The sequence below is a fragment of the Salvelinus fontinalis genome, chromosome 14, assembly GCF_029448725.1.
Source record: "Salvelinus fontinalis isolate EN_2023a chromosome 14, ASM2944872v1, whole genome shotgun sequence".
Lineage (NCBI taxonomy): Eukaryota > Metazoa > Chordata > Actinopteri > Salmoniformes > Salmonidae > Salvelinus > Salvelinus fontinalis.
In genome coordinates, this window is record NC_074678.1 from 52,484,986 (window position 1) to 53,061,701 (window position 576,716).

The window sequence follows — 576,716 nt, forward strand, 5'->3', positions numbered from 1 at the left end:
GGCTCAGTCCTTGTTAGCAGGCTGCGCTGGTGGCACTGTATTATCCTCAAAGCGGGCAAAGAAGGTGTTTATTTTGTCTGGAATCATGATGTCCGTGACATGGCTGGTTTTCTTTTTGTAGTCCATGATTTCTTATAGACCGTGCCACATACGTCTCGTGTCTGAGCTGTTGAATTGCGACTCCATTTCTCCTTGTACTGGCATTTCGCTTGGTTGATTGCCTTGCGGAGGGAATAACTACACTGTTTATTTTCAGCCATATTCACAGACCTCTTTCCATGGTTAAATGCGATGGTTCGCGAATGCCGCGATCCATCCACAGGTTCTGGATAGGGAAGGTTTTAATAGTCACAGTGGGTGCAACATCTCCAATGCACATCCTAATTAACTCACTCGCGAGTAAGCGTATAGATCGATGTTGTTCTCTGAGGCTGACCGGAACAGATCCCAGTCCTCGTGATCAAAACAATCTTGAAGCATGGATTCCGATTAGCCAGACCAGCGTTGAATGTTTCTAGACACTGGTACATCCTGTTTGAGTTTCTGCCAATAAGACGGTAGGAGCAAGATCGTGGTCGGATTTGCCGAAGGGAGGGCGGGGGAGGGCTTTGTATGCATTGCGGAAGTTAGAGTAGCAGTGATCGAGTGTATTACACCCGCGAGTACTACAATCAATATGCTGATATAATTTAGTTTGCCTTGTTTTCAAATTAGCTTTTTTTAAATCCCCAGCTACAATAAATGCAGCCTCAGGATATATGGTTTCCAGTTTACATAGAGTCCAGTGAAGTTCCTTGAGGGCCGTCGTGGTGTCTGCTTGAGGGGGAATGTACACAGCTGTGACGATAACTGACGATAATTCTCTTAGGAGGTAATATGCCAGGCATTTGATTGTAAGGAATTATAGGTCGGGTGGGCAGAAGACTTGAGTTCCTGTATGCTGTTATGATTACACCAGGAGTCGTTAATCATGAAGCATACACCCCTGGCCTTCCTCTTCCCAGAGAGGTGTTCATCTCTGTCGGCGTGATGCATGGAGAAGCCCGGTGGCTGAACCGATTCCGACAACATATCCCTAGAGAGCCATGTTCCATGAAACACAGGATGGTACATTCTCTGATGTCTCTCTGAAAGGCAACCCTTGCTCGAATTTTGTCTACCTTGAAGAGACTGGACATTGGCAAGTAGTATACTAGGGAGCGGTGGGCGATGTGCACGTCTACGGAGCCTGACCATGAAGCCCCTCCGTCTGCCTCTTCTGCGGCGCCGTTGTTTTGGGTCGGCTTCTGGGATTAGATCCATTGTCCTGGGTGGAGGTCCAAACAGGGGATCTGCTTCTGGAAAGTTGTATTCCTGGTCATAATGTTGGTAATTTGACGTCGCTCTTATATACAATAGTTCTTCCCGGCTGTATGTAATTAGACTTGAGATTTCCTGGGGTAACAATGTAAGAAATAATACATTAAAAAAACAAAATACTTCATAGTTTCCTGAGGACTCGAAGCGAGGCGACCATCTCTGTCGGCGCCATGCTAGAGTCAATCAGCTCTTTCACTGTATGTCAATTTGTAAAGTATGTTTTTGGTCTGTAATGTCTTTTTTGTTATGTATTGGACCCTAGTAAGACTAGCTGTCACCATTGGAATTGGCTAAAGGGATCCTAATAAATCAAATTTAAAAAATCTAACACTAATTATGTTCACAATTTCACAGTATTATTCTAACCTCATAGTGTGGAAATATAAAGCATAGGAAATAACATTTTTGACTACACTGGGCCTTTAAGTTTGAGTTATTTTCAAATTCTCTAGGGTTATGTCCTTTCAACCAACGTGTTATTCATTTCATTTGGCTTTTTTTGTTGTTGGAATTTCCAAAATGCAGAAATGCTAAATGCTAAATGCACATTCCATCTACGTAGATAAGAACAAAATAATATGGTCATGACCTTGTTTGAGAAATTTGAAGTTAGGATAAACCCTGCATTTCACTCCCTATTCTAGACCAAATTGACCCTCAATTACCATGAAAATGGGTTGAGCTAACATACCCATTTTATAGTAAAGATAACACCATGAATAGACTGCCATGACATCATATTTGTCTCACTGTCAAATCAGGTTAATACATTACTAAACAGGCCATTCTCCAAACTAATCATTGGGAAGTACCCACATGAATATGTCTGTATGCAAATGAATGTTTGTGTAGTACATTGTAAATATTATTTATATTATTGAAGTTGACACTCGTTTTATGACTACACTACAGGTGTAAATTGTTTGTTAACCATGGCAGGCATGAATAAAATTAGACCTTTGTTGCCAGCAGGTCCTGTGCACTATTCAGTAGGTATGTTAGGCCTCTTGTATAAAGAATGTTCTTTGTTCGAGAATGGAAATTTGTCTATTTACCTTTTTCAGGGGTTGGTAGCACCGTGCCCTTTGAGCAGTTGGTGGCAAGAGATGGATACAAATGCCAGAAACCAGAGCTTTCCTGTCAGATCTGGGATACTAACTTCTTACCTGCCACCCATATGTGCGAAGGTCTCACATTCTGTGTTGCTATTCTGTTACTTTTTATTTCGTGAAGCTGCTGTACATCCAGTAAGTTATGCATCATCAGCGGGACACTTTTGTGGTACAGCAGAAAAATAATTTATATTATTTAGGTGCCAAGTGGATAGTGTTATTTCTTCTTGGTTCAAAGGAGGAAATGACACTTGTCAATGAGGTGCGAACGGCACAATCTGCAGAAGAGGGACTCATAACGTGGATGTCAGGCAGAGAAGAAGGTGACGGGACTTATGCGCTAAGACCAGGCTAAAAGCAACATCTCTCTCTTATCCGAGTCATAATGGGATGCACAGATGTTATGGAGTGAGATTGCACACTCCACCCCCTGCAGCCACTGTCGGCACCATCATAAATTAGCACCTGTCATATCGCCGACATTTCAGATATGGTGTAGATATGGACTTGAGCGATTTTCTGGAGTTTTGCTGCCAGCCCATGCCAGAAGCCCAGATTGGAGCCCTAACTCTGTTTTATCAGTCTCCTCCATCTTAAAATGATAGATCAAACGTAAAACACTTGCAGCATAGAAACTGAGATCAGAGTTCAGATTGACTAATCTGGAATACAGCATGTCTAATCTCCATCAGTGGAGATGACTGTTTCAAAAAGTCAACAGCCTCAAGTCTCTGCAGACACAAGGTGAGTGTGACGCTGTGCTCCCAAATAGATTAAAGGCAAACATGTACAACAAAAATAAAATAAAAATGTGTTTCCTCACAGCCACAAAAGTTGATATGATTTATTTTACCTTTATTTTGACAGGGAGTCACGTTGAGACCAAGGTCTCTTTTACAGATGAGCCCTGTATCAAACATACACATCACTACAAATCAATCTCCACCTGGCACAGCCAGAATAGGACTAGCCACTCAGAGCCTGGTTCCTCTCTATGTTTATGCCTAGGTTCCTGCCTTTCTAGGGAGGTACATCTGCTGATGTCAGTAGGGCTTTATCAATAAATGTGATAGTTTAATTGAAATACAGATCAATTTACACATCAATACACGAAAAGTAAAACACAATCAAATTAAGCTAAATGTATTCAGACCCATTGTTAGGTTATAGTCTTATTCTAAAATGGATTAAATAATATTGTTCTCTCATCAATCTACATACAATGCCCCATAATGACAAAGTGAAAACAGGTTTCTAGATGTTTGAACATTTATTTATTTTTAAATATAAAATTCAGACCCTTTGCTATGGACTCGAAATTGAGCTCAGGTGCATCCTGTTTCCATTGATCATCCTTGATGTTTTTACAACTTGTTTGCAGTCCACCTGTGGTAAATTCAATTGATTGGACATGATTTAGAAAGGCACACACCTGTCTATATAAGGTCCCACAGTTGACCAAGCCATGAGGTCAAAGGAATTGTCCCTAGAGCGCCGAGTCAGGATTGTGTCATGGCACAGATCTGGGAAAGGATACCAAAACATTTCTGCAGTCATTGACGGTCCACAAGAACACAGTGGCCTCCATCATTCTTAAATGGAAGAAGTTTGGAACCACCAAGACTCTTCCTAGAGCTGGCCGCCTGGACAAACTGAGCAATCGGGGAAGAAGGGCCTTGGTCAGGGAGGTGACCAAGAACCGGATGGTCACTCTAACAGAGCTCCAGAGTTCCTCTGTGGAGATGGGAGAACGTTCCAGAAGGACAACCATCTCTGCAGCACTCCACCAATCAGTAGAGTGGCCAGACGGAAGCCGTTCCTCAGTAAAAGGCACATGACAGCCTGCTTGGAGTTTGCCAAAACGCACCTAAAGGACACTCAGACCATGAGAAACAAGATTCTCTGGTCTGATGAAACCAAGACTCAACACTCCAGCATGAATGCCAAGCGTCATGTCTGGAGGAAACTTGGCACCATCCCTACGGTGAAGCATGGTGGTAGCAGCATCATGCTATTGGGATGTTTTTCAGCAGCAGGGACTGAGAGACTAATCAGTATCGAGGTAAAGATGAACGGAGCAAAGTACAGAGAGTTCCTTGGTGAAAACCTGTTCCCGGACCACAGACTGGGGTGAAGGTTCACCTTCCAACAGGACAACGAACCTAAGCACATAGCCAAGACAACGCAGGAGTGGCTTCGGGTCAAGTCTCTGAATGTCCTGAGGGGCCCAGCCAGAGCCCGGACTTGAACCCGATCAAACATTTCTGGAGAGACCTGAAAATAGTTGTGCAGCGATGACCCCAATTCAACCTGACAGAGCTTGAGAGGATCTGCAGAGAAGAATGGTAGAAACTCCCCAAATACAGGTGTGCCAAGCTTGTAGCATCATACCCAAGAAGACTTGAGGCTGTTATCGCTGCCAAAGGTGCTTGAACAAAGTACTGAGTGAAGTGTCTGAATACTTATGTAAATGTGATATCAGTTGTTTTTTGTATTCAATTTGCAAAGGATTTTATACTACTGCTTTTGCTTTGTCATTATGGAGTATTGTGTGTAGATTGATGAGGGAGGAAAACAATTGTATCAATTTTAGAATAATGATCTAACGTAACAAAATGTGGAAAAAGTCAAGGGGTCTGAATATTTTCTGAATGTACTGTATATACACTGCTCAAAAAAATAAAGGGAACACTTAAACAACACAATGTAACTCCAAGTCAATCACACTTCTGTGAAATCAAACTGTCCAATTAGGAAGCAACACTGATTGACAATAAATTTCACATGCTGTTGTGCAAATGGAATAGACAACAGGTGGAAATTATAGGCAATTAGCAAGACACCCCCAAAAAAGGAGTGATTCTGCAGGTGGTGACCACAGACAACTTCTCAGTTCCTATGCTTCCTGGCTGATGTTTTGGTCACTTTTGAATGCTGGCGGTGCTCTCACTCTAGTGGTAGCATGAGACGGAGTCTACAACCCACACAAGTGGCTCAGGTAGTGCAGTTCATCCAGGATGGCACATCAATGCGAGCTGTGGCAAAAAGGTTTGCTGTGTCTGTCAGCATAGTGTCTAGAGCATGGAGGCGCTACCAGGAGACAGGCCAGTACATCAGGAGATGTGGAGGAGGCCGTAGGAGGGCAACAACCCAGCAGCAGGACCGCTACCTCCGCCTTTGTGCAAGGAGGTGCACTGCCAGAGCCCTGCAAATGACCTCCAGCAGGCTACCTCTGGCTACCTCTGAATTGTTGCATTTTGTGTTTATATTTTTGTTCAGTGTATATACAGTATATATAAATAATTAGGCTGTATGTATTTTTTGATATAGGCCTATTATAAATCTGTAATATTGTAGTGTCACCATCTTTATTGCAGAAATAAATACACATTTAAACATACCCTTAAGCTCCATATTCATTGTCAGAGGTAATGCCCATTGATCAGCACAGCAATTGATAAACACTCGGCGAAATGGGTCAATAATGCTGGGTCAATAATGCTGCCAGCAGCATACCACCCTGCATACCACTGCTGGCTTGCTTCTGAAGCTAAGCAGGGTTGGTCCTGGTCAGTCCCTGGATGGGAGACCAGATGCTGCTGGAAGTGGTGTTGGAGGGCCAGTAGGAGGCCCTCTTTCCTCTGGTCTAAAAAAATATCCCAATGCCCCAGGGCAGTGATTGGGGACACTGCCCTGTGTAGGGTGCCGTCTTTCGGATGGGACGTTAAACGGGTGTCCTGACTCTCTGAGGTCATTAAAGATCCCATGGCACTTATCGTAAGAGTAGGGGTGTTAACCCCGGTGTCCTGGCTAAATTCCCAATCTGGCCCTCAAACCATCATGGTCACCTAATAATCCCCAGTTTACAATGTGCTCATTCATCCCCCTCCTCTCCCCTGTAACTATTCCCCAGGTCGTTGCTGCAAATGAGAACGTGTTCTCAGTCAACTTACCTGGTAAAATAACGGTAAAAAAAAATAATAATAATACAAATAAATAAAAAGGGAGATCTTGTATCTATAAATATCCTGATATCTGACATTTATCAAATATAGGGAGTAGACATGTTCCAGATACGCATGTCCTTAATTTCATATACGGAGCTTGGATATTCTCTGTAATGGGACAGTTTCTCCATGCATCCAAACCGGAATTCAGAAATCGCACTTCTATCATATGAGTCCAGGGAGATATATGGGGTGAGATCCTTTCAACACACTCCTGATGTGCTTACATGTTTGTAGAATATTCTAACTCCGGAAAGGTTGTGCCAACATGCTGACATATGTAAGCCTTTATACTTAGACATGAACAAATCCATATACTTTCATTTATGGATCCGTATTTCTCAAAACATTCACTAGAAATCCATACATGATATGCAATATTCTTCCTCATGCGCTGCCGCTCAAAAGTTTGGGGTCACTTAGAAATGTCCTTGTTTTAAAATAAAAGCACATTTTTTGTGTGCTTTTCTTTCAAAAGCAAGGACATTTCCAAGTGACCCCAAACTTTTGTACGGTATTGTAAATTGCTCTTTCCTCCATCACCTGATTGGCTCTAGAACTTTTCTCATCTATTTCCATTTCTCTGGCAGACAAACACGCTCCTTTTAAATGCCTTAAGAGGTAAAAATAGAACAAATCCTTGATTCTCTATAGAACTTGTAGATCTTATTATGGTGAGAATTCAGGCCTGGGACTCGGTAGCTGATTGTCAGCATTTCAGTCATAATGAAAGTACTTTTTCTCTCATGGCTAAATACCAGGAAGTTTGAAAAGACAGGCTGAGTGGGCGGGGAGCTTATATTCATGAGCTTGCCTCGACTGACAGCTCTTTGAAATGCCAATGTCAAGCAATTTAGATGCAGCGAACGTTGCAGTAATATCATCTTAAGCTAATTTGGTGACACACAAAGTTACTGAAACAACATTGAAATTGCATCAACGATATACATTTTTGGCATCAGTAGAGTAGCTATATCAACCACGCCCTTCTGTAAACCGGCTTCTACGATGTTGATTACAAGGCAGTTCTTATTTAAATTAGGTAAGAGAATATCATGTTACCATTGGTGTATTCAAATTAGAGTTAAGGTGATGCCACCTTGTCTTAATAATGAATCCAAGTGTTTGACTTGAGGACCAGTAATTTTTATTTTTTTATTTCACCTTTATTTAACGAGGTAGGGCCAGTTGAGAACAAGTTCTCATTTACAACTGTGACCTGGCCAAGAAAGCAAAGCAGTGCGACACAAACAACACAGAGTTACACATGGAATAAAGAAACGTTCAGTCATTTACACAATAAGAAAAAAATATATATACAGTATACAGTTTGTGCAAATGAGGTAAGATTAGAGAGGTAAGGCAATAATTAGGCCGTAGTGCTGAAGTATTTACAAATTTAGCAATTAAACACTGGTGTGATAAATGTGCAAAAAAAGATACTGGGTGCAAAGGAGCAACAACAAAAAATAACAATATGGGGATGAAATAGTTGGATCGGCTATATACAGGTGCAATGATCTGTGACCTGCTCTGACAGCTGGTGCTTAAAGTTAGTGAGGGAGAAGTAAGACTCCAGCTTCAGTGATTTTTGCAATTCGTTCCAGTCATTGGCAGCAGAGAACTGGAAGGAAAGGCAGCAATGTAGGAATTGGCTTTGGGGATGACTAGTGAAATATACCTGCTGGAGCGCGTGGTACGGGTGGGTGCTGCTATGGTGACCAGTGAGCTGAGATAAGGTGGGGCTTTACCTAGCAAAGACTTATAGATGACCTGGAGCCAGTGGGTTTGGCGACGAATATGAAGCGAGGGCCAGCTAACGAAAGCATACTGGTCGCAGTGGTGGGTAGTATCTAAGGGCTGCCTGGTTGGCTTGGCTGGGGTGGATGTTGGTGTTTGGGTCTGTGTTTGGTTAAATCCAAGATGGCGTAGCAGTCAGACGTCTTTTGTTCTCATCTTGTATAAATATTTTTGCACGTTTTTTATATTTTTCTTAACCTCAACTTCAACGTACTCTCCTCCAATCCACCTCACCCAATGTGGTATGGATCTGTTATTTTCTTTACTTTTGAACCAGAACCCACAACAGAAGCTAGCCAGCTAACTAGCTACTAGTCAGCTAGCAACTGCTAGCGTCATCAGCTACCTTTAACTTTAACCTGGTTAACTCTCGCCAGTCTGCACAGCGCGACTCAAACCAGAGCAAATCTGACTTATTTTTCTTCACATCTCCGGATTCCTACCGCAAGCTCTGAACCTTTTCACCTGGATCATCGCAGCTAGCTAGCTGCTATTCGAGTGGCCACTCCTGGCAAACGTCTGTTCTGAAGCAAGAACCAATTAGCCTGGAGCTAGCCTTTGCTAGGTCTATCTCCCGGCTAGCCGAAGAAGTCCATCAGCCACTCTTTTGGTGACAAAACGGATGGCACTGTGATAGACTGCATCCAATTTGCTGAGTAGAGTGTTGGAGGCTATTGTCTAAATGACTTGGCCGAAGTCAAGGATCAGTAGGAAAGTCAGTTTTACGAGGGTATGTTTGGCAGCATGAGTGAAGGATGCTTTGTTGAGAAATAGGAAGCCGATTCTAGATTTAATTTTGGATTGGAAATGCTCAATGTGAGTCTGGAAGGAGAGTTTAAAGTCTAGCCAGACACATAGGTATTTGTAATCGCCCACATATTCTAAGTCAGAATTGTCCAGAGTAGTGATGCTGGAGGGGAAGGCAGGTGCAGGCACCGGACGGTTGAAGAGCATGCATTTAGTTTTACTTGCATTTAGGAGCAGATGGAGGACACGGAAGGAGAGTTGTATGGCATTGAAGCTCGTCTGGAGGGTATTTAACACAGTGTCCGAAGAGGGGCCAGAAGTATACAGAATGGTGTCGTCTGTGTAGAGGTGGATTAGAGAATGACCAGCAGCAAGAGCAACATCATTGATGTATACAGAGAAAAAAGTTTGCCCGAGAATTGAACCCCGTGGCAACCCCATAGAGACTGCCAGAGGTCCGGACAACAGGCCCTCCGATTTGACACAGTGAACTCTGAGAAGTAGTTGGTGAACGAGGCAAGGCAGTCATTTGAGAAACCAAGGCTGTTGAGTCTGCCAATAAGAATACAGTTAGACAGGTCGATGAAGACGGCTGCACAGTACTGTTTTTTATCGATAGCGGTTATGATAGCTGTAGAAAAATGCTTATTGAAATTCTCAATTATAGTGGATTTATCGGTGGTGACAGTTTTTCCTAGCCTCAGTGCAGTTGGCAGCTGGGAGGAGATGCTCTTATTCTCCAACAACTTTAGTGTCCCAGAACTTTTTGAAGTTTTTGCTACTGGGCACAAATTTCTGTTTGAAAAAGTTAGCCTTTTCTTTCCAAACTGCCTGTCTATATTGGTTCCTATCTTTCCTGAAAAGTTACATATCCCAGGGGCTATTCGATGCCAATGCAGTATGCCACAGGATGTTTTTGTGCTAGTCAAGGGCAATCAAGTCTGGAGTGAACCAAGGGCTATATCTGTTCCTGGGTCTACATTTTTTGAATAGGTTATGCTTATTTAAGCTGGTGAGGAAAGCACTTTTGACGGAATGAGGTCAATATCCTTCCAGGATACCCGTGCCAGGTTGATTAGAAAGGCCTGCTCACTGAAGTTTTAAGGAGCATTTGATAGTGATGAGGGGTGGTCGTTTGACCGCAGACGCATTACAGACACAGGCAATGAGGCAGTGGTCGCTGAGATCCTTGTTGAAGACAGCAGAGGTGTAATTAAAGGGCAGGTTGGTCAGGAAGGTATCTATGAGGGTACCAGTGTTTACGGTTTTGCGGTTGTACCTGGTAGGTTCCTTGATAAGTTGTGTGAGATTGAGGTCATCTAGCTTAGATTGTAGGACGGCCGGGGTGTTAAGCATGTCCCAGTTTAGGTCACCTAACAGTACGAGCTATGAAGATCGATGGGGGACAATCAATTCACATATGGTGTGCAGGGCACAGCTGGGGTTGAAGGTGGTCTATAACAAGTGGCAAAGGTGAGACTTGTTTCTGGAAAGGTGGATTTTTAGAAGTAGAAGCTCAAATTGTTTGGTCACAGACATGGATAGTTTAACAGAACTGCATACTAACTCCGCCCCCTTTGGCAGTTCTATCTTATCATAAAATGTTAGAAATAGGGTGATAATTATTTAGGTCAGAGGAGTCACCACATTTGTGGATGTTACGTTCCCCAGTTTCTCTGTCGTTGTGGGTTTGTATGTATGTGTATGTATTTCAGGAAATGGCTTCCTGGATTCCCACAAGCAGCTGATTAGTCGGCCCCATTGCAGATTGGAGCTGACCCCGCCCTCTCGTCAGGGGATACAGCTGTCTGCAATTACAGACTCCTTCTCCAGCTGCATAAAAGCCAGTGTTCCTTTGCGCAGAGAAAGAGCTTATTGATATGTCCTGTGTTGGTTGTTGCTCAGACAGTTTAGTAAAGTATGTTTGTAGTCCTGCTGAGGTATGTTTTTTCACAAGGACTGTGTTTGATTATTGAAATTGTTCATGTTACATTAGTATTATTCTGTTTTTGTTCCCAGGGGGGATGGCACCTTGTGAGTGCTTAGGCAAGAGGCCTGCAAACATGCATATACCTGTAGTATGTACTCTGTTTATGCACCCTAGGTAAGACCTGGGCGGACCATCCCCTGTATTTTGGTTAGTGCACCAGGTGGTGTTAAGATAGGTAAGTAATGGGTAGGTAGGAGAGGGGGCTCTAACTTTTACTTTCTTTGCTTTGGTTCCTTCCAGACCCTTTTTCCCAAATTACCATGTGACGGTATAAATTCACTGTTAATGGTACACTTCTCTGCCTCTGTCATGCTTACCTGCACCTACAATCACATACCTCTTTCACTCTGGGGGAATTGAGAGTAGCTGGGTGTTGCGTACCCGTTGTGAAAAAGCACATGGGCCACCTTCCAGACCCTGCGGATAACACCTAGATAATTGTCAGATTAAAACTATATATATATATATATATATTATTATTTTTTTTCACTGAATGGAAATCCAAGATGGCGTAGAGTTTCAGAAGTCTTTGTCTTGTCGCGTCCCGCATCTTTTTTCCCCTTCGTATATATTTTTAACTTCAACATACTCTCCTGCAACACGTCTCACCCAATGTGCTTTTTTCTATACTTTAGAACCGGAACCCCCAACAGAAGCTAGCCAACTAGCTAGTAGTCAGTTAGCCACTGCTAGCGGTCATCAGCTAACTTTAGCCCGGTCAACTCCTGCCAGTCTGCACAGCGCGACTCAACCCAACGCATACCGGACTGCTTTTTCCCCACATCTCCGTATTCCAACCGCAAGCCCTGAACCTTTTCACTTGGATCATCACAGCTAGCTAGCTGCTATCCCTGGCTAACGTCTCTGTCCCAAGGCAAGCACCAGTTAGCCTGGAATCTAGCCTCGTGCTAGGCCCATCTCCCGGCTAGCTGAAGAGGTACGTCAGCCACTCCTTGGGCTACAATATTTTGACAATTGGCCTGGACCCTTTTACTACCTACACGGAGCCCTGCCGATCCACCACGACTGGTCTGCCGACGTAACCGTCCGATGGGGCTACAACCCTGCTCAATATGCCTCAGCTAACCTTCTTGTCCCACCTACCACACATGCGGTGACCTCACCTGGTTAAATTGATGTCTCTAGAGACAATACCTCTCTCCTTGTCACTCAATGCCTAGGTTTACATCCACTGTATTAACATCCTACCATACCCATGTCTGTACGTTATGCCTTGAATCTATTCTTCCGCGCTCAGAAACCTGTTCCTTTTACTCTCTGTTCCGATCGCATTAGAAGACCAGTTCTTATAGCCTTTAGCCATACCCTTATCCTACTCCTCCTCTGTTCCTCTGGTGATGTAGAGGTTAACCCAGGCCCTGCAGCGCCTAGCTCCACTCCCAATCCCCATGCGCTCTCATTTGTTAACTTCTGTAACCGTAAAAGCCTTGGTTTCATGCATGTTAACATTAGAAGCCCCCCTAAGTTTGTTTTATTCACTGCTTTGGCACACTCTGCCAACCCGGATGCCCTAGCCGTGTCTGAATCCTGGCTTAGGAAGGTTACCAAAAATGTGGAAATTTCCATCCCTAACTATAAAAATGTCTTGCCTAGCAACTCTCAATCTAAAGGTTTTAAATCGGAGGCTGCCACATGCATGTAGATTATATCACAAGTACTGGGAGATGCGTTGCTTGAAGAATCTGGGGAGCTTGCTCAATTTGGGCTCCCTTCAATGTACAAAAATACAGGTTCAATATTATGAGGTCTAGAGAACAACATAACCTTGGTTTTTATTATCATTTAGCACTAGTTTAAGATCAGTAGCAATTTTTTAATTGAGTCAAAAACACACAAGTCCATGAATGGCCTGCTATACTGAGGGGGCATAAGAGTAAATAACTGTATCATCCTCAGTTTAACAGACAATATTATTTATATAAATAGTGAAGAGAATAGGGCCCAAAATCAACCCATGCAGCACACCTTTTGTAATATTGAGGAAACTAGGTTTGATACTGTCAGTAAGCACACATTGTGTGCTGTCCGTTAGATAGTTCTTGAAACAACTGCAAGATGCCTGATCTAGGCCTATTTCAGAATCTATCAACAAAACCGTAAGAAATGCCTTCGAAAGGTCAACAAATAAGACAGCAACATTATATCATAATATAGCACATCATCTTAGACAAGTGTAGCCACTAAAATATGTCCGCGTCTAAAACCAGATTGGTGCTCATTAAGAATAGAATGAGAAGCAGAGAGTAGGCCAGGGACTCTAAAACTTTGAAAGAGCAAGCTTGGAAATTGGACAGTAGTTATCCATGTCAGAAGAGTCTCTCCCTTTGTGTAGGGGGATGACGTGCCATGTTTCAGATCTTAAAGATAACCCCAGAAACAATTGCGAAGGTAAACATATAGGGAAATGATTCTGCAATAAGTGGGGCATAAGGCTACAGCAAAAAGGGATTAAGTGAGTCAGACTCAGTGGATTTTTTTTTCAATAAGGTTGAGATGTGGAATGTGTATCTAGGAATGTATTGTTCTCTGCAACCTGACTCGAGGTGCGTAAAGGAGTCTCTCTGCGTTTTCAGAAGCTATTCTTTCAAATGTTATTGCCTGCTGAGGCAAAGTGGTTAATTAAAGCACCACAAATGTCCATCTTATCTGTTATGAGACAAGAAGCTGTCATAACCTGCTGGGGTAATGAGGGGATGGAGTTTTGTTTCAGAGATTTGACTACCTTGCGGAAGGTATATTTATGTGAGCTCACCACCAAATACAAAAAAGGACAGACATTTTTCACAGCACAGGTAGCATGCACAAAACCAACCTAACTAACCAAGAACCAACCAAACTACCCAACAAACAACTTCATCAGATGACAGTCTTATAACATGTCATAAAATAAATCTATGTTTTGTTCGAAAAATGTGCATATTTCAGGTATAAATCATAGTTTACATTGCAGCTACAATTAGAAATTGCACCGAAAGCAGCCAGAATAATTACAGACACCAACGTCAAATACCTAAATACTCATCATAAAACATTTCTGAAAAATACAAAGTGGACAGCAAATGAAAGACTGGCATCTTGTGATTCCAGCCAATATTTCCGATTTCTTAAGTGTTTTACAGCGAAAACACAATATAGCATTATATTAGCTTACTACAATAGCCTACCACACTACCGCATTCATTAATCAAGGCACGTTAGCGATAGCAATAGGCACGTTAGCGATAGCGAATAAACCAGCAAAAGATATATAATTTTTGACTAACCTTGATAAGCTTCATCAGATGACAGTCCTATAACCTCAGGTTATACATACACTTATGTTTTGTTCGGAAATGTGCATATTTAGAGCTGAAATCAGTGGTTATACATTGTGCTAACGTAGCATCTTTTTCCCAGAATGTGCGGATATTTTTATGGCACTCAACTATTGTGACCAAATAACTATACATAAACGTTACAAAAAAATACATGTTGTATAGGAAATGATAGATACACTAGTTCTTAATGCAATCGCCGTGTTAGAATTCTAAAAATAACTTCATTACGACATCCAGCTTAGGGATAGCGAGAGAGTACCCAAAATCTGGGCGCAAACGACTATTTCACATGCTCGACAGATATATGAAAAAGCATCATAAAATGGGTCCTACTTTTGACGATCTTTCATCAGAATGTTGTACAAGGGGTCCATTGTCGGGAACAATCGTTGTTTGGATTTAGAATGTCCTCTTCTCCAGTCAATTAGCACGGAAAGCTAGCAAAGTGGCGCAAAGCTCTCCTTCCTGAACAAAGGCACACAACGCAAAATGCCTAACGTCCCGAAAAAATTTAAATAATCTAATAAAATTATATTGAAAAAACATACTTTACGATGATATTGTCACATGTATCAAATAAAATCAAAGCCGGAGATATTAGTCGTCTATAACGACAGCTGTACAGAAGGCAAAACCAGGTCCCTTCACACGCTCTCCAGAAAACAGGAAACTGGTGACACGTCATACAAAGAGCTTTTGTTCGACCCCAGATCAAGTTACAAACTCCATTTCTTCTCTCACTGCCTGTCGACATCTAGTGGAAGACGTATGAAGTGCATGTGTACTGATATATATCAAGGACATTTATAGGCAGGCACAAGAACAGAGCATCAATTTCAGATTGTCCACTTCCTATCAGGAAGTTTGCTGCAAAATGAGTTCTGTTTTACTCACAGATATAATTCAAACGGTTTTAGAAACTAGAGAGTGTTTTCTATCCAATAGTAATAATAATATGCATATTGTACGAGCAAGAATTGAGTACGAGGCCGTTTGAAATGGGCACCTTTTATCCGGCTACTCAATACTGCCCCTGCAGCCCAAACAGGTTAACCAGGTAGGCCAGTTGAGAACAAATTCTCAATTACAACTGCTACCTGGCCAAGACAAAGCAAAGCAGTGTGGCAAGAACAACACGGAGTTACACATGGGATAAACAAATTTACAGTCAATAACACAATAGAAAATCTGTATACATTGTGTGAAAATAAAGTAAGGAGGTAAGGCAATAAATAGTCTACGTTGCCTACCTGGTTAAATAAAGGTGAAATTAAAATTAAAATAAATAAGTAGGCCAATAGTGGCAAAGTAATTACAATTTAGCGATTTACACTGGAGTGAAATACAGTTCAAGTCAGAAGTTTACATACTCTTAGGTTGGAGTCATTAAAACTTGTTTTTCAACCACTCCACAAATTTCTTGTTAACAAACTATAGTTTTGGGAAGTCTGTTAGGACATCTACTTTGTGCATGACACAAGTCATTTTTCCATCAATTGTTTACAGACAGATTATTTCACTTAATATTCACTTTATCACAATTCCAGTGGGTCAGAAGTTTACATACGCTAAATTGACTGTGCCTTTAAACAGATTGGAAAATTCCAGAAAATTATGTAATGGCTTTAGAAGCTTCTGTTAGACTAATTGACATAATTTTAGTCAATTGGAGGTGTACCTGTGGGTGTATTTCAAGGCCTACCTTCAAACCCAGTGCCTCTTTGCTTGACATAATGGAAATCAAAAGAAAACAGCCAAGACTTCAGAAAAAAAAATTGTTGACCTCCACATGTCTGGTTCACCCTTGGGAGCAATTTCCAAACGCCTGAAGGTACCACATTCATCTGTACAAACAATAGTGCGCAAGGATAAACACCATGAGACCATGCAGCCGTCATACCGCTCAGGATGGAGATGTGTTCTGTCTCCTAGAGATGAATGTACGTAGGTGTGAAAAGTGCAAATCAATCCCAGAACAACAGCAAAGGACCTTGTGAAGATGCTTGAGGAAACATGTACAAAAGTATCTATATCCACAGTAAAATGAGTCCTATATCGACATAATCTGAACGGCCGCTCAGCAAGGAAGAAGCCACTGCTCAAAAACCCTCGTAAAAAAATCCAGACTATGGTTTGCAACTGCATATGGGGAGAAAGATCTTACTTTTTGGAGAAATGTTCTCTGGTATGATGAAACAAATAAAACTGTTTGGCCATAATGACCATCATTGTGTTTGGAGGAAGACGGGAGAGGATTGCAAGCCAAAGAACACCATCCCAACCGTGAAGCACGGGGGTGGCAGCATCATTTGTTGGGGTATTTTTTGCTGCAGGAGGGACTGGTGCACTTCACAAAATAGATGGCATCATGAGGATGGAAAATTTCCCATCTCAAGACATCAGTCAGGAAGTTAAAGCTTGGTCGCATACTTCATACTTCATAAAGTTGTGGCAAAATGGCTTAAGGACCAGAAAGTCAAGGTATTGGAGTGGCCATCACAAAGCCCTGACCTCAATTTGTGGGCAGAACTGAAAAAGCGTGTGCAAGCAAGGAGGCCTACAAACCTAACTCAGTTACACCAGCGCTGTCAGGAGGAATGGGCCCAAATTCCCGCAACTTATTGTGGGAAGCTTGTGGAAGGCTACCCGAAATGTTTGACCCAAGTTAAACAATTTAAAGGCAATGCTACCAAATACTAATTGAGTGTATGTAAACTTCTGACCCACTGGGAATGTGATGAAAGAAATAAAATCTGAAATAATTAATTCTCTCTACTATTATACTAACATTTCACATTTTACAATAAAGTGTGTGATCCTAACTGACCTAAAACAGGGAATTTTTTTCTACGATTAAATGTCAGGAATTGTGAAAAACTGAGTTTAAATGTATTTGGCTAAGGTGTATGTAAACTTCCATCTTCAACTGTATCTGAAAACGTAGCTAGATAGACTATCTTACCCGTATACATCATCATGCATGATGGAAGCGTCTCCCTGTCACGGATGCCCTGTCACGGTTGCCCTTAGTTTGAAGATGTAATCCGGAGACAGGTGTTTTCTCCATCTCTTTAGCTATCATACTCTAATTCCATTGGTTTCAAAACTCGATCCTCCAGAAAGTGGAGAGGAACACGTATGCAGCTCCACTACACGGTACATTTAAAAAAAAGCTGTGTTCGACAGGATTACCAACACAGACTGACCAGCTCAAATAGACAGAGGCCTTCTGTATGGCAGACCAATCCTCTCTTCTCTCTCGGCATGTCCAGCCCACTTATTATCTCAGCCAATCATGGCTAGTGGGAAGGTTGCTGAATTTTTCTGTGGCTTAACCAACAAGGCTCGTCATTTAACAATTTTAATTGTAGTTACAGATGGCATACAAGTTTGTTATTAAGTCACATGAAAGTTCACATGTTCCAGAAGGCATTTCTACCAAAAAAAAGCATTTTGATGTAAAAAAAATACTAAATGTTTAAATGGCGCTCCTGTGAAATCGTAACTTGCGAGATACGCCTAGTTTCCTGAAGCGTTCACATATAGCTAATGTCATCAGAATCCACCACAGTGTTAAAACTGAAGCTGGCAAGAAATGTGTTTGTTTGGGTAGTGTAAGAAATTGTAATAGATACTGAAAACTTGTTATAACAACTTCAAAACACAGGCCATACTTTGCACAACATGCACCAACCTCCCCCCGCTTTTCTGGTGAGACACATCCTGCTCTCATCAGATAACAACCCCAGACACACACACATAGAACAGGCCCCTGCTAAAACAAAACGCACACGCATTCTGCTCAAGGTTGGGACTCTAAGACAAAGAACCATGTTAAGAACCAATGGAACGTCGACACCAGGCCCAAACAGGACTACCCACGACCCAGAGCGACCAATCCGACGAACGGACTCCCAGAATATACCTACGTCATTTTATTGTATAAAATGATCTGCACACCATGTGTAGGGGCTCCTTCCGATTGTTCCATAAGAACCAGACGAACGAGTCCGTGCAGCACGCTTTGCCAGATATCTTTACCTTTGAATAAACTGCCTTTACTATATCTAAAGTCCACCCTGTCTAGCGTCTCAGCTTGGTCTCATTTCTCCAGTAACGATTCATCAACAGTAGCTAGCTAACATTTTGATTTGAATGCAACAACTGATCTCTTTTGTTATCAAAGCTCGAGATCACTGTGTCCGGATGTTGAGGATGGAGAGAATCCGAAAAAGCAAGACAGCAGAGGTGTGCAGTGATGAGGGTTGTAGGAAGGACAAAGGTACAAGGCTGCTAATAAAACTCGAGCTTGGGTAACAAAATCGACCAGTTGTTGTATCACTTGCGAGACACAGCTGAGCATTTTTACTGGACTGATGGTACCTGCATCTGATGGTTAGTTTCAGCAGAGGGAGGGAAAGAGCAGCAAAAGGTTCACCTCTCACGGTCTCTGCTCTCTCCTTTCCTCCAGTTAAACTGACAAGAGAGAGGGGACACCGTATTCCAACTGATGGCGAGTCGCATCGCATTATTCCTGCCTCGTGCACAAACTCATGTTGTGCCTATGACCAGAGAAAGTGAAATATTCCACAATATTAAAATAGACATGACGAGCTGCTGAGAATAAAAACACAGACCTATCGATACATTTGGCTAATCATTCATTGCAGCTGCAGTACAAGTGGAAGTATGAAGAAGCATCTTTTATGTTTCGTAAAAGTGTTAAATAAAAACAGTGTTAACAGTGCTGAACATGAACCTAGGAAAACCAAAGTTCCAAAGGCTGGGTCTAATATAGTGTTTAAGAGGTCATACAAGAAGTTTTGTAGTGATTCTTATGTTGATGATGTAAAGAATATCTGCTGGTCTGTGGTGTGTGATGAGGAGCAACCAGACGCTTATTCTAGTTACTAATAATTTTGCACTCATTAAGAAAATGACTGTAGAAACTGTTAAATCCCCTTGGATTGATGATGAATTGAAAAATGGTATGGTTCAGAGGGATGAGGAAAGAGGTATGGCAAATACAGTGCATTCGGAAAGTATTCAGACCCTTTGACTTTTTCAAAAAAATGTAACGTTACAACCTTATTCAAAAATGGGTTTAAAAAAAATCCTCATCAGTCTACACACAATACCCAATAATAAAAAGGCAAAAACATGAATATTACATAAGTATTCAGACCCTTTACTCAGTACTTTGTTGAAGCACCTTTGGCGGTGATTACAGCTTTGAGTCTTCTATGACACTACAAGCTTGGCACACCTGTATTTGGGGAGTTTCACCAATTCTTCTCTCAAGCTCTGTCAGGCTGGATGGGGAGCGTCGCTGCACAGCTATTTTCAGGTCTGATCGGGATCACATCAAATCGAATAAAATTATACTTGTCACGGGCTCTGGCTGGGCCACTCATAGACATTGAAGATAACCTGAAGCCAGTGGGTTTGGCAATGAGTATGAAGCGAGGGCCAACCAACGAGAGCGTACAGGTCACAATGGTGGGTAGTGTATGGGGCTTTGGTGACAAAACGGATGGCACTGTGATAGACTGCATCCAGGTTGTTGAGTAGAGTGTTGGAGGCTATTTTATAGATGACATCACCGAAGTCAAGGATCGGTAGGATGGTCAGTTTTACGAGGGTATGATTGGCAGCATGCGTGAAGGATGAATTTTTTGCGATATAGGAATTCTAGATTTAATTTTGGATTGGATATGCTTATTAATGTGAGCCTGGAAGGAGAGTTTACAGTCTAACCAGACACCTAGGTGTTTGTAGTTGTCCACGAATTCTAAGTCAGAGCCGTCCAGAGTAGTGATGCTGGACGGGCGAGCAGGTGCAGGCAGTGATCGGTTGAATAGCATGCATTTAGTTTTACTTGCGTTTAAGAGCAGTTAGGGGCCACGGAAGGAGAGTTGTATGGCATTGAAGCTCGTCTGGAGGTTAGTTAACATAGTGTCCAAAGAGGGGCCAGAGGTATACAGAATGGTGTCGTCTGCGTAGAGGTGTATCAGAGAATCACCAGCAGCAAGAGCAACTTCTTGGATAGGATAAAGACTTCCTCCATTCCTGCCATTATTGAAAGATATTGTGATACCTCACGAAATAGGGCTACTCAATGTTAGATCCCTCACTTCCAAGGCAGTTATAGTCAATGAACTAATCACTGATCATAATCTTGATGTGATTGGCCTGACTGAAACATGGCTTAAGCCTGATGAATTTACTGTGTTAAATGAGGCCTCATCTACTGTTTACACTAGTGACCATATCCCCCGTGCATCCCGCAAAGGCGGAGATGTTGCTAACATTTACGATAGCAAATTTAAATGTACAAATAAAAAAATTACGTTTTCATCTTTTGAGGTTCTAGTCATGAAAACTATATAGCCTACTTGAACACTTTTTATAGCTACTGTTTACAGGCCTCCTGGGCCATATACAGCGTTCCTCACTGAGTTCTCTGAATTCCTATCGGACCTTGTTGTCATAGCAGATAATATTCTAATTCTTGGTGATTTTAATATTCACATGGAAAAGTCCATAGACCCACTCCAAAAGGCTTTCGGAGCCATCATCGACTCAGTGGGTTTTGTCTCTGGACCTACTCACTGTCACAGTCATACTCTGGGCCTAGTTTTGTCCCATGGAATAAATGTTGTGGATCTTAATGTTTTACCTCATAATCCTGGACTACCTGACCACCATTTAATTACGTTTGCAATCGCAACAAATAATCTGCTTAGACCCCAACCAAGAAGCATCAAAAGTTGTCCTGTAAATTCTCAGACAACAGAAAGATTCCTTGATGCCTTTCCAGACTCGCTCTGCCTACCCAAAGACGTCAGAGGACAAAAATCAGTTAACTTCTTGTCAATAGGGGGTGCTGATAGCACTTTGTAATAATTTCATTCCCAAATTAAACTGCCTCGTACTCAATTCTTGCTCGCACAATTCTTGCTCGTATTATTACTATTGGATAGAAAACACTCTCTAGTTTCTAAAACCGTTTGAATTATATCTGTGAGTGAAACAGAACTGGACTTAGAGCAATTTTCCTATGTGGATGTGAGAATGCAGAATTCTGCAAGCTGTTCTGAGATCTGTTTATAAATCTGCCTGTCTTCTATTGGTTGAGATGCACTGCATACGCCTTCCCCTGGATGTTAGCGAATAGTGAGACTTGAAATGGAGTCTCTACGCAGATCTGAAAGGTCTGGTCTTTTCCCTCTTCGCTCTGACGCAGGGAGGACCTTGGCATATCGTACTAGAACCTTCGGTTATAGCTCTTAGAAATATCCGGCTGTGTTTTTATTCGATATAGGCGTTAAATACATCATAATGTTGTTATTTTAAACCGAATTATATCAGTTTCTGTCAGTATATTGCGATTTTCGGGTATTTATTTTTGTGGCGTGCTAGGGAGTTGGGTATCTCTGTAACGGTGGTCCTCCTCCTCTTCAACCGAAAAGGAGGAGTAGTGATGGAACCAAGGCGCAGCGGGTTGTGAACACATCATTTATTTAAAGAAAACACGAAAACACGAACTTGACTATAAACTAACAAAACAACAAACGGTGTAGACAGACCTAGACGACGAACTTACATTAAACACGAAGAACGCACGAACAGGGAAAATAGACTACACAAAATGACGATGTACAAAACAAACCGAACAGTCCCGTATGGTGCGACAAACACTGACACAGGAGACAACCACCCACAACGAACACTGTGAAACAACCTACCTAAATATGACTCTCAATTTGAGGAACGCCAAACACCTGCCTCTAATTAAGAGCCATACCAGGCAACCCATAAACCAACATAGAAACAGAAAACATAGAATGCCCACCCAAACTCACATCCTGACCAACTAACACATACAACAAACTAACAGAAATAGGTCAGGAACGTGACATAACCCCCCCCCCCCATAAGGTGCGAAGTCCGGGAGCACCAGCACAAAGTCTAGGGGAGGGTCTGGGTGGGCATCTGACCACGGTGGTGGCTCAGGCTCAGGACGAGGTCACCACCCCACCATAGTCAACCCCAGCTTACATTTCCCCCTACAAATGACCACCCTCATCTTACATCCACTAAGTCTTTTAGGTAACATCGAAACCAGTGGCAGCACCGGGACAGAGGGATAGCTCAGGACAGAGGGATAGCTCAGGACAGAGGGATAGCTCAGGATAGCGAGGTAACTCAGGATAGAGAGGTAGCTCAGGATAGAGGGGCAACTCCGGACTGAAAGGCAGCTCCGGACAGAGAGACAGCTCTGGACTGAGGGGCAGTTCTGAATAAATAGCCGCTCTGGGCTGAGGGACAGCTCATGACTGGCTGACGACTCTGGACGCTCATGGCTGGCTGACGGCTCTGGACGCTCATGGCTGGCTCATGGCTGGCTGACGGCTCTGGACGCTCATGGCTGGCTGACGGCTCTGGACGCTCATGGCTGGCTGACGGCTCTGGACGCTCATGGCTGGCTGACGGCTCTGGACGCTCATGGCTCACTGACGGCTCTGGCAGATCCTGTCTGGTTGGCGGCTCTGGCAGATCCTGTCTGGTTGGCGGCTCTGGCAGATCCTGTCTGGTTGGCGGCTCTGGCAGATCCTGTCTGGTTGGCGGCTCTGGCAGATCCTGTCTGGTTGGCGGCTCTGGCAGATCCTGACTGACCAATGGCTCTAGCGGCTCCTGACTGATTATCGGCTCTGACGGCTCGGGACAGACGGGCGGCTCTAACGGCTCGGGACAGACGGATGGCTCAGACGGCGCTGGGGAGACGGATGGCTCAAACGGCGCTGGGGAGACGGATGGCTCAGACGGCGCTGGGGAGACGGATGGCTCAGACGGCGCTGGGGAGACGGATGGCTCAGACTGCTCCTGTCTGGCGGAAGGCTTTGGCTGCTCCTGTCTGGCGGAAGGCTCTGTAGGCTCATGGCAGACGGGCAGCTTTGCAGGCTCATGGCAGACAGGCAGTTCATGCGCCGTTGGGCAGACGGCAGACTCTGGCCGGCTGAGACGCACTGTAGGCCTGGTGCGTGGTGCCGGAACTGGAGGCACCGGACTGGGGACACGCACTTCAAGCCTAGTGCTGGGAGCAGGGACAGGGCACACTGGATTCTCAAAACGTACTATATGCCTGGTGCGTGGTACCGGCACTGGTGGCACCGGGCTGAGTGCACGCACATCAGGACGAGTACGGGTAGAAGGAACAGTGTGTACAGGGCTCTGGAGACGCACAGGTGGCTTAGTGCGTGGTGCCGGAACTGGAGGCACCGGGCTGGAGACACGCACCATAGAGAGAGTGCGTGAAGGAGGAACAGGGCTCTGGAAACGCACTGGAAGCCTGGTGCGTGGTGTAGGCACTGGTGGTACTGGTCTGGGGCGGGGAGGTAGCGCCGGAAATACCAGACCGTGCAGGCGTATTGGCTCCCTTGAACACTGAGCCTGCCCAACCTTACCTGGCTGAATGCTCCCCGTCGCCCGACCAGGGCCTCCTAATTGTCCCTAGAATTTCTAAGCAAACAGCTGGAGGCAGGGCTTTCTCCTATAGATCTCCATTTTTATGGAATGGTCTGCCTACCCATGTGAGAGACGCAGACTCGGTCTCAACATTTTAGTCTTTACTGAAGACTCATCTCTTCAGTAGGTCATATGATTGAGTGTAGTCTGGCCCAGGAGTGTGAAGGAGAACGGAAAGGCTCTGGAGCAACGAACCGTCCTTGCTGTCTCTGCCTGGCCGGTTCCCCTCTCTCCACTGGGATTCTTTGCCTCTAACCCTATTACATGGGCTGAGTAACTGGCTTACTGGTGCTCTTCCATGCCGTCCCTAGGAGGGGTGCGTCACTTGAGTGGGTTGAGTCACTGACGTGATCTTCCTGTCTGGGTTGGCCCTCCCCCTTGGGTTGTGCCGTGGCGGAGATCTTTGTGGGCTATACTCGGCCTTGTCTCAGGATGGTAAGTTGGTGGATAACCCTCTAGTGGTGTGGGGGGCGTGCTTTGGCAAAGTGGGTGGGGTTATATTCTTCCTGTTTGGCCCTGTCTGAGGGTATCATCGGATGGGGCCACAGTGTCTCCTGAGACCTCCTGTCTCAGCCTTCAGTATTTATGCTGCAGTAGTTTATGTTTCGGGGGGCTAGGGTCAGTTTGTTATATCTGGAGTACTTATCCGGTGTCCTGTGTGAATTTAAGTATGCTCTCTCTAATTCTCTTTCTCTGTTTCTTTCACTCTCTCGGAGGACCTGAGCCCTAGGACTATGCCTCAGGACTACCTGGCATGATGACTCCTTGCTGTCCTCAGTCCACCTGGCCGTGCTGCTGCTCCAGTTTCAACTGTTCTGCCTGCGGCTATGGAACCCTGACCTGTTCACCAGTTGTGCTACCTGTCCCAGACCTGCTGTTTTCAACTCTCTAGAGACAGCAGGAGTGGTAGAGATACTCTTAATGATCGGCTATGAAAAGCCAACTGACATTTACTCCTGAGGTGCTGACTTGTTGCACCCTCGACAACTACTGTGATTATTATTATTTGACCATGCTGGTCATTTATGAACATTTGAACATCTTGGCCATGTTCTGTAATAATCATCACCCGGCACAGCCAGAAGAGGACTGGCCACCCCTCATAGCCTGGTTCCTCTCTAGGTTTCTTCCTAGGTTTTCGCCTTTCTAGGGAGTTTTTTCATCGTGCTTCTACACCTGCATTGCTTGCTGTTTGGGGTTTTAGGCTGGGTTTCTGTACAGCACTTTGAGATATCAGCTGATGTAAGAAGGGCTATATAAATTGATTTGATTTGATGTATACAGAGAAAAGAGTCGGACCGACGATTGAACCCTGTGGCACCCCCATAGAGACTGCCAGAGGTCCAGACAACAGGCCCTCCGATTTGACACACTGAACTCATTCAGAGAAGTAGTTGGTAAACCAGTCGAGGCAATCATTTGAGAAACCAAGGCTGTCGAGTCTGCCAATAAGAATGTGGTGTTTGACAGAGTCAAAAGCCTTGGCCAGGTCGAGGAATACGGCTGCGCAGTAGTGTCTCTTATCGATGGCGGTTATGATGTCGTTTAGGACTTTGAGCGTGGCTGAGGTGCACCCATTATCAGCTTTGAAAGCAGATTGCATAGCGGAGAAGGTACAAAGACAGGCATCTTGTGATGCCAGACAATATTTCCGATTTATGTGTTTTACAGCGAAAACAAAATGTAGCGTTATATTAGCTTAGCACAATAGCCAGAAACACTTGGGCGCCGGCGACCAGTTCACATGCACGACAGATATTAGAAATAGCATCATAAAATGTTTCTTACTTTTGGTGATCTTCCGTCAGAATGTTGGACAAGGTGTCCTTTGTCCAGAACAGTCGTTGTTTGGGTCTGGAACGGCAAATTTCCCTCTTGATTTAGCATGGGCACTTGCCAAGTGGCACGGATCTCTCCAACGTCAACAAAGTCAGAGAACGGAACACGGCAAAACTTTCAATCATCTGATTAAACTATATTGAAAAAACATACTTTACGATGATATGGTCACATGTATCAAATAAAATCTAAACCGGAGATGTTAGTCGCCCATAACGACAGCTAAACAGAAGGCAAATCCATGTCCTCTTTCGCGCGCTCCAGAAACAGGAACTGGACGGTCACGTCATACAAAGAGCTTTAATTCCACCTCAGACCAAGATAGACACAAAATTTCTTCTCTCACCGCCTCTTGACAACCAGGGGAAGGTGTATGAAGTGTACGTAGACTCTTACGTCCATTGCCATGTATAGGCATGAAGTTGAACAGAGCATCGATTTCTGACATTTCACTTCCTGGTCAGGAAATGTGCTGCACAAGGAGTTCTGTTTCACTCAGAGAAATATTTCAAACGGTTTTAGAAACTAGAGAGTGTTTTCTATCCAATAGTAATAATAATATGCATATTGTACGAGCAAGAAATGAGTACGAGGCCGTTTGAAATGGGCACGATTTAACTGGCTACTCAATACTCCCCCTTGCAGCCATAAGAAGTTAACTTGGCTTTCGTAGACCTTAGAAAGACAGGGTAGGAGAGATATTGGTCTGTAGCGGGATTGGGTCTAGAGTGTCACCTCTTTGAAGAGGGGGATGACCGCAGCAGCTTTCCAATATTTGGGAATCTCAGACGATACGAAAGAGAGGTTGAACAGGCTAGTAATAGGGGTTGCAACAATTTTGGCAGATATTTTTAGAAAGAGAGGGTCCAGATTGTCTGCAGGACCAGGTCTCCTACCTGCCCTTGGCCCACTACCTCTTATCCCCCCCCCCCCCCCCCCCAAGAATTTTTTGGGTGGTACTCACGGGCTTTTCGGGCTTCCGTGCAAGACGCGTCCCCTCATGACGCCGGTTTTGGGCTTGATTCTCCGGTCTCCAGCCTTGCTTCCTTGCTGCCTCCTCATGTCGCCGCCTCTCTGCTCTCGCTGCCTCCAGCTCAGCTTTAGGGCGGCGATATTCCCCTAGTTGAGCCCAAGGACCTTTTCCAACCAGCTCGTCCTCCCAAGTCCAGTAGTCCTGTGTATAATCCCGCTCGAACATCCGCTGCTTGGTTCTGGAGATTTGGTGGGTTGTTCTGTAACGGTGGTCCTCCTCCTCTTCAACCGAAAAGGAGGAGTAGTGATGGAACCAAGGCGCAGCGGGTTGTGAACACATAATTTATTTAAAGAAAACACGAAAACACGAACTTGACTATAAACTAACAAAACAACAAACGGTGTAGACAGACCTAGACGACGAACTTACATTAAACACGAAGAACGCACGAACAGGGAAAATAGACTACACAAAATGACGATGTACAAAACAAACCAAACAGTCCCGTATGGTGCGACAAACACTGACACAGGAGACAACCACCCACAACAAACAATGTGAAACAACCTACCTTAATATGACTCTCAATTAGAGGAAACGCCAAACACCTGCCTCTAATTGAGAGCCATACCAGGCAACCCTTAAACAAACATAGAAACAGAAAACATAGACTGCCCACCCAAACTCACGTCCTGACCAATTAACACATACAACAAACTAACAGAAATAGGTCAGGAACGTGACAATTATAGTGGATTTATCGGTGGTGACAGTGTATGCTTAGGGTCGTTGTCCTGTTGGAAGGTGAACTGTTGCCCCAGTCTGAGGTCCTGAGCGCTCTGGAGCAGGTATTGTTGTGCACTTGTTATTACGGGTCACGTCCCGTGTATTATTTAGAGGTTTACACCTCGCTCTTTTGTTTGGGTTACATCCCTGTGTTATATACAGTATATATGTGTTTGTTTTGGGCTTCGTCCCCGTCGTTTTCATGACGTACTTGATTTTGCGTGGAGCAATTTAAAAAACTATTACGTATTCCTGTAACGGCAGTAGTAATCCTCCTCCTCGGACGAGGAGAGGCGAGACGGATCGGACCAATACGCAGAGTGGCTAGTTTCCATAGTGATTTAATAATTAACAACAACAATATGCGATACAAAATAACTACTGTGACAGTCCTGTGTGGCGGAACACTGACACAAGAACAAACACCCACAAAACACAGTGAAACCCCGGCTGCCTTAGTATGATTCTCAATCAGGGACAATGATTGACAACTGCCTCTGATTGAGAATCATACCAGGCCGAACACAAAACCCCAACATAGAAAATAACGCATAGACAACCCACCCCAACTCACTCCCTGACCAACTAAGGAAAAACAGGTCCGGAACGTGACAATTCCTGCGCCTGTCTCCTATAATTATACAGCGAGACAGTAGCCTATTTCATTCCATCAAAATCCCCGGGATAAATCTAAGATAACTCAAGAAGTCTGTAATTAATTTGGACGTTTTTGCACTATTTTACACCTAACTATGGTGATTGGTGCAGTATTTCTTAAGTAAAAACATGTGCGACATGTTGTCTTATGTAAAGAAAGTCAGAGCTGCTGGGCAGGTCTGTCTCACTGTCTATGCTACTGGAGAGACAGCAATCACCACAGCTGTTCACCCCCATGTTAGTGGGCAAAAGGACATCATGAAATCAGAACCCAACCTTCATTTAACCATTGTGACGCACAAATGTTCCAATCTCCATGATAGACGAGTGACTTTATCACCAACATTTTCCTATTTACACTTTGTAGTCAATTTTGACACTAGAATAACTGTTTCTGACTGATATCGATGCCCCATAGGCCATTTTCAAAGGGATTGATTGCATCGTATTGCAGTTGCATTTTAACACTTTGCTTACCCAGCATGCAGGTCTTCTGAATCAAGAGCACTTAACACCAACAGTTTTAGGTAAATAAAACAAATAGGAGAGCAAGGCTTTTCTGTTGTCTTTTCTGCAGAAATGTTTAGTGATTTTCATGTATTGTTGTGTATTATAATGTGTATTTTATTGTATTGTTGTGCTAAACAGGACTCATCTGGAAAAGAGACCTTGGTCTCAGCATTGATTCCCTCTCAAACTGAAGGTTCAATCGGTTGCATTATGGAATCCTCTCCTGTCAATGGTTACATTTCCATTAGCCATGCTTACCAGTTGTCGTAGCAGAGAGCGAGCTGGGATATTGACATGGTGGCATGATTTCAGGACACGCATTGGGTGACAGTGTGTCTCTTTCGAGTGCATTTGTAGATCCTCTCCAAAAATATGCACCACGTGAAATGATCCATTGGAACATTTGGAAGATAAATAATCTTCAGAACATGTTCACTTTTGTTGGCCCTGAATCGTTCAAATCCCATGATAATAAAAATGAGTAGTCTATGTTTAAACATGTTGGTAATTCTTCATCGTGGTATTAGTTTCAGAGCCTCTCTCTGGTCCTCTTAATGACAGGCTGGATTAATTAGCGTGGGGATGATGGGAGGCCGAGTAGTCTGCTCACTCATTAGTCTCAGTGAGTAGGTGTTCTGGACACCACGGCAGCCCTCTACACTATACCTGGCACAGGGAAGACTGAGAAGAGAGGACCGCTACCACGGTATCCATCTTAGGAGCTGTGGCCACACAGGACGAGGGCTCACTAAAGTGACCAATAGTGACAGACGAAGATAGAGTATGTGATGGGAGTTCGATTGTGTGGAGTGCTCCGATTGTTTTTCATCATGATAAAATGGTTGCATATCGTTAAACGTGGTTCAGATGATGATGCCTTCATGTTCTTGTACGGCTCCCTGACACAATGCATTTGAATTTCACTACATCTTCATAAAGTAAGATGAGAATATATTCATAAGAGTAGCGAGCATAGCTAACCTATCTGGGCCCTGTACGCGTGTGTACAGGCGTGTTGGCCGTGTTGGTGATGTGAGCCGTGTTGGTGATGTGATGCTGGTTTCGACACCATTCACTTTGCAACAGTATATTAACACGTGTGGTTGCAGCATAAGGGCTCTATTGTATCGTGTAAGTTCAGCGTTAGGGTGTGATTGAAATTTAAAAGCAATGTTCCTGCTTTAGCAGAGACTGCATTCATGGTAAACGCTGCGTATGTCAGTGCAATCAGAAATTACCTTCACAATCTGTAAGAATCAATCAGAGGATACAATCTTTGTGCTATACATTGGCATGTTCCCAAGAAGGTCTATTCATCTGCGAGACCTCTTAAGAGCAGTTGTTGAGGGACAATATTTCAAAAAGTAAAAGACAGGAAAAGCTAGATAGCTGGCATCCAGCTTGTCACAGACATCCTAATTGATGGTAAAAGCATGAATCACCCTGGAATAGAGGTCTCATTATACTGACTTTAATTTCACAAATACTTTGCTTAAGTGTCTCTTTCAGACTTTAGCTGCTGTCATTTATTGTTCTAGCTCAGAACAGAGCTGTTCTGGATCATAAACTCCATCTCTGCCAATTTGCATATTCTCGGCAAGGTGAAGGGATTATGGTACCACTTTACATTCCAGCTCGGTAATAACCGGGTAATAAGATGCAGTGTTTTCCATAAGCACATGGAATAGCTAGATTGTATTTTCAACCAGCAACTATCAGGAAAATACACAGATTTTTTTTTAAAACACACACATTAAGCTTCTTTTTCAGAGGCATTTTCCCAGCTATCTGCAATACAGGTATGATTGAAGAATGAAGCAGGTGTTAAACATGGGCTTTGCTACGCAGAAAGCAGCAGTTGACTACTACATTGTCAACACTTTGATAAAATCCGTAGACCTAGATCAATATGTTTGAAAATAACTTTAAAACAATCTGTTTTGTTTTATCATATTTTGAAACCAGATTGAGGCTCTCTCCACTAGCCTACCTATTGTTCCTGCACTGAGGAGGATTTAGCATCTTTATTGAATGTTTTCATTATTTATCGGCAGATAATCACCAAAAAGCCTACCAGTGTGCAAATTAGGGACCCAAATGAACAGCTCTCTTACTAATACAATTCGGTAAGCTACTGATGAGTCACTCACTTTAAAGTCCAATACAGCTAATGAAAGACACAGATCTTGTGAATCCAGCCAACATGTCCGATTTTTAAAATGTTTTACAGGGAAGACACAATATGTAAAGATGTAAATCTATTACCTAAAAACACATTAGCATAATCCACCATCTTTTATTTGTCCACCAACACCAGTAGCTATCACCAATTCGGCTAAACTAAGATATTTATAGCCCCTAACCAAGAAAAAAACTCATCAGATGACAGTCTGATAACATATTTATGGTATGGGATAGGTTTTGTTAGAAAAATGTGCATATTTCAGGTAGCTGGCATAGTTTACAATTGCACCCACCGTCACAAATGGACTAGAATAATTACAATGAGCAACGTGTTTACCTAACTACTAATCATCAAACATTTCGTAAAAATACACAGCATACACTAATCGAAAGACACAGATCCTGTGAATACAGACAATATTTCAGATTTTCTAAGTGTCTTACAGCGAAAACACAATAAATCGTTATATTAGCATAGCACATGTGCAAACATTACCCCAGCATTGATTCTAGCCAAAGAGAGCGATAACGTAAACATCGCCAAAATATATTATTTTTTTCACTAACCTTCTCAGAATTCTTCAGATGACACCCCTGTAACATCACATTACAACATACATGTCACGATCGTGTGGCGGATTGACGGACCAAAATGCAGCAGTTGGAAAATAAGCCATCTTCTTTTATTAACACCACGAAGATGAACACGACACAAAACTCTATACAAACTAACAAAAACAACAAAACGACCGTGAAGCTACAAACGTTGTGCACATACATACAGGCTACAAACGTTCTACATAGACAATTACCCACAACCAATGAGAGCCTATGGCTACCCTAAATAAGGCTCCCAATCAGAGACAACCGAAATCAGCTGTCTCTAATTGGGAACTCATTCAGGTAACCATAGACTCTCCTAGACAACTAAACATACATAGACAACACTAGAAACATGTACTCCACACAAACCCATATACTATACACAACCCCTTTACCATAAACAACACCCAAAACCAACAAAACATAAACATTCCCCATGTCACACCCTGACCTAACTAAAATAATAAAGAAAACAAAGAATACTAAGGCCAGGGCGTGACATAACCCCCCCCTTGAGGCGCGAACTCCGGGCGCACCATACACAGTCTAGGGGAGGGTCTGGGTGGGCTTCCCTCCACGGTGGCGGCTCCGGCTCTGGTCGTGGTCCCCACTTCACCACAGTCCCTAACCACCTCCTTAGCTTCTTCAAAATGACCCCTCTCCACATTAACCCCATTGCATTAAGGGGCAGTTCTGGACTAAGGGGCAGCTCCTGACTAAGGGGCAGTACCAGGGTAAGGGGCAGTACCAGGGTAAGGGACAGTACCAGGGTCAGGGGCAGTACCAGGGTCAGGGGCAGTACCAGGGTAAGGGGCAGCACCAGGGTAAGGGGCAGCACCAGGATAAGGGGCAGCACCAGGATAAGGGGCAGCACCAGGATAAGGGGCAGCTCCGGACTGAAGAATGGCAGCTCCGGACTGAGGGACTGCAGCTCCGGACTGAGGGACTGCAGCTCCGGACTGAGGGATGGCCCATGGCTGGCTGACGGATCTGGCTGCTCATGGCTAGCTGACGGATCTGGCTGCTCATGGCTAGCTGACGGATCTGGCTGCTCATGGCTAGCTGACGGATCTGGCTGCTCATGGCTAGCTGACGGATCTGGCTGCTCATGGCTAGCTGACGGATCTGGCTGCTCATGGCTAGCTGACGGATCTGGCTGCTCATGGCTAGCTGACGGATCTGGCTGCTCATGGCTGGCTGGCGGCTCTGGCAGATCCTGTCTGGTTGGCGGCTCTGGCAGATCCTGTCTGGTTGGCGGCTCTGGCAGATCCTGTCTGGTTGGCGGCTCTGGCAGATCCTGTCTGACGGACGGCTCTAGCGGCTCCTGTCTGGCTGGCGGCTCTAGCGGCTCCTGTCTGGCGGACGGCTCAGTAGGCTCATGGCAGACGGGCGGCTTTGCAAGCTCTGGGGAGACGGATGGCTCAGATGGCGCTGGGGAGACGGATAGCTCAGATGGCGCTGGGGAGACGGGCAGTTCAGTCATCGCTGTGCAGACGGCAGACTCCTGCCGGCTGAGGCGCACTGTAGGCCTGGTGCGTGGTGCCGGGACTGGTGGCACCGGGCTGGGGACACGCATCTCAGGGTTAGTGCGGGGAGAAGGAACAGGGCATACTGGACCCTGGGAGCGCACATTAGGCCTAGTGCGTGGTGCCGGAACTGGTGGTACCGGGCTGGGGACACGCATCTCAGGGCTAGTGCGGGGAGCAGGAACAGGGCATACTGGACCCTGGGGACGCACATTAGGCCTAGTGCGTGGGGCCGGAACTGGTGGTACCGGACTGGGGACACGCATCTCAGGGCTAATGCGGGGAGCAGCAACAGGGCACACTGGACTCTCAAGGCGTACTATAGGCCTTGTGCGTGGTACCGGTACTGGTGGTACCGGGCTGAGGACCCGCACATCAGGGCGAGTACGGGGAGAAGGAACAGTGCGTACAGGACTCTGGAAACACACAGAGGGCTTGGTGCGTGGTGTAGGCACTGGTGGTAATGTGCTGGAGACACGCACCACAGGGCTAGTACGTGGAGGAACAACAGGGCTCTGGAGACACCCAGGAAGCTTGATGCGTGGTGTAGGCACTGGTGGTAATGGGCTGGAAACACGCACCTCAAAGCTAGTGCGGGGAGCAGGAACAGTGCGTAAAGGGCTCTGGAGACGCACCTTAGACCTAGTGCTTGGTGCCGGAACTAGTGGTACAGGGCTGGGGACATGCATCTCAGGATGAGTGCAAAAAGTAGGAACAGGACACACCGGGTTGTGAAGGTGTACTGGAGACCTGGTGTGTATAGCCGGCATCAAATCTTCCGGAACTTTAACACGAGTTTCAGGCTGAGTACGAGGAACTGACACAGGTGGCATCGGACAGCTAATACGCTCCTCAGGAAGAATGCATTGCATACTCTGCCAAACCAACAGCTCTCTCTCTTCACTCTCCTCCAATTTCGTCAACAACTCTTCGAATGTCTCATAATCTCCCCTTCGTTCACTCTCCTCCAATCTGTCCAATAACTCCTCGACACACTCAGACTCACCCCTCAACTTCGCCGACTGCTCCAAGTGCCCCCCTCCAAAAATTTTTTTGTGCTGTCTCTTGGGCTTCCTCCCGTGTCGCCGTGCTGCCTCTATCTCTGCCTTGGGGCAGTGATATTCCCCTGGCTTTGACCAGGGTCCTCTCCCGTCTAGAATTTCCTCCCATCTCCAGAAATCCTGTGTAGGTAGGTCCTGTTGCCGCCTTCCATGCCGCTTGGTCCTATGGTGGGTAATTCTGTCACGATCGTGTGGCGGATTGACGGACCAAAATGCAGCAGTTGGAAAATAAGCCATCTTCTTTTATTAACACCACGAAGATGAACACGACACAAAACTCTATACAAACTAACAAAAACAACAAAACGACCGTGAAGCTACAAACGTTGTGCACATACATACAGGCTACAAACGTTCTACATAGACAATTACCCACAACCAATGAGAGCCTATGGCTACCCTAAATAAGGCTCCCAATCAGAGACAACCGAAATCAGCTGTCTCTAATTGGGAACTCATTCAGGTAACCATAGACTCTCCTAGACAACTAAACATACATAGACAACACTAGAAACATGTACTCCACACAAACCCATATACTATACACAACCCCTTTACCATAAACAACACCCAAAACCAACAAAACATAAACATTCCCCATGTCACACCCTGACCTAACTAAAATAATAAAGAAAACAAAGAATACTAAGGCCAGGGCGTGACAATACATATACAGTTTGTTCGAAAATGTGCATATTTAGCCACCAAAATCATGGTTAGACAATGAGAAATGTAGCCCAGCTGGTGAGAAAATGTCCGTGCGCCATATTAGACAGTGATCTACTCATATACATAAATACTCATAAACGTGACTAAAAAATATAGGGTGGACAGCGATTGATAGACAATTTAATTCTTAATACAATCGCGGAATTACATTTTTTAAATTATCCTTACTTTTCAATACAGTTTGCGCCAAGCGAAGCTACGTCAAAAAACATGGCGTCCTAAGCCACTAACATTTTTCGACAGAAACACGATTTATCATAATAAAAATTTCCTACTTTGAGCTGTTCTTCCATCAGTATCTTGGGCAAAGGATCCTTTCTTGGGTCTAATCGTCTTTTGGTGGAAAGCTGTCCTCTTGCCATGTGGAAATGCCAACTGCGTTCGGGATGAACTGGAAGCGTGCCCAGAGATTCACAGCGTCTCAGAAATAAATGTCCCAAAATCGCACTAAACGGATATAAATTGCTATAAAACGCTTTAAATTAACTACCTTATGATGTTTTTAACTCCTATAACGAGTCTTAACATGACCGGAGAAAGATTACTCCCAACACTAATGCTTGGAACAGGTGCGGGTCGGTGTCCTCCACGCGCATGACGCAGCTGCAAAAGAGTGACTAGCTACAGGGTTTTTTAATTTATAGTGCCTGTGATTGCGCAATCGAACCCATTCAAATCGTCATCACGTAAAGGCATCCAGGGGAAGACGTAAGCAGTGTCCGTATACTCATAGGAATAACATTGGCTTTAAAACTGACTCCAGAACAGTGGCCAAAATTTCTGAAATCTGACTCCATGTCAGGGAAATTGCTGTAGAATGGGTTCTGTTCCACTTAGAGACAAAATTTCAACTCCTATAGAAACTATAGACTGTTTTCTATCCAATAATAATAATAATATGCATATTGTACGATCAAGAATTTTGTAGGAAGCCGTTTCAAAAATTACACGATTACCATAAATAGTGACAACAGCGCCCCCAGCTTTAACAGGTTAACTTCACTGCCTGGAAAGTCCTAATGGACTTCATATCAACAATTACAAACGAGATCTTTAGTTTACGTGTCCCGATGCGATATCATGGACATATAACTACCTCGTACCAGTATCATGGACATATAACTACCTCGTACCAGTATCATGGACATATAACTACCTCGTACCAGTATCATGGACATATAACTACCTCGTACCAGTATCATGGACATATAACTACCTCGTACCAGTATCATGGACATATAACTACCTCGTATATGATGTAGGATATACGAGATCAACTTTCAGTCAGTTGGACACCTTTTCTAAACTAGTCAAGCTTGCTGTTCATCAATCAAAGCAAAGGAAATAGACTATGTACCACCACACCGTGGTTGCATTTGAAATACGCCAAGGTCCAACATGAACTTTTCTTCTCACTGGCCCAGTTGGGCTATTTTTCCAAAAATCTACTGGCACAAACAGAATTTCTACTGGCCCGGACATGTTGTAGTTTTTAAATGCATTGGGGTCAGGGCTAATATAGGTTGGCATGCTTTCTCTCTATAAATTAATAGGATACATCCAAATTCCAAGATGGCGTAGCAGTCAGACATCTTTGTCTTGTCCCGTGTGTATATAGTTTTCTTCATATATATTTCGAATATATTTTTCATATTTTTAATCTCAATTTCAACATACTCTCCTGCAACCCGCCTCACCCAATGTGGTATGGATCTGCTATTTTTTATACTTTAGAACCGGAACCCACATCAGAAGCTAGCCAGCTAATTAGCTACTAGCTAGTAGTCATCACCGTTTACTAGGACATCAACCAGCCTCAGCCCGGTCAATTCCTGCACAGTCTGCACAGCGCAATATCAACCCTGATAGTATCGGACTGCTTTTTCTCTATCACATCTCCGGATTCCTACCGCAAGCTCTGAACCTTTACACCGGATCATCGCAGCTAGCTCGCTGCTATCCGAGTGGCTACTCCTGGCTAACATCTCTGTCCCGAAGCAAGCACCAGTTAGCCTGGAGCTAGCCTCAAGCTATGCCCCACTCCCGGCCGAAGAGATCCATCAGATATTTCCTTGGCTTCAATACCTTTTTTGCCGATTGGCCTGGACCCTTCTCCTTCACCCAAATCCACACAGCTGATGTTCTGAAAGAGCTGCAAATCTGGATCCCTACAAATCAGCTGGGCTAGACAATCTGGACCCTTTTTAAAATGATCCCCCAAAATTGTTGCAACCCCTACTACTAGCCTATTCAACCTCTTTTTCGTATCATCTGAGATCTTCAAGGATTGGAAAGATGCCGCGGTCATCCTCCTCTTCAAAGGGGGTGACACTCTAGGCCCAAACTGTTATAGACCTATATCCATCCTGCCCTGCCTTTCTGAAATCTTTGAAAGCCACGTTAACAAACATTCTTATCGGCAGACTCAATAGCCTTGGTTTCTCAAATGACTGCCTGGTTCACCAACTACTTCTCAGACAGAGTTCAGTGTGTCAAATGGGAGGGCCTGTTTTCCGGTCCCGGTCCTCTGGCAGTCTCTATGGGGGTGCCACCAAGTTCAATTCTCGGGCCGACTCTTTTCTCTGTATATATCAATAATGTCGCTCTTGCTGCTGGTGATTCGCTGATCCACCTCTACACAGACAACACCATTCTGTATATATCTGGCCCTTCTTTGGACACTGTGTTAACAAACCTCCAAATGACCTTCAACGCCATACAACACTCCTTCCGTGGCCTCCAACTCCTTTTAAATGCTAGTTAAACTAAGTGCATGCTCTTCAACCGATTGCTGCCTGCATCCTCCCGCCCGACTAGCATTACTACTCTGGACGGTTCTTACCTAGAATATGTGGACAACTACAAATACCTAGGTGTCTGGTTAGACTGTAAACTCTCCTTCCAAACTCACATCAAGCATCTCCAATCCAAAGTTAAATCTAGAACCGGGTTCCTATTTCTCAACAAAGCCTGCTGCCAAACATACCCTCGTAAAACTGACTATCCTACCCATCCTTGACTTCGGGAATGTCATTTACAAAATGGCCTCCAACACTCTATTCAACAAACTGGATGTAGTCTATCACAGTGCCATCCGTTTTGTCACCAAAGCGCCATATACTACCCACCACTGCGACCTGTATGCTCTCATTGGCTGGCCCTCACTACATATTTGTCGCCAAACCCACTTTCTCCAGGTCATCTACAAGTCTCTGCTAGGTAAAGCCCCACCTTATCTCAGCTCACTGGTCACCATAGCAACACCCACCCATAGCACATGCTCCAGCAGGTATATTTCACTGGTCATCCCCAAAGCCAACACTTACTTTGGCCGCCTTTCCTTCCAGTTCTCCGCTGCCAATGACTGGAACGAAAAATCACTGAAGCTGGAGGCGTATATCTCCTTCACTAACTTTAAGCATCAGCTGTCAGAGCAGCTTACCAATCACTGTACATGTACACAGCCCATCTGTAAATAGCACACCCAACTACCTCATCCCCATATTATTACTTACCCTCTTGTTATTTTCCACCCCTTTATCTCTACTTGCACATCATCATCTGCACTCCAATGTTAATGCTAAACTGTAATTATTTCGCCTCCATGGCCTATGTATTGCCTACCTACCGACTCTTCTACTTTTGCACACACTGTACATGTAACGCTCGTCTTCCTCCTCGTTAGAGGAGGAGCAAGGATCTGACCAAAACGCAGCGTGGGTTGAATACATAATTTTAATAATAACGAAGACGGAAAAAACACTTGAACAAACTACAAATGAATAAACGACATTAACAGACCTGAACTTGAGAACACATAAAAACATGAACGCACGAACAGGAACAAACAAACGAATGAAACGAAACAGTACCGTGTGGTGAACAAACACAGACACAGCAACAATCACCCACAAACAAACAGTGAAAACAGCCTACCTTAATATGGTTCTCAATCAGAGGAAACGTAAAACACCTGCCCCTGATTGAGAACCCTATCACGGTAGTTGAATGAACCCAACATAGAAACACATAACATAGAATGCCACCCAGCTCACGTCCTGATCAACTAAACAAGACTAAACAAAGGAAAATAAGGTCAGGAACGTGACAGTACATAGATTTTTCTATTGTGTAATTGACCGTACATTTGTTTATGTGTAACTCTGTGTTGTTGTTTTTGTCGCACTGCATTACATTTACGCGTGTAATCTTCAATGGTTTTTGATTGTAGACTACGACAGAGCAGGTAAATTTTGAACTGGAATGCAAAAATGTGCTGAAAAGTTACTGGACCAAATTATGTATATAAACCCTGGATAGCTGACGGGGGTGTATTGAAGCCTCCTCGCAGCCATCTTGGTACTCCTCTTTCGTTATAAAAAATATTTTGGGTGCTATAGAAATCCATTTATTACTGTCTACATTCATTTAAGACCTTTTATTGCATAACAAACACCTTAATGCATTCTTTTAAATTAGATTATGTGAGCTAAACAACATTTTCCATAAAGCACTTTTTTTGTTTGTACTAATATTACTGTCCCCACTACAACAACAACAATATTTAAATACGTGTAATTTTGTTGGTAATAACCGGGTAATAAATGCAGTGTTTTCCATAAGCATATTGAATAGCCAGGCAAATGTAAAAAGTGGCCAGCCAGGCTACTGGATCAGAGCATGACATTTTCCATTTCACACTGAGTGGTTATCAAAATGGAGAGAGCTGGAAAGATTTTTCAAATACATTGAGGAGCTATTGTAATTCTCAGTGGATGTGAAAACAGACCTTGTTTACTTGCTGTTTGAAGTTAAGGAAACACTACTTTGAGAAGATCCACAGGTCATTAGTGGTGGAGCGTTAAGCCAATCAGGAATACTATCAGATCCACAAAGGCACATTTATATGCCTACATTTGCCAGCAGGCCAGAAGGCAAAGCAGGCACATTTACGGTAAATGTACTACTGGTGATATATGTAATGGAGAATTGATAAACACTAACAATCAAACGCAAACAATTCACACAATGAAGTCACGAAACAATGAATGTGCAAGAATTGGCGGGAGAGAGCACATTCTGGAGAGAGAAGTGCATTGAGTATCTGAGCACATGGTCAATCTGACGTCTGCATTGGCCATCTAGCATTTACGGTGATATGGCCTCAGCAGAAGTCAGGGCAAGAATGGCCACAGCAGAGGTCTGGGCATTCATACTTCTTGCAATTCACAGAGCAGTGCAGAGCTGTTGTCGAGGAAGTGAGTTTCGGTTTATAAAGGAGGTAAAGCCTCCACCTACCGTCAAACGATCATGTCAATGCAGAGCTATAAAAAGCCCTCCGCATTGTTACACAATATGGGACGCGCATGGCAATGCGGTACAGAGCTCCATATGGCCTTTGCATGCCTCTCTGCATGCCTCTGCAGAGAATGCCAAGAGTGTGCAAAGCTGTCATCAAGGCAAAGGATGGCTACTTTGAAGAATCTCAAATGTAAAATATATTTAGATTTGTTTAACACTTTTTTGGTTACTACATGATTCCATATGTGTTATTTCATAGTTTTGATGTCTTCGCTATAATCCTACAATGTAGAACATAGTAAAAAATAAAGAAAAACCCTTGAATGAGTAGGTGTGTACAAACTTTTGAGCGGTACTGTGTGTATATATATATATATCTATATATATGTGTGTTACGGCTCGACTAAAACAATCTGGGTCGACCAACAGCCTAACGATCAAACAATCGACCAGACGACTAATTGGGGTCAGCCCTAAACCGCTGCACTGTGTCAGCACAATGGAGAACACATTGCGATGTGTGTAGGGGGGCTATGGAAAGCCAATGGGGTAGGTAGGTATGACTCCAGTTTTTTTTGGGGGGGGGGGGTGGATCAGGTTTAATATTGCAAACAGATTGTGACTTCTATCAATGTTATTGTCTGCATCATTTCCAATCCCCTATATATATTATTTTAAGTATATACACTGTATATATACACTGCTCAAAAAAATAAAGGGAACACGTAAACAACACAATGTAACTCCAAGTCAATCACACTTCTGTGAAATCAAACTGTCCACTTAGGAAGCAACACTGATTGACAATAAATGTCACATGCTGTTGTGCAAATGGAATAGACAACAGGTGGAAATTATAGGCAATTAGCAAGACACCCCCAATAAAGGAGTGGTTCTGCAGGTGGTGACCACAGACCACTTCTCAGTTCCTATGCTTCCTGGCTGATGTTTTGGTCACTTTTGAATGCTGGCGGTGCTTTCACTCTAGTGATAGCATGAGACGGAGTCTACAACCCACACAAGTGGCTCAGGTAGTGCAGCTCATCCAGGATGGCACATCAATGCGAGCTGTGGCAAGAAGGTTTGCTGTGTCTGTCAGTGTAGTGTCCAGAGCATGGAGGCGCTACCAGGAGACAGGCCAGTACATCAGGAGACGTGGAGGAGGCCGTAGGAGGGCAACAACCCAGCAGCAAGACCGCTTCTTTTCGCCATGTATTTTTCAACTCTGCTGTGATGTTTCACCAAAGTTCTGAGCCTTGGGATTCTCATAGTTTCTACAGATTGTAAATTAAAGATCAACATTGTTGATAAGAGTATTATTGATCGATTGACTATGACTTTTCAGATCACCCAGCAATGCTATTCTTCAGCCATTCCTGACACCATAAACAAGCTACATATGGACAGTACCAAAACAAACAAATCTAATGATTCTGTCTCTACGCAGAAAAATCTGCAGAGCTTGGATGGTTGTGTCCCCCATATATATAACCTTATATGGGTTGTAATAATAATAATTTGTTTAGTTGAAAAACTCACATTTTTAAATCCGGCGTCATTTTGTCTATTAGTTCATAAACCATGTGCCATGGAATTGGTACATCGAAAATCTCTTCCCGGTTCCTCGTTCGGCTTTCTCTTCGGCCGCCCGTCAGGCTTGCCCAGGTGGGACGGCGGCGGTGGCGCCCCTAGAGGGTTGGGAGGGTGGGGGGGTACTGTCACGTCTGCTCCCGCTCCCCCTCTCTGGTGGTCGCCAGGCTGCTTATCATTACGCACACTTGTCACCATCATTAAGAGCATCAGCTCTTCATCGGACTCACCTGGATTCCACGTTATTAATTACCTCCCCTACATCTGTCACTTCCTCAGTTTCTTTCCCGAGTAAGCATTAATGTTGTTATGTTTCCCTTGTCCAGATGCTGTTTGTGTTTTGTTTCCGGTCTGTTTATTCATTAATTATTCACTCCCTGTGTCACACCCTGATCTTTTCATCTGTCTTTGTGATTGTCTCCACCCCTTTCCAGGTGTCGCCCATCTTCCCCATTATCTCCTGTTTATTTAAACCTGTATGCTCTGTTTGTCTGTTGCCAGTTCGTCTTCTTTGGTCGAGTCAACCAGTGTTTTGTGTCTCAGCTCCTGCTTGTTCCAATCTCTCTTTTCTCGCCCTCCTGGTTTTGACCCTTGCCTGTCCTGACTCCGAACCCGCCTGCCTGACCACTCTGCCTGTCCCTGACCTTGAGTCTGCCTGCCGACCTGTACCTTTGCCCCCCTCTGGATTACCGACCTCTGCCTTACCCTGATCCTGAGCCTGGCTGCAGTCCAGTACCGTTGCCCCACCTCTGGTTTGCTGACCCTTGCATGCCCTGATCTGTCTATCACCTTCCCCTGATGAAATATTAAACCATTGTTTATTTGACATGGTCTCCATCTGGGTCTTACCTTCATACCTGATACCCTGTACTTGCTTCTGGTCTCCCAGTGTCTGTCCTTACAGGCTCTTCCATTTTTGCGGTAATGCTGCAAATAGTTGGTTGTAATTTTGGTTAGAGCAGACATTTCCATATATTTTCGTTAGCTGCTTGTGACATACCTCCACCAGTCCTATTTATGATATAATTTACTAAGATTATAAAAAAAATTATCAATTAGTATATTTAAGTTTAACCATAGTATTTGTTCTGTCTTTTCTGGTGGATGAAAATGAAATTTCAACCAACTTTCTATGGCTTGTTTTAAAAATAGCGATATTTTAAAGATGATTTCATTTTCAAACAACCGGAAGTGAATGGTTTGTAATCTGAAAAAAGGGAAAAAGGCAGTTCTTGAACACGGGGTGAGCCATTCTTACTAATCTGCTGGAAAATCAGTTCGGATTTAAATATAGCTTTTGTATGACTGAAGCATTTAATGAGAGGACAAGTGCTTTAAATAAAAAACGAAAATAAAAAAAATATTGAATAATTACTGCCCTCTGTATTCATTATATGAAAAGGCCTGTTGAATTTTGTCTGGCTTGACATTACAAATTAACCTGTCTAGGATGAGGGTGCCGCTAGCGGCACTCCCCCCCCACCCCCACTGAAAAGGCAGAGCCGCGAAATTCAAAACAAATATTTTTTTTAAATATTTAACTTTCACACATTAAAGTCCAATACAGCTAATGAAAGACACAGATCTTGTGAATCCAGCCAACATGTCCGATTTTTAAAAAGTTTTACAGGGAAGACACAATATGTAAATCTATTAGCTAACCACGTTAGCAAAAGACACCACTTCCATACGCCACCATTTTTTACTCCATCAGCAGCTATCACAAATTTGACCAAATAAAGATATAAATAGCCACTAACCAAGAAACAACCTCATCAGATGACAGTCTGATAACAAATTTATTGTATAGCATAGGTTTTGTTAGAAAAATTTGCATATTTCAGGTATAAATCATAGTTTACCATTGCAGCCCCCATCACAACTCTCACTAAAACGACTAGAATAACTACAGAGACCATTGTGTATTAGCTAATTACTCATCATAAAACATTTCTTAAAAATACACAGCGTACAGCAGATGAAAGACACAGATCGTGTGAATCCAGACAATATTTCAGATTTTCTAAGTGTCTTACAGCGAAAACACAATAAAGCGTTATATTAGTTTACCACATGTGCAAACATCACCCCAGCATTGATTCAAGGCAAAAAGAGCTATAACGTGTAAACCACCAAAATATATACATTTTTTCAATAACCTTCTCAGAATTCTTCAGATGACAGTCCTGTAACATCATATTACACAATGCATATAGAGTTTGTTCGAAAATGTGCATATTTAGCGGCACAAATTGTGCTTATACAATGAGAAAAGTAGCCAAAAGCTCAAGCAATGTGTCTGGCGCCATCTTGGAAAGCCACCTATTCTTATCGAAAACTATTCATAAACTTGACAAAAAAAATACAGGTTGGAGAGCAATTGAAAGACAAATTAGTTCTTAATGCAATCGCTGAATTACATTTTTAAAATTAACCTTACTGCGCAATACAGGCTGCGATAACACAATGCTACACTGCAAGAAATGGCGTCTCATGCATTTTACTTTTTTCAACAGAACAATGAATTAACAGCATAAAGACTGCTTACTATTAGCTGAGCTTCCATCAGAATCTTGGGCAAGGTGTCCTTTCTTCAAAACAATCGTATTTTGGCTGAAAGAAGTCCTATTGTTCTGTCGAATTAGCCGCTAAACGTTAGCCACCCACTGGAGAGGTGCCCAACTAGTGGAAGCGCGTCACAAAGAAATCCAGGAAAATCGCAATAAACTGCTATAAACTGCTATAAGTCGGTTTAAATTAACTACCTTATGATGTCTTTAACACCTATAACGAATAAAAACATGACCGGAGATATAGAACTACTAAAACGAAAGCGTTTGCAGGACGTCATTGTGATGTCTTCTTGGTCCGGGCCCACCGTTGAAAAGGACGGTACTTCCTGTTCCACGGTCTAATATAAGGTCCCAGATTGCGCAATCGACTCCATTCAAATTCTCACCGCTTACTGACATCTAGAGGAAGGCGTATGAGGTGCATGTAGCCCGATGGCTTACATGGGGACTTATAAACTGACCTTAGAACAGGGACCTCGATTTCTGAAATCTCACTCCCTGACAGGAAATGTGCTGCAGAATGAGTTCTGTTTCACTCAGAGAAATATTTCAAACGGTTTTAGAAACTAGAGAGTGTTTTCTATCCAATAGTAATAATAATATGCATATTGTACGAGCAAGAATTGAGTACGAGGCAGTTTAATTTGGGCACTATTTTTTCCAATGGTGAAACAGCGCCCCCATATTGACAAGAAGTTTTAATCAGTTTGATTTTTCCACCTAATAGACAGGTATTTTCCTTTGCATGGTAGCAAGACCTTATGTATATGCTAACTTTCTGTTAAAATGTATTGTAGTGAGATAATTTCTTTCTTTCTGGATATGAATACAGAGTATGTCCACTTCACCATCAGACCATTTTTATTGGTAAACTATAAGGTAATGTAAAAGTTGTATTTGTTTGTGATCCAATACATAATATAGTAATCATAATTTGGTTGCAATCCAGAGAGGTTAGAAAAAATATCTAGATCCTCTATGAGGCTATGGAGGGATCCAAATTGTGGATTTAAAAGAAAATACAAATCATCAGTATCACCTTTGTTTTTAAGCTCTGGTTTTCTAGCCCCTTAAAATTATTGTTAATATTACAGTTTTTGTATTATAGTTTTTTTACTATCTATCTGTACTGTTAGTCCCACTATTTCCTTTGTTAAAATGAACTCGTCTGACATGAATTGCTTTTGTTTTAAAGACGAGCATTGAATTGCATGGCCTCTAAAGGCACATTTCAAAGTGTTCCATATAAAAATGGGATCTAATGTACACTACCGTACAAAAGTTTCTAAGTCACATAGAAATGTCCTTGTTTTTGAAAGAAAAGCACATTTTTTTGTTCATTAAAATAACATCAAATTGATCAGAAATACAGTGTAGACATTGTTCATGTTGTAAAGGACTATTGTAGCTGGAAATGGCAGATTTTTTATGGAATATATACATTGGCGTAAGTGGCCCATTATCAGCAACCATCACTCCTGTGTTCCAGTGGCACGTTGTGTTGGCTAATCTAAGTTTAGTATCTGGTTGAGTATCTGGAGCATCAGCATTTGTGAGTTCGATTACAGGCCCAAAATGGACAGAAACAAATAACTTTCTTCTGAAACTCGTCAGTCTATTCTTGTCCTGAGAAATGAAGGCTAATCCATGTGAGAAATTTCCTAGAAACTGAAGATCTCGTACAACGCTGTGTATTACTCCCTTCACAGAACAGTGCAAACTGTCTCTAACCAGAATAGAAAGAGGAGTGGGAGGCCCCGGTGCACAACTGAGCAAGAGGACAAGTACATTAGAGTGTCTAGTTTGAGAAACAGACGCCTCACAAGACCTCAACTGGCAGCTTCATTAAATAGTAGCCACAAAACACCAGTCTCAACGTCAACAGTGAAGAGGCGACTCCACGATATTGGATATTGGAATATGTAGATATTCCATAAAAAATCAGTTGTTTCTAACTACAATAGTCATTTACAACATTAACAATGTCCTACATTACCGCACATAGCCTCGCTATTGTTATTTTACTGCTTCCTCTTTAATTATTTGTTTACTTTTATTTCTAATTTTTTTACGTATTTTTCTTAACTGCATTGTTGGTTAACCTTTCTGGCGCAAGCGTTCCGCTAGTGACCCACCTCGATGACATCCGGTGAAATTGCTGAGCGCCAAATTCAAAATACAGAAATAGTCATAATAAACAGTCATAAAAAATACAAGTGTTATACATCGGCTTAAAGATGAACTTCTTGTTAATCCAGCTGCATTGTCCGATTTCAAAAAGGCTTTACAGCGAAAGCATACCATGCGATTATCTGAGGACAGCTCCCCGCTTACAAAAGCATACAAACATTTTACAACCAAGTAAAGGAATTACAAAAGTCAGAAATAGTGATAAAATTAATCACTTACCTTTGAAGATCTTCATATGGTTGCAGTCACAAGTGTCCCGGATACACAATAAATCTTTGTTTTGTTCGATAAAGTCCCTCTTTATATCCCAAAAACTCTGTTTTGTTGGCGCGTTTTATTCAGTAATCCACTGGCTCAAAGGCGGTCAAAACATGCAGTCGAATACGTCCTAAGAGTAACGGAAAAGTTTATAGAAACATGTCCAACGATGTTTATAATCCTCAGGTTGTCAATCAATAATATTTCAACCAGACAATAGTGTATTCAATAGAAAGGAATAACAACGAAGGGCGCGCACTCGGTTACGTGTGCAAACCAGCACTGCATGATTCTACAGTCCACAGGACAGCAAGGTCTCATTCTTCTTCATTTTTCAGAAAACAAGCCTGAAACAATGTCTAAAGACTGTTGACATCTAGTGGAAGCCATAGGAACTGCAATGTGGGTCCTAATCCATTAGATACTCTATAGGCATTCAATTGAAAATACCCACATCAAAAAAAATCCCACTTCCCGGATGGATTTTCCTCAGGTTTTTGCCTGCCATGTCAGTTCTGTTATACTCACATACATTATTTTAACAGTTTTGGAAACTTTAGAGTTTTTTCTATCCAAATCTACCAATTATATGCATATCCTAGCTTCTGGGCCTGAGTAACAGGCAGTTTACTTTGGGCATGCTTCTCATCCAGATGTCGAAATAATGCCCCCAAGCCAAAAGAGGTTTTAAGGGCTTGTAAGTAAGCATTTCACTGTAAGGTCTACACCTATTGTATTCGGCACATGTGACACATACAATTTATTTGATTAAATAGCCTACCTCTTTGTCAGTGAAGGGCTCTTAAGTTAAAACCAAGAATCGAATTGATGGGGTATGACAGGGTATGCCATAGGCCTACCTTTAATTAAAGAAAAACATAAAAAATCACAGACCTACCCTTTGTTAGCTTAATATTTTGAAGAAAATAAAACTGATTTGATTATATAAAGTGATCTATAACAGCACTTTGGTCCACAATGCTTTATGCTAGATACAAGCTGTAAAATCCCTGGGAAAGATGTGACTTTGATGCATATAGGGATATCATTGTTTTGTTTGTTTGGCATTCAGAGGCTGACTTTGCTAGGGAAGAAATCTAATTATGTCACCATCAATTGATTAAGCTATTCACTTTCTGTACAATAGAAGATGTTTAAACTCATTAAGGGAAACACTTGTGACCTTCTCTCTTTGGGTTAAGTCATGGAAGAAAGGAAGCCAGCAGTAACAGCTTAAATGATTCTGCTTCTGTAGGCCCAAACAGACTGAGGGGGAAAGGTATGCCTATCTTTTGAAAGTACCATGTTCAGAATCCTAACAGTGTCGTTGAAACACTGATTTGGAATTCGTTTTTATGATATGATGAACACATAGGCCTATTCCATCTGTCCATTCTTAGCCTGTAATTTGTGTTGTATTAAAAACAGATTCCACTAGTATTGAAAGTTACATAGAATTGTATTTACAGTGGCTTGCGAAAGTATTCACCCCAATGGCATTTTTCCCATTTGTTGTCTTACAACCTGGAATTAAAATTGATTTTTTGGTGGTTTGCTTCATTTCATTTAAACAACATGCCTACCACTATGAAGATGCAAAATATTTTTTATTGTGAAACAAAAAAGAAATAACACAAAAAAAATGAACTTGAGTGTGCATAACTATTCACCCCCCCAAAGTCAATACATTGTAGAGCCACCTTTTTCAGCAATTACAGCTGCAAGAATCTTGAGGTATGTCTCTATCAGCTTGGCACATCTAGCCACTGGGATTTTTGCTACTCCAGCTCCTTCAAGTCGGATGGGTGCCGCTGGTGTACAGCAATCTTTAAGTCATACCACAGATTCTCAATTGGATTGAGGTCTGGGCTTTGACTGGGGCATCCCAAGACATTTAAATGTTTCCCCTTAAACCACTCAAGTGTTGCAATCGCAGTAGGCTTAGGGTCATTGTCCTGCTGGAAGGTGAACCTCTGTCCCAGTCTCAAATCTCTGGAAGATTGAAACAGGTTTCCCACAAGAATTTCCCTGTATTTAGTGCCATCCATCATTCCTTCAATTCTAACCAGTTTCCCAGTCCCTGCCCATGAACACCATGGTATTCTCGGGGTGATGAGAGGTATTGGGTTTGTGCCAGACATAGCATTTTCCTTGATGGCCAAAAATCTCAATTTTAGTCTCATCTGACCAGAGTACCTTCTTCCATACATTTTGGGAGTCTCCCACATGCTTTTTGGCAAACACCAAACATGTTTGCTTATTTTTTTCTTTAAGAAATGGCTTTTTTTCTGGCCACTCTTCCGTAAAGCCAAGCTCTGTGGAGTGTACGGCTTAAAGTGGTCCCATGGACAGATACTCCAATCACCGCTTTGCAGCTCCATCAGAGTAATCGTTGGTCTCTTTGTTGCCTCTGATTATTGCCCTCCTTGCCTAGTCCATGAGTTTTTGGTGGGCGGACCTTTCTTGGCAGGTTTGTTGTGGTTACATATTAATTTTTTATTTTTATAATGAATTTAATGGTGCTCTGTGGGATGTTCAAAGTTTCGGATATTTTTTTATAACCCGACCCTGATCTGTACTTCTCCACAACTTTGTCCGTGACCGGTTTGGAGGGCTCCTTGGTCTTCATGGTGCCGCTTGCTTGGTGCTTGTTGGTGTTGCAGACTCTGGGGAACTTTCGGAACAGGTGTATAGATCCAGAGATCAAGTGACACTTAGATTGCACACAGGTGGACTTTATTTAACTAATTATGTGACTTCTGAAGGTAATTGGCTGCAGCAGATCTTATTTAGGGTCTTCATTGCAAAGGGGCTGAATACAAATGTACGCCCCACTTTTATGCTTTTTATTTTTAAACAAGTACATTTTTTTATTTCACTTCGCCAATTTGGACTATTTTGTGTACAGTCGTGGCCAAAAGTTCTGAGAATGACACAAATAAAAATGTTCACAAAGTCTGCTGCCTCAGTTTGTATGATGGCAATTTGCATATACTCCAGAATGTTATGAAGAGTGATCAGATGAATTTTAATTAATTGCAAAGTCCCTCTATGTCATGCAAATAAACAGAATCCCCCAAAAACATTTTCAATGCATTTCAGCTCTGCCACAAAAGGACCAGCTGACATTATGTCAGTGATTCTCTCGTTAACACAGGTGTGAGTGTTGATGAGGACAAGGCTGGAGATCACTCTGTCATGCTGATTGAGTTCAAATAACAGACTGGAAGCTTCAAAAGGAGGGTGGTGCTTGAAATCATTATTCTCCCTCTGTCAACCGTGGTTACCTGCAAGGTAGTACAGTACAGAGCTTGCTCAGGAATGGCAGCAGGCAGGTGTGAGTGCATCTCCATGCACATTGAGGCGAAGACTTTTGGAGGATGCCCTGGTGTCCAGAAGTGCAGCAAAGAAGGCACTTCTCTCCAGGAAAAACATCCGGAACAGACTGATATTATGCAAAAGCTACAGGGATTGGACTGCTGAGGACTGAGGTAAAGTCATTTTCTCTGATGAATCCCCTTTCCGATTGTTTGGGGCATCCGGAAAAAAGCTTGTCCGGAGAATACAAGGTGAGCGCTACCATCAGTCCTGTGTCATGCCAACAGTAAAGCGTCCTGAGACCATTCATGTGTGGGGTTGCTTCTCAGCCAAGGGAGTGGGCTTACTCACAGCAATGAATAAATAATGGTACCAACACATCCTCCGAGAGCCACTTCTCCCAACCATCCAGGAACAGTTTGGTGACGAACATAGCCTTTTCCAGCCTGATGGAGCACCTTGCATAAGGCAAAAGTGATAACTAAGGGGTTCGGGGAACAAAACATCAATATTTTGTGTCCATTGCCAGGAAACTCCCCAGACCTTAATCCCAATGAGAACTTGTGGTCAAGCCTCAAGAGGCTGGTGGACAAACAAAAACCCACAAATTCTGACAATTTCCAAGCATTGATTATGCAAGAATGGGCTGCCATCAGTCAAGATGTGGCTCAGAAGTTAATTGACAGCAGGCCAGGGCGGATCACAGAGGTCTTGAAAAAGACCCACTGCAAATATTGACTCTTTGCATCAACTTCATGTAATTGTCAATAAAAGCCTTTGACACTTATGCTTGTAATTATACTTCCGTATTCCATAGTAACATCTGACAAAAATATCTAAAGACACCAGTGGCGTGCCGTGGGCCTGGGGCCTGGGCCTTCAGTGAGGTCCTACACAGTCCCACCCGAATTAATCCACCTCGTATTACCATCATTATGATTCCATGGCTCTAGACACTATACATTTAGACAGAAACGCAATTTTTGAAATTGACAGTGATAAACAGTGGGTAAACAGTGTTTACCCAAAAACATGACACAATCAATGAGTATTTTCAATATTTCCCTATTTTTCTTCACCTTTTCATTGTGCAGCTCCGTTGCCCTGCGCGCTTGTTCGTTGAGCTGTAGATCCACTCAGGTGTCCCCAAATGTTTTCAAAAGCACCATTGCTTGTAAGTGCCCAGCCGTCCTTTGGTGTCTCGTTGCTGCCTTGGTTAGACAACTCAAGTTTGCAAAGCCAGTGTGGCTCCAAACACCAAATCGATCACTTGCAAATAATAGGCATTCCCAGCAGTACAGTTTGCAGTGCTTCTCGGAGCCCGTGAGCCATTGATAGCGCTCGTAGTTGGAACTTGGAAAGTGGCGAACGAACCCCTTTCCCGCCTGTGACAGGCTTTGTAGCGTCGGCGTCCGGCGACTTCTCTTTTCTTGAAAAGTTCGTCTTGAGAATGCCGTTATAATTATATCCTCGACCAAATCGATATCTTCTCCTCCTTCCGCCATTGTGGGTTGAAAAAACAGCTTAGTAGTACGCAAATTAATTAGTTTATCAAATTCAGTTTCCTAGTTTTGAGGTTCTGCATAGACCTGCCCATAGGACCTTCCTCTCAATATTGGTAATCCAATCAAAAGACGTGCATGCACTACGCCTGCTAGCTGGATCCTGTGTAACACTGGAGCCAGCCAGCAGGCGTACAAAAGCCAACTCTAAAGCTGATTGGTTGACACTAAATGTTCATTTCCATTCACTTTAAGCTACAAGCGCCCGCACTGTTGATTCTGAAGGCCTGAGGGCAGATTTTAGAACCCTGGCAACACATGATGGCTGAATATGATTGGATAAAAGATCTAACATAAATACCAGCCTTCCAAATCTCAACCTGGGGCTGGAAGCAGTGCAACCAAGAGGAAAGCTATGAAATGAAGAGTATAACTCTTACTCTGGGGAATAATTTAATACATATTTGTGGGAAAATATATTTAAAAAACAATTATATTCTGATGATGTTTAGGCCAGCAGAGAAGGCCTTGCTGGCCCTGACGGCCCACCACTGAAAGACACTGAAGCAGCAAACTTTGTGGAAATTAATATTTGTGTCATTTTCAAAACTTTTGGCCACGACTGTACGTACATTACATGAAATATATTTAAATTACAGGTTGCAATGCAACAAAATAGGAAAAATGCCAAGGGGGATGAATACTTTTGCAAGGCACTGTAATCTTTATAAAAGTATTTTTTTCCTTAGATCTGCAAATATGATGACAGATTCATGCAATGCTTTTACTTTTTTTGAAGATCTTTCCACCCCTACTCTGGTCCATGGTGGTCTGCAAACCCACAACCTTCTGGCCCGCAGTCCTGAGCATGATCAATATTCCGGCGTTGCCATCTAATGCTTATGGGACGAAGAAGAGTTTCTAAAACTAAATATCTAAGGCTCTGGTCTGTCCAACAAGTGAGTGTAAACGGTGACATTTTCTCTGCTATCCACCTCCGTTTGAATTATTATTTTGGGTATAGGGGAGAGTCACTTGTTGTTTTTGTTCAAGCGTTCGGGGAGGGTTTAGGTCAAATACATTTTTCTGAAAGGAGGGCCATCCACTTTCATTTCAGAGTTCCGATTTTCTCCATGTAAACGTTATTTTAAATAACATTCACTCCCTAACACAACAAAATGTGGAAGAAGTGAAGGGGTGTGAAAACCTTTTGAAGGCACTGTATATACTTCTGCCGAGACGCACTTTTAAAGGGGATAGTGCGAGATTGTGGCAATAGTACGAGATTTCTACTTACCCAGAGTCAGATGAACCAAATAATAAAGTAGATTTCATTGAAGAACAGTGCATATGCAAAGTTTGGTCAAAGATTGAAGATTTGTGCTGTTTGTGGGCTGGAAAGGGGGGAAACAACATGGTAACTACTAATGGTAATTACTGGCTACTTACTTGGTAAATACTTAGTTATTACCATCTTATTACCCAGTAACTACCGAAGTGGTACCAGGATTATATACTCCTATCCGCCAGAAGCCACTTATGGATTTGATAGCTTTAACACAAATCCACTGCTATATAGATGTTGGCTTAAGCGGATCTGATTGAATAGAGTCAATGGTTTGGAATAATTATCGCTCTATACACCAACAGAATAGCTGTGAAACCATGGCAGTTTTTTAATCGTGGGGGATCTAAAGAGTGTGATGTAGCCTTCATCAGGCCACTGCAAATTAGATGTGTGGGTGGGAAGGGGGCAATTAGACTGTATAGCAGGACTAGTCAGCGCCGGTCCCAGAGGTTTGCTGTCTCCAGATATTGGTTCCAGTCAGTTATTCAGCCACCGACCACACTGATTTAGCACTCTCTTCTCAGCTCTGACATAATGATTTGAGAGGGGCTGAAGTGTCGGTCAATGGCCACTTGTACTTGATTTGGCTGGACAGTGAAAATCAGCCTTGTTGGAGATACTCTTCATACCGAAGCACCGATAGTCTAGGTAGACAAATGTTGCATACATTTCTGTGTGAAATAACAACGCGCACATATCAGTGTCTCTGGTGACAGTGGCCCAAAAGTCACTTCACTGCTCAAATCAGACAATACAGAGCATCCTACAGTTCCATCATAAACTGCCATTTATTAGTATCAAACCACTGCTACAAAAATTACATCAAACATGATGAAAATTAACTTGCATACGTGCTATACACAATGTAAGCTTTAAAGTAATTAAAGTACATGATTTTTTTTGTTGTTGACAAATATCAATATATATCAATGCCACTTAAAGCCATATATGTCATTCCAGTGATCTAGAGCCTATAAATATACAACTATATCCCTGGTGGCTAAAGGACCTTCATACACATTTGAGTAAAGATAACCATTTCAAATTTCTCATCACAAAATTTTCTAAATGATGATTTGAGGATGAAATAAATTGCCACATTTTTTTATCTACACAAATATTTTTTGTTATGGTGTAACCATCTACTCCACATAATCATCAACATCGTTGAAAAAAAGAGATATAATGAAATAAACATATGTACAGAGAGAAAGATATATAAGACAAGGAAATGCTGCACCTCATATTTCGAAGACCCCAGTATCAGAGATTATTAGGAAATAGACTTGCTAATTGGAAATTCGTGACAGGCACACAAGTCAATACTTTAGTGTACAGTACACGATTTTCAATCACAGATAAAGATGGTAGGTTACTTATTAAGACAGATAAAATAGGAAGGAGGTTGGTTTGGGCATATAACGCGAATGTTTGCGTGTTTGAATTTCATCACCGACAAATTTTGCATTTTAGCTACTTGGCAACTACTTAGCATGTTAGCTACCCCTTCCCCTAACCTTAACCTTTAACCTAATTCCCAACCTTAACCCTAACCTTAACCCTTAACTACTTAGCTAGCATGTTACCTAACCTCTAACCCTAGCTCCTAACCCTAACCTTAACCCCTAGCCTAGCTAATGTTAGCCATCTAGCTAGTCTAGCTAACGTTAGCCACAACAAATTGTAATTCGTATAATGTACACAAATGCGTTATGAAGAAGATCGTGTAATACACATTAAATGTGTCGTGATGAAAATCTTGTAATACACACAAAAAAGTGTATTTTTCGTGTGCATGTCACGAATTTCGAATGAATAATGATAGTGTGTGGATTTTGAAAGGTTGCCTGGGTGAAAAAGCAAATTGTCGTCTACTCTGTGCTTCATTCCATAGAAACTAATGGCTCAGTGAAATGTCATAAATTGTTCCCTCTTACACTCAACATCATGTGGTTGTTGGTTATGATTAAATCAATGATTTAAAGATCACCCTGGCAAGAACTCAGGATTTGCCACGTCATTCAGTCTGAAACAATAAAATGTGCCATCGGAGGCACAATAACAAAACACAAATTAGATTGTACTGTATTTAGTTTCATAGTGATATTTTTTTATACAACACCCTGCTCAGTCCTTTTTTGAAACTGACAATTGCTCTCAAAGTTTACATAAAAACATTTCTCACTGTGCGATTCAGTCATCAACTGCACGTGGAGACTATCTATGATTAGATCGCTTGCTTTTAAATCTAGCATTATCGGAGTCTCTGCATCAGTGCCTTGCCTACTTATTTTCCAGCTCAGTGAAAGTACTGAGGGAGAGATTGACAAATACTTCATAGTATGCCTTTTAAAGCCACACGTTCCACCTTTTAGCAGCTATTGTACTGTCGAAAAAGGATACTATCAACAGCGAGATAAATTCATGTCAGTCACAAATAAAAAATGGACAATTTGAAAAGTTCAAGACAGGTGCTGCAAACCGGATATATATATATATATCTTTTACATTACTATTTTCCACCACACAATGCTGTATGAAGACTCGCCTGAAGAGCAGTTATCAAAAATGTAGAAGGGGTCTGTGGCTCGGGTTGACAGGGGCGAGGAGAGCTCTTGCCTGCTGTGCTACAAGCGTATTCACTGAGTTGAATGTGAGTACTTTAAAAACACAGAGGTTTCTACTCAGTATGCTGCTCAGGGAGTGGACACAGAGGGCCCGAGCAGGCAGCACCTCCAGCGTTTGACAAAATCGGCCAGTAAAAATTGACAAAGGCACAGGAAGGATTTTATTAACCGCAGGGTCAGAGGAATCGCCTCTCTCAGAACGGCTCTGGCCATTCTCCATTCACTCCGCCAACAGATGCCTTTGTGAAGAGTCAGGCAAAAGCAAGAGAGAAAGAGGCCGGACAGCATCCTAATCATCTCGATAAACAACAGCATACCCTCTCATACTGCCAATCAAGCAATAGCAAGTTGTTCGAGGACAAGAAATAAACTGTTTTCAATACTCAAAGCCTGAGTAACAGTCACCAATGTAAATTCTCAAATTTTGACAAAGCATAAACAAGTGTCAAATAACTCTTCCGGGTCATTTAGTCTAAGTATGATTGTATAACCGGTGCCAGTGTGCTAGGTTAGCATAAAAGCTTTGCCTCCCTGAACTTGCCTCTGACTGGGCTTGAACCAGCGTCCTCTACCTCGCCAACACACGTGACCGCCCGCATGACAAAATATAAACTGTTCTAGCTATACAAAAGATGCGCCATCGGGGACATTTCAAGCTAGCCGTGGAGTGAGGTTATGGTATGTTCTTAACTCCGTTACACCTGTTTTACAAGACAATAGTAGACTTACAAATGATGCTGTTTCAAACATACTGATGTGTGTGTTGATGAGATAACAATCGGGAGTGGCCACGCACTACGGTTTTGGCACTGTGATTCAATGGAATCTTACATTAGCTACTGAGTTTCACATTAAATTGACAGCTCACTCCAAAAACGAAGTTTGTCATATGTTGAGATTAGTCCACGTCCCACACCATGTACCTTGTAGATCCATCTGTAAGCCCCAACTACAAATGAATGGAAAAGAGAAAGGCATATGGCTGGATCTACACAACAGATGACATGAGAAATTGACTCATCTTGACATTATTCTACTTTTGGGGTCTGAAAACTTCCCTAATTGTAGAGAGAGTCTGATAAATGACTAACACGTCAAATGCTTTTCTATCCATTGGCAGCTAGTATGATGAGTTTTGTCTGCTTGAATGGCAATAGCTCAGATAAACAATAAAATGACCCCAGGAATTGATAGAACATCGCTCAGAGATGCACACCAACGATATAACATAAAAAAATGGATGTATCTTTCCTGAGTTCTGAGTATTGTGCAGTCATTTTTTAATTAGACAAGTCAGTTAAGAGCAAATTCTTATTTTACAATGGCCTACCCTAGCCAAACCAACCCCTAACCCGAACGACACTGGGCCAATTGTGCGCCGCCCTATGGGACTCCTGATCACGGCCAGGATCGAACCAGGGTCTGTAGTGACACCACTAGCACTGAGATGCAGGGCCTTAGACCGGTGCGCCACTCGGGAGCCACGCAGGGGTAATCAGTAATCAAATTATAAAGATACAATAAAAACACACTTAAATAAGGTTTGCCCATACTCTCATTGACTTCCTATAACGATGTGGATTGATTTTAGCTGAGGATGCTTTAAACTAATTGGGTGGTGTTTTACTGTATTTTCCTTGGAATGTAACTATTACACTATCTCCAAGAAATCAACTGTTTTCACAGCATACTGCAATGAAACACTGTATGAAGCCTGATCATTTATTTTTTATTTTTTACATTTTACCACATAAACCCAATACAAGCAAATAGTTGCAGACAAAATGGGGGAAATTATCCACATCTGATCTTAACCTGCATGTAGCACATTGCTTGTATTATTGAACAGCTTAATATGACTGGTGATGTTTAAGCGATAACATACAGCGAATTCAAGATGTGGAATGATTAAGCAATCATGAATCTTTTGATTTTGTTGAAATACTTATGCCCTGTAAATGACCTTTCTCCAAGGGCCTTATCTAGAGGTGCAATAATTGTTTTAGAAATGAGGCTAGGATATGGTATCTAACGTATTATTTAAATACTTTAAAGGCACATTCAGTACATTACTTCTTCCCCTTGTGGACTCATTTGACAGCTGTTGTTTCATTATTCAAAACAATGCCTTGTATTCTGTATTCAAAGCGTTGAACGTTTAAATTGAGGGATTATCACAATATCAGGTGAGTTGAAGAGCACTCTTTGAAGTCGTCCCCAATACTGCAGTGGTAAAACTCAAGGGAAAAGTCAGAGCTTGGCCTGGTCGTAATTGCATGAATACTTAAATATCCTCTTATCTGAAATGTAAAAGCTGAATGATTTTCTGTTAACAGCTAGCACAGAGACAGGTCACCTTATTCACAGGGGGATAACCTCTGCAGATGTGTGCCAGGGCCTCATTTTTGACAAAGTGAGGAATGAACATGGTTCAAGCCTAATAAACACAACCTTGGTTTTCAAATGTACTCTGATTTGGATTATCCTCTGTCGAAATTACAACTGCTGTTGTGACCCACCTCTTAAAGTTAGAGTGGAAAAGTCATGTTAATTTATCGCTTTGTCAAAAAAGAAACCATGTTCCTTCCTGTCCAATAAGACACACTCAATTTAGTTTTCCATTGCAAAACATTTTAAAGTGTTTTTTCTGTTGTGTACCCTAATGAACATGACCCAGGTATGTTAGTCTAATTTAAACAGCACAAGCTTTTTACCCAAATGCATCCTGGATTGGTATAGTGGACTGTGGCACAGTGGTGTCCGCATCAAACACTGTCTAGGAAACATCTCAATAGATGGAGGGGGGGAGGGCTCATTATAATTTTTTTGTTTACCTGTGCTACAGACAGCTATATCGGTCCACTAATACAGCACTACTTTTGTGAAGGAAAAAAAAATGTGTGTGTTCACACGTGGCAAGTGTTTGCACATTCACTCAAAATATGCACCCAGCTGGGTCACAGGACCGAGTTTGGAAAACCCTGTTCTAGATAACTTGAAACAGTCTAACCAGGTCTTGTAACTCGAAATTGCCGAGGCTAGCTATCGCTAGCCAACTTCATTCACCAATTAGCTTCAGCTGGCTGGTGTGGGACTGTGGCAGAGTTGGTTTGACTGTGGATAGCCTATCTTTGGGGCTAGTTAGGGACTGTCAAAAAAATGACAGAATGTAAATAGGACAATATTTTTTATGTTGGACACCTTTTAGTCTCATTGAATGCTTTCAATATTTGTATATGAATTTCTACAATTTATTGTTGGTTTCAGGTTAGGTTATTGAAATTCTGAGCTATTGAAATGCCCAATAGGGATATCAAATGTCAAACCAAATTGACCATGGGCATTAAGATCGGTCCACGTGGAGCTGCACTCTGAATTGATGATTACTTGAGTGCTGCCAGCTGTGGGCAGGGTTGAAATAAACCCAACCCAAGGAAAACTGTTACGGTACCCTTCATTCCGTTACATAAAATGTTTTCCTATCATCTCGCAAATCTCGGTTTTGGACAAGACTGACTTTATGACCAGAATGATCCTGTTTACTCTAATCGATACCGCTTAGGTTGTTTTTAAAAGGAGAAGTTTGTTTTTAGGGGCAGTTGCTCTTTAACTCAAATGTGTAATTTTAAGTCTGTTAACATCAGGAAACATCAGGAAATTGCAAATAATAGTGACTATATAAATGGTCTTGGTTAATGCCAAATTGTGTAATCAAAATAATGAACACACAGTACATTTCACATGATGGAATAATTCCATGTTCTGAGCTGCTTAGACAGGCAACGAACACACTCCATGCTGTCACCAATGTGCCACTCTTACTAAGACTTGAAAATAGCAACACAGTATTGTCACATAAATACTCGAGTTAGATTCGAACAAAACACAAATGGATGTAGCCTGGTGAGTTTTAGTATGCAATGCTCTCTTTTTTTTGTCATAGAGCTGAAACATTCTTAAAACTGGTTTTACCCATTAAAAGTATTGATTATTTGTAAACTGGCCACCTTAAAACACAGGTTAATTTTGACATGCAGCACAATCATACTCTCTGCACATCATCAAACAAGTGTGTGAAACCTAAACTACACACCGGCTCTACCAATAAGATCAAAAGGAATCCTATTTTCTCCAAATATACACACAATTGACTCATTTCTATTATACTGTTATATTGGTTCACACCACCTCAGTTTCAAAAAGTAGATAATTAGATTGCAAACATCTCTTTTTTAATCTATTGTTTTGACAAGAATCAACAACAGTGATGGCATCTAAATTAATTGACAACATTATAAACTATGCCATACTGTGTTTCATTGAAGTAATTTCACATATCCAGATTCACGTTTTAAATCGTTTTTTTTGTTGTTGTTTTTTACAGTGTTTTCACAAAGGAAGATAATAAATATAATTCTGACCCATTTTGCATCATACTTACATTTAAACAAGATTATATGGTGCAGTATTCTCATATACCACAAAACAGGCTGAAAACAATTCCAGTACAAACAAAATAATAAAAACAGAAAATTAACCAAAACAAAAATGTCTTCACTATATATTTTAAAAACAAAACACTACACAATCAAAAATAACAGCAAGTACAGTATTTGTGCTTTCAGATTTATATCTCGATGGCTATGTTGTCTCCGGTTTTATAGTACACGTTTTGTTCATCAGACCAATCTGTGTTTTAAGAAGTTGGCAGACATAATTCCCTTGTCCTGTGGAAGATATGATTCATAAAACTCAAACTGAAACACATCATAATGCATAAATCCTCTTTATCCTCCATTTACCAATCCCATCTTGGTTATTTAAAAGTTTGATCTTAAATTAGAAGGCTAATGTTATTTGTAAATTTCGGGATGGAAAATATTTCCATCTGTCGAGATCCATAGTTAGTCAGCGTTAAATGTTGTCTTAAACTTTACTATATTGGAAGGTCTTTACTAATACCTAAGTATCCCTTCATGTTCAGGACCTCTGTAAACTTGTAAACGCATCTCTCTCAAACCATAGAAATACAAATGAAAAACTGTAAACTTAAACTTTATTGTCCTCAGTGAGGAAAACTGTCTTCCCTTCAGTATTGAAAATGAGTGAGCTATTTTCTGATGAAATGGTAATTATGTAAATTAAATTACCCCCCCCCAGACTACAGTATGTTACCAGTACTAACGTAAACACTTGCTACTCTGTTCACTACCTGGTCAAATGTGAGTGTCAAATATATATCATATATTTAGGACCCCTGCCTGAAAAGAAAGATTATTATTCCAATAGTCAAAAAAGGAAAAATTCTTTGGGACAGACAACATGTTATGGGGGGTGTGATGAAAGGCTCTGCATTCAAATAGAATATGGCCAAGATCAAATATGTCTGAAATGTTCCCTTTCCAATGTCTAGTGTGCAGCATTTCAGCTATTGTATTATTATAATAGCACATCTCAAAATATGTCATCATTCTACCATGCTCTAACCTTAATTTGTAATGAATGGTATCTAAAATGATGCTTTCCTTTTTAACCCTGTATACTTTCAATACTGGCCACAACATTGGTATGGAAATGATGCATTGATGTATTGAGGGACACACAATGGCATCTTTTGAGCCATTTACAAAAACTGAGATGAAAATGTCAATTTCCGCATCACCACCTCCTGGTGAGAGAATAATAAAATAACTCATTTCGGAGCTTTCATGGTCTTTGAAAGGGGACAATGAGCACTGATTCACAAAGTGGACAATCAAAAATAAAAAAAACTAACGATTTTTAAGTATTTACATGATGAGAAATTCCACAGAAATAAAACGATCATCCCCACATAAGTAATGCTGATTATATCCCACACTGCTTTCAACAAACTGTACCAGATTTGATCCAGACATGAGCATTGTCAAAGGATTCATAAATGCTTGAAGGGCTCTTTACAGTCATTGTGTATGGCTGCCCTTCCACTAGTACACACTGATGAAGGAGGAGAGAGCCAGGATCAGGTACCGACAGGCCAGCAGGACTTCCGCTCTTCCTGTACTCCCATAAGGCGCAGTGTTTGGCGCTGCGGGCAGGAAACAAGAGACACACTGATTAGTATGATTGCACTTTCACCACACCGCACCTCTTTTTCAGTCATTTTGTTCCGTCATTTGTTTCAGTCGTTAGCAAACCACCAATAACTGGTACCGTTTACCTAAGCTCTTACGACGATTGTGAGTCCGATGACAAACAAATCCGTTCTGTTCCAAGAAACAATGTCCTCGCTGTGTTAAGGCACTCTTAAAACCCTGCATTTTGACATCTCAATTCGTTTTTAAACCATATTCCTTCCCTCTATTGAGTCATTTTATACATGTGGAAACACACGTGTAAAAGAGGTAACAGGGAATGAGGAGAGGAGGAAAGGAAGCAACTTATTCTACTTGAATGTGGCGCTCGAATGTGCTAGTCAGACACGGCTGTGCTCTCTGTTTTCTACGGAAATGATGATCCTGACCAGTGGAAAGAACCCAAAATAGCCAGACTACAGTATGTTACCAGTACAAACGTAAACACTTGCTACTCTGTTCACTGCCTGGTCAAATACGAGTGTCAAGTATATATCACACATTTAGGACCCCTGCCTGAAAAGAAAGATGACTAATCCAATAGTCAAAAGAGGAAAAATACTTTGGGACAGACACATTTTATGAGGGTGTGATGAAGGGCTCTGCATTTAAATAGAATATGGCCAAGACCAAATACACTCTTAAAAGGCTGCATTTCGACATCTCAATGAATGTGTCAACCATATTCCTTCCCTCTATCGAGTCCTTTCGTGTACGCGGAAACATACGTGTGACTGATATTGACACTGTAGGTAAAATAGGCAACAAGGGAAGAAGGAGAGGAGGGAAGGAAGCAACAAATTCTACATGAATGTGGTATTCGAATGTGTTAATCAGACACAGCTGTGCCATCTGCTGTTTCCAAGGAAATTCTGATCCTGACCAGTGGACACTAGTACAGTGGTGCTTCATGAGCAAACACATCTCTCTGGTCTCTGGAGAGATGCTTTAGAGCAGGAAGGAATGGAAAGGCTTTCATTTTGAGGGAGGGGGAGGATCACACAGAGACACACACAGACACACACACACACGTGCTACCAGGCAGGCTCAGCTCTACCTGGGGAAATCATGTGGAGCACAGCCCATCACAGTAGGGTGCCTCTATTTACACACCTATGTAATTAGTTCAGCATGTAATTCCTCCGATGTGGTCTTTGGTTTGCATATACATACTGCACTGGTGTATACGCAAGCAGTTACTTACTCTCTGACATACACGCAAGCAAATGCACATTGCAACAACTTCTACAAATGCCTTCAGATTTGTCCACACACCTCTGTATTTTATATGTTGAGCTGTTGTCAATTTATTTTGTGTTTGAATTCAATAAGATCCTGAAAATACATTCCAGATTGAATTGACCATTTTAAAATGTGTTTTATTGGCCATTTTTAAAGTTTCTATATCTTAGTGTCATGTGGTGAGTTGCTTAATGACAGAAAAGTGTAGTACATATTTCAATTTGTTGGTGTTCACAAAACAACTTGGTGGTGACAGTTATTTCTGTGAATTACAGAAATTTGACAGCAAATGTGAAAAGCTACACATCCCATTTCAGCCTGCAATTTTTCCTGAATTTTGCTCTGGTATTATGCTTGTTGTTTACCTATTACTGTGAAAACTGTACTCTCCAACAAATGGAAAGCAAAAAAAGAAAGGTTTGAATAGAGGAGAGAAAATTGTGCAAATTGTGATGGGGGTTTGTAAGATGCATGAGCAGGCTGTGGACTGCAGCCTCTCTCTTTCTCGCTTTGCTCCCATCCATAGCGGAGGATAATGACACAGTTTTCCTGGGCTGCTAGAGCCAAGATGGTTACCATGGCAACAGCTCATGTCCTGCATGGCCCTATTGCCGGAGCTTGAGTGTGCATTGTGTAGCCTTGCTTACAAAATAATTCGGGGGCCATATAAGCAGATCCTCTTCCCCTTCTCGGCTATTGGATTCCTTATCCGAGCTGTGGACATGGCATGGCATGGCTGCTGGGTCAAAAGCACAATCAGCGTAATCTCCTGTACAATTTTATTTTTTCGCCTCTTTTTTTTAAGCACATGTGCATAATAAAAACGTCTATCCTGAGTGTTTTTTCTGGTTTACAGTCAAGTGTGCCAACAAACACCATACCCTTCTCGAGCAGAAGTAATTAAAGAGAGTCTATATTACCTGCTTCTTAGCACTGTTTTATTTTGTGCTTGTTTTAATATCCCCCTGCGCCTTTTCTAAACCGGGCATCTATTGTTTTGACTGTGTGGGTTGCAACTTGCCATTTTAATTAACTCCCCAACCAGGATCTGCCTCGAACACGATTCCTCTCAGCTTTTAACATGAAGGGAATGGGAGGGAGGGATGGAGAGGGGAGAGGAGAGGGGGAAAGGAAGAGGGAAAGAGAGAGAGAGAGAGATAATTGTGCATGTACATCAGCAAAGCTACAATGAAGCACTAGAATCCAAGACAATATATCACACAGAAAACAAGGCGATGAGTCAAGCCTGTTCAGAGAAAAGCACGTTCCAAAAGGAAATAGGCTAGTGGCAAGGCATCCACATTTTTTAGATACCCATACCTGAGGCAGAACAAAACACAACCAGGATTTGTTTTCAATATCTAATGTCTCCCATTAATGAAAAGGATGGTTGTGAAAAAAAATTCTGCTGCAAAAGTGGTTAAATTTATAGCTATTGTGACACACCCTCCAAACTCAAAACATCCAGAATGATGCCAGGCTGGAGGGGTGGTGGGCCACATAAGCTCATGTAACCCAATATTGCAAGCTCTGATTTTGTCAAAAATGAGGAATACAAGTAGTCAATTGTCTGTCCTACATACACAAACCGAACAACATTAGGATATCTTAATGCATCTTAGAAATATAGACCTGTAAGCGCAGAGACAAAATATGGGGACATATCAAAGTTTTGGTAGCGAGACAACTTTCTAAGTCAAAGTTGCTCTCATTTAGTGCTGTACGGTCCTGCCTGACAAGAATACATATAGTTACGCGTCTTTCGATGTCGTGCTATAGTTATCGACTCTAAAATCAAATCAAATGAAATTGTATGTGTCAACATGCGCCGAATACATAAAAAAATAAAGGAGAGCCGCACACTCTAGGAGCTCAGATGCAAAAATATTTATGTCCAACGTTTCGACAGACAAGCTGTTTTCATCAGGGTATAATGACAAACACTGCGGGATGACTCATTTATATAGTGTCAAAAGACACACAGGTGTCTAATCATGGCCAGGTGCGGCCTGATATCATTGGTTAATTCTCATATGTTAAAATAGCATACAAAAAACATAAATGGAAGCTCCCGATCATAGATACAATTTGGCTACATATATATAAATATATATAAATTAGTCATCACGCAGTGTTTGTCATTATACCCTGATGAAGACAGCTTGTCTGTCAAAACATTGGAAGTAAATATTTTTGCATCTGAGCTCCTAGAGTGTGTCCTTTATTTTTTTAAGCATTCCACTCCGCTAGCCAGCACCTCGCCTAAATAGGTGTGCGTTTTGTTCGCCTCTAGACATGCGCCGAATACAACAGGTGTAGACCTTGCAGTGAAATGCTTACTTACAAGCCCTTAACCAACAATGCTTTAAGAAGTTAGGAAAAAAAGAAAATAGATAAGTAAAAAAATAGAAAATAGAAAATAAAAGAAACAATTAATTAAATACCAGCACTAAAATAACAAGCGAGGCTATACACAGGGGACACCGGTACAGAGTCAATGTGCGGGGGCACAGTTTAGTTGAGGCAATTGAGGTAATATGTACATGTAGGTAGAGTTAAAGTGACTATGCATAAATTATGAACAGAGAGTAGCAGCAGCGTAAAAGAGGTGTCTGGGTAGCCCTTTGATTAGCTGTTCAGGAGTCTTATGGCTTGGGGGTAGAAGATGTTAAGAAGCCTTTTGGACCTAGACTTGGCGCTACGGTACCGCTTGCCGTGCGGTAGCAGAGAGAACAGTCTATGACTAGGGTGGCTAGAGACTTTGACAATTTGTAGGGCCTTCCTCTGACACTGGCTGATATAGAGGTCCTGGATGGCAGGAAGTTTGGCCCCAGTGATGTACTGGGCCGTACGCACTACCATCTGTAGTGCCTTGCGGTCAGAGCCCGGGCAATTGCCATACCAGGCAGTGATGCAACCAGTTAGGATGATCTCGCTGGTGCAGCTGTAGAACCTTTTGAGGATATGAGGACCCATGCCAAATCTTTTCAGTCTCCTGAGGGAGAATAGGCTTTGTCGTGCCCTCTTCACGACTGTCTAAATGTGTTTGGACCATGATTGTTTGTTGGTGATGTGGACACCAAGGAACTTGAAGCTCTCAACCTGTTCCACTACAGCCCTGTCGATGAGAATGGGGGCGTGCTCGGTCCTCCTTTCAGAGTAGTCCACAATCATCTCCTTTGTCTTGATCACGTAGAGGGAGATATTGTTGTCCTGGCAACACACGATCAGGTGTCTGACCTCCTCCCTATAGGCTGTCTCATCATTGTCGGTGATCAGGCCTACCACTGTTGTGTCATCGGCAAACTTGATGATGGTGTTGGAGTCATGCCTGGCCATGCAGTCATGAATGAACAGGAGTACAGGAGGGGACTGAGCAAGCACCCCTAAGAGGCCCCCTGTTGAGGATCGGCGTGGCGGATGTGTTGAGAGGCCCCCTGTTGAGCGTGATGGATGTGCTGAGAGGCCCCCTGTTGAGGATCAGCGTGGAGTTTGTTCCCTACCCATACCACCTGGGGGCGGACCATCAGGAAGTCCAGGATCCAGTTGCAGAGGGAGGTGTTTAGTCCCAGGTTCCTTAGCTTATTGATGAGCTTTGAGGGAACTATGGTGTTGAACGCTGAGCTGTAGTCAATGAATAGCATTCTCACATAGGTGTTCCTTTTGTCCAGGTGGGAAAGGGAGGTGTTGAGTGCAATAGAGATTGCATCATCTGGGGCGGTATGAAAATTGGAATGGTTCTAGGGTTTCTGGGATAATGGTGTTGATGTGAGCCATGACCAGCCTTTCGAAGCACTTCCTGGCTACAGACGTGAGTGTTACGGGTCGGTAGTCGTTTAGGCAGGTTGCCTTAGTGTTTTCGGGCACCTGGACTATTGTGGTCTGCTTGAAACATGTTGGTATTACAGACTCAGTCACGGACAGGTTGAAAATGTCAGTGAAGACACTTGCCAGTTGGTCAGCACGTGCTCGGAGTACATACCCTGGTAATCCGTCTGGCCATGCCACCTTGTGAATGTTGACCTGTTTAAAGGTCTTACTCACATCGGCTACAGAGAGCGTGATCACACAGTCGTCCGGAACAGCTGGTGCTCTCATGCATGTTTCAGTGTTACTTGCCTCGAAGCAAGGATAGAAGTAATTTAGCTCGTTTGGTCACTGTGGGGACGACGTCATCGGTGCACTTATTGATGAAGCCAGTGACTGATGTGGTGTACTCCTCAATGCCATTGGAAGATTCCCGGAACATATTCTAGTCTGTGCTAGCAAAACAGTCCTGTGGCTTAGCATCAGCTTCATCTGACCACTTTCTTATTGACCGAGTCACTGGTGCCTCCTGCTTTAGTTTTTGCTTGTAAGCAGGAATCAGGAGGATATAATTATGGTCAGATTTGCCAAATAGAGGGCGTATGAGAGCTTTGTACGCATCTCTGTGTGGAGTAAAGGTGGTCTAGAGATTTTTCTCTCTGGTTTCACATTTAACATGCTGATAGAAATGATGTAAAACTGATTTGAGTTTCCCTGCATTAAAGTCCCCAGCCACTAGGAGGGCCGCCTCTGGATGAGCAATTTTTCGCCTGCATATAAATTGCCCTGGTTTATTTTGTGCTGTGTTATTCCTCTTTAAAAGGGTTTCATACAACTTTTGGTATAACTCGGACTGTGAGTGGCACTGCCATGCCCCTGTTGTGTTAAATAGCTGAAGCTAACTAGCGTTTCAAAGGGTGTTCAAGTTTTTCAGGACAAAAGCACGTAGTAGCATAACCAAGTTATAGGAAAGCAACCTGTAATACAACAGTCAGCTACTCTAGTAGCGTATATGTACAGCTCCTCTTTCCCATCTTTTCCTCACTGAAACTAAGTGTGCAAGGTTGATTCAAAGTCTTGAGCTCCAACAATAAAAGACAAAGTGAAATAAAACAATAAAATATATAATAATATTACTGAACAGTTTACCAGACCAATGCATTAGTCACCACAACACGAGAGCTCATTCTTCACATGCGAGTCCAGTTCAGGTGTCACATGGGCTGGCCACCCATGGGTGGTAGCAAAATAGGTACATATGAGGACAATGAACGCCAGCTAAGGCCCACTAAGTTTATGGTATTTGTTGTCAATGAGCGTCAGGGTGTGTTGGTTTATTGTAGTGAGCACTTGCCTTATGTGTTTGTTATCATGTGTGGTTTCATCCACCCCATACATCACAATGTCACTGTGGCACCGTGAGAGACATGGGCATAACAGTGGCTGAAGGACTCAGCAGCATCATGGACAGAGCCACCCACCGCAGCACAGGAGACAGGTGCACTCACTTCAGCACCATGGACAGCGGCACTGGCTGCATGACAGTGGACAGTGGCACTCAGTTCCTCACTGTGGAAAGCTGCACTACCTTCAGGATCAGGCCAGCCGAAGATAGCGCCACAGCTCCGCTCACCCAACACACCTGTGCAGGATGAATCAACTGACTGGCACAAGACCGCAGCCTGGACCTCACTCAAGTGGAGCAGTTAGGAAGGCACAGCGACAGTGCGCCCACTCTCCCACTTACACTGTGTTTCTCTCTCCTTCCACAGACTCCTCAGAATGAGAGTTATGGACGCAAGAGACTACAGGTGGCCACCATCTTTAACCACCCTCCTGCTTGAATGGCTTGTGGACTAGAATGCCAGAGACACTAAAAGCTAAAGTAAAAGCATTTTGTTGTGTTTACTTATTGCCGCTTGTGTAGTCGGGAACACCCACTCTTCCCGACATATGGTGGAGAATGTGTGCGCCTGAGTGAACACATTTATTTATTTTTTAAATCTGTTTATTTTTGCGCAAGAGTGGAACCATGTTTAATTATGGAGTTGGAAACTTGAAAAACATGCTGGGACAACTCATAAATCTTCATGGAGTCAGTCAACAGACTTCCATTATCATAGCAGAAAAAAATGTCTGAAGCCACAAGGCAACTCTGTGGATGAGGTGATCGACAAAGTTGTCCTGGATCAGTTCATGAGAGGCCTTCCCTATGATCTGCACAAACCAGTCACCAAACAATGCCCTAAGGTTTCCCAGGACATGATTCAGCTGGTGGAAAAGTTGGAGGCCTCAAAAGATGCATTTAAGTTAACAAACAGGAACAACCTCCACCTCCACTCTAACACAACATTTTAACTCAAGAAAATATGAGCTTCTGAAAACAACCGCTTACTTCCCAGCCAGAGAGAAGCGACATAATGTTGGCTGGTGCGGAAAATGTGGTGCCAAAGGAGACAATACTCATTAGTGGTGACTAACAGATGAGCCAATGACTATAAACCCAAGGGTAGCTGGCCAACCCCCTCACACCAGGGATTGCCACCTGCTAGACCTGAGGGAGGGGGCAAGTGAGGTACCCACTTGCCAGTATCTAGTGCAGGTGGGCTCCCATAACCTAATGGCTCTCTTGGACTGTGGCCATTCCAACACCCTGATATGCCCAGAGTGGATTCCTGTAGGGTCTCTTCGAAACCACAACACCCTACCCCTCACCTGTATCCATTGGGACATCCGGGACATACCGACAGCTTGCATCCGGCTCAACACTGATTGTGTGGCACGAATGGTCATTGCAGAGGTGATGCCAGAATTTATAACCCCTCTGCTCCTAGGTCGAAACTGCCCGTGATTTGAGACAGTCTTTGAGGCTGCTGGGGTAAGCAAAAATGCCTTTTGCACCTCCTCTGTTCTTCACCACACTCATAGACCCAAGCCTTTGATGCCTGTTCAGAAGGAGCAACATACTAAAAACTGTTCTTGCAGCAGAGGTAAGTGACGGTACTGCTGGGTGATGCTGCACAACCAGACCAGCCTGATGACAGCAGAGATCCCGCTGATGTGGAAGGTGAGCCTCCCTCTACTTATCAATTACAGTTGGGCAGTCGGCGTGCCCAACTGAGAGACCAAAACCACGCAAGTGCCTTAGAAAGGGTCCAGGAGGTGAATGGTAAAGTCCTGGGAGACTGGCCTTTGGTGACTCCTCACTTCGTCCTTCGTCAAGGGCTACTCTACAGGGTTACAGGGTCTACAGGGCTCCTAGTGCCCAAAGTGTATGTTCCAGTTGTTCTCTAACTGGCCCACACTTACGCCGTGGGCGCTCATTTTGTGTGAGGAAAAGACAAGGGAACGGATCCTACAGAAGTCTTACTGGCACGGAATATACATGGCACGTTACTTTTGGATGTATCACACCTGTCAACTGACTGCCCCAGTAGGGCATTCCTGAGCTCCTCTCATTCCGCTACCCAGCATTGAGACCCCATCTGATAGAATAGGGATAGACCTAGTTTGACCTCTCCCAAAGTCTGCACGAGGATACAACATATTCTGGTGGTGGTAGACTACGACACCAGGTACCCGGAGACAATTCCCCCAAGAACCATCACCACCAAGGCTATAGCCAAGGAATTGGTACATATCTTGTCAATAGGGGGAGCTGTTAGCACTATGTTTTCTTGACGTTCCCAAATTAAACTGCCTCGTACTCAATTCTTGCTCGTACAATATGCATATTATTATTACTATTGGATAGAAAACACTCTCTAGTTTCTAAAACCGTTTGAATTATGTCTGTGCGTGAAACAGAACTGGACTTAGAGCAATTTCCCTATGTGGGGTTGAGAATGCAGAATTTTCCAACCTGTTCTCAGACCTGTGTATAACTCTGCCTGTCTTATATTGGTTGAGATGCACTGCATACGCCTTCCCCTGGGTGTCAGCGAATATAGGGCCTTGAAATGGAGTCTCTACCTAGATCCGAAAGTCTATAATTTGATTGGAATCAACGTGTCCCCTCTTTTGAATCTTCGCTCTGACGCAGGGAGGATCTTGGCATGTCGTTTTAGAAGCTCCTGTTTTAGCTCCTAGATATATCCGGCTCTGTTTTTATTCGATATAGGCTTTAAAGACATCATAATCTTGTTATTTTAAACCGAGTTATATCAGTTTATGTCAGTATATTGCGATTTTCGGGTATTTCATTTTCTGGCGTTGTAGGAAGTTGGGTATCTCTCACTCGCATGCTATTGTTTACTGCTAATTGCAACGTGAAAGATGACTTTCTCCAACCCAGCAACGATTCTTTTGGACAAAGGACACCTATCCCAAGATTCTGATGAGAGGTCATCAAAAAGTAAGAACTATTTATGCTGTTAATTCATTGTTCTGTTGAAAAAAGTCAAATGCATGAGACGCCATTACTTGCAGTGTAGCCTTGCTTTATCGCACGCTGTATTGCGCAGTGACGTTAATTTTAAAAATGTAATTCAGCGATTGCATTAAGAACTAATTTGTCTTTCAATTGCTGTCCAACCTGTATTTATTTAGTCAAGTTTAGGAATAGTTTTCGATAAGAATAGGTGCCTTTCCAAGATGGCGCCGGACAGATTGCTTGAGGATTTGGACACTATTCTCATTGTATAAGCACGATTTGTGCCGCTAAATATGCACATTTTCGGACAAACTCTATATGCATTGTGTAATATGATGTTACAGGACTGTCATCTGAAGAATTCTGAGAAGGTTACTGAAAAAATTAATATATTTTGGTGGTTTATACGTTATTGCTATTTTTGCCTTGAATCTGGTGTGATGTTTGCTATTGTGGTAAGCTAATATAACGCTATATTGTGTTTTCGCTGTAAAACACTTAGAACATCTGAAATATTGTCTGGATTCACAAGATCTGTGTCTTTCAATTGCTGTACGCTATGTATTTTTAAGAAATGTTTAATGATGAGTAATTAGGTAATACACGTTGCTCTCTGTAGTAATTCTAGTCGCTTTGGTGAGAGTTGTAATGGTGGCTGCAATGGTAAACTATGATTTATACCTGAAATATGCACATTTTTCTAACAAAACATATGCTATACAATAAATATGTTGTCAGACTGTCATCTGATGAAGTTGTTTCTTGGTTAGTGGTTATTTATATCTTTATTTGGTCGAATTTGTGATAGCTACTGATGGAGTAAAAAACTGGTGGAGTAAAAAAAGTGGTGTCTTTTGCTAACGTGGTTAGCTAATAGATTTACATATTGTGTCTTCCCTGTAAAACTTACAACCTGGAATTAAAATAGATTTTTGGTAAATCAAATGATACAAACCCCCCAAAAATCTATTTTAATTCCAGGTTGTAAGGCATCAAAATAGGGAAAATGCCAAGGGGAATGAATTATTTCGCAAGCCACTGTATCAAAGGCTGATGGACATTGTCCTGCCGCCACATCGGGACCTGGGAAGACCACTTGGAGAAGGTCAGCCGTGTCTTGGGTTCTCTCTGACAGGCAGGCCTGACAGCCAACCTGAAAAAGTGCTACATTGCACAGAGTGATGCGCAATACCTTAAACATACCAATGGTCGAGGACTCATCAAAACACAGGAGAAGGTTGAGAAAATCTGTAACTGGCCTTATCCAACCACCAAGATTCAGGTGATAGCCTGGCCGGTTACTACCGGTGGTTTATTCGGCAGTTTTCTGCTCAGGCGTCTCCCCTAACAGACATGACCTGGAAGACCGAGCCGGAGAAGGTTAAATGGAGCTTAGAAGCCGAGAAGGCTTTCAAGGACTTTCAAACATCCCTCTGTTCAGGACCAGTCCTGATGTCAACAGACTACTCTTTCGTCATCCAATCAGATGCCTCTGGAACTGGAGTGGGATACGTCCTGTCCCAGGTCTGGGATGGTGAAGAACATCCCGTGTTATTCATCAGTCGAAAGGTCCTACCTAGGGAATGGGAGTATGGGTGTGTCTGGTTAGAAAATGGGCTGTTTTCTCCCTGTCTTACTATCTCTTGGGATTGCTGTTCACCCTGGAGACAGACATTGAACCCTTGCAGGGGATGGCTAAGGCTAAGGGCACTGATGACCTGCTGGTTCTTTGACCTACAACCATACAACTTTGTTGTTCAACACAGACCAGGGTCTGCTTATGGGAATATTGATCCCGCTCCCGGCTTCATTGTCTCTTCTCTTCTGCCAATTCCTCCCAGGGTTCAGAGCTAAGTTCAGTTCAACACTGTGGAAGGCTGCACTATCTTCAGCACCAGGCCAGCCGAAGTCAGCACCACAGGTCTGCTCACCCAACACACCTGTGCAGAATTACTAATCAGCACACATGCAAGGCATTCCCTAATCAACTGACCGGCACAAAAGTGCAGCCTGGACCTGACTCAAGTGAAGCAGTTAGGAAGACAGCCACAGCGTGCCTACTCGCCCACTTACAGTGTTTTTCACGCTCTCCTTCCACAGATTCATCAGAAGGAGAGCTATGGACTCTGCCAGTGAGGCCACACCGCCGCAAGAGTCTACAGGTGGCCGCCATCTTTAACCCCCCTCTTGCCTGAATGGTTGTGGACTAGAATACCAGAGATGCTAAAAGCTAAAGTAAAAGCATCTGAAACATGAACTCATTTGTTGTGTTTACTCATTGCCACTTGTGTAGTTGGGCACATCCCACGCTTCCTGACAGTCACCATATGGCAAGATAGGATAGTGGACATGTTTAAAAATATATATATTTAAAAAAATGTATATGCCAGCTCAACCCAAACAGCAAAAGAGTGCACCGGAACATCCCTATGAGCAGAATTGCAGTGAGCCAGCGGAAGGTTATGTTGAATTCAGGCAGCCATATTGGACTAGCAATGAATCAAAGCTTACTTCTAAATAATGAGGTGATGGCAGCAGTGTATGTGCAAAGTTTTAGACTAATCCAATGAACCATTGCATTTATGTTCAAAATTGTGTATCAAGACTGCCCAAATGTGCCTAATTGGTTTATTACACATTTTCAAGTTCATAACTGTGCACTCTCCTCAAACAATAGCATGGTGTTATTTCACTGTAATAGCTATTGTAAATTGGACAGTGCAGTTAGATTAACAAGAATTTAATCTTTCTGCCCATATCAGATATGTTTATGTCCTGGAAAATGTTCTTGTTATAGACAAACTCTGAAAATGCCAATTGTGAGTGAAACAAAAGACAGTTGGTGGAATTGTGCTAATGCTAATCACATTAGCCTACGTTAGGTCAACCGTCCTGTGGGGGAAACACCGATCCTGTAGAGGTTAACAAGTGACATCAATTAGGGATCATAGCTTTCACCTGGATTCACCTGGATAGTCTAAGTCATGGAAAGAGCAGGTGTTCTTAATTTCTTGTACTCTCAGTTTATATAGAGGTGATTAAACCACCATTTAATGGATTTTGGATGCCATAATGGATTTTGAGTCAAATCTAGGAGGGCCTCAACGCAATTGCAAGAGGTTGAACATAAAATCCACAGACAAACCTGACTGAAAAGAAATGACAGTATTCACTGTCTCAGCCCACTTGTTTTCAATAGAGCCGATTTAGATTACTATAGCCACAACATAAAAAAACGTGTAGCTGTATGTTTTTTTGTTGGGCAGGACCATACAGCACTTTGAATGAGAGCAAATTTGAATTGGAAAGATGTCTATTAATCAGTTACCAAAAAGTAAAGCTTATATTCATCATAAATATTGATAGTTGATATTTCCGCCTATTGTTTCTGTGTTTACAGGTCTATATTTCCAAATGTACATTAAGATATCCTGATGCTGTTTGTTTGTGTATGTAGGGCAGACAACTGATTATTTACTTGTATTACAATTTTTTGCAATTTATGTTGCCCACCCCCCTTCCAACCAGACAATATTCTGAACGTTTTGAGTTTAGGGTGTGTGTCACAATAAATCTAACCACTTTTGCAGTAAAATATCTTCATGGTCATCCATTTCATACATGGAGTAATGAGGTAATGAAGGGTTCAAGCCTCACCCCATTCTAAACATTTTATTTAACCTTTTAATTTGAAAAGTTTTTCTCTGAACAATCGTCACTGTTGACACAAATAATGAAACATTCTGAAATATGTCACACAGGCACAAGTGTTAATCAAACATAGGGTTGAAAAGCTACCTGTAATTTAGAAAAATTACCGGAAACAGGTAATCTATTGCAATCTATGGTAACTTTGGTGATTTATACTTGAATAATTTTTTTTTACTTCTGAGTTTCTAGTGGATAGACCACATTGTTCAAGAGAAAATTAAATGAGACAATTGGAAGCTGGGGATGATTAGGTGACCATGATGGTATGATGCCAGATTGGGAATTTAGCCAGGACACCAGGGTTAACACCCCTACTCTTACAATAAGTGCCATGGGATCTTTTAGTGGCCACAGAGAGTCAGGACACCCGTTTTAACATCCCATCCAAAAGACAGCTCCCTACACAGGGCAATGTCCCCAATCACTGCCCTGGGGCATTGGGATATTTTTTTTAGACCAGAGGAAAGAGTGTCTCCTACTGGCCCTCCAACACCACTTCCTACGGTCTCCTATCCAGGACCAACCCTGCTTTAGCTTCAGAAGCAAGGCAGCAGTAGGATGCAGGGTGGTACGCTGCTGGCTAGAATAAACGCCAATGGTATTCACTAAATTTATTATTTATATTTAGGATGATGTTTTACAGCTTTGTCATACTATTTCTTTAAAAAATGTCTTTTATATTATTTTATTATATATTATTTTATATATATTACATGTGACGAGGCCAGAGATAATTAGACAGCTGTGATGATCTGAAATACCAAAAAGGGCCACTAGATGTCTTGTGAAAAATTACCTAAAATCCACAAATTCTGGTAGTTTACTTGTAAATTTCCAAATTCTCCCGTAATATACCCTCCCTTTGCAACCATAATCAAATATCAACACAAAGAATATTAAACCCAAAAGGCTTTTTTTCTTTTGCCAGGCCTCTTATTTTATGTATCAACCTATACAGTACATGCCCTGCGTAGTATCCCCTTACCCCCTGTATGTGACGTGAGCAGAGAACTGGAACTATGCCGTTTCATTTGGAATGAAACTTGTCAAGAAAACACAAAATCCATTGGAGCTATGAAGATCTTGAAATACTGTCTCAGAACTATCTTTTGTCCGATGGACCCCTCTAATGCGAAAGCTTCTCTGAGCTGCTGGTGATTCATGCTTGGAGTTGTTTGTGTCTCCAGGCTGTGATGGTGGCTCCATGAGCAGTAGCATCCCTATCCCCCTGTGGATGGGCTCCTCGAGCTCCTGAGTGAGGAGTTCAATGTCAGTGGTCTTTGGTTCCCCTGCCACCCCAAGAGAAAGCCCCGCGAGACCCATCTGAGCCAGTGCTGAGCCTAAATCCACACATCCACAGCAAACCTGGCAAAAAAATCCTCACACACTCACCATTTACCACATTGCCTCACTCGGAGTACACCAAACCCTTACAGTAAATTGTGCTTTCTAGTATTACATTCACTCTCACAGTATACTCTTACATAGTAGTGCATACTCTCACAGCATAGCAATGAATATTCACCGTCAGTCTTAGTGTCTCACTAGCAGTGGTATATCTTGTAGGCTACCACAACATTCACAGTGGAGCCCAACAAGAGTAATTTACAGACTGCGGGAATGGTTCAAATGCCATTTGTTTTCATTATTTATGCTCTTGCCCTTCTGATTTGGTTTGGCTTGTGACCTTACACACTACAGCAATACAGTATACTATTGTTTGAATAGCAACTTTAATTGCATATTTAACAATCATTTAAGTCATTCTTAAATTCACAAATGTCAAAGTAGTGTCCGAATTCCAAAACCATGCATTTTGTTTGTCGAAAGTACATAAAGTACATGAAGTAGCATACTTTACATTGACTTGCTTGCAAATGATCTACTTTATATGTGGTAACTCCACAAAACACAAAATTCAAATCCCCACTGAACTTTGTATCTCAACATTTTAAATTGACAATCACGTTGCACGTCTTGCTTATTCAAAGCACAGCCTGCATTGGGAATAAACATGGTGAGTCTGTTCAATCTGGATTGATCATTGTCATAGCAAAGGTTTTCAGTAGTGGCATAATTATCATATTACTTGAGTGCTTTGGCAAAATCCGTTCGATGTTAGGAGCCTAATGAAATGCATTGGGACACAAATGAATTGCGTCAGCACTGAAGTTAATGTTGTCGATGTAATGAGTACAGCCTCATTTTGGGCCTCGCTCCTCTAAACTCTGTCTTTCTCCCTCTCCTCTCTCTCTCTGTCTCTCTCTCTCTCTCGCTCTCTTTTAATGTTTGTTATGCATTTTTTTTTTCTCCTCTGAGGGAGCTTGTTCCAAGCCCTCAGATGTGCTGAGTCAGATATCACTTAACTCATGGCCCCTTATGATGACAGCTCCAACTGGCTGTGAAGGATTCCTTATGGGACATCAACACCACTATGCATCCTGAAGAAATTAGCTATCAACAGTCTGGATCGGATCTGAACTCAAGCCAAGAGGAATCCCTTTCCCTCCCTCTTCCTCTCACCCGTCCTGTCCCTTTACCTGCATGGAGAAAATGTACCTCAAGTCTACTTTTTAAGCCATGCATCTGTATTATGATAAAGGTGACTTGTTATTATCTATTTGTACTACTTGTAGTTGATGGTAGGGTTAATTTCAGAATGGGGGATTAGATTGCTGATGGATTTACAAGATAACTTTATCATCCAAGGTTGGGCATATCTTATTTTGGTTATGGTCATTAGAGCCTGGCTAGAATAATGTTTATTTCTGAACAACTTTGCACAAGGGTATTAATCACAGTCTAGATTTGCTTGGATGGACATTTGCAGAACAAATCAATATATTTACCTCCAATGTGCTGTTAATTGATTTCTACATAATCAATCCAGTAGTTTACATACAGTGCATTTGGAAAGCATTCTTACCTGCTTACTTTTACCAGATTTTGTTATGTTACAGCCTTATTCTAAAATAGTTTAAATGTTACAATACCCCATAATAACACAGCAAAAACAGATTTATAGACATTTTTGCAAATTGATGAAGAATAAACCCCCGGAAATATCACATTTACGTAAGTATTCAGACCCTTTACTCAGTACTTTGTTGAAGCACCTTTGGCAGCGATTACAGCCTCGAGTCTATACAAGATTGGCACACTTGTATTTGGGGAGTTTCCCCCATTTTTCTCTGCAGATCCTCTCAAGTTCTGTCAGGTTAGACAACTATTTTCAGGTCTCTCCAGAGATGTTCGATCGGGTTCAAGTCCGGGCTCTCGCTGGGCCACACAAGGTTGTCTTGACTGTGTGCTTAGGGTTTTTGTCCTGTTGGAAGGTGAACCTTCACCCCAGTCTGAGGTCCGGAGCGCTCTGGAGCAGGTTTCCATCAAGGATCTCGCTGTACTTGGACATTCAGAGACTTGTCCCGAAGCCACTCCTGCGTTGTCTTGGCTGTGTGCTTAGGGCTGTTGTCCTGTTGGAAGGTGAACCATCACCCCAGTCTGAGGTCTGAAGCCTTCTGTAGCAGGTTTTCATCAAGGATCTCGCTGTACTTTGCTCCGTTAATCTTTGCCTCGATCCTGACTAATCTCCAAGTCCCTGCCGCTGAAAAACATCCCCACAGCTTGATGCTGCCACAACCATGCTTCACCATAGGGATGATGCCAGGTTTGTGACGCTTGGCATTTAGGCCAAAGCGTTTAATCTTGGTTTCATCAGACCAGAGAATCTTGTTTCTCATGGTTCGCCAGCAGCGTACCACCCTGCATCTCACTGCTGGCTTGCTTCTGAAGCTAAAAAGGGTTGGTCCTGGATGGGAGACCAGATGCTGCTGGAAGTGGTGTTGGAGGGACAGTAGGAGGCACTCTTTCGTCTGGTCTAAAAAAATATCCCAATGCTCCAAGGCAGTGATTGGGGACATTTCCCTGTGTAGGCTGACTCTCTGTGGTCACTAAAGATCCCATGGCACTTATTGTAAGAGTAAGGGTGTTATTCCTGGTGTCCTGGCTAAATTCCCAATCTGGCCCTCATACCTTCATGGACACCAAATCATCCCCAGCTTCCAATTGGCTCATTAATCCCCTCTTCTCCCCTGTAACGATTCCCCAGGTTGTTGCTGTACATGAGAATGTGTTCTCAGTCAACTTACCTGGTAAAATAAGGGTTAAATAAAATGGTCTGAGAGTACTTTAGGTGCCTTTTGGCAAACTCCAAGCGGGCTGTCGTGCCTTTTACTAAGGAGCGGCTTACGTCTGGCAACTCTACCATAAAGGCCTGATTGGTGGAGTGCTGCAGAGATGGTTGTCCTTCTGGAAGGTTTTCCCATCTCCACAGAGGAACTTTGGAGCTCTCTCTGAGTGACCATCGGGTTCTTGGTCACCTCCCTGACCAAGGCGCTTCTCCCTTCTTGGTGGTTCCAAACTTATTCCACTTAAGAATGCCTCGACACAATCCTGTCTCGGAGCTCTACGGACAATATCTTCGTCCTCATGGATTGGTTTTTGCTCTGACATGCATTGTCAACTGCGAGACCTTATATAGACAGGTGTGTTCCTTTCCAAATCATGTCTAATAAATTGAATTTACCACAGGTGGACTCCAATCAAGATGTAGAAACATCTCAAGGATGATCAATGGAAACCGGATGCGCCTGAGCTCAATTTTGAGTCTCATTGCAAAGGGTCTGAATACGTATGTAAATAAGGTATCTGTCTTGTATTTTCTATACATTTTCTAAAAACCTGTTTTCAATTTGTCATTATGGGGTATTGTGTGTATAGATTGAGGAAAACATTTTATTTAATCAATTTTAGAATAAGGATGTAACGTAACAAAATGTGGAAAAAGTCAGGGGGTCTGAATGCTTTCTGAATGCACTGTAAATGATTGTACACAACTGAAAAAAAATGGCTTAATCAGAGGCCTGGTGATTAGCATATGATGTGGTCTGATTCTAGCTATTTTGAGTATAGTTGCATTTAATGTGAGTACATCGCCATATTTTTGCATTGATTATTGTTATCTGAGCCTGTGCTATATGGCTGTTACCCCCATAGGCTACCAGTGTGTCACACATGACATATCTCTTTATTACGCCAAAACAAAACTTGGGGCCCTAAACACACTCAGTTTTATACTCACCCCCTGTGAGCCGCTCCAGGTATGTACAGATAAAAGAGGTGGTGTCTTGGAGAAAGCTTCATTCATACAAGATTTTTGTTATTTCATGCAGCACTTCAAGGGGGTTCGCTCACAAAATACAAAAAAATCTATTTGGCCTGTGTTTGTGAATGCCTTGTTATTGTCCCATTGCCTGCTGAGGGATCATTTCACACACAATACCTAACAGCGCAAGGCCAAAAAATGGAAATGGACATTTACACCCTATTCATCACAGACCACACTGTGCGATACTCCTGTGCCAAAAACACACGTTGTGTCAAAAGGAACCTCTTGCTGAACATGCCTCTGAGACCAGAGCCACAAATAAGAATGAGCCACCATTTTGCACATGAGAATACTAATTGCTAAGCTGTAATTAATAGTTAAATAGTCAGGGAGTCTGTAGTCAGGGAGACAGTTGCTTAGGCTACACTAATAAGAGGAGAATTAAGTATCCAATGCAATATTGAGATCTTTAAGGGAGTGGTCAAACATACGTCACGATAGAGTAGTAAGATCTAGAAGAGCTTGGTCAGATCTAAACAGAGAAGTAACAGCAGAGTACAGAAGTGTACTGCACAGCAGAGCAGAGAGTAGATATGTAGACACGTTAGATGGGGAGAAGTCCAATTCAATCCTAGAAAAGCGAGGGATAATAAGAGACCTTCTGTACAGCGGAACAATAATATGAACAGACCGATATTTACTTCACCCCAGAAATGGCAGGACGTGAAACCTAGCAAAGGCAGACAATATCAACTACTTCTACCGAAAAGTGCAAAAGCGCACACACACACAAAAAAATCCGTCAACTGTTTTCAACTCCAAATCCACTAAACCCTTTCTTCTGCGAGCTTATCCTCTCCGGGCACACTGACACTATCTGTGTGTGACCTACAGTGCTGTATAAATACCACATCCAGCACCAGTGACACCTGCACTTTCCCTTGATATGGCCGCTGTTAGTCGTCTGCAGCTGGCAGCTTGAGGCCGCCAAGAGCTCTCCACCTTTGTGCTTTGGCTTTTCAACCAGAGGTTAAATATTATTGAGCGGCATTACTGAAGAAGAATGAGTGTGTTTATGGACAAATGATGCCCAGATGATTGACCCCAGTTCAACCTTAAGCAGCTAATATAACATAAACATATTCATGGGGGATGTGCACAGATATGGGTCTACCTGTGCTGGAGCACCTGCCCCTTTGCCCCTTCCCACTCAGCAAGTACCCTTTTGAATTTGTTTGATTTATTTATAGGGGACAATGCACATTAATCAACATCAATATTACAATAATGCAACATCCATGTAAATGTGCCGAGGTTAGCCAAAAGCTCATTTGCACTCGTAGTCCCAGAGCAGCTATGGACAATTACAAAGCCACAATACACATACTCAATAAAACAATACAAAATACAAAAACATGACATCCAATAATATATCATATATAATTCTAACGACAACAACAACAATATCATCAACTGTCATCTTACATATGAGGAACCACAGATAACTTGTGTACAGGTTTGGATAGATTTTAGCCATGTTTTCAATTCTAATTTAAAAGTCCAATAATCAGTGCAGCTTCTCAAGTCCATGGGAATTGCATTCCAGTATTTTATTATTATTACATCTTTATTTAACCAGGAAGAGCTCATTAAGATTTAAAATCTCTTTTTCAAGAGCGTCCTGGCCCAGTTAGGCAGCACCAAGTCATTACAAAAATTACAGACAAACAACATGAAAAACTACAAGTAATCTAGTAAAAACCATAGAATTCACAAGAGTATAACAAAAATCAAAAACAGCAAATTAAAAACGTTGACAGGTCAGGGAATCAGTCTCAAGATCATTCATCAGTGATTTAAAAATACCAATCAGGACAAGTTCTTCCAGATTAAAAGTATTTTGTAAGGCGTTCCAAGACGATGGAGCAGAGTACATAACAGCCGTTTTACCAAATTCAGTTCGGACAGTATATTGTAGCTCCTAAAGAGAAGGCTGATTTTACTGTGTTGAAAAGGGACAACGTAATCCCCTCTAGTTACTGCACTTGTTATCCTGGAGGTGCTTCCTTGAGCATGATATGCCGGCATAGAGGTGGAGGGGCAAAACCATGCAGGATCTTAAAGGCTTGCATCTACATACTGCTTAAAGCTATCCAGACTAAATAAATGATGCTTGTAAATGCTATAGATTCCAAGATAGAGTATCAGTAGGACGTGTGGGTTTGTCTGTGTCTTATCCCGTGTCTTATCCCGTGTAAATAGCCGGTATTTTTCTCATATATCTAATTCTCACTTTCAATCACTTAACTAAATCTACTTTCCTGCAACCCACCTCACCCAATGTGGTGCGGATCTGCTATTTTTATTCCTTATAACTGAAACTTCCATCAGGAGCTAGCCAGCTAACTAGCTACTAGTCTTTGTTAGCCACGGCTAGCGGTCTTCACCTTTTTCTCGGTCACCAGCCAGCCTTAGCTCGGACAACACCTGCCCGTCTGCACAGCGCAATATCAATCCAGAGCATATCAGACTGCTTCTCTCTACCACATCACCGGATTCCTGCCGCTCTGGATCATTATCCTGGATCATTGCAGCTAGCTAGCTGCAAACGAGTGGCTACTGTTAGCTAACTCCTCTGTCCCGAAGCAAGCACCAGCTAGCCTTGAGCTAGCCTCGAGCTAGACCCATATACCAGCTAATTCTAGGGCTACAATCTCTCCTTTCCCAATTGGCCTAGATCCTTTATTGTCGACACGAAGCCTCACTTCGGACTGCCGACGTGATTGCATCACAACTGGACTGCCGACGTGATTGCCCGATGTGCTCTCAACAAGCTATTCTGTTACGATGTCGCCAAAGAACCATCTACTAGCCCCGGCCCACTAGCTTTTCTGAACGCTGTGCCGCCTGCTCACCTAGCATAGTAGTGACTACCGAACGGCACCCTGACACCCTGACTTATCCTGCCTGTTCACCCCGCTATCATCCAGAAGGCGAGGTCAGTACAGGTGCATCAAAGCCGGGACCGAGAGACTGAAAAACAGCTTCTATCTCAAGGCCATCAGACTGTTAAACAGCCATCACTAACAACTCATCTCTAGACACTTTAATAATAAAAAATTGGATGTACTAAATGTATCACTAGCCACTTTAAACAATGCCACTTTATATAATGTTTACATACCCTACATGTACACTCAAATGTATATACTGTACTTTCATCTACTGCATCTTGCCTATACCGTTCGGCCATCGCTCATTCATATATTTTTATGTACATATTCTTATTCAGTCTTTTACACTTGTGTGTATAAGGTAGTTGTTGTGAAATTGTTAGATTACTTAGATTAGATATTACTGCATGGTCAAAGCACAAGCATTTCGCTACACTCACATTAACATCTGCTAACCATGTGTATTTGTCAAATGAAATTTGATTTGAATTGATTTGACTCACCTATTGCTGCTCTTTTGACCCTATGATCACATGCCCCCTGGACTGTTTCAATAACATGGTACCTTATTTTGTTTACCTGTCGGCCCCAACCTCGAACTCAGGTCCTGTATGTACCTAACTGAGCCGCTCTGCCCATTCATTGCCATTTCCCCGTTGTCATCTAAGCTCTCCTGATCAACACCTGTGATTCCTTTATGCCTCTCCCTAGTGTCAACAAGCCTTGTCTACTGCTGTCTTGGCTAGTTCTTATTGTTTTATTTCACTGTAGAGTCCTCAGTCCCGCTCAAAATACCTGTGATAGCTCTTTTGTCCCACCCCACACACATGGCTTAACTGGTGCCTCCAGAGACAAAGCCTCTCTCATCGTCACTTAACGCCTAGGTTTACCTCCACTGTACTGACATCCTACCATACCATTGTCTGTACATTATGCCCTGAATCTATTCTACCATGACCAGAAATCTGCTCCTCTTATTCTCTGTCCCCAAAGCACTAGACGACCAGTTCTTATAGCCTTTAGCCGTACCCTTATCCTACTCATCCTCTGTGGCTCTGGTGATGTAGATGTTAACTCAGGCCCTGTAGCCACCAGTTCCACTCCTATTCCCCAGGCGCTATCATTCTGTAACCATAAAAGCCTTGGTTTCACACATGTTAATAACATCAGAAGCCTCCTACCTCAATTGTTGCAACCCCTATTACCAGCCTGTTCAACCTCTCTTTCATATCGTCTGAGATCCCAATAGATTGGAAAGCTGCCGCGGTCATCCCCCTCTTCAAAGGGGGAGCAACTCTAGACCCAAACTGTTACAGACCTATATCTATCCTACGCTGCCATTCTAAAGTCTTTGAAAGCCAAGTTAACAAACAGATAGCCAACCATTTTGAATCCGACCGGGTCTTCTATGCTATGCAATCTGGTTTCCGAGCTGGACATGGGTGCACCTCAGCCACGCTAAAGGTCCTAAACGATAGCATAACCACCATCGATAAAATACAATACTATGCAGCCGTCTTCATCAACCTGGCCAAGGCTTTCGACTCTGTCAATCACTGCATTCTTATCAGCAGACTCAACAGCCTTGGTTTCTCAAATGATTGCCTCGCCTGGTTTACCAACTACTTCTCTGATAGAGTTCAGTGTGTCAAATCGGAGGGCCTGTTGTCCGGACCTCTGGCAGTCTCTATGGGGGTGCCACAGGGTTCAATTCTCGGGCCGACTCTTTTCTCTGTATACATCAATGATGTCGCTCTTGCTGCTGGTGATTCTCTGATCCACCTCTACGCAGATGACACCATTCTGTATACTTCTGGCCCTTCCTTGGACACTGTGTTAACAAACCTCCAGACGAGCTTCAATGCCATACAACACTCCTTCCGTGGCCTCCAACTGCTCTTAAATGCAAGTAAAACTAAATGCATGCTCTTCAACCGATCGCTACCTACACCCGCTCGCCTGTCCAGCATCACTACGCTGGACGGTTCTGACTTAGAATATGTGGACAACTACAAATACCTAGGTGTCCGGTTAGACTTTTGCACACATTGTATATAGTTTCTCTTTTTCCTACCATGTTATTGACTTGTTTATTGTTTACTCCATGTGTAACTCTGTGTTGTTGTCTGTTCACACTGCTATGCTTTATCTTGGCCAGGTCGCAGTTGCAAATGAGAACTTGTTCTCAACTAGCCTACCTGGTTAAATAAAAGTGAAATAAAAATAAAAATAAAAAAGACTGTAAACTCCTCTTCCAGACTCAGATTAAGCATTTCCAATCTAGAATTGGCTTCCTATTTCACAACACAGCATCCTTCACTCATGCTGCCAAACATACCCTCTTAAAACTGACTATCCTACCGATCCTTGACATCGGTAATGTCATTTACAAAATAGCCTCCAACACTCTATTCAGCAAATTGGATGTAGTCTATCACAGTGCCTTCTGTTTTGTCACCAAAGCCCCATATACTACCCACCACTGTGACCTGTATGCTCTCGTCGGCTGGCCCTCGCTACATATTTGTTGCTAAACCCACTGGCTCCAGGTTATCTATAAGTCTTTGCCAGGTTATCTATAAGCCCTGCCTTATCTCAGCTCACTGGTTACCATAGTAGCACCCACATGTAGCACGCGCTCCAGCGGGTATATTTCACTGGTCATCCCCAAAGTCAACTCCTCTCTGGCCGCCTTTCCTTCCAGTTCTCTGCTGCCAATAACTGGAACGAATGGCAAAAATCACTGAAGCTGGAGACACATATCTCCCTCACTAACTTTGAGCATCAGCTGTCAGAGCAGCTTACTGATTATTGCACCTGTACACAGCCCATCTGTAAATAGCCCACCCAACTACCTTATCCCCATATTGTTATTATTTTGCTCCTTTTCACCCCAGTATCTCTACTTGCACATTCATCTTCTGCACATCTATCACTGCAGTGTTTAATTGCTAAATTGTAAATATTTCACCACTATGACCTATTTCTTGCCTTAATTCCCTAATCTAACTACATTTGCACACATTGAATATAGATTTTTCTATTGTGTTATTGACTGTATCTTTGTTTATCCCATGTGTAACTCTGTGTTGTTTGTGTCGCACTGCTTTGCTTTATCTTGGCCAGGTCGCAGTTGTAAATGAGAACTTGTTCTCAACTGGCCTACCTGGTTAAATAAAGGTGAAATAAAAAAAATATGTGGTATGAACAGCGGTGATAAGAACAATATACAGTGCACATTTTGTTACGTTACAGCCTTATTCTAAAATGGATTAAATCCAGTTGAAGTCGGAAGTTTACATACACTTAGGTTGGAGTTTTTCAACCACTCCACAAATTTCTTGTTAACAAACTACAGTTTTGGCAAGTCGATTAGGACATCTACTGTGTGCATTACATGTGGAAAAAGTCAAGGGGTCTGAATAATTTCCGAAGGCACTGTATATATTTTTGTTTATTTTTGTATACATTTTTTGTCATTGTTGTTCTGAACCCAATGCCCCAATGTCATCGTGACGTCGTCAAGTTCGCCAACCCCACTCCTACACCTACCGCTACCCCCACCCCCACTCCGTCCGTTGGTCTAACCTGTACCGAGCTCACATGAGCCCAGTTGTGCCTTTTTCCCAGTCTGCCCTGTACGGAGCTTGCACCTGGTATCCAAACATGCATGGTCACCAGTGTGTGTAGCAAACTAACTAGTTTAAATACTGCCACAGCAGCATAACAGTTGATTAACTCTTGATAACACTTGATTTACATCATCATCTACTGTATATTCAGTCCGGTTGTCTAATAGCCTACCCACAGCAGCACTTCATATATTCTTTCCTTATAGAATCTTAGGAAGGATGCTGGAGGTGCTGCAGCACCCCTGATAAACTGAAATAAATGTGCCTGAGGTATAGAATTGCTGCTGTCTGTTCAGAAATAAATGAAATAATTCAGAATAGCCTACTACTTTGTAGGAGCACATGGGTGGTGTAAGTAAGCTGCTCATCATTGGGTGAGTCAGCGAAACTGGAACGCTTTTTTTAGGACTATAATTGACTCCTCAGATTGCACAATATAATATGTGTGTCTCAACACACCTAGGCCTAGGCTATTGATGGATTCAAGACAAGGTTGTTTTTATTCATCTCCGATTCTCAGTTTGTCTCTCATTTTGATCATTTGTGCAGTATTAACAAATATTCTGCCAAAGTCTCTAGCAATATAAAATTACAGAATTGCATGACATGCCTTCATAACAGGCACCCCAGAAATTGTCCACCTGTGTGCAGCCTCTGGAAGTGCCTCTATTCTAGTCTACTGTTTTACGCCACTATGGGAATGCGATGATATGCATGCAATGCTTTAAAACATCATCATCTCATGCGTTCTGGTACTTCAGAGCTCCCTAGTTCAACCCCCCCCCCCCCCCCCTCCCCACGCGCTCACTTTTCTGCTCCAGCATCTCCCGATTTACAAATTAAGCACTGAACACAAGAAGTCTCGACTCTAGCTAAACGCCATATATTAAAATATCCACACCAGCCATTAGCCAGTCAGCCATATATCACAAGTTAATTAAGAGCGTTGACGATAAATCCCAACCAGTAAAAAAAAAAAGATCAGCTAACTAGCAGATTTACATCATTCATCAACATCATTGATCAGCTGATAGCCTACCTCCTTTCCCCAATGTCAATCATGTCTTTAGGAGGCACTGTAACTAGCTTGCTTACATTTTGAGCACCTGCCCCCTGAAAGATCTGTGCACTGTCATGCCATGACCTTATGAGAGCTTATTATGTCTCTATTTTGGTTTGGTCAGGGTGTGATTTGGGTGGGAATGTTCTTTTTTCTATGTTTTGTATTTCTTTGTTTTGGCCGGGTATGGTTCTCAATCAGGGACAGCTGACTATCGTTGTCTCTGATTGGGAACCATACTTAGGTATCTTTTCCCCACCGATGCTTTGTGGGTAGTTATTTTCTGTTTTGTGTTTCTGCACCTGACAGGACTGTTTCGGTTTCGTTCATTCTCTTTATTATTTTGTTATAGTGTTCAGTTTAAATAAAAAGCATGAACACTTACCACGCTGCGCTTTGGTCCGATTCTTCCTCATCAGACGACACCCGTGAGAGAACTTTCCACCACCAAAGGACCAAGCAGCGTGGTAAAGAGGACTCCTGGACATGGGAGGAGATCCTGGATGGTAAGGGACCCTGAAGGCAGGCTGGGGAGTATCGCCATCCACAGGAGGAACTGGAGGCAGCTAAGGCGGAGCGGCAACGTTATGAGGGAACACGGCTGGCAAGGAAGCCCGAGAGGCACCCCCCCCAAACAATTTGGGGGGGCCACACGGGGAGGTTAGAGACCTAAGCCAACTCCCCGTGCTTACCGTGGCGAGCATGTGACTGGTCAGGCCCCGTGCTATGGGGTGATGCGCACTGTGTGTCGGCCGGAGCCTCCAGAGACGGCCTCCAGCCCGGAGCCTCCAGCGACGGCATCCAGCCCGGAGCCTCCAGCGACGGCCTCCAGCCCGGAGCCTCCAGCGACGGCCTCCAGCCCGGAGCCTCCAGCGACGGCCTCCAGTCCGGAGCCTCCAGCGACGCCCTCCAGTCAGGAGCCTCCAGCGACGCCCTCCAGTCCGGAGCCCCCTGCGACGGCCTCCAGTCCGGAGCCCGCAGCGACGGCCTCCAGTCCGGAGCCCCCAGCGACGGCCTCCAGTCCGGAGCCCCCAGCGACGGCCTCCAGTCCGGAGCCACCAGCGAGGGTGCCCAGTCCGGGGCCCGCTACAAGGGTCCCCAGTCCGGGGTCGGCGGCGAGGGTCCCCGCACCAGAGGCGCCACCAAAGTGGGGGGAGCCAGAGGCGGAGGGGGGTCTACGTCCCACACCAGAGCCGCCGCCGTAAAGGAAACCCACCCGGACCCTCCCCTTTAGAGTCGGGTTTTGGGGGGGGGGACTGTCACGCCCTGGCCATAGAGAGGTTTTTATCGGTTCTCAATCAGAGGCAGCTGTCTATCGTTGTCTCTGATTGAGAACCATACTTAGGTATCCCTTTTTTCCGCCTGTCTTGGTGGGAAGTTGACTTTTGTTTAGGGCACATAGCCTGTAGCTTCACGATTTGTTTTTGTAGTGTTTGTTGTTTGTTCGGCGTCATTTTTATCAAATAAAGAGAAAATGTACGCTCCCTACGCTGCACCTTGGTCCTCTCCTTTCAACAGCCGTGACATGCACGGCCCTGATATTCATCAGCACCACCACCACGACTCACTTAGTTGATTCACGCTTCATCTTTAATTATCTTTTGGCAACAAAAAAATGTAAGCATTGTAAATTCCATTTCAATGATCTAATTTTCAGTGGAGCAATTACTGGAGAAGCTAAAATGCTATACAAGCTACAATGCCAATTATATGACCACCTAACCAGAAACTAATGATCAAAAGTTTCACAAGTCATTTCAAATATGCCAGTTTGATTGTTAATCATAACTGGAATACAATTATCGAGTTACTCTATCTGAGTTAGGTATTCTTCAAAACACAGGGGAAAGTGAATCCTGGATTACCTTCCCAGGAAGACAAACCTCTTTGCAAGGGAAAGGAATTGTGTCTTTTTTCGCTTACCCAAATCACTCTTGCTGATATCTTAATCTACATCTAATTTAAGGTATATGGTGTCCCATACCTAAAATATAATTTCAAATGTAAAAGAAAATTGAAATTTCCACTTCAGAACTTAGAAATTAAAATATTGTTCTCTTGCCTTAGGCCCCACCCACTCCCTTCTCCCTATTCTCTCATTGACACATGCCTCTTTTTTACATTCCTTGATTTAATGGGCATATCACAACAGACATGCAGTAGATCCTGTACAGTAACACACGGCTATCGATTTGACCAAGCCACCCCCAACACAGAAGATTCATGACAACTTTCTCTATTTCTGTCAGACAGCGTTTAGCTACTTGTACCTTTTAATTAAATGATTTCTCACGTTCAAAACCAAATTCATAACTTTTCAAACCAGTGCCATGTTTCCATCAGATAATGACAACAGGGTCATCATTCTGTGTCCCATTATGGTCATAATAAGAGCCTAAATTAAGCCTAAACTAAGTAGAATAAAGTACACGATAACAGCATTTCTATTAATATTATGCTTCCAAAAATATTATGTGACAAATTCCCATTTACAGAACAGATGCAACATACTTTTATATATGTGTATGTGGACACCCCTTCACATGACTGGATTCGGCTATTTCAGCCACACCGGTTGCTGACAGTTGTATAAAATCGAACACACAGCCATGCAATCTCCATCGACAAACATTGGCAGTAGAATGACCTTACTGAAGAGCTCAGTGACTTTCAACGTGGCACCGTCATAGAATGCCACCTTTCCAACAAGTCAGTTTGTCAAATGTCTGCCCTGCTAGAGCTGCCCCGGTCAACTGTAAGTGTTGCTATTGTGAAGTGGAAACGTAAGGGATCAGCAACGGCTCAGCCACGAAGTGGTAGGCCACACAAGCTCACAGAACGGAACTGCCGAGTGCTGAAGCACGTAGCGTGTAAAAATCATCTGTTCTCGGTTGCAACACTCACTACCGAGTTCCAAACTGCCTCTGGAAGCAACGTCAGAGCAAGAACTGTTTGTCGAAAGATTCATGAAATGGGTTTCCATGGCCAAGCAGCCACACACAAGACTAAGATCACCAATGAGCAATGCCATGTGTTGGCTGGAGTGGTGTAAATCTCGCCGCCATTGGACTCTGGAGCAGTAGAAACGGGTTCTCTGGAGTGATGAATCACGCTTCACCATCTTGCAGTTCGAAGGATGAATCTGGGTTTGGTGGATGCCAGAAGAACGCTATCTGCCCAAATGCATAGTGCCAACTGTAAAGTTTGGTGGATGAGGAATAATGGTCTGGGGCTGCCCCTTTCCTGTTTCAGTATGCCCCGTGCACAAAGTGAGGTACATACAGAAATAGTTTGTCGAGATCGGTGTGGAAGAACTTGACTGGCCTGCACAGAGCCCTGACCTCAACGCCATCAAACAACTTTGGGATGAATTGGAACGGCGACTGCGAGTCAGGCCTAAACGTCCGACATCAGTCCCCGACCTCACTAATACTCTTATTTTTAGCCAAAATTCATTCTAAAAGGCGACATTACTTGTATCAGTTGTTACGTTTTATGACATCTATTCATTGTTTATTTCCACACGCAAGGGCAAAAAGAACCATAACTATTTAATAACTGTTTTCTTTTCGTATTGGCAGCCGGTGAAAATCAAGGTTTCATCTGAGCTGGGTAGGTGTGAGTGCTGCTATTCATCCCCCAACCCACATCAATCACCCAAATGTCAACAAACAAAGTAAAGGACAGACTATCAAAATCTAATCTCATCGCAGACATGTACAAGTGCTCCAAATAAACAACCCTGGATATTTCCCCTGCCAGGACGCGCTGCTTGCAAAACACACAATGGCCAATTCCAGTATTAACTAATACCAAAAACTGTTTCAAGTGAAATATTAGCTTTTGTCTGAAGCCGAAAAAAGACAGGAAATTCAAAAGCTAATTTGCATATGCACTAACAAGGCTTTTCAGCATACATAGCTTGACATCTACACTAGTACTGTAGCTTTATTTATCTACTGTACTTCAACAATACCTGGCCCTCTGCCCTCCCTAAATCGTGGCATTGAACGGTTCAGCAGACTTTTAGCCTTCCATAACTGGCTACGAGAATATTGCAGCTCTGTGGCTGTGACGTTTTATTGACAATTTTGATAACTTCTGGATCAAAGATCGTATTATAAGGAGGATGGGATCCACCCAAATCATTTGGCTTCCTTGATCCTTTCACAGCATTATAAGGCTGCGTTGAGACAATGACTCATCAATGACTCAAGTCCAGCTCATTTAATCCCTACCATTGTGTCGCTGAGTTGTCATAATGCTTCAGCAAATGTACATTATCCTAGTGGCGTTGGAAGACACAATGTAAATAACCTCATTTATGTCCCTCTTACTGTCTGGAATGCCTCTGTTGATCATACAGCTATTTTATGCTGTAATCACATGCCTATTAACCAGAGTAATACTGTTGGCACTGAGGTGGTGTGCCCTAGTAGGAGGTCCACTGTGTGCAGTTCACTAATAAAATAACCAGAGTATGTTAGTAGGAGGTCCACTGTGTGCAGTTCACTAATAAAATAACCAGAGTATGTTAGTAGGAGGTCCACTGTGTGCAGTTCACTAATAAAATAACCAGAGTATGTTAGTAGGAGGTCCACTGTGTGCAGTTCACTAATAAAATAACCAGAGTATGTTAGTAGGAGGTCCACTGTGTGCAGTTCACTAATAAAATAACCAGAGTATGTTAGTAGGAGGTCCACTGTGTGCAGTTCACTAATAAAATAACCAGAGTATGTTAGTAGGAGGTCCACTGTGTGCAGTTCACTAATAAAATAACCAGAGTATGTTAGTAGGAGGTCCACTGTGTGCAGTTCACTAATAAAATAACCAGAGTATGTTAGTAGGAGGTCCACTGTGTGCAGTTCACTAATAAAATAACCAGAGTATGTTAGTAGGAGGTCCACTGTGTGCAGTTCACTAATAAAATAACCAGAGTATGTTAGTAGGAGGTCCACTGTGTGCAGCTCACTAATAAAATAACCAGAGTATGTTAGTAGGAGGTCCACTGTGTGCAGTTCACTAATAAAATAACCAGAGTATGTTAGTAGGAGGTCCACTGTGTGCAGCTCACTAATAAAATAACCAGAGTATGTTAGTAGGAGGTCCACTGTGTGCAGCTCACTAATAAAATAACCAGAGTATGTTAGTAGGAGGTCCACTGTGTGCAGCTCACTAATAAAATAACCAGAGTATGTTAGTAGGAGGTCCACTGTGTGCAGTTCACTAATAAAATAACCAGAGTATGTTAGTAGGAGGTCCACTGTGTGCAGCTCACTAATAAAATAACCAGAGTATGTTAGTAGGAGGTCCACTGTGTGCAGTTCACTAATAAAATAACCAGAGTATGTTAGTAGGAGGTCCACTGTGTGCAGTTCACTAATAAAATAACCAGAGTATGTTAGTAGGAGGTCCACTGTGTGCAGTTCACTAATAAAATAACCAGAGTATGTTAGTAGGAGGTCCACTGTGTGCAGTTCACTAATAAAATAACCAGAGTATGTTAGTAGGAGGTCCACTGTGTGCAGTTCACTAATAAAATAACCAGAGTATGTTAGTAGGAGGTCCACTGTGTGCAGTTCACTAATAAAATAACCAGAGTATGTTAGTAGGAGGTCCACTGTGTGCAGTTCACTAATAAAATAACCAGAGTATGTTAGTAGGAGGTCCACTGTGTGCAGTTCACTAATAAAATAACCAGAGTATGTTAGTAGGAGGTCCACTGTGTGCAGTTCACTAATAAAATAACCAGAGTATGTTAGTAGGAGGTCCACTGTGTGCAGCTCACTAATAAAATAACCAGAGTATGTTAGTAGGAGGTCCACTGTGTGCAGTTCACTAATAAAATAACCAGAGTATGTTAGTAGGAGGTCCACTGTGTGCAGTTCACTAATAAAATAACCAGAGTATGTTAGTAGGAGGTCCACTGTGTGCAGTTCACTAATAAAATAACCAGAGTATGTTAGTAGGAGGTCCACTGTGTGCAGCTCACTAATAAAATAACCAGAGTATGTCTACCTCTTCTAAGCTTCCCAGTAAAGCAAGAAAAATAATCAAGCATCCCAGAAAAGTGTTAAAAATAGCCCACATTAACACATGTAGCTTCATGAATCAAGGTTCATGAAATCAATATTTTGCTAGTAACAGATGACATTCATATTCTGACAATCTCTGAAGCTCACTTAGATAATACCTTTGATGATGCAGTGGTAGCAATACAAGGTTTTAACATTTACAGAAAATACAGAAATGCCAATGGGGGCGGTGTTGCGGTCTATATTCAGAACCACATTCCTGTAAAGCTTAGAGTGGATCTCATGTTAAATACTGTTGAAGTAATATGGCTACAGGTTCACCTGCCTCACCTAAAGCCCATTCTTGTGGGAAGCTGCTATAGACCACTAAGTGCTAACAGTCAATATCTGGATAATGTGTGTGAAATGCTTGATAATGTATATGATACCAACAGGGAGGTATACTTTCTGGGTGAAATAAATATTGACTTTCATCAGGCTACTCACTCAAGAGAAAGCTTCAAACTGTAACTAATACCTACAACCTGGTTCAGGTTATCAATCAACCTACCAGGGTAGTTACAAATAGTACAGGAATTAAATCAACATGTATTGATCATGACTTTACTAATGCTGCAGAAATTTGTTTGAAAGCAGTATCCAAATCCATTGGATGTAATGATCACAGTGCAGAAGCTATCTAGGATAACCAAAGTTCCAAAGGCTTTGCCTGATATTGTGTAAAAGAAGTCATAAAATAAGTTTTGTAGTGATTCCTATGTGAAGACTATTTGTTGGTCTGTGGTGTGTAATGGCAAGCAACCAGACGCTGGACTTGACACATTTATGAAATTGCTTATCCCAGTTACTTATAAGCATGTAAAAACTGTTAAATCCCCATGGATTGATGAGGAATTGAACAATTGTATGGTTGAGAGGGATGAGGCAAAAGAGATAGCAAATCGGTCTAGCTGTACAACCGATTGGCAAACGTACTGCAAATTGAGAAATCATGTGACTAACTGAATAAAAATAAGAAGAAACTACATATAGAATTATAGTAAAAAGCTTTGGAGGACCTTAAATGAAATTTTGAGCAAAAAGGCAAACTCCGCCCATCATTCATCTCAAAACCCACTGATATTGCCAACTACTTTAATGATTTTTTCATTGGAAAGATTAGCAAACTTAGGCATGACATGCCAGCAACAAATGCTGACACTACACATCCAAGTATATCTGACCAAAATATGAAAGATAAACATTGTAATTTTGAATTCTGTAAAGTAAGTGTGGAAGAGGTGAAAAAAGTATTATTGTCTATCAACAATGACAAGTCACCGGGGTCTGACAACTTGGATGGAAAATTACTGAGGATAATATCGAACGATATTGCCACATCTATTTGCCATTCTTCAATTTAAGCCTACTTGAAAGTCGGTGCCCTCAGGCATGGAGGGAAGTTAAAGTTAATCCCTTACCCAAGAATAGTAAAGCCCCATTAACTGGCTCAAATAGCTGACTAATCAGCCCGTTACCAACCCTTGGTAAACTTTTGAAAAAATTGTGTTTGACCAGATTAAACGCTATTTTACAGACTTTCAGCATGCTTATAGGGAAAGACATTCAACAAGCACAGCACTTACACAAATGACTGATGATTGGCTGAGAGAAATTGATGATTAAAAAAATGGTGGGGGCTGTTTTGTTAGACTTCAGTGAGGCTTTGACATTATCGATCATAGTCTGTTGCTGGAAAAACATATGTGTTATGGCTTTACACCCCGTGCTATATTGTGGATAAAAAGTTACCTGTCTAACAGAAAACAGAGGTTGCTCTTTAATGGAAGTCTGACCAACAAAATCCAGGTTGAATCAGGAATTCCCCAGGGTAGCTGTCAAGGCCCTTTACTTTTTTCAATCTTTACTAATGATATGCCACTGCAGTAAATCATTCGGTAAATCCTAAATATTGTAATAAATAATGTGGAAATTGAGCACGTTGAGGAGAATAAACTGCTTGGATTAACCCTGGATTGTAAACTGTCATGATCAAAATAGATTGCTACAACAGTAGCTAAGATGGAGAGAAGTCTGTCTATAATAAAGTGCTGCTCTGCATTCTTAACAGAACTATCAACAAGGCAGGTCCTACAGGCCCTAGCTTTGTCGCACCTGGACTACTGTTGTCGTGTGTTCAGGTGCCACAAAGAGGGACCTAGGAAAATTGCAATTGGCTCAGAACAGGGCAGCACGGCTGGCCCTTGGATATACACAGAGAGCTAACATTAATAATATGCATGTCAATCTCTCCTGGCTCAAAGTGGAGGAGAGATTGACTTCATCACTACTTGTATTTGTGAGAGGGATTGACATGTTGAATGCACCAAGCTGTCTGTTTGAACTACTGACACACAGCTCCAACACCCATGCATACCCTACAAGACATACCACCAGAGGTCTCTTCACAGTCCCCAAGTCCAGAACAGACTATGGGAGGCGCACAGTACTCTTCTACATCAAGTAACTCATGACAGCAGTAACATTTGTTTACTTCAAAAATGTTTTTTTACAAATACACCTTATGGAACAGCGGGGACTGTGAAGCAACACAAACAAAGACACATGCATACAAACACACGATAACATACAGACTATAAACACATGCACACATGGATTTTGTGTTATAGATATGTGGTAGTAGAGTAGAGGCCTGAGGCCACACTCTTAATATGTTGTAAAATCATTTATGAATGTATTGTAATGTTTTTGGTAATGTTTTTAACATGCATAACTGCCTTAATTTTGCTGGACCCCAGGAAGAGTAGGCAGTTAATGGGGAGCCATAACACATATACTCACATTGGATGGGTCATTTAGGATTCAAACTCTCTCAAACAGCCTAATAGATACTTTTAGAGTAGGTTTACCCAGTGAATGTACTTGGAAATGTAAACATGTTTTTTTCAAGCAAAACATCATCCCATTCCACTCATTTAAACATTATGGGGAGGTTTTCCGAGACACAGATTAAGCCTAGTCCTGGACTAAGAAGCATGATCAATGGAAAATCTCTACACAAAATTATTTATAGTCCTGGACTAAGAGTAATCTGTGTCCACAAAACCGCTCCTTAACCCTATATGTGGGCTAGCCTAATACATAGGCCTACTCAGATGGGAAATGGGCAAGGTAGTTGACAGCTTTTGAACATATTTTGAAGCTACACATGGTTTATGTTCCTGTTATGAACAATGGAGTAATGCAACTTTATATATTGGGTTATGATAGGCTAAGACAGTTGCACTATGCTCTTGAAACGTTTATAAATTCTATTATTTAAAGGGTCAATCTGAGATTTCTACATGCATTTTCTTACTTTTAAAGTAACTGTCTAGTGAACATTCCCTTTTAAAAGTTCATATTCATACACACGCGCAAATAATGTTGTTGACTCATCCTATACTTGTGTATGTGGCAAGAGCATAAATTGAGCACCTCAAACTTGTATCTCAAACAGAGCATTTGAATCATGCTTGCCATTTCCTCATAGAGAATGATGTCATACTCCTAAGGAGGATGAGCTGGCCTATCAGCGGTCTAGAGAAGGAATATTTTTCATGACCGGTATATCCATACACCATTCTGTTGTTGGGGTATGTCCCACCAATACAACACAGAAAAGCTGCTTTTTATGATACAATATGATATACTTTATTGTCCATTTCCATGGAATACATTTTAAGGACATCAGCATACAAATACAAAAACACATTGGCCTACTCCCTGACTGCGTATTGTAGTGGAAGCTGGTGGGAGGAGCTATAGGACGGGCTCAATGTAAAGGCTGGATCGGTATAAATGGAACTGTATTAAACACAAACATATGGAAACCACGTTTGACCCCGTTCCATGAATTCCATTCCAGCCATTACAATGAGCCCATCCTCCTATAGCTCCTCCCACCAGCCTCCACTGGTGTATTGGGCCTGCATCTGTCCTATGTCCCACTGTTCTGCAGCCCAATGGCTGATGGAATGAAACGTCCCTTGCTCCTATTCTTACTGAACAGTGGGACCCTTAATCCATTTTTGTAGGGGGGAAAAATGACAGGTCATATTTCATAGAAATCTGGAAACACTGGACAGTTATTTTAAATTATTTACACACACCCAGTGATTCTTGAAGAATATAACTTATATAATATATTCCTCATGAACATAGTCCAATTGTCATACCCCATCAAAACCCCAAATATATGCTTATTCTGCTAAATTGTTTGTAAACAATGTTGTTGTAAACAAACACTGTTCAGCCTCTGAATATGGTTAAAATTGTCATTTTGTATCCATACTGTAGCTCTATCGATGTATTTGAGAGTGGTAACACTTCTCTAACCTCCTCAACGTCTTACCAAAACAATGGCAGGGTGATGGCGTTGTTGTTGCTTGAAATGCAGATTGCCCTTGAACCAATGGGTATACAGTATATCAAGATTAGGGCCATTGAACAGATTCCCAGATGGCAGATTGCATGGGTACAGTACATGTACCAAGTACATGAATGGGGTAAACCTACACTAAGAGTATGTATTCAGCTGTTTGAAAGCTAATCAACCAATCCAATGTGAGTACATCTGTTCTTGAAGTACAGTAGATAAATGAAGCTACAGTACTGTAGCACAGTGGTTCCCAACTCGGGTCCTCGAGAACCCCCAACAGAAGACCTTTTTTATTGTAATCCCAGACAAGCACACCTAATTCAACTTGTCAACTAATCATCAGGTCCGCAAGTAGTTGAATCAGGTATGTTTGTCTGAATCTACAACAAAAATGTATGCTGTTGAGGGTACTCGAGAACCGGAGTTGGGGACCACTGCTGTAGCAGATGTCAAACTGTGTATGCTGAAAAGCCTTGCTAGTGTCTTTTTTGGCTTCAGAATAAATGACTAATATTCAACTTAAGGTCTAAGGCCCCGGTTTCTACTATGGTAACATATAGCATTGTTTTAAGAAGGTCATACCAAGGATCATATAGCTAATTGATTTAAAATTTTAGGACCACAGTTAGTATAAAAAAAGGTAGCCTTATTGCTATTAGCCCATAGAAAGGCAATGAATAACATATTCATTCATGGCAAAACAGTAAAAAAAATATCAAAAGGAAGTACAGTGCCTTGCAAAAGTATTCATCTCCCTTGGCGTTTTTCCTATTCTGTTGCATTACAACCTGTAAGTTAAATTAATTTTATTCGGATTTCATGTAATGGACATGCACACAACAGTCCAAATTGGTTTCAAAAAATTTGAAAAGACTAAAAAACGGAAAAGTGGAAAATATGTATTTACACACCGTTGCTGTGAAGCCCCTAAATAAGATCTGGTGCAACCAATTACCTTCAGAAGTCACATCATTAGTTAAATAAAGTTCACCTGTGTGCAATCTAAGTGTCACATGATCTCAGTATAATTACACCTGAGTCTGCAACACCACTAAGCAAGGGGCAACACCAAGCAAGCGGCACCATGAAGACTAAGGAGCTCTCCAAACAGGTCAGGGACAAAGTTGTGGAGAAGTACAGATCAGGGTTGGGTTATAAAAAAAAATCTGAAATGTTGAACATCCCACAGAGCACCATTAAATCTGTTATTAAAAAATTGAAAGAATATGGCACAACAACAAACCTGCCAAGAGAGGGCCGCCCACCAAAACTCATGGACCAGGCAAGGAGGGCATTAATCAGAGGCAACAAAGAGACCAAAGATCACTTTAAGCCGTACACTCCACAGAGCTGGGCCTTACAGATAAGTGGCCAGAAGAAAATCTATTTCTTAAAGAAGCAAATAAGCAAACATGTTTGGTGTTCGCCAAAAGGCATGTGGCAGACTCCACAACCAATATATAAATTGAGCTTTTTGGCCATCAAGAAAAACGCTCTGTCTGGTGCAAACCCAACACCTCTCCTCACCTCGAACACCATCCCCACAGTGAAGCATGGTGGTGGCAGCATCATGCTGTGGGGATGTTTCTCATCGGCAGGGACTGGGAAACTGGTCAGAATTTAAGGAATGGTGCTAAATACAGGGAAATTATTGAGGGAAACCTGTTTCAGTCTTCCAGAGATTTGAGACTGGGACGGAGGTTCACCTTCCAGCAGGACAATGACCCAGAGCATACTGCTAAAGCAACACTCGAGTGGTTTAAGGGGAAACATTTAAATGTCTTGGAATGGGCTTGGGGTTTTTTAATACCCAAGCCCACACCTCAATTCATTTGAGATTCTGTGGTATGACTTAAGTATCGCTGTACATCAGCAGAACCCATCCAACTTGAAGGAGCTGGAGCTGTTTTTCATTGAAGAATGGGCAAAATTCCCAGTGGCTAGATGTGCCGAGCTCATAGCGACATACTGCAAGAGACTTGCACCTGTACTCCAATGGTCTATCCCTTGCTGGAGTGTAGCTCAAACAAGTTGACCACTAAGAACCAATCAATATTATCCAAAATCCTTATACATTGTACATTTATTGGTGTATCACCACATAACTTGGCATGCAGATTCAGGTCTATTTCAGATGTCAACCCATACAGCCTCACCAATATCCACCACATGATTGTGTTGTAAATAGCCCATGCCTGTCTCTTGACCTGTTTTACTCAGGGCTAAAAAGGTTGGCACACATGGTCAGTGGTATAAAAGAAGGTACTAAAGGTAGCCTGTAGAATATGGTTCTGATTGTCAGAGGAGGGGGAGAGAGGGGAAGCTACCGTGTCCCCCAGGTTTCCCTGATCCTATATGGGGCCAGGAAAATGTGCGGTTTTAAATTATTTGGTTAATAATACAAAACAGCTAATATAAAGAAATTCCTACTATCATAAACCAAAAATTAAGATTAACTGCTTGGTGTAGCTACGTTGTCAGAGACAAGTGAGTGAATGATCTCTGTCAGCGACCTACACAACAATATACATAAACATGATTTAGTTATTGTGTTCAGCTTGGGGTGATCTATATAGAAAATGGGATGTCCAGCTGGTGGCTGATCTTAACCAGGTCAGACATGGCAGTGCTAACCAGAGCAACGTGCCACCGCCGGTTGATAGTTGGTCTCAACCAAGTCCGCATAGCAGCTGACTTGCTCGTTCCTCCCACTCCATGTACACCAGGGTTCCCCAACTAGAGTCGTGCATGGGTCAATTTCTTTGGAGCTGCACCCAACCCGCACCGGCTACATCAATTCCAGCCCCACCCAATATCCGACATCAGGACATATTTTTCTCCACATCCCGACCCACCCACATACCATTGTTTCAAGAGACGATCCGTGACCCTCAAAATAACATCAATTTACTTAATTGTTTTTATGACTCCAGAGTAGTACACTATTAGGTTATTCCCATTCCCTGAATTAATGAATTTGTCTGCATGTCTGTTCAACATTTGGATAAAAGGAAACCATGCCATGAATTAAAAAGGATATGCCTATTTTCTTATTTTCATAATGGGATTTGGCACATTCACACCTCAAATCACATAGAAAAAAAGCCTTATCAAATGAAAGCCTAAAGCCGACATAACAAAACATTACCTTTACATTCAATATCGTTTACATAATCAAATAGTTTAATCTTAATTAAACAATCCCCAGAATTAAAAAATGCTAAAGGCTGTGAAAAACAGCCTATATTTATTTAGTAGGCTATTTGTTACTAAAACTTTTACCAGCCGCACAGGTTTAAACTTTATATGGCCAGTGTATATATATATATATAGTCTGAACGAAAGCCTGAATTATTTTAATAATTAACTAATAATTAACTGAATTTGTCACGATCTTCAAAATGAGCGGACCAAGGCGCAGCGTGCATTGAGTTCCACATCTTTTTAATACAATATGAAACTAGAAACAAAACAACAAAACACGTGAAGTCGTAGTGCCCAAACACACTAACACAAACAATCAATATCCCACCAACCACAGGTGGAGAAATGGCTCCCTAAATATGATCCCCAATCAGAGGCAACAATAAACAGCTGCCTCTAATTGGGAACCATATTAGCACCAACATAGAAATAGACATACTAGTCACACCCTGACCTACTACACCATAGAGAGGGCTCTCTATGGTCAGGACGTGACAGTATTATCGTAAAGAAATACCTGCTTGCACTTTTTCAGGCTTTGTATCCATCTACCGGATTGTTATCCTCCTTGTCCAAAATCCTTCCAACTTCCAATTAATCACTCCAGTGTTAATCTGCTAAATTGTAATTACTCCGCTACTATGGCCTATTTATTGCCTTACCTCCTCACGCCATTTGCAGACACTGTATATAGACTTTCTTTTTTGCTATTGTCTTATTGACTGTACGCTTGTTTATTCCATGTGTAACTCTGTGTTGTTTGTGTCACACTGCTTTGCTTTATCTTGGCCAGGTCGCAGTTGTAAATGGGAACTTGTTCTGTACTAGCTTACCTGGTTAAATAAAGGTAAAATACATTTTTTAAATGGTGTATTTCACCATCATCATAACCTTCCTCTTAATTTATCCTGTTCCGTTAGCCATTTCCCGTGAGCCAGGAGTCAGTGAAAATAAACTTGGTAACATATTTGCCCATGGCGGAAGGGAACTTAATTCTTAATACAATCGCGGAATTACATTTTTTCAATTATCCTTACTTTTCAATACAGGTTGCGCCAAGCGAAGCTATAGCAAACAAAATGGCGGCATAAGCGTTTAACATTTTTTGACAGAAACACGATTTATCATCATAAATTGTTCTTACTATGAGCTGTTCTCCCATCAGAATCTTGGGCAACGAACCCTTTCTTGGGTCTAATCTTCTTTTGGTCGAAAGATGTCCACTTGTCCGTCGAAATGCCCACTAACGTACGACCGGGACCCCGAAACGTGCCCGGAGCTTCAAATTGTATTACAAAGCAATGCCTCAAAATCGCACTAAACGGATATAAATTGCTATAAAACGGTTTAAATTAACTACCTTATGATGTTTCTAACACCTATAACGAGTAAAAAGATGACCAACGCTATATTACTGGCTAAACCAAGGCTTGGAAAAAGGCCAGTCAGATATCCTTCTTGCGTTGAGCGCAGAGTCCAAAGGAACGCTACTTCCGGTATTTGGTCATTTATAGAGCCCATGATTGCGCAATCGACTCCATTCAAATTGTCACCACTTACTGACATCTAGAGGAAGGCGTGGGCAGTGTTTGTATCCTCATAGGATCTACAGTGGCTTTAAAACTGATCTGGAACCAGAGGCCAAGAGTTCTGAAAACTCACTCACTGGGAGGAAAAGTGCTGTAGAATGAGTTCTGTTCCACTCAGAGACATAATTCAAACGGCTATAGAAACTAGAGAGTGTTTTCTATCCAATAATAACAATAATATGCATATTGTACGAGCAAGAATTGAGTACTAGGCAGTTTAATCTGTAGAGAAAATTATGCTAATGCAAAACAGCACCCCCTATAGTTGCAAGAAGATAAACTCTGCCTGAGGTGGACAAATGAAAGGCAGACATAGCCTAGCCTAAGCCACTACTAAAGCACACCAATAAGGAGAAGAGACTTGCTTGAGCCAAGAAACACGAGCAATAGACATTAGACCAGTGGAAATCTGTCCTTTCGTCTGATGATTCCAAATTTGAGATTTTTGGTTCCAATCGCTGTGTCTTTGTGAGACGCAGAGTAGGTGAACGGATGATCTCCGTATGTGTGGTTCCCACCGTGAAGCATGGTGGAGAAGGTGTGATGATGTGGGTTGCTTTGCTGATGATACTCAGTGATTTATTTAGAATTCAAGGGACACTTAACCAGCATGGCTATCCAGCATTCTGCAGCATTCTGCAGCGATTCGCTATCCCATCTGGTTTGAGCTTAGTGGGTCTATCATTTGTTTTCCAACAGGACAATGACCCAACACACCTCCAGGCTGTGTAAGGGCTATTTGACCAAGAAGGAAAGTGATGGAGTGCTGCATCAGATGACCTGGCTTCCACAATCACCTGACCTCAACCTAATTGAGATGTTTTATTTGTATTTTTATTTAACCTTTTTTTAACTTGGGAAGTTAGTTAAGAACAAATTCTTATTTTACAATGATGACCTACCTTGGACGACGCTGGGCCAATTATGCGGAGCCCTATGGGACTCCCGATCACGGCCGGTTGTGATACAGCCCTGGATCAAACCAGGGTCAACCCTGGGCTGTATCACAGTGATTTCTCTAGCACTGAGATGCATTGCCTTAGACTGCTGCGCCACTCGGGAGCCCTGGGATGAGTTGGACCGCAGAGTGAAGGAACAGCAGCCAACAAGTGCTCATCAAATTTGGAAATTCCTTCAAGACTGTTGATAAAGCATTCCAAGTGAAGCTGGTTGAGAGAATGCCAAGAGTGTGCAAAGCTGTCATCAAGGCAAAGGGTGGCTGTTTTGAAGAATCTCAAATATATTTGGATTTGTTTAACACTTTTTTGGTTACTACATGATTCCATATGTGTTATTTCATAGTTTTGATGTCTTCACTATTATTTTACATTGTAAAAAATAGTAAAAAAATAAAGAAAAACACTTGAATGAGTAGGTGTGTTCAAAATTTTGACTGGTACTGTATATTTTTTACTTGATGGGGCAAATAAAGGGCCTATTGGGGGTTCCTGCACTACACCCTTCCATGGTTCCAATAGCTGTCTCAGGCCGATGCTTTGTTCTTGGAGAGCTATCATCCTGTAGGTCCAAAACCCAATCTAGTGCATCTGATTATAATAATCAGCTGGTTGATAAGCTGGATCAAATGGAGTAAGAGCAAATACCTACAGGAGGTTACCTGGCACTCTCTGCTGGTATGCACATTTCAATTTTTTTATTTAACTACACAAGTCAGTTAAGAACAAATTCTTATTTACAATGAAGGCCTACCGGGGAACAGTGGGTTAACTGCCTTGTTAAGGGGCAGAACAACTGATTTTTACCTGTTCAGCTTGGGGATTCGATCCAGCAACCTTTCGGTTACTGGCCCAATGCGCTAAGCACTAGGCTACCTGCCGCCCCTGCCGTCCAGAATATGAAGGATTGACAAAGAAAAGAGGAGAGGAAATAGTCAACCCACAGGATCACATTAAATTCACTAGTGAATAGGGAAGGAAAACATGTCATTCTGTGTTGTTGTGTCAGGTGCTGTTTACCTAACATGACGCACAGCTGTATGAGGGCTGTGCTGAAGTACGTGTAAACAGGACGCTTCTGTTCCCGCACTGACCTGTTCTTGCCAGCCGTCTTTGCCTCCCATACCTGGTTGTACTTAGAGGTATCTACTTGTTTTTGGGCACACCCCCATACATGCCTCTAATGTTTCTGTTACTTTACACAATTCTGTTGTGAGCTGGATTTGGGAATGTTTATAGTGTCGGACTGTGCGGTTTATAATTGGCGATGGAGGAAATGGCTGCCATTTTAAGGGCTCTCAACCAATTGTGCTATTGCTTGTGTTTTTTCGTGTTATTTGTAACTTATTGTCACAACTTCCGCCGAAGTCGGTTCCTCTCCTTGTTCGGGCGGGTTTCATCGGTCGACGTCACCGGTCTTCTAGCCATCGCCGCTCCACCTTTCATTTTCCACTTGTTTTTTCTTGTTTTCCTGCACACCTGGTTTACGTCTCCTCGAAATTACTATGTGTATTTATCCCTCTGTTCCCTCCATGTCTGTGTGGGGTATTGTTTATTTGTTGAGGTTGGCACGCTTCTGGCTGGTTAGCACCAGGTGTTATGTATACCTGTGTTTTGTGGCAGCCTGTACTTTGTACTTTGTTTGTGGTACTTTGTGCTGCCTTACTTGTTTTAGGCATTTGGTTTGGTGATGCTGTTACGTTCTGGTCTTACTATTTGCCTCAGTAATGTGCTTCGTGTTCACTCATCTCTGCTCTCCTGCGCCTGACTTCCATGCACCAGCTACACCCACTTATTTTGTACATAATGTTTCTGCCACCGTCTCTTATGACCAAAAAGAGCTTCTGGATATCAGGACAGCGATTACTCATCTCGTACAGGACAAGATGTATTATTTAACGAGTCAGATGTGAAGGATTTACTTCAGACACCCGACAAGGCCAACATCTCCGTCATTCGCAGGAGACAGAGACAGAGATATCGGACGTAGGTCGAGGGGCCTTTAAAGGACCCGACGGCAAGTGGGCAATATGCCTCTACCATCAGTCCTATTAGCCAACGTACAATCATTGGATAACAAAATAGACGAGCTACGATCACAAATATCCTACCAACGGGACAGCAAAAACTGTAATATCTTATGTTTCACCGAGTCGTGGCTGAACGACGACATGGATCAAATACAGCTGGAAAGTTTTACGCTGCATCGGCAAGATAGAACAGCTGCCACCGGTAAGACAAGGGGTGGCGGTCTGTGTATGGCGGTCTCTAATATTACCTCAGGTGAGCAAAACCTTGAGACGTACTTAATATTAGTACGTCTCAAGGTTTTGCTCACCTGAGGTAGAGGATCTCATGATAAACTCTCTTGGTAAATAATGTGGTCTACAGCTTATCTATATTTTTCGTAGCTGTCTATTTACCACCACAAACCAACGCTGGCACAGTAAAGTTTATAAAATGTGCCATTATGTAACATTTTTATTGTACAGCCTTTTAACCTCTCTAGGCAAGATGGGACACTACCGTCCCACCTGACCAACATCCAGTGAAAGTGCAGGGGGCCAAATTCAAAATACAGAATTGTACATTTTTAACATTCTTGAAAATACACATGCACTATGTCAAAATAAATCTTAACTTCTTGTTAATCCAGCCACGGTGTCAGATTTCAAAACGGCTGTACGGCGAAAGCAAATAATGCGATTATCTGAGGACAGCACCCCATTAAACAAACACAGACAATCATATTTCATCCCGTCAGGTGCGACACAAAACTCAGAAATAACGATATAATTCATGCCTTACCTTTGAAGAGCTTCTTCTGTTGGCACTCCAATATGTCCCATAAACATCACAAACGGTCCTTTTGTTCGATTAATTTCATCGTTATATCTCCAAATTGTCCATTTATTTGGCATGTTTGATCCAGAAAAACACCGGTTCCAACTCGCGCAACATGACTACAAAATATCTAATAAGTTACCTGTAATCTTTGTCCAAACATTTCAAACAACTTTCCTATTACAACTTTAGGTATTTATTTACGTAAATAATCGATAACATTTAAGACGGGATAAACTGCGTTCAATAGCGGATAAAAACAAAGTGGAGCAAGCTTTCAGGTCGTGCGCCCCAACCACAACAGTACACTAGACTCGACCCTCGTTCTGAACAACCCTACTTCTTTCTTTCTCAAAGGAAAAACATCAACCAATTTCTAAAGACTGTTGACATCCAGTGGACGCGATTAGGAACTGCAAGCAAGTGCCTTAGAAATCTAGATCCACATAGAAAACCCATTGAAAAGAGAGTTACCTAAAAATAAACATTCCTAGATGTTCCTCGGGGGTTCACCTGCCAAATATGTTCTGTTATACTCACAGACATCATTCAAACAGTTTTAAAAACTTCAGAGTGTTTTCTATCCATATCTACTAATAATATGCATATCCTAGATGTTGGGACTGAGTAGCAGGCAGTTTACTTTGGGCACACTTTTCAGTTGTAGACCCTACAGTGAAATGCTTACTTACGCATAGATAATAAACAGCGAGTAGCAACAGTGTAAAATCAAGAGAGGGGGTTCAATGTAAATAGTCCAGGTGGCCATTTGATACGTTTAGTTGTTCAGTAGTCTTATGGCTTGGAGGGAGAAGCTTTTAAGGAGCGTTTTGGTCCTAGACTTGGCTCTCTGGTACCGCTTGCCGTGTGGTAGCAGAGAGAACAGTCTATAACTTGGGTAACTGGAGTCTTTGACATTTTTTTAGGGCCTTCCTCTGACACCGCCTAGTATATAGGTCCTGGATGTCAGGAAGCTTGGCCCCAGTGATGTACTGTCCCTTTTGAGAGAATTGCAATGGACCTAGTGGGGCCCCTGGTAAAGTACACCAAAGGGTACAAATATATCCTGGTGATTCTAGACTATGCCACCCGCTACCCAGAGGCAACGGCCTCGAAAGGTATTGCCAAGGATCTAGTGATGTCCTTCAGCTGAGTGGGAACAGCCAAGGAGATCCTCACTGACCAGGGGACCCCCTTCATGTCTCGGATCATGCATGACTTGTGCAAGCTCCTGAAGGTACAACAAATCTGTACTTCCGTGTACCACCCTCAGACAGATGGGTTTGTTGAAAGGATTTATGAAAAACTTAAAGAGCATGCTCCGTAAGGTAGTAGTCCAGAATAGAAGGAACTGGGACCAGATGTTTCCATATTTGCCCTTTTTAATTATCCCTGTTCAAGCTCCTATATGGAAGACAACCTCAGGGCCTCCTGGACATTGCAAAGGAGACCTGGGAGACTGAGCCAAGCTTGCATCACAGTATCATTGACCATGTGGCTGAAATTGGTGATCAGATACAGAAGTTGTGGCCAAAGGTAAGAGAGCATATGGCTGAAGCCTAAGAAACACAGAGGAGGGTCTACAACTGGGGAGCTCAACCCAGAGAATCCCAGAATGGTGAGAAAGTTCTGGTACTGGCGTCCACAACAGTATGTTTCTGTAACCTGGAAGAGGTCATATGAGATCCTGGGGAAGGTGAGTCCAGTGAACTACAAAGATTGGTAATATGTAGATGTAGGTAGAGTTAAAGTGACTATGCATAGATAATAAACAGAGAATAGCAGCAGCATAAAAGGGGGGGGTGGAAATAGTCTGGGTAGCCATTTGATTAGCTGTTCAGGAGTCTTATGGCTTGGGGATAGAAGCATGCATGCCGTGCAGTAGCAGAGAGAACAGTCTATGACTAGGGTAGCTGGAGTCTTTGACAATTTTTAGAGCCTTCCTCTGACACCGCCTCGTATAGAGGTCCTGGATGGCAGGAAGCTTGACGCCAGTGATGTCCTGGGCTGTACGCACGACACTCTGTAGCACCTTACGGTCAGATGCCGAGCAGTTGCCCTACCAGGCAGTGATGCAACCAGTCAGAATGCTCTCAATGGTGCAGCTGTAGAACTTTGTGAGGATCTGGGGACCCATGCCAAATCTTTTCAGTCTCCTGAGGGGGAAAAGGTGTTGTCCGTACTCTCTTCATGACCATGATGGTTCGTTGGTGATGTGGACACCAAGGAACTTGAAATGCTCGACCTGCTCCACTACAGCCCTGACGATATTAATGGGGGCTTGTTCGGCCCGCCTTCTCCTGTAGTCCACGATCAGCTCCTTTGTCTTGTTCACATTGAAGGAGAAGTTGTTGTCCTGGCACCACACTGCCAGGTCTCTGACGTTCTCCCAATAGCCTGTCTCATCGTTGTTGGTAATCAGGCCAAACACTGTTGTGTCGTCAGCAAACTTAATGATGGTGTTGGAATCATGCTTGGCCCTGCAGTTGTGAGTGAACAGGTAGCATAGGAGGGGACTAAGCACACACCCCTGAAGGCAACCCAGTGTTGAGGATCAGTGTGGCATACGTGTTGTTGCCTACCCTTACCACCTGGGGACGGCCCTTCCGGAAGTCCAGGATCCAGTTGCAGAGGGACGTGTTTAGTCCCAGGGTCCTTAGAGAAAGCCATATCTCAGACTGGCCAATACAAATTAAAGATTAAGATGGGCAAAAGAACACAGACACTGGACAGAGGAACTGTGCCTAGAAGGCCAGCATCCCGGAGTCACCTCTTCACTGTTGACATTGAGACTGGTGTTTTGTGGGTACTATTTAATGAAGCTGTCAGTTGAGGACTTGTGAGGCATCTGTTTCTCAAACTAGACACTGTAATGTACTTGTTCTCTTGCTCAGTTGTGCATCAGGGCCTCCCACTCCTCTTTTTATTCTGTTTTGAGCCAGTTTGCGCTGTTCTGTGAAGGGAGCAGTACACAGCGTTGTACGAGATCTTCAGTTTCTTGGCAATTTCTCGCATGGAAGAGCCTTCATTTCTCAGAACAAGAATAGACTGACGAGTTTCAGAAGAAAGACCTTTGATTCTGGCCATTTTGAGCCTGCATTCGAACCCACAAATGCTGATGCTCCAGATACTCAACTAGTCTAAAGAGGGACAGTTTTGTTGCTTCTTTAATCAGAACAACAGTTTTAAGCTGTGCTAACATAATTGCAAAAGGGTTTTCTAATGATCAATTAGCCTTTTAAAATGATAAACTTGGATTAGCTAACACAACGTGCTATTGGAACACAGGAGTGTTGGTTGCTGATAATGGGCCTCTGTACGCCTATGTAGATATTCCATAAAAAAATGGACGTTTCCAGCTACAATAGTCATTTACAACATTAACAATTGCTACACTGTATTTCTGATCAATTTGATGTTATCTTAATGGACAATTTTTTACATTTTCTTTCAAAAACAAGGACATTTCTAAGTGACCCCAAACTTTTAAATGGTAGTGTACTTGTCGACATAGTCTCATCAGGGAGCCTGCTCGTTTGCCTCTCTCGCGCGGTCTCTTCATCCTTCTAGTCCCGGGGTTTAGGGCCTGGTCCGGGATGAGCAGTACATCCACAGCTGCCGACTCGTTTAAGTAGAAATCTTCATCCAAATTGAGGTTAGTAATCGCTGTTTTGAAGTCCAGAAGCTGTTTCTGTCATAGGAAATGATGGCGAAAATATTATGTACAAAGAAGTTGAGATCAGTGAAAAAAAATACTCAAAATAGCAGAATTGGACAGGAGCCCGTTAGACGGCAACTCTCCATCTCTGCATCACCATCTCAGAGATAAGAGATGAGAGAGTGGCTAGGTTTAAGTTCGCGTCACTGCCCCGAACACAGATCAAATAGATATCCAGTCAAGACATGCTGCATTCTCACTTTGATCTGTTCATCTGTTTCTGTTAAACTAAGAGTAATTATTAGTAGTTAGCATGTGTGTTTTCACCATTCATTAGCTATCATTCATTTGCTATTAACTAGAAGATTCGATTTAATTACATCAACAACGCCTTTCATGAATATTGAAAGAAAAGGTGAAGGTCATAATTGATCTTTCTCTGTGATTCGAGTTCCACTGTTGACAACTTTGTGGAATTTCTTGTAGGTCATTTCAAATCTGATTCTGGCAAATGTAGCTATTTATTCGTCTCCCTTTTCTAGAGAAAACTAGCAAACGGATCGCGGCGCCATCTGGTGGCCATTTTTAAGGAATGGAGTTCCCAGTTGATTTGCAGATTTTCAATAGAGAATATGGAGGATTGACGGGGAAAAGAGGACAGGGAAAAGTCCATTTGACATGCATTAATCAATCAAAACGTAATATGCTATCATCACTTCCATAATATTCTTCCATTTCGCTTTGGAAAGCGGCATGGCTGAGGCCTACCGGGAGCCCACCCCTCTTCTTTGCAGAGAACTCCTCAGCCCTAGACTGCATTAGGAAAAAACTGCAGAGCAAAATGGACTTATCCTCTCTCCTCCATGCAAATCCACTCTGACAAAAGTGCCTGGGATTCTTTTGGCATGCTAATTATCAATGTCAATGCTGACAGGACAGAGGATGAGGCTTTTCTAGCTCAACTCATTGATTGTTTTACTATGTTAATGCAAGAGGGAATTGTAAAATGTGCGCTTATGACTTCAGAGCCCTGGATGGCCTTGGGGGTACGTGCCTTCAGATCTCTTGCCGACTGCATCATGACCCTCTTAATCACGGCGAGGGGCCCAGTGAAAGTCCAATCACGGGCCACTGGATGTCTTGCCACTGGTGATGAGCTTGCTAAAGGGTTAATGGTCTCTGTGTGTGGTCCTCAGTGTCTGTTCCTTCAAAGCAGTTTAATTTGAGTTCAATAATTACATGAGTACAACCAAGTGAGGCAACATTGAGCGCTGTAAGGTAGCTCAGTGGGAAAATATGTCATTGGATGTGATGCACACAAGAATTAGTGCATGTGTGTGTTTGAGGGTCAGGGTGTGCATTTATCGTTTCCCTGTGTGTGTGTGTGTGTGTGTGTGTGTGTGTGTGTGTGTGTGTGTGTGTGTGTGTGTGTGTGTGTGTGTGTGTGTGTGTGTGTGTGTGTGTGTGTGTGTGTGTGTGTGTGTGTGTGTGTGTGTGTGTGTGTGTGTGTGTGTGTCAGGGTGTGTATTTAGTGCAGCCTATGCATGTTTGTGTCAGTGTAGTCCTCCCATACCTCCTGAGGGCTGTATAATTCACTGTGAAATTCTCAAGCTGAGTACCTAATGGTGAGCGACATGCTTGAGCGAGGCAGTGTTTATGTGGGAATTTTGGAGGCCACAAAATAGATAGAAATTGAGCCAATATGACTGCTAACCTTGATTAACAGGCCATCATCCAGACTGCTCCCCAAAGAGAATGGCATTTCTGAATGTCATGACCTTTCCTAACCACATTAAAAACCTCATGGTTTTGTTAATCAATAAAAATTCCAAACCATCATGAAAGTAAGAGGAAAAACCATCTGAAGAATATGTATTCATGTGTGTTAGGGGGATATCTCGTTTTACCTGTCATCTGTAGAAGCTAAATGAGAAGATATTTCTCGGCGGGGTGACAGTGAGTGAGATGTGTATGTGTGTGTGATGGGTACTGTGGACGGATGGAGGGGGAAAATGGTCTTGGAAAGAGCAGCCCTGTTCGTCCAGGGCTCTCAGAGGTAATTGGGTTCCAGAATAAGACACTGTCACTACTGCCCCACAAGTACATAGTACATCCTGATGGGCGGGGAAAAAACTGAAAACATCAAACTCGACAGAAAAACGAGAGAGAGGGGGTTAGAATATAGAGCCCCCCCCCCCAAAAATGATAATGCATATACTAATTCACAAGGGTCAGTGTTTAGCAGTGTTGTTTCTGGAAGCTGTGGGCACTGAATCGTGACTCTCCAGCCTCCCCTCTCCCTCCAATGTCAATCGTAGACGGCCTGTAATGTTGGAGAGACTAATTACTGTGTAATTTCAACTCTTATTGTAGGGAGACATATAGACATCGGACCCCTTCTCCATGCAAATACTGGTGGAGATTAAATGGTCACTGGTGAACAAAGTCCTGAAGGTGAAGAGGCTATGGGCAGAGTGGCAAAAGAGAATACCCTGGCACAGACACATGGAAGATTGATTATTGGTTATTTTGATTATTTGTGAATTTGTATTGTATTTGTGAGACATTCTACTGCACTGTTGGGGCTAGAAACACAAGCATCTCGCTGCACGTGCTATAACACCTGCAAATCTGTGTACGCGACAAATAAACTTTGATTTGAATGGGAATCTGCTGGCAGCCAGTTGTCATATTAAAACCAAATATTCCAAGCCAAGACACATCAAGTCACAAATGGACAGGAACATACCGGATGTTACTTGGCCGTATACCTGACCACAGTAAGGCCAAGCCTGTTGGATTTCTGTCTTCTTTTGTTGGATATGCCGGTAAACAGCTTAGCTGTCCGGTAGCAGAGAGGGACCGGAAGACCTGTGTAGAAAGGCTCAAAGACGAGCTAGGTTTTGGTTTGGTTTTATTGTTACCCATTGCTGTGGCGTATTCTGTTGTTTCTTTCCCTGAATAAAAGTCCTGGATCATTTCCCTGGAAAAAGGTCAATTCTGCTCTACGCTTGAGTTACTTCACACTCTCGTCAGATGTTGACCAGCCCCCCCCCGACTGCTACACTGGTGGAGAATGTGGGCATTATTCCTTCGAGCTTCAAGTGCAAGTGACAAGAGACTGTGAAGTAATACCAGATCATGGAGAACCTCATCAAGTAGCTGGCTCATGACAGCCAAGCCCAGCTCGACATGCACAGGGAGTTAATTTCAGAGCAAAGGAATCAAAATGCTAGGTTGTTGGCCCACCTACAAACCCTCACTGTTTGTGCTCCACAGGCAACCCCAGCCAGTGGACCCAACCCAGGAAGGTTCCTGTTGAAACTGACACAGGCGAAGGACTTGGAGGCCTACCTCTTAACCAGCAACACGGGAGGGTTGGCCCAAGAACACCAGGGCTGGGTTGCTTGGACCCTTTCTGGTGTGAGAAGCACAACAGGCCTACTATGACCCATTAGATGACCAGGCTGAAAACTTCAAGGTGGTTAAGGCAGCGGTTCTTGCCCGGTATGGGTATGCGTTAATGACCCGGGCCTTGAAGTTCCACGAATGGACCTTTGTTCCCGCCCAGTCAGTCTGGTTGCAGAGTGACCCCTAAGGGCCCAGCGTGGTGGAGAGTAGTAATGGACCACTTCCTATGGGGCCCTTCCCCATAATGCCAATAAGGTGGCCAGCAAGGGCAATCCACAGTCCGTGGACCAACAATGGATCTGCTGAAGTCTGGTAAGACAGACCCAGTTCGGGGGAGGCCCTGTCACTTAATGAACTCCTGTTGGGCCCATAAGGAAACAGACCAAAGTAGATGGAAGAGATGCAGAAGGCCTGTTGGACTCAGTATGCGGTCATTGATACCGCCACAGCTAGTAGGTGAGCACAATCGTACCCCAGAGAATCCTGTGGCAGTAGACCTGCCTTCACGAGGACACCAAGTAATATCCAATGACAGTGGTGAGGCTTACAACCCCTCAAGGGAACTGTCAACTTCAAGTAGGCTTAGTCCCCAACCTCCCCGTACCCCACCTGGGGCTTGGAGGAAAACCAAACATGCCATGGCCCAAGAACCCCTCCAAAAGTCAACAAAAAACCCTATTTGCGCTGCCCAGGGGAACCCGGATGGAGCCTCCACTGAGCCGGGATAAGAGGAAGAATCAGCAGGACCCTTCGATCCATTCCCAGTCTGGGAGCTGTCAGAGGAAGATCTTGGGGAGGGGCCCATCAGTCTCAACCTCAAAGGCCAGTTCGGAACAGCCCACCTGGGTGTCCAAAAGACAAAGAACAGGGTCCTGGCTGGGAGTGGTAAGAGCCGTGGAGGATTATTGCCGGTCGTGTCCTGAATGCCAACTCACTGCACCTAAACCTCACTTCACAAATCCTCTAATCCCTCTTCCTAGCATAGATCAAATCAAATTGTATTCGTCACATGCGCCGAATACAACACGTGTCGACCTTACCGCGAAATCCTTACTTTCAAGCAATAACCAAAAATGTAGTTCAAGTAAAGAGTTAATAAACTATTTACTAAATTAAGTTAGAAAAAATCTAATCAATCACAAGGTAAAACAATAAATGTACATGACCATAATGAGAATATATACAAGAGGTACAGGTACCGAGTCAATGTGAGGGGGTACAGGATAGTTGAGGTAATTTGTAAAGTGACTATGCATAGATAATAAACAGAGAGTAGCAACAGTTTAAAAACAAAAGGGGGGTCAATGTAAATAGTCCTGGTGGCCATTCATTTTGCAACTAATTTCATGTATGTTTTCATGGAAAACAAGGACATTTCTAAGTGACCCCAAACTGCTGAACGGTAGTGTATATGTTTAATCCATTTTGAATTTGAACATTTACACATTTTCTACTACTTATCAACTAATTTTAACATCCCAGTGTAGTCAAAAACATGTGTTTTATATATTTTTCAACAGCATGAGTTCGGAATAATACTGTGAAATTGTGAAAAGGATGATAATGCCCTTTTTAGTGTAAGAGTTGTTGGAAAAGGCCACCTGAAATGTTGACCTGTTTTGGTGGGATGGAGACAAATCAAGTGACAAATTAAATTTGTCATATGCGGCGAATACAACAGGTGTAGACCTTACAATGAAATGCTTACTTACAAGCCCTTAATCAACAATACAGTTAAAGAAATATAGTTGATAAAATATTTACTAAATAAACTAAAGTAAAATGAATATTATCAATCAAAAAGTAACACAATATATGTACATAACAATAACGAGGCTATATACAGGGGGTACTGGTACCGAGTCAATGTGCGGGGGTAGTCGAGGTAATTTGTAATGGTGACTATGCATAGATAATAAACAGCGAGTAGCAGCAGTGTAAAAACAAAGGAGGGGGGGGGGTTAGGAGAGTTCAATGTATTCCGGGAAGCTAGTTGATTAGTTGTTCAGCAGTCTTATGGCTTGGGGATAGAAGCTGTTAAGGAGCCTTTTGGTCTTAGACTTGACTTTCCGGTACTGCTTGCCGTGCGGTAGCAGAGAGAACAGTATGACTTGGGTGACTGGAGTCTTTGACAATTTTTTGGGGTCTTCCTCTGACACCGTCTAGTATACAGGTCTTGGATGTCAGGAAGCTTGGCCCCAATGGCCACAATGATGTACTGTCCCCTTTGAGAGAATTGCAATGCACCTGGTGGGGCCCCTGGTAAAGTACGCTAAAGGGCACCAAAATATTCTGGTGATTCTAGACTATGCAACCTGCTACCCAGAGGCTATTCCCCTGAGAACTATGACCTCGAAAGGTATTGCCAAGGAACTGGTGATGTTCTTCAGCCGAGTGGGAATAGCCAAGGATATCATCACCGACCAGGGGACCCCCTTCATGTCTCGGATCATGCAGGACCTGAAGGTAAAAAAAATCTGCACTTCTGTGTACCACCCTCAGACAGATGGGCTTGTTGAAAGGTTTAATAAAAGAGCATGCTCTGTAAGGTAGTAGACCAGAATGGAAGAAACTGGGACCAGTTGTTGCCATATTTGCTCGTTTCCATCTTTTTGATTCTCCCAGTTCGAGCTCCTATATGGATGAAAAGGGCCTCCTGTGTATTGCAAAGGAGACCTGAGAGACTGAGCCAAGTCCGCATCACAGTATCATTGACCATGTGGTGGAATGGGTGATTGGCTGCAGATGTTGTGGCCAATGGTAAGAGAGCATATGGCCAAAGCCCAAGAAGCAAAGAGGAGGGTCTACAACTGGGGAGCTCAACCCAGAGAATTCCAGAATGGGGACAGAGATTTGGTACTCGTGCCCACAACAGAAAATACGTTTCTGTCCACCTGGAAGAGGAAATATGAGATCCTGGAGAAGGTGAGTCCAGTGAACTACAAAGTTCGGCAGACAGGGCCCCGGAAGCCAGTGCAAATATACCACATTAACCTTCTCAAAAAGTGGCATGCCTGAGAGGCGTTCCTTGGAGCAGCTTGGTCCCCTGTCCCCACAGAAGCGGTTCGAGAGGCAGGGCTGTCTTCTCTCCCCTCCCAGGGCAAACAACCTTGATGCACCACCATATCCACACAAAACCTGGAAAGAAGGTAGCAGTAGCATCATAAGTAAGCATTTCACTGTTGTATTCGGCACATGTGACTAATACAATTTGATTTGATTTAATTACGGCCTTATAGGATCCCAGAGGCCAGATGGGTGGCTTTGAAAAAGGAGGAGGGCCAGGTGCTAAATATGGGGATTATCAAGCCACCCCAGCCTGATCATCTTAGGGCTGAAGTCGGATGGGTCGGTAAGGTTTTGCAATGACTTACAAAAACTAAATGAGATATCAAAATTTGACTCTTATCCTATGCCCTGTGTAGATGAGCTGATTGACCGCCTGGGTAACACCCAGTATATCAACACCCTGGATCTTAAAATGGGGTACTGGCTCAAGAGGCGAGGGAGAAGTTGACTTTTGCCATGCCTACAGGGCTGTACCATTACACGGTTCTACCCTTCAGCCTGCATGGAGCTCCGCCTACTTTTCAGAGTCTAATGGATAGGGTCCTGAGACCCCACAGTGAGTGCTCAACAGCATCTTTGGATGACGTGATTGTGTACAGCCCTAACTGGAAATCTCACCTGAAGCAGCTCAACGCTGTCTTGGAGGTTCTTCACGGAGCAGATCTAACCGCCAATGCAAAAAAATGGAAAGAGATGGTCCAGACTGATGCCTGCAACACAGGGGTGAGAGCTGTCTCTTCCCAAGAGGTACGAGCGGAGGAGCATCCCATCTTATACATCATCCGGAAGCAGTTGCGCCGAGATATCAAATACTCAACAGTGGAGAAAGAGTGCCTAGCGGTGCAGTGGGCATTGAAGTTAAAGTACTACCTCCTGGGACGACACTTCACTCTGGTCACGGACCATGCTCCTCTAGTCTGGATGTCAAAGAACAAGGAGACCAACGAAAGAGTAACCAGGTGGTTTCAATCACTCCAACTGTATTGTTTCTCTGTAGTCCACAGGTCCGGGTCGAAACATGGGAATGTTTCGACCCTCTTCACTTGCAGTCTCTTAGTAGCCTACTCCCGACCGGTCACGTTGTACAGCACCCTGAGGGTTTCATTTTTCTTGGAGTAGAAACAGCATAATACTAATCCAATTAATTAAGCAACATTTCTTAAAATCAATCCCATATACTATGTTCTTACAAAAAAAGGTTTAAAATTCTCTAGTACAGCCAATATTAAAAACAGTCAAACGCTTCTCAAAGTTGCCCTCTGGTGGTCAAACTAGCACAAATGGCTACAATGGTTGACACTTAACTAACGTGCCACAGAATTGCCCGCAAGCTGTGCTGCAGCACAACACAACTTTTAAAGGAAGAACCACTGTATGCTTTCTTTATTAATTCAAAAAGCTTTTAAACATTACTTCGAAATTACACCCATTTAACTCTGCCAAAGAGTAGTCTTGCCAGAGAAGAAAGGTATCTATGGTGTGCTATCCTCTACGTGTAATGTTCAAATTGGCTAGAAAGCTTTATTTTCTGATTTACTGTGGCCTCTATTGTAAGTGTATGGCTTTCTTCAATCATAGCCCTTAATGTACTGACCATTAGAGTCTGAGAAAGGGAATATACCCTTGTGTCTCAATTATAGAGAAAGACTAAATCTCCAGAGCAATCTTGGATGTCTATAAAATAATATGACTATCCATTTTCTGCTTCAGGTCTCACACAGCCTCTGAGCTTGTCTATGGGGCAGAATCACAAAAACATGTCATATGAATCCCATTTTTTAGCTTTCCAATAAATCAAGATTAATCATTTGAGCAAAAAAAGAAAACAGCAACAGCAAGTATTTTCCAACTTTTTTGCCAACTTTTTGTTCACAGGTACATGTAAGTATGTGTGAGGCTTTGAAAAACACTTGTAACTGTTTTAATCTGACATCAAAAAAGGGAAAAGATGCTGAGACCTGAAAGCAGTACATTGCATGAAGTACTTTGATCTCAGGCGCCGTGATAGAAATGAGAGATATAGAGAGTAAATAAAAGTAATACTTGGGAAGGAAAGTTAATGGCAAGAGTATAAAACCAATGTCTACTTTATAACCAATAACTAAAATGAGAGAATGGAACAATGGACTGAGTGAGTTCAGTGACATTCAGGAAAAGAGAAGTGGAAGGGGAGACAGAGCTCAGTCCAAACACCCCCGACCACCACCACACTCATTAACTTCAGGGGGGCACGGTGGGGGAGTCAGAAAAGTTTGTGTAGTAATTGTTTTCCCGGCTTCCTGGGTATTTACCACGGTTTAGTGTGCGGCAGCACGTGAGACTGACAGCACGCTGAAGCCTGCATTTAATGGCCACCGCTCCAGTGGACATCCGGAGTGGGAGAGAAAATCAGAGGGAGAGAGTGCATGTGGGAGAGAGGCACGGATAATAGAGAGTGGGAGAGAGAATGGGAGCGGTCAGGATGATGATCTGGGGGCACAGCCATTTGTAGCTGCATCCCTCTCTGAATGCTGAGAAAACCAAGGCTGAAAATTAATCTTCACAGGGGTCGAGAGAGGAGAAGGGAGAGAGGAGGACTTAAGCCCATGAAATATGTGTGTATCTGTTTATGTATTTTATATCGGGGGGGGGGGGGGGGGGGGGGGAACGGTAACTGGCCAATGCTGGAATTTAAAATGTGCTCAGAATCATCCCAGACATAGGAATCTAAGATTTGGGAATACCAAATTAATACCATGTCCATTTACATTCACTCTCAACAGTTTGTGTTGACAACAATCAGAATGTGACTTTGAAAAATCTGAATTTCCATTTTGAGTTACCATCAAAGACAGGATTTCTTATGTTATCATTGGGTGTGGCAAAGGAAGCTTAGGGGCTAGATTCAATCAGAACCACCTTAACCCACATTAACTGACAACTGCATAGCATATGAATGATTTTTGTTAAGTCAACGTCGAGCAATAAGGTGTCGTTTATCGCCGATGTAACTCGAGGTGTAACTGTATTGGAGTTGTTAAATCAGCGAGCAGCTTTAAACTTATCACAAATATTGCCATTGGATGCATTGAGTCACATTACCAGAAATATCATGCAGCCGTATTACGAAGTTCAAACACTGAAATGTGTGCTGTAATCTACACCTTGATTAGGCTGACAACGATCCTTATTATTTTTGTTTAATCATTTTTCATTTGAGCATCATTATCTTTATATATAGCCTTCACTTTTTTGTTCTGAACTTCTAACGCGGGTAGGAAGGGTGACAATGACTACAAGCTGCTGCTGCTCACTGATTTGTCAGCTCCAACACAGTTACACCACAGACATTGCCCAAACAAAAACAATTAAATGCTATGCATTTTGTCGGTTATCACGGGTTAACGTTGAACTGATTGAATCGAGGCCTTATTCTCTCAAATGTGCTTGTAGAATATGCCACGGTGTATGGTGTGTACCACACTTGGGACAATGGACATTGTCAACACCAGAAATTGACAATACCAGCTAGAATACCCGCCAGGCTAGAGTACCAGCCAGGCTAGAATACCAATCTAACAACAAAATGAAACGAATGTCTCTTCATTTACTTTCATGAACGAAATTACTTGCATAGACAGCATTCATTATTCTGTTACGTCAAACCAAGCTACTCCAGCTGGTTATGGCTACCTGTGTCAGCGCTGTTCCACGGCCTCGCTGGACTGTACAATTCTAAAATCAAAATAACTGAACTGTCTCTCCCTACTGTCTCCTTTGAATACATTACATACAAATAATCTTGCTCCATCACCACTATCCTTGTGTACCGTCCTCCAAAAGCGAATAAATCGTTCTTGTCTGAACTATCTTAACGACTCACCATTGCTGTCCTAGTCTCTGCTTAGTGTTGCTTGGCAATATGAATATTCACGTGGACTCATCAAACTCAAAACTTGCCTCTGATTTCATTGCTGTTCCGGACTGTTTCACTATTATCAAATGTCAATTTTCCTACTTGCACTAAAGGAAGCATCCTTGACCTCATCTGCTCTCTCTCATATTTCACCCTTCCCTGTTCCCACTGTCTGACCACAAGATACGTCAATTCTCTCTTACCTCATACTCACCCCATAACACTGACAACTGCCTCATCTCCTTCCGCAACAGCAAAGCTTTTGACCCCCTCCAACTCTCATGCCATCTGCTCTGCCCTGCCCCTTGACCAAGCCCCCAACTCACCTGATGAACTAGCTGCACAAATCAATAATGCTCTATCTCTCCCTCAACTCTCTGGCCCTCATCCAAACTAAACCGACTCCTTCTCCGCCTCCCCCCGGTTTACCCTTGAGGTAGGCGCCCTGAAGCAAGCTGGCCGCTGCCTGGAGTGCCGGAAAAGGAAGTCTGAGCTCACTGTCTACGCTGAGGCCTTCAAACTCCACCTCTCCACCTAAATGTTATTTTACTCAACCTTTATTTACCTAGGCAAGTCAGTTAAAAAAAAAATCTTATTTACAATGACGGCCTACGCCGGCCAAACCCTAACCCGGACGACGCTGGGCTAATTGTGTGCCGCCCTATGGGACCTACAGAGATGCCCTCAGTGCTGCCAGGTCCACCTACTCCCGGACTCTGTTCTCCACTGTCAGCAAACTACTTCAACCCCGTGACGACATCTTCTCTACTCACTTCTCTACTCACTCCACTGAACTCTACAACTCTCTCCTTATATCTCAAAGCTCATCATGTCATCCAAAGCTACAAGTTGCTCCCTGGATCCTCTCCCCACTGCTCTCATCAAAGCCTGCCTGCCTGCTCTCTGTCCATATATCACACACATTGTCAACCTCTCCCTTTCCCACATAACTGTCCCGTCTAACTACAAAACAGCTGCAGTCATCTCCATCTTAAAAAAGCCATGACTGGACCCCACTATCCTCAATAACTTCCGGCCCATTTCCAACCTCCCCTTCCTTGCCAAGACTCTGGAACGTACTGTTGCCTCCCAATTACAAACCCACCTGCTAATCAACAACCTGTTCAAGCCCCTCCAGTCTGGTTTCCGCCCCCTCCCCAGTACTGAAACTGCACTCCTCAAAGTTATCAATGACCTCAACTCTGCTGATGCTGGTGCCATTAACATCCTGATTCTCCTTGACCTGAGTGCCACTTTTAAAACAACAAGTCATCAGATCACAAACCGGACCCACTACATCTCCCTCAATGGCCACACCTCAGCCTCAGCAGCAGTTATACAGGGTGTCCCCCTAGGCTCTGTGCTGGGTCCCTTACTCTTCATCATCTACAATCTCCCCCTTGGTCAGATACTCCATCACTTCAACCTTGACTTCCACTGCTATGCTAATGTCACCCAGATCTACCTCAGCACCAAATCCGTCCTTAACCCACCACTGACCCACATTGAATCCTGCTCCTCTGCAATAAAAACATAGATGCAACAAAACTTCATCAAGCTCAACAGTGATAAAACATAACTCCTCCTCCTCCTCCTCACAGGCACCAAATCAAATAAAATGTTATTTGTCACATGCATCGAATACAACAGGTGTGGACCTTACAGTGAAATACTTATATACAAGCCCTAACCGACAATACAGTTTTAAAAATGAAACAAATAAAAAATACAAAAAAAAATAAGAATAAGAAATAAAAGTCACAAATAATTAAAGAGCAGCAGTAAAAAAACTATAGCAAGGATATTTACAGGGGGTACCGGTAAAGACTCAATGTGCAAGGACGCCAGATATTCAAGGTAATTGAGGTAATATGTACAAGTAGGTAGAGTTATTAAAGTGACAATGCATAGATAATAACAGAGACTAGCAGCAGTGTAAAAGAGGTGGAGGGGCAATGCAAATAGTTTGGGTAGCCATTTGATTACATGTTCAGGAATCTTATGGCTTGGGGGTAGAAGCTGTTTAGAAGCCTCTTGGATCTAGACTTGGCGCTCCGGTACCGCTTGCCATGCGTTAGCAGAGAGAGCAATCCATGACTAGGGTGTCTGGAGTCTTTGACAATTTTTAGGGCCGTCCTCTGACACCACCTGATATAGAGGATCTGTATGGCAAGAAGCTTGGCCCCAGTGATGTACTGGGCCATACGCACTCTGTAGTGCCTTGCGGTCGGAGGCCGAGCAGTTGCCATACCAGGCAGTTATGCAACCTTTCGGGATGCTCTACATGGTGCATCTGTAGAACCTTTCGAGGATCTGAGGACACATGACAAATATTTTCAGTCTCCTGAGGGGGAATAGGCTTTGTCGTGCCCTCTTCACGACTGTGTTGGTGTGCTTGGACCATGTTAGCTTGTTGGTGATGTGGACATCAAGGAACTTGAAGCTCCCAACCTGCTCCACTACAGCCCCGTCGATGAGAATAGGGGTGTGCTCAGTTCTCCTTTTCCTGTAGTCCACAATCATCTCCTTTGTCATGTTGAGGGAGAGGTTGTTGTCCTGGCACCACACGGCCAGGTCTCTTACCTCCTCCCTATAGGCTGTCTCGTCTTTGTCGGTGATCAGGCCTGCCAGTGTTGTGTCATCTGCAAACTTAATGATGGTGTTGGAGTCGTGCCTGGCCGTGCAGTCATGAGTGAACAGGGAGTACAGGAGGGGACTGAGCACACACCCATGAGGGGCCCTCATGTTGAGGATCAGTATGGCGGATGTGCTGATGCCTACCCTTACCACATGGGGGCGGCCCGTCAGGAAGACCAGGATCCAGATGAGTTTAGTCCCAGGGTCCTGAGCTTAGTGCTGAGCTTTGAGGGTACTATGCTGTAGTCAATAATAGCATTCTCACATAGGTGTTCCTTTTGTCCAGGTGTGAAAGGGCAGTGTGGAGTGCAATAGAGATTGCATCATCTGTGGATCTGTTAGGGCGGTTTGCAAATTGGAGTGGGTCTAGGGTTTCTGAGATAATGTTGTTGATGTGAGCCATGACCAGCCTTTCAAAGCACCTCATGGCTACAGATGTGAGTGCTACGGGTCCATAGTCATTTAGGCAGGTTACCTTAGTGTTCTTGGGCACAGGGACTATGGTGGTCTGCTTGAAACATATTGGAAATACAGACTCTGACAGGAGAGGTTGAAAATGTCAGTGAAGACACTTGCCAGTTGGGCAGCGCATGCTCGGAGTACACATCCTGGTAATCCGTCTGGCCTTGTGAATGTTGACCTTTTTAAAGGTCGTACTTACATCGGCTGCGGAGAGAGTGATCACACAGTCGTCCGGAACAGCTTATGCTCTCATGCATGTTTCAGTGTTACTTGCCTCGAAGCGAGCATAGAAGTATTTTAGCTCGTCAAGTAGGTATGTGTCACTGGGCTACTCTCGGCTGTGCTTCCCTTTGTAGTCTGTAATAGTTTGCAAGCCCTGCCACATCTGACGAGCGTCGGAACCGGTGTAGTACGATTCGATCTTAGTCCTGTATTGACGCTTTGCCTGTTTGATGGTTCGTCGGAGAGCATAGTGGGATTTCTTATAAGCCTCTGGGTTAGAGTCCCACTCCTTGAAAGCGGCAGCTCTACCCTTTAGCTCAGTGCGAATGTTGCCTGTAATCCATGGCTTCTGGTTGGGGTATGTACAGTATGTACAATACATACAGTCACTGTGGGGACGATGTCATCGATGCACTTATTGATGAAGCCAGTGACAGATGTGGTATACTCCTCAATGCCATCAGAGGAATCACAGAACATATTCCAGTCTGTGCTAGCAGAACAGTCCTGTAGTTCAGCATCTGCTTCATCTGACCACTTTTCTATTGACCAAGTCACTGGTGCTCACTGCTTACATTTTAGCTTGTAAGCAGGAATCAGGAGGATATAATTATGGTCAGATTTGCCAAATGGAGGGTGAGGTAAGTGCGAGGGAGAGCTTTGTGTAGAGTTTTTTTCCCTCAGGTTGCACATTTAACATTTTGGTAAAATGGATTTAAGTTTCCCTGCATTAACTTCTTGAGAATACAGGGGGTGCTGTTTCGCATTAGCATAATTGCCTCTACAGATTAAACTGCCTCTTATTCAATTATTGCTGTTACTATATGCATATAACCATATGCCATTGGATAGAAAACAAGCTATGGTTTCTAAAACCGTTCCAATTTTGTCTCTGAGTCAAACACAGGTCATTTCACAGCACTTTCCCTGAGCCAGAAGAAGATTGCAAGATGTGTATGCTCGCTTCAAAGCTCTGCCTATATATGGTCACGCGACCTATGACCCGAAACACACTTCCTTCTTCTTCCTCTGGGTGTCTGGAAGACGTCAGAGGAGAAATTTTTTGTTTATCTTGTACTGACGTGAAATAAGACCTATTTCTTTAGCGTGACCGACAACTTCCGGTTTCTGAGATGCGCGTTTTCAGAGGTGCCATTGTCTTTTGTTATGCTGACGTTACGGATGAAAACTATCTCCGTGTCGAAGTTTGTTTGATACATGTGACCATATCACCGTAATGTATGTTTTTTCAATATAGTTTAATCAGATTATTAGAATTTTTTCGGGAGTTTTGCCGTGTTCCGTTCTTTGAGTTTTTTAACTTTGGACATGGACCGTGCCAGTCGACCAGTACCCAGGCTAAATGAAGAGGGGAGGTTGCCATTGTGAATGGATTGAACGACTCATCAGGACTAAGGACACCTTGATCAACATTCTGATGAAAGACCAGCAATAGTAAGACCCAATTTACGATGTTATTTCATATATCTGTCGTGCATGTGAACTGGTCGGGCGCGTCCAGCCGGTTCTGGCTGGCCTGGTTATGCTAATTTAGCGATACATTTTGTTTTCGCTATAAAACATTTAAAAAATCTGAAATATTGTTTGGATTCACCAGATGTTGGGCTTTCAATGTCTGTACGCTGTGTATTTTTTCTGAAATGTTTTAAGACAAGTAATTAGTTATATAACGTTGGTCTCTGTAATTGTTCTAGCTGCATCAGCACTATATCAGATTGCAGCTGCAATGTAGAACTGTGATTTATACCTGAAAAATGCACATTTAAAAAAAAAAAACTATGCTATACCATAAATATGTTATCAGACTGTCATCTTATGAATTTGTTTGTTGGTTTGTGGCTATCAATATCTTAGTTTAGCCGAATTGGTGATAGCACCTGATGGAGTAAGAAACTGTTGGAGTAAGAAAATGGTGTCTTTTGCTAACGTGTTTAGCTAATAGATTTACATATTTTGTCTTCCCTGTAAAACATTTAAAAAATCTGAAATGGTGGTTTTATTCACAAGATCTGTGTCTTTCATTGGGTGTCTTGGACTTGTGATTTAATGATATTTAGATGCTACTATTTAATTGTGACGCTATGCTAGCGATGCTAATCAGTGTGTGGGGGGGGGGGGGGGGGTGCTCCCGGATCCGGGTTAGGTACTCTGTAGAGGTTAAAGTCCCCAGCCACTAGGAGCACCGCCTCAGGATTAGCGTTTTCCTGTTCACAAAACCGCTTATGGCGATATACAGCTCATTGAATGCGGTCTTACTGCCAGCATCGGTCTGTGGTGATATGTAGAAAGCTACGAAAAATACAGATAAACTCTCTAGGTAGATAGTGTGGTCTGCAGCTTATCATGAGATACTCTACCTCAGGCGAGCAAAACATTGAGACTTCCTTAGATAACGTGCACTAGCTGTTTTACAAATATACATAAACCACCAGCCCTTGTCTTACCGCATTTTGCTGTTCTATCCTGCCGATAGAGTGTAAAACGCACCAAATGTATGATGTTCATGTTGTTATTCAGCCACGACTCGGTGAAACATAAGATAGTACAGTGTGTAATGTCCCTTTGGTTGTTTAATCTTACTCGTAGGTCATCGATTTTATTTTTCAATGATTGCATGTTTGCCAATAGAGCGGATGGCAATTGGGTTTTACTTGCTCGCCTACAAATTCTCAGAAGGCAGCCCTACCTCTGTTTCCTTTTTCTCCGTCTTCTCTTTGTGCAATGACGGGGATTTGGGCCTGTTCCCGGGAAAGCAGTATATCGTACTCGTCGGACTCATTAAAGGAAAAAGCTTCTCCCAGTTCGTGGTGAGTAATTTCTGTTCTGATATCCAGAAGTTATTTTTGGTTATCAGTGACGGTAGCAGCAATATAAGTTAAAAAATAAGTTAAAAACAACACAAAAAATGAACAAAATAACAGAGCAGGAGCACGTAAAACGTCAGCCATCCTCTCCGGCACCAAAACTGGCATCATCCTGGACTCCACCATATCCTTGAACTACCACATGAGACAGACTGTCAAATCCTCATTCTACCACCTCTACAACATTTCCCGTTCTTCCACTGAAACCCTCACACTGTACATGTTGTCTACTGCAAGTCACCACTATCCGGCACCAACTCAAGCTCCCTCCATAAGCTCCAACTGGTTCAAAACGCCGGCAGCCTGAATCCTCACCCACACTAAGTCCTGGAAGCACACCACCTCTATCCTCCGTGAACCACTGTCTACCTGTCTCCCAACGCATTGATTACAAGATCCTCCTTCTGACCTACAAAGCTCTTCACCAAATTGACCCCCCACCCCCACCTCTGAGACCTTGTTCTCCCCTACCAACCCACACGCGCACTCCATGCCACCACAGTGGACCACCTTGTCAAGTTGCAGAGCTTCGGCGACAGGACCTTCTCCAGGGTTGCTCCCAGGCTCTGGAACTCCCTCCTTCCAACCATCCATGACTCGGAGTCCATCACTATCTTCAGTCCCTCCTAAATTACAACCCAACCCTACCCATATATATCACACTTTTTCCCCTCTCTGAGACCACCCCTCTCTTTATTCATGTTTTTGTTTAGTCTGAGTTTATTTATTTTTACTCCTGTTTTTTGTTTTTCTTTTCATTTCTACAATTGTAAAGCAACTTGGGGTCCTTGAAAAGCAATATATAAGTCCCATGTAATAATATTATTATTATAGCTTTCAGTTAATCTGACTATTCTCTCAAATATTGAATTTATAATTTTATCAATTTTAGTTTGGATCTTCAGTATAGTGTGTAATGTTGGTAGGGCATATTATTCAACGCAACATAGCTTCAGCGTGTAAATCAGCTAGAAAGATGCGTCGTCATTGAGTAATTGTCTCTGGCCCCCTCCCAGTTAGGGGAAGTGATGAGCTCTACAGCAGTCTCACAACTCAATCGTTGGTTGGAAACTGTTTTCTGCCCCTCCCAAAATATAGAATTTGTAGATAATTGGCCATCTTTCTGGGACTCACCCACAAACAGGACCAAGCCTGGCCTGCTGAGGAGTGACGAACTCCATCCTAGCTGGAGGGGTGCTCTCATCTTATCTACCAACATAGACAGGGCTCTAACTCCTCTAGCTCCACAATGAAATACGGTGGAGGCCAGGCAGCAGGCTGTTAGCCAGCCTGCCAGCTTAGTGGAGTCTGCCACTAGCACAGTCAGTGTAGTCAGCTCAGCTATCCCCATTGAGACCGTGTCTGTGCCTCGACCTAGGTTGGGCAAAACTAAACATGGCGGTGTTCGCCTTAGCAATCTCACTAGAATAAAGACCTCCTCCATTCCTGCCATTATTGAAAGAGATCGTGATACCTCACATTTTAAAATAGGGTTACTTAATGTTAGATCCCTCACTTCAAAGGCAGTTATAGTCAATGAACTTATCACTGATTATAATCTTGATGTGATTGGCCTGACTGAAACATGGCTTAAGCCTGATGAATGTACTGTGTTAAATGAGGCCTCACCTCCTGGTTACACTAGTGACCATATCCCCCATGCATCCCGCAAAGGCGGAGGTGTTGCTAACATTTATGATAGCAAATTTCAATTTACAAAATAAAACTACGTTTTCGTCTTTTGAGCTTCTAGTCGTGAAATCTAAGCAGCCTACTCAATCACATTTTATAGCTACTGTTTACAGGCCTCCTGGGCCATATACAGCGTTCCTCACTGAGTTCCCTGAATTCCTATCGGACCTTGTAGTCATAGCAGATAATATTCTAATTCTTGGTGATTTTAATATTCACATGGAAAAGTCCATAGACCCACTCCAAAAGGCTTTCGGAGCCATCATCGACTCAGTGGGTTTTATCCAACATGTCTCTGGACCTACTCACTGTCACAGTCATACTCTGGATCTAGTTTTGTCCCGTGGAATAAATGTTGTGGATCTTAATGTTTTTCCTCATAATCCTGGACTATCGGACCATAATTTTATTATATTTGCAATCGCAACAAATAATCTGCTCAGACCCCAACCAAGGAGCATCAAAAGTCATGCTAGAAATTCTCAGACAAGCCAAAGATTCCTTGATGCCCTTCCAGACTCCCTCTGCCTACCTAAGGACATCAGAGGACAAAAATCAGTTAACTTCTCTAGGGTAGGGGGCAGCATTCGGAATTTTGGATGAAATGCATGCCCAAATTAAACTGCCTGCTTCTCGGGCCCAGAAGATATGATATGCATATAACTATGCATATTATTATTACTATTGGATAGAAAACACTCTAAAGTTTCCAAAACTGTTAAAAAAGTGTCTGTGAGTATAACAGAACTCATTTTGCAGGCAAAAACCTGAGAAAAATCCATTTAGGAAGTATTTCTTTTTTTGGTTTTGTAGTTTTCTATTCAATGCCATTACAGTATCCATTGATTTAGAACTCAAATTGCAGTTTCTATGCCTTCCACTAGATGTCAACAGTCTTTAGAATTTTTTTCAGGCTTGTATTCTGAAAAATGAAGAAGTAAGAGCAGTCTCAATGAGTCGACCCGAAAGTGTCACAGAGGTTTTTCATCCGCGAGACGGAGAGAGTGTGTTTCTTGTTTACCTTTTAAATTGACAACGTTATTGTCCGGTTGAAACATTATAGATTATTTAGGCTAAAAACAACCTGAGGATTGAATATAAACATAATTTGACATGTTTCTATGAACTTTACGGATACAAGTTAGATTTTTTTGGCTTCCTGTTTTGACTGCGTTTGAGCCTGTGGATTACTGAAGAGAATGCGCGAACAAAACAGAGGTTTTTGGATATAAAGAGACTTTATCGAACAAAAGGAACATTTATTTGGTAAATGAATGTCTGCTGAGTGCAACCATATGAAGATCATCAAAGGTGAGGGATTAATTTTATCTCTATTTCTGACTTGTGTAATTTTTCTACTTGGCTGGTTACTGTTTGTAATGAATTATCTAGTGGGTTATGTTCTCAAATAATCGTAAGGTATGCTTTTGCCGTAAAGCATTTTTTAAATCTGACACCGTGGCTGGATTCACAAGAAGTTCATCTTTAAACCTATGTAAAATATGTTTTGTTGTCTGAATTTTTATAATGAGTATTTCTGTATTTGAATTTGGCGCCCAGCAGTTTCACTGGCTGTTGAAGAGGTGGGACGCTAACGTCTCACGTACCCAAGAGAGGTTAACCACCTAACTGAGGAACTTAATTTAACCTTGCACAATACCCTAGATGCAGTTGCACCCCTAAAAACTAAAAACATTTGTCAAAAGAAACTAGCTCCCTGGTATACAGAAAATACCCGAGCTCTGAAGCAAGCTTCCAGAAAATTGGAACGGAAATAGCGCCACACCAAACTGTAAGTCTTCAGACTAGCTTTGCAAGACCGTGCAGTATCGAAGAGCCCTCACTGCTGCTCGATCATCCTATTTTTCCAACTGAATTGAGGAAAATAAGAACAATCCTAAATTTATTTTTGAAACTGTCGCAAAGCTAACTAAAAAGCAGCATTCCCCAAGAGAGGATGGCTTTCACTTCAGAAGTAATACATTCATGAACTTCTTTGAGGAAAAGATCATGATCATTAGAAAGAAAATTACGGACTCTTCTTTAACCTGTCTAGGATCAGCGTGGCGCTAGCGGCACCCCCCCCCCCCCCCCACTGAAAAACCAGTGCCGCGAAATTCAAAAAAAAATTTTTTTTTAAATATTTAACTTTCACACATTAAAGTCCAATACAGCTAATGAAAGACACAGATCTTGTGAATCCAGTCAACATTTCCGATTTTTAAAATGTTTTACAGGGAAGACACAATATGTAAAGATGTACATCTATTACCTAAAAACACATTAGCATAATCCACCATCTTTTATTTGTCCACCAACACCAGTAGCCATCACCAATTCGGCTAAACTAAGATATTTTGTAATATTTACCAACAAAAAAACTCATTAGATGACAGTCTGATAACATATTTATGGTATGGGATAGGTTTTGTTAGAAAAAAGTGCATATTTCAGGTAGACTTCATAGTTTACAATTGCACCCACCATCACAAATGGACTAGAATAATTACAATGAGCAACGTGTTTACCTAACTACTAATCATCAAACATTTCGTAAAAATACACAGCATACACGAATCGAAAGACACAGATCCTGTGAATACAGACAATATTTCAGATTTTCTAAGTGTCTTACAGCGAAAACACAATAAATCGTTATATTAGCTTAGCACATAGCAATTAGCAGCCCAGCATTGATTCTAGCCAAAGTGAGCGATAAAAGTCAACATCGCCAAAAGATATTAATTTTTTCACTAACCTTCTCAGAATTCTTCCGATGACACTCCTGTAACATCACATTACAACATGCATATACAGTTTGATCGAAAATGTTTATATTTAGCCACCAAAATCATGGTTAGACAATGTGAAATGTAGACAAGCTGGTAAAGAAAATGTCCTTGCGCCACTTAGACAGTGATCTACTCTTATACATAAATACTCATAAACGTGACTAAAAAATACAGGGTGGACAGGGATTGATAGACAATTTAATTCTTAATACAATTGCGTTATTACATTTTTTAATTTATCCTTACTTTTCAATACAGTTTGCGCCAAGCGAAGCTACGTCAAAAAACATGGCGTCCTAAGCCACTAAAATGTTTCGACAGAAACACGATTTATCATAATAAAAATGTCCTACCTTGAGCTGTTCTTCCATCAGTATCTTGGGCAAAGGATCCTTTCTTGGGAGAAATCGTCTTTTGGTGGAAAGCTGTCCTCTTGCCATGTGGAAATGTCAACTGCGTTCGGGATGAACTGAAAAGCGTGCCCAACTTTTCACATCGTTGCAAAAATAAATGTCCCAAAATCGCACTAAACGGATATAAATTGCTATAAAACGCTTTAAATTAACTACCTTATGATGTTTTTAACTCCTATAACGAGTGAAAAGATGACCGGAGAAATATAACAGGCTAAACTAACGCTTGGAACAGGTGCGCGCCGGTGTCCTCTAGGCTCATGACGCAGCTCCCAAAGAATGACTAGCTTCAGGGTTTTTTCATTTGTAGGGCCTGTGAACGCGGAATCGACCCCGTTGGAATCGTCATCACGTAAAGGCATCCAGGGGAAGACGTAAGAAGTGTCCGTATAGTCATAGCAACGACAGTGCCCCTTTAACTGACTTCAGAAGAGTGGCCAACATTTCTCAAATCTGACTCCATGTCAGGGAAATTGCTGTAGAATGGGCTCTGTTCCACTTAGAGACAAAATTTCAACTCCTATAGAAACTATAGACTGTTTTCTATCCAATAATAATAATAATATGCATATTGTACGATCAAGGATTTTGTGGGAAGCCGTTTAAAAAATTAGCCAAATTAGCATAAATAGTCTAAACAGCGCCCCCATCCCCAACAGGTTAAATCTGCATATTCCTCCAAAGCTCCCTTGTCCTGAGTCTGCACAACTCTGCCAGGACCTCGGATCAAGAGAGACACTCAAGTGTTTTAGTACTATATCTCTTGACACAATGATGAAAATAATCATGGCCTCTAAACCTTCAAGCTGCATACTGGACCCTATTCCAACTAAACTACTGAAAGAGCTGCTTCCTGTGCTTGGCCCTCCTATGTTGAACATAATAAATGGCTCTCTTTCCAAACTCACGAAAAGTGGCAGTAATAAAGCCTCTCTTGAAAAAGCCAAACCTTGACCCAGAAAATATAAAAAACTATCGGCCTATATCGAATCTTCCATTTCTCTCAAAAATCTTAGAAAAAGCTGTTGCGCAGCAACTCACTGCCTTACTGAAGACAAACAATATATACGAAATACTTCAGTCTGGTTTTAGACCCCATCATAGCACTGAGACTGCACTTGTGAAGGTGGCAAATTACCTTTTAATGGCGTCAGACTGGGGCTCTGCTTCTGTCCTCGTGCTCCTAGACCTTAAGTGCTGCTTTTGATACCATCGATCACCACATTCTTTTGGAGAGATTTGAAACCCAAATTGGTATAAACGGACAAGTTCTGGCCTGGTTTAGATCTTATCTGTCGGAAAGATATCAGTTTGTCTGTAAATTTTGGTGTTCCCCAAGGTTCCGTTTTAGGACCACTATTGTTTTCACTATATATTTTACCTCTTGGGGATGTCATTCGAAAACATAATGTTAACTTTTACTGCTATGCGGATGACACACAGCTGTACATTTCAATGAAACATGGTGAGGCCGACCGCAAGGCACTACAGAGGGTATGCGTACAACCCAGTACATCACAGGGGCTAAGCTGCCTGCCATCCAGGACCTCTACACCAGGCGGTGTCAGAGGAAGGCCCTACAAATTGTCAAAGACCCCAGCCACCCAAGTCTAGGACAAAAAGGCTTCTCAACAGTTTTTACCTCCAAGCCATAAGACTACTGAACAGGTAATCAAATTGCTACCCGAACTATTTGCATTGTGTCATCTCGTCGTCGTCCCCCCCCCCCCCAACTCCTCTTGTACGCTGCTGCTACTCTCTGTTTATCATATATGCATAGTCACTTTAACTATACATTCGTGTACATATGTACATACTACCTCAATTGGCCTGACCAACCAGTGCTCCCGCACATTGGCTAACCGGGCTATCTGCATTGTGTCCCGCCACCCACCACCAGCCAACCCCTCTTTACACTACTGCTACTCTCTGTTCATCATATATGCATAGTCACTTCTTGTCAATATGGGGGCGCTGTTTCACCATTGGAAAAAATAGTGCCCAAATTAAACTGCCTCGTACTCAATTCTTGCTCGTACAATATGCATATTATTATTACTATTGGATAGAAAACACTCTCTAGTTTCTAAAACCGTTTGAATTATTTCTCTGAATGAAACAGAACTCATTCTGCAGCACATTTATTGTCAGGGAGTGAGATTTCAGAAATCGAGGTCCCTGTTCTGGGGTCAGTTTATAAGTCCCAATGTAAGCTATGAGGGTACATGCACTGCATACGCCTTCCTCTAGATGTCAGTAAGCGGTGAGAATTTGAATGGAGTGGATTGCGCAATCTGGGACCTTATATAAGACCGTGGAACAGGAAGTACCGTCCTTTTCAACGGTGCGCTTGGCGCATGAAGACATCACAATGGCGTCCTGCAAACGCTTTTGTTTTAGTAGTTCTATATCTCCGGTCATGTTTTTATTCGTTATAGGTGTTAAAGACATCATAAGGTAGTTAATTTAAACCGACTTATAGCAGTTTATAGCAGTTTATTGCGATTTTCCTGGATTTCAATGTGACGCGCGTTCAGGAGTTGAACTCCTCTCCAGTGGGTGGCTAACGTTAGCGGCTAATTCGACAGGACAAGAGGACATCTTTCAGCCAAAAGACGATTGTTTTGAAGAAAGGACACCTTGTCCAAGATTCTGATGGAAGCTCAGCTAATAGTAAGCAGTCTTTATGCTGTTAATTCATTGTTCTGTTGAAAAAAGTAAAATGCATGAGACGCCATTTCTTGCAGTGTAGCATTGTGTTATCGCAGCCTGTATTGCGCAGTAACGTTCATTTTAAAAATGTAATTCAGCGATTGCATTAAGAACTAATTTGTCTTTCAATTGCTGTCCAACCTGTATTTTTTTTTGTCAAGTTTATGGATAGTTTTCGATAAGAATAGGTGGCTTTCCAAGATGGTGCCGGACAGATTGCTTGAGCTTTTGGCTACTTTTCTCATTGTATAAGCACAATTTGTGCCGCTAAATATGCACATTTTCGCACATGATGTTACAGGACTGTCATCTGAAGAATTCTGAGAAGGTTAGTGAAAAAATTAATATATTTTGGTGGTTTATACGTTATCGCTATTTTTGCCTTGAATCAATGCTGGTGTGATGTTTGCTATTGTGGTAAGCTAATATAACGCTATATTGTGTTTTCGCTGTAAAACACTTAGAAAATCTGAAATATTGGCTGGATTCAGACGATCTGTGTCTTTCATCTGCTGTACGCTGTGTATTTTTAAGAAATGTTTTATGATGAGTAATTAGCTAATACACGATGGTCTCTGTAGTTATTCTAGTCGTTTTAGTGAGAGTTGTGATGGGGGCTGCAATAGTAAACTCTGATTTATACCTGAAATATGCACATTTTTCTAACAAAACCTATGCTATACAATAAATATGTTATCAGACTGTCATCTGATGAGGTTGTTTCTTGGTTAGTGGCTATTTATATCTTTATTTGGTCGAATTTGTGATAGCTGCTGATGGAGTAAAGAAAATGGTGGAGTATGGAAGTGGTGTCTTTTGCTAACGTGGTTAGCTAATAGATTTACATATTATGTCTTCCCTGTAAAACATTTTAAAAATCAGAAATGATGGCTTTATTCACAAGATGTGTATCTTTCATTTGGTGTCTTGGACTTGTGATTTCATGAACATTTTATTATATGATATCCCTGTGGCTTTAGGCTAGGCTATGCTAGTCAGCTTTTGTGATGGGGGTGCTCCCGGATCCGGGTTTGGTAGGCGTTAGAGGTTAACCATATCTACATGTACATCAGCCTGACTAACCGGTGTCTGTATGTAGCCTTGCTACTTTTATAGCCTCTCTACTGTTATTCACGGTCTTTTAACTGTTGTTTTTATTTATTTTCTTACCTATTGTTCACCAAATACCTTTTCTTACATTATTGGTTAGGGTTAGGGTTAGGGTTAGGGTTAGGCCTGTAAGTAAGCATTTCACTGTAAGGTCTACACCTGTTGTATTTGGCGCACGTGTACTTGGCGCACGTGTACAAATATTCTTTCATTTGATTTGACACAATGTCCCTAAAAACGTCCTCGGGACATCCATGGGACCAACCGGGAAGTAGACAAACCCTCCAGAGGTCCATGACATAACATCCTGACAACTTTAGGCGACCATTTTGTGATGTCCCGGGGATGTCCTTACGACTCATCATTGTTTACAGGGAAGGTATTGTTCTATTGAAGAGATCCTATGAAAGATGAGATATTCTATGGAGCCTGAATATCATTTGCTGTTTTCATTTTATTGTTGTATTATGTAAGGGCTCACTGGGGAGTTTTGATTCCGAAACGATTCTTCAAACGTGCGGAATAAAATGTTATCATAAACCCATTCACTGTTGGTGAACACTTTAGACCGGCCGTACAACAGGCCCCAAGTTCAGTGGGGATAAATAACCCGTGGTCTATTTCTGCCTGCAAAGGATCTAGATGTGAAGTATGATATATGTCATGCCATCTGCTTATCAGCCCTTTCCAGAGAGGAATCTGGTTTTAGCATGGCGCAAAATGAAGGTCAGGTAGTACCTCTTAACAAATCATAGAGGGGATTTTGGATCTCGCCAAACCTGATACGCCATATACAGTATCTGATAAGTGAAGCTGAAATGCATCACCAAAACGGATTACCCTCAGATAGCCCACTGTGCACTGCTATCCAGTGCATGCTGGGTAAATAGGTGTGTGGATGTTTATGGCTAAGGCTGTTATTAAAAACAATTAGCAGGGATTATAGGCAGACACTTGTCCCCTTCTTTGCATTGAAGTAAATGAGTCCACAAGGAATGAACATTCAATGTAAGAAAACCTTAATAAATGGGGTGTACTCCATTTAAGGAATTGATTCTATCTGCCAGATAGATGCATCTCGTAGCAAAAGCATATCTAGTAACACTATCCTATCAAAATAAGCTTACAAAGCTAAAATATAATTGTTGCATACTGTAAGTGCTGAATGAGGTAAGTACACTGGGAAATGTACTTTGTGCCATGCAGCGAAACACAAATCCATCACCAGTATTCATGTTCTTCCTCCAACCTCATCCTCAATGTGTACCCACAACTCACCAGTGGTGTAAAAATACTTTAAAGTAGTACTTAAGTAGCTATTGGGGGTATCTTTACTATACTATTTATATTTTTGACAACTTTTACTTTTACTTCACTACATTCATAAAGAAAATAATGTACTTATTACTCCATACATTTTCCCTGAAACCCAAAAGTACTTGTTACATTTTGAATGCTTAGCAGGACAGGAAAATGGTCCAATTCACACACTTATCAAGAGATTTATCTGGTGGACTCGCTAAACACAAATGCTTCCTTTGTAAATTATTTCTGAGTGTTGGAGTGTGCCCCTGGCTATCCGTAAATTATAAAACAAAAAAACAGTGCCGTCTGGTTTGCCTAAAATAAGTTATTTGAAATCATTTATACTTTTGCTTTAGATACTTAAGTACATTTTAGCAATTACATTTACTTTTGATACTGAAGTATATTTAAAACCAAATACCTTTAGACTTTTACTCAAGTAGGGTGATTTACTACTTTCACTTGAGTCCTTTTCTGTTAAGGTATCTTTACTTGTACTTAAGTATGACAATTGGGTACCTTTTCCACCACTGCAACTTACTGAAAAAATCCCCCATCCTTATAGAAACACTTCTTCCCTGGGTGTGCTCAAGAGCTCTGCCATGGATGATTTAAAGCCTCCAGTCACTGCAGGGAGAGGGAGAGGGGAAATCTCTGCTGCTGCGCAAAGATACAAGGGATGAAAAAAAGCAGCCTTTCATAATCTGGCACATGATTTCGATTGGACTTTCCAGAGTTTCAGATTACAATTCTGCTGAGTTGAAAGTGCCTGAAAAGGACTAACGATGAGGAGATGTGTGAACAAATGTAAGCTCAAGAGGGCTGCAATGTGTTATGCAACTGCAATGCACAGTGATTATGATTATTCATCTGACTCACTACATCTAAAAGTGAATTTAAGGACATTGGTATCTGGCTCATAAAATGACACCTCAGAAATCCAATAGTACTCTGTTAGTTTCCATTTTATGCTGCATAAAATCAGATGAAATTGTGGTGGAAATTAAGTACCCACAGAGTCACAATACATACATCAATGATGAAGCCAAACCTACTTTAATAGATGATCTCATTTTCGTTCCAACACGACTGAGAGCCTGTGAGTGTCTTCTGATGTTTTAAAGCCTGCTTTGGTCAGAATGACCCAGTATTTGTGCTTTGGTCAGAATGTATTTGCAATGATCAGTATTCAGGTGATGTGGACGTGTAGCATATGTTGAACCATACTGTATGCTTGCAGTACAGTGCAAGTTGTTAGAATGCACTGCTGCAAGGCCCAGGAGTAACAAAATACACATCCTGAATAGCAAAAGAGTGAACATTTCATTAAAACTGCTTTAGCCTCACTCATTTAAAGAAAAAATGGAAAGTTCCAAGACCAACAAGCTGAGCTTCAAGACATACACAAACATAAATTAAGACATTTCTGAGCAACTGCTATTTTTGGTGCCTGGGATGTGATAATTTGATGTCCGCTGGGGGAAAAAACTGCCAAAAATGAAGATGTTATACCATTGCTGAATGTGATACAAAATGTATAATGATCTAGTGGACCAAATGCTAATAAATTATATAATGCTAATACCTATCTCTGTATTTCTATAAATTAATCTTTAGAGATTAATCAAGATTAATTAATCATTTTGTTGACTAAACTTTAGAGAAAATAATAGGTACATGTTATTCTCCTCATTTGTAGCATATTCTGATAACACATGCATCATTTATGTCAAAACCTTTGTTGTGCAAGATATATTGTACTTGAATCCAATCAGCAAACTACATATTATGAGTTTAGGATTAAGTTATCAAATGCTTCAGTGATGGAAAGTTAACAACTGGATAAGACATTCTCTCATTTGAAATAGATGCAATCATTAAAAAAGCAAATGAGGTGGGTTTCAAAACAGGGCTAATAAGCTTTCCCCATCACAAGTATTTGTTATTATTTACAAAGTGCTGGCCAAGAGAGAATATTGGATTGGGAAAATGAGAGAAATGGCAAGTCGTTTGTTCATTAGAGATGGTGTCATGTGCAGTGGTACATCAACCTCATGCACCCTCTGGGCCTAGTATGCAACATGATCAGATAATGAGTTGGGTGCTTGGGAGAAGGAACACCTACTGTCACCTCACTTCCAAAGAAGACATTACTCCAATTCCAGACCTACATTACCCACGTATCATTTGATTAGAGAAGCTTTACATACTGACTGAAATCATTTGATGAGAACAGCTTTCTGTGCCCATAGGGAGCAGGGTGAGTGACTTTGGAATTTTGGAAAAGCCAATGAGGAATATTGAACAGGGTGGACTTTACCACTTTGATGGACTACACCACAATTCAGTGTAAATCCCCATCTCACGACCACTTGTAAAGTTGAAATAAGGATATTTAGCTTGATGTGCTACGCCGGGTAATTCATTGTATTGTAGGTCAGACCAACCCTGGGTATTCTCTGTTTATTTCCATGCCCCACCAAATGTGCTTGTATCATTCAAGTAGGGAGGGATTGAGTTAAAAATCACAAATCGCTGTCTTTTCAATAGTTGCTACATCATGGCTCGCCTCGTCAGAAAATAGATACATGGTTTGTGGCTTACTCCGAGTCATTGCCAAGACACATAAACCTTCATGGAGTCGTTAATCATGCTTTTCCTGTAGATCCATAGCCTATCTGGGGGAGGGTCAAAGGAATGTTAGTTATTTACCTTTATTTCAACAGGGAAGTCTCATTGAGACAAAAGTCTATTTTACAAATGAGCCCTGCACCATACAAAAACAAGTATAGATAAACATACAGGCAAGTATAGATAAACATACATATTAAAATACACATTAAGATTCATAACCCAGTCAATTAAAACAAACACATTATTCATTCTAAAAATCCTGTGTCGGTTGTCTGCATTTGCCCTAGGGACTTCAAAACATCCAATCAAAACGTATTTTGGAGATTATTCCAAACATTGGGTGCAAGTAAATGAAAGGCGAATTTACTGAACTCTCTAGACACCAGAGGAGTCTCCAAAGTTAACCAACCCTGTGAACGGGTTTGATAACTTGTCATGTTAAATCTTAACAGTGATGTCAGGTAAGTGGGAAGCTTATGGAGCAGTAGTGTAATGATGTGATGTACGTGACTTTAAGCCATGGATCCAAGAGTCATGATACTATTATGATACCCTTGCATAAAGTAATAGTCTGATTATGTCAGAAATGGTCAGAATGATGTACAGTGCATTCGGAAAGCATTCAGACCCCTTGACTTTTCCCACGTTTTGTTAGGTTACAGTCTCATTCTAAAATTGAATAAAAATGACATTTATTTTTAATCTACACACGTTACCCCCTAATGACAAAGCAAAAACAGGGTTTTAGAAATGTTTGCTAATTTATTTACAAAAAATAACAACTGAAAATGTACATTTACATAAGTATTCAAACCCTTTACTCAGTACTTTGTTGAAGCGCCTTTGCCACCTTTGGTATCTTCTCTTCAGATCCTCTCAAGTTCTGTCGGGTTGGATGGGGAGCGTTGCTGTACAGCTATTTTCAGGTCTCTCCAGAGATGTTCGATCGGGTTTAAGTCCGGGCTCTGGCAGGGCCACTCAAGGACATTCAACGACGTTTCCCAAAGCCACTCCTGCGTTGTCTTGGCTGTGTGCTTAGGGTTGTTGTCCTGTTGCAAGGTGAACTTACGCCCGAGTGTGAGTTCCTGAGCGTTCTGGAGCTGGTTTACATCAAAGATCTCTCTGTACTTTGCTCCGTTCATCTTTCCCTCAATCCTAACTAGTCTCTCAGTCCCTGCCTCTGAATAACATCTCCACAGCATGATGCTGCCACCACCATGCTTCACCATAGGGATGGTACAAGGTTTCCTCCAGACATGACGCGTGGCATTCAGGCCAAAGAGTTCAATCTTGGTTTCATCAGACCAGAGAATCTTGTTTCTAATGGTCTGAGAGTCTTTAGGCCAACTCCAAGCACGCTGTCATGTGCCTTTTACTGAGGAGTGGCTTCTGTCTGGCCACTCTACCATAAAGGCCTGACCGGTGGAGTGTTGCAGAGCTCTCTCAGAGTGACCATCGAGTTCTCGGTCACCTTCCTGATCAAGGCCATTCTCCCCCGATTGCTCAGTTTGGCTGGGCGGAGAGCTCTAGGAAGAGTCTTGGTGGTTCCAAACTTCTTCCATTTAAGAATTATGGAGGCTAATGTGTTCTTGGAGACTGTCAATGCTGCAGAAATGTTTTGGTACCCTTCCAGAGATCTGTGCCTCAACACAATCCTGTCTCGGAGCTCTATGGACAATTCCTTCGATCTCATGGCTTGGTTTTTGCTCTGACTGCATTGTCAACAGTGGGACCTTAGACAGGTGTGTGCCTTTCCACATAATGTCCAATAAATTGAATTTACCTTCATTGAAGGTGGACTCCAATGAAGTTGTAGAAACATCTCAAGGATGATCAATGGAAACAGGATGCACATGAGTTCAATTTCGATTCTCATAGCAGTCTCAATACTTAATTTTAATACATTTGTAAACATTTCTAATAACCTGTTTTCACTTTGTCATTATGGGGAATTGTGTGTAGATTGCTGAGGATTTTTATGTATTTAATATATTTTTGAATAAGGCTGTAACGTAACAAAATGTGGAAAAAGTCAAGAGCACTGTATGTAATAGTAAAGATTATTCAGAGCAAAAAGGGACCAAAACTGGTAAATTGAAGAAAGAAACAATGTGAGAATGTTCTCTGTTTTGCATCTGTTTATCTTCGGTGTCACGTTCCTGACCTGTTTTCCTTTGTTATGTATTTGTTTTAGTTGGTCAGGGCGTGAGTTGGGTGGGTTGGTCTAGGTTTGTTTTTCTATGTTGGGATTTTGTGTTTGGCCTGGTATGATTCTCAATCAGAGACAGGTGTGTATCGTTTGTCCCTGATTGAGAGTCATACTAAGGCAGCCAGGGTTTCACTGGTGTTTTGTGGGTGTTTGTTCCTGTGGAGGTTTTGTTGCCACACAGGACGGTTTCGGTTTTGTCACGTTGGTTGGTTTTGTATTTTGTATTGTTTTGTTGACTTTCATTAAAAGAATGAACACTAACCACTCTGCGTTTTGGTCCACACCTTCTGTCAGCGAGGACAGCCGTAACAGAAACACCCACCAAAACAGGATCAAGCGGAGTGGTAAAGCAAGGCAGGAACAACAGCAATGGGGAAAAGAGGAATGGACTTGGGAGGAGATCCTAGACGGTAAAAGACCCTGGGCAGAGCCAGTGGAGTGTCGCCGCCCCAAAGCGGAGCTGGAGGCAGCGAAAGCGGAGAGGAGGTTGTATGAGGCTAAAGCAAGGCAGAGCGGCTGGAAGCCCGAGAGGCTCACCCAAAAATTTCTTGGGGGGGGGGCTAAAGGGGAGTGTGGCAAAGCCGGGTTGGTTACCTGAGCCAACTCCCCGGGCTTACCGTGGAGTGAGAGGGCGTTGTACTGGTCAGACACCGTGTTATGCGGTAAAGCGCACGGTGTCCCCAGTACGCGTGCTTAGCCCAGTGCGGGCTATTCCACCTTGCCGCACTGGGAGGGCTAGGTTGGGCATCGAGCCGGATGTCATGAAGCCGGCCCAACGTATCTGGCCTCCAGTACGTCTCCTCGGGCCGGCGTACATGGCACCAGCCTTACAGGTGGTGTCCCCGGTTCGCCTGCATAGCCCAGTGCGGGCTATTCCACCTCGCCGCACTGGCAGGGCTACGGGGACCATTCAACCTGGTAGGGTTGGGGAGGCTTGGTGCTCAAGAGCACGTGTCCTCCTTCACGGTCCGGTATATCCGGCGCCACCTTCCCACCCCAGCTCAGTACCACCAGTGCCTACTCCACGCACCAGGCTTCCAGTGCGTTTCCAGAGCCCTGTTCCTCCTCCACGCACTCTCCCTGTGGTGCATGTCTCCAGCCCAGTGCCTCCAGTTCCGGCACCACGCACCAGGCCTACTGTGCGCCTCAGCAGGTCAGAGTCGGCCGTCTGCCCAACGCCGCCTGCACTGCTTGCCTGCTCAGCGCTGCCCGAACTGTCTGCCTGCCCAGCGCTGCCCGTCTGTCCCGAGCCTTCAGAGTCGTCCAGCCAGGACCAGCCAGTGCCGCCCAGCCAGGACCAGCCAGTGCCGCCCAGCCAGGACCAGCCAGAGCCGTCCAGCCAGGACCAGCCAGAGCCGTCCAGCCAGGACCAGCCAGAGCCGTCCAGCCAGGACCAGCCAGAGCCGTCCAGCCAGGACCAGCCAGAGCCGTCCAGCCAGGACCAGCCAGAGCCGTCCAGCCAGGATCAGCCAGAGCCGTCCAGCCAGGATCAGCCAGAGCCGTCCAGCCAGGATCAGCCAGAGCCGTCCAGCCAGGACCTGCCAGAGCCGTCCAGTCAGGACCTGCCAGAGTCCCTCAGTCAGGACCTGCCAGAGTCCCTCAGTCAGGACCTGCCAGAGTCCCTCAGCCAGGACCTGCCAGAGTCCCTCAGCCAGGACCTGCCAGAGTCCCTCAGCCAGGACCTGCCAGAGTCCCTCAGCCAGGACCTGCCAGAGTCCCTCAGCCAGGACCTGCCAGAGTCCCTCAGCCAGGACCTGCCAGAGTCCCTCAGCCAGGACCTGCCAGAGTCCCTCAGCCCGGAGCTGCCGCCCCTTATCCCGGTGCTCCCCCTTATTCCGGTGCTGCCCCTTATCCCGATGCTGCCCCTTCATTATGGTGGGTTTAGTTGGAGGGTGGTCATTGGGAGGGGGATACGGAAGCGGGGAGTGACTATGGTGGGGTGGGGACCTCGCCCAGCGCCAGAGCCGCCACCGTGGACAGACGCCCACCCAGACCCCCCCCCCTAGACTTTGTGCTGGTGCGCCCGGAGTTCGCACCTTAAGGGGGGGGTTCTGTCACGTTCCTGACCTGTTTTCCTTTGTTATGTATTTGTTTTAGTTGGTCAGGGCGTGAGTTGGGTGGGTTGGTCTAGGTTTGTTTTTCTATGTTGGGATTTTGTGTTTGGCCTGGTATGATTCTCAATCAGAGACAGGTGTGTATCGTTTGTCCCTGATTGAGAGTCATACTAAGGCAGCCAGGGTTTCACTGGTGTTTTGTGGGTGTTTGTTCCTGTGGAGGTTTTGTTGCCACACAGGACGGTTTCGGTTTTGTCACGTTGGTTGGTTTTGTATTTTGTATTGTTTTGTTGACTTTCATTAAAAGAATGAACACTAACCACTCTGCGTTTTGGTCCACACCTCCTGTCAGCGAGGACAGCCGTAACATTCGGACTTTAATTTAGATGCTAATGAACAAAAAACCTGGAAGTCTTGATCGTATTCATAGAATATATAAAAATATACACTATATAGAAAAGTATGTGGACATCCCTTCAAGTTAGTGAATTCGGCTATATCAGCCACACCCATTGCTGACAGGTGTATAAAATCGAGCACACAGCCATGCAATCTCCATAGACAAACGTTGGCAGTAGAATGGCCCGTACTAAAGAGCTCAGTGGCTTTCAACGTGGCACTGTCATAGGATGCCACCTTTCCAACAAGTCAGTTGGTCAAATGTCTGCCCTTCTAGAGCTAACCCGGTGAACTGTAAGTGCTGTTATTGTGAAGTGGAAACATCTAAGAGCAGCAACGCGTCAGCCGCAAAGTGGTAGGACACACAAACTCACAGAACGGGACCGCCAAGTGCTGAAGCGTGTAAAAATCGTCTGTCCTTGGTTGCAACACCTACTACTGGTGTTCACATTCCTATTGGTCATGTAGTATATATATACACACTGCTCAAAAAAATAAAGGGAACACTTAAACAACACAATGTAACTCCAAGTCAATCACACTTCTGTGAAATCAAACTGTCCACTTAGGAAGCAACACTGATTGACAATAAATTTCACATGCTGTTGTGCAAGTGGAATAGACAAAAGGTGGAAATTATAGGCAATTAGTAAGACACCCCCAAAAAAGGAATGGTTCTCCCCCCCCCTACAATTACAGGTGCAGAAGGCTGAGGCAGTATGTGGCCAGGCACCAGTCCCACTTCAGGTTGGTCACATTTGATCTGGTCATAGGTCAAAATACTTTCACTGTCCTGGAATTCACCTAACAACCATTGATAATGTTCTCATGACTTGGACTCGAGTCAGACTCGAGTCACAAATATGATGGCTTGCAACTCGACTTTGACTTCAACACCAATGACTCGTGACTTAACATGGACTTGAGCCTTATGACTCGACCTGACTTGATACACTCCCCAAGGCCAAATCTTAAAAATTATGCTATTAAAAAAAGTGGGCAGCGCATCAACTCTTCATTTAACGGATTACAGTTTGAATCGGACAGCAGCCAATCAAGTTGTGCCAGCTGACAAAAAGTTGCGCGTGGTTGTGCAGAGGAACGTCGGCGGGTGAATTCAGATGGAGCCCTTGGAAAGATGATACCCCAAATTATTATTTTCGGATATAAAGACCATGCTAAGGTCAACAGAAAACAGACTGCAACTTGCAAAACATGCGGGAAGAAAATTACAAACGGAGGAGCAACAACTTCCAACTTTGTTCGACATTTGAAGCTGCACAAAGAACGGTAGGTCGTGGCTAGTATAGCCGACAGCTATATATAACTTTGTTAGTGCAGCATGTAGGCTAACGTAACATTAAATCAATGAGCCTCCACACAGTCAGTCATTGCACTCAAGATTGAGCTACAACTGGCTAGTGCTAAGACTTGAGACTTACTTGTGACTTGTAAAACAATTACTTGGTCCCACCTCTGGTTCTCAGTGCTGTGTGTATCAACTCTACCTCGTAGAGACGGTTTGGAGAGATGATGCACATCTCTCCTGGTTTGGAGTGTCATACACTCCACCCCTCCTGCCATCTGACTGCACCTGTTCATAATCTGTAATACATTACATACACCGAAGGGACTTCCTCACCCACTGGAAACTTGAAGACAGAACCTCACTCAAAGAGCTGTGCATGTCAGAAATACAGTGTAGACATTTTTAATGTTGTAAATTACTATTGTAGACGGAAACGGCACATTTTTTATGGAATATCTACATAGGCGTACAGAGGCCCATTATCAGCAAACATCACTCCTGTGTTCCAATGGCACGTTGTTAGCTAATCCAAGTTTATAATTTTAAAAGGCTAATTGATCATTAGAAAAACCTTTTGCAATTGTTAGCACAGCTGAAAACTGTAGATCTGATTAAAGAAGCAACAAAACTGGCCTTCTTTAGACTAGTTGAGTATCTGGAGCGTCACCATTTGTGGGTTCGATTACAGGCTCAAAATGGCCAGAATCAAATAACTTTCTTCTGGAACTCGTCAGTCTATTCTTGTTCTGAGAATTGAAGGCTATTCCATGTGAGAAACTGCCAAGGAACTGAAGATCTCGTACAACTCTGTGTACTACTCCCTTCACAGAACAGCACAAACTGGACCTAACCAGAATCGAAAGAGGAGTGGGAGGCCCCGGTGCACAACTGAGCAAGAGGACAAGTACATTAGAGTGTCTAGTTTGAGAAACAGACGCCTCACAAGTCCTCAAATTACAGCTTCATTAAAAAGTATCCGCAAATCACCAGTCTCAACATCAACAGTGAAGAGGTGACATCAGGATGCTGGCCTTCTGGCAGAGTTGCAAAGAAAAATCCATATCTCAGACTGGCAAATAAATAGAAAAGATTAAGACGGGCAAAATAACACAGACCCTGGACAGAGGAAGATTGGAAAAAAGTGTTATGGACAGACAAATCTCAGTTTGAGGTGTTCGGATCACAAAGAAGAACATTTGTGAGACGCAGAAAAAATGAAAACATGCTGGAGGGGTGCTTGACACCATCTGTCAAGGATGGTGGAGGTAATGTGATGGTCTGGGGGTGCTTTGGTAGTGGTAAAGTGGGAAATTTGTACAGGGTAAAAGGGATCTTGAAGGAGGAAGGCTTACACTCTATTTTGCAACGCCATGCCATACCCTGTGGACGGCGCTTAATTCAAGCCAATTTCCTCCCTCAACAGGACAATGACCCAAAGCATAGCTCCAAACTATGAAATAACTATTTAGGGAAGAAGCAGTCAGCTGGTATTCTGTCTATAATGGAATGGCCAGCACAGTCACCGGATCTCAACCCTATTGAGCTGTTGTGGGAGCAGCTTGACCGTATGGTACGTCAGAAGTGCCCATCAAGCCAATCCAATTTATGGGAAGTGCTTCAGGAAGCATGGGATGAAATCTCTTCAGTTTACCTCAACAAATAGACAACTAGAATGCCAAAGGTCTGCAAGGCTGTAATTGCTGCAAATGGAGGATTCTTTGAAGAAAGCAAAGTTTGAACTTCAATTAAAAATAATTATTTATAACCTTGTCAACTTCTTGACTATATTTCATATTAATTTTGCAACTAATTTCATGTATGTTTTCATGGAAAACAAGGACATTTCTAAGTGACCCCAAACTGCTGAACGGTAGTGTATATGTTTAAACCATTTTGAATTTGAACATTTACACATTTTCTACTACTTATCAACTAATTTTAACATCCCAGTGTAGTCAAAAACATGTGTTTTATATATTTTTCAACAGTATGAATTCGGAATAATACTGTGAAATTGTGAAAAGGATGATAATGCCCTTTTTAGTGTAAGAGTTGTTGGAAAAGGCCACCTGAAATGTTGACCTGTTTTGGTGGGATGGAGACAAATCAAGTGACAAATCAAATTTGTCATATGCGGCGAATACAACAGGTATATCAACCTTACAATGAAATGCTTACTTACAAGCCCTTAATCAACAATACAGTTAAAGAAATAGAGTTGATAAAATATTTACTGAATAAACTAAAGTAAAATGAATATAATCAATCAAAAAGTAACACAATATATGTACATAACAATAACGAGGCTATATACAGGGGGTACTAGTACCGAGTCAATGTGCGGGGGTACAGGATAGTCGAGGTAATTTGTAAAGTTACTATTCATAGATAATAAACAGCGAGTAGCAGCAGTGTAAAAACACAGGGGGGAGGGGGTTTAGGGAGGTTCAATGTAGTCCGGGAAGCTAGTTGATTAGTTGTTCAGCAGTCTTATGGCTTGGGGGTAGAAGCTGTTAAGGAGCCTTTTGGTCCTAGACTTGGCGCTCCGGGACCGCTTCCCGTGCGGTAGCAGAGAGAACAGTCTATGGCTTGGGTGACTGGAGTCTTTGACAATTTGGTAAATGAATTAATAGACCAATAAGAAAGACAGTTCCAAACTCTGCCAATAACAGCTAGCTTTCCGTTTTCCCCTCCCCAATCAGACCACTCTCAGACAGCCCTAGAACAATTCCTGCTTGAGAAATTGCTCTTTACTAAGAAGCTATTTTTGTTTATTTTTGACCATTTTAATTGAAAACAATCACAGAAATTGCTACCCATAAATGATTTGATATTGAGATAAAAATGGCTGCATTAACATTTCGGTGCATACTGTCGCGGTACTCAAACAAGACAGAGTGATATACAAGTACTGGACCGACCATTTAATATCATTGCCACAGCCATGCGGTGTCATACTGTACTGTCACTAACCTATAGGAAGAGGTCAACTGTAGAGCACATTTCACAAATCTCATGTAGAAAACATTAGCCAATGTGTTGTCTGCAAAAAAAAGGTAATTAACACTTTTATTGACATTTCAGTGTTGTTTAAGAAGGCAAAGTGTCGTGGGCCTGGGCTGCCACGACCATGCAATTGACTTTGTATATTAGATAGTCGCGTTGACCATTTTTACTTTAACTTTCATAATTTGAGCATGTCATTTGAGACCAAGCAAGAATGCAGTCCTAAATGAGCATCAATGGTATTACAAGGGAATCATTCAATCGTTTAATCTACATGTTTCGATGAGGTTTAGCATCAATCGTTTCCTGTTTGACATCTCTAAATGACAACAAATGTGATACCCTACATGGACCATTCCCCCACTCCTCCTTTGTGGAGCTGACAGAAGATAATTATACATCTTCAACCTAATTAACAGACATGGTTAAATGAGTTGGAGGCTACCTGTTGCCAGGAATCTAAAACAATTGCCTATGCCAAGCTGCTCAGCTAGGGCACTGCAAACAAAATACTAAAAAATAAAATGTGGAACTTGGAACAAAACAAGAACAATGGGACGTCGAGTTCATTTATCTCCACAATTGATAGCACTGGTGTTGCGTTGGACCATGAAATTGTCATTTGTTCTGCAAGCATTACATAAAATGGGAGTTCGGGGCTATGTGTTGTCAGAGAGCAGGATTTTACTTGCAATTTGACAAAATCCCCATGGAGATCTATTTCAAGTAAAAATGGAAGGGATGCAGGAGAGTACATGCTCATACAGAGCCACGTCTCCAGAATGGAACATGAAACGATTGGCAAATCCATGATGCAGGATGAAAAACGCTGGATAGCGCTGATTAGATTTACCATGCAATGTCACTCGCCATGTGCGTCTGTGCATGTGTGTGTGTGTATGCGAGCGGGGTGTGAGTGTGTGTGCAAACAGTATTAAGCAAAATAATGTAACCGACGTGAGAGATTACATTCTGCGACTTGCTTAAAACCATAAGAGAGGGAGAAAAGACGGCCTGGCAAAGGGATTATTCCGAGCTGTAATTTGAAAGCAACAGAAGGAGAGTGGAAAAACACCTGCCACATCGACAGCAACAGGTTAGAGAGGCGGCGGCAGCAGAGCCCGGCTGCTTCTGGAAGGAGAGAAACGGAGACAGAGCCACTGCACAGAGCAAACAACAAACTAACAGGGTCCTTTCACTGACATCCTGCCCTTCATGCAGACTGTACTTAGCTAGCATAGGGGGAGGGATGAAGAAGCCAGAGTAAAGCCATCAGCAAAAGGAAACGCATCGGTCCCAGAGCCATATGTAACAGTCACTTATATGATGCCACTACGCTCCAAAGGAGAGAGAGTAAAAGAGGTGGGGGTGTGCAATGAGACGGATGAGCTGTTTACATTGACAGGAAGAAAATAAAACAGAAACAAAACAGAACCAATCCTGAGAAACCAAAATGAACTGCAAGTAAAAGCACATACAGTGAAGCTGTACCCCAGCAGGCATCCCAGCCAATCAAGAGAGAGGAATTGGAGATGGAGGAGAGGTTTTTAGGTTAGTGTGGAGTGGATCCCTTTGCTGGTTTACGTACAGCACGGTGACATATACTGACCTGAGCGGGAGACAGCACTAGTTGCGGTGGGTTCAATAATTGCTACAGGAAAAAAAGGGGGAAAGAAGGAAAAAAGAGGACATTCATGTATTATTAACAGAATGGAGACACAAAAGAAAATAATAATCCACATTCAAGGACAAAGGACAGGGAATGAAGACAGAACTACCCATGCCTGAGGTCTGTCGTTTCTGTGGTAAGCTGTAAACTAAACATGCTTTTCAACGACATATCCCTTCCCTTAGGTCTGAATGGTAAAGGCCACTGCTGAGCTTCTCAAAATGTTCTTCGACTGAGTCCATATGGCGCTCATCAAACTTCCTTGCCCTGAGATTTTAAACTACTGACCGCCTCTCGCTTTGATGCGTGGAATCAAACTTGGCTCAATTAACAATCATAATTACATCTGCACCTTGTTGGCAGCCGTTTAATCATATTGACGTCGTTTGATTTTCACTTTAATATCACAAAACTCTCCCCATTTCTTGTTCTCCTTTTTTTGGAGTCTGCCTGAAGAATGAGGAGTGAGAGAGAAAAAAAATCCTCTTTGATCCCTCTGAGGGGGAAGTGAATCCCAATCTGATTACCTTATGAACTCATTTCAAACTGAGCGGGCGGTGGCATTTGGGGAATCGAATAATGTGACATCCTGAAATGTCCACATCCACCATCTTGGAAAAACAGTCATACCCGATGTGTCTATTAAAGGTCTTCCTCTTTCTAAATTTCAAACGTTCATATTTACATAACTATACGAAAAATCCATGTATTTTGTGTCGTTTTCGGCATGAAAGGTCCTATGCAGCCGTTTTTATCTCAATATCAAACCATTTCTGGGTAACAATTAAGTAACTTGCTGTGATTGGTCTACTACACTAGCTTTCCTACATACCTAACTTTGCTGTTAAAATATAAAAACATGAGATACCAAACCCATTCACAGGCTTGGTTAACTCTTGATGTTCCTTGGGTCTCCACCAAACTAGGCAAATACACTTTTAGTTTTAAAGCACCTCATTGCTGGAACTACAAAATACATTACAATTGGATGTTCTGGTGCCGCTAAAGCAATTTAAAATATTGATTGGGGACTTTCTTACTGATTAATGTAATAGTTTTTCTTGAAAAAAATTGTGTTGTGCTGTATTTGACTTGTTCTATATTGTTTTCCATTTTTTATTTTGTCTTATTAAATTGTATATGTAGGACTCTGTTGTGAAAGAGACCCTGGTCTCAATAGTGACTCAATTGTGACTCAATCCTCTCCCAGACAAAAATTGCTTTTTTTTGGTTGATAGGACTGTTTGGTAGAGGTTTGAGTGGGGAGGGGAAAACTGAAAATGTGCTGTTACTGGCAGGGAGGTTTGGAACGCCCTTACTTATTGGTCTATTAAGTAATTTACTGCATGGTGATGTTACCATGGAAAGCCAAAACTCCCTCCCACCAAAACAGGCATTAATTTATTTTATTTTCATTCATTTCTTTTCATTCATGTCTTTTCAAACAGCTCTTACACTAAATTTCACAGTATTATTCCAACCTCATAGTGTGAAATTATATATAAAACACAGGAAATTGTGTTTTTGACTGCACTGGGCCTTTAAACATTGTACATACCAGTTTATTGATGCCAATGGTTGAAGCTTTGCAGTGCTGTTAAAGTATGCTATTGTGTTAAATATATTCAACATAAAGGATCTAGTCTATCATTTCAAATATTTTTACAAAAGAAACCACGCCATAGGGTGTTTTCACACTTGCTCCATTTCAAACAATTTGTTGTGCAGTGTGAACACTCCAAAGAAACTAAGGATCTCGAGAGGTGGTCTGAGTTCGGTTCGCTTGAATTCCGCAGGTTCTCCCCAGGTTCTCTTATCATTATTCCCACACCACAAACTAGACTACTACAAAAACGTTTCCCCTGCCATAACCCCTTACATTTCCCCTTACAAAGAGAAAGGATGATGATGTGCAGGTTCGCAGAAAAAAACGGGTGCTGTTTTTGGATATTGATTAGCGATTGTCAAGGGATGCACATACATTTTTTTTGTTCAGGTTATTGGTTTGCAATATGTGATCTATATGCTATCAGGGCTTCATAATCTGTTAATTCGATTGTGGGGTTTGAATAGTCTGAAAAGACCACAACATATTTGATGAGAATCACTACATACAGTCTGAGAAAAAAAGGATCCAAAAGGCTTCTTCGGCTGTCCCCATAGGGGGACCAGTTTGGTTCCAGGTAGAACCCTTTTTTGTTCCAGGAATAACTGTTTTGGGTTACATGTAGAACCCTCTGTGAAATAGGTTCTACATGGAACTCAAAAGGGTTCTACCTGGAACCAAAATGGTTCTACCTGGAACCGAAAAGGGTTCTTCAAAGGGTTCTCCTATGGGTAGGGTTGGGTAGGTTCATTTATAAATGTTATCGATTTCAGTTACTAGTTGCCAGTCCCAAACTCAGTAACATAATCTGATTACATTCCGTTACTTTTAGATTACTTTCCCCTTAAGAGGCATCAGAACAAGACAAACATGTATGTTACCAATTGAACAACATCTATTGCAAGATAAATCAGTGTTAAAGTTTACATAGCTGTATATGGATGTTAAATTTTACTTTATCGGTTGGTTATGTAGGCTTCTTCAAATCCATCTCTTCCTACTACATAAAATACAATTAAATTATATCTTAACATTAAAAACCAAAGTCTACCAGAATTCCAGTCATTCCAAAGAAATTTATAATTTATTTTTCAACAGGACAATGACCCAACACACCTCCAGGCTGTGTGAGGGCTATTTGATCAAGAAGGAGAGTGATGGAGTGCTGCATCAGATGACCTGGACTCCACAATCACCCGACCTCAACCCAGTTGAGATGGTTTGGGATGAGTTGGCCCGCAGACTAAGGGAAAAGCAGCCAACAAGTGCTCAGCATATGTGGGAACTCTTTCAAGACTGTTGGAAAAGCATTCCAGGTGAAGCTGGTTGAGAGAATGCCAAGAGTGTGCAAAGATGTCATCAAGGCAAAAGGTGGCTACTTTGAAGAATCTCAAATATAAAATATACTTTTTTTAACACTTTTTTGGTTACTACATGATTCCATATGTGTTATTTCATAGTTTTGATGTCTTCACTATTATTCTACAAAGTAGAAAATAGTAAAAATATATATTTTTACTTGAATGAGTAGGTGTGTCTAGACTTTTGAATGGTACTGTGTATATGTATATACAGTTGAAGTCGGAAGTTACATACACCTTAGTCAAATACATTTAAACTCAGTTTTTCACAATTCCTGACATTTAATCCGAGTAAAAATTCCCTGTTTTAGGTCAGTTAGGATCACCACTTTATTTTAAGCACGTGAAATGTAAGAAAAATAGTAGAGAGAATGAATTATTTCAGCTTTTATTTCTTTCATCACATTCCCAGTGGGTCAGAAGTTTACATACACTCCATTAGTATTTGGTAGCATTGCCTTTAAATTGTTTCACTTGGGTCAAACGTTTCGGGTAGCCTTCCACAAGCTTCCCACAATAAGTTGGGTGCATTTTGGCCCATTCCTCCTGACAGAGATGGTGTAGCTGAGTCAGGTTTGTAGGCCTCCTTACTCGCACACACTTTTCAGTTCTGCCCACAAAAATTTCTATAGGATTGAGGTCAGGGCTTTGTGATGGCCACTCCAATACCTTGACTTTGGTGTCCTTAATCCATTTTGCCACAACTTTGGAAGTATGCTTGGGGTCATTGTCCAGTTGGAAGACTCATTTGCGACCAAGCTTTAACTTCCTGACTGATGTCTTGAGATGTTGCTTGAATATATTCACATACCTTTTCTTCCCCATGATGCCATCTATTTTGTGAAGTGCACCAGTCCCTCCTGCAGCAAAAAGTACCACAACAACATGATGCTGCCACAGCCGTGCTTCATGGTTGGGATGGTGTTCTTTGGCTTGCAAGCCACCCCCTTTTTTCCTCCAAACATAACGATGGTCATTATTGCCAAACAGTTCGATTTTTGTTTCATCAGACCAGAGGACATTTCTCGAAAAAGTATGATCTTTGTTCCCATGTGCAGTTGCAAAACATAGTCTGGCTTTTTTATGGCGGTTATGGAGCAGTGGCTTCTTCCTTGCTGAGCGGCCTTTCCGGTTATGTCGATATAGGACTCGTTTTACTGTGGATATAGATACTTGTGTACCTGTTTCCTCCAGCATCTTCACAAGGTCCTTTGCTGTTGTTCTGGGACTGATTTGCACTTTTCGCACCAAAGTACGTTCATCTCTAGGACACAGAACGCGTCTCCCTTCTGAGCGGTATGATGGTGTTTATACTGCGTACTATTGTTTGTACAGATGAACATGGTACCTTCAGGCGTTTGGAAATTGCTCCCAAGGATGAACCAGACTTCTGGAGGTCTATAAATTGTTTTCTGAGGTCTTGGCTGATTTCTTTTTATTTTCTCATGATGTCAAGCAAAGAGGCACTGAGTTTGAAGGTAGGCCTTGAAATACATCCACAGGTACACCTCCAATTGACTCAAATTATGTCCATTAGCCTATCAGAAGCTTGTAAAGTCATGACATAATTTTCTGGAATTTTCCAAGCTGTTTATAGGCACAGTCAACTTAATGTACGTAAACTTCTGACCCACTGGAATTGTGATACAGTAAGTGAAAAGTGAAATAATCTGTCTGTAATTATATAATTTATAAATCCAAAAATGGATGTAGATTGCCCCTTCAAGTTTGAGCATGTGTCCATTAGGCCTATGTATTTTTTTATTTTTTATTAACATGAATTAGATTGAACAATAAAATCCACAGTCTTATTTCATAGGCTGGGATCCGCACCATGCAGCTGTTGCAAGAGCATATTTTTTAATGGATGTTCACTGGTTTCAAAAACAATGATTGCTAGTCAGCATAAACTTCTTGAACTGAACCATTAAAGGGTTCAAATACACATTTAGATTTGTGAACAGCCATTCACAACAACCACTATCCGTGAGTTGCAAATAGCTAAATGAGAGAGCAGCAGGGTGATTCAAATCAATCTGCTTTGTTTGATATTAATAATAAGTGATATCGTATCGCCGTTGATGAAACCACTGCTGTCAACCTTAATTCCTAGCGTTTATTCAAGTTGGATAATCTTTGGATGCCGACATCAGTCGCACAATTGGAAGACATAGCTTGGACTGTAGCCTACAAAAGCCTATTCCTGCTCAATTCCCCTGATCAAACATACATTACATTTACATTTTACATTTAAGTCATTTAGCAGATGCTCTTATCCAGAGCGACTTACAAATTGGTGCATTCACCTTATGATATCCAGTGGAACAACCACTTTACAATAGTGCATCTAACTCTTTTAAGGGGGGGGGGGGAGTTAGAAGGATTACTTTATCCTATCCTAGGTATTCCTTAAAGAGGTGGGGTTTCAGGTGTCTCCGGAAGGTGGTGATTGACTCCGCTGACCTGGCATCGTAAGGGAGTTTGTTCCACCATTGGGGTGCCAGAGCAGCGAACAGTTTTGACTGGGCTGAGCGGGAACTGTACTTCCACAGAGGTAGGGAGGCGAGCAGGCCAGAGGTGGATGAACGCAGTGCCCTTGTTTGGGTGTAGGGCCTGATCAGAGCCTGAAGGTACGGAGGTGCCGTTCCCCTCACAGCTCCGTAGGCAAACACCATGGTCTTGTAGCGGATGCGAGCTTCAACTGGAAGCCAGTGGAGAGAGCGGAGGAGCGGGGTGACGTGAGAGAACTTGGGAAAGTTGAACACCAGACGGGCTGCGGCGTTCTGGATGAGTTGTAGGGGTTTAATGGCACAGGCAGGGAGCCCAGCCAACAGCGAGTTGCAGTAATCCAGACGGGAGATGACAAGTGCCTGGATTAGGACCTGCGCCGCTTCCTGCGTGAGGCAGGGTCGTACTCTGCGAATGTTGTAGAGCATGAACCTACAGGAACGGGTCACCGCCTTGATGTTAGTTGAGAACGACAGGGTGTTGTCCAGGATCACGCCAAGGTTCTTAGCACTCTGGGAGGAGGACACAATGGAGTTGTCAACCGTGATGGCGAGATCATGGAACGGGCAGTCCTTCCCCGGGAGGAAGAGCAGCTCCGTCTTGCCGAGGTTCAGCTTGACGTGGTGATCCGTCATCCACACTGATATGTCTGCCAGACATGCAGAGATGCGATTCACCACCTGGTTATCAGAGGGGGGAAAGGAGAAGATTAATTGTGTGTCGTCTGCATAGCAATGATAGGAGAGACCATGTGAGGATATGACAGAGCCAAGTGACTTGGTGTATAGCGAGAATAGGAGAGGGCCTAGAACAGAGCCCTGGGGGACACCAGTGGTGAGAGCACGTGGTGCGGAGACAGATTCTCGCCACGCCACCTGGTAGGAGCGACCTGTCAGGTAGGACGCAATCCAAGCGTGGGCCGCGCCGGAGATGCCCAGCTCGGAGAGGGTGGAGAGGAGGATCTGATGGTTCACAGTATCAAAGGCAGCCAATAGGTCTAGAAGGATGAGAGCAGAGGAGAGAGAGTTAGCTTTAGCAGTGCGGAGCGCCTCCGTGACACAGAGAAGAGCAGTCTCAGTTGAATGACTAGTCTTGAAACCTAACTGATTTGGATCAAGAAGGTCATTCTGAGAGAGATAGCAGGAGAGCTGGCCAAGGACGGCACGTTCAAGAGTTTTGGAGAGAAAAGAAAGAAGGGATACTGGTCTGTAGTTGTTGACATCGGAGGGATCGAGTGTAGGTTTTTTCAGAAGGGGTGCAACTCTCGCTCTCTTGAAGACGGAAGGGACGTAGCCAGCGGTCAAGGATGAGTTGATGAGCGAGGTGAGGTAAGGGAGAAGGTCTCCGGAAATGGTCTGGAGAAGAGAGGAGGGGATAGGGTCAAGTGGGCAGGTTGTTGGGCGGCCGGCCGTCACAAGACGCGAGATTTCATCTGGAGAGAGAGGCGAGAAAGAGGTCAAAGCACAGGGTAGGGCAGTGTGAGCAGAACCAGCGGTGTCGTTTGACTTAGCAAACGAGGATCGGATGTCGTCGACCTTCTTTTCAAAATGGTTGACGAAGTCATCAGCAGAGAGGGAGGAGGGGGGAGGAGGGGGAGGAGGATTCAGGAGGGAGGAGAAGGTGGCAAAGAGCTTCCTAGGGTTAGAGGCAGATGCTTGGAATTTAGAGTGGTAGAAATTGGCTTTAGCAGCAGAGACAGAAGAGGAGAATGTAGAGAGGAGGGAGTGAAAGGATGCCAGGTCCGCAGGGAGGCGAGTTTGCCCCCCATTTCCGCTTGGCTGCCCGGAGCCCTGTTCTGTGAGCTCGCAATGAGTCGTGGAGCCACGGAGCAGGAGGGGAGGACCGAGCCGGCCTGGAGGATAGGGGACATAGAGAGTCAAAGGATGCAGAAAGGGAGGAGAGGAGGGTTGAGGAGGCAGAATCAGGAGATAGGTTGGAGAAGGTTTGAGCAGAGGGAAGAGATGATAGGATGGAAGAGGAGAGAGTAGCGGGGGAGAGAGAGCGAAGGTTGGGACGGCGCGATACCATCCGAGTAGGGGCAGTGTGGGAAGTGTTGGATGAGAGCGAGAGGGAAAAGGATACAAGGTAGTGGTCGGAGACTTGGAGGGGAGTTGCAATGAGATTAGTGGAAGAACAGCATCTAGTAAAGATGAGGTCAAGCGTATTGCCTGCCTTGTGAGTAGGGGGGGAAGTGAAAGGGTGAGGTCAAAAGAGGAGAGGAGTGGAAAGAAGGAGGCAGAGAGGAATGAGTCAAAGGTAGACGTGGGGAGGTTAAAGTCACCCAGAACAGTGAGAGGTGAGCCATCCTCAGGAAAGGAACTTATCAGGGCGTCAAGCTCATTGATGAACTCTCCAAGGGATCCTGGAGGGCGATAAATGATAAGGATGTTAAGCTTGAAAGGGCTGGTAACTGTGACAGCATGGAATTCAAAGGAGGCGATAGACAGATGGGTCAGGGGAGAAAGAGAGAATGTCCACTTGGGAGAGATGAGGATCCCAGTGCCACCACCCCGCTGACCAGAAGCTCTCGCGGTGTGCAAGAACACGTGGGCAGACGAGGAGAGAGCAGTAGGAGTAGCAGTGTTATCAGTGGTAATCCATGTTTCCGTCAGTGCCAAGAAGTCGAGGGACTGGAGGGAAGCATAGGCTGAGATGAACTCTGCCTTGTTGGCCGCAGATCGGCAGTTCCAGAGGCTGCCTGAGACCTGGAACTCCACGTGGGTCGTGCGCGCTGGGACCACCAGGTTAGAGTAGCAGCGGCCACGCGGTGCATACACACTTGATGTGTCATCATAGTGGTCTCTGATTTGTGGTCAGACTCGTTCAGGTGGATCAAACTTAACCTTGTGCATTTTTTCAATGATTTGAATGTCATTGAGATTACCGAGAAGTGTCAAATATTTTTTTGACGCAAACATCCTTTCTGAATTTAAAAGCAATCCTCAAAGTAATCATCTAGTTTTACAAAAGTATCTGTAATCTGATTACAATATTTTAGCTGGTAACGTAACAGATTTCAGTTTTTGTAATCCATTATATGTAACGAATGACATGTAATCCATTACTCCCCAACCCAGCCTATGGGGACAACCGAATAAACCTTTTAGGTCCTAGATACAGATTTTTTTCTAAGAATGTAGGGTAAAAAAGCTAGTAGAATACAGGCCAGTAGAATACATTGGGTGTAAAATGTTCAATTACAGAATTATTTAATATGCAGTTAATCTTCTGCTATTTATTCTGTTACCAATAATATTTATATATTAATAGTATCTTCTGATTACAATTATTATGTGAATAAAAATGATTGTGTGAATACAAAGATAACTGAGTTATTGAGCTTTTTTATACCCCAGAGTTTAAAGAGGACTGAGATTGATTATTTTAACCCAATAAGGCTGTTTTCACATATAGTCCTCTTTAAAATAACAAATCTCAGTCCTCATTAAAGTGAACTCTGGGGTACAAAAAGGCAAAATAACTCAGTGTTCTTTGTATTCACACAATAATTGTGTATTCACATAATTGTATATTCACAGGTATACCAACTTACTTTGGAAGCTAATAGATTTAATTTCGTTAAAGGATTAGACATACTAATTATAACCAGAAAATAATAGTAACATGTAAATATTATTGACAAAATAATAAATAGCATGGGTAAGGGATAATCAACAAAGGGCTATGTTTCTCTGGAAATTAATGAACTCCGAGGAAGGTGTGTTCCACGACGCGCTAACTACGGAGTTGCATTATTTTCCAAAGAACGCATAGAGCCAAGAGTTGATTATCCCTTTTATACCATGGCTATAATTTAACACATATGCCGCTAGAAATGTGTTCATTTGCCACTAAAAATATGTTCATCTGAAGTAGCTAGCAAGTGTACTAGATAGTGAAAGCAGTTACGTTGATAACCAAACAAACAGACTTGCTAGTTTAGTTAAACAACCCATCAGTCCTAGCTTGCTATTATGAAAATTGAATTCAACAATGCCAATAATGTTTTCAATTAGAATTTTGCAATCAAAAGCAGCTCAAACATAGAACATGTAAGAATGAACTATAGCATAGTCACTTTAACCATATCTACATGTACATACTACCTCAATCAGCCTGACTAACTGGTGTCTTTATGTAGCCTCGCTACATTTATAGCCTCGCTACTGTATATAGCCTGTCTTTTTACTGTTGTTTTATTTCTTTACTTACCTGTTGTTCACCTAACACCTTTTTTGCACTATTGGTTAGAGCCTGTAAGTAAGCGTTTCACTGTAAGGTCTACACCTGTTGTATTCGGCACACGTGACAAATAAACTTTGACTGTCACGCCCTGGCCTTAGTATTCTTTGTTTTTCTTTATTATTTTAGTTAGGTCAGGGTGTGACATGGGGAATGTTTATGTTTTGTTAGTTTTGGGTGTTTATATGGTAAAGGGGTTATGGGGTGTAGTATATGGGTTTGTGTTGAGTGTAGATGTCTAGCGTTGTCTATGTATGTTTAGTTGTCTAGGAGAGTCTATGGTTACCTGAATGAGTTCCCAATTAGAGACAGCTGATTTCGGTTGTCTCTGATTGGGAGCCTTATTTAGGGTAGCCATAGGCTCTCATTGGTTGTGAGTAATTGTCTATGTAGAACGTTTGTAGCCTGTATGTATGTGCACAACGTTTGTAGCTTCACGGTCGTTTTGTTGTTTTGTTAGTTTGTATAGAGTTTTTGTGTCGTGTTCATCTTCGTGTTGTTAAATAAAAGAAGATGGCTTATTTTCCAACTGCTGCGTTTTGGTCCGTCAATCCCCCACACGATCGTGACATTGACTTGATTTGACATTAAATTATACCGTGCATTACAGGAAAATAATGCACACTAAAAAGCCCTTCAAGCCAAACAGAAACGAGTATTCAACAATGCCATGGTATAATTAAGCAATAAGACCCGGGGGGGGTGTGGTATATTGCCAGTATACCACGGCTAAGGGCTGTTCTAAGACACAACGCAACGCGGAGTATATTGGCAATATACCAGAAACACCCGAGGTGCCTTAGTGCTATTATAAACTGGTTACCAACATAATTAGAACAGTAAAAATAAATGTTTTTGTCATATCCATGATATATAGTCTGATATCCCACAGATTTCAATCAACCAGCATACAGGGCTTGAACCACGCAGTTTATAATGCAGATTAAATAATGCTGTAATTGAAAATTGTACACCTAATGTAGGCTACTGCCCCATAGGGTGGCGCATAATTGGCCCAGCGTTGTCCAGGTTTGGTTGGGGTAGACTGTCATTGTAAATAAGAATTTGTTCTTAACTGACTTGCCTAGTTAAATAAAGGTTACATTTTTAAAAATCAAGAATAAAAAGACGTAACATAGATGTTTTGATTAGCGCTATTGTGGATTCTTGGGATGTCCCTAACCTTAACCCCTACACTTACCTTAACCATAACCCTTAACTAACCTTAACCCTTACCATTTTAAATGTCAACTTCAATGGGGTAACTTCAGAGTTGGTACGTCCCAAGGATCCCCGATAGGAAAGACCTTAAATTTTAACCTATGTTGTGATTCTCACCAAATGTTGTCTTCTCACACTATTCAAGCCCCCCAAAAAACAGCTTAGCCTCTCAGCCTATAGATCACATATTGCAAACAAATAATCTGAACATTGTGTCAGTACAAAACTCAGAATTTCTATGCATCACTAATCAATATCCAGAAACAGCACACGTTTTTTCCACGATCTCACACATCATCATCTTCTCTCTTTTGTGGCACCAATGTGAGGGGTCATGGGAAACGGAGTTGCAGTAGTCTAGTGTGTGGTGTGGAAATAATGACACGCGAACCTGGGGAGTTTTTTTGTTCAACTTGCCCTTAAAAAGGGAAGCGAAACGAACTCATACCACCTCTCGAGATGGCCTCAGTTCCGTTAGCTTCAGGGGCTCTTTCGAGGAGTCTGAGTTCCTTTGGAGTTCAAACTGCTCCCCAAAAAATAAGTGAACCTCACTGTGTACACAAAAAGTGTCTGAAAGGGACCAAGTGGGAAAACACTCCCACCATGATGCCGGCAGTGCCTTTTTACAAAAACGTCTGTAGAGCCTGAATGGTTTCAGCTACAAACTATTAAAGGGTAGGTAGCATTAACATAACCACATGTAACTTATGGATGTGCACTTATAAACGCATCAAAATTCACAATGCAAAGTTACACCTCACTTTTCTATTTTGCGAGTTATTCTGAAGAATGCCGAAGTCATGTTGGAAAATGTTTTTCCGGGGTGTGATGTAATATGGAGGACCCGGCAAGCCAGCCTATTCGCTATAATGTAAACTCAGAAATAATAACCTCAAATGTATAACTTAAAATTAAACCAAATAATTTTCACTGACTGCTGGTTTGAATTACATTTTAAGCCAACCAAATACTTTATGAATGTATTGTTACAAATCAACTTGCCAGGTTACTAGCTAAGTAGCCTGCTTACGTTAGCCTTACTAGCCTGCTAACGTTAGCCCTACCAGCCTGCTAATGTTACGTTAGCAGTGCATGAGTCAGCCAGTTTCTATCAACATCAAGCTTACAGCTACATTTAAGTAAACAGAAGTTTTGAAAATACATAACGCCATCTAACCAGTTATCAAATAATGTTAGCTTTATGCACTTATCTTAGCCAGCAAGCTAGCCAGCTAACGTTAGCTATTTAGCCAACCAGTTATTAGTCGAGCCAGCCAAGCCAACAACCCCTGTTATGGTCGGCAAGCGAGAGCCCAACTACTGGAGACCAGCTAGAACATAACTAACACAACACAACACAATCAAAACAGAACCACAAATAGAGCAAGCAGGTATAATTTTCTCTTTTGTTTTAAGCCCACGGCATGAAGGCACCAGAGCCTGCCAAGCTAATGGGTTCCCACTAGATAACACAGCCACGAAGTCTGTGAAGAACACGCTGCATGGCCGCACGTGCCCCATCTGCTCCTTGTTTACATCATACTTTCTCGTGATTGGTGGATTGTAACTCACCAACGCCAACACTTGGTGTGGAATGTAATTAAATGTTAGCATGGCTAGTGGCTAATGTTAGCCAGTTTGAGCTAGCTACAGAGTTAGCATATGAACGTGGAAGCACAGAGTATATCCTCCATATGACGTTGAGAAATAGTGCATTGGGGGTAGTTTAGAATAAATATTTTAATAAATATGTAATAAACCAAAAACATAACTATGTTTGTAATTATAGGTAACCAGATCGTGACTACAACTAAGTTACTAAGTCTTTGACTACACTGTGTTGTTACATTGGTAAGTAAAAACTCATGCTTCACACCGTTTAAAAGCTATCTATAAAAGCTGAGAATCACAAACACACACATATAACATTTGGATATTAATTTCCCACTGAGCAAACAATTTCTGTACTTAAAGCATTTATATACACTACTGTTCAAAAGTTTGTGGTCACTTAGAAATGTCCTTGTTTTTGAAAGAAAATCTCATTTTTTTTAACATAAAAATAACATCAAATTCATCAGAAAATACAGTGTGTTGTAACTGACTATTTTATCCATATAGATTTTTTATGGAATATCTACATACAGTGCCTTGCAAAAGTATTCATTCCCCTTGGTGTTTTTCCTATTTTGTTGCATTACAACCTGTAATTTAAATAGATTTTTATTTAGATTTAATGTAATAACATGGACAAAATAGTCCAAATTGGTGAAGTGAAATGAACTCCGGGATGCTGGCCTTCTAGGCAGAGTTCCTCTGTCCAATGTCTGTGTTCTTTTGCCCATCTTAATCTTTTATTTTTATTGGCCAGTCTGAGATATGGATTTTTCTTTGCAACTCTGCCAGAAGGCCAGCATCCTGATGTCACCTCTTCACTGTTGATGTTGAGACTGGTGTTTTGCGGATACTATTTAATGAAGCTGCCAGTTGAGGACTTGTGAGGCCTCTGTTTCTCAAACTAGACACTGTAATGTACTTGTCCTCTTGCTCAGTTGTGCACCGGGGCCTCCCACTCCTCTTTCTATTCTGGTTAGAGCCAGTTTGCTCTGTTCTACACAGTGTTGTATGAGATCTTCAGTTTCTTGGCAATTTCTCGCATGGAATAGCCTTAATTTCCCAGAACAATAATAAACTGGCGAGTTTCAGAACAAAGATCTTTCTGGCCATTTTGAGCCTGTAATCGAACCCACAAATGCTGATGCTCCAGATTTTTTAACTGTAGTGTAAAATCGTTTTTTAATCAGGTTTTTGTTTTGGCTGACCTTTTGTTTGTTGTTGAGATTTGTCATTATAACTCATGAATGCAACTGTTTATATCAGATTTGTATTCTACTTGTATCCCTGGTTGTGCTGAATTTTTTGGGGGTTAAAATACTTAATTGTGAGCCTATATAAAGGGATGGACATGCAGATAAATTAAAGTCAGATAAATGAAAAGCTGATGTTTGCTGGAGTCTCAGGACTGATAGGGTTAAAGAGGACTGTATGTGAAAACACCTTTATACATATATATCATTAAGTTAGATGGTTGCTTCGTCAGATAGAATTTGGTGGGAGGTGACAAACAAGATGACTGTATGTTGTGCTGAAAGAAAGTAAAATGTAGCCCACGCCATGATCCCAAAATGCAGACATGAACTCCCCCAGAAACTTCCACAGGGGAGAGGAAACTCAGGCAGCCATTATTGTGGTTACGCTGCCTTCATATACAGTACTAGTCAAAAGCTTGGACACCTACTCATTCAAGGGTTTTTCTTTATTTTTACTATATTCAACATAGTTTTGAAGTCTTCACTATTATTCCATGAAATAACACATATGGAATCAAGTAATAACCAAAATAATCAAATCAAATCAAATGAATATTGGTCACATACACATGGTTAGCAGATGTTAATGCGAGTGTAGCGAAATGCTTGTGCTTCTAGTTCCGACAATGCAGTAATAACCAACAAGTAATCTAACCTAACAATTCCACAACTACTACCTTATACACACAAGTGTAAAGGGATAAAGAATATGTACATAAAGATATATATGAATGAGTGATGGTACAGAACGGCATAGGCAAGATGCAGTAGATGATATAGAGTACAGTATATACATATGAGATGAGTAATGTAGGGTATGTAAACATAAAGTGGCATAGTTTAAAGTGGCTAGTGATACATGTATTACATAAAGATGGCAAGATGCAGTAGATGATATAGAGTACAGTATATACATATACATATGAGATGAGTAATGTAGGGTATAATGTATGGTGTAAACATTATATTAAGTGGCATTGTTTAAAGTGGCTAGTGGTACATTTTTACATAATTTCCACCAATTCCCATTATTAAAGTGGCTGGAGTTGAGTCAGTATGTTGGCAGCGGCCACTAAATGTTAGTGGTGGCTGTTTAACAGTCTGATGGCCTTGAGATAGAAGCTGTTTTTCAGTCTCTCGGTCCCTGCTTTGATGCACCTGTACTGACCTCGCCTTCTGGATGATAGCGGGGTGAACAGGCAGTGGCTTGGGTGGTTGTTGTCTTTGATGATCTTTATGGACTTCCTGTGACATCGGGTGGTGTAGGTGTCCTGGAGGGCAGGTAGTTTGCCCCCGGTGATGCGTTGTGCAGACCTCACTACCCTCTGGAGAGCCTTACGGTTGTGGGCGGAACAGTTGCCGTACCAGGCGGTGATACAGCCCGACAGGATGCTCTCGATTGTGCATCTGTAGAAGTTTGTGAGTGCTTTTGGTGACAAGCCAAATTTCTTCAGCCTCCTGAGGTTGACGAGGCGCTGCTGCGCCTTCTTCACAACGCTGTCTGTGTGGGTGGACCAATTCAGTTTGTCCGTGATGTGTACACCGAGGAACTTAAAACTTTCCACCTTCTCCACTACTGTCCCGTCGATGTGGATAGGGGGGTGCTCCCTCTGCTGTTTCCTGAAGTCCACAATCATCTCCTTTGTTTTGTTGACGTTGAGTGTGAGGTTATTTTCCTGACACCACACTCCGAGGGCTCTCAGCTCCTCCCTGTAGGCCGTCTCGTCGTTGTTGGTAATCAAGCCTACCACTGTAGTGTTGTCCGCAAACTTCATGATTGAGTTGGAGGCGTGCATGGCCACGCAGTCGTGGGTGAACAGGGAGTACAGGAGAGGGCTCAGAACGCACCCTTGTTTTGTTTTGAGGATCAGCGGGGTGGAGATGTTGTTACCTACCCTCACCACCTGGGGGCGGCCCGTCAGGAAGTCCAGGACCCAGTTGCACAGGGTGGGGTCGAGACCCAGGGTCTCGAGCTTGATGACGAGTTTGGAGGGTACTATGGTGTTAAATGCTGAGCTGTAGTCGATGAACAGCATTCTCACATAGGTATTCCTCTTGTCCAGATGGGTTAGGGCAGTGTGCAGTGTGGTTGCGATTGCGTCGTCTGTGGACCTATTGGGTCGGTAAGCAAATTGGAGTGGGTCTAGGGCACATATGTCAGAGTCAAGGCCCGCGGGCCACATCCGGCCCGCGAGAAGGTTTTTTACGGCCCCTGGGATGATCTTGATTTATTATTAGAACCGGCCCGCAGACCGCAGCAAGCCGGCAGCCCGCAGATCTTTTACACGCACCAATACTACATTTCCCACAATGCAACGGTGACGCACCGAGCAGTAGGCTGCTTCATTTCAATATTTATTGGCACAGCAGTCGTCAGCATCACAGTAAAATTAACTTTCAGATACCCATCAAAAATGGCAAAACGGAAGGTGGACACTGAGAACCGGGGGTTTCAAACAAGGTGGGAGTCGGAGTATATGTTCACGGAGGTAGCTGGAAAACCTGTGTGTCTTCTGTGTGGAGAAAGTGTGGCGGTACTGAAAGAGTATAATCTGAGACGACATTATGAAACGAAACACGCGGACAAAAACAAGAATATGGACATGGAACAAAGGCTACAAAAGGCAGAGGAATTAAAACGAGGCCTCAAATCTCGACAGGCTCTGTTCAAAAAAGCCAAATCACAAGGCCAGGCTGCTGTCAAGGCCAGTTTTATTTTGGCAGAAGAGATCGCTAAATCAGCCCGGCCATTTACGGAGGGGGATTTCATCAAAAACTGCATGATTAAAGTTTGTGACGAAGTTTGCCCAGAAAAAAGGCAACTCTTTTTAAATGTGAGTCTGAGCAGAAACACCATTGCCGAGAGAGTAGACCAGTTGTCCATCAATCTAAAAGAGCAGCTTGTGAAAAAGGGAAAAGATTTCATTGCATATTCCTTGGCTGTGGATGAGAGCACCGACATTTCTGACATTGCCCAGTTGTCAATTTTCATCCGCGGAGTGGACTCCAGCCTAAGCGTGACAGAGGAGTTTTTGGCTTTACGTCCTATGCATGGCACAACTACGGGGCATGATTTGTATGAAGAGGTGTCAAGATGTGTAAATGAGATGGAGCTGCCTTGGGAAAAACTCGTGGGTTTGACAACCGACGGAGCACCTGCGATGTGTGGACACAGGAGCGGACTGGTGGCAAAGATACGGGAAAAGATGCAAGAGGAAAACGCGACAGGTGAGCTGACAGCTTATCATTGTATCATACACCAGGAAGCGTTGTGCGGTAAAGCCTTGAAAATGGAGCATGTAATGAGCATCATCACGCGCACAGTTAACTTTTTCAGAGCCAAAGGTTTGAATCACCGCCAGTTCAAGGCATTTCTGACGGAGTTAGAAACGGAGCATGGTGATTTGCCTTATCACACAGAGGTGCGATGGCTAAGCCAGGGAAAGGTGCTTCAAAGATGTTTCGAGCTTCGTGAGGAGATTTGTCTGTTCTTGGACAGCAAAGGGAAAGACACAACACAACTCCGAGACGAAATGTTTCTGTGTGAAATGGCTTTTCTGTGTGACATTACGAGTCATCTGAATGCAATGAACTTGCAGCTGCAGGGTCGGGATCATGTCATCTCTGATATGTACAGTACAGTGAAGGCATTTAAAACCAAACTGACTCTGTGGGAGACGCAGATGCGGAAAGAAAATTTGAGCCACTTTCCCAGCTGCCAGACCATGAAAGAGAAGCTCTCTACCAGTGCGTTCCCGAGCGCACAGTTGGCTGATAAAATAGGTATGCTTGCCGCTGACTTTCGACGCCGATTTGCTGACTTTGAAGCACAAAAAAGCAGGTTGGAACTGCTCGGTAACCCATTTGCTGTTGACGTGGAAAGCTCACCACCAAACCTCCAAATGGAGTTGATTGACCTCCAATGCAATGATGCACTGAGGGCAAAATATGCGGCAGTGGGTGCTGCGGAGTTCGCCCGTTTCCTCCCCGACACAATGCCCCAGCTGCGCATCCAGGCTGCTCAAACGTTGTCTATGTTTGGCAGCACATACCTGTGTGAACAACTGTTTTCTTTGATGAACCTGAACAAAACATCACACAGAAGTCGACTTACTGCTGAACACCTCCACTCAATTCTGAGGATTTCCTCAGCTCAGAGCCTTACCCCGAACATTGATGAACTTGTGGAAAAGATGGGACACCACCAAGTATCACCCTCAACCTCAAACAAGTGAACATTACTGTGCAATCACATATTTAGAGTTTTTACTCAGTTCAAGTTTAAAAGTTAAAGTTTAATATTTGTTTTCACTGCATGTTACTTCTCCTTAAACAAAGTGTTGTTTTTGATTAATAGATTTTTGCACTTTATTTTATTGTATTTCAATCCAATTATATTTTAAAAATATTTCAGTTGAGTGGATGATAGAAAATTGCTATTATTGTTTTTTTCTTTGAAGTAAATTTAGCCCACTTTTGCTAAAATAGAAAATATAGGCTACTGATGGTGCCTTGAATACCGGTTTCTTTCATTTAATGTTCATGTTATGGGGATTTTTATATAAAGGAAATTTGTCTTTTGTGTCTGTTGAAAATTAAAGATTACTGACAGAGCCATAAGAAAATATTGCTTTATTTATCTGATCATATTGGAATATATTTGTTAGGTTTTCAGTAGGTTCAATTAGGTTCACTAGACTATATGCGTCATTTAAAAAAATTTCAATGAACATTCGAACAGTCCGGCCCTCGGCTTGTAGCTAAATTTTTTATTTGGCCCTCCGTCCATTTGACTTTGACACCCCTGGTCTAGGGTGTCAGGTAGGGTGGAGGTGATATGGTCCTTGACTAGTCTCTCAAAAAGTGTCGTAACCAAAAAAAAATCTTCAAAGTAGCCACCCTTTGCCTTGATGACAGATTTGCACCCTCTTGGCATTCTCTCAAAAAAATATTGTGATTTGTTTAACACGTTTTTGGTTACTACATGATTCCATATGTATTGTTTCATAGTTTTGACTTCACTATTATTCTACAATGTTAAAAATAGTCCAAATAAAGAAAACTTCTTGAATGAGTAAGTGTGTCAAAACGTGACTGGTAATGTACGTAAAAAAAGACTGCCGCTTTATTTTCTTTCTACTTGCAAAGCGGGCAATGATATCTAGGACATCCAAGAGTAGTGCTGACCCTACTTACACTTTCCATTTTAATCCAGTTACATGGGCACTCAATATATACATTTTGATTTCAGGGCAAATGGAGTGTCTCCAGTCTCCAGTCTCTCCAATTGCTCATTCAACTTTTTCAGGCCTTAGCCTCCTTGCTAGTTTTCCAAGTATCTGAACTAGAAGGGCTCCTAAAGAAGACACCATTAGGATTTCTAACAGAAATTAAAAATCCGATATGCTTTACATTTGAATATGAGTAAAGAGCCATATATTTCTTTTACAATGATACTCTTTTTCTGACTATATTGGTGGGAACCAGTGATTTTTTATTTTTTATTTTGGGGTAACTAGTGCAGTAGTGGATCTCTGAGGACAGGCTTTTTTCAAGCAGCAGCACTATCTGATTAATACTTGAGCACGAATCCACTACTGAATCATCTCCCATTCTCAGCTCTCTCAGACATTCTTCCATTACTGCAAAGTATGATATCCTTTGACATGCAATCTCCCTCCTATATCCTCAATGAGGTTGGGAGTTAGCTACATTCTCACATTCACACAATATATCCCATCAAAATGCATTCTTGTGTATGCTGAGTGACCTCTATACAGTACTCACTTGCGAGACAAAACACATTATGCAGCGGGGTATTTCATCGTACACTGTAATAAAACATCCTCTTGTCTTCACAGAACAATGACGGCAGAAAATGAGTAACATTCACACAATTCAGAGCTGCCCAGATTCATTTAGTGGGGAGTTGTATGCGATTTGCTTTGTGTTCGTAGAGTGGTTCTTAGAATAACAAATGAATATCTTTAAATAGACTTGTTCAGCTTTGGCTGAAGGTTGATTATCGAATCAAAACTAAGGTCATGATAATGATGAAAAAAAATCCCCAATTTACTAAATTGCAATTCCGACTGAGCCCAACATGGGCTGCCACGCCACGGTTACATCATCAGTCTTTCATGCACAGCCACATTCATTGCGTGAATATTTCTCGAAGCTATCTTAACTGTTTTTCCTCTTTAATGATATGGCAGCAGGTGTTAATATTTTATTTATTTATGAACCACATCATTTGTTATTCTTCTCCTTGTTAATGCTGCTTAGCATGCATATCATCTTATGTGGGGGTTCCACGGGGCTCAGTCATCCAAAGACTGCTATCTGCATTTCCAGCCTCTTCCTCAGTCTCCAGTCCCATGTGCTACTCCAAAGGGAATCTGGAACATGAACACAACCAGAGTGTTGTAAAGTTGGGAGTTAAAATGGGGGTTAAAATGGCCAAAACATTTATACAAGAAGTGAGATATTAGCCAATTAAAGAAAGCAATGCCCTTTCTCAACTGAAATGGTTCAACATTTGGAAGTGGAGCAAACCAAATAAGTAAACCTATTTCTCAATCAGTTACATTTTCTTTAGTAGCGCGGGGGGGGGGGGGGGGGGGGGGATTTAAAGCCATTAAACTCTCATGGTGACAGCTCTGAATGTTTTCCTTCCTCTCTGGCAAATGAGTTAGGAAGGACGCCTGTATCTTTGAATGGTGTATAAATACCCATAGTCACTACAAAGTGCAATGAATAGGGGTTGATGAAGTTATTAATTGCACTTTGGATGGTGTATAAATATCCACAGTCACTACAAAGATACAGGCGTCCTTCCTACTCAGTGAGCTAGTCGTCCTTCCTAACTCACTGAGTACCACTCTTCATATTTTCAAGCATGGTGGTGGCTGCATCATGTTATGGGTATGCATGTTATCGGCAAGGACTGGGTTGTTTGTTAGGATAAAAAGAAACGCAATAAAGCTAAGTACAGGCAAAACTCTGGTTCAGTCAGCTTTCCAACTGACACTGGGAGACAAAGTTGCCTAGTTACAGTTTTGACTTAAATCAGCTTGAAAATCTATGGCAAGACATGACAGAGCTTGAATAATATTTTTAATAATAATTAGCAAATATTGTAAAATCCAGGTGAGCAAAGCTCTTAGAGACTTAACCCCCAAAACACTCACAGTTGTAATCACTGCTAAAGGTGATTCTTACATGTATTGACTCAGGGATGTGAAAACTTACACTATATATAAAAAAGTATGTGTACACCCATTCAAATTAGTGGATTCGGCTATTTCAGCCACACCGGTTGCTGACAGGTTTATAAAATCGAGCACACAGCAATGCAATCTCCATAGACAAACATTGGCAGTAGAGTGGCCTTACTGAAGAGCTCAGTGACTTTCAACGTGGCACCGTCATAGGATGACAGCTTTCCAATAAGTCAGTTTGTGCAATTTTAGCCCTGCTAGAGCTTCCCTGGTCAACTGTAAGTGCTGTTATTGTGAAGTGAAAACGTCTAGGAGCAACAACGGCTCAGCTACGAAGTGGTAGCCCACACAAGCTCATAGAATGGGTCCGCGGAGTGCTGAAGTGCGTCTGTCCTCGGTTGCAACACTCACTACTGAGTTCCAAACTGCCTCTGGCCTAATATCACCATGCACAATGCCAAGCGTCGGATGGAGTTGTGTAAAGCTCACTAGCATTGGATCATTCCATCTCTGGAATGATGAATCACGCTTCACAGTCTGGCAGTCCGACGGACAAATCTGGGTGTGGCGGAAGCCAGGAGAACGCTACCTGCCCAATGCATAGCGCCAACTGTAAAGTTTGGTGGAGGAGGAATAATGGTCTGGAGTTATTTTTCATGGTTCGGCCTAGGCCCCTTAGTTCCAGTGAAGGGAAATCTTAACGCTAAAGCATACAATGACATTCTAGACGATTCTGTCATTCCAACTTTGTGGTAACAATTTGGGGAAGGCCCTTTCCTGTTTCAACATGACAATACCCCCATGCACAAAGCGAGGTCCATACAGAAATGTTGAGATCTGTGTGGTAGAATTTTGTATAATTTTTTAACATTTTGTTATTAAAAAAAATATGTATTGTGTTTTTTATTGAATATCCAAAACATACAATATACTTGCAGTGAAGCCGCTCAAGAACTACATCTTACCAGTTATCCAACAGACTCCCAATCAGAGCGACACACAGAAGCATCCAGGGCCAACTCCCTGCTCAAGGGCATGCTTGTAAGATCTCCCACCAGGCCAAAAAAACGTGAACCCGAACCCTCCAAGATCCAACCACAGTTCCCCAAAAGCTGTCCCTCAACCATTCGAGACCCCTCCCACAGTCCCCCTCAAGAAGAAAAATGTAAATAATTCCATTCCACAACCCAAAGAACACCCCAATGCACCAACAACCAAGAGAGTGAACTAAAGAGAAAAAAGAAAAAGACAGAAGAAAACAGTAAACAATGCAAAAACAAAAAACAAAAAATAATATATATATATATATATATATATACACAGTTGAAGTCGAAAATTTACATACCCTTAGCCAAATACATTTAACCTCAGTTTTTCACAATTCCTGACATTTAATCATACTGAAAATTCCCTGTCTTAGGTCAGTTAGGATCACCACTTTATTTTAAGCACGTGAAATGTAAGAAAAATAGTAGAGAGAATGAATTATTTCAGCTTTTATTTCTTTCATCACATTCCCAGGGGTCAAAAGTTTACATACACTCCATTAGTATTTGGTAGCATTGCCTTTAAATTGTTTAACTTGGGTCAAATGTTTTCGGTAGCCTTCCACAAGCTTCCCACAATAAGTTGGGTGAATTTTGGCCCATTCCTCCTGACAGAGCTGGTGTAACTGAGTCATTTTTAAAGGCCTCCTTGCTCGCACACACTTTTTCAGTTCTGCCCACAAATTTCCTATAGGATTGAGGTCAGGGCTTTATGATGGCCACTCCAAAACCTTGACTTTGTTGTCCTTAAGCCATTTTGCCACAACTTTGGAAGTATGCTTGGGGTCATTGTCCATATGGAAGAACCATTTGCGACCAAGCTTTAACTTCCTGACTGATGTCTTGAAATATTGCTTCAATATATCCACATAATGCCAACTGTATAAGTTTGTGTGCATGTCTGGCACTATTACATGTATGTGTGTGTTCTTGCATGCGTTTATTTGAATGAGAGTGTGTGTATATGCATGGGTACAAACACCTACACGGCATCAGCATCAGGCAAACCGGCATCAGTTGTAAAAATATTGCCCCTCAGTGTTTCATTTTTACTTAAAAAAAATATATGTATATCTTTGACTATCATTCTATCCCCATAAATACAGCTATTTTATCAACCAGCACATTTGAGTTCAGCCATAATATTTGTTGTGTGGAAGAACTTGACTGGCCTGCACAGAGCCCTGACCCCAACTCTTTGGGGTGAATTGGAATGCCGACTGCGAGCCAGGCCTAATCTCCCAACATCAGTGCCTGACCTCACTAATGCTCTTGTGTCTGAATGGAAGCAAGTCCAAGCAGCAATGTTCCAACATCTAGTGGAAAGCCTTCCCAGAAGAGTGGAGGCTGTTATAGCAGCAAAGGGGGGAACCAACTCCATATTAATGCCCATGATTTGGAATGAGATGTTCAACAAGCAGGTGTCCACATACTTTTGGCCATGTAGTGTATGTAAATGATTTATGTAAACAGAACAATAATATAAACGCAACATGTAAATTGTTGGCCCCATGTTTCATGAGCTGAAATAAAAGATCCCAGATATTTTCCATATGCACAAAAATCTTATGTTTCTCAAATTTTGTTCACAAATGTGTTTACATCACTGTTAATGAGCATTTCTCCTTTTCCAAGATTATCCATCCACCTGACAGGTGTAGCATATCAAGAAGCTGATTAAACATGATGATCATTACACATATGCACCTTGTGCTGGGGACAATAAAAGGCCACTCTAAAATGGGCCGTTTAATCACACAACACAATGCCACAGATGTCTCAAATGTTTAGGGAGTGTGGAATTGGCATGCTGACTGCAGAAATGTCCACCAGAGCTGTTGCCAAAGAATTTAATGTTAATTTCTCTACCATAAGCCGCCTCCAATGTCGTTGGTAGTACGTCCAACCGGCCTCACAACCGCAGACCGAGTGTAACCACGCCAGCCCAGGACCTCCACATCCAGCTTCTTCACCTGCGGGATCATCTGAGACCAGCCACATGGACAGCTGATGAAACTGAGGAGCTTTTATGTCTGTAATAAAACCCTTTTGTGGGGAAAATTCTGATTGGCTGGGCCTGCCTCCCCAGTGGGTGGCCTGGCTCCCTAGTGGGTCGGCCTATGCCCTCCCAGGCCCACCCATGGCTGTGCCCCTGCCCAGTCATGTGAAATCCATAGATTAGGTTAGGGCCTAATGAATTCATTTCAATTGACTGATTTCCTTATATGAACTGTATCTCAGTAAAATCAGTATACATTTTTCTGCATTTCATTTTCAAAAATTAGCAGAAATGTCTAAAAACTAATTTTCACTTTGTCATTATGAGGCATTGTGTGGAAAATTATTTAATCCATTTTAAATTCAGGCTGTAACAGAACAGAATTTGGAACAAGTCAAGGGGTATGAGTAGTTTCTGAAGGCACTTTATATGACATCATTTGTAGGCATAAACTCCTATCATATCCACCACGATTTGGTACAAGTTTTTGGCCCTTTATACTCAATGACTGAGGTGTGGTCACGGTGACTGCGAACAACAACACTAATAACAATGACAACAACAACAATAACAGACAAGGAGACATGGAGAGACGACACAAACCCGGGCGGTGATTGATAAGCATGAAAAACAAACTAGGCAGTTATTAGCCCACCAGCTAGTGGAACCCTGGTTCAACATGGCTGCCAGGAGGAGGTTTTTCAGGAGGAGAAGGCGTTACTGTGTGTTTCTTCTCCTTTTGGCCAATAGCAGTAGGAGGAAGGTTGGGGGTAGACTGCAAAGCTCCTCCAGAGCTAAGCCGAGGTGGGCAGGGGATAATCGCTTGACCAATTAAGCTAGAGGAGTCCTCTGAATTGTTGGGGGAAAGGGGGACTAAATCTGTGCATGATTTTGTAAAAGTTCACTTCTGTGACATGAAACACACAGCTCTTTTTTTTAATGGAGACTATATACACGAGAGCGTGATGCAGCAGTGCATGGTGTATAATATAAGACAGGCATTCTGAAAGACGGTCTTGAGTTTAAAAAAAAGTTGAATAGAGTGGATATTGGATACGATGTATCAGCGTGGTGAGTACCCTGTCGAAAGCTTGAGTGTCTAAAATGCCAGGGAGGCTCACAACTCTTTGCAGCAGAGACCCTGACTAAATGAACACTCCAGGGAAACAAAGAACCCACACGTTCTGACAAAGACTTGGACAAACGAACTCAACCGCTTTAACAGCACAGTTGGGACACAACAATCCCACAACTCCCACCGACTAGATAGAAATCAGTGAAACCATTTGTGTGCAAGACACAAAACGACATACAAGCCCAAAGCTCAGATGTTGATACTCACCCCTCTTTCCCAACACAACCAAACCATCTTTCATTGAAAATACACTGAGGAAGACTGGTGCAGGTTAACACCTTTTTCATGTTCTCTTTGCACTTAAAAGTACTATGCATCCTGCCTTAATTCACCAAGGTGTATATAGCTGCAGTTTTTGAGGTCAAGGTCTGTATTTGAGCAATGTACATTATTATATCATTTAAGTTTCAAATTGATAGGGTTATAAGCTGATGTGTAAAGTTTCAACCCTTGGGTGTGACTAAAAGAACCAAACAAAACAGAGAATGTACCCAAAGAAAGAATCAGGAACGATGGACGAGCAAAAGATGGCCCAATGCAACAGCCCACAATTTCACAAGTTTTTCCCCAAACACATGAACCCCTACTGTCACTATTGCCACATTAAATTTACCCCAATGGGCACTTCTTGATTAAATATTAATTTCTCCCCTCCTCCACCTCATCAATACCTATCGACTGTTACTAGGATAGCAATTTAAAGTCACCCACAGCAAATTCACTCCTTGGTTTGTTGTGTGTGTCGATGTGCGGGTTTTGAGTCGTGCTGCAGGGATTGCTTGGCCTCTCTTCCATTAGTGTTTATCAGAGAGAGAGGGCGAAAGCGCACGCGCGCACGGGCGAGAGAGAGAGAGAGAGAAGCACAGGTCTGAGGGAACACAGGAAGCTGCCTGGCTGTCTATTTTGGGGCCCTGTTGCCACTCAGTCTGCCTTTGAGGCCTCGGCGGCGTCGTCACATTAAGATCCCTCCATTTGAGGATCTCACACAGCCTTTGATGTGGCTCTTTGTGCATGCACAAACAGGAGACTCAAACACTCCCTTGGCATTCACCACCTATAAGGGTATCTTTCTGTAGAGCAGGGTTTGGTCTGTTAAGGACACTGTTATTAGAGGGAGCTGCACAAACTATTGAATAATTGAAATATACCGGCTAATATTTCATTGCTGAACATATCAAATGGAATTTTCTACATCATCTACTTGATTAAAAATGGATTTACAGTAAATATTCTCTTTCCTTGTTGCTTCCTTGCTGCTTGCTTGATGTGTGTGGACACACACACACACAAGCATACACACACGTATATCCTTTAACATATAAAAATACACAAAAATGAATGAGAGAATTAATATATCTGCACCGGCAGAAAGGAAGTGGTCAAGCAATGTTTCACACTGTTTCAAAATGCAAGAGCCCCCACAGAAAAGGCCCATGTCAGCAATGACATAGACATATCCAGGCTACTTACGGATGAGAGGCACACTGGCGTTGGCCCTTCCCAGGATGTTGGCAGCGACACACGTGTAGTTACCATAGCGATCCTCTGTCATGTTGGTCACTGTGAGGACTGATCTGGAGCTGAGGTTCTTGATGTCAATCCCCTGTCCCTTGTTAATCCTGAAATAGAACGGACTACAAATAAAGCTTTCCTTTTCTGAAAATGTCAAGTAGGAAGAGGTGAGTCAAGGAGGGAGAAAATATTTATCAACCTCAAATAGCATGCTACAGTAGTTCATCATCCTCTTCAATACATCCATTTATCCTTTCGCTGGGCTTATGTCTTTGAGTGTTGGTTTGAAGGACTGCCACAGCATGATAGAGATATAACCTTAAGAGTAAGGGTGAACTAGAAGCATGTCACTTATTATTGGCATTCAATGTATAACTGCATGACATGTTCACCATTAATCCTTTCAAATCAGTTTCTTTCGTTTTTTTCTTCTTCTGGTGCATACTATTAACAATCGGAGGGGGTAGGATGAGATACCTAAGATATGATCTACAATTTAGCCATTGTTTAAATTAAATGACCTAAAATATTGAAAATGTCCAGGGAGAAGACAGGGACGACTCCTATTTTGGAAGCGCAGTGGCCTCCTGTATGTGCACTTGCGTACTTTGACTGGCTCACAGTGGCACTCAGAGTTGAAACGCTACGTGTGACCTTATGTCCAGCAAATCTCTGAGCATCTGTTGTTCTCTCTCCCACTGCGATTTCCTCAAATGTTAGTTGAACATTCACTGATAATCTCGGTGGGAGTCTGGGAGCATGCTTGCTTCTCCTCCAGAATGTCACAAAACAAGCATCGCTGTCTCTGTCAGAGCAAACGCGTTTCTCTTTCAACACCATGAACAGTGAAGCCTTAAAAGGAAGATTTGACTGTCAAAACTGTCTCATTATTTCCGATGCAGACAAACCAGCGGCATGACTGCATTCATACTATAGTGACATCCACACACCGCTAAATGTACTGTGGTGGCACTTGACATCTGGAACACTGAGTGCTGCCTAGCATATAGAAACATACATGCTCTACCATAATGTAGCGCACACATCCATAATGTCTTGAAGACCTCTTTATAACTACCAGTGTGTCGAGAAAAATGACTTTTCATGTTAAAAGGCTCAAACGTAGAGCTAGGTTTAGGATTAAGTAAACACTAGAATCATGGCAATGTGCCTCCTTAGCAATTTAAATAAATTGAATCCACCCTATAATTACAATTAGCACAGTGTGAACTGATGATTGAAATTGTGCTCACTAGGAGTGGGTAAATGATGGGTAAATGATGATAATTTGGTTTCTAAATTCAAGAACAGCCACTTGAATCTACACTGATTGATGTATGTGCTGAGAATGTTTCTAGCTCATTGATGAGCTAGGCAAACATTTAATTAGCATGCAAGGTGAGGACATAGTCAACATTACTTTTCTTATTGGATTATTTATTATTTATACTTTCCAGGGCCAGACTAGAGACAGTTAGTGCCAGACTAAAACATTGTTAACACATTTACTATATGGTGATGTTTGTCATGTGTAAAGAAGTCAAAGATGCTTCAGAACACGCTATACCCTCATTGCATAATGGATCGGACCAATGGAACTACTTGAGTTCTAATGGTTGGCAACAAGTGTGCATCTAACTCTATAAACCCAAATAACGTTTATTTCCATGGCGAATGATGCAGAGCAATTTGTTTCTCTAACCTTTTCTCTCCCTTGTACCACTCAAATGATGGTGTGGGTACAGCTGCAGCCTCACACCTCAGCAGAGCTGTGCGTCCCAGGCCGACTCCATGGCTTTTCATCTCGTGGATGGCTGGGGCAACTGAAATGAAGAAGAAATAAAAAATGTTATAAGGAGGAAACACTATGATATTGAAATACATTCAATAAAAGCCACTTTCCCCAGCTTGAATGTAGTACTGGAAAATGGTTTTGGTCCAGTTAGGTGTAAGAGGTGAAAAAGGCTTGAAACTTCAAAGACAAAACTAGGGTTGCAAAGGGAGGGTATATTACTGGGGGGAAAAAATGTCCGCATTGACTGACCTTCATGTCCTAAAGTAATGCTGTACTGTCGCTTCTCTTTGCTTATTTTGTTCTTGCTATAATATGGACTTACCAAATAGGGCTATCTTCTGTATACCACCCCTAACTTGTCACAACACAACTGATTGGCTCAAAAGCATTAAGAAGGAAAGGAATCAACAAATTAACATAACATGGTACACCTGTTAATTGAAATGCATTCCAGGTGACTACCTCATGAAGCTGGTTGAGAGAATACCAAGAGTGTGCAAAGCTGTCATCAAGGCAAAAGTTAGCTACTTTGAAGAATAGATTTTGATTTGTTGAGTACATGATCTGAGATCACGTCCTTGTAATTGGTCTTGTGAACGTTGACCTGTTTAAAGGTCTTGCTCATAGTGGATACGGAGAGCTTGATCACACAGTCGTCCGGAACAGCTGGTGCTCTAATGTATGCTTCAGTGGTGCTTGCCTCGAAGCGACCATAAAAGGCACTTAGGTTGTCTGGAAGGCTCGCATCACTGGGCAGCTCACGGCTGGGTTTACCTTTGTAGTCCGTAATAGTTTGCAAGCCCTGCCACATCGGACAAGCATCAGAGCCGGTGTAGCAGGATTCAATCTTAGTCCTGTATTGATGCTTTACCTGTTTGATGGTTCGTCTCAGGGCATAGCGGGATTTCTTTTAAGCGTCCAGACTAGTGTCCCGCTCCTTGAAAGTGGCAGCTCTAGCCTTTAGCTCGGTGCGGATGTTGCCTGTAATCCATGGCTTCTGTTTGGGATATGTATGTACGGTCACTGTGGGAACAACGTCGTCGATGCACTTATTGATGAACCCGGTGACTGAGGTGGTATACTTCTCAATGCCATTGGATTGATTTCGTTTTTGTTTGTAAGCAGGAATCAGGAGGATAGAATTATGGTCAGATTTGCCAAATGGAGGGTGAGTGAGAGCTTTGCATGCGTCTCTGTGTATGGCATAAAGGTGGTCTAGAGTTTTTTTACCCTCTGGTTGCACATGTGACATGCTGGTAGAAGTGAGGTAAATCAGATTTAAGTTTGCCTAAATTAAAGTCCCTAGCCACTAGGCGCGCCGCTTCTGGATGAGCATTTCCTTGTTTGCTTATGGCCTTATACAGCTCATTGAGTGCGGTCTTAGTGCCAACATCGGTTTGTGGTGGTAAATAGAATGCTACGAAAACTATAGATTAAAACTCTCTTGGTAAGACAGTGTGGTCTACATCTTACCACTCTACCTCAGGCGAGCAAGACTTCCTTAATATTTGACATCGTGCACCAGCTGTTATTGCCAAATAGACACACACCCCCACCCCTCGTCTTACCAGATGTTGCTGTTCTGTCCTGCCGATGCACGGAAAACCCAGCCAACTGTATATTGTCCATGTCGTCGTTCAGCCTCAACTCGGTGATACATAAGATATTACAGTTTTTAATGTCCCGTTGGTAGGATAGTCTTGAATGTAGATCATCCAGTTTATTCTCCAGTGATTGCACATTGGTCAATAGAACGGATGGTCGAGGCGGGTTACCCACTCGCCAACAAATTCTCACAAAGCAGCCGATCTCCGCCCCCTGTATTTCCGTCTTTATTTAACGCGAATGACAGGTATTTGGGCCTGGTCTCGGAGAAGCAGTATATCCTTCACTGGCCCTCTGTGTGGCCTTACCGCATGTAAAATATATAAAATAATAGGTCATTATCAATAAAGGGATTGTTAAATAAATGTTATAACTATTTGGTTTTAAAATCATCACTTTTTGAAGATCATAGTCAGAACTACCCATTTCCGATTATTCCACATTTAGCTCCATCATGGTCCTTTTCATGATCAGTAAACATCAATTGATCATGTATTTTCAGATAAGTGAGGGTAGCCTATACGTGAGGGTAGCCTATCCAAACAACGTGCCATTTAGCTTGCTTCATCAGAGATTAGGCTTTGGAAAGAGCTTGACATTGCAAATTATCGTCCTGGTAGAGTTGTCAGCCGTATTACAGTCATCACCACTATATATGGCAAGCAAATTTAGCCCTCTAGTTTATCCCCTGAAAATTACTTTATTAACTTATTATCAAAGAGATTGACAATAAGAAGATTGTGGGAGCTGTACTCTTAGATTTCAGTGCAGCCTATGATATTATTGACCATAACCTGTTTACCATAAACCAAATTTTCTTTAATGGAAGCTTCTCTAATGTGAAACATCTAAAGTGTGGTGTACTGCAGGGCAGCTCTATAGGCCCTCTACTCTTTTCTATTTTTACCAATGACCTGTCACTGGCATCAAACAAAGCATGTGTGTCCATGTATGCTGATGATCCAACCATATACTTATCAGCAACCACAGCTAATGAAGTCACTGAAACCCTTAACAAAGAGTTGCAGTCTGTTTTGGAATGGGTGAACAGCAATAAACTGGTCCTGAACATCTCTAAAACTAAGAGCATTGTATTTGGTACAATTCATTCCTTACGTTCTAAACCTGTTGAACAAGTTGAGGGGACTAAATTACTTGGTGTTACCTTAGATTGTAAACTGTCATGGTCAAAACAGATAGATTCAATGGTTGTAAAGATGGGGAGAGGTCTGTCCGTAATAAAGAGATGCTCTGCTTTTTTGACACCACACTCCAAAAAGCAAGACATGCAGGCTCTAGTTTTGTCTAGTATTGATTATTGTCCAGTCGTGTAGTCTAGTGCTACTAGGAAAGACCTAGTTTAGCTGAAGCTGGCCCAGAACAGAGCGGCACATTTTGCTCTTAATTGTAATCAGAGGGCTACTATAAATACTATGCATGCCAGTCTCTCTTGGCTATGAGTTGAGGAGAGACTGACTGCATCACTTCTTCATTTTATAATAAACATTAATGTGTTGAAAGTCCCAAATTGTTTGCATAGTCAACTTACACAGCTGTGACACACAGACTTATCCCACCAGACATGCCACCAGGGGTCTTTTCACAGTCCCCAAATCCAGAACAAATTCAAGAAAGCGAACAGTATTATATGAGCCCTAATTGCATGTATCTTCCTTAAATCTCATACTGCTCAAATAAACAGCAAAACTGTTTTTTTTTTTAAAGATTAAGCAACACCTTACGACACAACGCCTCTCCCCTATTTCACATAGATAGTTTGTATGTATGCGTTGATACATAGCCACTGCCTGTTCACCCCGCTATCATCCAGAAGGCGAGGTCAGTACAGGTGCATCAAAGCAGGGACCGAGAGACTGAAAAACAGATTCTATCTCAAGGCCATCAGACTGTTAAACAGCCATCACTAACATTTAGTGGCCGCTGCCAACATACTGACTCAACTCCAGCCACTTTAATAATGGGAATTGATGGAAATGTATGTAAAAATGTATCACTAGGCACTTTAAACAATGCCACTTAATATAACGTTTACATACCCTACATTACTTATCTCATATGTATATGTATATACTGTACTCTATATCATCTACTGCATCTTGTCATCTTTATGTAATACATGTATCACTAGCCACTTTGAACTATGCCACTTTATGTTTATATACCCTACAGTACTCATCTCATATGTATATACCGTACTCTATACTATCTACTGCATCTTGCCTATGCCGTTCTGTACCATCACTCATTCATATATCTTTATGTACATATTCTTTATCCCTTTACACTTGTGTGTATAAGGTAGTAGTTGTGGAATTGTTAGATTACTTGTTGGTTATTATTGCATTGTCGGAACTAGAAGCACAAGCATTTCGCTACACTCGCATTAACATCTGCTAACCATGTGTATGTGACAAATACAATTTGATTTGATTTGATTTATGTGTGCCTTTAAAAAAAAAATGTAGTTCTGTCCTTGAGCTGTTCTTGTCTATTGACGTTCTGTATTATGCCATTCTGTATTATGTTTCATGTTTTATGTTTTGTGTGGACCCCAGGAAGAGTAGCTGCTGCTTTTGCAACAGCTAATAGGGATCCTAATAAAATACCAAAAATACCAAACTAGCCATATTGACCTGATCTGTTATTAGCTAGCTAGCCAATTTGACATGGTCCTTCAATCAATGTAGCCTATCATGTCTGTCAGCATGAACACTCTTTCTTTTTTTTTATTTCCCCTTTATTTAACCAGGTAGGCAAGTTGAGAACAAGTTCTCATTTAAAATTGCGACCTGGCCAAGATAAAGCAAAGCAGTTCGACACATAAAACAACACAGAGTTAGACATGGAGTGTAAGCCAGGTCTCTTAAGCCAGGTCTACTTACAACCATGTTTAGCCAACTAGAAGCACAAGCACAACTTTTAGCCAAAGTTCCTATCGGGAGCTTTTAAAATTTTTTTTTTTTAGTTGAACCTTTTACTAGGCAAATCAGTTAAGAACATTATTATTTACAATGACAGCCTACCTTGGCCAAAGCTGGGTCAATTGTGCGCCACCCCATGGGACTCCCAATCACAACCAGATGTGATACAGCCTGGATTCGAACCAGGGACTGTAGTGACGCCTCTTGCACTGAGATGCAGTGCCTTAGACCACTGCGCACACTCGGGAGCTTGCAAAGTAAACATTATCAGCTAACAGTACATTGGCAAAATGCGCCCTTCTGCTGCTTGACAGGCAGAGCCTAAAAAGGATGGGAAATTAACCTGAACCCCTCATACTTAACTTTTCTTTTATATCACTCAAATATCCAATTAATGGTGGCCAATATTGAGAGATATCAGGAGGCTTCCCTCACGTATCTGAAATGACATGATGAATTCATGTTTACTGATCATGAAAAGTATGCAGTAACTTGCTGTATAACTCTGATAGAGCTAAAAGGTGCACAATTGTTTTGCATGGAACAATCAGACATTTATAGTTCTGACTGTGCTTTTCAAGAAGTGATGGTAAAACCACCAAACACTTAACATTGATTTAACAACCCTTGAAAACAGCACGCAGTTGTCAATCTATTATTATCAGTGAAATTGAATGACAAAGCTATAAAACATTATCCTGAATATAAACCATCAACTAAGTGGCTACCGTTGGTGTTTAATATGAGGGTTCCTTTATATATATTGGTTCCTTTGTATATATTTGTACACACTTTCATTTATTTTACTATGTCAGTATGTATTTGTTATCAATGTTTCAGCATTAAATTGGTGGCTGTTGCGAAAAAAAGTGAATAGTTGCAGAGTTAACTGAAAATAATGGCATTGTTGATTAGATGCTTTGTTTAATTAATTAGGCAACTTTCTCTCATGGACAATATGGACACAGATATAAAAAATTAATATATATGAATACATCTTTAGTTATTCAATTTTTATTCAGTTATTCAAGTTATTCAATTAGAAATTACTAAGGTTATGATAGATTGCCATAGATGTTCTGTTAATTACCAAACTTACTGCAGATTCAGGTAACTTTAGGAAACTACCGGTGGCTTTGCAACCCAACAAAACCATAGTCAGTGCGCTGTGGTCAGTCACTGTGGTCAGTCACTGTGGTCAGTCACTGTGGTCAGTGCGCTGTGGTCAGTCACTGTGGTCAGTCACTGTGGTCAGTCACTGTGGTCAGTGCGCATACGTATTTAATGTAAATGCTACGGAAGCAGTGGGAAGAAAGAAAGCATCATTCCCAAGGGTTAGGAAAATGAAATGAATTGCATGGTGATAAATTGCTTAATGGAAGTTCAAAGACTGAATGACAGAGGCAGGTTCTGTGAATACAAAACGAGTCTCCTTTCATGTGCCAAGACGCGGTGTAAATCTCTTTGCCAGTGTCAGGGAGGCAGCTTTAACTATGGACGCTTTCTCAAGCAGCCAGGGCTTTCTGTATTTAAAATATTTACAGAGCTTAAAGTAACACAGCCTTGAGAGGAAAATGTAATTGCTGGATTGAAATTATATAGAATTCACACAAAGCATTTGGTTGACTCTAGTATGTGACCACGGTGGTCGGCCACTGAAATAATGACAATCAACACATAAAATAGGCTCCAACGAGTTTGTCTTTTCTTTTCACTTTTGCATGTGCATTTATCACCAACATTATTAACATCATGTTCAAATCTCATCACTATTTTCAGGTCAGTGGGGTAAAAGCACATTGTGCACAATATGTAAAGAATAGCAGTGCACGTACACTGGAAATGTTCCTAATGACGACAATATTTCCTTCTCACAGGGGTCTTCTGTGGGTCAGTGAAAACAGGTAACATATATCCTATTCTCTTCATACAAACCATACAAACCATTCCAAATATGTCACTTGAGAAGTGTTTGTGACCTAACTGCTGACTCAAAAGGCATGGTGAAAAGGACAGACGTCGATGCCACACTACTGTTGTGATGTTAGTGGTGAATACGAATCAGAGTAGCACTCAAGCTACACAATGACCAAGTGAGTAGCATTGGTTTGAGGTTATACAATTGTTGACGGCAGTTTGGTCTGGCGGCCATTGAGAATGCAAAGTCAACATGCAAAACAAGGTTGAGGTCAGAACATACTGTATTACCGAAAGTAAACAGAAGCACATAGGGTGACTGAAACAAAAACCCCAAATACGACTGCCTATTCCGGGAAGTCTGTCCACTTAGGATTTGCAGGCTAGCATGCAATCACATGTCATGTCTGAATCAGAGTTATGGTATATTCTCCACTATTGAGTCTTTGAGAATCACCTGCCAGTCAGTCACGGCCAGCTTGTGTTCTGTTCAGCGGGAAATTTGGAAGATTGCATTCAAACTTTTACTTCCAATTGCATTTGTGAAGTGAAACATGGAAATGATGCCAATAGTTTTTCCAGCATTCCTTTTCCCATAGGGGGTTTTAGAAACACTTAAAGTAAGGACTGTGTTTCATGTAGGTTTAACCTGGCGTGACGGGTAACCGTCTAAATCTCTCTAGGACAAGGTGGATGTTATCAATATATTCGCCTGTGTTTATCCCCCAATAATAAAATGCTATTTAACTGCTAATCATAAAGAACTACAAATGCCATGACGAACTGGACGAGACTGCCGAATCGAGGCAAAGGTAAAAAATCATTTGGACCTTTGGATAAACTATCTAGTTTTAGGTCAATTTAATAATGAATAAATTGGCTACATTTCTTTAAAATGACAATTCGGTGAACTGTCTTGTGCAAGCTCTAAGTCTGACACAATACCTGTTAGCAAAGGTGTCAGCTAGAGGTGAAGTGCGGGAGCATGCAGGGATTTGTAGTCTTGCATGATGTCTACTTTGATGCTAATTAGCATTTTAGAATCTGAGAGTAAATAGAGCCGAATATATTGATAAAAGTCCAAGAGAGATTTCCATGGTTATCAAAACGTCACGCCAGGGTAAGCCTACATGAAACACAGTTTTTATTTTGAAGTGTTTTTAAAATCCCCTATGGAAAAAATGAATGGTAGAAAAACGATTGGAACCATTTCCCTGTTTTTGACCGCTAGATTGAATGGGTATTATGACACCTCCACTGTGGGGCTCTATTGAGACACAAATCACCAGTACAGAACATCTTATTCAATGACTCGTGTTCTTCTGAAAAAGCAGGGAACTCCATATACAGGTGTGTGCTGGTGTTCTTTTAGCAAGTTTGTGCTGTGCATACCCTATAATGAATATGCTACCTTTCTTTGCACTACGTATCATTGCTGACGTCAACAGTCCACTTAGACAGATGAGGCGCGAAAAGAAAGATGCATTGCAGCGCTGAAGGTTGTGTGCGAGTGTGTGCATGTCAAATGTGTTTGTGTGGCAGTACAGTACAAGCTACCAAAGACACAAGTCTACCATCTTTCACATGGAGTCCTTATAAACATAATACTGATCATTCCGTTTGTGTATGTTGATTTCCTGTACTTGCGTGTCTCCCAATTACATCTGCATCCCTACGCCTCTGTACTCTGGAGAAGGGAGACCTAAGATTGCAAATCGAGTGGGCAAGTGAGACAGGGATTTTGCCTGGTAATCTATCACAGGGATTGGTGCTGTGTTGAGGGGTATTGGCAGAGGCTTGGCAGGCTGCCTGTGTGTGTGTGTGTGTGTGTGTGTGTGTGTGTGTGTGTGTGTGTGTGTGTGTGTGTGTGTGTGTGTGTGTGTGTGTGTGTGTGTGTGTGTGTGTGTGTGTGTGTGTGTGTGTGTGTGTGTGTGTGTGTGTGTGTGTGTGTGTGTGTGTGTGTGTGTGTGTGTGTGTGGACACGGGTGCTTGCGTTTGTGTCTGTCAGTGTGTGTGTGCACGTGCATGTGTGGAGAGAAGGTAGAGAGCTGGGGCTGTGATGGATCTGCAAGGCCCTAAAACCCTGCCTCTATCTCACAGCTGGATCTGGACTTCTGGAAGGCCCACTTCTTCAATTACAAACAACATTAGCAATAACCGCACCATAAACAAAGGCAACAAAGCAATTATAGCCTCTACCAGCACTATCTCAGCAGAACAGCAGAAACTAAACTACAGAGAGAAACTGGACTCTCTAGATACAGTAACAGAGTCAAAACACCTCATTGTTTCAACGGTTTAGAAAACACCCACACACTCCCGAGCCCCAAATACACTGGAATAGGAAACATGGGTTTACATTTAGTGTATTTGGGTATTCCAAGTCTATCAGACCACTGGTCGAGAGGTGAGTCTAACCCTGATCTTACCTGGATTTGCCTTAGTGTATAAGTGGAAACCTGGATTCTCATCAGTATCCCTACAGATCCTGAACCTGACCATACCTTCTATGTAGTAAAACCACAGCAAGAGATGTGCATATACTGTACTTTGCAGACATACAGTTGAAATCGGAAGTTTACATACACTTAGATTGTAGTCATTAACACTCGTTTTTCAACCACTCCACACATTTCTTCTTAACAAACTATAGTTTTGGCAAGTCGGTTAAGACATCTACTTTGTGTATCACACAAGTCATTTTTACAACAATTGTTTACAGATGGATTATTTCACTGTATCACAATTCCAGTGGGTCAGATGTTTACATACACTAAGTTGACTGTGCCTTTAAACAGCTTGAAAAATTCCAGAAAAAGGTTGTCATGGCTTTAAAACATTCTGATAGGCTAATTTACATAATTTGAGTTAATTGGAGGTGTACCTGTGGATGTATTTCAAGGCCTAACTTCAAACTCAGTGCCTCTTTGCTTGACATCATGAGAAAATCAAAAGAAATCAGCCAAGACCAATGGGAGCAATTTCCAAACCCCTGAAGGTACCACATTCATCTGTACAAACAATAGTACGCAAGTATAAACACCATTGGACCACGCAGCCGTCATACCGCTCAGGAAGGAGACGCGTTCTGTCTCCTAGAGATGAACGTACTTTGGTGCGTAAAGTGCAAATCAATCCCAGAACAACAGCAAAGGACCGTGTGAAGATGCTGAAGAAAACAGGTACAAAAGTATCTATATCCACAGTAAAACGAGTCCTATATCGACATAACCGGAAAGGCCGCTCAGCAAGGAAGAAGCCACTGCTCTAAAACTGCCATAAAAAGCCAGACTACGGTTTGCAACTGCACATGGGGACAAAGATCGTACTTTTTCGGGGAATGCCCACTGGTCTGATGAAACAAAAATATAACTTTTCGGCCATAATGACGATTGTTATGTTTGGAGGAAAAAGGGGGGGGCTTGCAAGCCGAAGAACACCATCCCAACCGTGAAGCACGGGGGTGGCAGCATCTTGTGGGGGTGCTTTGCAGAAGGAGGGACTGGTGCGCTTCACAAAATAGATGGCATCATGAGGCAGGGAAATTATGTGGATATTGTTACGGCTGATTTCCTCCTCTTCGTCTGAAGAGGTGTAGGGATCGGACCAAGACGCAGAGTGGAAAGTGTCCATGTTTATTTATCAATAAACTGAACACTACACGAAACAAAATAACAAAAGAGAATCTAACCGACAAACAGTCCCGTGTGGCACAACTACTGACACGGAAAACAAACACCCACAAAACACACGTGAAACCCAGGCTGCCTAGGTATGATTCTCAATCAGGGACAACGATTGACAGCTGCCTCTGATTGAGAATCATACCAGGCCGAACACAAAATCCCAACATAGAAAATCACACATAGACAACCCACCCAACTCACGCCCTGACCATAATAACTAAATACAAAACAAGGGAAAACAGGTCAGGAACGTGACAGAACCCCCCCCCCCTCAAGGTGCGAACTCCGGGCGCACCACCTAAAACTCTAGGGGAGGGTCTGGGTGGGCGTCTGTCCGCGGTGGCGGCTCTGGAGCGGGACGTGGACCCCACTTTAACCTCTTGAGCCTATGGGGGGTGCTATTTCGATCTTGGAAAAATGAGTTCCCAAATTAAACTGCCTCGTACTCAATTCTTGCTCGTACAATATGCATATTATTTGCTATTACTATTACTATTGGATAGAAAACACTCTCTAGTTTCTAAAACCGTTTGAATTATTTCTCTGAGTGAAACAGAACTCATTCTGCAGCACTTTTCCTGTCAGGGAGTGAGATTTCAGAAATCGAGGTCCCTGTTCTAGGGTCAGTTTATAAGTCCCCATGTAAGCCATCGGGCTACATGCACTGCATACGCCTTCCCCTAGATGTCAGTAAACGGTGAGAATTTGAATGGAGTCGATTGCGCAATCTGGGACCTTATATAAGACCGTGGAACAGGAAGTACCGTCCTTTTCAACGGTGCGCTTGGCGCATGAAGACATCACAATGGCGTCCTGCAAACCCTTTCGTTTTAGTAGTTCTATATCTCCGGTCATGTTTTTATCCGTTATAGGTGTTAAAGACATCATAAGGTAGTTAATTTAAACCGACTTATAGCAGTTTATAGCAGTTTATTGCGATTTTCTGGGATTTCTTTGCCATGCGCTTTCACGAGTTGGACAACACTCCAGTTGGCGACTAACATTAGCGGCTATTTCGACCGGACAAGAGGACATCTTTCAACCCAAAGACGATTGTTCTGGAGAAAGGACACCTTGCCCAAGATTCTGATGGAAGCTCAGCTAATAGTAAGCAGTCTTTATGCTGTTAATTCGTACTTATGTTGACAAATGTCAGATAATAATTCCGCCATGAATTATGGTGCGGTCTCGCTTTAGCACACGCTGTATGCTTGAAGTAACGTTAATTTTAAAAATGTAATTCAGCGATTGCATTAAGAACTAATTTGTCTTTCAATTGCTGTCCAACCTGTATTTTTTAGTCAAGTTTTGGAATAGTTACTGATTAGATTAGGTGCCTCTTCAAAGATTTCTCCTGCCATTTTCTGGGCAGCTTTGCTACTTTTCTCATTGTATAACCACGATTTGTGCCGCTAAATATGCACAATTTCGAACAAACTCTATATGCATTGTGTAATATGATGTTACAGGACTGTCATCTGAAGAATTCTGAGAAGGTTAGTGAAAAAATGTATATATTTGGTGGTTTATACGTTATTGCTATGTTTGGCTTGAATCAATGCTGTTGTAATGTTTGCTATTGTGCTAAGCTAATATAACGCTATATTGTGTTTTCGCTGTAAAACACTTAGAAAATCTGAAATATTGTCTTGATTCACAAGATCTGTGTCTTTCATCTGCTGCACGCTGTGTATTTTTAAGAAATGTTTTATGATGAGTAATTAGCTAATACACAATGGTCTCTGTAGTTATTCTAGTCATTTTAGTGAGAGTTGTGATGGGGGCTGCAATAGTAAACTCTGATTTATACCTGAAATATGCACATTTTTCTAACAAAACCTATGCTATACAATAAAAATGTTATCAGACTGTCATCTGATGAGGTTGTTTCTTGGTTAGTGGCTATTTATATCTTTATTTGGTCGAATTTGTGATAGCTGCTGATGGAGTAAAAAAAATGGTGGAGTATGGAAGTGGGTTCTTTTGCTAACGTGGTTAGCTAATAGATTTACATATTGTGTCTTCCCTGTAAAACATTTTAAAAATCAGAAATGATGTCTGGATTCACAAGATGTGTATCTTTCATCTGGTGTCTTGGACTTGTGATTTAATGATAGTTAGATGCTAGTATTTACTTGTGACGCTATGCTAGGCTATGCTAGTAGCTTTTCTACTGATGGGGGTGCTCCCGGATCCGGGTTGGGAGGCGTTAGAAGTTAACAATGTTTTTGTCCGCCTCCTTAAATCGCCCCCGTGGCCTTTTATGAGCGGCGATCCTCGCCGCCGACCTTGGCCTGGGGAGCCTAGCCATGGGTCCCGAATGCACGGGGAATTCCGGCAGCGCCGGACAGGCGGGAGAGTCCGGCAGCGCTGGAGTGAAGGACGCCTCCGGCATCTCCAGAGTGAAGAGCGATTTTGGCATCGCCTGGCTGACTGCAGGCTCTGGCAGATCCTGGCTGGCTGGCTCTGGCAGCTCCTGGCTGGCTGGCTCTGGCAGCTCCTGGCTAGCTGGCTCTGGCAGCTCCTGGCTAGCTGGCTCTGGCAGCTCCTGGCTGGCTGGCGGCTCTGGCTGGTCATGGCTGGCTGGCGGCTCTGGCTGGTCATGGCTGGCTGGCGGCTCTGGCTGGTCATGGCTGGCTGACGGCTCTGGCTGGTCATGGCTGGCTGACGGCTCTGGCTGGTCATGGCTGGCTGACGGCTCTGGCTGGTCATGGCTGGCTGACGGCTCTGGCTGGTCATGGCTGGCTGACGGCTCTGGCTGGTCATGGCTGGATGACGGCTCTGGCTGGTCATGGCTTGGATGACGGCTCTGGCTGGTCATGGCTGGATGACGGCTCTGGCTGGTCATGGCTGGATGACGGCTCTGGCTGGTCATGGCTGGATGACGGCTCTGGCTGGTCATGGCTGGATGACGGCTCTGGCTGGTCATGGCTGGCTGACGGCTCTGGCTGGTCATGGCTGGCTGACGGCTCTGGCTGGTCATGGCTGGCTGACGGCTCTGGCTGGTCATGGCTGGTGGACGGTTCTGGCTGCTCCTGTCTGGCGGACGGCTCTGGCTGCTCCTGTCTGGCGGACGGCTCTGGCTGCTCCTGTCTGGCGGACGGCTCTGACGGCTCGGGACAGACGGGCGGCTCAGACGGTGTTGGGCAGGTACGTGGAGGTGGCACCGGATATACCGGACCGTGAAGGAGTACACGAGCTCTTGAGCACCGAGCATGCCCAACCTTACCTGGTTGAATGGTCCCCGTAGCCCGCACTGGAATAGCCCGCACTGGGCTATGCTGGCGAACCGGGGACACCATTTGTAAGGCTGGTGCCATGTACGGCTTCATGACACCCGGCTCGATGCCCAACCTAGCCCTACCAGTGCGGCGAGGTGGAATAGCCCGCACTAAGCTAAGCACACGTACTGGGGACACCTTGCGCTCCACCGCATAACACGTTGTCTGACCAGTACGACGCCCTCTCACTCCACGGTAAGCACGGGGAGTTGGCTCAGGTCTCCTACCCGGCTTTGCCACACTCCGCGTGGGCCCCCCCCCCCCCCCCCCCCCCCAAGAAATTTTGGGGTCTGACTCTCGGGCTCCCAACCGCATCGCCACGCTGCCTCCTCATACCATCGCCTCTCTGCCTTCGCATATATTGAAGCAACATCTCAAGACATCAGTTGGGGATTTAAAACTTGGTCGCAAATGGGTCTTCCAAATGGACAATGACCCCAAGCATACTTCCAAAGTTGTGGCAAAATGGCTTAAGGACAACAAAGTCAAGGTATTGGAGAGGCCATCACAAAGTCCTGACCTCAATCCTATAGAAAATGTGTGGGCAGAACCTGACTCAGTTACACCAGCTCTGTCAGGAGGAATGGGCCAAAATTCACCAAACTTATTGTGGGAAGCTTGTGGAAGCCTACCTGAAACATTTGACCCAAGTTAAGCAATGTAAAGGCAATGCTACCAAATACTAATTGAGTGTATGTAAACTTCTGACCCACTGGGAATGTGATGAAAGGAATAAAAGCTGAAATGAATCATTCTCTCTACTATTAATCTGACATTTCACATTCTTAAAAATAAAGTGGTGATCCTAACTGCTATAAGACAGGGAATTTTTACTGGATTAAATGTCAGGAATTGTGAAAAAACTGAGTTTAAATATATTTGGCTAAGATGAACTTCTGACTTCAACTGTACCTGGGTTCCTAGTTCCTTGCGTTTGTGGCAATGATTTCAGATAATCTAGGTCTCTATACCGTGGTGTGGAGTTTGGATGAACAAGGGGCCATAGATTCATATCAGTCCTATGCCAACGTGAACAATGTCACTCAATACTCAGGAGAGATAAAGGTAGAAGACTGCCACGGGGTCTACAACATTTGCAGAATTGGAAGCCAATAACAAGAGTAACAAAATCAATCGCAGTATGCAAATGCTAAGAGCCTTGCCAAGTCCTCATAATCCTCCACTGGTGTCATTGTGTGGGGCCATTGATTAACATGCATCTGAAAGGTCTCTGTGACCTGCCTGTCAGTACAAAACCACATCCCCTCCCATCGTGGGCTACATTAGAGACAGCGGTGGACACAATAGTGGAGGCAGCACCGACACTAAGAACGAACAGACCACGCAGTCTGTGGCAGTGCAATAAAGCCTCCCACTTGTGTACCTGCCAGTGTTTGTGCCTTACAACTAGCATCAATTTGAGTAAAATATCTTTTAACTTTTTAAGATTTAAGATTTTAATGAGTTGTATTTATTTTTGCTTAGCACTTAACAATGTTTCAGCACTGATTAGTGAAGTATCACATTTGCTTCGCTTTCCCTTGAAGGAAGTCATTTTTGACCAAAAGTTACTGAATAATCAAGACTCTAGCAGACATTTAGCAAAACACAGGCAAAATAACGAGTGACCTAAAATAGGTCTACATCTTCAAGTTGTTTTCGGGAGAAGCACAGATAGTTATTTAAATGTATGGAAGGATACAATTATATTAATCATGTGCTGAAATGAGCATGACGGTAGATAAAGCCATACAAGACCGATTATTCAGCCAGATACATGCCTGTAGTTTACATTTTGACACGCAATGGTAGTTTGGGCCTAGTATAACAGTATACAGTAGGGGTAAAAAAAAACATTCAAAAACCTAATTTTCCAGATTCAGTATGACTATCTGGGCAATGACTCCCCAGAATATAAACTAAAAACATAAAATCTAGTTCCATTTGAATAATTTCAATTTGAGCCAGCTGGCATGTTCTTCATCGTCATATAGTGTGTCTAAATACAGGTTCAGGATTTTTGGAGAGTAATGCAAATTAGTGCACAAAAAAAACATGATGGCCAAATAATCCAGTTAATTTAGTGGCTGGAGAGCACTGTAGCGTAGCTGTTAATCATGGCTGAGGTCCAGGAATAGCACAGCCTCCATGAAGAATAGGTGCTGTTTGACAAATTGCAAGTTGCAGGTGGATCATGAAGCAACTTCCCATTATATGTACATTATGCATGCCGTTTCACCAAAACAAAGATGGTGTGTACAATGGAGCAGCAGCTATACAATACGGTGAACGCACACATACATTATAAATACATTGTTTAATCTCTCTCTGTTTAATATTAATGGATGATGTTGAACTGCAACAGTTTTGCCGCTCAGTAGCTTTAAGTGTTCCTCCAGTTGATATTGTAGCCCGGAAATTGAAATAATTGAAATAAATTGAATTATCAATTGAAATAAATTCTTTAGGCCCTAATCTATGGATTTCACATGACTGGGAATACAGATATGCATCTGTTGGTAACAGATACCTTTAAAAAAAGGTAGGGGCGTGGATCAGAAAACCAGTTAGTATCTGGTGTGACCACCATTTGCTTCATACATGGCGGAAAATGGAATACGCTGTCGTAAACGTCGATCCAGAGCATCCCAAACATGCTCAATGGGTGACATGTCTGGTGAGTATGCAGGCCATGGAAGAACTGGGACATTTTCTGCTTCCAGAAATTGTGTACAGATCCTTGCGACATGGGGCCATGCATTATCTCGCTGAAACATGAGGTGATGACGGCAGATGAATAGCGGGACAATGGGCCTAAGGATCTTGTCAAGGTATCTAGGTATCTTCTGTGCATTCAAATTGCCATCGATAAAATTCAATTGTGTTCATTGTCCGTAGCTTATGGCTGGCCATACCATAACCCCACCGCCACCATGGGGCACTTTGCTCACAACGTTGTCAATGACAACCACTCACCTACACAATGTCATACACATGATCTGTAGTTGTGAGGCCAGTTGGACATACTGCCAAATTCTCTAAAACGACGTTGGAGGTGGCTTATGGTAGAGCAATGAAAATGTAATTATCTGGCAACAGCTCTGGTGGACATTCCTGTAGTCAGCATGTAAATTGCATGCTCCCTCATAACTTGAGACATCTGTGGCATTGTGTTGTGTGACAAAACTGCACATTTTAGAGAGGCCTTTTATTGTCCCCAGAACAAGGTGCACCTGTGGAATGATCATGCTGTTTAATCAGCTTCTCAGAGTGCCAAGTGTAGTTCCAAAAGGCTTATTAACAGCTTCTACCCCCAAGCCATAAGAGGCCTGAACAGCTAACCAAATGGCTACCCGGACTATTTGCATTGACCACTCGAGTGTTGCTTTAGCAGTATGTTTAGGGTCATTGTCCTGCTGGAAGGTGAATCTCCGTCCCAGTCTCAAATCTCTGGAAGACTGAAACAGGTTTCACTCAAGAATTTCCCTGTATTTAGCGCCATCCATCATTCCTTCAATTCTGACCAGTTTCCCAGTCCCTGCCGATGAAAAACATCCCCACAACATGATGCTGCCACCACCATGCTTCACTGCATGCTTCTACACCTGCATTGCTTGCTGTTTGGGGTTTTAGGCTGGGTTTCTGTACAGCACTTCGAGATATTAGCTGATGTACGAAGGGCTATATAAAATAAACTTCATGATTTGATTTGGGGATAGGGTTCTCGGGGTAATGAGAGGTGTTGGTATTGTGCCAGACATAGCGTTTTCCTTGATGGCTTAAAAACTACATTTTAGTCTCATCTGACCAGAGTACCTTCTTCCATATGTTTGGGTAGTCTACCACATGCCTTTTTGGAAAACACCAAACGTGTCTGCTTATTTTTTTCTTTAAGCAATTGTTTTTTTCTGGACACTCTTCCATAAAGCCCAGCTCTGTGGAGTGTACGGCTTAAAGTGGTCCTATGGACAGATACTCCAATCTCCTGTGGAGCTTTGCAGCTCCTTCAGGGTTATCTTTGGTCTCTTTGTTGCCTATCCGATTAATGCCCTCCTTGCCTGGTCCGTGAGTTTTGGTGGGCGGCCCTCTCTTGGCAGGTTTGTTGTGGTGCCATATTCTTTCCATTTTTTAATAACGGATTTAATGGTGCTCCGTGGGATGTTAAAAGTTTCTGATATTTTTTTATAACCCAACCCAACCCTGATCTGTACTTCTCCACAACTTTGTTTGGAGAGCTCCTTGGTCTTCATGGTGCCGCTTGCTTGGTGGTGCCCCTTGCTTAGTGGTGTGCATAATCTAAGGCATTTCAGAACAGGTGTATATATACTGAGATCATGTGACAGATCATGTGACACTTAGATTGCACACAGGTGGACTTTATTTAATGAAATACGTGACTGCTGAAGGTAATTGGTTGCACCAGATCTTATTTAGGGGCTTCATAGCAAAGGGGGTGAATACATATGCACGCACCACTTTCACGTTTTGAATTTGTTTTTGAATTTTTTGAAACAAGTAATTTTTTTCATTTCACTTCACCAATTTGGACTATTTTGTGTTTGTCCATTACATGAAATCCAAATGAAAATGCATTTAAATTACAGGTTGTAATGCAACCAAATAGGATTAACGCCAAGGGGGTGAATACTTTTGCAAGGCACTGTAATTGGTAGGAAGGATGTCTGACATACTTTTTACGTTTGTATCACAAACAAAAACATTGTTTAATCATGATAACAATTTTAGGCCCTTTAGTGGTGTAAATATTTAAGTAAAAATACTTCAAAGTACTACTTACGCAAGTCATTTTTTGGGGTATCTGTACTTTACTATTTATATTTTTGACTACTTTCACTTTTATTTCACTACATTCGTTGTGAAAATATTATACTTTTTACTCCATACATTTTCCTTGACAGCCATTACATTTTGAATGCTTAGCAGGACAGGAAAATGGTCCTATTCACGCACTTATCAACAGAACATTCCTGGTCATCCCTACTGCCTCTGATCTGGCGGACTCACTAAACACACATGCTTCGTTTGCAAATTATGTCTGAATATCGTGGTGTGCTATGGTAAATAAAAAAACAAGAAAATGTTGCTGTCTGGTTTGCTTAAAACTTCTTGAGGGCAGGGGGCAGCTTTTTCACTTTCGGGAAAAATAGCATGCCAAAATTCAACTGCTTGCTACTCATCCCCAGAATATAAGATATGCATATTATTAGTAGATTTGGATAGAAAACACTCTGAAGTTTCTAAAACTGTTTGAATCATGTCTGTGAGAATAACAGAACTTATGTAACAGGCAAAACCCTGAGGACAAACCATTCAGAATTTGTATTTTTTTGATGTCACTGTCTTTTCAATGAGATTTTTTAGAGACACCAGATTTCTAATGGACTTGCTTGCTGTTCCTACCGCTTCCACTGGATGTCACCAGTCCTTGGAAATCGGTTGAGGTTATTCCTTTGTGTACTGAAGAAGTAGGGCTATCGTAAATGAGGGTCACATGAAGTAAATTTTTGGAGAGAGTCACGTTATGAAAAAAGTTGCGTCAGTTTGGTTTCGTTTTGTATTGAACACAGATCATCCCGTCTTCAAATTAATCGATTATTAACGTTTAAGAATACCTAACGTTGTATGACAAAAGTAGTTTGAAATGTTTTGGTAAATTTACATGTAACTTTTGATATATTTTGTAGTGAAGTGGCGAAAGTTGGAAGCTGTGTTTTTCTGGATGAAACGGTCCAAATAAATTGACATTTTGGATATATATCGACGGAATTAATCGAACAAAAGGACCATTTGTGATGTTTATGGGACATTTTGGAGTGCCAACAAAAAAAAATTGTCAAAAGGTAAGGCATGATTTATATTTTATTTCTGCGTTTTGTGTCGTGCTTGCAGTGTTGAAATATGCTCCTCTGTTTGTTTACTGATGTGCTATCATCAGATAATAGCATCTTATGCTTTCGCCGAAAAGCTTTTTTGAAATCTGACATGTTGGCTGGATTCACAACGAGTGTAGCTTTAATTTGGTATCTTACATGTGTGATTTAATTTGCAAATAAATTCATAAAAAATCCTACAATGTGATTTTCTGGATATTTTTTTCTGATTTTGTCTGTCATAGTTGAAGTGTACCTATGATGAACATTACAGGCCTCTCTCATCTTTTTAAGTGGGAGAACTTGCACAATTGGTGGCTGACTAAATACTTTTTTGCCCCACTGTATGTCTAAAAAAGGCCTAAAATACCACTTCCATTGTAATTGTCGAACAAATGGTTTGTGATACAAATGTAAAGAGCAACGTGAGAATTGCCAGAACATTCTGAGATATTCCCCAAAAGATCGGACTACGCTGCTGTGGAATCGACCATGATTAATTGGTGTGTTTCTCAACGGAATATGATTTATTTAGCCGTGAACTATTGCTCTCTAAAAAAGAAATCAGGCAGGATTTTTAATTAAAAGATCAATTAATAACCTACCTCTTCAGCCATTTGAAAATGAGTTTTCCTTGCAATTAAGAGACGGACTCAACAGTCCATGACTTATCAGCTTACACATAGAGAAGGCTTCCCAATGCGGTCTGGGCATCATTGTCCTGTACTGTCAACCAGCAGTGGTTTTGTAGCCAAGATGTATGCATTCATTAAGATTCCTATTCAAAAGATCCAGAGTAACATTGTGCTCTTTACCTCAGGCACACAGAGCGTATAAATAACAGTCATGGAACGTGAGAATACGTGGGTTGTCTGCTCCGAAGATAACATGGCCAATGTTTAACACTGAATGAAGCCAAAGGCACACGCCCACAAATTTGTGTTAATATATGAATGACCTCATGGGATAGTTCACAATGTCAATTTTCAATGTCAATTTTCAACAGACTTTTGACTGCGTAACCCTTGCTTGTTCCAGGGTAGTCGTGTCTGGCCACTGTTTATCATTAGCAGCGAGGAATTTATATCAGTGCCAATCACACCCATAACTACATATGAGGACACCGAGGTCCGGACCTCTGTAATTCTTTATAATATGAAATATATATATATACACACACAGTGCCTTCAGAAAGTATTCATACCCCTTTACTTATTCCACATTTTGTTGTGTTACAGCCTGAATTCAAAATTGATGAAATAGATTTGTTTCTCACCCATCTACACACAATACCCCGACATTTTTGCCACTGTATTGAAAATAAAATACAGACATATCTAATTTACATAAGTATCAACAACCCATCAATACTTTGTAGAGGCACGTTGGCAGCAAGTCTTTCTGGCGAAGTCTTGTGCAGCAATTCAAAATTCTTCAAGCTCTGTCAAATTGGTTGTTGGTCATTGCTAGACAACCATTTTCAGGTCTTGCTATAGATTTTCAAGTAGGATCATTCACTGTCTTCTTGGTAAGTAATGTCAGTGTAGATGTGGCCTTGTGTTTTAGGTTATTGTCCTGTTGAAAGGTGAATTCATCTCCCGGTGTCAAGGGGAAAGCAGACTGAACCAGGTTTTCCTCTACGATTTTGCCTGTGCTTAGCTCCATTCCGTTTCTTTTTTATCCTGAAACACTCCCCAGTCCTTAACGATCACAAGCATACCCATGACATGATGCAGCCACCACTATGCTTGAGAGTGGTATGCAGTAATGTGTTGTGTTGGATTTTCAACAAACATAACACTTTGTATTCATTACAAAAAGTGATTTGCTCTGGCACCTTTTTGCAGTATTACTTTAGTGCCTTATTATATGGAATATTTATATTCTGTACAGACTTCCTTCTTTTTCCTCTGCCAATTAGGTTAGTATTGTGGAGTAAATACAATGTTGATCCATCCTCAGTTCTCTCCTTCCACAGCCACTAAAATCTAACTGTTTTAAAGTCACCACTTCCTCTCCGGCAACTGAGTTAGGAAGGATGCCTGTATCTTTGTAGTGACTGGGTATGTTGATACACCATCCAAAGTTTAATTAATAAATTTACCATGCTCAAAGGTATATTCAACTTCTGCTTTTTTTATCCATCTACCAATAGGTGCCCTTCTTTGCTAGGCACTGGAAAACCTCCCTGGTCTTTGTGGTTGAATCATTGCTTGAAATTCACTGCTCAATGTCACATGGGATGACGCTGGAGAGACGAAGCAAGTACGGGGAGTCAAACATTTAATAAAGAACGGACATGGAACAGCTTCAGCAAACGAGTAACACAAACAAAAAACAATTAATGCAGCAGCGGGGAACAGAGCAGGTGAACTGACACATATAGGGGAGGTATTAAACATGTGATGAGTGAGTCCAGGTGAGTCCAATTTCGCTGATGCGCATGACGAGGGAAGGCAGGTGTGTGTAATTGATGATAGCAGGAGTGCGTGACGCCTGGCAGCCTGGCGGGGGAAGAATGGGAGCAGACGTGACACTCAACTGAGGGACCTTACAGGTAATTGTATGTGTGGGGTACAGTGATGAAGTAGTTATTCAAAAATCATGTTAACCACTATTATTGCACCCAGAATGAGTCCATGCAAATTGTTATTTGACTTGTTAGGCAAATTTGTCCTCCTGAACTTATTTAGGCTTGCCCTACATTGACTCAAGACTTTTCCGCTTTTCATTTTTATTTCATTTATTAAAAAAAAAGTTAAATAATGCCATAATTATACAAAATAAATACACACATAAATGGATAAATACATTAATAAATATATAAATACACACAATTTAATCCATGAGCAAGTACATACAAAAAATACTGACAAATGTATACATTTTATTTACATACTGTATCTATATGTATTTTATTATTTATATGTATTATCTAATTATTCAAACTTAATTTTATTAATTTATATTTATGAATTCATTTATTTCTGTTTTTCTTCCTCCAACATAATGAGCGGTGTCAATCAAACATCTGTGGGTGGTAACACAACATTGGTTGATCAATGTCACAGCGAGTTGCTTGATAGGTTGTGCAAAAGCTAGTGTAATGGATGTGAAATGGCTAGCTAGTTAGCGGGTACGCGCTAATAGCGTTTCAATCGGTTACGTCACTTGCTCAGACTTGATGTAGGGTTTCCCTTCGCTCTGCAAGGGCCGCGGATTTTGTGGAGCGATGGGTAACGACGCTTCGTGGGTGACTGTTGTTGATGTGTGCAGAGGGTCCCTGGTTCGCGAGGGGACGGTTTAAAACCTGTTGAGGATGGGGGCGCTGTTGAGACTATTTATGCTAATTGGGTAATTTTTGAAACGGCTTCCCACAAAATCCTTGATCGTACAATATGCATATTATTATTATTATTGGATAGAAAACAGTCTATAGTTTCTATAGGAGTTGAAATTTTGTCTCTAAGTGGAACAGAGCCCATTCTACAGCAATTTCCCTGACATGGAGTCAGATTTCAGAAATGTTGGCCACTGTTCTGAAGTCAGTTAAAAGGGCACTGTTATTGCTATGACTATACGGACACTTCTTACGTCTTCCCCTGGATGCCTTTACGTGATGACGATTCCAATGGGGTCGATTGCGCGTTCACAGGCCCTATAAATTAAAAAACCCTGTAGCTAGCAAGTCTTTTCTTGGTGCGTAACGCGCGTGGAGGACACCGACCCGACCCTGTTCCAAGCGTTAGTTTAGCCTGTTATATTTCTCCGGTCATCTTTTCACTCGTTATAGGAGTTAAAAACATCATAAGGTAGTTAATTTAAAGCGTTTTATAGCAATTTATATCCGTTTAGTGCGATTTTGGGACATTTATTTTTGAAACGATGTGAATAGCTGGGCACGCTTTTCAGTTCATCCCAAACGCAGTTGGCATTTCCACATGGCAAGAGGACAGCTTTCCACCAAAAGACGATTACTCCCAAGAAAGGATCCTTTGCCCAAGATACTGATGGAAGAACAGCTCAAAGTAGGACATTTTTATTATGATAAATCGTGTTTCTGTCGAAACATTTTAGTGGCTTAGGACGCCATGTTTTTTGACGTAGCTTCGCTTGGCGCAAACTGTATTGAAAAGTAAGGATAAATAAAAAAATGTAATTCCGCAATTGTATTAAGAATTAAATTGTCTATCAATCCCTGTCCACCCTATATTTTTTAGTCACGTTTATGAGTATTTATGTATAAGAGTAGATCACTGTCTAAGTGACGCAAGGACATTTTCTGACCAGCTGAGCTACATTTCACATTGTCTAACCATGATTTTGGTGGCTAAATATAAACATTTTCGATCAAACTCTATATGGATTGTGTAATATGATGTTACAGGAGTGTCATCTGAAGAATTCTGAGAAGGTTAGTGAAAAAATTAATATATTTTTGGCGATGTTGACGTTATCGCCCACTTTGGCTAGAATCAATGCTGGGCTGCTATGTGCTATGTGCTATGCTAATATAACGATTTATTGTGTTTTCGCTGTAAGACACTTAGAAAATCTGAAATATTGTCTGTATTCACAGGATCTGTGTCTTTCGATTCGTGTATGCTGTGTATTTTTACGAAATGTTTGATGATTAGTAAGTAGGTAAACACGTTGCTCAATGTAGTTTTTCTATTCCATTTGTGACGGTGGGTGCAATTGTAACCTATGCCATCTACCTGAAATATGCACTTTTTTCTAACAAAACCTATCCCATAAATATGTTATCAGACTGTCATCTGATGAGTTTTTTTGTTGGTTAGGGGCTATAAATATCTTAGTTTAGCCAAATTGGTGATGGCTACTGGTGTTGGTGGACAAATAAAAGATGGTGGATTATGCTAATGTGTTTTTAGGTAATAGATGTACATCTTTACATATTGTGTCTTCCCTGTAAAACATTTTAAAAATCGGACATGTTGACTGGATTCACAAGATCTGTGTCTTTCATTAGCTGTATTGGACTTTAATGTGTGAAAGTTAAATATTTTAAAAAAATATTTTTTTTGAATTTCGCGGCACTGGTTTTTCAGTGGGGGGGGGGGGGGGTGTGCCGCTAGCGGCACGCTGATCCTAGACAGGTTTAAAGTTATACTGTTACACTAGCAACAATAAGGATTAGGTTCAAAATAAAAGTTCCACAATGAAACTGATGCAATCATACAAATAGTGGAATCATGCCATATTTGGACTAGACAGTGCTTAACAAGTTTGGAATGTTATATAAATTCCACAAATGACAATAATATGTTAATTTGTCAGCAAACAAAATCTGTTGAAATCACACTGTGGATGTATTAGACTTCAGAATTTAATTGGGGGCCTGCTATATGCATTACACAGCTTTGACTATGGAACTTGAGTCCATGAAATGTTCAAAACTGTGAGGAGTTAAGACAAATATGAGCATTGTAACTCATATTGCAGGATTTTGACTACGGGAAATCCCTTCAGCAATCAGTCTTTTGTGCGTATTGGACATTCAAATTGCAATGTACAGCCTTACTTATGGCTCTTGAGTCCATGATATGGGCTATCAGCCTACCGAGTGACACCCACAGAACACAACTATGAAGAGTGTACACAAATATAAGCGTTGTAGCTCATATTTTCGCAGGACTATGAATGTGGGAAATCACCTCACCAGTCAGTCTATTGTGCGTATCGGACATTCATATTGCAATCAAATCAAATCAAATTGTATTTGTCACATACACATGGTTAGCAGATGTTAATGCGAGTGTAGCGAAATGCTTGTGCTTCTAGTTCCGACAATGCAGTAATAACCAACAAGTAATCTAACAATTCCACAACTACTACCTTATACACACAAGTGTAAAGGGATAAAGAATATGTACATAAAGATATATATGAATGAGTGATGGTACAGAACGGCTTTGGCAAGATGCAGTAGATGGTATAGAGTACAGTATATACATATAAGATGAGTAATGTAGGGTATGTAAACATAAAGTGGCATAGTTTAGTGGCTAGTGATGCATGTATTACATAAAGATGGCAAGATGCAGTAGATGATATAGAGTACAGTATATACATATGAGATGAGTAATGTAGGGTATGTAAACATTATATTAAGTGGCATTGTTTAAAGTGGCTAGTAGTACATTTTTACATAATTCCATCAATTCCCATTATTAAAGTGGCTGGAGTTGAGTCAGTATGTTGGCAGCGGCCACTAAATGTTAGTGGTGGCTGTTTAACAGTCTGATGGCCTTGAGATAGAAGCTGTTTTTCAGTCTCTCGGTCCCTGCTTTGATGCACCTGTACTGACCTCGCCTTCTGGATGATAGCGGGGTGAACAGGCAGTGGCTTGGGTGGTTGTTGTCCTTGATGATCTTTATGGCCTTCCTGTAACATCGGGTGGTTGCCGTACCAGGCGGTGATACAGCCCGACAGGATGCTCTCGATTGTGCATCTGTAGAAGTTTGTGAGTGCTTTTGGTGACAAGCCAAATTTCTTCAGCCTCCTGAGGTTGAAGAGGCGCTGCTGCGCCTTCTTCACAATGCTCTGTGTGGGTGGACCAATTCAGTTTGTCCGTGATGTGTACACCGAGGAACTTAAAACTTTCCACCTTCTCCACTACTGTCCCGTCGATGTGGATAGGGGGGTGCTCCCTCTGCTGTTTCCTGAAGTCCACAATCATCTCCTTTGTTTTGTTGATGTGAGTGTGAGGTTATTTTCCTGACACCACACTCCGAGGGCCCTCACCTCCTCCCTGTAGGCCGTCTCGTCGTTGTTGGTAATCAAGCCTACCATTGTAGTGTCGTCCGCAAACTTGATGATTGAGTTGGAGGCGTGCATGGCCACGCAGTCGTGGGTGAACACGGAGTACAGGAGAGGGCTCAGAACGCACCCTTGTGGGGCCCCGGTGTTGAGGATCAGCGGGGTGGAGATGTTGTTACCTACCCTCACCACCTGGGGGCGGCCCGTCAGGAAGTCCAGGACCCAGTTGCACAGGGCGGGGTCGAGACCCAGTTGTATTCTGTGGGTGTCACTGACTGGCTGTGGGTGTCACTGACCCACAATCCACATGTAAGGCTGTACAGTGAAATATATTAGTATGCCCCCAATGCAATTATGAAGTCTTGAGATTAACTGATTAGTCCTTTTTTGTCAAATTAACTAAGTACTGTCTTTTGTGTTTAACATTCCAAACTGATTAAGCATTATCTATTACAAATAGATAATATGCAGGGTTGGGGAGTAACGTATTACATCTAATCCGTTACATGTAATGGATTATTATTATTTATTTTTTTACTGTAATACATTACCAGCTAAAATATTGTAACCAGATTACTTTTGAAAAACTAGATGATTACTTCGAGGATCATTTTTAAATTCAGAAAGGATGTTTGCAAAAAAAATCGTTGCCAACTCTGTTTTCTCAATGACATACAAATCCGCCTGAGCGAGTCTGACCACAAGTCAGAGACCACTATGATGACACACCAAATGTGTTTGATGCATCGCGGGAAAAGAGCAGGAATAGACTTTTGTAGTCTACAGTCCAAGCTATGTCCTCCAATGGTGTGATTGCTGTCGGCATCCAAAGATTATCCAGTTTGAATAAACGCTTGGAGGTAAGGATGACAGCAGTGGTTTGGTCTCGGGCGATACAAATATCACTTATTATTGATATCTACATAGTACATTGATGTGAATCACACTGCTGCTCTCTCATTTAGCTATTTGCACCTTATGGATTGTGGTTGTTGTGGATGGCTGTTCACAAATCTAAATGTGTATTTGAACCCAATAATGGTTGAATTTAAGAAGATTAAGCTGCCTATCAAACATTGTTTTTGAAACCAGTTGACAGCCAGTGAAAAATGCGCTCTTGCAACAGCTGCACAGTGCAGATCCAAGCCTATGGAATACAAGTGGGTCTATTTTTTTTTTTTTCAGTAGTGCTCAAAGCATGCCATTCCATGAGCGCAGAATATATTTAACTCAAATCAATGCCTAATCAGTTCTCCATGACAACAAATTCATAAACAACAGAGTAGGGCTGGCTAATAAATCCTTAGTTTTGGGGTCATGCTCAGGTAAAACAAACTGGCTAATCTATACTTCCATATGTCCTATTCTTGAAAATCAAGGGGTATAACATTTATTGGAATGACTGAATTCTGATAGACTTTGGTTTTTAATGTAAATATATAATTTAATTGTATGTATATGTAGTAGAAAGCGATGGGTTTGAAGAAGCCTACATAACCAACACATAAAATAAAATTGAACATCCATATGGCCAGCTATGTAAACTTTAACATTGATTTGTCCTGCAATTGATGCCGTTCAATTGGTAACATACATTTTTGTCTTCTAATGTCTCTTAAGGGGAAAGTCATCTAAAAGTAACAGAATGTAATCAGATTGTTACGTTACTGATAAAAAAATGTGGACAGGTAACTAGCGAGTTAGTAACTAATGAGTGGCGCACCGGTCTAAGGCACTGCATCTCAGTGCAAGAGGAATCACTGCTGTCCCTGGTTCAAATCCAGGCTGTATCATATCCAGCTGTGATTGGGAGTCCCATAGGGCAGCGCACAATTAGCCCAGTGTCATCCGGGTTTGGCCGGAGTAGGCTGTCATTGTAACTGACTTGCCAAGTTAAATAAAGGTTAAAAAAATATACATATGAAAAATACAGCATGATCCCACTATTTGCATCAATTTCAATGCCAGATTTTATGTTGAAGGCGGACCGCAAATGGCTAAACGTTATTGTGGCTAGCTTGTGCACATTTGCATGAGTGTTTCATTACCTAGTTAGCTTAGTTAGTGACTGGCTAAGCTACTTCATATTCATGTTTTTGTTGCATTTCAGATGGAGTGGCATTGCTGACAGGCCAGGATGCTGACAGGCCATGGCACATATTCTCAAAGAATCTGAGTAGTACTGATTTTAGGATCAGTTTCACACTGAGTACAATTACATTGACAAGGGGGAGGTCATCGTAGATCACTATCCCTACTCTGAGACACGTTGTGAATATGGGCCCTGGAAGATAGCTGTTACCCAATAACTTGCACACCTGTCGTTTCAACACATGACCCTGGAGCAGGGTAGGCGACTCTGTTCCTGGAGTGCTGCAGGACCCTAGAGCAGGGGCAGGCAACCCTGTTCCTGGAGTGCTGCAGGACCCTAGAGCAGGGGCAGGCAACCCTGTTCCTGGAGTGCTGCAGGACCCTAGAGCAGGGGCAGGCAACCCTGTTCCTGGAGTGCTGCAGGACCCTAGAGCAGGGGCAGGCAACCCTGTTCCTGGAGTGCTGCAGGACCCTAGAGCAGGGGCAGGCAACCCTGTTCCTGGAGTGCCGCAGGTACTGCAGGATTTTGTTCAAATTAGGCCCTAAACCAAGGATGTGTTCAGTTCGCGTGAACATTTTCTACGTTGTGAAACGGTTTGCACTGAACGACACATTTGCACTGAACAGACTTTGAGATACATTTGCTCCATTCAGTGGGCGTGCGTCTTGAAGCAATGAATGATGTATTTAAAGGGCAGCGGTGCATTTTCAACCCACAACCCAATCCTTCCCCGTTTAAAAAAAATAGATATACATGTATGTACTGAATGCAGCCTTGACCAACTGAGCTAATTGATCAGTTGATTTCACCTTAAATCAAAAACATGAAGTGCCTTCGGCACTCCAGGACATCGGTTGCCTACCCCTGCCTTAGAGGTCAATGTGAATTTCCATATCAACGACAATAACAAAAGGGTTGATTTGTTCAACATGTGCAGTAAATGTTAACATGACTGGTGATTTAAAGGTACATAATCCATTTGTCATCAGGCCAGTGCATACTATGACATGGGCCTGGACGGTGACACATCTTCAAGCTGCCCGACTGAATAATGTAGCCTTCAGCTGTACCAGGAGCAATGTCCTTACTTGGGAGTACAGCAACACTCTCACAGCCCTTCTGTCAATATGTATTGTATGTAACCATTCAAATTCATACAAACAGCGACGGATGCAATCACTGACTCATAGTCACTTTGTCTACTTGTCCCATTTAATCTTGTCTGAGATATATATTTTAGTTGACACACCTGTGTGATGTCTGTTATATATGAATAAAAATGTATTCACCCTGGACATAACACTTGCATTTATTTTAGACCTTTAGAATCTTTGTATTTAAGTTATTACAGAAATGAGTCAAAGTTTAGTGTGAAGACCAATGTGAAAAGGTTTTCCTTTTGTAATCTAACAAAATAAGTACATTTTATATACCGTTATTTTTACCAGGTAAGTTGACTGAGAACACGTTCTCATTTACAGCAACGACCTGGGGAATAGTTACAGGGGAGAGGGGGGTGAATGAGCCAATTGTAAGCTGGGGATGATTAGGTGACCATGATGGTATGATGGCCAGATTGAGAATTTAGCCAGGACACCAGGGTTAACACCCCTACTCTAACAATAAGTGCCATGGGATCTTTAATGACCTTAATTAATGACACCCTTTTAACGTCCCATCCGAAAGACGACACCCTACACATGAGTTGCTTATACAAAACTGTATTGCATTTGGTCATCCCCAAAATGTGGCTTCTGAAAGCCTTGATAGTTGCATTCTTCCTCAGGGAACTGTCTGCAGATAGATGACAACAGAGTGGCAGGTTCTCTGATGTGCTGCTCTAAAGTTTCATAGCTCAGCAGGCACACCTGGGGATAGAGAAATGGACACATTTTAGTTTTGATAAAAGTCTGGGAGAATTTTACAGGGAGAGAGCATGAGTTTGAGTAAGTACATTATATCAAATCCAACCAGTGGCACTTAATAATATGCTAAATTATCACAGGCAGACTGCCATAGTGAAGTATACTATTGTGTGTAGCTTACTTCTCTGCTCTAGAGATCGCAGGTAGTTGGTCAGGAGGACCATTCTGTCTCGGTATCGCCTGATAAGAGTCGGATAGAGGTAGTGAGTGTGTTAGAGACCTGACCTTCCACTGGCCCAGGTCCTCCTACCTTGTATCATGCAATGTAAAGGAAAACAATACATATCATGACTTACTGTTGGAGTGCTCCATGCTCCTGCCGGTAGCAAGCCTCAACTTGGATGTAGAGAAATGTCCTGCCTTGTAGTATAGTTGCATATCGATCGCCACCAAGTTCCAAGAGATCAGATGACAAACCGGCAGAGATTAACAAAATAAAATAACTGTATTTAGGATTCATGTATCGGTTTTCCTACTTCACATTCATGTCTGTAAATGACAACAAGAGCTGATTTAAAAGTATGTGTGCCTTTTGTGCGAACGGCTACGACAAATTACATGCCATAAACGTGCATTTATAGCTAGCTAAGTTATTATTTATATTATGGCACCACGTCTCATCTCACTAACAATTGCTAAAGTGAAAAGCAAATTCCACTTTTGTGGCTAATCCGTATTGTGGCTAGCTTCACATAGGTGACTTATTCCATTATGACATTCTCCTCCTTAGTTGACTGTAGTTAGCTAGTTGCTAGCTTAGATGCATGTGATTGTTGAGACCTAATTTTGCAACCCAACTGCTTCAAAGACGGATGATGTTAAGAATTATCCTAGGTAGCTAGCTAGCTAGCTAAATGACAAACCTATTAATTATGCACTCTATTTCTAATAAGTAATCTAGCTAACATGCATTGCTTCTGACACACGCCAGTCTTGCTTCCTTTACATCCAACCTAGATATATAATAATGGTTTATGATAATTGCAGTTTAGTTCATTATCTTGCGAGCTAAGTGTAAAACAGCTAGCTAGCCAACTCGACTTTATCAGTTGTAGCCAAGCTTGATAGTCACTCATTAACGTTACCTTACCATGATTTTCTGGTCAATCCCGGTCGACTCCTTCTTGCCTACCTACTCCCGTCTCTTGGTCTTCTAATTTCAAAAATATATGGCGGTAGTCCGCTGCCTTATTATCGAATGCGACCCACTCATAACACAGCCACCTGGTGCAGTCAATGGCTGGCTCAGTGTTCCAAAACTAGCCAATGACAATGTTTTTTGGGTGTGCTTTTATTGGGCGTGTGCGGCACAGCCCGGCACAGCAGCATATAATCAATGTTATCTCCAATTTTATTCATTATTTATCTATTTATGTGTCCATTTATTTATTTACAAATTTTTCTAATTACGGAAGATGTGTTCCTCCATACTGAGACAGGTAGTGATGTGGCGCTCAGTGGTGAGGCTGAGGCAGGATCAATGCATGCAGGAGGAAGCAGAGGAGCCAGAGAGAGGAAGCAAGAAGAGAGGAGGTTAGTGGTTCCAAAACTTGGGATCTGGGCCCCCTGAGTAAATCTGTACTAAGTTAGGAACCTAAAAAAATAAGATATGTCCTACTAAAATGCAATAGAAATGCCAACAATACAGTTCTAAAAATGAAATAGGTTTTAGTTTCGTCGCTGATGCTATGTCAGTGTGAAAAATGTCCCATATTTCCCCCCTTTTAGGGGTATAACATTACAATTGTATAGCTCATAGGCTATGTGTTTGTAGATCGACTGAGGTGAATGAACCTACAGCAGCCAAGGTGATAATGGCTGTGGTCATTTTTGCTTGTCTTTGCTGTTCTCCAAATAGCATTTAAACGTTTTTGAATTGTATAGATAGAAGGGTTTCAGTTGTGTTGAGCCATTTCGGATCTCAACAAAACTCAAACCCTGGTTATGGACCTGGTGCCAATAACATTACATTCAAAGGCCTTTTTGAGGTCCCCAAAAAGTGCTTCTGTAAACGGGGTCATACAGAATTCAGGATAACTGGAATGGAGAAGGGCATCTATTCCAATGAAGCTTAACTCCATAACACCATGAATAAAGAATCTAGTGAAGATTCTAAATAATAAATCAAGGAGAGAGCTTGAGAAACATACACTATATATACAAACGTATGTTGACACCCCTTCAAATTAGTGGATTTGGCTATTTCAGCCACACCCGTTGCTGACAGGTGTATACAATCGAGCACACAGCCATGCAATCTCCACAGACAAACATTGCCAGTAGAATGGCCTTGCTGAAGAGCTCAGTGACTTTCAATGTGGCACCATCATAGGATGCCACCGTTCCAATAAGTCAGTACGTCAAATTTCTGCCCTTGTAGAGCTGTCTTGGTCAACTGTAAGTGCTGTTCTTGTGAAATGAAAAAGTATAGGAGCAACAGTGGCTCAGCCTCAAAGTGGTAGGCCACACAAGCTCACAGAACGGGACCGCCGAGTGCTGAAGCGCATAGCGTGTTAAAATCGTCAGTCCACGGTTGAAACAGTCACCACCGAGTTCCAAACTGCATCTGGAAGCAACGTCAGCACAATAACTGTTTGTTGGGAGCTTCATGAAATGGGTATCCATGGCCGAGGAGCCGCACACAAGCCTAAGATCACCATGCGCAATGCCAAGCGTCGGCTGGAGTAGTGTAAAGCTCGCCGCCATTGGACTGGAGTAGTTGAAACGCATTCTCTGGAGTGATAAATCGTGCTTCACCATCTGGGAGTCCTGATGGAGGAATCTGGTTTTGGCGGATGCCAGGAGAATGCTACCTGCTCCAATGCATAGTGCCAACTGTAAAGTTTGGTGGATGAGGAAAAATGGTCTGGGGCTGTTTTTCATGGTTCGGGCTAGCCCCCTTAGTTTCATTGAAGGGAAATATTATAGCTATAGACAACAATGACATTCTAGACGATTCTGTGCCTCCAACTTTGTAACAACACTTTGGGGAAGGCCCTTTCCTGTTTCAGCATGAAAATGCCCCCGTGCACAAAGCGAGGTCCATACAGAAATGGTTTGTCGAGATTGTTGTGGCCTGCACGAAGCCCTGACATCCAACCAACCGAACACATTTGGGATGGATTGAAACGCCGACTGCGAGTCCCGACCTCACTAATGCTCTTGTGGCTGAATGTCCCCGCAGCAATGTTCCAACATCTTCCCAGAAGAGTGGAGGCTGGAATAGCAGCAAAGGACCAAGTCCATATCAATGCCCATGCTTTTAGAATAAGATGCTCAATGAGCAGGTGACCACATACTTTTGGTAATGTAGTGTATTTAAAGAGAGATTTACATCCAAATAGCTTGAGTGTATTGGTTTGACTTTATTTGGGTTGGAATTAGAATCTATTCCCTGGAAGATGTCTCTTAAATATTCTCTGTATGTTAACCATGATTCTACAGTTGTTATAAGTATATCACTGTAACTGACGCATGCAGCATGGGGCTAATTTGTTATATGGGAATGCATCAGCGATACTTCAAACTATAACCCTGATGTAAATCACATTCATAATGGTTCCCTTCGGTAGAACACTCTTCCGACTTTGTTTGAAGGATCTACAATCACACCTGACAAGGTCAATGAAATCCGTGCCTCACTGGATGCCCCACATTCCACAGGTGAGGCTCGGATTCATTCCTTCAATTATCCTGTTCTTCACCTCGGTGTGAACGGGAACAGTTCACGCTACTACAACAAACAATTGGAACACGAGACTGTCTTACGTTGCACCAACTAACGTGCTCACCCCCTGGACATTGTGTGCTGAAGTTAAGTTTCCCTGTCAATAAACAATTAGTTATTCTTCAAATTGCTTGGCATGGCTATAGCAATAAGTAAGATGGCTAAAGGCTAATAAGCTGATTTCAGGTTCGCGACCATGCCCCAATGAATTAAAAGTTAAGTTTATTGTCTTGTATGTCTCGGCTCGCTGCATGCTCAGGCTGCAATCGCTCCAATCAGTTCATGTGCGAGACTAGGGGATGGCTGGCACTGTTCCCATACTAGTCCGCGGCGCAGGTTGTCTTGACAATTGTGTAGCATTCTTTAGGGGGCTTGAGTTGCGGGACACGGAGATGGATTGGGTCATTATTTAGTATAAGTAGCTAGCATTAAGTCACTTTGTTATTCTAAACGGACCGTGCTGAGGTCAAAGAAGCTAGCTAGGCTACCTTAGACTAGAAGCCTCATCATGGCTAATGTCGGCTAGCATGCATAACTTCCGACAAATTAAGCTCACTAGCTTTCCCCTGGCGTTATGGCAATCACATTCCTATTTCCAATTCCTGGATTTGGAGGGAAGAAGCAGCCTCCAGGCACATGGGTCGGGTAACCCCCAGAGCGAGCGGCCTTAGCATGGATCTGAACGACCCGTGAACCCCTCCACAAAAACTTTACTGTGACGTCAACGCCCCCACATTTGGTTACTGCCAAACAGGGCGCTACGTCAGCCATTGCCCGAGCCCACTGTATCCATAATGGGCCGGGCTTCATCCAGGCTATGCAGTCTCATGAAAGTGTAACCGATGTGAAATGGCTAGCTAGTTAGCGGTGGTGCGCGCTAATAGCATTTCAATCGGTGATGTCACTCCCTCTGAGACCTTGAAGTAGTTGTTCCCCTTGCTCTGCCGACATTAGCCATGATGAGGCTTCTAGTCTAAGGTAGCCTAGCTAGCTTCTTTGACCTCAGCACGGGTTTTGTGGCGCGATGGCTAACGATGCTTGAGGGTGGCTGTTGTTGATGTGTGCAGAGGGTCCCTGGTTCGTGGCAAGGAGAGGGTCGGAAGCTATACTGTTACATTGATGCTGTTGACCTGGAACACTGGTTGCTGCGGAAAAGGAAGAGGTCAAAAGGGGGGTGAGTGTAACCGATGTGAAATGGCTTGCTAGTTAGCGGTGGTGCGCGCTAATAGCGTTTCAATTGGTGATGTCACTCCCTCTGAGACCTTGAAGTAGTTGTTCCCCTTGCTCTGCAAGGGCCGCGGACTTTGTTGCGCGATGGGTAACGATGCTTCGAGGGTGGCTGATGTCGATGTGTGCAGAGGGTCCCTGGTTCGGGGCAAGGAGAAGAGAGGGACGGAAGCTATACTGTTACAGAAGCACAACTTTGTTTGGATACTTGTCCATGCTTAAACCCCCCTCTGTTACCCCCCGTTCCATGGAGTTCAAGGGATATATCAATCTCACCAGAGTGAGAGTAATAAATTGGGAAATTCACTCTCTGGCCACGAGGGTGCCCTCCTCCCTCATAGGTGGCTCATTACTGGGATTAATTGTTGATTCCTGCCTGTAGCTCGCTAGTCCCTATGACGTGCTCGGTGATACAGGTTATGGGTACTATAGGCGATTGGTTTCATTCCTGGGAATTACACTGAACAAAAATATGAACGTAACATGTAAAGTGTTGGCCCCATGCTTTATGAGCTGAAAAAATAAGAAAAAAGAAAAAAAAATCTCAAATGTTGTGCACAAATGTGTTTACATCCCCACTTTGCCAAGATAATCCATCCACCTGACAGGTGTGGCATATCAAGAAGATGATTAAACAGCATGATCATTACACTGGTGAACCTTGTGCTGGGGACAATAAAAGGCCACTAAAATGTGCAGTTTTGTAACACAACACAATACCACAGATATCTCAAGTTTTGAGGTAGTGTACAATTGCCACGCTGACTGCAGGAATGTCCACCAGAGCTGTTGCCGGAGAAATGTTATGTTAATTTCTCTACCATAAGCCGGTTTAGAGAATTTGGCAGTACGTCCAACTGGCCTCACAACCACAGACCACACACCAGTCTAGGACCTCCACATCTGGCTTCTTCACCAGCTGATGAAACTGTGGGATTGCACAACCAAAGATTTCTGTACAAACCCTCAGAAACCGTCTAAGGTAAGCTCAAATGCGTGCTCGTCGGCCTTACCAGGGTCTTGACCTGACTGTAGTTCGGCGTCGTAACCGACTTCAGTCGGCAAATGCTCACCTCCGATGGCCACTGACATGCTGGAGAAGTGTGCTCTTCATGGATTAATCCTGGTGTGAATTGTACCGGGCAGATGGCAGACAGTATGGCCTCTTGTGGTCGAACGGTTTGCTGATGTCAACATTGTGAGCAGAGTGCCCCATGTAGGCAGTGGGGTTATAGTATGGCCCGGCATAAACTATGGACAACGAACACAATTGCATTTCATCAATGGCAATTTCAATGCCCAGAGATACCGTGACGAGATCCTAAGGCCCATTATCATGCCAAGCATTTGAGCTCTGGTGCCAAGATAAAGGGCCGGTTCCATTTCAGTGCTCTGTGAGGGACACACTTATGTTCCTTCAGGATCTGTTTGTCCAGGGGCGGGCATTCTTCACTTTAAACGTGTACATGGCCGCTATCTCAGCGTGTCATGTGGGAACTGACAGAGCCACAATGGGGGCCCGCCCCCTGGTTGTGCGGTTCCTGAAAGGTGTACGTCATCTCAGACCGATCTCTAAACCTATTGCACCCCCATGGGACTTGCCACTGGTTTTGGAAGCACTGTGTGAGGTCCCCGATGAGCCTCTGGTGTCCTACAAAACCTCCCTGCTCATGGCTTTGGCCTCAGCTAAATATGTTGACCTCCACTCGCTATCCGTACATCCTTCCTGTACTCAGTTCGTTCCGGGGGATTCTAAGGTGACGTTACGTCCAAATGCGACCTTTCGCCCCTAGAGTCATGACTACAGTATGTCCTGCAGGCCCTTAGCTTTGAGCTATTTCCTTTTGCTTCTGAAGAGCAACAGAGGTTACATGCCCTGTGTCTGGTGTGAGCTTTACACATGTACATTGAAGGGACCCGGGGGAAATCCGGTTATGTGACAACCTTTTTGTCTGTTTTTCTAATCCAGCTCACGGCAGGGGGGTCTCTAAACAGCGTCTCTCCCACTGGATTGTGGAGGCTATCTCCCTAGCATATAGCAGCAAGAGGCAAGGGCTACCTAGCGGTGTACTCGCCCACTCCACCAGGTGTGTGGCAGCGTCTTGGGCATCGTTTAAAGGGTTGATTGTAGGATATACAGTATATGTGATGCAGCGAGTTGGGCTTCACCACACAGCTTTGTGAGGTTTTATCGCTTGGATGTCAGTGCTCTTAGTGTAGCTCACAGTGTGCTTACGGCTGGGACAGGGTAAATTCACTAGGCAGCGCAATACCCAGACTGGCGCACCGACCGTTTCTGGGCTCAGTGAAGAGCGGTATTAAATAGAAGGAATTAATCCGAGCCTCACGCTTATCACCTGTGGAAGGCGGGGCTTCCAGCGAGGTGCGGATTTCATTGGCATTGTCAAGCGTGATTGTAGATCCTTCAACCAAAGTTGCGAGAGTGCGACTCCCCATAGTATGTTGTACCTTGTTTCCCTCCTTCAGGGAAAAGTGGTTATAGTCACAACGCCGCAATTTGATTGATCTGCGACGCACACAATTCCTTCCGCCCCAGCCAGTGCGAGTGGAGGTATGACATCTGGAGCTGACACACACACACACATGCAAACTCCCCCCCCAACCTCTCCTCCTCTACTGGGCCTGATCTGACTGGGGACTTCTTAATTTCCATGTCATTATTTGATGTTTATAATATCAGGTAATTAGGATGCAAGGTGTGTGCTCTTGACCACAAATAAAGAATATCGCTGTTCACATTGTTTAAAAGATGATGTTCTGTGTGTCTTTGTGGTGAGAGACTGCAAGGGACAGAGAGGATGCAAAGCATTTTAAGTATCCGCATTAAAGCCTCACATTTTAATCACGGCTTAGAAGTCTATCAACACTGTGGGTAAATTGCTCATAGCAGTTCTAATGTACAGTGCCTTGCAAAAGTATTCACCCCTCTTGGCATTTTCCCTATTTTGTTGCCTTACAACCTGGAATTAAAATAGATTGTTGGGGGGTTTGTGTCAATTGATTTACACAACATGCCTACCACTTTGAAGATGTAAAATATATTTTATTGTGAAACCATCAAGAAATAAGACAAACAAACAGAAAACTTGAGCGTGCATAACAATTCACCCCCTCAAAATCAATACTTTGTAGAGCCACCTTTTGCAGCAATTACAAGTCTCTTGGGATATGTCTCTATAAGCTTGGCACATCTAGCCACTGGGATTTTTGCCCACTCTTCTAGGCAAAACTGCTCCAGCTCCTTCAAGTTGGATGGGTTCCTGCTGGTGTACAGCAATCTTAAGTCATACCACATATTCTCAATTGTATTGAGGTCTTGGCTTTGACTAGGCCATTCCAAGACATTTAAATGTTTCCCTTTAAACCACTCAAGTGTTGCTTTAGCAGTATGCTTTAGGGTCATTGTCCTGCTGGAAGGTGAATCACCGTCCCAGTCTCAAATCTCTGGAAGACTGAAACAGGTTCCCCTCAAGAGTTTCCCTGTATTTAGCGCCATCCATCATTCCTTCAATTCTGACCAGTTTCCCAGTCCCTGCAGATGAAAAACATCCCCACAGCATGATGCTGCCACCACCATGCTTCACTGTGGGGATGGGGTTCTCGGGGTGATGAAAGGTGTTGGGTTTGTGCCAGACATAGCGTTTTTCTTGATGGTCAAAAACCTCAATTTTATTCTCATCTGACCAAAGTACCTTCTTCCATATGTTTGGGGAGTCTCCCACATGCCTTTTGGCGAACACCAAACGTGTTTCCTTATTTTTTTCTTTAAGCAATGTTTTTTTTCTGGCCACTCTTCTGTAAGGCCCAGCTCTGTGGAGTGTGCGGCTTAAAGTGGTCCTATGGAAAGATACTCCAATCACCACTGTGAAGCTTTGCAGCTCATTCAGGGTTATCTTTGGTCTCTTTATATACTGAGATCATGTGACAGATCATGTGACACATAGGTTGTGGACTTTTATGTGACTTCGAAAGGTAATTGGTTGCACCAGATCTTATTTAGGGGCTTCATAGCAAAGGGGTGAATACATATGTACACACCCCTTTTATTTTTTTATTTTTAAAATAAGTAATTTTTTTAATTTCACTTCACCAATTTGGACTATTTTGTGTAGGTACAATACATGAAATCCAAATAAAAATTCATTTAAATTACAGGTTGTAATGCAACAAAATAGAAAAAACGGCAAGGGGAGGTGAATACTTCTGCAAGGCACTATACATGCTCATAATTAATTAAAAAGTATTACAGTTGCCAGTCAATTACCATAAGATGGGAATAAAATTGAGTTCCTGTCTTTTCCTTGGCCAGGTTTGAATATGAACAGAATCAGCAGTCGTGAGATACCAGAGAGGATGTTAACAAATGGCTGGCAATCTAGAAAGCATACAGTGCACAGCTTCTCTCAGCAAAGCAACAGCATTGGAGTCTCCACATGAAGGAAAACAAGTGTGAGAGGAGGTACAATGAGCTCACGCAAGCTCATAAACTTGCACTCTGAGTCAGGCATACATGGCAGGAGTAGCCGGCATACTGTATCTAGTACATGGGAGGAAGACTACATTCACCTTTAGGTAGCTCTCACACCCTGACATTCTTGATTGCTCCAGATCAAGACAATCACTCAACGTTTTAGTCATGAGACCTACATTGGATCATTGAATGGAACACAGCAGAGTATTGACCAAAAAACATGAATCCAGTTTCTCATTGAAATACTTGTTCTGATGTATCACAATGGAATCCACGACAGGCACATCACTACTTTATTTAACCTTTATTTTAGCAGGGAAATCCCATTGAGAACCAGGCCTCTTTTCAAGGGAGCGCTGCATGTACACAAATCATACATAATTTACAACATTTACAAAAATGCAATACAAACACACGACAACTTGAACGTGACCTGTTACTGGCAATAAACAAAGCATGTGTGTCCATGTATGCTGATGATTCAACCATATACGCATCAGCAACCACAGCTAATGAAGTCCCTTTACAAAGAGCTTCAGTCTGTTTTGGAATGGGTGGCCAGTGATAACCTGGTCTTGAACATCTCTTAAACTAAGAGGATTGTATTTGGTACAAATCATTCCCTGAGTTCTAGACCACAGATGAATCTGGTAATGAATGGTGTGACTGTTGAACAAGTTGAGGAGACTAAGTGACCTGGCGTTACATTAGATTGTAAACTGTCATGGTCAAAACATATAGATTCAATGGTTGTAAAGACGGGGAGAGGTCTGTCTATAATGAAGAGATGCTCTGCTTTTTTGACACCACACTCCAAAAAAAGCAAGTCCTGCAGGCTCTAGTTTTGTCTCCACTAGATGATTGTCCAGTCATGTGGTCGAGTGCTGCAAGGAAATACCTAGTTAAGCTGCAGCAGGCCCAGAACAGAGCGGCACATTTTGCTCTTAATTGTAATCAGAGGGCTAATATACATACTATGCATGCCATTCCCTTGGCTAAGAGTTGAAGAGAGACTGACTGCATCACTTCTTCTTTTATAAGAAACATTAATGTGTTAAAAGTCCCAAATTGTTTGCATAGACAACTTACACAAAGCTCTGACACACACTTATCCCACCAGACATGCCACCAGGGGTCTTTTCACAGTCCCCAAATCCAGAACAAATTCAAGAAAGCGTACAGTATTAAATAGTCATTATTGCATGGAACTCCATTCATTCTCATATTGTTCAAGTGAACAGCAAACCTGTTTTTTTTAAAACAGATAAAGCAACACCTCACTGCACAACGCCTCTCCTCTACTTGACCTAGATAGTTTGTGTGTATGTATTGATATGTAGGATACGTGTGTCTTTTGATAAAAAAAATGTTTTAATGCAGTTCTGTCCTTGAGCTGTTCTTGTCTATTAATGCTCTGTATTATGTCATGTTTCATGTTTTGTGTGGACACCAGGAAGAGTAGCTGCTGCTTTTGCAACAGCTAATGAAATACCAAATACCGAACTGCCCTAGAGGTAACAGAGCATTAAGGTGCAGAGAGTTCTGCTGATCATTCCATACTCGGACCTACCGGAAGAACCAATCACACAACGTATGCCGGAGACAGGTCGAGTGGCGAAAGAGGTGAGCCCCTCCCAATCGCACACTCACTGGTTATTTACGCTCTCTTCCTTGCGAAGATCACTATGCTCCTGAAGCTCTCCTCAGCACGACTTGATCCCTGTTTTCCTGCTTAACTGTTCTCAGGCGAACCGCGATGTTAACGCTGCCCGACGTAGGAAACAGCACTTGTCTCTTTGTGTTGAACAACTGACTAAAAAGCACATTTTTGATTCATGTACAATTTTTTAAATTTTTATTTCACCTTTATTTAACCAGGTAGGCCAGTCGAGAACACGTTGTCATTTACAACTGCGACCTGGCCAAGCTAAAGCAAAGCATTCCGACAAAAACAGTTACAGTTACACATAAACAAACGTACAGTCAATAACACAAAAGAAAAGAAAATAAAAAAAATCTATGTACAGAATCAGCTCTTTCAATTTTTCTGAGTCTGAGCGTCTGATGGCGCCGGATGAGATGGCTGCCATTTTACAGTCCCCTAACCAATTGTGCTATTGTGTGTGGTTTTTTTGTGCATTATTTGTAACTTATTTTGTATATATTGTTTCTGCCAAAGTCTCTTATGACTGAAAATAGTTTATAGATATCAGGACAGCGATTACTCACCCCGTACTGGAAGAATATTGTTTCTTTAACGAGTCAGACGCGAAGGATGTACTCCAGACACCCAACAAGGCCCTCATCCCCTTAAATTCCAGGAGAAAGAGACAGAGATATCTGGGACGTAGGTCTGGGTGCCTTGTAGGGATCTGACGGCGAGTGGGTAATCTGCCTTTACCATCGGTCCTATTAGCCAACATACAATCATTGGATAATAAAATAGACGAACTACGAGCACGTATATCCCACCAATGGGACATTAAAACCTGTAATATCTTATGTTTCACCGAGTCGTGGCTGATCATCTATTACATACACCTGGCGGGTTTTACACTTTTTCGGCAGGATAGAACAGCCTCTGGTAAGAGAAGCGGTGGCGGTCTATGTATATTTGTAAACATCTGGTGCACGAAATCTAAGGAAGTCTCAAGGTTTTGCTCGCCTGAGGTAGAGTATCTCATGATAAGCTGTAGACCACACTATTTACCAAGAGAGTTTTCATCTATATTCTTCGTAGCTGTCTATTTACCACCACAAATCGATGTTGGCGCTAAGACCACACTCAATGAGCTGTACACGGACATAAGCAAACAGGAAGACGCTCATCCAGAGGTGGCGCGCCTAGTTGCCGGGGACATTAATGCAGGGAAACTTAAATTCGTCTTACCTCATTTCTACCAGCATGTTAAATGTGGAACCAGATGGGGAAAAAAAGGCTAGACCACCTTTACTCCACACACAGAGACGTGTGCAAAGCTCTTCCTTGCCCTTAATTTGGCAAATCTAACCATAATTATATCCTCCTGATTCCTGCTTACAAGCAAAAACTAAAGAAGGATGCACCAGTGACTCAGTCAATAAAAAAGTGGTCAGATGAAGCAGATGCTAAGCTACAGGACTGTTTTGTTAGCAAAGACTGGACTATGTTCCGGGATTCTTCCAATGGCATTGAGGCGTACACCACACGTTCTTTGGTATTTTTCTCCGTTATTGTTATTGTTTTTTTGCGTATTAGGGTAGGTGTGATTAAACGTTGATTGACTTGTTTGGATAAGTTTATTGGTAACGTTTGGGACTCATTTTGTATGCATTTTGAATCAGGGAAAACGAGTGGATTATTGACTGAAGCGTGCCAGCTAAACTGAGTTTTTATGGATATAAAGAAGGAGTTTATCGAACAAAAGGACACTTTTTAATGTAACTGGGACCTTTTGGAGTGCCAACAGAAGAAGATCTTCAAAGGTAAGGCATATATTATATCGCTATTTATGACTTTCGTGTCGCAACTCCCTGGTTGAAAATTATTTGTTATGCATTTGTGTGCTGGGCGCTGTCCTCAGATAATCGCATGGTTTGCTTTCGCCGTAAAGCCTTTTTTGAAATCTGACATGGTGGCTGGATTAACAACAAGTTAAGCTTTATTTTGATGTATTGCGCTTGTGATTTGTGGTGATCCTAACTGACCTAAGACAGATACTTGTTACTCAGAATAAATATCAGGAATTGTGAAAAACTGAGTTTAAATGTATTTGGCTGAGGTGTATGTAAACTTTCGACTTCAACTGTATATACTGTATTCTATTCTACTGTATTTTAGTCAATGCCACTCTGACATAGCTCGTCCTAAAATTCATGTTTCTTAATTCCACTCTTTTACTTTCAGATGTGTGTATTGTTGGGAATTGTTAGATACTACTGCACTGTTGGAGCTAGGAACTCAAGCATTTTGCTGCAAACGCAATAACATCTGCTAAATATGTGTATGTGACCAATAAAATTTGATTTGATTTATGTATCTGAGTTTCTATGCTTTTCGCAGGTCCTTTTGGATAGAGGTAAGGCTTTCTCCACTGTAAAGGTCTATTCAGGTGCTGTCTCGCCTGTCATAAGCTTGGACAACAACACAGTAGGGAAGCTTCCTCTTATGTCGTTTATGTTCAGTCTCCAAGCCTTTCGTCCCATCTTGGAACTTGTCAATTGTGCTTGAGGCTGTCTCACAGCAGCCGTTTGAGCCGCTGAAAAGTGTGGAGATGAAATATCTCTACTTCAAAACCACTTTACTGATTGCCCTTACTTCTCCAAAGTGAGTGAGCTGCACACACTGTCAGTCCACCATTCAAATCAAATCAACGTTTATTTGTCACGTGTGCCGAATTCAACAGGTGTAGACCTTACAGTGAAATGCTTACTTACAGGCTCTAACCAATAGTGCAAAAAAGGTATTAGGTGAACAATATGTAAGTAAAGAAATAAAAACAAAAGTAAAAAGACAGTGAAAAACAACAGTAGCGAGGCTATAAAAGTAGCGAGGCTATATACAGACAACGGTTAGTCAGACTGATTGAGGTAGTGTGTACATGTAGATATGGTTAAAGTGACTATGCATGGATGATGAACAGAGAGTAGCAGTAGCGTAAGAGGGGTTGGCGGGTGGTGGGTGGCAGGACACAATGCAGATAGCCCGGTTAGCCAATGTGCGAGAGCACTGGTTGGTCGGGCCAATTGAGGTAGTATGTACATGAATGTATAGTTATAGTGACTATGCATATATGATAAACAGTGAGTAGCAGCAGTGTAAAAGAGGGGTTGGGGGGGGCACACAATGCAAATAGTCCGGGAAGCCATTTGATTACCTGTTCAGGAGTCTTATGGCTTGGGGGTAAAAACTGTTGAGAAGCCTTTTTGTCCTAGACTTGGCACTCCGGTACCGCTTGCCATGCGGTAGTAGAGAGAACACTGGGGTGGCTGGCATATTTTACAATTTTTAGGGCCTTCCTCTGACACTGCCTGGTGCAGAGGTCCGTCATTCCCCCCCCCCATCATTTCCGGTCACAACTTGCAGACTTGTTTACGTGTTGCATTGCATTTTGTTGCCAACTTTACTTTGCTACCTGACAACTTTACGTTTTTTACTTTTTAATTACCGTTTACATTTTTAGTTTTTCCCTCACTCAACTTTTTTTCATTCAACTTTTTCACTCCGGACGCTTTATCTGGACATGGTTCGTCAGGACCTCCAACAGCCGAAGCTAAGTAGTAACATTAACATGATGCCTTCTAATTGCAGTCGCTGTACTCATAATATACAGGAGAATGATCGCCTTACGGCGAGGATAGCTGTGCTGCAAGCCCAGCTTCAGAGGCAATCGTTAGGCAAGGGTAATTTCAGTGTAGGAAAGGATGAAACAGCGTCTGTGCCACCAGTAAGTACAGAGAGTAACGTTAGTATAAATCCCCTCGCACAGTCCCCGCAGCCGGACAACTTTCTCATGGCTTCTGGAGGGAAATGCTGTAGGAATGCTCAATCGGTGTCCTCATTCAGCTGACAGAAACTTTCAACCGATTTTCCCCATTAAGCAGCGACTCTGAGTCTGAGGCTGAGCCTTCTCTTGTCTCTACTCCTCCCTGTTACGGGGTCTGAGACGAAGCTTCTCAACATTAGCTCTTACAAATTAAAAACCCTAGTCATTGGCGACTCCATTACCTGTGTAACAGTTTAACTTTATGTCCCCTCGCCCCGACCCGGGGGCGAACCAGGGACCCTCTGCACACATCAACAACATTCACCCACAAAGCATCGTTACCCATCGCTCCACAAAAGCCGCGGCCCTTGCAGAGCAAGGGGAACCATTACTTCAAGGTCTCAAAGCGAGTGACGTAACCGATTGAAACGTGTTAAAGGAATTTCATTCCTATGTTTATCAACCAATTCAATTAAAACACTCTGCCCATAAATAAGAATTTGTAATATAATTATCAGCCAAATGGACAGAAACCAGTCTTAAAATCAATCAATCAATAGCGTTTATTCTCCAGAGTACTGATCATAATACATTTTACATCAGGTTATATAACAAAGATGATGTCATAGGTTTTAATGTCCATCCTCTTCTTGGATACAATGGCAGTATAGTTAGCGTTCTCATTACTGTCTGCCACCTGTTCAACTATCTGCAACCAACCCAAGGTCTTTCCCCTCCCTGGGTAGAGACATCATTCTAGCCTGTCTGAAGATAAACCCATTCTTTCTAACAAGGAACACATAACATTCAACATTATGATTATAATAAGATCCATTCTTACAGTATTATAGTAGTATTCTGTTTAGTTATAATTCTAAGTCAAATGTATACATATTTTAGTCATTAAACACAAAAATCCCATAACAAAACGCTATTAGCGCGCACCACCGCTAACTAGCTAGCCATTTCACATCCATTATACTCAACCCCCCTTTCAACCTCCTCCTTTTCCGCAGAAACCAGTGATCCGGGTCAACAGCATCAATGTAACAGTTTAACTTTATTCCGTCCCCTCGCCCCGACTCGGGCGCGAACCAGGGACCTTCTGCGACACAACAACAACAGTCACCCACGAAGCATCGTTACCCATCGCTCCACAAAAGCCGCAGCCCTTGCAGAGCAAGGGGAACCACTACTTCAAGGTCTCAAAGCGAGTGACGTAACCGATTGAAACGCTATTGGCGCGCACCACCGCAAACTAGCTAGCCATTTCACATCCGTTAGACCCGCAGTATTAGACTTAAAACGAATCATCCAGCGATCATACACTGTTTACCAAGGGCCAGGGCTTGCAACGTTAAGGCTAATTTGAAGATGGTGCTGGCTAAAGCTAAAACTGGCGAGTATAGAGATATTGTTATCCACGTTGGCCCCAAAGATGTTAGGATGAAATAGTCAGAGGTCACCAAGCGCAACATAGCTTCAACGTGTAAATCAGCTAGAAAGATGTGTCAGCATTGAGTAATTGTCTCTGGAGTGATGAGCTCCACAGAAGAGTCTCACAACTCAATCGCTGGTTGAAAACTGTTTTCTGCCCCTCCCAAAAGATAGAATTTGTAGATAATTGGCCCTCATTCTGGGACTCACCCACAAACAGGACCAAGCCTGACCTGCTGAGGAGTGACGGACTCCATCCTAGCTGGAAGGGTGCTCTCATCTTATCTACCAACATAGACAGGGCTCTAACTCCAACATAGACAGGGCTCTAGCTGTTAGCCAGCCTGCCAGCTTAGTGGAGTCTGCCACTAGCACAGTCAGTGTAGTCAGATCAGCTATCCCCGTTGAGAACGTGTCTGTGCCTCGACCTAGGTTGGGCAAAACTGAACATGGCGGTGTTCGCCTTAGCAATCTCAATAGAATAAAGACCTCCTCCATTCCTGCCATTATTGAAAGAGATTGTGATACCTCACATCTCAAAATAGTGCTACTTAATGTTAGATCCCTCACTTCAAAGGCAGTTATAGTCAATTAACTTATCACTGATCATAATTTTGATGTGATTGGCATGACTGAAACATGGCTTCAGCCTGATGAATGTACTGTGTTAAATGAGGCCTCACCTCCTGGTTACACTAGTGACCATATCCCCCATGCATCCCGCAAAGGCGGAGGTGTTGCTAACATTTACGATAGAAAACTTCAATAAAAAAATTAATGTTTTCGTCTTTTGAGCTTCTAGTCATGAAATCAATGCAGCCTACTCAATCACTTTTTATAGCTACTGTTTACAGGCCTCCTGGGCCATATACAGCGTTCCTCACTGAGTTCCCTGAATTCCTATCGGACCTTGTAGTCATAGCAGATAATATTCAAATTTTTGTTGATTTTAATATTCACATGGAAAAGTTCATAGACCCACTCCAAAAGGCTTTCGGAGCCATCATCGACTCAGTGGGTTTTGTTCAACATGTCTCTGGACCTACTCACAGTAATACTCTGGACCTAATTTAGTCCTATGGAATAAATGGTTTTTCCTCATAATCCTGGACTATCGGACCAACATTTTATTACTTTTGTAATCGCAACAAATAATCTGCTCAGACCCCAACCAAGGAGCATCAAAAGTCGTGCTATAAATTCTCAGACAACCCAAAGATTCCTTGATGCCCTTCGTGACTCCCTCTGCCTACCCAAGGACGTCAGGGGACAACAATCAGTTAACCATCTGAAGAACTCAATTTAACCTTGCGTAATACCCTAGATGCAGTTGCACCCCAAAAAACGAAAAACATTTGTCATAAGAAACTAGCTCCCTGGTTTACAGAAAATACCCGAGCTCTGAAGCAAGCTTCCAGAAAATTGGAAAGGAAATGGCGCCACACCAAACTGGAAGTTTTCAGACTAGCTTGGAAAGACAGTACCGTGCAGTATCGAAGAGCCCTCACTGCTGCTCGATCATCCTATTTTTCCAACCTAATTGAGGAAAACAAGAACAATCCGAAATGTATTTTTGATACTGTCGCAAAGCTAACTAAAAAGCAGCATTCCCCAAGAGAGGATGGCTTTCACTTCAGCAGTAATAAATTAATGAACTTCTTTGAGGAAAAGATCATGATCATTAGAAAGCAAATTACGGACTCATCTTTAAATCTGCGTATTCCTCCATAGCTCAGTTGTCCTGAGTCTGCACAACTCTGCCAGGACCTAGGATCAAGAGACACTCAAGTGTTTTAGTACTATATCTTTTGACACAATGATGAAAGTAATCATGGCCTCTAAACCTTCAAGCTGCATACTGGACCCTATTCCAACTAAACTACTGAAAGAGCTACTTCCTGTGCTTGGCCCTCCTATGTTGAACATAATAAACGGCTCTCTATCCACCGGATGTGTACCAAACTCACTAAAAGTGGCAGTAATAAAGCCTCTCTTGAAAAAGCCAAACCTTGACCCGGAAAATATAAAAAACTATCGGCCTATATCGAATCTTCCATTCCTCTCAAAATTTTTAGAAAAAGCTACTGCGCAGCAACTCACTGCCTTCCTGAAGACAAACGAAATGCTTCAGTCTGGTTTTAGACCCCATCATAGCACAGAGACTGCACTTGTGAAGGTGGTAAATTACCTTTTAATGGCGTCAGACCCAGGCTCTGCATCTGTCCTCGTGCTCCTAGACCTTAGTGCTGCCTTTTATACCATCGATCTCCACATTCTTTTGGAGAGATTGGAAACCCAAATTGGTCTACACGGACAAGTTCTGGCCTGGTTCAGATCTTATCTGTCGGAAAGATATCAGTTTGTCTCTGTGAATGGTTTGTCCTCTGACAAATCAACTGTACATTTCGGTGTTCCTCAAGGTTCCGTTTTAGGACCACTATTGTTTTCAATATATATTTTACCCCTTAGGGATGTCATTCGAAAACATAATGTTAACTTTCACTACTATGTGGATGACACACAGCTGTACATTTCAATGAAACATGGTAAAGCCCCAAAATTGCCCTCGCTAGAAGCCTGTGTTTCTGACATAAGGAAGTGGATGGTTGAAAACTTTCTACTTTTAAACTCGGACAAAACAGAGATGCTTGTTCTAGGTCCCAAGAAACAAAGAGATCTTCTGTTGAATCTGACAATTCATCTTGATGGTTGTAAAGTAGTCTCAACTAAAACTGTGAAGGACCTCGACGTTACTCTGGACCCTGATCTCTCTTTTGATGAACATATCAAGACTGTTTCAAGGACAGCTTTTTTCCATCTACGTAACATTGCAAAATTCAGAAAATGTCTGTCCAAAAATGATGCAGAAAAATGTATCCATGCTTTTGTTACTTCTAGGTTAGACTACTGCAATGCTCTACTTTCCGGCTACCCGGATAAAGCACTAAATAAACTTCAGTTAGTGCTGAATACGGCTGCTAGAATCCTGACTAGTACCAAAAAATTTGATTATATTACTCCAGTGCTAGCCTCCCGACACTGGCTTCCTGTTAAGGCAAGGGCTGATTTCAAGGTTTTACTGCTAACCTACAAAGCATTACATGGGCTTGCTCCTACCGATCTTTCCGTACATACCTACACGTACGCTACGGTCACAAGACACAGGCCTCCTACTTGTCCCTAGAATTTCTAAGCAAACAGCTGGAGGCAGGGCTTTCTCCTATAGAGCTCCATTTTTATGGAATGGTCTGCCTACCCATGTGAGAGACGCAGACTCGGTCTCAACCTTTAAGTCTTTACTGAAGACTCATCTCTTCAGTGGGTCATATGATTGAGTGTAGTCTGGCCCAGGAGTGTGAAGGTGAACAGAAAGGCTCTGGAGCAACGAACCGCCCTTGCTATCTCTGCCTGGCCGGTTCCCCTCTCTCCACTGCGATTCTCTGCCTCTAACCCTATTACAGGGGCTGAGTCACTGGCTTACTGGTGCTCTTTCATGCCGTCCCTAGGAGGCGTGCGTCACTTGAGTGGGTTGAGTCACTGACGTGATCTTCCTGTCTGGGTTGGCGCCCCCCCTTGGGTTGTGCCGTGGCGGAGATCTTTGTGGGCTTGTCTCAGGATGGTAAGTTGGTGGTTGAAGATATCCCTCTAGTGGTGTGGGGGCTGTGCATTTGGCAAAGTGATTTATATCCTCCCTGTTTGGCCCTGTCCGGGGGTATCATCGGATGGGGCCACAGTGTCTCCTGACCCCTCCTGTCTTAGCCTACAGTATTTATGCTGCAGTAGTTATTGTGTCGGGGGGATAGGGTCAGTTTGTTATATCTGGAGTAATTCTCCTGTCTTATCCGGTGTCCTGTGTGAATTTAAGTATGCTCTTTCTAATTCTCTCTTTCTCTCTTTCTTAGGACCTGCGCCCTAGGACCATGCCTCAGGACTACCTGGCATGATGACTCCTTGCTGTCCCCAGTCCACCTGGCCTTGCTGCTGCTTCAGTTTCAACTGTTCTGCCTGCGGCTATGGAACCCTGACCTGTTCACCGGACGTGCTACCTGTTCCAGACCTGCTGTTTTCAACTCTCTAGAGACAGCAGGAGCGGTAGAGATACTCTTAATGATCGGCTATGAAAAGCCAACTGACATTTATTCCTGTTTATTATTTGACCATGCTGGTCATTTATGAACATTTGAACATCTTGGCCATGTTCTGCTATTATCTCCACCCGGCACAGCCAGAAGAGGACTGGCCACCCCTCATAGCCTGGTTCCTCTCTAGGTTTCTTCCTAGGTTTTGGCCTTTCTAGGGAGTTTTTCCTAGCCACCGTGCTTCTACACCTGCATTGCTTGCTGTTTGAGGTTTTAGGCTGGGTTTCTCTACAGCACTTTGAGATATCAGCTGATGTAAGAAGGGCTTTATAAATACATTTGATTTGATTTGGATGACAGGCAGCTTAGCCCCAGTGATGTACTGAGCCGTACCTCTACCATCTGTAGTGCCTTTTGGTCAGAGGCCGAGCAATTGCCGTACCAGGCAGTGATGCAACCAGTCAGGATGCTCTCAATGTTGTAGCTGTAGAACCTTTTTGAGGATCTCAGTACCCATGCCAAATCTTTTTCGTTTCCTGAGGGGGAATAGGCTTTGTCGTGCCCTCTTCACGACCATCTTGGTGTGTTTGGACCATTCTAGTTTGTTGTTGATGTGGACACCAAGGAAATTGAAGCTGTCAACCTGCTCCACTACAGCCTCGTCGATGAGAATGGGGGCGTGCTCGGTCCTCCTTTTCCTGTAGTCCACAATCATCCCTTATTCTTGGTTACGGTGAGTGATGGGTTGTTATTCTGGCACCAACCGGCCAGGTCTCTGACATTCGTGCCTACAGTTTTCCCCGGGTTATCCAAGGTAACTTTGTTACCTAACCCGCCAATATGCATAAGGTCAGCGATAAGTATAATTGTCTCACCTTATGAGCTTGTGGCTTTCCAACCGTGCCCTTCACTTCTACGGAAAAGTTTGGGTCCAGTACGCGCTTTGCACATTTACTTGGATAGAACGAGAGCATTACGCAAGTGCGACCAACTCTTCATTTCTCGGGCGCCCCCTTTGCAAGGACTATCCCATTGGATAGTGGAGGCTATTATATTACCTTATAATAGCAAGGGTGTAACGGCCGTCTGAAGAAAAAGTGGACCAAAGCGCAGCGTGGCAAGAGTTCATGATTTATTCATAGAACTGAACACTGATTAACAAAAAACAACAAAGATATCAAACGAAACCGAAACAGTTCTGTCAGGTGCAGAAACACAAAACAGAAAACAACTACCCACAAAACACAGGTGGGAGAAGGCTACCTAAGTATGGTTCTCAATCAGAGACAACGATAGACAGCTACCTCTGATTGAGAACCACATCCGGCCAAACACACAGAAATAAAAAACATAGAACACAAAACATAGAATGCCTACCCCAATTGACGCCCTGACAAAACCAAAATAGAGACATAAAAATGATCTCTAAGGCGTGACAAAGGGTTTACAGTCCCCGGAGGGGCTGAGGGCTCATTCCACTAGGCTACCTCTTTGGCACTGTTCAAAGAACTCTGTTTACAAGATATTTGTAATGCGGCATGTTGGGCCTCATACATTTGAGGTTTTACCGACTGTGTGTCACTTCACTTTCGTTGGTGCCTACTGTTCTCAGTGTCAGAGCCTCTGACGGATGATACTGTTGGGACTACCCTGGCTTCAGAAGAGCATGTCTGCGATACGGGAGTTGGCCATATCCCATTTTGATACATTGAGTATTTGAAAGAGAACTCGAGGTTACTATGAGTGAGATGTTTCACTGCATTTCATAACCAGTTTCTAAAGAGGGACCTGTCTGTCTTGTGTGATTGGTTCAGCCCGTAGTGATCTGCCTATCGCAAATCCCATTGTGAAACATTTTCATCATATTATCAGAGAACCAGGTTTATGAAAGTAACCTTGAGTTATGTTGGCTAACAGTGCTTTCAAAACTCAAAATGTTTCTTTTTTCTAATATGAAGTTGCCCCCTACCTTTTGGGCAACTTGTCTGTCTTGATGACATGTGCACCTCACAGTGATTACTGTACAAATATACTTTCCATGTGGGTTAAGCTGTATGGTTGACCTTTTAAGGACAGATTGTGAATGTGGATTTGAAAGGCAAGACAGTCACAGTTCCAAGAGGGTGTTGAGGGTGATTGGTTTGCCATAATTTGCTTGGCCATTTGGCTATTACATAATCCGCGCATTGATTTCATAATGTGGGGCAACTAGAAGTTTAAAAGAGAATTAACAACATTTTAGTAATTAAAATACCCAAAACACATTGGTTCTCCACCAACATTATAAGCATCTGCACTGGCAACATGACATCACAATCTGTCTTCTTTCATATATTTATTTCCCATGATGTGGCGGCATTTGAATCTTGCATGGATGGAAGGTAAAACAAAACATCTGGTGCATTTGGAAACTGCCAGTGGTTAGAGCGTTGGTAGACATGTTGAGTTCATGAAAGACAAACAGTGCTCCGAGACATGTCACTCAGTCTGTGTGTGTGTGTGTGTGTGTGTGTGTGTGTGTGTACTTTTGAAATGTAGTACAAAGTTTTAAGCAACTGTCAAAGCAAAACAAGTAGGTGGTATTAGTTTATTGGTGTATGCACACCTTTTGGGAATCAATATGAAATCATTTGGAATGTGAGATTCAAGGAGCAGCAATGCACTGACAGCTCGAAGAAGTGTCTCAATGTGCAGTTTTACAGAGGGTTAGTCAAGTAAATCTCATCACAATACGTGAAACAGTAAAACATGAGCAATGTGGGTATTGTACCTGTTTATAGGCTTCAGTTTCAACTTCAGATAAAAGCTCTTAATTCATGCTGCAACAATGAGGGCCATTCCTTAATTAATGACTCAATTGCATTTTTTCCCGGGCAGAGGCATTTCCATGGCTCTTTCCTGCCTATTTATCTCTCTGTGCGTCGAAGTTAGACGTGATCTTTATGGCTTTGAATCAATCTGTGCTCAGAGATTTCAGCCAATCACACCCACACCGGCAGCGAATATGAATATGTAAATTTGAAAAGTGGGTCAGAGATCACTTTTCATCACGTCCAATCATTGCAGAAATATAATTTAGCCAAGTGGGGCTTTTCAGGCAATCTGATATAATGATGACCTTCTCAATGGCTGTCAGAATTGAGGTCTGCTTGGTAAATTATTGGAGGGCATGTACTTGCATTAACTCATGCAGAGTTAGCAATTCATAAGATAATTAATACAGCCTTCATTGAGATACCGTTCTTGATTTACTCACTATTTTAAAAAAAGCGGCGATTTAACGTTATACTTTTGGTACAATCATTTTATTTGATTCAAAATCTCCCCTCAACACAGGTCTAGAAAACACGTTCTGCATTTAAGTTTTTAGTCAGATTTGGTTATTGCGGATTCAACATTGGTTATTGTGGATTCAGCCATTTTTATCCAAACACCTATAAAATCTGAAGTGCCAGCCTTTTACACATTAGATAATGTTACGCCAAATGGCACACAAAACATTAAAACTCCAAACATGCCGGAGCTTCATTTTGTTTTCATTACTTTGGTTTGCTTATTTTAATTAGCGACCCTAATCTGCAATTAGCCCGGAGGTCAACTATGCTCTTACCTAAAAGCTGTAATTATTTTTTAAAGGGGAATGAGATTATTTGGGCATGTATTTAATTATACTGCTTACCCTTGAAATGTCAGTGTCATTCACTTCATCTGTATTATAGTTAACAAATTAAAGCAAAACAGTGGGATAATTCCAAGCTGAAATACAATAGTAATACTAGTGATATACACTTCTAGAAAACTTCTAGAAAAGAAAATGTATCCTTCCTGTAGGTATTATGATTACCGTGACATTTTACTTGACATTTTACTTGACACCGGGTGTCATAACACGTTATGCCACGGTCATAACCATGTCATAACAGCTGACATAACTTGTCATAACCTGTCTTAACATGGCCATAACACTGTCATGACACACATTTACACCTGTTGTGACATATACAGTGTTATTTTATGGCTGGTTATGACACCAGCCTCCCGTGTCACTTTACTTGGGCTAAGAAAATACACTTTATGACACTTTTAAGAAGCATTATGTCCGTCATAATCATATAAGCCAGATGGCCCTTTCATGTACATGCTCTTATGTCAGTCATCAGTAAAAAAAAGAGGGTGTCTTGTCCTGCTCCTGAAATCTGCTCCTGCATTCATCCCAGTCATCAGCAACAGAGCATTGGGGTAGGTGCATGTCTGACATCAATGTGTGCACAATTACAATGATAGTTTAATATGGTCAATTTCAGAAAATGTTATATAACATAAACATACTGGTGACAAGTAGGCTACGATACAATGGAATGTTTTGCCTTGTGTGGTAGATTTTGTGGGTTTTGACACTTTTATGTAGGTGTCATAACCAGCCATAAAACAATACGACAGGTCTAAATATATGTGACACGACAGTGTTATGAGAAGTTATGTCAGCTGTTATGACATTATGACATGGGTATGACTGTGGTCAATTGGCTGTCAAAATAGTGTGAACAAAACTGAAAGTACTTTACTGAAAGTCTTGAAAATTCCACATTTCTGTGGCTGTGACACAATCAAAATGATAACCTCGCAGAAGTCCCTTCGGGACTCTTATGAGGTTGAGTCACTCCTTCAGCCACAATTGTGCCCATTGGCAAATGAGAATAACCTTTATTTAACAAGCAAATGCATGTCAGCAGATTAAATTGCTCTCGCAGTCTTGCTTTCTTGTCATAATTGTATCATCCTTTCTTCCCAGAGATGTTGACAGGGGTAATAGCTTTATTCTAATTCCAAATGTGGCATGTCTGTCCTCTCCTGAATTCGCCAGTGACAGAGTCTGCTCTATGATTATACAGGGATGTGTGAGTGTGGCTTGAAGGATGGATTGGGCCCAAACTCATCTCTTGTCCCACAGAGGCTGAGTTAAGCCAGAGTCGTTGAAAGGCAGCGAGGAGTGCCCACCAGTTGGCCCTCCCCTCAGCCTGCTGTGGTATCTGCGGATCCAATGAAACTTCAATCCATTCATTGAGGCCTTATCTTTTGCAAATGAGTCTATTGGTCACAATCCACCCAGTATGGGCATTCACACACACAAATATATGATTCAGACACATACGTGCACACGCTTAAATGCAAAATTGTGTTATCTTCAAGAGCCCTCTGACATATGCAAACCCAGCAGCCTGGTTATGATTACATAGACCTGCAGTACTAATGACATGGAAGACGAAAAGGGGCACGCAACAAGTCATTAGCAACTAAATTCCTATGGTTTCCATTCCCAGCCCAGTCATTTACAGTTGAGCAATTGTATGGGAGGATCAGTGCATGTGTTTGAACACATTGTTGGTGAGTGGAAAGGCAGCAAGAGTCATAACAGGAATTGGCGAGCAGGTTGGAAGGTGAAGGTGGCAGAAGGCATAACACACAGGATTTACAGTATGTAATCTGCGGCAGCAGTTCAAAACCAGCTGTTTTCTTTTGGCATGTTTTTGATTTCTAACCTTACCTTAGCCACACCCTATCATTCCTAAACTTAACCTTAACCCTACCGTAACCCCCTGCTAGTAATCCATTTTCACATGCGCCGAATATAACAGGTGTAGACCTGGCCATGGAATGCTTGCTTACAAGCCCTTAACCAACAATGCAGTTAAGAAAAATTTCTAAAGGTCTTACTCACATTGGCTACGGGGAGCGTGATCACAGTCATCCGGAACAGCTGGTGCTCTAATTCATGCTTCAGAGTTGCTTGTCTCAAAGCGTACATAGAAATATTTTAGCTTGTTTGGTTGGCTCGTGTCACTGGGAAAGCACAATTGTTTAGGAGCCCATAAAACGGCAGCCATCCCCTATGGCGCCATTCTCATTCCGGAGGGGATGGAAGTGGATTTTCAGGCAGTGGATAAACAGAATAAATTACACACAGCTTAAACTGCAGCTCTTTGAGACCTGCCACCTAGCCTATTATACTGTAGGTCACTTGTAAAAACAATTCTCATACAGTAATTATTCACTCATTATTAGAAGAGAGTCAAAACAGAAGACCCATCCATGGCTCCAGACCATTTAGTCACATTTTCTGACCCTTTGACTTGGTTGTGCAAGTTACATTTTGAATTGGTTGTATCAGTGCGTGCTGGTCATTCTATATGGTCAACTCACTCAAAACGTCCTATTTTTTTAGGAGGCTAAAAACATGATTTGGTCAAACAGTGAAGTACATTATGCTCATGATAATAAAAGTGTCTGCCTGCCCCTTTGCCAGTTTCGCTGGGGCCTGCTGCTGTGTTGAGTGAGACACTCTCTCTTTTCCTGGAGAAAAAAATGTTCTGACAGAAAAGTGTTCTGATTGTATAACATTTCAAAATCCAATTGTGGAGAAGACACAACTTTCCTGTTGTTACAAGAGAGGAGATCCTCCGCTTTCTGTAGGTTTAATAGTTTTTTCTCAACTCTCAATTTTTGAACTCAATTGCAACTAATATTTTACAACCTAGATATTTGATATGGCTTTGCGATACGGAGCGTGCAAATTGCGCATTGGCCAGTGCTACTGCATAGGCCTCGTTGGGTGGTAGGCCACAACTGGAATGTTTTTTTGGGACAATACATTAGCTGTTAGATTAATATTACTATTTCATATTTCGGGATTTGATTAGGATCCCCATTACATCTTGATTGGCTTACACATGCATCAGATCAGTTTAAGAATATCTTCTTGAGTTCAACTTGACTCTGCTGATAATGAAACCCACTCGGATGAATGTAAAAAACCTAGCAAACTCCTCATTGATTGACCTTATCCTGACTAACCATCCCCATAAGTATTTGGCTAGTGGTGTTTTTGCAAATGATATCAGCGACCACTGCCCTATTGCTTGCATTAGAAATACCAAATTGAAAAACTCTGACCCTCATATAATTGTGAAGATAAATAAAAACAAATTCTCACCCTAGGTGTTCCTTGATGTATATTATTCAGAGTTTTTTTCTACTAGCTGCATATAAGACCCTGTTTTGGCACTTAAATATTTCTCATCCATTTATACCTGGCTGATAAACATGGCCCTTTCAAGCGACTCAGAGTCAATAACCGAACTAACCCATGGTACTCTCCTGTACTCTCAGACCTGCTCTTGATAAGTAATCAAGCCTGGGCCAAGGCTAGACAAACTGGCTAGTTAGCTGATTGACAGCTATGTAGGCAATTTACCAATAGGTGCACTGCCTCGGTGAAACAGGACAAATCAAACTACTTCCTTAGCGCTAAGACAGACGATTCAGTGATCCCTCTAAATTCTGGAAAAACGTTAATTCACTGAAGCAGGGTAATTCCTCTACTTCCCTGCCTAATCAAATTGTTTTATACTCCTGCATCAATACTGAAAAAGTTCAGATTTGTGATGCTTTTAAAATCAGCATTTTACCTCAGCTCGTTTCCTATTTGAAAGAAATGGTGGTCATACTGGTGTTGGCCAGTCAGTTGACTGTTCTTCCCACATACAGCATCCAGTTGCCTCGATGGATGATCAGTCAACCTCACGTGACTTGGGAAATGGTAGTCAGGGTTTTTACTTTGGCAACTCACAGAAACAGAAGTTCTTTCTGCTGTATTAGCTATTGACACCAAGAAGTCATTAAGGGCTGACAATTTGGACCTGTCTTTGCTTAAAGATGCAGTGCCCCTCATTGCTGGCTCAGTAACACACATTTTTTATTGAACTTTTGTATCAGGAAATATTCCAAAAGTGTGGAAAACAGCTCCATAAGGGCGGGGATAGTAGCAATCTTGATACTTATCGACCAATTTCCAGGCTTTCTTGTCTTGTGAAAATACTACAATGAACAAAAATATAAACGCAACATAAAACAATTTCAAAGATTTTACTGAGTTACAGTTCATATATTCATGACGCCCCTAATCTATGGATTTCACATGACTGGGAGTACAGATATGCATCTAGAGATCACAGATATCTTTAAAAAAGTTAGGGGCGTGGATCAGAAAACCAGTCAGTATCTGGTGTGACCACCATTTGCCTCATACTTAGCGACACATCTCCTTCGCATAGAGTTGTTCACGCTGTTGATTGTGGTCTGTGGAATGTTGTCCCACTCCACTTCAATGGCTGTGCGAAATTGCTGGATATTGGCGGGAACTGGAACACGCTGTCGTTCACGTCGATCCAGAGCATCCCAAACATGCTCAATGAGTGACATGTCTGGTGTATATGCAGGCCATGGAAGAACTGGGACATTTTCAGCTTACAGGAACTGTGTAGAGATCCTTGCAGCATGGGGCCGTGCATTATCCAGCTGAAAAATTAGGTGATAGCGGCAGACTAATGGCACAATGGGCCTCAGGATCTTGTTACGGTATCTCTGTGCATTCAAATTGCCATCGATAAAATGCAATTGTGTTCATTGCCTGTAGCTTATGCCTGCCCTTATCATAACCCTACCGCTACCATGGGGCACTCTGTTCACACTGTTGACATCAGCAAACCGCTCGCCAGATGTGGAGGTCCTGGGATTGGCGTGGTTACATGTGGCCTGCCGGTTGGACATACTGCTAAATCCTCTAAAATGACGTTGGAGGCAGCTTACGGTAAATAAATTAACATGAAATACTCTGGCAACAGCTTTGAGGACATTCCTGCAGTCATTTACATTTTACATTTTAGTCATTTAGCAGACGCTCTTATCCAGAGCGACTTACAGTAGAGTGCATACATTTTATTACATTTTACATACTGAGACAAGGATATCCCTACCGGCCAAACTCTCCCTAACCCGGACGACGCTATGCCAATTGTGCGTCGCCCCACGGACCTCCCGGTTGCGACAGAGCCTGGGCGCGAACCCAGCCCAGCCTGGGCGCGAACCCAGAGACTCTGGTGGCGCAGCTAGCACTGCGATGCAGTGCCCTAGACCACTGCGCCACCCGGGAGGCCATCATCACGTCATCATGCCAATTATATGCCAATTGTACTCTCCCTCAAAACTCGAGACGTCTGTGGCATTGTGTTGTGTGACAAAACTGCACATTTTAGAGTGGGCTTTTATTGTCCTCAGCACAAGGTGCACCTATGTAATGATCATGCTGTTTAATCAGCTTCTTGGACAGATTATTATAACAAAGGAGAAATAAGCTTTTGTGTGTATGGAAAATTTCGGGGATCTTTTATTTCAGCTCATGAAACATGGGACCAACACTTTATATGTTGTGTTTATATTTTATAGAATCATTGGTCAACAAACCACTACGTTATTTTCTATCTGTAAATGTTAATCAATCCGTATTCAGACCTAAACCTAGCACCACTACGGCTACCATGCTTGTTGTAAATTATATTACAAATGGCTTAAATGATAGAAAGTGCTGCCATGTTTGTAGACTTGTCCTAAGCTATTTATACTGTATACCATGTTATTCTGTTGAACAAGCTGTCCTCTATAGGGTTGGGTACTGATGCCTGCCGATGGTTTCAGAATTATCTCAATGACAGAACTCAGGCCATCAAGGTCGAAGGGGTCAAATCAAATTTCCCTAAGTTACATAAAGGGGTGCCCCAAGGTTCAATATTCGGCCTACTACTGTTTACAATCTATTCAAATAATATTGTTAATGCTGTTAAAAAAGACATTCATTTATATGCAGATGATACAGTGTTGTATTCCACTGCTCCATCGGTTGGCCAAGCCTTTTCACATTTGTTGTCTCATTTTCAAGTACTGCAGAGGTCACTATTTGATCTAAAGCTAGCACTAAATGCAAACAAAATGCATGCTTTTTTCTACATCCCATAACCCATATTGAAATGCATTTTTAATGACAAGTTAATTTCTACAAATATCTTGGTATCTGGCTTGATGAAAAAAAGTCACTGAGCTGGTGAAGAAGTTCATGGTTGGTTTCTTTTACAGAAACAAACATGTATGACTTTTGTTAATAGGAAGGAAATTATCCAGGCCACATGTTTCGCTCTATGATGTTTATTTTATATTATGGAGATATTATCTAGTATATGCATGCAGCAGCATCTACACATAAACCACTAGATGCTCTTTTCCATTGTGCCCTTTGGTTTATTAATGGTGATGGTTAAACTCACCTTTGTGTTTTGTAATTCTGTATCGGTTGGGCATCTTTGTATGTAAGGAGAGAGCAGCATATTCTTCTGTTCATCTACAAAGCACTTATGGAGACACTTCCTGTGTTCTGCATTCTACATCCGTAGATACCAGCCAATAGTCTGTGTGATTAATGGGGGCTGACCTAGAGCGGTGTTTGGAAGTCAAGTGCAGATCCTGGGTCATTTATACAAAATGTTTTTAGAGTCCGAATGGTTTGAGCTACAAACTATTAAAAGCTATCTATGAAAATCTGAGGCTCTCACGAATACGCACATGTTTTGCTCTATGATGCTTACAAGCTACACAAGAGTCGTTAGAAGGTAAGGGGTTCTTCTACATAGAATATCATAGGAAATCCCTGGAAATAGTGTTGTAATAAGCTCCCATAGTTGCTGTCACAACCTCCAAACTACACACACAGATGTCACTGACGAGTTGTTTATTAATTTTCCAGTGAACAAACAATTTCAAACAATTTGTAATTATAGCATTCAAATTCATGAATTTGGAGCATTTTCTTTTTGCTTTGGTGAACCTCATTTGTCAATAAAACTCATGAATACAACTGTTTATGTCAATTTGTTTTGCGTTCTAGTTGTAGCCCTAGTTATCCTGAAAAGAAAATGGTAAAACACGTCATTGTGAGGCTAAATATAAGGGCTGGACCTGCAGATTAAAGAAAGTAAGATAAATTAAAAGCTGAATATTGCTGGGATCTCAGTACTGATAGGGTTAATAGTACAGCACAAGGAAATAACTACATATATTTAAAATTTGAATACACACTTTCATACATTTATGCCTTAGCATTCTATGCGTCATGTACTCATTATAACGGCAATACTGCAGCCATTCATTTTCCCCTTTATTTCGATACTGTCACGACTTCCGCTGAAGTCGGTCCCTCTCCTTGTTCGGGCGGTGTTCGGCGGTCGACGTCACTGGCCTTCTAGCCATCACTGATTCATTTTTCATTTTCCATTGGTTTTGTCTTGTCTTCCTTCACACCTGGTTCCAATCCCATCAATTCCATGTTGTATATTTAACCCTCTGTTTTCCCCTCATGTCCTTGTCAGAGATAGTTTGATTGTATGTGATGTGCATGTATTATGTTGGTGTGTGACGGGTTTTGAACCCCCTTTAATTATTTTGTACATTTAGTTTTTTGGAGTTTTATCAGAATTTATTAAACAACTCCGTTTTTACCAAGTTCGTTCTCCTGCGCCTGACTTCCCTGCCACCAACGCGCACGTATTACAGATACTTTGCTCTACTGTTAAAATTGTTTTGACTAAGTATGTCCTGATATTATCCTTATCTCCCAACATCCTTGACTCATGATATCTTAATTTCACAGTACCAGTTGTTCTGAAAACACCAGAGAGAATCTCACAACATCAGGAACCATCTGTGTCCTTGCTTCTTCCGTTTGACGTCAATACTATGCATGATCGTGTAATTAATAGATGCTACTGAATGCAAGTGCAACACATGGAAATGCAATAATCATGAGGAATTTCACAGAAGTCGTTAACTCTTGCTCCCTAGCGGGAACAGAGCCACATATCATATTGTATGGAGTTGCACCTAAGTTTCCCCCCTGCTATGTTCCCATGACGTGAACACAGCAACCTTGAATGGTACAGTGGTTCCTCCTTGTGTCATACAGTTGTGTCATACTGCGGAACACCTTGCGTGCTACCGCCGAATTCTGTGGCACGTCATTATATTTTCAGCCATTTTTTCTGTTACTGCAAGTTATTGCTAGTTTGACCACCAGAGGGCATCTTTGAGAAGCATTTGATACTATTCTGTATTGGCATTACCAGAGAATTGAAAACATTTTTTTTGTAATAACATAGTATATGCGATTGATTTTAAGACATTTGGCTTAATTAATATGATTATTTTGTGTTTCTATTTAGAGAAAAATTAAAAACGAAACCCTCAGGGTATCCGTTAGGATGGAATGGAAAATATGGTGCTGGACAACGTGACAGTAGGGAGTAGGCTACAGGATTGGAGGATTCTAAATTGTTTGCCTTCATTAGACAACTTTGGGCCAATATTTCTATAAATCAGTGATATTCATTCGCATAGTAATTCGTTATGGATCCATAACTATAACATAACATAACTAACTATCTTTGTTCCGGAGTTCCAAATTAAGCAGCAGCAGCTGAAAAGATGAGCTCCTACAAATATTGAAATTTAAATGTTTTTTTAGAGTAAAGTACATCGAAAAAAATCAAAAGAAAACTGCAAACTGAATAGGAGACCAAACAAGCAGCAAACAAAGAAGAAAGGATTTTGAAAAAGTAACAATTTTTTCATAAAATTATATCGTTTCTTAGCTAGCTAAGTTGTTTACCTGTTGCTAGGCAGTTGCTAGGGACATTCCTGGAAGAAGCTAGCTAGCTAACAAGGAGTGTCTAGTTGGCAGAAGAGAAGAAGGGACAAAGAAGGGACAAAGTGGGACAAAATAAGGACAGAAGAAAAGGGAAAGGGGGGAAAAGGGACATTAAGGTGAAGCAGTCCTCTAAAGACACAAAAGACAATAATACAAGTAACAACACTTCTATTGCCTCTCCCTCTACGATACGCACTTCCGGGTTGGAGCGAGTAGTTGCATTCCGCTTTGCTCCACAGGTAGTATAACATTTCATTTCATTACAGTACAACAGTTTGATTTGTTTGATCTTAGCTGGCTACATAGCCGTCTTTGTATCCAAGATAATTGTGTAGTCTAGAGTAATTGTCGAGGTTACCTAGCCAGTTAGAGGTTACCTAGCCAGCTACACTTTCAAACAAAGTCAACAACGCAGCCACTGCTAGCTAGCCTATTTCACCAGCCAGCAGTACTATATCATTTTAGTCAATAAGATTTTTTGCAACGTAAGCTTAACTTTCTGAACATTCGAGACGTGTAGTCCACTTGTCATTCCAATCTCCTTTGCATTAGCGTAGCCTCTTCTGTAGCCTGTCAACTATGTGTCTGTCTATCCCTGTTCTCTCCTCTCTGCACAGACCATACAAACGCTTCACACCGCGTGGCCGCTGCTACTCTAACCTGGTGGTCCCAGCGCGCACGACCCACGTGGAGTTACAGGTCTCAGGCAGCCTCTGGAACTGCCGATCTGCGGCCAACAAGGCAGAGTTCATCTCAGCCTATGCTTCCCTCCAGTCCCTCGACTTCTTGGCACTGACGGAAACATGGATTACCACTGATAACACTGCTACTCCTACTGCTCTCTCCTCGTCTGCCCACGTGTTCTCGCACACCCCGAGAGCTTCTGGTCAGCGGGGTGGTGGCACTGGGATCCTCATCTCTCCCAAGTGGACATTCTCTCTTTCTCCCCTGACCCATCTGTCTATCGCCTCCTTTGAATTCCATGCTGTCACAGTTACCAGCCCTTTCAAGCTTAACATCCTTATCATTTATCGCCCTCCAGGTTCCCTTGGAGAGTTCATCAATGAGCTTGACGCCCTGATAAGTTCCTTTCCTGAGGATGGCTCACCTCTCACAGTTCTGGGTGACTTTAACCTCCCCATGTCTACCTTTGACTCATTCCTCTCTGCCTCCTTCTTTCCACTCCTCTCCTCTTTTGACCTCACCCTCTCACCTCCCCCCCCCTACTCACAAGGCAGGCAATACGCTTGACCTCATCTTTACTAGATGCTGTTCTTCCACTAATCTCATTGCAACTCCCCTCCAAGTCTCCGACCACTAACTTGTATCCTTTTCCCTCTCGCTCTCATCCAACACTTCCCACACTGCCCCTACTCGGATGGTATCGCGCCGTCCCAACCTTCGCTCTCTCTCCCCCGCTACTCTCTCCTCTTCCATCCTATCATCTCTTCCCTCTGCTCAAACCTTCTCCAACCTATCTCCTGATTCTGCCTCCTCAACCCTCCTCTCCTCCCTTTCTGCATCCTTTGACTCTCTATGTCCCCTATCCTCCAGGCCGGCTCGGTCCTCCCCTCCTGCTCCGTGGCTCGACGACTCATTGCGAGCTCACAGAACAGGGCTCCGGGCAGCCGAGCGGAAATGGAGGAAAACTCGCCTCCCTGCGGACCTGGCATCCTTTCACTCCCTCCTCTCTACATTCTCCTCTTCTGTCTCTGCTGCTAAAGCCAATTTCTACCACTCTAAATTCCAAGCATCTGCCTCTAACCCTAGGAAGCTCTTTGCCACCTTCTCCTCCCTCCTGAATCCTCCTCCCCCCTCCTCCCTCTCTGCTGATGACTTCGTCAACCATTTTGAAAAGAAGGTCGACGACATCCGATCCTCGTTTGCTAAGTCAAACGACACCGCTGGTTCTGCTCACACTGCCCTACCCTGTGCTTTGACCTCTTTCTCCCCTCTCTCTCCAGATGAAATCTCGCGTCTTGTGACGGCCGGCCGCCCAACAACCTGCCCGCTTGACCCTATCCCCTCCTCTCTTCTCCAGACCATTTCCGGAGACCTTCTCCCTTACCTCATCTCGCTCATCAACTCATCCTTGACCGCTGGCTACGTCCCTTCCGTCTTCAAGAGAGCGAGAGTTGCACCCCTTCTGAAAAAACCTACACTCGATCCCTCCGATGTCAACAACTACAGACCAGTATCCCTTCTTTCTTTTCTCTCCAAAACTCTTGAACGTGCCGTCCTTGGCCAGCTCTCCTGCTATCTCTCTCAGAATGACCTTCTTGATCCAAATCAGTCAGGTTTCAAGACTAGTCATTCAACTGAGACTGCTCTTCTCTGTGTCACGGAGGCGCTCCGCACTGCTAAAGCTAACTCTCTCTCCTCTGCTCTCATCCTTCTAGACCTATCGGCTGCCTTTGATACTGTGAACCATCAGATCCTCCTCTCCACCCTCTCCGAGCTGGGCATCTCCGGCGCGGCCCACGCTTGAATTGCGTCCTACCTGACAGGTCGCTCCTACCAGGTGGCGTGGCGAGAATCTGTCTCCGCACCACGTGCTCTCACCACTGGTGTCCCCCAGGGCTCTGTTCTAGGCCCTCTCCTATTCTCGCTATACACCAAGTCACTTGGCTCTGTCATATCCTCACATGGTCTCTCCTATCATTGCTATGCAGACGACACACAATTAATCTTCTCCTTTCCCCCCTCTGATAACCAGGTGGTGAATCGCATCTCTGCATGTCTGGCAGACATATCAGTGTGGATGACGGATCACCACCTCAAGCTGAACCTCGGCAAGACGGAGCTGCTCTTCCTCCCGGGGAAGGACTGCCCGTTCCATGATCTCGCCATCACGGTTGACAACTCCATTGTGTCCTCCTCCCAGAGTGCTAAGAACCTTGGCGTGATCCTGGACAACACCCTGTCGTTCTCAACTAACATCAAGGCGGTGACCCGTTCCTGTAGGATCATGCTCTACAACATTCGCAGAGTACGACCCTGCCTCACGCAGGAAGCGGCGCAGGTCCTAATCCAGGCACTTGTCATCTCCCGTCTGGATTACTGCAACTCGCTGTTGGCTGGGCTCCCTGCCTGTGCCATTAAACCCCTACAACTCATCCAGAACGCCGCAGCCCGTCTGGTGTTCAACTTTCCCAAGTTCTCTCACGTCACCCCGCTCCTCCGCTCTCTCCACTGGCTTCCAGTTGAAGCTCGCATCCGCTACAAGACCATGGTGCTTGCCTACGGAGCTGTGAGGGGAACGGCACCTCCGTACCTTCAAGCTCTGATCAGGCCCTACACCCAAACAAGGGCACTGCGTTCATCCACCTCTGGCCTGCTCGCCTCCCTACCTCTGTGGAAGTACAGTTCCCGCTCAGCCCAGTCAAAACTGTTCGCTGCTCTGGCACCCCAATGGTGGAACAAACTCCCTCACGACGCCAGGTCAGCGGAGTCAATCACCACCTTCCGGAGACACCTGAAACCCCACCTCTTTAAGGAATACCTAGGATAGGATAAAGTAATCCTTTTAACCCCCCCCCCCCCCTTAAAAGAGTTAGATGCACTATTGTAAAGTGGTTGTTCCACTGGATATCATAAGGTGAATGCACCAATTTGTAAGTCGCTCTGGATAAGAGCGTCTGCTAAATGACTTAAATGTAAATGTAAATAACTAAATAAACATCTGCAATTTGAAAAAGTATTATTTTATCATTATTTTATTAACGAAGTGTGTTTATTTGTTTATTAGGCTACTGTGTAGTCGACAATACATACTGTAGTAAACATGGGAAAGTGCCTAATTCCTTACATAAGGGAGAGCAGGCCATGTCTGTACTACAGAATGCAGGTGTCACGCCCTGCCCTTAGTATTCTTTGTTTTCTTTATTATTTTAGTTAGGTCAGGGTGTGACATGGGGAATGTTTGTGTTTTGTCTCGTCTTGGGTGGTTATATGGAAAAGGGGGTGTTGGGTTTAGTGTATGGGGTTGTGTATAGTGAATGTGTCTAGGTATGTCTATGGTTGCCTGAGTGGTTCTCAATCAGAGACAGCTGTCTTTCATTTGTCTCTGATTGGGAGCCATATTTAAGGCAGCCATAGGCATTATGTGTTTGTGGGTAATTGTCTATGTAGAACGTTTGTAGTTTGTATTGCACTTACGTTTGTAGCTTCACGGTCGTTTGTTGTTTTGTTTCGTTTTGTTATAGTGTTCGTTTCGTGTTTCTCTCGTCTCTAATAAAAAGAGCATGTATTTTTCACACGCTGCGCCTTGGTCCACTCAATATCCTCAAGACGATCGTGAAAGCAGGGCAAGCGGGAGACCGGTGTTATTTCATAGTTGTGATCCTGGAATGAGTAGGTGTGTCCAAACTTTTGACTGGTACTTGCTTAATTAATTTGATTAATATTATGGTGTTTCTATTCCATGAAACATGTAAAAGCCTCTGTGTTTCCATTAGGATGGAACAGAAAATATGGCGCTGTACAACGTAACACTCAAATTCAGAGCATTGTCAATTTGTAAATTCAGACTGTTTCGCTCTCAGAGCGCACACTGAACGTTCGGGCCGAGGAGTAGGGTTGATTTGAGCGTTCTGACCTTAAAACGGCAGTCGAGCACCAAAGCTAACGCTACTTCCAGACACAAATGAGACCACTCTGACCATTTTACTCGCCTTAGCAGAGCTGGTTAGGTAGTTTTCGTGATAACCGGAGCGTTGGTGACTGTGCTGCTGGAAATAATTTAATTACGCTTTTTTTGCCAACGTTTACTGTCACCGGCCATATTCAATCGGTGTTGAGAGCTCGTAAATTCATTATTCTGCGCTCTGGTGCACTCAGACGAGAGTGCTCTGAAATTGGTGTAGATAGCCAGAGCGAATTTGCGAAAGCACCCGAATGTCCATTGAGAACGCACAACGACGATACCATTAAGCTAAGCTAAGAATGACGGGCATAATCAATTCAATAAACATTGGGTAATTAGATAACTTATAGTTAATATACTGACAAGTTTGATGTATAACTACTAATGTTAAGTAGCTAGCTAACATACCGGTACATACTGCTGTAATGATATGCTATTTGGTTCGTAAGGACAGCATAGCTTACAAATTGTCAGCCAACATAACGTGTTAGGTAACTTATTTGAAAAGTCATTACTTTATTACATTGAGTAGCAAGCTTCCCCTTGGTCGTTAGGGCAAATCTGGTCTGTGAAAGGGGGGGGGGGGGGGGGGTTCACACCTAGCTCGGCTATTAGACTATTCTTTAGTAAAGGTTGAATAGTCTATTGTTCAGTTATTAGCTCCCCTCTCCAACTTGCAACAAATTGTTGTTGTTCCCATCTCGTTCCTTTCCCTCTTCCACACGTCATCATTCTGCACCTGAGTGGCTCGCTTGTGGGCGTGCTGGCAGGATATGGCAGCATCTTCGGTTGTGCGTCAAGAATTCTGCATAGAGTAGCACGTTTGTATGAAGGTGTGGTTATTCACAGGAAAATTGTTACATGCTATGGAGGTACATTTGTGTCGTTTTGTCGAGAGCAAAACGTATTTTATTTTCAGTCAGAAATAATTGTTCTGAAAGCAACTTTTTTTTCGACACAAAGGAAGTCATAGTGGACACCTACGAAGAAGGACTGTGTGATGATGGCATCTCAGTGTCACGTCCTGACCATAGTTCTTGTGTGTCTTGCTTGTTTAGTGTTGGTCAGGACGTGAGCTGGGTGGGCATTCTATGTTGTGTGTCTAGTTTGTCTGTTTCTGTGTTCAGCCTAATATGGTTCTCAATCAGAGGCAGCTGTCAATCGTTGTCCCTGATTGAGAATCATATATAGGTGGCTTGTTTTGTGTTGGGGATTGTGGGTGGTTGTCTTCTGTCTTTGTGTTCTGCACCAGATAGGACTGTCTCGGTTTTCACATTTGTTATTTTGTATTTTGTTAGTGTTCACGTTATTGTCTCTTCGTTATTAAATCATGTTGAACACTAGCCGCGCTGCATTTTGGTCCTCTCCTTCACCCCAGGAAGAAAGCCGTTACACTCAGTTAAGCTGCACTGGGCGTTCTTCTGTCCAACTTCTACATAGCTAGTACTTAGCTCATACAATTCAGTGTTGGTTCATAACATTGTACTATATTACATTCATGCATACTGTAGAATGATAAATCATGCAATTATTATTCTCAAGCTAACCAAAAGCATTTAGCTACGAACGCCTGTTCTCTGCATTTTCAGTTGAACTAATCTAACTTTCTTTCATGGCAACTCATAAGCAGGCCATGTCATATTTGTTTCATAGTCGATATATAATCATATTTCATGACAGTGTAATGGTTTGCTTTTCTTTTTTTTTTTACAGAAGGCTGAAATAACACAATATGTCTGTCACGAAGAGTTAGGGAGTCTTTGCAGCGTGTAGATGGTGCAGATATCATTGCAAATTTCCCATCACCTAATGAACAACAACAATACCAGTCTGGTGTTAAGCTTTCTGTGCTGTATTGACGTATCCTGAAAATGACATCTGCTGCTTTAGATTGAACGGTCATATCTCAGTTATTGTTTTCATATCTACAAAAAATAAGCTATTTACTTTACTTTCAGAGAGCGAGCTGATCAAGGGGTCAAAAATGTTGATATTGCCAGATGTTCACAGTCCGAGGAACAGGCCGTGGAAGCTTTATTGCTGGCAAAAGTGTCCATAACCAGAGGTAATTAAACTGTTCTGTGTTATTTTTTCTCTTCATCTCTGCCTGTCTTGTTGTACATGGAACCTGTCTCACATTCATGAATTAAAAATCCCTTAAGATGTCAGCTGCTAATTTTCAGATTTACACCACATAAACACAGCCATTTTCACTTGAATATCTGTTTCTATCTGTTGCTGCCAAGTCATGATTTCCCTGGGGGTTAGCCTGGCAATAACCAAGTGGTGAGACACATAGCCCTCTATATTTAAATGTTTCAGGTACACTCTGATAGGTGTCTGCGTCACATACAGTATCTTCTCTTCACATTATCTTCTATTGTTTGTCCTCATGTGTCTGTTTTTCAGCATAAAGTACTCTGTAGCCACTTAGTGCGGACACGAGGTGAGACCACACACACACACACAATAAGTCTCTCTTCTTCACTTCATCCCTCTCCCCCTTCTCCATAAATTCTCTAGGTTATATCAGCTGTTTTGGTGAACCCCTCCCGCATCTGAATTGGCTGACAGAGAGCACAGCATGATCATGGGTGAGAGGTCACTTGGTTGGGTCAGCAGGAAGTATCATTAAAGAGATGACTTACATTGAAATACAGACAGAGATGCAGTAGTCGTAATGATCCAAAGTCAGTTTTGCATTTCACCTCCTGATGATTATGACGACTGACCGTGTTAGAATAAAAAAACAAGGCATAATCATGCTCTATCTCTATCCATCTGTCTCTCGTCTGCAGGTATGTTTTGATGTGAGAGAGGAAGCCAGTCCTGCCATCGCCACCTCACCAGCTCTTAAGATAGCCTTCGGGCCAACTGGGGGCACAAAGCTTGTTAGGAGACACTGCAATTGTGATGAACTGAGAGAATATTAGGGTAGCACTGTAATTCATTAATCATATGCTGTCTGCCGCTGTTCTTACCTCTTTCCCTTTCTGTCTTCTACACCTCTTTCCCCACCTCATCTTTCTTCCTCGTTTTATAATGCGCCACCATATGTGCATTGAAGTGCAGATTGAACTTGTATTTATAATATAACATTACAATTATAATGCATGTATTATGTATTTATAACATTTGGATAATGAACTTCTTTCAATAAAGCGTTTAACATTCTCCACTGGTTGAAATTAAGTATCTCATTGAAATACTATCCTGTGTCCTCAGATTAATGCAGATGAAGGGAGTTAGATATGCATATTTTTTCTGTATATATGAATGACAAATTAGCCTTTACTTAAATCATTTTTCTAGTCTATTGCATACTTACAATGTGTAATCATTGATGAGCAGGAGTGGTAAACACTGTTGAAGTGTATAATTGTAATACATATATGCAGACACAGTATCATTCAAATAATGGAGTTTGATCTGACTGAAAATAATGTCTGAGATATTCATACCTGAAACGCACATGTATTTGCCAAGGAAGAGTACATGATCAGTGAATACAATTCAATGTAAAGGCTACAATGTGGGAATCTCATGCGTGTTAATAACTACAGTACATGTGTATAGGACTTGCATCCTCGGCATAATAAAGTTATTATATTCCACTCTATCCATGGGCTTCATTCAGACTTGAAGTTGATACAACAACAATGATAGCTGAGGTTCATAGATTGGTATAAATATTAGTTCAGATCCTAACGTGTTAGATCGGCTACATACTGTAGCTAGCTACACATCCATAGGCATACCGTTATTTTTATCCTCCACTAGACAATAAGCAAGTAAATAGTTAGCTAGCTATGTTACTTCAGCTGCATTTCAAGGCAAGCTTATAATAATTGTACATTAAATGTGCAGTAAATGCTTTAGCTAGCCAGAATATTTACATCCACTGTTTCACAAAACGACAGCCTGGTTTGCTGGTTTTCACAGGAGTCCCTAAAACATCTAACAACACAAATTATAAATACATTTTCCTGTCATAACACTAGCTAGCTAGCTGGCTAATGTTAGCTAGTCAGCTAACTTGCTAAATATCGATTTTCGTAAATTAACTTTATGACAAAAAAATATGCACAAATGTTTGTCTCTACATAACTTCTCTGAGATATGTGGTCCCACCTCGACAACAGCCAGTGAAATTGCAGGGCGCCAAATTCAAAACAACAGAAATCCCATAATTCAAATTCCTCAAACATACAAGTATTTTACACCATTTTAAAGATAAACTTCTTGTAAATCCAGCCATAGTGTCCGATTTCAAATAGGCTTTACGGCGAAAGCACACCAAACAATTATGTTAGGTCAGCACCTAGTCACAGAAAACCATAAAGCCATTTTCCAGCCAAGGAGAGCCCTCACAAAAGTCAGAAATAGCGATTAAATTAATCACTAACCTTTGATGATCTTCATCAGATGGCACTCACAGGACTTCATGTTACACAATAAATGTGTGTTTTGTTTGATAAAGTTAATCTTTATGTCAAGAACCTCATTTGAAATGGGTGTGTTATGGTCAGAAATGCATTGTCTCAAACAAACATCCGGTGAAAGTGCAGAGAGCCACATCAAATTACAGAAATACTCATAATTAACATTGATAAAAGTTACAAGTGTTATGCATGGAAATAGAAAAACTTCTCCTTAATGCAACTGCTGTGTCAGATTTCAAAAACGCTTTACAGCGAAAGCACATCTTGCGATTATGTTTGGAGAAAAAAAAATCACAGAAAAAGTTGCAGCCATTTTCCAAAGAAGAAGAGGTGTCACAAAAGTCAGAAATAGCATTATAAATATTCTCTTATCTTTGATGATCTTCCTCAGAATGGACTCCCAGGAATCCCAGTTCCACAATAAATGTTTGTTTTGTTCGATAAAGTCCATCATTTATGTCCAAATACCTCCTTTTTGTTCACGCGTTTAGTTTACAAATCCAAAGTCAGGAGGCGGGGGCAAGTCCAGGCGAAAGTTCAGACAAAAATTCATATTACAGTTTGTAGAAACATGTCAAACGATGTATAGGATCAATCTTTAGGATGTTTTCATTATAAATCTTCAATAATCTTTCAACCGGAGAATTCCTTTGTCTTTAGAAATGCAATGGAACACAGCTAACTCTCACAGGCGCACGCGAAACTGAGCTCATGGCACTCTGCCAGACACCTGGTTGAAACAGCTCTCATTCTCTCCTCCTTCACAGTAGAAGCCTCAAACAAGGTTCTAAAGACGGTTGACATCTAGTGGAAGCCTTAGGAAGTGCAATATGACCCCATAGACACTGCATATTCGATAGGCAATGACTTGAAAACTACAAACCTCTGATTTTCCACTTCCTGGTTGGATTTTATCTCAGGTTTTTGCCTGCCATATGAGTTCTGTTATACACATCATTCAAACAGTTTTAGAAACTTCAGAGTGTTTTCTATCCAAATATACTAATTATATGCATATTCTAGCTTTTGGGCCTGAGTAGCAGGCAGTTTACTCTGGGCACCTTATTATCAAAGCTACTCAATACTGCCCCCCAGTCCCAAAGAAGTTAACTAACATATTCCTCTCAATTGTACATTTTTTCTTGACTCGTTATGATGTTATAACTACTTACATTTGGTTCCACCGTAATGTTTAGCCAGCCATCTTCACCCAGGGACGGGTGGTTCGCGTCAAATTCATCATTGGAACCACTCGATATGCTTGGTCATATAAAAACCTTGGGACCCAAATGCATAATGAGTGCTCTAACTCCCCCTTGTGGTATTCTGGAGCAATGTGGCGCTGGGTACCTCTAAGTCCCGCGGCGCAAGCTCACAACTTTTAAAGGAGGAACCACTGTATGGAATTCCACCTAAGTTTCACTCCTGCTATGTTCCACTGATGTGAACACAGCAACCTTGAATCGTATAGAGTTGCACAGGACTCCGTTAGATTCCCCCGATGTGAATAAAGCTACCGTGTTTTACTAAATTCCCCCGGCGTGAATAAAGCTACCTTGTTTCACTAAATTCCCCTCATGTGAATAAAGCTACCTTGTCATCTACAGTTACCGCCCTCAATGGGTATCATGGCGTAAAATATAGAATCGTGTGGAGTTTCCTCCCACTCATGTTTTTCACCTCAGCAACTTGTCTTACGTTCCCATTTTCATTCCCCTACATCACATTCACACCCAGCAGCTTTCACCAGTCACACCCATGTACATATACTTAGGTCGACAAGTACATGTGGCTACATGGCTACTACGTAGCATTGGGTATTAGATTTAGATTTGGCCATCTAGCTAATGTGTTTTGATACACAGTATTAGCCTATGATAATAGTGCACATAAAGATGCAGGCAAAGTCATCTCTATTGAAATAAAAATACAGAAAATTCTGGAGCCCTATTTTAACACATTAAATATAACAACAATAATTGTCAACCCAAAATGCATGACAATCACTGGATTAGGTTGCACATTCAAATATTTAGAATCACAACAGGAAACGATGATGAATAACTTATTTATTGAATAGCATCTCAGTAGTCTATTACACTTTATAATAAAGCACTATGAATTATAGTAACCAGGCAACCAAATCATGGGCTGGTGCCACCAACTGAAAAACTTAGTGGGACCAGTGCCACCAGGGGGAAATGTTCAAATTAAATATCTCATTTACATAAGTATTCACATCCTTGAGTCAATACTTTGTAGAAACACTTTTGGCAACAAATACAGTCTTTCCGGGTGAGTCTCTAAGAGCTTTCCACACCTGGATTGTGCAACATTTGCCCATTATTCTTTTCCAAATTCTTCAAGCTCTGTCAAATTGATTGTTGATCATTGCTAGACAACCATTTCCAGGTCTTGCCAAATATTTTCAAATCGATTTAATTCAAAACTGTAACTCAGTGACTCAGGAACAGTCTTCTTGGTAAGCAACTCCAGTGTAGATTTGGCCTTGTGTTTTAGGTTATTGTCCTGCTGAAAGGTGAATTCATCTCTCAGTGTCTGGTGGACAGCAGACTGAACCAGGTTTTCTTCTAGGGTGTTGCCTGTGCTTAGCGCCATTCAGTTACCGTTTAATCCTTTAAAACTCCCCAGTCCTTAACAATTACAAGCATACCCATAGCATGATACTGCCACCACTATGCTTGAAAATATGGAGTAGTGTGTTGTATTGTATTTGCCCCAAACATATCACTTTGTATTCAGGACCATTCGAATCCCCATCCCAGTGTAGATGTAGGACGTGTCCATAGCACAGCATATTAATCATTATGAATTTCCTCTTCAGTGACATTAAGACATTTCCAGTTGCCAAAGCATCTTTCATATCTTAAAAGCCATGTCTCTGTAAATAATTGGCCTCTAATATTCCTCTGAAGTACAAAATAATAGCAAGACATCCATTTAAAAAAACAAACATGGACACAAACATGTGCCAAACTTTCTGTAAGCATAGACAAGGGGCGATAATGGCAAGTCTGGACAACTATAGGAGAACTAAAGGTAGAAAGCATGACTGTCTAGGGTATTGTATTACTGATTACTTTTCTGAATATATTATCATTACAGTAACTTAATCGACTCAGAAATCTGACAAATCCTTAATCTACCCGATTAGCATCAAACAAACTAGGCGTCACCATTTCCCTCACACACTTGTGACTAGTCATAGCAGTGGTGTGATTCAGCACAGGGCATCAATGGAGAGGAAGACTTCAAAGCGAGAGAGAAGAGTATGGGAAGAGTAATAATTTTCAAGCACCCTTCCACCTCATACTTAGGAGTGCTGATTTCCATGTGACCATGATGACTAAAGCCAGTATCATTCATTAATGCTCTGGGGTCCTCATTACTGTCTCTTCACACTTTTTGAAAGACTCATTACCTGCATAATGGAATAGCCCTTAAAAACAGCCAGACCTTTCCTTAACGTGAATTAATCACCTCGGCAACGAGACAAAAAGGGAATTATCTTGTTAAATATTGAGAAACTTCAAACCAAGACTTTCATTCAAACTTCAGCCGATCTGACTAGATGGCTCATAAAGAGATCTGGCTCATTGTCAATGAACAGTACACATTGATATAGATGAGAATCTGCTTTGGCAGCCAAATTGTAGCAAGGACAGAGATGTACTTACATTTGACTATGACTTTCACCGTCTTGGTGTCAGGAGAGGCAATGTCATTCATTGCACTGCATTCATAGTCCCCTGCTTGGTCCCTCGTGATACCGGTGATGTTTAGATATTCTCCACTGTCATACTTCCTGGCTAAAAATAAGAGGGGAAAACAAAATCATATTCAGGAAGATACAGTATGCAAGGTGCTTCAATATCAACTCCCTAAATACAGGCAAATAATTAGTACAATGATATACAGTTCCTTGAGAAAGTATTCACACCCCTTTACTTTTTATACATTTTGTTGTGTTACAGCCTGAATTTAAAATGGACTAAATTGAGATATTGTGTCACTGATCTACACACAATACCCCACAATGTCAAAGTGGAATCATGTTTTATACATTTTTACAAATCAATAAAACAATAAATAAGCTCTTTGTTATTGAAAGCCTAAATAAGAGTAAAAATGTGCTTAACAAGTCACATATTAAGTTCACATATTAAGTTGCATGGACTCACTCGCTGGGCAATAATGATTTTTGAATGACTATCTGTAACCCACACATACAATTATCTATAGGGTCCCTCAGTCAAGCAGTAAATATGAAGCACATATTCAACCACGAAGACCAGGGAGGTTTTCCAATGGCTATCAAAGAAGGGCAGCATTAGTAGCGTAAAAAAGCAGACATTGAATATCCCTTTGAGCATGGTGAAGTTATTAATTACACTTTGGATGGTGTATCAATAAACCCAGTCACAACAAATATACATGTGTCCTTACTAATTCAGTTGCCGGAGAGGAAGGAAACCACCCAGGGATTGCACCATGAGGCCAAGGTTAAAACAGTTACAGAGTTTAACGGCTGTGAAAGGAGAAAACTGAGGATGGATCAACAACATTGTAGTTACTCCACAATACTAACCTAATTGACAGAGTGAATAGAAGGAAGCCTGTACAGAATAAAAATATTCCAAAACATGCATCCTGTTTGCAATAAGGTACAAAAGTAGTACTGCAAAAAAATGTAGAAATAAATGTACTTTTGTATGGAATACAAGACGTTGTGTTGTGTTGGATTTGCCACAAACATATCACTGACTATCAACTTTTTTTTTTTATGAGCTTTCATATTGCAGATAGATTGTGGCTTCCATCAATGTAATTGTCTACATAATTTCCAATCCAATGTGTGTGTGTGTGTATATATGTATATACATTTAAAAAAATATTCTGTTTGTGTGTATATATATATATTTTAAAATATCAATATCAAATAATTTCTGGGAAACAAATGTACCTTACTGTAATTGTTTTGAATTAAAATGGTCAAATAAACATAGCTTCTTAGCCAAGTGCAATTTGTCAAGAAAGAATTTTGCTAGGACTATCTGGGAGTGGTCTAAGAGGGCAGCCTAATGGGAGGGATATGTAACCTGAAAACTATCAGTTATTGGCAGAGAGGAGGGCAAACACTCTATTGGTCTATTGCCTTATACATCATCAAAAACTCAACCTAGCCAAACAAGCTGAAATTCCAGGTGGTCTTTACAAACAGGTCTTACACTAAATGTGCATTATCATACATTTCACAATATATCAAACACAGGAAAATCATGTTGACTGCACTACCCCTTTTAAGGTAAGATTTGAATGAAAGCTGATCCGAGAGCAGTGCTGCCTTTTCTCTCGATCCTATCAGTATCGACGTATGCTGCAACAACACACTTAACCAGTCCCATATGTTCTGAGTCAATTTAGCGCGGAACAGAGTTTGAAATCCACTATGAACCTTATCTACTTTCCTAAGTGTGGGCCACAAACTTGTATACATCTGACCTGGTACCGGAATAGTGACACCCATGATGTTCTGGGTCAATTTCACCCCCACAGTTTGAACTTGACCTTGGTTAATAACTTCTGAACGGTTTGTCCTAGAAACAAGGACAAAACGACACTATGGAATTATAGAAATCAGATGGTTGACATTACAGGAAGGTAGGCCACAATTTTCGTATCTATAAAGTTGGTGAAAACAGTTAACTTCTGTAGCCCATACATTTATGGAGCAAATACAAATCTGTGTCACAAACAGGATATCTAAATGGATGTAAGTAAGCTAAAATTGATATTGTGAAATAGTCCCCAAAATCTAACAAGACACATCAGTGACAGCATTTACGATATATGATTATCACCACAAAGTTTCTAATCAGGTTGAAAATGATCTAATCTAATGTTAAGATATATACCCCTTTAAAAAAAGTTATATACCAGTACCAGTGCAATGTGCAGGGGAACAAGGTATTTGAGGTACAGTAGATGCAGTATTTACATAAAGGCAGGGTAAAGTAAAGGTATCAGGATAGATAATATTAAGAGTAAGAAAGAACAGAGCAGCAGCAACATATGATGAGTGTGAAAGTGCATGTGTATGTGTGTGTGTGTGTGGGTTTTGTGTGAGAGTGTCAGTGTAGTGTGAGTGAGTATATACAGTAGAAGTCGGAAGTTTACATGCGCCATAGCCAAATATATTTAAGCTCAGTATTTCACAATTCCTGACATTTAAACCTAGTAATAAATTCCCTATCTCTTAGGTCAGTTAGGATCACCACTTTATTTTAAGAATGTGAAATGTCAGAATAATAGCAGAGAGAATGATTTATTTCAGCTTTTGTTTCTTTCTACACATTCCCAGTGGGTCAGAAGTTTACATACACTGAATTAGTATTTGGTAGCATTGCCTTTAAATTGTTTAAAACTTGGATCAAACGTTTCGGGTAGCCTTCCACAAGCTTCCCAAAATAAGTTGGGTGAATTTTGACCCATTCCTCCTGACAGAGCTGGTGTAACTGAGTCAGGTTTGTAGGCCTCCCTGTTCGCAAACACTTTTTCAGTTTTGCCCACACATTTTCTATAGGATTGAGGTCAGGGCTTTGTGATGGCCACTCCAAAACCTTGACTTTGGTGTCCTTAAGCCATTTTGCCACAACTTTGGAAGTATGCTTGTCGTCATTGTCCATTTGGAAGACCATTTGCGATCAAGCTTTAACTTCCTGACTGAGATGTTGCTTCAAAATATCCACATAATGTTCCTCCCTCAATGTGCCATCTATTTTGTGAAGTGCACCAGTCCCTCCTACAGCAAAGCACCCCCACAACATGATGCTGCCACCCCCTGCTTCACGGTTGGGATGGTGTTCTTCGGCTTGCAAGCCTCCCCCTTTTTCCTCCAAACATAACGATGTTAATTATGGCCAACAGATAAATTTTTGTTTCATCAGACCAGAGGACATTTCTCCAAAAAGTACCATCTTTGTCCCCATATGCAGTTGCAAACCGTAGTCTGGCTTTTTTATGGCGGTTTTGGATCAGTGGCTTCTTCCTTGCTGAGCGGCCTTTCAGGTTATGTCGATATAGGACTCGTTTTAATGTGGATATAGATACTTTTGTACCTGTTTCCTCCAGCATCTTCACACGGTCCTTTGCTGTTGTTCTGGGAATGCTTTTCACTTTTCGCACCAACGTACGTTCATCTCTGGGAGACAGAACGCGTCTACTTCCTGAACGGTATGACGGCTGCACGGTCCCATGGTGTTTATACTTGGGTACTGTTGCTTGTACAGATGAACGTGGTACCTTCAGGCATTTGGAAATTGCTCCCAAGGATGAACCAGATTGTGGAGGTCTACAATTGTTTTTCTGAGGTCTTGGCTGATTTCTTTAGATTTTCTCATGATGTCAAGCTAAAAGGCACTGAGTTTGAAGGTAGGCCTTAAAATACATCCACAGGTACACTTCCAATTGACTCAAATTATATCAATTAGCATATCAGAAGCTTCTAAAGCCGTAACATAATTTTCAGTCATTTTCCAAGCTGTTTAAAGGCACAATCAACTTAGTGTATGTAAACTTCTGACCGACTGGAATTGTGATACAGTGAATTATAAGTGAAATAATATGTCTGTAAACAATTGTTGGAAAAATGACTTGTGTCATGAACAAACTATAGTTTGTTAACAAGAAATGTGTGGAGTGGTTGAAAAACGAGTTTTAATGACTCCAACCTAAGTGGTATGTAAGCTTCCGATTTCAACTGTACATGAAACTAGTTGCAAAATGAATAGGAAACATAGTCAACATGTTGAAATAATGAAATGAATGAAATGAATGAAATGAATGAAATAATAATTGTGTCCTTTCGTCAAAGAATCCTCCATTTGCAGCAATTACAACCTTTCAGACCTTTGGCATTCTAGTTGTCTATTTGTTGAGGTAATCTGAAGAGATTTCATCCCATGCTTCCTGAAGCACTTCCCATAAATTGGATTGGCTTGAAGGGCACTTCTTACGTACCATACGGTCAAGCTGCTCCCACAACAGAGATCCGGTGACTGTGCTGGCCACTCCATTAGAATACCAGCTGACTGCTTCTTCCCTAAATAGTTATTGCATAGTTTGGAGCTGTGCTTTGGGCCATTGTCCTGTTGTAGGAGGAAATTGGCTTGAATTAAGCGCCATCCACAGGGTATGGCATGGCTTTGCAAAATGGAATCATAACCTTCCTCCTTCAAGATCCCTTTTACCCTGTACAAATTTCCCACTTTACCACTACCAAAGCACCCCCAGACCATCACATTACCTCCACCATGCTTGACAGATGGCGTCAAACACTCCTCCAGCATCTTTTCATTTTTTTCTGCGTCTCACAAATGTTCCTTTTTGTGAAACTAACACCTCAAACTTAGATTTGTCTGTCCATAACACTTGTTTCCAATCGTCCTCTGTCCAGTGTCTGTGTTATTTTGCCCATCTTAATCTTTTCTTTTTATTGGCCATTCTGAGATATGGCTTTTTCTTTGCAACTCTGCCTAGAATGCCAGCATTCCGGGGTCACCTCTTCACTGTTGACGTTGAGACTGGTGTTTTGTGGGTACTATTTAATAACGCTGCCAGTTGAGGATTTGTGAGGCGTCTGTTTCTCAAACTAGACACTAATGTACTTGTCCTCTTGCTCAGTTGTGCACCGGGGCCTCCCACTCCTCTCTCTGTTCTGGATAGAGCCAGTTTGCTCTGTTCTGTGAAGGGAGTAGTGCACAGCGTTGTCCGAGATCTTCAGTTTCTTGGCAATTTTTCGCATGGCATAGCCTTCATTTCTCCGAACAAGAATAGACTGATGAGTTTCAGAATAAATTCCTTTGTTTCTGGCCATTTTGAGCCTGTAATCGAATCCACAAATGCTGATGCTCCAGATACTCAACTAGTCTATAGAAGGCCAGTTTTATTGCTTCTTTAATCAACACAACAGTTTTCAGCTGTGCTAGCATAATTGCAAAACGGTTTCCTAATGATCAATTAGCCTTTTAAAATTATAAACTTGGATTAGCTAACACAACGTGCCATTGGAACACCTCTGTACGCCTATGTAGATATTCCATCAGCCGTTTCCAGCTACAATAGTCATTTACAACATTAACAATGTCTACACTGTTTTTCTGATCAATTTGACAAGAAATTTGCTTTTCTTCAAAAACAAGGAAATTTCTAAGTGACCCCAAACTTTTGAACGGTAGTGTATTTACGGTTACTGTGGGGATGATGTCTTCGATGCACTTATTAATGAAGCCTGTGACTGATGGGGTAAACTTCTTTGTATGCGTCTCTGTGTGTGGAGTAATGGTAATCTAGAGTTTTTCGCCTCTAGTTGCACAGGTGACATGCTGGTAGAAATGAGTTAAAATCACCGGCCACTAGGAGCACCGCCTCTGGGAGAGTATTTCCTTGTTTGCTTATGGCCTTATACAGCTCGTTGAGTGCGATCTTAGTGCCAGCATCGGTTTGTGGTGGTAAGTAGACAGCTACGAAAATGAGTGGTGTCCGCTTTCAAAACCCCTCCTAAAACCCCACCTGTTTAATTTAGGTTGTTATCAGTGACTCTTTGTTACTTTCCCTTTCTGTTTGAGTGACCCAATTTTTGGTTTTCTTGTTGGGGAACGTAACAAATTCTTCAGATCACGTTGATAGGAGCCCGTCCAGTTTATTCTCCAACGATTGCACATTCTCCAATGAAACGGAGAGCAGTGGTGGTTTATCCACTTGCCGACGTAGGCTCGTCAGGTATCCCGCACGCCAGCCTCTATAATGGCGCCTCTTCCTCCTTCGAGTGTCTGGGATTTGGGCCTGGTCTGGGATGTGCCATTCGCTCATTGAAGTAGAAAACCTCATCCAAATCGAGGTTAGTGATCTGATGTTCAGAATGTATTTTCGGTCATAGGAAATGATGGCGGAAACATTTTGTACAAAAACACAAAGTAGCACAACTGGTCAGTAGCTTGTAAAACAGCTGCTACTCCCTCCAGTGCCATTTATCTTATCCTGACGGTTTTGTTTTGTACAACACTCCTCTTGCCACTCGTCACCAGAAACAACTTCAATGATTATTCTCCGACTGTGCATTTACGGCAGTTTTTACTTTCACCATTTAAAGGGCCAATTTCTAGTGTTCTGTACTCCCGAAGTTGTTGACTGTTTTTTGTGCTTGCAAGTTAGCTAGCACTTTCTTACTGGCGGTAAAAACGGATGATTGTCATCATTTTACAAGTCATTACTGAATGATTTACTGCAACAAGTCAAACATCAAACTTCGTAAACAATTCATGGTAACCTAGTAAACAATTAATTTAGACCCTGTGATTATTTGAAACAGCCGTTTATTTGCTGGAATGTGTGCTGTTGCCTGGCTATTAAAAGGGACAGGCGGCTATTTGAGATTCAGGGTTTAATAGAAGTTTTACGTTGTGTTAATGTCAATATACTTCAATGCGAGTTTGAAAGAAGAGCACTTCTCAACAGTAGATTCACCCTACAAATTGTCTTTGCCCCTGAATTCTGTGCGTCTCCTCTTACCCAGACTGCACAATGAAACCCTGGTTATCTTATTGATTAGAAAGGGGAAGGGGAAATTACTAAGGTCAGCAGGCCTGTAATAAGAAATGTATCCTTGGAGTATCCATTACTGTATTAAGTGTTTCAACCCTGACCACCTCTACTCAACCACCTCAAGCAGTAGCTTCGTGACAAATAGTAGACAATCTGACGAAGAAGGGAAGAAAAATCGGAGCCACTGGCTTTAAAAAAAGATATCACAGAAAGGTTCATTAGCAGTCAACAATTGCCTGGTTGAACAAAACCATGCCAAGGTCCTCCACTGAGAACTTCATTGAGAGAAGACACTGACGATGTGTGTTGAGAGGTATTCCGAAGCTTCAGAGGAGCCCCTCACACCTGAGGGAGATGTCACTCCAAACAAATTAAAGAAATCATAGAGAGGTTAATTTTCGTATTCAGTGCAGTCACAGTAAGCAATTTCCCACATTGTGCAGGGAGCACGGAGTACATTTCCTCCAGGGCTGCAACACACAGATAGCACGAGCACCACAGAGAAATCCATTATAGCACAGGCTGCATTTTTACATCCATTTATCCTTTAAACTCTTGAAAATAGAGTACTACCCACGCAGTGGCTTTCTCAGCGGCTCCCCTCTAGGCCTGCTAAAGGTACGGGCCAGAACCCTTTTCCTTTCACACTGTGTCTCTTCAAAAACGGTTTCTCTGCCTTGACACATCAACCCCAAGAGTTTATTGTCAATCTGGAACATTAACAGCTAGTCGGGACTCGATTTAAGACAGCGGATCTAAAACCCACTGAGTCATACCTGACTGAGGACCCCACTTTTGTGACCTGTAGTATTACTTCAGTAACATTTTGTATTCAAATGGAAAAATGTGATGTCATCCCATAACTATAAGCTCCACTCTACATTTAATTCTGAATGCCGACTGTTGCAAAATAAAACATTTTCAACTTCGCAGGACAAGGATTGTCCGGACTTTCAAGAATGCTTAAATTGCTTCGCCTTGCCTTTTCTGGTTGGCTAGCAAGTTTCATCATTCAACTATTTCAGATCCACAGGAGTGTACGATTCACAACGGCACGGACTAGCGTAGGCAGCCGATCCGTGGTGATACGCTGGCACATGAGAATTATTAGAATATGGCAAATATTAGTCAACGATTGCATTCTATCCATGCTGGCTTATGCGTGCTATCTGAGACATGAAACAGATAGGTGGAAGGGGTTATACAGGTTGTCACCAATTAATTAATGCACAATTTGCCTAAGTGGGTAATGGAAACACTTCAACCACTAGATTTCTATTCGACACTGTAGATTTTTGCTAAAAGGTGGTTATTTCAGGTGTGACGTCATTACATCAAGCTATTTGTATTGACGGAAGACAGTTCAATGGAAATGCACCCTAGTAGGCAATTGTCACATCTATTTTCTTTCTAAATGTTGACAAAAAAAATATTACTGGACACTTTGTGACATCGGCTGATGTAAAAACGGCTTCATAAATACATTTCATTGATTGACAAATCAATGGAAACCTAGCTAGTGTCAGTAGGAGTCGGAGTCAGTAGGAGTCGGAGTCGATCTCAGTAGGAGTCGGAGTAGGAGTCGGAGTCGATCACAGTAGGAGTTGAGTCAGCAGGTATTGCATCAGCCTCAGTAGGAATTTATTCAGACTCTCTCTCCTAGATCCCTTTCATTCTTTCCTCCAATCCTACATCCCTTAATTCATAATGTTCTTGCTTGCTTTCCTACATCCCTTGACTCCTATCCTAACTTTGTTTCCTTCCCTCCTTCTGTTCTCTTTTATTAAATCCTTTTCCTTATCCTTTCATTTCCTAGCTATTTTCCTCTTATCCCTTCTAAGCTTCCTTTCCTTCATTTCGTAGTTCTCTTTCCTCCTTTCCAAGAGTTATTTCCTCCTTTCCTTCTTTCCTAGCTTGTGAACACTTTGGAATTACCTGGACTTCTCCATAAATTGGTCATAACATTTGATCTGATCTTCATCTAAGTCACAACAATAGACAAACACAGTCTGCCTAAACAAATAACACAAACAATTATACATGTATGTCTTTATTGAACACATCGTGTAAACATTCACAGTGCAGGATGGGAAAAGTATGTGCACCCTTGGATTTAATAACTGGTTAATCCTTCTTTGGCAGCAATAACCTCAACCAAACATTTTCTGTAGTTGCGGATCAGACCTGCACAATGGCCAGGGGATTTTGGACCATTCCTCTTTACAAAACTGTTTCAGTTCAGCAATATTCTTTGGATGTTTGGTATGAACCTATCTCTTGAGGTCATGCCACAGCATCTCAATTCGGTTGAGGTCAGGACTCTGACTGGGCCACTCCAGAAGGCGTATTTTCTTCTGTTGAAGCCATTATTTTATTGATAAACTTCTGTGTTTTGGGTCGTTGTCTGTTGCATCACCCAACTTCTGTTGAGCTTCAATTGGCGGACAGATAGCCTTACATTCTCCTGCAAAATGTCTTGATACACTTGGGATTTCATTTTTCCATCGATAATAGCAAGCTGTCCAGGCCCTGAGGCAGCAAAGCAGCTCCAATCTATGATGCTCCCTTCACCATACTCTACAGTTGGGATGAGGTTTTGATGTTGGTGTGTTGTGCCTTTTTCAGTTCACACATAGTGTTGTGTGTTCCTTCCAAACAACTCAACTTTAGTTTCATCTGTCCACAGAATATTTTGCCAGTAGCGCTGGAACATCCAGATGATCTTTGCGAACTTCAGACGTACAGCAATGGGTTTTTTTGGACAGCGGCTGTAGCTTCTTCTCTTATGTGGCTTTTTCCGTGGTGTCCTCCCATGAACACCATTCTTGTTTAGTGTTTTACGTATCGTGGACTCGTCAACAGAGATGTTAACATGTTCCAGAGATTTCTGTAAGTCTTTAGCTGACACTCTAGGATTCTTCTTAACCTCATTGAGCATTCTGCTCTGTGCTCTTGCAGTCATCTTTGCAGGAGGGCCACTCCTAGTAGAAACAGTGCTGAACTTTCTCCATTTGTAGACAGTTTGTCTTACCGCGGACTGATGAACATCAAGGCTTTTAGAGATACTTGTGTAACCCTTTCCAGCTTTATGCAAGTCAACAATTCGTAATATTGGGTCTTCTGAGATCTCTTTTATTCGAGGCATAGTTCACATCAGGCAATGCAAACGAAAATGTTGTGAGTTTTTTTATAGGGCAGGGCAGCTCTCATCCATGATTGTACTCCAGGTTAGCTGACTCCTGACTCCAATTAGCTTTTGGAGAAGTCATTAGCCTAGGGGTTCACATACTTTTTCCAACCTACACTGTGAATGCTTAAATTATGTATTCAATATAGACAAGCAAAATACAATAATTTGTGTGTAATTAGTTTAAGCTGACTGTTTGTCTGTTGTGAAAAATCCAGATAATTCCAAAGGGTTCACATACTTTTTCTTGCCACTGTATGTGGTAGGTATTCACCAGCACCAGTAGGTGTTAATAGTAGTGGGCTTTAAAGCTGCAATCAGCAGTTGAAACAATAACAAAGTGTTTCACTGCCTCTGTTTCAGTAAAATAACTGAAGTATAGGGCTGGAGAAATGTAACCACTTTCAAATTCATAGACAGGGCTATGGGGTTGGGGCAAGGGCTGACCATCCATGATATCAAAATTATAGTTTTAACCATGTTTTGAGGCTATATAGTCTTTACGTTTTCTCTTTTTTATAAGCATTGGAGTATTACAAGCGTATATTATGGGTTCTGATGAAGTATGACAGTTGAACTAAGCTCTGGATGCATTTAAAAGTTATATTCAAGAATCAATGGGTAAATATTGTAGCGATCCTCTCTGTATGAGCCACTACTCACCACATTTTATACACTGCAGTGCAAGCAAGCTGTAGATTATGCTTTCAGTACTAGATTAATTATCTGATACTTTGATTGGGTGGAGAACATGTCAGTTCATGCTGCAAGAACTCTGATAGGCAGGAGCTCGTCCTCTGGGAGTTGTCATAATTACTGTGTAAGTCTATGGGAGCGGGTGAGAACCATAAGCCTCCTAAGGTTTTGTATTGAAGTCAATGTACCCTGAGGAGGACGGAAAATAACTGTCCCCCGGCTACACCATTGGTGCTACCCTACAGAGTGCTGTTGAGGCTACTGTAGACATTCTTTGCAAAATAGTGTGTTTTAATCAATTCTTTGGTGACGTGATTACATTTTGTATAGTTTTATCAATTTTTTTTCACTTTTAATGTTTTACATTTTAAATTCACTGAGGAGGATGGTCCTCCCCTTCCTCCTCTGAGGAGCCTCCACTGGTGTATTAAACAACTGGAATTTGAATTTTGCTATATCTCCTTTAATCAGCTGCTCTTCCACAAACATTGTTTTGTTATTCTTTTTACTGTACAGGAAGCAAATGTACTTTACAGGAAGCATATTAAAGCCGAATTATATTTTCAAAATACCATACCATAGCCACACTTCAGTATATGTAGTTAATGACTAGTCTGCATTTTTTTGTGTTGGCAAGAGAAAGGGTGGAAAAAAATAAACAAACAAGAAAACATTTGGAGAAGGAACAGGAACTTGACAGTCAGTCAGGGCAATTTATCATTCTGTCAAACTCCACTGACTGCTGCAGCACAGCTATCTGCAGTACACACAATCTCACCAAAATGGCTGAGAAAGCAAAGAAAAAGATGCCATGTTTATGATTTCACTTACTTTGTTTCTTGTCAATCATACACTCATACTGCATCTTACCAAACACAAAGTACTCTGAGTTTTAAAACCAATGTTATATTGTTGTTGGGATCCTCTATTTAATGGTTTACCCCTCCCAATTGCTCAGAATTAAAATATGAATACATGTATAACGTAATTCCTTGTGCTGTCAGTTTGATACCTGTGTAGTTTAATTATGTAGGTGGTGGATGTGACGCTTTGCTGACAAACACTAGACGGAGATCGATTACCCTTTTGCATGAAGAAGAGCCGAACGAGAAGAGAGGAAGAGGCAAAGCAAGAAGATCGACTCCGCCCAAAATCTGTACCACACGTAAATAAGTGTTAAGCAAAACAAGTGAGTATGGGGAGCAATGAGAGAGTGTTGAATTTGGTCAAGATAAAAGTGAATTGCTATTTTGATAGGTGAGGCTTATTTGATGTAATATGTGTTTCATGATGTTTAGGTTATTACGAATGTAGTAGAGTTAAAATGGTTATTCCATCAAACTTCAAATTATTATAATAGTATACAACGCAGAACAGAACAACCAGGTTGAGGGTCAGTGGCCAAAGCCCGCGAACAGGAATATTCCAAGTTCAGACAGAAAGGGGGGAGTCAGATCGCTATGATCGCCAGGAACTTTACTTTTGGTGTATATTTTTAATTGTTGCACTACTGGTGCTGCCTGTTGATGTTAGGTAGGCAGCTACAGTAGCTGAATGATGTTAACATCTTCGGGTTTTATTTCATTAAATCTATTTTATTTCATCCGGGTGCTTGTGTCACCTACTAACACCCTGGTACTACCCGTAGCGCCCGCTCTCCTCAGTCCGAGAAAACACTGAGAGAGAAAGGTATGTGTTGCAGATTACTCCTTTGTAGAAGTCCATAACGTGAAATAATTAAAACATCCCAAGGTTAATGCTGTAGATATTGTTATAAGGGAATGTGAGGCAATTGAAACATGTCACTTTCAGAGTTTTATTGTTGTTATTAATGTAGTTTACAGAGTGCTAAAAGTGCTGCTGTTGCTAGCTAGCATGCCTTTCGGTTAGCTAAGCTGCCGACTGGTGCTGGCGTTGCATTATGGGAGATGTAGTTTGGTCCTCTACGGTCCGAATGGAATATAGGCGATTTCACGTTGTAACTTGTTTATGTTGCAGTGTTTTTGTACATGAGTTGTTGTATTTTGGTACTGTCACCACTGAAAGCACCTAGCAATGTATTGGGGATGTGAGACAGGATATGTGTTTTGCCTTTCTTCAGGCTCCTGTGTAGAACAACTTGTCAGATGGTGCATTGGAGACTGATGTGTTCCTCTCCTGTCTTTTCACAATACTATTGCAGGTATGGTTCTATTGTCTAAGAATTAAGATTATACATTCTTTGTATTAAGGACTGGTTATTATTTTATAGTATACATTATGGCTTTATATATGAATGTGATTGTGTGAGTCTGAGAAAACACTGAGAGAGAAAGAACAACTTGTCAGATGGTGCATTGGAGACCGATGTGTTCCTGTCCTGTCTTTTCACAATACTATTGCAGATCAACATAAAAGCCTAAAAGAGAGCCGTGGTGTCGCTCTTCATTTCCCTGGTTCTCCTGTGGTACGTAAGAAACCCGCTACACGAGTGTACTGATATAAGTGTAATGCACATGAGATTCCGGCAACTTTGTGAAAAACTATTTCATATTGGAGATGTGCCTGGTATTCACACACGTACATGTCCTCTCATTGGCTGGAATGCTCCCACCTGATCTCGCCTACTGAAGCATGTCTATCACCTTGTATTTCCATTGTTAGAGTGGTCAGTCGACCATCTTCTCAATACAATAGATCATCTTTGACTGACCACAGTTACAGCCATGCATCAATTCAACTACTTCTTGTCCTCAAGTAATAAACATCTGACCAATCAGAATAGAGCACAGTAGTAGTTAGGTAGATAATCAAATACCATTACAATTTCAAACAACATTCACCATATTTTAGAACTACACAACAGTGACATAGAAAACAATAATATTATACTGTTCAATGAGTGGGCTAGAATATATCAAATATGGTATACTAAATGTACGTGTTGTTTAAAGGTACACTTTTTATACAAAAGGAGCAACGACAATTCAGCCGCAAAATGGTAGGCCACACAAGCTCACAAAACGGTACCGCCGAGTGCTGAAGCGTGTGGCGCGTAAAAATCGTCTGTTCTCAGTTGCAACACTCACTACCGAGTTCTAAACTGCCTCTGGAAGCAACAACAGCACAAGAACTGTTCGTCGGGAGCTTCATGAAATGGGTTTCCATGGCTGAGAAGCCGCACACAGGCCTAAGATCACCATTCGCAATGCCAAGTGTTGGCTGGAGTGGTCTAAAGCTAGACACCATTTGACTCTGGAGCAGTGGAAAACCGTTCCCTGGAGTGATGGATCAAATCAAATCGCATTTGTCACATTCGCCAAATACAACAGGTGTAGGTAGAGTCAATGTGCGGGGGTACAGGTTAGTCGAGGTAATTGAGGTAATATGTACAGTACCAGTCAAAAGTTTGGACACACCAACTCATTCAAGGGTTTTTCTTTGTTGACTTTTTTCTACATTGTAGAATTATAGTGAAGACCCAAACTAGGAAATAACACACATGGAATCATGCAGTAACCAAGAAATGATCTCCGCATGTGTGGTTCCCACTGTGAATTATGGAGGAGGAGGTGTGGGAGTGACTTTCTGGTGACACTGTCTGTGATTTATTTAAAATTCATGGCACACTTAACCAGTATGTCTCCCACAGCATTCTGCAGCGATACGCCATCCCATCTGGTTTGCGCTTAGTGGGACTATTATCTGTTTTTCAATAGGACAATGACACCTCCAGGCTGTGTAAGAGCTATTTGAAAAATAAGGAGAGTGATGGAGTTCTGCATCCGATAACCTGGCCTCCACAATCACCTGACCTCAACCCAATTGAGATGGTTTGGGATGAGTTGGACCACAGAGTGAAGCATATGTGGGAACTCCTTCAAGACTGTTGGAAAAGTATTCCAGGTGAAGCGAAGCTGGTTGAGAGAATCCAAAGAGTATGCAAAGCTGTCATCAAGGCAAAGGGTGGCTACTTATATTTGTATGTGTTTAACACATGATTACATATGTGTTATTTCATAGTTGATGTCTTCACTGTTAATATACAATGTATAAAATAGTACAAATAAAGAAAAACCATTGAATGAGTAGGTGTGTCCAAACTTTTAAATGGTACTGTATATGTAGGTAGGGGTAAAATGACTATACATAGATACATAGCCTTGCAAAAGTATTCACCCCTCTTGGCGTTTTTCCTATTTTCTTGCATTACTACCTGTAATTTAAAATGATTTTCATTTGGACAAAATAGTCCAAATTGATGAAGTGAAATGAAAAAAATTACTAAATTCTAAAATTAAAAAAAAATTACAAAAGGAAAAGTGGTGCGTGCATATGTATTCATCCCCTTGCTATGAAGCCCCTAAATAAGATCTGTTGCAAACAATTACCTTCAGAAGTCACATAATTAATTAAATAGATTGCACACAGGTGGACTATAAGTGTCACATGATCTCAGTATATACAGTTGAAGTCGGAAGTTTACATACATTTAGGTTGGAGTCATTAAAACTAATTTTTCAACCACTCCACACAATTCTCATTAACAAACTATAGTTTTGGCAAGTCGTTTAGGACATCTTCTCTGTGCATGACACAATAAATGTTTCCAACAGTTAACAGACAGATTATTTCACTTATAATTCACTGTATCACAATTCCACTTTATAATTCACTGTATCACAATTCCAGTGGGTCAGAAGTTTACATACACTAAGTTGACTGTGCCTTTAAACAGCTTGGAAAATTCCAGATTTTTTTTTCATGGCTTTAGAAGCTTCTGAGAGGCTAATTGACATAATTTTAGTCAATTGGAGGAGTACCTGTGGATATATTTCAAGGCCTACCTTCAAACTCAGTGCCTCTTTGCTTGACATCATGGGAAAGTCAAAAGAAATCAGCCAAGACCTCAGAAAAAAAACTTCTGACCCACTGGGAATGTGATGAAAGAAATAAAAGCTGAAATAAATCATGCTCTACTATTATTCTGACATTTCACTTTAAAAAAATAAATAAAGTGGTTACCCTACCTGACCTAAGAAAGGGGATTTTTTACTAGAATAAGATGTCAGGAATTGTGAAAAACTGAGTTTAAATGTTTCCGACTTCAATTGTATACACCTGTTCTCAAAGGCCCCAGAGTCTGCAACACCACTAAGCAAGGGGCACCACCAAGCAAGGGGCATCATGAAGACCAAGGAGCTCTCCAAACAGGTCAGGGAAAAAGTTGTGGAGAAGTACAGATCAGGGTTGGGATATAAAAAAAAATCACAAACTTTGAACATCCCACAGAGCACCATCAATTCCATAATTAAAATTTTTAAAGAATATGGCACCAAAACGAACCAGCCAAGAGCGGGCCGCCCACCAAAACTCATGGACCAGGCAAGGGGGGCATTAATCAGAGAGGCAACAAAGAGACCAAAGATAACCCTGAAGGAGCTGCAAAGCTCCACAGCGGAGATTGGAGTATCTGTCCATAGGACCACTTTAAGCCATACACTCCACAGTGCTGGGCTTTACGGAAGAGTGGCCAGAAAAAAAGCCAGTACTTAAAGAAAAGAATAAGCAAACACGTTTGGTGTTCGCCAAAACATATGGAAGAAGGTACTCTGGTCAGATGAGACTAAAATTGAGCTGTTTGGCCATCAAGGAAAACACTAAGTCTGGCACAAACCCAACACCTTTCATCACCCCGAGAACATCATCCCCACAGTGAAGCATGGTGGTGGCAGCATCATGCTGTGGGGATGTTTTTCATTGGCAGGGACTGGGAAACTGGTCAGAATTGAAGGAATGATGTATGGCGCTAAATACATGGAAATTCTTGAGAGAAACCTGTTTCAGTCCTCCAGAGATTTGAGACTGGGACAGAGGTTCACCTTCCAGCAGGACAATTACCCTAAGCATACTGCTAAAGCAACACTTGAGTGATTTAAGGGGAAACATTTAAATGTCTTGGAAAGGGCTAGTCAAAGCCCAGACCTCAATCAAATTGAGAATCTGTGGTATGACTTAAAGATTGCTGTGCACCAGCGGAACACATCCAACTTGAAGGAGCTGGAGCAGTTTTGCCTTGAAGAGTGAGCATAAATCCTAGTGGCTAGATGTGCCAATCTTATAGAGACATATCCCAAGAGACTTGCAGCTGTAATTGCTGCAAAAGGTGGCTCTACAAAGTATTGACTTTGGGGGGGTGAACAGTTATGCATGCTCAAGTTTTTTTTTTTTCTTCTATTTATTGTTTGTTTCACAAGAAAACATTTTTTGCATATTCAAAGTGGTAGGCATGTTATGTAAATCAAATTATACAACCTCACAAAAAATCTATTTTAATTCCAGGTTGTAAGGCAACAAAATAGGAAAAATGCCAAGGGGGTGAATACTTTCACAAGGCACTGTAATAAACAGAGAGTAGCAGCAGTGTAAAAAAAAGGGGGGGGATCAATTCAAATAGACTGGGTAGCCATCAGATCACGCTTCACCATTTGGCAGTACGAAGAATGAATCTGGGTTTGGCGGATGCCAGGAGAATGCTACCTGCCCCAATGCATATTGCCAACTTTACAGTTTGGTGAAGGAGGAATAATGGTCTAGCGCTTTTTCATGGTTCAGGCTAGGTCCCTTAGTTCCAGTGAAGGGAAATCTTAACTCTTCAACATACAATGACATTATACACAATTCTGTGCTTCCAACTTTGTGGCAACAGTTTGGGGAAGGCCCTTTCCTGTTCCAGCATGACAATGCCCCTGTGAACAAAGTGAGGTGCGTACAGAAATGGTTTGTGGAGATCTGAGTGGAAGAACTTGACTGACCTGCACAGAGCCCTGACCTCAACTCCTTCAAAAACCTTTGGGATGGATTGGAACGCCGACTGCGAGTCAGGCCTAATCGCCCAACATCAGTGCCCGACCTCACTAATACCCGTGGCTGAATGAAAGCAAGTCCCCGCATCAATGTTCCAACTTCTAGTGGAAAGCCTTCCCAGAAGAGTGGATGCTGTTAAAGCAGCAAAGGGGGGACCAACTCCATATTAATGTCCATTAGTTTGGAATTAGATTTTCGACGAGCTTGTGTCTACATACTTTGGTCATGTGGTGTATTTCTGTGCACATCCAACACACTGAAAAGGATGTAGATATTTGATTATACCATTACAACCTAGTCCATTGGACCAATTGCCATTACATAATAGCTGGTCCATATCTTCTATGCCAAATGGCCCCTTTTGAAGTCATAGACTTCCCCTGTGATTACATTTAGTTCCTGGTTCTTTCATTTGACCAGAATATAATTTCCCCCCAAGCAACATCAAAGTATGGATACTTCAAAGTAGAATAAGGGACTGCCACTTTGACTCCTCAAATGGGTCTTTTGATCAGCTTCTGAAAACCCCAATACAATAAGAGAAAATGCACCAGATAAGAGGATTTGACTGCCATATGATTAATGTAGTCATCCTTACAGTTATCAGATAAGCACAGCATGGACTAATCCATTAATATGAGGAGGCATTCAAAGTCAGTGTAATGGCAGGGGAACTGTTGCAGCACCACAGCTCTGTCAATTCATTTTTGAATGGGGCCTAAAAGTTCCAGAAGCTTAATGGTGTACGAAGGCATACGCATACAAGCCAGGAGGATCAGCAGTAGTCCAAGTGATTACTTTTGGAGCTCTTGTAATCAACATCCAAGACAACAAATTGCATTAATGTGCTGAGACTCTGAATATTCATGCGGTGATTATTAACCAGTCATAATCTTCATCAAAACCAACCCTGTTTTTTATTATCCAAGCAATATTTGTGACATCATAAAAATAAGAATACAACCATAAAGAGTGATCATACTTACTGTCAAATAAGGAAAATCAATCGAACCCAAATCATGTTCTTGTTTAGGTATTTCCATTAAATTAAGGTGAGGCACCACAGGCTAAAATGACAGTTTTGAAATTCAGGAGTATTTTGGTCATTTTCAGTATTAGTACTTCCAAAAGTTACATTAAAAAATGTCAGCTTGATGTATCTAGTACCAGTCAAACGTTTGGACACACCAACTCATTCCAGGATTTAAGTGTTGCGGTTAATTTCTGTATTATCAAATAAGGAGAGGCAAACTTATCACACAAGTCAGAGATATACTTAAACTAAATATTTATTCACTTATTAATAAAGAAAGCATGTCACATCACACACAAGTGAATGATGTGAGTGCATTACAATATGGCTGGTCGACAAACCACTCTTAGATGATTTGTTGAGGCCCCGACACAAAGGATACAAAGATATTTTATAGCAAAGTCTACATGACAAACAACAGACGTGTGGAATGGGCCACAAGGTTAGGATTCGTATGAAATAAATGAATAATTCACAGCAGACAGTATCTGCTTTAAATACTGTTCTCTTTGTGTCGAAACCAGGGTCTGGCCCCCAAACAAGATTCCTCTCATAATTATACATACCCGAGCCATCTCTACCCTATCTCCCGGCACACAAACACATGCTATGGAATGCAGTCTTTTAGGTTTTATCACCAAAGGCATCGTAAATCCACTGTCAGCATTAAGCCCCAGAGGCCTAACTCAGAAGACCCCGCACAGATGAGTGTTCTAAGAACCATATTCTATTCCACAAAACAACCATTTGATGCAATAACAGTATAATAACATAATCTTGTAATTTTGCTCTCACATACGTCAAGGGGTATGAGTACTTTCTGAAGGCACTGTATATAATTTTAAAGCCCATTTCATAGAGAAATGTACAAACTGGACTCTATGTAGTAACTTACTTTAAAGAGGTCGTGATTGAGTCAACATAGGTGTTTGGCGATTGGTAGGCTAAATTAATTGTACCTTTCGTTAACTGCTATTTCCTGAAAGTAAGACCCTTCCCACATGCTAACACATTTTTCTCAGCTTCAGAAGCATCTGTATTCACCACATTGTGTGTGGTTATCCTTAGATATATGCTCCAGATTTGAATAGAGGGAATTGTTGATATGTTGTCAAATGTTCATTCCACATAACATTTTCTTTGGAAATATGTGCTAAAAATGCAGTTTAGTATTTTACAGATTTAAATATGAAATAAGTATATATCCACAATCTAGTCAATGCAAGTCCGGTCCTGGAGTGTCTCAACAGAGTGAAACAAAAATAGTTAGGCTGACATCATTCAGTTTCCAGAAAAATTGATTTGGGGTATATGCAAATATGTGCATATTTAATGAGTGGTACCTCATTTGCATATCTTAATACAATATTTCAGAGAAGTTGTAGCTAATACAAAAAAGTATTATATTGCTGTCTATATTCAACTAGTAAAGTTAATTGTGATTAAGGGGGGGGGGGGGGATTTGTCTATTAGGGTGTGGTGCCTCGCCTTAAGTTACTTTCAACAAACCATAAGCAACAGTGCACGAAGCCATTCCTGTCCATTAGTGTCAGGTATGTGAGAGTGTTTCCTGTAAAGTGAACTCACCTAATGGGGTTATGTGTCTCCAGGAGATGGTGGGATCTGGTTTCCCACTGGCTGTGCAGATGAGTGACACGTTGCTGCCCTCGTTTACCGTGATGTCAGAGGAAATGTCATAGATCTTGGGGGGAACTGCAAAGCAAAAGAAACATAAAAGAAACGAGATTACCATTTTTGAATCTTTGACCCACAGTGCACCCTCTCACTCACTTCTTTGCGATGGAACAGTCAGCATAAAAAATAACATTGAAACTGATATACACAGGGTTGGGGGAGTAACGGATTACATGGAATCCGTTACGTTGCCAGCAAAAATATTGTAATCAGATTACAGATACTTTTGAAAAACTAGATGACCATTTAGAGGATTCATTTTAAAACCAGAAAGGATGTTTAAGAAAAAAAAACTTTGACACTTCTCTGTTTCCTCAATGACATTCAAATCAGCATTGAAAAAAAGGTGCAAGGTTAAGTTGTGTTTGAAGGATCGCGGGAAAGAGCAGGAATAGGCTTTTGTAGGCTACAGTCCAAGCTATGTCTTCCAATGGTGCGACTGCTGTCAGCATCCAAAGATGATCCAATTTGAATAAACGCTTGGAGGTAAGGATGACAGCAGGGGTGTAGTCTACGGCGATATGAATATCACTTATCATTGATATCTACGTAGTGCTATAATTTGAATCACACTGCCGCTCACTCATTTAGCTATTTGCGCCTTACGGATTGTGGTTGTTGTGTATGGCTGTTCACAAATATACATGTGTATTTGAACCCAAATACTATAATTACTCTCCGGGGAAGTGGGTATCACTTCCTTGGAATTCTTTTTAAATTGGCATATATTAAAACCGTGAGTGAAGAAATGAAAACTCTTGACACCGTTGAGAGAGCCGCAGAAATAACAATAATAGAAAAGGTAGCAAAGCCATAGAGGCACTAAAAGAAACGCAAGAGCATTCTACTAATTTTGCTCGAATATGGGAAAAAATCTAATCGTGGATAAAATTGGTCAGCATTTCCCTGCTGACAGAAGAAGAAGACAGATGGATATCTGTGGATTAGGTGAGGGGTGGGGTCAGTTCCACTTAAGGGAGTAATCAGGGTTGGTATCTGGTTACCTTCTTTCCTGTGGAGCCATAAACTGTAAGGAGGAGTGTCTTAAGTAGGATGCATATAAACTGATGTCTGAAATGTTTAGCGGTCTGATTTCAGCTGTACAGAACCTTTGGGAAAGATTAAACTTGGTTAAAGCTTCTCTAGTGTCCGTGAGTTATTTACTCTGAGAAATAAAAACCTAACAATACTGATTATGTGCCACATAAAAAACAATTACTAATATCACATATAGCTCTGATATGGGGTGTTTAACCTTTATTAAAAAAAAATGTCATTCGAGCCCTGAATGCTGATTGTCTGAAAGCCGTGGTATATCAGGGTACCACGGGTATGACACTTTTTACTGTTCTAATTACATTGGTTAACAGGTTATAATAAAAATAAATCACCTTGGGGTCTGTGGTATATGGCCAGTATACCACGGCAAAGGGCTGTATCCAGCCACTCCGTGTTGCGTCGTTGGAACTCTAAAAAAGTTTATTTCCTTCCTCCCTTCCTTGGAATAATCACTGATCTGGCATTACTGTATTGACAAAAAAAATGTGTACTGAAACCTATACCAACTGTGTTAGATCAGTGACTACTACAAGGAATGGAGGATGCAGTTTACATGCCACTCAGTGTGTTGTTCAGCGGAATTCATGCTGTGGAAATGGCTTTCTGATCTATAGATTTGGATCCAAATGGGAATAAAGAGCACACCTTTTGTTTTACGACAGTCTTTTTGAGGCTCTGCTGAATCAATTATTGCTTGTCTGACTTATGTTTACTTGATGTTGCTCCCACTGTTGACACGTCTCCTTAACGTCGGATAGCACAAATGGAAAATGTTGAGTTTGTCTGCTGATCCTATCTCAACCTTTGCAGGAACCAAGACCCTTTCGCAGATGTGGCAAAGGGGTCCCAACTGTTTCAACAGAGATGTCGGGAGACAGTTTGTTGTGGAATCAATGTCACAGGTGTGACTATTTTGCATGTTTAACAATAAAACATTCCTATTGAATGATTAATGCAACATGCGATTTTCAAATTGTGTATTTACACCCTCTTGTATTTGTGTCCCACGCGGCCGACCACAGGAAGTGATACGGTCCAGAGGCATGGTGAATCATTGCTTATGACTAAAATGTTTGACGGGAGCACATGGCAAATGGACTTTGTGATGTAAGTCTGAGGAAAGACGGACAACTGCCTGCTGGCTTGCATCGCTGTGCCCCATAGTGTTTTGGTTTGGTTTTATATGTTTGTCAGATTTTAATTAGCATTGTTTTTAAGTTAAAAGTAAAGAGAAAATAGAATACGCAAATGAAGCTTTCTAACTGAATTGTGAAAACAAACTGAGAATGCATTGAAACTTGATTACTGAAACGGTGACGATTGAAAACAATGCCTTATAAAAAAATATATATATATATGTTGAAAACTGTCCTTATTGTTGTCTGCCTCTGCTTCACTCTGCCTGCTCAACCCAGACCTAACCTGTCACTTTTCCACCTTGTGACACCAATCAACACAATGACATCGCAGACATGATTGGATCTGTACCTTGGATGGTGACCAAATTGATCATGTCCATACTTACAAATATCTGGGCATTTGGATAGATGAAAAGCTGTCTATCAAAAAACATATGAGTTAACCAAAAAGCTGAGAATAAAAATTGCCTTCTATAAAAAAAATAGGTCATGCCTCTAACTAAATAGTAGAAAGCAGATCATTCAGTCTACATTTCTTCCAGTCTTGGACTATGGTGACATCATCTACATGATGATGCCACTTCATTAAAGACATGCTCCGGTACTTTGGTGACTAAGAAAGTCTTGCTCAGTGTTCGCCTGCTCAGTGTTCTCCAATGAGGTTGCAGGGTAGGCCCAACAGCTGAGTGAGTGAGTACGTTTGGCTCATGAGTGCTACTTTCAGAACTACTGGCTAAAAGTATACAAGAGTACCGGAGAATTTAACAAAAGTTGTTAGATGCAGTTTACCATAGTGTACTTAATTTTATCACAGGTGAAAGTTTTTGCACTCATCACTGTTTTCTCTATTAGAAACTAGTATGGCCCCTTGCTCCTCCCCTACGGGTGCTGGATCGCGCCTCTGCTTGCTCAGCATTTTGTGGCCACGGCCTGTTCTTCCTCCCTCCTTCCTTCCCGTCCCTCACTTCCTGCTGAATGCGGAACGAGGAAGAGCTCAGTTTTGTTTGTTTGGAAAGTTTGTTGTTTGAAAGTGTACGGGAAAGTTATTGGTAGCTAGCTAGCTTCTTAGTTTGGATCCCGCGACGCAGTTGGCATCAGTTGCTGCGACTGCTTGTCTCTTTCCAGTGATCCTGCGGACCAATCACGGGTCTGAAGAGCTATTTGGTGTTGCAGCTAGCCTAGCTGCATATCAAGCAGGGTTTTCTTGAACGCAGCCTGCGACATGGTTAGCCATTGTGGCTGGGACTGCGGATTGTCCCGGGTTTGTGGCTGTCTAGATCCCTACAGTTTATTGTTTTCAATCTTCCCCGTGACCAGCCCTGTCTGGAACTGCGAGGAGTAACAGCGTAACCTACGCTGTTAGCTACCATGACAAAGACCAAAGCTGGCGGGAGTACCGTTGAGGACAGTGGTGTCTCTCTATCACACATGAAGGATCTTTTAAACAAAAAAAAGAGACCTACAAGCAGTTGTTACAACAACAACAAAATAGCTTCAAGTGTTTTGTCCAAATACTTGTGGATTCTACTAACAAAAGAATGGACGGCCTGATTAGAGAGGTCCAGGACATGAAGAACAGTTTGCAGTTCGCCCAGGGTCAGCTAGATGAGTTGAAACTGGAGAACGGCAAGATGACAAAACTCTGTAAGTCATTGAGAGAGGACATCAGTTCTGTGTGTGAATCCATGCCAATAATGACGGATAAATCTCGAGGGACAATCAATGTGGAACAACATGGTTGTGGACGGAATGCGGAACAACATGGTTGTGGACGGAATTGCAGAATCTCCACATGAGACCTGTACGGAGTCTGAGGACAAAGTGAGGGAAATGGATCTCCGAGAAATTGAAGACGGACCACAGGAGGATTGAGGTGGAGCGCACCCACAGGACTGGAAAACCCACCACCGGCCCAGGTGACAGACCCAGGCCAATAGTGGTCAAATTCCTGAGGTTCAAGGACAAGGTAGCTGTTCTGAAAACAACCAAGAACTTTGAGAGGAACTTATATCTTCCTCAACGAGGACTATCCTGAAGCTGTGTGCCAGAAGAGGAAAGAACTGATCCCAGCCATGAAAGCTGCCAGAGCAGTGGGGACATTGCTTACATCCACTATGACAGGCTCACTGTCCACCCTCTCTCCCAGAAGCCTGGAAGGGATGAGAGAGCCAAGCTTATGGGTTCGTAGCTTCAACCCCACAGCACACACCCACACACAAATCTATATATTTTTGCTCTTTTCAGTATTATGTCTATCTCTGATAAGCTACCCAGGAAAGGGCTGAAAATAGCACATACTAATATATGTAGCCTTAGAAATAAGGTTCATGAACTCAATAACAAGCTAACATCAGATAACATTCATATATTAGCCATTTCTGAGACTCACTTAGATAATTAATTTGATAATACAGCAGTAGCAATAAAAGGATATAACATCTATAGAAGAGACATAAATACTTATGGGGGAGGTGTTGCTGTATATATTCAGAGCCATATCCATGTAATGCTTAGAGAAGATCTCATGTCAAGTGTTATTGAAGTGTTGTGGTTGCAGGTTCACTTGGCACATCTAAAGTATTTTCTTTTGGGGTGTTGCTATAGGCCACCAAGTGCTAACAGTATCTAAATAATATTTGTGAATGCTTGATAGTGTATGGTATGTAAAAAGAGAAGTGTACTTTCTTGGGGACCTGAATATTGACTGGTTTTCATCAAGCTGTCCGCTCAAGAGGAAACTTCTTACTGTAACCAGTGCCTGTAATCTCAACCTACCAGGGTGTTTACAAAGACTACAGGAACAAGATCATCAACATGTATCGATCACATTTTTACTAATACTGTAGAACATTGTTTTAAAGCTGTATCCTTACCCATTGGATGCAGTGATCACAGTATAGTGGCTATATCTATTTTAGAGAAAGTTCCAACAGCTGGGCCTAAAATAGTGTATAAGAGAGCATACGAAAGACATTGCTGTGACTCTTATGTGGATGATGTTAAACATATTTGTTGGTCTGATGTGATTAATGAGGAGCATCCAGACACTGCACTTGATGTATTTATGAAATTGCTTCTTTCAATTATTGATAAACACGCACCTATTAAGAAACTGACTGTTAGAACAGTTAAGGCACCATGGATTGATGAGGAATTGAAAAACCGTATGGTTGAAAGAGATGGGGCAAAAGGAGTGGCCAATAAGTCTGGCTGCACATCTGACTGGCTTACTTACTGCAAATTGAAAAATGATGTGACTAAACTAAACAAAAAGAAGAAGAAACGGTATTATTAAGCCAAGATAAATGATATAAAGAATGATGGAAAAAGCTTTGGAGTATTTTAAATGAAATTATTGGCAGAAAGACACATTCAACTTCATCTTTCATTGAATCAGATGGCTTATTCATCATGAGACCATTTGATGTTGCCAATTATTTTAATTATTTTTCTTTGGAAAAGTGGGCAAACTTAGACAGGAAATGCCAACAACAAACAGTGAGCAATTGTATTCATGCATTAAAAAAATTATGAAAGAAAAGCATTGCAAGTTTGAATTTTGTAAAGTTAGTGTGAGAGAGGTGGAAACATTATTATCGATCAACAATGACCAACCTCCTGGCATTGATAACTTAGATGGAAAGCTACTGAGGATGGTAGCTGACTCTATAGCCATTCCTATCTGTCATATTTTTAATCTGAGCCTAGAGGTAAGTCTTTGTCCTCAAGCCTGGAGGGAAGCCAAAGAAATGTCCCGCTACCTAAGAGTGGTAAAGTGACCTTTACTGGTTCGAACAGCAGACCTATAAGCTTGCTGCCAGCTCTTAGCAAACTCTTGGAAAAAATTGTGTTTGACCAAATACAATGCTATTCTCTGTAAACAAATTAACAACAGACTTTCAGCATGTTTATAGAGAAGAGCACTCAACATGTACAGCACTGACACAAATGACTGATGATTGGTTGAAATAAATTGATAATGAGATTGTGGGAGCTGTACTGTTAGACTTCAGTACAGCCTTTCATTTATTTTTCAACAGGTTATGGTCAATAACCTGTTGTTGAAAAATTGTATGTGTTATGGCTTTTCAACCTCTGCCATATCGTGGATTCAGAGCCATCTATCTAATAGAACTCAAAGGATTTTCTTTAATGGAAGTTTCTCTAATGTCAAACATGTAAAGTGTGGTGTACCGCAGGCCAGCTCTCTAGGCCCTGTACTCTTGTAAATTTTTACCAATGACCTGCCACTGGCATTAAACAAAGCTTGTGTGTGCATGTATGCTGATGATTCAACCACGTATGCATCAGCAACCACAGCTAATGAAGTCACTGAAACCCTAAACAAAGAGTTGAGTCTGTTTTGGAATGGGTGGCCATTAATAAACTGGTCCTGAACATCTCTAAGAGCATTGTATTTGGTACAAATCATTCCTTAAGTTCTAGACCTCAGCTGAATCTGGTAATGAATGGTGTGGCTGTTGAACAAGTTTAGGAGACTTCAGATTGTAAACTGTCATGGTGAAAAGATATAGATTCAATGGTTGTAAAGATGAGGAGGGGTCTGTCTAATAAAGAGATGGTCTGCTTTTTTGACACCACACTCCAAAAAGCAAGTTATGCAGTCTAGTTTTGTCTAATCTTTGATTATTGTCCAATTGTGTGGTCTAGTGCTACAAGGAAAGACCTAGTTTAGCTGAAGCTGGCCCAGAACAGAGTGGCACGTTTTGCTCTTAATTGTAATCAGAGAGCTGATAGAAACACTATGCATGCCAGTCTCTCTTGGCTAAATGTTGAGGAGAGACTGACTGCATCACTTCTTTTTTTTTTATAAGAAACATTAATGTGTTGAAAATCCCAAATTGTTTGCATAGTCAACACAGCTCTGACACACACACACACACACACACACACTTATCCCACATGACATGCCACCAGGGGTCTTTTCATAGTCCCCAAATCCAGAACAAATTCAAGAAAGTGTACAGTTTATATAGAGCCCTTATTGCATGGAACTTCCTTCCAACTCATATTGCTCAAATAAACAGCAAACCTGGTTTAAAAAACTGATAAAACAACACAACACCTCTCCACTATTTGACCTAGATAGTTTGTGTGTATGCATTGATATGTAGGCTACATGTGTCTTTAAAATTGGTTTATGTAGTTCTGTCCTTGAGCTGTTCCTGTGAATTGATGTTCTGTATTATGTCATTCTGTATTATGTTTCATGTTTTGTGTGGACCCCAGGAAGAGTAGCTGCTGCTTTTGCAACAGCTAATGGGGATCCTAATAAAATACCAAATACCTCTTTGACGTCTCATAGGTCCAAACACTGCACTGTTCCTTTATAAAGCACTTTTTCTATATTTTCAAATGCCATGTTAGCATAAGTGCATCTTTAGCTAGTAATGCTGGTTGCTCACAAATGGGTAATGTGTCAAATATGGTCAATTTAAGAGCACCATCTACCCACAATAGATTTGAAAGCTTGAAATATGTTGCATGTACCACTAGAGGACGATGGGAACCTGCAGACAATGGATGAACTCAAACTATGTTAATACAGTGCAGTGGGTTTGAGTGGGAGTGTGAATAGCTTGGAGGGCCTCCATAGCTTTTCACTCAACATACTGTGTAGTCATAAACAGCAAGAAAGGTTAACACCAGTACAGAGCACACTCCTTTACCTTCCATTGAGCATATAATGATTGAAAAACATGATTTAATCTCCAACCCGGGGGGATTCTCTCTTATTTCATCTGTTTTTTTGCAGCTCTGTTGTTTTTATTATCCTGTAAACTCACTGGACACCATTTACTTCAAAGGCTACAGAGAGCGGTGGCTTTAGGATGTGAGTTTCTCCAAAACAATGGAGGAGGCCGTGACAATGCCACCCCACCATCCCTGCAACAAAACAACATTCTAACCCCTTCCCAGTCCCCTCCGAGTCAACTTCTTGTTTTCTTTACGTGGTAATTCATTAACGGCTGTGTGATTGTCGTGTTTGCCCATTCCACTCTAATTTCGATTCTACAGCCCTGCGGGAGGTGGTGAGACGAAGCTGCCACAGCTGATCGGGACGGCATCATCTCCTTTCTCCAGCCCGGAGTGAATAAATAAGCCTCTAATGACGCCACCTTGAATTACTGAAACGCTTACAGCTGCACTATTAAAATGCAGGGCTTTCTCCACAGCAAAGTGGAATACACGTCTTTACATAAATTCTGACAGGTTCTCCGGGGCTGACTACTACCACCAAATTGCAGGACCCCATTACTATACACCTACTGCCAACTCGCATTCCAATTACTGCACAGGGGAAGCCATGCCTCCTGTCATAATGCTCACTACCATGGGCAAAGGGCGGAGAGGAGCAAAGGAAAAATAAATCCTTTATTCACCTAATTTATTCATATATTATTTTGTTTTCCATTTTCTGCATGGATAAATGAAACCAACACTGCACAATCACAATAATGTCTAAATACACTAATTTATTAGCATTACAGGGCACAGATGCTTACATGATTGAGGGAGGAAGTCCATTGATCAAGAAAAGTCTAATTTGGGTACTTTTGAAAAATACTTTTGGGCCTGTACTCAATAACTGACAGAAATAAGAAATGTTGTGGGTTCATACCCTTGAAATCCTCATATTATGTTTATCCAAATCTGTTCAAAATTACCAGTTGTTAAAGATGACATTGATATAGGCCTAAATGAAAAACCTAAAAAGGTACAGTTTCTCTGGCTTAGCCAGTTAATATACACCTCAGTTAGGAGACAGTTTCTACATATTCCTACAGGTATTCAATTCCCTCTCCCTGCTGCGGGCTGTAAAAAAAAATGTAAATCCCTTAATTAGCTGTCAGACACGGAAACTAAACATACAGACTGACAGATTATATTACCCAAAGGGATTACCTCCATTTGCAATGTCAAAGTATTCACAGATAATACACTGTACTTAACTTTAGAAGAAATTGGTCCAAGTTGAAAAAAATGCTTTCATTGGTAGCCAATTTATTTAAATAAAATGATAAAACTTGGTTGAATAATGTGTCTAAAATCCCCTAGTTTGTTTACGTGTGTGTAACTTTCTCCTAAATATAGCCCTCCAGGTGTAGCCCATCTTCCCCATTATCCCCTGAGTACTTATACCTGTGTTCTCTGTTTGCCTATGGCCAGTTTGTCTTGTCAGGTCTTACCAGCGAGCTTTCCCATTTTCCTGTTTCTTAAGTGTTTGTTTCCTAGTTATCCCAGTTATGAACCTCTGCCTGCCCTGACCCCGTTCTGCCATCCTGTACCTGCCTGACTCAGACCTAAAAACGAACCTCTGCCTGTCTTCAACCTGGCCTTTGCCACGTGTTATAATAAATGATGGAGAATTGTACTATGCGCCTCCTGTGTCTGCATGTGATACCATGAACTAATGTGGTGAAGATCAGTGATCTAGACAAATATGTTTAGGGGCGTTGGGTAATACAAATATAAATCCTAATGTTGAGATGCATTTGCACCATTCGCCATAAGAAAATGTGCATAAACAGTGTTGTTGTGCATTTAAACTGCACCACATCCCTGATATTTGTTAAACACTGTCAACCCTCTTCTATGTTACTTTATCTCTCCAATAGATATCTATACTTTTCGGCTGAAAAACACAAACTAATAATAAAAAGCAATACATGTTCAGAGACATATAGATGTTTTCATTTATTTGAGCCTAGAAGCCATGGTAGAAGTGGAATGAATGTGAGAGAGGGGGCAAAATATAAAACCTCATCAACAATGATTTGCTGATCAGATATCTGTCTTAGACCGTCAGTATTGTTTTCCAGTTTTGTGATGAAACAAAGGTGTGGTTGAATGTATTTATTATTATTGTCTCGGCCTTAGGCCTAAATATCACGGTGGCAAGGCATATGAAGTAGCAGGTTATAAAGCAGACAATGCAATTATCATTTAAAAAAGGTTGTAATATGCTTTGTTTGTCCGGCTTGGCTTCCCAGTGATTTTAACCATGCACAGCTATTGGAGTGGTCTGAGAGGGGAGGGGAAAACTGAAAACTAGCTGTTATTGGCAGAGAGGTTTGTAACTTTCTTTCTTATTGATGTCACCAGGCAGGCCAAAACTCCATCCCACCAAACCAAGCTTACATTTTAGGCGGTGTTTTCAAACAGCTATACACTAAAAGGACATCATTTTCACAATTTCACAGTATTAATCCAACGTACTAGTGTCGAAACATAAATAAAAAAACAGGTAAATCATGTTTTTGACTGCACTGGGCTTTTAAGTTTATACTACGAGTAAAACACATCAAAACAATAGAAAGGATACATTTACTGTTTGGTCCTTTGTCACAAGTGATACCTACAGACTATGAAAAGCCAACTGACATTTACTTCCGAGGTGCTGACCTGTTGCACCCTCTACAATCACTGTGATTATTATTATTTGACCATGCTGGTCATCTATGAACATTTGAACATCTTGGCCATGTTCTGTTATAATCTCCACCCGGCACAGCCAGAAGAGGACTGGCCACCCCTCATAGCCTGGTTCCACTCTAGGTTTCTTCCTAGGTTCTGGCCTTTCTAGGGAGTTTTTCCTAGCCACCGTGCTTCAACACCCGCATTGCTTGATGTTTGGGGTTCTAGGCTGGGTTTCTGTACAGCACTTGTGACATCAGCTGATGTAAGAAGGGCTTTATAAATAAATGTGATTGATTTGATTGATACAGACCACAAGTACAGGTTTAGATGTCATTATTTATCATGTGCAGTAGGAACCTCAAAAGTAATGCTTTACTTCTCCTTACATTACCTTGATTCAAAAGACTGCCTGAGTCACGTTCGTTGAAAGGATCGGACCAAGGTGCAGCGTGGTAGCGTACATTTTACTTTATTTTAAATGTCGCCAACAAAACAAGAAACAACAAAAATGAACGTGAAGCTTACTAGGGCTATACAGGCCACCAACAAAGACAACTACCCACAACTAAGGTGGAAAAACAGGCTGCCTAAGTATGATTCCCAATCAGAGACAACGATAGACAGCTGTCCCTGATTGAGAAACATACCCGGCCAAAACATAGAAACAGAAAACATAGAAATAAAGAAACTAGAATGCCCACCCTAGTCACACCCTGGCTCAACCAAAATAGAGAATAAAAGCCTCTCTATGGCCAGGGCCTGACAGCCTGTGACCTTTACATGAGACCTACATGCACGCATAAGGCCCATATTAGTAGCAGTCTTTCTCCCACTTCATGTTTTTACCATGTATTGCCTCCAATATCAATACATAGCACAATTGATTGTTATTTGCCAAACTTGGGAAAAACTCTGAAATCCCACATAATAGATGGGGAAAGGTGTTAAATTGGAGCACTCATTCCCAGAAGTGCCCACTTTTACATTGTCAAAGAGAACAAAAGAGGACAACTGCATTGCATAGTTGGTAAGAGATTGTTTAGGATCAAATTTGCACTAGTCTTTTATCTATGTGTGTTTCCATATACACATTATCCAATGAACATACTGCTATAATGGTATCATTATGCCTGATGGATCCTTCGATTCATTCAGAGTATTAATGTATCCAAGTGTTGGAAGTTTCTCCCTGGAGGGTCAATTCAAGAGTGTACAGATTGAGGAGCCCATTAAAAATATAATGTCAAAGCTGTGCCTGCTAACAGTAACACTGTCTGCTGAGTAATAGTAAGATCACAGGAGTTTTAACATAACATTTGTTGTTTATTAATTAATTTGATACAGGGACTCACCCTGAACTGAATAACTATATTCTTTCTAAATGTGTACAGTTGTCCTCAACACAGGATTTGTAGTTTCTATCTTGTTTTGTAAATGCCCTAGTTTTATTTTAACAACTGTATCACAGTAAGCACCTTTCTCAGGAGATTCACAACAGATGCACTTGGTAACCAAACACTGAAGCTAAATCGGTGGCCACAAATTCAGTTACCTAACCCTGGCATTATATTGCTTTCACAACCCATTAAATGGCCTACTTCTGAGCTTTAAACAACAAAATGTAGTTTGTATTGCTGTACATTAAGTCAACTGGCCTACCACTGGCTGTGGCCTGATACTGTAATTAAAGCAGAGAAGCTGCAAGGAGAGAGGAAGGAAACAGTGAGGAGTAAATGTCACTTCAATAAAAATGTATACAACAAATGGCTGTCGTTTTTTTAATCAAATCAAGCATTGATCTCCTCACTAGGCATGCACAACTTTGATTGGGCATTCGGGTAAGTCATTACAATGATTGATCATTGGATTAATTATGAATGTTATTGAATGAGAAAGTCTGTCAAGCATCGGCCTCAAAAATGTAGAGTTTGAAGGAAGATATATACGTGAGAACGGCAACTGTGCAAAAGAAGTGCAACTATGAGCAAGTTCAGTGACTATTTAGTCATGAGTTTATGATAATGTTCCTGTCATGACTTAATGATGCACACATAACATGCTTCCACAAATGTCACAACTTATACATGTGTTGAGTAATTACAGATGAAGGGTAACGATGCAGAAAGTGTGATTCTGAACGAGCCCGATGGAAATGTCATGCACTTCTGAGTATTTCTCAAATTTAATAAAAATCAATTGATGAAAATGAACTTTTGGAAACATCTTGCAAGAGAGGCAATTACTCTAGAACGTAGATTCCACACTGGCATGTCATTTTAAGATAAGGTATCATCCACTTATGGAAATTGTGCCTAATTTATTCATGGTAATCAGTGTCTTTCCCCAGCATCTCTCTGACGATAAACACAATTATTTTACGAGGGGGCCACTCTCTTTTCATCTTCAAAGCTGATAACCATGGCTTTTCAATTACATGTATAAGCCAATACGTATTTTGAGTTAAGTGAAGTGATTTTGAGATGCTTTGAAAATACAAAAAGAAGACACAAAGCAAATGGCAGACGGGTGAGAGCATACTCTCTCCCTTTACAATACTCTTTCCCTTTCGAAATATCTGCTTGTGACCACACCATACCGTTGCTGGGTGATATACAGTAGCATCACGACACATTGTGTTTGCTGGAACATTTGATGTGGATAATATTGGCTTTGCTCAAGACAGAAGCTGGGGTCATGATTAATTCTGGACGCAAGGTTGGCAGCAGACACATACAGTGTCTTCAGAAAATATTCATACCCTTTTATTTTTTTTCATTTTTTGTGTGTTAATGCCTGAATTTAAAATGGATTATATTAAGATTTTTGGTCACTGGCCTACACACAATACCCCATCATGTCAAGGTGGAATTAGATTTCAGGTATTCACAGCTTACATTTCTAAATGCATTATGTCCTATTTTACTGTAAAATTAACCTTGCGCTGTTATACATAGATGCCATTTTTCTACATTTGACAGGTGGACTTAATTAAAGGGTACAGTAGCACAACAAGCACTCTCTCTATATAAACTAAGAATGTAAATGGCAATAAATAAATATTGTTCAATATGATCAATAGTAACTTTAGCAAAATCTACTCATAAAATATCTGGAAACATATGGTTTGGGGCATTCATATACACTATAGACTAGAATACTATGCACTCTTTTTCACCATAAATCACTGTTATTCCAATTAAGCCCAGTATGCTCCTATTTTTATTTTGTATGTTACCAGGCAAGTCAGTTAAGAACAACTTCTTATTTTCAATGACGGCCTAGGGAACAGTGGGTTGTTCAGGGGCAGAACGCCAGATTTTTACCTTGTCAGCTTGGGGATTCGATCTTGCAACCTTTACTAGTCCAACGCTCCATCCACTAGGCTACCTGCCGCCCCTATTAAGCCCGCTTGCATTAAAACACCTGGAGATAGAGTGCTGATACCCCTAATATTCGATGAACCTGAGCATAAATATATTTTTATTCAGATTGAAAACTACAGTTATGCATATTATGCCTCTAGAAATTGTGTGTTCACCAAGATTAGAAACAATTAGGACACATTTGAAACCTCTGTACTCTCTCCAAGACATTTGGAGTGAACAGGTAGCCAGTTATTCTTGCAGAGAAAGAAGAATAAAATCAGGGTTGAGGGATATCAGAGATAGAAAACCTACAAGTGGTGGGAAAAAAATGGAAACAAATGAGGGACAACAAGATGACTATTGGGTGACTTCTCAAGCACATTTGGGTGGGGGCATTGTCATCTTCATTCATCCAGGTGGGTTAATGTTTGCGTCCACCACCTCTACCTTTGTAACACAACAGCAGACAGGGAGATTTGAAGCTGTCTTCAGACAGGCATTAGGGATAGCAGTACAGCAGTACATCAAATGTGAATCCGCTGTCAGATAATTCACTGAAAGTAGTGTTACGAGTGCTATTTTCATGATCAGTTTATTTTATCTTTAGAAATAACTTACGGGAATGATGATTGTTTAAGAGGTTGGAACAATCATGGGTTTAAAGGGTACATTTGGTACCCCATTAAGCCCAGTAGAAACTTTTCACAAACAGTAACTGCTCCCAGGCAAAATGCTATACTGTGGAGTCTGGGGATTTTCAAATAACCAATGTGGGTTGGTATCTATGAATGCATGAGTTCATCCTGACATAAAAACATCAAGACCAAAGGAAGGTCAGAAGTACAGATGCTGAATGCAGAAACCATTCCCATCCAACCAGTGTACATATGTATCACTGATATTTTGTTTATAGCTTACCAGCGAGCAAAATTATAGTCTAGTTGTCTTGACTGAGGCATACGCATACAACGGATACACAATATGCTAATAGTTTGAATACATTTCTTTGCTGTTCCCCAAAACACCAACTTGTATTACTGTCACAAACTAACCACAATAAACGTTGAACAACTAACCACTAAGAACCACTAGTTTCACACCTGCTGAATTTGGAATTCAGACACAAACTCCAGGAGCTTTCCGTATCCAGACATGGGGACCACAGGTCAGTTGAAACATCTTAATGAGGTACACTGAAACACTGCTGTTTTCTCTCTAACTAGCCTCTGTCTCTCCAGAGAAAAGGGACACATGCAAGCAGAGTCTCTAACCTTTGTCACCCACTATTTTAATTAGCCCGAGCTAATGGCAGCCATTTCTGTGAGGACTCACAATGTCATTTTGGAGAGCAGACGTAAACACGTACGCCCATGCATGCAGGCACACACTCGCATGCAAGCACGTACAAAAACACACATGCAGTACACATATGCACACGCACACAGACATGCATTCACATACACACACGCAGACGCACACAATGTAAAAGGTGATGAGGCCTATAAGTCAGTGGATCTCAAGCTTCTCAGTGACCCCAAGATGTTTCACAATTTTGATGTAGCATTGAACTTGCTCACCTGATTCAACTAGTCAAGAGATTGATGATTCGTTGACAAGTTGAATCAGGCGTTTGTGGGTCCCCCAGGAGAGTTTTGAGAACCACTGCCATAAGTAAGTAAGAACTGTAAATGTCAGGGGCTATGATGGCAAATGTGTTCCTTCTGGGGAGACACACACACGCAGACAGACAAAGACAGACAGACAAAGACACACACACACACAATGTGGCACTACAGTACAAGCCAGGTTGTCTTGTGGTAGGTTAGTAATGTCATGAAAGAGTAACACTCTTAGTGATTCCCCTTCTTGCACCAAGTGTTTCAGCTTCTTGCATAACCTTTAATTTACTTAATTTAGGTGTTTGTTTTCGTCATAATACAGTAATTCCATTTTTATGTATTGTATTTATTTAAATGTATTTGAACAGGGAAAACCCATTGAAACCAAGGCCTCTTTTAAAAGGGAGCCCTGCACACATTCATACAAATTCACAATATTTACAATTTCAACACAATAAAAACAGATTTACAAGCAATTTAAATGGGATGTTCACCCCAAAACACTTCTGGGCCCTTTATAACACTTGCCTGGCTGTTTGTCAGTACCCCAGACGTTTTTAGGTCCATTGTTCCAGTATTTAGATGGCATAGCAGTCAGACGTCCTTTGTCCTCGTCTTGTCGTGTCCCGTATATGAATATATTTACACCTTTCTTCGCATATTGTATATAGACTTATTTTTCACTGTATTATTGACTGTATGTTTGTTCTACTCCATGTGTAACTATGTGTTGTTGTATGTGTCGAACTGCTTTGCTTTATCTTGGCCAGGTCGCAATTGTAAATGAGAACGTGTTCTCAATTTGCCTACCTGGTTAAATAAAGGTGAAATAAAATAAAATAAAAATAAATATCTTTTATATATTTTCTTTTCCAAAAACTCAACTTCAAAACACTTTCCTGCAACCCACCTCACCAATAAATAAAAAAAGGTATTATTTACCTCAAATCTGAAAATCCACAATAGAAGCTAGCCAGAAGCTAGCCAGAAGCTAACCAGAAGCTAGCCAGAAGCTAACCAGAAGCTACCCGGAAACTAGCCAGTTTACTGGCTAACGTTAGTATTTCAGCTAACCACGGTTTGTGGTCTTCAGCTATTCCTTTAGCTCGAAAATCTATCGCCACTTTGTACAACGCGACTCAGACCAGAACATACCGGACCTATTTTTCTCCATATCCCCGGATTTCAACCGCAGGCTCTGGACATTTACACCTGTATTTTTCAGCTAGCTAGCTGCTACCCGTGTGACTATTGGCTTACGTCGATCCCGGAGCAAATATCAATTATTCCGGAGCTAGCCAGCTGAAGAGTTACATCAGCCATTCCTGGGCTACAATCACCTATCCGGACCCGTTTTACTGCCAATGCAGAGCCCCACCGGTCCTTCACGACTTACCGACGTTATCTGCCCGAGGGAGTTATCCAACTGGCACCTCCGTCGCGACGTTACCTGAACGCCCATCTGCGGCCCGCTACTCGTTAGCTGTCTTATCGGCTGCTATCTGAATAAGTCTATCGGACAATTTTTCTTGGGTCACTATAACTATATATATTTTGCCAATTGGATTGATCCCCTCAACCACACGGATCCCCACTAATCTACTGACAGAAACGCACGAGTTGGCTAAAAACAGACCTCCATCCTATGCTAGCTTGCTACCGATGGCCCAGCTGGCTGTCAATCGCCGTGACCCCAACCAACCTCTACTCACTGGACCCTTATGATCACTCGACTAAGCATGCCTCTCCTTAATGTCAATATGCCTTGTCCATTGCTGTTCTGGTTAGTGTTTATTGGCTTATTTCACTGTAGAGCCGCTAGCCCTGCTCACTATACCTTATCCAACCTTTCAGTTCCACCACCCACACATGCGATGAAATCACCTGGTTTCAATGATGTTTCTAGAGACAATATATCTCTCATCATCACTCAATACCTAGGTTTACCTCCACTGTATTCACATCCTACCATACCTTTGTCTGAACATTATTCCTTGAAGCTATTTTATCGCCCCCAGAAACTTCCTTTTACTCTCTGTTCTAGACGACCAATTCTCATAGCTTTTAGCCGTACCCTTATCCTACTCCTCCTCTGTTCCTCTGGTGATGTAGAGGTGAATCCAGGCCCTGCAGTGCCTAGCTCCACTCCTATTCCCCAGGCGCTCTCTTTTGATGACTTCTGTAACCGTAATAGCCTTGGTTTCATGCATGTTAACATTAGAAGCCTTCTCCCTAAGTTTGTTTTATTCACTGCTTTAGCACACTCTGCCAACCCGGCTTAGGAAGACCACCAAAAATTCTGACATTTTCATCCCTAACTACAACATTTTCAGGCAAGATAGAACGGCCAAAGGGGGCGGTGTTGCAATCTACTGCAAAGATAGCCTGCAGAGTTCTGTCCTACTATCTAGGTCTGTACCCAAACAATTTGAACTTCTACTTTTAAAAATCCACCTCTCTAAAAACAAGTCTCTCACCGTTGCCGTCTGCTATAGACCCCCCTCTGCCCCCAGCTGTGCTCTGGACACCATATGTGAACTGATTCCCCCCCCCCATCTATCTTCAGAGCTCGTGCTGCTAGGCGACCTAAACTGGAATATGCTTAACACCCCAGCCATCCTACAATCTAAGCTTGATGCCCTCAATCTCACACAAATTATCAATGAACCTACCAGGTACCACCACAAAGCCGTAAACACGGGTACCCTCATAGATATCATCCTAACCAACTTGCCCTCTAAATACACCTCTGCTGTTTTCAACCAAGATCTCAGCGATTACTGCCTCATTGCCTGCATCCGTAATGGGTCAGCGGTCAAACGACCTCCACTCATCACTGTCAAACACTCCCTGAAACACTTCAGCGATCCGGCCTTTCTAATCGACCTGGCCGGGGTATCCTGGAAGAATATTGATCTCATCCCGTCAGTAGAGGATGCCTGGTTATTTTTTTAAAATGCCTTCCTCACCATCTTCAATAAGCATGCCCCATTCAAGAAATGTTGAACCAGGAACAGATATAGCCCATGGTTCTCTCCAGACCTGACTGCCCTTAACCAACACAAAAACATCCTATGGCGTTCTGCATTAGCATCGAATAGCCCCCGTGCTATGCAACTTTTCATGGAAGCTAGAAACCAATATACACAGGCAGTTAGAAAAGCCAAGGCTAGCTTTTTCAAGCAGAAATTTGCTTCCTGCAACACAAACTCAAAAAAGTTCTGGGACACTGTAAGGTCCATGGAGAATGAGAACATCTCCGCCCATCTGCCCACTGCACTGAAGATAGGAAACACTGTCACCACCGACAAATCCACTATAATTGAGAATTTCAATAAGCCTTTTTCTACGGCTGGCCATGCTTTCCACCTGGCTACCCCTACCCCGGTCAACAGCACTGCACCCCCCACAACTACTCGCCCAAGCCTTCCCCATTTCTCCTTCTCCCAAATCCAGTCAGCTGATGTTCTGAAAGAGCTGCAAAATCTGGACCCCTACAAATCAGCCGGGCTAGATAATCTGGACCCTTTCTTTCTAAAATTATCTGCTGAAATTGTTGCCACCCCTATTACTAGCCTGTTTCAACCTCTCTTTCGTGTCGTCTGATATTCCGAAAGATTGGAAAGCAGCTGCGATCATCCCCCTCTTCAAAGGGGGAGGACACTGTTGACCCAAACTGCTACAGACCTATATCTATCCTACCCTGCCTTTCTAAGATCTTCGAAAGCCAAGTCAACAAACAGATTACCGACCATTTCGAATCCCACCATACCTTCTCCACTATGCAATCTGGTTTCAGAGCTGGTCATGGGTGCACCTCAGCCACGCTCAAAGTCCTAAACGATATCTTAACCGCCATCGATAAGAAACAATACTGTGCAGCCGTATTCATCAACCTGGACAAGGCTTTCGACTCTGTCAATCACCACATCCTCATCGGCAGACTCGACAGCCTTGGTTTCTCAAATGATTGCCTCGCCTGGTTCACCAAATACTTCTCTGGTAGAGTTCAGTGTGTCAAATCGGAGGGTCTATTGTCCGGGCCTCTGGGAGTCTCTATGGGGGTGCCACAGGGTTCAATTATTGGACCGACTCTCTTCTCTGTATACATCAATGATGTCGCTCTTGCTGCTCGTGAGTCTCTGATCCACCTCTATGCAGACCCCACCATTCTGTATACTTCTAGCCCTTCTTTGGACACTGTGTTAACAACCCTCCAGGCGAGCTTCAATGCCATACAACTCTCCTTCCGTGGCCTCCAATTGCTCTTAAATACAAGTAAAACTAAATGCATGCTCTTCAACCGATCGCTGCCTGCACCTGCCCGCCCGTGCAACATCACTACTCTGGACGGCTCTGACTTAGAATATGTGGACAACTACAAATACCTAGGTGTCTGGTTAGACTGTAAACTCTCCTTCCAGACTCACACCAAACATCTCCAATCCAAAGTTAAATCTAGAATTGGCTTCCTATTCCACAACAATGCCTCCTTCACTCATGCTCCCAAACATACACTCGTAAAACTGACCATCCTACCAATCCTCGACTTCGGTGATGTCATTTACAAAATAGCCTCCAATACCCTACTCAATAAATTGGATGCAGACTATCACAGTGCCATCCATTTTGTCACCAAAGCCCCATATACTACCCAGCACTGCGACCTGTACGCTCTCGTTGGCTGGCCCTCGCTTCATACTCGTCGCCAAACCCACTGGCTCCAGGTAATCTACAAGACCCTGCTAGGTAAAGTCCCCCCTTATCTCAGCTCACTGGTGACCATAGCAGCACCCACCTGTAGCACGCGCTCCAGCAGGTATATCTCTCTGGTGACCCCCAAAACCAATTCTTCCTTTGGCCGCCTCTCCTTCCAGTTCTCTGCTGCCAATGACTGGAACGAACTACAAAAATCCCTGAAACTGGAAACACTTATCTCCCTCACTAGCTTTACGCACCAGCTGTCAGAGCAGCTCACAGATTACTGCACCTGTACATAGCCCATCTATTATTTATCCCAAACAACTACCTCTTTCCCTACTGCATTTATTTATTTTGCTCCTTTGCACCCCATTATTTCTATCTCTACTTTGCACATTCTTCCACTGCAAAGCTACCATTCCAGTGTTTTACTTGCTATATTGTATTTATTTCGCCACCATGGCCTTTTTTTGCCTTCACCTCCCTTATCTCACCTCACTTGCTCACATTGTATATAGACTTATTTTTCTACTGTATTATTGACTGTATGTTTGTTTTACTCCATGTGTAACTCTGTGTTGTTGTATGTGTCGAACTGCTTTGCTTTATCTTGGCCGGGTCGCAATTGTAAATGAGAACTTATTCTCAACTTGCCTACCTGGTTAAATAAAGGTGATTTTTTTTGGGGGGGGGGGGGGGATTCGTGTATGTTTATAACAAAATGCTGAATTTCGGAAATTACATAAAATGCATTAAAAACGGTGTGTTAATTGTTACATAAACAACGATTGGTGTCTCGGCATTGAATTGCCAAATAAATGTGTTGTTTAATGTAAAAAGTATAAAAATCAAAGACCTACAAAGGTCTTCCATATAGTCTGTAATCCGGTAGATACTCTTCTTTGTGGTTCTAAAATTGATAATTACAGGAAGCGGGACGAGCGTCTTACTATTGGCCTTGAAGAAAGGAAATGATAACGAAAGGAAGTAAACAAAGATGGTAGCTAGCTAGGCTAGCGTTTAGTAATCTCTGAAGTAAAGTAAATATAAGCAAATTACATTCGTAGTTGAGTAGCTGAGTGATGTTGGCCAAAATCAAGTGCATTGTACCCGGGGGGCGATAATGTTCCGGTCAGATACTAATCCACTACACATTTCCACTCTTTTCCTGACCACGATGGAGCCTTGTGCAGGCCACCCGGCATCCTGCTTATGGTGTCGATATGACGCCTGAAGTCATTCACCACTTGAGGTTGACCGTGTCCAGTGATCACTTTGTGGCCACCTGCTACAATGGGGATTGGTTGAACCCAGGTTCTGTATACACCGGCTTTCCACCATGGACGGGAAAGCTCCAACCATGCAGGGTATGATGCTACCTAGCTAAGTTGCTAACCCCTGTAATGACAACATTTACATTACTTCAATTAAAACATTTAGAATATCAGCTCATGCCCTGAATTGACATGTAATGACTGACTGTTTTATACCAGCCAACATCACCAAACACTCTTTATGTTTCTACCTGCCTGGGAGTGAATGGAAGAAGGAGAGGAGTGGTGGAACAGACATGAGGATAGGACAATGAACCATACTGTATTGGATTTGATCTTTGTTCAATTTCTCTCATCTTCTATCTTTGTTTCCTTGCCACACCCTTTTCAAGGAGGGGACCCAATGTTCCTCCATTCATGCCTCCTCCTTCAGGAGGATGCAAGGAAAGATTCATTAGGACTCATTTCTATTTTTGGTTTTGTTATTTTGTTACACATCTTTCAGCAGATCCAGTAGCCATGTGGAGTAATCCAAACAGGCCAAGGACTGGGTAGAGACTGGGTAGTGTCTGAACAGAAAATGTTCAACTTTAGAACACGATTGGCCCAGCAGGCAGTCAAGCGATGGGGAGATAAACAGGTCATATACAAAGTTGACACACCAGACCTACCTCCCAACATCGCCCCGGTTGAAAAACCAACCAAGGAGGAGCTGGTGGCAAAACTTTTCAGTCTAACTTTGCAACTAACTTTAACTAGCCTAACCGATGGCAGTGTGATGTTGTGGAATGCCATCAATAACATGTCATGGAATCGTTGGTGGCTGTGTGCAGTATGACTGCTATAGAGACCACCTGTAACAGCACCATTCTCTACCTCAGGGTGTATTCACTCCGGTAAATTCATGGGCAAAGAAATCCAAATGAATGGAACAGGCTTGGAACCTCTATCCCTGGCAATTTGACTGGTCAACTCACGGGTACACTTGCAATGGCTGTCCGGTGTTGTCATCAAATAAAATGTTATTTGCCACTGGCTTTGTAAACAACAGGTGGAATGCAACAGTGAAATGCTTACTTACGGGCCCTTTCCAATTATGCAGAGAGAAAGAAAATAGAGAAATAACAGAAAAGTAATAACACCTAATAATAACACTAATAATAGATGCACAATTAGTAACTATAACTTGGCTGTACACAAGCGGTACCAGTACCGAGTCGATGTGCAGGGGTACGAGGTAACTGAGGCAGATATGTACATTTAACTAGGAATAAAGTGACAGATAATACACAGTAGCAGCAGCATATGTGATGAGACAAATAGTTGGTGCAGAAAGTGTCAATGCAGATAGTCCGGGTAGCTATTTTGTTATGCAATGGAATGTATGTTGTGTAATGTCATTTGAGTGGATTCAACAAATCAATGCACAGACTGATGTGCATTGTAAAGCACTTCCTGCTTTACTTCATGATTTTACTTCCTGTTTTGCTTCTATGGGTACACTCGCAATGGCCGACAGTCCACCCATTATGCCATCATTGTCTTGAATGGGAATACCCGTTTAATTCAATGAGGGGATTTGATTAATCTGGCCCGTGTACCCAGGTAGGCGTGTTTTGCACCGGGTGAAGTTTTAGAACAGGGAGACCTCCCGGTAATGAGTAAGATTCTGTGGGAAGATCTCATTTCATACTCCTCGCGTCCTCTCTCCTCGTCTCGTTCTCAAAACACATTGGATGAGAAAGTGTCCTCTGGCTTCTCATCCAATGTGTTTTGAGAAGGAAAGAGGATGCAAAGAGGATCTTCCCTGTGTTTTACAGAACCCCGCGGTTCTCAAACCTTGTACATAGAGAGCTATCGTCGTATAGGTTTTCCATCCAACCCAACCCTAATCAAGCTTATCAGGTGGAGTGAAAACATACAAGACGGCTGCTCTCCAGGAACATGTTTGTAAATCCCTGGTCAAACTAATGCCGAGTGACAGTGCGAACGGCATAGCAACTGTGTAATTGTTGTTTAATGATAACATTAAATTCTTGATAATTTTTTTTTTAACAACATTGTAATTTCTTGAAAATGTCATTCGTATAAGACGCTATGAGCCTCCTCAACTTCCTGGAATCCAATGTAGCTGCTGATGGGGTTAGGGTAGTTGGATGTAACTGCTTCCACCACAGAGGCTGGGAGTACCCATTTTTGGCCTCGACCTAGATGCCCTCCCCCTCAGCATCCACTCCAGGGTTATCCGATAAGAGTCCAGTCTGTATTGTCTATAGAGACAGAAAATAAATACATGACAATGTTATATACAACAATCAAGAAAATAAATAGCCCTAGGTCTATACAACATAAAATATAACAGGCTCAGGGATCATTAAGCATATTCATTTATAAGCCGTATGGATGATGGCACAATACATGTAGGTCATTTAGCAGACGCTCTTATCCAGAGTGACTAACAGGAGCAGTTGGGACTAAGTGCATTGCTCATGGGCACATAGACAGATGTTTCACCTTGTCGGCCCGGGGATTCGAACCAGCCACCTTTTGGTTTCTGGCCCAAAACATTAATCGAAAGGCTACTGAGCCTGATGGCTCTCTTGGTGTTGTATACTTGAAGACTGTATAGCCAACCCATTGTTCAAAGGGTGATAGTGGTTTGTCTTCCTCTTGTGTGTGGGTTTACAGGCTAGTTAGGAGATTATTGGTAGAGAAGCTAGACTGGCAGTTACAAACAACATGTTCTTCTCTACTACTACTATTGATTTTATACTTCTTTTATACTTCTTATACTGTTTGGTAATATAAATTATTGTTTATGTAGACCCATATTCTATTTCTATGGTGCGCATCCATTCGTTCTAGACACTGTTTACTTAGCCAGAATTTCATCATTGTCAGACAAACTTGAAGGGGAATAGAGTAGCCAGTTACATTATGGAGTTTAGGCAGGACGCTAAAAAATACAGTTGCAAGGGTGTAATTAGGTAGGTTATTTATTTTTCATGTTAGAGAGTAATATACATATCCTGTGAGTAATATTAGCCAAAACACTTACACTTCAGAGAGCATCCCGTTTGGACCGTCAGGTGCGGCACGTCGTTTCAAGTTGATCCTGGGCAGTCTGAAGATAGTCTCCAGCAAACCAGGATTGATATGAGACAAGAAATGTATGTGTTTAGTTACACACAGGCCTTCTTCTTCTGCATCGTCAGTCTGATGTTCTACCTCCTCCATTATTGGAATAAGCTGGTCCCATTCTTGACAGCCTGTCTGTTGGTAGAGGTAGGCATCTCCTGCAACTGCACCACCAGTCACTGTGCGTTCTGGAAAGAGCCTGTGTTTCCTCACATCTGCTCGCTCCTGTCTCTCTCTAGCTCATTTCTCTAAGTCAGCCCGCAAATGGAACAACTCAGCCTCAGTATAATCCGTCTCAAACCGATATGGCACAACAAAATCATTCTAAAAATGATTTTCGTTCGCGTGATCTGACATTCTTTACTCTAATTTGACGAGGGCAGCAAATACTGTGAGGGAGTGAGAACAGAAAATGATTGTTTACATCCTTCAGCCACGCCCACCTCGGATGTCTCGACCTAGGTACTGACTTGCGGCGCGCATTAATCTACTTCCTGGATTTCAATATGAAAATAACAAAATACATTGGGTAAAACTATGCCTACTAAAATAAGTTAGCTGAAAAATTGTGCGGAGAAAGTAATTACAAGGACTATTGTGGTAATGGAAGTCCAGAACAGTGTGTTTGGGGTTTCTATGGGGAAGGCGAGCGTAGAATCAGCTTATTACATACATCTAAATACTCAAGCAATGGACCTAAAATCTGTCTGGGGTACTGACAAACGACCAGGCAAGTTTTATAAAGGGCCCAGAAGTGTTTTGGGTTGAACTTCCCCTTTAAGGAAAGTATTTTATAAAACACAATCATGAAAAACTAACGCATTCCTCAGTAAAATAATCAACCAGCCGTCTGAACTGCCCTAGAGGTACCAAAACATTCAACTTTAGAGATTTCTGGAGCTAAAAAATAAATACATTCATTTCCACATAACTCAGTGGAGACCAAAGGGATCTCCAGAGTTAGACGTCCCTTTGATCGGGTCTGGTGACCCGTATGTCTGTAATTTAACAATGAGGTGAGGTATGGCGGTAGTTTGCACAAGAGGACTTTATAAATAAGAAGAGAGCAGTGCATTGATCAAAATGATTTGAGAGGGCCAGTCTACTTTCTGATAGAGTAATGCAGTGATGTGTACAGAACCTGTTGCCCATAATAAAGCGATGAAAGGCTTCAATACAGTGGCAACTGCATTCATATAGACAATAGTCTAAAGCCGGAATGAATATCGACTGAATGGTTTGCCCTGGTCTAACTGCAAGACTTTGTCTATGTAATCAGAAGTATAATGATACCTCTGAGCTACAATCATTGTGAGTATTGATGGAATTTCTGAGGCCACTGTAGTTTGGTGAACTACTATAAAACAAGGGGGAGAAAAATAACACATTACGAATAACAATCGAGAGATTCATAACAGCTTACAAGTCAAGGAGGTTCAAGACTATCAACTTTAAGCCGGGTAAGAGTATTGATATTATATGAAACATAGTATAACCAATGTATTCACACAATGCAATTTATCCTTAATTAAGTTCCGAGCAATGGAGAGCTAAGATGCAATTACGCTCAAACCATATAATATTGATGGAGACCAGCCTCGGGAGACATTTCCAACAGTAAATGAAAGAGAAATGTCATTGAAAAGGTGTTCATTCTCCCAAATTAATTTAGAGAATGGCGCAAAAGTGCCTTTGACTGGAATTTATTTTCTGTCTTGAGTCTGGGAAAATGAAATCTATTTATACTCAAGCAATTAATGAGAGTGACAGAATCATACCGTATCAAGTATAGATTTGGATCTGCTGGAGCTTTTTATGCTGCACTCTATAATTATACTCAGCCGAAGCCTGGCATCAAAGCTGTAGTGAGACCCGGAGGTTTTAACCCTCCCTGGTCTTCTTTCCTGAGTGAAACTGAGACCCCGGGTGTGTCCAAATAGTGCCCTGGTCAAAAGTAGTGGGGATATTGGGGATAGGGGGCCATTTTGGATGCACCCCCCCCCCCCCCCCTCTCCAAAGAGAGAGAGAAACACTTGATGTTGTTGGTTGTGTTCACAGTGGATCTGCCAGTAGTCCATATTAATGTTCACAGTGTCAGAAGTGGCATATATTTAAAACATCAAAATCCAGACACGGTAACATGATATCCATGCTTAATATTAATGTTGGGACTTGGAGTTGGGATAATAAGATTGGATATTTTTTATTTCATAGCGCCTAAAGGACCTTTGGTAATATTTTACTTACTTTGATGATATTATTTTAATAATATTTTACTTACTTTGATGCTGTTTACTTTGGTACTTCAATGTGTTAATTGTTGCCAGTTACAAAATGTTTGCCATGGTAGTGAAAATAATTTGCAGTTATATAATAAAGTATTAGAATGGTATGTGTGATTTAATGTCTGATTTAGACAAAGATGGGATGTGTTTTATTGCCAAACATCTGGATCATGAAAAGAGATCAGGCAGTCTTAAGTGTCCAAAAAAATGCAAAGCATCTTTGTATTTGTATTTATTAAGGACCCCCACTAGGTTTTAAATGACATCCACTGTGCTCTTGATAAGAAGTTACATTTTGTGTCTGTTTTTATTGATTTGTCGAAGGCTTTTGACACCGTGGACCATGCTGTGTTAGTGCAAAGGTTAAAATGTTGCAGAATTACTGGTCATGTTCTAGATTGGTTTATAAATTACCTATCAAATCGTACACAATGTGTAATGGCGGATGGTTGTAAATCTGAGTCCATAGAGGGGTGCTCAGGTGTTCCGCAGGGTTCTATTTTGGGCCCACATTTTGTATATCTGTAACGGGTGACGCTCTCCTCATCCTCAGATGAGGTGAGGAGAGAAGGATCCTCAGACCAAAACGCAGGCTTTGGGAAATAAGCCATCTTTATTAACACAACGATAAAGATGGCAACACGAAACGAAACAAACACTTGCAAAACTACAAAATAACAAAACGACGTAGACGAAACCTGAACATAAACTTACATAACTAAACATAAACTTACGTACAGGAAACAGACGACATCGAAACGAAACGAAACAAACAAACAAACGCTACAGTCCAGTGTGGTACGAACAAACATACTGACACAGGAGACAATCACCCACAAACAAACAGTGAGAATGCCCTACCTAAATATGACTCTTAATTAGAGGCAAACGCAAACCACCTGCCTCTAATCAAGAGCCATACCAGGCAAACCGAAACCAACATAGAAACAGATAACATAGAATGCCCACCCAACCTCACGTCCTGACCAACTAACACACAAAAACTAACATAAATAGGTCAGGAACGTGACAGTACCCCCCCCACAAGGTGCGAACTCCGGACGCACCAGCACAAAGTCTAGGGGAGGGTCTGGGTGGGCATCTAACCACGGTGGTGGCTCAGGCTCCGGGCGCGGTTCCCACCCCACCATAATCCATCCTAACTTCCTCCCTCCAAGAATGTCCACCCTCTTTTTTCCCCCACACAATTCTCTTAATAATATATTTAATAAGGATAACACCGGGACAGAGAGATAAATCAAGATAGAGGGATAGATAAGAATATAGAGATAGATGAAGATAGAGAGGGAGATTAGGATAGAGGGGCAACTCCGGACTGAAAGGCAGCTCCGGACAGAGAGACAGCTCTGGACTGATGGGCAGTTCTGGGTATCTAGCCTTTTCAGGCTGAAGGGCAGCTCATGGCTGACTGACGACTCTCGACGCTCATGGCTGGCTGACGGCTCTCGACGCTCATGGCAGGCTGACGGCTCTCGACGCTCATGGCAGGCTGACGGCTCTCGACGCTCATGGCAGGCTGACGGCTCTCGACGCTCATGGCAGGCTGACGGCTCTCGACGCTCATGGCGCTCTGACGGCTCTGGCTGCTCATGGCGCTCTGACGGCTCTGGCTGCTCATGGCGCTCTGGCGGCTCTGGCTGCTCATGGCTCGCTGGCGGCTCTGGCAGATCCTGTCTGGTTGGCGGCTCTGGCAGATCCTGTCTGGTTGGCGGCTCTGGCAGATCCTGTCTGGTTGGCGGCTCTGGCAGATCCTGTCTGGTTGGCGGCTCTGGCAGATCCTGTCTGGTTGGCGGCTCTGGCAGATCCTGTCTGGTTGGCGGCTCTGGCAGATCCTGTCTGGCTGACGGCTCTGGCAGATCCTGTCTGGCTGACGGCTCTAGCGGCTCCTGTCTGGCTGACGGCTCTGTAGGCTCATGGCAGACGGGCGGCTTTGCAGGCTCATGGCAGACGGGCGGCTTTGCAGGCTCCTGGCAGACGGATGGCTCAGACGGCGCTGGGGAGACGGATGGCTCAGATGGCGCTGGGGAGACGGATGGCTCAGATGGCGCTGGGGAGACGGATGGCTCAGATGGCGCTGGGGAGACGGATGGCTCAGATGGCGCTGGGGAGACGGATGGCTCTGGCCGGATATGGCGCACTGTAGACCTGGTGCGTGGTGCCGGAACTGGAGGCACCGTGCTAATGACAAGCACCTTCCTACTAGTGCGGGGAGCAGGGACAGGGCACACTGTATTCTCAAAGCCTACTCTATCCCTGATGCGTGGTACCGGCACTGGTGACGCCGGGCTGAGGACAAGCACATCAGGATTAGTAGGGGGAGAATATACAGTGTGTACAGGGCTCTGGAGACGCACTGGTAGCTTAGTGCGTGGGGCCGGAACTGGAGGCACCGGGCTAGATACACGCACTACAGGGAGAGTGCGTGGAGGAGGAACAGGGCTCAGGATACGCACTGGTAGCCTAGTGCGTAGTGTATACACTGTAGGTACTAGGCTGGGGCGGGGAGGTGGTGCCGGAAATACCGGACCGTGGAGACGTACTGGCACTCTTGAGCATTGAGCCTGCCCAACCTTACCTGGTTGAATGCTCCCGGTTGCCCGACCAGTGCGGGGAGGTGGAATAACCCGCACCGGCCTATGTAGGCGAACCGGGGAAACCATGCGTAAAGCAGGTGCCATGTATGCCGGCCCGAGGAGACGCACTGGAGACCAGACGCGTTGAGCCGGCCTCATGACACCTGGCTCAATACCCAATCTAGCCCTCCCAGTGCGGGGAGGTGGAATAACCCGCACTGGGCTATGCACTCGTACAGGAGACACCGTGCGCTCTACTGCGTAACAGTAACGGGTGACGCTCTCCTCATCCTCAGATGAGGTGAGGAGAGAAGGATCCTCAGACCAAAACGCAGGCTTTGGGAAATAAGCCATCTTTATTAACACAACGATAAAGATGGCAACACGAAACGAAACAAACACTTGCAAAACTACAAAATAACAAAACGACGTAGACGAAACCTGAACATAAACTTACATAACTAAACATAAACTTACGTACAGGAAACAGACGACATCGAAACGAAACGAAACAAACAAACAAACGCTACAGTCCAGTGTGGTACGAACAAACATACTGACACAGGAGACAATCACCCACAAACAAACAGTGAGAATGCCCTACCTAAATATGACTCTTAATTAGAGGCAAACGCAAACCACCTGCCTCTAATCAAGAGCCATACCAGGCAAACCGAAACCAACATAGAAACAGATAACATAGAATGCCCACCCAACCTCACGTCCTGACCAACTAACACACAAAAACTAACATAAATAGGTCAGGAACGTGACAATATCAACAACATTGGGGATCTTATTGAAACAGCGGATGTTCATTTTTATGCAGATGATACTGTTCTTTATTCAAGTGGTAGTAGTTTATCTTTAGCTTTTGAATATGCCCAAAGAGCATTGAACATCATACAACAGATTCTGTATGATTTAAAGCTGATTCTAAATTCGGGTAAAACAAAATGCATGGTATTTTCAAATGCCAGGCATGTTACAAATCATGTCATTGCTACATTGGCTGGACATACTATAGAGCATTTGGGTGTGTGGGTTGATAATAAGCTGAGCTTCACTGTGCATGTAGAGAACTTGATAAGGAAGCTCAAGCTGAAAATAGGATTTTATTACCGGCATAAGGCTTGTTTTTCTTTTGAGGCCAGGAAGGAGCTGGTACGATGTACATTACTGTCGGTTTTAGATTTTAGTGATGTTATATATATGCAGGCCTCAGCCACTACCCTGAGAGCACTTGATTCAGTGTATCATGCAGCTCTCAGGTTCATTAAAAATCCAAAACGTCTACCACATCATTGTGATCTCTACAGCGCTGTTGGCTGGTCGTCATTGACCTTGCGTAGGCTTAAACACTGGTGAACACTGAAGGCCATATTGGGTAAAATGACATTTTATTTCTGTTCATTTTTAGCCAGGTCAGTAAATAAATATCAATTACAGTCCCATTCTGATTTGTTTCTAACAGTACCAAAAATTAGAATAGGTCATGGTAGAAATTGTTTTAGTTACTTAGCACCGTGGTCCTGGAATTCTCTCCTGAACATATTAAAATGCAAGGATCTAGTTTCGTTGGTGGAGTTTAAACACTTGATCGATGCATATATCATAGAAGAGTGTAACTGTTTTTAGGCCAGCTGTTTTTAGTCAAGATGTTTGTGTTTTTAATGTAATATGTAATTGTTGTACTGTATGTGTGGTTATAGTTTTGTTTCATTTTGTGTATGTTAGGAAGTTGTTTTGTCTAAAACGTTGTTCCCCCTGCTGCTATTGGACCAGGTCTCTCTTGGAAAAGAGATATTATCTCAATGAGAAAAAACCTGTATAAATAATGGTAAAATAAAAAATGAATAAATAAAAAAACTAGGCAGCAGCTACTATTCATGGGTCCAGCAAAATGAAGACAGTTATATACAATTTAAAATATTACATGACATTACATTTCGTAACACATTAAGTGTTTACTCTCAGGCTACTACACTACTACCACATATCTACAATACAAAATCCATGTGTACATGTGTGTAGAGTGTTTGTCTTATTATGTGCATGTGTCAGCGTGTGTCTGTCCCTGTGTGACTCTCTTCACAGGACCCGCTGTTTCATAAGGTGTATTTTCGTCCGTTTTTTAAATCTGATTCTAATGCCAGCTGATGTGGAATATAGTTTCATGTAGCCATGGCTCTATGTAGTACTATGCACCTCCCAAAGTCTGTTCTTGACATGGGGATTGTGAAAATAACTCTGGTGGCATGTCTTGAGGGAATGCAGGGTGTCCGAGCTCTGAGCTAGTATTTTAAACAGACACCTCGGTGCTTTCAGCATGTCAACACTTCTTAAAAAAAAAACAAGTAGTGATGAAGTCAATCTCTCCTACCCTTTGAGGCATGAGAGATTTACAGTTGAAGTCGGAAGTTTACATACACCTTAGCTAAATTCAGTTAAACTCAGTTTTTCACAATACCTGACATTTAATCCCAGGAAAAATTCCTAGTAAAAATTCCCTGCCTTAGGTCAGTTAGGATCAGCACTTTATTTTAAGAATGTGAAATGTCAGAATAATAGAAGAGAGAATGATTTATTTAAGCTTGTATTTATTTCATCACAATCCCAGTGGTTCAGAAGTTTACATACACTCATTTAGTTGCATTGACTTTAAATTGTTTAACTTGGGTCAAACGTTTTAGGTAGCCTTCCACAAGCTTCCCACAATAAGTTGGGTGAATTGTGGCCCATTCCTCCTGACAGAGCTGGTGTAACTGAGTCAGGTTTGTAGGCCTCCTTGCTCGCACACGCTTTTTCAGTTCTGACCACACGTTTTCCTTAGGATTGAGGTCAGGGCTTTGTGCTGACCACTCTAATACATTGACGTTGTTGTCCTTAAGCCATTTTGCCACAACTTTGGAAGTATGCTTGGGGTGATTGTCCATTTGGAAGACCCATTTGCGACCAATCTTTAACTTCCTGACTGATGTCTTGAGATTTTGCTTCAATATATCCACATCATTTTCCTGCCTCATGAGGCCATCTATTTTGTGAAGTGCACCAGTCCCTCCTGCAGCAAAGCACCCCCACAATATGATGCTGCCACCCCCGTGCTTCACTGTTGGGATGGTGTTCTTCGGCTTGCAAGCCTCCCCCTTTTTCCTCCAAACATAATGATGGTCATTATGGCCAAACAGTTCTATTTTTGTTTCATCAGACCAGAGGACATTTCTCCAAAAAGTACGATCTTTGTCCCCGTGTGCAGTTGCAAACCGTAGTCTGGCTTTTTTATGGCGGATTTGGAGCAGCGGCTTCTTCCTTGCTGAGCGGCTTTTCAGGTTATGTCGATATAGTTTAACTGTGGATATAGATACTTTCGTACCTGTTTCCTCCAGCATCTTCACAAGGTCCTTTGCTGTTGTTCTGGGATTGATTTGCACTTTTCGCACCAACGTACCTTCGTCTCTAGGAGACAGAACACGTCTCCTTCCTGAGCGGTATGACGACTGCTTGGTCCAATGGTGTTTATACTTGCGTACTATTGTTTGTACAGATGAACGTGGTACCTTCAGGCGTTTGGAAATTGCTCCCAAGGATGAACCAGACTTGTGGAGGTCTACAATTTTTTTTCTGGGGTCTTGGCTGTTTTCTTTTAATTTCCCCATGATGTCAAGCAAAGAGGCACTGAGTTTGAAGGTATGCCTTGAAATACATCCACAGGTACACCTCCAATTGACTCAAATGATGTCAGAAGCTTCTAATGTCACAACATCATTTTCTGGAATTTTCCAATCTGTTTAAAGGCACAGTCAACTTAGTGTACAGTGGGGCAAAAAAGTATTGTCAGCCACCAATTGTGCAAGTTCTCCCGCTTAAAAAGATGAGAGAGGCCTGTAATTTTCATCATAGGTACACTTCAACTATGACAGACAAAATGAGAAAAAAAAAATCCAGAAAATCACATTGTAGGATTTTTTATGAATTTATTTGCAAATTATGGTGGAAAATAAGTATTTGTTCACCTACAAACAAGCAAGATTTCTGGCTCTCACAGACCTCTAACTTCTTCTTTAAGAGGTTCCTCTGTCCTCCACTCGTTACCTGTATTAATGGCACCTGTTTGAACTTGTTATCAGTATAAAAGACACCTGTCCATCAACATGTTTTGACCATAACAGTTCACAATCCAGGGTTACTCAAAGCAGTTTAGTCACCTCAACTTGCTCAATATCAACATTTTTTATAACAATATTTAGTTGAGGTTTAGGGTTTAGTGAATGAATTGACCCAAATACAATTATTTTTGTTTTGGAAATATTTAGAACTAACTTATTCCTTGCCACCAATTCTGAAACTAGCTGCAGCTCTTTGTTAAGTGTTGCAGTGATTTCACTCGCTGATGTGTATAGTGTTGAGTCATCCGCATACAGACACACTGGCTTTACTCAAAGTGGCATGCCATTAGTAAAGATTGAAAAAGTAAAGGGCCTAGACAACTGCCCTGGGTAATTCCTGATTCTACCTGGATTATGTTTATAGGCTTCCATTAAAGAACACCCTCTGTGTTCTGTTAGAAAGGAAACTCTTTATCCACAATATAGCAGGGTTGTAAAGCCATTACACATACGTTTTTCCAGCAGCAGACTATGATCAATAATGTCAAAAGCTGCACTGTAGTCTAACAAAACAGCTCTCACAAAATTTGTATCATCAATTTCTCTCAGCTAATCATCAGTCATTTGTGTAATGCAGTGCTTGTTGAATGTTGTTCCCTATAATCATGCTGAAAGTCTGTTGTCAATTTGTTTACAGTAAAATAGCATTGTATCTGGTCAAACACAATTTTTTCCAAAAGTTTACTATGGGTTGGTAACAGGCTGATTGGTCAGATATTTGAGATAGTATTCTTGGTTAGCAGAATTACTTTTGTTTCTCTCCAGGCTTGATGGCACACACTTTCTAGTAGGCTTTGTTTGAAGACAGGAGTGGCAATATCGTCTGCTATTATCCTCAGTAACTTTCCATCCAAGTTGTCAGACCCCAGTGGCTTGTCATTGTTGTTAGACAACAATACTTTTTTCACATCTTCCACACTCACTTTACGGAATTCAAAATTACAATGCTTGTCTTTCATAATTTGATCAGTTTTACTTGTGTATAACTGTAATGTGTAATGTCAGTGTTTGTTGCTGGCATGTCATGCCGAAGTTTGCTTATCGTGACAAAATCTTAAAAGTTTCCCTTTTTGCCCAAAATTTCCTTTAAGGTGCTCCAAAGTGTTTTAATATTATTTTTTAAATCATTTTTCATTGTTGCATAGTATAGTTTCTTCTTGTTTTTATTCATGATTTCTCAATTTGCAGTATGTTTACCAATTGATTGTGCAGCCAAACTTATTTGCAAAACCTTTTACCTCATCCCTCCCAACAATAAAATGTTTTAATTCCTCAATGCAAGGGGATTTAACAGTTTTTACAGTCATTTCCTAATGGGTGAATGCTTATTAGTAAATAGAAAAAGCAATTTCAGAAATGTGTCAAGTGCAGCGCCTGGTTAATCCTCATTAACCTGTTTGGGATGCAGGGGCAGTATTGAGTAGCCTGGATAAAAGGTGCCCATTTCAAACGGCCTCGTACTCAATTCTTGCTCGTACAATATGCATATTATTATTACTATTGGATAGAAAACACTCTCTAGTTTCTAAAACCGTTTGAATTATATCTGTGAGTAAAACAGAACTCATTTTGCAGCAAACTTCCTGACAGGAAGTGGAAAATCTGAAATTGATGCTCTGTTCTAGGGCCTGCCTATACATGTCCTTGATATTTATTAGTATACATGCACTTCATACGTCTTCCACTAGATGTCGACAGGCAGTGAGAGAAGAAATGGAGTGTATAACATGATCTGAGGTCGAATAAAAGCCGTATTCATCGACCTGGCCAAGGCTTTCGACTCTGTCGATCACCACATTCTTATTGGCAGACTCAAAAGCCTTGGTTTCTCAAATGATTGCCTCGCCTGGTTTACCAACTACTTCTCTGATAGAGTTCACTGTGTCAAATCGGGGGGCCTGTTGTCCGGACCTCTAGCAGTCTCTATGGGGGTGCCAGAGGGTTCAATTCTCGGGCCGACTCTTTTATCTGTATACATCAATGATGTTGCTCTTGCTACTGGTGATTCTCTGATCCACCTCTACACAGACAACACATTTCTGTATACCTCTGGCCCTTCTTTGGACACTGTGTTAACTAACCTCCTGACGAGCTTCAATGCCATTGCAACTCTCCTTCCGTGGCCCCCAACTGCTCTTAAATGCAAGTTAAACGAAATGCATGCTCTTCAACCGATTGCTGCCCGCACCTGCCCGCATCACTACTCTGGGTGGTTCTGACTTAGAATATGTGGACAACTACAAATACCTAGGTGTCTGGCTAGACTGTAAACTCTCCTTCCAGACTCACATTAATCATCTCCAATCCAAAATTAAATCTCGAATCGGCTTCCTATTTCTCAACAAAGCATCCTTCACTCATGCTGCCAAACATACCTTCGTAAACTGACCATCCTACCGATCCTCGACTTTGGCAATGCCATTTACAAAATAGCCTCCAACACTCTACTCAACAAATTGGATGCAGTCTATCACAGTGCCACCCGTTTTGTCACCAAAGCCCCATATACTACCCACCACTGCAACTTGTACGCTCTCGTTGGCTGGCCCTCGCTTCATACTCGTCGCCAAACCCACTGGCTCCAGTTCATCTACAAGTCTCTGGTAGGTAAAAGCCCATCTGATCTCAGCTCACTGGTCACCATAGCAGCACCCACCCGTAGCACGCGCTCCAACAGGTATATCTCACTGGTCACCCCCAAAGCCAATTCTTCCTTTGGCCACCTTTCCTTCCATTTCTCTGCTGCCAATGACTGGAACAAACTGCAAAAATCACTGAAGCTGGAGACTCATATCTCCCTCACTAGCTTTAAGCACCAGCTGTCAGAGCAGCTCACAGATCACTGCACCTGTACATAGCCCATCCCCATACTGTATTTATTTATTTATCTTAATCTTTTGCACCCCAGTATCTCTACTTGCACATTCATCTTCTGCACATCTACCATTCCAGTTTTTAATTGCTATATTGTAATTGCTTCGCCACCATGGCCTATGTATTGCCTTACCTCCCTTATCCTACCTCATTTCCACACACTGTATATATACTTTTTCTACTGTATTATTGACTGTATGTTTGTTCATTCCATGTGTAACTCTGTGTTGTTGTATGTGTCAAACTGCTTTATCTTGGCCAGGTCACAGTTGTAAATTAGAAATTGTTCTCAACTAGCCTACCTGGTTAAATAAAGGTGAAAATAAAAAACGTGTTTTGTTTCCAAAAAGTATCAACATTGTCAACAAAAGTTACACCCATTGAGCTGCAATAATCAAATAGCCAGTTGTGAAGATAAAGAATCCTGTTAAAGCGGCATTGGGCGCCGTAACCCGGCGTTCAGTTCATCCCGCAGCGCCAGTTCTGCTTACCAAACGCGGCCCACAGGCGGCTCGCATTCCACGCCCGGCTCCAAGCCAGCGAGCCGGGCTTGTTACCCATTTAAAGTTTGAGAATAGGTTGAGATCGTTTCGGCCCCAAGACCTCTAATCATTCGCTTTACCAGATATAACTGCGAAACTTCGAGCGCCAGCTATCCTGAGGGAAACTATAATTGTATTTTATTCCGCGACAGGTGATATTCCGCCCAAACTCTGTATGTCATTGCCTCTCCAACCCTGTTCCTGCAGCTACCAAGTGCTTAATTTTGGAAACAAAGTGAAATATTTTTGGGAACATTGAAAGTAACATGTTTTCACAACTAAACATATTTCATTAAACTGTTGACAGCTCCTCTCTCTGCATGCTTGAGAATGTAATGAAGGAGAGAGGGGAGGAGATGGAAACACACAGTGGTGAGATATTCTGTAGCTAAAGGTAGCCTAATGTGTCACCCTATTAATTATGAAAATAGAAAAAATGCCCTATTACTAGGCTATTGAAATACAAATTCACTATTGTAGGCTAACTCTGTAAGCCGCACTGCACTATCAATGAACCAACAGCATCACCTATTCTCTCCCAGACTAATGAATAGAAACTTGAGTGCAGCATAGGGTAATCAGTCAATCCAGCATGCATAATAATACAACCCAAACTCAAACGCGACTACTAGAATCTGTTGAATTTTGGAATACAGGACAGACCAATTAAAGACATCTTAAATCAGTTTTTTAAAATGTTTTTCTGCAGTGCGTAATATGCGGTAGGGTATGTATTGTATAAGGAATGGCACAATCATTATTTTAATTCCATTTGGGCTATGCCTATGCATATGTATAAGACTATAACATGTGTATTCGTGTTTTTAATTAATTATCACCTTAGAAATCGCTGTCCATTCCGTTGTTAAGCTTTGAAACAACATCCACAATGAGCATGTTTTCCACTCAGTTTCAACCTGTTGTTGAACCTCTTTCTTCAAATTGATCATCACAGTGAGGTGAGTTTTAAAAGCACAATACAGTTTTGATGATAAGTGTTTGATGTGAATTTAGATTGCATTGATGTCAGAGTGGTTAGAAGCAAAACAGAGCCCTGAGTACCTTGCCATTAGTGAGTTGTATACTACCAACGCATGCCCCGAGTGCATAAGAGGAGAGATTACTGCGGTCATGACTCATGACTGCCGGTGTGGCAGTAATATGGTCACTACAACAGGCTTAGTCGGTCTTTAAAAAAATTAGTCGGTTGGCATTTCCTACACCACTAGATTATAGCTCAATTCAATCAAACCTGCACTGGAGTATTACCAGTGGTGTAAAGTACTTAAGTAAAAATACTTTAAAGTACTACTTAAGTAGTGTTTTTTTTGTATTTTTACTTTACTATTTATATTTTTGACAACTTTTACTTTTACTCCACTACATTCCTAAAGAAAACAATGTACTTTTCCGTGACACTCAAAAGTACTCGTTACATTTTGAATGCTTAGCAGGACAGGACAAGGGTAATCCAAATCACAGACTCATCAAGAGAACATCCCTGGTCATCCCTACTGCCTCTGATCTTGCAGACTCACTAAACACAAATGCTTGTGTTGGAGTGTGCCTCTGGCTATCCGTAAATAAATAAAAAAGAAACCGGTGTCGTCTGGTTTGTTTTATATAAGCAATTTGAAATGATTTATACTTTTACTTTTGATTAAGAATATGTTTTCAATTACATTTACTTTTGATACTCAATACTTGTAGACTTACTCAAGTAGTATTTTACTGGGTGACTTTTCACTTTTACTTGAGTCCTTTTTTTATTAAGGTGTCTTTACTTTTAATCAAGAATGAAAATTGGGTACCTTTTCCACCACTGAGTATTACTAGGATCAATACCATAGTACCATAGTACAATTTCACATGCAGTTACCATTCCTGAGTACACCAGAGCACTTGGACAGAAGATCTCAACAAAGTCAACATTGTAATGGCCATTGCATAAATTGGCCCTCATTGACCAGTCAATATACAGTAGTAATGACATCACATATTGGCCCAAGCTATCTCACTATGTGGTCTTCAAACATAGAAAATGTATGGAATACAAAAGTAACCTAATGGCTCTAGGTCATGGTCTGTTAGCCTCTATATTTTTTTTGCTACAAAATGTGAACGCACAAGACAATACTGTTACATTTGGATTGCATCAATTTACTATTGTGATCCTAATGTCACACATTGGCCAACTAGTCTATTGAAGCAGATCTTCACATTATCTGTATACCTTGACATTCTAGTTTTTTTTACACTATAGTGTAAAAAGTGCTGGAGGAAAATGACCCGATGCATCCAGACCAGAATAATCTGGATTATTTGCATGCACAACACAATGGTGAACAATATTCTCTCCCACAAGAGCCATTGGCAAACCAAGGTATTCAGATGTGCCCTTTATATCGAAGGAAACCCTCTGTGCTGCTTGTGATACCTAAGCAATAAAGCGTTTTGAATTCAATGATTTTTTAAACAGCCTCCTGGGTACTATTTAATGGCAATAAAGCTCAGGGAGAGAAGCACAGATGCAAAACTCTAATTTGTTGAGGTGACATGGGGTCCCCGATGAGGATAATGTCACACAGAGATTAAATGATTCAGAGAGGTGAGGGAGCAGTTATATCCATATCTACCCCCCCTGCTTTCACTTGCATATTCCACAGCCTTTAAAGCGGGGATATCTTTGTAGTGTGAAACTTCCCACTCCTGACATTGCACATTGCCATAAAGGGTAAGGGCCATGTTCAGTAGGCACCAAACAAAATAAACAGAGTAAAACAGGGAGGGACTACATGGAATTGTCCAATAGGAAATGCACCTTTTTGTTTTCCATTGCAACACATTTTGCTACTGTGTGCCCGAAGGAAGACAACACGAGAGCTTGATACAATGAGGCTTGTAGGTCTATGTCATGAATGCTGACAGTAAAAATGATGCAGATTGTCTGTAGTTGGCAAATTGTTCTGTGACGCCAATATGATGGGTTTTAGGTGGGTGTAATGCACAATGAATGTGTAACATAATGTGACATAATATGACAACGGATCTCATCTGAGCATGAATCCCTCTGTACCAGAGACAAAGTCTACATACACATACATACACAACGGAAGGTCTCACAACGTGACAGGCAATAATTCACAACGTAGAGTTTGACAAAGCAAATAAACAAAAAGTACATACAACGCATGAAGTTATGGAGGTGTCAAAGTGTGCTGTGCAGACCCTATAGTACATAAATAGATATATGACCGAGCTGCTGCCAATTAATTAACCATATTCTTAACTACTGTGAGCAGCTTGTCTGGGACCTGACCGTGATCAGCCGGAGTGAATCGTCCTTTGAAGCATTGGGCTCCTCTGGCATACGTTCAAATATGCCCCTGTCTCCCAGGCTTGTGTCTGGTGGCTCAGTTGTGGCAGATGTGTCTCCTCACTCAAATACTTGATATGCTGTGGCTGCAAGCAGTAGGTACTGTACCTAACCTGACCAGTATGATAACAACATTTACACAATGTTCGGAAATGGTGGAACATAGGGTTGGAGCGGTATCCAGTTCCCTTTCAGTCGGTACTCTTGGTAGAACACAACTATGGGGAGTCGCGGTCTCAAGACTTCGACTTTAGAACTAAAATCACCCCTGACAAGGCCAATGAACAAAAAGCCTTGCTGGAAGCCCCGCCTTCCCCAGGTGATAACCCTGAGGCTTGGATGGATTTCTTAAATTATCCCGCTCTTCACCTTGAGCTGAGCAGGAATGATACACGCTATAATTTTGTAACATGAGACGATCTGAATTTGCGCCAACTTAACTGTCCCTTTGTGACCGAGTGTGCTCACCCTCTGGACGTTAGACCACTAACCACAAACCAATTAGATATTGGTCGGATTGCTTGGCCTGGCTATAGCAATGGGTAAGATGGCTAATGTGAACGAAACAACGAAAGCTAACAAAGCTGGGTTCGAGGTCGCGACCATGCCCAAAAGAAACTCACGTTTGTTGCATTATTTGTTTCTGCCCGGTGCATGCTCTGGCTGCTCTTGCTCGAATCAGTTCATATGCAAGACTAGTGGACGATGTCAGTAACAGTGGCTGGTCCGCGACTGGTGTTTCCAATAGTGACCTCATCTCCCGGATGCTCGTACCTTGGCTGAGTTGCGGGACGCGGAGATGGATTGGGTCTTTGTTCGGATCAAAGATATTTTCTGCCTGGGCGTAGTGTTTGAGGGAGCTGCCTGCGCTTAACCTAACTCCTGTGCGCTCTGTCGCAGGTTATGGGAATCTACCCGCCAACTGTGTAAGCCTCAGTCAAGCAATATGTGCCTCTCTTCCCAGACTTGTCGATGAAGGGTCCGGTCTCAACTCGGTCATCCGGTCCTACGTAGACTTTCGAGACCAGGCTAGCTAAACAAGCACTGCTTCGTGTGCAAGTCAGGTTAGCTAGATCGCCAAGGTGGACTAGCTACTGCTACTAGCTATTCCTGCCTCCCCACGCTGGAAGCTTGCTCGTGTAGCTCTCTTGTTTAGTATCTTTAGCATTACGTCGCTTGGTTGTTCTAAATGGATCGTGCTGCGGTCAGAGTGTTTCAAGACTGAAGGAAGATGCCACACCGCTTTCGTCTGCCATTGAGAGGCTTTAGTGTATATATCAGTTATCTAGTGTATGTATAAATCATTGTGCTCCCCTCCACAAAAACATTACTGTGACCACTGTGCCCCCATTTTGGTTAAGGCTGAAAGGGGTACTACGTCAGCCATTGCTGGAGCCCCCTGTGCCCATAAAGGGGACAGGCTTTATGCAGGCTATACAGTTACACAGAAGCACAACGTATAATGGGAAATGATCTGTGTTTGATGCCCCCTCTGTTACCCCGAGTTCCATGGTGGTCACAGGGTTCAAGGGGTCCACAGGGTGAGAGTAATAAGACGAGCAACTCGCTCTCTGTCCACAAGGGGGCACTCATCGCCCATTGGTGGCTCATTACTGGGGTCCATTGCTGATTCCTGCCTGTAGCTCAATAATCCCTATGAGGTGTCTAGTGATGCCAGGCGATTGGTGGTTGGTAGCAGAGTCGAGGAAACAAGCAGGGTTGGACACAACCACTACTATCCAACACATATGAACCCTGCAATTAGCTGTCTGTCTCCAGCACGACATGTTTTAATGCGGGCGGTCCAGCGCTGCATGCCAACCGGTTACCGGGACTCATCTTCCTCGTTGTGGCACTGCCAATCGAGGTCCATCACTGATTACTGGAGCCCTTGTACCCAGATGATGCAAAACGCAGCATCCTATGACTGTGAAGTAACAAACATAGGCACAGACACATGCATTTACACACATGATAACATACGCATTATACACACACCGTACACATGGATTTTGTGTTGTAGATATGTGGGAGTGGAGTATGGGCCTGAGGGCACACACTTAGCGTGTTGTGATTTCTGTAATGAATGTATTGTAATGTTGGTATAAAATTGTATAACTGCCTTAATTCTGCCGAACCCCAGGAAGAATAGCTGCTACCTTGGCAGCAGCTAATGGGGATCCATAATAAATACAAATACAAATATGATGCAAAATGCATCATACGGGGATGATTTCTGTATTTTGAAAGTTACATAGTCGCAAAAGTTTTCAAGATACTCTATGTAAACAATGGACTACTGAAAAAAATTCAAAAATATTGCTTTTGGGTGGCATTTTCCTTTAACTATGGACCATTTGAAAATGGTTAGATAGATCCATGAGGTACATTTGCTCTTTAGTAATTGCAGGGAGATGGGTTCCAGATTTTGTGAACCAGGGTCAAACCGGTCAAACCCTTAGGGAATAATGTAGGGTACTCTATACACAAATGGTTCCCAGAAAGCTATAAATAACACACAAAAAAACCTAGAGTTTCTTCAGCATCCTCATTGGTAGGATCCCCCATAAGCTTATTCCCACCTCACACTCTTCTCTGTAACATAGGCTTCAACATGAAAATCATATTCCGAGTCAGGTCGACTGTAATTTCTTTAGCATCACCCCATTAAAGAGCTAGAGCATGGCATTTGGAAAATGGATTTTCAATAAGGTCACTCTCGTGATCTGCAGCACTCAACGGTTGGAGCATTCGTACATTAACATACAAACTCAGCCACACTCAGCCTATAACACCGCCAACAAACTATTATTTTGCTGTCTATGTTGTCAATTAGCTCTGCGCAAGCATGTCAGAATCAAAAAATTATTGCAGCAGAAAAGATAGATTTGTTGACCGTAAATATGAATGAAGATGCAATCCAATTTGTTCTGCCTTCAAAGGGCCCGCTGGCAGTTATACAGTATATAAGGCTGAAACATCTAGTATTATGTTCCCCCCCTATTATGAATTCTTGTAAAGAAACACAAATCAATAGTGAAAGGTCATAGCTCTCTCTGAAATGTGCCCATATTCTCAATTAGACAAAAATGTCACCATTGTTTAATCTTTACCTTCAATCTTTAAATGCCATGATAAAAAAAGAGAGACTTGGGTAAAAACACACATAGCCTATCTAGCCTAACTTATGCAAATCATAAAACCATTTGACTCAGTTTACCATAGCCTACAGGCCTAAAGGAAAGCCTTCATTCCAAAGTATTAATAGACCAACAAATATCACCCAAATGTTAATATAGCGAGTTGAAAAATGAATCACAAACACATCGCCAGCACAGATGGTGCTGGATACACCTGTGATCATTAGCTATCTGATATATTGGGCGATGGGAGGATATTGTCAGGTCCAATATGATAAATTGTGAGGAATACATGATCCACGTAATAGCTTACAAACAACATCATGGAATCTCAACAAGAACTGTCAGCACTTAATAAGGGCTACACCCTACAAATGTAGCTACATTGTCTGCTTCGGTAATATAAAGCATTCCCCACGGTCTTACTTTTAACTTCTTATGGCTGCAGGGGCAGTATTGAGTAGCTTGGATGAAAGGTGCACAGAGGTTCCCAGAGTAAACGGCCTGCTCCACAGTCATAGTTGCTAATATATGCATAGTATTAGTAGTATTGGATTGAAGACACTCTGAAGTTTCTAAAACTGTTTGAATTATGTCTGAGTATAACAGAACTCATATGGCAGGCAAAAACCTGAGAAAAAATCCAAACAGGAAGTGGAAATTCTGAGTGCCTCTCTTCCCAGACTTGTCGATGAAGGCTCCAGTCCAGTCCCACCTCGGAGATCCGGTCCTACGTAGACTTTTGAGACCAGGCTAGCTAAACAAGCACTGCTTGTTCTGTTTCAACCAAGATCCCATTGAATTCACAGCGATATATGAATGATTATTCACTTCCTACGGCTTCCACTAGATGTCAACAGTCTGTAGAACTTTGTTATGACTCTACTGTGAAGGGGGGCTGAATGAGAGGAGAATTAGTCACCACTGCCATGAGGTGACCATTCTTTGACCATGCGCGTTCACATGAGAGGGAGCTCCGTTCCATCGCTCATCTGAAGTCAATGTAATTCTCCGGTTGGAACGTTATTCAAGATTTGTGTTAACAACATTCTAAAGATTGATTCAATACATCGTTTGACATGTTTCTACTGACTGTTACGGAACTTTTGGACATTTCGTCAGGTTTTAGTGAACGCGCTTCGTGACTTTGGAATTGTTTACTAAACGTGCTAACCAAAGTAGCTAATTGGACATAAATAACGGACATTATCGAACAAATCAAGCATTTATTGTGGACCTGGGATTCCTGGGAGTGCATTCTGATGAAGATAATCAAAGGTAAGGGAATATTTATCATGTAATTTCTGGTTTCTGTTGACTCCAACATGGCGGCTAATTTGACTATTGTTCTGAGCGCCGTCTCAGATTATTGCATGGTTTGCTTTTTCCGTAAAGTTTTTTTGAAATCTGACACAGCGGTTGCATTAAGGAAAGGTATATCTATAATTCCATGTGTATAACTTGTATTATCATCTACATTTATGATGAGTATTTCTGATGTGGCTATGCAAAATCACTGGATGTTTTTGGAACAAGTGAATGTAACGCGCCCTTGTAAACTCAGATTTTTTTATATAAATATGAACTTTATCAAACAAAACATACATGTATTGTGTAACATGAAGTCCTATGAGTGTCATCTGATGAAGATCATCAAAAGGTTAGTGATTAATTTTATCTCTATTGGTGCTTTTTGTGACTCCTATCTTTGGCTGGAAAAATGGCTGTGCTTATTGTGGTTTGGTGTGACCTAACATAATCGTTTGTAGTGCTTTCGCTGAAAAGCATATTTGAAATCGGACACTTTAGTGGGATTAAAAACAAGATTACCTTTAAAATGGTATAAAACACATGTATGTCTGAGGAATTTTAATTATGAGATTTCTGTTTTTTGAATTTGACGCCCTGCACTTTCACTGGCTGTTGTCATATCGATCCCGTTACCGGGATTGCAGCCATAAGAAGTTGAAAAAAAATAATTGGGGTGATTGTGAACATCTCACCAATGAAAATACAGTGGCGTTCGGGATTTATTGGAACCCTAGATAAAAATATGTGAAAAAAGACTGTATAAAATAAAAAATACATATTAAGCTATATTGTATAAAAAGAAAACATGAAAATGTGTATTATTTTATACTAAAACAATTGCTCAGAAAAATAGATTATTTATCTTGTGTGGAATTGTTAGCCTGACTCTCGATCTCTGCATTATCCACAGTGTAACTGTCAACTTGTGAGTCTGAAAATGGACACTGTAGGTTAAGGAATCTGTATGGTAGGTATACATTTTATGTTCAGGAACATTAACACGTAATTATTCATTTTGTGTGGATTTTCATCTTTGACACTCTGTCTCTGCATTATCCATAGGGTACCTATCAACTTAATCTGAAAATGGACAAGGTGAACGAATCTGTATTGTAAGTATCAATTTTACGTTTAAAGACCTTATTTTCAAATGATTAATATTATTAAACCTTTATTTGGACAGGGAAGTCATACGAAGACTACGGTCTCTTTTTTATATGAATGTTTTAAAATGTCTCTTCAATTATACGAAGGTCAGAGTTTTTCAATATGGTATCTCTAATGCCAAGTAATAGGGCAGTGGTTGCTGATATCATTTGCAAAAACACCACCAGCCAAATACTTATGGGGATTTTTAGTCAGGATAAGGTCAATCAATGAGGAGTTTTCTAGGTTTTTACATTAATCCGAGTGGGTTTCGTTATCAACTGTGTCAAGTTGAAATCAAGACAGATATTCTTAAACTGATCGGCGCCATGTGTAAGCCAATCAAGATTTAGATCTAACACAATGAGTTCAGATACCAGAAAGGGTTTTAATTAATCAGAAATAATACCAACAGCCCCCACTGAAGCGGCTGGAGGGATGTATGCATATTTGTGACCAACTGCTTTGATTCAGTCTTATGTAGTAAAATTTGAAAGTGTTTTTTTTTTTTTTTACATTGGATAGAAGCTGAGAAACAGAGCTACAAATGGTATATCATACCCTGCATTTGAGGAACAATGGGAAAGTAATTCTGCTTTGAAAGTTGATAAACTTGTAACTCAACTTTTGAGAAAACCACTAAATACTTGACTTCAATGAAAGTTAACCAGAGAGCCTCTGATGAACTCCAGCAGATGGACTGGATTCCAACAAGGAAGACAACAACATCCGGGCGTAAATATGAATTGCAATTTATTTTTCGAATGAGCGGCCGTTCATGGGCAAAGGATTAGCATGTCACTGAATATAATTATAGACTGTGTGTAATAATCCATTTGTCTTTACCGCTCTTTCTCAGTCCACACCCCCTTTCCTTTGTCTACCAAGCCGTCATATCGGCTTAGCCCACTAGGGATTCTTTCCTATCATTGTTAGTAACCAATATCTATTGTTTGTTTGTTGTGTATTTCTGTGATTATTTAGTTGGTTAGTAAATAAATAATTAAGCCAATTTGTGTATGGATGATTCATTGTAGAGGCTGGGTTCGTGCAGACAACCAATCATTTTACGATGTTCAGATGAGACTGACGGAAGGTAACAACAATAAGTCATTAATAGAAAACTAATTGATCAGATATTAAAATATATGAAGAGATATATTCGGAAAATGATGACTCTGTAAACCAACATTTTCCATAGTGCCCCTACTTCCTAGTTAATTAAATTTACATGATTAGTTTAATCACGTAATAATAATTACAGAAAATGTATTTGATAAAATAAGTCTAGACATTTAATGATAAGCCAGACACACAACATTAATGACACCCCGTGCGAGGGATCTAAGATAGAACGAGACTTCACTGTGAATTAGATATATATCAATTGTGCAAACAGAATTGTACAAACAGACTGCGTTGTATACGAATGCTAGCGTGTGTTTCCATTTGAAGTGCCTTCGGTGTTGTGTATCTGATAGTGTCAGTGCAATGAGTTGTAAAATTACAGATTTAGTCCATTAAGCCAAAAGGTACTAATTCTGTCAGTCAATATTAATTTATAGAGCAAGGGCATAGATACAGTAATGTTAGAAATTAGAGGATAGATCTGTTCGGTGACCTGTTCGGTGGCCTACCCACGCCTATAGCGTGGGTAGGCCACAGGCGTATCTGTTTTATGCACCGTGCGCTCCGGAAATATAATGCGAGCAAAGAGTATGCTGAATGGGTTAATTTGAGACGTCACTATTTAACCCCCCTTTCCATGTGTATGGAATTATTTGTGCTGTGGAACAGTATAAGAATAGCTAGCTGGCACGAGAACCTACAGCTAACAGGGGAACAGCAGCCATTTTGTTTTCTTGTGTCACATTGAATTTCCTCCTCCTTGCGCGACGGAAGTCCCGCCCTTTGTACTTCTGTTTGATTTCAGACCTCTGGTGGTGAAGAATAGCCAGTACATTTCTTCAAATGGAATTAGCTAGGTAACAAGTGGTTACTTCTGATATCCAGACAATCGCAATTGATTGGATATCGATGTCTCATTCAATTTAACTAATGAAGTAAAATTGCCAGATTTACCTTTTGAGGTGGATCTTTTAAATAATATCCAAATTGATTGGTTTTATACAATGAGACAATTTAAACTTTTTACACATTAACCTAGATGAAGCAATGCTCTCAGGTTAATTAAAGTTTAATTCCCAAATAGTCTATACAGGTTTGATTTATCATTAAAATTGATTAATCAGTAAATTGTGCTTTTGCAAAGCACATTCAGTAAACCCCAGCACTGACGGATGTCCCGCCTCCAGTGGGAATCACATGTGGCTTTGGCCTTAGAGATATGTGAACCTAGTGGGGAATGTACCCTAACATTTGAACTACTGTTTACACTTTGGATGATCCAGACACTCAATTGATTGGATATCATCGTCTCAGTCAATAACTTATATTGTCGAACATACCTTAAGGTTCTTCCAATTAAATGAGACATTTTAAACTTTCCAATAGTGACCTAGATGAACCAACTTCCCAGGTTAATTCAAGTTTAATTCCCAGATAGCCTATCCAGGTATGATTAATCATTATCATTGATTAATTAATTCAATTTGCTTTTGCAAATTCATTCACGTCTAAACTCCCACATTACCGGTACAGTACTGATGGTTCATTAACATCTATAAAAATATTAAAATCGTCTTTGCAGCTTCCAACCTATTCCAAAACAAAACTTTGGACAATTAGGAATTAAATTTTTTTCCTTTCAAATATTCTAATAATATGCAACATATCAGAGTAGGTAATCCCCACTCGCCCACTAATTAGTGAACCTCCACCCATAAATGGATTGATCGCTGACCTCAGCAGCGATACCAACCCTAATGATGCCATTAGCGGAAAAACAGCAGAAATTGCGAACAACGCTCTCAAAATCAACAATCGTGCGCAGGCCTTGTAAAGTTTCTCTCCAGTCTAGCCCTGATGTCTTGCCATCCAAGATTGACATCGGTCCAATACAGCAGTGCACAGCTGAAACACGAGCAAGTAACAGTAGACATAAAGGGACAGGTGGAGAGAACCGGGAAACTGATGACAAATGCAGAAAATTTAATATTTCTGCTAGCTATGGAACTGCGTTTGAAAACTGAACAATTAAATGTAATTGCAAAAACGTATGACGGACGAGCACAAACTCTTCAACAAAATCATCTTCTACAGGAACAAAATCGTACTCTACAGGATCAACTCAATTTAGCCAAAGCTAAATACGATGATGTCCACGCCAAACTAGATACCACCATCATTAAGTTTGCAGACGACACAACAGTGGTAGGCCTGATCACCGATAACAATGAGGCAGGCTATAGGGAGGAGGTCAGAGACCTGGCGGTGCCATAATAACAACCTATCCCTCAACGTAATCAAGACTAAGGAGATGATTGTGGACAACAGGAAAAGGAGGACCGAGCACGCCCCCATTCTCATCGACGGGGCTGTAGTGGAGCAGGTTGAGAGCTTCAAGTTCCATGGTGTCCACATAACCAACAAACTAGAATGGTCCAAACACTCCAAGACAGTCGTGAAGATAGCACGACAAAGCCTATTCCCACTCAGGAAACTGAAAAGATTTGGCATGGGTCCTGAGATCCTCCAAAGTTTCTACAGCTGCAACATTAAGAGCATCCTGACTGGTTGCATCACTGCCTGGTACGGCAATTGCTCGGCCTCCGACCGCAAGGCACTACAGAGGGTGGTGCGTACGGCCCAGTACATCACTGGGGCTAAGCTGCCTGCCATCCAGGACCTCTACACCAGGTGGTGTCAGAGGAAGGCCCTAAAAATTGTCAAAGACCCTAGCGACGCCAGTCATAGACTGTTCTCTCTACTACCGCATGGCAAGCGGTACCGGAGTGCCAAGTCTAGGACAAAAAGGCTTCTCAACAGTTTTTACCCCCAAGCTATAAGACTCCTGAACAGGTAATCAAATGGCTACCCGGACTATTTGTATTGTGTGCCCCCTTCAACCCCTCTTTTACGCTGCTGCTACTCTCTATTTATCGTATATGCATAGTTACTAGTTAACTATACATTCATGTACATAGTACCTCAATTGGCCCGACCAACCAGTGCTCCCGCACATTGGCTAACCGGGCTATCTGCATTGTGTCCCACCACCCTCTCGTTTACGCTACTGCTACTCTCTGTTCATCATATATGCATAGTCACTTTAACCATATCTACATGTACGTACTACCTCAATGAGCCCGACTAACCGGTGTCTGTATGTAGCCTTGCTACTTTTATAGCCTCGCTGCTGTTTTTTACTGTCTATTTATTGTTGTTTTTATTTCTTTACTTACCTATTGTTCACCTAATACTCTTTTTGCACTAGTGGTTAGAGCCTGTAAGTAAGCATTTCACTGTAAGGTCGACATGTGTTGTATTTGGCGCACGTGACAAATAAACTTTGATTTGATCTGATAAATCTGACGAGTTATCTACAAACAGGAGCGCAAAACTTGATAACATGCATGCAGTTTTGTTGAATGTTACTCAAAGTAACACTGTTCAACTACAAACGCTGCAGACCAAAGACGATCAGTTAGTGAACACAATGACTAAGTTGGATGACAGGTCAGCAGAACTCATTGAAGTCGCTGACCAACTGAATAATGAGAGAGCTCAGGTGTTGAAGATGGAAATATTGATTTCTAAACAAGCGGAGGAAATCTCATCACTGAATCTCTCGCTCCGTACTCAAGACCTCTATCTGTAAAACCATGACAAATAAGTTTGAGACCCGAAAGGAGCAATTGCGACACTCGCGTGTCCAAAATCAATACTCTAAGTGCTCAAGTGGACTCTGCGATGCAGCAGAATACCACCCTTAGGTACAATCTGGCGGAATTCCAGAGCGGTCATGCGCTACAGCGTGACTACCCAACCAAGCAACCGGAGCCCGGCACACAAAGTTTAAGATGAAAGGTTCCAGACTTTGCCTCCCTCACCAGTCCCTCAGTCTTCTCCTCTTGGCCATTCGGCACTGAGTAATATGGCGCCTTTTCGCCAACAAAGCCAAAGCTTGGCATCGCCTCTTGGCCCTTCAGCCCCAATTTCACTATACACTTTTAGTTTTACAGCTCACACATGTTGGGGACATATAGTAGATGCTAAGAGAGCACATTTTGTTAAGTTAGAGCCTTATTTTTTAAATTGATTAACTTGTTTTTTCCCCTCTTCAATCTACACACAATACCCCATAATGGGTTTTTCGAAATTGTTGCAAATTTATTACAAATAAAACACTGAAATATTACAATTACATAAGTATTCAGACCCTTAAATCAGTACTTTGTTGAAGCACCTTTGGCAGCGATTACAGCATCGAATCTTCTTTGGTATGACGCCACAAGCTTGGCACACCTGTATTTGGGGAGTTTCCCATTATTTTCTGCAGATCCTCTCAAGCTCTGTTAGGTTGGATGGGGAGCGTTGCTGCACAGCTATTTTCAGGTCTCTCCAGAGATGTTAGATCGGGTTAAAGTTTGGGCTCTGTCTGGGCCACTCAAGGACATTTGGAGACGTGTCCCAAAGCCAGTCCTGCGTTGTCTTGGCTGTGTGCTTACGGTCGTTGCCTAGTTGAAAGGTGAACCTTTGCCCCAGTCTGAGGTCCTTAGCGCTCTGGAGCAGGTTTTCATCAAATATCTCTCTGTACTTTGCTTCGTTCATCTTTGCCTTGATCCTGACTAGAAAAACATCCCTACAGCATGATACTGCCACCAACATGCTTCACTGTAGTGATGGTGCCAGGTTTCCAATTAGCTTCTGACTGGCCACTCTACCATAAAGGCCTGATTGGTGGGGTGCTGCAGAGATGGTTGTCCTTCTGGAAGGTTCTCACATCTCTACAGAGAAACTCTACAGCTCTGTCACCTCCCTGACCAAGGCCCTTCTCCCCCAATTGCTCAGTTTGGCCGGACGGCCAGCTCTAGGAAGAGTCTTGGTGGTTCCAAACTTATTTCATTTAAGTATGATGGAGGCCACTGTGTTCTTGGGGACCGTCAATGCTGCTGACATTTTTTGGTACCTTTTCCCAGATCTGTGCCTCGACACAATCCTCTCTCGAAGCACTAGGGACAATTCCTTTGACCTCATGGCTTGGTTTGTGCTCTGACATGCACTGTCAACTGCGGGACCTTATATAGACAGGTGTGTGACTTTCCAAATCATGTCCAATAAATTTCATTTACCACAGTTGGACTCCAATCAAGTTGTAGAAACCTCTCAAGTATGATCAAGAAACAGGATGCACTTGAGCTCAATTTTGAGTGTCATGGCAAAGGGTCTGAGTACTTACGTTAATAAGGTATCTTTTTTATGTACACATTTGCAAAAAAATCTAAACCTGTTTTTCGCTTTGTCATTATGGGTTATTGTGTGTAGATTGCTGATTCACTTATTTTATTTAATACATTTTAGAATAAGGCTGTAACGTAACAAAATGTGAAAAAAGTCAAGGGGTCTGAATACTTTCAGAAGGCACTATATATGTAACAGTCCAAGCCCTCTGCGAGATTTGAAAACAGCAGGAGTATCCATGGTGACACAAAAGTCAATAGAACTGGATGAGCTAGCCACAATTGGCTTTCTGATTGGATTCAACCTTTATTTAACTAGGCAAGTCAGTTAAGAACAAATTCTTATTTATAATGACGCCTACATGTAAAGCCCCTCCGGTCATGCCCTCACCTAACCAGGACGTCGCTGGTCCAATTGTCCCGGTGGGACTCCCGATCACAGCCGGTTGTGATACCGCCCGGGATCAAACATGGGTCTGTAGTGACGCATCTAGCACTGAGATGCAGTGCCTTAGAACACTGCGCCACTCGGGAGTCAAACTAATAGTAGAATAAACGATTAGTAGATTCAGGTAAATGTGCACAAGATTACTGTTGACAATACCTGTATGCTTATGAGCACATGTAGCAATATGATAGCTTGATATACGACTATTTATAGCATATTTGGAGCTAACAACAGTGGGTTCCTTATGAGAGCTAACAGAGCTATCAATGGAAATTAAATTAAAAGCCACAGAGTTACTATTTATAATACCCCTATCAACATGGGAAGCTGTGACAGAATGATATATTTATTGGGAGTAAATACCTTTGAGGAGCTTGATTTGATCAGTCAACGCTTCAATGTAGACACAGAACAGGGGACAAAGGCATAGGCAGGTACCTCTGGATCTGATCTCGAAACAAAACCATGCAGGGATGAAGGCGCTAGAACCCCTGGATCCAGGGCGGCGAAGCTGTTTGAAGCCTGTATCCGGTCCGGGCTTCCCACCACCAAGGAGGCCACTATTGCCAAAGGCCGCCGCTGTTGACTTCCACGACGAGAGATGTGCCTCCATGGCTGGTTGGTAAGGTCAAGAATAGGAACATCCACTAAGTCATCCAGAAGCATCCTACCCACTAACTCCGTTCTCCAGGGATGGGGGAGACCCCTTCGCGGTGGGATCCCTGCAGAGCACCAGTAAGTCGGCTGTGGAGAGACGACATGGTGGCAACACTCCCACCAGGCCAGAGCATTGTCCAGCTTCTGGAGTAGGAGAGACAGAGAAAGTAGGCGGACGTGGATTCCCCAGTAGCTTGTGTAAGTTCGCTACTAGTTTTCTAAGAGTAGCCACTTCGCCCCTGTAGTCCTCTGCCAGCAAACAGTTGCTACATTGAAAGTCCAGACTGAACACATTGTCCCAGAATAGAGCAAAATAAACACCGCTCCTGCAGCATTGAATACATTCGTTAGCGACCTCCATTTGAAACTACGGTGGTTCGTCCTTTAAAAGTTGCAGTGTACTGCAGCACAGCTTGTGTAGTGCCGCAGAATTCTATGGCAAGTTATTTAAGTGCCAATCACTGGTACCATTAATGCTAGTTTTACCAGCAGAGGACATCTTTGAGAAGTATTTGATAGCCTTTAATAGTGGCCGTACTAGATAATTTAAAACCTTTTTTTGTAAGAGCATAGTATATGGGATTGATTTTAAGAAATGTTGCTTAATTAATTTGATTAATATTATGGTGTTTCTATTCCAAGAAATAGGGTTTCGTAAATAATTCCCGTGTTTTGTGGGCATGTGGGGGACTGGGGTTCTATTCCTCGACAGGGAGAAATGAGTAGACTGTCCTTGTAAATAAGAATTTGTTCTTAACTGATTCCATATGTGTTATTTCATAGTTGTATTCACCATTAGTCTACAATGTATAAAATAGTAAAAATAAAGAAATCACTGGAATGAGTAGGTGTGTCCAAACATTTGAGGCCATCAAGACGTTTTGGCTAGAGAATAACAATAGTACAATGCAACAAATACATTGATCTTCTCAGCAAGGTTTTAGCCGTGGTCGTGGAGCAGGGTGGAAGTGCAACTGAAATGTAGTTTAAATAACCATCTGCATTTTGAATGTGTTTTTTCTAGTTATTTCATTAACGAAAGCATAAAGATGGTAATGAAGAAATACTGTACAGCTGTTCTGAGTTAGAAATGTAACACTTTAGAGTACTTAAGCATCAAATACATTGCAGATAGGAGGATGTTCACACCTACAGTATAAAGAGTCTACTGTCCTGCTAATTGAGCTACACTTGTAAACCTGTTTTCAAAATGCCACCAGCAGTCCATCACCACTGTAAATAAAAACAAAGTATCTTGTTTACATCTTGTTTACATTCTTTATTGTAATGACAATGCCACAAATAAATTGTATCTACCTTTCCAATTACTTTTAGAGTTTGGGATTCATTTGATTAATATTAGGGTGCTTATATTCCAAGAAAAATGTAAAAGCCTCTGGCTTTCCGTTAGGATGTAACTAAAATTATGGCACTGTACAACGTGACGGTCGGGCGTAGGCTAAACAGTACTGAGCTATTTAGCTAAGAATATGTCTCCTGTGCGCGGCTCTGCGGGTTATCCCGTGCCTCCTACCCTCGTGCCTTAAACCTTGCGCGCTTTCAGTGGATACAGCTGGAGAACTGCAAGGCAATCCCATTGTGCGTCACTCAGGAGCCAAGACCAATATGGCCAAAATATATTGTCCTGCTAAAAACAGGGTTAGTAATATATATGTGAGAATATCCAAGGGGCTTTCATATAATTCTAAATTAATCATAATAATAATCGCTTTGCTTAAAAAAATAACAATATTTTGGACATTTTGTTTTCAAATAACGTAAAAAGAACGAGAAAAAGGCCATTCTTGAACATGGGGTGAGACATTGTTACTAATTTGTAAAGAAAGCCAGTTTGTTATTTAGAATGAATTTCTGTTTTTAGAGGGAGAGAAACCAAAAACCAATAGTCATCTCATGGGTCTTCCAGTCAAGGCCAGCACGGGTATTGAACCAGCATCTGTAGCAACACTGCTATGCTGCTATGCAGTGTCTTAAACCGTTGGCCCACCCAGGCGCTGTACAAGGTGGCCGGTCGGGAGTGGCCTACAGTACTATAGTAAGAGCAAAATAATCCCCAAAAATAAAAAACATTAGTGTAACAACAGTATTAGTAAGTAATCCTGAAGTTGTGCAGAATTATCAGTTTCTATTTAGGTTTATGTCGCCCATTTATTGTCAGTTAGAGACACAGTAGGACCCAAAAGCATAATCAGTGCCCTAACTCCCCCTTGCGCTGGTCTGGAGCAATGAAGTGGCATCGCAGGGTACCGTACTAAACCACAAATGACCTCTAAGTACCGCAGCATAATCGCAAAACTTTTAGTGGAGCAACCACTGTACAAACTAGCTGGTCTTCTGTCAAAAATATAAACAAATCATATAAAAACAGCCAAAACCGAATATGTAAATAAGAAAAATAATACATAGGACTTATATAGCACTTTTCAAGGACCCAAAGTCACTTTACAATTGTAGGAATGAAAAGAAAAACAAAAAAACTGGAGCGAAAACAAAACATCAGACTAAACAAAAACATGAATAAAGAGCAGAAAAGTTGACAAAAACAGAGACTTAACGAAAAACAGACAAAGCACTATCAAATCAAAGTTAATGAATAAACACTCAACACTGTTACTAAACAGGTACCAGGAAGAAGCGACAGTCAAGCACGAAGCCAGCAGATACTCTCGCCTGGAAATGGCATCACTATGAATATATTTATGAAATATATGTGACATATTGTACATGGACATATTTAAGTAATACATGCATTTAGATCTATTTATTTAAAATACGAGTCCATACTGAATGCATTTGAAATATATGTCAATATATTAGGCTTCGGTATGGGTTGTATTATTTATTTTATACAGTCTTTCTTGCTCATCTTTATGAAGGGATGCAATAATTCCGGACCCCACTCAATTATTTAAAAAAACGCAGTGTGATGCAGTGCACACCACCCATGATATGTTAAAAAGTCATGATATGTTAAAAAGTCAGATACCTTTAACGACTAGATGAAGATGCTTTGGCTTCGGATTGCGCTCGCTCTGAACAGAGCAGGTATACAAGCCGTCGTCAGTCACGTCCACTTTCTGTATCTGCAGGCTGTACTCCCCCCCACTCGATACGATAGACACACGGGGGTCCACGGACCACTTGTCATTCCCTGCGAAGATGATGCTGGAACGGTTCAGCCAAGCTCCTTTAGAGATTCCATCCGAAGTGCACCTAGAAGTAGAAAAAAAAAGAGAACAGTCAGATTTCAAGGAGTCTCTAAGGCTGGACGTCACTGATGACATGGCTATTCAATGACTGACCCACAAGAGCCTGTTACACATAACAGTAGACTCGTCCAAGGCCTTTTTGTGCTGTATTTCGAACTCCTGTGCTCGTCGTCATGCCAATGCACAAACAGATCTGGGACCAGGTTAAACATTCAGTAGTGTACACATAAAGTAAGAGCCTGTGCAAGACACTGTACATCCACGAGGACACTATGATAGAGACCAATGGTCACCAGCTGACACAGCCACAAAGTCATATAATCTTATTTTAAACCTGCTAACTCTAATGCCTATCCCTAACCTTAAATTAAACCAAAAAGGACATTTTTGTTTTCATACATTTGTACGATAAAGCCAATTTTGACTTTGCTGCTGGACTATCTAGCGGAAATCGCTCAGTTCTGCCTCCAGGGAAAGATTCATGACAATAAACGTCAACCTTTCACAGGGGCCACTGTTTTGAAGCCAATGCGCTGACAGTTTTGTACTACTTCACATTGTTTCAAAGGATTTTTGGAAGATACAGTACCAGTCAAAAGTTTGGACACACCTACTCATTCCAGGGTTTTTATTTATTTATTACTATTTTCTACATTGTAGAATAATAGTGAAGACACCAACACTATGAAATAACACATAAGGAATAACGTAGTAACCAAAAAAGTGTGAAATATATTTTAGATTGGAGATTCTTCAAAGTAGCCACCCTTTGCCTTGATGACAGCTTTTCACACTTTTGGCATTCTCTCAACCAGCTTCATGAGGTAGTCACCTGGAATGCATTTCAATTAACACATGTGGGCAGGTAGGGGTGGTCTACAGAAGATAGCCCTATTTGGTAAAAGACCAAGTCAATATCATGGCAAGAACAGCTCAAATAAGCACAGAGAAATTACAACCCATCATTGCTGGCAGACATGATGGTCAGTCAATCTGGAAAATTGCAAAAAGTTTTAAAGTTTCTTCAAAAGCAGTTGCAAAAACCATCAAGCGTTATGATGAAACTGGCTCTCATGATGACCGCCACAGGAAAGGAAGACCCAGAGTTACCTCTGTTGCAGAGGTTAAGTTCATTAGAGTTAACTACACCTCAGATTGCAGACCAAATAAATGCTTCACAGAGTTCAAGTAATATACACATCTCAACATCAACTGTTCAGAGGAGACTGCATGAGTCAGGCCTTCATGGTCAAATTGCTACAAAGAAACCACTACTAAATGACACCAATAATAAGAAGAGACTTGCTTGGGCCAAGAAACATGAGCAATGGACATTAGACTGGTGGAAATCTGTCCTTTATATTTTATATTGGTCCCATGTTTCATGAGATGAAATTAAAAGATCCCCCAAAAAAGTCATATGCACAAATAGCTTATTTCTCTAAAATGTTGTGCACAAATTTGTTTTCATCTCTGTTAGTGAGCATTTCTCATTTGCCAAGATAATCCATCCACCTGACAGATGGGGCATATAAAGAAGCTGATTAAACAGCATGATCATTACACAGGTGCACCTTGTGCTGGGGGCAATAAAAGGCCACTAAAATGTGCAGTTTTGTCACACAACACAATGCCACAGATGTCTCATGTTTTGAGGGAGCGTGCAATTGGCATGCTGAGTGCAGGAATATCCACCAAAGCTGTTGCCAGAATTGAATGTTCATTTCTCTATCATAAGCCACCTCCAACATCGTTTTAGAGAATTTGGCAGTACGTCCAACCGGCATCACAATCGTAGACTATGTGTATGGCGTCGTGTTGGCAAGCTGTTTTTATTTTTTTTATTTTAATTGATAATTTTTTGTTTGTTTTTTCCCCCTGTATTTTTATTTGCCATTTTCATGATTATACAGATAACAGACAGAACAGTTAGAGGGCCGAACACACACGGCTCCCATACCAAATCAAACCCACCCCAGCCCCCCCATGCTCTACCCATGCTCTAACATAGCCCCACCCCAAAACCAGACTTAAAGCAGGCATGATATACAATAAGTAATATAACCAAATAGTAAAAAAAATACAAAGATGTTTTAAAACAAAAAGCTAAAAAAGGGGGAAAAATAATGACACAAGTTCTAATTCGGGTTGGTGTATAGAGTTGTGAAATTAGCTGGGTCCATGTCTTCTACAAAGGTTAGGAAAGGTCGGCAGATATTTTAAAATGTAAATGCAGATCCCCTAACGGAGTAGTGTATTTTCTCTAGCTTGTTGCATATATTCGTTTATCCAATAGTTAAAAGTAGGAGGAAACTGATCCTTCCACTTAAATAGTATAAGACGTCTAGCTAGAAGAGTAGTAAATGCCAGCGTGTTGCCCATAGAACTGTTTAGAAGGGCCTCCTGTGGTGCTACTCCGAATAATGCAATAAAAGCAGAAGGTTCTATAGGTCTCTCCAGTATCTTAGAAAACCTCTAGAAATCTGTCAATTTTGGGCATGTCCAAAACATGTAAATAAACATGTAATAAAGTAGCAAGAGCCTGCTTATATCGGTCACAAGTGGGATCTATTTCTGGTCTAATCTTGGATAAAGTTGCCTTTGACCAATGCAGCCGATGAACTATTTTAAATTGACTTACAGCATGTCTTAGACATAGATGAAGAAGGTATTATCTGAAGCATACTCTGCCAAGTTGTTCACCTAAATCCTCTTCCCTTTGGTTCTTCTCCTATTTCAAGTATATACATTGAAATAAGGGTTCACTTTAAAAAATATAATCTAGAAGGGAGGTAGGTGGGTGTGATGGGAAGTGACTAGAGTATGAAGATACAAAACTACGCAATTGCAGGTTCCTAAAGAAATGGGATCTAGGAATATTGAACTATTGTACTAACTGCTAAAACATGTAAAATCCATATCAATGTACAAGTCGTTCAGTGAGGAGATCCCTTTTCCAGACCAGATATAAAACACCCGGTCTGATAATGATGGAGAGAATGTATGGTTCTTTAATCATTTGAAAATTCACTGAGACCAAACGATCGCCTGAACTGTGCAGATTTTTTGAGAATGTTTCACAGTAGTGCTTCTAGTGTATTTGGAAACAGGCTCAGCTAATGCAATTTTTGCACAGACTATGGCAGTTAAAGAGGTGGGGCCTCAAAATGAGATCTCCGAGGTCAACCATTTCGGGCCTGTAACATCAGGGATTTCTGTCATCCAATATAAGATGATTCTTAATACTGAAGTGCAAGACCACCCTGAGGATGAGATCTCTGCAATACGCTCTTACGTATCCAAGGGTTTTCCTTCTTTCAGATAAAAGCAGATATCAGTTTATCTATGGAGATAAAAAAAAGATTTAGTAGGAAAGATAGGAATACATTGAAATAAGTAGAAAAACTTAGGTTATACATTCATTTTAGCAGTGTTCAATCTTTGGCCCAAAGAAAGAGAAGGTAAATCCCACCGTTCAAGATCATGTTTCAGAATGAGTATCAAGGGAGGGAAAATGGCTTTATAGAGATCTTTGAAATCGTGTGTGACCCAAATTCCCAAATATTTCAATTTCTGTGTAGTCACTCTGAAGGGCGAATGACTAAAATAAGTTTGCATGGCTGAAGGATTAATAAGCATCAATTCACTTTTTGTAGATTAACCTTATACCCGGATATTTTACCAAATGTCTTTAGTAGAACCTGGATCCCAGTTAAAGGGTCGGACACATATAAAAGCATGTCTAAGCCCCTTCTTCAAATACCTTTGATAGCGGTGTTATTACGTATTGCTATGTCTCAATTGCAATGGCAAACAGCTGAGGGGATAGAGAACAACCTTCTCTTGTCCCACGTTGAAGTTGGAAATAAGATGAAAGGTTATTGTTTGTGCACACTGCAGCCATAGAGGAGGAGTAAAGAACTTTGATCCAGGACATAAAATTGGGACTGAATCCAAATGGTTTGAGAGTATAAAATAGATAATCCCACATCTCTCGATCAAACTCCTTCTCAGCATCAAGTGATAACAATATCTCTGGAGTGTCAGATGAAGAGGGATTATAAAGTATATTATAAAGACATCTGATGTTGAAAAAAGAATGTTGATTTTTAATGAAACCAGTTTGTAGAGATAATGAGGGAGCGGCAGGCAATATTCTTAGAAAGTATCTTTACATCGCAATTCAGTAAAAAAATTGGCACAAGTTTTTTTTCCTTTTTCAGAATAAGTTAAATGAACTCAGCAAAAAAAGAAAAGTCCTCTCATTGTGAACTGCGTTTATTTTCAATGAACAACTGAGACATAAACTGAACAAGTTCCACAGACGTGACTAACATAAATTGAATAATGTGTCCCTGAACAAAAAGGGGGGGGGTTCAAAATCAAAAGTAGCAGTCAGTATCTGGTGTGGCCACCAGCTGCAGTAAGTACCGCAGTGCATCTCCTCCTCATGGACTGCACCAGAACTGCCAGTTATTGCAAGTTCCCAGACATTTCTGGGGGGAATGGCCCTAGCCCTCACCCTCCGATCCAACAGGTCCCAGACATGCTCAATGGGATTGAGATCCGGGCTCTTCGCTGGCCATGGCAGAACACTGACATTCCTGTCTTGCAGTAAATCACGCACAGAACGAGCAGTATGGCTGGTGGAATTTTCATGATGGAGGGTCATGTCAGGATGAGCCTGCAGGAATGGTACCACATGAGAGAGGAGGATGTCTTCCTTGTAACGCACATCATTGATATTGCCTGCAATGACAACAAGCTCAGTCCGTTGATGCTGTGACACACCGCCCCAGACCATGACGGACCCTCCACCTCCAAATCAATCCCGCTGCAGAGTACAGGCCTCGGGGTAACGCTCATTCCTTCGACGATAAATGTGAATCCGACCATCACCCGCTGGTGAGACAAAACCGCGACGCGTCAGGGAAGAGCACTTTTTGCCAGTCCTGTCTGGTCCAGCGACAGTGGGTTTGTGCTCATAGGCAACGTTGTTTCCGGTGATGTCTGGTGAGGACCTGCTTTACAACAGGCCTACAAGCCCTCAGTCCAGCCTCTCTCAGCCTATTGCGGACAGTATGAGCACTGATGTAGGGATTGTGCGTTCCTGGTGTAACTCGGGCAGTTGTTGTTGCCATCCTGTACCTGTCCCGCAGTTGTGATGTTCAGATGTACCAATCCTGTGCAGGTGTTGTTACACGTGGTCTGCCACTGCGAGGATGATCAGCTGTCCATCCTGTCTCCCTGTAGCGCTGTCTTAGGCATCTCACAGTACCGACATTGCAATTTATTGCCCTGGCCAAATCTGCAGTCCTCATGCCTCCTTGCAGCATGCCTAAGGCACATTCAGGCAGATGAGCAGGGACCCTGGGAATCTTTATTTTAGTGTTTTCATAATCAGTAGAAAGGCCTCTATAGTGTCCTAAGTTTTTATAACTGCAACCTTAATTGTCTACTGTCTGTAAGCTGTTAGTGTCTTAATGACCGTTCCACAGGTGCATGTTCATTAATTGTTTATGGTTTATTGAACAAGCATGGGAAACAGTGTTTAAACCCTTTACAATGAAGATCTGTCTAGTTATTTGGATTTTTACGAATTATCTTTGAAAGACAGGGTCCTGAAAAAGGGACGTTTCTTTTTTTAGCTGAGTTTACATGTTTGTCTAATTGTTAAGGGTAAAGAGTTTGAGGAGAATGATTTCTCAAATAGGGAAAGCAAGAGAGGAGAGAGTTGATCTGAGACTTTTTTTATAGAATTCGCTTGGAAATATGTCAGTTCCAGGGGATTTACCACAGTGCATAAATTTAATTGCCAACAATCGCTTCTACAGAGAACTGTTCTTCTAATTCAGCAGCTATCTCAGGTTTAACTGTAGGATAGCTAAGTTCTCAAAGAAGGTGTCGAGTAAGGAACCACTACCAGCGGATTCCGAAGTGTAGAATTGTGAGTAAGAGTTATGAAAGCATGAATTGACCTCTAAATACATTTATTTCTCAGCTCGTCAGTTATCTCAGTTATGGCTTGATTTGTGGTTATCTGATGCAGCTGGTGTGCTAGCATTTTCCCTGATTTCACTCCATGTTCATCATTTTTGTATCAAGATTTACTAATTCGATTTTCAGCTTGTCGCGTTGAAAGATCAAACTCTGTCTGAAGTGTCAAACGCTGTTTTAGTAAATCTGCGGATGAAGAGTGTGAATATGCCATATCCAAATCCAAGATTGTATTTGTAAATTCCCCTAGGTGTTGAATATTGCACTTCCTTAATCTTGCGCTGTATGAAAAAAATGTGCCGCCTTAGATTAGACTTCATTGATTCCCATACTGTTGTAGGAGACATTCCATGAGTTTGATTAACCTCGAAAACAATCTCAATTTTAAATGATATAAAAGCAACAAAGGTTTCTTCTGATGCAGTGGCGGATTTAGGTATGGGCGACATGGGCAGCCGCCCAGGGCGGCATCTTGCCAGGGGCGGCACCAGCACAATTTTTGGTGGGGAACGGTGACATTTGCACGATTGGTTTTCTATCGCTTATGTCACGTCAATGATATCACGTCACCTTGTGGGACTGTGGGTCAATTAACCTTGTCGGAGTGGGCGCCCTGATTCTAGTTTGTGAGCTAGGCAGGCTACTGCCTGCGAAGGTCTCCCACTCAGAAGTCCGAGATGAGGATGGGGGCATGGGTAGGTTGACCTCAGGTCTCCCCACTGGAAACCCGAGATAGGGGAGTGGGGGAATCTATCAAATAGTGCACCTCTAACTTTGTACAGTACTAATGCAATTAGTAAAATCAGTCACACTATGAAATGATACCAAATAAAGCACAATTCATTCATAATACTGTGAATATATAGTTTCACAGACATATTGTTGCATTTTTTTCTGGTTCGTTAAGAATAATATAAAACCAGTCTGCACACCACCAATGTGAATTGCCTTAGTCTTGACTCTTGGTTGACAGTGTTGGGGGATGGGTAATGTATTGATGCTCGAGTGCCAAGTCATCACACATGGATAAGAAAAGGGCTAAGCCATCAGGTGCCCAGTTTAGGAAAAAGAGGAAAGAAGAAGAGGAGAAATGCACCAAAGATAAAGGTATGCACCAATGTCATCTCTTTATGAGTATAATATTATGCATGTAATGAAATAGGCTAGTATAACACTAGTGTTTGTTAGCCTATGTTGCTTGCATTGCTATTACACATATTGCGACAAAATTCCCTTTTCTGTCCAACTAGCTTACATAACATTGGATATCATTTCACACAGTTTCATCATGATAATGTGTGTAGCCTGCAGCAAAACGATTACAACCTAACTTGCACATTATTGATTTTGTTAACTTTCATTGAGGTGACAAAGGTTTTCTGTGATTGTATTGACTAGGTCCTGAGCTCAGTAAGGGGAATTTCCAATGCTGTAGGCTAACTTAAAGGACGTCTATATTAGGCTTATATTTTGTATCTTTTGTCATATATTGAGTCTTTTGGGTGTCTTATGCCTAGAATTAGCTAAGGAGGTTGTATGGTTCACTTGGTTGACATGGCATGTATATTTAATTGTGCAACAAATGTATTTAGGGTGTCAGACTCATATACTGTATTTCAATGCAAATTCAGAGCCATCTACCTCCTCAGCCACACAGGTCTCTTCAGAAATGATCTCGGAGCCTCAGGATGAGGAGCCATCCACCTCCTCAGCCACATAGGTGTCTTCATAGGTGTCTTCACAAATGTTGTCTGAGTCTGAGAATGAAGACCCATTTGCTTCCACTTCTCCCCAGCAGGATTCTTCAAGTGTGGTTGTGTGCGTGTGTGTGTGTGTGTGTGTGTGTGTGTGTGTGTGTGTGTGTGTGTGTGTCTGTGTGTGTGAGGGGGGGGGGGGGGGGGCGGGGGGGGGGGGGAAGCTAATTGACATAATTTCATAATTTGAGTCAATTGGAGGTGTACCTGTGGATGTATTTCAAGGCCTACAATCAAACTCAGTGCCTCTTCGCTTGACATCATGGGAAAATCAAAAGAAATCAGCCAAGACCTCCGAAAAAACATTGTAGACCTCCACAAGTCTGGTTCATCCTTGGGAGCAATTTCCAAATGCCTGAAGGTACCACGTTCATCTGTACAAACAATAGTACGCAAGTATAAACACCATGGGACCACGCAGCTGTCATACGACTCAGGTAGGAGAAGCCTTCTGTCTCCTAGAGATGAACGTATTTTGGTGTGAAAAGTGCAAATCAATCCAAGAACAACAGCAAATGACCTTGTGAAGATGCTGGAGGAAACATGAACAAAAGTATCTATATCAACAGTAAAACGAGTCCTATATCGACATAACCTGAAAGGCCGCTCAGCAAGGAAGAAGCCACTGCTCCAAAACCGCCATAAAAAAAGCCAGAATACGGTTTGCAACTGCACATGGGGACAAAGATCGTACTTTTTGGAGAAATGTCCTCTGGTCTGATGAAACAAAAATAGAACTGTTTGGCCATAATGACCATTGTTATGTTTGGAGGAAAAAGGGGGAGGCTTGCAAGCCAAAGAACACCATCCCAACTTTGAAGCACGGGGGTGGCAGCATCATGTTGTGGGGGTGCTTTGCTGCAGGAGGGACTGGTGCACTTCACAAAATAGATGGCATCATGAGGCAGGAAACTTTTGTGGATATATTGAAGCAACATCTCAAGACATCAGTCAGGAAGTTAAAGCTTGATTGCAAATGAATCTTCCAAATGGACAATGACCCCATGCATACTTCCAAAGTTGTGGCAAAATGGCTTAATTACAACAAAGTCAAGGTATTGGAGTGGCCATCACAAAGCCCTGACCTCAATCCTATAGAACATTTGTGGGCAGAACTGAAAAAGCATTTGCGAGCAAGGAAGCCTACAAACCTGACTCAGTTACACCAGCTCTGTCAGGAGCCAACTTAGTGTAGGAAGCTTGTGGAAGGCTACACAAAATGTTTGACCCAAGTTAAACAATGTAAAGGCAATGCTACCAAATACTAATTGAGTGTATGTAAACTTCTGGCCCACTGGGAATGTGATCAAAGAAATAAAAGCTGAAATAAATCATTCTCTACTATTATTCTGACATTTCACATTTTCAAAATAAAGTGGTGATTCTAACTGACCTAAAACAGGGAATTTTTACTAGGATTTAACGTCAGGAATGGCGAAAAACAGAGTTGAAATGTATTTGGCTAAGGTGTATGTAAACTTCCGACTTCAACTGTAAGTGTGTTATTCTATTTGTGTAATTGTGTGATATAGGATTTGTGCACATTAGTTTTATTTGTGTGTTTTTTGTTAGCAATAGGGTAATAGTGTAATGATTCAACTCTTGTTTTTTATTGTATTTATATACTAAAATATGTTTCTATTTTGGCTTTGTTACTTCTTTTTGATATTTATGAGTGTTATTTTTGTATATATTTTTATATTTATAGAGTTTTAAATGTTATGATAATTGGCTGTGTATTTGGTATAAGTAGTTTAATAGTGTCGGGTTGTAATTGGAAATACTTGCTACAGCAGCAGTTAATGGCTATATGGAGTAGCAATGTATATGATGGGGTTAATGGAGGGTGGATAGGAAGTAGGGGCCTGGGAAGTTACTAAGTAAGGGAAAAGGTAATCACATGGTTGTGGTTACTGATAAGGGTGAATAGCTGTGGATTAGTGAGGCATGTGGGCCGAGGTCAGGTCACATGAAGGGTGAAGGCACAGTTTATTACCCACATTACTTAACTTCCTGCCTAGCAACAAAGATGTAGTGTTTAGAGAAAAGGAGGAAACTCGGCATAAAGTGGGTATAAATACTTGTGCTGGTGGAAACATGTTTTTGTCTTTGCAGCTGTTTGACCCAGTGGGTGAATAAACTTGGTATGAGCTTTGACTTGTTGTTAGCTTTGTTTTGTTCGTTTTTCACTCTGTTTGTCAGAACCCAGCCATAGTAAAAGGAGTCTGATCCTTAAAGACTATAGCTTGGTAATCAGTGGGCAGAAATCTATTGTCAAGGAAAAAGTAGTCTATACGTGAGAAGGTCTTATGAACTGGTGAGAAAAAAAGAATACTCCCTTTGCTGTGGGATTGTGGAAATGCCACACATCAGCTATGTCTTAAGAAATTAGCTGAATTGTGGATACGGTCTTTGATGAAGATGATACCTTAGGAGAGCTACGATCCAGATTGGGCGACAGTACGCAATTCATATCACGCGTGTCCATATTTGGTAATCGAGAAAATACATTTGTGAAGAATGTTATCCCAATTTGATGCATAAATGTTAGCCAAGATAACAGGTGTATTATACAGTCTTCCTACTACAATAATGAAACGGCCTGCTGTTTCTACACTACAGCCTCTACACTTGACATTGTGAACGGTATGGTTTTTACTAATTAAAATGGCTGCTTAGAATGAACATTGGAATGATATGATTGACTGATCCATCCTCCTTTTAAACGAGAGTGGTCGAAAGTGCGGAGATGTGTCTCATGAAGAACGGCAATATCTACTTTAAGGTGATTTAAATGAAGAAAGAACCCTTTCACGTTTCACTGGGTGATTTACAGATGTAACATTTCAGCTAGCAAAAGTGACAGCGCAACCAGCTGTCCCTCTCATGATATTAGGCCTAGCCATGTAAAGTCAGGGTGGAAAAGGATAGATGCCAGATTACAAAAACTGATCAATTAAAAAAAAAAAATATTCAAAAATAGCAAATAAAACCCCCAAAAGTTGAAATAAAAAACATAAACAAACAATACTCTGAAGTCTGGTATGAAAAAGAAATCCCACCCAGGTCACCTGATAGAACAAGGTAACCGCTAATCCCCACACACAATGTGCTTGTAGCGGGGAACACTAAACCTATCGAGTACAGAGCCCTACTGAAATAGTGAAGGATTTAAAACAAGTTGCGCATAATAAATAAATAAGAAATACTTATTTGCAACCCAAAACTCTGGTTGTTTTAAAAGAAAGTATAAAGCATTTCATAAATCACATCTTGCGGCAACGTCTTTAACTAAGCTTTATCTACCCTGGATACGGTACCATCGATAAACATGAGCAGCTTCATGGTAATAAAATAAAACGTTCAAACAAAAGGAGAATTGACTCACCAGAACTAACATGCCCTACACACCGCTCGCGAATGTTGCAAAATAAATGTACACATACATTTGATTCAATCATTGCACCCACATGGCACGCGTGCGCCAACGAGCGTCTGCGTTGCCAAGCGCTAAAATAGAAGTCAGTTCAACTTGTGACGCTGAACGCGGCGCAAGTCCTGCCTCTCCCATCTCCTCATTGGTTTATAGAAGCATATACCCACGTGCCATCTCCTCATTGGTTATACCCACGTGGGTGATTGAAAGATGAACTGAGGTCGGTCAGTTGTGGTAATACACCTTATTATGAAAGTTAGATGCCAATCGCCATATACAGTCCAAAGAAGAAAAAGCCTGGAAGGAGGACAGATGAATAGAAACGATTCGGTTCACCGTTTTAAACATTTAAACTTGTTTTTTAGGCTTCAAACTTTTCTAATGAATAGCAAATAACCAGAATTCATGTTTTAAATACAAATAACCAACTCCGTCTCAACTAAAATAAAACAATTTTGTAAAAAAATAAAATAAATGTACACTTTGCTACTTCAAGATTCTTCTAAACAACAAAAGCGTGGATTAATTCAGGTAAAATAACAGCTCAACGTTTATATCCCAAGACAAATTAGCTAGCAACAGCAAGCTAGCTAAATGGGATAAATTAGCTAGCAACTGCAAGCTAGCTAGCTAAATTGCCATAAATGATTAATGCTTTTCGACCTGTCCCCAAATTAATATAATAGGTTCAGAGTTTGTTTTGATATTTCAACCTGTGTGTTGTGATCGTGTTTGGTGTAGCGGGACAAAATAAATCTGCGTACGATGGCACACGCGGACACATGAGCGCGTCCGGTTTGGGTATGGTGTTAGGCACTAACGTTACCTAATAATAACAATATCAACTGATGCCACTGGCAACGCTTTACAGTATCTACAAAAGAGAGACTGAGTCTACAGTGGTAGACACATTCGTCCATTACCCTAATCTCCAAATAGGTGAACATTCATCCACAGAACATTTGCCTTATGGGGTTCTTGGAACTCTTTCTCGTGCCGTTATATGGAGCCGGGTAGGAAAAGACACACAATACCGAACGTCGGTCCGTCCATGGAGCAGATTCTTGACATTGTCAAAAGCAGCATGGTTACGAGAACTGCTGGGGGCATAGTCTTGGAAGATAGAGATGGGTGCTTTGAAGCATCGAAGTGGGCCAAATTCTCTCTCACGCCGAAGAACATCAAAACAATCCTGATAGTAGTGTAGTTTAGCCACAAGGACACAAGGTTTTCCACCAGCCTTTCTTGTTTGAGAGCCCCAATGTGAGCGGTCTACAAGGATGTCTTGAACCAATTTGAAAGCTTCCTTTAATAACTCTGACACCAATGTAGAACTTAAGCACGGGTCCTCAGCTACCCCCATGATTTTAATATTGGATATTCGCATATAACATTGTAAATGTATGCATTGTTCCTTAAGGCTAGCCACATCCGTTATAAGCTTCTTAACCGTGGTTTGTAGCATAGTCGTGTCATCTGAGCATGTTTGACAAGCCTTGGTCCATGTCGGAGACAGTTTGCTTGTTTTCTCGCTGCTCCCACTTGTTAAAGAACTCGAAATCCTCGTCATGGGCCGAGTGTTTTCTCTTTTGCCAGTGACTCCGCTGAATCTAAACTTTTGCAGGTTAAGCACCATTTACGCATTTCACCAAAATAAAAGTTGAACAAAGTAAAGCACAGGCTGTGTTTCCTAGTTATTTTTGGGTCAAAGCTCAAACAAAGTATTAAATAAATGCAATTTCAGCAGGGGATCGGAAAAACGTATCCAACTCCATGGCGTGTTCACTAGTGCCCCCCTGGGCGAGCTGTTTGCTGATGTCAACGTTGTGAACAGAGTGCCCCATGGTAGCGGTGGAGTTAGGGTAAGGGCAGGCATAAGCTACAGACAATGAACACAATTGCATGCTATCGATGGCATAGAGATGATGTGACGAGATCCTGAGGCCCATTGTCAAGCCATTCATCTCCCGCCATCACCTCTTGTTTCAGCATGATGATGCATGCCCCATGTCGCAAGGATCTGTACACAATTCATGGAAGCTTAAAATGTCCCCTGTTCATGGCCTGCATACTCACCAGCCATTTCACCCATTGAGCTGTTTGGGATGCTCTGGATCGACTTGTACGACAGCGTGTTCCAGGTAGGGCTAATATCCAGCAACTTCGCACAGCCATTGAAGAGGATTGGGACAACATTCCACAGGCCACAATCATCAGCCAGATCAAATCTATGCAAAGATCTATGCAAAGATGTGTTGCGCAGCATGAGGGAAATGGTGGTCGCACCGGACACTGACTGGTGTTCTGATGCACGCACGTCTTTAAAAAATAAGTTATCTGTGACCAACAGATGCATATCTGTATTCTCAGTCATGTGAAATCCATAGATTAGATTAGACTGATTTCTTATTATAAACTGTAACTCAGTAAAATCGTTAAAATTGTTGCATGTTGTGTTTATATTTTTGTTCAGTATATATTCCAATATGCATTTAAATGTATTTGTAAGAAATCTACAGTGTACAAAACATGAAATACACATACTCCTTCCATGACAAAGACTGACCAGGAGAAAGCTATGATCCCTTATTGATGTTTTATTTAACTAGGCAAGTCAGTTAATAACAAATTCTTATTTACAATGACGGCCTACCCCAGCAAACTGACCTCTAACCCGGAAGACGCTGGGCCAATCTACTCTGTACGGTTCTGACTTAGAATATGTGGACAACTACAAATACCTAGGTGTCTGGTTAGACTGTAAACTCTCCTTCCAGACTCACATTAAGCATCTCCAATCCAAAATTAAATCTAGAATCGGCTTCCTATTTCGCAACAAAGTCTCCTTCACTCACTCTGACAAACATACCCTTGTAAAACTGACTATCCTACCGATCCTCCACTTCGGCGATGTCATTTACAAAATAGCCTCCAACACTCTACTCAGCAAACTGGATGCAGTCTATCACAGTGCCATCTGTTTTGTCACCAAAGCCCCAAATACCACCCACCACTGCGACCTGTATGCTCTCGTCGGCTGGCCCTCGCTACATATTTGGTCGCCAAACCCACTGGCTCCAAGTCACCTATAAGTCTTTGCTATGTAAAGGGCCGTCTTATCTCAGCTCACTGGTCACCATAGCAACACCCACCCGTAGCACGCGCTCCAGCAGGTATATCTCATTGGTCATCCCCAAAGCCAACACCTCCTTTGGCCTCCTTTCCTTCCAGTTCTCTGGTGCCATTGACTGGTACGAATTGCAAAAATCGCTGAAGTTGGAGACTTTTATCTCCCTCAACTGGCCTACCTGGTTTAATAAAGGTGAAATAAAAAATAAAATAAAAACATCCAGCCAATTTGACACAACTGTGGGAAGCATTGGAGTCAACATGGGCCAGCATTCATGTGGAACGCTTTCGACACCTTGTAAAGTTCATGCCCCAACAAATTGAGGTTGTTCTGAGGGTAAAAGACGGTACAACGCAATATTAGGAAGATGTAAAAATGTATAACATGCACTCATGTTAAAGGTGCTGCATGTTCATCCAACGTCTGCATTGTCCATACAGCATTTACTGCGATGGGGCCTCCACAGAGGTCAGAGCAAACATACTTTTTGAGCTTCGCGGAGCAGCGCAGAGCTGTTGTCAAGGAAGTGAGTTTGTGTTTATACAGAACCTCCTGCCCCACCTACCGTCAACCAATCATGTCAATGTGGAGCTATACGGCGCCCACTGCATTGTAAAAAACATTCTGAGGCGCACAGCGATGCAGAGCTCAATGTGGCTTCTGCATGCCTCCGGAGGATCCGCAATTGCGTCACACCCTGCATACGGAGTCACAACTAAATTTTCAGATCAATAATAAATAGGCTCATATTCTCATTCAGACTACAGAACTAGCAGGGTAACTGCTTAGGTTTTAATCACAGAACACAACTAAACACATTAACTGGCATTACAATCCGGCTCATGGGAGGCCAAAAAGGACTTTGAGAAAGCCACACCGTCAACAAGCCACACTTCCAAGTCTTTTAATAGGCTGTCGCTGCTACAATATATTTTGTCAAAATGCATTTTTATTTTACTTCACACCAAAAGCAACATGAAAAAAATTACTTGCTAAAGTGTCAAAATGCAGCATTTTGATATGTCCCACCATGCACCCTCTGTGACCTGAAAGATTTTCACCAACTAACCCCCTGGGTTGGTTATTTTGTTGCATTGACAAAGTTATTTCTGAAGATTATTATTTATTTCATGTGATTAGTGATTCATTCACGTCTCTCCTTCATTTTAAGGTCAACCCTGTTACGTGAACTGAATGCTCGTTTTAATATGGTGAAACTATTCCTTTTCAAATATTTATTTCACAAGAAACATTGAACATCTAACAGTTATTAAATCATTCTGTAAAACTGAATGACTACCGACCAGTTGCACTCACTTCCGTCATCATGAAGTGCTTCGAGAGGCTAGTCAAAGACCATATCACCTCCTCCCTCTCCGACACACTCTACCCTCTCCAATTTGCCTACCGCTCAGACAGATCCACGTACAACGCAATCGCCATTGCACTGCACACTGCCCTTACCCACCTTGACAAAACAATGGCATATGTGAGGATGTTGTTCATCGACTACAGCTCGGCGTACACATCTCACATGGACACCGTGGTGAAGAAGGCACGACAGCGACTCTTCCACCTCAGGATGCTGAAGAAATTTGGCCTGTCTCCGAGGGCGTTCACAGTGTTCTACAGGAGTACCATTGAGAGCATACTGCCGGGCTGCATCACAGCCTCGTACGGCAACTCTACCATCACGGACCGCAAGGAACATCAGAGGGTGATACGTGCAGCCGAATGCACCATTGGGTGCACACTGCCTAGCCTACAGGACACCTACCACACCAGGAGTCGCAGAAAGGCCAAGAAGATCTCCAGGGACCCCAGACACCCAAGCAATGCCCTGTTCTCCCCGGTTCAATCACTCAGACTTACAAACCCAGTCACTTACAGTGCATATGAAAAGTATTCAGACCCCTTGACGTTTTACACATTTTGTTTCAGCCTTAATATAAAATGTATTAAATCGTTTTTTCCCTCATCAATCTACACACAATACCCCATAATGACAAAGCATAAACAGGGTTTTATAATATTTTGCAAATTTATAAAAAATATAAAAACCTTAAATATTACAATAACATAAGAATTCAGACCCTTTACTCAGTACTTTGTTGAAGCACCTTGGCAGCGATTACAGCCTTGAGTCTTCTTGGGTATGACACTACAAGCTTGGCACAACTGTATTGGAGAGTTTATCCCCTTCTTCTCTGCAGATCCTCTCAAGCTGTGTCAGGTTGGATGGGGAGCGTCGCGGCACAGCTATTTTCAGGTCTTTCCAGAGATGTTAGATCGGATTCCAGTCCGGGTTCTGGCTGGGCCACTCAAGGACATACAGAGACTTGTTCTGAAGCCACTCATGCATTGTATTGGCTGTTTGCTTAGGGTCATTGTCCTGTTGGAAGGTGAACCTTCACACCAGTCTGAGGTCCTGAGCAGGTTTATCATCAAGATCTCTCTGTACTTTGCGCCATACATATTTCCCTCGATCCTGACTAATCTCCCAGTCCCTGCCGCTGAAAAACATCCCCCCACCATGCTTCACCATAGAGATGGTGCCAGGTTTCCTCCAGATGTGACGCTTGGCATTTAGGCCAAAGAGTTCAATCTTGGTTTCATCAGACAAGGCTGTCATGTGCCTTTTCATGAGGAGTGGCTTCCGTCTGGCCACTCTACAATAAAGGCCTGATTGGTGGAGTGCTGTAGAGATGGTTGTCCTTCTGGAAGGTTCTCCGATCTCCACAGAGGAACTCTGGAGCTCTGTCAGAGTGACCATTGGCTTCTTGGTCACCTCCCTGACAAAGGCCCTGGTCGAGCAGCCAGCTCTAGGAAGCGTCTTGGTGGTTCTAAACTTCTTCCATTTAAGAATGATGGAGGCCACTGTGTTCTCAAATCAAATCAAAATGTATTTGTCACGTGCACCAAATACAACAGGTGTCGACCTTACAGTGAAATGCTTACACACAGGCTCTAACCAATAGTGCAAAAAATGTATTCGGTGAACAATAGGTAAGTAAAGAAATAAAAACAACAGTAAAAAGACAGTGAAAAACAGTAGCGAGGCTATAAACAATAGCGAGGCTAAAAACAGTAGCGAGGCTACATACAGACAACGGTTAGTCAGGCTGATTGAGGTAGTATGTACATGTAGATATGGTAAAAGTGACTATGCATATACGATGAACAGAGAGTAGCAGTAGCGTAAAAGAGGGGTTGGTGGGTGGTGGGACACAATGCAGATAGTCCGGTTAGCCCATGTGTGGGAGAACTGGTTGGTCAGGCCAATTTAGGTAGTATGTACATATGTACATTAATGTATAGTTAAAGTGACTATGCATATATGATAAACAGAGAGTAGCAGCAGAGTACAAGAGGGGCTGGGGGGGAGGGGGCACAATGCAAATACCCGGGTAGCCATTTGATTACCTGTTCAGGAGTCTTATGGCTTGGGGGAAAAAATGTTAAGAAGCCTTTTTGTTCTAGACTTGGCACTCCGGTACCGCTTGCCATGCGGTAGTAGAGAGAACAGTATATGACTGGGGTGGCTGGGGTCTTTGACAATTTTTAGGGCCTTCCTGGGTGGCAGGCAGCTTAGCCCCAGTGATGTACTGGGCCGTATGCACTACCCTCTGTAGTGCCTTGCGGTCGGAGGCCGAGCAATTGTCGTACCAGGCAGTGATGCCACCAGTCAGGATGCTCTCGATGTTGCAGCTGTAGAACCTTTTGAGGATCTCATGACCCATGCCGAATCTTTTTAGTTTCCTGAGGGGGAATAGGCTTTGTCGTGCTATCATCACGACTGTCTTGGTGTGTTTGGACCATGATAGTTTGTTGGTGATGTGGACACCAAGGAACTTGAAGCTCTCAACCTGCTCCACTACAGCCCCGTCAATGAGAATGGGGGCGTGCTCGGTCCTCCTTTTCCTGTAGTCCGCAATCATCTCCTTAGTCTTGGTTACGTTGAGGGACAGGTTGTTATTCTGGCCCCACCTGGCCAGGTCTCTGACCTCCTCCTACCACAAGTGTGTCGTCTGCAAACTTAATGATGGTGTTGGAGTCGTGCCTGGCCATGCAGTCGTGGGTGAACAAGGAGTACAGGAGGGGACTGAGCACACACCTTTGGGGGGGCTCCAGTGTTGAGGAGCAGCGTGGCAGATGTGTTGCTACCTACCCTCACCACTTGGGGGCGGCCCCTCAGGAAGTCCAGGATCCAGTTGCAGAGGGAGGTGTTTAGTCCCAAGATTCTTAGCTTAGTGATGAGCTTTGAGGAAACTATGGTGTTGAACGCTGAGCTGTAGTCAACGAATAGCATTCTCACAGAAATGTTCCTTTTGTCCAGGTGGGAAAGGGCAGTGTAGAGTGCAATAGAGATTGCATCATCTGTGGATCTGTTTGGGCGGTATGCAAATTGGAGTGGGTCTAGGGTTTCTGGGATAATGGTGTTGATGTCAGCCATTACCAGCCTTCTTAGGGACCTTCAATGATGCAGAAATGTTTTTGTACCCTTCCCCAGATCTGTACCTCAACAAAATCCTATCTCTGAGCTCTACAGACAATTATTCAACCTAATTGCTTCGTTTTTGCACTTGCATGCACTGTCAACTGTGGGACCTTATATAGACAGGTGTGTGCCTTTCCAAATCATGTCCAATCAATTTAATTTACCACAGGTGGACTACAACCATGTTGTAGAAACATCTCAAGGATGATCAATCGAAACAGGATGCACGTGAGCTCAATTTTGAGTCTCATAGCAAAGGGTCTCAATGTCTGTTTTTTATTTGTAATACATTTGCAAAAATTTCTCGAAACCTGTTTTTGCTTTGTCGTTATGGGGTATTTGTGTGTCGATTGATGAGGGAAACTAAGGCTGTAACGTAACAAAATGCGGAAAAGGTCAGGGGTCTGAACGCTTTCCAAATGCACTGTACCTTACTTGCTGCTCCCCCTATGGACAGACTTTTACTCTGCCCCCACCCCAACGACATTCATCACTGTTGCAGTTGTTCATATGTATATTATATATATTTTTGAATAATAATAATAATTTGTATTGTTTCTTTTTCACTTGTTTCCAACACATGCTGTTCCCCCTGTGGTCATCCCCCCACCCTCTCAACAGTCTTTACTTGGCCTCCACCCTAATGGACATTTATTTACTCATCACTGCTTCAGTTGTTATGATGTATATCGTGCTATTTCTACTTATACGGTCGCGTGTAGCTCAGTTGGTAGAGCAATGCGCTTGCCACGCCATGGTTGTGGTTTTGAGTCCCACGGGGGACCAGCGTGAAAATGTATGCACTCACTACTGTAAGTCGTTCTGGATAAGAATGTAAGTCGTTCTGGATAAGAGCATCGACTAAAATGCATTTTGTTGTTTTTTTTAATGAAAATGTTCATGATTTAATTTCACTTAGTCCTACATGTTGGAGCTCGAGGTCTAAAATGTTAGTCTCTTCCCTCAGACCATCATGCTGCTAAATAGCCACCACTAGTCAGCTAAAAGCAGGAAAGCTGGTTCTATTATTTTTGGCCATTTTCATTATTATAAAAAAAAAAAAATGAAATACGATGTGGGTCGAGCATAACATGTCAACCCTGTTACTTACCCATAGATAGCCAGGCTAGACATTTTTTAACAATTTAATGTTTTTTTGTATTCAATTGCCCTTCCCTGTTGTACACAACAAGCTTACATTCCCCCTGTCGCAAGGGGATTCATGGCTGATTTAACTACTAATTACCAGTAGGAGGGCAGGTCAAGTGGATTTTTCCCAGATGTGGTAAATTCCCACTTCCCACTTGGTTACGAACACACCATAACACCGCTAACCATACACTTTATAATACCACACTCGTTGGAAGCACAAGACATAAAGTTTTGACATATTGCGGAGTGTTGTAAAATGTATAGTTTTTGTTTAACTCAATAAAAAAAATAGAATAAGTAAATTATAAAAAAACGCCTAGATTTTTTCTATTATTGAATTAAGCTGGAGAGGGACTTACTATAGCTATTTGATTTTGTATTTATTTTTAGATGGGGAAAAGCTTTTTTTACTGACCATCACAATTTCAAGTTTTGGCTTGGTGACCCACAAAATAATCTCCATTGATCAATACGTACAGAGTAATTTAAGAAGCGAAATTAGGAACCAATTTGGCCACTCTGTAGACTGGTCATAGCCATGCATTTCTGTAATATTGTCAGGCATTACATACATTTGAGCAAAGATGAAAATGTATGTACATGCATCTCTGGAATACATTATAAGGTGTTGCATACATTTTTAGCAAAGATGCAAATTTACGTGACGTTAAATATATTGAAATGTCAGTTTTTTTCTCGTATGGGATCAAGGCATTGTTAAAAGATTGTCACTGTGCCATTGAGAGTGCCAGCTCAAGTAATAAAGCCACCAAGGAAATCAGTCTGGCACACCACGCAAAGTCCTCACTGCCTTCCACGCCAAGAAAATGTCTGTCTGACAATGAATAGAGGACAATGGCCTAGTCCTCACTAACATTACCCTGGGGAGGTGCTGCCCTGGAGGTATTTGGCAAAACAATGGTCAACAATAGAGACACTGGCGTATAACCCTCAATAAGTCGCTATTTTCTTACAAAACAAGGATTTGAAATTGTCTTTCCAAAGTTAGCATTTTATTTTAAGATAAAAAGGGTGAGACTACCTACCACATGTTCCTAAGGGGCTTGCGTTGATAATGACAAGCTGTGAAACCATCGCAATCAAGTCATGTTTTTGCAGCTGATGACTCTTTATTCCAGTAAATTTCATCATCTATATTCATCCCCTCAAAGAGTTCCCCTCTGAAGCACATCAACACAAAACCGATCACACCCAAGGTGGGCTTTTCTTTTATCAAGTCCTTCCTTCAGAAGGCTGGCGGGTGCTGGGCTTCCCATGGTTTTACAAGAAGTTAAGTCAAATTACTTCATTGACCCTTGCACATTCATGTTGATGTAGCTTTTACATCTGAAATATTCATTAAATTGTGCTTTATTTATTTAATCTCCCGAAGAGGGATTTGTGAAAAGGAAGCTCATTACAAGCATTTTGTATATTTTTGGCTCACAATGAGCATCTGTTTTTTTGGTTCACCCCGTTAATTATGTGGGATACAAAAAGGGAAGCGTGAACGTGTCGAGCACCTTCTATGAATAGAGGATGATGAAAAGCCACTGTTAATTAAAGTATGGCAGTTATTAAGTGAAGCAGACCCAGATCCTTTTAGCCAAACTCACTTAGGCACTTTGACAGTGTGCCATAATTATTGTGGTCCTCGGGAGCTGGTGTTCGCTATGCCAGGACAGTGGGTTTGATTCCCAGGACCACCCATACGTAAAATGGATGCATGCATGACAATAAGTCGCTTTGGACAAAAGAGTCTGCTAAATGGCATATTTTATATTATTATTGCTGGGACGTAGGTTACACCCAGATTCTTATTTGCTTTTGAAAATGTCTTCTCAGTCGAACCGTTTGCAAAAATGCAAAAATGCTTCCTGGCACGGGCATTGCAAATCTTTTCGGTGGTGCACACAGTCTACTAGTTCACATTAAGCAGATCTTTGTGTTTGGCAAATGCGATAAGCACACTTCTGTAATGGCTCCTGTGAAGGCTAAGATGGTTTAGTTATGTAATATTTACAGTTGAAGTCGGAAGTTTACATACACTTAGGTTGGAGTCATTAAAACTCGTTTTTCAACCACTCCACAAATGTATTTTTAACAAACTATAGTTTTGGCAAGTTGGTTAGGACATCTACTTTGTGCATGACACAAGTAATTTTCCCAACAATTGTTTACAGACGGATTATTTCACTTATAATTCACTGTATCACAATTCCAGCGGGTCAGAAGTTTACATACACTAAGTTGACAGTGACTTTAAACAGCTTGGAAAATTCCAGACAATGATGTGATAGCTTTAGAAACTTCTGTTAGACTAATTTACATCATTTGAGACAATTGGAGGTGTACCTGTGGATGTATTTCAAGGCCTACCTTCAAACTCAGTGCCTCTTTGCTTGACATCATGGGAAAATCAAAAGAAATCAGCCAAGATGTCAGAAAAAAATTTGTAAACCTCCAGAAGTCTGGTTCATCCTTGGGAGCAATTTCCAAATGCCTGAAGGTACAACATCATCTGTACAAACAATAGTACGCAAGTATAAACACCATGGGACCACGTAGCCGTCATACCGCTCAGGAGGGAGACGCGTTCTGTCTCCTAGAGATGAACGTACTTTGGTGCGAAAAGTGCAAATTAATTCCAGAACAACAGCAAAGGACCTTGTGAAGATGCTGGAGGAAACAGGTACAAAAGTATCTATATCCACAGTAAAATGAGTCCTATATTGACATAACCTGAAAGGCCGCGCAGCAAGGAAGAAAACACTGTTCCAAAACCACCATAAAAAAGCCAGACTACGGTTTGCAACTGCACATAGGGACAAAGATTGTACTTTTTGGAGAAATGTCCTCTGGTCTGATGAAACAAAAATATAACTGTTTGGCCATAATGACCATCATTATGTTCAGAGGAAAAAGGGGGAGGCTTGCAAGCCGAAGGGTTGGCAGCATCATGTTGTGGGGGTGCTTTGCTGCAGGAGGGACTGTGCACTTCACAAAATAGATGGCATCATGAGGGAGGAACATTATGTGGATATATTGAAGCAACATCTCAAGACAGCAGTCAGGAGGTTAAAGCTTGGTCGCAAATGGGTCTTCCAAATGGACAATGACCCCAAGCATACTTCCAAAGTTGTGGCAAAATGGCTTAAGGACAACAAAGCCCTGACCTCAATCCTATAGAAAATGTGTGGGCAGAACTGAAAAAGCGTGTGTGAGCAAGGAGGCCTACAAACCTGACTCAGTTACACCAGCTCTGTCAGAAGGAATGGGCCACAACTCACCCAACTTATTGTGGGAAGCTTGTGGAAGGCTACCCGAAACGTTTGACCCAAGTTAAACCATTTAAAGGCAATGCTACCAAATACTAATTGAGTGTATGTAAACTTCTGACCCACTGGGAATGTGATGAAAGAAATGAAAGCTGAAAGAAATAATTCTCTACTATTATTCTTACATTTCACATTCTTAAAATAAAGAGGTGATCGTAACTGACCTAGGACAGGGATTTTTTACTCAGATGAAATGTCAGGAATTGAGTTTAAAAACTGAAAAATTCTGTCAGAATATGTTATTGTTAGACATCAGGTATCCTATGGGAAGGAGAAGGGCCGAGGTCAGGTCAGATGAAGTGAGGAAGTATAGATATCACGAAAGTTCTGTCTAGCAACAGAGGTGTGTTGGCTGATCAGATGTGGAAGGAGGAGACTCAGCATAGGAGAAAGGGTTAAATACCAGTACTTGTGTAAATATGTTTTGGTCTGTTCAGCTGTGGGTGCTTTGAGCTTTAATAATCGTCCCCATGAGTTTTTACTCTGTTTCATTAGAACCTAACACTGGATACTGTTCACAGATAACGGCTGTGTGTGTTGCTTTTAATAGCAACCACTTATCCTACTTGAATAAAAGAGATGTGTTTTGAAGAGTGTCATGAGATGTCATTCAGTTGGTCTTGAAGAGGGAAGCCTTTTGATTGTGAATTGTGACACAAATGTGGTATTCCATTGGCTGTGCTTCACCGTTGAGGACAGGAGCACCTGATTAGCCTTCTCATTATCATGTGTTCCACAGTCCTCAATAAAATGACTCGGGGATGAATCCTCACTCGAGATACTGCTTCTGAAACCCATACTGAGTTGATGTCAATCCAATATCGTGGGTGGAAATGTGTTAATGCTATATTCAAAAGGTAACTGAAAAAAAATCAGTTAGGTCAAAAATCTAGACGTCAAGACCTCTAGATTCGGCACACTGTAGATTCAAGAAGATATGAAAAAGATAAAAGAAATCTAATATGAAAGATGAAAACATTTCACCATTCGTTATAAGTAAGCACGCTCTAAAAATCATTGTGAATGCTATGTATGGCTTAGGTGTGAGGGTACTAGGGCTTGGGTGTGTTCGGTACTAGGGCTTGGGTGTGAGGGTATATTGAGGCCGTTTATCTTACTGTACACTGTGGTCATCTTGATTGAATATGGGAAATGGTACTTTTATTAGGTCAATCTGTTGGTACACTTCTTCAAGCCATGGTGCGTGTGTTTGTGTGTGTGTACCAACATGCCTTTATAAAGTGTATTTTTGTCTATTTTGCTCTTCACACTATCGCTGTGTGTGTGTGTTTGTGCACGTGTTTGGTGTGAGTGTAGGTGTGAGGTTTGTGTTTACTCGGCATATGAGAGGGAGGCCACAGAATGGGAAAAAATGAGGACATGCTGCTGTGCAGTGAAGGTACAGAGCACTGAGGCATTAATTCCTTCAGTAATCCTGTGTACTGTGGCCTGTGGGACACATCTGAAGCCCTCCAGCCATAATCCACACAATCCAAAGGCTCAATCCGATATCAAAGGCTCAATCCGATATCAAACACCAAAGACGGCGAAGAGAACAATGAACCCGTTGCTTGCCGTTCATGACAATTCCGAATCGTTTCAAAGTTGCCTCTGCAGTTATTTAGTTTTTGGATTGATGTTTGATTGAAAATTCAAATGATCAGAAATAACTTGCATTGCTGCCTACAGCTACAGTACAGTACAGCCCATGTTATCCTTAAAGGGGCAGTGCAGTCAAAAACGTGATTGTCCTGTGCTTGATTGTCCTGTGCTTTGTGTACTAAACATTAGGAATACCTTCCTAATATTGCGTTGCACCCCCTTTTGCCCTCAGAACAGCCTCAATTTGTCAAGGCATGGACTCTACAAGGCGTCGAAAGCATTCTACAGGGATCCTGGCCCATGTTGACTCCAACGCTTCCCACAGTTGTGTCAAGATGGCTGGATGTCCTTTGGTGGTGGACCATTCTTGATACACACAGGAAACTGTTGAGTGTGGAAAACACCCAGCAGCGTTGCAGTTCTTGACACACTCAAACCAGTGCGCCTGGCACTACCATACCCTGTTCCAATGCATTTCAATATTTTGTCTTGCCCATTCACCCTCTGAATGGCACACATACACATACATGTCTCGATTGTCTCCAGGCTTAAAATATGTTTTTTACCTGTCTCCTCCCCTTCATGTACACTGATTGAAGAGTATTTAACAACTGACATCAAAAAGGAATCATAGCTTTCATCTGGATTCACCTGGTCAGTCTATGTCAGGGATAGGAAACTTTGATGGGGTGGAGGACACAGAAAATGATGGGTCGCAGTGTCTTGTGAGTCCTCGTACCTACACCCATACCCCGACCATGCGTAATACACATTTAGATAGCTGGCCACTAGACTAACTTACCAATTTAAAAATGTTTTGCTGACATGGGTTAATAATAAGAGTGACTGTTGATGCACAACTACATTTTGAAATTGTGTATTTTATTATTCTAACTCTCAACAGTAAGTTGAGACCCGGACTGAGTCCCCCCCGAATTTCAATTGGTCCTGAGTTCCCTGGTCTACATCATGGAAAGAGCAGGTGTTCCTAATGTTTTGTACACTCAGTGTATATTTCTACACTATGAGGTTGGAATAATACTGAGAAACTGGGAAAATTATAATGATGCACATTTAGTGTAAGAGCTGTGTACGAGCCGTTTGAAAATTGTTTGGCTGTGTGGGGTTTTTGGACGGTATAAATTAATAGACCATTTCACAAAAGAGAGTTCGGCCTCCTCTCTGCCAATAAAAGCTAGTTTTCAGGTTACACATCACTCCAATTAGGCCCCTCTCTCTTTGACCCCTCCAAGACAGTCCTAGCAAAATGCTTGAGGAATTGCATGTGTTTCTTTTTGACCATTTTAATTGAAAACAATCACAGTAAGGTACTTCAGTGTTACCCAGAAATGATTTGATATCAAGATAAAACTGCTGCATTGGATTTAAAAAAAAGAATCAATTCATAAACCTCTATGGAGTTTGACATATTGTGTAGAACCTTTTTTTCATGTTCTGAACTAAAACGTTTACATGTTAAGGGTTTTCATAGATCGTTTACTTTAATTAGAACATATGTCAATGTCCATGTCTTTACACTAAAACTAAATCATGTATAGAAAATCATTCAAAGCTCTACCCTAGTAAGCTCTGGATTCATTCTCATAATTGATTTCTTTGGAACACTTTGGAATTTGACTTCAAGTGAATGAAAAGGCCCGGGCTTCACAAGTTGTGAGATGGAATTTGAAAGGATAAAACCAGTCTTTGTTGGACGTAATGTGGCTGGCATTTCTTCCCTCATGGACACAGTTATACCCATTATGAACATGTGTGAATATGCTTTATGCTTTTGATGTGTGTGGAGCCAACAGGCCTAGTAACCACCAAGCCCCCATACAGTTACTCATCAGAGCCTTCCGCGCACACAGTAACTGTGTTTATGTCACATTCTAAAGTGTCTTGAAATTGCGTGATAAAGCATAAGAATGGCCTACAGTGCCATTATCTGAAAAACAAATAACACATTGTCTGTAAGAGAACGTATTATATCCTAAGGCAATCGACCACAGAATCTCGGTCTCTATCCTATGTTCTAGCGAGGCTACTGTAACAAAGACAATCTAATAATTCAGACCCACTGAATTATGCCTACACCTGGAGATACAGCATACACATAAAGTAATGAGTTTTGTACAATGGTAATTACATTCCTACCTACTTATATGGTTTTGGGGGGAAAAACACATGCATATCAACCTAGGTGGGTGCTACACATAGTGGGTAAGGTGTGGTAATGATTTGAGCACCGTATAAGTGCTATACAAATACAATCCATTGTTATCATGACCAATTAACTTGATTTGCTTGCTTTTGATATTCACCCTGAAAGGCTCAGGGTTGACTTGAATACATAAAAGAAGCAAATCTATAATGTAAACAGTCCTTATTTGAACTCCTAGTGCTTCAAGGATATCTGGTACAGAGGATGATCTAGCAGTTCTCTGTTACAGCACGTCAGTGCGCAACTAAATATGTTTGCAGAGACCAAATCTCTGGACTTCAGGCTCTCACCTTTGCCATTGCCATGTCAACACCAATGCATCATGTCCTCAACTTCTATCCACTACCTCACTGGGCACCAGAGAATACGTTTACTCAAGGGACAATTGTCCTTTCCTCCAAATATTGTAGGAGCCTAATCTCATTTCGAGGGGCCCTAAATGCTCCCTCTAAATGTCCAATGTCAAATAAGGGACAGTTTGAAAAAGCCCTGTGATTTGAATATTTCATTACATTTGGGTCTCCTCTCAACACCAGCAGCATACCACCCTGCATACCACTGCTGGCTTGCTTCTGAAGCTAAGCAGGGTTGGTCCTGGTCAGTCCCTGGATGGGAGTCCAGATGCTGCTGGAAGTGGTGTTGGAGGGCCAGTAGGAGGCACTCTTTCCTCTGGTCTAAAAAAAATATATATATATATCCCAACGCCCCAGGGCAGTGACACTGCCCTGTGTAGGGTGCCGTCTTTCGGATGGGACGTTAAACGGGTGTCCTGACTCTCTGAGGTCATTAAAGATCCCATGGCACTTATCGTAAGAGTAGGGGTGTTAACCCTGGTGTCCTGGCTAAATTCCCAATCTGGCCCTCAAACCTTCATGGTCACCTAATAATCCCCAGTTTACAATTGGCTCATTCATCCCCCTCCTCTCCCCTGTAACTATTCCCCAGGTCGTTGCTGCAAATGAGAACGTGTTCTCAGTCAACTTACCTGGTAAAATAACGGTAAAATGAATAAAAAAACACATTGTTCTAATAGGATTAGGCTACTTCAAAGGTCACCTGTAGGTTACCTGTGCACGTTCATCCAAAATATAATTCCAGCATCCAAACTGTGCAGATTGTGTTGAAAACGCAAACCGCGATGTTGAAGTACCCGAAGTTGGTATACTTTGCTTATTGGTGGTGGTGCATTGGCACAGAAACCTGGTTGTGGAAAATTTGTTCCATATATTCCATATAATTATATGTCTAGCTGATCATTGTCTACAGCTGGCAGTAAGTCTAATGAAACAGGCAGGGAGAGTTAGTCCAACCTTGTGGCCCGTAGCCCTGCGTGGCATCGACTGTGCCACAAAATCGTGCTGGAGTGGCAAAGTCGATATCCATGTTCATTACCACAGGGTCACTACAGTTATTGTTATTTGAGGTCGTAAACATAATTTTTTGTAAATTGTATGAGGGGGGAGGTTGTGCCATTTTTTTGATAGTACAATACTGGTGAGGGCGGTGCAATTTTCCCCAAGATGGCGTAGCGGTCAGACATCTTTGTCGTGTCCCATGTATATATCTTTATCTTTTTTTCTTCTCATATTTTTTAAGTATTTTTTCTAAACCTCAACTTCAAAATACTCTCCTGTAGCCCGCCTCACCCAATGTGGTGTCGATCTGCTTTTTTCTGAAGTATTTTCTTCACTCCTGAATCGGAACCCCAACAGAAGCTGCAATTCGAGTGTCTACTCCTGGCTAACGTCCCCGTCCTAGCTACTAGCTAGTAGTCAACTAACCACTGCTAGCGGCCATCAGCTAACCTTTAGCTCGGAAAACTCTCGCCAGTTTGCACAACGCGATTCAAACCAGAGCATACCGGACCTATTTGCTCTCCATATCCCCGGATTTCTACCACAAGCTCTGAACCTTTTCACCTGGATCATCGTAGCTAGCTAGCTGCAATCCGAGTGTCTACTCCTGGCTAACGTCTCTGTCCTGAAGCAAGCACCAACTAGCCTTGAGCTAGCCCATGCTAGGCCCATCTCCCGGCAAGATGAAGAGTTCTATCAGCCACTCCTGGAATGCAATACCTATTTTGCCAATTGGCCTGGACCCATTTTACTGCCAGTGCGGAGCCTCGCCGGTCCTTCACGACTGAACTACTGACGTAATCTGCCCGAGGGGGTAATTCAAATGGCCCCTCCGTCGTGACATCCCCTGAATGCCCATCTGCTAGCCGCGGCCCACTAGCTGTCTAGAGCATATCGGCTGTTAGTTGAATAGGTCCATCAGACAATTTCTTGGGCCTCTATACCTATTTTGCCAATTGGACTGGTCCCCTTTACCACACGGAACCCTACTAATCCATCACAACTGCTCTACTGACGTAAACGCACGAGGTGGCTCCGCACGAGGAGGCTATAAACAGACTTCCCCCCGTCGCGACGCCCCTATGAGGACCTCCTGCTAGCCCCGGCCCGCTAGCTGTCTGAATCGCCGTGTCTCCAACCAGCCTCACTACTCACTTGACCCTTATGATCACTTGGCTACGCATGCCTCTCCTTAATGTCAATATGCCATGTCCATTGCTGTTCTGGTTAGTGATTATTGACCTTTTTCACTGTAGAGCCTCCAGCCCTGCTCAATATACCTTAGCCAACCCTTTAGTTCCACCTCCCACACATGCGATATCATCACCTGGTTTAAATGATGTTTCTAGAGACAATATATCTCTCATCATCACTCAATGCCTAGGACTACCTCCACTGTATTCACATCCTACCATACCTTAGTCTGTACATTATGCCTTGAATCTATTCTATCACTCCCAGAAACCTTCTCCTTTTACTCTCTGTTCCGGACGTACTAGACGACCAGTTCTTATAGCCTTAGCCGTACCCTTATCCTACTCCTCCTCTGTTCCTCTGGTGATGTAGAGGTTAATCCAGGACCTGCAGTGCCTAGCTCCACTCCAATTCCCCAGGTGCTCTCATTTGTTGACTTCTGTAACCGTAAAATACTTGGTTTCATGCATGTTAACATTAGAAGCATCCTCCCTAAGTTTGTTTTATTCACTGCTTTAGCAAACTCTGCCAACCCGGATGTCCTAGCCGTGTCTGAATCCTGGCTTAGGAAGACCACAAAAAAGCCTGAAATTTCCATCCCTAACTATAACATTTTACGACAAGAAAGAACTGCCAAAGGGGGCAGTGTTGCAATCTACTGCAGAGATAGCCTGCAGAATTTTGTCTTACTATACAAGTCTGTACCAAAATAATTTGAGCTTCTACTTTTAAAAATCCACCATTCCAGAAACAAGTCTCTCACTGTTGCCGCTTGCTATAGACCCCCCTCTGCCCCCAGCTGTACTCTGGACAACATATGTGAACTGATTGCCCCCCCATCTATCTTCAGAGCTCGTGCTGCTAGGTACCCTAAACTGGGACATGCTTAACACCCCAGCCATCCTACAATCTAAGCTTTATGCCCTCAATCTCACACAAATGATCAATGAACCTACCAGGTACAACCCTAAATATGTAACCATGGGCACCCTGGTTACATATTTAGACCAACTTGCCCTCCAAATACACCTCTGCTGTTTTCAACCAAGATTTCAGCGATCACTGCCTCATTGCCTGCATCCATAATGTGTCTGCGGTCACTGTCATCACTATCAAACGCTCCCTAAAACACTTCAGCGAGCAGGCGTTTCTAATCGACCTGGCCCGGGTATCCTGGAAGGATATTATCCTCATCCCGTCAGTAAAGGATGCCTGATTATTCTCAAAAAGTGCCTTCCTCACCATCTTAAATAAGCACGCCCCCTTCAAAGAATTTCGAACCAGGAACAGATATAGCCCTTGGTTCTCTCCAGACCTGACTGCCCTTGACCAGCACAAAAGCATCCTGTGGCTTTTTGCATCAGCATCGAATAGCCCCACGATATGCAACTTTTCAGGGAAGTTAGGAACCAATATACACAGGCAGTTAGGAAAGCTAAGGCTAGCTTTTTCAAGCAGAAATTTGCTTCCTGTAGCACAAACTCAAAAAAGTTCTGGGACACTGTAAAGTCCATGGAGAATAAGAGCACCTCCCCCCAGCTGCCCACTGCCCTGAGGCTAGGAAACACAGTCACCACCGATAAATCCACGATAATTGAGAATTTCAAAAAGCCTTTTTCTATGGCTGGCCATGATTTCCACCTGGCTACCCCTACCCCGGTCAACAGCCCTGCTCCCCCACAGCAACTCGCCCAAGCCACCCCCATTTCTCCTTCAACCAAATCCAGATAGCCGATGTTCTGAAAGAGCTGCAAAATCTGGACCCCTACAAATCAACCGGGCTAGATAATCTGGACCCTTTCTTTCTAAAATGATCTGCCGAAACCGTTGCAACCCCTATTGCTAGCCTGTTCAACCTCTCTTTCGTATCGTCTGAGATTCCCAAAAACTGGAAAGTATCCGCGGTCATCCCCCTCTTCAAAGGGGGAGACACTCTAGACCCAAACTGCTACAGACCTATATCTATCCTACCCTGCCTTTCTAAGGTCTTCGAAAGCCAAGTTAACAAACAGATTACCGACTATTTCGATTCCCAACGTACCTTCTCCGCTATGCCATCTGGTTTCAAAGCTGGTCATGGGTGCACCTCAGCCACGCTCAAGGTCCTAAATGATATCATAACCGCCATCGATAAGAGAAAATACTGTGCAGCCATTTTCATCGACTCTGTCAATCAACACATTCTTATCGGCAGACTCAACAGCCTCGGTTTCTCAAATGATTGCCTCGCCTGATCCAAATACTTCTCAGATAGTTAGTCAGATAGTTCAGTGTGTCAAATCGGAGAGCCTGTTGTCCGGACTTCTGGCAGTCTCTATGGGGATGCCCAGGGTTCAATTCTTGGACCGACTCTCTTCTCTGCATACATCAATGATGTCGCTCTTGCTGCTGGTGATTCTCTGATCCACCTCTACGCAGACACCATTCTGTATACTTCTGGCCCTTTTTTGGACACTGTGTTAACAAACCTCCAGACGAGCTTCAATGTTATACAACTCTCCTTCCATGGCCTCCAACTGCTCTTAAATGCAAGTAAAACTAAATGCATGCTCTTCAACCGATCGCTGCCCACATCACTACTCTGGATGGTTCTGACTTAGAATATGTGGACAACTACAAATACCTAGGTGTCAGGCTAGACTGTAAACTCTCCTTCCAGACTCACATTAAGCATCTCAAATCCAAAACTAAATCTAGAATCAGCTTCCTATTTCGCAACAAAGCATCCTTCACTCATGCTGCCAAACATACCCTTGTAAAACTGACCATCCTACCAATCCTCAACTTCGGCGATGTCATTTACAAAATAGCCTCCAACAGTCAACTCCACAAATTGGATGCGGTCTATCACAGTGCCATCCGTTTTGTCACCAAAGCCCCATATACTACCCACCACTGCAACCTGTATGCTCTCGTTGGCTGGCCCTCGCTTCATACTCGTCGCCAAACCCACTGGCTCCAGGTCATCTACAAGTCTTTGCTAGGTACAGTCCCGCCTTATCTCAGCTCACTGGTCACCATAGCAGCACCCACCAGTAGCACGCGCTCCAGCAGGTATATCTCACTGGTCACCCCCAAAGCCAATTCCTCCTTTGGCCGCCTTTCCTTCCAGTTCTCTGCTGCCAATGACTGGAACAAACTGCAAAAAATCACTGAAGCTGGAGACACATATCTCCCTCACTAGCTTTAAGCACCAGCTGTCAGAGCAGCTCACACACCACTGCACCTGTACATAGCCCATCTGTAAATATCCCATCCAACTACCGCATCCCCATACTGTATTTATTTATTTATCTTGCTCCTTTGCACCCCAGTATCTCTACTTGCACATTCATCTTCTGCACATCTACCATTCCAGTGTTTAATTCCTATATTGTAATTACTTCGCCACCGTGGCCTATTTATTGCCTTTCCTGCCTTAACTTACCTCATTTGCACACACTGTATATAGACTGTTTGTACTGTATTATTGACTGTATGTTTGTTTATTCCATGTGTAACTCTGTGTTGTTGTATGCGTCGAACTGCGTTGCTTTATCTTGGCCAGGTCGCAGTTGTAAATGAGAACTTGTTCTCAACTAGCCTACCTGGTTTAATAAAGGTGAAATCAAAAAATATATAGATTTAATGACACCTCAAGTAGGACCAGACCCCCCCCCCCCCACCTGCTTCCAGTAAATGTTGAATTGTCCCAAAGGAACACACATCAACACCTTGTTATGAACATGTTTATTTAGACTCATATTTTCTAACCAAGTGCAGCCTCGCTTTCCTCTGCCCGGTATGTTGCCTTCATATACTGCTTTTATGAAACAATAATATGTCAAAGGAAGGCAATTTGAATGTTGCCTTCATCTTCTTAGTTGTTCGTCAATTGGTCATAATTACTTCTGGATGCAGAGACCACCAACGGTTCTCCCAAATTGATTTACAATGCCCTTCAAAATCAGGCTTGAGACTGAACACAGTACTTTTTTTGTGGTGCTTTTGTAAAACAAGCATATGGGCTACAGCAAATCGGACACAGATCACTTGCATGCAAAATTATAAGAATTGCCTCTAAAAGTAGATGATTGGGTTGATCTTGAAATTCAAATGCCATCCATGAGGAGGGGGAGGGGGAGGGAGCATTCCCAGATGAATGGGGACCAGGATTTGGAGATTAATGGACCAATTGTGTGCATGTAACGGCAGAATCTGGGATGACATTCTGTGTGAATACATGCCTCTATAATTCCCCCCTACTGAGAGAGAGAAAGCAGGAGAGATTGAGAGAGAAAAGAAAAAGAGAGAGCAGGAGAGATTGAGAGAGAAAAGCGAGAGAGAGAGAGAGAGAGAAAGAGAGAGAGCAGGCGAGTTTGAGAGAGAAAAGCGAGAGAGAGAGAAAGAAGAATATAAACACAGAGTATAATTGCATTTGTGCTCTATCTTGGAGACACAGGGATAGGACTGGGAGGCAGTGGGTGGTGGACTCACCGCAGACAGCGCAGGAGCTCAAAGCACTAATGGCTCCTTGGTTCCTTGGAAGACGATTAATTATGCCTAAATTCATTTAAAATGTGTTGTAATGTGCTCACAGAAGAACAATACGGCAGATCCCTTATCATTGGCCCTTCTCCCTTCTGTGGCAGGAAGCATTCATCAGCCAACAAGCCTATACCCCCGTTCACAGACTGCCCGATGTTGCCTGCACATCCGTAAGCGCAAATACACGTAACAGAACACACAGACACACACAGGCATGGTTTTTAGCAGCTGCTTTCCTAAATCTACCCGGCTCTAAGGTATTCATTCGTTGTTACTGTTACCCTTTCAGAGTTGGCAGGGCTAACCTGAATGGTGCATCAGGGACATCTGTCTCCCTGAGCAATCTGTGCTCAGGTCCATATCATAACATAAGGTAGAGTCAGAGTTATTACAGCCTTCAGTTCCATGCGGACGGAAGAGGAGGTTCACATCTGATTTGAATTCACATCTAGACGTCATGCTACTGTATGTATTTAAGTCTCCGTAGCGTTACTTACATGGCAGGATGTATTGCAGCTTTGTGTTGGGTCAGAAATGCCTGAATACAAGCGAAATGAGCCAAGTTCAAAACCTGATGACCTTCAAACTACCATAAACAGCCACAAGGGCTCACATATATGGCCATCATTTAAATAGAGTTTGTATTTCTGAATAATAACCCTCCTTGCCCCCCCCCCCCCTTTAACCTAAAGTAAAACTGAAAATAACGATTCACATCCTACTACAAAGTTGCTGCTTTGTATTCGACCCACTCCTCTAACACAGGCTTGTTTGTGTTGCTGAGGTGTATGGGGGGCCTTTTCCTGTCTTTTAAGTCCACATGCAACTGCTGCACTTGGTTGGGTAATCTGTGTGGCACTACTTACCAATGCTGCCCACCATCCAGGTGACAGGTCAGGCTTGGCAGAGCGCCAGGGAGATGGGGTGAAGTGGAATCGCAGGGAGGGGGTCAGGCTACTACGTGAGCCCCTAAAGATTTCTCTCTGTTAAGCATTGCCCACCCAGGTAAGAGACGATACCCACTGGGCACACACTGGTTGAACAAACGTTATTTCCACATCATTTCCATAAAATGACGTTGAACCAGCGTGGACTAGACGTTGAATTTGCGCCCAGTGGGTAAAGTGCTTGAAGTAATAGAAGTTGGCCCCAAGTGCAGGATCTAGGGCTTTACTAACCCTTATCCTGTTGATCGACTGCGATTGGTGCTGTTGTTTAGTCACTCTCGATCTTTCTGAAGTGGGCCTTGCGGGCCAAAACATCAATGTTTAAGGGTGCAATCTAGGATTTTAATTAATTATACGTACCCATCGACTTTTGAAGAATAGCACCGCCCCGTGAGCTTAGTAGAACTGTTCTTGCCCATCATAACCCAACACACAGTGAATTTGGAAAGTATTCAGACCCTTTCCCTTTTCCCACATTTAGTTACGTTACAGCCTTATTCTAAAATGGATGAAATCCATTTTCTCCTCATCAGTCTACACACAATACCCCACAATGACTAAGCGAAAACAAGTTCTTAGAAATTTTTGCAAATGTCTTCAAAATAAAAAAATGGAGATTTCCATTATTCACATAAGTATTCAGACCCTTTGCTATGAGACTCGGAAATTGGCTCAGGTGCGTCCTGTTTCGATTGATTATTCTTGAGATGTTTCTACAACTTGGAGTCCACCTGTGGTAAATTCAATTGATTGGTCCCCAGCATTGAAGGTTCCCAAGAACACAGTAGCCACCATCATTCTTAAATGGAAAAACTTTGGAACCACCAAGACTCTTCCTAGAGCTGGCCGCCTGACCAAACTGAACAATCGGTGGAGAAGGGCCTTTGTCAGGGAGGTGACCAAGAAGCCGATGGTCACTCTGACAGAGCTCCAGAGTTCCTCTGTGGAAATGGGAGAACCTTCCAGAAGGACAACCATTTCTGCAGCACTCCACCAATCAGACCTTTATGGTACAGTGGCCAGACGAAAGCCACTCCTCAGGAAAAGGCACATCACAGATCACTTGGGAGTTTGCCAAAAGGAACCTAAAAGACTCACAGACCATGAGAAACACGATTCTCTGGTCTGATGAAACCAAGATTGAACTCTTTGGCCTGAATGCCAAGTGTCATGTCTGGAGGAAACCTGCACCATCCCTATGGTGAAGCATGGTGGTGGAAGCATCATGCTGTGGGTATGTTTTTCAGTGACAGGAACTCGGAGACTAATCAGGATCGAGGGAAATATGAACGACGCAAAGTGCAGAGAGATGCTTGATGAAAACCTGCTCCGGAGCGTTCAGGACCTCAGACTGGGGTGAAGGTTAACCTTCCAACAGGACACCGACCCTAAGCACACAGCCAAGACAACGCAAGAGTGACTTCGGGACAAGTCTCTGTATGTCTCTCTGGAGAGACCTGAAAATAGCTGTGCGGCAACGCTCCCCATCCAACCTGACAGATCTTGAGAGAATCTGCAGAGAAGAATGGGAGAAACTCCCCAAATACAGGTGTGCCAAAGTTGTAGCGTCATACCCAAAAAGACTCGAGGCTGTAATCGCTGCCAAAGGTGCTTCAACAAAGTACTGAGTAAAAGGTCTGAATACTTATGTAAATGTAATATTACAGTTTTTTATTTTGAATACATTTGTAAACATTTCTAAGAATCATTTTTTTCTTTGTCATTACGGGGTATTGTGTGTAGATTTATGAGGGGGAAAAACGAATTTAATCCATTTTAGAAAAAGGCTGTAACGTAACAAGATGTGAAAAAATTCAAGGGGTCTGAATACTTTTGAATGCACTGTATATGGTTGTTTTACTCCATGTCTTTGTTGACAAAACAAATACAGCTTTAAAAGGTTCAAACTAATTTCTCATTGACTGCCAGTCTTTCCATCAATATGTCCTGCTATGCAGTTGAGAGTGGTTACAGTTCTACAGCCCCATTCCCTTAACAATATAGCAAACCAAGTGATGAGGCTGCTGTTTGTTTTTGGAATTAAAAATGGCAGCTTAAAATCAAAGGCATGAATACAAATTCTGTGCGAGCAGTACACTTATTTTCTCAGACAATCCTGACCTAATCCATCCAACACTGATCTTCGATCTCAGAGCAAACTCCGTCCGTCATCCAACAACAAACACAGTTCCTCTCAACTGCACATTAACAGATGATAGAGATTTGCATGGCTTTTACGGGGACAGCTACATAGCACTATAGACAGTAAACTAGTGTTTGTTGTTGCTTTTCTGTAGGGTTTAACCCACTGTTTTGATGTGCTGCGTCTAAAGCACAAGTGGACCATTCTTCACTGTCAAATGACTTATAGAACCGAGTGCAGGCAGATAGTTGCTCTGGTATTTATCACCCTGACAAATAAGAAATAAGCAATTGCCAGACCTCAACTGTTTTCAGTCATCTGCAAATATTGGAATAAATATGTCTAGAAGAGGAGGGCCCCTTAGGGCCTAGTCATATTTTACATGCCCTATTTGTGCTTACTGTGCCTTCCTTTGGGGACATCTTTATTTCCTCTCTTTCCTGCAAGATACTTACACACCATCAATTTCCATCCCTACTGTATAGTGTGGGTGAAAAAACTAGGCTGTACGGCCCAGCTGCCCAGCTTCTTGGTTGTTCTTCCCTCAAGCAGAAAGAAACACATCATGCGAGTCCCACTAACAAGGGGACCGACCATGGAATGCAGTGGGAAATGGCTCCAGTTTGTGGTACTGTAGTAGCCTACAATAAACACCATTTTAATAAAACATTTATTTATTTAACTAGGCAAGTCAGTTTACGAACAAATTCTTATTTACAATGACGGCCTACCGGGGAACAGTGCCAGACCTCAACTGTTCAGGGGCAGATCGACATCATTTTACCATGTCAGCTTAGGGATTCGATCCAGCAATCTTTCGGTTACTGGCCCAATGCTCTAACCACTAGGCTACCTGCGCCCCGCCATTCATTCTCTGAAGACCACATTTCTGCAAACAATGCAAGATTTGATTCAATAATAACATCGGCTGGCTATTAATGATGTCAAAGCATGTCTTACATTCCTGGGTGTATCGGGACCTTTGTCAGCAGTATGTGTGAGCGTGTGTACATGCTTGTGTATGAGGAAGAGATCGAGAGGGGCAATTCCATGCCAACGTATCCTGACATTTTTTGGGGGTAGCTCAGATTGTTCTGGCAATTCTCACATAGAAACTTAATTCGGAGGAAGGATGTTCGACATGATTTTTACATTTCTATCACAAACCATTGTTTAGAAAATCAAGTAAGTGGCCATTTTAGGCCTTTTTTAGTTTTATGCATGCCTCCTGTGAACCATACATGATACAGACAACATATTGGTGTCAATATACTCCTTATAGTGTGCTCTAAAATATGTAGTATGTCTTGATTCTGAAACACACATTTTCACATTAATTTATTCAACATAATATAAATATTGTTTAACGATGCACTATGCAGAAATCACTCCGCCATTTCCTGGTTTCTAAAATTCGAATAGTTCACCTAATTTCAGTTTACGTGACAAAACAAGCAAGTATAGTTTAGAAAATCATTGTACCATCTAAATCGTTTTTCCCGCTTTTTGAAGCTAGTGTACAGAACCAAAAGTAAAAGAATCAAAAACTAAACTTAAGCACGGGAAGCACAGAAATAGCGCACATTGAACAGATCTATGGCTTCTTAGACTTGATTTCAACGAGAATGACATATCTATAACTCACATTTCTATGCGAGTTTGGTCAGGGCCACCCAAAAAAATAATACAGCTTTAATATCTCAAAACGACCCTTTTTGATTTTGTTCATTTTAAGACATTGTATGGAGCAATATACTCTACAAGCACAAAGCATTACCAGAGTGGGCTATCTGCTAATTCTGAAGGTATGATACACTCTGGCATTGCATCTTAGTGCAAGAGGTGTCACTACAGTCCCTGGTTTGAATCCAGGCTGTATCACATTCAGCCGTGATTTGGAGTCCCATAGGGCGGCGCACAATTGGCCCAGCATCATCCGGGTTTGGCCGGGGTAGGCCGTCATTGTAAATCATTTGTTCTTGACAGACTTGCCTAGTTAAATAAATGTTTAAAAAATAAAATAAAATAGAAATAAAACACAGTGAATGGGAAAATGGAACCAAAGGGAACTCCCTCTGCTGGTGACTTGAATGTGCAATCCTAAAGGAGGACTGTGATTGGTTAATGACCTATAATGTCAACTTCTATGTATTGTATAAAATGGGTCATATCATTTAAAGTACCAGAGAGCCCACTCTGGACATTGGATGTGTTTGAACATGACATTGTTGCAAACAATATATCTAAAAAATAAGCTAAATCAAAAAGTATAGTTTTGACATAGTAATATTTTTTATGTTGAATAAATGAGTGTGATCATTTGTATTTCAGAATCTAGACATGCTCCATAGATGATAGAACACTATAAGGAATATAATAACACCAAGAAGTTGTCTGTATCATGTACGGTTCACAGATCACAGGGTCTTATAGGACGCATGCATAGGTCTAAAAAGGGCCTAACATGACCACTTTCGTCATGATTTTTTTTTAAATGGTTTGGTAAAAAGCATTTTAACCATCCTTCCTCCCAATGAAGTTACTATATGAGAATTGCCAGAACAATCTGAGATACCCCAAAGAAATTGGACTGCGCTGGCGTGGAATCGCACAGAGGAGGGATTAATATGCCTTACGACAAACCATCAAACAGGCAAACAGTCAATGCAGGACTAAGATCGAATGATACTAGACCGGCTCCGACGCTTGAGGATGTGGCAGGGCTTGAAAACTATTACAGACTACAAAGGGAAGCACAGCCGAGAGCTGCCCAGAGACACGAGCCTACCAGATGAGCTACTAAATTACTTCTATCCTCGCTTCGAGGCAAGTAACACTAAAACATGCATGAGAGCACCAGCTGTCCCGGATGACTGTGTGATCATACTCTCCGCAGCCAATGTAAGACCTTTAAACAGGTCAACATTCACAACTTGTAACGGACTGCATGGAATATCTACTAATGCGACAATGTATCCAATGGAGATGTCTGTGATAAGTAACGCTAGGACTTGATAGCTCTAACGTAGTTACACCCCCGACGGCTACCACTGATAGGATTTCATCCTAGCATCAAAATAGCTACATACCAACGCTATACCAAAGACAGACAATGTGAGCTAAATACACAGTATCGAGAGATTAAGCTCATAATTGGAAAAACATACTGGTTTACGTTATGTGACTTGGCTAGAATAACTTTAAGGTCAAAGGTCACCATTAACGATGTGGCCTGTAGTTAGTATGAACAATTAGATAAGACATTGTGAAATGACTAACTAATTGGATGCTTTCACCACATAATAGCATTATAGGGCAAGACCTTCAGGTCAAAAACTATGCTCATAATGTGAAATGCAAACACTGAAATGGAACGGAACAACAGTAAGAGGCAATTCAACCATGGCCAATCCTGAGATTCAACAAGCGAAAAGCTGCCAGACAAATAAACTAAATCCAAATGCATGATAATCCGTCGTTGTGACCTTAACATTAACCCAGAACAAAGGTAATAAAAATCACATTTATTTTGTGTGGCCTTGGAGATCTTTCCTGAAGTGATCAACATCCTGTTTTAACACACACACACACAAATGAAACCGCTGCATCATGGATCTTCTATAAAGCTATCGAAAACAAACAGCACAATCCTAAAGTATCGAGGAGAGTTGGGCCACTTTCGGGACGTTCAGACAGACAGTGTAATAACCAAACTAAATATGTTTCCCTGGGTTACACAATACATCTACTAAGGGCAGCTAAGTACATGATATATTTTTGTCTGGTGTAAAAATAAATCACCTGCAGAATGAAGATTAACGATGCAGAGAGATTCTTCCATCTCTCCTTGACAACCCAAATAATCAACATTTGTTGTTCTCCATCGCCAGAGGTAAAAAATGCAATAGCTTCATAATACAGATCACTCAAAACGTTATGCTTTTTAAACAACCACAGCAGTGGTGGCATTGCTCCAAAATCATGGTACCAGATTGGCTCAGTTACACATTAGCCATCATCATGTTGTTATCTAAAGCCTATTATATGATGGATTTGGCCTGGCTTTCTCCCACTCATAAACTGATACAGGGAATAGCGGAAAGCATCGGAGTGAACAGGTTCATTAAGCCCATGTAAATTGCTGAAGCATCTGGGACTTGAGATCTTGGCAACCAGGACAATAATGCTAAAACAGAAATCCACAGCAGAATCCATGTCACTCATTCATTCCTTTTGCATTTAATGTGTTCGGAATCTCAGGCAGCTCATTACAGATGTCACAGAGTCAAATGAGACCGAATGCACTACCATGTAGCTTGGACTATTGGTTCAAGGACACTGCACCAGATGGCAAGCTCTCATCTCGATACTATTTTAAAACCAAAAGCAGAAGGATTTCCATCATTCTGGCATTCATGGGTATGTATACAAAACCATACTGACCACAATTGTATTTTACTGTTACAGTATGTAATTCTCGGAGGCACCAGAAGTGGAGGAAACATGGCAAGAGTCAAAACAGAAAACGCTGTACAAGGAGGTTGGTTGGGACTGTGTGTGTGTGTGTGTGTGTGGGGGGGGGGGGGGGGGGGGGGGTAAATCTAACCTGTCACACTTGTACAGTGGCTAGTGAGATTGATATTGATTGAATTAGTATGTTTATATTATTTTCCTCACAAAACACTCCATAGTGTGAAAGTGAAAAGACATACTAAATAAATAATAACAATAACAACAACTGAAATACATTGCTTGTTTGAATATTCACCCCTTCTGTTACGGCAAGCCTAAATGAATCGCCTAAACAAATCCCATAATAAGTTACATGAACTCACTCTGTGTGAAATAATATGGGTTAACATCCTCTGTACCCCAAACATACAACATCTGTAAGGTCCATCAGTTTAGTATTGAATTTTAAGCACAGATTCAGCTATAAAGACCAGGGGTCTCCTTTATAACCGATGTGTAAATTTAACACTAAATATCCACATGCGCCGTTTCTGAAAAGACCGCGCCCGCACAGAAATATTAATATTCATAAACTTGGCACATGCCATACATAAGCATGTTTCCCGTTATAAATCAAACCTGTCGTAAAAAAAGTGTCTGTGTGAATGAGCATTATAATTCTAAAGGAAATAGCAATGGCAAACTTGGAGGTGTTGGTAGAATGTTTTCTTTTGCAATGACATTTGCTGTATCTGACAGTTTCTGAAAGACAAAACCAACTGCAAATTGTTGTGAGGCTGTAAACAAATCGTTTGAATGCAATAATGCTTACATTCACTTTTCCCAAACCTAAATATGCTGTACTGCTCGCAGATTCTGAAACATTGTCTACTGATTTTTTTTTTTTACAACAGTAGTCTTACTTAGTGGTAGCCTACACACATGCAAAATATTGTCCGTTAACCTGTTAAATTCTACTGTCTGTTATAAACCGCACTCCCTGTCGGAGGCATAGAACATAAATATAACAGCCTATCTAATAGGCCCAATTAAACGAGAGATGCACATGGTAATTTGTTGAGTGGCTACTTCGGGAAAACAAAATCAACTACCTCAACCTGCCCAGAAAAGGTGAGGAATATATTCTTCAATGGTTAGGATATATGTATTGTGTTTTTAAATGTAATATTGTCTACTCAAGAAATTTGACATTACAGTATTCAGCCGTAGCCTATAAACGTCAATGGAAAAAGTGAACCATCTGTTAAACCGTTAAAACTGTGTTTCGGGATTGGATCGCATGGAACAACATATTTGAAATAGCTTATCTATTTACTACTCGGACATGTGACAATTAAAATGAGAGATGGGACGAATGGTAGCCTATACTAACATGTTTTAGGCCTATAGGCTATTTCGCAGCACAGTCAGAAAAGATGAGGAATTGATTCTGCAATGATCATGGAAATGAAAAACATATGCCTATTTCTAATTATTTTAGAACAAGATGATCACGAGAAGAAATAACCGCTCTTCTCACTAACGGCAAATGTTTGCATCTTATTCTATTTAGCTAGGCCTCCAGTTTTTTTATATGAATAAAAGTGTCATAATTTCCCCATTTGCACAAGCCTACTACTTTAGCCTTCTTGCAATCCAATACTTCAACCACTAGAAACTGTACGCATGATCTAAAGTTTTGCGAGAGAAAACGCACACTCTCAAGTCAAGTTTCGTTTTTAGAAATGCCAGCTTGTGTGTGAAAACTGGCGAACGCATAATTTGAAGCATACTTTGTGCGTACGCAATGTATAATAGAAATGAGGCCCCAGAGCTTTTCCAATGCCTCCTAAAGAAGGGCAGTGATTGGTAGATGGGTAAACATAACAAATCAGACACTGAATTATGCATGGTCGAAATAATATAATTAATTTGATATATCGCCCAGCCCTAGTTACTGTCCTGCTGAAACGTCAATTCATCTCCCAGTGTATGGTGGAAAACAGACTGAACCAGATTTTCTCAATGATTTTGCCTCTCAGTTTTCTATTACAACCATTAAACTAACTGTTTTAAAGTCCCTGAGTGGGTTCCTTGCTCTCCGGCAACTGAGTTAGGAAGAACGCCTGTATTTTTGTAATGACTGGGTGTATTGATACACCATCCAAAGTGTAATTTATAACTTCACCATGCCCAAAGGGATATTCAATGTCTGATTTAAAAAAATATATATATATATATATATAAATCTACCAATAGGTACCCTTCTTTGTGAGGCATTGGAGAACCTCTCTGGTCTTTGTGGTTGAATATGTGCTTGAAATTCACTGCTCGACTGAGGAACCTTACAGATAATTGTATGTCGGGGTACAAAGATCAGGTAGTCATTCAAAAATCATGTTAAACACTATTATTGCACACAGAGTGAGTCCATGACACCTTTTACTCCTGAACGTGTTTAGGCTTGCCAAAACAAAGGGGTTGAAAACTTAATGACTCAAGACATTTTTTATTAATTTGTAAAAATTTTGAAAACATCATTCCACTTTGATATTATGGGGTATTATGTATAGGCCAGCGGCAAAACAAATCTCAATTTAATCAATTTTACATTCAGGCGGTATGACAACAAAATGTGAAAAAAGTAAAGTGATGTGAATACTGTCTGAAGGCACTGTAAATCTGCTTGAAAATCTATGGCAAGACTTGAAAGTGCCTGTTTAGCAAAGATCCCCAACAACTTGACAGAGCTTGAAGAATTTTGCCATAAATAATCAGCAACTATTGCACAATCCAGGTGTACAAAGCTCTTAGAGACTCAAAGCTGTAATAGATGGCAAAGGTGTTTATAACGTACTTACTCAGAATACCTATCTAACCAAGACATATTTGTGTTTTATTAAACCCAAGGGGGTTAATACTTATTGGCACTGTATGTAAATATCGGCCATTTTGAGATTCAGAGAAAGTGTACACTTCTCAGGCTGTGGCAATTCGGACAACAACATTTTGTCCGAATTACAACAGGTCAAAGTAAAACGAGTGAATAAAAATATAAGCTCTTAAATTTGACAGTGGTGCCCTCTTGTAAGATGTATGGTGTGTAGCCTACAAAGTGTGTGACTTGTTCTTATCAGTTTATAAAACATGCATTATTTTATGATGGCTAGGTTTACTGAATGACCCTATTAAAGTGATCACAGTGTTAAATAAGAAAGTGCCAGCAGGCCAGTGTAATGGGTTTTTACATGGACATGCTTTTCATTTGATGGGAAGACAGCGACATTTTCCTCCACGGTTTAATTCCGGTTTGTTAACGTACCTTCAGATTGATGGGACACATCTAGTCAAATATAATTTACAAACATCATTCTCCCAAAATAAAAAGGCAATTTAACTCTAGTATTTTTTCCCACCACATCTGGTTGGCAACCAACATGATTTTAAACCCTAATTTACAACCCTGAAGTCAATCATGCTTTCTTTACTTTATGGTTGGGAAGACCGTGAACATTCAAATGTGACATACACATATTGTGCATCAATTAATAATATTCAGAACTCAAAATGAAATGCACAATTCCATGTACCTTCCCAGCAGGCAATGTTTGGCACATGTCTTAATGACATTTTGTCTGATTGGAAACTGCTTTTCTGGTTGATGAGACATCATTCAGTATTATCAAATTACAAACAGTTAAAGAGGTCACTGGAAAGACATATTTTGATTATCTAGTCAGACAACCAACCATAACCAACCTGCCATTACAACCAGATAAATACATATTTTCTTGTTGCTAAAAGGACATTAACAAAACAGCCTTACACAACCTGACCATGACACCATAAAACACTTCATAATGACAAGTTTTGTTCCGCTGCAGCTGGGTATAGTGTGCAGCGATTACTCTGAAGTTCTTGACAAATACACTTCTCTATCCTGTGGTTGTGTTTTCAGTAGCATTGGCTGTTGACATTGTTGACAGAGCACAAATCATACACGATAAGAACTCTGTCATGACTCACTTTCAGTGAGAGGAATCCTCCGCACCCCCTGCTGAGTTCCTCTGTGCGCCTCCGACAAACCCTGTGACAGAAGACAGGACATATTCCCTATACTGATCACTTACCTTTTGAACGGATCATTGTATGGGGGCTGTGCTTTGGCAAAGTGGGTGGGGTTAAATCCTGCCTGTTTGGCCCTGTCCGAGGGTATCATCGGATGGGGCCACAGTTTCTCCTGACCCCTCCTGTCTCTGCCTCAAGTAATTATGCTGCAGTAGTTTGTGTCGGGGGCTAGGGTCAGTCTGTTATATCTGGAGAATTTCTCCTGTCTTATCCGTTGTCCTGTGTGAATTTAAGTATGCTCTCTCTTTCTTTCTCTCTCTTGGAGGACCTGAGCCCTAGGACCATGCCTCAGGACTACCTGGCATGACTCCTCCTTGCTGTCCCCAGTCCACCTGGCCTTGCTGCTGTTCCAGTTTCAACTGTTCTGCCTGCGGCTATGGAATCCTGACCTGTTCACCGGACGTGCTACCTGTCCCAGACCTGCTGTTTTCAACTCTCTAGAGACAGCAGGAGCAGTAGAGATACTCTCAATGATCGGCTATGAAAAGCCAACTGACATTTACTCCTGAGGTGCTGACTTGTTGCACCCTCAACAACTACTGTGATTATTATTATTTGACCATGCTGGTCATCTATGAACATTTGAACATCTTGGCCATGTTCTGTTATAATCTCCACCCGGCACAGTCAGAAGAGGACTGGCCACCCCTCATAGCATGGTTCCTCTCTCGGTTTCTTCCTAGGTTTTGGCCGTTCCAGGGAGTTTTTCCTAGCCACCATGCTTCTACACCTGCATTGCTTGCTGTTTGGGGTTTTAGGCTGGGTTGCTGTACAGCACTTTGATATATCAGCTGAGGTAAGAAGGGCTATATAAATACATTTGATTTGATTGATTTATTGGAAATATTGTCACTGAACAGGTTTCTTTGGCAAGACTGGCATTTCCTTTCAGCAAAGAGTTGATTGAATTAGAAACTAGCTTCTCCGCGTGTACGATTGAAACACCGTCACTGCTAGAATGGTCACAGACAAAAATGGGCGGATTTTGAGAGAATATGGCAAATTCGTTGTGCAGTTGACAGGGTCAAGAAAATAGACTGCATTGAACCCTAGCTTACCAGGCTTAGGCTCGTCTACTGTATTATCCCCACAGCCAATGACCTTGACAGAGAGGTAGAACAAACCCCATCTTGAAGAAGAGAGCTGCTGGTAAACCAGTTCATCAATCATTTTCTCAACGAACCAAACACATCGAAAACCCCTTACATTCGCGGATGTTCCTTCCTCGGCATACACAATAGGAAAAGCCAGGGAAAAATGTATTTTGCCCTGTACCTATAACAGTTAAATGCTAATGATGTCAACGATTAATGATGGCTTGGGCTGAATAGTGTTGTGGGAGAGTGGGCCCCTTGGTCCCTCTCCATGCCAAGAAATGCTGTTTAGCCTCCTCTCACTGAGTGCTCTTTTCCTCTGACTTAGTGAAATTGTCTAAGGCTTCGGCATATCACCTCTAGAAAGAGAGGACCTTGATTCCCCAACAGCACACACTAACAAGAGGGGGTCAGCTCTGCCTTTCCTTGGCTGCAGGCTGAAACCACAGAAGAGGTTATTACCACTAGGTTCCAGCTCCCTCTTCCATGGCAGCTTTTTGTCTAAAGCACTGCTCCCACCTGAATATGGAAGCAGATGAAGAGCACAAACATTGGCATGTAGGTACAATGTCTGAACATGATCCCCTGACCCTTGTCATGAAGATACAGCCAGCCCCCCTATATCCCAGCTTTTTCAATCAATCTGGGACAATAAAGTGGTACAATAAACATGTATTCCCATCACCAAAAAACTGCACAGCCATCAAGGATGCCATATGGACATTATCATCAAGATAATGTTGTTGAACATCATTTGCGAGCAATATTGTACCAACGGAGGCCCAAAATCTCTCAAAAGCTTAATTACACCACTCAGTAAATGATTGTTTTATGGAAAGTAGGCGGATGTCAGAGAGTTGGGTAGGATAACAGGGCCAATACAATGACTGCCCATCTAATTCAATGTATTTTTCCAAATCAGATATGACCATTGTTATCATGGCGACAATCGGGAAGGTTGAATAGTCATAACTGCAAAATGCATTATAATTGAATATATATTCTAAACTGTTATATCCTTATGTCCCATTTTCAGTATGTCTGGGTAGTTTCTGATATATTCTATATTACAGCTCCCGGAATGGAAATAGCTGATGAGAGGAGTCTGTGCATAAAATGAAGGAGAAAAAAAAGGTGCAGGCTAGAAACTGTATCTGGAATCTAATTTGAGTAATGGAGCATCTAGCTGGTAGCTTCCTTCAATATTGATATTATAGGAATAGTATAAGGACCTTTATTTAAACCAGGGAGTCATGCTGAGACCACGGTCTCTTTTGCAGATAAGCCCTGCATGAACACATACATAAACAACAATTACACTATACACATCAATTACACGAAAAGCAAAAACACAATCATACACTCTTAGAAAAAAAGGGTTTCCGAAAGGCTTCTTTGGCTATTCCCATAGGATAACCTTTTTTTGTATCCCAAAAGTGATCTACCTGGAACCAAAAAGAATTCTTCAAAGGGTTCTCCTACAGGGACAGCCAAATAAACCTTTAAAAGGTTATAGATAGCACCTTTTTTTCTAAGAGTGTATGAAACAAACACATTCTTCAGTAAAAATAAATCCCTCTGACATCCGACTGAATTGCTCTAGTGGCAGCAATTTCCACCAACTTTAAGGAGTTTTGGAGATCATTCCACATGAGAGGCGCAAAAAATACTAAAAGCAGATTTACCTAACTCGGTGGAGATTAAAGGGATCTCCAGGGTTAGCCATCCCTAATCTATGCGTCTGAAGGTTATAAAATGAGGCGGACGTTTATGCAAGAGGAGTTCATAGACAAAAAGAGTGCAACGCATCGATCTACGAGAGTTCAAAAGAGGGCCAGCCTACTTTCTGATACAAAATGCAATGATGTGTACTGAACCTATTGCCCGTAATCAGGTGCAATGCGCTATGACAAACTATATCCAATGGCTTCAATACAGTGGAAGATGCATTCATATAGACTCTGAGACGATATCGCCATAGTCAATAACCGGAATGAATGTTGACTGAATGATCTGTTTTCTGCTATTTAACAAAAGACATTACCTGATCCTATAGAAGAAGCATATTTAAATGATTCATGTCTTAGCTTTTCGTCAATCCAGATGCCAAGATATTTATAAAAAGGGGACACGGTCAATAAGGGCACCATCCAAAGTACGTATGCATAAATCAACAGATACATTTTTACGTGACTTGGAAAATAACATATACTTGGTTTTACCTACAGTAAGTACCAATTTCAGTTCAACAAAGTCTTCCTGCAGGGCCTTAAAGGCAGATTGAAGCTCTGACAGAGCATGGTCAACTGTGGGGGCAAAACAGATGAAAGTATATATATATATTTTTTTTTATACAAATAAACCAATAAATAGTGAAAAGAACCGGACCAAGAATCGATCCCTATGGGACACCCTTTGTTATGTCCAAAAAAACTGATTTAACACCATCAGTAAATAGACACTGTGTTCTGTCCTTCAAATAATTTCCAAACCAGCTATAGACAGCCTGGTCCAGACAAATTGATGAAAGTCTCTGAATAAGTAATAAGCGGTCCAAAGTGTCGAAGGCTTTAGACAGGTCAATAAGAAGGTCCACACAGTGATCCTTCGTATCCAAACAATTCAAAACATCATTTAAAGCCAAATATGTAGCTATCTTATTTAGCTGATAGTCTGTCAAAGTAAGAAAAATTCATGAGCAGATTATTTTGTTGTGAGAGACATTTTTTCTGACAACGAACTGTCATTATGCTTATACTGTATGTACAGTGCATTCGGAAAGTATTCAAACCCTTTGACTTTTTCCACATTTTGTTACATTACAGACTTATTCTAAAATCAATTAAATAATTTCCCCGCCCTAATCAATCGACACACAATACACAATAAATACAAAGCAAAAACGTGTAGTATTTTTTGTCACATTTACATAAGTATTCAGACCCTTTACTCAGTACTTTGTTGAAGTACCTTTGGCAGTAATTACAGCCACGAGTCTTCTTGGGTATGACGCTACAAGCTTGGCAGTGCTGTATTTGGGGAGTTTCTCACATTCTTCTCTGCAGATCCTCACAAGCTCAGTCAGGTTGGATGGGGAGCGTAGCTGCACAGGGTTCTCCAGAGATGTTCAATTCTGTTAAAGTCCGGGTTCTGGCTGGGCCACTCACGGACATTCAGAGCCTTGTCCCGAAGCCACACTTGTCCGGAAGCCACGCCTACGTTGTCTTGGCTGTGTGCTTAGGGTCGTTGTCCTGTTGGAAGGTGAAGCTTTACCCCAGTCTGAGGTCCTGAGCGCTCTGGAGCAGGTTTTCATCAAGGATCTCTCTGTACTTTGCTCTGTTCATCTTTCCCTCAATCCTGACTAACCTCCCAGTCCCTGCTGCTGAAAGACGTCGCCACCGCATGATGCTGCCACCACCATGCTTCACCGTAGGGATGGTGCCAGGTTTCCCTCAGAAATCACGCTTGGCATTCAGGCCAAAGAGTTCAATCTTGGTTTCATCAGACCAGAAAATATTGTTTCTCATGGTATGAGTGTCCTTTGGTGCCTTTTCGCAAACTCAAAGTGAGCAGTCATGTGCCTTTTCATGAAGAGTGGCTTCCGTCTGGCCTCTATCATAAAGGCCTGATTGATGGAGTGCTGCAGAAGTGGTTGTTCTTCTGGATTCTGGAAGGTTCTCCCATCTCCACAGAGGAATTCTGGAGCTCTGTCAGAGTGACCATTGAGTTCTTGGTCACCTCCCTGACCAAGGCCCTTCTCCCCCGATGGTTCAGTTTGGCCGGGCAGCCAGCTCTAGGAAGAGTCTTGGTGGTTCCACTGCTTCCATTTAAGAATGATGGAGTCCACTGTGTTCCTGGGAACCGTCAATGCTGCAGACATTTTTTGGTATCCTTCCCCAGATCTGTGACTCGACACAATCCCATCTCCGAGCTCTACGGACAATTCCTTCGACCTCATAGCTTTTTGCTCTGACATGCATTGTCAACTGTGAGACCTTATATAGATGTAGAAACATCTCAAGGATGATCAATGGAAACAGGGTGCACCTGAGCTCAATTTCAAGTCTCCTCGCAAAGGGTCTGAATACTTATGCAAATAAGGCATTTCTGTTTTTGATTTTTTATATATTCGTAACTCAATATCATGGTAACAGAAATTACCCTGATTGCTTTCGTAACGCTGTAACCGCTGGCCTTCCTAATTAGCCGGGCCTTCTCTTCCCTTCCTCCTCCAGCTCTGGAAGACGGGGCTGAACGAACAAGGGGCTGGAGTGGTGATTGATGACACGCCTCCTCTGGCCCACATGTCCCTACTGATGCACTTTCACCGCCCTACACTATTAACTGCTAATTGGGCAACCCTAAAAAACCCACAGAGACTGTGGGGTCCACCAAAACCACCCACTCAGAGGAGTGTGGCTAGTGCCCCTGATTAAGGATTGCCTGTGGGCCACTCAACCCAGCAAGACACTACATCGGGTCATGGTACTCGTGGGATGCACACTAGAAGACACCAGATTGGGCACCTCTTCCCATAAGTATTGAGAGAACACGTGAAGCTGAGAGTCCTCCCCAGAAAAGAGAAATACAATACAAAGGAAGGAGCCCCTTGATATTCCTTTAACTTTGTCTTGGGGCCAGAGCACAGGGCTAACATGTTTTTTCCTCTGAATTTATCAATAATGACTTACATAACCTATGGTATATACAGTTGAATTTGGAAGTTTACATACACCATAGCCAAATACATTTAAACTCTGTTTTTCACAATTCCTGACATTTAAAATTAACACAGTAACACAGTAAAATTCCCTGTCTTAGGTCAGTTAGGATCACCACTTTATTTTAAGAATGTGAAATGTCAGAATAATAGTAGAGAGAATTATTTATTTCAGCTTTTATTCCCAGTGGGTCAGAAGTTTAAATACACTCAATTAGTATTTGGTAGCATTGCCTTTAAATTGTTTAACTTGGGTCAAATGTTTCAGGTAGCCTTCCACAAGCTTTCCACAATAAGTTGGGAAAGCTTGTGGAACAAAGTTCTTTAAGAGGTTCATAAATGTAACTGTAGATATCTAAAAGTACAATGATTGCCTATTAAAAAAAATGTATATCTTCAGAACATATATTGTAGAACACAAGTAAAAACGTGGGTACATTACTCAACCTTTCAAATGTAACACAAGGCCTAACGGTACCAGTTACCGGATGACACATGAATTCAGTCACTAACGTTCTTTCGTGTGCATGTGCGTTAGTGTGCCTCAGTGTGTGTGTGCATGAGCGTTTGAGTGAAGTAGTGTCTGTGTTTGAAATATGAGCTTTGCAGTTGTGCAAAGCTCATATTTGTCTGTGTCAGCTGGGTTTAGACCTTCGTGAGACAGGTTAGTTTTACCCTACTGATGATGTGTTGTTGCAATAGGAAATGTTCCATCAATTGGCCTATTCCTCCTGACAGAGCTGGTGTAACTGAGTCAGGTTCGAAGGCCTCGTTGCTCGCACACGCTTTTTCAGTTCTAACCACAAATGTTGTATAGGGTTGAGGTCAGGGCTTTGTGATGGCCACTCCATTACCTTGACTTTGTTGTCCTTAAGCCATTCTGCCACAACTTTGGAAGTATGCTTGGGGTCATTGTTCATTTGGAAGACCCATTTGCGACCAAGCTTTAGCTTCTTGACTGATGTCTTGAGATGTGGCTTCAATATATCCACATAAATTTCTTTCCCCATGAAGCCATCTATTTTGTGAAGTACCACAGTCCCTCCTGCAGCAAAGCACCCCCACAACATGATGCTGCCACCACCATGCTTCACGGTTGAGATGGTGTTCTTCGGCTTGCAAGCTTCCCCCTTCTTCCTCCAAACATAACGATGGTCATTATGGCCAAACAGTTCTATTTTTGTTTCATCAGACGAGGAAATTTCTCCAAAAAGTACGAACTTTGTCTGTGGATATAAATACTTTTGTACCTGTTTCCTCTAGGATCTTCACAAGGTCCTTTGCTGTTGTTTTGGGATTGATTTGCACTTTTCGCACCAAAGTACACTCATCTCTAGGAGACAGAACGTGTCCCCTTCCTGAGCGGTATGCCGGCTGTGTGGTCCCATGGTATTTATACTTGCGTACTTTTGTTTGTACAGATGCACATGGTACCTTCAGGCATTTGGAAATTGCTCTGAGGAATGAACCAGACTTGTGGAGGTCTACAATTTATTTTCTGAGGTCTTGGCTATTTCTTTTGATTTTCCCATGCTGTCAAGCAAAGAGGCACTGAGTTTGAAGGTAGGCCTTGAAATACATCAGAAGCTTCTAAAGCCATGACAACATTTTCTTGAATTTTCCAAGCTGTTTATAGGCACTGTCAACTTAGTGTATGCAAACTTCTGACCCACTGGAATTGTGATACAGTGAGTTAAGTGAAATTATCGGTCTATAAACAATTGATGGAAACATTAAATGTGTCGTGCACAAAGTAGATGTCCTAACCGACTTGCCAAAACTATAGTTTGTTAACAAGAAATGTGTGGAGTGGTTGAAAAAACGAGTTTTAATGACTCCAACCTAAGTGTATGTAAACTTCCGACTTCAACTGTATATAATGCGTATATGAAGATGGATTACATTTACTACATTTAGATTAAGTGCCTCCCCCAAGGACACACAAGCAGTATCCTGGGGGCTTGAACTGACAACCTTTGGATCATTAATCCATTTACGTCTCTGAGGTTTAAAGTAAACACATCCCAGTGTTGCTTAGGGCTTCGTACAAATAGTACTCCCATTCAGTTCTTCAATTTTCCTGAAATGTTCTCAACTGCAGGACCACTGACCTTGCAAGTCATAAGAACAGAGACATTTTACTTAATAACAATGCCCATGTTCCACGATTTCCATTGAAGGTCAAAGAATGCGAATTCTGGGTGGGAATTTGATACAGTGAACTGAAGCGCCTTATGATCTCTGCAATTGGTCCACAGCACAAACAGTATTATGTAAAAATGTTTGCATTGAATAAATATGGATAACTAAATCTGGTTACAACATAGAAACAAGTAGAAAGAGGCCATTAGCAGAGTTTCCCTGCACCACACATCAAATCCCTGTCTCTCTGTCTAAACCCTTCAAAATCTTAGATTTGTAATCCCTTCTTTCCTGACTGCATTTGCAATTCCTTTCATTTTCTACCTGGCCCTCATCTTTTATTCCTCCCCTTTCATCTGCTGCTTTTATCCTTAAGCAATTCTTAATGTTGAAGTGCCTCGGGGCACCCAGACTGTATAATTAGGTGCTGTCACTGTCTCCTCAGTGACAGAGGAAACGGTGAGAGGGTGCTTCGGCATGTCACGTGTCCAGGAGATAACCATCATCTGGAATATAGATCGTGGAGGGAGCGTCTACCTACAGACGCCCTTTGAATTCATTTCTGGCTCTCATCTCGGGTTTAAGCCCCAAACTTCAGAGGAGCAGGTAGCTACTGTGGGAGTAGCTACCCAGACAGGTTTGTGAGTTGATTAGCGGTTTTTCTAAAACCATTTATGTAAGCTTACAGTAGTGTTGCACGGTATACCGAAACTTCAGTAGTTTTTCGACACTAGAACATGAAAAACGGTTCATACTATTAAATGTGCCTGGCGTTGTCTACTGATGGAGAGAGGATCAAGTCTGTCTATCAGCGCAGCAGATGTCCCCTTATAGCGCACATGCACCGCGTCTGCTCCACTTAGCCTGTCCTGAGGAAAAACTGCACTCATTGGGAGTCTGGGCTGCATCATGTTAGCTCCCCACTCATGCTGCACAGAAGTTAACACAATGAATAATACAACACGATATGTAGAAGTGTTGCAACTGTTTACTGTTTGCAAAACAATGTCCACTATAGACTAGAACTCTTTACAACGCAAGAAGAAACTGGTAGCTTCCAGCTTTGTAGGCTAACTTTCCTTGGTAGCTTAAAGCTGAAGCTAGCATCAATTCACTACCCTAAGACCAAAACAGAAAATATGCTGATTGTCGCCAAAAAGGTTATTCATTCACTTTGTCTCCCTCGCCTCAGTCACAGCTCTCCTTTCTCTCTCATTGTGTGTGAATGACGTCATTAGGTGTTAGAGACAGCGCACACTTTTATAAAAAGAGATCGCTTCTATGCAAATGTTATTGATCAGTGCAATAACTACCAAATCAATAGAGAATTACTATTCAAATAAATGATTAACGTTATGTTGTTATGAAGTTAGATAGGTAAAAACAAAGTCAAATTGATTGTATGATTGTATAATTGTACATTAATGCATACAGGACTGTCTGAAAAATGAACAACAACACTTTTATATGTAATGATATTAAACAAAACATAACTATTAAGTGACCTTGGCCATTGTGTGACCTTGGCTAATATGCCTTCTTTTTTTGCTGTGGTATCGTTTTGGTATCGAGTATCGTGATGGTATCGAGTATTGTGATACTTAACCTGATACACTAACATACAGTGTAAATTATTCTTATTCCGTTTTTTTATCTATACAAAGGAATGCCTCTTTGAATAATGTATGAAGCTGTATGGTAGCTACCCATTGTTATTGATTAATGCAGTGTATTGTTGAGGGAGCTAGCACATAAGCATTTTGCTGCACCTTTTATACCTGCTGTAAACTGTGTTATTAAGTGTGCCGAAATTTTAAATATCGAAATTTTAAATAGTAGCAAAATAGCGCTGAGTTGTGCAGCGGCTGGTCATACAAAATGGAAATCATTTCAGAAAAATTGACGAGTCTATTTTGTGGTGCTTAAATCATTCGTTCATATTGACCAATTTATGTACTGTGAATTGCGACCTAAAAAAAAGTACAGCGTGCTTTATACTTTCCCATTGTGGAATCCATTAGTACTTTGTTTGCGACCTAGATTTGGACCTCTTGACATAATGGCTAAAGTGTACTGACAGTTGCACAGACTTGGGTTTGAGTCCCCCCCAAACTCGCGACATTGTTTCAGAAATGGGATGGTGCTGCTGAGAAGCCCATCAAAAACATGTTCCATTGGTACAAGCTTGTGAGTTTGCAAGGTTACAGAATGGTTTAGTGCAACATCTAGTGATCTCATCAAGAAGTTCTGACCTCTTGGTGTATTGATTAAGGTGCTGGACTGGCAGTCGGGACCCAGTTTCAAGTCCCAGTGGAATTCACTACAATATCTACTTTGGAAACCACTATTGAAAAAATCAAAACAAGAAGTAAATGGTTGGCAATGTATGATAATTGCTCAGTCAAAGTGATTTTCACATAGTCATATGACAGCTGGACAACATTGTTTTTTTGTATGCATGCAATAGTGTGAATTACTGAGGGTTTAACTGGCAATTACACTTAATATGTGATGCCAGGCCAAAGAGACCTTTACATTAACATGCCTACTTAGTATATTTAGACTAAAATCGCTCACAAAACGTTGATAAGTCCACTCATTACACCTACTCAAACTGTTCACCTCACCCCACAATGGATATGACATCAACTAGAGACAGCTTTGTAAAACAGGAGGAAATTCCTACCTCATGTATTGCAACTATGGATATAGTTGTGACGGCCTGTCCCAATGGGCGCTTATCTCCAAAAAAATCCAAAATGCTTTTTTTTAGCATAAAAAAAAACTATTCTGACTCAGTGCTCCAAAATGGTAGGCCTTAATCAAACACTTTGATTGGATGAAGCATGGGAAAGTTCTGCTGCATTACAAGTTGCAAAACGTGTTATCCCAAGAGACAAGTAGGAGAAATGTCCTTGAGAGATTTTGATAAGCGCTATAGAGCTCTAATTTATTTACACCCATTCAGCATCATGTAAATGTAAATGTAAATGCAGGCCAATCGTCAGCATGATCAACTCCCCTATTATCTCAGCCAATCATGGCTAGCCAGGAAGGATCCTGTCTTTCTCCCTATATAGCTCCTTGGCAAAACTAGGCTCATAATTTTACATTTTTATTTACATTTACGGATCCCATACACATTTGTAATTAAGGCATATGAAAGTTAAAATGTTCAAGGAACTAGCAACGTTTCAGGAACTAGCATCTCACAATTCAAATGGGACCTGCCTTAGCAATATCTAGCTAAAAATAGTATTTGTTTACAAACTGTTTAATGAGTCTGAGACATACTTCTTCAACCTAGCAGTAGTAGTAGTAGTAGTAGTTGTTGTAGTAGTATTTGTATTTATTATGTATCCCCAATAGGGGGAGCTACTCTTCCCGGGGTCCATCAAAATTAAGGCAATTTTAAAAACATTACAAAACATTACAAAATTTCACAACACACTGTGTGCCCTCATGCCCATTTTCCACCATTACCACATATCTACAGTACAAAATCCATGTGTGTATGTTATCGTGTGTGTATGCATGTGTCTGTGCCTATGTTTGCGTTGCTTCACAATCCATAAGGTTTATTTTTAACTGATTTTAAATCAAATTTTACTGCTTGCATCAGATACTTGATGTGGAATATAATTCAATGTAGTCATGGCTCTATGTAGTACTGCCATAGTCGCCCATAGTCTGTTCTGGACTTAAGAACTGTGAAGAGACCTCTTGTGGCATGTCTTGTGGGGTATGCATGAGTGTCCGAGCTGTGCGTCAATAGTTCAAAAAGACAGCATTCAACATGTCAATACCTCTCATGAATACAAGGAGTGATGACGTCAATCTCTCCTCCACTTTGAGCCAGGAGAGATTGATTCACTTTACTGTTAGCTCTCTGTGTACATCCACAGGCCAGTCTTGCTGCCCTGTTCTGGCCAATTGTAATTTTCCTAAGTCACTTTTTGTGGCACCTGACCACACGATTGAGCAGTAGCTAGCTGCGACAAAACTAGGGCCTGTAGGACCTGCCCTTGTTGAAAGTGCTGTTAAGAAGGCAGAGTAGCGCTTTATTATGGACAGACTTCTCCACATCTTAACTACTAATGTATCAATATGTATTCCTTGCTATCGACTCTGAAACAAACTGCAGCTCTTTAAGTGTTGCAGTCCTTTCAGTCGTTGATGTGTATTGTGTAATTTTTTTTTATTGAATCAGGTAGGCCAGTTAAGAACAATTTCTCATTTACAACTGCGACCTGGCCAAGATAAACCAAAGCAGTGAGAAAAAAACAACACAGAGTTACACATGGGGTAAACAAATGTACAGTCAATAACACAATAGAAAAATCTATATACAGTGTGTGCAAATGTAGTAAGATTAGGGAGGAAAGGCAAAACATAGGCCATAGTGTCGAAAAAATTACAATTTAGCACTGGAAAGATAGATGTGCAGATGATGATGTGCAAGTAGAGATACAGGGGTGCAAAAGAGAAAAAATAAATAACAATATTGGGATGAGGTAGTTGGATGGGCTATTTACAGATGAGCTGTGTACTAGTGCAGTGATCGGTAAGCTGCTCTGACAGCTGATGCTTAAAGTTAGTGAGGGAGATATGTCTCCAGCTTCAGTGATTTTTGCAATCCAGTCATTGGCAGCAGAGAACTGTAAGGAAAGAAGGTCAAAGGAAGAACAGGCTTTGGGGGTGACCAGCGAAATATACCTGCTGGAGCGCGTGATATGGGTGGGTGTTGCTATGGTGACTAGTGAGCTGAGATAAGGCGGGGCTTTACCTAGCAAAGACTTATAGATGACCTGGAGCCAGTGGGTTTGGCGACGAATATGAAGTGAGGGCCAGCCAACGAGAGCATACAGGTCGCAGTGGTGGGTAGTATATGGGGCTTTGGTGACAAAACAGATGGCACAGTGATAGACTACATCCAATTTGCTGAGTAGAGTGTTGGAGGCTATTTTGTAAATGACATCGCCGAAGTCAAGGATAGGTAGGATAGTCAGTTTTACAAGGGTATGTTTAGCAGAATGAGTGAAGGAGGCTTTGTTGCGAAATAGAAAGCCGATTCTAGATTTAATTTTGGATTTGAGATGCTTAATGTGAGTCTGGAAGGAGTGTTTACAGTCTAACCAGACACCTAGGTATTTGTAGTTGTCCACATATTCTATGTCAGAACCGTCCAGAGTAGTGATGCTAGTCGGGCGGGCGGGTGCGGGCAGCGATTGTTTGAAGTGCATGCATTTAGTTTTACTAGCATTTAAGAGCAGTTGAAGGCCACGGAAGGAGTGTTATACGGCATTGAAGCTCATCTGGAGGTCTGTTAACACAGTGTCCAAAGAAGGGCCAGAAGAATACAGAATGGTGTCGTCTGCGTAGAGGTGGATCAGAGAATCACCAGCAGCAAGAGCGACATCATTGATATATACAGAGAAAAGAGTCGGCCTGAGAATTGAACCCTGTGGCATCCCCATAGAGACTGCCAGAGGTCCGGACATCAGGCCCTCCGATTTGAACCACTGAACTCTGTCTGAGGAGTAGTTGGTGAACCAGGCGAGGCAGTCATTTGAGAAACCAAGGCTGTTGAGTCATCCGCATACATAGACACTCAAAGCCAATGGCATGACGTTAGTTAAGGTTGAAAAAAGTAAGGGGCCTAGATAGCTGCCCTGGGGAATTACTGATTCTACCTGGATTATGTTGGAGAGGCTTTCATTAAAGAATATCCTATAAGTTCTGTTAGACAGGTAACTCTTTATCCACAATATAGCAGGGGGTGTAAAGCCATAACACATATGTTTTTCCAGCAGCAGACTATGATCGCTAATGTCAAAAACCGAACTGAAAAAAAAAAAAACAGCGCTCCCATCATCAATTTCTCTTAGGCAATCATCAGTCATTTGTGTAAGTGCTGTGCTTGTTGAATGTCCTTCCCCATCAGTGTGTTGAAATTCTGTTGTCAAATTGCATTGTATCTGGTCAAAAAAAAAAATACAAAAGTTTAATTAGGGTTGGTAACAGGCTGATTGGTCAGCTATTTGAGCCAATAAAGGGGGCTTTATTATTCTCAGGTAGCGGAATGACTTTTGCTTCCCTCCAGGCCTTGGAGCATACATTTTCTAGTAGACTTAAATTGAAAATATGGCAAATAGGAGTGGGAAAATTATCCGCTATTATCCTCAGTAATTTTCCTCGGTGGCTTGTCATTGTTGATAGACAACAATCACTTTTTCACCTCTTCTACACTCACTTTACAGAATTCAAAATAACAATGCTTCATAATTTGGTCAGATATATTTGGATGTGTGGTGTCAACATTTGTTGCTGGCATGTCATAACTAAATTTGCTAATCTTGCCAATGAAAAAATACTCAAAGTAGTTGGCAATATCAGCCGGTTTTGTGATGAATTAGCTATCTGATTCAATGAACGATGGAGCTGTTTGCCTTTTTTCCCAAAATGTAATTTATCTTTGTTTCATTGTGTAATTTCTTGTTCTTTGTATTCAGTTAAGTCACATTATTTGTCAATTTGCATTTGTCAAATCGGTTGTGAATATGCACTTGTTTGCCATTCATTTTAACTTATCCCTCTCAACCATACATTTGTCAAATCCTCATCAATGCACAGGGATTAAATAGTTTTTACAGTCATTTTCTTAAATGGGTGCATATTTATTATTAACTGGAATAAGCAATTTCATAAATGTGTCAAGTGCAGTGTCTGTTTGCTCCTCATTACACACCATGTACCAACACATATTCTTTACATCAACAAAGTAGTAATCACTACAAAACATCTTGTATGACCTCTTATACACTATATTTGGCCCAGCCTTTGGAACTCTGGGTTTCCTAGATATTATATTGTGATCACTCCATCCGATGGATCTGGATACTGCTTTTAAGTTAATTTCTGCAGCATTAGTAAATATGTGATCAATACATGTTGATGATTTAATTCCTGTGCTGTTTGTAACTACACTGGTAGGTTGACTGAAAACCTGAACCGGGTTGCAAGGCACTGTTACAGTTTGAAGCTTTTTCTTGAGTGGGCACCTTGATGAAAGCCAGTCAATATTTAAATCACCCAGACAATATACCTCTCTGTTGATATCACATACATTATCAAGCATTTCCCACATTATCCAGATACTGACTGTTAGCACTTGGTGGTCTATAGCAGCTTTCCACAAGAACGGGCTTTAGAGGAGCAGGTTAACCTGTAGCCATGTAACTTCAACAGTATTTAACATGAGATTTACAGGAATGTGGTTCTGAATATAAACAGAAACACCTCCACAATTGGCATTTCTGTATTTTCTGTACATTTTTATAAACTTTTACTGCTACTACTGTATCATCCAAAGTACTAGTTAGTGAGTTTCAGAGATAGTTAGAATATGAATGTCATCTGTTACTAGTAGGTTATTGTTTTCATGAACCTTGTTCTTTGAGCTACATATGTCAATGTGTGCTATTTTGAGCACTTTTCTTCTTGGATGCTTCATTGCTTTACTGGGAAGCTTAGAAAAAGTAAATATGCTCATGTTATTTATGTTAGTGTAGGGTGAGCTGCACACAGTGGACTTCCTACTAGGGCACACCGCCTCAGTACTAACAGTATAAATCTGGTTCATAGGCACATGATTACTGCATGATTAATCCATACTCGAGCTCCGGGATAGGATATTGTTTTTTCACCAGGAACAGTCACTTTTCTTACAATTCCAAAATCACAGCTGGCAAGAAGGACGAGGAAATCCGCCCACTCCCACGCTTCACAGGATTCGAAGAACCCTTTATGGACGGCCCGAGAGGCAGGATAACTTTAGCCCGTTGCTCCCGGCGCCTGGCCTCTAAACAGATGGAGAAGCCCCGCTCGATCCAGAGCAGGGAAAGAAGGTTGCCAACACCAAAATCATAGGAGTAGGGACTGCGGCCGCAGACACAGGTACCCCCAGCAAATAAGGTGCAGGAAGATCCAGGACGGCGAAACTATTTGTTGTTTGTATACGCTCCGGGCATCTCGTTGGGAGTGTAGACTGTTTTACGGGAGACCACTGTCTTTGGATTCCACGGCTCATGACATGCGACCATCGATGATTGCCATGCTCTTCTTGTTGTGTAGCTTCAAGTCCACTATCAGATGGGGTAGCACCGGGCAACACCGGCCAGTTGGATAACGACAAGGCGGAGATGCATCCAACAAGCGCGAACGCCGTCCATCCACCGGCGTAGAAAAGGTCAACATTCCACTGAGTTTTCCACAGTTTCTTACATAGGCTGGCGAACTGCGTGATCAAGGAAGCCACCTCAAGCCTATAATCCTCGTCAAGCATACAATTTCCGCATTGGATCTGGTTTGTCCCGAAACAAAGCGTAGTACACACAGCTCCTACAGCGCTGGAACCGTTTATTTATTTCTCCAGACAAATAGGACTCCCTTGCAAAACTAATCTGGGTCTAACTTCGTTAGCTTGATGGCTAGCAGCATTGCAGCTCTGTTAAGCAGACTTCAACCTGTCTGTTAAAAAATGGTAATGAGGAAATTTAAGATCACTAAAGTTCATATACATTTTAGAGTAATTAACACAATGTTCCGCATATTTATAAATGTTCCCTTTCTGTAAACACATGATTTCCAGCATTCTATTTGTGACACTGGTGCGGGTTGATGGTCACTAGACTTGACACTGAAAGTGAAAATAACACTTATTTGAAAATAATAAGTGTTATTGATCTGCATGTAGTTGCAGAACAAGCTATAATACATTTTCTATAAAAATCAAACATCGAAATGACCAGAGCAATCATGTACAGGCTACACTTTATTTACCTATGGATTATTCTCATATCTGTTGACAGTGATTGATGCCAGACTGGAGGTACAAGGACCGAGGACACACTGATTATGCACAATTGTATTGTATTGATTACATTCTGTGAACACTGTGTGATTCTATAGCAGCTGACAAAGTCACTGGCCATGTCCGAATACCCATACTGTCCTAAATAGTAGGACGTTTGAGTATGAAAATGTAGGTTGTTTTATAGTACCGTAATTTCCGGACTATAAGCCGCTACTTTTTTCCCACGCTATGAACCTTGCGCTTTATACAATGACGCGGCTAATTTATGGATTTTTCCCGCTTTCACAAATTCATGCCGCCAAAAAACTGAGCACCGTCACATTATGTGAAGTAAATCGAGCGCGCTCAAACTTTCCATCATTCTGATTACGGTAGTCATTTTGTCACCCTCATCATGGCAAAGACACGGAGAAATGCATATGATGCAGCTTTCAATTTGAAGGCGATCGATCTGGCTGTTTGAAAAGGAAATAGAGCTTCTGCACGGGAGCTTGGCCTTAATGAGTCGATGATAAGACGTTGGAAACAGCAGCGTGAGAAACTGACTTAGTGCAAAAAGACAACAAAAGCTTTCAGAGGAAAGAAAAGCAGATGGCCCGAACTAGAAAATGGATTGGATGACAAGTGGGGAGAAATCCTTCACTAAAACGGGCCGCATGCGAAGAGCGACTTATGGTCAAGTCTGCCAGTGGGTCCTGACAGCGTGGAGCTGCTGCGTATTGAAGAGGGCAGCATAAGCTCAGCGGGGAATTTGCCTCCGGATGAAAGTGAGGAGAGCACAATGAAAACGATCCAACATCGGATGAAGCAATTCTGAGGCTATTCAACTCCGACACCAAAGGAGATGACTTCAGTGGTTTCAGTGCACAGGAGGAAGATAGTGACCAAGGACTTTCTTGGTAGGCTACTGTTTACTGCTATTTAAAAAAATAAATAATGTTACAAGCCTGTTTCGTTAAAGCCTATTTATTTTTGTTACAAGCCGTGTTTCGTTTAAAGGCTGTGTAAAGTTAATTTGTTTCAATGTACCGGTAGGCACCTGCGGCTTATAGACACGTGCGGCTTATTTATGTACAAAATACATTTTTTTTTTAAATTCAGTGGGTGTGGCTTATATTCAGGTGCGCTTAATAGTCCAGCAATTACGGTATGTGAAATTTTGAAAAAAAATCGGGTGTACTTTAAATTCCCGGATGTCATACTCATTTTGGCTTTTCATCTAGTAGAATTGGCTGCAAACTATTAAGGAAGATAATTGTTTTTCACACACACACGTTCAACAACAGCTCATAATCATACAAAAATTAACGAAAGGCGGGGAACAAGTACAATTGCGGCAGGTAACCTGGTGGGTAAGAGCGTTAAGCCAGTAACCAAAAGATTGCTGGATTGAATCTCTGAGCTGACAACTAAAAACATCTGTCGTTCTGCCACTGCGCAAAGCAGCGAACCCACTGTTCCCCGGCCACTGAAGATGTGGATGTCGATTAAGGCAGTTATCTGCACCTCTCTGATTCAGAGGGGTTGGGTTAAATGCAGAAGACACATTTCAGTTAAATGCATTCAGTTGTACAACTGACTAGGTATCCGCCTTTCCCAATTGTGCATTTAATGATGCCTTCTCAATATGGATGAGTAGTATGTTTATATTTAAGTAATTTTTTATTTCCCTCTTTTTCACCCCAATTTCATGATATCCAATTGGTAGTTAGTATTTTTCCATCGCTGCAACTCACCTACGGACTCGGGAAATGCGAAGGTCAAGAGCCATGCGTCTTCTGAAACACAACCCTGCCAAGCCGCACTGCTTCTTGACAAATCTCTTGCTTAGCCTTGCTTCACAAGTTGGAACCGGTGTTTTTCTGGATCAAACGCGCCAAATAAATTGACATTTTGGATATATATTGACGGAATTAATCGAACAAAAGGACCATTTGTGATGTTTATGGGACATATTGGAGTGCCAACAACAGAAGCTCGTCAAAGGTAAGGCATGAATTATATTTTTATTTCTGTGTTTTGTGTCGCGCCTGCAGGGTTGAAATATGCTTCTCTCTCTTTGTTTACTATGGTGCTATCCTCAGATAATAGCATTGTTTGCTTTTGCCGAAAAGCCTATTTGAATTCTGACATGTTGGCTGGATTCACAGCCAGTGTAGCTTTAATTTGGTATCTTTCATGTGTGATTTAATGAAAGTTCGATTTTTATAGTAATTTATTTGAATTTGGCGCTCTGCATTTTCTCTGGCTTTTGGCCAAGTGAGACAGTAGCGTCCCGCCTAAACTCAGATTTTTGGATATAAATATGAACGTTACTGAACAAAACATACATGTATTGTGTAACATGAAGTCCTATGAGTGTCATCTGATGAAGATCATCAAAGGTTAGTGATTCATTTTATCTCTATTTCTGCTTTTTGTTACTCCTCTCTTTGGCTGGAAAAATGGCTGTGTTTTTCTGTGGCTATGTACTGACCTAACATAATCACAAGGTGTGCTTTCGTCATAAATCCTTTTTGAAATCAGACATGTTGGCTGGATTCACAACAGGTGTAGCTTTAATTTGGTGTCTTTCATGTGTGATTTCATGAAAGTTTGATTTTTATAGTAATTTATTTGAATTTGGCTTTCTGCATTTTTACTGGCTTTTGGCCAACTGGGACGTTAGCGTCCCACATATCCCAAAGAAGTTAAACAATTTAAAGGCAATGCCACCAAATACTAATTTAGTGTATTTAAACTTCTGACCCACTGGGAATGTGATGAAAGAAAACCTGAAATAAATAATTTTCTCAACAATTATTCTTACATTTCACATTCTTAAAATAAAGAGGTGATCCTAAATGACCTAAGACAGGGACTTTTTACAGGATTAAATGTCAGGAATTGTGAAAAACTGAGTTTCAATGTATTTGGCTACAAACTTTAAAAACAGACGGATTTGTGAAATTGCTTTGTCCAACATTTTGCTGTTGCATGAGGCTTGGTGATCACAGAATCAGTAGGATATTAAAGAAACACTCAAATAGGGAACAGAAGCCGGAGTGACTCTCTCATTCCCGGCTTTTGTTCAAAATAAAGTATATTATAAATCAGGGTTAAAGACACGTTCTTTCTGATTGTCTTTAGCGTGCTCTCCTCTCGCCACATCTAATTTTGTTTGAATTATGTGGATTTGTTGATGCATTTTTCATTAGGGTAAATCTGGTCTGTGATTTGGAGTTCGAAATGTAAAACTTCAGAGCATCAAATACATTGCAAGTGTGCCCTTTTTTGGCCATTAAGCTACATTTTACAATAGGACTCAACTCTGACTGACCGCAGAATCTAGCGGTAGTCTAAACTGTGCACAAATTGGGGGATTTTTCAGACAGACTATCCTTTAGTAAATTAATGGGGGTGTTAATGTTTCAGTCACTCCCTCTCCTATTGCACTGGAGTCCTGCATCAGGAAAAGAAATGATCTGGCAGGTGGTCCCGGAGTTGAGAGAGAGAACTTGGGTAAATACAATGGCGCAATTACATTTCACATGCGTACTTACGCATTTAGAAAAATAGGATACTTGTGCCTTACAGCCCATGTTATCCGACACAGAGTGGAACAGTGCAGCTCAAAACTGAAGATAACATAAGGCCAGCTATTGTGAAAGAATACTTGTGGATCTTGTTGATTTCCTCTATCGCTTCAAGAGGTCTACCTGGTAATTGTGTGGTTCCAAAGGATAAAGTGTCACCTTCAGATGGATGTGTGGTTTCAGAGAGAAGACAGCTGCCAGCCTGCAACCAGGCACAGTGGATGACATTATTTTCCTGCACAGAAATGTTAAGAAATTCAGTGAATAATGGAAGTTATTGTTTTACTCTATGTATTCGTTGTCTAATATTAGAAGGCTCTTTAAAGCGATTTGAGTTGTGAAAAAAAAAATATGTTCTTAATTCATGGCATGGTTTCCTTTTAGCCAAATGTTGAAAGGACAAAATGTTTCAATATAATCATTCATTCAGAAGGTTAAACCCATAAGTTTTAGGCCTGCAGTGAATTAAATTACCAGATTCATTTTTCATTCAGTTATAATAATCCATGCCTTCTGGGAATGTTATAAAGTCCAAAAGCTATGGGTGGAGTTTGAAATTTGGCTGTCAGCAGTATCATTTATGACCCATTTGTCTGCATATTTCAAGACATGGCATATAAGGGTGCAGTGAGATACGGGTGGGACGATACTTTTCTCGTCAATCATCTTGAAAAAAAAATTGAGTTAAAAACTGAAAATCAACCAATGTCAGCCTTTAAATGCTTTGTTATCCAAATGTTGAAAGTGAGTGTGGGCGACGGAGAGAAACAAAATGGTCCAGTTTAAGATGGAGGTGTGAGCAGGTGGGTCTGGGCAGGTGTGATGTAGTTGTCATTTGTATGTGTCTGTTTTGTATTATCAAAAAATATAAAATCAAATCTTACCAAAAAAATGTAATATGGAAAAATGACAAACTTGCAACACGATTATTCATGATGAATAGGATTTATTTCATTTTCATTCTTCATTAATTCAGACTTTGTTAGCCTGCTGAGCTAAAACGTGGGCATTAGGTTCTGGAGCTAATGGCAGTCTGCAGGGTTACTTGAAAGGAAATGTAAAACAAATTCAATTTTATTCATAATCTCCATCACCACCCCAACATGTGAAAATGGCAGTTTCTGTTTTGTAGTTAAACACTAAATCAGAAACAATTGTGACATCATCTAGTGTATATCATGCGATTTTAACCAGCTATGAGCAGGCAAAGGTTAGTCAAGTTTAAATCCCAAGATGCAAACCATATGATGCCATCCAGACCTCATGCAAATGTATTTTAAATCTTGTAATAAACTTGTCAGGTATTGTTGTATTGTGTTCGTAAAATGACGCAGATTGCACAAAAAAGAAAATCCCCCAAAAAAGTCCAAGCCACTGGCCGTATTCGAATATTCGTACTTGCGTTCTAATTAGCAGGCATTTTGGGTATGCGACAACATTAAGTTTCATAGAATGTGAAATTTCTCAAATTCAGTATGCTTTAAAATGCCAGGGTGTCATATTCATTTTGACTTTTCATCTGGTAGAATTTGCTGCACACGATTGAGAAAGAGAATCGTATTTCGAACCCACGTGTGTACTGTATGTTCATTTCTTTAACATAAGTATTCTGATACTATATTCCGTTCTAAATAGTCTGTAGTATGATTAGTACACTATGCTGTTTAAGTAAGTAGTAGGCAAGTCAGATTTCGGACACGCCCACTGTCTTTTTGGGGTGAATAGTTATGTCAAATACTTCGAGAGTTTGCCATGGCTGGGATCTGCATTTTGGGGAGTATTCCATTGTGCCAGGCAAACTCAAATTAGCACGGTTTATGTGGGGTCTAAAATGACTGACACCCTTTAAAAAAGAAAGCAAAAATGACTGTCAAAAAATAAATAATTAAAATACTGAGCTTTATTGTATAATCAAGGAAATTGGGAAATTATATGATTTAATACTAATACAATTGCTCAGAGAAAGATATTTTGTTTAACAAGTACACTGGCATAAAATATAAATGCAACATGCAACAATTAAAGATTTTACTGAGTTACAGTTCATACAAAGAAAATCAGTAATTTGAAATAAATGATTTAGGCCCTAATCTATTGATATCACATGACTGGGAATACAGATCTGTTGGTCACAGACACCTTAAAAACAAGTTACTGGTGTGAATCAGAAAACCAGTCAGTATCTGGTGTGACCACCATTTGCTTCATGCAGCGCAACACATCTCCTTCACATAGGTGATTGTGGCCTGTGGAATGTTGTCCCACTCCTCTTCAATGGTTGTGGGAAGTTGTTGGATATATGCAGGAACTGGAACACGCTGTCATACATGTCAATCCAAAGCCTGGTACAGTTGAAACTGGAATTCAAGCGTGCCAGTGACCAGCATTTGCCCAATGAAGTCAGTTACGATGCCAAACTGCAGTCAGGTCAAGACCCTGGTGAGGACGACAAGCTCGCAGATTAACTTCCCTAAATCGGTTTCTGACTGTTGTAACTTTAAATGGGTTACAGAGTTAATGTTTTAAGTTAATTCATCGAGCAGTATCTAAAGATATTTGTCATTGTATTAGAATTTGTGTGTTGGAGATTGAGAGAACTACATACATATTTTGTACTGGTTAGTATTGAATTAGGCTTTTGACTGCAAGTTCCATAATGCCTTGCGAGAGGAAGTATAGCGAGAATGCGCTAGTTAAGTGCAACTGACAAGTGATTATCCTGACCTTTTCGCAAGCAACTCATTATTCATTGTTCTGTAGAATCTAAAGTTTGTAAATGTAACGTGAACAAGTATTATTACTAAAAGAAGCTTTCATTTCAAACCCGACGTCCCGAGTCATTACTTTGAAGATAGTTAATCTAAAACTGACAGTTTGTGAGGAAATTCTTTGGTTGTGCAAACCCACAGTTTCATCAGCTTTACGGGTGACTTGTCTCAGATGATCCCGCAGGTGAAGAAGCCGGGTGTGGAGGTCCTGGCCTGGCATGGTTACATGTTGTCTGCGGTTGTGAGGCCGGGTGGACGTACTGCCAATTTCTTGAAAACAACTTTGGATGCGGCTTATGGTAAAGAAATGAACATAACATTCTCTGGCAACAGCTCTGGTGGACATTCCTGCAAGCAGCATGCCAACTGCCCGCTCCATCAAAACTTGAGACATCTGTGGCATTGGGTTCACACAACTGCATATTTTATTGACCCCAGCACAAGGTGCACCTGTTTAATGATCATGCTAATTTAATCAGCTTCTTGATATGCCACACCTGTCAGTTGGATGGTTTATATTGGCCAAAAATAAGTGTTCACCAACAGGGATGTAAACAAATTGGTGCACAACATTTTGGAGAAATAAGCTATTTGGTCATATGGAACATTTCTGGCATCTTTTTATTTCAGCTCATAAAACATGGGCCAAACCCTACATTTTGTGTTAATATTTTTGTTCAGTGTAATATTTTTTTTTCCTAAAAAGGTAATGATTTGAAATGTTTGACACCCCTATTTCAATACATCACCTTGCAAGGAAAATGAGACTGAGCCTTTTTCTAAAATGTTGAATGAGTTGGAGAACACATTGGGAGGGATCCTAAACCATTCATCCATACAGAATCCTTCCAGGTCCTTGATGTCCTTCGTCTGCTATTATGGACTGCCCTCTTCAATTAAAACCACAGGTTTTCAATAGGTTTCAAGACCAGAGACAGATGGCCATTGTAAAATGTTGATATTGTGGCCAATTAAGCATATATTTTGATGTGTGCTATGGGTTATTGTTCTCGCTGGAAGATCCACTTGCGGCCAAGTTTCAGCCTCCTGGCAGAGGCAACCAGATTGTTTGATAAAATGTGACTCACCAGCTGGATTCGGTCATATGTATCAAAATTTGAAATTGTGTTTCTTATATATTGGACAAAAGTAGAGACTCAGAGGTACAAAATGGTATATCATACAATGTTGAGGAACAGTGGGAAAGTAATTCTGCAAGTTGATAAACTTCTAAACTCACTCTTAAGAAAATGGCCGTTCAATGTTTTGGTATCTAGTGAAGAGCTCCTCTTTGTCTACAACCATTCAGCATCGTTCACACGCGCTTAAGCTTTAACCCCTCCCAGCTTGTTTTGCTCTCGGAGCGTTCAGAGCGCACACTTGACGCTCTGGACAATGATTTGTTTACCTCTGGATAAAATGAAAACAGCCTAACCAGCTCTGCTGGCAACAATTTCATTATGCGTTGTTGCCAACTTTTACTGACACCAGCCATATTCAATGGGTGTTGTACACTTTAGCTTAAGACATGTAGCTAGCTAGCTAGGTAAACAACATGTAAGATCACACACATCACGTAACGTTAGCTAATGAGCCAGCCACGTTAGCTAGTTAAACAACAATTAGCATAGTGCCAAATCATGTCGTTACTACCCTGCATGAATCTGCTGGGAGCTAACCAACCAGGTTCAATGTTAGCTAGCTAAAATTAGGCTCTAACTAGCAAAGCAAATTCTTCAGGGTTACAAATAATAACGTCATACACTAAACGTTAGCTAGGGAGCCAGCCAGCTAACGTTAGCTACTTAGCTAACAGTACACTTTAGCTTGAAATGAAATCACTTTGTCAAAATTAGAAACGTGTAATATCTGAAAATGTAGCCAGTTAGACTATCCTACCCGTATGTGCATGATGGACGCGTCTCCCTGTCACGGATGCCATGCCACGGTTGTCCTTAGTTTGAAGATGTAATCCAGAGACAGGTGTTTTCTCCATCTCTTTAGCTATAATACTCTAATTCCACTGATTTCAAAACTTCATTCTCCAGAAAATGGAGAGGAACACTTATGCAGCTCCACTACACAATTTTTTTTTTAAAGCCGTGTTCGACAGGATTACCAACACAGACTGACCAGCTCAAATAGACAGAAGCCTTATATATGGCAGACCAATCCTCTCTCCTCTCTGGGCATGTCCAGCCAACTCATTATCTCAGCCAATCATGGCTAGTGGGAAGGTTGCTGCTTTTTCTGTGGCTAAACCAACAAGGCTCGTAATGTAACAATTGTATTAATATTTACATATGGCAAACAAGTTTGTTATTACGGCACATGTAAATTCACATTCCAGAAGGCATTTCTGCCAAATAACGCATTTTGATAAAATATATATATTTTTATACTTTAAAAATGGCTCCCCTGTGAAGTCTTGACTTGTGGCATACGTCTAATTTCCTGAAACGGGTCACACTTCCTTGTACTGGGTAAATTTCATGATGCCGTTGACCTTAACAAGGGCACCAAGACCAGTGCAAAATATCCCCATAACATAAAAAATCCACCACCATATTTTACAGCAGGGATTATTTTCTGCTGATGCATTCTTATTTCGACAACAAACCCACCACTGGTGTGCGTGGCCAAATGTAAAAGCCTGAACTTTGCTGGAAGTTTACTTGGATTGGAGCCAATGCTTTGGTCTGACGACATGTGGGTGGGTTTGGCGTCTAAATGAGAATGCATGAGTAGAAAACAACTACTATACAGTCATTTTTGCTCATCTTTATCAAGGGTACTGTTCTGAGGCAGACCCTGTGCTGGTCCCAGCCTGTTGCCTGAACAGTGTGTAAGGGGGTTTGGTAAAAAAAAAAAAAAAAAAAAAAGTCTGTACAATGGATATAAATAAAGATCTAGTCGAAGGGACTTTTAATTTGAAAACTCCTTATAAAGGATGCTGAATAAATGTGTTATGAGGTTGTTATGGTTGTTATGTTAAGGTTGTTATGAATTATACTGTAACACGCATTAAGGTTTTAGGAATGTCTTACGTAAACACCTGAAATAGCAATGTTACCGAAACTACAATGTACAAACTGCAATGTGGCTTGAACTGAATTATATCTCAGTATTTTACTTCAAGCACGCTCTCTGTATCGAGTTAAACTGCAACTGATGTAGTGGTTATTATACAGTAATAGAGTATGCCAGCTTCTTAAAATGGCAAACTTGATCCCCTTTGCGAAGGCCTTTTCCTGTCAGATTCAGTATCAGTGTTGTTAAGTTTGTTTATCTGCAGCTCTGATGAGTGTAAATTGGAATATAAACCAAAGCTGGTTACTTTCCTCTCTGTGCATTGTGGTGCACTAACATCACCATTAGTGCAACATAATGAAGCACCTGCTTAACATTTCTCCATAAAGTGAGCAAGCTTCATTACAGTGAAAAGGCCATCAAAAACAAAGACACATTAATCCCATCCCTGGATGGGATTACCCCTGCAATGCCGATGGCAAAGGAGTTTAAATATTCAAAATGCCAAAAAGGTAGTGGGAGACACAGGCCGTGTCCCAATTTAAAGCCAGCTGCCTGCTACCTACCTTCCTCCAAAGTAGGTAGTAGGTAACACTTTTCCAGTATGTTACTGCCATTTTGGACGGGATTCGAAAGCAGCATCAGTGACAACACATTTACATTTTTTAAATCTCTGACATGAATAACAAGTAAACAAGAAACAGAATCGATCTCCTCAGTACCTGTTCATGAATTAAGTTGACACCGACCAGAATTATTATACTACAGTATAGGGTCCTCCTCTCGCATATTGCTTGGTCTGCTGCTCCCTCGTTGTGGACGGACACGCTTGCATGCATGGTAAAGGATACGATTTTTTGAGATGACTAAATAAGCTATTTTACTGACTGTTTAGGGAATGATTAATAGCCAGAATATTACTGTTTCACTGTGAATCTAATATTGCATTAGATCTGCTGATGTTTTTTCTATTGAGTAGGCTTTAAATTGCGATTAAAACATACAAATCAAATGTTAGTAGTGACATGAGCAGAATACAAAAGGTTTCACCTTACATTGAAATGCTTACTTACGAGCCCCTAACCAACAATGCAGTTTTAAAAAATATGGATAAAAATAAGAAATAAAAGTAACAAGTAATTAAAGAGCAGCAGTAAAATAACAATAGCGAAGCTATATATTTTTTTCTTTTATTTAACCTTTATTTAACCAGGTAGGCAAATTGAGAACACGTTCTCATTTACAATTGCGACCTGGCCAGGATAAAGCAAAGCAGTTCGACACATACAACAACACATAGTTACACATGGAGTAAAACAAACTTATACAGGGGGGGGTACTGGTACAGAGTCAATGTGTGGGGGCACCTGTTAGTTGAGGTAATATGTACATGTAGGTAAAGTTATTAAAGTGACTACGCATAGATGATAACAACAGAGAGTAGCACCTGTGTAAATAGTCTGTGTAGCCATTTGATTAGGTGTTCAGGAGTCTTATGACTTGGGGGTAGAAGCAGTTTAGAATCCTCTTAGACGAAGACTTGGCGCTCTGGTACCGCTTGCCGTGCGGTAGCATAGAGAACAGTCTATGACTAGGGTGGCTGGAGTTTGACAATTTTTATGGCCTTCCTCTGACACCGCCTGGTATAGAGGTCTTGGATGGCAGGAAGCTAGGCCCCAGTGATGTACTGGGCCATACGCACTACCCTCTGTAGTGCCTTGCGGTCGGAGGCCGAGCAGTTGCCATACCAGGCAGTGATGCAACCAGTCAGGATGCTCTTGATGGTGCAGCTGTATAACCTTTTTAAAGATGTGAGGACCCATGACAAATCTTTTCAGTCTCCTGAGGGGGAATAGATTTTGTTGTGCACTCTTCACGACTGTCTTGGTGTGCTTGGAACATGTTAGTTTGTTGGTGATGTGGACGCCAAGAAACTTGAAGCTCTCAACCTGCTCCACTACAGCCCCGTCGATGAGAATGGGGGCGTGCTCGGTCCTCTTTTTCCTGTAGTCCACAATCATCTCTTTTGTCTTGATCACGTTGAGGGAGAGATTGTTGACCTGGCACCGCACGGCTAGGCCTCTGACCTTCCTATAGGCTGTCTTGTTGTTGTCGTTGATCAGGCCTACCACTGTTGTGTCATTGGCAAACTTAATGATGGTGTTGGAGTCGTGCCTGGCCGTGCAGTCATGAGTGAACAGGTAGTACAGGAGGGGACTGAGCACACACCCCTGAGGCTCCCCCGTGTCGAGGATCAGTGTGGCGGATTTGTTGTTACCTACCCTTACCACCGGGGGAGGCCCGTCAGGAAGTCCAGGATCCAGCTGTAGAGGGAGGTGTTTAGTCCCAGGGTCCTTAGCTTAGTGATGAGCTTTAAGGGCGCTATGGTGTTGAACACTGATCTGTAGTCAATGAATAGCATTCTCACATAGGTGTTCCTTTTATCCAGGTGGGAAAGGGCAGTGTGGAGTCATCTGTTAGGGCGTTATGCAAATTGGAGTGGGTCTAGAGTTTCTTGGATGATGGTGTTGATGTGAGCCATGACCAGCCTTTCAAAGCACTTTATGGCTACAGAAGTGAGTGCTACGGGTCGGTAGTTGTTTAGGCAGGTTACCTTAGTGTTCTTGGGCACAGGGACTTATGGTAGTCTGCTTAAAACATGTTGGTATTACAGACTCAGACAGGGAGAGGTTGAAAATGTCAGTGAAGACACTTGCCAGTTGGTCAGCACATGCTCGCAGTACACGTCCTGGTAACCCATCTGGCCCTGCGGCCTTGTGCATGTTGACATGTTTAAAGGTCTTACTCACATTGGCTGTGGAGAGAATGATCACACACTCTTCCAGAACAGCTGGTGCTCTCAAGCATGTTTCAGTGTAATTTGCCTCGAAGCGAGCATAGAAGTAGTTTAGCTCGTTTGGTAGGCTCGTGTCACTACAACTATCACACCCGTGCATATTATTAAATGACACTGATGTTCAGGGTAACATGGTTTTATATTCATTGATAACTAATATTGAAAGGTGATTTGATGCAATCTAGCTAGATAAGAAGACCTAGGCTAATTCATCCTATTGTAAGCTAAATGCATTTGTTACAAAACAAATACTGGCATGTGATAAAGGATAGCATGCCGAATATAATTATATAAATGCATATCAAAAAGGAATATATATTCAATGAAATGTATACAGCATTGTAATATTATTGATGCCGTTCTCGTTCCTTGTAGGGGATTGGACATTTGAACTGCAGTCACCAGATGCCCAAGCCTCAAAACCAGAAACACGTGGAGACACTTGTCATTTTGAATAAATATTACACTTTTATTGGTTTCCCTGTATCTGTGCATGAGCACTTAAAACATAGTCCATTGTACAAAATAAGTAATTCCCAAGTGAAGGACATCTCAAGGAGATTAACCTCCAACATTCATAAATTTGTTCAGTATACAAGGGCAAATTTTGTCATGACCTCCACAGGATTTTTTATACACAGGACAGGAGATTACAGGTTTTTGTTTTAACTAATTGTGGTCTAAATTGAAGATGTGCAGAGTGCAATCCCCTGGGACAGAAAACCTTGTCTGTATTTTAGAAAGAGCTTCATAAGTTACAATGACCTGACAAATCAGCATGATAGAAATATATTCACCAATGTTATTGTTTATCTAACATTGTGATGCTGCACACTCCTTAATAAAAATCATGGGATAGGGTGATTATCCTGGGGGCTGGGAGGTTCCCAACAAGTTACTTACATCTGCAGGGTGTCAGGGTGAGATGTCCTTCAATTTGGAACAAGCCGAGACAAGGGGGGAGAAATGAACCTCACTGCTCAAATGTCAGTGCTGGTTCATGTTGCTCAAGCCACATATTTTTAGGCTTGGTCAGTTGTTTACAGTAAGAGTAGAATAACAGCCTTAATTATAACTAGAAACACCAAACCCAATCATGCAACACAATAGGGGAAGGGGAAGTGACAAGAGAAATTTTGCTAACGTTATGTAAGCAGACACTGCATGCAGCTAGCTAGCAAGCTAGCTAAACAGACTCGTCAACAAAATGCACAAATAACTTGGCTGGCTAGCAAGATTAGATTTAACAGAACACAGCTGGCTGTATTTCCTACAATTTTCAACTGTTGTTAACATTTTTAACATGTCTTACCTCTGTTTGGTTCTAACTTGAAATATACTTATTCCCGTCACTATATAAGAACTTATTGATTACGTTACATGTATGATATCTCTTTATGTTCTGTGTCAATGAAGGTTCAATAAGGAATGTGTATGCAACGTTATTGAGGGAGGCGAAAGGCATAAGTTAGTCTCTGATAAGGCAGACCAGCTGTTGAACAAGGGAGGAGCAGGGAATTTGGCTCGAGGGCAAGTCAAAAGAAGAAGTTAGAGGAAACCTCTGGAAGGGGGGACAGAGGGGCCCACCCCAACAACCCTCCTACAACCCTCTTACATACCCTTCCAACGCCAACAAAGGTCATCAGGCAGGGCCATGACTACACCAGTGAGAGAAACCAATTCAGTTTCTGCCTAGCAACTGAGATATATTGTCTTTGCAGCTGTATGACCCAATGGGATGAATAAACTTGGCTTGAGCTTTTTCTAGTCATCCATTTGAATTATTACTACTATTTGTTCAGGACCGAACACCTCCAAACGAGGTCAGCATGACTGTTTTCTCCTGCCAAGCCAATGGAGTGAAATGCAATCAGGTGCCCTCTTTAGTCCATGAAAACAAATGGGAAAAAAATTATTTAGCTGGTTAGCAAGTTCAACAATTCCTGATTTAAAACTGTCCGGGTCTTCACAATTGACACACTGCTGAATCTACGATTAGGCCTAATTAGTTTAGTTGTTCATCTCTAAACAGCCGATAAGCAGGACAAGATCACTTACTAACATTAACTAGTTATCGCGTACGACGGGTTAGCTAGCTAGCTAGCTTGGCAATGGGCAGATAAACAACATTTACTCAACATTTGAATTCAAAATTCATATGAAAGTAATTTGTTAAACATTTTAATATAATTTGGTGCATAAATAACCATTATACTTAGCATTTTTCAAAGTTACTGCTTATTCTTCTGGAAAATGTTATCCCAATGGGGAGGATAGCCTCCCCGGGGGAGTATACATCAGATGCTGCCTTCAAAATCACCCGAATGAAAACATCTTAGAAGGCAGCATTTTAAAGTACCTTGGGATTGGGTCATGCCAATCCCAATTGGGACACAGCCACAGTGTTGGCGTCAAAAAGGATGCCTGGTTTGAGTATGGAGGCAGGGTACACAGCACAGTGAGGTCAATTGGCTGGTTAGAGAATGCGGAGCATACTGTAGCAAAATGTATCAAAGATGAGGGGACTACAATTCTCACTTCTTGCCTCCAGTAGTTTTGTCTTCTCCCATGACAAGAAACCGGAGTTAAAGTGTGTCACACAATGCAGTCGACGTGAAGATATCTATCGTCAAATGTTAATGCGTAAGTTTTGCTGCCACACAGTGACGTTAAGACAATGCCCATAGCTAGTTATCTACAAATCAATTTCTTCGGGAGCTCCTTGCGCTGAATATGAATTAACTTGCCGCTTTTCTTTTTCTTCTCTGGAAATCACTAGAAATAAGGCAAAGGTTAGTAAAGTAACCTCACTGAGGTTATTCACGTAATTCTGTTTCAAGCAATTGTGCCAAGAAAGAGGTAAAGGCAATGCGATGCATTCTCTATGTTGAAAAAAAGGGTTCTTGGAAAAAAAGCTCCCAAAATGCTTCTTTAGCTTTCCCCATAGGATAACCATTTTTGGTTCCAGATAGAACCCTTCTTGGTTCCAGGTAGAACCCTTTTGGGTGTCATGTTGAACCCCCTGTGGAAAGGGTTCCATCTTCATCTTCATTCAGCTTGTTAAAGAAGACACACACCGAATGGTAACTCAAGCTCATTTGCATTTGACGTATCTAACCATGTAACCTAAATGAACTAAATTAGGCTCTCTCTCTTTATTTTGCAAGTTAGGCGCTATTTTTGTTTCTCATTGACTGCTTCACTTATTCAGTCATCATTTTCAAAATCTAAGAGTAAAGCACTTTACATTTGCTGCCAAATATATTCAAGACGGCAGTAGTCTATTCCTAATGAAATCCATTATGCACAATGACTCCTTGGCAGATTAGCCCACATTGTTCCTCCTAGGATTTCAGCAGTGATGGCGGTTGGGGTAATCCTGTTGCATACATCTATACATCTACGTCTTTAAAAAAAAAAAAAACACAAATAATGCAGCAATTAGAGGGTTGCAATTAGAGGACGACAATTAAAGGAGAAGGGAATCCATTGTGAATCGTTTATGTCCCATGTCAGATCATACATATATAATAGCTTGAACAGTATGTTTATCCATTTTGATTGTATAGGCTATTTGGACGATTTACACTGACGTGTTTTTAGTTGATTGTTGTTCAAAGTTTTTGTAGATGAGAGAAATATTAAATTCATGCTAATCTGTAAAGCTTTTTTCCATTTGAAACAGAAAACATCATGCTCACAGTAGCCGTACATCATGCCTTCGCAAGTAACAAAAGTAAGTAGCAAAGGACACATGGAATTCCTGTAATAACACAGTCACGTATTTGCCAAGGCGGGAGCTACTCTTCCTTGGGTCCGGCAAAATGAAGGTAGTTATACAATAGTAAAAACATTACAATACATTATTTACAGAATTCACAACACTCTAAGTGTGTGCCCTCAGGCCCATACTCCACTACCACATATATACAACACAAAATCCATGTGTGTGTGTGTGTGTGTATAGTGCCTATGTTATCATGTGACTTGCTTAGTTAAAAGGTTAAAAAAAACATATACACTACCATTCAAAAAATTGGGGTCACTTAAAATATCCTTGTTTTAAAAAACAACAACATTTTTTGTCCATTAAAATAACATAAAATCAATCAGAAATATAGTGTAGACATTGTAAATGTTATAAATGACTATTGTAGCTGGAAATGGCAAATTTGTAATGGAATATCTACATAGGCGTACAGAAGCCCATTATCAGCAACCATCACTCCTGTGTTCTAATGGCACGTTGTGTTAGCTAATCCAAGTTTATCATTTTAAAAGGCTAATTGATCATTAGAAAACCCTTTTGCAATTATGTTAGCACAGCTGAAAACTGTTGTCCTCATTAAAGAAGCAATAAAACTAGCCTTCTTTTGACTAGTTGAGTGTCTGGAGCATCAGCATTTGTGGGTTTGAATACAGGCTCAAAATGGCCAGAAACAAAGAAATGTCTTCTGAAACTCGACAGTCTATTCTTGTTAAGCGAAATGAAGGCTATTCCATGTGAGAAATTGCCAAGAAACTGAAGATCTCGTACAACGCTGTGTACTACTCCCTTCACAGAACAGCGCAAACTTGCTCTAACCAGAATAGAAAGAGGAGTGGGCGGCCCAGGTGCTCAACTGAGCTTGAGAACAAGTACATTAGAGTGTTTAGTTTGAGAAACAGACGCCTCACAAGTTCTCAACTGGCAGCTTCATTAAATAGTACCCGCAAAACACCAGTCTCAACGTCAACAGTGAAGAGGCAACTCCGGGATGCTGGCCTTCTAGTCAGAGTTCCTCTGTCCAGTGTCTGTGTTCTTTTGCCCAGCTTCATTTTTGCTTTTTATTGGCCAGTCTCAGATATGGCTTTTTCTTTGCAACTCTGCCATGAAGGACAGCATCCCGGAGTCACCTTTTCACTGTTGACATTGAGACTGGTGTTTTGCAGGTCCTATTTAATGAAGCTGCCAGTTGAGGACTTGTGAGGCATCGGTTTCTCAAACTAGACACTAATGTACTTGTCCTCTTACTCAGTTGTGCACTAGGGCCTCCCACTCCTCTTTCTACTCTGGTGAGAGCAAGTTTGCGCTGTTCTGTGAAGGGAGTAGTACACAGCATTGTATGAGATCTTCAGTTTCTCTGCAATTTCTCGCATGGAATAGCCTTCATTTCGCTTAACAAGAATAGACTGTCGAGTTTCAGAAGAAAGTTCTTTGTTTCTGGACATTTTGAGCCTGTAATCGAACCCACAAATGATGATGCTCCAGATACTCAACTAGTCAAAAGGCCAGGTTTATTGCATCTTTAATCAGGACAGTTGTTTTCAGCTGTGCTAACATAATTGCAAAAGTGTTTTCTAATGATCACTTAACCTTTTAAAATGATGAACTTGGATTAGCTAACACAACGTGCCATTGGAACAAAGGAGTGATGGTTGCTGATCATTGGCCTCTGTACGCCTATGTAGATATTCCATAAAAAATCTGCCGTTTCCAGCTACAATGCTCATTTACAAGATTAACAATGTCTACACTGTATTTCGGGATCAATTTGATGTCATTTTAATGGACAAAGAAAATGTGCTTTTCTTTCAAAACAAGTGTTTTTCTTTCAAAACAAGGTCAATTCTAAGTGACCACAAAATTTTGACCGGTAGTATATATATAAATAAATGTATTATGTTATCATGTGTGTGTACCTATGTTTGTGTTGCTTCACAGTCCCCGCTGTTCCATAAGGTGTATTAGTTTAAAAAAATCTGATTCTACTGTTTGCATCAGGTAGCCTAGTGGTTAGAGTGTTGGACCAGTAACTGAAAAGTTGCTGGATTGAATCCCCGAGCTGACAAATCCCCGAGCTGACAAAAAACATCTGTTGTTCTACCCCTGAAAAGGCAGTTAACCCACTGTTCCTAAGCCGTCACTGTAAATAAAAATGTGTTCTTAACTGACTTGCCTTGTTAAATAAAAGTTCAATAAAAATAATACCTGATGTGGAATAGAGTTCCATGTAGCCATGGCTCTTTGTAGCACTGTAGCATGTGTGTCCTCAATATGCCTGTCTGTATTTCATGACTTGAGGACCTCCGTAGAAACACTCAGAATCCGAGCTCGGGTTATTGATGGTTTGATCAGGACAGATACGGGCCAGAGCCACTGTTAATTCAGTTGTTCAAACAAGCACTCATTGATTGTGATCCCCTTGATCAAGCGCAATGAGTCGACTATTGAATCGTACTCTGCAGAACGTAGCGGAGTGGTGCCAGAGGAGATAGTAAGAGCATTATGAGTAGACAAAAGTCTCAGGTTCTCGACACAGCCACTGGGCATGTGAAAATGATCTGTCTGCCAAGTGCCACCAACAAAGTGACTCCCAAGTAAACATACTATAAGAAACTAAAAGGCCATTCAATTTAAAAATCTAAAATATGTCTGAGGGTGAAGGGATGGAGGGGGATTGGGGGAGGGGGTGAGCGAGAGGGGAAAAAGAGGGAGGGGTGGTGTGGGCTGTGTGGGAGAGAGATTGCAGTCCAATTATGAATAGCAAAAAGGCCCCTGAGCCTAAAATTAGAATTCTAATGACTGCCTGTCTCACAAATCACTTGATGAATTCACTGTTGTACATTAACACTGATTGACTAAATTTGTCTGCCATGGGGTGGTAGGAACAATACTTGGAAACCTAATAATGTCAGAGAAATGTTATACCAATATGTCAAGACCAATACTTTTAGTGACCTTTCAGAGTTTGTGTTATATTGCGTTTGTCAACATGGTAGTTTCTGAAACAGGGCCTTGAGAAACTGTTCAGGAATAGATCAGGTAAGAGTTCGACCAAAACAATGGAAATGCCATGGAAACGCCACGTTGACTGTTGTGGCTTGCCAAAAAAACTTTATCTTATAACGCATTAAAGTGTACGTACACGATTATTTAGAACATTCAAAGCAACTGGGAAACTTCCATCGCTGGCATTGTTACCTTAGCTTGCTAAACAAACATTTGAGTGAGGAAGCACAAGCACCACCAATCAGCCTACACCCTTTGTTACTATGACAACTAACTAACCATGTCAGCAAATGACAACTGTCTGAACACACACACATCCAATTTGGTCACTTGGTGATTGTTCCGGCGCCGACAGAGATGGACGCCTCGCTTCACGTTCCTAGGAGATGCACAATCGAGAGCATCCTGTTGGGCTGTATCACCGCCTGGTACAGTAACTGCTCTGCCCACAACCGCAAGGCTCTCCAGAGGGTAGTGAGGTCTGCACAACATATCACCGGGGCACCTGCCCTCCAGGACACCTACACCACCCGCTGTCACAGGAAGGCCAAAAAGATCATCAAGGACAACAACCACCCGAGCCACTGCCTATTCACCCAACTATCATCCAGAAGGCAAGGTCAGTACAGGTTAGAGGTCGACCGATTAAATCGGAATGGGCGATTAATTAGGGCCGATTTCAAGTTTTCATAACATTTGGTAATCAGAATGTTTGGACACCGATTTGCTGTTTTTTTAACACCTTTATTTAACTAGGAAAGCCAGTTAAGAACACATTCTTATTTTCAATGACGGCCTAGGAGCAGTGGGTTAACTGCCTTGTTCAGAGGCAGATCGACAGATTTTAACTTGACAGCTCGGGGATTCGTTTTTGCAACCTCCCGGTTACTAGTCCAACGGTCTAACCACCTGCCTAACATTGCACTCCACAAGGAGCCTGCGTGGCAGGCTGACTACCTTTTACGCGAGGGCAGCAAGAAGCCAAGGTAAGTTGCTAGCTAGCATTAAACGTATCTTATAAAAAACAATCAATCTTAACATAATCACTAGTTAACTACACATGGCTGATGATATTACTAGTTTATCTAGCTTGTCCTGCGTTGCATATAATCGATGCGGTGCCTGTTAATTTACCATTGGATCACAGCCTACTTCGACATACGGGTGATGACGTAACAAGCGCATTCGCGAAAAAAAGCACTGTCGTTGCACCAATGTACCTAACCATAAACATCAATGCCTTTCTTTAAAATCAATACACAAGTATATATTTTTAAACCTGCATATTTAGTTAATATTGCCTGCTAACATGAATTTCTTATAACTAGGGAAATTGTGTCATTTCTCTTGCGTTCCGTGCAAGCAGTCAGGGTATATGCAGCAGTTTGGGCCGCCTGGTTCATTGTGAACTGTGTGAAGTCCATTTATTCCTAACAAAAGCCGTAATTAATTTGCCAGAATTGTACATAATTATGACATAACATTGAAGGTTGTATAATGTAACAGCAATATTTAGACTTTGGGATGCCATCTGTTAGATAAAATACGGAACCGTTCTGTATTTCACTGAAAGAATAAACGTTTTGTTCTCGAAATGATAGTTTCCGGATTCGACCATTTTAATGACCAAAGGCTCGTATTTCTGTGTGTTAATATGTTATAATTAAGTCTATGATTTGATAGAGCAGTCTGACTGAGCGATGGTAGTCACCAGCAGGCTCGTAAGCATTCATTGAAACAGAACTTTTGTGCATTTTGCCAGCAGCTCTTCGCAATGCTTCAAGCATTGAGCTGTTTATGACTTCAAGCCTATCAACTGCCGAGATTAGGCTGGTGTAACCGATGTGAAATGGCTAGCTAGTAAGCGGGGTGCGAGCTAATAGCGTTTCAAACGTCACTCGCTCTGAGACTTAGAGTAGTTGTTCCCCTTGCTCTGCATGGGTAACGCTGCTTCGAGGGTGGCTGTTGTCGATGTGTTCCTGGTTCGAGCCCAGGTAGGGGTGAGGAGAGGGACGGAAGCTATACTGTTACACTAGCAATACTAAAGTGCCTATAAGAACATCCAATAGTCAAAGGTATATGAAATACAAATCGTATAGAGAAATAGTCCTATAATTCCTATAATAACTACAACCTAAAACTTCTTACCTGGGAATATTGAAGACTCATGTTAAAAGGAACCACCAGCTTTCATATGTTCTCATGTTCTGAGCAAGGAACTTAAACGTTAGCTTTTTTACAAGGCACATATTGCACTTTTACTTTCTTCTCCAACACTTTGTTTTTGCATTATTTAAACCAAATTGAACATGTTTCATTACTTATTTGAGACTAAATAGATTTTATTGATGTATTATATTAAGTTAAAATAAGTGTTCATTCAGTATTGTTGTAATTGTCATTATTACAAATACATGTAAAAAAAAATTACAAAAAATATTAATTTCGAAATCGGCCGATTAATCGGTATCGGCCCTCCAATAATCGGCATCGGCGTTGAAAAATCATAATCGGTCGACCTCTAGTACAGGTGCATCAAAGCGGGGACCGAGAGACTGAAAAACAGCTTCTATCTCAAGGCCATCTGACTGTTAAACAGCCATCACTAACATTGAGGGGCTGCTGCCAACATACTGACTCATCTCTAGCCACTTTAATAATGAAAAAATGATGTAATAAATCTATCACTAGCCACTTTAAACAATGCCACTTCATATAATGTTTTCATACCCTACAGTACTCATCTCATATGTATATACTGTACTCTATACCATCTACTGTATCTTGCCTATGCCGTTCGGCCATCACTCATTCATATATTTTTACGTACATATTCTTATTCATTCCTTTACACTTGTGTGTATAAGGTAGTTGTGAAATTGTTCGGTTAGATGACTTGTTAGATATAACTGCATGGTCGGAACTAGAAGCACAAGCATTTCGCTACGCTCAAATTAACATCTGCTAACCATGTGTATGTGACAAATACAATTTGATTTGATTTGTAACTTGCCATTTGCACAGTCAGTATTCCAAAACAAAACTGACTTGAGCATTAAACCTGCAGTGTGAACAAAGCTTTAGGACATATAAATCATGCTGGAGTTCACACTTCGTTAGACCAGTCCTTGTGCTCTTCCCCAGTCTGCGTTCCATTGATCTATTAGTGCATTCATACTCGTAATCCATTTTTAGGGGTGAATAAATGATATGAGGCACATATAAAAGGATGGAAAATGTACCTATAACTAATTCAAGTAATTGATATAGAAGTCATGGAGTTACACTACTACCGGGGTTATTTTCATCATGGTTTTAAATTGTTTAATCCATTTGATCACCCAGTACATAATGAAATTGTAAATTCACACATGTAATTTCACTTCTATCAGACCAGCATGTCTCAGAGTAAGGCAAGGACATAGTTGATCAGTATTATTATTCAATACATTATGTACATACATTTGGGGTCACTTGTGAATAAATCACCCTCACAAATGAAGCTTTTGCTCATCTCTGTGCAGCATGACACCTCGGTTACCTTAACTTCCTCTCCCAGTAAAAGGTGGAAAAGAAAAGGGTTCTGTGTTCAACGATATTGTGCTGCTTCACTGCCTCTTTCTCCATATACTAATAATTACCAATGCGGTCCTTCCAATTACTCAGCTCAAACAAACATTTTCTGCAATCCACATACTCATTATGCAGATGACAGGAAGGAACTTCAGACCTGCTGCTTACTCCAATTAAAATCCTTTGGCCAGGGCAATGCAGAGCCAAATAAATTAGCATGACAACATTTTTTGTATAGCTTCACTTGAAACTGAACTGAACTAATACCAGTAACCAAACAGAAGTGGTTTGAATAGAGAGGTCGAAGTAAAAATGAAATGGCTTTGTCTTAGTTATAATAACCAACATTCTCTCGTTGACAGTATATGGACTGTTTTGTCTTTGAACACCCACCTTTTATTTAGGAGCTAATTGTTTTACAATATTATTCAAATCCAACATCCAATTGGTAAACTATGTAAAACAAACCATGATTTCAATGTCATTGTACAGTATTGACGTAATTTATAGAATCGGCAGGTAAAGGTGCTCTCAAGCGGCTAGATGGTCTTTACCATTTGGCCATCAGATTTTCCACCAATGCTCCTTATAGGACACGTCACTGAACTCCTCAGTAAACTGATAACCTGTCGCAAGACCCACTGGTTGATGCTTATTCATAAAACCCTCTGGCCTCACTCCCCCCTATCTGAGATACCTACTGCAGCCCTCATCCTCCACGCATACACACAACACCCGTTCTGCCAATCACATTCTGTTAAAGGTGCCCAAAGCACACACTTCCCTGGGTCGCACCTCTTTTCAGTTCGCTGTAGCTAGCAACTGGAACAAGCTGCAAAAAAACACTCAAACTGGACAGTTATATGTCCATCTCTTCATTCAAAGAATCAATCATGGACACTTACTGACAGTTGTGTCTGCTTCGTGTGATGTATTGTTGTCTCTACCTTCTTGCCCTTTGTGCTGTTGCCTGTGCCCAATAATGTTTGTACCATGTTTTTTGTTGCTATCATGTTGTGTTTCTACTGTATTATTGTCATGCTACCATCCTGTGTTGTCATGTGTTGCTGCCATGCTGTGTTGTCATCTTAGGTCTCTCTTTATGTAGTGTTGTGATGTGTCTCTTGTCGTGATGAGTGTTTTGTCCTATATTTTTATTTTTAATCCCAGCCCCCGTCCCCGCAGGAGGCTTTTTGCCTTTTGGTAGGCCGTCATCGTAAATAAGGATTTGTTCTTAACTGACTTGCCTAGTTAAATAAAGTTTAAATAAAAATATATAAATAAATTGACCCACACCATGTTAAACCTTTACTCTCATGGGAATTGGCCTATATGGATAAAGCTAAATGTAAATGATTCTTACAAAAGAAATAGGAAAAGCATTTACTGTACTTTTCACCGCATTTGTTGAGAACAAAATTTGAAAATACTCCGGACACATTCAGTAACACAAGAATGTTCCTGGAAAACGTTAGTGCAACATAAGACAAAAATATGACAAGGACTAACTGGTGTCTCCAAGTGGCCACACACCTCTCCAAAGTGTACATGGTTCCTAAGTAATTTCAATGCAGTCTTCAACTACAGTGTTTTTTTTAGCTTTTCTATCTGTGCCGTTGAGGAACTAGCAAACACACTTGTTTTGGCCAAAAAGCACGTTTTGATAAAAAAATATTTATATTTTTGAATTTAAAAAACACTTTCCAATGCCTCTCCTGTGAAGTAGTGACATGTGACATATGCATATCTTCTTGAAACGGGTCACAATCTAAGTGGCTGAAGTGGCATTCATTGACTGAAGAGTATCAGGCTGTCTGTTCATAAAGGGGGTTTCCAACAGCACCATCCTTCCGCTTTAGGTTAAAACATGGCTGCAGTTTGGCTGAAAAATGTATCACTGGTGCTAACTGATGGTATTAACCGGAATTTGTATGTTACATTTTATTTATCTTCCTCAAGGAGGATCCACCCATCTACTACGCCTTGGGGATTGTGACTTTATGATCCAGATTCAGAGCATTGATACGTAAGTATGAACATAGGTATTGAGTAACAATGCATCCTCATCTTTGTCTTTACTCTAGATATCCAATTGACTAAAATTCACTCTCAGGGAATACCAGGCCTAGAGTACCAGGCCATGAACTGGTGTTGTTCATTTTGTATTGTTTTCTTTTTGATTGGTCAGGAAACATATTATGATGCAGCTTCTGGGTCTGGGCTGGAGAATATAGACAGTGGCACGCACCACATCACGTGATACCCAAAAGCCAACCAAGTCCACCTATCAAAATAGTCCAAAGGCTCAACGAAGTTCCCATTCAGCTGTTTGAGCAACTGTCAGGCGATGAATGCAGAGAGGCACCATCTTTGCTGAGGCATACGACTGATGAGGCACTGTTCAAAGAGAAGACGAAGACGTTCCAATGGAGACAGGAGATGGATTATGATCCATCCAAAGATTTCTTGACATTTCAGGCTTGGTAAGATTGTATGAATAGAGTTAATCATGTTGAAGTTAATTGTTAAAAAAGAAAAGAAAATGTGTTTCAGATTGGCCAAGAGGCCAATTTCTTTCTCCCAAAACCACGGTCATCGCAGACTGCAAAACCCTTCCCTCCGGTGAACTTCTGGAAGACTTCCTCTCATCTGTGCAGCAGGAATATAATTATGATTGTATGCGTGCCGAACTCGTATATCTTCTGTGGAATTACCAATATCTTTTCTAACTTGAATATACAACGTTTTAGTCGTATTAACATGGCATGGGATCTTTTATTGTATAAAAATAAATAAATATAGGATTGGAGAGTGACTTGGCAGCCATTTTGTTATTCCTGCATCTCCTACCCCCAACCTCAAAAGGCCCAAAAACTACAAAGACTCATACCTCTCAAGCTGCTGACCATCTGGTTAGATTTCTGAAGGTATGTTATCATCTTTGTGCCCGTCTCCTTTCCCTAGAAGAGGACTTGTTAAAGATATACACAGCTCCTGTCTGCCCCTCCCCGATATATTATTTCTGTCAGTGTCAGATATAGTATTAGAGGCGTAGCCAAATTCAAATACAGGCCTCTTCCCATGTAAATAGGACAAGAATCCATGTTATATGAAAACCAACTGGCATGGTCACTCAAACTCTGACCGCATATTTGAGTGCAGTGTGAGAGAAAATACTGAACAAAAATATGCATGCAACATGCACCAAATTCAACTATTTTACTAAGTTACAGTTCATTTAAGGAAATCAGTCAATTGAAATAATTTCATTAGGCCCTAATCTATGGATTTCATATGACTGGCCAGGGGCGCAGCCATGGGTGGGCCTGAGAGGGCATAGGCCCACCCACTGGGGAGCCAGGCCCAGCCAATCAGAATTAGTATTTCCCCACAGTTATATCAGCTGTCCGGGTGGCTGATCTCAGACGATCCCGCAGGTCGTTACACGTGGTCTGGGGTTGTGATGCCGGTTGGCAGTACAGCCAAATTCTCTAAAACGACATGAGGCGGCTTATGGTAGAGAAATTAACATACAATTCTCTGGCAACAGCTCTGGTGGACATTTGTGCAGTCAGCATGCCAATTGCACGCTCCCTCAACTTGAGAGATCTGTGGCTTTGTGTTCTGTGACCAAACTGCTTAGTTTAGAGTGGTCTTTTATTACCCCCAGCACAAGGTGCACCTGTGTAATGATCATGTTTAATCAGCTTCTTGATATGCGACACCTGTCAGGTCGATGGATTATCTTGGCAAAGGAGAAATGCTCACTAACAGGGAGGTAAACAAATGTGTGCATACAATTTGAGAGAAATATGGAACATTTCTGGGGTCTTCTATTTCAGTTCATGAAACATGGGACCAACACTTTACATGTTGCATTTATATTTTTGTTCAGTTTTAAATTAAAATTATTCCAAATCTAAAAGCTAAAATTTAACCAGAGAGCGACCTCAGATCAAAGGCTGCATTTGACCGTTGCACTTGAATCATTCCCACGGTGAATGGCTAGGCCCCCTACGTTATGAAACCACACACTATTTACAGAGACTTTGATATTAACGGCCGCAATTGATATGGTGAAAACAATGTGTGGGGAGGCAGAGGCACAGAAGCTCACATCAATACCTTTGTCAGATAACACTGTTGAACTAATAATGTATTCTATTGCTAGCAATCAAGAGGAAACTCTGACTGAATAACTCAAAAACTCCCCAGCTTGTGCTCTCCACATGTACTTTAGCTTTGAGGGCCGAGATGGCCAAGCATTGACTCTATACATGTCGGGGGTGCTATTCACGAGGACATATTGTTCTGTCTCTTGATGCCTGAGCATGAAACAGCACAGGGGATGTTCAGTGTGCTGCGTGGCTATATTGACGAAAAACAGATTCCATATGGGATCGAATGGTGGGCTTTCGCACAGATGGGGCTCCATCTATGGTGAGACGGCACTCTAGTTATGAATGTCTCCCTCAGCCATATGGACAAATTGTATGAAACACCGAGAGCAACTGGAGGCAAAAGAGCTGAGCACAGAACTCTGAGATATACTGCAGCAGGTAAATTCGATTGTAACCTACATCAAACCACATCCACTGCGCGCACGCCTGTTCGCAAACTATGTGGAGATATGGGATCAGAGCATGACAATGTTCTATTTCACACCGAGGCTTGGTGGTTATCAAGGGGGAGTTTTGGAAAGATTTTTTCGCATGGAGAGAGGAACTGTTGTCATTCACAATGGATGTAAAAAAAAAAAAAGACGACTTGGTTGACTTTCTTTGTAAAGAACATATTTAGGAAATACAAAAACATTCTACAGATGAGTGACCGAACAGCGGATTCAGAGGGAAAAATTATTATTGAAGAGAAAGTATTTCGAAAGCGAACTACGCCCCTTCCCTCAGCTGTGCACGTTTCTAAAAGAAAACAGCATCAGTCAGTGTACCACACGAGTGATGACTGCTCACCTCAAACGCTTGGAAGAGCACTTTGAGACCTACTTCCCAATCCGATTGACTGTGATCCTGGCTCAGTTGACATGCCGGTAAACTGAAATCGAACAGCCGATCGAGCTGCAGTGTGACCGAATGCCGCAGACAACGCATTCGCGGGTTACTACGAGGGAGTTTTGGTTCCTGCCGTCTCCCTCTGAGCATTAACGCAGAGTTCTAATCAACTGTGAAAGCTCAGACTTCCTACTTCAGTGCGTTCAAGACAACTGGTAACTCTGAAAAAAACGAGCTCCGACTGGGAAAAATAGATTAGAACGGTCATCCAACTCAGAATTACAACTCAGGAACTCGGGCCTCTATCTTGACCGCCAACTTTCTGACCTGAAGATCATTTACATCATGATTTGACTTCGTATTTTTCCAAGTTCCTAGTTGTCTTGAAAGCACCATAAAACTCATAGTACCCTTCGCCAGCTCATATCTGTGTGAAGCTGGATTTAGTGCTCTCGTCTGAATTAAAACAAATTATCGATCCAGGTTGGATGTGACAGCAGAGATCAGGTCCGCACTGTCGACCACGCCCCCCTGACTTTGAGAAACTTTGACGTGAAATGCATCACGCAGACCCATCTCACTAGTGGTGGTGAGATTTTGGTATTTGGTATTTTATTAGGATCCCCATTGCTGCTGCTTTTGCAACAGCTCCTCTTCCTGGGGTCCACACAAAACATGAAACATAATAGAGAATGACATAATACAGAACATCGACAGACACGAACAGTTCCAAGGGAAAAAATGTTCAAAGGCACACGTAGCCAACATATCAATGCACACACACAAGCTATCTAGGTCAAATAGGGGAGAGGCGTTGTGCCGTGAGGTGTTGCTTTATCAGTTTTTTTAAACCAGGTTTGCTGTTTATATGAGACATATGAGATGGAACGAAGTTCCATGCAATAAGGGCTCTATATAATACTGTACGCTTTCTTGAATTTGTTCTGGATTTGGGGACTATGAAAAGACCCCTGGTGGCATGTCTGGTGGGATAAGTGTGTGTCAGAGCTATGTGTAAGTTGACTATGCAAACAATTTGGGATTTTCAACACATTAATGTTTCTTATAAAATGAAGAAGTGATGCAGTCAGTCTCTCCTCAACTCTTAGCCAATAGAGACTGGCATGCATAGGATTTCTATCAGCCCTCTGATTACAATGAGGAGCAGAACGTGCCGCTCTGTTCTGGGCCAGCTGCAGCTTAACTGGGTCTTTCCTTGCAGCACTGGACCACACGATTGGACGATAATCAAGATTAGACACAACTAGAGCCTGCAGAACTTTTTGGAGTGTGGTGTCAAAAAAGCAGAGCATCTCTTTATTACGGCCAGACCTCTCCCCATCTTTACAACCATTGAATCTATATGTTTTGACCATGACAGTTTACAATCTAAGAGATAAGAGACATTATGTCAGACTAATTTGCAATTGACTGGCATAGCCCCACATTAAAAGTATGTGATGGTGAGTTGAGAAGGCAAATCAAAAATACTGTTAGAATTCTTTTTCAATTGACTGCCACAGCCCTCACAAAAAAAGGAAACATTGGCTGCTAATTACATAATTTGCTTTACATAGTTGGGGTCACGATAATTTTCAGATATCAAAATGGGGTCGTCCTGTAGAGTGAAATCATTAAATGTTCATTCCAGTGTGTAGTGAAATTCAAATCAAATTGTATGTTATTAGTCACATGCGCCGAACATAACAGGTGTAGATCTTACAATGAAGTGATAGTTCACCCCACAGAAGATTGAGTATATGTATATACTGTAATATATTCTACTTTTCTTTACTCTAACCTACTAAAGGTGGCAAATAACTCTCTAAATGCTGGGCTGGGCCAGTAACCGAAATAACACATTTCGTTGAACCTATCAGGTGTATGTCACAATAAAACTACAGGACCAAATCTGACCAAATCGTGGATGTCTATGTTTGGGCCAAATGAAGGCCGGTCCACAATGTCTGTGGACTTTGAAATAAAGGCCAGGACAGAGTGACCAAATTTCAACGTCCATGGACGTCCTGTGTCGGTCGGTGTTCAGTGGGTGAGGATGTTGGTTACATGGAAAGAGAGTGGCCTCATGGCTAGGTGTCAGTAAAAGCTGGGAGAGGTGACATTCATTGGAGAGAGGAGGGGTTGTCCAGACTTTTCACACTCTTGCTTTGACCACCGGATGACAGAAAGAGAAAGATAACAGCCCGAACCTAACAGTAGAAGGGAGGACAGTAGCAAGTGACCCAACTGTGGTTTGCGACTACTATGATTTCCCGTTGTAGCCAATTCAATTGCAGAAATACAGTTACCGATTTTTCGGTAATCACTTAATTTATAAAACAATACGATATAATAAAAAAAAACACTATAACTAATTGATCATGTTGGTCTACCTTTATTCGTTACTTCTGTGAACTTTCATTATCCTACCTGTGAAAATGTCTTGGTAACATAATTTCAAGACACAAGGCAATGTTTCCTAAACTTACAGAAGGCAGAAAAATGGATCCAAAAATAAATGTGTCTTGATAATAGTTGGCAGGGGTCTTTAATTCAACATGATTGTGTTATGCATTTCTAATACTTGTCCTGCTAGATGTTTTCTAAGACCCATTTTCCATCTGTTTGACAAGAAATCAAAGCCTTTGCTTATTATACATTCTTTGGATGGAAAATAGTTGAAAATGTATACATGGCTTAAAAATATATTGAGTATTACCCTTCATTTGATACCCAATTTGACATGCTCCTGGGTCTTTTTACGTGGAAATGACCAAACTCGTGGCTCTCTCTCGTCCCTCTGCAGCAGATTATAGTGAGCAATATGCTTGGAATCACATTGAATCGTAAATTAAGAGACTTCACAACATCTCTGTCCACACATTTCAAGGCTGCGTTGAGACAATAACTTATCAATGACCCAAGACCAGCTCAGTTAATCCCTACCATTGTGTCGCTGAGTTGTCATAATGCTGCAGCAAATGTACATTATCCCAGGGGCGTTGGCAGACACAATGTAAGTAATTTAATTTCCAATATGTCCCCCTAACTGCCCTGAATGCCTCTGTTGATCCTACAGCTACTGTATGCAATAATCATCTGCCTATGAACCAGAAAAGTGCTATAAATAACCCACATTAACATGTAGCCTAATAAACAAGGTTCATGAAATCAATAATTTCCTAGTAACAGATGACATTCGTATTCTGACCATCTCTGAAACTCACTTAGATAATCTCTTAGTTGATACAGTGGTAGCAATACATGGTTATAATGTATATATATTAAGAACCACATTCATGTAAAGCTTAGAGAGGATCTCATGTTAAATATTGTTGAAGTAATATGGCTACATGTAATGAGGAGCAACCAGACGCTGCACTTGACACATTTATGACATTGCTTATTCCAGTTACTAATAAGCATGCACTCATTAAGAAAATAACGGTAGAAACTTATGATCTCCTTGGATTGATGAGGAATTGAAAAATGGTATGGTTGAGAGGGATGATGCAAAAGGAATGGCAAATAAGTCTGGCAGCACAACCGATTGGCAAACGTACTGCAAATTGAGAAATCATATGAATAACTGAATAAGAGATAAATGACATAAAGAATGATAGTAAAAAGCTTTGGAGCACCTTAAATGAAATTTTTGGGCAAAAAGGCAAACTCAGCTCCATCATTCATTGAATCAGATGGCTCATTCATCACAAAACCCACTGATATTGCCAACTACTTTAATGATTTTTTCATTGGCAAGATTAGCAAACTTAGGCATGACATGCCAGCGACAAAAGTCGACACTACACATCCAAGTATAACTGATCAAATTATGAAAGACAGGCATTGTAATTTTGAATACCGTAAAGTGTGATGTGGTAATGGCGCCGGAGGGGATAGCTGCAGTTTTATGGGCTCCTAACCAACCGTGATATTTACTTATCTTTTTCGCATTGTTTTTAACTTATTTTGTACATAATGTTGCTGTCTTTTATGATCAAAAAGAGCTTCTGGACATCAGAAAAGCGATTACTCACCTTGAATTAGACGAATATTATTTTTTAATGAGTCGGACGGAAGGGATTTACTATAGACACCGAAAAGGTCCTCATCCCTGTCATTCGCAGGAGAAAGGAGAAAGAGAGAGGTTTCACGGAAGGAGATTGGGGTGCCTTGTCAGGATCCGGCGAAGAGTGCCATCGGTACAATTGGCCAATGTACAATCGCTGGATAATAGAGTGGATGAACAAAAAGTACAAATATAGCGAATTTGCCAATCTTGGTGTTCTCTGGCAAATACCAAACGTCCTGCACGGTGTTGTGCTGTAAGCACCCTCATGGAGTCTGTTTCTGACCGTTTGAGCAGACACATGCACATTTGTGGCCTGCTGGAGGTCATTTTGCAGGGCTCTGGCAGTGCACCTCCTTGCACAAAGGCGGAGGTAGCGGTCCTGATGCTGGGTTGTTGCCCTCCTACGGCCTCCTCCACGTCTCCTGATGTACTGGCCTGTCTCCCGGTAGCGCCTCCATGCTCTGGACACTACGCTGACAGACACAGCAAACCTTCTTGCCACAGCTTGCATTGATGTGCCATCCTGGATGAACTGCACTACCTGAGCACTACCTGGGTTGTAGACTCCGTCTCATGCTACCACTAGAGTGAGAGCACCGCCAGCATTCAAAAGTGACCAAAACATCAGCCAGGAAGCATAGGAACTGAGAAGTGGTGTGTGGTCACCACCTGCAGAACCAATCCTTTTTTGGGGGTGTCTTACTAATTGCCTATAATTTCCACCTTTTGTCTATTCCATTTGCACAACAGCATGTGAAATTTATTGTCAATCAGTGTTGCTTCCTAAGTGGACAGTTTGATTTCACAGAAGTGTGATTGACTTGGAGTTACATTGTGTTGTTTAAGTGTTCCCTTTATTTTTTTGAGCAGTGTATATTCTTCGTAGCTGTCTATTTACCACCACAAACTAAGACCACACTCAATGAGCTGTATACGGCCATAAATACACAGGAAAACGCTCAACCAGAGGCGGCGCTCCTAGTGGCCAGGGACTTTATTGAAGGGAGACACCAATCCGTTTTAACTAATTTCTACCAGCATGTTAAAAGTGCAACCAGTGGGGGAAAAAAATTCAGATGAATCAGATGCTAAGCTACAGGACTGTTTGGCTAGCACAGACTGGACTATGTTCTGGGATTCTTCCGATGGCATTGAGGAGAACACCACATCAATCACTGGCTTCATCAATAAGTGCATCGATGACGTCGTCCCCACAGTGACTGTACGTACATACCCCAATCAGAAGCCATGGATTTTAGGCAACATCCGCACTGAGCTAAAGGGTAGAGTTGCCGTCGTCAAGGAGCGGGACTCTAACCCGGGAAGATTTTAAGAAATCCCGCTATGCCCTCCGATGAACCATCAAACAGGCAAAGCATCAATACAGGATTAAGACCGAATCGTACTACACCGGCTCCGACGCTTGTCGGATGTGGCAGGGCTTACAAACTATTACAAACTACAAAGGGAAGCACAGCCGAGAGCTGCCCAGTGACACGAAACATGTATGAAAGCATAAGCTGTTCCGGATGACTGTGTGATCACGCTCTCCACAGCCAATGTGAGTAAGACTTTTAAACAGGTCAACATTCAAAAGGCCACAGGGCTAGACGCATTACCAGGACGTGTGCTGACCAACAGGCAACCAACAGTTTCAACTTCTCCCTGTCTGAGTCTGTAATACCAACATGTTTCTAGCAGACCACCATAGTCCCTGTGCCCAAGAACACTAAGGTAACCTGCCTAAATGACTACTGACCCGTAGCACTCATGTCTGCAACCATGAAGTACTTTGAAAGGCTGGTAATGGGTCACAACACCATTATCCCAGAAACCCTAGACCCACTCCAATTTGCATACCACCCCAACAGATCCACAGATGATGCAATCTCTATTGCACTCCACACTGCCCTTTCACACCTGGACAAAAGGAACATCTATGTGAGAATGCTATTCATTGACTACAGCTCAGAGTTCAACACCATAGCGCCCTCAAAGCTCATCACTAAGCTAAGGACCCTGGGACTAAGCACCTCCCTCTGCAACTAGATCATGGACTTCCTGACGGACAGCCTCCCACAGGTGGAAAGGGTAGGTAACAACACATCTGCCACGCTGATCCTCAACACGGGGTGCTTCGGGGAAGCATGCACAGTCCCCTCCTGTAGTCCCTGTTCAGTCATGACTGCACGGCCAGGCACGACTCCAACACCATCATTAAGTTTGCTGATGACACAACAGTGGTAGGCCTGATCACCGACAGTGACAAGACAGCCTATAGGGAGGAGGTCAGAGACCTGACCGTGTGGTGCAAGGACAACAACCTCTCCCTCAACGTGATCATGACAAAGGAGATGATTGTGGACTACTCTGAAAGGAGGACCGAGCACGCCTCCATTCTCATCGACATGGCTGTAGTGGAGCAGGTTGAGAGCTTCAAGTCCCTCGGCGTCCACATCACCAACATACTAACATGGTCCAAGCACACCAAGACAGTTGTGAAGAGGGCACGACAAAATTATTCAAAACTATTCCCCCTAAGGAGACTGAAAAGATTTGGCATGGGTCCTCAGATCCTCAAAATGGTTCTACAGCTGCACCATCGAGAGCATCCTGACGGGTTGCATCACTGCCTGGTACAGCAACTGCTCGGCTTCTGACCGCAAGGCACTACAGAGGGTACATCACTGGGGCCAAGCTTCCTGCCATCCAGGACCTCTATACGAGCCGGTGTCAGAGGAAAGCGCCAAGTATAGGTCCAAGAGGCTTCGAAACAGCTTCTACCCCCAAGCCATAAGACTCCTGAACATCTAATCAAATGGTTACCCAGACTATTTGCTTTGCGCCCCCTTTTACGCTGCTGCTACTCTGTTATAATCTATGCATAGTCACTTTAATAACTCTACCTCCATGTATATATTACCTCAATTACCTCGACTAACTGGTGCCCCTGCACATTGACTATGTACTGGTACACCCTGTATATAGCCTCGGTATTGTTATTTTGCTGCTGCTCTTTAGTTGTTACTTTTATTCATTTTTTTTTTTCTTCTTAAAACTGCATTATTGGTTAACCTGTTGGGGATGGGGGCGCTGTTTAGACTATTTATGCTAATGTGGCTAATTTTTTAAACGGCTTCCCACAAAATCCTTGATCGTACAATATGCATATTATTATTATTATTGGATAGAAAACAGTCTATAGTTTCTATAGGAGTTGAAATTTTGTCTCTAAGTGGAACAGAGCCCATTCTACAGCAATTTCCCTGACATGGAGTCAGATTTGAGAAACGTTGGCCACTTTTCTGAAGTCATTTAAAAGGGCTCTGTCGTTGCTATGACTATACGGACACTTCTTACGTCTTCCCCTGGATGCCTTTACGTGATGACGATTCCAACGGGCTCGATTGCTCGTTCACAGGCCCTACAAATGAAAAAAACCTTTAGCTAGCAAGTCTTTTCTTGCTGCGTAACGCGCGTGGAAGACACCGACCCTCTCCTGTTCCAAGCGTTAGTTTAGCCTGTTATATTTCTCCGGTCATCTTTTCACTCGTTATAGGAGTTACAAACATCACAAAGTAGTTAATTTAAAGCGTTTTATAGCAATTTATATCCGTTTAGTGCGATTTTGGGACATTTATTTTTGCAACGATGTGAAAAGTTGGGTGCGCTTTTCAGTTCATCCCGAACGTAGTTGACATTTCCACATGGCAAGAGGACAGCTTTCCACCAAAAGACGATTTCTCCCAAGAAAGGATCCTTTGCCCAAGATACTGATGGAAGAACAGCTCAAGGTAGGACATTTTTATTATGATAAATCGTGTTTCTGTCGAAACATTTTAGTGGCTTAGGACGCCATGTTTTTTGACGTAGCTTCGCTTGGCGCAAACTGTATTGAAAAGTAAGGATAAATTAAAAAATGTAATAACGCAATTGTATTAAGAATTAAATTGTCTATCAATCCCTGTCCACCCTATATTTTTTAGTCACGTTTATGAGTATTTATGTATAAGAGTAGATCACTGTCTAAGTGGCGCAAGGACGTTTTCTTTACCAGCTTGTCTACATTTCACATTGTCTAACCATGATTTTGGTGGCTAAATATAAACATTTTCGATCAAACTGTATATGCATGTTGTAATGTGATGTTACAGGAGTGTCATCGGAAGAATTCTGAGAAGGTTAGTGAAAAAATTAATATCTTTTGGCGATGTTGACTTTTATCGCTCACTTTGGCTAGAATCAATGCTGGGCTGCTAATTGCTATGTGCTAAGCTAATATAACGATTTATTGTGTTTTCGCTGTAAGACACTTAGAAAATCTGAAATATTGTCTGTATTCACAGGATCTGTGTCTTTCGATTCGTGTATGCTGTGTATTTTTACGAAATGTTTGATGATTAGTAGTTAGGTAAACACGTTGCTCATTGTAATTATTCTAGTCCATTTGTGATGGTGGGTGCAATTGTAAACTATGCCATCTACCTGAAATATGCACTTTTTTCTAACAAAACCTATCCCATACCATAAATATGTTATCAGACTGTCATCTAATGAGTTTTTTTGTTGGTTAGGGGCTATAAATATCTTAGTTTAGCCGAATTGGTGATGGCTACTGGTGTTGGTGGACAAATAAAAGATGGTGGAATATGCTAATGTGTTTTTAGGTAATAGATGTACATCTTTACATATTGTGTCTTCCCTGTAAAACATTTTAAAAATCGGAAATGTTGACTGGATTCATAAGATCTGTGTCTTTCATTAGCTGTATTGGACTTTAATGTGTGAAAGTTAAATATTTTAAAAAAATATTTTTTTTGAATTTCGCGGCACTGGTTTTTCAGTGGGGGGGGGGGGGTGTGCCGCTAGCGCCACGCTGATCCTAGACAGGTTAAGGGCCTGTAAGTAAGCATTTCACTGTAAGGTCTACACCTGTTGTATTTGATTTGAAGAGGTAAAAAAATGATTGTTGTCTGTCAACAATGACAAGCCAACGGGGTCTGACACCTTGGATGGAAAATGACTAAGGATAACAGTGGATGATATTGCCACTCCTATTCGCCAAATCTTCAATCTAAGCCTACTAGGAAGTGCTTGTTCTCAGGTCTGGAGCGAAGCAAAAGTAAATTCACTACCCAAGAATAGTAAAGCCCCCTTTATTGTCTCAGATCGCCGATCAATCAGCCTGTTACCAACACTTAGTCAACTTCTGGAAAAAAATGGTGTTTGACCAGATACAATGCTATTTTACAGTAAACAAATTGACAAGACTTTCAGCACACTTATAAGGAAGGACATTCAACAAGCACAGTGGTTAGACAAATGACTGATGATTGGCTGAGAGAAATAAAAGCATTGTGGGGGCTGTTTTGTTAGACTTCAGTGCAGCTTTTGACATTATCGATCAAAGTCTGCTGTGTTATGGCTTTACACCCCCTGCTATATTGTGGATAAAGAGTTCTGTCTAACAGAACACAGAGGGTGTACTTGGAAGCCTAGCCAACATAATCCAGTTAGAATCAGGAATTCCCCAGTGCAGCTGTCTAGGCCCCTTACTTTTTTCAATCTTTACTAACAACATGCCACTGGCTTTGTATGCGGATTACTCAACACTATACACATCAGCTACTACAGTGACTGAAATGACTGAAACACTTAACAAAGAGCTGCTGTTCATTTCAGAATGTGTGTCGAGGAATAAGTTAGTCCTAAATAATTTTAAAACTAAAAGCACTGTATTTGGGGCAAATGATTCACTAAACCTCAACTAAATCTTGTAATGAATAATGTGGAAATAGAGCAAGTTGAGGTGACTAAACTGCTTGGAGTTACCCTGGATTGTAAACTGTCATGGTCAAAACATGTTGATACAACAGTAGCTAAGATGGGGAGAAGTCTGTCCATAATAAAGCACTGCTCTGCCTTTTTAACAGCACTATCAACAAGGTAGGTCCTACAGGCCCTAGTTTTGTCACACCTGGACTACTGTTTAATCGTGTGGTCAGGTGCCACAAAGAGGGATTCAGTAACTTTACAATAGGCTCAGAATAGGGCAACATGGCTAGCCTTTTAATGTACATGGAGAGCTAATATGAATAATATGCATGTCAATCTCTCATGGCTCAAAGTGGAGGAGAGATTGACTTCTTGTTTTTGTCAGAAGTGTTAACAAGCTGAATGCACAGAGCTGTCTGCTTAAACTACTAGCACACAGCTCGGACACCCATGCATACCCCACAAGACGTGCCACCAGAGGTCTCTTCACAATCCCCAAGTCCAGAACAGACTATAGGAGGCGTCACAGTACTACAAAGAGCTATACCACATCAGGTAACTGATGCAAGCAGTAGAATCAAAAATACACATGGCACAGCAGATATTGTGAAGAGACACACACAGGTACACTATTGTTGTTGTTGTTATTATACATTATGTATTGTAGATATGTAATAATGTTATATGATGTACTGTTTTATCTTTTGTGTGATGTCATTTTATTTACAGATAAGTTGACTGAGAACACATTCTCATTTACAGCAACAACCTGGGGAGGTAGGTACAGGGATGAATGAGCCAATTGTAAACTGGGGATGATTCAATGACCATGAATTTGGCCAGGACACCAGGGTTAACACCCCTACTCTTACAATAAGTGCCATAGGATCTTTTAGTGACCAAAGAGAGTCACCTGTTTAACTTCCCATCCAAAAGATGGCACCCTTCACAGGTCAATGTCCCCAATCTTTGCCCTGGGGGATTGTGATTATTTTTTAGACCAGAGGAAAGGGTGCATCCTACTGGCCCACCAACATCACTTCCAGCAGCATCTGGTCTCCCATTCAGGGACTGACCAGGACCAACCCTGCTTCGCTTCAGAAGCAAGCCAACAGTGGGATGAAGGGTGGTATGCTGCTAGCAAAGTGCCTTAATGCGTTTGGACCACAGGAAGAGTAGCAGCTGCCTTAGCCGCAGCTAATGGGGATCCCTAATAAATACAAATACATTAAAATCTCTGCCAATAACAGCTAGTTTTCAGGTCACATATCGACAATGCCCAGACAGTCCCATTTTGCTGGGGCTGTCTGGGACTGTCCCATTTTCGGACTGTCTTTTGTGGGACTGTCTTTTTTTGCTTTCTTTCTTTTCAACCATTTTAATGGAAAACTATTACATTAACTAGGTTTCCATCCAGTTGGCGACAGATTTGCATGCAAATATTCTAAAATACGGATAAAATCAAGATGTTTCCATCAAATGTACTTGCTATCGATAAAAGGCTGCGCGTGATGATGTAGTGCACATAAAAATACATTTTGCGGTTAAATTCTCACACACAGTATAAAAAATACAAGTTAAATGGGTTTCTATCGCATTTTCAACTCTACTGATGGTTTTCTCACAAAACAATGTGTGTTATATGCCCAATCTGGTATTGGCACATGCGCTCTAGCCAACAGCGCTATCTGCTCGCTATTGGCTAGAGCGCATGTATAGCCAACTCAAAAATATAGCCTACTCATCAATGAGATTATTAAGGACAAAAGAGCAAGATTTTTTATTTTTTTTTCCCCAAACGGCAGCCAATTATCAATTGGAATAAGAAATAGAATAAGACCCTTGACATTTATTGGAAAGGAGCATCAAACTCATCATCTTACACTTTCACCACCCTGTGAAGTTCATCGTAACTTATTTCATCTGTAGCCTAATAAACTGCATGCTTTCCCGACGAGTCGTAGTGGGAAGACCACACAACATGTCATCGCGCGACTCCAACTTTACTTCCATATGATGGTCATTATATTAATATTTGCGCACGACACCAACATGTCTAGCATAATTCATTTTACCGACACAACAAGATCCCACCTTGTCTAGTGTATTGTGATTCGTCGACATTTGGAAAGTTTCCATCGGGCCTGACATTACATTTTTGGTCCGACATGTACTTTACTCGCATAAAATGGTTGGATGGAAACCTGGCTATTAAGTAACTTTAATTGTTACCCAAAACGTTTTGATTTTGAGAAACGGTTGCACTGGGTATTTAAGGGGCATATACTGTACGCTTACCAGGACCCGCTTGTTACTGAATCAAATCTATGCAGTTCTTTTATACCAACACTAGTGATGGGGGAGAATTTTTTTAAATCGATACAGTAGAGTATTGCGATATTAGTTTGGACTTTTCTATATCGATGCTCTGACTCCAAGTATTCATTCTAAGAAAGAAAACACGGTAGGTATTGTTAGCTAGTGCTAGTCAGCAGTACCTGCGTCAAAAACTCTTATTTCTCAACCTATAGCTTGTTTTCCATCTTCTTTTAAAAAGTTTTATTTATTTATTCCATGACTGATTAAAACTCATTAAATCTGGTCTCTCGTCCCTGTGCAGGAGCAATATGTTTGGCACATCGAATCGCAATACATATCATATCAGCACGTAAGTACCGTGACAATATCGTATCATGAGGTCCTTGTCATTTCTCACCCCAAACTGACACATAAAAGTATTTGCCTTGTTTATCCTTAACTAAAGACAACTGTCCCTGTATGACACAAACGTATGGCTGGATTTTATTCAAAGACAAGAAAATCTGTCCCAGAAGAGACAGAAATCCCTCTGGATCATATTCAACAGAGTATAAAGGGCATTGCTGAGGCGACCATGTGTCAACACTTGCTGGTAATAGGCTGTCTCATTGCTCTTGAGGTAAAGTGAAGCACCTGTCTGATATATTAATCCCAAAGGATCAAATCAATGTTTACCTGAAGTACCTTAGGCCGAGTACCTTAGGCCGAGACACATTGAAGATGATCATACAACTCAGAATCTGCAAGGAAGTTACCAGCAGTAGTAGTAGGTTTACTATGCCTTGAGAGATTTCCACACGATGACTCATTCATTCTCTCTATTCATTCTTGTACTGTTAACATAATCTCATCAAACATAATCGAAACAATCCCTTGAAATAGTATTTGACCCACTAGGTTGCAGGACAACTGATGCTAGTCACTGAACAGCACTTCATTCAAGATTGTGAGGCTACTTAAACCAATATCTGCATTGAAAAATGCATTGATGCATTTATGTGAAAGAAACTGATTTATGCCGAATTGATATAGCTGTGGTAGCCTAGATAAATAAAAACATATATTTTAATTTTATAAGGGCTCCTATTTCGGTTCACTAAGGGCCTGAGCTTCAATGCTGGGTGGCGTCAAACATTAATGACACAGGTTTTGTCTGTAACCCAAGGTTAAGCATAGAAAGAGCCTCAACTGAGAAGCCAAATATGAAATTAAGCAATGGTGGCATGACTAAATACACTATATATAAAAAAAGTATGTGGACACCCCTTCAAATTAATGAATTTGGCTATTTCAGCAACACCTGTTGCTGACAGATGTATAGAATCGAGCACACAGCAAAGCAATCTCCATAGACAAATATTGGCAGTAGAATGGCCTTACTGAAGAGCTCAGTGACTTTCAACGTGGCACCTTTTCAACAAGTCAGTTTGTCACATTTCGTTACATTTCTAGCACAGCGGTCTAAAGCACTGCATCGCAGACCCGAGGTTCGTTCCCAGGCTGTGTCGCAGCCGGCCGCACCCGGGAGACCCATGAGGCGGCGCACAATTGGCCCAGCGTCGTCCGGGTTAGGGGAGGGTTTGGCCGTCCGGGATCTCCTTGTCCCATCATGCTCTAGCGTCTTTATTTTTTCGGTGAATTGCCGAAATGCAAAAACACTACCATTTTCCGAGTCAATCTGCAAAATTTGAGAATCAGCGTTTAGCCCACTCTTAGAGATAGTAGGGTTAGACACCTTCAAAAAGATAACCCGTTAATATGAAATGGCAGTAAAATGCATCAATGATGGCATTTTTGTCCGTAATCGGGCCAGAGTGTGAATTAATTTGTTGGGGCAGAGAGTAGGAAGTGCAACCCTTCCGAGATTTGACAGATACCCCTTACAATCAGAAAGATTGGTTACATACAGTGGTTGCTCCACTAAAAGTTTTGCGATTATGCTGCGGTACTTAGAGGTCATTTGCAGTTTAGTACGGTACCCTGCATCACCACTTCATTGCTCCAGACCAACACAAGGGGGAGTTAGAGCACTGATTATGCTTTTGGGTCCTACTGTGTCTCTAACTGGGCGACATAAACCTAAAGAGAAACTGATAATTGTGCACGACTTCAGTATTACTGTAACGGTCGTCGTAATCCTCCTCCTCGGACGAGGAGGAGAGGCGAGAAGGATCAGACCAATATGCGGAGTGGTTTGTGTCCATGATTATTTATTAACCAAATAAACGGAACACTAACGAAACGACAAACAGTCCCGTGTGGCACGAATACAGACACGAGATACAAACACCCACAAAACACACGTGAATCCCAGGCTGCCTAAGTATGATTCTCAATCAGGGACAACGATTGACAGCTGTCTCTGATTGAGAATCATACCCGGCCAAACACAAACATCCCGACATAGAAAAATAACACATGGACAACCCACCCCAACTCACGCCCTGACCAACCAAATAAATACAAGAAAAAGGAAAAACAGGTCAGGAACGTGACAATTACTTAGTAAAACTGTTGTTTCACTAAGGTTTTTATTATACGTGAAAGTCATATAGCCCGGCACCTACATAAAGCGGAATGACTCACTCATTCGTGGCTTTGGATCAAAATAAATAAGTACCAACATTCTTTCTGATAGTCTTTAATAAATACATGTTTCGCTTATCCTGACCTAGAAACCATGTACAGTATTATAATAGCCCATTATGGGCTATTAGCATTACAATTTACCTTTACCCATCACCTCTCTATATTTTGATACTTTGTGGATGGGGGCTCCCTCAGTGCAAAATGCGTTGCTACAGATGCAGCTTCGATACCCGTGCTGGCTGTCACCGGAAGACCCATGAGGCGGCTTTTGGTTTTAATTTAGAATCTAGCACTAACGGTACCAGTGGTTGGCACTTAAATAACGTGCCATAGAATTCTGCGGAACCATGCAAGCTGTGCAGCAGTACCCAGCAACTTTTAAAAGACAAACCACTGTACCTCATGAAGCTGGTTGAGAAAATGCCAAGACTGTCATAAAAAGGCAAAGGGTGGCTACTTTGAAGAATCTCAAGCATAAAATATATTTAGATTTTTTTTAATGCTTTTTTTGGTTACTACATCATTCCATATGTGTTAATACATAGTTTTATGTATTCACTATTATTCTACAATGTAGAAAATAGTCAAAAAAAAAAAAAAAATTGAATGAGTAGGTGTGTACAAACTTTTGACTGGTACTGTATATCAATAATTTAGTCTAGACCAATTTATTTGAAGCCTAAATTCATGCAATTATCTAATTTAACTGTTCAAATAAAATCGGCACTCCAACATTTAGACATTAAAGTAACTGTGCAGTGAAAATCTCACTTTTAAAAGTTATTATATTCCGTAAACTCATACCGAAATAATTTTGTTGACTCGTTCTAAGCTCGTATGTGGCCAAAGCATACATTGGAGATATAACCCCAAATCAAAACAATTTAAAGCTGCAAAATGTCACTTTTAGGACGATCCTTCCAAAAGGCACATAGAAATGTGAGGCTTAGATCTGTCATTCTCATTGAAAGCAAGTCTAATAAACAGTAGGTCTGTTCTTTGTGCTCTATTTCTAAAGTTTAATTTTGCATCTTTTACTTTTGGTTTTCAATACCAGCTACAAACAGCTGAAAATACAATATTTTTGGTTATGGAAAATATATTTCACAGCAGTTGAGATGATTCTCTACACGCTTGTTTTGTCACATACACAGAAATTAGGTGAACTATTCGAATGTTGGTAACCATGAAATGGCGGAGCAATTTCTGCATAGTGCATCTTTAAAAAAAAATACTTTCAATTACCTAATAGGAGTATGATGTTATACTCCTGAGGAGGATGAGCTGGCCAATCAGCAGTCTACATGCATACATATTTTTATGACTGGTATATGCCCACACCATTCTGTTGTTGCGGTACGCCCACACCATTCCGTTGTTGGGGTATGCCCACACCATTCCATTGTTGGGGTAAACCCACACCATTCTACATTCCAACCCAGAAAAGCTGTTTAACATACTTGGATTACCATTTCTTGGAAGGAAAAACTATGTTCCTCATATTGTAAGTAATTAGAGGGCAAATTTTATAGAAGTCTAGAAACACTGGGCACTTACTTTCAGGATAATTATGGGGAAAAAAATATTTTGCATGCTCAGGTTGACTTTACCACGGAATCGCCCTTAAACTATTCTAAAGTTTAGCATGTTTGCTTTCTACTTCACTCATGTCAACATATCCTATCTACGACCACACGCCGCCTGACTAGATACACTTTTTTTTTTGCCTAATGGTTCTAAACAGCTCGAAGACCTGTGATCGCTTTAGCCTTAAAAACCTGATATTGCAGCTGTAATTATTTTGTGTCAAGTTTTATTTCAGTCATTTAGCAGACGCTCTTATCCAGAGCAACTTACAATAGCAATTAGGGTAAAGTTACCTAGTCAGCTCAGGGATTCGAAACCAGCAACATTTCGGTAACTGACCCAACGCTGTTAACTGCTAGGCTACCTTCCACCACAGACTTTTCACTGAAATACACAAACACTCCTTTGAGATGTTCTCTGATAGAAACATTGCAATTATGGGGGTGCTGCCACAGAACTCAGCGGGGTGCCAGTAAAATCTTCATTTTTAGCTATTTTGAAAATGATTTACTTGCATTTTCAATGGCTATTAGGCCTACTTAATGGTTACATATAACTTGTATATAAAAGCCACCGCTGAACCCCCTTTTCAACCTGGTTCCACGAGGGACCGCATGAAAAGGTAATGATTCTTCAAACCCAAGTACTACTTGATTCAAAGACCTCCCTGTAGTATAAATGAATAACTCATGAAATAAGTGCACTCAAAACAACAATAGGCATTTGACACAGAGTGATACATGGTTATAAATGACATAGAGTTAAATAAAAGGTTAAATAAAATAATAAGCCTTTGATTTATCTACCGGTGATAGTCTTCCGGATCCTGTAATGAGGTGGGGAAATGTACTTGTTTGTGAGGTGACAAAGCAAGCATCAAGTAGGCTTAGCCACTCAGGACATACTGCACTACCTTGCCACCTTGCTAACTGAAGTTCATCAATAGTTAAGATTATCATACGCAAATGGTTGCCAGTGTAATGAATTGAAACGAATACATTTACTGTAGCCATCCTTCCTTGGGTAACAATAGATAACACTAGCAAGCCGAGGCTTGCTGATTTGGAGCATTCAGAGAGCAGCTGTAGGCTTGTTACACTAAAGTATATTTCAGCTTAGCTGGGAAATCCTCTTAAGCTGATGCCATTTTTCTTCACATTTTACAGGCCTATACTGTATTTCATCTTGTTCATCATTTGTAAATGGTTGATATAAATTAACTGTTCATCGTGAACACTAAAGTCAACAGTGAATTATTACACAGTGCTATACGCCAGCACCTCAGTAGATGTAGGCCTAGACAAATCATTTGATGTACAGTACATAGTGTGGTCCGTTGTAGCTCAGTTGGTAGAGCATGGCGCTTGTAATGCCATGTTATTGGGTTTGATTCGCGTAACCACCCATAGGTAAAATGCACGCATGGTTAAATGTATAGATAAATGCATCCGCTAAAACGCAAGTATTATAAATATTACATTGGTCATTACAATCTTTCAACTGTAAAGATGGAGGGAGTGATGAACCATAATACTTGCATGAAATCATCTCTTTAAAAAAAACTAGGTCAAAATAAGCATGCTTATTGCAAGGTATGTCCCAGTTTTAGTAAGCATTTGGGACATGAAGATTATGAAATGGAGAGCAATATTGTTTTGACAGCAACATTGATCCCATTAAACCCGTAGAGGAAATGGCATGTTGGAGGACATGGCCGTTTAATCAGCAGCGACAGTTTCAGATGTGTCCCACGAGGCTAAAGCAGGTCACCTCCCACCGGGGCATCATGCGCCCGTTATTTTAGAGGGGGCACAAAGTAATTCAGAGAATTTTGCATTTTTCATACACCTAAAACAGTTTTTCCTTCAATCTAGAGCCAAAATCAGTATGCCTAATTTTATGTACAAACAAATAGTATATTTTTCTGGATAGGTCACATAAGCACACATCCTTAATCTGGTTGGGTTTCCCAAAAGCATCGTAGCACTAAGATCATCTTAATTCCATTGAAACTAAATGGACGAAAGATGATCTTAGTGCTACGATGTTTTTGGGAAACCCAGCCCTGTACAATTGTAATTTTAGTGAATGATGCACATTCATGCACAATGATTTTACTGCCACACTGGTATAGTTGCATAACCCAAGATTTAAAGCAATTTTAGTATTTTCTATAGTCTAGCAAGCTAAGATAGTTAGACAAGCTACTCTAACTTGATTGATAGCCTGAAATGGCTTGGTAGCTAGTCATGAGATTGTGAACCTACCTAGCTGGTTAGCTAAAGTCTACTTAATAAAATTGCTATGTCGCTAGTATTATAGAGAAACAAGAAAGCATTTTATTTGTATTTATTCATCAAAAAGGAATCAATAGGCTACATAACTTGATCAAATTAATTTACAAACATACCTCCTGCGAGTCCAGCCTATCATTGGCAGCTAAAATCACTCTCTCCTCCTCCACTGTCTGCACGCATTAAAGTATCTAGCATCCAGCCTAGCATATATCTTTGCTCCGTGGTGCACCTTGGAAGGAATCACTTACTACTGAGAAAATAAAAATATTTGTATAAATAATTATAAAACATGGGTTTAAAAAGGAAGTTTAGTAATTATTTTAACATCTGAAAAAAATATAATATGTGATTGTCTGCCTCGATTCAGTCTTATGTATCAACATTTGAAATTGTGTTTTTTTTTTTTACATTGGATAGAAGTAGAGACTCAGAGCTAGAAAATGGTATATCATACACTACAATGGGAAAGTAATGGGAAAGTAATTCTGCTTTGAAAGTTGATAAACTTGTAACCCCACTTTTGAGGAAACGGCTTCGTTCACACCCTCTTATGCCTTAGCCCCACCCATCTCTTTAAGGATTCACATGTGAGGCCATGTGGTAAACACACACTATATAAAATAAAATCTAAATGTATTTGTCACATGCACAGGATACAGAAGGTGTAAACAGTACAGTGAAATGGTTAGAGCAATATCAAAAACAGAAAGTGTCCAGATAAAAAATATTTGATCATTATTAGATGACACTTACCTGACACACTTGTCTAAATTGATGGGTCATGTGAAGGAAATGTTATAACCAAACCCCAGCCACATCGAGCTAAGTGGATGTGTCACTATTGTCTAGACATGTAGACATGCTCATGAAATACTATAGATAGCTAGCTAGCTAGCTAAACAATGACCCAGCATAATCCTAACACATACTAGCTACTACCAATATAAACATTGTCATAGCTATAGTATGAATCTGCAGGTAGCTAAAGCTAACAAACTAGGTTCAATGTTAGTTATCTAACATTAGGCTGTAACTAGCAATTGTCGTGGTAATTTCCTGTATTACTAAATGGAAAGAATTTACAAACCACACACAAGTCAGTTATATTTTAAACGCCATCTTTAATTATATGAGCTTCACCATAGCCCTTTGACTCTCAGATCAATTCAGTGTCTATAAATGAATTCTCTGAGAGTGCTTACTAAACAATTCTTAGTATCTTTTATAGCCAAGATACACCCCTCTCAACTTACATGACGGACCACAGATCTTAGGAACTTCACAAAGGGCCTTTTACTTGAAAGAGGAGTATCCCATAGCCAGATAGCATTAGCTATAAATTATTGTTCAGTTTGCTCTCTAAGACGAGGTTCTACTTCTCATTCTTGGTACTTCATATTACCAAAACATTACCTCATCCAATGGCATATATCAATTGTCAATTCTAGATACACCCATCTCAAATGCAACCCCTCTTCTCCCCACTCCTGGAGAAGCTCACTAAGGGGAGTGAACCTATAGGTCATATACTATGAAACATAAGTTCAACATCAGAGGGTTGGTATAATGGTTCCAGACACTGCCATACTGCTCCCCCCAATGGGAAAAGGAGGGAATGACTGGAGTACAGACATAGTGGAGCCCTTCACATGGTTTCACAGATATATTCATTATGAAGACAATGTTCAAACCTGACTTCTCCCTTTCTGATATTCTGTGATTACCAGACATGTAAAAGACAAGCCTGACCTCTCCCCTCTCTGGGCCCCAAGTGACTTTTCCCTAGCGGAGAAAGGAAAATGCAACTGCCAACAGTATAGTCCAAAAGAAGACATTCTAATGACAAGTATAAAGTAAATAAAACATCTTATTTATCTATGTTACCTAACTAATTTTGATTCAGCTACGACACAATGCAACTGGATTTCTAATATTACTACACAGATCATACACGTAACGTTAGTTAGCCAGCCAGCAAGCTAATGTTCGCTAGCTAGCTAACAGTACACTTTAACTTGCAATGAAAACGACTTTCTGACAAAATTAGAAACGTATAATACCTGAAAACGTAGCTAGACTCTTACCCATATACATGGATGAATGCTTCAAGAGCAGACTGGAAGCATTTAACCCTGTTTTATTTGTAGCTACATGTTGTTTGGCCAGCGCTGTGTCAAGTCACTCCGGTACACACTGACCGTGGCATATGCAGAAAGTAGCCCAACACTTTTTCCAACTGATCTGTCGATAGCGCCAGCTAAATTCAGGGCATCAATGTTGTTGAGAAAAGTAGCAAAAACTTTTGTAGTTCTCGATGGCTAGCGTTATATCTTTCAAAAAAGGTGTGGCAGAAAGGACTATCAACACACAGTACAGCTCACATTACAGACATGTGAGCTGCTATTTGGATTGGTCTGCCAAGCTCATCTCCGGCATGTCCAGCCCATCCATTATTTCAGCCAATCATGGCTAGCAGGAAGGTTCATTGCTTTTTCACTGGCTAAACCAACTAGGCTCTTAATTGGCATTTATGGTTGGAATACGCATTTTGATGAAAAAAAATAAACGTTCACGGTCAAATGCCTCTCCTGTGTTGCAGTGACGTGCGAAATACGCCAAGTTTCCTTAAACGAGTCATATACTCTGAACAAAAATATATTCGTAACATGTTAAGTGTTGGTCCCATGTTTCATGAGCTGAAATAAAAGATCCCAAAAATTTTCCATATGCACAAATAGCTTATTTCTCTCAAATACATTTTTTTGCACAAATTTGTTTACATCCCTGTCAGTGAGCATTTCTCCTTTGCCAAGATAATCCATCCACCTGACAGGTGTGGCATATCAAGAAGCTGTTTAAACAGCATGATCATTACACAGGTCACCTTGTGCTGGGGACAATAAAAGGCTGAAATCTGCAGTTTCTTCACACAACACAATGCCCCAGATGTCACAAGTATTGAGGGGGTGTGTAATTGACATGCTGACTACAGGAATGTCCACCAGAGCTGTTGCCAGAGACTTTAATGTTAATTTATCTACCAACGTCATTTTAGAGAATTTGGCAGTACGTCCAACCAGTAGCGCTGCGTGGGTAAAATCACTGGGGAACCAGGCCTGGACAAAAAGCCATATTACAACCGGTGTTGTGATAATTGCGTTGTTTGCACTAAAACCTGTTATGCCTTGACACAGTGATATATAGGCTTAACAAACAGTACCTGCCCTACAGCAGTGTTTCCCAACCCTGGTCCCCGAGTACCCCCAACAGTACACATTTTTATTGTAACCCTGGACAAGCACACCTGATTCAACTTGTCAACTAATCATCAAGCCCTCAATGAGTTGAATGAGGTGTGTTTGTCAAGGGCTACAACGAAACTGTGTACTATTGGGGGTACTTGAGGACCAGGGTTGGGAAACACTGACCCACAATATGGTCAAGTAAGTTAATGTTTGCAACATTTTGGGACTACTACACAACTACTGATTTAGAACCATGGAGAGTTACCTTAAGTTGCAAAGAAAACAGGCGCTGCCGCATTATTCCAGCACCATTTACACTTCAAAATTTCAACATCATCTAGTCACCTATGCTTAGTCTAATACATTGACGACTAAAAGATACCAAAAACGATTTAGTCCAATCACCGTAAGTTAAATATGCTGTACTTGTCCATGGTACTGATTTCTGTGTCTGTCTGTATGTGTGTGCGTGGAAGTAGAAAAAAACATGTTGACTAACCTTATTTGTAGATAAACGCCAATGACATCCTCTTTCATGTTGCCTAAACGGTCTTTGACTATGTCATAAAGTACATGCTTTTAGGTTTTGTTGTACTAGGCTATCTGGCTATAATCCTTGCTAGCTAGCCTAATTTCTTTTCACGGGTCAGCTAGTTAACATTAGCCTACTACATCTAGCTACATGTTGAACTTCCATCCTCTCAGACCAGGGGCACAATGTATGAATTAGTGGTAGATCAGAATTGCCGTTATAATCATTGGCCAGTACGGAGAATTAAGTAAAATCACAGTTCCAAATCCCTATCTCCACCAATGGATAATTTAGGAAAGGGATGGTTTTAGCTAGCTAGGCCAGCCACCAGAGGACAATGACAGTCCCAGATGCAACAATTCTATTTTTTTTTCTGTCAATGACGTTTGACTTCTGGTGTGATTGGTGTGAAGCCAAATCCAAACTGGCTTCCCTTGACACTTTTTTTGGTGCGCCAGGACCATTCACAGCTGAGTGGCTAAGGCCAAATGCCCACTGGCTTCCCTTGCATTCAATGCTACGGGCGGCAACAATGTCATTCTCTTTATGACCAGAAAGCATCAGATAGATGGGTTACACATACAGAGACAGAGACCCGCAGTTTCGCTCGCTCGGATGCTTTTTCTGGTGAGAAACATTCAGCCTCTTGCGAATTGAAGGAAATGTATGAAACACAGAGACGAAAGCTAAATTATTTGGTGAAGCCTGACTTCCCTTGGCATCCATGAATAGATGCCATGCCACTGCGTCCAACCGGCCTCACAACGGCAGACCACGCGTAACCACGCCAGCACAGAACCTCCACATCTGGTTTCTTCACCTACAGAATCGCCTGAGACCAGCCACCCGGACAGCTGATGGAACTGTGGGTTTGCACAACCCAATAATTTCTGCAAAACTGTCAGAAACGGCTGGACCTGACTGCAGTTCGGAGTCATAACGGACTTCAGTGGGCAAATGCTCACCTTCGATGGCTACTGGCACACTGGAGAAGTGTGCTCTTCACGAATGAATCCTGGTTTCAGCTGTACAGTGCAGATGGCAGACAGCATGTATGGCATCATGTGGTTTGCTGATGTCATCGTTGTGAACAGAGTGGCCCACGGTGGTGGTGGGGTTATGGTATGGGCAGGCATAAGCTATGGACAATGAACACAATTGTATTTTATAAACGACAATTTGAATGCACAGAGACACCGTGACGAGATCCTGAGGCCCATTGTCGTGCCATTTATACCCAGCCATCATCTCATGTTTCAGTATGATATTGACCGGCCCCATGCCGCGAGCGTCGGTACTCAATTCCTAGAAGCTGAAAATGTCCCAGTTCTTCCATGGCCTGCACACTCACCAGACATGTCACACATTGAGCATGTTTGGGATGCTCTGCATCGACATGTACGAGAGGGTGTTCCAGTTCCCACCAATATCCAGCAAACTTCACACAGCCACTGAAGAGGAGTGGGACAACATTCCACGGGCCACAATTAACAGCCTGATCAACTCTATGTGAAGGAGATGTGTCGTGCTGTATGAGGTAAATTGTGGTCACACCAGAGACTGACTGGTTTTCTGAAATCCATAGATTAGGGCCTAATGAATTCATTTAAATTGACTGATTTCCTTATGAACTGTAACTCAGTAAAATCTTTGAAATTGTTGCATGTTGTGTTTATTTTTGTTCAGTGATATGCTTAAACTGTTTTTTTTATGTAATAAAAAAAATACAGAGGAAGCATGTGCCCCCTATGGGCATGACACCTCTGCCTCCCTGTGTACGTCTGAGGATTCAGATACATGTGGCAGGTGGTAGACAGACCACAGAGCATCGCGACCTAGCCTAAACACAGGTTCTTCCATAGGAGAGCCACACAGGCACCTGAAATGCCCTCTGATCAAAATTAGACGGGCCTCATAATATGCTTCTAAGTGGAAACACAAACAGCTATTTTTAACTTTGTGGGAGTCTCAGGCTACATCACATAAACTATAAAAATGCCCTACATGCATCTGAATATATTTGTTAACTGATTAAGAAGTTGCAAACTGAAGAGGCTACATAGCCAGAATATTCATTTGTTCTTCGCTTAGGCCTACCTTTGGCATCTGTGTTGGCATCTGTGTTGGCATCTGTGTTGGGGACACAGGAATTCACGCTGGATGCCTGCCCTCGCATAAGCTCGATTGGCAAATGCCAAGATCTTTCCACGAGCCACAATAACAGATTTCATTTGTCGCGGAAACACCTCTGTAGGGACTGGTATAGGACATGCCTGGAAAACAGTGCTGTGAAATAGGATACAATGTAGGAAAGATACGTTTAGTTTGCGACGATTCGGTGCGATTCAGTTTAATTAGAGAACAAAATCGATGCGATTTCGTTCGATGCGACATGATTTAATGCACCAACATATGTCGCATAAACATACATTTAAATCTGCTGCTGATGGAGCGCATGAACTGGGCCTCTGAATTTGATCTGTCTGAGCTGAACAGATCACTCTGGATTCAGATGTTAACAGAATGTGTAACTTAGCCTAGTAAACACAAAACTTATCGTTCAAGTAAGAATAAGGCAGGCCTGACGCTGAAAAAAAAAAGAGGAAATTATTGCATACTTCACCAATATTTTATTTTAGCAAACAAAGTAGTGTGTAGTTCCAGTAGTTAGCTACATCGCTACATGGCAAAAAAGTAATTAACTACTGAAAACACTACCGATAATTTAATTTAGTTTAACTATGCCCAAGATGTAATGCAAAATGTAGGTAAATTATTAGTTAAACTACATGTAATTCACTACTCCCCAACACTGGTATGTACGTGATGTATGTCTATGGTGTGTATTATGCAGACACCTGATCTGATCCATAAAGGAGACTAGGCATCTACCACCCCGCTACCACTATCAGACTGGGAGGGGGGGTGGGGTTAATGTAGCCTGTTTTTCGTTCCCCCCCACTTTGGTTCTGAAACCACCTTCAACCACTAATTAACTTGTAATTTTTGAAGAGTAAGCTTCCTCGTTATGAAATTATCAACTTTACTCTGTATATCTAAATATGACCATATACACTGATTGTTTAAAGCAAAACTAGCAAAAACGATTGCTGATGGTGAACCTGAACAATCAAAATAAAATATAATGTATAATGTCATATATAAATATAATATAACGTTCAGCAGGTATAGCCAGATGAGAGTTGTGCCTCCGGTAGCTTACTTTAAAATAATAGAGAAGATGAGGGTGCATGGAAGTGATGATCCCACTGATGGTGTGCTCTTCATGGCAGCTGAGTGGCTGCCAAAAAAAAACATGATTTGGGGGATTTTCATGAACTGTAATCCATAGAATAGTCATTTGGATGAAGGAGTTGACCTATATTTGGCATAAGTATAAAAAAGCATAACTGAGAAATAATTGATCAAAGTTGGCATGTGTATGACATTTTGGTCTTACCCAGGCCTCCTTTAAGATGCCCTAGTGACTTATCTGTAAGTGCTAGAAAGCAAACATTGTTGTCTTATGAAGCTTTACTCCTTGCTCTGTAATATGAGTAGTATGTTGATTTCAATAGAAACATTTGTTTACATTCATTTATGAATATAGATAAATATAAACATTGAATATTGAAAGTATTCTTTTTTTGGATTTGGCATTTATTTTGGAACAAAATATACTCTACGTGCCTATCAAAGTCCCAGAGTGGAATCTCTGCTACTTTTAGAGTTATTATCCAGTTCGTAAGCGTTACCAACAGAGTGAATGTAACAATTTATTCAAAATGATCACCTCTGATGGTGATTTGCAGGATGTGCAAGTACAAGGAGGGCTGTGATTTGTTACATTGCCTACTATGCCAATTTCTATATATAAAATAGGCCATAACTTAGAATTGGCTGAGATCCCACTCGGGAACATTGATATGCCCTTAGAGTACATTATGTTGAACAATATATTGAACAATTTGCCAAATCGAAAATGTTATATATTCAAGTTTATATTTTTCAATATGAATAAATTAATGTAAAACAATTTTTTATTGCAATCAAAATACTACTCATATTACAGAGCAAGTGGTAAAGCTTCATATGATAAATGTTTTCCTTGTAGCATGTACAGATTAAACATTATGGAGTCTTAAAGGACACTTGGGTAAGGCCAACATTTTATAAATATGCCAACTTTGATTCATTATTTCTCAATTATGCATTTAGAAAAGTAAAATACAATAGAAGTCAGAGGTTTACATACACCTGAGCCAAATACATTTAAACTCAGTTTCACAATTCCCGACATTTAATCCTAGTAAAATTCCATTTTAGGTCAGTTAGGATCACCACTTTATTTTAAGAATGTGAAATGTCAGAATAATAAGTGAGAGAATGATTTATTTCAGCATTTATTTATTTCATCACATTCCCCGTGGAACAAAAGTTGACATCCACTCAATTAGTATTTGGTAGCATTGCCTTTAAATTGTCTAACTTGGGTCAAACGTTTTGGGTAGCCTTCCACAATAAGTTGGGTGAATTTTGTCCCATTCCTCCTGACGGAGCTGGTGTAACTGAGTCAGATTGTAGGCCTCCTTGCTCGCACAATTTCTTTCAGTTCTGCCCACAAATGTTCTAAAGGATTGAGGTCAGGGCTTTGTGATGGCCACTCCAATACCTTGATTGTGTTGTCCTTAAGCCATTTTGCCAAAACTTTGGAAGCATGCTTGGGGTCATTGTCCATTTGGAAGATCCATTTGCGACCAAGCTTTAACCTCCTGACTGCGGTCTTGAGATGTTGCTTCAATATATCCACATAATGTTCCTCCCTCATGATGCCATCTATTTTGTGAAGTGCACAGTCCCTCCTGCAGCAAAGCACCCCCACAACATGATGCTGCCACCCCCTGCTTCACGGTTGGAATGGTGTTCTTCGGCTTGCAAGCCTCCCCCTTTTTCCTCCGAACATAATGATGGTCATTATGGCCAAACAGTTCTATTTTTGTTTCATCAGACCACAGGACATTTCTACAAAAAGTACGATCTTTGTCCCCATGTGCAGTTGCAAACCGTAGTCTGCCTTTTTTTTATGGCGGTTTTGGAGCAGTGGCTTCTTCCTTGCTGAGCAGCCTTTCAGGTTATGTCGATATAGGACTTGTTTTACTGTGGATATAGATACTTTTGTGCCTGTTTCCTCCAGCATCTTCACAAGGTCCTTTGCTGTTGTTCTGGGATTGATTTTCACTTTTCACACTAAAGTACATTCTTCTCTAGGAGACAGAACGCGTCTTCTTCCTGAGCGGTATGACGGCTGCGTGGTCCCATGGTGTTTATGCTTGCGTACTATTGTTTGTACAGATGAACGTGGTACCTTCAGGCATTTGGAAATTGCTCCCAAGGATGAACCAGACGTGTGGAGGTCTACAAATCTTTTTCCTGAGTTTTTGGCTTATTTCTTTTGATTTCCCCATGATGTCAAGCAAAGAGGCACTGAGTTTGAAGGTAGGCCTTGAAATACATCCACAGGTACACCTCCAATTGACTCAAATGATGTCAACTTGCCTATTAGAAGCTTCTAAAGCCATGATATCGTTTTCTGGAATTTTCCAAGCGGTTTAAAAGGCACAGTCAACTTAGTGTATGTAAAACTTCTGACCCACTGGAATTGTGATACAGTGAAATAATCTGGCTGTAAACAATTGTTGGGAAAATTACTTATCATGCACAAAGTAGATGTCCTAACCGACTTGCCAAAACTATAGTTTGTTAACAAGACATTTGTGGAGTGGTTGAAAAACGAGTTTTAATGACTCCAACCTGTATGTAAACTTCAGACTTCAACTGTATATCTCAGTAATTGGTCCTCTAAAGGACTATTCTATTGTAATAAAATCCCCAAAATGATGGTCTTTTTTTGTCTGAGTTTTGTGAGGAATCACTGGTTCAGAAACCCCTTTGAATGCAAAATGCACCAGATACATGAAACTATGCAGTCATGCATGGCATAAAACCAACAATAACTGATTCAGAATACAAGGCCCCTTGTTAATGACGGAAAAGGACCCCATTAGAAAAATGGCAAAGTTTTTAGGTCATTAAAAAAGATTAAAGGTCCAATGCAGTCGATTTTAATCGCAATATCAAATTATCTGGGTAACAAATAAGTACCCTGTTTTCAATTAAAATGGTCAAAAAGAAGCAAAAATAGCTTCTTTGCTATTAGACATTACTCAAGCAATAATTTTGCTAGGACTGTCTGGGAATGGGAAAACGATCTGTTATAGGCAGAAAGATTTGGTACGCATTCTTATTGGTCTATTAACTAAATTTACCAAAAACTCCATCCCACCAAAACAGACTGAAATTCCAGGCGCTCGTTTCAAACAGCTCTTACACTTAAAGGGCATTATCATAATTTTCACAATATTATTCCAACCTCATTGTGTGGAGAAATATATAACACCTAGGAAAGTCAAGTTTTGACTGCACTGGGCCTTTAAAAGGAAGATGATGCACAGGCAGACAATTCCTTTAGTTCTAAGAGCCCTAGCCATTTAATTGATATGGACCCATTGTCCAACATAAATCAGGGAGGCAGGGGGAACACAGAAGGCCACAGTAATGCAGCATTAAGAATTGAAGAAGAGGGAGAAATAATGAACACATGACAGAGTGAACGTTCCTCTTGGGAGCTATTCCATAATCCAGAGGCGATGACTAATTGCATGCTTCTGGGTTTGTCACCATTTGAGAACGCGCACCATTTTCTTCCTGCAATCAGCTTCAGGAGAATGGAAGAAATTGCCTTATAATAGTCTATGGTCTGGAAAAAGAGGGCCAGCGACCTCGGACAGTTTTATGGTTGCAGTCTCTAGCTACATAGTGATGTTTGAAGCCTTCCTGAAAACAAAGGCCCCACTGTACTGGAAAAGTCCAATCCGAGCTTCATTCGGATTTCGAAAAACAGTCAGTTTTCTGAATACCCCTTATCGCAGTGCAAATATCAACACATCCAGTCATCCTGGTGATAACGATAAGCTGCAATTAGATGCAAGGCAGAGAGGCAAGTAGAGCAGCTTAAGAGCTTTCCAGTATCCATTAGTTTAACAGAGTTGAACAGAGTGAAATTATAACTCCACACAGACTGCATACACACAGAAAATGCATTGAGTTTCAAATCAGAAATATAGGTTATTTTGCCTATAATTGGCATTGTGAAATGACCTCCTAATTCATTTCAAAAACCCCGCCAAGGACCTTCAAAATGGTCCCCATATCCATTGCCATGCGTTCCAGTCTGTCAGAGCTGCACAGAGTCAATGACCTGGTTGTGGAGTGGTAAACTTGTTTGTTGAGCTGATTCATACCACAGGGATAATCTCTAGCCCAATGAACCATTGGGATTCAGGCACAGCTTCCGCCACTGATCACAAGCAACCCAGATTGACACCAGGGAATTAGACTCCTCTCTAGAGAGATCGTCTGAGGTGTAAGTCGTTTTGACATGACAGCCGTCGGGCATGCAGAGAATAGGGCAAAAATAGTGCAATCCATCATTGCTGTTGCTAAGGTAATTTTGTGATGAGCGCCATCAACTATTAATCACAAAATAACTAACAATATCTCATCACTGCTGTTCACAGGCCAAGCCAGACAACCAGATGCAATTCAGATTTTTTTATTCAATACATAAAACCTACAACAAAATGCATAAGTTATATCACTTAAATGAAATAGTTCTTCGTATTCAGGGCCGCACCTTCTCTTTAAAGGCCCAGTACTGTCAAAAATATGATTTTCTTTTGTGGAAATGTGAAAATTATGATAATACACTTTCAGTGTAAGAGCTGTTCGAAAAGACCCCCTGAAATTTCAGCATCTTTTGGTGGGACGGAGTTTTGGCATGCCTGGTGCATTATACTGAAAAATATATATAAAACGCAACATGTAAAGCTTTGGTTCCATGTTTCATCAACCAAAATAAAATATCCCCGAAATGTTCCATATGAACAAAAGGCTTATTTCTCTCAAATTTGAAGCACAAATAATTTTTCATCCTTGTTAGTGAGCATTTCTCCTTTGCCAAGACAATTCATCCACCTGACAGGTGTGGCATATCAAGAAGCTGATTAAACAGCATGATCATTACACATGTGCACCTTGTGCTGGGGCAACAAAAGGCCACTCTAAAATGTGCAATTTTGTCAACAAAAAACATAATGCCACAAATATGCCACCTCCAACATCATTTTAGAAAATTTGGCAGTACGTCCAACCAGCCTCACAACCGCAAACCACATGTAACCACGCCAGCCAGGACATCCACATCGGAAAAAAGAAACGTCCTCACTGTCAACTGCATTCATTTTCAGCAAACTTAACATGTGCAAATATTTGATTAAACATAACAAGATTCAACAACAGACATAAACTGAACAAATTCAAAAGACAAGTGAATAACATAAATTGAAAAATGTGTCCCTGAACAAAGGGGGGGTCAAAATCAAAAGTAACAGTCAGTATATGGTGTGGCCACCAGCTGCATTAAGTACTGCAGTGCATCTCCACCTCATGAACTGCACCAGATTTGCCAGTTCTTGCTGTGAGATATTACCCCACTCTTCCACCAAGGCACCTGCAAGTTCCTAGACATTTCTGGGGGGGAATGGCCCTAACCCTCACCCTCCGATCCAACAGGTCCCAGACGTGCTCAATGGGGATTGAGATCCAGGCTCTTCGCTGGCCATGGCAGACACTGACATTCCTGTCTTGCAGGAAATCACACACAGAACGAGCAGTATGGCTGGTGGCATTGTTATGCTGGAGGGTCATGTCAGCATGAGCCTGCAAGATGGGTACCACATGAGGGAGGAGAATGTCTTCCCTGTAACGTACAGCATTGAGATTGCCTGCAATGACAACAAGCTCAGCCCGATGATGCTGTGACATACAGCCCCAAACCATGACGGACTCTCCTCCTCCAAATCGATCCCGCTCCAGAGTACAGGCCTCGGTGTAACGTTCATTCCTTCGACAATAAACGTGAATGCGACCATCACCCCTGGTGAGACAAAACCGTGACTCGTCAGGGAAGAGCACTTTTTGCCAGTCCTGTCTGGTCCAGCGACGGTGGGTTTGTGCCCATAGGCGACGTTGTTGCCGGTGATGTCTGGTGAGGACCTGCCTTACAACAGGCCTACAAGCCCTCAGTCCAGTCTCTCTCAGCCTATTGAGGACAGTCTGAGTACTGATGGAGGGATTGTGCGTTCCTGGTGTAACTCGGGCAGTTGTTGTTGCCATCCTGTACCTGTCCCACAGGTGTGATGTTCGGATGTACCGATCCAGTTCAGGTGTTGTTACACCTGGTCTGCCACTGCGAGGATGATCAGCTGTCCGTCCTGTCTCCCTGTAGCGCTGTCTTAGGCGGACATGGCAATTTATTGCCCTGGCCACATCTGCAGTCCTCATGCCTCCTTGCAGCATGCCTAAGGCACGTTCACGCAGATGAGCAGGGACCCTGGGCATCTTTCTTTTGGTGTTTTTCAGACTCAGTAGAAAGGCCTCTTTAGTGTCCTACATTTTCATAACTGTGACCTTAATTGCGTACTGTCTGTGAGCTGTTAGTGTCTTAACGACCGTTCCACAGGTGCATGTTCATTAATTGTTTATGGTTCACTGAACAAGCATGGGAAACAGTGTTTAAACCCTTTACAATGAAGATCTGTGAAGTTACTTGGATTTTCACGAATAATTTTTGAAAGACAGGGTCGTGAAAAAGGGACATTTATTTTTTTGCTGAGTTTAGCTTCTTGACCTGTGGGATCGTCTGAGCCCAGCCATCCGGGCAGCTGATGAAACTGAGGAGTATTTCTGTCTGTAATAATGCCCTTTTGTGGGGAAAAACTGATTGGCTGGGACTGGCTCCCCAGTGGGCCCTCCCAGGCCCACCCACCCATGTCCAGTCATGTGAAATCCATAGATTAGAGACAAAAAAAAAAAAAAATTCAATTGACTGATTGTCAGATTTATATTTTTGTTCAGTATAGAATGCGGAGACAGGACAGTACAGGTGCGTCAAAGCTGGGACCGAGAGTGAAAAACAGCTTCTATGTCCAGCCCATCAGACGGTTAAATAGTCACTACCAGCCGGTCTCCGCCCAGTACCCTGCCCTGAACTTAGTCACTGATACTAGCTGACTACCACCCGGTACTCTATCCTGCTGCCCTATGTACATAGTCATTCATCACTGGTCACTTTTTAATGTTTACATACTGTTTTACCCATTTCATATGTATATACTGTATTCTAGTCAAGGCTAATCCTAGATAACACTGCTGCACACACATTTCCTATTCATATACTGGCCACACTGTCTCTATACACACACACACACACACACACACAGTACCAATCAAAAGTTTGGACACACCTACTCGTTAAAGGGTTTTTCTTTATTGTTACTATTTTCTACATTTAAGAATAAGTTTGATGTCTTCACTATATGAAATCACGCACGTAGTTACCAAAAAAAAGTGTCAAACAAATCAAAATATTTTAGATTCTTCAATGTAGCCACCCTTTGCCTTGATGACAGCTTTGCACACTCTTGGCATTCTCTCAACCAGATATAGATAGATAGATAGATATATTTCTATAACCGGTAAGAAATGTCTAATTAGCGGTGAGGACTAGTAGCGTTTCAATCGTTGACGTCACTTGCTCTTAAGACCTTGAAGTAGTTGTTTCGAGGGTGACTGTTGTCGATGTGTGCAGAGGGTCCCTGGTTCAAGTCCAGTTTGGGGCGAGGAGAGGGACGGAAGCAATACAGTTACATTGGTGCCGTGACCCTGATCACTGCGGAGAAGGAGTTCAAAGGGGGGTGAGTGTACCCGGTGTGAAATGGCTAGTTAGCGGTGTGCGCTAGTAGTGTTTCAATCGGTGACATCACTCGCTCTGAGACCTTGAAGTAGTTGTTTCCCTTGCTCTACAAAGACCGCAACTTTTGTGGAGCGATAGGTAACAATGCTTCAAGGGTGACTGTTGTCTATGTTTTGTGTGTGCAGAAGGTCCTTGGTTCAAGCCCAGGTTGGGGCGAGGGACAGAAGCAATACTGATATATATATATATATATATATATATTTCGGACTCTGGCATTGATCGTTCTGATACTTATCAATTTCTTTTCATTTTGGGGGATTTGTGTGTACTTTCACTGCACCTGCGATAACATCTGCAAAATATGTGTATGTGACCAATGATATGAGTATTTGATCAATAGCCTACCCTATTTTTCTGATGTCAATCATGTCTTTAGGAGGCACTGTAACTAGAATGCTTACAACTTGTGATGAGTGTGTTGCAGAAATAAATAGGCCTATACTAAAACATTTACAAATGTTTGCTACAGAGGCAGTTAGTATGTTATGAATTTCGAGATATGAATTATGAAAGCCCATTTTCTTTTCGAGGGGGAGTGCCCTTTTTTCCATTTTGAGACCCTGCCCCCAGAAAGGTCTGTGCATGGCCCTGCATACAGTGCAGATACATTCTTCAAATTCATTATTTTACACAACATCTCATAACAGCACTGGAAAACAATGGTTGGCCAACCCCTGACCAAAATGGCTGATCTCATCATAGGAAGCTTCACCCATTCTATGATTCTAATTCTATGAAAAAACACACGGGCTAAGAATGGATTGTTTTTTTGTAGCGCGAGTGACCCAGTTTAGAATTGCTAACGTTGAATGCAACACTGAAATGAATCAAATTATAGGCTGTTTATTGCTTGGTGTCACAGCACTATTTGGTTAGATATTGAAACTCTGTCGTCCGTGAATGCAGAGACAGAGGGAAATTGAAGCTGCTTTGCTTGTTTTCCTACCTCAGGAGAGCCGTATCGCCTTGTCGGGTGACCACACTTTCAATCGATGCATAGTCCACAGTTTGTCCAGCGGGTAAGCACGAAGGCAAAAAGCAGCACAGACTGAGAATTATAGCGGTAAGCCATTGACTGGAGACACACACATCCTGAACCGCAATCATTATGTCCATCACAGCTGGATTGAGTATTATCCAAGTCGCATGAAAACCTTAAAGCAAAGCTTTTATTCCCACAGTTTCCTCCTCAAAAGCCTAAAGAAATGGCGCGTCGTATAATGTAGTTTTCCAGGTTTGTTTTGTTGGAGCCGTAGCCTACCGTGCGCTAGTAAGTGCAGCCTACTCTCCAGTGGCTTGCACACCATCTAGTGAAGAAATGCGATAAAATGGGAGCAGACCTAGCGGCAGACAACTCCCAGGCTCTGATCCTGTTGCCATGCGGCCGTTTCCCAGGCAACCTGTTCCCAGTGGTTCGTGATAGAGCAGTTAAAGGGTTGTCACTAGTTACCACAGCCAGAAAGTCAAAATATCATAACAAAGAATGAACAAAAATGTGTTTTTTTGTCATAATTTAAATCTTAGGGTTAGGCATAATGTTCGTAGTGTGGTTAAATCTGGGGTTAAGGTTAGAGTTTCGTTTAAAATGAGAGTTTAATAAGAGAAATTGTAGCTATTTATAGGCGGGGTTTAGCCATAATGATGATTTTGTGGCTGAGGTAACTAGAGACGACCCAGTAAAGGCGCTACAGTACTGTCTACATCACTACCCAATAGCAATTAAAGATCGATTGGAGAATCATCCTCAGGGACAGATCGAAATTTACTGGGGGCAGGGGTGATCCAAAATAGGGGAGGGTTGTAACAATGGTTATGTTTGGCTTTGGGGGGTGAGGGGGAGGGAACATGGGAGGGTAGTGCCTTTTTTTCCCTGGTCTGCTCGTATTTTCCCAATAAACAATGGCTTGACTTACTTTTGATATTACCCTAATAAAGTTTAGAAACTTTTGTGAAGTTATGGTATGGCTGATATTAGTTTTATTTTTCTAAATCTGTATAGTAGACGCAGTAGCTGACATACAGAAATGCTTGTCGGTGGCATATCTCTCTGGGGTCAGACCTAAGCTTCTCTTCATTTACAGTATATATATAATAGTACCATTCAAAAGTTTGGACACACCTACTCATTCAAGGGTTTTTTCTTTATTTTTACTATTTTCTACATTGTAGAATAATAGTGACCACATTAAAACAATGAAAAAAACATATCAAATGTAGTAACCAAATATGTTTTAACAAATCAAAATATATTTTACATTCTTCAAAGTAGCCACCCTTTGCCTTGATGACAGCTTTGCACACTCTTGGCATTCTCTCAACCAACTTCACTTGGAATGCTTTTCCAACAGTCTTGAAGGAGTTCCCACGTATGCTGAGCACTTGTTGGATGCTTTTCCATCACTCTGTGGTCCAACTCATCCCAAACCATGTCAATTGGGTTGAGGTCGTGTGATTGTGGAGTCCAGGTCATCTGATTCAGCACTCCATCACTCTCCTTCTTGGTCAAATAGCCCTTACACAGCCTGGAGGTATTGGGTCATTGTCCTATTGAAAAAAAATGATAGTCCCACTAAGCGCAAACAAGATGGGATTACATATTGCTGCAGAATGATGTGGTAGCCATGCTGGTTAAGTGTGGCTTGAATTCGAAATAAATCACAGTGTCAGCAGCCAAGCACCATCACATCTCCTCCTCCCTGCATCATGGTGGGAACCACACATCATCCGTTCACCTACTCTGCGTCTCACAAAGATACGGCGGTTGGAACCAAAAATCTCAAACTTGGACTCATCAGACCAAAGGACAGATTTCCACCGGTCTAATGTCCATTGCTTGTGTTTCTTTGCCCAAACAAGTCTCTTCTTCTTTTTGGTGTCCTTTAGCAGTGGTTTCTTTGCAGCAATTCGTCCATGTAGGCCTGATTCACGCAGTCTCGTCAGAACAGTGGATGTTGAGATGTGTCTGTTACTTGAACTCTGTGAAGCATTTATTTGGGCTGCAATTTCTGAAGCTGGTAACTCAAATGTACGTATCCTCTGCAGCAGAGGTAACTCTGGGTCTTCCTTTCCCGTAGCGGTCCTCATGAGAGTCAGTTTCATCATAGCACATGATGGTTTTTGCGACTGCACTTGAAGAAACTTTCAAAGTTTTTGAAATGTTCCGTATTGACTGACCTTGTCTTAAAGTAATGATGGACTGTCATTTCTCTTTGCTTATTTTAGCTAATAATATGGACTTGGTCTTTTACCAAATAGGGCTATCTTCTGTATACCACCCCAACCTTGTCACAACATAACTGATTGGCTCAATGTATATGTTTCTTGTGTATGGACAGTGTGGACAGTAGATGAATAGGGAAGGTGTGTACAGCAGTAGTTATATAGGATGAGCCTTGACTAGAATAAGGTTTTTACAGTGCATTTGGAAAGTATTCAGACCTCTTGACTTTTTCCACATTGTGTTACATTACAGCCTTTTCTAAAATGGATTAAATAAAACATTTTCCTCAATCTACACAAAATACCCCATATTGACAAAGCGAAAGCAGGTTTTTAGAAATGTTTGCAAATGTTTTACAATTGAAAAACCAATGCCTTATTTACATAAGTATTCAGACCCTTTGGTATGAGACTCGAAATTGAGCTCAGGTGCATCCTGTTTCCATTCATCATACTTGAGATGTTTCTACAACTTGATTTCGAGTTGACCTGTGGTACATTCAATTGATTGGACATGATTTGAGAAAGGCACACACCTGTCCGTATAAGGTCCCACAGTTGACAGTGCATGTCAGGGCAAAAACGAAGCCATGAGGTCGAAGGAATTGTCTGTAGAGCGCCGAGGCAGCATTGAACGTCCCAAAGAACACAGTGGCCTCCATCATTCTTAAATGGAAGAAATTTGGAACACCAAGACTCTTCGTAGACCTGGCCTCCTGGCCTAACTGAGCAATCGGGGGAGAAGGGCCTTGGTCAGGTTAGGTGACCAAGTACCTGATGGTCACTCTGACAGAGCTCCAGAGTTCCTCTGCGGAGATGGGAGAACCTTCCAGAAGGACAGCCAAATCAAATGTATTTACATCAGCTGATATCAAAGTACAGAAACCCAGCCTAAAACCATCTCCCAGTACTCCACCAATCAGGCCTTAATGGTAGAGTGGCCAGACGGAAGCCACTCCTCAGTAAAAGGCACATGTACAGCCCACTAGGAGTTTGCCAAAAGGCACCTAAACATTCTCAGACCATGAGAAACAAGATTATCTGGTCTGATGAAACCAAGATTGAACTCTTTGGCCTGAATGTCCCGCGTCACGTCTGGCGGAAACCTGGCACCATCCCTACGGTGAAGCATGTTGGTGGCAGCATCATGCTGTGGGGATGTTTTTTTTTCAGCAGCAGGGACTGGGATACTAGTCAGGATTGATTGAGTAAAGTACAGAGCAATCCTTGATGAAAACCTGCGCCAGAGTGCTTGAGAACTCCGACTGGGGCGACGATTCACCAGCCAACAGGACATCAAACCTAAGCACATAGCCAAGACAACACAGGAGTGGCTTCCGAACAAGTCTCTGAATGTCCTTGAGGGGCCCAGCCAGAGCCCAGATTTGAACCTAAACGAACATTTCTGGAGAGACCTGAAAATAGCTTGGCCGTGCAGCGACGCTCCCCATTCAACCTGGCAGAGCTTGAGAGGATCTGCAGAGAGGAATGGGAAAACTCCCCAAATACAGGTGTGCCAAGCTTGTATCCAAGAAGACTCGAAGTTGTAATCACTGCCAAAGGTGCTTCAACAAAGTACAGAGTAAAGGGTCTGAACACTTTTGTAAATGTGATATTTCAGTGTTTTATTTGTAATAAATTTGCAAAAAAATAACTGTTTTTGCTTTGTCATTATGGGGTATTGTGTGTAGCTTGATGAGGGGGAAAAAAACAATTTAATCAATTTCAGAATAAGGCTGTAATGTAAAAAAATGTTGAAAAAGTCAAGGTCTGTATACTTTCCGAATGGACTGTACATATGAAGTGGGTAAAATAGTATATAAACATTAAAGTGACCAGTGATCAATTACTATGTACATAGGGCCACAGTCTTTAAGGTGCAGGGTACGTGTCTTGACTATCATTAATGTGTTTGACTGTTATTTTATAAAATAATTGCATACCACGTCCAATTATTACGCTATAAAATTAATCATAAGAATTAATTAAGTAGTAATCTGGGGCACCACGGGAAAAGTTATTTAACAAGTTACTATCTATCTCTCACATCAGTCACGGTCAATTAATTCATTTTTATTTACCTTCAGTCTCATTCTGAATGTCGCAAAACTCTTGGAAATGTGCACGAACCCTAGCATAAATGATGAATCAGCGACATTCAAATTGGCTTAATTATTTATTTACTAACTAACTAAATAATCAAACAGAATTACTTAAACACAAACACAGCATAGATTATACATTGGTTACTAACATGATGCAATGAAAAGTCCTTTGTGGACTAAACCGATATGACGGCTTGTTACACAAAATGGTGGATTCAAAAGAGAGGGAAGGGAGTGACAAAGGAATTCCACTAAAATCAAATCAAATTTTATTTGTCACATGCGCCGAACAACAGGTGTAGACCTTAACCAACAATGCAGTTTTAAGAAAATACCAAAAAAAACTAAGAGATAAGAATAACAAATAATTAAAGAGCAGCAGTAAATAACAAATGCGGGGCTATATACAGGTAGTACCGTTACAGAGTCAATGTGCGGGGGCACTAGTGTCGAGGTAATTGAGGTAATTATGTACACGTAGGTAGAGTTATTAAAGTGGCTATGCATAGATAACAGAGAGTAGCATCAGCGTAGCGGGGGCATTCCAAATAGCCTGGGTAGCAATTTGATTAGATGTTCAGAAGTCTTATGCCTTGGGGGTAGAAGCTGTTTAGAAGCATCTTGGACCTAGACTTGGCGCTCCGCTACTGCTTGCCATGCAGTAGCAGAGAGAACAGTCTATGACTAGGGTGGCTGGAGTCTTTGACAATTTTTAGGGCCTTCCTCTGACACCGCCTGGTATAGCGGTCCTGGATGGCAGGAAGCTTGGCCCCAGTGATGTACTGGGCCGTACGCACTACCCTCTGTAGTGCCTTGCGGTCGGAGGCCGAGCAGTTGCCATACCAGGCAGTGATGCAATCCGTCAGGATGCTCTCGATGGTGCAGCTGTAGAACCTTTTGAGGATCTGAGGACCCATGCCAAATAAGTTCAGTCTCCTGAGAGGGAATAGGTTTTGTTGTGCCCTCTTCACGACTGTTTTGGTGTGCTTGGACCATGTTCGTTTGTTGGTGATGTGGACACCAAGGAACTTGAAAATCTCAACCTGCTCCACTACAGCCCCATAAATGAGAATGGGAGTGTGCCCGGTCCTCCTTTTCCTGTAGTCCACAATAATCTCCTTTGTCTTGATCACGTTGAGGGAGAGGTTGTTGTCCTTGCACCACACGTTCATGTCTCTGACCTCCTCCCTATAGGCTGTCTCATCATTGTCAGTGATCAATAATGGTGTTGGAGTCGTGCCTGGCCGTGCAGTCATGAGCGAACAGGGAGAACAGGAGGGGACTGAGCACACACCCCTGAGGGGCCCCGTGTTGAGGATCAGTGTGGCGGATCTGTTGTTACCTACCTTTACCACCTGAGGCGGCCCATCAGGAAGTCCAGGATCCAGTTGCAGAAGGAGGTGTTTGTTCCCAGGGTCCTTAGCTTGGTGATGAGCTTTGAAGGCACTATGTTGTTGAACGCTGAGCTGTTGTCAATAAATAGCATTCTCACATAGGTGTTCCTTTAGTCCAGGTGAGAAAGGGCAGTGTGGATTGCAATAGAGATTGCATCATCTGTGGTTCTGTTGATGCAGTATGCAAATTGTAGTGGGTCTAGGGTTTCTGGGATAATGGTGTTGATGTGAGCCATGACCAGTCTTTCAAAGCATTTCATGGCTACAGTCATGAGTGCTACGGATTGGTAGTCATTTAGGCAGGCTACCTTAGTGTTCTTGGGCACAGGAACTATGTTGGTCCTCTTGAAACATGTTGGTATTACAGACTCAGACAGGGAGAGGTTGAAAATGTCAGTGAAGACACTTGCCATCTGGTCAGCGCATGCTCGGAGTACACGTCCTGGTAATCCGTCTGGTCCAATGGCCTGTTTAAAGGTCTTACGATGTTCTCATGCATGATGCTCTCATGCATGTTTCAGTGTTACTTGCCTCGAAGCGAGCATATACGTTATTTAGCTTGTCTGGTAGTCTGTAATAGTTTGCAAGCCCTGCCACATCCAACGACTGTTGGAGCCAGTGTAGTACAATTCAATCTTAGTCCTGTATTGACTCTTTGCCTGTTTTATGGTTCCCGGAACATATTCCAATCTCTGCTAGCAAAACAGTCCTGTAGTTTAGCATCTGCTTCATCTGACCACTTTTTGTATAGCCCAAGTCACTGGTGCTTCCTGCTTGTAAGCAGGAATCAGGGAGATAGAGTTATGGTCGGATTTGCCAAATGGAGGGCAAGGGAGAGCTTTGTATGCGTCTCTGTGTGTGGAGTAAAGGTGCTCTAGAATTTTTGCCCCTCTGGTTGCACATTTAACACCCTGACAGAAATTTGGTAAAACTGATTTAAGTTTCCCTGCATTAAAGTCCCCGGCCACTAGGAGGGCCGCCTCTGGATGTTTGTTTTCCTGTTTGCTTATGGTGATTTTCAGCTCATTGAGTGTGGTTTTAGTGCCAGCCTCGGTCTGTGGTTGTATATAGACAGCAAGAAAAATAAAGATGAAAGATCTCATGATAAGCTGTAGACCACACTATCTCAGGCGAGCAAAACCTTGAGACTTCCTTAGATATTGTGCACCAGCTATTGTTTACAAATATGCATAGGCCCCCGCACCGTGTCTTACCAGAGGCTGCTGTTCTGTCCTGCCGATAGAGTGTATAACCCGCCAGCTGTATGTTCTAAATATCGTTGTTTAGCCACGACTCTGTGAAACATAAGATGTTAGTTTTGAATGTCCCGTTGGAGGGATATACGTGCTTTCAGTTCATGCCATTTATTTTCCAGTGATTGAACGTTAGCTAACAGAATGGAAAGGCAAGGGCAGATTAGCCGCTCGTCGCCTGATCCTTACAAGGCGTACTGATCTCTTTCTTCGAAACCTGCTTTTTCCTTTCCAATGAATCACAGGGATGTGGCCCTGTTCGGGTGTCTGTAGTATATCCCTCACGTCTGACTCATTGAAGAAGAACTCATCATCCAATTTGAGGTGAGTAATCCCAGTAATGTCCAGAAGCTCTTTTTGGTCATAAGAGACGGTAGCAGCAACATTATGTACAAAACAAGTTTCGAACAACGCAAAAAACCAATAAAAATAGCATGGCTGGTTAAGAGCCGATAAGACGGCAGCCCTCCCCTCCGGCACCATCCAGATTGAATGTTCCTAACGTACATACAGCTGATAATTATGCTCATGGAAATGTGAATACTTTGCACGTGAACGGCCGCTCATTCGAAAGAATTGCAATGTACATATTTACATGTGTATGTCTTTTCTGTCTCTCTGTTGAAAACAATTGATCCATCTACAGGGAGTAATTTGACAGAAAATCTCTGGTTGTGTAAGTCTCCGGTTGTCCACCAGAGATCACCATGTCACCATGGTTTCGGAGTGTCTGTGAGAATGGATCTTCCAGAGGATGTGTTCGTTAGAATGGATCTTTCAACGTATAACCTGGTGGTTACCAGACTAAAGTACTTAAACAGCTGCAGACTGAATGTTCCTGTGTAGTTTTCTTCTTCTTCGAGAGAGAGAGTTTCAGCGTTTCTAACCATTTCAAAGTGCAGCCACTCTCCACGTTTTTCTGGTCTCATAGAGTCTAACCATTTGTGACGTCCAGTTCAACACCGTCCGCCTGCTTGGTCTCTAGTCTTGTTGTTTTCTTAACCATTTGTAACCTATTCAGCTGGTGCTGCATTTTACTGGTCAATAGAGTTCTTCAGCGGGTCCTTTTAAGCACTTGGGGAAAAAGGGTGTTCCATTACGTTTGGCATAATGTCTGTGCTCACGTGGGCGTGATTACTGACTCGATAAACTTTACATGACAAACCATTTTCTCATTTAGAAGGCTAACATCACATTTCATCTTCTCACAAATAGTTTCATATTTAATCCTGTAAGTTCCACAACATTTGGATGTAAACCTGACAACTGGGAAATATACACATTCAGAGATACAGTTATGTTGTTATATCGTTCTTAATGAGATCCCAAAACATAAATTGATCTGACATAATTGTTCTTTAAGTACCCATGGACCCTTCCAACTGTTTGGATTCCAGAAATATTGTTTCATTATTCCACATTTTTATGTTACCGTACTGCAAAGTCTTTCTCTATGGTATCAAAGGGATTTTTAACTTCCATTTCTGCAGAGTGGGAGAGAGAGTTTTCAGTATTTACGACTGTCATAAGACTGTGGTGAGAGAGACAGAGAGGGGGGCGATCACCCAAAAGGGCAAGTCATGGCAGTAAACAGTGACAAAATTTAGGGCAGGGTTTTGGGCAGATGCCAGCTAGTGGTGACTATTTAACAGTCTGATGACCTGGAGATAGAAGTTGTGTTTTAGTCTCTTGGTCCCAGCTTTGATGCACCTGTACTGTCCTGTCTCTGTCTTCTATACTGAACAAAAATATAAACGCAACATGCAACAATTTCAACGATTTTACTGAGTTACAGTTCATATAAGGAAATCAGTCAATTGAAAGGAATTAATTAGGTCATAATCTATGGATTTCCCATGACTGGAAAGGGTTGCAGCCATGGGTGGGCCTGGGAGGGCATATGCCCACCCACTGGGGAGCTAGCCCCTGCCAATCAGAATGAGGTTTTCCCCACAAAAAGGCTTTATTACAGACTAAAATACTCCTCAGTTTCGTCAGCTGTCCGGGTGGCTGGAAGAGTGGGGTGGCAAATCTGGTGCAGTCCATGAGGAGGAGATGCACTGCAGTACTTAACACAGCTGGTGGCCACACCAGATACTGACTTACTTTTGATTTTGACTCCCCCTTTGTTCACGGACACATTATTCCATTTCTGTTAGTCCCAAGTCTTTTGAACTTGTTCTGTTTATGTCTGTTGTTGAATGTTGTTATGTTCATTCAAATATTTGCACATGTTAAGTTTGTTGAAAATGAATGCAGTTGACAGTGAGGACGTTTCTTTTTTTGGTTAGTTTATACAGTTGAAGTGATAAGTTTACATACACCTTAGCCAAATTCAGTTTTTCACAATTCCTGACATTTAATCCTAGTAAAAATTCCCTGTTTTACGCCAGTTAGGATCACCATTTTTATTTTAAGAATGTGAAATATAAGAATAATAGTAGAGAGAATGATTTATTTCAGTTTTATTTCTTTCATCATGTTCCCAGTGGGTCAGAAGTTTACATACACGCAATTAGTGTTTGCATGGCATAACGTTTCTGGTAGCCTTCCACAATCTTCCCACAATAAGTTGGGTGAATTTTGACCCATTCTTCCTGACAGAGCTGGTGTAACTGTCAGGTTTGTAAGGCCTCCTTGCTCGCACACGCTTTTTCAGGTTGGTTTACAAATCTTCAATCGGGTTGAGGTCAGGGCTTTGTGATTGCCACTCCAATACCTTGACTTTGTTGTCCTTAAAACCTCTCATGGATGAGACGGGCTAACGGGATCGTTTTGACAACAGCCAGTGAAAGTGCAGGGCGCCATATTCAAACAACAGAAATCTCATAATTAAAATTCCTAAAACATACAAGTATTTTACACCATTTTAAACATTAACTTGTTGTTAATCCCACCACAGTGTCCGATTTCAAAAAGGCTTTACGACAAAAGCACAGCCATCTGATTATGTTAGGTCAGTACCTAGTCACAGAAAAACACAGCCAAAGAGAGGAGTCACAAAAAGCAGAAATAGAGACAAAATTAATCACTAACCTTTGATGATCTTCAGATGACTTCATGTTACACAATACATGTATGTTTTGTTCGATAAAGTTCATATTTATATCCAAAAATCTTAGTTTACATTGGCGCGTTATGTTCAGTAATGTTTTGCCTCCAAAACATCCGGTGATTTTGCAGAGAGCCACATCAATTTACAGACATACTCATAATAAACATTGATAAAAGATACAAGTATTATACATGGAACTTTAGATAAACTTCTCCTTAATGCAACCGCTGTGTCAGATTTTTTTTTAAACTTTAACAAAAGGCACACCATGCAATAATCTGAGTACGGCGCTCAGACACCAAAACAAGCCATAAAGATACCCGCCATGTTGTGGAGTCAACAGAAGTCAGAAATAGCATTATAAATATTCACTTACCTTTGATGCTCTTCATCAGAATGCACTCCCAGGAATCCCAGTTCCACAATAAATGTTTGTTTTGTTCAATAAAGTCCATAATTTATGTCCAAATACCTCCTTTTTGTTCGCGCCTTCAGTTCACAAATCCAAATTCACGATGCGCAGGCCAGACGAAAAGTAAAACAATTCCATTACAGTTCGTAGAAACATGTCTAACGATGTATAGATGTTTTAACATAAATCTTCAATAATGTTTCAACCGGAGAATTCCTTTGTCTTCAGAAATGCAATGGAACGCAGCTACCTCTCACAGGAGCACGCCTGAATGAGCTCATGGCACTCTGGCAGACCTTTTACTCAATCAGCTCTCATTCTCCCCCACTTCACAGTAGAAGCCTCAAACAAGGTTCTAAAGACTGTTGACATCTAGTGGAAGCCGTAGGAAGTGCAATATGACCCCATTTACACTGTATCTTGGATAGGCAAAAAGTTTAAAAACTACAAACCTCAGATCTCCCACATCCTGGTTGGATTTTTTTCTCAGGTTTTTGCCTGCCATATGACTTCTGTTATACTCACAGACATCATTCAAACAGTTTTAGAAACTTCAGAGTGTTTTCTATCCAAATCTACTAATAATATGCATATCTTAGATTCTGGGCCTTAGTAGCAGGCAGTTTACTCTGGGCACCTTATTCATCCAAGCTACTCAATACTGCCACCCAGCCATAAGAAGTTTTAAGCCATTTTGCCACAACCTTTGGAAGTATGCTTGGGGTCATTGTCCGTTTGTCAAGAACCATTTGCGACCAAGCTTTAACTTCCTGACTGATGTCTTGAGATGTTGCTTCAATATATCCACATAATTTTCCATCCTCATGATGCCATCTATTTTGTGAACTGCACCAGTCCCTCCTGCAGCAAAGGACATCCACAACATGATGCTGCCACCCCCGTGCTTCACGGTTGAGATGGTGATCTTCTGCTTGCAAGCCTCCCCCTTCTTCCTCCAAACATAACGATGGTCATTATGGCCAAGCAGTTCTATTTTTGATTCATCAGACCAGAGGTCATTTCTCCAAAAAGTACAAACTTTGTCCCCATGTGCAGTTGCAAACCGTAGTCTGGCTTTTTTTATGGCGGTTTTAGAGCAGTGGCTTCTTCCTTGCTGAGCAGCCTTTCAGGTTATGTCGATATAGGACTCTTTTTACTGTGGATATAGATACTTTTGTACCTGTTTCTCCAGCACCTTCACAAGGTCCTTTGCTGTTGTTCTGGGATTGATTTTCACTTTTCGCACCAAAGTACGTTCATCTCTTGGAGACAGAACGTGTCTCCTATGACGTCTGCGTGGTCCCATGGTGTTTATAGTTGCGTATTATTGTTTATACAGATGAACGTGGTACCTTCAGGCGTTTGGAAATTGCTCCCAAGGATGAACCAGATTTGTGGAGGTCTACAATTTTTTTTCTGAGGTCTTGGCTGATTTCTTTAGATTTTCCCATGATGTCAGGCAAAGAGGCACTGAGTTTGAAGGTAGGCCTTGAAATACATCCACAGGTACACCTCCAATTGACTCAAATGATGTCAATTAGCCTATCAGAAGCTTCTAAAGCCATGACATCATTTTCTGGAATTTTCCAAGCTGTTTAAAGACACAGTCAACTTAGTGTATGGTAACTTCTGACCCACTGGAATTGTGATACAGTGAATTATACGGTCTGTAAACAATTGTGGGAAAATGTGTCATGCACAAAGTAGATTTGGATCGCAGAGTAAAGGAAAAGCAGCCAACAAGTGATTGTGTGTTATTTCACAGGTTTGATGTCTTCACTATTATTCTACTATGTAGAAAATTGTAAAAATAAATATAAACCCTGGAATTAGTAGGAATGTCCTAACTTTTGGCTGTTACTGTTATGCTGGTGAATGAGGACCCAAAAGCGACTTAACAAAAACAGAGTCTTTATTCCAGTCTTAAACAAAACGGTACTCCAGGATATACCTTAGATCAGGGGTGTCAAACTCATTCCAAGGAGGGCCTTGTGTCTGCAGGTTTTTGGTTTTTCCTTTCAATAAAGCCCTAGACAACCAGGTGTGGGGAGTTCCTAACTAATTAGTGATGTTAATACATCAATCAAGTACAAGGGAGGAGTGAAAACCCGCAGACACTCGGCCCCCCGTGGAATGAGTTTGACACCTGTGCCTTAGATGACACCTGCTCACACGCAGCATCTGTTGAAGGCAAAAAACACGACAGGGCAGAACCAGGACACAGAACAGCTAACATCAAACGAAGATCCGACAAGGACAGAAGCGGAAAACAGAGGGAGAAATAGGAACTCTAATCAGAGGGCAAAATAGGGGACAGGTGTGAAAGATTAAATGAGGTAGTTAGGAGAATGAGGAACAGCTGGGAGCAGGAACGGAACGATAGAGAGAGAGCGAGAGAGAAAGATAGGGAGGGGAAGAGAGAGGGATAGAAAGAGGGAAAGAACCTACTAAGACCAGCAGAGGGAGACAAATGGAAGGGAAGCACAGGGACAAGACATGATAATCAAATGACAAAACATGACAGTTACTATATATTGCATTATTTTATGGCTGGATATGACAACCACATAAGAGTATCAAAACCCACATTGATTCAAAAGTGTTTTTCCCTGCCAGAAAGTTTCCTTTCGTTTGAAAGTTTGTTTATTAAATAATTTGTTGTTGTAGTTAATTCTTTACAGTACAACTATGACCATCCTGTGTCACTTTACTTGGTATAAGAAAATAAAATGTATGACACTGTCAAGAAGCATTAGGACTATCATAATCATATAAGCCAGATAGTGCATTCGGAAATGATTCAGACCCGTTGACTTTTTCCAGATTTTGATCGGTTTGAGCCTTATTCTAAAATGTGATTAAATTGTTATTTTTCCCCATCTACACGCAAAATCTGTAAAATATATATATAAAAAATAAAAAACTTAAATATTACATTTACTTAAGTATTCAGACCCTTTACTCAGTACTTTGTTGAGGCACCTTTGGCAGCGATTACAACCTTGAGTCTTCTTGGGAATGACGCTACAAGCCTTGCACACCTTATTTGGGGAGATTCTTCCATTCCTCTCTGCAGATCCTCTCAATCTCTGTCAGGTTGGATGGGGAGCGTCGATGCACAGCTCGTTTCAGGTCTCTCCAGAAATGTTTGATCGGGTTCAAGTCCGGGCTCTGGCTGGGCCCCTCAGGACATTCAGAGACTTGTCCCGAAGCCACTCATATATTGTCTTGGCTGTGTGCTTAGGGTCGTTGTCCTGTTGGAAGGTTAACTTACGCCCCAGTCTGAGGTCCTGAGCACTCTGGAGCAGGTTTTCATCATGAATCTCTCTGTACTTTGCCACATTCATCTTTCCCTTGATCCTGGCTAGTCTCCAAGTCCCCGCTGCTGAAAAACTTCCCCACAGAATGATACTGCCACCACCATGCTTCACCGTAGGGATGGTGCCAGGTTTCCTCCAGACGTGTCGCTTGGCATTCAGGCCAAAGAGTTCAATCTTGCTGTCATCAAACCAGACAATCTTGTTTCTCATGGTCTGAGAGTCTTTAGGTTCTTTTTGGCAAAGTCAAAGTGAGCTGTCATGTGCCTTTAACTGAGGAGTGGCTTCCAATTGGCCTCTCTACCATAAAGGCCTGATTGGTGGAGTGCTGCAGAGATGGTTGTCCTTCTGGAAGGTTCTGCCATCTCCACCGAGGAACTCTAGAGCTCTGTCAGAGTGACCATCGGTTTCTTGGTCACCTCCCTGACCAAGGCCCTTCTCCCCCGATTGCTCAGTTTGGCAGGGCAGACAGCTCTAGGAAGAGTCTTGGTGGTTCCAAACTTCTTCCATTTATGATTGATGGATGCCACTGTGTTCTTTGGGACCTTCAATGCTGCAGAAATGTTTCATACCCTTCCCTAGTCTGTGCCTCGACACAATCCTGTCTTGGACCTCTACGGACAATTCCTTCGACCTCATGGCTTTGTTTTTGCTCTGACAACTGTGGGACCTTATAGAGACAGGTGTGTGCCTTTCCAAATCATGTCCAATCAATTTAATTTACCACAAGTGGACTCCAATCAAGTTGTAGAAACATCTTAAGGATGATCAATGGAAACAGGATGCACCTGAGCTCAATTTCGAGTCTCATAGTGAAAGGGTCTGATCACTTATGTAAATAAGGTATTTCAGATTAAAAAAAAATACAGTTTGTTATTATGGGGTATTTTGTGTAGATTGGTGAAGATTTTCTATTTATTTAATCAATTTTAGAATAAGGCTGCACTGTGATAAAATGTGGAAAAAGTCAAGGGGTCTGAATACTTTCCGAATGCACTGTATAGTAAGCGAATGATTCAGTATGTCATGGAATTGACAGTTATAATTTGAACGGCAATAAATAGTCCAAGAATATTCAATGAGATCCTAATGTGTAGTTTACCTGCCTTAGTCAAAAATAAACTAATAGTATATTATTGAGCACAATATCCACAGAACAATTACTATCCAATGTTTTTAAACAGTAGATTGGTCTGATTATCAGTAACATTCTACAGCTGGCTAGATTGGCATCTGTGGTTATAAACAATACTCCCATTATTATCTATTATTATTATTATCTAAGGCAATGGCTAACTAGCATTTACCCCTGAACACAGCATGCAGCATATTTTTCTACACTGTGGTGCCGTTACAATAGGCTAACAACCTTTTGTCTACTGGCCCAACAAGATAGCCTAGTGGTTAAAGTATTGGGCCAGTAACCAAAAGGTTGATAGTTTGAATCCCTGAGCCGAGAAAGGTGAAAAAAAACAGTTAATGTCCCCTTTAGCAAGGAACTTAACACGAATTGCTCCAGGGTCGCCATTGATAATGGCAGACTGTAATCGCACTCTCTGAGGGTGTCTCAGGGACAGTTGGAATATGCAAACAATAATTTCCAATTCACACATGTATTTTAATACGCACTTGTACATGTGTGAAGTAGGACACATAAAGTGCCTTCAGAAAATATTCATACTCATTGATTTATGTTTTTTTTTTTCAATTGTTACAGCCTGAATTCAAATTACATTAAATATACAAGCAATATCCCATAATGACAAACTTAAAACATGTTTAACATGTTTAAAATTGTTAACATTGTTTTGAAAATTAAATACAGGAATATCTCATTTATATAAGTATTCACACCCCTGAGTCAATACATGTTAGAATCACCTTTCACCTTTTTGGGTAAGTCTCTAAGAGCTTTGCACACCTGGACTGTACAATATTTGTACATTATTCTTAAAAAATTATTCAAGCTCAGTCAAGTTGACTTGGTAGCATTTTCAAGTCTTGCCATAGATTTCATGCCGATTTAAGTCAAAACTGTAACTAGTCCACTCAGCAACATTCAATGTCGTCTTGGTAAGCAACTCCAGTGTAGATTTGGCCTCGTGTTTTAGGCTGTTGTCCTGCTGAAATGGGTATTCATCTTCCAGTGTCTGGTGGAAAGCAGACTGAACCAGGTTTTCCTGTAGGATGTTTCCTGTGCTTAGCTACATTAAGTTTATTTTTCAACCTGGAAAAACTCCCCAGTCCGTAATTATTACAAGCATACACATAACATGATGCAGCCACCACTATGCTTGAAAATATGGAGAATGGTAATCAGTAATGTGTTGCATTGGATTTGCCTTTGTACTCAAAGGCAAATCCACTTTGTATTCAGGACAAAAAGTGAATTGCTTTGATACATTTTTTGCAGTATTACTTTAGCACCTTGTTGCAAACAGGGTGCATGTTTTGGGAATATTTTTATTCTGTCCAAGCTTCATTCTTTTCACTCTGTCAATTAGGTTAGTATTGTGGAGTAACTACAATGTTGTTGATCCATCCTCAGTTTTCTCCAATCACAGCCATCAAACCCTGTAACTGTTTTAAAGTCACCATTTTCCTCATGGTATTTGTATTTCAATTTATTATGGATCCCCATTATCTGCTGGCAAGGCAGCAGCTACTCTTCCTGGAGTTCGGCAGAATTAAGGCAGTTATACAATTTAAAAAACATCACAATTACATTCATTACAGAATTCACAACACACTAAGTGTGTGCCCTCAGGCCCATACTCCACTACCATTTATCTACAACAAAATCCATGTGTATGTGTGTCAAGTGCGTATGTTATCATGGGTGTGTATGCATGCGTCTGTGCCTATGTTTGTGTTACCTCACAGTCCCACCTGTTCCATAAGGTGTCTTTTTATCTGCTTTTTAAATCTGATTCTAATGCTTGCATCAGTTACCTGATGTGGAATAGAGTTCCATCTAGTCATGGCTCTATGTATTACTGTGCGCCTGCCATAATCTGTTCTGGACTTGAGGACTGTGAAGAGACCTCTCGTTGCATGTCTTGTGGGGTTTGCATGTGGTGTCCGAGCTTTGTGCTAGTATTTTAAACAGACAGCTCGGGACCTTCATCTTGTCAAGACCTCTTACGAAAACAAGTCATGATGATGTCAATCTCCCCTCCACTTTGAGCAATGAGAAATGGACTTGCATGCCGTTAATGTTAGCTATTCCTGTACTTTTAACGGCCAGCCGTGCTGCTCTGTTCTGAGCCAACTGCAATTTTCCCAAGTCCCTCTTTGTGGCATCTGACCACACTACTGAACAGTAGTCCAGGTGTGACAAAACCAAGGCCTGTAGGACCTACCTTGTTGATAGTGTTGTTAAGAATGCACATCAGCGCTTTATTATGGACAGACTTCTCTCCATCTTAGCTACTGTGGTATCAATACGTGTTGACCATGACAGTTTACAATCCAGGATAACTCCAAGCAGTTTAGTCACCTCAACTTGCTCAATATCCACATTTTATTACGAGATGTAGTTTAGGTTTAGGGTTTAGTGAATGATTTGTCCCAAATACATTGCTTTTAGTTCTGGAAATATTTAGGACGAGCTTATTCCTTGCTACCCATTCCGAAACTAACTGCAGCTCCTTGTTAATTAAATGTTGCAGTCATTTCAGTCGCTGTAGTGTATAGTGTTGAGTCAAACATAGACACATTGGCCTTACTCAAAGCATGTCGTTAATAAAGATTGATAAAAAGCAAGGGGCCTAAACAGCTACCCTAGGGAATTCCTGCTTCTACCTGGATTATGTTTGAGAGTCTTCCATTAAAGAAAACCCTCTGTGTTCTGTTAGACAAGTAACTCTTTATCCACATTATAGCAGGGGTGTAACGTCCTGACCAGAGTTCTTATGTGTTTTGCTTGTTTAGTGTTGGTCAGGACGTGAGCTGGGTGGGAATTCTATGTTGTGTGTCTAGTTCGTCTGTTTCTGTGTTCAGCCTAATATGGTTCTCAATCAGAGACAGCTGTCAATCGTTGTCCCTGATTGAGAATCATATATAGGTGGCTTGTTTTGTGTTGTGGGTGGTTGTTTCCTGTCTCTGTGTTTGTGTTCTGCACCAGATAGGACTGTCTCGGTTTTCATGTTTGTTATTTTGTAGTTTGTATAGTGTTCACGTTATTGTCATTCTTTATTAAACATGTTGAACACTAAATGCGCTGCATTTTGGTCCTCTCCTTCATCCCAGGAAGAAAGCCATTACAAGGGGGTGTATTGCCAAAACACATCAGTTTTTCTAACAGCAATAATGTCGAAAGCTGCACCGAAGTCTAACAAGACAGCCCCCACATTCATTTTATCATCAATTTCTCTCAGTCAATCATCAGTCATTTATGTAAGTGCTGTGCTTGTTGAGTGTCCTTCTCTATATGGGTGCTAAAAGTCTGTTATCAATTTGTTTACTATGAAATAGAATTGTATCTGGTCAAGCACAATTTTTTTCCATACAATTACTAAGGGTTGTTAACAGGCTGATTGGTCGGCTATTTGAGCCAGTAAACGTGGCTTTACTATTCTTGGGTAGCGAAATGACTTTAGCTTCCCTCCAGGCCTGAGGGCACACACTTTCTAGTAGGCTTAAATTGAAGATGTGGCAAATAGGAGTGGCAAAATCGTACACTATTATTCTCAGTAATTTTCCATCCAGATTGTCAGACCCCGATGGCTTGTCATTGTTGATAGACAATTCTTTTTTTACTACTTTACGGAATTCAAAAGTACAACTCTTGTCTTTCATAATTTCGTCAGATATACTTGGATTTGTAGTGTCAGCATTTGCTGCTGCCATGTCATACTTACTAAGTCTGCTTATCTTGGAAAAAGTAATTAATGTAGTTGGCAATATCAGTGATTTTATGTGATGAATGAGCCATCTGATTCGTTGAATGATAGAGCCGAGTTAGCCTTTTCTCTCAAACTTTCATTTAAGGTGTTCCAAAGCTTTTTACTATCATTCTTTATATAATGTATCTTTGTTTCATAGTATAGTTTATTATTCTACTTATTTAGCTTAGTCACATGATTATTTAATTTGCAGTACATTTGCCAGTCAGTTAGGCTGCCAGACTTATTTGCCATACCGTTTGCCTCATCCCTCTCAACCATACAACTTTTCAATTCCTTATCAATCCAAGGGGATTTAACAGTTTTTACAGTAATTTTCTTAATGGATGCGTGCTTATTAGTGACTGGAATAAGCAATTTCATAAATGTATCAAGTGCAGCGTCTGGTTGCTCCTCATTTCACACCAAAGACCAGCAAATATTCTTTACATCATCAACATATGAATCATTACAAAACTTATTGTTTGACCTCTTATACGTTATATTAGGCCCAGCCTTTGGAACTTTGGTTTTCCTATATATGGCTATTATATTGTGATCACTACGTCCTATGGATTTGGATACTGCTTTAAAGCACATTTCTGCACCATTACTAAAAATGTGATCAATACATACACTGCTCAAAAAAATAAAGGGAACACTTAAACAACACAATGTAACTCCAAGTCAATCACGCTTCTGTGAAATCAAACTGTCCACTTAGGAAGCAACACTGATTGACAATAAATTTCACATGCTGTTGTGCAAATGGAATAGACAAAAGGTGGAAATTATAGGCAATTAGCAAGACACCCCCCAAAACAGGAGTGATTCTGCAGGTGGTGACCACAGACCACTTCTCAGTTCCTATGCTTCCTGGCTGATGTTTTGGTCACTTTTGAATGCTGGCGGTGCTCTCACTCTAGTGGTAGCATGAGACGGAGTCTACAACCCACACAAGTGGCTCAGGTAGTGCAGTTCATCCAGGATGGCACATCAATGCGAACTGTGACAAAAAGGTTTGCTGTGTCTGTCAGCGTAGTGTCCAGAGCATGCAAGCGCTACCAGGAGACAGGCCAGTACATCAGGAGACGTAGAGGATGCCGTAGGAGGGCAACAACCCAGCAGCAGGACCGCTACCTCCGCCTTTGTGCAAGGAGATGCACTGCCAGCGCCCTGCAAAATGACCTCCAGCAGGCCACAAATGTGCATGTGTCAGCATATGGTCTCACAAGGGGTCTGAGGATCTCATCTCGGTACCTAATGGCAGTCAGGCTACCTCTGGCGAGAACATGGAGGGCTGTGCGGCCCCACAAAGAAATGCCACCCCACACCATGACTGACCCATCGCCAAACCGGTCATGCTGGAGGATGTTGCAGGCAGCAGAACGTTCTCCACGGCGTCTCCAGACTCTGTCACGTCTGTCACATGTGCTCAGTGTGAACCTGCTTTCATCTGTGAAGAGCACAGGGCGCCAGTGGCGAATTTGCCAATCTTGGTGTTCTCTGGCAAATGCCAAACGTCCTGCACGGTGTTGGGCTGTAAGCACAACCCCCCCCTGTGGACGTCGGGCCCTCATACCACCCTCATGGAGTCGGTTTCTGACCGTTTGAGCAGACACATGCACATTTGTGGCCTGCTGGAGGTCATTTTGCAGGGCGCTGGCAGTGCACCTCCTTGCACAAAGGCGGAGGTAGCGGTCCTGCTGCTGGGTTGTTGCCCTCCTACGGCCTCCTCCACGTCTCCTGATATACTGGCCTGTCTCCTGGTAGCGCCTCCATGTTCTGGACACTACGCTGACAGACACAGCAAACCTTTTTGCCACAGTTCGCATTGATGTGCCATCCTGGATGAACTGCACTACCTGAGCCACTTGTGTGGGTTGTAGACTCCGTCTCATGCTACCACTAGAGTGAGAGCACCGCCAGCATTCAAAAGTGACCAAAACATCAGCCAGGAAGCATAGGAACTGAGAAGTGGTCTGTGGTCACCACCTGCAGAATCACTCCTGTTTTGGGGGGTGTCTTGCTAATTACCTATAATTTCCACCTTTTGTCTATTCCATTTACACAACGGCATGTGAAATGTATTGTCAATCAGTGTTGCTTCCTAAGTGGACAGTTTGATTTAACAGAAGTGTGATTGACTTGGAGTTACATTGTGTTGTTTAAGTGTTCCCTTTATTTTTTTGAGCAGCGTATTAATGATTTCATTCCTGTGCTGTTTGTAAATACCCTGCTAGGTTGATTGACAACCTCAACCAGGTTGCAGGCACTGGTTACAGTTTGACATTTTTTCTTGAGTGGGCAGTTGATAAGAGCCAGTCAATATTTAAATCACCCAGAAAATATACTTCTCTGCTGATATCACATACATTATCAAGCATTTCACACATATTATCCAGATACTGGATAGAATATGTGGACAACTACAAATACCTAGGTGTCTGGTTGGACTGTATACTCTCCTTCCAGACTCACATCAAACATCTCCAATCCAAAGTTAAATCTAGAATTGGCTTCCTATTCCGCAACAATGCCTCCTTCAATCATGCTGCCTAACATACCCTCGTAAAACTGACCATCCTACCAATCCTCGACTTCGGTGATGTCATTTACAAAATAGCCTCCAAAACCCTACTCAATAAATTGGATGCAGTCTATCACAGTGCCATCCGTTTTGTCACCAAAGCCCCATATACTACCCACCACTGCGACCTGTAACCTCCCGTTGGCTGGCCCTCGCTTCATACTCGTCTCCAAACCCACTGGCTCCAGGTCATCAACAAGACCCTGCTTGGTAAAGTCCCCCCTTATCTCAGCTCGCTGGCCACCATAGCACCATTCTACTTTGCACATTCTTCCACTGCAAATCTACCATTCCAGTGTTTTACTTGCTATATTGTATTTACTTCGCCACCATGGCCTTTTTTTTGCCTTCACCTCCCTTATCTCACCTCACTTGCTCACATTGTATATAGACTTATTTTTCTACTGTATTATTATTATTATTATTATTATTTTTTTTTTTTTTTCTACTGTATTATTGACTGTATGTTTGTTTTACTCCATGTGTAACTCTGTTTTGTTGTATGTGTCGAACTGCTTTTGGTTTATCTTGGCCAAGTTGCAATTGTAAATGAGAACTTGTTCACAGCTTGCCTACCTCGTTAAATAAAGGTGAAATAAAATAAATAAAAAATACTGACTTGTGAAATCCCTGAGTGGTTTACTTCCTTTCCGGCAATTGAGTTAGGAAGGACTCCTGTATCTTTGCAGTGACTGGGTTTATTGATACACCATCCAAAGTGTAATTAATAACTTCACCATGCTCAATGGGGTATTCAATATCTGCTTTTTGTTTTTTTTACCCATCTACAAATGGGTGCCCTTCTTTGTGAGGCATTGGAAAACCTTCCTGGTCTTTGTGGTTGAATCTGTGTAAGAAATGCACTGCTCGATTGAGGGACCTTACAGATAATTGTATGTGCGGGGTACAGAGATGAGGTACAGTAGTCATTCAGAAATCATGTTAAACACAACTATTACACACAGAGTGAGTCCATGCACCTTATTATGTTACTCTTTAACTCCTAAACTTACTTAGGCTTTCCATAACAAAGGGGTTGAATACTTATTGACTCAAGACATGTCAGCATTCATTTTTAGTTAGTTTGTAAAAAAAAATATCCCCCAAATATATTATATTTTGGTTTTATGGGGTATTGTGTGTAGGCCAGTGACACAACATCTACATTTTATCCATTTAAAATTCAGGCTGTAACACATCAAAATGTGTAAAAAGTCAAGGGGTTTGTATACTTTCTGAATGCAATGTAAGCACCCACCAAATTATTATTATACATTATGAACTAGAATATACAAGCAGTGGAATGCTGTGACAAGTCATCAAATAACCTCTCTCGAGGTAAGACAATTATGAAGTTTGGGGTACAAATCCATAAAACTATTCCTTTAAAAGGGCTTTACTCAAAGTTTAAAGTGCAACACCAACCAGGTTTAGTAACTAACACCAAGCATTTAATGCGGATGAATTACCTGAGGCATACAAGAACTCACGACTTGGAAAAACATGCAGTTTATTTGGCTACAGAAGAAATAAGTTATGATGAACTTCACAGGCTAGTGAAAGTGCATGGTGATGAGCTTGAGGGTCTTATTCTGGTGGCATGATGATCGATCCTTGGTTGCCATTTGACAAATAAAAATGATCTTGCTCTTATCCATAATAATTTGATCGTGCAGTCTAGTTTATCCGCACTGTATCTGCGAGCTGTTGGCTAGCGCGCGCGTGCCAAGACCAGTGGGCATATTTGCTATTTAACATATTTTGTGACTAAAACATCGGTGGAGTTGAAAATGCTATGGAAACACATTGAACTTTAGATTTTTATTCAGTACATGAAAACTTAAGCAAAAAAGAAAATGTAATGTGCACTACATCATCGCACCACTGCTGCGAAAATGTGCAAATTATCTTCATGCGGATTTTAGAATATTTGCATGAAAATTGGATGGAAACCTAGCCAGCTTACTGTCAATGCGGGAAATTAGGTCTGAATCCCATCTTTAAAATCACCCCTTCAACTTGACTAATGTTATGGATTTAAAGCTATTGTTTCCTAAAGTTGATTAGCGCATGGTCATTTTCTGTAATTGTGATTAGGTCGCAGTTATGATAATGGATAGCATCCACCAGAGAGAAATGCCAATCGATCAAAGTAAACAAATAAATGGGGATGCTTTATTTTACGAAATGGATTTGCTCCATGTTGTAGTGTATGCATCAGTGAATTCAGAAGCTCCTGAGAATTGTAAGGAAAGGCTACTGCTGGAGTAAACTGACCTTTGATGAAGAGTAAGAACCACACATTTGTGTTGAAATATTCCTGGAGTGGACAATGGTTTAACTTCAATTATAAAACGGGTTGTTTGGAACCTGTATTGGAAGAGCAGCAATCAAGCCGTGCTGTATTCACAAATGTTGGCACACCTATGCCTGCTACCAGTTCCATCTGAATGATCACTGCACCGCCATGATGATCATGTTTGCTGTCCGAATCATCTCTTGAATTTCTCAACTCACACATTATTTCCCAGCCTAGCATTTGGTTTCCAACAGTGGGGATGAAAGAGAGCGACCCGGATTTACGTATTTTACTGGTGTGTGACCCACTGACATCGCCCCCAGTTCGAGGGAAATAAAGCAAACCCAAGAGATAACACACACTGCATTAGCGTACTGCATTAGAATCGAATAGCCCCCGCGATATGCAACTTTTCAGGGAAGTTAGGAACAAATGTATACAGGCAGCTAGGAAAGCAAAGACTAGCTTTTTCAAACAAATTTGCATCCTGTAGCACAAACTCCAAAAAAGTTCTGGGACACTGTAAAGTCCATGGAGAATAAGAGCACCTCCTCCCAGCTGCACACTGCACTGAGGCTAGGAAACACTGTCACCAACGATAAATCCACGATAATTGAGAATTTCAAAAAGCATTTTTCTACGGCTGGCCATGCTTTCCACCTGGCTACCCCTACCCCGGTCAACAGCCCTGCACCCCCCACAGCAACTTGCCCAAGCCTCCCCCATTTCTCCTTCACCCAAATCCAGATAGCTGATGTTATGAAAGAGTTGCAAAATCTGGACCTCTACAAATCAGCTGGGCTAGACAATCTGGACCTTCTCTTTCTAAAACTATCCACCGCAATTGTTGCAACCCCTATTACTAGCCTGTTCAACCTCTCTTTCATATCTTCTGAGATCCCCAAAGATTGGAGAGCTGCTGCGGTCATCCCCCTCTTCAAAGGGGGAGCCACTCTAGACCCAAACTGTTACAGACCTATATCTATCCTACCCTGCCTTTCTAAGGTCTTCGAAAGCCAAGTTAACAAACAGATCACCAACCATTTCGAATCCCACCGTACCTTCTCCGCCATGCAATCTGGTTTCCAAGCTGGTCATGGGTGCAGCTCAGCCACGCTCAAGGTCCTAAATGATAGCATAACCGCTATCGATAAAAGACAGTACTGTGCAGCCGTCTTCATCGACCTGGCCAAGGCTTTCAACTCTGTCAATCACCACATTCTTATCAGCAAACTCAACCGCCTTGGTTTCTCAAATGACTGCCTCGCCTGGTTTACCAACTACTTCTCAGAAAGAGTTCAGTGTGTCAAATCGGAGAGCCTGTTGTCCGGACCTCTGGCAGTCTCTATGGGGGTGCCACAGGGTTCAATTCTCGGGCCGACTCTTTTCTCTGTATACATCAATGATGTCGCTCTTGCTGCTGGTCATTCTCTGATCCACCTCTACGCAGACGACACCATTCTGTATACATCTGGCCCTTCTTTGGATTCTGTGTTAACTTACCTCAGGACAAGCTTCAATGCTTTACAACTCTCCTTCCGTGGCCTCCAACTGCTCTTATATCCAAGTAAAACTAAATGCATGCTCTTCAACCGTTCGCTGCTTGCACCTGCCCGCCCGTCCAGCATCACTACACCAATGACTGGAACGAATTGCAAAAATCACTGAAGCTGGAGACTCATATCTCCATCATTAACTTTAAGCATCAACTGTTAGAGCAGCTCACAGATCATTGCACCTGTACATAGCCTATCTGTAAATAACCCATCCAACTACATCCCAATATTATAAAAAAAATTCCCCTTTGTACCCCAGTATCTCTACTTGCACATTCATCTTCTCCACATCTATCACAACAGTGTTTAAATGCTAAATTGTAATTACTTCGCCACTATGGCCTATGTATTGCCTTACCTCCCTAATCTTACCTCATTTGCACACGCTGTATATAGATTTTTTTCTATTGTGTTATTGACTGTACGTTTGTTTACTCAATTTGTAACACTGTGTTGTTGTTTGTGTCGCACTGCTTTGCTTTATCTTTGTCGCGATCGTCATATGAACTGGAAATATACTCAGACCAATGTCCAGCGTGATTTGGGTTCCACATGTTTAATCAGATGAAACTCACAAAACCAATAAACAGCAAAACGAACCGTGCCGCAAATGCAGTGCTTACAGGCAACTACACACAAACAAGATCCCACAAAAATCAGTGGGGAAATGGCTGCTGAAATATGATCCCCAATCAGAGACAACGAGAAACAGCTGCCTCTGATTGGGAACCATACCGGGCCAACATAGAAATAAATGCACTAGATCACCCACCCTAGTCACACCCCGACCTAACCAAAATAGAGAATAAAAAGGCTCTCTATGGTCAGGGCGTGACAATCTTGGCCAGGCCGCAGTTGTAAATGAGAACTTGTTCTCAACTGGCCTACCTGGTTAACCTGTTGGGGATGGGGGCGCTGTTTAGACTACTAAATCCTTGATCGTACAATATGCATATTATTATTATTATTGGATAGAAAACAGTCTATAGTTTCTATAGGAGTTGGAATTTTGTCTCTAAGTGGAACAGAGCCCATTCTACAGCAATTTCCCTGACATGGAGTCAGATTTGAGAAATGTTGGCCTCTCTTCTGAAGTCATTTAAAAGGGCACTGTCGTTGCTATGACTATACGGACACTTCTTACGTCTTCCCCTGGATGCCTTTACGTGATGACGATTCCAACGGGGTCGATTGCACGTTCACAGGCCCTACAAATGAAAAAACCCTGAAGCTAGTCATTCTTTGGGAGCTGCGTCATGAGCAAAGTGGACACCGGCGCGCACCTGTTCCAAGCGTTAGTTTAGCCTGTTATATTTCTCCGGTCATCTTTTCACTCGTTATAGGAGTTAAAAACATCATAAGGTAGTTAATTTAAAGCGTTTTATAGCAATTTATATCCGTTTAGTGCGATTTTGGGACATTTATTTTTGCAACGATGTGAAAAGTTGGGCACGCTTTTCAGTTCATCCCGAACGCAGTTGACTTTTCCACATGGCAAGAGGACAGCTTTCCACCAAAAGACGATTTCTCCCAAGAAAGGATCCTTTGCCCAAGATACTGATGGAAGAACAGCTCAAGGTAGGACATTTTTATTATGATAAATCGTGTTTCTGTCGAAACATTTTAGTGGCTTAGGACGCCATGTTTTTTGACGTAGCTTCGCTTGGCGCAAACTGTATTGAAAAGTAAGGATAAATTAAAAAATGTAATAACGCAATTGTATTAAGAATTAAATTGTCTATCAATCCCTGTCCACCCTATATTTTTTAGTCACGTTTATGAGTATTTATGTATAAGAGTAGATCACTGTCTAAGTGGCGCAAGGACAAATTCTGACCAGCTGAGTTACATTTCACATTGTCTAACCATGATTTTGGTGGCTAAATATAAACATTTTCGATCAAACTGTATATGCATGTTGTAATGTGATGTTACAGGAGTGTCATCGGAAGAATTCTGAGAAGGTTAGTGAAAAAATTAATATATTTTTGGCGATGTTGACGTTATCGCCCACTTTGGCTAGAATCAATGCTGGGCTGCTATGTGCTATGTGCTATGCTAATATAACGATTTATTGTGTTTTCGCTGTAAGACACTTAGAAAATCTGAAATATTGTCTGTATTCACAGGATCTGTGTCTTTCGATTCGTGTATGCTGTGTATTTTTACGAAATGTTTGATGATTAGTAGTTAGGTAAACACGTTGCTCATTGTAATTATTCTAGTCCATTTGTGATGGTGGGTGCAATTGTAAACTATGCCATCTACCTGAAATATGCACTTTTTTCTAACAAAACCTATCCCATACCATAAATATGTTATCAGACTGTCATCTAATGAGTTTTTTTGTTGGTTAGGGGCTATAAATATCTTAGTTTAGCCGAATTGGTGATGGCTACTGGTGTTGGTGGACAAATAAAAGATGGTGGATTATGCTAATGTGTTTTTAGGTAATAGATGTACATCTTTACATATTGTGTCTTCCCTGTAAAACACTTTAAAAATCGGAAATGTTGACTGGATTCATAAGATCTGTGTCTTTCATTAGCTGTATTGGACTTTAATGTGTGAAAGTTAAATATTTAAAAAAAAAAAAATTTTTGAATTTCGCGGCACTGGTTTTTCAGTGGGGGGGGGGGCGTGTGCCGCTAGCGCCACGCTGATCCTAGACAGGTTAAATAAAGGTGAAATTAAAAAACATACACACAGGCAATTTGTTTCTCTTGTTTCCTCTACCTCTCCCACTTTCCATGCCTATGTGAATCCCTATGTTCATCTTCCTCAGTGTGTTTAAATTGAGGTCATGAATCCACTGTACACAATGCTATAACTGATAGCACAAGTAGAGCAACAAGGCTATTATAAAGGAGTGTGAAAATGTATATGCTACCTGCACATATGACAATACAGCTATACACAAAGGCAGCATACAACAATAGTAGCAACTGACTATTATGAACAATATTTACACGTCACACAACTCACTTTGGACACTGAAAGTATTGTGTGACCTGCAGAGTCAAGAGGATGGGCAGATGTCTGGCCCCCTAGTAACCTCCCTAGCAACTTATCAGGACACAGGTCACACGTGTCAGAGAGAGTTTGAAAGGCAGGTTTATGGTACCCCCTAGACTCTCAGTCTCCAGCTGTTGGGGATGCGGAGTTTAGTGTGCAGCTCAGGGTTGTGAGGTGCTAATAACAGTCTCCGGCTGGGAATTTGTATGAACTAATGGTGGGAAGTTCGACTCTTTTGACTGATTCTGATATGTTCAACTCATTCAGTCAAAACAACAAATCTTTTGACTCATGCCCAGAGCACGCAGGACCCCCTACCAGCTACAATGAACTAAAAACTGGAAATAATTAGGATTCTACAAGCCTCTCATTCACCATAGGGGGCATATTGGAGCTGTCATTTGCGACTTATATGTGTGATTGCTATGCCTACAAATAAGATTATTTTTTGATACCTTTGAAACAAGGTTTAGTTGCGGCCACAAATGGACTAGATTGTGATCGACTCTTGGCGGAAAGAAATTGCTTGACCTTCACGAAGCACAATATAATTCGTGAACAACATCATGTCTAGATGATGAAAGGCTTCACTGGATCACTCGTTCTTGGCTGCCAAATGTGTAGGTGTCCCCATAGGCCTACTTTTTAAATTGAGGAAATGTGATCATAATCATTATTTTAGCGATCCACAGTAGATGTCCCTCCTAATGAAATCATCTACTGTGGATCGCTAAAATTTTAGCGATCCATCTACTGTGGATCGCTAAAATATTCCAAATTGGTGAAGTGAAATGAAAAAAAGAACTTGTTTCAAAAAATTTAAAGGGAAAAGTGATGTGTACATATGTATTCACCCCCTTTGCTATGAAGCCACTAAATAAGATCTGGTGCAACCAATTACCTTCAGAAGTCATATAATTAGTTCAATAAAGTCCACCTGTGTGCAATCTAAGTGTCACATGATCTCAGTATATATACACTTGTAACAAAAAAAACTCAGAGTCTGCAACACCACTAAGCAAGGGTCACCACCAATCAAGTGGCACCATGAAGACCAAGGAGTTCTTCAAACAGTTGTGGAGAAGTACAGATCAGGGTTGGGTTATAAAAAAAAATCTGAAACTTTGAACACCCCATTGAGCACCATTAAATCCATTGTAAAACAATGGAAAGAATATGGCACCACAACAAACCTGCCAAGATAGGGCCGCCCACCAAAACTCACGGACCAGGCAAGGAGGGCATTAATCAGAGAGGCAACAAAGAGACCAAAGATAACCCTGAAGGAGCTGCGAAGCTCCACAACGGAGATTGGAGTATCTGTTCATAGGACCACTTTAAGTCGCCCAATCCACAGAGCTGGGCTTTATGGAAGAGTGTCCATAAAAAATCCATTGCTTAAAGAAAATAATAAGCAAAGAGAAGCATGAGAGGGGCCGACGAGAAGAGGAGCTCACAGCACCAATGGGCCTGGCAGTTGTCTGCCATAAACTCCAGGGAAAGAAAGTAAACCACACGGGGCAACTAGACGGTCTACTAGGGGAACAGGAGAAGCAGGATGATTTGACACAGAGACCAACGACGGCGACAGAGATCGTCCCCCCACCCTGTCCGACGGCTACAGCAGTTTCCCTTTCCGAAGGCCTTATGGGTCAGTTTGGCATGGCTCAACAGCGAGATCTGGAGATGCTAAGGCTTATGGCCAAAGTGGCAGTTATTGTTGGGAGGAGGCTACAGGATGAGGGTGAGTTATGCTTCCCATATTTTGCCATACATAATGGCCTATTATATCGGGTATGTAGGAGAAGGGAGGGGGAGTTCGAACTATTCGCTGTACCGAGGTCAAGACACTGTAATTCACTTGGTCCCATGTCCTGGGGTGACATTTAGGATGGGGGAAAATGGCTGAGAGGGTACTCACCCGGTTCTACTGGCCGGAGGTGACCAGAGACGTAGCCAAATATTGCAGGTCATGCAACTAGTGTCAATGCACTGCCCCAAGGCTCATTTTCGCAATCCCATGATACCTCTTCGGTTATAGAAACACCATTCGAACGGATTGCCATGGACCTAGTGGGGCCGCTGCCACGGTCAGCCCGAGGACACCAATACATCCTCGTAGCAGTGGACTACGCGACCAAATATCCCGAGGCTATTCCATTAAGCACCATGGCGACGAAAGGCATATATCTATATACAGTATACATATATATATATTTTTTTCACCTTTATTTAACCAAGTAGGCCAGTTGAGAACAAGTTCTCATTTACAACTGCGACCTGGCCAAGATAGAGAAAAGCGTTAGAGTTACACATAGGACAAACAAAAGTAAAGCCAATAACACAATAGAAAAGTCTATATACAGTGTGTGCAAATGTAGTAAGATTAGGGAGATAAGGCAATGAATAGGCCATAGTGGCAAAATAATTACAATTTATCAATTAAACACTGGAGTGATAGATGTGCAGAAGATGAATAGCCAAGGAGCTGGTCATGTTGTTTTCGCAAGTAGGATTACCCTCGACTATTTTAACAGATCAAGGCACTCCCTTTATGTCGCAGCTCATGAAAGACCTATGTAAGCTATACAGTGTACAGCAGATTAGAATTAGTTTTTATTACCCCCAGATGGACGGACGGTGCGAGAGGCTGAATAAAACCATCAAGAGCATGTTAAGACATGTAGTGGATAAGGAGGGGAGAAATTGGAACATGCTGTTGCCCCACCTAATGTTTGCCCTGTGCGAAGTTCCTCAAGCCTATACCCTGTTCTCCCCCATCGAGTTGTTGTACGGGTGACCATGCAGAAGTGACCAGGGAGAACCAACCATGTCCCTAACGCTTTATTCATTGATCACATAGTCCTGATGCGGGATAGGGTGGCCGCTATATGGCCGGTGGTTAACGAACACATGGGGCGAGCCCAGACTGCGCACGCACGGTCTTACAACCAGACAGTCCAACCCCGCACTTTCATAACAGGAGACAAGGTCCTCCTGTTAGTGCCAACGCCGCAACACAAACTCCTAGCACAAACTCCTAGCACAATGATCAGATGTGTGACGACCCTCCCACTCTGTCTGCTGTGTTCTCTTTTTGTTCTTGTTTCTTTATTAGGATGTCGGTGGGCGGAGTTGGGAGGGTCATCAGATACATGGGAAACACCTGGGCCCGGTGTCTCCCAGGATAAATGCACCACTTCCCCGTTCATGGAGGAGACTCTCTCCATGCAGACACCTTTATAGATTTTGTTGTGGTTTTTTGTGACTTTTTGGTTGTTTGCTTTAGCACCTTTCAACACACTGCATTATCACATTCATGCATGCCAAAGCACTCACTTACACTACTGATTACACACACCATTGTTAATTGCACTTAGTTATTTTAGTTAATAAATATATATTTTGTTACTCCTTTTCTCCACGTGGTCTCCCTTTTGTTACGGGCTTTGAGCCGGTTCGTGACAAGTGGGGGCTCATCCGGGATCATTGAACGTATTGGTTTGGGAGAACGTGGAGGTACGTGTTTGGTTTGCATATTTTGTTTGAGTTTGATAGGCCCAGTATTGGTTGCCTTTGTTGTTTGGTTTGTGTGCTGCTTTGGAGAGAGTACATTGGTTAGTTTCCAGGGCTCTGCCCAGCCTGGAAACTCTTGTTCTACTTTCTGTTGGGACATCGGTCTGAGGTGAGTAATCGGCTGTGTACCTCAGTGGGAGATTTGGGTAGGGTAGTGGAATTTGCTACCCGGAGCTTTAGCCTTTTACCTCCTGATAGGCTTAGCGACGTGTTTCCTTTTTGGAATATGTTGGGCATGGTTAATGTTTGTTATGTTTGTGTGGTGTCTGTGGACTGAGCAGTTGTCTCGGGGGCACATCCGTGGCTTGGTGGAATCTGCCAGCGTGCTGGGGGGTTTATTTCCTTGCCAGCGGGCTACAGTGCGTAAATACCCACCGCAAATCCGCATGAAGACTAGGGTTGAGTTAATGTAGGTTTTGGGGAAGCTCCGTATCTCATCTCTCTTCTGTGGTACTCAGGGTGATTGTCATTTCTTGGGTTGTGGTCTGGTGTGCTCAGCAGAGGGGAAGAGTGAGATTTTTTTTGTTGTTGTAATTATGGCGTCTTTTGTAGAGGAGTTCATTCGCCTTCCATCAGAGGAATTGTTAGAATTAGGTACTAAAGAACAGCTGTTGAAAATCGCCGAATACTACAAGGTTGAAATTAGTGATAAACGTCTAAAGAATTCTATTAGGTTGATATTGAAGGCCAATCTGATGGAGAGTGGTATTCTTGAAGTTACCACTGGGCCAGCTTCTGCTGAGGAGTCATCTCCCCGTAATGTTACAATGGCCATTCCATCGGGTAGTCCTAAGTAGTCTTCTTTTTGAACAGCAGAAAGAACTGCTTCTGTTACAGCAGCAGTATGATCGTGAGAAGTTAGAGTATGATCGGCAGCATGATCGTGAGAAGCTAGAGTATGATCGTGTAAAGTATGAAAAGCAATTAGATATGGAGCATGCTAAAATCAAGTTGCAACAAGAACGGATAGAGTTGGTTAGGAAAGGAAAGATTTCAGGGGAGAGTTTGTTCTGGGAAGGTGACCCAGATTTACCTAGGGGTCGTTCCTCTTTTGGTCGTGCCCCGGACACCTTTGATATTGTTGGGAACTTACGGTTATTGCCTCAGTTTAATGAAAAGGACCCTGAGACATTCTTTTCGTTGTTTGAGCGTGTTGCTGACGCTAGGAGTTGGCCTGATTCTGACCGCACCTTAATGTTGCAGTGTGTGCTGACTGGTAAAGCGCAGGAAGCATATTCAGCTCTTAGTGTACACGACAGTGCCAGTTATGATAAGGTAAAAACGTCTGTGTTACAAATTTATGAATTGGTTCCTGAGGCTTACCGCCAACGATTTCGAACTTTAAAAAAGGATGATAAACAGACTCATGTTGAGTTTGCGCGACAATTATCTTTACAGTTTAATCGCTGGTGTTCAGCCTCTGAAGTTGTGACTCTCCAAGGGCTGTGTGATCTGATTATGTTAGAGCAATTTAAGGACACAATCCCTGATCGTATTGCCACATATATTAACGAACGAAAAGTAAAGAATGTCGCTGAAGCTGCGGTTTTGGCGGATGAGTATGTGTTGACTCACAAAAGTGTCTTTGCAGAGCCCCGTATTCGGAATGAGTGGGGGCGTTCGGATAGATTTGGGCTTCGCTCACCAAGACACTTTGGTTCACGGGCAGAGTTCAATTCAACTAGGGTTGAGCCTGACTCCCGTGGAAAAGCTGACTTTGGGCAAGAGTGTCATTACTGTCATGATTCAGGTCATTGGAAAAACGAATGTCCGGTTCTCAGGGAAAAGGACAAATTCAGTACGCGTGATTACGTTAAATCTAAGCCTACGGCGTTAGCTGCGCCTGTTTCACATCAGTTCACTCATGACACGTGGTCTCAGACGCAGGTGAAAGTCCATATTCACCCAGGCTATTTACCTTTCATTATGGAAGGTTTTGTGTCTATATTAGGGAGTAAGGAATTGGTGCCAGTGAAGATCTTGAGAGACACAGGTGCCTCCGAATCGTTTGTGTTGGAGTCTGTGTTAACCTTTTCAGCTGAGACTGATTCGGGGAATAGTGTTCTAATTAGGGGGATAGGTTTGAACACTCTTTCAGTTCCATTACATAAAATTATGTTGGATTGTGGGCTGGTAAAAGGTGAGGTTGTTGTGGGGGTGCGTCCTTCGTTGCCTATTGAGGGTATTGACGTTATTCTTGGGAATAACTTGGCTGGTGATCGTTTATGGCCTGTCGTGTTTCCATCTCGAGTTGTTTCCATAAAGCCGTCAGTTGTTGAGATTCCAGATGAGAGTGTACAGAGCTCCCCAGCGATGTTCCGTGCGTGTGCAGTTACGAGTTCTATGAGTCGTGGCGAACTGGTCACTGTGCCGACTGATGAGAATACCACAAAGAAGTATGCCACTGCTTTCCCTGTTATTCCGTTGTCTGTTACCCACTCAGATCTAATCAATGCGCAACGGACTGACCCCACATTGATAGAGTTGCCTGACCAAATTGTGCCTGTGGAACAGTTGGGAGATGTCGCCCATTGCTATTTTCTCCAAGAGGATGTCCTGATGAGAAAGTGGGTGTCTCATGGTAGTCGTTTTCTGGGGGAGGCGATTAGTCAGGTTGTGGTACCAGTAAAGCTTCGTGAGTTGGTTTTGACAACTTCTCACAATGGTGTTGCTGGACATATGGGTGTGAGGAAAACATACCATCGCATATTAAGACATTTCTTTTGGCCTAGATTAAAGAGGGATGTCTCTGATTTCATCAAAACTTGTCACACCTGTCAATTACCTGGCAAACCTAAACAAGCTATTAAGCCGGTACCACGGTTTCCTACTCCTGTACTCAGCCAACCTTTTGAGTATTTGATCATTGACTGTGTGGGTCCTTTGCCTAGTGCAAAAAAAAGGGTAGTAGTGGTGAAATGACTAAAGAGAAGTTATCATCTTCACAGGAGAGGATGAAGGGCATATTTGATCGCCGAACTGAGCCTTGTCAGTTTTCTCCAGGTGACCAGGTTCTTGCTCTGCTGCCAATTGTTGTTTCTCCTTTTCGGGCCAAGTTTCAAGGTCCATATACAGTGGTGCGTCAGTACACTGAGCAAAATTACCTAGTTGCCACTCCAGAACGGAGAAAAGCACACCAGTTGTGCCATGTAAATTTGTTAAAACCCTATTATGCACGTTCCTCTGAGACTGAACAGTGGGAGTCTACAGAGGACGGTAAACCTGTTCTTTTGGCTGATACCGTTGTTTCCTTGGGTTCTTATCATGCTAGATCTGTGCATGAGGAGGAAGATGTGCCTGGTCCTGACGATGGTATATTGCAGGGTAGATTGAAATGAGTAGTCTGTTACGTTGGGAAGTGGCTATGAATCGTTGGGAGTTAAAAAATTAAGGACCTTGTTCTTTTCGTTGGAGTGTGTAGCTGATGTGGTCTCGTACGCCCTGTTCTTGAATGGTTGTATTGTCTGGTTCTGTCTTTCCTGTCTGTTCCCTCCTGGTCTGGTATTCTTCTTTCCTCTTAAATGTTGCTTTCTATGCACTAAGGTTGCTGAGGACTGGGGAGTCTTTCCTCTTAAATGTTGCTTCCTATGCATTAAGGTTGCTGAGGTCTGGGGACTTCTTTCCTCTTAAATAGTGCTTCCCGTGCGCAAAGGGTGCTGAGGTCGGAGGAGGAGGTTGGCTGGGGTAAATTGGAATTGTGCACGTAACCCCTCATCAATTTGGGACGCAGAGGCTGGTATGTTGTTCCGGGGTCCTTGTTGGTCCCCGGTTTTATGGGGGGGGATGTGACGACCCTCCCACTCTGTCTGCTGTGTCCTCTTTTTGTTCTTGTTTCTTTATTAGGATGTCGGTGGGCGGAGTTGGGAGGGTCATCAGATACATGGGAAACACCTGGGCCCGGTGTCTCCCAGGATAAATGCACCACTTCCCCGTTCATGGAGGAGACTCTCTCCATGCAGACACCTTTATAGATTTTGTCGTGGTTTTTTGTGACTTTTTGGTTGTTTGCTTTAGCACCTTTCAACACACTGCATTATCACATTCATGCATGCCAAAGCACTCACTTACACTACTGATTACTGATTACACACACCATTGTTAATTGCACTTAGTTATTTTAGTTAATAAATATATATTTTGTTACTCCTTTTCTCCACGTGGTCTCCCTTTTGTTACGGGCTTTGAGCCGGTTCGTGACAGATGTCCCCGGTGACCTACTGGATTAGGCAGCCCGGGCCGCGCCGCGCCGTGCAGATTTATCACGTCAACCTGTTGAAGGTGTATCACGAGAGGGAGGCTCAGGTATTATACGGGGGAAAGGGGAAGGAAAAGGCGACGCAGGTGGAAGTCCCCATGGGAACCAAATTAACGGCACAACACAAACGGGACCTAACGGCGTTGGTCAGACATAGCAGGAGAGTTTTCTCGCCCATTCCAGGTAGCACTAAACTGATCCAGCACCATATCAGGACAGACCCCGGGGCCAAAGTATGTTTAAGGCCGTATAGAATCCCCGAAGCTAGGAGAGAGATGGCGCATGTCGCAGTGGGAGAAATGGTATGACTAGGAGTGGTGGAGCCGTCCACAAGTGCCTGTTCTAGCCCAATCGTGCTGGTGCCCAAACTTGATGGGTGAACACGGTGTTGTAACAACTTCAGGGCCCTAAATGCTATCTCCCGATTCGATGCCTACCCCATGCCACGCGTCGACGAGCTCATAGAGCGGTTGAGGAAAGCCAAGTACATTTCCACCTTAGACCTAACCAAGGGCTATTGGCAAGTCCAGTTAGCACCGGAGGATCGCCACAAGTCCGCCTTTGCCACGCCGGAGGGGCTTTTCCAATATGTCCGGATGCTGTTTGGTCGACATGGAGTGGCGGCAACGTTCCAATGAAGGATGGATACCCTGCTTAGAGCCTATCAGGCTTACACAGCCACCTATGTTGATGTTGTCGTCATACACACGGAGGACTGGGACGACCACCTAAACAAGGTATGAGCTGTGTTGGGGAGCCTGGAGGCGCCGGGCTTACGGCCCATCCTAAGAAGTACCACCTAGGCTTAAACGAAGCCGAATACTTGGGGTACACTATTGGCAGTGGCCTCATCAAACCCAGTTGGTGTGGGAGAGGCCCAGGCCCACTAACAAGAAGGCGGTGTGCGCCTTCCTGGGACTGACAGGATACTACCGGCGCTTCATACCAAACTATTCCACCATAGCAATGCCTCTGACCGACCTGACACGAAAATCAGAACCAGTGTGGCTGGTATTGACCGACAGGGCCAAAAAAGCTTTTAATGAACTTAAGAACCCTGTTTTGAGGATGCCAGACTTTAACATGTCTTTTACTGTATTCACAGACGCATCAGACGCAGGGATAGGGGCCGTGTTGTTGGAGGGGGAGGGGAGGAGGCACACCCCATTGTGTATATCAGCCGTAAGCTGTCCCCAAGGGAGCGAAACTATGCTACTGTGGAGAGAGAGGCACTGACGATTAAATGGGCACTAGGGTATCTGAGGTACTACCTCCTGGGGAGAAGTTTCCGTCTGGTCACGACCACGCCCCCCTCAAGTGGATGGCGGGACAGAGGGACAACAATAGCCGGATAACGAGGTGTAGTGGATAAGGAGGGGAGAAATTGGGATATGCTGTTACTAGCACATTGTAAATTTGAGGTGGTTCACAAGCCCAGAAAACTACACGGTAACGCCAATGAGCTTTCTCACCGAGACCTGGTAGGTCCGGCTGGCGTGAGCCCCCCTGGGTCTGGCTTGAGGGGGGTGTGTGTGAGGGATCAGCTGGATCAAGTGGTCCGTCTGCGCCCTCCTGGAGGTGGGCCGCAGTACAGCCACTACTGATGAGCTCCCCTGAGGCCAATTGACGACTGATTATTGTTTGTGCTCTCTTAAGGACCTGACTGAAGGGGCAGACAGGGGAGAGTAATTATGAGCCGGAGACCATAGTGAATTCCAGGACAGTAGTATTCCCTGTTATAGGTTCGGCTCAAGCTGTTGGATTGGCGTGTGGTACCAACTGTTAGTTTTTCTGTTGGTTTTGTTTGGATAGCCATTACCCTGGCCTTTGTTTGTACGGTCCCGGGGAGAGTTGAAAGAAGAACTCACAATACAATTTCCTTCTTTTTGTTGAAGTCACATCTCTGCGTCTCATTTCATGCTGTCCCGCCCAGGATTTCATCAGTGAATAGGTACGGCCTTTCACACTAGATTGTGTGTATTAGGGTTTGTTGTGGAATTTGTTAGATATTAGGTTTTGTTGTGGAATTGTTAGATATTACTTGTTAGATACTGCTGCACTGTCTAATCTTGAAGCATAAGCATTTCGCTATACTTGCAACAACATCTGCCAACCATGTGTATGTGGCCAATATAAATAAATCTGTCGTTCCGCCTCTGAACAAGGCAGTTAACCCACTGTTCCTGGACCGTCATTGAAAATAAGAATTTGTTCTTAACTGTCTTGCCTAGTTAAATAAAGATAATATAAAATATTTGGTGGACAGACTCTCCAGATGGACAGCAACTTCCTCAGCTTCAGCAAATGTTGTTAAGGGAAGTGATACCGAGATGGGGCATATTCCGATCAAGGGACACATTTCACCTCCAAAGTACTACAGGCGGTGTGTAAGGCTTTGGCAATCTCCCATGCTTTTCATTGTCACATAGGCCTGAAGTGGCAGGGATTACAGATCGTCAGAATCGTTCGATTAAGGAAAAATTGTCCAAGACATTGAGCACCGAAGGGAAAGATTGGGTCATGAATTTACCCGTGGTACTGATGTCAATAAGGGCCGTCCACTAACGCCACCACAGGACTCACACCACATTAAGTGGTAACTACGAGACCGATGAGAGTACCACGTGCTGTAATTTCCATGTCACAAATTAGTGGTCTGGCAAATATGGGAGTCTATATTGCCCTATTGTCAGAAAATGACCCATGCGTTGCAGTGTGTATATTCCCAGGTGAAAGTAGCACATGAAAAGCAAGCGCCAGGAGATAACGGAGAGCACGGGTTGAATCCTGGAGATCGGGTTTACATCAAGATCCACCAGGTGGGGGTGTTGGGACGGAGTTGGTCTGGACAACACACAGTACTCCTTACAGAACCTGCAGCGGTAAAGACCACAGCCTCTCATCGGTGGGTTCACAATTCTCACGTGAAACGAGATCCAGCTGCATAATTGGTGAGGTGGAAGCCGCCATAATAGAGGAAGCGGAACTAAAGAGAGAGAGAGGAAGAGTGGATTCCACTGTAGACAAGCAGTTGGGTTGGGTCTCGGAGCTACTTTAACCACCATAGTTTTTGTGTCAATTGCTTTATTAGTTATTGCACCATGTAAAAAGGATAGATTGACAAATAGCATAGAATGGGTGGCCAAATCTGAAGACACGAGGATGCATTGGGGTAGAGTCAGTACTAACACTATGAATACCAGACAGATCACTAATTACAAAGGTGTTGTTATCTGGGTCGAGACACTTGATAACAGGACTAGTACATTGGACGTAGGCTGTTCAGAAAAAAGGTGTAGTTACCACTGAGAGTCTAAAGAACAAAACTAGATGTTCTCTTCTACCACAGATGGACATAATGCACCAGGGTTCACAATCAGCTGAAGCTCAGTCGATAACTTTCAGATGAATGCCATCAGAACTTAAAACATTTCGGGAGGTTGATAGCGTGGACACGACCATTGCTGACGATGGAGCGGCAAAGGATAGTGCGGGGGAAGTGCTATTGCGTTGAAGGAGGTTTTATTCACCAATGATGCCCTTTAAGTACAGCAACTAAGGGAGTGAAGTGGTCAGGGAAAGTTTTAGACACCAGTAGACCACGGACCTGGGGAAAGATAGCTTGTTGGCGTTATTATACTCTGGACAACATCCTAAGGGGTGAATATGGGAACCAAACTATTCTTATGGTCTAGCATCAGAGGAAAGAAGATGCATATGAGCAGATGAAAGCATACTTACAGACTCGTTTAGGGCCTGAACTAGTGACTGAGACAGAAATCTATCAGTGTAAATGGTATGAGAGGGGGTCGAGGGTCAATCCTACAGCGTTTTAGTTGCAGATTCTGGCAGGACCGATATCAGTGCATTCTATGGACTCCAAAAAACCAAGGCGTTACAGGGAATTGGGAAAGCTGAATTTAATATGACAGGGGCAGAGATTTGTGCGGCTTAATAATTAAGCAAGTGGGTAATAAAGTCTCTGGGTTACGATACCACTCCTCTATACAGTATATATTGTTACAGGGGATAACTCGTGGGAGAGGAAGGACAGCTAACTGTGTCCAATATGTAGACTACTTTGAAGTTGAACATCACACATACCCACATCATGCTGAGAGCAGCAGAGACAGTATTGTAATTTCAGATACTATTGTCAACTTTCAGTGAGGGGTTTGTCAATGAAAGTACAACGCTTGAAAGAATAGCCACAGATCCCTGTATACAGGAGGCCACCTCTCCAGAAGGGCAGTTTGCTGTAGTAGTAGCATCACATCTCCTGCAGAGTGTGATTAAGAAACATGTGACTCAGAGTTTTGTAAGGTTGGATACTCTTCCAACACAAATAAATATCTCCCCCATTCCTAACAGCCAGCAAACACTTGACATATCTCCCAGAAGATTGGGACCGGGTGACGGTGAATGGAAAGTGTCAGAAGGTGGCTGCTTATCAACAGTTGGGACACAAAGTTTACACTGTAACGAGGGTGTTCACAAAGGGGTGGGGTGTAGCTCGGCCATGGGATGAGTGATGTTTACCTAACCTGAGTACAGGAAAGTAATATCCACAGATGCCGACTGTAGCAGAACTCAGGAGGTCATTGGAGATGTTGGTGGCTAGGGAACCGGGTATGAGTTGGGAGATAGGTACGGAGTATCTGAAAGGGTCAGTCCTATATCTGTCAGTGAACCACAAAGACAAGAGACAGATTCCATGCAATAGCTATTCTCACGGCAGTCGCCGTAGGGACGGTAACTGAAGGAGCAGTAGCAATGGCCTAGGATGCTATTGTAACAGCATGGAACTGGACTATGGCGCAAATGAGGGTATGCATCATGGGCAGTGTTAGTTGTAGCAGGGGTTACCTTGGTAGCATTGTTGGGATCGCATTTTCTGAGGGCATTGATATTGAAACATATATACAGTGCTGAATTTCCTCAAGAGGAGGTAAAGTTGATTAAGGCCACCGCACATGTATATCAGGTGGCCATGGAGGAGGAAGGAGATGGGGAGCAAAGTGAAAATGGCATGGCTTAGGAACACCTCTTGGAACCTGTGGTCTGACGGGGGAAGACTGGGTTGAGAGGAGTTTTATTTTATTTATTTATTTATTTATTTTTATTTTATCCCATTTTCTCCCCAATTTTCGTGGTATCCAATCGCTAGTAATTACTACCTTGGGTCATCGCTACAACTCCCGTACGGGCTCGGGAGAGACGAAGGTCGAAAGCCATGCGTCCTCCGAAGCACAACCCAACCAGCCGTACTGCTTCTTAACACAGCGCGCCTCCAACCCGGAAGCCAGCCGCACCAATGTGTCGGAGGAAACACCGTGTACCTGGCCCCCTTGGCTGGCGCGCACTGCCCGCCACAGGAGTCGCTGGAGCGCGATGAGACAAGGATATCCCTACCGGCCAAACCCTCCCTACCCCGGACGATGCTATGCCAATTGTGCGTCGCCCCACGGACCTCCCGGTCGCGGCCGGCTGCGACAGAGCCTGGGCGCGAACCCAGAGACTCTGGTGGCGCAATTAGCACTGCGATGCAGTGCCCTAGACCACTGCGCCACCTGGGAGGCTGAGAGGAGGTTTTTGAGGAGTTTTTTTAGGGCCTTTATTTTTTGTGGAACACAGCAAAAAAGTATCTCGAAGGCATAGAGTGAAGTGAGAGTGGGAATCGAAATGTTATCAAACTTTTGTTTTTCCTTTCCATATGTAATTATGCATAGCTTAACATATTATTAATAATACTTCTTATGTTTAGTGTTTATTTTTGCTTTTCAAGTCTTGTGCTATCACTCTCTAAAGAACCGAAGGAGGAAATGGAGAAAGTCTCAAGCTCCAGCTGAAATGCCATTATCAGTTGTGCGACGAGAGACGGAAACAAGAGTGTGCATAGTGTGATTATAGAACAGAGGCCATAAGTCTTGAAGTTGTAAACCTAATCATAATCATTAACTGTCAATGTTAATCATGTTTTATTTTTTTGATTATAAGTCATTTCAAAGTTGATGTGATGTTGAACCATATGGAATTACTATTCAAATAGGAGGAACTTTTGGGTTATAATTTGAAATACTTACACCAGAAGTTAATGGTTATATAGGGGGAATGTATATGATGGGGTCAATGTAGGGTGGATATGAGCCATTGTCTTGGAAAGTTACTAAATAAAGGAAAAGGCAATCACATGGTTGTGTTTACTGATTAGGGTGGATAGCTGTGTATTAGTGAGGAATGAGGGCTGAGGCCTGGTGTGGTCACATGAAGGGAGAAGGAACAGTTTATTACCCACATCACTTAACTTCCTGCCTAACAACAAAGATGTCATGTTTAGAGAAAAGGAGGAGACTTCACCTAAAGGGGGGTATAAATACTTGTGTTGGTGGGAACATGTTTTTGTCTTTTCAGCTGTTTGACTCATTGGGTAAAACATCTTAATCAATAGATATTCACATTCACTGACACACTTTGGCTAAATTAGGTGACAGCGCGCACACACACACACACACACACACCATGCCATTTTGCCATACAATAATAATGGTATACATTTGGGTCCAGTTAAAATATTGTTACACAGAACAAGCGTACACTATTACATTTGTAGGTCACTACTAAGGACATGGACAAATGATTCATTACTTAATGACTGTATTTCATTCAAAAAGCACTTTTCACAATCCTGAAAATGTAACATTTGTATTTAAAGTATATTGTTGTGATAGAATGAACGTACCAGAAAGCACCTGGCGCAGGTACTCAACCATGTTGGTCCCAAGCTGTTCGAGAAATCTTTTGATTTTCGAATTGGATGGCTTGTGCAAAGCATGGAGGCACACTGACAATGCCATCAAACACAATTTATTTTGTATATTTTATAGCTATTTACATCACTCAACACCAAAGGCCTGTTTGATGTCTACATCTTCCATTCATTTGGGGCTGGGGCTCGTAGGTTCCTTTACACAACACTAACCACATTTCCATCCAACCCTTTCACGCGGATGAATTACCTGATGCATGGAAAAAGTAATGACTGGTAATGAATTTTATAAAAAAGTAATGCATTTTATAAATGCCTACAGACAATATGTTTGTTCAAAATGGTGGGATCTTTTTGTGCCGTTAAAATGTATTATGCGAGAAATGGCAGTGGAACTCCTTTATGCGCAAATATTGATATAACAAGCATCATATGGAAGTAAACGTGGAGTCAAGCGATTGTATGTTGTGTGGTCCTCTCACTACAACTCGGGAAAGCATGTCGTTTCTAACATGCTGACCACACCGCTCACGTTACGTGCGTGAGCACTGCAAAATAAATGTACACATGCAGTACATGTTATTCAATCATTTCATTCAAACTGCTCGCGCAAGAGTCAACAAGCATTTGCGTAGCCAGGTGCTAAAATAGAACTTGGTTCTAATGTAGCTAGCTAGCTATCTAGCCAACTTTACATACTGTATAGATAGCTAGCTAAGTGAATTACATATCACCAGCTACCTAATGTCATATTAGCTAGCTATCTTGATGTATTTATCGCTGTTAAAAAAACAAACTCCATATGCATTTGTAGGTAGCTAGCTAACAGCCATGGAGGAGGGTGAAAGGATAGCAGCCCCAACTGTCAAAGTGAGAGAGTAGGCTGTTCTGGATAGGGCAGGTACTTTTGTGTAGTTCTAGTCCCTAGAAGTGAGGACGGAGGTAATAGTAGCATTATATTTAGTGCAGTCTAATTTGAGTATAATGAAGTCTATTTCTTGTGATGCTTTCTGTCCTCAGATACAGAGAGCTGTGAAAGCCTGTCTGCAGATGAAGAGGTCCCAATGAAGAGCAGTGGTTCTCAGTCCTGGTCCTGGGAACTCAAAGAGGCAAATTTTTGTTTTTGCCTTACCACTACACAGCTGATTCAAATGATCAACTCATCATCAAGCTTTAAGTGTTATTTGTGTATTCATTTGTGATGCTATCTTTGATATGATCCTGCTTTTCTCACATGCTACAAATGCACATGTGTGTGCACATGGTTCTATCTATCCGATGTTAGCATGATTTGTTATAAGGGATATTCTACTTTAGTAATCCACAATGACCTGGTGATGTACAAGTCTAATGATGACATTATATTCCATATTCCTGGAGATTCCTTCATAACGATTGTCTACAGTTACCGTGTAGGGCACTGCAAGGTTGGGTGACGAAGGCCATCTGGGACTGCCTCCCAGCGTGTGAAGGCTAGCTGTATCCTGCATAACTTTTCGAGGATGTACACGAGGAATAGGAGGGGATCTGCAGCTCGCCGCTGTGTGCCAGAGGAGAAGTCTGCTGCTCTGCAGGATGTTTCAAGGATGGGGTCAAACAACGCAGCAAGAGAGGCAATCCGTGTGCGCGAGATCTTCACTTCTTACTTCTTCGAAGAGGGTGCTGTTCCCTGGCAACACCATAGACTACACTATGCACAACTAAAGGCTCTTTAAGAGCCATCCACAGTGCAATAAGAGTATTCTTCCATTTACTTATCCATGTCAACTACAGTTATTCAATTCCCAGTTTCTCTCCCTTTTTGTTTCTACTTCTCAGGTGAAGGTGCTGTTCAAGTAAGGCTGTGATGTCTGTACAAAAACAAAACAGGCTATTTTAAGTCACCCATATTGAAATCCTGTTGATATAACCCACACATACACACTCGTGTAACAATCTGATTGATGGATTGTGTTGTGCAGTAAGCAGGCTTAGGTGTATAAATGTGGCTCCTTCCACCTTCAAAGAATAAGCATGAGGGCCAACCATGTTGAATAGTAAGACACTTCATTATTTCTACAGTGCCTTGCAAAAGTATTCATTCCCCTTGGCGTTTACAACCTGTAATTTCAATGGATTTTTATTCGGATTTCATGTAATGGACATACACAAAACAGTCCAAATTGCTGAAGTGACTTGAAAAAAAGAACTTGTTTCAAAAATAAAAAACACGGAAGTGGTGCGTGCATATGTATTCACCCCCTTTGCTATGAAGCCCCTAAATAAGATATGGTGCAACTAATTACCTTCAGAAGTCACATAATTAGTTAAATAAAGTCCACCTGTGTGCAATCTAAGTGTCACATGATGTCAGTATATATACACCTGTTCTGAAAGGCCCCAGAGTCTGCAACACCAATAAGCAAGGGTCACCACCAAGCAAGCAGCACCATGAAGACCAAGGAGCAGGTCAGGGAAAGAATTGTGGAGAAGTACAGATCAGGATTGGGTTATAAAACAATCTCTGAAACTTTGAACATCCCACGGAGCAGCATTAAATCCGTTATTAAAACATTTAAAGAATATGGCACCACAGCAAACCTGCCAAGAGAGGGCCGCCCACCAAAAGTCACGGACCAGGCAAGGAGGGCATTAATCAGAGAGGCAACAAAGAGACCAACGATAACCGTGAAGGAGCTTCAAAGATCCACAGAGGAGATTGGAGTATCTGCCCATAGGACCACTTTAAGCCGTACACTCCACAGAGCTGGGCCTTATGGAAGAGTGGCCAGAAAAAAGCCAGTGCTTAAAGAAGAAAATAAGCAAACACGCTTGGTGATTGCCAAAAGGCATGTGGGAAACTCCCCAAACATAAGAAGGTACTCTGGTCAGATGAGACTAAAATGGAGCTTTTTGGCCATCAAGAAAAACTTTTTCGTTTCATCGGCAGGGACTGGGCAGAATTGAAGGAATGATGGATGGCGCTAAATACAGGGATATTCTTGCGGGAAACCTGTTTCAGTCTTCTAGAGATTTGAGACTGGGACAGAGGTTCACCGTCCAGCAGGACAATGAACCTAAGCATACTACTAAAACAACACTTGAGTGGTTTAAGGGTAAACATTTAAATGTCTTGGAATGGCCTAGTCAAAGCCCCGACCCCAATCCATTTGAGAATCTGTGGTATGACTTAAATATTGCTGCACACCAGCAGAACCCACCCAACTTGAAGGAGCTGGAGCAGTTTTGCCTTGAATGGTTAAAAATCCCAGTGGCTAGATGTGCCAAGCTTATAGAGACATACCCCAAGCGATTTGCAGATGTAATTGCTGCAAAAGGTGGGTCTACAAAGTACTGACTTTGGGTGGGTGAATAGTTATGCAGGCTCAAGTTCAGTTTTTTTGTCTCATTTCTTGTTTGTGCCACATAAAAAAAATTGCATCTTAAAAGTGGTAGGCATGTTGTGTAAATCAAAATGATACAACCCCCTGTAAAGGCAGTCATTGTTGTTCTCCCCCTTAGACGAGGAGGAGCATGGATAGGACCAAGATGCGGATTGAGGGAAATAAGCCATCTTTTAATGAAAAACAGCAAACAAGACACTACAAACTACAAAACAACAAACGTGACTAACCTTCAACTGTCCTGTAAGGACACAGGAACAAACACCCACAAAACACCAGTGAAACCCTGGCTGCCTTTGTATGACTCTCAATTAGAGACAAACAATACACACCTGTCTCTAATTGAGAATCATACCAGGCCGAACACAAAACCCCACATAGAAATACAAACATAGACAAACCCACCCAACTCACGCCCTGACCAACTAAAATGAATACAAAACAAAGGAAAACAGGTCAGGAACGTGACACCCCCCCCCAAAATGTATTTTAATTCCAGGTTGTAAGGCTGCAAAATAGGAAAAATGCCAAGGGGGTGAATACTTTCGCAAGCCACTGTATATCTACGCTATATTGTTTGTCCTTGTATGTTTGTGCATGTTTAATTGTGCATTGTTATTTGTGACCCGATCAGGAAACTAGTCATATGTCGCAAGTCATGACTTTACAGGAGAGCGTTTTGAACGTAAAATAATATTTTTAACCAAAATGCTATTTTTTTCTTCTTCTGGAATGTATGCATACAACTACCTCATCTATCACTGATATCGTTATTGTTCTTGTACATGCTCTATATTTTATTGATATTGACACTTTCTATTTCTGATATTGCTCCTATGCAAGTAACCATTTGGCTGTACCGTTTACACGTTCTGTAGAGACCGTCCACTTAGCAAGACTTAGCAAAATATTGATATATACAATGAAAATTGATATGTGTGGTCGTAACATGATTTTTTGACATACAACAACAATATCATGTGACCGTATCAAGTGTCCACCACTTAAATATATGGCGCATGCATCTGTTTATGTACTGTACATGTGCACCTCACTCAGGTTTCAACTCAGGTTGCATGGCCTTTACTCACGTATGGAATACTATGTGATAAGTGCATGTGTAACAGTATGTAAAGTATGCTAATGTACTGGTGTGAAGGCATTTGGGCAGTGATGTAAAGTACTTCAGTAAAAATAGTCTAAAGTACTACTTAAGTAGTTTTGTGCTATCTGTACACTACTTTACCATTTATATTTTTGGCAACTTTTACTTCACTACATTCGTAAAGAAAAGAATGTACTTTTTACTCCATTCATTTTCCTTGACACCCAAAAGTACTTGTTACATTTTGACAGGAAAATTGTCCAATTCAAACACTTATCAAGAGAACATCCCTGGTCATCCATACTGCCTCTGATCTGGCAGACTCGCTAAACACAAATGCTTAATTTGTAAATTATGTCTGAGTGTTGGAGTGTGCCCCTGGCTATCCATCATACCCTCTGTACTCCTCCACTGGGAGGTAATACAGATTATTGCAAATCCTTTAATGTTGATGACTGGGTTCTTTCTTGTAAATTGTTTCTATGAAGTTGCTGTTAAATTGCTCTGCTATTATTATATGAGGTATTATTGGTGGGGTTACCCCTGTGCTGTGATGTGTGTTTTATCTTTTCTCTCCATTGGCTATCTGGCAAACAGGCTACACTCTAGGTAGTCTCTTCTGCTTATGTGTGTGTGTCTGGTAGTGGTGCTCTATATATCCTGCTCTTTTCCTTTCGGCAGGGTTAATACCTGCCTGGTTCCCGAACAAAATCTTTATCTTTACACCTTTCTAACAATACCGTTACAGAATTGGCGCCCGAACAGGGACCTGAAGAGAAGCACCCATGACACCATACACACAAAGTTGAATCATGTATTTTGTTGGAACCCCATACTGTGTCAATGTGGACACATCTAATGGTAATCATGTTCGGGATTCTTTCATTGTGGAAGGACTCGATGGACTAATGGAGTTGGATAGAACTGGCTCTTATCCTCAGGCTTCCGACTCGCCTACAACATCTCCACCATTACCCTCCCTTCAACCTCTTCCTGTTACCCTGTCCAAAGAGACTGGGAGAGGTGTCTCTGTGATCATTGGACAAATGGAACTTTAATGGACACACACCAACCATAGTTTGACAATGCAGGAGAATGACATTCGCAAACTCAGTGAAAGTGTGGAGGCTCATCAGAAAGATGTGCAGTTGAGGTTGGCTCACCTCCCCCGTCAAATGGAGGAAAACCAACAACAAACTGTTCAGAGACAGACATATTTACAAGATTCTCTACATCAGGGTATTCAAGAAAAAAATGCAAAGTTTCAAAACACTAATGGAAACTAACCATCATCTAGCCATAACCTATCTTGAGGAGGAACAAAAACAGAGAGCAGAGGAGTCAGCCTCTGTTGTGAAGGGAGTGTCTCATCTGGAAGAAGTTATGGAGGACATGAAAAACTCTCTCTCAGGGGAACGCCGATTTTTGATTGAACAGAATCAAAAAGAGACCTCTAATGAGATGGAAAAGGCACAGAAGGACACAGACCTTCAACTGGAGGATCTGCACCAGGAGGTAATGCAGTGCTTTTCCCTTCTGGACAAATACAAATCCTTTGCACCTCCCTCAGGGTTTACCTCTGCCACCTGCTCTGCCATTAAGGGAATAGGAACAGGTAGCACTACAAAACCCCTTTGAAGATACTGTTAAACAGAACTCCCATTTCCCCAAGACCCCTTTCCATTGTCATGCCTCCTCTGGAGAGCTCTTTCCCTACCAAACTACTTTTCCCCACTTTTGGCAGCACAGAAGATGACATTGATCCAAGTGTAGCGATTTCCTTTCTTACTGACTTGGAGGTTCTTACCATATTGTTCTCCATATTACAGCAAGAGACTGGTGGGAGATAGCCGTGAACATTTTTAAACTTGGGAAAAGTTTCAAAAAATATTCCACTCAGCCTTCCTCTCGGAGGACTGAAGATCAACTGGCGGAATGGGTTCGTAAGAGTCCTGGGTGAAGCAGAGACAACACGGGACTTTGCCTTCTCTTATCGAGGTCTATGTAGGAGATGGAAGGTTGACATTACTGAGCAGGAATTTGTCAAACTCATTCTTTAGAATATGGTTCCCCGCCTTGCCATTCAACTTCGGGGAACGTGTTCAGGATATGGAATATCTGGTGCGTCTTGGCACTCAGTTTGAGAAGGACTGGAAGCACCACCTCCAAACTGAAAACCCTGTTCCCTCATCCCAGTATCCCCATAACTCTCATGGGGCTAAACCGTCTCAGCTATTTGTGCCCAAGATCCAAGACAAAAGTCTAGTGATGTGCTTGAGTTATAACAACTATTGGTTCCTCTGACAGTGAGGAACTGGAAAGGGAAGGCCATAATCAACACAGGAGCAACTTACACCCTGATGCAAGAGGCCCTGTGGCGAAACATGGCATTACCTCATGAGGAGCTTTGAACCTGGAAGGAAGGACCATTGTACTTGACCAATGGAGATCCTACCACTCCTTTGGGCTGGATTGATATGACAAAGCTGCATGATGAGATTATTAACCTTCCCGTGGCTATACTTGCTGATCTGAGCCTTGCATTTGCTGTAGTCCTTGGACTGGACTTCATGTTCTTCAGTGGACTGAACATGGATGTCCGTCAATGTCCGAACCATCCTATCGGCTGAGTTCTGACCATTCCCGGCATCATTCATTTCAACCTGGAAATGGACTGATGACTACCCTCTACCGAACATCAATTACATACTGGAATATCTGGCAGGAGCATCCATCTTCAGTAATCTGGATCTGAACAGCGGATATTGGCAGGTGGCAATGGATCCCGCCAGTCAGGACAAGACTTTCTTTGTCACTCCTGCTGGTGATACTCCTTCAAAGTCATGCCTTTTGGTTTGACGAATGCTCCAGCCATCTTCCAAAGGTTGATGGAGACTGTCCTGGGAGATCTGAAGGGACGAAATTGTCTTGTGTATGTGGATGACATCATAATCTACTCATCCTCCGTCGCTGATCATCTACAAGACATACAGTCCGTCTTTGACAGACTAAAGGCTGCAGGTTTGACCCTGAACTTGAAGTGTCATTTCTGTTTGACAGAACTCAAGTTCCTTGGTCATGTGGTTAATGCTGAAGGTATCCATGCAGATCCAGCCAAAGTTGCAGCAGTGCAGGAATTCCAAATCCCCTATCCCTCAAGGCTGTTCAGTGCTTCCTGGGAATGGCTGGATGGTACCACAGGTTTGTGCATGATCTTTTCAAAGGTCGCCGAACCCCTCAACCACCTTAAGAAGAAGGGTGTGAAATTCCAATGGACCTCTGCATGCCAAAGCGCATTTGAAGCACTCAAAAACAGTCTCATCACTACTCCAGTGCTGGGACATCCTAACCTGAATGTTAATTTCATTGTGTACATGGATGCAAGTCAAACAGGACTTGGAGCAGTCTTTGCTCAACAAACAAGATATGGAACAGAAGAAGTTCTTGCCTATGCAAGTCACACCCTTAATTCAGCCAAGAGGAATTATTTGACAACTGAAAAGGAGTCCCTCGGCTTTGAAGAAATGGAGCAACTACTTTGAGGCAGAGGTTTTCACCATTGTCACAGACCACGCTGCTCTGCAGTGTATTCTGGCATCAGGCAGGACCAACAGCCATCTTATTCGATGGTCTTTCAGACTGCAGAGGTTTGACTTCATCATTGAGTATCACAAAGGAAAATGTAATGTTGACCCAGATGCTCCATCTCGGATTACAGAGACTGACAATGTTTGTCCTCCATTGTGCAGCACTTACACTACCGCTAAGTGATGAGAGTGTGTGGAGAGCACAGCAGAAGGATGCCATCATCATGGCGATCCACAAGAGTCTGTCTGAAGACTCGAAGAGTCGCTTCAATGAGAAGTTCAGCACAATTCAGGATAAAGTGTATCGAAAAACTCCAAGAGGAGATGGAACAGACAGCACCCATTATTGCGTCTTCATCCCCTCTACATTGAGTGACCAGGTGATCCAAGCTTATCATGCCAACCCCATGATTGGCCATCTTGTAATCTTCAGTAAGTCTTAAAAACTCCAAGAGGTGGCTTACTGGCCAGGCATGTTGGTTGATACCAATAAGTGTGTACAGCAGTGTGAAGTCTGCCAGAAATACAAACCAGACATTGGCAGACCTGCCGGGAAACTGCAGCAGACTGTGGTGAACCATCCCAATGAAATGCTGGGAGTTCACCTCACGGGACCTTTTCCTCCCAGCCGGTGAACCCGGAATTAAATTGTATTGGTGGTAGTGGACTACTACACACACTGGGTGGAGTTGTTGCCACTCCGCAAAGCCACTGAATCCGCCATTGCTCTAATTCTGCAAAGGGAGATCTTTACCAGATTCGGGATTCCAGACTAAATTATATCTGACCGAGGTCCGCAGTTCATATCAGGAATCTACAAAGAGCTCTGTACCTACTGGGGTGTAGTCGCAAAGCTGACCGCGGCCTAACATCCTCAGACCAACCTGACCGAGAGGGTAAACCAAACCGTGAAGGGAATGATTGCTTCATTCGTGAAACTATGACAAACATAGACAAAATGTTTGTTTCCCAACCCAGTCTCGTGTCTAGACCGTTCTCATCATCTATCAAAGGCGTCTAAGAAGTTCACTGCCAAGCTAGCTTCGAGAAGGAGAGGTCCATGTTGTACAGCAGTTGAGGCAGGTGAACTACTTGGTCTGTTTGGAGGACACTGGAGAAGGTGTCAGGACGGTACATGTTGTTGTCTCTCCTGGGCTACAGCTGTTTGGGAGCAACAATCCACCTTTTGATATAATCTGGAAGATTTCATGGCGGACGTGAGGAAGATGTTAAATTCTGGGAGAAACTACTGAAATTACATCAGAACTCCCGTAGTGTGGCAGACTACGCGGTACATTTTCGCACATTGGCCGCTGAGAGTGCCTGGAATCCGGAGGCCCTGTTCGATACCTTGCTTCACAGACTATCAGTGGAGATAAAATGGAGTTTGAACGGATGCTTGAGACTCGGCGTGCTTGATCTTCTTTTTTTTCTGGAGCAATTTTGAGCAAAATGCTCAAGGGCCACGGTTGATTTGTCTGTGAAGATGACGTCATTGAATGTCTCACCAGCGTTGATCCATGCCTGGGCCTGCAGGACGCAAAGTTCTCTGTTTGTCAGATGAATCATCGGGTCAAAACTACAGAACAGTTAAAACAAGCAAACACACGGTTGGTTAATGTTCTGAAAAAAGATATATATACACTCCAAAAAATAAAGGGAACACTAATATAACACATCCTAGATCTGAATGAATGAAACATTCTTATTAACTTATTATGGCTGCAAGGGGCAGCAATGAGTAACCTGGAAAGAGGTGGCCATTTCAAACGGCCTCCTACTCAATTCTTGCTCGTACAATATGCATATTATGATTTCTATTGGATAGAAAATACTCTCTAGTTTCTTAAACCGTTTGAATTATTTCTCTAAGTGAACCAGAACTCTTTCTGCAGCCCATTTCCTATCCGGAAGTGAGATTTCCAAATGCGAGGTCTTTTTTCAAGAGCTTGTCTATAAAAGGGCTTGTCACATGGGACCATAGAAACACGTCATACGCCTTCCCCTGGGTGTCATGTGGAAGTGAGAGCAGAAAGGACTTGAATATCTCGTTCTGGGATTGAATACAGCCTCTTGGAGTGAGAGGTCCGCCATATTTTTTTTTTTCGAAGGCGCGAAGTTGGACCTTGAATTGCCTCCTGGAAAACCGTCGTTATAGGTGAATATGATCTCCGGCTTCGATTTTACTTGATACATGTCACAATATCATCCTAAAGTATGTTTTTTCAATATAGTTTAATATATTATTGAAATTTATTCGGGACTTTAGACGTGATGCGTTGGAAGAATTTTTTCAAGAAGGAGAGGTTAGCGCCGCACGGCCAGTGTTCTTGCTAATTCAAGAGGGAAATAGTTTGTTCTGGATCCAAACAAAGACCGTTCTGGACAATGGACCCCTTTACAACATTCTGATGGAAGATCAACAAAGATAAGGACCCAATTTGGGATGCTATTTCATATATCTGTCGAGCTGTGCTATCGCTACCGATTACTTGGAATCAATGCTGTTGTGTGTTAGCCATTGCAGTAAGCTAATAAAACGATATATTGTGTTTTCGCTGTAAAACACTTAAAAAATCTGAAATATTGTCTGTATTCACAAGATCTTTGTCTTTCATTTTGCTATACACCACATATTTTTCTGAAATGTTTTATGATGAGTAATTAGGTAGTTGACGTTGGTGTCTGTATTTACTCTGGCTACTCCCGTGCTATTTCTGACTGTAGCTATGATGGTAGCATCAATGTAAAACTGATTAATAGCTCAAATATGCACATTTTTCGAACATAATATAGATTTCTTGTGTAACATGTTATAGGACTGTCATCTGAGGAAGTTGTTTCTAGGTTTGTTTGGTTGGATCTTGGTTAGTTAGGTTGGCTTTGTGCATGCTACCTGTGCTGTGAAAAATGTCTGTCCTCTTTTGTATTTGGTGGTGAACTAACATAAATATACGTGGTGTTTTTGCTGTAAAACATTTTAAAAATCGGACACGTTGGCTGGGTTAACAAGATGTTTATCTTTCAAATGCTGTATTGGACTTGTTAATGTGTGAAAGTTAAATATTAAAAAAAAATAGATTTTGAATTTCGAGCCCTGCAATTGAGCTGGATGTTGTCATAAGTGTACCGACGTCGGGACAGCCCGCCTAACAGATTAAATTCTTTTTCTTTACATAGTTGAATGTGCTGACTACAAAATCACACAAAATGATCAATGGAAATCAAATTTATCAACCCATGGAGGTCTGGATTTGGAGTCACACTCAAAATTAAAGTGGAAAACCACACTACAGGCTGATCCAACTTTGATGTAATGTCCTTAAAACAAGTCAAAATGAGGCTCAGTAGTGTGTGTGGCCTCCACGTGCCTGTATGACCTCCCTACAACGCCTGGGCATGCTCCTGATGAGGTGGCGGATGGTCTCCTGAGGGATCTCCTCCCAGACCTGTTGCATCCGCCAACTCCTGGACAGTCTGTGGTGCAACGTGGCGTTGGTGGATGGAGCGAGACATGTTGTCCTAGATGTGCTCAATTGGATTCAGGTCTGGGGAACGGGCGGGCCAGTCCATAGCATCAATACCTTCCTCTTGCAGGAACTGCTGACACACTCCAGCCACATGAGGTCTAGCATTGTCTTGCATTACAAAGAACCCAGGGCCAACCGCACCAGCATATGGTCTCACAAGGGGTCTGAGGATCTCATCTCGGAACCTAATGGCAGTCAGGCTACCTCTGGCGAGCACATGGACGGCTGTGCGGCCCCCCAAAGAAATGCCACCCCACACCATGACTGACCCACCGCCAAACCGGTCATGCTGGAGGATGTTGCAGGCAGCAGAACATTCTCCACGGCGTCTCCAGACTCTGTCACGTCTGTCACATGTGCTCAGTGTGAACCTGCTTTCATCTGTGAAGAGCACAGGGCGCCAGTGGCGAATTTGCCAATATTGGTGTTCTCTGGCAAATGCCAAACGTCCTGCACGGTGTTGGGCTGTAAGCACAACCCCCACCTGTGGACGTCGGGCCCTCATACCACCCTCATGGAGTCTGTTTCTGACCGTTTGAGCAGACACATGCACATTTGTGGCCTGCTGGAAGTCATTTTGCAGGGCTTTGGCAGTGCTCCTCCTAATCCTCTTTGCACAAAGGCGGAGGTAGTGGTCCTGCTGCTGGGTTGTTGCCCTCCTACGGCCTCCTCCACGTCTCCTGATGTACTGGCCTGTCTCCTGGTAGCGCCTCCATGCTCTGGAGACTACGCTGACAGACACAGCAAACCTTTTTGCCACAGCTCGCATTGATGTGCCATCCTGGATGAGCTGCACTACCTGAGCCACTTGTGTGGGTTGTAGACTCCGTCTCATGCTTCCACTAGAGTGAAAGCACCGCCAGCATTCAAAATTGACCAAAACATCAGCCAGGAAGCATAGGAACTGAGAAGTGGTCTGTGGTCACCACCTGCAGAACCACTCCTTTATTGGGGGTGTCTTGCTAATTGCCTATAATTTCCACCTTTTGTCTATTCCATTTGCACAACAGCATGTGAAATTTATTGTCAATCAGTCTTGCTTCCTAAGTGGACAGTTTGATTTCACAGAAGTCTGATTGACTTGGAGTTACATTGTGTTGTTTAAGTGTTCCCTTTATTTTTTTGAGCAGTGTATATAACATGTCTTACCGAGCATTTCCATAAGTCCACGCAAGTTTCTTCAACTGTCTTCTTACTGTGATTAGAGCGATGTTGATTTTGTGCCGTGATGCCAGCAGATTTCAGATGGCCTTTGCCGATCGCTCATCACCTTCATTCATCCGTGAGTCGATGGCTTGAATAGTCTAGCTGGAAATGGAATACAATGTAAAAATGTGCAGCATACAGTAAAGACCACCAGTCAATTTATTTAAGCATTATTTCTAGCATTATTAGGCCTACTTTACAGTATTGTCAACTACTGTAGCTGTTTATTTTCCTGGGCTTTCACGTTCGGTGTAGCACAAACATCTGATGATAGTGTTTGCAAATAGCCCTGTCTGTGACCAAAATCCCCAAGTCAACCAGTATTTTTGTCTCTAGTAGATTCTCCATTCCTCCTGAAAGCTCCAACCTGCTCACTTAAATAAATAGAGATCCTGGTCATGGTTCTACAGTATGTTGTTACAGCATGATCAAAGTGAGAACAATCGGCGATCTACTGTATACTTATGGCCTAGTGTAAGCTGAAAGTCACACCTTTCCAGTACTCCTCAAACTCCACCCTTAACACAGTTACCATTTAAAAACGAGCTGTTTATCTAAAAAAAAATCACATTGAGACCAAAGAGAACAGATGAAATGGACATCGTTTTCATCAAGCCAGCTTCTTTCTATGGTGCTACCCGTTACAGGGTTAGGGCAGTAACCATGAGAGGACTTGAAAATGAGCCGGAGCTGAGAGGCTCACCAAAACTAAAGGTATTTTGGTTTCTGTGGATTTTCTTTATTTTTTTATGTATATAACCTATCAATGTGTATAATAAAGGTATAATAAGGTATAATAAAATCAATAATTTAATAAAAGTTAAATAAAAAATATAAAAGTTATTGTGTTCTAAAAACGTGAGTGTGTTTTTGCAGAGAATACAACCATGCCAACAACCATCAGTGGACAAAGGGCTCTAAAACAGGCCACACCGAAAAAAAAATACATGGTTGCCAAGAAAGCGGTTTGTTTTGCTAGGTTTGTTTTTCTTATGTGTACGCAGCATTTGTGTTTTAGAGTCACGTTTAATTCTTAATTGATCTACCATTTCTATCTTCGGCCACTGTAAACGATGGGGGCTTAGGGCATTACCATTCTGCTCATCTGATGAAGGTACACATGGATCAGATTCAAACTTTGAAGACTGAGATCGAGTCATTGAAGGCAGACCAGCAGAAAGAGAAACATTATCTGAAGGCAGAGATACGGGTGACAGCTGATGCATTGGTCCAGAGCCAGGCTATATTGGCAGTCACTTGTCATTGGCAGAGAGTCAGGCAGCATTGGCAGAGAGTCAGGCGGAGAATGACGCGTTGAAGAGGGCAAGGAACGAGATGTAGTCACAATCCATGCCAGGCTCACCTGTGAGCTCTGGAACTCCACCTCCGACAGACAGAGTCAACATACGTGGCGGGTTCGTCAGGTCGTCGGTTCACCCTGACATTTCCATTCCTCTTCTGACAACAGAACTTGACCAATTGCTCACCAGGCCCATCAAGGGCCATCCGGAACATAATTCTGTTCTGCTAATCCAAGGATGTGTAACCGAAGAGAGATACCACGAGTGGACACAGAATAACAGCTGGGATGGATCCCAAGGCAAATATGGCTTACCAGTAAACCTCCGGATGTTAATCATTAATACTGTGTCTCAGAAGTTTCTGTCCATGACTGATGCAAGCTGAAAAAGCATTAAAGACAGAGTGAATGTGTACTTGAAGTCACCGAGAAAGTCTGGACATGGCCTGCTCTCCATTATGTAAGGCATTAGGTACTTTACCATGTTTACTACAGTATGTACCAGAGGTGGGACCAAGTTATTGTTTTACAAGTCACAAGTAAGTCTCAAGTCTTAGCACTCAAGTCTCAAGTCAAGTCCCAAGTCAAGACAGGCAGGTCCGAGTCAAGTCTCAAGTCAAAACCATCAAGTATCAAGTCAAGTCTCAATTCCTAAACTTTGAGTTTCGAGTCCTAAACAAGTCATAATGTGCTCTTCACCAAATGTAATAGCATTTAATATTTTTAACAAGAGTAAAAGTTAGTATATTACATTCACAAAAATCATGAATGCTTTTAAAAGTATCTATATATTACATGAGTAGCCATGAGAAAGACCCCCCCCAATAGTGATCGACTATCGAGGATCGCTGTGGGGCGCAATCGGGCGATGTAGGCTTGTACACAATCGCCCAACCTTAACAAGTGTGTGGTTACAGTAGGCTAACATATGTAAATGGCATTAGGAACAGCAGTAACATCAGGCAGGATTTAGGCTACCAACTGCCTAGCCAGTTGTAGCTCAATCTTGGGTGGAATGATAACGTTCCCGCACTGACTGACTGTGTGGAGGCTCATTGATTTAACGTTACGTTGCGTACATGCTACATTAGTAAACTTATGAATTATATAGCTGTTGGCTATATTAGCCACGACTTATCGTTCTTTGTGCAGCTTCAAATGTCATACAAATTTGGGAATTGTTGAGCCTCCATCTGTAATTTTCTTCCCGCAAGTTGCAATCTGTTTTTTTTTGATACAGCGTGGTCTTTGTATCCGAAAATAATAATTTTGTGTATCATCTTTCCAAAGGGCTCCATCTGAATTCACCCGCCAACGTTCCTCTGCGCTGCCACGCACAGGTTTTTCTCAGCTGGCACAATTTGATTGGCTGCTGTCCGATTCACACTGTAACCTGTTAAAATTAAGAGTTGATGCGCTGCACACTTTTCAATAGCATCATTTTTTATATTTGGGCTTGGGGAGGGTATCAAGTCAGGTCGAGTCAAAAGGCTTAAATCCCAGTCAAGTCACGAGTCATTGGTGTTAAAGTGGAGTTAAAAGTCATCATATTTGTGACTCGAGTCCACACCTCTGGTATGTACTGTAAGCTATGTTTACTTGTCAGACCGCACAGTAGCCTAATAAACAAATTCAGACGGCTTCTTATCTTCAAAATACTTTAAATACTTTATTATCCAAATATTGAAATTGTGTGTGGGCAACCTCATGCAACCGCAAAATGTCAGATGAAGAAATACAGTACTGTACAGTATATGCTTTATCAGAATGTTTATGCTTTCGTTAACTTCTTGATGATAGGGTGCAGAATTTTCACTTAGGGAAAAATAGCGTGCGCAATTTCAACTTCGTGCTACTCATCCCCAGAATATAAGATATGCATATAATTAGTAGATTTGGATAGAAAACACTCTGAAGTTTCTAAAACTGTTTGAATCATATCTGTAAGTATAACAGAACTTATATAGCAGTCAAAACCCTGAGGACTAACTTTTTTATTGTTAAGTTCCTCTATGTTCAATGGATTGTTTTGGGCAAACCAGAATTCTAATCAGTAAATGCGCAGTTTCTACTGCTTCCACTGGATGTCGCCATTGTATGGAAAATGGTTAAGGTTTTTTCTTAGTGAGGTGAACAAGGTATTGACCCGGAAGTGGAGGGACGTCGTTTGTTTATGTTTGAGATTTGGGCAAGACGTGAAATGTTCCGTGAGTTTGTTGATATCCTGTATTGAAAACAGATTGACCTGTCTTCAATTTGATCGATTATTAACGTTTACAAATACCTTAAGCTGTATTACAAAAGTACTTTGAAATGTTTTGGCAAAGTTTAGAGGTAATTTTTTTTAGATATTGTGTCGTGATTTTGTTCAAATTGAACGCTGTTTTTCCTGGTACAACGGCGCCAAATAAATGGACAATTTGGATATATATGGATGGAATTAATCGAACAAAAGGACCATTTGTGATGTTTATGGGACATATTGGAGTGCCAACAAAAGAATCTCGTCAAAGGTAATGCATGTTTTATATTTTAAATTAGCGTTTTGAGTAGCGCTAGCATGGTTGAAATAGGCTACACTCTCTTGTTTACATTGGGCTATCATCAGATAATAGCATCTTATGCTTTCGCCGAAAAACCTTTTTGAAATCTGACATGTTGGCTGGATTCACAACGAGTGTAGCTTTAATTTGATATCTTATATGTGTGATTTAATCAAGTTTAATTTTATATAATTTTTTTGAATTTGGCGCTCTACATTTTGACATGGCTGTTGGGACGCAAGCGTCCCATCTATCCCAGAGAGGTTAATAAAATAATGAGAAAAATACGATTTAAAAATGCATATGTTTATTTCCTTATGAATCCATAACGAATTACTATGGGAATAAATATCACTCAATGATAGAAATATTGGAACAAAGTAGGCTAATGAAGGTGAAATTTTTTTACAATTTTTTTAAACAAAGCGATTATTATTATTCATTAATTTAGAATTATATAAAAGCCCCTTAGATATTCTCACAGATCAGATTTGCCCTAATGAAAAATGCCCCTTAGATATTAATTTAGACTCCTCCAATCCTCCTATGCTCTTAGTACTGTAGCCTACTCCAGACCATCACATTGTACTGCGCCATATTTTCCGTTCCATCCTAATGGAAACTCTGAGGGTTTCATTATTTGTTTCTCTTGGAATAGAAACACCATAACATTAGTTAAATGAATTAAGCAAAATGTCTTAAAATCAATCCCATATACTATGTTCTTACAAAATAGGTTTTAAATTCTCTAGTAATGCCAATATTGAAGACTATCAAAAGCTTCTCAGAGATGCCCTCTGGTGGTCAAACTAGCACTAACCAGCATTAATGGTAAAAATGGCTGACAGTTAAATAACGTGTCATAGAATTCTGCAGCAGCAAGGTGTGCTGCAGTATGACACAACTTTTAAAGGAGGAACCACTGTACCTTGTCACAACACAACTGATTGGCTCAAATGCAAAAAAAGCCACATTAACTTTTAACAAGGCACACCTGTTAATTGAAATGCATTCCAGATGACTACCTCATGAAGCTGGTGGAGAGAATGCCAAAAGTGTGCAAAGCTGTCATAAAGGCAATGGGTGGCTACTTTGAAGAATCTCAAATACATTTGTTTAACACTTTTTTTGGTTAATACATGATTCCATATGTGTGATTTCATAGTTTTGTGTGCGTACTTGTGGTGAAGTCAGGAGCAGGAGCGCAGAGAATTGTGAACAGGCGCACGCTTTATTACGGCAGGAGAGATATACAGATGGATGCAGCTGCGTCAAAAACCTCCTCCAGCCAACAAGGCAAAGTGTATAGCGTGCACAAATGTCACGCAACATAAATGTATAGCAATAGAAATAAGATTCGTGAAAACACATGGAAAATAACAAACGCTTAGCCTAGTGCGTACAACACGTAACACACAAAATAATTACACACAAAGACATGAGGGGGAACAGAGGAATAAATACATGTAGTGTGATTGGGGAATGCAAAACAGGTGTGAATGGAACAAGACAAAACCAATGGATAATTGAAGAATGGAGCGGCGATGGGTAGAAAGCCGGTGATGTCGACCTCCGAACGCCGCCCGAACAAGGAGAGGGGCCGACTTCGGCGCAAGTCGTGACAGTACTCCCCCCCTTTGAGCCGTGCGCCGACACCGGAATCGGGGAGGACCCGGGGGTCGAGGTGCAGGGCGATTCGGCCGGCGACGGTGGAACTCCCGTAGAAGTTTTAGGGTCCAACACATCCGCCACCGGAACCCAGCACCTCTCCTCCGTACCGTACCCCTCCCACTCCACGAGGTACTGAAGAGCCCCCGCCCGATGCCTCGAATCCAAGATGGAATGGACGGAGTACACCGGGGCCCCCTCGATGGGCGGAGGAACCTCCCGTACCCCAGGGGTTAATATGGTAATCTGGGGGAAGCTGTAACCTGTAACATACCTCGTTCACTCTCCTCAGGACTTTGAATGGCCCCACAAAGCAGGACCCAGCTTCCGGCAGGGCAGGCGGAGGGACAGGTTTCAAGTCGAGAGCCAGACCCGGTGTTCTCACCGGGGCCTCACTAAGGTGACGGTCCGCGCTGGTCTTTTGGCGTAGCGTGGGCGACCTCCCATGTCCCCTCTGCGCGCCTGAACCAATCGTCCACCGCAGGAGCCTCGGTCTGCTCTGATGCCAACGTGCCAGAACCGGCTGGTACCCCAATACACACTGAAAGGGGGAAAGGTTAGTGGAGGAGTGGAGGATTGAGTTCTGCGCCATCTCTGCACAGGGCACGAACGCCGCAAACTCCCCCGGCCGGTCCTGGCAATAGGACCGCAGAAACTGCCCACATCCTGGTTCACTCTCTCCACCTGCCCATTACTCTCGGGGTGAAAACCCGAGATGAGGCTAATCGAGACCCCCAGACCTTCCATGAATGCCCTCCAGACTCTCGAAGTGAACTGGGGACCCCGATCAGACACTATATCCTCAGGAACCCCGTAGTGCCGAAAGACGTGTGTAAACAGTATGCAACGCCTGCTCTATGCCTGCGTCCAGCTCCCACACGACCGGCGCTACCACCGGGAGAATAGGATGCTGATCCATGAACCGCTCCTCGGTGTCATACAGCCAGGACAGTGCGTCTGCCATTACATTCTGGGAACCTGGTCTATTGGACAGGGTAAACACAATACAGGTGAAGAACATGGCCCACCTTGCCTGACGAGGATTCAGTCTCCTCGCTGTCTGGATGTACTCCAGGTTGCGGTGGTCAGTCCAGATGAGGAAAGGGGGGTTAGCCCCCTCAAGCCAATGCCTTCAAAGCCTTAATCACAGCCAACAGCTCCCTGTCCCCCACATCATAGTTCCGCTCCACCAGGCTAAGCTTCTAAGTGAAGAAAGCACAGGTGGCGGAGCTTTGGTACCTTTGCCCGAGCGCAGAGAGAGCACGGCTCCTATCCCAGCCTCGGCCACGTCCACCTCCACTATGAACGGCAAAGAGGGATCTGGATGGGCCAGCATGGGAGCCGAGATAAACAGAGCTCTCAGGTGCCCAAAAGTCCTGTTCGCCTCAACCGACCACTGCAGACGTACAGGACCCCCCTTCAGCAGTGAGGTAATGGGAGCAGCCACCTGGCCAAAACCCTGGATGAATCTCTGGTAGTAATTGGCAAACCCGAAAAATCACTGCACCTCCTTTACTCTGGTGGGAGTCGTCCAATTACGCACGGCTGCAATGCGGTCACTCTCCATCTCCACCCCTGATGTGGAAATGTGATACCCTGGGAAGGAGACGGCCTTTTGAAAATGTACAGGTACAGGTCATGCCCCAACAGTCGTCCAAGTACCTTGCGCACCAAGCACACACATGCTCGGCGCGTGTAGCGGTGTATATTGGAATGTCATCGACATACACCATTACACCCTGCCCATGCAGGACCCTGAAAATCTTGTATACAAAGGATTGGAAGACTGATGGAGCATTCATCAACCCGTACGGCATGACGAGGTACTCATAATGCCCTGAGGTGGTACTAAACGTTGTCTTCCACTCGTCGCCCTCCCGGATACGCACCAGGTTTTACGTACTCCTGAGATCCAGTTTAGTGAAGAAGAGCGCCCCGTGCATTGACTCAATCGCCGTGGCGATAAGAGGTAGAGGGTATCTGTACCTTACCGTGATTTGATTGAGACCTCAATAGTCAATGCACAGGCGCAGACCTCCATCCTTCTTCTTCACAAAAAAGAAACTCCAGGAGATGGGTGAAGTGGAGGACCGAATGTACCCCTGACGCAGGGATTCGGAGACATATGTCTCCATAGCCTCCGTCTCCGCTTGCGACAGGGGATACACGTGACTCCTGGGAAGAGCAGCGTCTACCAGGAGATTTATCGCACAATCCCCCCGTCGATGGGATGATAATTGAGTCGCCTTCTTTTTACGGAAGGCGAGAGCCATATCGGCATATTCAAGGGGGATGCGCACGGTCGAGACCTGGTCTGGACTTTCCACCGTAGTTGCACCCACGGAAACCCCTACTCACCTCCCCGAGCACTCTCGCGTCCACCCCGTGAGAGCCATCTGTTGCCAGGAAATGGTGGGGTTATGACGAGCCAACCAGGGAAGGCCTAATACCACGGGAAACGCAGGAGAGTCAATGAGGAAGAGACTGATTCTCTCCTCGTGAACCCCTGCTACTCCATGACCAGGGAGATGGTGGCTTCCCTGATTAGCCCGGACCCTAATGGTCGACTATCCAGAGCGTACATCGGAAAAGGTCTCACCACAGGAATAATGGGGATCCCTAAACTAAGGGCGAACGCTCTGTCTATAAAATTCCCAGCTGAGCCTGAATCGAGCGCCTTATGCTGGGAAAACGAGGGAAAACTCATGGATACAAACAGGTTGACAACAGAGGACGCTGGATGAGAGTGGTGCAGACTCACCTGGGGTGACGTCAGAGTGCCCTGCCTGCTGCAACAACTCCAAAAATGCCTGCTGCAAAAGAGCACCAAAAATGTAGAACAATATGGGGATGAGGTAGTTGGGTGTGTTATTTACAGATGGGCTGTGTACAGGTACATATAATTTAATAATAGTCAGAGACACGACAGGTGGAAGGGGAAAATGTTACCAAAGCATTAGAAGCACTGAAAAGGGTAAATGAACAGCAACAAAAACCAAATAAGTGGTGGGGAAAGTCTCACTAATTGGACAACATTGGTACAGGTTATCCAGTAGATGAACAGTTTAAATCCAGTGAAGATTGTATGGATGTAATCTGATTCTGGAACACTGAAATCAAAGAACGGTCCAGACCACAATACGCAGGCATCCTAATCGGCATTTTAACAGCAGCGGATAAAGATGGAAAAAGCAAAAAATAAAGACCTGCTAGGTAAAATGGAGCAGGCAGTGGATAAGAATGAACCGCCGAATATAAACCTAGGCATATCTGAAGGGTGTGCACATAGATTATATGAAGAAAAACAGGAATTGGCTATTGTGCTAGGCCTAGTGTTGTCTTAATCTTAAGGATTCGCCCCTTTTCAATTTTCGCCTAAAATGACATACCCAAATCTAACAGCCTGTAGCTCAGGCCCTGAAGCAAGTATATGCATATTCTTGGTACCATTTGAAAGGAAACACGTTGAAGTTTGTGGAGATGTGAACAGAATGTAGGACAATATAACACAATAGATCTGGTAAAAGATAATACAACGAAAAAAACAACCATTATTTAGCATTTCTTTGGTACCATCATCTTTGAACATAATGTATTGTTCCAGCCCAGGTGCAATTTAGATTTTGGCCACTAGATGGAGGCAGTGTATGTGTAAAGTTTTAGACTGAGCCATTGCATTTCTGTTAAAAATTTTGGATCAAGATTGCCCAAATGTGCCTAATTTGTTTATTAATAACTTTTCAAGTTCAAAACTGTGCACTCTCCTCAAACAATAGCATGGTATTCTTTCACTGTAATAGCTGCTGTAAAATGGACAGTGCAGTTAGATGAACAATAATTTAAGCTTTCTGACAATATCAGATATGTCTATATCCTGGGAAATGTTCTTGTTACTTACAACCTCATACTAATCGCATTAGCCTACGTTAGCTCAACCGTCCCACAGGGGACCCACCAGTCCTGTAGAAGTGTTAATGGTAAAAAAAATGATCCGCCACTATGTTTAACATCAGAGAAAACTCCCTAAAGGATATTTTTTCAACTTGAAATTTTATGACTTTTCCTAGAGTGACCCCAACATTAGAAAAAGTGAAACATTGCCATTGTTCATATTTCCATGAAAGCTGTACACCACCAGGGTACAAAGATTGTCTTTGGGTCATTTTCATCACACAATGAGAAGTTGAGATTGTGTGCTACTGATTAAACTCAGACAAACTGAAACTTTATTGTGCATGAGCAGCATCTCCCCTCCACGACCCCAAACATGACTCAAATTCACAGACAAAATAAAATATATTTCAGACAAAATAAACAACATTTCTGACAAAATAAACATTTCTTGAAAGCATTGTTTACTAATGGGGAATGCAGTCAGAGGCTATAAAGGTGCTGCAGATGACAGTTCCCCCAGTTCTCTCTTTGGTGAAGCCATAAGTGCACGTTTCAGCACCCAACAGGTCATAGATCAGATTTTTTCAGATGTCCAGGATTAACAAGAGAGCAATGATTTAGAAGAGGAAGAGGTATCTGAAGAAGAACATGGGGAAGAATACAACCCAGAGCACCATGCATCATCTTCAGATGAAGAAATCCCCAAGCTGAAAGAGAGACATTTTTGTCAAAGAACAGCAAAATAACATGGTCCTTGTCACCATATGACAACCAGGGCAGGATGGCAGCACAAAATGTCATAAGGATGACCGCAGAGCCCACAATACATGCAGTTGCCCATGCCCAGGACATCGCCTCAACATTCTACATGTTCATCACACCAGCCATTGAAAAAAATCATCCTGGAGATGACACATTTGGATGGTTTCTGTAAATAAGGAAGAGGGTGGATGAGATTGACCTACGCGCCAACATAGAGCTGCTAATCTTAGTGGGTGTGCATAGGTCCCGAGGCAAGGCTACATGTAGTCTCTGGGATGCAGAGAGTGGAAGGGTTTTAGTGCACACACATTGATTCATGTTCTTCACATTTTTGTTTTGTATCTTGTATTTTATTCTTATTTACTGTTGTTGTTTATACACCTTGTGGGTGGGGGAAATTGTTCAAAAATGGGAGAAGACTAGTATTTTGTAGTTGAAGTCCTCATTGTACAGTTGAATTCGGAAGTTTACATACACTTAGGTTGGAGTCATTCAAACTAATTTGTGCACGACACAAGTCATTTTCCCAACAGTTGTTTACAGACAGATTATTTCACAAGACATCAGTCAGGAAGTTAAAGCTTGGTCGCAAATGGGGCTTCCAAATGAACAATGACCCTAAGCATTTTTCCAAAGTTATGTGAAAATGGCTTAAGGACAACAAAGTCAAGGTATTGGAGTGGCCATCACAAAGCCCTGACCTCAATCCCATAGAAAACCTGTGGGCAGAACTGAATTAGTGTGTGCGAGCAAGGAGGCCTACAAACCTGACTCAGTTACACCAGCGCTGTCAGGAGGAATGGGCCAAAAGTCACCCAATTTATTGTGGGTAGCTTGTGGAAGGCTACCCTAAACGTTTGACCCAAGTTAAACAATTTAAAGGCAGTGCTACCAAATACAAATTGAGTGTATGTAAACTTATGAACCACTGGGAATGTGATGAAAGAAATAAAAGCTGAAATAAATGTTGTGTTGCTGTGCGTTTTGTTGCTTTTTTCCATCGCAACTTTTTTCCCTCATTCAACTTTTTCACTCCGGACGCTTTATCTGGACATGGTTCGTCAACACCTTCAACAGCGGAAGCTAAGTAGTAACATTAACATGATGTCTTCTAATTGCAGTCGCTGTACTCATAATATACAGGAGAACGATCGCCTTACGGCGAAAATAGCTGTGCTGCAAGCCCAGCTTCAGACGCAATCGTTAGGCAAGGGTAATTTCAGTGTAGGAAAGGAAGAAACAGCGTCTGTGCCACCAGTAAGTACAGATAGTAACGTTAGTATAAATCCCCCCGCACAGTCCCCGCAGCCGGACAACTTTCTCATGGCTTCTGGAGGGAAATGCTGTTGGAATGCTCAACCGGTGTCGCTCATTCAGCCGACAGAAACTTTCAACCGGTTTTCCCCATTATGTAGCGAGTCGGAGTCTGAGTCTTCTCTTGTCTCTACTCCTCCCGTTACGGGGTCTGAGACGCCGAAGGCTCCCACCGTTAGCTCTGACAAATTGAAAACCCTAGTCATTGGCGACTCCATTACCCGCAGTATTAGACTTAAAACGAATCACCCAGCGATCATACACTGTTTACCGGGGGGCAGGGCTACCGACGTTAAGGCTAATCTTAAGATGGTGCTGGCTAAAGCTAAATCTGGCGAGTGTAGAGAGTATAGAGATATTGTTATCCACGTCGGCACCAACGATGTTAGGATGAAACAGTCAGAGGTCACCAAGTGCAACATAGCTTCAGCGTGTAAATCAGCTAGAAAGATGTGTCGGCATCGAGTAATTGTCTCTGGCCCCCTCCCAGTTAGGGGGAGTGACAAGCTCTACAGCAGAGTCTCAGCACTCAATCGCTGGTTGAAAACTGTTTTCTGCCCCTCCCAAAAGATAGAATTTGTAGATAATTGGCCCTCTTTCTGGGACTCACCCACAAACAGGACCAAGCCTGACCTGCTAAGGAGTGACGGACTCCATCCTACCTGGAGGGGTGCTCTCATCTTATCTACCAACATAGATAGGGCTCTAACTCCTTTAGCCCCACAATGAAATAGGGTGCAGGCCAGGCAGCAGGCTGTTAGCCAACCTGCCAGCTTAGTGGAGTCTGCCAATAGCACAGTCAGTGTAGTCAGCTCAGCCATACCCATTGAGACTGTGTCTGTGCCTCGACCTAGGTTGGTCAAAACTAAACATGGCGGTGTTCGCCTTAGCAATCTTATTAGGATAAAGACCTCCTCCATTCCTGCCATTATTGAAAGAGATCGTGATACCTCACATCTCAAAATAGGGTTACTTAATGTTAGATCCCTCACTTCAAAGGCAGTCATAGTCAATGAACTAATCACTGATCATAATCTTGATGTGATTGGCCTGACTGAAACATGGCTTAAGCCTGATGAATTTACTGTGTTAAATGAGGCCACACCTCCTGGTTACACTAGTGACCATATCCCCCGTGCATCCCGCAAAGGCGGAGGTGTTGCTAACATCTACGATAGCAAATTTCAATTTACAAAAAAAAAAATGCCGTTTTCATCTTTTGAGCTACTAGTCATGAAATCTATGCAGCCTACTCAATCACTTTTTATAGCTACTGTTTACAGGCCTCCTGGGCCATATACAGCGTTCCTCTCTGAGTTTCCTGAATTCCTATCGGACCTTGTAGTCATAGCAGATCATATTCTAATTTTTGGTGATTTTAATATTCACATGGAGAAGTCCACAGACCCACTCCAAAAGTCTTTCGGAGCCATCATCGACTCAGTGGGTTTTGTCCAACATGTCTCTGGACCTACTCACTGCCACAGTCATACTCTGGACCTAGTTTTGTCCCATGGAATAAATGTTGTAGATCTTAATGTTTTTCCACATAATCCTGGACTATCGGACCATCATTTTATTACGTTTGCAATCGCAACAAATAATCTGCTCAGACCCCAACCAAGGAGCATCAAAAGTCGTGCTATAAATTCTCAGACAACACAAAAATTCCTTGATGCCCTTCCAGACTCCTTCTGCCTACCCAAGGACGTCAGAGGACAAAAATCAGTTAACCACTTAACCGAGGAACTCAATTTAACCTTGCGCAATACCCTAGATGCAGTTGCACCCCTAAAAACGAAAAACATTTGTCATAAGAAACTAGCTCCCTGGTATACAGAAAATACCCGAGCTTTGAAGCAAGCTTCCAGGAAATTGGAACGGAAATGGCGCCACACAAAACTGGAAGTCTTCCGACTAGCTTGGAAAGACAGTACCGTGCAGTACCGAAGAGCCCTCACTGCTGCTCGATCATCCTACTTTTCCAACTTAATCAAGGAAAATAAGAACAATCCAAAATTTCTTTTTGATACTGTTGCAAAGCTAACTAAAAAGCAGCATTCCCCAAGAGAGGATGGCTTTCACTTCAGCAGTAATAAATTCATGAACTTCTTTGAGGAAAAGATCATGACCATTAGAAAGCAAATTACGGACTCCTCTTTGAATCTGCGTATTCCTCCAGGGCTTAGCTGTCCTGGATCTGCACAGCTCTGCGAGGGCCTGGGATCGGGAGAGACACTTAAGTGTTTTAGTACTATATCTCTTGACACAATGATGAAAATAATCATGGCCTCTAAACCTTCAAGCTGCATACTGGATCCTATTCCTACTAAACTGCTGAAGGAGCTGCTTCCTGTGCTTGGCCCTCCTATGTTGAACATAATAAACAGCTCTCTATCCACCGGATGTGTACCAAACTCACTAAAAGTGGCAGTGATAAAGCCTCTCTTGAAAAAGCCAAACCTTGACCCGGAAAATATAAAAAACTATCGGCCTATATCGAATCTTCCATTCCTCTCAAAAATTTTAGAAAAAGCTGTTGCGCAGCAACTCACTGCCTTTCTGAAGACAAACAATGTATACGAAATGCTTCAGTCTGGTTTTAGACCCCATCATAGCACTGAGACTGCACTTGTGAAGGTGGTAAATGACCTTTTAATGGCGTCAGACCGAGGCTCTGCATCTGTCCTCGTGCTACTAGATCTTAGTGCTGCCTTTGACACCATCGATCACCACATTCTTTTGGAGAGACTGGAAACCCAAATTGGTCTACACGGACAAGTTCTGGCCTGGTTTAGATCTTACCTGTCGGAAAGATATCAGTTTGTCTCTGTGAATGGTCTGTCCTCTGACAAATCAACTGTACATTTCGGTGTTCCTCAAGGTTCCGTTTTAGGACCACTATTGTTTTCACTATATATTTTACCTCTTGGGGATGTTATTCGAAAACATAATGTTAACTTTCACTGCTATGCGGATGACACACAGCTGTACATTTCAATGAAACATGGTGAAGCCCCAAAATTGCCCTCGCTAGAAGCCTGTGTTTCAGACATAAGGAAGTGGATGGCTGAAAACTTTCTACTTTTAAACTCGGACAAAACAGAGATGCTTGTTCTAGGTCCCAAGAAACAAAGAGATCTTCTGTTAAATCTGACAATTCATCTTGATGGTTGTAAAGTCGTCTCAAATAAAACTGTGAAGGACCTCGGCGTTACTCTTGACCCTGATCTCTCTTTTGACGAACATATCAAGACTGTTTCAAGGACAGCTTTTTTCCATCTACGTAACATTGCAAAAATCAGAAATTTTCTGTCCAAAAATGATGCAGAAAAATTAATCCATGCATTTGTTACTTCTAGGTTAGACTACTGCAATGCTCTACTTTCCGGCTACCCGGATAAAGCACTAAATAAACTTCAGTTAGTGCTAAATACGGCTGCTAGAATCCTGACTAGAACCAAGAAATTTGATCATATTACTCCAGTGCTAGCTTCCCTACACTGGCTTCCCGTTAAGGCAAGGGCTGATTTCAAGGTTTTACTGTTAACCTATAAAGCGTTACATGGGCTTGCTCCTACCTATCTTTCCGAGTTGGTCCTGCCGTACATACCTACACGTACGCTACGGTCACAAGACGCAGGCCTCCTAATTGTCCCTAAAATTTCTAAGCAAACAGCTGGAGGCAGGGCTTTCTCCTATAGATCTCCATTTTTATGGAACAGTCTGCCTACCCATGTGAGAGACGCAGACTCGGTCTCAACCTTTAAGTCTTTACTGAAGACTTATCTCTTCAGTAGGTCATATGATTGAGTGTAGTCTGGCCCAGGAGTGTGAAGGTGAACGGAAAGGCTCTGGAGCAACGAACCGCCCTTGCTGTCTCTCCAGGGCCGGTTCCCCTCTCTCCACTGGGATTCTCTGCCTCTAACCCTGTTACTGGGGCTGAGTCACTGGCTTGCTGGTGCTCTTTCATGCCGTCCCTAGGAGGGGTGCGTCACTTGAGTGGGTTGAGTTACTGACGTGAACTTCCTGTCTGGGTTGGCGCCCCCCCTTGGTTGTGCTGTGGTGGAGACCTTTGTGGGCTATACTCGGCCTTGTCTCAGGATTGTAAGTTGGTGGTTGAGGATTTCCCTCTAGTGGTGTGGGGGCTGTGCTTTGGCAGAGTGGGTGGGTTTATATCCTTCCTGTTTGGCCCTGTCCGGGGGTTTCTTCGGATGGGGCCACAGTGTCTCCTGACCGCTCCTGTCTCAGCCTCCAGTATTTATGCTGCAGTAGTTTATGTGTCGGGGGGCTAGGGTCAGTTGGTTATACCTGGAGTACTTCTCCTGTCTTATCCAGTGTCCTGTGTGAATTTAAGTATGCTCTCTCTAATTCTCTCGTTCTCTCTTTCTCTCTGAGAACCTGAGCCCTAGGACCATACGTCAGGACTACCGGGCATGCTGACACCTTGCTGTCCCCAGTCCGCCCGGCCTTGCTGCTATTCCAGTTTCAACTGTTTCTGCCTGCGGTTACGAAACCCCTACCTGTCCCAGACCTGCTGTTTTCAACTCTTAATGATCGGCTATGAAAAGCCAACTGAGATTTATTCCTGATTATTATTTGACCATGCTTGTCATTTATGAACATTTTGAAAATCTTGGCTCGCTCTAATTTTCTCCTTCTCTCTTTCTCTCGGAGGACCTGAGCCCTAGGACCATACGTCGGGACTACCGGCCGTGGTGACTCCTTGCTGCCCCCAGTCCGCCTGGCCTTGCTGCTATTCCAGTTTCAACTCTTCTGCCTGCGGTTATGGAACCCCTACCTGTCCCAGACCTGCTGTTTTCAACTCTTAATGATCGGCTATTAAAAGCCAACTGAGATTTATTCCTGATTATTATTTGACCATGCTTGTCATTTATGAACATTTTGAAAATCTTGGCTCTCTCTAATTTTCTCCTTCTCTCTTTCTTTCTCTCGGAGGACCTGGGCCCTAGGACCATGCGCCGGGACTGCCGCCCGTGGTGACTCCTTGCTGTCCCCAGTCCGCCTGGCCTTGCTGCTATTCCAGTTTCAGCTGTTCTGCCTGCGGTTATGGAACCGCCACCTGTCCCAGACCTGTTGTTTTTCAACTCTTAATGATCAGCTATGAAAAGCCAACTGAAAATTATTCATGATTATTATTTGACCATGCTTGTCACTTATGAACATTTTTGAACATCTTGGCATAGTTCTGTTATAATCTCCACCCGGCACAGCCAGAAGAGGACTGGCCACCCCTCATAGCCTGGTTCCTCTCTAGGTTTCTTCCTAGGTTTTGGCCTTTCTAGGGAGTTTTTCCTAGCCACCGTGCTTCTACACCTGCATTCTAGCTGTTTGGGGTTTTAGGCTGGGTTTCTGTACAGCACTTCGAGATATTATCTGATGTACGAAGGGCTATATAAAATAAATAAAATTGAAATTGAAATAAATCATTCTCTCTACTATTATTCTGACATTTCACATTCTTAAAATATAGTGGGGATCCTAACTGACCCAAGACGGGGTATATTTACTACAATGAAATGTTAGGATTTGTGAAAAACTGAGTTTAAATGTATTTGGCTCAGGTGTATGTAAACTTCCGACTTCAACTGTATATCACTATGTTGCCAAAAAAGTGATGTTATAAAAAATACTTGTTTCCCTTCAATAAAATGCATTCAAAACTACTTTTTGCACATTTCTGCTAATTTCTTGGGCTATAAAAGTGCTATCTCTTGCTAACAAATTAATGTTTACACCTATGCAGTACCTTTCGCAATAATAATAATAATAATAATAATAAACCTCAACTTTTTTCTTTACTAAAGTAATGTCAGGTGTGTTGCAATAAAAACAAGTGGTGTCCACTGATTAAATACACTCTTTCTGCATTGTGAAGAGGGAAATCCCAGATATTCACAAAGTGTGTGATGAATGGTTGTTTCTTCATGCAAAACAGATATGCGTCCAATGCTAATGAATGCTACCCCAATTACGTATTATCCAGGACAAATAGTACCAGGGGAGGATAATCCTATTCCCGATGGAGCGCAGCCCCAAGTACTGATGCAAATACAGCATCACCATCAGCCACTGAGCGTGAGCGAAATGCGTGGCGTTATGAAAGAAGCACCTGACCCTGTAAAGGAGGGAAAGGAATTAATCCGTTTCCTGAGGAAAGAGGGTCGAATTTTTGGGTTCCATGCTGGTGATTACGATCATGTTGTGCTCTCACTTTTGCCAGGGGCCATGTTGCCAAAACTCGCACAGGGATATTGAACTTTGGCTAGGTCCTCCGAATGCGAAGCATGTGACCCAGTGACAGCAAATGACGAATTTGTGGGATTCAGTTGGGAATATACTGTTTCGACCGGATGTGAGTAGAATTTGTAAATGTACTCGGGTCTGAAAGAAGGAGTGCACGATAATCTGGATCGGATGGATGATGTATTACCTACTAATCTGTCAATGGGGGATAGGTACGATCAAAATGCAAAAAAAAATGATTTGTTTAAATGTTTGAAACCTGTTATCAAAACGGCTACTGCGTGGGCTAACATTCTCACTGGAATGAGACAGTACAGGCAGTCTTGAGAGTGGAATCTAATTCCGCTCACTGCATGTGGTTAAAATACAGCTGCAGTGATAGTCACTAACAGTGATTTCAATGTCCAAGGTAAGACAAAGAAACAGGGAGGAAAAGGTAGTAAACTTACGCTAAAGCGCTTTTAGGTGTGGGACCGTCGGTCATTGGAGGAGTAACTGTATGGTAGTACTGGAGCCTGCTGCAACCACTCAATCTGGTGAGAATACTGCGATTCAGGCTTTGTCGCATTAACAAAAGAGCATCAGCAGACCCTCTTGAGAGCAGAGGGGTAAAGGAGGTCGACATAGGGATGTATGGCCTCTGTGTGGTCAATTGTGATTCGACGAGGTGAGGGTTTCTATGTGGAAGAATACGTAGGAGGCCACGTCTCACACAACTTCTTAGTATCACTGATTCCTTACGATGAGAAATTGGCTAAATTGGCAACAGAAAAAGTATTACATTTAGCAGGGTAATGGGCAGAATCTAAAGCGATACACCTGCTACCCATATGTTTGACCATAGGACCAGTAACAAAACCCAGGTCATTTTACATGGCGACGGGTGGGGAACCAATTTTGGGGTTGGATAATCTATGTGAAATGCCAAGGGAGTAAGATTCTAAAAGGTAACAAAATAAAATTGGCAGTATGAACAGCGAAAGCCAAGCAATTGTTGTTTCAAGATCATTCACTATGGTAAAAAGATGCATTAGATTGTGGTCTAATTAAACTCTCTGGTACCAGTGGGATGCTAGCGTCCCACCTCGACAACAGCCAGTGAAATTGCAGGGCGCCAAATTCAAAACAACAGTAATCCCATACCGAAAATTTCTCAAACATACAAGTATTATCCACCATTTTAAAGATAACCTTCTTGTAAATCCAACCACAGTGTCCGATTTAAAAAATGCTTTACTGCTAAAGCACACCATGCGATTATGTTAGGTCAGCACCTAGTCTGAGTCACAGGTCACAGGTCACTGTCTGAGTTTTCATTGGGATACTATATTTCTAATCAACCTGTTTGCAGTTCCTACCGCTTCCACTGGATGTCACCAGTCTTTGGAATTTGGTTTAGGTTATTCCTTTGTGCAATGAAGAAGTACGGCCATCTGGAATCAGTGTAACGTTATGTGTACTGTTTGAGAGTTGCGCAAGACTAGAAAAGTAGCGTTAGTTTGTTGTCCTCCTGTATTGAAAACAGATACACCCGTCTTCAATTTGATCGATTATAATGTTTAAAAATACCTAAAGTTGTATTACAAAAGTAGTTTGAAAGGTTTTGGCAAAGTTTAGAGGTAATTTTTTTGATATTTTGTAGTGACGTCGCGCAAATTGGAAGCTGTTTTTTTCTGGATCAAACGCGACAAATAAATGGACATTTTGGATATATATGGACGGAATTAATCGATCAAAAGGACCATTTGTGATGTTTATGGGACATATTGGAGTGCCAACAAAAGAAGCTCGTCAAAGGTAAGGCATGATTTATATTTTATTTCTGCGTTTTGTGTTGCGCCTGCAGGGTTGAAATATGCTACACTCTCTTTGTTTGCTGTTGTGCTATCATCAGATAATAGCATCTTATGCTTTCGCCGAAAAGCCTTTTTGAAATTTGACATGTTGGCTGGATTCACAACGAGTGTAGCTTTAATTTGGTATCTTACATGTGTGATTTAATGAAAGTTTGATTTTATACAATTTTTTTGAATTTGGCGCTCTGCATTTTCCCTGGCTATTGGCCAAGTGGGACGCAAACATCCCGCCTATCACAGAGAGTTAATGCAACCGCTGTGTCAGATTTCACAAAGGCTTAACGGAGAAAGCACACTTTGCGATTATGTTAGGTCTGCACCTAGCCACAGAAACCCATACAGCCATTTTCCAGCCAAGGAGAGTGTCACAAAAGTCAGAAATAGCATTAAAATTAATCACTTACCTTTGATGATCTTCATCTGGTGGCACTCCCAGGTCTCCATGTTAGACAATAAATGTTTGTTTTGTTCGATAATGTCCCTCTTTATGACCAAATACCTCCTTTTTGTTTGCGCGTTTTGTACAGTAATCAGAATGCTTAAGGCGCGTGCACTAATTCCAGAAGAAACGTTTTTAAAAAGGTACAATAAAAGTTAGTAGAAACATGCCAAACGGTGTTTAAAATCAATCCCCCGGTTGTTTTTGTCATGAACAATCAATAATAGTTCAACCGGACAAAAGCTTCGTCAATAGGAAAGGAGAACAAGAAAGGCGCGTTACGATCAGGGGCATGGCTGATGAATGGAAATTTCCACTGGCCACTGATTGAAAGTGCTGTATCTCCCTAATTTTTCAGAGTAAAAGCCTGAAACAATGCCTAAAGACTGGCCACATGTAGAGGAAGACACAGAGCTCGTGAACTGGGTCCTTAGTCTTGTATGGTGGATAGGCTTTCAATGGAAAAACAGCCTTTCAAAATAATAGTACTTCCTGTTTGGATTTTCCTCGGGTTTTTGCCTGTCATATCAGTTCTGTTATACTCACAGACATTATTTAAACAGTTTTGGAAACTTTAGAAGGCTTTATATCCCAATTTACTAATATGCATACGCTATCTTCTGGGCCTGAGTAGCAGGCAGTTTAATTTGGGCACGCTTTTCATCTAAAATTCCGAATGCTGCCCCCTACCCTAGTGAAGTTAAAGGTTGCAAGCCTGTTGTGGTGGAGGGCGAGCCACCACCATCGATGAAGCAATACCCTATTAAACTGGAGGCCGAGACGTCGGTGGTGGAGGATCTTCCAGTATTACTTGAGCGAGACATAGTGGTATGAGGCATATTGATATTCCCAGTGAAAAAGTGACTAAAATGGCATATTCCGGTGGATTTTCACGGAATAAACAAACATGCGGTGAAAATCACACCAGTGGTAGCAGACTTGGCAGACCTTTTGGCATCTATTCCTTCAGACTCAGAATGGTACAGCGTGCTCAACATGAAACATTTATTTTGGTGGCTGAGTCACGACACTGGTTTGGGAGCAGTATACGTAGGGGAGGGCACGAATGGGATTTACAAATAGTCCAACTTGGTTTCACATTAAAATAATTGCTAAATGGTGTAAATTTGAAGGCTCTGTGTTGGTATCATATGTGGATGATTTGTTAATGGCATCAAAAGACTAAGAAACTCACATGCGAGATCTTACCACATTAGTAAACTATCTGGCAGAGCAGGGCCACAAAACATCATATGAGAAAGCACAACTGGCAAAACAGGTGGTAACATATTTGGGGGTTTTGATTTCAAAAGGCACAAAACAGATTACACGTGATCAAATAGAAACAATGGGTAGTCTGGCATGACCAAACACTCCTCGCACACTCAGGAAAACCCTAGGCCTTTTCAATTTTGTGAGACATTTTATTCCGTCGAATTCTGAAATTGCTGAGCCCCTTACAGAATTGACTAAAGGGGGGGAAGGGTCCCATTGAAATAATAGAGTGGAGTCAAGAGTGCAAGGAAGTGTTTGTCAAGCTAAAGAAGCAATTGTGTCAAGCACCACCACTGGGGTTACGAAAAATTACCTTTTAACATTTTTTGTTCATGAGCAAGAAGGGCATTGTAGTGCGGTAGTTACGCAAAATCATAAGGGAAAAGAGAGACCAGTAATGTAATGGAGTAAATCGTTAGACTTCAGTGGTGAGAGGAATGCCATCGTGTCTACAGGTGACAGAAATGGTTTTCCATAATACTGCTTTGATTACAATGGGTCAACGAGTGGATTTGTATGTTTCACATGCTGTAGCAACCATATTTAACAGCACGAAAGTGCGACATGTTACGAGTGCGAGATGGACAAAAAGTGAGTTAACTTCTACCGCCTCAGAAACCCGGATCCGGGAGCACCCCCCCACCTCCCCCACCAGTAAAAAAGCTGAATAGCATAGCGTCACAAGTAAATAGTAGCATCTAAATATCATTCAATCACAAGTCCAAGATACCAGATGAAAGATCCACTTCTTGTGAATCCAGCAATCATTTCTGATTTGTAAAATGTTTTACAGGGAAGACACAATATGTAAATCTATTAGCTAACCACGTTAGCAAAAGACACCATTTTTCTTTGTCCACCATTTTTTCTCTCCACCAGTAGCTATCACAAATTCGGCCAAATAAAGATATTGATAGCCACTAACCAAGTAAAAACCTCATCAGATGACAGTCTGATAACATATTTATTGTATAGGATAGGTTTTGTTAGAAAAATGTGCATATTTCAGGTAGAATTCATAGTTTACAACTGCACCCACCATCACAACTCTACTAGAATAAATACAGAGAGCAACGTGTATTACCTAATTACTAATCATAAAACATTTCTTAAAAATACACAGATCCTGTGAATCCAGACAATATTTCAGATTTTCTAAGTGTCTTACAGAGAAAACACAATAAATCGTTATATTAGCATACCACATGTGCAAACATTACCCCAGCATTGATTCACGGCAAAAAGAGCGATAGCATTATCACCACCAAAATGTATTAATTTTTTCACTAACCTTCTCAGAATTCTTCAGATGACACTCCTGTAACATCATATTACAACATACATATAGAGTTTGTTCGAAAATGTGCATATTTAGCCACCAAAATCGTGGTTATACAATGAGAAAAGTAGCCAAGCTGGTCAGAAAATGTCGGGCGCCATATTGGACAGTGATCTAGTCTAATGCATAAATACTCATAAACTTGACAAAAAAATACAGGGTGGACAGCGATTGAAAGACAATTTAGTTCTTAATGCAATCGCTGAATTACATTTTTTAAATTATCCTTACAGTTCAATACAGGTTGCGCCAAAGCGAAGCTACCCCAAAGAAAATGGCGAATATGCGTTTAACATTTTTCGACAGAACAACGATTTATCATCATAAATAGTTCTTACCATTAGCTGAACTGCCATTGGAATCTTGGGCAATGAATCCTTTCTCCGGTCTAATCGTCTTTTGGTCGAAAGATGTCCTCTTGTCCCGTCGAAATGGCCACTAACATTCACCATACGAAGATGAGGAGTAGTGATTCGACCAACGTGCAGCGGGTTGTGCATACATAATGATTTATTAACACAAATTAACACAAACACGAAAACAAACACTTGGAAGGATTACAAAATAACAAACCGACGTAAACAGACTTAAACTTAAGAACTACATGTAACACGAAGAACACACGGACAGGGAAAACAGACTACACAAAAACCGAACAAACATACCGAAACAGTCCCGTGTGGCGCAACATACACAGACACGGATGACAACCACCCACAACGAACACTGTGAAACAACCTACCTTAATATGACTCTCAATTAGAGGAAACGCCAAACAACTGCCTCTAATTGAGAACCATACCAGGCAACCCTTAAACCAACATAGAAACAGAAAACATAGACTACCCACCCAAATTCACGCCCTGACCAATTAAACACATACCAAAACAACAGAAAACAGGTCAGGAGCGTGACACACCATGTACTAGAAAAGTGCCCAGCTCCTCGAAGTGCGTCACATAGAAATGCCATTAAATCACCCTAAACAGATATAAATTGCTATAAAACGGTTTAAATTAACTACCTTATGATGTTTTTAACACCTATAATGAGTAAAAACATGACCGGAGATATATTACTGGCTAAACAACAGCTTGGAAGGAGGCCAGTCCGACGTCCATCGTGCGTCAGGCGCAGAGACGAAAAGAAATGTACTTCCGGTCATTGGTCTTTTATACAGGCCCTGATTGCGCAATCGACTCCATTCAAAGTGTCACCACTTACTGACATCTAGAGGAAGACGTAGGCAGTGTTTGTATCCCCATAGCATTCACAGGGACATTACAACTGACCTGGGAACAGGGGCCAAGATTTCTGAAATCTCACTCCCTGTCATGAAAAGTGCTGCAGAAGGAGTTCTGTTTCACACAGAGACATAATTCCAACGGCTATAGAAACTAGAGAGTGTTTTCTATCCAATAATAATAATAATAATATGCATATTGTACGAGCAAGAATTGAGTACTGGGCAGTTTAATTTGGCAACGTCCAGAAAAAAAAAGTGCTAACAGCTCCCCCTATTGATTAGAGGTTAACGTTAAATGGGGATAATCTACAATTCCATAAAATTGGTGATTTGAATCCTGCGTTGTTAATACCAGAAAAATGGCCTTAACTCAAAAAGCGTTGAGGCTTCGACGCCATCTTGTTCGGGGCCAACTGCCCATTATGCCAAACCTATGCTCACCAAGTTGTTTTCAAAGTCTTTTCCGTTAAGGAGAAAAGGCCACATCGTGATTGATGATGTCTTGTACATTTGCAATAAGATTCCATTCGCCATCTGCTGGAATTTACCGGGACAGTGGAAAAACGACCAAAATGTGAAAATTTTATCTAACGAAAACCGAATGTCCGAGAGACTTCATTCGATGACTTCCCGAAAGATCTGGCCCCGGTGCATGGCCCACCGCCATCTAGTAAGGGACCGTAGATTTGCAATATGGAGTTCCTCATCGATCATAAAGCAAATGCCAAAATGTTCCCTTCATGTTTGCACATGATCATCTGATGATTTATCACTCCAGTGTTAATCTGCTAAATTGTAATTATTCGATTTATTGCCTACCTCATGCCTTTTGCACACATTGTATATAGATTCTCTTTTTTCTACCATGTTATTGACTTGTTTATTGTTTCCTCCATGTGTAACTCTGTGTTGTTGTCTGTTCACACTGCTATGCTTTATCTTGGCCAGGTCGCAGTTGCAAATGAGAACTTGTTCTCAACTAGCCTACCTGGTTAAATAAAGGTGAAAAAAAAAAAAAAAAAAAATGTATGTAAATAAAAACACAGCAATTGTTTACATTCTTTATTCTAACCACCCATGTCCCAAATCATTTGTATCTATCTTTCCAATTATTTTTAGAGTTTGGGATTTACAAATGTGTGCTTTTCATGTCATTTTTCGTTAAACCCAGTTCGGATTTAAGTATAACTTTTGACTGACACCTTTAGTGAGAGGTCTAATGCTTTCATATTTAATAATATCTGCCCTCCGAATTCATATCTAATGGGCAATTTTCATGCCATTATTAGTTACATTGTTTTAGTTTGAACGTACAGACAGGCACTAGGAACAGCGGGAACGTTTCCCTAGTCAGCTTTTCCCTAGTCAGTGGATAAAGCTGGAGAACTGCAAGGCAATCCCATTGTGTGCCACTAGGGAGCCAAGACCAATATATATTGCCCTGCTAGAAACGTTGTTTGCAGAATTCACAGTCTGCTATGCTTGTGAAAAACAGGGTTAATAATATATCTGTGAGAATGTCTAAGGGGATTTTATATAATTCTAAATGAATTAATAATAGTAGCTTTGTTTTAAAAATAACAATATTTCGGAGATGATTTAATTTTCAAATAATGTAAAGTGTGCAAGAAAAAGGTCATTCATGAAAAAGGAGTGAAAAAGAATTACTAATTTGAAAGTAAATCCAGTTTGTTATGTAGAATGATTTATTTCTGTTTTTGAGAGAAATCAAAAGCCTACCATCACCTCATGGGTCTCCCAATCGCAGCCGGCACGAGTATTGAACCAGTATCTATAGCAACGCAGTTCAGACTGCAATGCAGTGTCTTAGACTGCATGGAGTGTCTTAGACTGCTGTGCCACTCTGCCGCTGTGCAATGTAACCGGTTGGGAGTAGGCTACAGTACCACAGTAAGAGCAAAATAATCCTAACATTTCCACACCCTACTTGTAGTCTAAATTGCTCTTAGAATATAAAACTTAGTGTAACAACAGTTTTATTAAGTAAGTGCACAATTATCAGTTTCTATTTGGTTTATGTCGCCATTCATTGTCAGTTAGAGACACAGTAGCGCCTTGGGACCCAAAAGCATAATCAGTGCTCTAACTCTCCTTTGTGCTGGTCTGGAGCAATAAAGTGGTGACACTGGGTACCGTACTAAACTACAAATTACTTCTAAGTCCCGCAGCATAATCGCACAACTTTTAGTTGAGCAACCACTGTAGGGGTGGTATACAGAAGATAGCCCTATTTGGTAAAAGAACAGCTCAAATAAACAAAGTGAAACAACAGTCCATCATTACTTTAAGATATGAAGGTCAGTCAATCCGAAACATTTCAAAAACGTTGAAAGTTTCTTCAAGTGTAGTTGCAAAAACCATCATGATAAAACTGGCTGTCATTAGAACCGCCACAGGGAAGGAAGACCCAGAGTTACCTCTGCTGCAGAAAATAAGTTCATTAGAGTTACCAGCCTCAGAAATTGCAGCCCAAATAAATGCTTCACAGAGACACATCTTAACATCAACTGTTCAGAGCAGACTGCGTAAATCAGACCTTCATGGTTGAATTGCTGCAAAGAAACCACTACTAAAGGACACCAATAAAAAGAAAGGACTTGCTTGGGCCAAGAAACACGAGGAATGGACATTAGATCAGTGGAAAACTGTCATTTGGTCGGATGAGTCCAAATTTGAGATTTTTGGTTCCAACCTCCTTGTCTTTGTGAGATGCAGAGTAGGTGAACAGATGATCTCTGCATGTGTGGTTTTCACCGTGAAGAATGGTGGAGGCAGTCTGATGGTGTGGGGGTGCTTTGCTGGTAACAGTAACAGTGATTTATTGAGAAAGCAAGGCACACTTAACCAGCATGGTTACCACAGCATTCTGCAGCGATACGCCATCCCATCTGGTTTGCGCTTAGTGGGACTGTCATTTGTTTTTCAACAAGACAATGACCCAACGCACCTCCAGGCTGTGTAAGGGCTATTTGACCAAGAAGGAGAGTGATGTAGTGCTGCATCAGAAGAGCTGGCCTCCACAATCCCCCGACTTCAACCAAATTGAGATGGTTTGAGATGAGTCGGACGGCAGAGTGAAGGGAACTCCTTCAAGACTGTTGGAAAGGCATTCCAGGTGAAGCTGGTTGAGAGAATGTCAAGAGTGTGCAAAGCTGTCATCAAGGCAAAGGGTGGCTATTTGAGGAATCTGCAATATAATATACTGTATATTTTGATTTGTTTAACACTTTTTTGTTACTACATGATTCCATATGTGTTATTTCATAGTTTTGATGTCTTTACTATTATTCTACAACGTAGAAAATAGTAAAAATAAAGAAAAAACGTTAAGAGTAGGTTTTCTAAAACTTTTGAAAAAAAGATAAAACAAATGCCACAAACCTGTCCTGTAGGGCAGAACATAGGAGATTTCCCTGCACTGTAATACTTCAGTGCGGCTTTTGACATCATCGATCATAGTCTGCTGCTTGAAAAACTGATGTGTTCTGGCTTCACACCACCTCCTTTACAGCCCCTCCTTAGAGCCTAGTGGTTAGACCATTGGGCCAGTAAATGAAAGGTTGCTGGATCGAATCCCTGTGCTGACAATGTAAAAAATGGTCTTTCTGCCCTTGAACAAGGAAGTAAACCCACTGTTCCCTGGTCGGCCATCTTTGGAAATTAGAATGTGTTTTTAAATGACTTGCCTAGTTAAATAAAAATAAATAAAATAATATATATTGTGGATAAGGAGTTACTTGTCTAACAGAACACAGAGGGTGTTCTTTATTTGAAGCTTCTCCAACATAATTGAGGTTTCCTGATTAAAGCCAGTTTATCTATGTATATCGGATGACTCAACACTATACACATCAGCTACTACAGTGAATTAAATGACTGCAATACTTAACAAAGAGCTGAAGTTATTTTCAGAATGGGTGGCAAGGAATAAGTTAGTCCTAAATATTTAAAAAAACTTAAAGCATTGTAATTTGGACAAATCATTCACAAAACCCTAAACTATAAACTATATTGTAATGAATAATGTGGAAATTGAGCAAGTTGAGGGGACTAAACTGCTTGGAGTAACCCTGGATTGTAAAACTGTCATGGTCAAAACATATTGATACAACAGTAGCTAAGATGGGGAGAAGTCTGTCCATAATAAAGCGTTACTCTGCCTTAACACTATCAACAAGGCAGGTCTTACAGGCCCTAGTTTTGTCACACCTGGACTACTGTTCAGTCATGTGGTCAGGTGCCACAAAGATGTACTTAGGAAAATTACAAATGGATCAGAACAGGGCAGCATGGCTGGCCCTTAAATGTACACGGGGAGATAACATCAAAGTGGAAGAGAGATTGACTTCATCGCTACTTGTTTTTATAAGAAGTGATGACAAGCTGAATGTATCGAGCTGTCTGTTCAAACTCCTAGCACGCAGCTCCGACACCCATGCATACCCCACACGACAATCCACCAAAGGTCTCTTAACAATCCTCATGTCCAGAACAGACTATGGGAAGCGCACAGTACTACATAGAGTCATGACTACATGGAACTCTATTCCACATCAGGTAACTGATGCAAGTAGTAGAATCAGATTTAAAAAAAACAGGTAAAAATACAACTTACAGAACAACACACACAAAGGTACAGATACATACATGCACAAGCCCATGCACTCTAAGCACACATACACTACCGTTCAAAAGTTTGCGATCACTTAGAAATTGCGGAATATGAGTTTTACATTTTTCAACAGAACAACGAATTAACATCATAAATAGTTCTTACTTTTTGATGAGCTCCCATCAGAATCTTGGGCAAGTTGTCCTTTGTCCAAAAGAATCGTTGCTCGGTTGTAGATTGTCGCCTTCAACTTTGGAATTAGCAGTAAACATTAGCCATGTGGCCCAGACGTGCCCAACTCACTAGAACGCAGCACAAAGAAATATCCGAAAATCGCAATATACTAATATACACTGATATAACTCGGTTTAAAATAACAGCATTATGATGTCTTTAACACCTATATCGAATAAAATCAGAGCCGGATATATCTAAGGGCTATAACGGGAGCTTTCTAAAACGCCATCCTGAGGTCTGTCTTGCGTCATGGCGAACGAAGGAAAGACTGGACCCCACGTTCCCAGTCCATTTATATGGCCTCAGATCTGCCTAGCAACTCAATTCCAATTCTCACTATTTGCTGACATCTAGGGGAAGGCGTATGCAGTGCATCTCAACCAATAGAAGACTTGCAAATTAATAAACTGACCTCAGAACAGCCTGACTGATTTCAGATTTCTCACTTCCTCATAGGAAAATTGCTCCAACTTGAGTTCTGTTTTACTCACAGATATAATTCAAACTGTTTTAGAAACTAGAGAGTGTTTCCTATCCAATAGTAATAATAATATGCATATTGTACGAGCAAGAATTGAGTACGAGGCAGTTTAATTTGGGAACGAAAGTTTTACAAAGTGAAAATAGCAGCCCCTATTGAGAGAAGTTTTTTTGTGGAGTGATTGAAAAACACATTTTAATGACTCCAACCTAAGTGTATGTAAAATTCTGACTTCAACTGTATATACTGTATTTTATACCTTCTATTGCATTTTGCATATGCCACTGATGTATTTAGCTGTTGCTTCAATATATCTACATAATGTTCCTTCCTCATGATGCCATCTATTTTGTGAAGTGCACCAGTCACTCCTGCAGCAAATCACCCCCACAACCCCCACAACATGATGCTGCCAACCCCGTGCTTCACGGTTGGGATGGTGTTCTTTGGCTTGCAAACCTCCCCCTTGTCATTATGGCCAAACAATTGTATTTTTGTTTCATCAGACCAGAGGACTTTTCTCCAAAAAGTACGATCTTTGTCCCCATGTGCAGTTGCGAACCGTTGTCTGCCAATTTTTATGGCGGTTTTGGAGCAGTGGCTTCTTCCTTAAGGAGCGGCCTTTCAGGTTATGTCGATATAGGACTCGTTTTCCTGTGGATATAGATACTTTTTTACCTGTTTCTTCCAGCATCCTCACAAGGTCCTTTGCTATTGTTTTGGGATTGATTTGCACTTTTCGCACCAAAGTACGTTCATCTCTAGGAGACAGAAAGCTTCTCCTTACTGAGCAGTGTTTATACTTGCATACTATTGTTTGTACAGATGAGCGTGGTACCTTCAGGCATTTGGAAATTGCTCCCAAGAATGAACCAGACTTGTGGACATCTACAATTATTTCTCTGAGGTCTTGGCTGATTTCTTTAGATTTTCCCATAATGTCAAGCAAAGAGGCAGTGATTTTGAAGGTAGGCCTTGAAATACATCCACAGGTACACCTCCAATTCACTCAAATTATGTCAATTAGCCTATCAGAAGCTTCTAAAGCCATGACATAATTTTCGGTAATATTCCAAGCTGTTTAAAGGTACAGTCAACTTAGTGTATGATACTTCTGACCCACTGGAATTGTGATACCGTGAATTATAAGTGAAATACTCTGGCTGTAAACAATTGTTGGAAAAATTACTTGTGTCATACACAAAGTAGATGTCCTAACCGACTTGCCAAAACTATAGTTAGTTAACAAGAAATTTGTGGAGTGGTTGAAAAACAAGTTAATGACTCCAACCTAAGTGTATGTAAACTTTCAACTTGTACTGTAGTTGACTTGTTGTGGTATTCCTTCAAAGCAAAAAAGCCACACTTGCGAGGAGTTAAAAAGTAAATGGGACCTGGCTGCATAGGGTCAGAAAGATAGTGCACCTGCAAACAACAAAAGAACATTAGGATATTTCATGAAAAGAAAATGTAACGTAAAATGTAATATCATTTTTTAATGCATCATTAACAGGTAAGTTTCACTTACCTACAAATGTGTAGAGCAGCAACACTGCATACACAAACATAATCTTGGAAACTGGAAGTTAAAATGCTAACACACAGCATCTACTGACCCTGAAAGACAAATGCCAGATACAAATATTTTGGTATTATTATAAAATAGATAGCCGTAATCACCATCTGACACACTTGGCTAACTTGATGGGTCATGTAATCATCTGGCGAAGTGGAGTCTTTTGTTTAGACTTGCTAGCTAAACAATGAACCATAATCCTAATCCGTATTGTACTTGCAATAAAAAAAGATTGTCATAGCTAGCTTAAGCTAACCAAATAGGTTCAACGTTAGCTAGTTAGCTAGCTAACATTAGGCCATAACAAGCAATGCATATGGAAATCTGAGTGTTACTCGACACAGATAAACGTAATGTTAGCTAGCAAGGCAGCCATCTAATGTCAGCTAGCAGTAAGCTTTAACTTGGGATATTTTGTTTAGACATGTAGCTAGCTAGCTTGCTAAACAATGAACCAACATAATCCCTATCCATAGAGCACTAGCAATACAAACCGATTGTTATAGCTAGCTAAAGTTAACCAAATAGATTCAATGTTAGCTAGTTAATTATTTAACATTAGGCTATAACTAGCAATGTGAAAGGGTATTCTGAGAAAACATTACTACACACAGATCATAAACGTAATGTTAGCTAGCGAGCCAGCCATCTAATGTCAGCTAGCTAGCTAACAGTAAGCTTTAGATTGTTGGGCCAGTAACCAAAAGGTTGTATGATCAAATCCCCGAGCTGACAAGGTAATAATCTCTTTCATGTGAGCAAGGCAGTTAACCCACTGTTCCCCGGCTGCCGAAGATGTGTATGTCGATTAAGCCAGCCCCCCTCACCGCTCTGATTCTGAGGGGTCGGGTTAAATGTGGAAGACACATTTCAGTTGAAGGCATTCAGTTGTACAACTGACTAGATATCCCCCTTTCCCTTTCCTTTATGATATCTGAAACTGTAGCTAGACTCTTACCCGTATACTTGTTGTGTCAAGTCACCCTGGGTCACACTGACCGTGTGCAATGCCATAAGAATCATCTTAAGCTTTAACCCCCACCCAAACTCTGACCATTTTACTCGCCCTAGCAGAGCTGGTTAGGCTGTTTTAATGTTATTTAGAGCGTTGGTGACTGTAACTGTGCTCCAGGCAACATTTTCATCACGCTTTTTTGCCGACCTTTACTAACACCGGCCATATTCAACCGGTGTTGAGCGATTGTAAATTCATCAGTTATTCTGCTCTCTGGCACACTCAGACGAGAGTGCTCTGAAACAGTTGATGCAGTGGCGTTCTATTGAAATGGATACTTGTATAGTTGAGTCTTTTGTTACATTTTACTACACGATCCATTAAAAAAAAAAAAAAGCAGTGTTAGACAGGATTACCTACACATACTGACCATCTCAAGTAGACAGAAGCGTGCTATATGGAAGACCAATCCAAACTCATCTCTCGGCCAATCATGGGTAGCGGGAAGGTTGCCCACTTTTTCTGTGGCTTAACCAAATGCGCTTTGTATTTAACAATTTTATTCATATTTACAGATGGCATACAAGTTTGTTATTATGGCACATGAAAATTCACATGTTCAAGAAGGCATTTAAGCAAAAAAAAACTTTTTATGAAAATAAAAAAGTTTACGTTCAAATGGCTCCCCTGTGAAGTAGTGACCCACGACATAAGCCTTTCATGAATCAGTTTCATGAATCGGGTCAGAAACGTTGATACGAATACCTGTCTTTGAAATGATAAAGTCATTTGTGGAATATAAGGTTTCTACATTGTGTAAAAAAAATATTGACATGCATTACCTTGAAAATGGTACACTGTCTCTTTAAAAATGGAACGTTTGTGATGACAGCATGCAAGAGATCTGTTATACATTTCTTGCTCTGCTGTGATCATTGATCTCCTGAAGAAGCTATCCCTTTTCCTTCCTTTCGGTGCCTCAAAGTTAGCTGTCTAACCAGTGATGTAACGTGACTGAACAAAGTGTTAACAGCAGGCAGTTTTAGAATGGCATGCGACATGGTTTATGAATGTAAAAAGCTGTTCTTATGCATAACACAACGCCTAGTTCCTGAATACAGCACTTAGCCATGGAACATTTGCCATATATCACAAACCCCAGAGGTGCCTTATTGATAATATTAACTGGTTACCAACGTAAATAGAGTAATAAAAATAAATGTTATGTCTCAGTGAAGGGACTCGGCTCCACTTTGTCCCACTGCGTCGTCCATTATTTCAAAGATAATGTACAGAACGGAGACATTTATTCCTTACATAATAAAGTCATCGTCATAAGAAAAACAAATCAAAATATTGTATTTAAGTAAAGTAGTGTGACTAAATGATGGTTAGAGCATAATAAGGGATAGTTATGTCAGTCACTACTATCAATTGTTTAACTCTGTGTCATACAGCATTCAACCCACAAAATGCAAAATCGAAAACAGTGATTCTTTTTCAAAAAAACAACCCGAAATCGAGGGCAAAAGTTATTCTTTTAGTACAAAAGTCCTAGTATGGGTGTTGCTATGGTGACCAGTGAGCTTTACCTAGCAAAGACTTATAGATGAACTGGAGCCAGTGGGTTTGGCGACGAATATGTAGCGAGGACCAGCCAACGACAGCATACAGGTCACAGTGGTGGGTAGTATATGTGCCCTGCTACACACAGGGCCTGAGTTCGAGGCTGGCGCCAACAGATAAACCAAATGGCATACCATGTTATTGAACAGTCCAGCAGGCATCAGCTGTGTAGCCGAGTGATCATAGGGTCCAATGAGCAGCAATAGATGCAACAGGGAGCCATTCGGTAGTCGTTACTACACTAGGCGAGCGGGAGACATGGCGTTCAGATATCTAGCGGTCCGGGGCTAGCAGATGGGTCTTCACAGACATCAACGACGCAGAGGCCGGTTGAGAGCCATCGGCCGAATTACGTCAGCAAACCAGCAGACCAGTCGTGATGGATCGGCGAGGCTCCGTGTTGACAGGCCAAAATTGCAAGAGAGGTATTGTAGTTGGTTTACTTCATTCGCTAGCCAGGAGTTGGGCCTAACGCGAGGCTAGCTCCCCCTCAGCACTGTCTGGACTGCGCCAAAATGCAAACTCCTTCCGTTTGAGTTATGCTATAATTTTTTTTTTCTGGACAACGGCGTTAGCCACAATAACCACTCGGTAGCAGCTAGCTAGCTGCGATGATCCGGTGTGATGGTCCAGAGCTTGCGGCAGGAATCCGGTAATGTAGTGGAAAAAGGAATCCGATATGCTCATGGCTGATGTTGCGCTGTGCAGACTGGCAGGTATTATCCGGGCTAAAGCGGCTGGTGTCTGAGCTAAGGGTAAAGACCGCTAGCAGTGGCTAACAATGGCAAAGAGCCGGATGCCTGGTCAGGACCTGGAAAAGGCGAGTGGGAAAGCTGCCGTTACCGTCAATATTACTCGCCAACATGCAATCATTGGACAATAAACTAGACGAGGTACGATCCTACCAACGGGACATAAAAAACTGTAATATCCGATGTTTTACGGAATCGTGACCGAATGACAACATGGATATTCAGCTAGCGGGATAAACGCTCTAAGACGAGGGGGGGGGCTGTCTGTGGATATTTGTAAACTGCTGGTGCACGAAATCTGAGGAAGTCTCTAGATTTTTCTTGCCTGAAGTAGAGTATATTGTGATAAATGGCAGGCCACACTACTTGTAGAAAAGGCCCATGGAGTTGGTGGAATAATCCTTTAATTCATGGCCACTTACGCAGTTGGGCCAGGGGTGCTTTAATAAGGTCAGGTGGCAATGACCGACAGATCTCATCCCATAAAAGGGGGATGGGGCGGCAGGGTAGCCTAGTGGTTAGAGCGTTGGACTAGTAACCGGAAGGTTGCAAGTTCAAATCCCCGAGCTGACAAGGTACAAATCTGTCGTTCTGCCCCTGAACAGGCAGTTAACCCACTGTTCCTAGGCCGTCATTGAAAATAAGAATTTGTTCTTAACTGACTTGCCTAGTTAAATAAAGGTAAAAAAAAAAAATAAAAAAAAAAAGGAGGAAAACGCCATCACCTGATCTCGCTGCTTTCTCTTCCTTTACTCCGTCTGCTCCAGAAGTTCTGTGTGTCCATAAGTCCAACGACTCTTTTACCTTTCATCTGAACTATCTGTTGCGATCGGGAGAGTGGGCCATCAGTTGTTGCTTATAGTTATTACCGTTGAGCGCGGCTTGGAGCGCACGCTTCAAACATATTGTGTAATGTGAATTGTCAATGATCACGGCCCTACGGATCCTCATAGGCCAATTATGCAATCAATATGGTTAATATGTACTGAAATGAATTACATGTACACATGAAGACAATGGAAAGGGTGAAATGAGAATTAAGATATTGTTTGCTAACTGATCGACTTTGATATCAAACTAAAGGGGATTATAGATTGAATAACCATTCACTGTTTGTATTCTTTCATGATTTATGATAAATAGTTACGAGCCTAAATGACTCACGGGTGATTACTATTGACTTCTTAATGAACTTGATTGTTGAAGTCCCTAAATTATGTTAATAATGAATGATTGTTATGATTTGATCTTTGTGATTATGAATTTGATTGGATACATGTTATTTTGTTTCCTTGGTTATGCAGCACAGACTACATAAATATACAATTTTATGGTTAAAGGAAATCCTGCCTCAGTCTCATCCATTCCTCTGTCACCTGACATGTGACCACCTGTTCACCTTCACTGTCCGTCATCCCACCTGTCCAGCTACCCACACAGATTCCACCAATCTTTCACTACTTGCCTAGAGAGTTTTCAGCTGTACTTTTCGTGGCTGATTATTTACCACAACAGACAGATGCTGGCATTAAGACCGCACTCAGTCAGCTGTATAAGCAAACAGGAAACCACTCACCCAGAGGCGGTGCTCCTACTGGCGAAAGACTTTAATGCAGGGAAACTTAAAATCAGTTCTACCAAATTTCTATCAACATGTTAAATGTGCAACTAGAGGGGAAAAAATTCAAGATCACCTGTACTCCACACACAAGAGATGCATACAAAGCTCTCCTTCGCCCTCCATTTGGTAAATCCGACCAAATCTCTATCCTCCTTATTCTGGTTTACAAGCAAAAATTAAAGCAGGAAGCACCAGTGACTCGGTCTATAAAAAAAGTGGTCAGATGAAGCAGATGCTAAACTACAGGACTGTTTTGCTATCACAGACTGGAACATGTTCCGGGACTCTTCCGATGGCATTGAGGAGTACACCACATCAGTCACTGGCTTTATCAATAAGTGCATCGAGGATCTCGTCCCCACTGTGACTGTACGTATATACCCCAACCAGAAGCCATGGATTACAGGCAACATTCGCACTGAGCTAAAAGGCTAGGGCTGCCGCTTTCAAGGTGTGTGACACTAACCCGGAAGCTTACAAGAATTCCCACTATGCCCTGCGACGAACAATCAAACAGGCAAAGCATCAATACAGGCCTAAGATTGAATCATACTTCACCGGCTCCGACGCTAGTCTTATGTGGCAGGGATTGCAAACTAATACAGACTACAAAAGGAAGCACAGCTTCAGTGACACGAGTTTACCAACAAGCTAAATCACTTCTATGCTATGTGATCACGCTCTCCATAGCCAACGGGTGTAAGACCTTTAAACAGGTCAACATACACAAGGCTGCGGGGCCAGACGGATTACCAGGACGTGTGCTCCGGGCATGTGAAGATCAGCAAAAGTAAGAAACATTTTATGATGCTATTTCATATATCTGTCGTAGTCGTCGGCGCCCAAGTGTTTCTTGCTATTGTGGCTACGCTAATATAACGCTATATTGTGTTTTCGCTGTAAAACACTTGATAAATCGGAAATATTGTCTGGAATCACAAGATGCCTGTCTTTCAATTGCTGTACACTATGTATTTTTCAGAAATTTTTTGTGATGAGTATTTAGTTATTTGGCGTTGGTGTCTGTAATTTTTCTGTCTGCTTTCGGTGCAATTTCTGACTGTAGCTGCAATGTAAACTATGATTTATACCTGAAATATGCACATTTTTCGACAAAAAACATATGCTATACAATAAATATGTTATCAGACTGTCATCTGATGAGGTTTTTTCTTGGTTAGTGGCTATTTATATCTTTATTTGGCCGAATTTGTGATAGCTACTGATGGAGTCAAAAACTGATGGAGTAATAAAAGTGGAGTCTTTTGCTAACGTGGTTAGCTAATAGATTTACATATTTTGTCTTCCCTGTAAAACATTTTAAAAATCGGACATGTTGGCTGGATTCACGAGATGTGTACCTTTCATATGCTGTATTGGACTTGTTAATGTGTGAAAGTTAAATATTTAAAAGAATATATCTTTTGAATTTCGCGCCCTGCACTTGAAGTGGCTGTTGTCATAAATGTACCGACGTCGGGCTTGCACGCCAAACAGGTTAACTAATTATGTGACTTCTGAAGGTTATTGGTTGCACCAGATCTTATTTAGGGGGTTCATAGCAAAGGGCGTGAATACATATGCACGCACTACTTTTCCGCAATTTTTATTTTTATTTTTTTGGAACAAGTAAAAAAAAAAATCACTTCACCAATTTGGACTATTTTCTGTATGTCCATTACATGAAATCCAAATAAAAATCCATTCAAATTACAGGTTATAATTCAGCAAAATAAGAAAAACGCCAAGGAGGATGAATACTTTTTCAAGGCACTGTACTTAGACCTCTCTCATCAACAAGCTGTTTTCACCCTCTAGACTGCCGCTGACTGGATGTTTTTTGTTTCTCGCACCATTCTCGGTAAACCCTAGATACTGTCGTGCGTGAAAGCTCAGGAGGCCGGCCATTTCTGATATGTTCAAACGGGCACACCTGGCACCGAATGCCTCGATACCTGCTTTATATAGCAAGCCACAGCCATATGACTTACTGTCTGTAGGAGCGAACCATTTTCGTTAATCAATAAACATGCCAATGAAGTATATATTTAATGAAAAGTACCCAGACCCACCCTGTAAAGTTTCAACTTAAATTGTCTAAGGTGAAGTAGCTATGTAGCATGATAAATAGTGCTGACAATTCCATTTGGCCTAGCTAGCTAAATCATATAGCCACATTTTTCTGTATTGATGCTGTTACAAACAGTTGCTGAGGCAAACATTTGGATTGTCACGACCGTCGTATGAATAATTAGACCAAGGCGCAGCGTGAGTAGAGCCACATTTTAATGATAGTGAAACTTCCAGAAACATCAAAAATATAACAATCGTGAAATACCTAGTCACATAAGCACTCATACAAAACAATATCCCCCATCACAGGTGGGAAAAAGGACACACAAAGTATGATCCCTAATTAGAGGTAACGATCATCAGCTGCCCCCAAATGGAACCATACACACACACACCATCATAGAAATATAATACCTAGAAACTCCCCTAGTCACGCCCTGACCTAAAAGACCATAGAGAACCCCGAGGGCTCTCTATGGTAAGGGCGTGACATGGATTTTAAAAAATTATTCGTGTAACCATGCTGTATGAGAGGATTGGATGTTGGTTGCAATTTCAATGTTGATTCAGTTGCTTTGTGTATCAGTAAATTTGCTTGAGATTCTCACCGACTCCATGTCACTTGACATAGGCGTTTTCAAAAGCACCCCAGTCAAGGTGAGCTCCCTGACCACTCGGCCTACTAGCTCCCCGCCCACTCAGTCTGTTTGTTCTGAATGTATTGTAACGTTTTGAAAATTGGCAGCAGCTAATGGGGATGCATAATAAATACAATACAAATTATTATTTGTCACAAGTACTGACCAAAACTACACAACTACTAAACCACAACTACTAAACCACATAACGACTGACCACAAAACTACTGACCACAAAACTACTGACCAAAATGACTGACAAAAACCCCAACTACTGACCACAATTACTGACCAGAAAACGACTGAACCACACGACGAATGACCACAACAAAAAAACTACTGACCACTACAACTGACCACATCTACATAAAACAACTACACAATTACTGAACACTCAACTTCTGACCACAACTACTGACCATATTTACTGACCACAACAACTTACCATGTGTATACTGTAGGGCCCGAAGAACCAGCAGCACAATCACAAAAACGAAACAACTACTGACCACAACTATTGAACACAACTATTGAATACACAACTACTGACCACAACCATACAACTACTGAAAACACAAATACTGAACACAACTACTTCCCACATCCATACTATAGGGCTGAAAGTACCTGCAACACAACCACTCAATAACACATTTACTGACCAACACTACTGATCACACAACTATTGACCAGATTTACTGACCACAACCTCACAACTACTGACATCAACTACTTACCACAACTACTGACCAAAAACCACCAAACTACTAACCACAACTGTTGAACACAACCACTGACCACTCCTGACCAAAACTCCTGGCCACAACTACTGACCACAACCACACAACTACTGACATCAAACACTTAACCACACTAGTTAGTACAACTACTGCCCATAAATACTGACCACTATTAACCACAACTACTGATCACAATCATAAAACTACTTACCACAACTACAGACCACACCAACACTGAACCACAGAACTAATGACCACAACTACTGAGCCAATTAACTACTTAAAACAACTACTAACCAAAACTACTGACCACAACCACTGACCAAAACTACTGACCAAAACTACGGACCAAAACTACGGACCAAAACTACTGACCAACACTACTGACCAACACTACTGACCAACACTACTGACCACAACTAAAACAAACATTGAAAACACAATTACAGGGCCTCCCGGGTGGCGCAGTGGTCTAGGGCACTGCATCGCAGTGCTAGCTGCGCCACCAGAGTCTCTGGGTTCGCGCACAGGCTCTGTCGCAGCCGGCCGCGACCGGGAGGTCCGTGGGGCGACGCACAATTGGCATAGCGTCGTCCGAGTTAAGGAGGGTTTGGCCGGTAGGGATATCCTTGTCTCGTCGCGCTCCAGCGACTCCTGTGGCGGACCGGGCGCAGTGCGCACTAACCAAGGGGGCCAGGTACACAGTGTTTCCTCCGACACATTGGTGCGGCTGGCTTCCGGGTTGGAGGCGCGCTGTGTTAACTTCTACTGCCTCAGAAACCCGGATCCGGGAGCACCCCCCACCCCCCACACACTGTTTAGCATAGCTAGCATAGCTTCACAAGTAGATAGTAGCATCTAAATATCATTAAATCACAAGTCCAAGACACCAGATGAAAGATACAGATCTTGTGAATAAAGCCACCATTTCCGATTTTTAAAATGTTTTACAGGGAAGACACAATATGTAAAGATGTACATCTATTACCTAAAAACACATTAGCATAATCCACCATCTTTTATTTGTCCACCAACACCAGTAGCCATCACCAATTCGGCTAAACTAAGATATTTATAGCCCCTAACCAACAAAAAAACTCATTAGATGACAGTCTGATAACATATTTATGGTATGGGATAGGTTTTGTTAGAAAAAAGTGCATATTTCAGGTAGCTGCCATAGGTTACAATTGCACCCACCGTCACAAATGGACTAGAATAATTACAATGAGCAACGTGTTTACCTAACTACTAATCATCAAACATTTCGTAAAAATACACAGCATACACGAATCGAAAGACACAGATCCTGTGAATACAGACAATATTTCAGATTTTCTAAGTGTCTTACAGCGAAAACACAATAAATCGTTATATTAGCGTAGCACATAGCACATAGCAGCCCAGCATTGATTCTAGCCAAAGTGAGCGATAAAAGTCAACATCGCCAAAAGATATTAATTTTTTCACTAACCTTCTCAGAATTCTTCCGATGACACTCCTGTAACATCATTTTACAATATACATATACAGTTTGTTCGAAAAGGTGCATATTTAGCCATACAAAACCGTGGTTACACAATGAAAATAGTAGCAAAACAAGCCTGAAAATGTCGGTCGCCATCTTTCAGAGTGATCTGGTTTAATTAATAGCTAATCATATACTTGACTAAAAAATACAGGGTTTACAGGAATCGAAAGACAAATTAGTTCTTAATGCAACCGCTGATTTACATTTTTAAAATTATCCTTACTTTTCAATACAGGGTTCGCCAAGTGAAGCTATACCAAACAAAATGGCGAAATGTGCGTTTAAAATATTTCGACAGAAACACGATTTATCATATTAAATATTGCTTACTTTGAGGTGTTCTTCCATCAGATTCTTGGGCAATGTATCCTTTCTATGTTATAAACGTCTTTTGGTCGATAGATGTCCTCTGTCCTTCGAAATGTCCACCACCAACGACCGACACCCCAAAACGTGTCCAAAGTTTCAGAGTGCACAACAAATAAATTCCTCTAAAATCGCACTAAACGGATATAAATTGCTATAAAACGGTTCAAATTAACTACATTTTGATGTTTTTAACACCTAAAACGAGTGAAAACATGACCGGAGAAATATTGCTGGTTAGAAAACGATTTGGAACGAGGCAGGTCCGATGCCCTTCACGCTTCAGGCGCACGACGAGAAAGGGCGGTCTCTATACATTTTGGTCTTTTATACTGGCTGTGAATATCCCATCGATTCCATTGAAAGCGTGATGACGTACAGACACCCAGAGGAAGACGTAGGCAGTGTCGGTTTCTTCATAGCATTCACTGTCGCCTTAAAAACAGACCCCAGATCAGAGGTAAAAAAAATTGAAATCTGAACCCTGTCATGAAAAGTGCTGTAGAAATTGTTCTGTACAACTCAGAGACAAAATTTCAACTTCTATAGAAACTAGAAGGTGTTTTCTATCCAATAATAACAATAATATGCATATTGTACGATCAAGAATTTAGCACGAGGCAGTTTAATTTGGAGACACAAATATGCTAATGCGGAACAGCACCCCCTATAGTTCCAAGAGGTTAAGAAGCAGTGCGGCTTGGTTGGGTTGTGCTTCGGAGGACGCATGGCTCTCCCGAGCCCGTACGGGAATTGTAGCGATGAGACAAGAATCCAGAGACAAGCGATGAGACAAGAATCCAAGTGATTGGATACCACGAAAATTGGGGAGAAAATGGGATAAAAATTAAAAAAATACAACAAAAAAATGTACTGACCACAACTACTGAACACAACCACTTCTTGCCACAACCACACAACTGCTGACCACAACTAGTTACCACACAACCAAAGTACTAAACACAATCATTGACCACAACTACTGGCCAAAACCACACAAATGTTTACCACACAACTACTGAACCACACAAAAACTGACCACAACCAATCAACTACTGAACACAACTAACCACACAACTACTGACAACAACAACACAACCACTCACCATAACTATTGACCACAACCTCACATCTACTGACCACAACCACACAATTGCTGACTATAACCATAAAATAACTGACCATAACTACTGAGCCAATTAACTACTTACCACAACTACTAACCAAAACGACTGACCACAATTACTGACCATAACTACACAACTATTGAAAAAAATAACACAATTACTGACCACAAATTTCGTATATATTTCATATATATTTTAATCTCACTTTCCATCTACAGACTGAATACACTCTCCTGCAACCTGCCTCACCCAATGTGGTACAGAATTGCTATTTTCATACTTTAGAAATGGAACCCCCATCAGAAGCTAGCCAGTTAACTAGCTACTAGCTAGTAGTCAGTTAGCCACTGCTAGTGGTCAATACCTGCCAGTCTGCACACCGCAATATCATCCCAGAGCATATTGGACTGCTTTTTCTCGACCACATTTCCGGATTCCTACTGCAAGCTCTGAACCTCTACACCGGATCATCGCAGCTAGCTGCAATCCGATTGGCTACTCCTGGCTAATGTCTCTTTCCCGAAGCAAGCATCAGCTAGACTCGAGCTAGGCCCATCTCCTGGCTACCCGAAGAGGTCCACCAGCTAATTCTTGGGCTACAATACCTCTTTTGCCAATTGGCCTGGACCCTATACTGTCGACACGAAGCCCTCCGGTCAATCATGACTGGTCTGCCGATGTAATCATCCGAGGCGGTTTCAACAGGCTCTTCCATTGTGACGTCGCTGAAGGACCATCTGCTATCCCCGGCCCGCTAGCTGTCTGAATAGCCATGTCTCCAGCTAGCCTAACATAGTAATGACTACTGAATTGGCTCCCTGACTCACCTATTGCTACTCATTGGACCCTATGATCACTCGGCTACACATGCCTCACCCTAATGTCAATATGCCTTGTCTATTGCTATTTAGTAAGTGATTATTGTCTTATTTCACTGTAGAGCCCCCAGCCCTGCCCAATATGCCTTAGAAATACCTTTTGTCCCACCACCCACAAATGTGGTGACCTCACCTGGCTTAACTGGTGCCTCTAGAGACAAAACCTCTCACATCATCAATCAAAGCCTATGTGTACCTCCACTGTGCTCACATCCTACCATACCCTTGTCTGTACATTATGCCTTGAATATATTCTAGCCTTTAGCCGTACCCTTTTCCGACTCCTCCTCCGTTCCTCTGGTGATGTAGAGGTTAACCCAGGCCCTGCGGCCCCCAGCGCCACTCCCATTTCCCATGTGCTCTCATTTGTTGACTTCTGTAACCGTAAAAGCCTTGGTTTCATGCATGTTAACATCAGAAGCCTCCTCCCTAAGTTTGTTTTATTCACTACTTTAGCACTCTCCATCAACCCTGATGTCCTTGCCTGCGTCCATAATAGCTCCGCGGTCAAACGAACACCCTTCATCACTGTCAAACGCTCCCTAAAACACTTCAGTCAGCAGGCCTTTCTAATTGACCTGTTCCGGGTATCCTGGAAGGATATTGACATCCTCCCCTCAGTAGAAGATGCCTGGTTGCTTATTAAAAGTGCTTTCCTCACCATCTTAGATTAGCAGGCCTCATTCAAAAAATGTAGAACTAAGAACAGATATAGCCCTTGGTTCACCCCAGACTTGACTGCCCTTGACCAGCACAAAAGATCCTGTGGCATTCTGCATTAGCATTGAATAGGAACCGCAATATGCAACTTTTCAGGGAAGCCAGGAACCAAAATACACAGTCAGTTAGGAAAGCTAAGGCTAGCTTTTTCAAGCAGAAATTTACACCCTGTAGCACTAATTCCAAAACGTTTTGGGACACTGTAAAGTCCATGGAGAACAAGAGCACCGCCTCCCAGCTGCCCACTGCACTGCAAGTCCTAAACTATATCATAACCGCCGTCGATAAAAGACAGTACTGTACAGCCATCTTCATCGACCTGGCCAAGGCTTCGACTGTGTCAATCACCGCATTCTTATCGGCAGACTCAACAGCCTTGGTTTCTCAAATGACTGCATCACCTGTTTCATCAGATAGAGTCCAGTGTGTCTTGCTGCTGGTTATTCTCTGATACACCTCTACGCAGACGACACCATTCTGTATACATCTGGCCCTTCTTTGGACACTGTGTTAACAAAACTCCAAACAAGCTTCAATGCCATACAACACTCATTCCGTGGCCTCCAACTGCTTTTAAATGCTAGAAAAACTAAATATATGCTCTTCAACCAATCGCTACCCGCAACTGCCCGCCCGACTAGCATCACTAGTCTGGACGGTTCTGACTTAGAATTTGTGGACAACTACAAATACCTAGGTGTCTGGTTAGACTGTAAACTCTCCTTCCAGACTCTCATTAAGCATCTCCAATCCAAAATGAAATCTAGAATCGGCTTCCCATTTCGCAACAAAGTCTACTTCATACATGCTGCCAAACATACCCTCGTAAAACTGACTCTCCTACCGATCCTTGAATTTGGCGATGTCATTTACAAAATAGCCTCCAACACTCTACTCAGCAAGGATGGATGGATGTAGTCTATCACAGAGCTATCCGTTTTGTCACTAAAGCCCCATATACTACCCACCACTACAGTATGTATGCTCTCGTTGGCTGGCCTTCGCTACATATTCGTCACCAAACCCACTGGCTCCAAGTCATCTATAAGTCTTTGCTTGGAAAAGCACTGCCTTAACTCAGCTCAATGGTCCCCCTAGCAACAGCCACCTGTAGCACGCGCTCCAGCAAGTATATTTCACTGGTCATTCCCAAAGCAAACACCTCCTTTGGCCGCCTTTCCTTCCAGTTCTCTGCTGCCATTTGCAAGTCACTGAAGCTGGAGACGTATATCTCCGTCACTAAATATAAGCATGAGCTGTCCGAGCAGCTTACCGATCACTGCACCTGTACACAGCACATCTGTAAATAGCCCACCCAACTACCTCATCCCCTTCCCCTGTACTTTTGTTTACCTCATGTGTAACTGTATTGTTGTTTTTGTCGCACTGCTTTGCTTTGTCTTGGCCAGGTCTCAGTTGTAAATGAGAACTTGTTCTCAACTGGCCTACCTGGTTTAATAAAGGTGAAGAAAACAATATAACAAAACACCCATAAAGGCTGGTTCAATCAACACCATCATCCCAGAAACCCTAAACCCACTAGTATTCCAATTCCAGCCCAACAGATCTACAGATGGCGCAATCTCTATTCTACTCCACACTCCCCTTTTCCACCTGGACAAAAGGAACAGCTACGTGAGAATGCTGTTTGTTGACTACAGCTGATCATTCAACACCATAGTGTCCTCAAATCTCATTACTAAGCTAAGGACCCTGGAACTAAACACCTCCCTCTGCAACAGGATCATGGATTTCCTGACGGGCCACCCCCAGTAGATAAGGGTAGGCAACAACATATCTGCCATGCTGATCCTCAACATGGGGGCCCTTCAGGGTTGGGTGCTTAGTCCCCTCCAGTACTCTCTGTTCACCCACGATTGCGTGGCCACGCACGACTCCAACACAATCATTAAGTTTGCTGAAAACACAATGGTGGTAGGCTTGAACAACGTGTCACGCCCTGACCTTAGTTATCTTTGTTTTCTTTATTTTTTTGGTTAGGTCAGGGTGTGACGAGGGTGGTATGGGTGTTTGCTTTGTCTAGGGGTTTTTGTATATCTATGGGGTTTTGGTATTGTCTAGGTAATGTAGGTCTATGGTGGCCTAAATTGGTTCCCAATCAGAGACAGCTGTTTATCGTTGTCTCTGATTGGGGATCCTATTTAGGTTGCCATTTTCCATGTTGGTTTTGTGGGTTATTGTCTATGTGATGTTGCATGTCTGCACTCAGTGTTGATAGCGGTTACGTTCATTTTGTATTCGTTTGTTCAGTATATTTCTTTATTAAAAGAAGTATGTATTATAATCACGCTGCGCCTTGGTCTCCTCTCTACAACGTTCGTGACACACCGACAATAATGAGACAGCCTATAAGGAGGTCAGAGACCTGGCTGTGTGGTGCCAGGACAACAACCTCTCCCTCAATGTGAGCAAGAAAAGGAGCTGATTGTGGACTACAGGAAAAGGAGGGCTGAGCAAGCCCCCATTCTCATCGACGGGCTGTAGCGGAGTGGGTCAAGAGCTTCAAGTTCCTTGGTGTCCACATCTCTAACAAATAATCACAGTCCAAACACACCAAGACAGTCGTGAAGAAGACACGACAATACCTATTTCCCCTCAGGACACTGAAAAGATTTGGCATGGGTCCTCAGATCCTCTTAAAGTTCTACAGCTGCACCATCGAGAGCATCCTTACTGGTTGCGTCACCACTTGGTATGGCAACTGCTTGTCATCCAACCGCAAGCGCTACAGAAGGTAATGTGTACGAACCAGTACATCACTGGGGCCAAACCTCCTGCCATACAGGACCTCCATACCAGGTTGTGTCAGAGGAAGGCCCTAAAAATTGTCAAAGACTCCAGCCACCCAAGTCATAGAGTGTTCTCTCTGCTACAGAATGGCAAGCTGTACCAGAGAGCCAAGTCTAGGTCCAAAAGGCTCCTTAACAGCTTCTACCCCCAAGCCAGTAGTCTGTGTAGCCATTTGATTGACTGTTTAGCAGACTATTTGCATTTACTCCCTTTTTTACGCTGCTGCTACTCACTGTTTATTATCTATGCATTGTCACTTTACCCCTACCTACTTGTACATATTACCTCGACTAACCTGTACCCCTGCACATTCACTCGGTTACACAACAGTTATTGTTATTTTGTTGTGTTACTTTTAATACATTTTTTGGGCAAATATTTTCTTACATACTTTTTTTGCATTGTTGGTTAAGGGCTTGTAAGTAAGCATGTTAAGGTTTGGTAATATTTTATATTCTGTACAGGCTTCCTTCTTTTCACTCTGTCAATTAGGTTAGTATTGTGAAGTAACTACAATGTTGTTGATCCATCCTAAGTTTTCTTTTATCACAGCCATTAAACTGTGTTAAAGTCACCATTGGACTCATGGTGAAATCCCTGAGGAGCTCCCTTCCTCTCCAGCAATTGAGTTAGGAAGGACGCCTGTATCTTTGTTGTGACTGTGTGTATTGATACACCATCCGAAGTGTAAATAATAACTTCAACACGTTCAAAGGAATACTCAATGTCTGCTTTTTTTTTTTTTTTTTTTTTACCCTTCTACCAATAGGTGCCCTTTGCGAGGCATTGGAAAACCTCCATCGTCGTTTTGGTTGAATCTGTGTTTCTGTGGGGGGGGTGCCATGTTTGTTGACAGCATACAATGCATTCTGGTTGTTACGTAAACGTCTGTCAGGTCAAAGATGTTATAACAAAACGAAGGGATGGTTCACTCGACTGACTTAGATTGTAACTATCATTACTCAGGGTTGCCAACTTAGATCTCCCTTTCCAGGTGTTATATTTGCATTCAGCTTATAAACTTCTGTGTTTACCCGCCATTTATTGATAAATTCCCCATTATAGTAGTATTTCCTGCATCATATGTCACCACAATACCTTTCCCCATTTCTACCCCCCCCCAAAGAACTTGAAATCCACTACAAATTAAATGAACCCGCCCCCACAAACCCCCTAAATTGTTTCTTCCCAAATCTGGCAAACCTGTTTAGCTTTCGCACTATGGTTAGGCTAGGCAGTAGGCTTGTATTTGGGGTGATGCTTTGTGAGGTGATAACATTTATTTGCTTTTTGATTTGTCAAAAACTGTAAACGTCTTGTCAAGTCATTTCCTCCGGCTCTTGTGTACACTGTAACAAGTACATCGAAGATTTGTAATATGCTGAACATTGGGCAAACAAAGTTAATATTTTTCAGGCAATAGGCACAGCCATCTTTGACTGTTTATTTGCGTCTTACAGTGAATGGCGTTCTGGGATTAGGGAGTTTTCGTTTGTCAAATATAAACAAACATGGCTGCCGTCATAAATAATATAGCTGCTGTTAGCTTAGCTGACATAGATCTCTTTTCTAAACAATATTACATATACTCCCTTGTGCTCACCAGAGATGTGGTACATTGTAAACAAGCCTAGCTGTTAGGCCGCCAATTTATGTTATTTAACCTGTTATTTAGACTGGTTTATGGAATGAGTTTGGCTGTAGATTTCTTCCGTGTACTTCTTGGATGATGAAGTTCGCATTTATCTTTTACAATAAAAGGTGAAATTCAGCAAAACATCTGTGAAAACCTTTATTTCCCATTCGTAACATATTGTTTAGATGCTTTTCAAACAACAATGCTGTTTAGAGTAGTTTGCTGCATTTTACGCAAGCTCCAACCCAACTTTGCTATTTTGTGATTTATTTCACTTTATTTTCACGAAATGTAACCGCTATAATTTCTTACAATTGACAAGAACTTTTGGACCCCAATTCTGGCTTCAACTTCGACTCATCTGCCCCGGGCTTGGAGAAATCCTTGGAATACCCTTCTACCTTCCGAGGCGGTTTTCGACTGTTATCGAGACTGTTGTGTACAGTCCACCTCAGGACAAGAAAAATAACAAGCTGGCACTTATCTAACTGTACTGGGCTATAAACAAGCCAGAAAACATACATCCAGAGGCCGTTGCCAGAAATGTGAATTCTGCGTCACTAAAACACGTGATATCCAATTTCCATCAAAACGTTTCCAATGCCACTAGGGGCAAAAAAGTCCTAATTCATTGTGATTCTACTCACAAGCAAGCATACAAGGCCCTTCCTCCTCCGCCATTCAGAAAATCAGATCATGATTCCGTAGTCCTGCTTCCTGCTTACAAGCAGAAACTCAAACAGGAAGAATCCGTGACTCGCTCCATTGAGAAATGGTCACCAGAATCAGAGATTATGCTCCTGGACTGCTTTGCTAGCACTGATTGGAATATGCTTTGAGACTCCGCTGATAACATTGATGAGCTAACCACCTCCGTCAACGGCTTCATTATGCATCGGAAATGTTGCATTATGCATCCCCATGGTGAGGGTTTGCTGCTTCCCCAATCAAAAGCCCTGGATTAACACAGAGGTTGGCACAAAACTAAAGGAAAGGGCTAGCACACGCAGAGCTATCGCAGACAACCCTGAGGCTACGGCCTAAGTACAAGAATAAGTACAAGAAGTTCCGCTACGGCCTACACAGAGTCATTAAACGAGCAAAATGGCAATATACAAATGAGGTGGAATCATATTACACAGGTTCCGATGCCCACCGCATATGGCTACAGTCCATTACGGAAGACCCAACGATGCCTCTCTACCAGATGAACTCAATGTATTTTATGCTTGTTTTGTAAACAACAACATCGTGCCGGGTGTGAGGTTCGGCAACAACCCGAGGTCGACGTGAGAAAAGTCTTTAATCAGGTCAAAAGCCATGCTCAGAACAGCTGGCAGGCATATTCACGGTAATTTTCAACCTCTCCTTTTCCCAGTCTGTAAAACCCACATTTTAGGATGACCACCATCATTCCTGTCCCCAAGAAATCTAAGGCTTCATGCCACTGCCCTGTAGCACTCACTTCTGTAATCATGAAGTGCTTTGAGAGGCTGATTATGGCACACATTAGCTCCACTATCCCAGACATCCTATACCCACTCCAATTTGCATAGCGCTCCAACAGATCCATAGATGACGCAATCTCAATTGCTCTCCACACTGCCCTCACCCACCTAGATAAGAGGAATACCTATGTGAGAATGCTGTTCATTGGCTGCAGTCCAAATTCAAAGTCTTCATAAAGTTTGGCATGGGCCCTCAAATTGTTAAAAAGTTATACAGCTGTTGAGAGCAACGAGACTGGCTGCATCACTGCGTGGTATGGCAATAGCACCACCCTCGATCGCCTGGTGCTTCAGAGGGTGGTGCAGACAGCCCAGTACATCACTGGGGCAGAGCTCTCTGCCATCCAGGACCTCTATATCAATCGGTGTGGAAGGAAGGCCCAGAAAATCGTTAAAGACTCCAACCACCCAAGCAATAGATTATTCTCTTTGTTTCCACACGGCAAGCGATACCGGTACATCAAGTGTGACACCAACAGGCTCTTGAACATCTTCTATCCCCAAGCAATAAGACTGATAAATAGCAAACAAAAAAGCGACACAGACTGTGCTAACCTTGTATCTTTATTGACCTTTTATATTTTGCACAGTCTCTATGCACACTCACGTGGCCCTACACACTCACACACACACACATTCACTCCATCTGCTCACTCACACGTAATATGCACATACAGTACATTTATACTGACTCTACACACACGCACACCAACTCACGTACAAGCTGCTGCTACTCTGTTTATCTTATATCTTGTTGCCTAGTCACCTTACCCCTATGTAGAGATCTACTTCCATCACTCCAGTATCCCTGCACATTGTAGATATGGTATTGGAACGGACCGTGTATATAGTATGCTTACTTATTGTGTTCTTCATATTGTGTTTTTCTAGTATTACATTGTTATTGGTTATTACATTGTAGGGTTTTGATTTTAAGGAAGGCATTTCACTGTAATTGTGCATGTGACATTAAAAACTTGATACGTTCTGTTGCTACATTTCTAATCACATATTTGCAATAGTACGCTGCTGGGATCACCCAATAATGTTCACAAATCTGTGATTGAACGCATCAAAAGCCTTGAGACAACTGTGACATGGATTATGTACTGTATGTGTCCAAATTTGAGATTTTTGGTTCCAACCACCGTGTCTTTGTGAGACACGGACTAAGTGAACAGATGGTCTCTGCGTATGTGGTTCCCACCATGAAGCATGGAGGAGGAGGTGTGATGGTGATTTGCTGGTGACACTGTCTGATTTATTTAGAATTCAAGGCACACTTAACCAGCATGGCTACCACAGCGATACGCCATCCCATCTGGTTTGAGTTTAGTGGGAATGTCATTTGTTTTTCAACAGGACAATAACCCAACACACCTCCAGGAGATGTAAGGGATATTTGACCAAGAAGGAGAGTGATGGAGTGCTGCATCAGATGACCTGGCCTCCACAATCCCCCGACCTCAACCCAAACCCAATTGAGATGGTTTGGGATGAGTTGGACCGCAGAGTGAAGGAAAAGCAGCCAACAAGTGCTCAGCATATGTGGGAACTCCTTCAAGACTGTTGGAAAAGCATTCCAGTTGAAGCAGGTTGAGAGAATGCCAAGAGTGTGCAAAGCTGCCATCAAGGCAAAGGGTGGTTACTTTGAAGAATATAAAATATATTTTGATTTGTTTAACTTTTTGGGTTACTACATGATTCCATGATTCCATGTGTGTTATTTCATAATTTTGTAGAAAATATAAAACAATAAAGAAAAACCCTTGAATGAGTAGGTGTCCCAACTTTTGACTGGTAATGTATATAAACAGGATACTCCCTTTAAAATATAATTTCTGAAAACTTCAGGTCAAATTGTTTTAATAACATTTCTAAATGATGTTAAGTGTGCTTGAACCTCTACAGGATCGGTGTCTGTCCCATGGGACGATTGAGCTAACGTAGGCTAATGTGATTAGCATGAGGTTGTAAGTAACAAGAACATTTCCCAGTACATAGACATATCTGATATGGGCAGAAAGCCCACTGTCCAATTTACAATAGCTATTACAGTGAAATAATACCATGCTATTGTTTGAGGAGAGTGCACAGTTATGGACCTGAAAATGTGTTAATAAACCAATCTCCACCCGGCACAGCCAGAAGAGGACTGGCCACCCCTCATAGCCTGGTTCCTCTCTAGGTTTCTTCCTAGGTTTTGGCCTTTCTAGGGGAGTTTTTCCTAGCCAACGTGCTTCTACACCTGCATTACTTGCTGTTTGGGGTTTAAGGCTGGGTTTCTGTACAGCACTTCGAGATATTAGCTGATGTACGAAGGGCTATATAAAATAAACTTGATTTGATTAGGCACATTTGGGCAGTCTTGATACAACAATTTGAACAGAAATACAATGGTTCATTGAATCAGTCTAAAACGTTGCACATACACTGCTGCCATCTAGTGGCCAAAATCTAAATTGCACCTAACCTGCAATATTACATTTGTGGCCTTTCTCTTGCATTTAAAAAAAAAATATATATATATATTTATATATGCATGTTTTTTTCTTTGTATTATCTTTTATCAGATCTAATGTGTTATATTATCATTCATTAATGTCACATTCCACAAACTTCAAAGTGTTTCCTTGCAAATGGTATCAAGAATATGCATGTCCTGAGCTATAGGCAGTTAGATTTGGGTATGTCATTTTTTGCAAAAATTTAAAAAAGGGTCAGAACCCGAAGCCGGGCACAATATGACAAGAGCCACTTCAAGTGCAGGGCGTGAAATTCAAAATATATTTTTTAGAAATATTTAACTTTCACACATTAACAAGTCCAATGCTGCATTTGATAGCAAATTTGATAAACAGATAAACATCTTGTGAATCCAGCCAACATGTCCGATTTTTAAAATGTTTTACAGCGAAAACACCACGTATATTTATGTTAGCTCACCACCAAATACAAAAAAGGACAGACCTTTTTCACAGCACAGGTAGCATGCACAAAACCAACCTAACTAACCAAGAACCAACCAAACTAACCAAGAAACAACTTCATCAGATGACAGTCTTATAACATGTTATTCAATAAATCTGTTTTGTTCGAAATGTGCATATTTGAGCTAGTTTTACATTGCAGTTTTACATTGCAGCTACCATCACAGCTACCGTCAGAAATAGCACCGAAGCAGCCAGAGTAATTACAGACACCAACGTCAAATACCTAAATACTCATAATAAAACAATCCTGAAAAATACATGGTGTACAGCAAATGAAACACAGGCATCTTGTGATTCCAGCCAATATTTCCGATTTCTTAAGTGTTTTACAGCGAAAACACAATATAGCATTATATTAGCTTACCACAATAGCCAGAAACACAAGCCATTCCCCAGCAGCAAAAGTTAGTGATCGTAACAAACCAGCAAAAGATATCATTTTTGACTAACCTTGATAAGCTTCATCAGATGACAGTCCTAAAAATAACTTCATTACGACATCCAGCTTAGTTATAGCGAGAGAGTGCCCAAACTCTGGGCGCAAACTACTAGTACAACATGTTCGACAGATATATGAAATAGCATCATAAAATGGGTCCTACTTTTGATGATATTCCATCAGAATGTTGTACAAGGGGTCCTTTGTCCAGAACAGTCGTTGTTTGGATTTAGAATGTCCTCTTCTCCAGTCAATTAGCACAGAAAGCTAGCAAAGTGGCGCGAAGCTCTCCTTTGTGAACAAACGCAGACAAAGCAACACGCCTAACGTCCCGAAAAAATTTCAATAATCTAATATAACTATATTGAAAAAACATACTTTACGATGATATTGTCACATGTATCAAATAAAATCAAAGCCGGAGATATTAGTCGTCTATAACGTCAGCTTTTCAGAAGGCAATACCAGGTCCCTTCTCGCGAGCTCCAGAAAACAGGAAACTGGTGACACGTCATACAAAGAGCTTTTATTCGACGCCAGATCAAGTTATACACTCCATTTCTTCTCTCACTGCCTGTCGACATCTAGTGGAAGACGTATGAAGTGCATGTATACTGATATATATCAAGGACATTTATAGGCAGGCCCTAGAACAGAGCATCGATTTCAGATTTTCCACTTCCTGTCAGGAAGTTTGCTGCAAAATGAGTTCTGTTTTACTCACAGATATAATTCAAACGGTTTTAGAAACTAGAGAGTGTTTTCTATCCAATAGTAATAATAATATGCATATTGTACGAGCAAGAATTGAGCAAGAATTGAGTACGAGGCCGTTTGAAATGGGCACCTTTTATCCAGGCTACTCAATACTGCCTCTGCAGCCCAAAGAGGTTAAGAGGTTCCTTAATTGCTCCATACTGGACCACGGTTGGTTGCTTGGGCTCCCGTGTACTGTTGCAAGTGTAATTGGGCTAACTGATCTGATAAGATTAGGTGAAGTGGGTTTTGTGGTGGAACTCTAGACCACCAAACAGCATGGCAAGTTATTAACTGTAGCTACTCCTCCAATGGGAATTTAGGCACACGCTCTATACAAGGCCAGATATCAATCTGTCATGATTGCTTTGACAAGCTTTTTTGTCACTCAAGTAAAGTGTGCCAATTTCAGGTGCCAAGGATAATTTAGCACCCTAATATGCCATCTGTCCATTAAGCACTGTTAGAGAGTTGTTTTCACTGCCTATTATCCGCAAGTTTCAATTCCTTGGACAGGAGTGACAAATCAGAGATGGCTACATCTATATTTTCAAGATGATTATTTGTGATTTAAAAAAAACACTACAATGACAATGTTGAAGAAAAGCAAAAGACTCACCCGTTTCTCTGAGCTAAAGTCTTAAGAGGAATGAATATTTTTTCCATACAGTTTCTCGACTTCAGGGTATGGTATTGATTCAAATGCAAAAGACCCCAGGTCTCCCTGTAAGGTTGTACGAGTTTGAAGAACTCTGACCTACCAAGACAAATGAAATCATACTGTGTGAGTGAAAACTATTGATTCCATAAAGTACATGGACAACCAATTGTTAACAAGATGATAGGCTACTCATGTGTCCAATGCTATAATTTATAGAGAGAGAAAAAAAACGATATTTCCTTTGATCTAGTGTGTTCATCATGATGCAACTTGGGAAACTGTGTGCAACTTCACAGAATTGAACAGATTTTAAAATGAAAAACTAGATGGCCAGGGGGGGGATGAACATATGGTATAATACATTTCTGTAATATTTTAACTATATGGAATGCAAAAAAAAAGCACATTGGTTGACTAATTCAATAACAATTAATCATGATAGAGACTACACCAGGGGTCTCCAAAACTCCAACTCCAGACGACAGTGTATGCAGGCTTTTATTCCAACCTCCACCGAATAATCAACAAAATAAACAATCTTGATTAGTTGAATCAGTTGTGTTAAATATGTTGTCCAGCATTAATGCAAGTGTTGCTCTTACACAAACTACACTGAACTGGTAAAATAACATCTTTATATACTGTATGTTAGTGATGAGGAACTAAGTGCAGAAGTACATTTCTGGTTGAGAACAGCATGCTGTAAAAATATAATAACTACTTTGCTTAAAAAAACAAATTGGCAGGACTTCGAATTGGGAAATTGTTGAGCTGACATGGAATACGTCACTAAGCCAATGATGTTTGCTCAGTCTGAGAACAATTTTAAAAACACTTTTGAGTGAACTCAAATATTGACGTTCGCCATTGCAACACAAATAGCTCAGTTGATCACAAAAGAGACTTTAGTTTGCTGAGACTCGCAACCTAAAAACATACTGTTGGCTTAAGAAATGTATCTCATTAACATATTACATATTGTTTTACCTGTTTATCTGGTCTGCTGTTAGTCAGAGCAGAGTCAAAGGGGACTCGAAGTACATCTAAGTACATCATTATTAACATACTTGTCTCAATCAAAATAAAAAATACAACAGCCATCTCTCAATTACAAATTATTGCCCAGTTGATGATATCCTTACATCTTTAAGGAGAGAGGACTTAAAATCAGAAGTTGAGTCTGTCACACCCTGATCTGTTTCACCTGTCTTTGGTTTTGTTTCCACCCCCCTCCAGGTGTCGCCCATCTTCCCCATTATCCCCAGTGTATTTATACCTGTGTTCTCTGATGGTCTGCTGACAGTTTGTTTTGTTTTGTCAAGCCAACCAGCAGTTTCCTGTGCGCCTGTCTTGATCTAATGCCTGTTTTCCTGGTTTGGACCATTCTGCCTGCCCTGAGCCTACCTGCTGTTCTAGTCACACCACCCTGGATTACTGACCTCTGCCTGCCCTGAGCCAGCCTGCCATTCTGTACCTTTTGGACTCTGCTCTGGATTACTGACCTCTGCCTGCCCTTGACCTGTTGTTTGCCTGCCCCCCTGTTTTTGTAATAACCTTTTGTTACCTCGAAACTGTCTGCATCTGGGTCTTCTCCTGAGCCTTGACAGATTCAATGTAAAAATCAAGGCAACCAGCTGCAATACGATTTCTAGTTTACTCAACCCTTGGCAAATGTGTTGAGACAACTCAGGAATTTATGTCAGCAGAATTTTTCTGCGCCAAAGATGAGTGAACTATAGTAGAAATCATATTGCATCTAATTACCTAGATTTTTAAAAGTTTACTTAACTTTTTTTTACATTGCAAGCTTGATGAGCTCTTACCTAAACTCAGATAAATATTTAGATGATCAATTACCTCATAAAATTACTAAATGAGTTGTTACAATATGAGGTTGATCTAATTTCCATATACTGTAGATATATTTCAATACATTTGATATTGACATATCAGCAGTGTTTTGGGATCATCAACCGGCATGACAGCGAGAATATTTCCCAATATTATTGGCAAGAATGAAGAATCTTAATCGACCAAGACCCCCAGATGACCAACAAGTTTGAAATCATTGCATTTCTCTTATCTCTATTTCATTGTAAGACGATTATGACCTCCATTTAAGTTGCCCCTTTAGCTACCTCCCCGTAGCTCTCTCAAGAAAGAAAGAAAGGAAAAATAAAGAAATGATTACTGTAGAGTCCGTGCGCTTCAATGAACAGTCCTGCGGGAGGCTCAATATTTAGAGGATAAAAAATGTGAAGATGGATTAATTACTACGGTCACTTTCCGCTGAGGCCCAGGGGACTCACCGCAGGACTGAGGGTCCACCTCATCTCCCACTGCTCCCTCCATCTGTCGTGTCTTCCCTATGCTTCACACCTAGCCCAGCACAGCCACTCGTTCCACAGGGCACGGCTCTTTATTAGAATAGACAGGCTGGCATGGAACTCAGTTAACAGAGTGAAATATCAGAGGGGGTGTGGGTGTGGCCTCTTTTCATACTGTGCCACTTAAGGTTAGGGTTAGGAATAGAGGTGAGATTAAAGTCCTCTGACGGGGTACATTCAAATTCCCAGCCATACGTGCCTATCTGTCACGGCCGTCGTAAGGAGGAGACCAAGGCGCAGCGTGATAAGCGTACCTTCTTCTTTAAAGAATGAACACTGAACAAAACCAACAAAAAAACAAAACGAACCGTGAAGCTAATATGGCCAGTGCAGACAGGCAACTAAACATAGAATAAGAACCCACAAAACCAAAAGGGAAAATGGCAACCTAAATATGATCCCCAATCAGAGACAACGATAAACAGCTGCCTCTGACTGGGAACCAATTCAGACCACCATAGACGTACATATGCCTAGACTTACAAACACCCCTAGACATACAAAAAACCCTAGACAATACAAAACAAGCTTACCCACCCTGACCTAACCAAAATAATAAAGAAAATAATAGATAACTAAGGTCAGGGCATGACACTATCTCTCCCGGTGACATCCCAAATGGAGCTGTCACATAGGCTACTTGCCATTCCGTCTCTCAAGGGGCAATGTTAGAGTGATAGTAAATGTGACCCATTTCAAGAAGCTATGTCGCACGTCACTGCTTCACAGGAGATGCATTATAATGTAAAACATTATCAAAACATTTATCAAAATGTGTTTTTTGGCAGAAATGCATTCTGTAACGTGAACTTTCATGTGCTTTAATAACAAACGTGTATGCCATCTGTAAATATGAATAAATTGTTCAATTACGAGCCTAGTTTGTTTAGCCACCACTGGCCTTGATTGGCTGAGATAAGGTAGGCGATGGACATGCCGAGAGTTGAGTTTGGATTGGTCTGCCATGTTGCACGCTTCTGTCTATAACATGAACTGCTCATTATGTGTAGATAATCCTTGCTACCGCGGCTTATTTGAAAGATATAATGGATAACTACAAAAGTGTTGCTACTGCTCTCAACATTGCTGTTGTGAATTTAACATGCACTATCAAAAATGATCAGTGGGAAAAAATTATGATGGACCACTTTCTGGAGGACGATGGAGCCATGATGACTTTCTCTGATGATGAGGAAATCCCTGATTTACAGTATCAGTCAAAAGTTTGGACACACCTACTAATTCAAGGGTTTTTCTTTATTTTTACAATTGTATAGTAATGGTGAAGACATTAAAACTATGAAATAACACATATGGAATCATGAAGTAATGAAAAAAGTGCTAAACAAAATTATTCGATTCTTCAAAGGAGCAACCCTTTGCCTTGTTGACAGATTTATACACTCTTGGCATTCTCTCAACCTGTTTCACCTGGAATGGTTTTTCAAAAGTCTTTAAGGAGTCCCACATATGCTAGGAACTTGTTGGCTGCTTTTCCTTCACTCCGCGGTCCAACTCATCCCAAACCATCTCAATTGGGTTGAGATTGGGTGATTGTGGAGACCAGGTCATCTGATGCAGCACTCCATTACTCTCATTCTAGGTCAAATATCCCTTACGCAGCCTGGAGGTGTGTGTTGGGTCATTGTCCTGTTGGAAAACAAATGATAGTCCAACTATGTTCAAACCAGATGGGATGGTGTATCGCTGCAGAATGCTGTGGTAGTAATGCTGGTGTGCCTTGAATTCTAAATAAGGCACTGGCAGTGTCACCAGCAAGCACCCCCACACCATCACACCTCCTCATCCATGCTTCATGATGGGAACCACACATGCAGAGATCATCCGTTCACCTACTCTGAGTCTCACAAAGATACGGAGGTTGGAACCAAAAATCTAAAATTTGGACTCATCAGACCAACTCATCAGACCATTTCCACCGGTCTAATGTCCATTGCTCGTGTTTCTTGGACCAAGCAAATCTTCTTGTTGGTGTCATTTAGTAGGGGTTTCTTTGCAGAAATTCCATTATGCAGTCTCCTCTGAACAGTTGATGTTGAGATGTGTCTGTTACTTGAACTCTGTGCAATTTCTGAGGCTGGTAAATGTAATGAACTTATCCTCTGCAGCAGAGGTAACTTTGGGTCTTCCTTTCCTGTGGCGGCCCTCATGAGAGACAGTTTTATCATAACGCTTGATGGTTTTTACGACTACACTTGAAGAAACTTTAAAAGTTCTTGAAATTTTCAACATTGACTGACCTTCATGTCTTAAAGTAATGATGGACTGATGTTTCTATTTGCGTATTTGAGCAGTTCTTGTCATAATATGGACTTACTTTTCACGTCCGGATGAAAAGTGTGCCCAAAGTCAACTGCTAGGATATGCATATAATTGGTAGATTTGGATAGAAAATACTCAAAAGTTTCTAAAACTGTTAAACATCACAAATGGTCCTTTTGTTCGATTAATTCTCTCATTATATCCCCAAAATGTCCATTTATTTGGCGCATTTGATTCTGAAAATACACCGGTTCCAACTTGCACAACGTGACTACAAAGTATCTAATAAGTTACCTGTAAACTTGATCCAGACATTTCAAACAACTTTCCTAATCCAACTTTAGGTATTTTTAAACGTAAATAATCGTTAACTTCTAACGCCTCCCAAACCCGGATCCGGGAGCACCCCCATCAGTAGAAAAGATACTAGCATAGCCTAGCATAGCGTCACAAGTAAATACTAGCATCTAAATATCATTAAATCACAAGTCCAAGACACCAGATGAAAGATACACATCTTGTGAATCCAGACATCATTTCTGATTTTTAAAATGTTTTACAGGGAAGACACAATATGTAAATCTATTAGCTAACCACGTTAGCTAATACTTCCATACTCCACCATTTTTTTTTACTCCATCAGCAGCTATCACAAATTCGACCAAATAAAGATATAAATAGCCACTAACCAAGAATTAACCTCATCAGATGACAGTCTGATAACATATTTATTGTATAGCATAGGTTTTGTTAGAAAAATGTGCATATTTCAGGTATAAATCAGAGTTTACTATTGCAGCCCCCATCACAACTCTCACTAAAATCACTAGAATAACTAGAGACCATCGTGTATTAGCTAATTACTCATCATAAAACATTTCTTAAAAATACACAGCGTGCAGCAGATGAAAGACACAGATCTTGTGAATCAAGACAATATTTCAGATTTTCTAAGTGTTTTACAGCGAAAACACAATATAACGTTATATTAGCTTAGCACAATAGCAAACATTACAACAGCATTGATTCAAGCCAAACATAGCAATAACGTATAAACCACCAAATATATTATTTCTTTCACTAACCTTCTCAGAATTCTTCAGATGACAGTCCTGTAACATCATATTACACAATGCATATAGAGTTTGTTCGAAAATGTGCATATTTAACGGCACAAATCGTGCTTATACAATGAGAAAAGTTGCCAAGCTGCCCAGAAAATGGCAGGAGAAATCTTTGAAGAGGCACCTAATCTAATCAGTGACTATTCCAAAACTTGACAAAAAAATACAGGTTGGACAGCAATTGAAAGACAAATTAGTTCTTAATGCAATCGCTGAATTATATTTTTAAATTTAACGTTACTTCAAGCATACAGCGTGCGCTAAAGCGAGACCGCTCCATAATTCATGGCGGAATTATTATCTGACATTTGTCAACATAAGTACGAATTAACAGCATAAAGACTGCTTACTGCTGAGCTTCCATCAGAATCTTGGGCAAGGTGTCCTTTCTTCAGAACAATCGTCTTTCGGTGAAAGATGTCCTCTTGTCCGGTCGAAATAGCCGCTAATGTTAGCCACCAACTGGAGTGGTGTCCAACTCGTGAAAGCGCATGGCAAAGAAATCCCAGAAAATCGCAATAAACTGCTTTAAACTGCTATAAGTCGGTTTAAATTAACTACCTTATGATGTCTTTAACACCTATAACGAATAAAAACATGACCGGAGATATAGAACTACTAAAACTACTAAAACGAAAGCGTTTGCAGGACGCCATTGTGATGTCTTCATGCGTCAAGCGCACTGTTGAAAAGGACGGTCCTTACGTTCAACGGTCCTATATAAGGTCCCATATTGCGCAATCGACTCCATTCAAATTATCCCCGCTTACTGACATCTAGAGGAAGGCGTATGCAGTGCATGTAGCCCCATAGCTTGCATGGGGACTTATAAACTGACCCTAGAACAGGGACCTCGATTTCTGAAATCTCACTCCCTGATAGGAAATGTGCTGCAGAATGAGTTCTGTTTCACTCAGAGAAGTAATTCAAACGGTTTTAGAAACTAGGGAGTGTTTTCTATCCAATAGTAATAATAATATGCATATTGTACGAGCAAGAATTGAGTACGAGGCGGTTTAATTTGGGAACTCATTTTTCCAAGATCGAAATAGCACCCCCATAGGCTCAAGAGGTTAATGGACATATTGGAGTGCCAACAGAAGAAGATCTTCAAAGGTAAGGCATGAATTATATGTTATTTCTGACTTTTGTGTTGTACCTGGCGGGTTGAATTATGATTTTCATGTGTATGTTTGATGGGGTGCTGTCCTCAGATAATAGCATGATTTGCTCTCACCGTAAAGCCTTTTTGAAATCTGACACTGTGGCTGGATTAACAACAAGTTCATCTTTAAACCGGTGTATAACACTTGTATGATTTATGAATTATTAGTATGAGTAGTTCTTTTTTTGAATTTGGCGCGCTGCTATTTTACTGGGTGTTGTCAAACGGGATTGGCGCGCGAAGGGATCACTAAGAAGTTCAAATCAAATAAAATGTTATTTGTCACATGCACCAAACACAACAGGTGTTCACCTTACCGGGAAATGCTTACTTACAAGCCCTTAACCAACAATGCAGTTCACGAAATTGAGTTAAGAAAATATTTACTAAATATATAAAAAAAATCTATCAACAGGTATCACAATACATTTACATAACAATAACGAGGCTATATACAGGGAGTACCGGTACCGAGTCAATGTGCGGGGGTACAGGTTAATCAAGGTAATACGTTACTCCCCAACCCTGTCTATGTATTGTGTGCATTGTAAGTGAAACTGATGCTGATGGGCACCATCACCAGAACCAGGCACATGTCTACACTGCACTACATCTTCCACGTGAGTAGACCATTTCTAATACCTAAAGCATCAGTCATTTCCGTGATTCCACCTTGGTTGGTTTCAGATTATGATTTCCTCAGATAAAATATCCATTATTGACAAAAATGGCTCACTTGAGGCAAATATCTGGAACATTCTATCTTTCAAAAAAAAATCACTCTAGCACATGATTCTATTGGGAGATATCGAGACAGACAGAGAGACTGAGATTAGTTGCTGAAGTCGTTAGTAGCCTACATTGAGAAAAAGACTCAATGTCTTGATGTCCCTTAATCTGCAAAACAATAGGCATAAGAATGATCAGTGGGAGTGCCATTATTTATCCCTACTTTGAACTTCACAACATTTCAATTAAATTCCTGCTGAGCTATGACTGCTGAAATATTGTGAAAACTCAGTAGTCAATTTCAAATTCATGAGCCGAGTGTCGGGACCAAAGTTTGACAGGTTAGTTCATTCCTTGTCTGGGAGTAGTGGCGGGAGCAGTTTGGAAGGCTTAGATCCCCCCCCTCTCTGCTTTAACAAGGCCTCTGTGATCTTCAAACACAGCTTTAACCCCAGTGGTATTATCAAGCTCCACACCTCTACATAAACATGGCACTTTTTACAGCCCACCTCTTGCACTTGTCTATAGAATGCTGTTTGGGTCAAAAAAGATACATGTCAAATAACACTATTTTACGCATTAAATAAGCTTTTCGTTTGACTCATCAAATAGCAAAATTCCATAATAGAATGTTGTGTGCAGTGAATTTGCATGAGCAAGCCAAGCGCAGCCACTATGGTCAGTAGCAAATAAAAAAGTCTGCAAACAAGCATTCACACTGGCCACAATGTGTATGACAAAGTCACTCACAAATATCTTTGATACAGATGCTACTAGAAACTTCTGGGTAGCTAGCTTTAGCTTGGTACCTAGCTAGCATCAATGCAACCAGCCTGAAAACAATGACCAGAAACTGCAATAATTTAAATATTATTGTCAATGATATAGGAATATATGTGACTAAATATTAGCTAGGCAGCAACTTGTTGTTCTCCTATTCAAATCAAACTTCAGTTAGCTAGCTAGATAAGGAATTAAACACGCTAGCCAACTACCTAGCCCTGTTGCCCCAAGCTAACAGTATAAACAGCTAGCTAGCTTCATCTGTTTAGTGTGGCTTGACCAGACCGGGTCCGACCATCATCAAACAAATACTGAAACTGTATTATATATTAGGGGTATTTTATGTGATGACACCTAGCAAGATAGTTATCAGCTAGCTAGCTTTTTTCTGAACAGCACTATCCCATAGCTTGGGAAGATGTTTGTAGGCATCGTATGGCAGTGGCAGGAGCGTGATACAAAACTTTACCAATATCATAACATATGTATCATAAATAGCTGTGACATATGAAATACGAGTGATTGTGTAATAACTAAGTACAAAATGAATGAACATGTTCAATTACTGTATTATGTGACCTGCAGTCCTATTCAGGTCCTGAATGGTCAACAAGTTTATTTGACGTGTATCTTTACTGACACACAATGACCCAAACGGTGTTCCAGAATTGTCAGACTTGACAAAGCTTGATTAACTCTCCCTCTCCTGGGCAGCTGGCAAAATGTGTAGAATAGCAGGAAATTAGCTTTAAAAATACAACATTTTCTCTCAGCCTCATGACAAAATGTGTAGAATTGCATGAAGTTAAATATATCAATTTGGGTTGTTGGTGGACCTTGCGGGAGGGCCTCGCTAAACTGTGCCATGCCAATGAATGTAGACACAACCTTTTTTAAATGGAAGGTTTGTAACCAGGACAGAAATGTAGATAGACTGCACTGTGTTTTTAAAAATGTCTTGGCCTTGACAAAGTACCTTTTTGTTTGTGTAAGTCTGAGGATCTAGTTAATACGTCTAAGCCCTTTGCCAGTCCCCACTGACATTCCAAAGATACGGTCCACTGTTTCCGTCTTAAGTTCCCAAGTCTTCACAATCCATCAATTTGTATGTTCACTGGGATACGACACACAGAACCTCTGGAAATATTTGGATTGACAGATTAGAATGTTAGCAGAGAGTCATTATTTCAGAATAGCAAACTAATCTGTCCACGAGCAGAAACCTCCATTTGTTTTCTAACTGTAGGCCCTTGCTTTAAAATTAAAATCCTGTAGTTTCACTTTAGGTGGAACTAATGACTCCGATTGAAATTAAATGAATATTTCATGTACACAGACATACAATACATGGTTCATTGGCAGCTTGAGTATACTTCACAGTTGGTCTTCAAAACACTGCGTGATATCCATAGATTTATATTCTAGTTGAATTAGCTTGATGCAACAAACAGTATTTTCTTTAATTATTCACTTGAATTATTATCAGAATAACAATGTCTGACTCCTTTCTTATAAAACATTTTACTTTGTGAGTTTGAGTAAATATTTCATTATTTCCATTAATCATTATACAAATAGCATTAGGATATTGATCTTGATATTGGCTCTGCTTCCCTAATATGATCAGTCATGTCCCTTTCA

At 41.9% G+C, this 576,716-nt stretch overlaps 1 protein-coding gene and 3 long non-coding RNA genes across 8 annotated transcripts; 2 read left to right on the top strand and 2 right to left on the bottom strand.

Annotated features, from left to right (window-relative positions):
- Nucleotides 1-53,598: 53,598 nt before the first annotated feature.
- Nucleotides 53,599-456,839, bottom strand: negr1 (neuronal growth regulator 1). 3 transcript variants are annotated; one of them, XM_055862270.1, is made up of 8 exons: nt 456,381-456,839; nt 331,568-331,794; nt 274,815-274,940; nt 254,541-254,672; nt 178,528-178,648; nt 176,784-176,932; nt 150,046-150,087; nt 53,599-61,523 (listed from the first exon to the last, which is right to left on the bottom strand). In XM_055862270.1, exons 1-8 carry the CDS (start codon nt 456,548-456,550, stop codon nt 61,423-61,425), a joined length of 1,068 nt encoding a protein of 355 aa, XP_055718245.1. In that variant the 5' UTR covers nt 456,551-456,839; the 3' UTR covers nt 53,599-61,422. The 3 variants fall into 3 exon arrangements, with proteins under 3 accessions (XP_055718245.1, XP_055718246.1, XP_055718247.1); XM_055862271.1 differs by lacking the exon at nt 150,046-150,087 and having other exon boundaries at nt 456,381-456,837; XM_055862272.1 differs by lacking the exons at nt 53,599-61,523; nt 150,046-150,087 and adding an exon at nt 63,826-63,884.
- Nucleotides 208,012-212,968, bottom strand: LOC129811102 (uncharacterized). 3 transcript variants are annotated; one of them, XR_008752840.1, is made up of 4 exons: nt 209,833-212,968; nt 209,039-209,098; nt 208,864-208,922; nt 208,012-208,685 (listed from the first exon to the last, which is right to left on the bottom strand). It is a non-coding gene; the product is annotated as an uncharacterized LOC129811102 (long non-coding RNA). The 3 variants fall into 3 exon arrangements; XR_008752838.1 differs by having other exon boundaries at nt 209,039-209,102; XR_008752839.1 differs by having other exon boundaries at nt 209,039-209,102; nt 209,815-212,968.
- Nucleotides 267,456-277,291, top strand: LOC129811103 (uncharacterized). Its single transcript, XR_008752841.1, has 3 exons — nt 267,456-267,794; nt 276,792-276,883; nt 277,004-277,291. It is a non-coding gene; the product is annotated as an uncharacterized LOC129811103 (long non-coding RNA).
- A 56,031-nt stretch (nt 456,840-512,870) lies between the features above and the next one.
- Nucleotides 512,871-529,111, top strand: LOC129811104 (uncharacterized). Its single transcript, XR_008752842.1, has 2 exons — nt 512,871-513,782; nt 527,823-529,111. It is a non-coding gene; the product is annotated as an uncharacterized LOC129811104 (long non-coding RNA).
- The last annotated feature ends 47,605 nt before the right edge of the window (nt 529,112-576,716 follow it).

Coding starts and splice junctions, on each gene's coding strand:
- negr1 (XM_055862270.1), bottom strand. CDS start 456,550: ATGGACATAATGATTGCGGTTCAGGATGTGTGTGTCTCCAGTCAATGG. Junction 254,673..274,814: donor GAGACACATAACCCCATTAG/GTGAGTTCACTT, acceptor TCTTATTTTTAG/CCAGGAAGTATGACAGTGGA. Junction 150,088..176,783: donor CGCCAGTGTGCCTCTCATCC/GTAAGTAGCCTG, acceptor TTTTTCCTGTAG/CAATTATTGAACCCACCGCA.